The sequence below is a fragment of the Equus caballus genome, chromosome X (genome assembly GCF_041296265.1).
Source record: "Equus caballus isolate H_3958 breed thoroughbred chromosome X, TB-T2T, whole genome shotgun sequence".
NCBI classification, from domain to species: Eukaryota; Metazoa; Chordata; class Mammalia; order Perissodactyla; family Equidae; genus Equus; species Equus caballus.
In genome coordinates, this window is record NC_091715.1 from 68,531,282 (window position 1) to 69,107,997 (window position 576,716).

The 576,716-nt window shown below is 40.7% G+C and overlaps 6 protein-coding genes and 2 long non-coding RNA genes across 34 annotated transcripts in view; 3 read left to right on the forward strand and 5 right to left on the reverse strand.

Moving 5' to 3' along the window:
* The window catches only part of RPS4X (ribosomal protein S4 X-linked), a 5,679-nt gene extending 3,779 nt beyond the window's left edge, over positions 1-1,900 (reverse strand). Inside the window, exons 1-3 of the mRNA NM_001163950.1 lie at positions 1,808-1,900; positions 756-833; positions 30-210 (exon numbers count right to left, since the gene is read on the reverse strand). Of these exons, the coding sequence (NP_001157422.1) occupies positions 30-210; positions 756-833; positions 1,808-1,810 (262 nt within the window). The 5' untranslated portion in view covers positions 1,811-1,900. The remainder of the gene's footprint in view (positions 1-29; positions 211-755; positions 834-1,807) is intronic.
* Positions 1,901-20,717: 18,817 nt separating this feature from the next.
* CITED1 (Cbp/p300 interacting transactivator with Glu/Asp rich carboxy-terminal domain 1) lies at positions 20,718-36,546 on the reverse strand. Of its 13 annotated transcripts, XM_070257497.1 has the most exons (6): positions 25,801-25,908; positions 25,441-25,459; positions 25,077-25,151; positions 24,232-24,352; positions 21,882-22,006; positions 20,718-21,324 (listed from the first exon to the last, which is right to left on the reverse strand). In XM_070257497.1, exons 4-6 carry the CDS (start codon positions 24,242-24,244, stop codon positions 20,797-20,799), a joined length of 666 nt encoding a protein of 221 aa, XP_070113598.1. In that variant the 5' UTR covers positions 24,245-24,352; positions 25,077-25,151; positions 25,441-25,459; positions 25,801-25,908; the 3' UTR covers positions 20,718-20,796. The 13 variants fall into 13 exon arrangements, with proteins under 13 accessions (XP_070113598.1, XP_070113596.1, XP_023489265.2 ...); XM_070257495.1 differs by lacking the exons at positions 25,077-25,151; positions 25,801-25,908 and adding an exon at positions 25,967-26,067; XM_023633497.2 differs by lacking the exon at positions 25,077-25,151.
* Positions 26,294-30,435, forward strand: LOC138921865 (uncharacterized). Of its 2 annotated transcripts, XR_011434760.1 has the most exons (4): positions 26,294-26,432; positions 26,778-26,943; positions 27,389-27,544; positions 27,867-30,435. It is a non-coding gene; the product is annotated as an uncharacterized lncRNA (long non-coding RNA). The 2 variants fall into 2 exon arrangements; XR_011434762.1 differs by lacking the exon at positions 26,778-26,943 and having other exon boundaries at positions 26,295-26,432.
* A 10,703-nt stretch (positions 36,547-47,249) lies between the features above and the next one.
* On the reverse strand, positions 47,250-247,060 carry HDAC8 (histone deacetylase 8). Of its 10 annotated transcripts, XR_002805445.2 has the most exons (12): positions 246,474-247,060; positions 245,888-245,940; positions 243,507-243,637; positions 241,453-241,594; positions 189,314-189,426; positions 185,226-185,303; positions 184,517-184,625; positions 163,247-163,419; positions 160,714-160,808; positions 71,702-71,807; positions 69,720-69,863; positions 47,250-47,816 (listed from the first exon to the last, which is right to left on the reverse strand). XR_002805445.2 is itself a non-coding variant. In XM_023633823.2 (11 exons), the coding sequence occupies exons 1-11, from the start codon at positions 246,696-246,698 to the stop codon at positions 47,794-47,796; spliced, it is 1,248 nt and encodes a 415-aa protein (XP_023489591.1). In that variant the 5' UTR covers positions 246,699-247,060; the 3' UTR covers positions 47,250-47,793. The 10 variants fall into 10 exon arrangements, 6 of the variants coding, with proteins under 6 accessions (XP_023489591.1, XP_070113602.1, XP_070113603.1 ...); XR_002805446.2 differs by lacking the exon at positions 245,888-245,940 and having other exon boundaries at positions 246,474-246,661; XM_023633823.2 differs by lacking the exon at positions 69,720-69,863.
* Positions 47,749-58,268, forward strand: LOC138921866 (uncharacterized). The gene is made up of 2 exons (XR_011434765.1): positions 47,749-47,851; positions 57,042-58,268. It is a non-coding gene; the product is annotated as an uncharacterized lncRNA (long non-coding RNA).
* Positions 247,061-252,476: 5,416 nt separating the features above from the next.
* On the reverse strand, positions 252,477-363,370 carry PHKA1 (phosphorylase kinase regulatory subunit alpha 1). Of its 5 annotated transcripts, XM_070258211.1 has the most exons (33): positions 363,147-363,320; positions 362,824-363,030; positions 361,786-361,944; positions 354,990-355,037; positions 353,019-353,187; positions 349,670-349,752; positions 344,696-344,776; positions 337,168-337,266; positions 336,090-336,236; positions 335,028-335,081; positions 333,625-333,747; positions 331,121-331,216; positions 329,843-329,950; positions 328,048-328,126; positions 325,109-325,243; positions 300,308-300,417; positions 298,512-298,656; positions 290,140-290,218; positions 288,250-288,416; positions 285,529-285,705; positions 283,834-283,925; positions 283,124-283,263; positions 277,866-278,022; positions 277,323-277,402; positions 276,069-276,147; positions 275,799-275,928; positions 273,260-273,361; positions 272,238-272,353; positions 272,072-272,110; positions 260,637-260,807; positions 258,219-258,272; positions 255,829-256,029; positions 252,477-254,635 (listed from the first exon to the last, which is right to left on the reverse strand). In XM_070258211.1, exons 2-33 carry the CDS (start codon positions 362,899-362,901, stop codon positions 254,462-254,464), a joined length of 3,672 nt encoding a protein of 1,223 aa, XP_070114312.1. In that variant the 5' UTR covers positions 362,902-363,030; positions 363,147-363,320; the 3' UTR covers positions 252,477-254,461. The 5 variants fall into 5 exon arrangements, with proteins under 5 accessions (XP_070114312.1, XP_070114314.1, XP_001488259.4 ...); XM_070258213.1 differs by lacking the exon at positions 285,529-285,705 and having other exon boundaries at positions 363,147-363,313; XM_001488209.7 differs by lacking the exon at positions 272,072-272,110 and having other exon boundaries at positions 362,824-363,370.
* An 81,291-nt stretch (positions 363,371-444,661) lies between these two features.
* LOC111771601 (protein FAM236D) lies at positions 444,662-445,493 on the reverse strand. Its single transcript, XM_023634093.2, has 3 exons — positions 445,345-445,493; positions 444,973-445,136; positions 444,662-444,819 (listed from the first exon to the last, which is right to left on the reverse strand). Exons 1-3 carry the CDS (start codon positions 445,378-445,380, stop codon positions 444,756-444,758), a joined length of 264 nt encoding a protein of 87 aa, XP_023489861.1. The 5' UTR covers positions 445,381-445,493; the 3' UTR covers positions 444,662-444,755.
* Positions 445,494-488,018: 42,525 nt separating this feature from the next.
* Positions 488,019-493,545, forward strand: DMRTC1B (DMRT like family C1B). Its single transcript, XM_023635356.2, has 6 exons — positions 488,019-488,149; positions 489,394-489,612; positions 489,701-489,858; positions 490,520-490,656; positions 491,871-492,018; positions 492,997-493,545. The coding sequence occupies exons 2-6, from the start codon at positions 489,398-489,400 to the stop codon at positions 493,107-493,109; spliced, it is 771 nt and encodes a 256-aa protein (XP_023491124.1). The 5' UTR covers positions 488,019-488,149; positions 489,394-489,397; the 3' UTR covers positions 493,110-493,545.
* Positions 493,546-576,716: the final 83,171 nt, after the last annotated feature.

The following is a 576,716-nucleotide window of genomic DNA, read 5'->3' on the forward strand; positions in this document are numbered from 1 at the left end:
CCACCAAGTGCCCACCACTAACCACTTACCCATAAAACCAGCAGGGTAGGTTATATCAGTTCGGACCTTGCCGTCAATCTTAATGAACCGCTGCATGCAAATCTTCTTTACTTCATCTCCTGTTAGGGCATACTTAAGTCTGTTCCTTAGGAAAATGATAAGGGGGAGACATTCTCTCAGCTTATGGGGACCGGTAGATGGTCGAGGAGCCTGTAAAATGATTTAAAAAAAAAATTCTGTGAAACTATTGGTGGGATTCACTCAAACCCACCTCCCAAGTCTTGAGATCCATTAACTAGACACCAGAATGTCCATCACCTCCAAATTTGGGCAAACAAGGTGTTCAAAGCTTACAAAAACATTTCAGACCTTAAAGTTTTACAGTGTTTTCCCCCTTCAGAGGAACAGACCCATTAAGAACTAATGTGAGTCCCAAATCCACGTGAAGTGTACTATGTGGAATGAGGCACAGAAATTATTAAGATGAGGTGGGGTGCAGCTCAATAGCACAGGGCCTTCCAGAACAGGGAAAGCCAAGAACACTTTCCCCTTAGCCCTTCCTCAAAATGACTAATGGAAGGCACTGCAAGAAAAATTAGGGATACAGCAACCAGGGATGCCTGACATTACAGGCTCAGTATAAAATATATCCCTTAAATGTGTCAATTTTATCTCAGTAAAACTGGGGAAAAGAAAACGTGTATCTTTCGATACTTCCAATACATGAAACATGCTTACAATACAACAATACTTACAAACACTCCGGTCAATTTATCCAGCATCCAATGCTTTGGAGCTGCTACACGCTTCAGATGTTTCTTGGGACCACGAGCCTGAACGAGAGTTTTAGGTTTTTAGATTGTAATGCTATTAGATCGTTTTAGATTTTTTTAACAGCTTACAAATTCTATCAACTTCTTGAAAGCACAGGGCGGTGATCAAAGGCAGAGAAGCAAACGCATACAAAGTAGCTAGCAAACACTATAGGCTCCATAAACTGGAACCAGCTCTCTTATTGTACAGACAACACTTCTCGATTACTGTCTTTGAGAACTGTGCTAAGTATCTTCACGTTACTGCTTAAAAGCATGTCTGCTTCCAGAGACTGTTTTTCTAGGACACTACGCCGGTGAAACGGCCAGGGGTTAGACCTCATGGTACAGCCAGCCAGCCACAGAAATAGACCAGAACTCAATCTGTGCTTCTACTTTCTAATCAAATACAAAAGTTCTCGCAATACAACCGTTTGGTTTTGAACTGTCCGGCGCGAGATGAATGTGACTTCAGAACAACCACGTGCGAACAGCTGCTCCCTCGTACTATAAAGCCAAAAGCTGAGACCAGCTTTCACTTTAAAATGCGGAAGGAAACTTTTAACGCTGTGTACTGATGCTTACCGGCCACACTACGTAAAGTCAGTAAAGTCAAATCGTGCCAAAAAGACAACGACCACGAAAACGCCTCTCCACCGGCCGGACCCAACGTCCACCCATCCCAGGCCCGCCGTCTGCCCTCTGCGCTCACACGCAGCTTCGGCCTGGGCAGAAAGTCGCTCCTCCCAGGGTGGCAGGATGCGTGGCCGGGCGTGGCCGAGGCAGAGACCGAGGCCTTCCCGCCAGCAGCGCCGATTCCCCCCATCTCCGGGGCCGGCATTCGCCCTCGAGCCCGCCTGGGCCCACCCCGCAGACCGCACTCCCTTCGACTCCGCCCGGCCACCCCCTGCGAGAACCCCGAAGCCCCAGAAAGGCCCGGCCCTGGGAGGATGGAGGCTGATGCATCCCAAGAGCTCGCGAACAAGCGACCTTACCATGGCTGCGCTAGGCACGAAAAGAGGACCGCCTTCTTCCGGTGCGCCGAGAAAAGAGGCTCGGAGGCTGCGCGCGCCGGAGCCTCGGAGGCCCCGCCCAGCTCCGCCCTTTTCTGGCGCTCGGGGATTCTATCTTGCCACCTGCTGGTGGGAGGTCATAGGTCCGGAGCTTGGGAACCGCCGCTGAGAAAGGGGCGTCTGCAAAGGGCGGTCTCCTCCGCTCCTTTTCCCGCTCTCCTTCCAATATTTGCTGAGCGCCTCTGGTGCGCCTGATTCTGTTAGGTGCTGGAAATACAAAGATGAGCTAGACAAGTTCCCTGCCTTCGGGGACAGTGCAAAGTAAGGTTACTTTAAGTCCCACATACACGTGATTATATGATACATTTTAATAAATATTTAATATTATTTCTTAAACATATTTTGTCTGTCCCTTCTTCCTAGTTCCCTCGAGCCGGCCAACCTGCCTATACTGTAAGTTGGGAAGAAGCAACATTTTTTTTCTCTTGCTTCTCTGCAGATTCCCGAGGACGTAGGGGTGTAGGGGGTTGGGAGGGTATGGTCCTTGCTTGAACCTTGGCGCCCTGCCCCTTGCTTCCTGTGCAATGCATTTGGCACTTACTATAAAGTCTCAGGGAAGGAGGGAACATTAGAGACCATCGGTTATCTAACTAAAACTTAGATTTGATCATGCTATTTCTCTACTTTGAAACTGCTCTTGGCCCTCCTGCCTGGCCCCTCAGGTGCCTCTGCTTGTCACCTGAAGCCTCCTGCACCTGGACACCCACTGCTCCCTTCCCCCATCCCAAACCTCAAAACTTAAGCCACTTCAAGCTATTACTGCTTTGAGAAAGGTGCCTCTTTCAAGCCTCCTGCCTGTGGACCCGATGCTTCCCCACCTTGGAACTGCCATGGACAGCCCAACCCCTTTCCTGGGCACGTAATCGCACTCCTCAACCTTGGAGATACACACAGCTCAAGTCCCTCTGGTTCTGTGAGCCCCTATTCCCCTCAGCCAGGGTCAATCCCACATTCTTCTGCCCCAGAGCCCTCTGTTCAAACTTGATGACAGCACTTAGCACATTGAGTTGGTTTCCTTGACTGGTTTCCTTGTCTGTCCTCCCCTAAACCATGAGCATCTCCGTGACAGATCCTGCCCTAATTCATCTGGGCAGGCCCGTTACCACCTAATGGAGAGCTTGGCGCTATGTCCAGCACTTGGTAAATACTTATTGAACCAATAAACTGACTCAACATCCCACCAATTGTGCCAAGTCTTACTAGATTATCCCTGGGAGCATCCAGCTTGAACTCCTCCCACCACGGGGTCATGGCTCAGGAGGTTCCATTTTACAGGTCTATCTCTACCCTCCGCTTCACCCCTTAGCAGTCCGCAGAAGATCAAGAGAGAAAAAAAATCCTTGGTTCTTCTCAACCAGACAGTATTAACTAGGAGGGCAGGAGTTCCTCTTTGTCTAAAACGAGGTCCGTAGTAGAGCATACAATAAATGATTATTGGCAAGAAGGGGCAGTTGACTGGAGGTGTTAGGTCTGGAAATGCACGGATGAGCTGGACGAGTTCCCTGCCTCTGAGGAGAGTGCAAAGTGAGGCTACTTTAAGTCCCACATACACATTTTAATAAATATTTAATATTATTTCCTAAGCATATTTTGGTCAGAGAGAAAGGGAAGGTGATGAGACAATGGAAGGTGGATCTCGAGGTTTTCAGTCTGAGGGCACTGGGAAGATGGTGATGCAGCTAACAGAAATGATGGGAGTTGGTTTGGGAGTGAGGAATAACCACGGGACTTCCACCTAGGGAGGACGGGAGAAATGGCTGGTGAGAGCTGCGGGTCTTACTTAATCAAGATCACAGAGCCAGTTAGGGGTAGGGGTAGGGCCGGGGCGAGGTGAGGGGGCTGGTCTCTTGCTTCCCAGGTCAGTGCTTGCTTGGTTTGTTTTTGTGCCATAGCTTGTCGAAGGACTGGAGGGAATCAAGGCAGCTTTTTCAGGAGATTTTTTTCTCTATCAATTTGTATTTATGCACAAATGACATTTTAACAACAATAAAGGGAATTTGGAAAGAGCTAAGAAAATCACAAACAGTACCTCCCCAAACACCCTAAACACATCATCTGTATTCATTTGTTCCTGTTCCTGTTCTCATTAGGATCAGTTTGTGTGCATGCATACTTTTACATAATTTTAGTCCTAGGGTACATACCACTTTGTATTCTGCTTTTATTATATTACAAACACTTTCTGAGTTGCTACATAATCTTCGTAATTAGTATTTTAACAGCTGCATCATATTCCATTAAATGGATGTCCCATAATTAATAAAAGTTCTCTGTTGTTGAACATTCAGTTCTTTGCACTTTTTCTTCATTATGAATATTGCTACAGTGAACAGTTTCCTTCATATGGCTTTTTCCCTCAGTTGAATGATTTCCTTAGAATAAATCCATTCCTTCACCCAACATTTATTGAGTGCCTACTCTGTGTCAAGCTCTGTGTTAGTGCAGAGATGATTAAGATCCAGTTCCTGCTCTCAAGGAATTCACGTTACAATGGAGAGGCAGGCTGGGAGGGGGGGACGCAAAGCCAGGAGAAGCTCATCAGAGAAAAGATGGTGGCGAGGCAATTTGGAACAGAGAGGGCTGCTAAATCTTAAGAATCTTGGACTTTAGCCTATAGGTAGACAATGGGGAGCCGTTGAAAGATTTTACGGGGGACAGGATCAGCTTTGTGCCTTAGAAAGATAACTGACTGCTCTCTATAGGATGTTATGAAAGAAGTGTAAGTGGCTTGGAGGAGATGGGTCAGGTCTGTTTCAATAACACAAGCCAGAAACAGAAAGATGAGATCCAGGTCTGTGGCTGTGGGATGGAGGAGGAGGGGGCAGATTCGAAAGACATTGCAGATAGAGTATTGGTGGGATCTGACTGGGAAATGACGAATGCGCAGGGGTGAGGGACAGGGAGGTAATCAGGATGATTCCTAGGTTTCTGACTTGATGACTCAGTGGTGCATTCACTGGGAACAAGGAAGAGGCATTCTTGGTATGAGACGGGGGTGCTGAGCAGGGGGGACATCAAAATGGAGATGTCCTGTAGACACAGGTCTGAATTCAGGCACATGATCTGGGCTGGAGACTCACATTTGGGAGAACGGGTACATCTGTGTTTAGTCCCTGGGAGTGGTTGGCAGTAACTGTTGGGAAGGGAGCACATGTTAAGAGTCTGAATGCTTTGATAGTAGCATCTGTGTATTGCCGAAAACCTTTGTCAGAGGATCCTCACAATTTTACTATCCTAGTGCCAGCCTAGTAATTACCTATTTTTAACTTTTACTAATGTAATTGTTGCAATTTGCACTTAGAAAAATCACTAGTGACGTCGAACATTTTGCCATATGCTTGCTTACTCATTCCATTTCCTCTTGTGTAAAGTATCTCTGTCCATTTATCTTTGGGGGACATGTTTTTCTGACGGATTTGCACGAGTGCTTTATAGAACATAGAAATTCATCTTTTGTTATATTTGAGGCAGATATTTTTATCAATTGGTTATTTTCCTTTGGGTTATATTTTTTACATACCAGGTTTCAAAATTTTATATAGCCAAATCTTGTAAATTTTTCTTATCAATTCAAAGCTTAGAAGGCTACCATCATTTCAAAGATCTGCTAAATACTCAATTCTTTTGCATAACGTATTTCATTCTGTTTTTTTTTTTTTTTTTTTTTTAGCATTGGCACCTGGCCTAACAACTGTTGCCAATCTTTTTTTTTTCTGCTTTATTTCCCAACCCCCCCGGTACATAGTTGTATGTCTTAGTTGCAGGTTTCTAGTTGTGGGATGTGGCACGCCGCCTCAACGTGGCCTGACGAGCAGTGCAGTGTCCGTGCCCAGGATCCGAACCCTGGGCCGCTGCAGCGGAGCACGCGAACTTAACCACTCAGCCACGAATAGGAGCCAGCCCCTATTTCATTCTTTATCAACCTGAGGTTGATAAAGTTAAATAGAATAAATAAACAGGAAAAATTCTATTTTTTCCTCAAATGGCTAACCAATTTTCTCACTACATTATACCGGATGATCTATCTCTTCTCTGTTGTTTTATAAGAAGTGCTTTAGTGCGTAATAAATGAAATTATATAGTACTGTACATGCTTCTATTTCTGCAAGTGTGGGCATGGGAGATGGAGTCTCTGGTGAGTAGAGAATTGAGACATATATCCCCAGCATCTGTTCCCGATTACCAGAAGGAAGGGACACATATGAGTGGTTCATAGTTCTAAGTCATGCCATGAGTAGAGCAGTCCAAACCCACTCTCCATCTTAAAGAGTAGCCCATCATGCCTCACCTTCCCTGATCCACTTATTGTCAGTAATCAGTGAAGCAGCACAGCCTATTCCTCCATCTCTCACACTGCTGCGGGACAGTAGGGCAGAGTGGAAAGAGCACAATTTGAATTCGTCTTTGCGTGCCCTTGAACAAGTGGCTGCACCTCTCTGAACCACAGGTTCCTTATCTGGAAAATAGGGATAGCAATACTTACTCCCGAGTTTGTTGCAAGAATCAGAGATGATGTATCAAATGCGTAGAACATAGTAGTGACCCAATCAATTAATTGGTGTTCCAATTCCCTCCTGGCCACTTCTGATTACTCCTGTCTTAAATTTATTTATTTATTAGTGAGGAAGATTGACCTTGAGCAAACATCTGTTGCCAGTCTTCCTCTTTTTGCTTGAGGAAGATTGTCACTAAGCTAACATCTGTGCCAGTCTTCCTCTATTTTGTACGTGGGATGCTGCCACAGCATGGCTTAATGAGCAGTGTGTAGGTCTGTGCCTGGGATCCGAACCCACGAACACCAGGCTGCCAAAGTGGTGTGCATGCACTTAACCAGTACACCACTGGGCTGGCCCCTTAAATTTATTTTTAGATAGCTTTATTGAGGCATAACTGACATATGATAAATGGCACATATTTAAAAAGTATACAGTTTGGCAAATCTGATGTATGAATACACTTAACAGAATGATCACAACTAAGATAATGAATGTGTCCATCGCCTCCAAAAGTTTCTTCATGTCCCTTTGTATTCCCTCACTCTGGCTCTTCCCCCTGCATTGCCAGAAAACTACTCATCTGCTTTCTGTCACTGTTGATTAATTTGTATTTTCTAGAATTTTAAATAAATGGAAAATTTACAGTATGCACTCTTTTTTTTTTTAAATGGCTTTTTTTAAAAGATTTTATTTTTTTCCTTTTTCTCCCCAAAGCCCCCCACTACATAGTTGTATATTCTTCGTTGTGGGTCCTTCTAGTTGTGGCATGTGGGACTCCACCTCAGCATGGTTTGATGAGCAGTGCCGTGTCCGCGCCCAGGATTCAAACCAACGAAACACTGGGCCGTCTGCAGCGGAGTGTGCAAACTTAACCACTCAGCCACGGGGCCAGCCCCCAATGTACTCTTTTTTGTCTAGCATCTTTCACTCAGCATAATTATTTTGAGACTCATTGATGTTGCATGTATCAATAATTTATTCTTTTTGTTGCTGAGTAGTACTCCACTGTATGGATATACCACAGTTAATTTATCCATTCACCTCTAGATAGCCATTTGAATTGTTTCCAGTTTTGGGTGATTACAAATAAAGCTACCATGAGCATTTCTATACAAGTCTTTTTATGGACAAATGTTTTAATTTCTCTTGACAAATACCTATGAGTGGAATGGCTAGGTGATATGGTAGATGTATGTTTAACTTTTTTTTTTTTTTGAGGAAGATTACCCCTGAGCTAACATCTGCTGCCAATCTTCCTCTTTTTGCTGAGGAAGACCTGCCCTGAGCTCACATCTGTGCCCATCTTCCTCCACTTTATATGTGGGACGCCTGCCACAGCATGGTTTGTCAAGTGGTGCCATGTCTGGTGAACCCCGGGCCGCTGAAGCAGAGTGTGTGAACTTAACCGCTGTGCCACCGGGCAGGCCCCTGTTTAACTTTTTAAAAATTTGCCAAACTGTTTTCCAAAGTAGTTGTATTATTTTATATTCCCATTAGCAGTATATGAGAGTTCCAGTTGCTCCACATCTTTGCCAACACATGTTAAGGTCAGTCTTTTTTTTTTTTTAATTTTTTCATTGTGGTAACATAAAATTTATGATCTTGACCTTTTTTTAATTTAATTTTTTTTGAGGAAGATTAGCCCTGAGCTAACTACTGCCAGTCCTCCTCTTTTTGCTGAGGAAGACTGGCCCTGAGCTAACATCCATGCCCATCTTCCTCTGCTTTATATGTGGGATGCCTACCACAGCATGGCTTGCCAAGTAGTGCATAGGTCCACACCTGGGATCTGAACCAGTGAACCCCAGGCTGCCAAAGCGGAATGTGTGAACTTAACTGCTGTGCCACTGGGCCAGCCCCATATTATTATTATTTTTTTGCTGAGGAAGATTCGCCCTGAGCTAACATCTGCTGCCAGTCTTCCTCTTTTTGTATGTGAGCTGCCGTGACAGCGTGGCCACTGACAGACGAGTAGTTTAGGTCCACACCCAGGAAAAGAACCCGGGCCACCACAGCAGAGCACACTGAACTTAACTACTAGGCCACCAGGGCTGGCCCTCCATTATCATTTGGAGTTAATTTTTCTATATGATGTGAGGTTTAGGTTGAGGTTCCTTTTCTTCGTTTTTGTTTTTTGTTTTTTTTTTTTTGCCTATGGATGTCTAATTGCTCCAGCAGCATTCTTTGAGAAGGCTGTTCCTCCTGTTTTTTTTTTTTTTTAATTATTTATCCCTCCTCCTTTAGATTGCTTTTGTACCTTTGTCAAAAATCATTTGGCCGGATTTGTGTGAGTCTATCTCTGGGCTCTCTGTTCTGGCCCACTGATCTATGCGTCTCTTCTTCCACCAGTATCACGCTGCCTTACTTACTGTAGTCATGTGGTGAGACTTAACGTTGGTTAGAGTCATTCTTCCCACTTGATTCTTCATTAACAAAATTGTTTTAGACACTCTAGTTCCTTTGCCTTTTCACATAAATTTTGGAATAAGCATGACTATGTCTACCAAAAAACCTTGCTGAGGGTATAAAATCAACTTACAAAGGTCAGTTACATTTCTATACTCTAATAATAAACTAACAGCAAGAGAACTCAAGAACACAATCCCATTCATAATCGCAACAAAAAGAATAAAATATCTTGGAGTAAACTTAACCAAGGAAGTGAAAGACCTATAAAATGAAAACTATAAGACATTACTGAAAGAAATTGATGATGACCTAAAGAAATGGAAAGATACTCTGTGTACATGGATTGGAAGAATAAACATAGTTAAAATGTCCATGTTACCTGAAGAAATCTACAGATACAACGTAATCCCAATGACATTCTTCATGGAAATAGAACAAAGAATTCTAAAATTCATATGGGGCAACAAAAGATCCCGAATTGCTAAAGCAATTCTGAGAAAAAAGAAGAAAGCTGGAGGCATCACAATCTCTTACTTCAAAATATACTACAAGCTACAGTAATTGAAACAGCATGGTACTGGTACAAAAAGAGGTGCACAGATCAATGGAACAGAATTGAAAGCCCAGAAGTAAAACCACACATCTACGGACAGCTAATCTTCGACAAAGGAGCTAAGAACATACAATGGAGAATGGAAAGTCTTCAATAAATGGTGTTGGGAAAACTGGACAGCCACATGCAAAAGAATGAAAGTAGACCATTATCTTATGCCACACACAAAAATAAACTCAAAATGGATCAAAGACTTGAAGTTAAGACCTGAAACCATAAAACTTCTAGAAGAAAATATAGGCAGGACACTCTTTGACATTGGTCTTAAAAGGATCTTTTCAAATACCATGTCTACTCAGACGAGGGAAACAAAAGAAAAAATAAACAAGCGGGACTTCATCAGACTAAAGAGCTTCTACAAGGCAAGGGAAACCAGGATCAAAATGAAAAGACAGGGGCTGGCTCCGTGGCTGAGTGGTTAAGTTCGCGTGCTCCGCTGCAGGCGGCCCAGTGTTTCGTCGGTTCGAATCCTGGGCGCGGACATGGCACTACTCATCAGACCGCGCTGAGGCAGCGTCCCACATGCCACAACTAGAAAGACCCACAACGAAGAATATACAACTATGTACCTGGGGGCTTTGGGGAGAAAAAGGAAAAGATAAAATCTTTAAAAAAAAAAAATGAAAAGACAACCCACTGATTGGGAGAAAATATTTGCAAATCGTATATCCAACAAGGGGTTAATCTCTATAATATATGAAGAACTTACACAACACAACAACAAAAAATCAAACAACCCGATCAAAAAATAGGCAGAGGATATGAACAGACATTTTTCCAAAGAAGATATACAGATGTCCAATAGGCACATGAAAGGATGTTCAACATCACTAATCATCAGGGAAATGCAAATCAAAACTAAGATATCACCTTACACCCATTAGAACAGTTATAATAACGAAGACAAAAAATAACAAATGCTGGAGAGGTTGTGGAGAAAAGGGAACCCTCATATACTGCTGGTGGGAATACAAACTGATGCAGCCACTATGGAAAACAGTATGGAGATTTCTCAAAAAACTGAAAATAGAAATACCGTATGACCCAGCTATCCCGCTACTGGGTATTTATTCAAAGAACTTGAAATCAACAATTCAAAGAGACTTATGCACCCCTATGTTCATTGCAGCATTATTCACAATAGCCAAGACGTGGAAGCAACCCAAGTGCCCATGGACTGATGGCTGGATCAAGAAGATGTGGTATATATATACAATGGAATACTACTCAGCCATAGAAAAGACAAAATTGTGCCATTCACAACAACGTGGTTGGACCTTGAGTGTATCACATTAAGCAAAATAATCCAGACGGAGAAAGACAAACACTGTATGATTTCACTCATGTGTGGAAGATAAACATATGGACAAAGAGAAATATTTGGTCATTACCGGGGGAAGGGGGGTGGTGGTGGGCACAAAGGGTGAAGGGGTGCACCCATATGGTGACTGACAAATAATAACGTACAAGTGAAATTTCACAATCTTGTAAACTATCATAACCTCAATAAAAAATAAAAATAAAAAAACATGTTCCGCTTCGGTGGCCTGGTGTCCACTGGTGGGATCCCGGGTTTGGACACGGCACTGCTCATCAAGCCATGCTGTGGCAGGCGTCCCATATATAAAAAAAAAGTAGAGGAAGATGGACACGGATGTTAGCTCAGGGCCAGTCTTCCTCAGCAAAAAGAGGAGGATTGGCAGCAGATGTTAGCTCAGGGCTAATCTTCCTCAAAACAAACAAACAAAAAACCCTTGCTGAGACTTTGATAGAAATTGCAAAATTTATAGATCAATTTAGGTGTTCTTTAATGTCTTTCATCAGCATTTTGTAATTTTCAGTGTACAGATCCTGACCAGCTTTTACACCTGAGTAGATGTATATTTAGTGATTGTAAATGGTATCATGTTTTAAATTTCAGTTTCCATGTGTTCCTCTCTAGCACATAAAAATGTGATTGCTTTTTGTGTGTTGATCTTGCATCCTTTGAACTTGCTGAACTTACATATTAGTTCTAGGAGTGTTTATCTAGATGACTCAGGATTTTCTATGTAGACAATCATGCCATCTGCAAATAAGGAACGTTTGCTTTCTTTCTGATCTGTATGCTTTTTTAAAAGATATATACTTACTTATTATTTTGTGTGAGGAAGATTGGCCCTGAGCTAACATCTGTTGCCAATCTTCCTTTTTTTCCTTGAGGAAGATTGTCGCTGAGCTAACATCTGTGGCAATCTTCCTCTACTTTATGTGGGATGCTGCCACATCGTGGCTTTGACAAGCGGTGCTAGGTCTGTGCCGGGGATCTGAACCTGCAAATCCAGGGCCGCTGAAGCGGAGCACGCAAACTTAACCACTATGCCACCGGGCAGCCCCCTGGTCTGTGTGCTTTTTATTTCTTTTTCTTGCCTTGCTGTAGGGGCTAGGACTTCCAGTGCTATGAACAAGAATGATGAATGTATAGCCTTGTCTTGTTCCCTGTCTCACTTCCTGCGTTAAGCATAATGATAGCTGTAGGTGTTTTTGGAGATGCCCTTTATGACATTAAGAAAATTCCCTTCTATTCTGAGTGTACTCAGAGTTGGTTTCTTTTTTTATCATGATTTGGTGTTGGATTTTATCAAATGCTTTTTCTGCATTAACTCATATGATCATATGTTTTTTCATATGTTTTTTCTTCTTCAGTCTGTTGATATGGTAGATTGTGTCAATTGAGTTTTGAATGTTGAACCAACTCTGCATACCTGGAATAAATCCCACTTGGTCCTGGTGTATTATCCGTTTTATACATTATTGGATTGGATTTGCTTGATTTTTTTGAGGAAGATTAGCCCTGAGCTAACTGCTGCCAATCCTCCTCTTTTTGCTGAGGAAGACTGGCCCTGAGCTAACGTCCGTGTCCATCTTCCTCTACTTTATATGTGGGACACACATCACAGCATGGCTAGCCAAGCGGTGCCATGTCCGCACCTGGGATCTGAACCGGCAAACCTTGGGTCCCTGAAGCAGAACATGCGCACTTAACTATTGCGCAACCGGGCTGGCCCCTGCTTGATTTTTGTGTAGAATTTTTGCATCCAAGTTCAGGAGAGATATTGGTCTGTAGGTTTTTTTTTTTTGTCTCCCCAAAGACCCAGTACATAGTTGTATATCCTAGTTGTAAGTCATTCTAGTTCTTCTATGTGGGATGCCACCACAGCATGGCTTGAGGAGCGGAGTGTAGGTCTGTGCCCAGGATCCAAACCTGCGAACCCTGGGCTACCAAAGCAGAGTGCACGAACTTAACCACTCGGCCACAGGGCTGCCCTGGTCTGTAGTTTTCTTCTCTTGTGTGTTGTCTTTGTCTGGTTTTGGTATCAGGGTAATAGTTGGGAAGTGCTTCCTCCTCTTGTTTTCTGGAAGACATTGTATAAAATTGGTCTTAATTCTTCTCTGTATATTTCATAAAATTCTCCAGTGAAAAACATCTGAGCCTGGAGATTCTTTCCTGGGAGTCTTTAATGATACAAATGCAATTTCTTTATTGACTGCAGGACTATTCAGATTATCTATTTCATCTTGGTAGGGTTTTGGGAGTTTGTTGGTTTTGAGGAATTGGCTCGTTTCTACGTTGAGTTTATGAATGTAAAGTTGTTTGTAGTAATTCCTCATTATTCCTTTAATAGCTGCAGAATCAGCAGTGATATCTCCTGTTTCATTTCTGATACTGGTAATTTGTGTTTTCTGTCTTTCTATTTGTGTCAATCTTGCTAGAGGTTTGTCAATTTTATTGATTTTTTTTTTCTGAAAAACCAGCTTTCTGTTTCATTGATTTTCTCCATTGCTTTCTTGTTTTCAATTGCATTGATTTCTGCTCCTACCTTTATTATTTCCTTCTTTCTTCTTGGTTTGAGTTTATTTTGCTCTTCTTTTTCTTGGTCCTTGAGGTAGGAATTTAGATAAGTGCTTTGAGACTTTTCCTCTTTTTCTAATATAAGCATTTAGTGCCATCAATTTCCCTCTCTGCTTTAGCTGCATCTCACAAATTTTGATTGTGATATTCTCATTTTCATTCAGTTTGATATATTTTTAAAAAATTTCCTTTGGGACTTCTTTTTTTTTTAGAATTTTTAAAGTTTTTTAATTTTTTAATTTTAATTTTTTTTTGAGGAAGATTAACCCTGAGTTAACTACTGCTAACTTTTGCTGAGGAAGAGTGGCCCTGAGCTAACATCCATGCCCATCTTCCTCTACTTTATACGTGGGACACCTACCACAGCATGGCTTTTGCCAAGTGGTGCCATGTCCGCACCCGGGATCCGAACCGGCCAACCAACGGGCCACCGAGAAGCGGAACGTGCGCACTTAACTGCTGCGCCACCAGTCCGGCCCCTGAGACTTCCTTTTTGACCCATGGATTATTTATAAGTTTGTTGTTTACTTTCCAAGTGTTTGGACATTTTTCTGTTATCTTTACGCTATTGATTTTGGTTTTATTCCATTTATAGCCAGAGAACATACTGTCTGATTTCAGTTCTTTTACATTTATTAAGGTTTGTTTTATGAACCAAGATATGGTCTATCTTAGTCAATGTTCCAAGAGTACTTGAAAAAAATGTGTACTCTTCTGTTGTTGGGTGAAGCACTCTATGAATGTCAATTAGATCCTCTTGGTTGACGGTGTTGTTGAGGTCTTCTATATCCTTGCTGAATTTGTCTACTTGTTCTATCAATTGCTGGGAGAGGGTTTTGAACTCTCCAACTCTCATTGCAGATCTGTCTATTTCGCCTTTCAGCTTTCTCAGCTTTCATAGCATGTATTGTGATGCTCTGCTGTTGGTGTATCCACGTTTAGGATTGCTATGTCTTTCTGATGGATTGGTCCTTTTAATATTATGTAATGTCCCTCTTTGTCCCCAGTAATTTTCTTTCCTCTGAAGTCTGCTTTATCTGATATTAATACGGCCACTTCTGCTTTTTTAAAGTTAATGTTTGCATGATATATCTTGTTTCCATCCTTTTACTTTTAACCTACCTACGTTACTATGTTTGAAGTGAGTTTCTTGTAGACAGCATATAGCTGGGTTGTGTTTTTTAAATCCATTCTGCTTATTTCTTTTTTTAATTGGTATATTTATCTTAAGGTAAATATTGATATGTCAGGACTTAAGTCTGCCATTTTACTATTTGTTTTCAATTTCTCATTCTTTTGCGTTTTTTTTTTGCTTGCATTCCTATGAGTTACTTGAACATATTTTAGGGTTCCATTTGAATTTGTTTCTAATGATTCTGAGTATTGTTTGCTTTGTATACTCTTCCTGGTGCTTGCTCTAGGCGGTATCATATGCATATATAACTTATCACAGTTTCCTGGTGTTCAAGTGAGTTCAGACTGACTAAATTCTGTTGACCTGTCTTCAAGTTCACTGATTCTACTCTGTTTCTGTCCTCTGGACTCTATTATTGAGTCCCTCCAATGAGTTTTTTACTTCAGTTATTTATTTTCATTATATAATTTACATTTAGTTCTTTTTTATAACTTCTATTTCTTGGCTAAGGTTTTTGATTTTTTTAATTTATTTCAAGTGAATTTGTAATTGCTTGTTGAATTTTTATGATGGCTGCTTTAAAACCCTTGTCAAGTAATGCCAACATCTGATTCATCTTGGTTTTGGTGTCAATCGATTGTCTTTTCTCATTCAAATTGTGGTTTTCCTGGCTTTTGTTGTGATGAGTGATTTTTTATTGTATCCCGGACATTTTGATTACGTTGGGAGACTCATGATCCCCTTTCAATCTTCTATTTTAGCAGGCAGTGGCTCTGTTTAGGTTTAGAATGTACGTTCTGGTCTACTTCTGTGGGTTGTAGTTCCGATGATAGTTTAGTTTTCCGAGTCCTTGCAGTGCTAGTTTTGTGTCTTCATTCTTCTCTTCTCCCTGGGGCTCCCATTCACTCCTTGCCGGTGCCGTCTGCTGGGGCGGAAGGCACCTCCCTGAGCTGCTGGCTTTTGCTGGGAGATCTTCTGGAGGAGGAGGAAGTTGCTGAAGCCACTGTGCCTGAGTTTCCTTGTGACACTGTGTGGACAACAGGGAGCCCAGGGCTTTGCTACTGCTACCATTGCAAGCAAATCAGGTTGCCTGCTAGTGTCCCAGTTCTGGAGTGGCGTCAGAGACAGCCCAGGGCTTTGCTACTGCAAGCAGATCGGACCGTGTGTGTGTGTGTGTGTGTGTGTGTGTGTGTGTGTGTGTGTGTATGGCTGTTGCTGGTTTGGGGTTACAGGCCTCTTTGGCATCCAATCTAGGGGCGTATGGAAGATAAAAAGAAAACCGAGGAAACTCACCATGTTGTCATTCCTCAAGTCCTGAAGGTCCCAGCCAGTCCATCTTCTTTCCTGCTTTCAGAGTCCTTTCATCATTGTCAGTTGCATAATTTCTGGGTATATAGTTGTATTTGTAGGAAAGGGGTAGGGAAAAAGGAGTCTATATCACCTTGTTCTAGAACTGGAAGTCCCCTAGTATAGTTTTGATGTTTTAAAACCATTTTAATTTCTTTTTCTATAGTTCATTTTGATATTATTTGTTGATATTATTTGTCCATTTTTATACTGGGCTGGTGGTCTTTGATGTATTGATTTGGAAGAGCTGTTTTCATATTCACTATGAGTTGCAGATATTTTTCCCAGCTTATTGTTTATTTTTTGATTTTCACTGTGTTATGGCATTTTTTTTTTGCCATGCAGTTTCTTTTTATGGAGTTAAATATATCAATCTCTTCCATAGCTTCTGGGTTTTGTGTCGTTCTCAGAAAGGCCTCATCATTTCAAGATTTTATTTTGAAATCTCCTCATATTTTCTTCTAGTACTTTCATGATTTCTTTTTTTGTTTTTTGGGGTTTTTTTTTTTTTGCAGAGGAAGGTTTGCCCTGAGCTAACATCTGTTGCCAATCTTCCTCTTTTTTTTTTTTTTTTGTATGTGAGCCACCACCACAGCATGGCCGCTGACAGACAAGTTCTGTAGGTCTGCACCCAGGAACCGAACCTGGGTTGCTGAAGCAGAATGTGCCAAACTTAACGACTAGGTCACTGGAGTTGGCCTCGGTTTCATTTTTTTTTTTTTAAGATTTTATTTTTTCCTTTTCCTCCCCAAAGCCCCCCGGTACATAGTTGTATATTTCAGTTGTGGGTCCTTCTAGCTGTGGCATGTGGGACACTGCCTCAGCATGGCCTGATGAGCGGTGCCATGTCTGCACCCAGGATCCGAACCAGCGAGACCCAGGGCTGCCACAGTGGAGTGTGAGAACTTAACCATTCGGCCACGGGGCTGGCCCCCATGGTTTCATTTTTTATTTTTAAATCTTTAGTCCATCTGGAATTCATTTTGGTGTAAAGTGTGAGGTAGTATATCCAGTTGTCCCAAAGCATTTCTTGAATTCTCCATCATTTCTTCTCTGCTTTGAAATGCTAGTTTAAAAAAATTTGTGGTAAAAAGTACATAACATAAAATATACCATCTTAATCATTTTTAAGTGTACAGGTCAGTAGTGTGAAGTTGTTTACATTGTTGTGCAACAGGTTTCTAGAACTTTGTTACCTTGCAAAAGTGAAATGCTGTGCTCATTGAACAACAACTCTCCATTGAAATGCTACATTTTCATCATAGACTAATTTCTTAGTTGCTTCTTGCCTGGACCACTATAACAGCTTTCTAGCACCACCGTATTACTAATCTGTCATGCACACAGTAGCCTGACTCATTTTCCTCATGTAAACTCTGCCCACAACACTCCTTTATTCCAAACCTTCAGAAGCCCTCCCTGGTACTGCAACTGAAATGAAGCCCCCATTACAGTCTTTCCTAGCACCCGCCCCTTTTCCTCCTGTCACTCCTCATGATTTGTAATTTTAGTTATCTGCGTGATTGACTATTTTCTATCTCCTTGCTAAACTTCAAGTTTCATGAGAGCAATGGCAACGTGCTCACCACATATTCCCAGTGCTTACCCACGCGCCTGGCACATAGCAGATGCTCAGTGCATGTTTGTGGAATGATAGGTTCCCTCTTGCCTGTGGGACAAAGTAGAAACAACAGCAAGATCTGATTGGCACTTACCTTCTCTCAGCCCTCTTGTCCTTCAGGGAAGACAAGCTGCTTGACTTTCTGCCCTTCCTTGGAAAAGCCACAGGCTTTCTAACACTTGGTTCTGGTTTATACCATGCTCTGATTTTATCTTTTTATTTGTGCTCCAATTGCTCCCTGAAGGCCATGCCCTCCCCTCAGCTCCCCGCCAGCATTGCTGCCTTAGGGAAATCCAATTCATACTTCAAGATTGTGGCCGTCTCCACCACTGGACTGTGAGTTCCTGGAGAGCTGGGACAGGGTCCCCATAATTTGTCCCTAGGGAGCAGAACAGCTCCTGGTTCTCAGGAGGTGCTCTTGGTTACATAGCATCATCTGCTCCCAGGCTGTAAACTCCTTGCAGGTAGGCAGTGTTCCTTACCTGTGTACTTCTGGGAACCTTGCTTCCTAGCCCCTAGGACCTATCCCAGGCAAAGACTTGGAGTTGGCCCCAGGAATCTTCTGGCAACCTAATGAACGTGTCTGGTTGTACTATGAGAGGCCTGAACATGAAATTGTGGGGCAGGGGTGGAGGCTTCCCTGCCTGCCCCCCATCGTGCCCTGTGACCTTCCTTTGCTCCCGCCCTCTAACAATTAGAGCCCCACGCCCTGCCCCTCCTCACCCAAGCAGAGCCCTGGCTCTCTCTGGAGGATGCTCCCTGCTTCCCTCTCCTTCCAAGCCCTCTGCAGAGGAGGCTGCTTAGTTGGCCACACTTCTGGCCCCTGGCACCAGGAGGCAGGGTTGCCATGCCCAAACTCCTGCTCTCCCTCCTCACTCAGAAGCACCTTCTCTAGGGATGCTCAGGCCATTCCCCACCACCATCTGCTTCCCAGCAGCACCCCTGTCACCTGCATGATTCCAAGGCAGCCCCTCCCCCTCACAGAGGCACTAGCCCCTGGCTTGGGCTTCTCACTAGCCCAAGGGCTGCTGGCATCCTGGGGGCTCCAGAGCTCACAGAGGTCAGGAGCGGCAAGCTGGGGACCAGGTGCCAAATTCAGCCTGCTGACCTGTTTTGTTTGGCCGGAATTGTGTTTTGTAAAGGCCCCAGCAGGGGAGGGACCCGGAAACCCTCCAGCCTTTTAGGGGCTAGGCTCCTTCTACATCCTGCCACTCTGCTTTAGACCCCGTTCCTGAGCCCACCCTGGCCCTGTGTCACTAGAGCTGTCCAGATTCTGAAATCCACCAGCCGAGCACAGCTTCCCTCCTTCCCCTCCACTTCCTGCCTCCCCCAGTCCTGTTCTATTCTCTGCACACAGACCTCCAGGCCCTCGAGCCCTCCCTGTTCTCCCCACCTCTCCCAGGCTTCTGTTCTTCCCTCTTTGTTTTCCTACCCCTGCCTCACCAGCCCCCACAGAACCCCATGTCTCCCCATTTGCAGCATTAGATGAATCTAACCATCCATCTTGCGTGGGATCATCCTAAAAATCAAAGCCGGTTAATTCTTTGCTTACAAACTTCCAGAGGTTCTTCACAAGCCAAAGGTCTGGCGGTACTAAGGCTACAGGCGTGCTCCCCACCTGGCCTTGAAGGCCCTGTGTGCTCTGCCTCTTGCAAACTTCTTCCGTGTCGTCTCCTCCCATACCCCCTCCAGCCCTATGACCCTGCATGCCGAACTTCTTTAGCTGCCTCGGCCCCCTTCAGGAACTTGCCCCTGCGTAACAGCTTTTCCATCTCACTCATTCTTTCCTTGGCTGACTCTAGTCTTATTTTGAAACAACTGTTTCTATGGGTAGATACATCTTCGTGTAAAGGCACAGAGCAAGGCCAGCAAGGATACACCACAAATGGATAAACAGCTGCTACCTCTGTGGAGAGCAAGAGGTGATCAGGCTTGAGGGAGCAGGGCAAAGAGTACTTTAGTCTCATCTACAAAGTTTGTACTTTTCACAAGGAGATTGTGTCATGTGTTTATTACTTGTGAGAGACAAAAACAAACAAATGGACCAGTTTAATACCTGGAAGCCTTCCCAACTTCCCAGGCAGATGGAGCTGTTTCCTTTACTGGGATAGAATAACATCTTCCCCCTGCTATAGCAAATAGTGTTTCATTGTAACTTGTTGGTGCCTTTTTCCTTATAGATGAGGAACTCCCTCAAAGGTACAAACTTTATCTAACTCATGCCCCCAGTGCCTGGCCCAGAGCAGGTGTTCAGGGAGTGCTGAATCGACCGCATTGCCTCTGCCAGGGGGCTCCTTCCAAGGCGCTTGCTATGGGACAGGCCTGATGCTGGTCCTGAGAAGTTTAGTTTTCACAATGTCCAAGGAAGAAGGTCTCTAGAAGTCTGAAATGTGGGCAGAGGCGTCTCCAGGCCCTTGGGTTGTCAACATGAGGACAGGGCTGGGTTGGGGGCCCTCTCAAGGCCAAGATTCAATTCAGTGCTGCTGTCTTGTCACTTGGCATGCTCCTGAAGCCACTGCCTCTTCAGCAGTTAATCCAAGGGCAAAGGCTATAGCCCCAAAAGTTGAACTTGTCAAGCCCAGCCCTGATCTGTATCTCTACGTTGGAGAGGCCAGCCCAAAGAAACAGGCTATCCCCATAGAGAGTGGGCCAGGGAGGCCAGAGTTAGGGGACACAAGCCCACTCAGAGTGTACCAGGCTTGGAGGGAGGGGTTGAGCAACTATCTGAGGGACTTGAAGAAGGCACCTAGAATCTCAGTTTAATGGTGGGAGTCTATAGCTTTTGCAATTTTCCAGAGAAATCTGAGCTCCCATGTCCTAGGACCCTTCTTAGGTCCTTTCTATTGCCCATAGGCAAAAGGGCACAGATGTGGCCTTAATGAGTCAATTGGACTGGGGCTAGAGAGTGGGTGGGGGTGGCTTTCAGAACTGGTGAAGTGTGTGCCACATGGCCAGGGCAACCCCTTAGACTTGGATGTGCATGTGGCGAGGAGGCTGCAGAAGGGGCTGGATCAGTCTGTCTTCCGGGAATGCCCCCAGGCAGCCCGTGTGTTCAACCTGGCATAGGTTCCTGGGGTCTGAAGGCAATGCAGCTAGGTGCTTGGGCTCCTGAAGAGATAATAGCAGTGGCAGTGGTAGGAATTTGGTGCACAGTCCCCTCCAGTCCTTCCCATTCCTCCCATCACACCCAGCTCCCTCTCAGCTAGCCCCCCACACCCCCCCCCATGGGCCTCAGAATTGCTAAACGGATGTCAGATGACGGATGTCAGATCATGCTGTACACCTTTCGACCTCAATGAAAAACATCTCTAGTCGCCCATCTCTTTGTAAGTAACTTTTATTTTTATTTACAACAGAATTGGTGGCTTTATTCCTCCATCTTTAAGGGACTGTTGGCATCAGCAGCCAGATGGAAAGTCCGCAGTGAAGTCAAACTCATTCTGCCCCAGCCACAGCTCCGGAAGCTCATTGGCTCGGTCCAGTCCCAGCTCTACCACCAGCGACATCAGCACCTCCTCATCCACCGGGTCTGAATCGATGATAGCAGGGCTCTGGGCACCGGTAGAAGGAGAGAGTGACCCCGCCCCTCCCACCTGAGCCCCAAAGCCCCAGTTTTGCAGTGGCCCTGCCTCCCCGGGTTGGCCTGGAGTGGCGGCGGCCATCCCATGATACTGGCTGTTAAGCTTCTGCAGCTGCATACTGGCCAGCAGGTGAGGGGCGGGGTGCAGGTTGAAGGGTGGGGGTTTAGTGGGAGGGGTGGCAGTAGGAGAGCCTATTGGAGATGGAGATCCCGAGGAACTAGTGGGAGCCCCACTGGCCTTGGTTCCATTCGAGGCTACCCCGGGGTAGTGCAGGATGGCCACTGCTTTGCGATCTTTCACCCCCAGGTTAGAGTAGGCCAGAGAGCTCATCTCTTGGTTGGCATCCTAGAAGACAGAGAAAGACACAGCATAGTACCCCTGCTCCTGGCTTGTCCCTCTCCCTTCATCAGGCCCAGAAAGCTCCTACATGCGCCCTCATTTGGGGCTAATGGTGGGGAGGGCAGCAAGAACGCCCCTGGAAAGTTAGGCTCCCAGCTGGAGTATCCTTTTGCTGCCATGGCTCTGAGCCCTGAGCTCAGACCCGCCATCCTAAGTGGGTTCGCTGCCCTCATCTCCCTCCCACGACCCTCTCTTCACCTCACCATTCAAAAAAGGGCATTTCCTTGTCCCTTTTCTCAGCCTCACTTTAACCTTTTCCATGGAGTGGTCTTGTTCCAATTCTGCTTCTCTGCCCCCTTCCCTGCCATTTTTCAACACCCCTAGTGGTTCGATTTGAGCACATTTAGGCAGAAGCTCTTCTCATTCTCCTCAGAGAAAGACCTGCCGTCTCCTCTCTGCTAAAGGACACTAGATACCACCCCGAGGAAGGCCTGCCACATGGCCGCAGACCAGTTCGTCTTTCCACGCTTCAGTGTCTCCATCTGTAAAACAGCAAAAGTTACCTCCTTCACAGGTGAGGTGCCACCCTTGACATCGAGTGCAGGCCTTGACATAGTTGGCATTTCAGAGCCTTGGCAGAAGTTGGATAAACTGGTGGGAGGTGATGCTGCCAGCTGGAGCTGTCGCGCTGTATGTGAGGGAGAAGAGGTAATAAGGCAAATGCTTCATTGACCAAGAAAGCCCCATCGAGCCCGAAGCAGGGCAACTCCACACAGCTACAAGGCAAGGACCGTGACAGGGTTAGACTCAACACCAGACGCCACCTGAGCAGACGGGGAGCTCAAGCCAGAACTTTTGCCTGAGGCAGGAAAGGTGCTTGATTCGGCCAGGTGCTGCCCAGGCAGCCAGCTACCCACATCACCAAGAGGGGACACACGTGACTGCTTCCTCATGCAAGTGATTTCAGAGCCCAAGTGGAGGGGGGGTGGCACTGTTCCTGATTCTGAGAGCAGGTATGGCCCTGAATAAGCAGCGCACTTGTCTCAACGGACCACAGACATGCGGGCTGGAGAGCTGGGGCCTCCACTGGACTGGGAGAAAAGTGGGAAGCAGTCAGGGCAAGGAAGACCTAGAAAGCTAGATGCTGCAACCCAGCGAAGGAATCAGTCCCCAAAGCAAATGTCATGGGGCTCCAAAGCCCTGCCTTGGGCATGGGTGTGAGAGAAGCTGATCAGGGTGGTTTGGGCGCTCTGAGGCAGCCAGAGAGCAGCTAGGGATGTCTCAACTTCCTCCGTGCCTCAAGCCACCTCCAAGTGAGCGCCGGCAGCACTGGGCTTTCCCAGGACACCTGTTGAGCCCAGCCACATCCATTTGTAGAGACAGGTGGGAATAATTCTTCCTGGGGGGAAACTGAGGCACAGAAACTCAATGGCTTTCTCATCAGGTAGCAGTGGTTCTGGGAGCAGGATCTAGCACTCCTATGCCCACACACCTCACCTGCCCGCTGGCCAAATCATCATGCCTGGAATGATTCAGATGGCTCCTGAGGAAATGATTCCCTAGCTCAAGTGCCAAAGGATAAGGGGAAGAGGAGAGGAGAACCCCCCAAACCAGAAAATAAGAAATCTCTGAAAACTCTCAAGTTATTTTCCTAGAAGCTTTTTTTTTTTTTAAAGCCCTACACAGTCTAGCCTTCATGATGAATTCGAGATGTAGAATTTCATATTTAAAAATGCCTGTTGGCCCAAAGAATCTTCAGGACCTTAAAGAGTCTCTAGTCTTTCCAGCAAGGCTAGAATTCTCCCCGACACCTCCCTCCCCCCATGTGGTCGTTAAGAATCTGCTCAGACACTTCCAGAAAGTGGCCACTTAACTACCTCTCTTTATCATCTTTGCACCACTTCCTTGTAGGGGAGGGAGGCAAGAAAAACAGAGAAAGGAAGAACGGGGGTAAAAAAAGAAAACATGAGGAAAAAAATCAATTGCTGGGTTGCCACCACTGCTTGATTTGAGCCCTGTTTCTTCTCTGAGAATATTTCAAGCCAGTGATGACAAGATAAGGAGTCTAAGCCATGTCGTCTGTGTCCAAGAGCCCAGCACCTTCAGGATCAAGCAATTTTCATATCCTAAGAAAAATGCCGGGGCGGGGGGAGGGGGGGGCTGCCTATCTTTTCCTGTTTGTATCCAGCCTTCTTTATGCTCCATGGGTACCCGAATGTACAAAAGAAAAAACAGCAGCAGCAATCACAATAACAAAAAGGAACAGAAGGGGGGGCGGGGGGGGGATAGAGAAAACAAGAAAAAAGTATCTCTGTTCTGATATCAGTTCTTGGGGAAGACCATTTTATCATGTCTCCCCCTTCAGGCTGGGAGCTCCCCTAGGCGGGACCCTGTTTCCATTCAGATCTGTCGCCTCCCATCACTGCCGTCCCCCCAACTCCCGCCCGCCCCGACCCCTGGCCTGGGTCTGTGCTCCGTAGGCGCTCAGTAAGTGTTGTTAAATCTATCTGAAGAGGCAATCGAATTTTGAACGGAATCCCTGCCCCTGCATCCCCGATTTTCTGTCCCCACTCTGCCACCCAGCCCATTCAAAGGCAAAACTTGGCAGCGCAGAAATGTCCCAGCCCGCTCTCCAAGCCGCGAGCTGACCACTGCGAAACGGCTGCCAGAGGCGGCTGGGCAACCTGGAGCAACAAGTGCCTCCTCGCCCGCTGGTGCCTCTCGGCCCCGGGAACTGGGTCCCCGTCCCGCCGCCCGCCCTTCGCCCTTCGCTTCAGACCTCCCAGTGGGCCGGCAGCCCCCTCCCGCCTAGATGGGGGTGGGGAGGGGAGAGGAAGAAGAGAGAAGGGAGAGGCAGGTAGGGGGGCCGCGTCTTTGACCTGTTGGGGGACCAAAAGTTAAAATGGCACCAACCGGATGGCTCCATCTCGATTGCTATTTTCTCACTCAGAAGGAGAAATTTAAAAATCCAAACAGTACTGCGGCTTGGCTTGGACGCGCTCTAACCAGACCAGTCAGTTTCGCCACCTGAAAACTAAAGGCCCGTTGTTTGCGGACAGCTCGGCTGCCCTCCTTGCCGCATCCCAGGTGGAGCCGCCGGAGCTGGGTGCAGCAGGGAGCATCCCTGCACGGTGGGCGCGAGCACCCAGGCCAGCAGGGCCCCGAGCGTCCGTTCCCGCAAGTGCTGCATCAAGAGCCGATCGTAGAGACGGGATGGGCAGGCGGGGAGGGGCGCGGGGTCTCGGCCTCCGCGGCGAGTTTGGGGCCCCGCGGTGTTTCCGCGCGCGAGGGCGCACTCCGGCGCCGGCGGCGGCCACTCCCGCGCCTCACCAACACTTACTGAGCGCCCGCGGAGCAGCCGACGCGGCCGCAGGCTGAGCCTACCCCCTAGCCAAGCCGCCTGTGGTCAGTGCTATCACCCCGCTGCGAGAAGAGAGAGGCTCGGAGAGGTTCGGTAACTTGCCCAAGGTCACAGCGCTAGAAAGTGGCGGAGCCGGGATTCGCAGCCAGGTCTGTCTGACTCCAAGTCCGGCGCTCCGCGAGGCTGGGACTCCGTGCGCTGCCCGGCCCCGCTGCCCTCGTTTATAGGGAGAGGGGTGTGTGCGTGGGTGTGCGCGTGTGTGTGGGCGTGCGAGTGGGGGAGAGCAAAGGTCGATTGGGTAGCAGAGGCAAGTTGCCCAAATTCGCTAACTTCCATCCCGCAATTCCGCTGAACTCGGCCCGAAAAGCCCCTCTCGCCTCCAGCCCCCGAAGGAAACCTGAGCTTTGTGCAGCCCCGGAGCCGGAGCGTCCAGATGCGGTCCGGGCGATTAGCAAAGTCGGTGGAAGCCAAGCTGGAGAAAGCGCGGGCGCGGGGAGAAAAGGTGCTGCCTGCCGTCTCCCCGGGAGAAGCGGGCGCTTGGCCCGGCTGGCCGGCAGGCGGGCGCGCTGGCGAGCGAACCGGCTCGCTCGCAGACGGGCGGGCGGCGGCCCCTCTGCCCCCAGCAGAGCAGCCTCCAAACAGAAAACAAGTCCCCCAGAGCCCCTCGGCCCGCCTGGCCGCCGCCCGCGCCCCACGCCCGCTCCGCTGGAGTCCCCGGCCCCGCCGCCCAGCCCAGCGCCCTGCCCGGCGGCCCGGCTTACCTCCGCGAAGCCGCCTGCCCTGGAGAGAGGGAAGCGCGGAGCCCGGTGAGCCGCGGGCGAAGCGGCGGAGCCCCCAGCCCCTGGCACGCACGCCGCCGCCGCGAGCCGGTCGCGCTCAGTGCCACCCGACCCCGGGGCGCCTGGGAAAAGCCCGCACCGCCGCGCCGCGCCGCCGCCGCACCGCACCGTGCCGCGCCAAGCAGCCCCGGCCCGCGCCCGTGCCCGCCCGCCCGCCCGCCCGCAGCTTCGGCGCCTGACTCCGGGGCGGTGGCGGTGGCGGCCACCGCGCTCCCTTCCCGGCGCGGGGGCCCCGGCTCTCAAGCCCCCATTGCTGCCCGGAGAGCCTTGACGCACACGCACACGGCAGCAGGCTGGCCTCGGCTAGGAATCCCAGGAAGGACAGACCCTTTTCCCCCTTTTTCTCTCTCCCCCCAATTTCCACGTCTTTATAACCGGCTTAGGGCATTATTAGCACATGTCCTGGCTCGTGGGCGAGTTGGTGGCAAAATCTGAACTGGATACTCACCGAGGGCCAGAGCGGGTGCCGTGCCTTCCTCAGCCCTCTTCCTCCTCGCCAGGGACGACCCCTCGCCGGCGGGCTGCGGGCGGGCAGCCGGGCGGAGCGGGCCTCCTCTCGGCAGCTCAGCGGTGCCCCTTCTGCAGCTGTGCCGCCGGGAACATTTTATAGCGGCGGCTGGCGTGTGTGGCCCTTTAAAGGCGCTCGAGCTGGTGCAGTCACGGCGGATCGTGTGAAAGCGAAGGGCCGGCCGGGGAACGGAGTCCGAGCGGCCCCGCGGGTCCGGCGGCGCCGGGGACCGGCCGCGGCTCCCGGGGTGGGGCTGGCGGGTCCAGGCCGTGGACTCCGCGAGCCCCGGGCCCCGGCCGACTCGTGGCGCTTCTAAAGCTGGCGGGAGCCCGGGCCCGGGACACGGTCTCTCCCTACCGCCCCGCATGGACTTGCCCAATAAATTCCACTTAGTAATTTCGCTGAGGTGAGGGAGAGCCGTGAGTGTCTGCTTTCTGACCTAAATCTAGCGGGTGGCCGGAGCGGGCTTCAGGGAGTTGGGGGAGAGCTGTGACCCGGAGGAGGGGGACGCACACGGGACGGGGCCGGCGGGGCAGGATTTGGGGTTTCTGCAGGGCTTTCTCAGAGCCCGTCTGCCCCCTTTGGGCTGCACCATCTCCCTTATCGAAGGGCCGAGGCTGGGGGTTTCTTTCCCCTTAAAGTCGCTGGATTCCGGGCAGAGCCTCATGGAGGGCCTGTCCGTCAGCGGTGGCTTCCCTGGAAGGCCTGAGCGGGGGGTGGGTTCGAGGGATTCTCTCTGGTGGTCATCCAGGGCGGAAGGAGGCTGGCGAGATGCGACGCGGAGATGTGCCGCCCTCCCGGACCGTGAGGCCAGGGGCAGCTCACGAGGCTCGCGAAAAGCCAAGAACAGGAGGCAGGGTCCGAGGAGCTTGCCCAGGGGGCTCGCGGGGATTCCTCCTGCCTTCCCACGATGCCAGGTTATTTTGTTGTGGTTATATAATCATTCTCATCTAGCCAGAATAACATTTTGCATTTGGAGCACACCTTTCTCGGGTTGGGATATTATCTTACAAATCTTTATGGGAAAGAGGTCTGCTTCTTCTTCATCTCAGTTCCTGTTCCTTGTGGCCAACAAACTCCCATCTCACCCCTTACAGGAAGGCCACCAGGATTACTCCTCTACCAAACTCCCTTTTTTGGCCCCTTTCGGAAGAACTACTCAGTTTACACTGTTTATAAAACATGCTCTTTAAAAAAAGTCCTGATGTTAAGGAAAAGGGGTGGGGGATGTCATGAAGTCATTTTCACTATATATGTGTTCTGTCTTCCTAATTGGATTTGAAGACATAAAGGTCTTTTTTTTCTTTTTCTTCCTTTCGTTCTTTCATTCTTTCCTTTTTCCTTTTCCTTTTCTTTTTTTAGTATCTTCAAGTGCCCTGCATTTGCTCTTTGAACAAAGTTCTGTTTGTTGACGGGCTGACGGGCTTACTGACATAAACATGGAGAGCAAATGGAGGGACGGATCAAGGCCCTTCTTTGACACTTGGAGGAAGCTGGGGCGAATGCTCCGGACGCCAGGTAAATCCATTCCCCAGCGCCAAAAGCTGCCTTGAGCGTCGCCATTCCTTCCCCCCACCCTACTCCAACACAAACCCCGGTAACAACCACACGCCACACACCATGGCTGCACTTTCTCACTTTGCCCAAAGCCCGTGGGTCGTGCCCAGTTTCCCTCTGATAAAAGGCGGCATCAGTCGGGACCCTAAAACTGCACAGAGTTTGCACGTGAAATACACTCTCGAGCCATCTTGGTGTTTGCGGGAGATGAGCGACCCTAGGCTTTCATATTGTGTTGCTAATTTGGACCTCCGACCTTCCCTCCCTCTCCGCCCCCGCTCAGGAGCGGGTCTGGAAACGGCAGCATCTCCGCTGCAGGCTCCGGATCCGGGAGGTGGCGGATCCGCCCTCCATCTATTGGATGGCTCCCAGGCCAATTGTTAGAAAGAGGCATATGTTCATCTCGGCTTCTGGAGTGTCTCCGGAGCAGTTGCTCCACAGCCAGCCCCCTCCCCCATCCGGACCATTGAAGGGCAGAAAAAGGAGCGCCCTCCGCCACGTTTCTCTGTGCCCACATGCCAGAAAGGGTCTCCCCACTAGTGACTTCCTGTCGTCTCCACTGTACACCTCCTTGGGAGCAGGAAAGAGAGAGGCTTCAAGCACTCAGCTTTGGAGCACAAAAGCCACCCCTTTCCTTTTGGGGGAGATGAGAGAGGAGGTTAGTTGCAGAGGCAGAGAGAGCAAAGGAGACATTTGCATTTCTCTGCAAATATGCCCTGGATCACTGACTTCCCAGTTGGCTCCAGCCGAGCTCAGAGTTCTCCGCTGAACTCTTATCTCTAACTTCGTAACTAGACCGCGGGCTCACCAAGCAAGGAGGGAACAGGGGTGGTCACTCAGCAAGAACATTCTGTGCACCAGTATTGGGCCTGGCATGTTCCCATCCATCATCTCATTTAATTTCCACGACAGCCCTGTGAGGTAGGGTTTACCAAAGGTGAAATGGAGTCCCAGAGATTTGCCCAAGTTCACACAGCCAGGAGGCCTGGTGTTTGAATCCGGGTCAGGCTGACTGCAGTCCTTACTCTCACCCCTACACCTCGCTGCCTGGGAGGGTAAGGAGGCCCTCTAGACAGGTGGTCAAGCGTCGGGGTTCAGGGGTCAGGCCGCCTGCCTGTGTTTAAATCCCTACTTTGCCCTTTACTAGCTGTACGATCTTAGGCCAAGTGGCTCCATTCTTTGAGCCTCAGTTTTCTCATCTGTTAAACGGGGATAATAAGGGTAGCGGCTCTGGGGTTGTTGCAAGGATGGAAGGAGAAGCTTAGCCTGGTTGGTGCTGTTGTGTAGTAAGCGGTCAGCAAATGCTGTGATTGCGCCTTCTGGCTCTTTTCCTTTTGCCTCCCAGCCGTGCCTCAGCTCACATGCTTCAGGTTCAATAATACTTGCTGACTGATTAATTTAAAGACCGGGCTGAGAAGGGATGAAGGAGGTTTATAAACTCAGGAAGGGGAGGGAGAGGAAAATGCAGATTTGTTCTCAAAACCCCACCCTCCAGGACCAAGGGTTGCCTGAGCCATGTGACAGGAGTAAATTACAGACCAGTAAAAGATGATCACTTTTTACAGGACAGCCCACAAACATACAGAGTGGTCTCCAGAAACATATACTCAATATGTGTGTAGAAAAGTTAAAAAGCACAAAACTGTTCCAGAATGTTTGGAGCAGAACTGTTTATAATGGTGAAAACTGGAAAGCCATCGAAATGTCCATGGTAACAGAGTGTCCCTTGGTACCTCGACACTAAAAAAAATCCTGATCTCAAAAACTCTTTTATTCATGGGGAAATGTTCACAACAAAATATTAAATAAAAAAATGCTGGGTACAAAGTTGCATAAATATGATGCCAAGTTGCAAAGGGCACAAAGAGTAGAAAATTAAATACTCAGTATGTTTCCGAGCCCGTATGAATATGGGCAGTGAAGCGACCGTCAGGAAAACACCGAGCCAACAGCAGTGTCGGTAGGGTGGCAGGATTAGGAGTGATGTTTTTCTTCTTTTCTCCGTGTTATGCAATATGGTTATATTATTCTTATAACTAAATATGTTTGTAGTTAACTGCATAAACAGTATGCTCTCACTTTTGTTAAAGTTATATGTGCATAGGAAAAATATTGGAAGGAAATACACCAAAATTGTTAACAGTGGTTACAATTGAGGTAGTGGGATTATGGATGATATTTTTTTCCTTTATTTTTCTGCAATATGATTATATTATTTTCTTACAATTAAAACAGATTCATAATTTGAAAAATGCATAATCAGTACAATCCCACTTGCGTTAAAGGTATGTATGTAAATTGAAAAAAAGGGAAGAAAATATTTTAAAATATTAACAGTTTTTATATTAAGTGATAAAGGATTATGGGTAATTTCCCCTCATCTCTTGATTTTTCTGTAATATGATTTTTATTACTTTTATAATGAAAATAAAATGATACCTACGAATGGCATATATAGTAGGATCCCACTTTTGTTAAAAATGTATATATATGTGCATAGAATAAATCATAGACTACTCCAAAATGTGGTTGTCTCTGGGTGGTGGGGTTATAGGTGATTTTTGTTTTCTCCTTTGTACATGATCTCTTCATTTTCCAAATTTTTTACAGTCACCATGTATTAGTTTTTAATCATGAAAAACTGTAAAAAGCAGTTCGGTACCGAAGTATTTATGGAAAAAAAGGGCACGTCTAGGATTTGCTTTAAAATATTCCAGTGGGGATGGGACTAAAGCGGGTGAGGATAGAGTTGAAGTAAGATGGTAATTATTGAAGATGGGTACATGGGTCTTCATTATAATGTGTACTTGTGTATATGTTTGAAAAGTTCCATAAATATATTTTAAAAAGCATTTTCACATATATTATCCTTTTTAATCTTATGCTAACCCTGTAGGGCTGACTATCTCCATTTTATAGAAACCTGGGGTTCAAAGAGGTGAAGTCAGTTGCCCCAGATCACACAACCAGGAAGCAAGAGAGTGGGCTGACCTGGGGAGCCTCACTCCACACCCAGGGCTCATCACCACATCCCAATTGCTTCTCCTGTTTCATAATTAAAAATAATTAACATTTTGTCTGGTTATAAACGTCATAATTGTTCCCTGCACAGAATTTGGAAATAACAGAAAAGCACCAGGAGGGAAACATAATAACCCAACCGCATCATAGTTAACCCTTTGGTGTCTGGCCATGCAGACTTTATCCCGCTGCCTCTGACTCCAGAGGTAATGGATGGGGCAGACATCTTCTCAGGAAGACTAGTGAGTCCTTCCTAATGGGCTAGTAAGTGAAGCCGCAGCTGTTTGGGGGCCCCTTCATGTGTGGGGGGCTCAGGAGATGGTGGGTCCTAGCCAGGCTCCCCCATTTTCCCCTGCTGCCCCCTTCAGATACTGCAGTCTGGAGCACAGTTCTTGCCTATATCCTTCCTTCCCCCTGACGATCTCAAGGAATAGAAGTCCATTTAGAGAAGTCTGGGTGGCCCTTCTCTGCTTGCTCTATCTGCAGACCCTGCCCAGAAGCCACCTTGGGATCCTGCGAGTCTGCAACCACACTGAGTGTGGCTGTGCCTCCATTTCCCCATCTGGAAGATGCTAGTGAGAATAGCAGACCGGTCGGCCTCTGCCAGGGAGTGATGAGCTAATGTCTGTAGTGCTTTCCAGCCCCTCAGAGCAAGGTGCCGGAGCCTCCCCAGCTCTGCGCCTGCCCCTGCCAGCCCGAGTGAGCGCCTGGGCCTGGCCGCCCGCGGAGGGAGTGGCCACATTCCTCTGCCCCAGGCCAGCGGGCTTGGACAGGCACTCGCTTCTGCTCCTGTGTTAAGAAAAAGGAGAAGGATTGAAAAGAAGAGAAGACAAAGGAGAAGAAGAGAGGAAATAAGATTAGTACTGGGGAAAGGGCCTTGAGAAACAGAAAACTGAGACAAGAGAAGAGTGATAACAGGGCATCCTCGTAGATTGTAGCCTTGGTTTCCTGATGACACAAGGGAGTGGAGGAAGTTTTGGAAAGGGTCAAGAATTGGGTCCAGTTGAATTGATTCCGTACTTGATTTCCTGTTATTTATATGCAATGGGAAAACCACAACTATACAAACAACTCTGGCCACCCAGCCTCTTGTACCCTTGGGAACCGTCTTCATGGCTCTGCCCACTCCAGCCTTTGGGGACGTCATTCTAGTGTATGCCCCTTCTTTGTGCCCCCTTCTAGCATTCAACTTCACAAGAACGCTAGGAAGTCAACACTACCATCTCCGTTTTAGAGAGAGAGGCACTGAGGCACAGAGAGGTGCAATACCAAGCCCAAGATCACACAGCTCGTAAGCAGCAGAGCTGGGATTCACAGCCAGGTCTGACTCACTCCTAAGGCAAACTCTTCCCACTAGGCTACCTGTTCCTCTGTTATGTGTGTCTATGCTTTTCTTTCTTCGAGAATGGATGCTCCGCCACACCCACTGCAGTAAATGGTCAGTGTGTGTGGCCAGAATGTATGCGTGGCCCAGATTGAGGGAGAGACCTTGAGAGGGGAGCCCAGTTCTAGGGGTTGTGGCAGGAATCTCTAGGGATGACGTGCATGGGGGGAGAGGGCTGTAGCATGCGGGGTGGCAAAGATGCCTCTGAAAAATATTCCGCAGGGAAGAGCACAGTGTTGTACAAGGCAGGGAGGGAGAGAGATGCTGGGGTAGGAGAGAAAGAGAGGCAGCCAGGCTGGCCAGGCCTTGCGCTCTTCGCTGTTGGGGTGTCAGCGGGGAAGCTGGAGGCCTTGGGAAGGTGTGAGGCTTTGTGGGGGAAGAGAAACTCTGCTTTAAGCGTGTTTAGTTTAAGCTGTTGGCAGAACATCCAAGTGGAAATAGCTTGCACACAGCCAGGAATATAGGGCTGGAAAGAAAGTGTGAGGTTGTGTCAAAAAGAGCAATCGGCAGGATGACTTTTGGCCAAACTGTGGGGGACATTCCCCTGCCTCTCTCCACCGGTGCAGACACACAGAGAGGGGCTTTCTCCTCAGGGCCCTGAGGCTGGGTTTTCACCTCAGTTCTCCCTTCCTCTCCCCTCCCCGGCCCCTCCAGCCCAGCGCAATCATGGACACATGCTTCAAAGCCCTAAAGGGTAGGGTGAGGGGATCTCAGTCCATACGTTTCCCTGTGCCAGGGAGTGACCAGGGCCCCATCTCACTTTGCTAAATACATTTTGGCCAGGCCTCGAGCATACCAGGCCTTCCCTAGTTTCGCTTTAGCTTCTAGAATGTAAACCTTTGGGGTCTTGTTTGCTCTCCCTTTTCTGTCATCCCCCCACTCTGGCCAGTGCAGTGTCTTTCAGCTTACTTCTTCCTTAAGAAGATGAGGCCATTTTAGTCTAGCCTCGCTCCCTGCAGCGTAGGGCTCAAACTGTTCCCCTTACCTGAGCCCTGAGGTGATGTTGCAGCCCCTTAGCCCTCAACCTCATCTCCATGCTGGGAGCCTTTCCTGCGCTCACCTCTCTTGGGCTCTGGGGCCCTGCCCTCCCAGCCTCCCAATCCCATTGCATATGAGGCCTCAAGCTTCCACTGTTCATCCATCCAAGGACCCCAGTTTTCCTCCAATCAGAGCCCCTGCTGGCATGGACAAGAGAGGTCTCCCAGCTTGGACCAGAAGCCCCTATTGCCTCTCTTGGCCCTTAACTCTGGGTCTGGGGTCGGCTCAGACAAACACGGCTGGGTGAACGTGGTTAGGATTCATTTTGCATGTACAACTTGGGGGACTGGAAACATTTCCCCTGATCCCCACAGCCATGACTCTCGTCCCTCTGGGGATCAGCGATGAGAGCTAGAGATGGATCAAGGATCTAGGGTACCTCAGGGGTCAGAGTGCAGACTTTGCTGCCAGCCACGCAGAGAGGCCCACAGGCCCCGTTACCCAAGGCCTCTCTCCTGCCTTGACACAGGGGCGGTGTCCTTCAGCTAGCGTATCCCGTCTCCTTGGGCTAATCACAGAAAGGCTCTTCCTCTGGGAGGCCTGATTAGAAACAGGTGCTGCTCCCTCTGGGCTTTACTCAACCCTCACCCCAGGGTGCACGGCTTTGCAAGAGGAACCAAGCTGACTTGCAGGTGTCCCTGTGTGGGGTGCACACTTGGAGGCCCTGCAGAGACATGAGTCTGCCCTCCACATGACTCGGCTCCTGCAGTGGCCCATCGCCCTGAAGAACACCTCCTCAGAGGAGTTCCAGTCCTACGAGCTCCGATGAAAAATATCAATGGTAACGTTTTCTGAGCACTTATTCAGTGACAGACCCTCAGTGTTCTTAGAGCTCTGTACTTCTCTCATCTAATCCCCACAACAATCTGAGGTGTAAGGCTAATACTATGATTACCTCATCTCTATTTGGCTGATAGGGAAGTTGAGGCACAGAGACGTTAGTCAGCTTGCCAACATTCTACACCCTGTATGTTTTGGGCTGAGGATTCGAACCAAGAAAACTGGCCCCAGGGCCTCTGCTGGTGACCACTGGCCCTCACTACCTTCTAAGCAATGCCCCCTGGGACCCTTCTCTTATATGCATATATGTGTGTGTGTGTATATATATATGTATATATATATATATATATATGTACATATATATAAGGGCCTTTCCCATCCATGAGCGAGGTCGATTCTCACACCCCCTGCTCCCCCGATGTGAGGTTGTCACTATTATTATCAGTCCCATGTTACAGATGAAGGAAGGAGGCTCAGAGAGGTGAGGCAACCTTGCTGAGGTCACGTAGCTAGCAAGTGAGGATGCTGGGATTTGGATCCAGTTTTGCCTGGTTTTATCTCCCTTTCCTGCTCTTTAGCTCCCCCCTCCCCTGACAGGCTCTTGCCTTTTCCTCAAAACTGAATGTCAGAGCGGTGGGGACTGGAGAGACGACCTCATCCGAACCTCTCTCACTGTTACAGAGGAGGAAGCTAGCACTGTATTGATACCTGGTTAGTGTCAGGGGAAAAGAGACAGACTGAGCGGAAAGAAATGTATTCAATGGAGAGAGAAAGAAAGAATGAATGAGAGCGAGAGAAAGAGCGAAAGAGTGAGAGAGTGAGTGCCTGGGAAGAAAACAAGGCAAGGAAAAGAAATCAAATGAGAAAGAAACCGGCCCAAAGTGGGGGGAGGCCTAAGTGACTGGCTGTCTGGAAGCAGCGCTGCGCTCACTGGGGGCGTGTGTTTGTGAAGCAGGGGAGCTGGACCGACAGGTGCGAGGGCCCAACTGCTGCCAGCCAAGAACCGTCCAGGCCCAGCGCCCAACCGGAAGGAAAGCATGGCCCTCGAGAAGGACTTCTCCAGGGGACTTTCGGCTGGGGGATTGCGGGTGGAGCTGCCCTCTCCTGGGCAGGGCAGACCTTCAGCAGGCCTGGGGGGGGGTGCGGGGGGGGGCGGGGGGTGCAGAAGGTTCCCACAGCCTCTCTTTGCACTTCTCATACATTTTCTTCAAACCTCTTCCTTTGGGAAAAGTGTTACCTTTGGAGTCTCCAATATGGATGATTCCTTGCTATGTTTGAGTCCCAGGCTCTGTGGCCCCGGCCTTGCCCACTCTGAGGGGATGAGTAAACGCCAATTCATGCTACCATCCCAGCTGGAACACAGTCAGGATAGGTAGGGAGGGGATAATGGCTGCCGAGACCCGACCGGTCACCTTCCCAGCCAGCTCGAGGCAAGGCTTAGTGTGATATGGAGAGCATGGGGCTCTGCCATCAGATTGACCTTGGTTCAAGTCTCGAGGCTGCCACTTCCTAGCTGTGTGACCTTGGGTAAGTGACTTTAGCTCACTGGGCCTCAGTTTCCTTAGATGTAGAGTGGGGAAAATAAGAATACCTACCTTATGAGGCTGTGCCAGGGTTGAGTGAGATAACGTCTGTGGCTATAAACTGAAGTGCTATACACATGTGAGTAATTACTCTTCCCTGACTCCTGTTCCCTGCTGCTTAGGGGTTGGAGTCAGCCTTCCAATTCGAGTCCAGTTCCAAGCCTGACTTCACCTCCTTGGCCCTGTTTTCCTCATTGTCACATATGACTGTGTGGGAAGTCGGGCCTCCCGACCCACCGGGGTGGGCTCAGGGCTGGCTGTTACTCCTATGCAGTTGTTCCCTCAGGCCACAAACTCCAGCTGAGCCCCTGCTCCACTCTGCTTTGGTCACCAAGGCCTCAGAGAGGACCAACGTGCCACTTTGGCCTTCAAGGATTTCCCAGTACAGTGGGGGAGATCAAAAAGCAGACATTAATAAAATCAACTGGGAGATAGGAGGGGGTGACGTCTGAGCTGAAGGCCAGCATTCACCAGGTGTTGGGGACAGCTTGTGCAAAGGCATTGATGGGAACTAGGAGAACAGCACAGGATGGGTTTGGTGAGGTCACAGGAGCTTGGATGCCACTTTAAGAAATTCAGCCTTGATATTGTGCTCACTGAAGGTGACGCAGGCAGATATACATGGAGCTCAGTACAGCTTGTTACTCAGTAAAGCACGCTCGTTGCCTCGACCTTCTCCATCCACCCTCCACCCCCACCAGCAAGCAATCGAGCCAAGCCCTAAGCTTCCGGGAGAGATCCCAGTTCTCTCTCCTGAACTCGGCCAAATAAGGCACTTGATCCCCTGTCCCCTGTCCCCTCCTCCCCCACCCCAGCTTCTCAAGCTCAGTAAATGGCACCTCTGTTCGCCAGGTTTGTCAGACTAAAGACCTTGCCTTTCTCTTTCTCTCGAAACCCTATGTCCAGCTGATCAGCCAATTCTGTCAGCTCTCTCTTTAAAATACATCCAGGATCCAAACCACTTCTTACCACTTCCACAGCAACTACTCTCGTCCAAGCCACTGCCATCTCTTACCTAGATCACTGCCAGCAGCCTCCTCAGGGGTCTTGTTGCTCTCCTCGTGCCCTGTCCCTTACAGTCTGTTCTCAACACAGCAGCCAGAGGGATCCTGTTCTTCTCTGCTCGGGAGCCTCCAATGGCTCTCCATCCCACCCAGGGCAAAAGTCAAAGTCCTTACAGTGGCCGCTATGACCTGGTCCCTCCTACTTCACCACACTCTCTTCTTCCCCCCTCCCCCTCATTCCCTCAGCTTCTGGTACACTGGCCTCTCTGTTTTTCGGACATGACAAGGCAGTTCCTGTCTCACTTTCTTTGCATTTGCTGTTCCCTCTGCCTGGAACATTCTTGCCAGGATAGTCACATGGCTTGCCACCTCACTGCATTCAAGTCTTTGCTCATGTCACCTCCTCAAATGGGCCTTCCCTGGGCACTCTATCTAAAACAGCAACTCCATCACTCTCAACTCTTACCTTGTTTTATTTTTCTCCTTAGCACTGATCACCACTTGCCATATTACTTTTATTATCTGTCTCCCCAGCTAGAATGCACAACTCCATGAGGGTAGGAACTTTTGTGTTTTGTTCACTTCTGTACTCCCAATGTCTAGAACACTGCTTGGTCCATAGCAGGCCATGATAAATATCTGTTGAATGAAGGAATGGCTGAGCTGGAGAGTCTGGCTTCTGGATGTGGAAGAGAGAAATTGCATGAGAGTCAGAGGGGAGATGGGAGCAGAGATTAGCTAAATGGGCTCAGGAGTGGAATATGAAACAGATTCTGCAGAATATTCCTCAAAGGAGAAAAAGATATGAGTGAAAGCCAGATGGAGGGTGGTAGAGGAGAGCCCAGTAACTCATGGACAGAGAGGGTAGGGTGGGAAGGATGGCAGTTTTTCCCTCCCTCCAGCCTTCCAGGCTGGTAACCGCAGGATCATGCCAGGGAGCTGACAGGCACCTTTGGAGGAGGCAGCCCCATCTGGCAGGAAAACTGCAGGATAGTGAGTGGTGCCACCAGCCCGGCAGAGGAGCACGCCAGAGAGGACTGGAGTGGGCCTTGAGAAATGGTAGTCGTCCCTGCCCGCCCCCTCCCCCCAGTACACAGCTGTGATGTTGGTAGTTTCTCTTCTGCTTGTCTCCATTCACATGCACATATAAACATTATCCCCACTCCCCAGTTCAACCCACGTTCTCACCCTTATTCTGCCTTCCTCTCCGTTTCCAACTAGTGCAAACCCATGCCCTCCATGCCGCTCAGTGTGGTTCCCAGCAGCGTCTTTCAAAAGGCATTTAGGGAACTTTTGGGGGTTGGATACATTGGAACTGCGCTGGATGTCTAGAGCTAGCCTGGGCCCCACGGGAACCAGGAGGATCTTGTAGTCACCACTTTAGCAACTTACAACATCGACTGAGGTCCGACTATGTGCCAGTCAGGAATGCTGACACAGAGAGGTGGGAAAGGTCTCGAGTGAAATGTGAAAGACAGAGAGTTAAATAATAACTTACTGGGGCTGGCCCATGGCGTAGTGGTTAAATTCAGTGCTCTCTGCTTCGGTGGCCCGGGATCACAGCTTTGGGGGTTCAGTTCCTGGGTACGGACCTACACCACTTGTCAGCCATGCTGAGGTGGCAACCCACGTACAAAATAGAGGAAGATTGGCACAGATGTTAGTTCAGGGACAATCTTCCTCAAGCAAGAAAAAAAAGAGGAAGATTGGCAGAGGGTGTTAGCTTAGGGCGAATCTACCTCACCCAAAAAAGAAAATAATAATAATAACTTACTATTGAGCATATAAAACATGTCCAACTTCACTAATAAAATGTCAGAAAAAGATTCAAGCAGTGAGCGATTTTGACCCATTACACGAGTAAAGATGAAGTTCTTGGGAGCAGCCACATTTGTATAAATGTTGGTGGGACTGTGAATTGGGACAATACTTCTGGGGATCAATATCTATCATCTGTTTTCTTTGTTTTTAATGTACATGCCCTTTGACCCAGAAGTTCCACTTCAACAAATTTATCATAAGGTAATAATACAACAAATATGCAAGGGTGTAATCAAGAAGATCTTCATTGTAATGATTTTTTTGAGGCAAAATTCACATAACACAAAATTAACCATTTTAAAATCAATAATTCAGTGACATTTGGTACCTTCATAATGTTGTGCAACACCCACCTGTACCTAGTTTCAAAACATTTTCATTATCTCAAAAGAAAATCCATGCCCATCAAACAGTTATTCCCAACTTCCTCCTCTTCCCAGGCCTAGCAACAACCGGTCTGCTTTCTGTCTTTATCGTTTTGCTTATTCTGGATGTTTCATATAAATGGAATCATTTACTATGTGACTTTTGGTGTCTGGCTTCTTTCACTTAGCATGATGTTTTCAAGTACTGTAACCTATCAGTACTTCATTCCTTTTTATGGCTTAATAATATTCCAGTGTATGCATATAGTACAATTTGTTTATCCATTCATCGTTGATGGATGTTTGAGGTGTTTCTACCTTTTGGCTATTGTGAATAGTGCTGCTATGAACATTCATGTACAAGTATTTGAACATCTGTTTTTAATTCTCTTGGAATATATACCTAGGACTGGAATTGGTGGGTCATATGTTTAACTTGTTGAAAAACTGCCAAACTGTTTTCCACGGCAGCCGCACAGTTTTACATTCCCACAGTAATGTACGAGGGTTCCAATTTATCCATATGCTTGTAGACTCTTCTTATTTTCTGGGATTTTTTTGATTACAGCTATCCAAATAGAAATAAACTGGCGACTCATTGTGATTTTAATTTGAATTTTCCTAATGACTAACAATGTTGAGCATCTTTTCATGTGCTCCTTGTCCGCTTGTATGTCTTCTTTGGAGAAATGTTTAACCAAATTCTTTGCCCAGTTTTAAACTGGGTTGAATGCCTTTTTTTTTTTTGAAGATTGGCACCTGAGCTAACATCTGTTGCCAATCTTCATTTTTTTTTTCTTCTTTTTCTCCCCAAAGCTCCCCAGTACATAGTTGTATATTCCAGTTGTACATCCTTCTGGTTGTGGCATGTGGGATGCTGCCTCAGCATGGCCTGATGAGGGGTCCATGTCCATGCCCAGGATCTGAACTCACGAAACCCTGGGCCGCTGAAGCGGAGCATGCGAACTTAACCACTCGGCCACGGAGCCAGCCTCTGTATGTCTTTTTGCTGAGTTCTTTGTATATTCTGGATACTAAATCCTCATCAGATATATGATTTGCAAATATCGTCTGGCATTCTGTAGGCTATCTTTTAACTTTCTTGATAATGTCTTTCGCAGCACAAAAATTTTTAATTTTGATGAAGTCCAATTTATCTATTTTTCTTTTTGTTGCTTCTGCATTTGGTATCATATCTAAGAATCCATTGCCATACCCAAGGTCATGTAGATTTACCCCACTGTTTTCTTCTAAGAATGTCATGGTTTTAGCTCTTACATTTAGGTCTATGATCCACTTTGAATTGATTTTTGTATATGGTGTGAGGTAGGGGTCCAGCTTTATTCTTTTGTGTGTGGAAATCCAGTTGTCCCAGTTTCTTTGTTGAGAAGATTGTTCTTTTCCTATTGAATGGACCTGACCCCTTTGTGCAAAATTAGTTGGCCGTAGATGTATGGGTTTATTTCTCTGCTCTCGATTCTCTTCCATTGATCTATATGTCTGTGCTTATGCCAGTAACCCATTATTTTGATTACTATAGCTTTGTAGTAGGAAGTGTGAAACATCCAACTTTGTTCTTATTTTCAAGATTGCGTTGGTTGTTCAGGGTCTCTTGAGACTCCATATGAATTTTGAGATGGATTTGTCTATTTCTGCAAAAGTCATCAGAATTGCATTGAATCTGTGGATCAGTCTGGGTAGTATTGACACCGTAGCAAAATTGTCTTCCAATCCATGAACACAAATGTCTTTCCATTTATTTGTGTCTTCTTTAATTTCTGTCAGCAACATTTTATAGTTTTCAGTATACGAGTCTTTTACCTTCTTGGTTAAGTTTATTCCTAAGAATTTATTCTTTTGGATGCCATTGTAAATAGAATTGTTTTCTTAATTTCCTTTTCAGATTGTTCATTGATATGGAAACACAACTGATTTTTTTTTTTTTTGAGGAAGATTAGCCCTGAGCTAACTACTGCCAGTCCTCCTCTTTTTGCTGAGGAAGCCTGGCCCCGAGCTAACATCTGTGCCCATCTTCCTCTACTTTATATGTGGGACGCCTACCACTGCATGGCTTGCCAAGTGGTGCCATGTCCGCACCCGGGATCCGAACCGGTGAACCCTGGGCCGCCGAGAAGTGGAACGTGGAACTTAACTGCTGTGTCACTGGGCCAGCCCCCTGATTTTTGTTTTTTTAACCTTGTACCATGCAACTTTGCTGAATTTGTTTATTAGCTCTACTTGTTTTTTTGTTGTGCAGTGTTTTTATTTGTAAGGAAAAACGAGAAAATTCTGAATGTTCATCATTAGAGGACAGGTTAAACAAATTTTGGAGCATCCACATAATGTGACCACTTTAAGGGATTAGGTGAGCCATACTTTTCGTATGTCTGAAATAGGTCATAATAAAAGATGAATAAGGTAGTTCTTTGTGGATTGATATGCAAAACTGTCCATGGCATATAATGAAGTGAGAAAAATCAGCTTACCAAACAGTATGATTTCATTCATGTAAAGTCAAATGATCATAAACACATAATGCCAGCTCCTTGGGGAGAGGGATTGTCATCTGTTTTGTCCACAGATGTAACCCCAGTGCCTGGCACATTGCATGGTACATAGTAGGTCGTCAATATATATTTATGGAATAAATTTTTAAAAGTCTGGAAAGATAAACACCAAACTGCTAATAGTTTGCTATTAGCAAACTATCGCTGAGGTGTAGGGTTATGAGGGAACCATTATCTGCATTGTTTGAATGTTTTTACCTCAAGTAGATATTGCAAAATAAATAAAAATATTTCCATTAAACACACACACACACACACACACACACACACATTCTCTCTCTCACCAAGTGGTGAGAAGAAAGGCACTGTGGGCAGAGGGAGGAAGGTGCTAGGACTCCATCTGAGGTAAACAGAGGCTTCTCATAGGCAGCCACTTTGGTGCCAAGCCTCAGCAGCCTCATTTCTGTTGTCCCAGCAGCTAGAGCCATCTTTTTAAGATTTTATTTTTCCTTTTTCTCCCCAAAGCCCCCAGGTACATAGTTGTATATTTTGAGTTGTGGATCCTTCTAGTTGTGGCATGTGGGATGCCACCTCAGTGTGGCTCGATCAGCAGTGCCATGTCCCCGCCCAGGATCCGAACAGGAGAAACCCTGGGCCGCCCAAGCGGAGTGCGCAAACTTAACCACTAGGCCACGGGGCCAGGCCCGAGCCATCTTTTTAAAATGTAAATCTGATCAGGCTACTCTGGCTTAAAACTCTTAGATGGCCCCCTTACCTGTAGGATCAAGTCCAGCCTCCTCCACCTGGCACAGGAGGCCCTTTGTGATCTGGCCCCTGCTATTTTACTTCCTGTCACTCACTAATATATATCTCAACTTTTTGTTATGGAAATTTAAAAACACACGAAGGCAGAGAGAATAGTATATTCAACCTCCATGCGTCCATCAAACTGACTTCAACAATGATCAACATTTTTCTAATTTTGTTTCATTTATCTCTACTGACCACCCGCTGCCACACACACATACACTTTTCCCCTTCTGGAATATTTTAAAATAAACTCCAGACATATTATTTCACCTGTACATACTTCACTTTGTATCTCTAACAGATGAGGACTTAAATAAATACATAATTACCATACCATTACATAACATAATTGTTATTGTGCTTAACAAAATTATCTATCTATCTATATTTTTTTGCTGAGGAAGATTCTCCCTGAGCTAACATCTGTGTCAATCTTCCTCAATTTTTAAGTGGGTCGCTGCCACAGCATGGCTAATGAGTGGTGTAGGCCTGCGTCTGGGATCCGAACATGTGAACGCCGGGCTGCTGAAGTGGAACATGTCAACTTAACCACTAGGCCATGGGGCCAGCCCCTATCAATATTTTTGTGTCTGTGTGTGAGGAAGAGTGTCCCTGAGCTAGCATCTGTGCCAATCTTCCTCTATTTTTTGTATGTGGGATGCTGCCACAGTATGGTATGATGAGCAGTGTATAGGTCCGTGTCTAGCATCCAAACCTGTGGACCCTAGGCCACCAAAGGAGGTTGCACGAACTTAACCACTATGCCACTGGGCTTGCCCTCAATAATTTTTTAACATCACCCAGTCCATGTCCAAATTTCCCCTATTGTCTTAAAAATATCTTTTTACAGTTGGTTTGCTTGAATACTGTGTAATATTCTGTGTTCTGGCAACACTGAACTGCTTGTCACTTCCCTAAATTTCATGTGCCTTTGCCTGGAATGCCTGCCTCTGACACCTGGCCCAACCTTGAGTGCCGTCACCTGCTTGTAGCCTTCATGATCGCCCCAGTCTAGACTTCCTGCCCCTCCTCTGTGTCCCACAATACCCACAGTATGAGGCATTGCTCTGTCTTAGTACATGCTTCCACCATTCCATTGGTATGTACTGAGGATTACAGGAGCCAGGTACCATGCCAGGTACCATGCCAGGCACTGAGGATGCAGCAATGAAACTGCCTAAGTTCCCACTCTCCTAGGGTGTGTGTAGGAATAAATAAAAAATGAATAAGATAATGATACATAGTATTGAAATAAATGGTATTTTGAAATAGAGAGGGCAGGGTGGCTACTTTAGATGGGTGGCCAGGGTATTTTATTGAGGTAGCGACACTGTGGCTGCGAACTGAATGAGAAGGATTTGGTCTGTGGAGGATCTGGGCATTCCAGGCAGAAGGACTAGCACGTGCAGAGACCCTGAGGCGAGGGGCCCCTGTCTTAGAGGGTTCAGTTCATGTCTGTCTTTACCTCTACATCTGTAGATCTCATCCTTTTGGGGATCACAAAAACCCCTTTGAATGTTGAGAATCTGATAATAACTATGGCTCTTTGCCCCAGATGAATGTACAAATGCACAGTCACACGAGTTTGCATACTATTTCCCTAATTCCTGAAGCCAGGAAACCTCTGGAAGACTCCCTGCCCAGACTGGGTTCCCATTCAGCCTAGGAGAAGTATCTAATACTGCTTTCTAGTATGTACTCTACTATGTGTTTCCCTTCATTATCTCTTTGATCCTTCGAAACCTCCCCACGGAGTAGGTTCAGGTATTGTCCCCATTTGACAGATGAGGAGACTAAGGCTCAGAGAGAGAGAGTTACTTGGCCTATGTCACATAGCTAGTGAGTGACAGGGAGGGGACTTCAACAGAGGCAGTCTGAGGCCCAGGTGCATATGTTGCACGCATGCCAAAGCCCTGCTGGGCAGCGTGGGGCCCGGCACTGAGCAGGAGACCTGGGGTCTTGTCCTTGGCAGACACAACGGGGGAGGAGCTGCTGGAGCTTTCTGCGTAGGGGCTTAGAGATGTGGAGACCCGCTCCGCCTAGATGGCTGTTTGCTTTCCTTCTTTCTTGTCCTCCCCTTCTTCTTTTTTTGGTTGAATGACAATATTTGATTTTCTTATAAAGTCTTTCTGCTTTAGAAAGAGTCTTTTAAATATAGAATTGGAAATATACTGCTCTTTCTGCGACAGCTCACGGTGAAGGCAGCAGAGGCAGATCCACCCCCCAAAGGGAAACTGGCTTGGGATTTTTCCGTTGGTTTAAAAAAAAAATTATTTATTTACTTTTTTTTGGACCAGGTAAGACATTCACATGGTTCAAAAATCAAAAGGTACAGAAAGGAACATAGTGCAAGTCTCCCTCACTCCCCTGCCACCTGTCACCTGGTTCCCCTGCCTGGAGGCAACTGAGGTGCTCTAGTTTCTTGTGTATCGTTCCAAAGATGTTTTATGCAAATATGGGCATATCCTATATATATATATATATACATATATATATATTCTTTTTTAAATGGTTGTTTTCTTAACCCTTGAGTTGCAGACACAGACTAAACTCTCTGGCCTCTGTGCGTGCCTTGCAGACAGTGGAGGTCAGCGGGGCTCCCGGGATCCCGGGAGCACTGGGTTTCCCTCAGAGGTTGGCCTTTCCAGGCCCGTGTTCATGGCAGGCCCTCCTGCATACAATGCTTTAGACTCTTTTCAGAGTCCTTCCATCTGTGATAGTTCACGCAGCACTCACAAAAGCCCATGAGGTGCAAGAATTATTTGCCCCACTTTATGCTAAGGAAACAGACTCAGAACGTTCGAGTAACTTGCTGAAGTGCACACAACTAATTAATGTTGTCATTGTGTGGTGAGGGCCTGGAGCAGCGTGGCTTGGTCCAGCTTGGACTTTGGAAGCAATAAGAAAGTTGTTTACTCCAAAGTCACAGTTTAAAAATATTTTAGTGGCACTAGGTGTGGGGCAGTGGAAAAAGTAAGGGAACTTGCAGTTCCAACTGGGATTGCCTCCTGGCTCTGCCACTTACAACTAGGCAAGTTACTTCACAGTTTTTAGCCTCAGTTTGCTAATCTATAAAGTGGGGATGATAATACTCGCCCAGCAGGGTGGATAGTGACATACTATAAATGAAAGCAATTTGTAAAATGGGACATATTCCAATGATTGCTTTGCATCATTGTTATGGTTATTATGGCTGGTCCTTGCAGGTACAAAGGCAGCCATTTCCTGAAGGGAAGGCAGGCTCACACTGGGTACAAAGTTGCCTCAGCCTCAAGCCACCTTTAGCTAAAAAGACCCTCTCCAACCCAGTGAATTGTTAATCAGGGGCCCTGCAGCCTGACCGGTCTTCCTGGCCAGCTCAGAACCTCCTGGGTGGTTAGAACAGCCCCAGGGCCTGAGCACAAACTCTCAGTGGGTGTCTTGAATTTACTTTGATCTGTAACTTCCCTGCAGATCAATTCTTTTTTTTCTTAAAGTTTATTTATTTATTTTTCATATTATAAAACTGGAACCGTGCTTACTACAGAAAATTTGGAAAATATTGAAAAGTAGAAAGAACGAAAATTAAACTATCCTTATGCCTTCCTGCTTAATAGAAGCCCACCTCAGTTAATATTTGGGTGTATTTCTTTTCAGTCTTTTTTCCCCCAGGGGCTTATGCTAATTCTTAGCAGAGTACATTTTTTCTACCGCTTTCTTGAGGTATAATTGATATACCGAGAGCTGCACATATTTAATGTGTACAATTTGATGAGTTTAGACTGAGCAGAGCAACTCAATCTGTCTTACTTGTTTTGTGAATGCCATGCCTAAAAATTATTAAAATTATTCCTAGTTCTATCTGATGTTTTCAAGAAGAATCAAATGAAAAGAAATCCTGAAGGCCACTGAGGTGCTGCCCCCTCTCAGGAACAGGCCTGGCCTCTGGGAGGCCCAGCAGGGGTCAGTTCCACAGCCTGCTCTGGGGAGCACCATCTGAGCCCCAGTGGTGGCGAGGAGAAGGTGGCACTGGCGGCCCAGCGGGAAAAGGTGCCTTTTCACTCGGGTCCATTCCCCTTGAAAGGAAAATGGAGCGCTAGTATTCACCACTTTACCACTCGGTTGGTGCTCGGGGCTGAGGCCTTCACAGGAATTTGGGTGATGACTTTATGGGTGGGTCACCTAGAAAGGACTGGGATAGGGGAGCCGAAACCGGACTAAGCAGGCTTTGAGATGACAAACCTTGGCGGGTGGTCTCTTGCAGGCTGGGGATTCAGAGTTCCCATTTGCCTTCTTTGGCCTCCCCCCACCCCCAACTGCCTCATTCAGCACCTCCCCCCTCTTCTATTTTTTTCATCCCCCTTCTTTTTGGTATAAGTAAGACTGCCCTTAAGCCGAGAGTGTATAATTAGAATAGTGGGCATTTGAAGTGACTGGTATTCCTAGCCAACCAGGCGCCCTGATGCTGTTTAATAAAAGCTTGGCTATTCCCATCTCGGGACACTGGTTCAAGGCTTTTTCCACTCCCTTCTGCGGAATGCCCTCCCCACCCCCCTAGAGGCCTGGGGAAATACAACTCACCCTACAAGGCCTGGCTCAAATATCACCCCCTTTGAAATGCTCTACGATGCCGCCCTGGCGGGGCGACTTGCTCTCTCCTCAGTGCTCCCACAGCTCTGGATTCATGTGGGTGACAGAACACAAAATAAGTTGGGATCTGGTTCTTTCCCTCCTCCCTTGCCTTGTCTGGGAGTTCCTAGACAGCCAGGATGGGGCCGTGTCTGTCTCCTATCCCAGTGCCAGTAGTTGGAAGAACTTCATAAACATTTGGTGAATCAAATTACGAAATCATGACGTTTGGCTGCCCCTTCTGCTTTCTCATCTCTCATTACCCTCATCCGCATTTTGCCATCTTGCCTTCTCCCCCGAGGTTACAGTAACACCAACGCATCACAACGGAAATCCCATTTTCATCAAGTGCGCTGACTGTCTACACTTGACTGGGAAGTATCCTCTCCACTCATCAAAATGCCCCTCTTTGATCTGCCTTGCCAGCTGCCCTTCTCCTCCCTGAACTGCTCCTCAGGCAGGGATAGCCCCTCCCCGGGTGCCAGCAAGACCTACTCCATGGTTGCAGTGTCTGTATTCCCGTGAGCGCCCAGGACAGTCCCCAGCACAGGACAGAGCTTGGCCTTCTGTCCCCAGGACTTAGTGGGGACACAGTAGTTCCTCAGTGGGCTCCAGCACTCAGAGTCAGCCTCCCAGCCTGGGCCAGAGCGAACATAGAAGCAGCAGGGTTATTCTTGATGCTTCAGTGAGAGGAAATGTGTCAGAACTGTGTGTGGCACTTTAGAATGACAATGGGACAAAGAGGCAGGTTTTCAAAGATTTTATTAAAAAACAAAATAGGCCCATAATCCTAAAAACAACACAGGTGGACTTCTCCCCTCCTCCCAGTCTGCTACCCAGAACCCCTCCCCCAAGGCTGTCCCTGGATAGGAGTGAGGCCCAAACCCTGCCTCTTAGCTGCCCCCTGCCCCACAAACTGGTGACCAGAGCTCCGCGCTTTCCTCCAGTTTCTGATCTGCCTCCTCTAAGAAAGTAAAAATCCCCCCTCCCCAACTCACTTAAAAATAATTTTCAAAGATTAAAAATGGCATTTGTGTGTTTTTTAAAAATAAACACTTTAAATGTTGGAAATCTCCCTCTTCCCCTAGGCCTAGTTGAGGCCTCTGGGGTGCCTGCCTGCCTCACCCCAGGAGGCCAGCTGCCACTTGGTGCCCCTTGGAAATTTTCAGGAAGTAATTTCTTCCAAATTTCCCCTGCAGTCACAAATTCCACACACTGCTCGCATAAACACGCTGTCTTCATTACAGGCACTGCTCCTCGGCTCTGGAAACCTGATCTCTTTTTGTCAACTAGACCACATGCTTCAGATTCCCTGCAAACAGGAGAGAAAACAAAATTCAAATTCAGGTAACATATGTGACTTATTCTTCAAGAAAGCTGTTTAAAAAAAAAGCACTTGCATTTTGGGGCTTGTTCTCTTGCTGCTATTGGGAATCCTGAGACCCCAAATATGAACAGGCCCAGCCCAGCCTGCTGGATGCTGAGAGACCCAGCCACCCCAGCATCCGCCAGCCACCCACCCACCAGAAATGTGAGTGGGGCCGTTGACAGGCAGATGACCGCCGTGCTTGGTGAACCGAGCCGAGCCGAAACCAGCAGAAGAACTGCCCAGCTGAGCCCAGCCCAACTGCCGATCCACAGAGTCATGAGCTAAACAAACGGTTAAGTCACACACACACACACACACTCAGCTGACACTTTTCAGAGTTCACACTTCACCAACAGCATCAGATCTTCCCCCACCCTCAACCTTTCCCCCCTCATTAGCAGGGTACAACCCTCCTAGCCATTTTCTCTTGTGAGTACCTGTGAAATATGAGTTGGGGGCTTTCCCCTGCCCTCAGGCCTAAGAGTCTTTAAAGGGAAAGCGATCACTTGAACTCCTACAGGACTGGGCTCTAGGAATGAAAGTTTGCTCACTTGGTCCCCCCGCAGTCTTCGCCTTGCCCCATTTCCCCAAGCTGGAACACTGGGCTCCAAACCCTACTGACCATTTCCCCCTTGAAACAGGAAGAATGCTCCATGAGGGTAGGGGCCTGAGCTGTCTTACTTTTGGTTGATCTCCAAAGTCTAGCACAGCGCCTCACGCACAGTAGATGCTCAATAAATGGCTGAATGAATGGATGGAGAAAGGAAGGAAGGAAATAAAAAACAAAGCAGCACCCACTTGGTTATCTAGTTTTATTTTTAATTTTTAAATTAACATACAGTAAGCTTGACTTTTCTTTGTATGTGCAGTTCTATGATTTTGAACAGTCCCATTACCCTCTCAAATTCCCCGTCCTATCCTTTTGCAGTCACATCCTCCCCTCCCCCTCTTACCACCTGGCAATCACTGACCTATTCTCCATCACTGTAAGTGTTGTCTTTTCGAGAATGTCATATAAATGGAATCAAACAGTATGTAACCTTTTAAGACTGGCTTCTTTCACACAGCATAATGCCTTTGAGTTTCATGCAAATTTTTAGGTGTATCAGTAGTTCAATCCTTTTTGTTTTGGGGGTACTTAGCTTTTTAATTTTAAAATTATTATACATTTACAGGAAGTTGCAAAAAAATAAAAACAAAAACAAGAAGTACTGAGAGGTACCCTTAAGCAAGTTTCTCCAAGTGACACTATCTTACAAAATCATTATTTAATATCAATATCATGGGGCCGGCCCCCTGGCCGAGTGGTTAAGTTCGCGTGCTCTGCTTCAGTGGCCCAGGATTTCACTGGTTTGGATCCTGGGCGTGGACATGGCACCGCTCATCAGTCCACACTGAGGCGGCGACCTACACAGCACAACCACAGGCACTCACAACTAGAATATACAACTATGTACTGGGGGGCTTTGGGGAGAAGAAGAAAAAGAAAATGAAGAAGATTGGCAACAGTTGTTAGCTCAGGTGCCAATCTTAAAAAAAAAAAATCAGGGGCTGGCCCCGTGGCTGAGTGGTTAAGTTTGTGCGCTCCACTGCAGGCGGCCCAGTGTTTCATTGGTTCGAATCCTGGGCGCAGACATGGCACTGCTCATCAAGCCACGCTGAGGCAGCGTCCCACATGCCACAACTAGAAGGACCTACGACGAAGAATATACAACTATGCCCCAGGGGGCTTTGGGGAGAAAAAGGAAAAAAATTAAAAAAAAAAATCTTAAAAAATCAAAACTAGAAAATTGACATTGGTACAATTCACAGACCATCTTCAGATTTTACGTTTTACATGCATTTATTTGTGTGTGTGTTTAAGTGTATTGTTCTATGTAATTTTATCAGGTGTAGATTCGTGTAACCCCCACCACAAGAAGATACAGAACCATTCCATCACCACAAAGATCTCCCTCACGTTACCTTGTTACAGTAACTCCCCTCCCCATCCCTAAGCCCTGACAACTGTTAATCTGGTCTCTGGCTCTATAATTTTGTCATTTTGAGAATGTGATATAAATGGAATCATACAGTATATAACCTTTTGAGACCGGCTTTTTTCACTCAGCGTACTGCCCTGAGATCCATCCAAGTTGTTGTGTGCGTTGTTTGTTCCTTTTTATCGCAGAGTAGTGTTCCATGGTGTGGACACAGCACAGTTTGTTTAACCATGCACCCATCAAAGGACAGCTGAGTTGTTTCCAGGTTTTGACTGTTACACACAAAGCTGCTATGAACATTAATGTACAAGTTTTTGTGTGAACGTAGTTTTCATTTCTCTGGGAAAAATGCCAGAGAGTACAACTGCCGGGTCATATGGTAGTTGCATGTTTAGTTTTTGGAAGAAACTGCCAAACTGTTTTCCAGAGTGGCCATACCATTTTGCATTCCCACCAGCAATGTATGGGGGATCTAGTTTCTTAGCCTTCTTATCAGCATTCGGTAGTGTCACTAATTTTTATTTTGGCCATTCTGATGCGTGTAGGGATCCCTCATTGTGGTTTCAATTTGCATCTTCCTGATGGCTAATGATGTTGACCATCTTTTCATGTGCTTATTTGCTGTCTGCATATCCTCTTCATGTCTTTTGCTAATTGGATTTTTTTTTACTGTTGAGTTTGGAGAGTCCTTTATACATTCTAGATACAAATCTGTTGTTGGATATATGATTTGCAAATATTTTATCTCAGTTGTGTAACCTGTCTTTTCATTCTCTTAAATCTTGCAAAGCAAAAGTTAATTTTTTGGATCATGCTTTTGGTGTTTTAAACCCCTAAGCTCACAATCTCTGGATAATCTTTGATTCTTCATCTTTTAGTTCAAGCCCCTTCCACATCTTATGAATTGCCAAGCCTGATCTTAAGAGTTTCTCAAATCCACCCTCTCCTTTCTATTTCACTGTCTCTACCTTAGTCGCATCTCTCATCCCACAGGTCACTGCAACAGCCTCTAACTGGTGCTTCGGCTTCTGGAGCTTTCCTCCATACAATTGCTAGCTGTGAGCACATGCCTCCCCCTGCTCCAGAAACACTTTAGCAGCTCCTGACTACCTATGAATGTAGTCCCACACCTTAGCTTAAACGCACTCATGCATACTTTCCTATCTCCATGTGGGCCTTTGCTTGTGTTGTTGCCTTTGCTGAGGAAAACCAACAGGGGATCCTGGTGCAGAGCTAGGGTCTTTCCATCTGCAAGTACAGCCTGAGCTTGATGAATGAGTCAATGGATGGATGAACAAAATTCCATGTCCAAGTGTTCCCACAACATATGTTCACAGAAAGGAAAGGTGGGTGCTGTATTCTCTGCTGCTCTGTCTCACTCTCCAGTTACATTTGGAGCCAATTAAGAAAAACAACAGAAATTATTTCTACCAAAAGTTGATGATGAGCAATATTGAGTTTGGGTAACAATAAAAATGTAACCTTAAATAATGCCCATTGTTTTTCCCTCACATCTAGCTTCTCCAGCAGTGGGCGGCAGCCTGAGAAAATTCTAAAGTCCAGCATGGTCTGGGGCCTGGGGAGACACAGAGTACAGACAAGAGAGGGCAAAGTCAAACGCCTATAGAGGCCAAGAATGTACTGTATGTGAGTCAAGCAGACGGGGCTGGGGGGGTGTTGGCAAGACACATGGAGCCCTCTTGATTCTTTTTTCTTTTCCTACTTTGAATCATGACATGAGTATAAGAAATAGTTTCCTTTTTCCTTAACTCTATTACAAAAGAAAACAAAACCAAAACAGTGTGAGATGATAAATGGAAAGTCACACTTGGCCTAGAGCAGGAGGTACAACAAAGAATGGCGAAATCTACGGCAAACAGGAAGGTACATGCTCACAAAGGGGGCAGCTGCTACTCAGCTCCAGCCATTCACTACTGTGCAGGAATGTGGACCTGGTATGACTAGATCTCTCCATTTTTCAAGAGAAGTCAGAAATTCACATTTTTATGCAAAGTTTCCAGTGTTAAACATGGACAAGTGATTTAAATTTTTAAAGAATATTGTGTGGACATTGAAGCCAAATGAAACAATTTTGGAGGCACGACATGGCTCACGGGCCCCCAGTTTGTGACCTCTGGGTTATCTCTGAGACGGTTCTAACTTACACCTAAGGGCACCCCATTTCACTCTCAAATATCCTGGTTTGGACAATAAATTATATCGTCGCCTTACCTCTAATGTACAAGGAGTGCTGAATTAGGACTCTGGAGGCCTGGCTTCTATTGATTCACTGACTGACTCATTTGTTCATCCACTTATTCAATAAACATTTATGGAGCGTCTGGTCTTTGCCAGGTACTAGGTGCTAGTGAGCACTCTCTTTAGTCTTTCTTTTTTGAATCAACAGACTCTATTTTTAGAGTAGTTTTAGGTTTACGGAAAAACTGAGCAGAAAGTCTAGAGAGCTCGCGTATCCCCCCGACCCCACTTCCACTCTGGCAGGCAGTTGCCCCTATGATTAATATCTTGCATTGGTATGGTACATCTGTTACAGTTGATGCATGAATACTGATACATTATTGTTAAGTCAAGTCTGTAGTTTACACTAGGGTTCACTCGTTTTTTTTTTTTGGAAGATTAGCCTGAGCTGACATCTGCTGCCAATCCTCCTCTTTTTGCTGAGGAAGGCTGGCCCTGAGCTAACATCTGTGCCCATCTTCCTCTACTTTATATGTGGGACGCCTACCACAGCATGGCTTGACAAGCGGTGCCATGTCCGCACCCGGGATCCAAACTGCGAAGCCCAGGCCGCTGAAGTGGAATGTGCGAACTTAACCGCTGCGCCACCGGGCCGGCCCCTAGGGTTCGCTCTTGGTGTTGTACAATTCTATGAGTTTTGACGAGTGTATACTGTTATGTATCCACTGTTACAGTATCACATGGGATAGTTTTACTGCCCTAAAAATCCTTTGCTCCACCTATTCCTCCCTCCCTTCCTTCCCCAAAAGCCCTGGCAACTTTTATCTTTTTATCGTTTCAATAGTTTTGCCTTTTCCAGAATGTCATATGGTTGGAACCGTACAGTATGGAGCCTTCTCAGACTGGCTTCCTTACTTAGCAATACCAAGTTAAGGTTCCTCCATGTCTTTTTGGAGCTTGTTAGCTCATTTCTTTTTAGCACTGAAAAATATTCCATTGTCTGGATGTACCGTAGTTTGTTTCTCCATTCACCTACTGAAGGACATCTTGGTTGCTTCCAAGTTTTGGCACTTATGAACACAGCTGCTATAAACATTCACGTGCAGGTTTTTCTGTGGACACGAGTTTTCAACTTATTCGAGTAAATAGCAAGGAGCACAATTGCTGGATCGTATGTTAAAACTATGTTTAACTTTGGAAGAAACAGCCAAACTGTCTTCCAAAGTGGCTGTACCGTTTTGCATGCCCACCAGAATGAATGAGTCCCTGTTGCGTTACATTCTCACCAGCGTTTGGGGTTGTCAGTGTTTTGGTTTTAGCTATTTTAATAGATATGTAGTGGTATCTCATTGTTTTACTTCGCAATTCCTTAGTGACATGATAGTGAGTATATTTTCATACACTTACTTGCTGTCTGTAAATCTTCCTTAGTGAGGTGGATGTTAAGGTCTTTGGCCCATTTTTTAATTGGCTTCCTTGTTTTCCTAGTGTTGAATTTTAAGCGTTTTTTCTCTATTTTGGATATCAGTCCTTTACCGGATGTGTTTTGCTAATATTTCTCTCAATCCGTGGCCTGTCTTTTTATTCTTGTAATCTTTATTAATTTTTATAAAGATTTTATTTTTTCTTTTTCTCCCCAAAGCCCCCGGGTACACAGTTGTGTATTTTTAGTCATGGGTCCTTCTAGCTGTGGCATGTGGGACGCCGCCTCAGCATGGCTTGATGAGCGATGCTGTGTCTGTGCCCAGGATTTGAACTGGCGAAACCCTGGGCCGCCGAAGTGGAGAGTGAACTTAACCACTCGGCCATGGGTGGCCCCTCTTATAATCTTTAGTCTGTTGTCCAATAGAATTTTCTGGGATGAGGGAGATGTTCTATATCTATGCTACCCAATATGGTAGGCACTAGCTACATGTGGCTACTGAGTACTTGAAATGTGGCTAGTGCAAGGAAGGAACTGAATTTTAAATTTTATTTAATTTTAATTAACTTAAATTTAAATGGCCACATGTGGCTAGTGGTGACTGTACTGGACAGTGCAGATATAGAACACTTGCCTTGTGCTTTTTTTTCTTTCATGACATTGACTAGGGGTCATCTGTATTTTCTCCTTCATTTATAACCTCCCTTTCAATCCATTAGCAAGTCTCGTCAATTCCACTTCCACAATATATTCCAAATCCACTCACTGCCCTCCATCCATCATTGCTATAACTTTACCCCAAACCACCATCACCCTTTGCATGGATGATGCTAATAGCCTCAAAATTGCTCTCCTTGCTTCCATCCTTGTCCCCTACAACCTACTCTCTACATAAGAGCCACAGTATTCTGTTAAAACTTAGGTCAGAGCACATCACTCCTACGCTCAAAACCCTCTATGGCTTCCAATCACACCTAGAATAAAATGCAAACTACTGAGCTACCAAGCCCTGCAGGGTCTGGCCCTTGTCTCCTGTGTGCTGCCACCACCCTCCTTGCTCACTCTGTTTTAGCCACTTGGGGCTTCTTTGTTTTGCTGGAACACATGCCATTTTTCCCTCTTCAGGATCCCCCCTTCTTTGTACTCGCTATTACTTCCGCCCCGAATGCTCTGTCCCTGGATATTCCCATTTCAGACTCTGCTCATCATTCAGGTCTCAATTCAAAAGTCACCTCTGAGAGGCCTTATGACCACCCAATCTAAGTGGCCACCCCCCAGTCACTCATTTTCCATCACATCCTCCTGTTTTCTTTTCTTCTATGCACTGAGCACACTAAGAACATTGTGTGTGTTTATTGGCTTGTTGTCTGTCTCCCCTCACAAGCTCTGTGTGGTGGGGACCTGGTCATCACTCTGTTGTTAGTGCCCTCCACTAGGCCTGGCACACAATAGGTCCTCTATAAATATTCAGTGGAAGCATGAACATCTGTGGAGCTACAGGGCAGCTGATAAAGCATTTTTCCACTCAGTCCACAGAAGCTTAGAGTGCGGTCATTGCTCTCAAGACCCTTATAGATGTGTGAGCTGCCAACATACACTTACAAAAGGCACATGCCTGCCACCAGGCTAAGTGGCAAATGAGTTCTGAAGACAGTCAGCATCATAGCAATTTGGAGGAATGCTAGGGGTGATCCCAGAACACTTGGAGGCGAAGTGGCACCACAGAAGAAGAGAGAAGTAAACTTAGGACTGTCAAAAAGGGTTTCCGAAACTTCCATCACATGAGTACCCCTTTAAAGAATACTGTCATATCTATTTAACATCTGTATTAATAGTAACAATATTCTTCTTTATATCAACTCACTTTAAAAATTTTAATACCTATTTTGGCCTCATCTATCCTAAGCAATAATAATAATAGCAATAATAATAATAACAAAGAACAGACCTGATGTGCTTAGTACATTTTAAAATACACATTAAAATCTGACTGTTAAAATGAAAAATGTCTTTGTGTCACCTCCAATTGTCTCTCATAGAGAGGTACACGAGGCACATTTTGGGAAAGTCATTGTAGGGATTGCTCTTGGACAGCTGGTGCCCAGGCTGCTCTGCTGCCATCAGCCTCCAGCATCTGCGGATCTTGGATGGTGCACCCCCTCCCCTGCCCTATCCAGCTCCCTCAGCCCAGTCCGGTCCCCGTCTCTGTCCTCTTCACAAGCCTTTATTGCAGTTGACAATGGGCTAGGCTCTGTGCTAGGTGCTGGGACCACAGAGGAGAACAAGACCCATTTCTTGCCCTCAAGGAGCTCTCAGTCTGACGAGGAAGGCATGTATGGAGACAAACACCTCCCAGTCCATAGCAACAAGGCCAGTCTGTACAGAGTGCCGAGGGCATACAGAGAGGGCATGGAAGACCTCACAGAGGAGGTGGCATCTTGAAGGGCAAAGGGGGAGAGAATGTTCCAGGCAGCAGGAACAGAGCAGGAGGTATAATGGCAACTGCAAAGTTTTTGTGGCCAGAGCACAGGATGAGCATCGGGGAGGTGGGGCAGAGGCTGGAGAGATGGCCAGAGGCCAGATCGCCAAGTGTCTAAGAAGACCATGGTTTTATCCCAGAGGCCACAGGGAGCTCTGATTTTAAGATGGGGAGGAGGCCCATCTAGTGTGATCTAAGGCTAGAGAAAGTTTCCCGGGGGCTGCCCCATCACGACCAGGCTTGAGGGTCTCACTTTCTACCTGGGAACAAAGGCAGAACAAAGAATTTCTATGAAGCCTTGGGCATGTGCTGATATGGACGGCTGATTTAATTTTTAGCTCTTAATTGTCAACCGTATTGCTTGCCTTGGAATGTAGATCCCTCCTGTCATCAGAAAGCCTTTCAATGACAATTAAGTATAACCACCAATTACCACTTATCTGCCTCTGACCTGAATTAGAACTGAGGCTGCGGTTTAATCCCACCAGGCTTCTGCATTTACAGGATATCAGCACTTAAAGGATATTACCCTGATGGTTAGGGTGCTCTGGTCTTAGCTTGCAAGAGACTATTGCAGTCACAAACAGAATTGAAGCAATTTCTAAAATAGCCTATGATTCATTTTTTCTCCCCTCCTGTGCCTAAATCTGCTGGCTCCATGTGGAGGGATAGGCACAAGTAACTGTAGAGGTGACATCACAGGAGTGGGCTGCTTGCCTGCCAGCCAGCCAGCCTGCCTGTGGAGCTTGGCCTGGAGTGGTCTATCTGCTGGGCTCGGCCACGCCTCCCAGCCGTTTTGGAGTCACAGCTCCAGATTCTTTGGTCGATATGATTTCTCCACATTTCTTCTTCAGACAAAAATTCTGGGCCGGGAAATCCAGGATAATGGGAATAGCAGTGGTAGGAAGAATAATACAGCCTTACATCTGTATAATGCTTTAGAGTTGTGAAAGCTATTCGCTCCATTTTGCTCCACCCAAACACTGGTAGGAAATGGAAGCTGGGATTTTAGGCCTGAACTGAAGACAAACTCTTGCTCTCTTGCACAAAGGAGCTAAATGCTAATATTCTCTATTCACCTTAAGGTACATCATGATTAGGCCTTGGACGCCACCAGAAGGTCAGAGAGACTCCTTTCAGTTTCTAGGTGCCTCCTGGAAGATAAATTCTCTGGGACAAATTGCCTGGCAGGCACAATTTATTAACCATGCCATCCTGATTGAGCCAGCAAGTAGTGCCAGTCTCAGCACTGCCAAATCCTTCTGCACATCCTGGTTTACAGTCCCAGTGGTCCCAAAGACCTTTACTGGAGCCAAAGGCATGGCTGCTAACTGTGGAGCCCTGAAGGTAGGGTGTGTCATGAACATCTGGAAGCGCCAACAGCTGTCAGAGTAGCTCAAGGGCCTGTGAAAGGAAAAACGGCAATTGGAGTCCCATCAGCCATCACTGGGGCTGCTGAAGGGAAGGGCCACTGAGCCCAGCTGTGGACAGCTGAGGAGCGGGGTGGAGGGACTCTTTCCTTGGAGGAGCCATAAAAATAGTTTGCTCTGTGATCTTCTAGCACCTGGCCCCGGCATAGCTTGGTGTCCGCAGTGCACTATTACTACAGTCAGCAAGTGAAGCCTCGCAGCCTAGCACCCCTCCCATGATTCGCCTGAGCATCATGACCGCCAGGCTGGAAGCCAAAAGAGTGGCACACTCTTGCTTGGCCCTTTGGTTTTAGATTAGATTTCAATGTCACTTATATGTGTGTGTGTGTCTGTGGCGGGGGTGGGGGACAATGACGGAAGCAGTGAGCCACAGATGCTCGGCAGTATTGCGAGAGGCGCAGGTGCTCCTGCTGTTGCTGCTGCCATAGCTGCTGTGGCCACCACCACATGAATTCAGAATGACCCAGTGTAAGACCATAGGTGCTGGTCAGTGCCACAAAAACGTCATCTCTGTAAACCAAGATGCTGTACTCAGGCAATTCTGTCTGTGGGAAATCTTGGCGGGGTATAAAAGCGGCCCTTTTGAAAGTTGGACCTGTAAACCTATATGTGGAAAGTGACTGGCAGAAGAGAATATCATCACCTCCAAAGCAGAGAGGCCTCCCAGCACTTGTTTTCCAGCTCACGGGGGATATGTGTGCCTATGAAAATAGATTAAGGATCACCGCCTCAGCCTGTTTTAGAGATGTGAATAAAAATCTTGGCTTGGGACTGCCTCCTCTCTGGTTGAGTGATTTTTCAATTGATTTGTATTTATTAGCTAATGAAATTAAAGTTGTAAAAATGATAACAGAAACACAATAAATCTCTCCCACAACTGGCTGTTTCTATGTCACTATGGTGCATTCCTCACTTTGATTACTTCAAAGTCTATTATTTTGTTCTCAATTATTCTGTTTTTCTGGCACTGGAGAAAATCAATTTGTTTTATTTTCTCTTATTCATGCACTCAATTATGCTCTTCGGGCACATTTAATCACTTTGATGTTTTCATTTTATGGCCCGTCTCTAGGCACTTCAGCTGCATTGCTGCCAACGGGCAAGCAGGACTAATTTGCATGTCACAATAGACTTGAAATTCTAACTCAATTTAGAAATCTTTATGAAATCTCCCTCCAAAATATGCTTGGAGCTGCAAAGAGGCAGAAGGATGTAGGTAAACCAGGAGGCTATAAAGATGCTTTCCTTTCTCAAAACATTGAATGCCTTTTGGTGGCCTGACTATGGCTTAGGGATGTCCCTGTGCAGGTACAGCAGCGGAGTCCATGGGGCGGGATGTCTGCAAAGCTTCCTCTGGAATTTTGTGGTGAGAACCCTGCAAAGGCTGCCCCTCGGCGGCAAGGCCAGGGAGGCTGGGCCTGCTTACTCTGGCATAAAACGCCCCTCAGCACTGCTGGATTTGGCGGCTGTGCTAAAGACAGCACCTGAATCTCAGTTGGTTAAAGGGCCTCTGGGTAGACTGAGAGAATTGTCAACAGTTAGGCATTCCAGAACCCTGAGTGGTTTACCTTATTTTCTCTAATGAGTTCCAACCTCCCTTTTGCCCCTTGATTATTTTAGAGCTAAAGGCTGGAGGGGAATAAGCGATATAATTGCTTTAGGCATGTAGTACTTTGGGCAAACAGAAAAAAAATGCTTAATTAAACACATTAGAGGTCTCCAACTGTTCTTCAAAAGTTCTTGGTTTGTTGTATGCAACAACAAGCAGCTCCACCAAGCAGAAGGAAAATTCCGTACTTCCTCGTCTATACTTTGGGTATGATCTTTAGCGTCTTGTGTGGAATCCCAGCTCCCTCACTTACTTGCTGTGTGATCTTATACAAGCTAATCAACCTCCCTAAACCTCAGTTCTCTCATCTGTTAAATGGAACTGATAACATTATCTACCTCAGAGACAGATTTGCTCACCAAACTTCAATACTGTCAAGATTTTCGCCATATTCACATACCACTTGTGTGGAAACCTCTCTTATACAGACCTTTTTTTTTTTTTTTTTAACTTAACCTCATCCTAAGCAATGATATCTATGAAATCAGAGTTTATGGGATAGTTATATTTTTTCTAATACACATTAGAACATATACATTAAACACCCCAAATCCATTCTTGTCTCAGGGTCTTTGATTCTGCTCTTCATCTAGAATGTTCTTCACCCCAAGTTTTGCAAAGCTCCTTCCCTTACTTCATTAAGCTCTATTTCCAAATGTTACCTCCTCAGGGAGGCCTTTACTGATGATCCTATCTAAAATAGCACCCCCACCGAATTTATCAGCAACTAACATTAAATATTTATTTGCTTATTGTCTATCTCCCCCATTAGAATCTAAGCTCCATGATGGGCGAGGCCTTTACCTGTCCTATTTACATCTCTATCCCCAGTGCCTAGAATAGTGCTGGCACATATAAACACTAAATACATATTTGTTGAATGAATGAAACATTAAAATAAAAAGTTAGCCTAGTGGTAACCAGGCTCCCCTTCCACTGCACTAGGGTAGTGTCAGAGAAGACAGATTGGAAAGCTAGGACTTTCATCCCTGCTCACTGGTAAGGAGGCCCACCCACCACCGTGTTGGTAGAGGCCACATGGGGAGCAGTAACAAGGTGCCACTCCCATTCCTGGCCAGGGTGATATCAGTGGAGGTCTAGTGGGGAGCCTGAATTTCCACTCCTCCCTAGCAGTTATGAGGTTCCCCTCTTCCCCCCAGGGCTGTCAATGGCAGCTGAGTTAGGAACCTAGACTTCTACCCTCACCTGGAGGTAATGGGGTGGTGCCCCCCTCCCCTGCCAGCATAGTGTCAGAGGAAGCCTGCTAAAGCAGAAGACTTAAATAAGATGCCAGGTTTCATAAAAATATCTAAAGTGTTCAGGATATAACAGAAAATCACTCATACCAAGCACAGGAAACTCTCAACTTGAATAAGAAAAAGACAATCAACAGATGCCAACTAGAGATGACACAGATGTTGGAAATATCTGGCAAGGAGTTTAAAGCAGTCATCATAAAAATACTTTAATGAGCAATTATGAACATGCTTGAAACAAATGAAGAAATAAAGTCTCAGTAAAGAAATAGAAGAGATCAGGGAGGAAAAAAAAGAGGAAGATTGGCAATAGATGTTAGGGTGAATCTTTATTTGCAAAAAAACCCCAAACAAACCCAAAATAAATAGAAGAAATAAATAAAAACTAAATGGAAATTTTAGAACTGAAAAATACAATAAGTGAAATAAAAAAACTCAACACATGGGCTCAACAGCGGAATGGAGGGGGCAGAGGAAGAATCCGTAAACTGGAATACAGAGCAATAGAAATTACCCAATTTGAACAAAAGACAAAAATTAGTCTGAAAACATGAGCAGAACCTCAGGGACCATATCATACTATGACAAAAGATCTAACATTCATATCACCAAAGTCCCAGAGGGAGAGGAGAAAGAGGGTGGGACTGAAAAAGTATTTAAAGAAATAACGGCTAAAGATTTCCCAAATTTGGCAAAAGACATAAACCTACAGATTCAAGAAAGTGACTGAACTCCAAACTGGATAAACCCAAAGAAATCCACGCCAAGCCCCATCATAATCAAATTTCTGAAAACTAAAGAAAAAGAGAAAATCTGAAAGGCAGCAAAACAGAAACATAGCCTTCCCCATAAGGGAAAGATGATTCAAATGACAGTGGTTTTCTCATCAAAAACCATGGAGGCCAGAAGGAGGTGGCATAACATTTTTCAGGTGCTGAAAGAAAATAACTGCTAACTCAGAATTCTATATCCATTGAAAATATCCTTCAGGAATGAAGGGGAAATAATAAGGATATTCTCAGAGGAAGGAAAATAGAGAATTTGTTGCCACCAGACCCACCCTAAAAGAATAGCTAAAGCAAGGTTTTGAAATGGAAAGGAAATGATAGAAGAAGGAATCATGGAACATCAGGAGGGAAGAAAGAACAATGAAAAGAGTAAAAATATGGGTAAATATAATAGATTTTTTCTTCTCCTCTTGAGTTTTCTAAATTATGTTTGATTATTGAAGCAAAAATTATAACACTGTCTGATGTAGTTCTAAATATAAGTAGAGGAAATATTTAAGACAATTATAAATGGTGGAGGGGAAAGGGACTTAAAAGTAGGTAAAATTTCTACACTATACTCAAACTGATAAAATGTTGACACCAGTAGACTGTGATAAGTTACATCTGTACAATATAATATATACCCAGAGCAACCACTAAAAAGTCTATACAAAGAGATACAATCAAAACCACTGCAGATGAATCAAAATGGAATTTGAACAAAGGTGTAAGTCACCAACAGTAAAGGAAGAAGAAGAAAACAGAGAAACAAAGAGAAAACAAAAAATGAAATGACTGGGGCCTGCCCAGTGGTACAGCGGTTAAGTTCGCATGTTCCGCTTTGGCGGCCCAGGGTTCACCAGTTTGGATCCCGGCTGTGGACGTGGCACCACTTGGCAAGCCATGCTGCAGCAAGCGTCCCACATATAAAGTGGAGGAAGATGGGCATGGATGTTAGCTCAGGGCCAGTCTTCCTCAGCAAAAAAGGGGAGGATTGGCAGCAGATGTTAGCTCAGGGCTAATTTTCCTCAAAATAAAATAAAATAAAATAAAATAAAATGGCTGATTTAACCCCTAACATATCAAAATTACATTGAATGCAATGATATAAATACACCAATTAAAAGACAAAGATTGGCAGAGTGGCTAAAAAAATGACCCAACTATATGCTGTCCATAAGAAACTCACTTCAAATATGATATAAGTAGGTTAAAAGTAAAGGGATAGACTAATATACGCCATGCAAATATTAATCAAAAGAAAGTACGAATGGCTATATTGATATCAGATAAAGTAGATTTCAGAGCAAAGAAAATTACCATGGACAGAGAGAGACATTACGTAACTGTAAAAGGGACAATCTACCAAGAAGACATAGCAATCCTAAATGTGTATGCACCAAAAACCAAAGTTTTAGAATACATGAAGCAAAAATTGATAGAGCTACAAGGAGAAATAGATAGATCCTAGAGCTGGAGACTTGAATATCCCTCTCTCAGCAATTGATAACAGAACAACCAGACAGAAAATGAGCAAGGATATAGAACTGAACAGTGCTATCAACCAACAGGATCTAATTGACATCAATAGAACAATTCCACCAAACAACAGCAGAATATACATTCTTTGCAAGTACTCACAGAACATACACCAAGATCGACCATATACTGGGCCATAAAACAAACCTCAACAAATTGAAAATAACTGAAATTATACAGAGCATGTTTTCTGACTACAATGGTATCAAAGTAGAAATGAAAAAACCTCCTGAAAAAGAAATCTCCAGGCCCAGATGGTCTCACTGGAAAGTTCTACTAAAAAGGAGAATTAATACCAATTCTACACTATCTCTTGCAGAAAACAGAAGAGGAGGGAACACTTCTGAACTCATTTTATAAGGCCAGTCTTGCCCTGATACTGAAAGCAGATGATGACAGTATAAAAAAGGAAACTAAAGACTAACATCCCTCATGAATATAGATGTAAAATCCTTAACAAAATATTAGCAAATAGAATTCAGCAATATATATAAAAATTATACACCACGACCAAGTAGAGTTTATTCCAGGTATACAAAGCTGGTTCAATATTTGAAAATCCATGTAACCTAGCACATTCAAATCCTAAAGAAAAACTACATATATATCAGTATTAGTATCAACTGATACAGAGACAGCATTTAACAGCATTTAACAAAATTCAACACCCATTTATGAAAAAACTCTCAGAAAAGTAGGAATATAGAGGGGTACTCTCCCAACTTGATAAGAAAATCTACAGAAACTTATAGCTAATACCATACTTAATAGTGAAAGACTGGATGTTTTCCTTCTAAGTTTTAGAACAAGGCAAGGATGTCTGCTCTCACCACTCTTATTCAATATAATACTGGAAATCTAAGCCAGTGCAATGAGGTAAGAAAAGGAAACAAAAAAAATACAGATTGGACAGGAAGAAATAAAACCGTCTCTCTTTGCAGATGATGGTGATCTATGTAGAAAATCCTAAGGAATCTACAAGAAAACACCTAGAACTAATAAACAAGTTCAGCAAGGTCACAGGATATAAGCACAATATATAAAAATTGTATTTCTATATACTAGCAATGAACACATGGAAACTAAAATGAAAAATACAGTACCTCAAACAAAGAAAAGCTTAGGTGTAAAACCTGTTCAGGATCTGTATGCTGAAAATTTTAAAATGTTGATGAAGGAAATAAAAAAAGGTCTAAATAAATGGAAAGACATACCATATTCATGGATCAGAAGACTCAGCATAGTAAAGATGTCAATTCTCCTCAAATTGATATACAGGTTTAACACAATTCCTAACAAAATCACATCAAGATTCTTTGTAGATACAGACAAGATTAGGCTAAAGCTTATATGGAAAGGTAAAGGAACTAGCATAGCAAATCAATTTTGAAAAAGAAGAAAGTAAGAGGAATCACTCTGACTTTAAGATTTATTATATAGCTACAATAATTAAGACTGTGGGGAGGAACAGACACATAGATCAACAGAGCAGAAGAGAAAACCTAGAAAGACTAAGACTGAGACAGTTGCTTTGGTGGAGTGAATGAGAATTTCGGAAAGGGAGGTGGTCCTAGGGAGCTATCTGGATTTTCTGCCCTTCCGCTAGACAGAAGAGGCTCTATATGATTAGTCAAGGGAGGATCTGCTTTTCAAGACAAATGGAAGCACCCTAGAGTTACCTAAGAAAGGAAACAGTACCTGAGACATTTAAAATACTCACTCTTCAGTCTCTTATTTTTCCAGCTGTGTGCAGGTGCAGTGACCAGATTTTGTAAACCAAAAATTGGGACATAAGGTCCAATATAAGATTATCGTCTTTTTCTTAAAAAAAAAAAAAAAAAACCCAAACGTGTTACTGTTTCATGACTAAAAGCAATACACGTCCATGGTAGAAATTTTGAAAAATATAGAAAAAGAATAAAGAACAAATGAAAAATTACCGATAACTCCAATCCTACCACCAAAGGTAACTACTGTTAGCATTTTTGATATATTTCCTTCTAGAGTTTTTCTGTGCATATCCACATACACACATTATGTATATTTATAAAATTGAGACTATATGGTATTAAATAATTTTGTATCCTGTTTTTTTCACTTAACATTGTTATCATGAGCTCATTCTCATGTCATCAAATTATCTTTAAAAATTTCTTTTTACAGCCAGCCCTGGTGGCCTAGCGGTTGAGTTTGGTGCACTCCACTTCGGTGGTCTGGTTCAGTTCCCGGGCATGGACCTACACCACTCATCTGTTAGTCTGTTAGTGGCCATGCTGTGGTGGCAGCTCACATAAAAGGAAAAAAAAAAAAAAGGAAAATTGGCAATGGATGTTAGCTCAGGGCAAATCTTCCTCATTAAAAAAAAAAAAAAATCCCTTTAATTGGCTGCAACAAATTCTTCCATGTAGATGTACTGAGACATTGTATCATACCTCAAATTCAACATATCAAAACAGAACACATCAAGTATATGTCTCTGTAAAACTGTTCTCCCTCCCCCAATGGCTCCCCATCCCAGTTGGTATCCAGGTTGGAAACCTCAGAGTCATCTTACTTCTTCCTTTCTTCTTGATCCCCTATAAGTGACCTACCTCCGAGTGCTGTTGATACTCTCTTCCTAAGAGCTCTCAGTAATACAGGAGGAATAGGAAAGGGAGTATCCTACCACCACTGCTCTAGTCTAGGCCCTTGCAGGCTCACTCTTGGAATACCACCATAATCCCTCCAAATATCACTGCATCCTATCATGTCCTAATTCCAGAACCTAGAATGACTCCTGCTACATTGTATCCGATATGAACTACTCCGCCTGAAACTCAAGGGAACCTGCAATCTGTCCCTGGCCCCTCTCCCATCTGAGTTGTCCTTGCTTATGAATACTTCCCCATTCCTGTCTATTTAAATCCTCTCAGCCTTCTGAAAGCAGTCACCCTAAAGTCTTACTCCCCTGCTTCTTCTACATAGCATCAGCCCTTATTACATCCTGATGTGTCTAAGGGGATTAGTTTTGTCTCCTCATCTAGACTTCTCAGTTGTTTAGGGACCACATCTTAAACTTCTCTTCTATCTCCCACGGCACCAAACACATGGGAGGTTCCAAAAAATTGATTGACTTAGCTGGGCTTTCAAGTGGAGACATAATAACACTTCTTAAACTTAACCTGGTTCAGAACCTCATTTTGGGAGATATTGCAGGATGGGAAGGGTTTACTAGGGGCAAGTGGAAAAAGCAGACAGGGGTGATGAGTAGACTTGACTGAGCAATACTGCCAAGGAGAGGAGGGGCACCAGGCCTGGATTCAAATCCTGAGGGCACCACTTACTTGTTACACGACTATGGGTTGTTACACTAACTCTTCGGGCACAGTTTCCTACCCCATATGGCAATTGTGAAGATTAAATGAGACCATGTATGTAAAGAATCCAGCACATGCTGTTGCATAAGTACATTTTCAATAATGGTAGTTCCCACCTCTTGCATTTAGGTAGATAATTCAAGTCTTTATAAGTAATCTGCCTAGGGTTTTCATGGTTTGTTAAAACCACTGTCGAAGTTAGTATAACTTTGCAGAGCAGCCTCCATTTTTATTCTAGAATTTATAAAATTTTTAGCATGATATTTTTATAACTTATCTTTCTGTTTACGACAACAGCAACAACAGCAAACCTTCCCAATTCTTACACTCTTTAATGAAGCGAGAAAGAGAGGCTCCAAAATCCTCCCAAGAAGCCCTAAAACAAATGGGCAATCTGTCTTGGGACCAACCCTGCCTTTCAACTTATCCCTATGGCTTCTCAGGAAGCAAGAGAGGGTGTGGAAGGAAGCCGAGTTTCCACGGTGTAGAGTCCCACCAGGCGGGAGCACCGCTTCAAGCTTGGGGTTCCAGCAGGCCTTGGACATGCCCAGACCTGACATCCCAATTGCTAGTCCCTAGAAGAATGTCAATCCCAGACTTCAGGCTGCCAGAGGAGGTGATGCTTACACCCAGTACAAGGGTTCTCCTGAGGATATTACTGGTAGATGTGCAAAGGGTCTCAGCTTGGGGCTGTGGAGCTGTTAATAGCAGACGGGCTGGCGACCACAGCAACTTCAGGCAGCAGGAGCTGAGTGAGTTGGCTTCTTCCTCCTTCTGTCCTTTCTTACCTCTCTACCCAGCTCAAATGGAGCTAGAAGCTTCAATCACAGTATGGTGGGGTGCTGGGGGCATGGCAGGGGTGGGGAGTTAGGGAGAACTAAAAGGCCTAGATAGGGGCCAGAATTTCAAGTACTGCCCGTGGCTATCTTCCTCCCATTTCCAGGGAGATGGCGGATTTCAGGTGCTTCGGATCAGCCGTACAGAAGAGCCAGGTGTGCAGTGCAGGGGGAGAAGGGTTTACTAGGGGCAACTGGAAAAAGCAGATGGAGGATGATGAGTAGACTTGACAGGGCAATAGCGCAAAGAGAGGGAGGGCACCGGAAAGGCCAAACAGCCTGAATCCAAAGACCCAGTTCAGGCAGACCTGGGTTTAAATGTCTACTCCACCACCTATTAGCACCACGTGTGGCACACAGTAGGTGCTTAGTAATTACTTGCTGAATGAATGAATAAAGGCGACTTTGGCCAAGTCACTTATCTTCTCTGAGCCTTATCTGTAAGATAAATAGTAGCTATTATTCTTATTATTTCACCTGTGTGGTCTCTCCCCACATCCACATCAGTCTGCTCGTCTATCTCCCCAACTCCGCACTGCAGAGGCTGCCGTACTAAGCCCCCTGCCTTAAGGGTCAGAAAGGGCAGATGTACACAAGGCCTCCTCTTGCCTCTTGTGTCCTCCCCCTCCTCCTCCTCTTCCTCCTTACCTCCTGGCCCCATTTGTTTTCTTTTCTATCCCAGGCAAATTGGGTTATAGTCTGGGAACTCAGACCAGGTATAGAAACCTCCAGTTACAACTCCAACACATACTCACATATGCACAACTCACCCCACCCACAGGAGGTTGGGCCTGGGCTGCAGGTCCCCTAGGGACCTTTACTTGATCCAAATGTCATCAGTACCAGGGACTAGGAAACCTACCCCTGTTTCCCCATGCAGAGCTAGCCAGTCTTGGGGATCCACTCTGGGGATTGATCGCATTAGAACTGTTCCAGCTCTGGAAGGTTCACTGTGAGCCAGCTTCCCCGGAGTACGTCAACCAGAGGAAAGGGAAACAAATTGAGCACGTGAAGATGGTGAGAGGATGATTTTACAGTAGTGGTCATGAACTAGGCCAAGCGATCCACTCTCATACCCATACTTCCTTGTGAGCAATGACACATATCTTCAGGATTCATTGGCTCGAGAAGAGCAACTTGTGGGAGCAAAACATAGCTTTTCTCTGTATAAAGCTAATAGCTTGAATTGACTCTCCATGGTTTTATTGTTGTCTTTTTTTCTTCTTGGAAAGACTAATGGGCAGTAAAGATGGGATAAGGTGAGGTCTAAATTTGCCTGTCCCTCCAGTCATCCTGCGGCATGTGGAATGCATCTCTATAAGGTGAACCTCCTCAGGTTGGATCTCCGATAGGTTAAAAATCCCATCTTTCATGCTTCTAAGGGATGTGGTAGGAAAGAGAAAAGACCCCAAGCTCAAAGGCTGAACAAGTTCAACTAGACATGCTGCCTAAACTCCCTCCCATAGAGTGGATCTTAATCCATGTACTGTCTCAAGGCCACCCACCTCCCCAAATCAATCTGTGCCCCCTTCTCTGTTTTGAATAGGAGTGGGGTGGGGGGAGGGAGCCATGGTGAGAATTGGCCAGGCTCGCTGAGGTTTTATATGCAAGAACAAATGACAGTCTTGTAGGCAGGTTCAGGGAAATCTTTCAGAATGCAGAAAATTCAGCAGCCTTTCCACACTGACCATTGTCATGGCAACGCACTATCTGATGGCAGCATGCGTCACTAGGCTGGAGGGGCACGGTCTCAGTATAGAAGGTTAGCCTGGCCATTTTTAGCAACATTTGGACTTCTTTCTAGCCTCATTTCTTCTAGGTTTGGCTGAATTTCTTTTTGGTTCTGGACTTGTGTGCTTTACTCATTTGCATGGCTAGAACACAAGACTTTGTCAATGTGAAAGGAATGGAAAATCTGAACATTCCTAGTATTCTATAGCCACTCTGCTTGCTGTCGGCCCTCCCTGGCTCCTCCCCACTCACTCTTAGCCACTTAGTTTCTTTTCTTTTCCTCATCAATTCCTTCCTCTACACAGCATTACCCGCCCCCCCATCTGACAACTGTGACTCATCTACCAACCCCTGCACTGTCATCATATTCTTTTTATTGTTTTTCTATTTTCTCATTTTAATGTACAGCATCCTAGAATCTTAGAGTTGGAAGGAACCTTAACAGTAATCTAGTACAATCACCCTCTTCCAACGCAGGAGCCCTTCTACGGTATGACAGCCAAGTGACTGCCTAGCCTCTACTTGTATGTCTCCAGTGACAGAGACCTCATTCCTTCCTGGGCAGCCTATTCCACTTTGGACAGCCCGAATTGTTAGAAAATTCTTGCTTCTATTGAATGAAAATTTGCCTTTTTATAATATCTCCCCATGGGTCCTAGCTCTGTGCCCTGTGACCACATAGACTCTGTCTACAGCCTCTGCTCTGTGGCAGCCTCTCAGAGACATGAAGTAGAGGCCACATCCCCCTGGGTCTTCTTTCTTCCAATAGCCCCAGCTCCTCCAACCAGACCTCTCGGAGCCTGGGCTCCAGTCCTCTCGCCATCCCGACTGACCTCCCAGAGCACGCTCCTATTTGTCTAGAGCCCTTTTAAAGTGAAGTCAAGACTGCATCAGCCTCTCTGGAGGCTACCTTGCCCTGGTGACTCACGCTGAGCTCCGTGTTGAATAAAATCCCTAACTCCATTTCAGGCAAAATGCTGCTAAGCCATGTCTTCACATCTTGTACGTGTCCGATTGCTTTTGAGAACCCAATTCCTGGTCCATACATTTCCTCCCAGTTTAATTTCATTGTGTTACAACCAGAGTATGGCTTTAATCTGTTAGGATCTTTGAAAAATCTTGACTTCCATGTAACTTACATGTCCTCTAAGATTTTCTATTATTTTTTCACCAACCCTCAAACTAGTCTTTTATCTCAAGTCTTTTAAAAATTCATTCCTCTTTCAGGTTTCTTACCTTTCCTAGTCCTCTTCCCTTTGAATTACCTTCCTATGTCTTCTCTTGCTTGTCATTTCCATTTCCTCAATAGCAAGATGTCACCACTCTCTGGAGATATGTGTGTGGGGACGTGTGCAGGAAAGCACGAGGGCATATAGGTATCTGCACAGACATAGGTGTGAGTAAGTAGTTGCAGAGGCTTGTTTAGTTTCCGTTTCTATTGCTTTGTCTGTGCTCTACCAAGATTTAGAGCCTGGATGCGGGGAAAATGGCAAGGGTGAAGGGAGAGGGGTAAGAGAAGCTGGATCAGTCCCAAAGAAGACAGGAAATGTGTCTTGGGTCTGAGAGGGGCAGAAGGAGACTGGGGTGGGAGTGCTAATGCTAGTCAGAGCTGTAGCACAGTGAGAAGGACTGGAGAAGGGCCAGGAACCGAAGAATTTTAAAGGCCTTAAAGGTTGGACAAGGGAGGAAGATTTGGTTAGGAAGTGAGGACTTGTGGGCTTGGTAGACATCGAGAGGCCAGAGGGAGGTGGCTTGAAATAATAGGGTTGGGGATGGCTGAGGGCTATAGGACACCTTAGAGAGGCTTGCTGTGAGCATAACCTTATGTCTATGACTCATAAGCTTAGAAAATTTTCTCTGGCCAAAGGACCCTGGGATGTGGAGTCCCTGCCTATGGACTCCACTGTTGTCACAGACTAGGCTCTACTAGGGGATAGGGCCTTAATATAACCCTTAGCAAAGACCCCCAGGACAGAGTTAGTGCTTCCTCAGACTAACTCTGGCACAGAACAGACCTCCCTTTCATGCTGGATTCTATTCCAATGAGGCAGTGAAAGGTAGGAGAACTGGTGCAATCTTGGTCATTATATGAATAAACACAAGGATTTCACTCTCCGGAATGGCCAATGTGCAATATGATGATACCCTTGGCCTCTCTCTCTTTTTTCTTTTTGGTAAGGAAGATTGGCCCTGAGCTAACATCCGTGCCAATCTTCCCCTTTTTGCTTGGGGAAGATTGGCCCTGAGCTAATATCCGTGCCAGTCTTCCTCTATTTTGTGTGTGGGATGCTGCCACAGCATGGCTTGATGAGCAGTGTGTAGGTCTGCATTCAGGATCTGAACCCATGAACCCCAGGCTGCCAAAGTAGAGCGGGTGAACTTAACCACTACGCCACTGGGCCAGCTCCATCTCTTGGCCTCTTAACTCTACAAATAATTAGCCCCCCGCAAATATGCACACACACACACAAATTCAATTAAACAGGAAAATGGATGCCAAAACTACTTTAAAAAACGGTAGATGAAGTGAGTTGAGTCATGAAGCAGCAGCTGGGGTGGGGAGGAGGGCTCTACTGGAAAGCTGAGGGCAACATCTCCAAACAGCTAGAGGACAGTGTGGTCAAGAGGGCAATAACCTGATGACTGCCATTTTCCCTCTGTTCAGAGACCAAAAGAGTTGTTGGCCAGCCTTTGGGAAGGCAAGGATAGGGCCGCAGCCCCATCTTCAGTGCTCCGGGTGAGACTGAGGTACCTACTCCTAGATCATCAGAATCCCTGACTATAGGCCCTGTAGACCCACAGGCTCTCAAGGCTCTATTGGCCCAAGAAATCACAAAGAACAGAATGTCTGGGAGCCCCTCCCCCACGCTCCCAACTCTGAATTGACTTGAACTTCCCTCATCTTAAAGAGGGTTTTATTGTTGCCCTTAAAGAAAAGGGGTTCCAGGGCATACTTTAGAACTGGTTTTCCATTGGAGGTGCCTAAAGCTGAAACTTTTGTCCCCCGAAGGTGACATTAGCTGGCCAATGACAATCCCAACCAGAGTGGCCAGTGTGGAATTCCAGCTATAAGCTATCAGGCCAAAAAGATGTTTCCCTTCCAAGTCAGTGAAACGATTAACCACCGACAGACAAATGGTCTCTGGGGAAGGCCCCGGTGCTGGGCCACCACAAGCCGGGTGGAATGAGGAGGGCAGGGCTCGAGGGGTGGTGCTTACCTTTGATGTAGTTGAGGATTTGCTGGACTCGGTGGGGCTCATTGCGGTCTGGCCGGCAGCTTGGCGTGATTTCCAGCACATAATCAGGACCATATGCTGTGAAAAACTATAAGGAAAAGGGAAAGGCCAAAAAACAAACTAAACCACAGAAAACCTCCAAACCAAACCACATACAAACAGAATAATCAATAGGAACCCACCAGCACTGACAAGGCGAGGGAGGCCCAGGTGGGCAGGGCAGGATGATGCAGGAGGAAGCCTGGTCCGGGCTGCGCCATTGCCCTTGGCCAAAGCCTCCAGTGACAGTTCACTGCTAAATTCTTTAGTTTGTTCAAGGTCCTCTCTGCTCAGGGCGCAACCTTTCTCTCGGCCTTAGCTTCTACCTCGTCCTGTGTCTAGCCACGCTAGCCTGCTCTGGGCTCTCCCAAATCACACCACGCTTTGTTCTCCTCAGGATCTTTGCCATTGCTCTTTCCCGAGGCCTGCAAAGGCCCTCCCCCAATCCCTGCTGCCTGTGAAAAACCTCCTCCTCCCGCCAGGCGCAGCTCAAATGTCACCTCCTTCACAAAGCTGTCCCTCACTCTCCACCAACCCCCAGAGCATTCTGTTGGCACCTCTCTTATGGCCCTTGTTCAACAAATAGACAGTGTTTGCCTGCATATCACATGCAGGTCACTGTGTCGGCTGCTGTGGGGGCTATGAAGATGGAGGAGACCTCCTCTGGGCTCCTCTAGGTGTTCACGAGCACATTCTGCAGCGGGTAGAGATTTTTCAACAGTGACTTGATCTCCCCACACTGGATTATCGGCAACCTGAGGGCAGGCAGCATTTACGTCTTCTTCACCTCCTCGGTCCTGACACACTGTGACAGCTGCCTGTTAGTTTTGGTTGCCTTGAACTCCCCGACCCAGGAATGTCAAATAAACCCAGTTTCCCTAGTTTTTCTTTCTTTGTAGTAGAGTTTATTTGTTTTTAAATTCAGGGATTCAGAATAAAGGCTTTTGGATTCTATTTCTAGCTCACTAGATGACTCCTTGTGACCTTTGGTAAGTCACAATATCTGATTCAGCTTCTGTATAAGGGCCCGCTTGGGGAAAAATACTCCATGACAAAGGAAATCATTCAATTGGGATAAGTCTTTGAATGGGAAATATGCAAAGCTACTATTTCTGTTTAGTTTTTAACAGAAATAGTATTTGTGCACACTCTCTGGAGAGAGAGCATATGGTCCTTAACATTATGTGCTTTCAATAGTGATATTGTTAAGCGGTAAGTAAGCCAGGGAAATTCAAATTCCACAGAAAAAATGGTACAGAGGGCGTGAAAGAAGGGATCTTGATATGTCATGACTTTGACGTCATCCAAAGAGCCTCTAAAAAATAATCCAGGGTTATTGCCATTGCCACCAAATTATCCTCGTTGAGAGTCTGGCTGTACATCTGGCACCGTGGGAGAGGTTGCGGAACAATGTCTAGGGATTCTAATGGCGTCTTTGTGGAATCCACGGGAGCAATTTGATGGGGAGATGGCTTCTGCACATTCATGACAGAAAACTCTACACATTTAATTAAAAGAAAAATGCCCAAGACTGTGCCAACGCTTATAATGCCTTTTTTTTTAATGGACTGACCTAGAGAGAAGAGAGGTACCTAGTTCCTTCTTGCTGGAATTATTCCTCTGATGCCTGAAGCCTCAAGTTCTGGAGATGGAAGAGGCCTTGCGTAGAGATTGTCTCTACCAAACCCATATATGGAACAGACAAAAGGGGTTACCTGGGGGACATATCCAGACACTAACTCCTCATTATGATCAAAGAAACTTGAGAGGTTTGTATTTTTAGCCAAGGAAGGCCCCTCAGTCCAAGCCTGAGGACCTTGTGGGCGTGGCTCTAGAAGAGAAGGCTTCAAACAGGTGTGGCCCTCTCTCCTCAGGCGGCCTCTCCTCCTCCAGCGGGAGTCAAGTAGTACACTCATTTCACGGGTACGGAAAGATGGGTTTAGAGAGAGCAATACAAGAAAGGCAGCTGTGATGAAGCAGACACTCTGCGAGACTCAAACCCTTGGCATCAAAGTGCTATAAAAATCAGAGCAGGGTGCCTCGCTGAGGTATAGGAGGAGAGAATGTTCTGCTTCCATCCACGAAGATAACACTGCTGGTCCTGTCAGCAAGACATGTTATGAGCTATCTGTTCAGGGCTGAGTGTTTGGAACAGCACGTTCTCATTGTGAATGCTGACTGCATGGTCACCCCCACTCTCCTACTTTATTCTGCTCTTGGACCAAGAGCACATGGTTGCAAGATGGTCAGCTGGGGACAGTACTGACTGCCACGTAACAGAACTCAGCTCCACTGGGATTGAACCTCTTGTCCTGGCTGCATTAGCACCTGGCTGTAACTAACCCATAAATAACCCATTCTTTGCTGAAGCAGGCTGCCTGCAGGTAATAGCCAAGTCTAGGTTCCTAAACATCTCCTCACCTTTGCAATCAAATATTATTCCCAGGTCCTGCTTATTGGCACTATTCTTAGGCTAGGGGACACAGATGACTGAAGAAAGTCCCTGTTTTGTGATCCAGTTCCATAAGGCAGCTGGCTCATCCTGTCCTTGGGAGGCTCTGCCTGGGGCTGAGGGAAGCGACAGGCCCCAGGAAGGCAGAGGCTCTAAGGCAAAGGTGGTGCCCTCTTCCCCTCACTGGCTCTCTTGTGGCATTTCTGTTTCTGTATTACATTATGCTTTTATTTTTGTACTCATTAACCCTTTTCTGCTGGAACTGTGAACTCTGCAAAGGCAGAAACTTCTGTCACATTCTTTTTTTATAGCCTGTAGAGTTGAACTCAGTCATCAAAGTTTCTCTTTAAACCTTTATTTTAAAATTATGTTGAATGAAATTAATTCACAAAAGGTTTAGCTGGTTGTTCAGTTAATTCTGTGGAATAATGCAGAGAGCCAACTCACAGCATTACCGGCTTTTCTAGACTCTTGAGGCAGCATGATGAGGTGGAAAGAGCACTGGCTTTAGAGTCAGGCGGAGCTGGCTTTTCATACTGGATTTAGCTGCGTGCCTCAGGCGAGTTTCTTAATCTCTGTTTTGTCATTGCTACCAGAGGGATGATAAATGCTGATCTGGCTGGGTTGTTAGGAACCACTGAGATAATATATATACAAAAGGGCCTAGCACAGGGCCCAGCGTATAGTAGGACTGCAGGAAATGTGAATTCCGTTCTCCGGGGGGCAAGAGGCCCTTGCCTCACTGGTGTCTCCCCCATACCCTGGAGGATGTTGGGCCCAGCACTTGGGGCTGTGATGCAGAAAGAAGAGCCTGTTCCTCCTGCCAGACAAAGCCTAGCAGCCCCAGTGTCCTTCCCACTTGCTTAAGCCATTAGCTCTGCCGAGGGCCTGTGGAGACGCTGACTGCTCGCACAGTTTCCTGCCCTATGCTCCCACCACTTGTTACTTACTGGCAAGGTGGAGAGGAAATCTGATCACATAAGGCAAAGGAGATGTTGGAGTGGAGGGATTTGGCCAGCGCTAGAAATAGCTTGAGGCCCCACCCTGAGACTGCCCTCCAGCCCTGAAGAGGAAAGGAAATGGGCAAGCAGCGATCCCGTTCCCAGACAGGTGGAGCAGGGGATGAAAGAGGCCAGCCGGCCTTTAAGTGAAAACCCTGGCTTTGATCTCAGCAAAGGGAAAGAGGGAGGTGCTAACCCTTCTCCACCCCTTCCCCTTTTCCCTCAGCACTCCTTTTGCTTTCTGGGTTTCAGTTTATACATTTTTGAGGGGAACTTGGTGGAAAGGGGGCAAATGGACAGTATGAGGTGGGGCTGGGGGATAGCAGTTGAAGGTAATGGCAACTTTAGGGAAGTTGGTCCCTTCTCAACCCAGGAGTCAATGAAGAAAGGAATGAAAATAGCTCAGCTCTCATTCAGTTCAGCCCCGCTCGACACGCCTTTCTTGCTCACCCCTCTCCAGCTCCTGCTCATGCAGTGCAAACAGCGTACACTTAGAAATTTGGTTGAAAAGATATTCAGAAGAGGCCTTAAGGTTGCTGTTACTCCTTCGTAACCCTATTTTGTCACAGGAAACCAAGTCACGAGCCTGGGGCAGCCAATCTTTTTATCCCTCCTTCCACATTTATAAGTGCCTACTACATGCCTGACTAAGTTAGTCGTTGGGGTACAAAGACAGTAAGACATATTTAGTAGGAGGGATTATTAGAGAGCAGTGTGATGTGAGGTAGAATGATAACAATACTAAAGATAAAAGTAGTAACAGGTAACACGAATTAAAGGCTCATGACGTGTCAGGCACCTAAAGTATCTCAGCACTTTTTATCGATTGACTAACTTAATTCTTACAACCAACTCATTTGGAAGGACCATAATTATTTCCATTTTTAAATGAAGATCTGAAGCACAGAACAGTCAGATAACTTGACACAGCATGTGTGGAGCTGAGATTTGAACCCAGGTCTTTCTGGGGATCAGCACTACCTATAGGAGACTCTAAACTACCCCAGAGGAAGTGATTGTGCAGGAGGGATCTGCAAAGGAGATGGGTGGTGGGAGGGAGGCATTCCCAAGAGAGCCTGGGCGAAGGCAGGGAGTATGGAACAGAATAGCACATTTTAGGCACCAAAATTAATTTGATATGGCTTGAGGGTAGGGCATAAGGAGAATCAGGACACGAGACTGGGGAGGCAGGCATGAATCTCAAGGTAGGCGCTGCCTGCTCCCCACACTAAGGTATTTGGCCTTATCCCAGACTAGAAGGTCCATGAGGGCAGAACATTGTTGTGCTCCCTGCTGTACTGCAGTTCCCAAAACAGTGCTCGCACCTAGTAAGTGGTAAATAACTATCTGCGGTATAAGTGACTGGAAACTTGGGGGAGTTTGTAAATGAGGCAATCAACAGGTCAGGTGTGTGTGCACTTTAGCGGACTCGCTGGCTACAGTGTGGAGAATGGAATGGAATTGGAGGGGGAGAATGTAAGGAGGGAGACCAGTGAGAAGGCTGGTGCTAGAACCAGGATGATAGTAACAGGGCCTGAACCAGAACAGTTGAGGGACGAATGGAGAGACTGGAAAACTTAGAAGATGGCATCAATAGGACTAAACGATGAATTGGATGTGAGAAGTAAGGAAGGAGAGAGTCGAGGATTTCTGTGTGGGAGGCACATTAACAAGATGAGGAATACAGGCAGAGGACAAGGGTTCATGGTGGGGTGTACGTGTGTGTGAGGGGTTCAGTGGGGAGCATGTTGAGGGTCAGGATCCTGATGATCCAGTGGTCTGGAATTTAGGAGAGAGGTTGGGCCTAAGATACAGCATATGTGTTATAGATTTGGGAGTTAATGACATAAAGGAATAGGATGAGACTTGCCAAGGAATTGCCGTGGCTAGCAGGGCAGGCTTACTACAGAGTGAGAAGAGAAGAGGGTCAAGGAAAGAATCATGGCACTAGCCAACTTTCAGAGGTGGACCTAGGGAGTGGAAACAGTTCTGGTGACAGTCTGAGATATTGTAGAGAGGTTAAACAAAAGGAGGGCGGTCTTCTGATTGGCCATGGGAAGGAGACCTCTGCCGGAGCAAAGCCAGTGGAGGGTATGGACAAGGCCTGACTAGAGTGGGCTGAAGAGTTGGATGGGAGGAAGCGGAGATGAGAACGATGGTAAGAATACACTCTTTGGGGCCAGCCTGGTGGCACAGCGGTTAAGTTCGCATGTTCCGCTTCGGCAGCCTAGGGTTTGCCAGTTCGGATCCCAGGTGCGGACATGGCACTGCTTGGCAAGCCATGCTGTGGTAGGCGTCCCACATACAAAGTAGACGAAGATGGGCACAGATGTTAGCTCAGGGCCAGTCTTCCTCAGCAAAAAGAGGAGGATTGGCAGCAGATGTTAGCTCAAGGCTAATTTTCCTCCAAAAAAAAAAAAAAAGAATACACTCTTTTTGAAGGCGCTTGATACAGGGGTGGGGCTGCGGCAGGGTGGTTGTTTTAAGATGGAAGGGTCTTAAGTATATTTATAGGCTGAGGGGAAGAGCCCTCAGGATGGGAGTCAGAGGCAGCCTGATAGGGATTTAGAGTTAGTTATGTCTGTCTTTCTGGCTCCTCAGCTGGAGCTCCACAAGGGAAGAATACTGTTTTATTCATATTTATATTACTTACAGCTCCTAGCATAGGGCTTAGAAAATAATAGGTGCTCAATTCATGTTTGCCGAATGAATGAAAGAAAATGTGTTTGGGATTCTGAGGACATTCACATCCAGTAGGGAGAATTAGGGTCTTGAAGGATGGGTTGATTGCAAACAAGCAGGGATGGGTGGGGCGGGGAGCAGTCAGTGGAGGCAAGAGAATGCAGGACAAGTCTGGGGACCAGCAAGTACTGTAAGTTGGCTAAAGCAGGAAAAGGAAAGCATGGGAAGCCTTGAATCCCAGGTTAAGGGGACAGGACTTGATGCAACAGGCACTGGGGCAGCATCAGGACCAGAGTTGTGCCTTAGGAAACCCGGGAGCAGCATACAAAGGCTGGGTGACCAGTGTGGAGGCTACCACAATAGTTTAAGGGGGAGGTATTGGGGGCTTGAACAAGGGCGATTGCTGTAGGGGTGGGAAGGATGGGAGACATCGAAGGTAGGCTCACTAGGACTTTGGCAATTGGTTGGCTGTGGAGGAAAAGAGAGAAGGGAGAAGTCAAAGTTGACTCCTAGATTTTGAGGCTGGGTAAGTGGGAGAATTGCAGTGCCACTGACAGAGCTGGAGTAAATTAGCAGGAAGAGCTAGTCTGGCTAAGGGAAGGTGATGGGCTTGGGTTTAGTTGGGTTTGAGATGACAGTAGGCCATCTGGGTCACCATGTCTAGTGGGCAGCTGGAGATGTGACGATGGTGTATGGAAGTGAGGTCATGGCCAAGGATTAAGGCAGTAGGGGGATAAAAAGATCTAGTGAATAGGCAGAAAAAAGAGCAACCAGAGAGGAAGAAAGAGAACAGTAAAGTGAAATCTCATGGAGCCTTAGGGATGAGATTCAGCATGAGGAAAATGCTTAGCGGGATACATTTGCCACGCTGGCAACACGCTCCCGTGGCTAAACTAGCTTCCTTCTCTCCTAGTTAGTAGGGGGTACGATGACACTGCTGCTAGCCAGCCCTGTTTTTATAATACTCCAACTAGCTCTCAAAATTTTTATTGCTAATTCAAAGTTTACCTTTTCCTAAAAATTCGATTTGATTCTATCAGGGTGAGTCCAAGGTCAGTGCCAATTCCTCTTACAGCCCCCTGAGGCTTTGCTCTGTCCTCAGTTGGGGAAGCTGTGCTGGTGACTGGTGTGGACCCTGACCAGGAAGAACGTTTCTTGTCTTGAATCGCCCTGTGGACAGAACTCATCACAACCAGAGTAACATAGCACCAGCGCTTTGAACCATAACATGGTCTTGTACGATACTTCTCAACCTTTCCTTTATCACCAATCACTCCATCAAAAAACCTGGGTCCAATCATGATGGAAACAAAAACGCCTTCTTTTCCCCAGAAAAACATTTCTGTTTACAGGAAATTCGGTTATTATATATATCATTTATGCTACATTTTAAGGACATAAAATTGCGGTGGTATTATCGGGAGTCAATTTTATTGCCATGGCTTTACAACACAAACAGACAAAAATAATAACCCCATTAGTTGTTGGACTGAACTGGCAGGCAGCAGCACATCAGAGGCGATTGCTTGTAGGCAGGAGAATGGGGAATGAGGAGCGTCCAGAGCATGACCAAGAGGCCAGGGAGACATGGGCTATTGGAGATAAGACGTTCCATGTGGAGGTGGACGGGAGGATGGAGACCTGGCCTCCTGTCTGGACCACATCTATATCCCACCAGCAGGACTCAACTCACCCCTTGAACACAGAGTCAGTACTTAAGAACAGCTTCATGGTGAGGCTCATATACCAGTGCCAAGAACTATCTGGATGAGTGAATGAATGAAGAGAGCATGGACATACTTTCATTATTCAGATGTTCTAGTGGTATTTTAATTATTGGTGTAGAAAAAAGCTCATTAAACAAAATAATCAGGTAAATGTTAGCTTATTTGAGCACCAATTATATTTAAGCAAAGAATATGTCCAATACTAACCATTCTTATTTCATTAGCTAAAGTACTTAGAGGCTTCACGAACACACGTATATAGCCCTTCAGTGTACCGTGTATGCACTAAGATTCCTATGTTAGTCAATCCACAGTAATTCGTATATGTGTATTGTGTGTGTGCATGTGTGTGTGTGCGCACATGCACGCATATGTTCTATTAGGTGCTGAGTGTTATTCTAGGCCCTGGGGGGGAAGCTGAGTACAAAAAAAGAATAAAGTCTGGTGACTGCTCTCAAGGAGATGAAAATCCAAATAGAGAGAGAAAGATACCATTAAAGGAAGGGCAGAGGAATAAATCCAGGCTCAACTGTGTGGCACTGGCTGGAGTACAACAGATTGCCCTCACATGTGTGGGGCACTGGACAAGTGAGGTGACCTGTCCGAGATCATGGTGCTAAAGTAACAGATGTGAACTTTAACCCAAGGCTCTGGACTTTCAGCCCAACGGGCTTTCCACGACATCATGAAGTAAGAAGCACAGTGGTTAAAGACTAAGATTTCTGAGGTCAAATGGGATGAGCCCTAAATCTTTGCTCCACCATTTATTAGACATATGACCTTAGGCAAGTTACTTCCCTGTTCTGTGCCTTGGTTTTCTTGTTGGTAAAATAGGGATAATAACAGAACACACCTTATAGAGTTTTTGTGACAATGAGTGAGTAAATTCATGTAAAGCACTTAGAACAGTGCCTGGGGCAGAGTAAATGCTCAGTAAATATTATTATTAAATGCTAGATGTCATTGTTTATTGTGCTTTAACAACTGTACAAAGAAACAGTTCTGCATGCAATGGACAGTAGTAACACTGGATCTCTTTACAAATGCCCCTTCAGACTGAACAAGGGTGAATTCCGAAGAGCTTACCCTGTATCCAAAAACCTGAAGCCAGAAAGACGACAGAGGGAGCAAGAAGGGAAGGATCCAAATGAAAGGGACTAAGAAAAATGGAAGAGAGGAGGCAGGAATAAGAAATTGGAAGTGGTGGGAAAGAGAGGTAGGAGGTAAAGAGGTGATACAAAGGAGAGGAGATAAAAAGGGGGGGGATTGGTGAGGGAAGGAAGGGGGCACAGAGGAGGCAGCAGAGGAGACAAGGGCAGGGTGGCTGCTACTTCACTAAGGGTCTCCCGCAGGCCGAGGCTTTCCTTTAGGGCATGGTTTCAGGGGTCTGGGGAAAGGGTCTTGGCCAAGACGAATACCTCCCCCACATCACTGCTGATCCTCAAATTTCCACTATTAGAGAGAATTCCTCCTTCATAAATATGTGCAGGGCCAGCTCTGGTTATACCATATGTCTCTGTTAATCAAATGAATATTTTGGAAATAAGCCTACACATGAAGCTTTTTTACATCAACTTTTCCTTAAGCCAAGGGTGGAGATGGAAGAAGGGAGAGTATAGGGATATTGTTTTACCTGGCTTGCTGTTGGACAAGTACTAAGATGACCTTGAAAACGGATTCTACTAGAGGATTAGTAAGTGCTGCCTTGGCTTGCCAAGCAACTGCCCTCTCTCTCCATTCCTTCACTGCTAAACTTCTTAAGATCTCTCTTTTCTTCATCACCTCGACTTCTTCATTTCCCAGACACTTCAACCCACTGCTCTCTGCTTCTTCCCCACACCTCCATTGAACTGTTTTCTAGAAGGAGGATGGCAAAGAGATTTTAGCTTGTTGGCAACTCTGATTGATTGGTAGTAGCTGCTTGGGGTACTGTGTTGAGAAAGATTCTGAGGCTGTGTCTAGGTTCAGCAGGGAAATGTGCCGTGATCAGTTTGTCATGCAATCCATGGGAGTACATGGTAGGCAGCGTGGGGCCTCGGGAGATATAGTCATATGTGCCCTATATTTGCTATTCCTGCTTTAGGAGACCAAGAGTGATCTTCCTAAGAATGTCTTCTTTTCAGTTATCACTCGCCCTATTTGATCTCTCCTCAGCATGTGTCATCAGTTACCCCCTCATTTTTGGCACTATCTTCTCTCTCACCACCACTCCTCTCCCTGTTCCTTCTCAGTCTCCTTCCCTGGACCCTTTTCCTCCATCTGTCTCTTAAATGTGGGTGCTCCAGGTACTCTCAGCTCTTTGTTCTCTCTCTGCAAGAGTTCACACTCTCTGCTGTTGTTTTGATCACTCCTATGCAGAAATCCCACATCTCTGGATCCAGTGTTTATCCTCAGCCTCTGACTTGCATTTATAATTGTCTGCTGGAAATTCCTACGTAGAAAACTTGAATTCTTGGTACTTGATGCTTAATGTGTTCCAAGTAGAGCTAATTCAGTATAAGTTCCTCCAAAGAGAATGTCCATCTTCTCCTTTTGTTCACTCAGTACCATACATGAGTCTCATCACACAGTAAGCTCCTCAGCAAAGACTTGAACTTATGACCCTGAATGGGTCAGTGTGCTTCTGTTTTATTTAGAGGCACTGGATTTTGTGCTTTCAAAATACCTGAAACGGTATGGGATTAGGGGATAGAGATTAGGGGCTCTCTGTCTCTGTGAGATATTCCCACTGTTTGATGAGCGATGATTGTTTTTCCTCGCTATTTGTCAGATGAAGGAAAACATATCTAACCATGTGTAAGAAGATAGAGAGAGGCATCAGGTACTCCCAAGACTATCATTATCTTTCACGGGCCAGCCACACAGCAAGAAATATGCTTTGGGTATTATTTGAAAACACTCACTGGTTATCTGTTGGGCAGGATGCAGAGTGGGAGGGGCTGGGGAGACAATGATGGAGCAGACAATCCCTGGCCTTGAGGAGCTTACCGTCTAGTAGAGAAGGCAGACAGATACAGGAATAACTACGATGAGATGAATGTTAGAGGTGAATCATTTCTCTACAGCTATGGGAACTCATGTGGGAATTCTTAATTCTGAGTATGGGGGCTGGCAATGGATAAGGCTTCATGGAGGAGATGGGAAGCAAACGAGCTGGCCTTGAAGGATGAGTAAGACTTAAATAGGAAGGGAGAGAAGGTAAGAAAGGCAGAAGGAGCAGAATGAGGACAGTGAAGATATATTCTAAACAATGAATACTGTTTATGAGAAAGAAGAGAGTACTGGATCATAACCAGCACCAGCACAGCTCTGTACGCAGCTTTCTTGTCTTCTCTGAATAGTGCATCTCTCCTTCATGATGGACAATGATAGATTGATGCTCTCAGCAGAGGCAGGGGAAAAGTCATGGATGGACTTGCTACTCCAGCAGAGTAGGATTTATCTCTGATAACGCCATCAGAGTGGTTACTTGAGGGCAAATAAGAGTTGTACTTGCTTAGAACCTATTGATTCATTTGTTCCCTAATTCACTTGATACCAATGTCTTTTGAGCACTCCTGTGTGCCAGGCTCTGGGTGCGAAGAGATGAATGAGACTCAGCCCCTGCCCTCAAGGAGTGGATGGGAGACAGCTGTGCAAACGCTAATTCTAATGCTCTGTGGTAAGGGCCACAACAGACGTTCGGGCAGGGAGCACCTGGAGTCCAGAGGGAAGACAAAGCAAAGCCATGCTCTCTGAGTCAGCCTCTAACTGATTTCACTGTCTCCCGTCCCTCCCTGAGTTTTCTGTCAGAAATTCAGATCTGATCATGTCATGCCGCCTGCTTAAAAACCATGGTTGGCTCCCCACTGACTGCAGGACCAAGTCCAAACTCTAAGGCAGGACAGACAAAGGCCTTCACTCTGGCCCAACCAACTGCTTCAGTCTTATCTCACACCGCGGTCTGAGCTGTGGCCTTTAAACTGTAGCCACACTGAACTGTAGGGTCTCTCCCCGCTCCCCTTTATCTGGACAACTCTTCTGCTGCCTTTGAGCCCCTGCTAAATGTTGCTTCTCTGCTGCACCAGCCCCAACCCCCAGATGGAGTACATTCCTCCTCTGCGTTCCCACAGCTCGCTGTCCACCTCTCTCTTCTAGCACTTATCGCATTATAGAGTAATTGTTTGTTCATGTGCCCGTCTCCCCTGCTAGGGAGTGTTCTCCTCAAGGCTGGGAACTGGGCCTTATTCTTTTTTTTATCCTTGAGATCTGGTAGGGGCCTGGCACATAGTAGGTGCTTCATATGTCTCTGCTGAGTGAATGAATGACTCTGACATGTGGCCACTTGGGCCCGATGGTTGTCAGCAGCTGGCGTTACTTAACATGAGGGATGCCTAAAAATTGAAGGGCAGCCAGAGTAGCTGAAAAACAGGCGGCTCTAGTGACATCACGAAAAAACAAAATAAAACTGGAGAAGGCTGAGACAAGGCTCCCACTCAGGCTTTAACAAATGACTCGCCCTTCAGAGCAGCCCCTTTTTGTCTGCTCTCCCATTCACTTTCGAAAACCCAGTCATTGAAATGATTCTAATTATTCATGGTCAGTGGCATATCCAGGAAACACTTAGTTTACAAGCAATTAAAATACACTAAAATAGATTTATGCAGGTTGAACCTGATCCTGTTGGTAAGAAGGGAGTAAATGACTTACATCTTGGAGGGGGATTTGCTTCCCGAGGTTGCTCTTTATCACTCTTTATCTGCCGCACGCACCGGTTGATGCTAACATGGCAAACATCCGGAGGGCCTTCTTAAGGGGAGTGTGCTGCGAAAAGTGCGAGGAACCTGTAGATTGGGTGCCTAACCGCAGCCAGCTGTCCTGTAAACGTGTGAGTGCTGCCTCTGCCCACACCCACCTGCCATGGGGAAAAGGCTGGCTCAGCAGCAGGCAGCTCGGGGCAGTAGGAAAGCTCCCAGCACTGCGAGATCGTGGGGCTCGGTTTCCCATAACATGGGAACCACTTGGAATCACTTAACCCCTCAAGGCTCAGTCTCCGCATTGGTAAAATGGGGACACAAATTTCCACCCTGCCAGCTTTAAAGGGCTGTTAACGTGGATCAGTGGAAGAAATTTTGTAAAAAGTTCTAGAGGCTAGACAAATGGAGGAGGTTTCACTTTCATTACAGAAACTAACCTGTGGCCGCTGGGTCCCTTCAGTGCTCTAGATGTGGCTGACGCTCATCAGCAGATTAGTAAAGGTACACTTAGGCTCGTTCCCTAATAGTTTATTTAAGAGTTCACACGAGGACGATTCATTACCTTGCCACACTCAAACCAACAGTATTTTAATGTCCCTCTAACGAAGACAGCAGTCAGCAGCTAAACAAACAGGCCGCTTGCTTGAGAACAGACACGGGGCAGCACAGGCCTAGCACATGGAGTCCAGGTGTCCCCAGAGATTTTGCACCATCCCCCCCTATGGCAGGCCCTGCTTCCCTCGGTTTGACTCTAGGTAAAAAAGGCCTCCTTTTGCAGCTCCAAGAAACCTAAGCTAAGCCATTCAGTGGGCCAATGTGATTGGTGCAAAATTAAGAATGAACACATTGAAATGGCATATTTCAGCATCGCCTTTTGAGCTAAGTGCAGAGGAACTGCAGAAAGGCCAAAAGGCTGGCACAAAAAGTAGGGCAGGGAAGCAAAGGTCGTGGAGAATCAGTAAACAGGAGTGCTGGGCCACCTGGAAGTCTGACCCTAAATTATTAAGGCCTTGAGATATGTTAATGAAAGTTGTTTACCCTACATCTGCAAAAGCATCTTGGGTTCCTATCACACCTCCCTGCCTTTCTGCTCACCATCCCCTTTGCAGACAATGCCTGGCCTTCCCTTCTCAGCCTGGACTATTCCTACTCATCTTTTAAGACCCAGCTCAAATGTAGCCTCTCTGAAGTCCTCACTGACTCCCCAAAGGCGGAGCTCCCTGTGCCCTCCTCTGTGCCTCCGCCAGGCCTTTTGCAGCCCTCGGGCCCACTCTGGCGTATTTGTTTACACACCCTTTTCCCCCGTTAGGCCATGAGAGCAGCTCTCAGGAGCAAGAACCACATGGTACTTTACTTAGCGCAGAGCAGGGCACAAAGGTGGCCCTCCCTCAAGGCCGCCTGAACGAACGAGCATTTGAGCATCAACACGCCAAACTCATTTATTGGATCTGCACAGGGACCAAAGGGCAGGCTCATTAGGCGATGATTTGACATGGTATACATGCTTCCTCCACACTGGTTTACCTAATTAGTGACTGCCTTGGTGCTGGCAAGCAGCAAGAAACCTGCTGGAAGAGGTAGCCTGACAATGTACCAATGAGGCAAGGCCTGGGCGGCCTCCTGGTTCAGGCTACTGGCTCGGTTCCCACAACTTGCAAACGTGAGCTAGAAAAGTGCTGCTCTCCACTCCCACTGCTCAACTCCCCTGTGCTTGCTTCTCGGGAAGTTGCCCAGCAGCACAGACAACATCATTTAGTGTGTTTGAAAATTGCAAACGCATCCATTACCAGAGAGGAATGCCTAACGGATGGAGCCTGACCCGGCCTCGGCTCCCACAGAAGCCCCAGCTCAGCAGCCACAGCCTCCGGTTCTGCTAATGATGAACTAGATGACTTTGGACACATTGGCTCATCTCACGTTCCCCATCCTCAAAATGGGGAGAATAATGAAGATGTTGCAGGGATTGAGTCAATAAGAAGCTTGACTGAGATCCCTGTGGACGGGGGAAGCAGCAGCTGATGCTGGCAGAGGCTGCAGGGTTTTGTTGTTTTGGTTGTTTCTGTTTGTAAGTGTGAATCATCGGGCCCCAAGCCCAGATGTGCAGCCCGTGGAGAGGAAGAGAGGAAGGGCAGGCGGCTGGGCACCTCTGGCCCGGGCTGCAGCAGAGCCAGTGCACATGGAAGTGGACAGGACAGGACGGGATGGGATGGGACGGGACAGGATGGGATGCTCAGCTGCTGGCTTGCCAATAGCTGGTCTTCCGCTCCCTGGTAGGGACCAGGAGCAACAAGCTCTGAAGGCTGTGCGTACTGGAGCAGTTTTATATTGAAATCAAATAAAACTCATGACAAAGTCAATCTGACACATCTTTAATGATATGCATAATGATTATTGTGCTGTGCAGTAATTAGGCTTGATGGTAAGCAGCTCCCAGGAAGGACTGCAATCATGATTACTTTTACACAGTTACCCAATATTTCTGAGGCCAGCTGGGATGGGCGTGGGGGTTGGGGGTGTCCAGACAGGAGGCAGAGCAGAAAGCTAGCTGCAAGGCATTTCTCTGGTTCTCCTTCCTTTCTCCTCTCCATCCCACCCTGAGGTGACAATCCTTCCACTCCTTATTGGGGAACAGAGAAAAGTTCTGATGGGGGTTTGGATGGCTAGTCCTTTCTCCAGCCAGGGAGTGGCCTCCCTGCAGCTCCTAGGAGTGGGGACTCCGGGATGCTCAGAGAGGCTGTGGGCTGATTAGGCCCCACTTGTCCATGCGGCCCGGAATTCTGCCAAGTGGCCTTAAACCTAAAAAGTACACAACAAATGTGTGGACCATGTTTGGATCCTGATTTGAACAAATCCATGCAGACAAATATTTTTGAGACAATTGGATAAAACAATCGTGACTGACTGGTATTAGATGATATTAAGGAACTATTAATTTTGTTAAGTTTGATAATGGTATTGTGGTTATGCTAAAAGAAGGTCCTTATCTGTTGGCAAAATATACTGAAATATTTCTAGGCCAGCAACTGTGGAATGGTATGGTACCTGGGATGTGGTTTAAAATACTTCAAGAGGGGGGCTGGCCCCGTGGCAGAGTGGTTAAGTTCGCGTGCTTCGCTGCAGGCAGCCCAGTGTTTCGTTGGTTTGAATCCTGGGTGCGGACATGGCACTGCTCATCAAACCACGCTGAGGCAGCGTCCTACATGCCACAACTAGAAGGACCCACAACGAAGAATATACAACTATGCACCGGGGGGCTTTGGGGAGAAAAAGGAAAAAATAAAATCTTTAAAAAAAAAATACTTCAATAGAAAAATGGGGAATAGAAGAAATAAGAATGGCAGAAGGTTGAGCCTTGTTGAAGCTGGTGATGGGTACATGGGAGTTCACTGTCCTCTTCTCTTTGCTGTGTATATGCTTAAAAGTTTCCATAACAAAAAGTTGAAAAAAATCATACACCCTAGACTGCTCTGGCAGTGATTCATATATTAGTGAAAATTAGTTTGATCATGCTAACCACACCTAACAGATGCAGGCAGCTATCAGCGATGACATTTCAGATGGGCAGAGCCAGGAGGGGGGCCTGGAGCATGGGCCACTGGCCGGGAGTGCAAAGTCCTGGATGGGGTGGAGAGAGATGCATGAGGGAATTGGAAATTTAAATGGTGAGAGGACAGTCTGAAAGTTCTGGGAAAGAAGGCAGGAAGTGAAAGAGGAGAGAGACGGAGCGTAATAGGTGCTCAGGGCCACGTGCTAAGGCCCCCACTAGCCTGTAAGGCTCCCGGGGGTGGAGCCTGTATCTGAATGCTCTCTGTCTTCCCTAGAGCTCCCAGGACATTAGTTTACTCAATTTACTTCACTTATTTAAGAATATTTGTTGAGGCCTACCATCACCAGGCAATACAAACACGGGCATGTGGTGGACAAAGGAGACAGAGCAGTGAACAAACCAAAGTCCCTGCCCTCATGGCGCTCACACTCTGGTGGGAGGAGACAAATGGTAAATAAACAGCAAGGATATATGTCAGATAGTGATAAGTGCTGCAAAGAAAAATACCCGAGGGTAGGGTGGAGAGGCAATGCTGGGTGGTTGCTTGAGTTCAAACTTGCAGGGCACTTAGGCCCTTATGAGCTCTTCCAGGTCCCCTTGCAGCTGGTTTTCAGTCATGTTGGCCTCTGCGCTGGGTTTCACCAAGGGCTCCTGGACCTCTCGGCCTACACGTGTACTTTCACCTTATTCTTCACTTAACCGCCCCCTCCTATACCTGATTAATCCACGTCTCTCTAGGTACCACTTCCTCCAGGAAGCTTTCACAGGCCCTTCCTTCCTCCCACCTCCACACTACTCCCTGGGTCTTCTCTGCTTCCGCAGCATGCTTGCATGAATCTCTACTACACTTACCAGCTGGATTATAATTCTCTTCCCGACTAGACTTTGAACTCTTTGAGGATAGAGGGTAGGTCTTTTTATATCTATATAGCACAGGGCCTAGAACATAGTAGGGATACTGTACATGCTTAATGAATGCATGAATGAACGGACGGATGAAAAAATGAATATGCTTCATAGCGAACATCAGAGACGTGGGCAGCATCTTCAATGAATCAAATGCTGGGGACATAGAGGTGCTAGTGTGTGCTCAGACAACTAAGGGAGAAGTAGGATCCAGATGTTTATTAAACTCTATGATAATTATGATAAGAATAATCATATTTGCACTCAATATTTATTGCATGGACTCTGGAGCCAGACCACTTGGGTTTTCATTTTGGCTCTACCATTTGCTAGCTGTGTGATTTTGGGCGAGTAACTTATACTATCTGTGCCTCAGTTTTCTCATCTGGAAAATGGGGATGATAACAAAATGAGATAAAGTTCTACAAAGCACTTAGAATATTATCTGGCAAACAGTAAGTGGTATATAAGAGTTTGCTATTAGTATTTATTACTGTGAGCCTTTGACTGTGCTAAATGCTTTATTTATTTATTTATGTACATTGAACGCAAGCCAGTTCTAGGCCCTGGGGAAAGAGTGCTTTCATGGAGCTTCCATTTGACCTAACTTTATCCTCACACAATACAAGGCAGGTATTGTACATATCCCCATCCTATAAAGAAGAGTGAGGCTTAAAGCTGTGAAGTAACTTGTCCAAGGTCACAGAACTCATAAATTGAAAATTAGGATCCTATCTCTGGTCTGTGTGACTCCAAAGACCATTGCTCTAGAACAGGGATGAGCAAACTAGGGCCCACAGGCCAAATCCGTCCCTCTGTCTATTTTTTCCCCTTGAGGATATAATTCACCCTTTTAGAGTACACAATTCAGATATTCACAAGTAGTAGTATATTTACAAGGTTGTGCAACCATCACCACTATCTAATTCCAGAACATTTTCATCACTCCAGAAAAAACCTCTCTACCCAATAAACATTCTTTCCCCCTCCCCACAGCCCTTAGTAACCACTAATCTACTTTCTGTCTCTATGGATTCACCTATCCCGGACATTTAATATAAATGGAATCATATAATATGCACTCTTTTGTGTCTGGCTTCTTTCACCTAGCATAATGTTTTCAAGCTTCATCCATGTTGTAGCATGGGTCGGTACTTTATTCCTTTTCATTGCTGAACAATATTCCATTGTATAGATGTACCACATTTTGTTTACCCACTCATCAGTCGATGAACATTGGGGTCATTTCTACTTCTTGGCTATTATGAATAATGCTGCTCTGAAATTTTGTGTACAAGTTTTTGTGTGAACATATGTGGTTATATACCTAGGAGTGGAATTTCTGGGTCATTTTAACTCTATGTTTAACTTTTTGAAAAACTGCCAGATTGTTTTCCAAAGCGGCTGCACCATTTTAAGTTCCCACCAGCAATGTATGAGGGTTCTAATTTCTCCACATCCTTGTCAACACTTGCTATTGTCTATATTTTGATTATAGTCATTCTAGTAAGAGTGAAGTGATATCTCATAGTGGTTCTGATTTGCAATTCCCTAATGACTAGTGATATTGAACATTTCCTCATTTGTTTATTGGCCATTTGTATGTCTTCTTTGGAGAAATGTCAATTCACCAAATGTCCTTTCGCCTGTTTCTAAATTGGGTTACTTTGCTTTTTATTATTGAGTTGTAAGAGTTTCTAAAATGTATTCTAGATACAAGTCCCTTATCAGATATATGATTTGCAAATATTTTCTCCCATTCTGTGGGTTGTCTTTTCACTTTCTTGATAGTGTTCTTTGAAGCACAAAGGTATTTAATTTTGATGAAATCCAATTTCTTTTTTCTTTTTTTTTTATTGTGGCAAGAGCATGCTATCTGTTTTTCCTTTGGTACCTTGGGTATTTGGTGTCATACTGAAGAAACTAATCCAAGGTTATGAAGATTTACACCTACATTTCTTCTAAGAGTATTACAGTTTTAGCTCCTACATTTAGGTCTCTGATCCATTTTGAGTTCATTTTTGTATATGGTATGTGGCAAGTGCATTTCTATATATGGTGTGTGGCAAGTATCCAACTTCATTCTCTTGCATGTGGATAACCAGCTGTCCTATCAGCATTTGTTGAAAAGACTATTCTTTCCCCATTGAATGGTCTTGGCACTCATGTCAAAAATCAATTGGCCATAGATGTACGGGTTTATTTCTGGACTCTCATTTCTAGTCCATTGATCTATATGTCTCTCTGCATGCCAGTACCACTGTCTTGACTACTGTAGCTCTATAGTAAGTTTTCAAACCAGGAAGTGTGAGTCTTCCAAATTTGTTCTTCTTTTTCAAGATTGTTTTGGATATTGGGTCCCTTGCATTTCCATATGAATTTTAGGATCAGTTTGTAAATTTCTTAAAAAAAAACTAGCTGGGATTTTGATATCGACTATGTTGAACTGGTACATCAATTTTGGGAGCATTGCCATCTTAAGAATACTAAGTCTTCCAATCCATGAACACAAGATGTCTTTCCATACACATAGGTCTTCTTTAATTTGTTTCAACAACATCCTGTAGTTTTCAGTGTACGAGTCTTGTAATCCTTCTGTTAAATTTATTGGTAAGTATTTCATTCTTTTTGATGCTATTGTAATAGGAATTTTTTTCTTAATTACGTTTTGGATTGTTCATTGCTAATGTATGAAAATGGAATTGATTTTTATATATTGATCTTGTATCCAGCAAACTTGTGGAACTCATTTTTTAAAACAATTTTTTAAGAGCAGTTTTAGGTCCATAGCAAAATTGAGAGGAAGGTACAGAGATTTCCCATGTACTTCCTGCCTCCACACATGCATAGCTTCCCTTATTATCATCATCCCTTGCCAGAGTGGTACACTGGTTACAATTGAACCTACACTGACACATCATAATCACCCAATGTCCACAGTTTACCCTAGGGTTCACTCTTGGTGTACATTCTATAGGTTCGAACAAATGTATAATGACATATATTCATCAGTATAGTATTATACAGAGTATTTTCACTGCCTTACAAATCCTCCATGCTCTGCCTAATCATCTCTCCTCTCATCAACAACCCCTGATCTTATTTCTTCCCCCCCAGGGTAAGATTCACCCTATGCTAACATCTGTTGTCAATCTGCCTCCTTTTTCTCCCCCTCCACAAAGCCCCAGTACATAGTTGTGTATAGTTGTAAGTTCTTCTGGTACTTCTATGTAAGCCACCACCACAGCATGGCTACTGACAGACGAGTGGTGTGGTTCTGTGCCCAGGAACCAAACCCGGGCTGAAGTGGAGCACATCAAACTTTAACTGCTAGGCCATCAGGGCTGGCTCGTGCCCCTGATATTTTTACTGTTTCCATATTTTTTCCTTTTCCAGAATGTCATATAGTTGGAATCATACAGTACATAGCCTTTTCAGACTGCTTTTTTCACTCGGTAATATGCATTTACAGTTCTTCCAAGTCTTTTCATGGTTTAACAGCTCATTTATTTTTCAGTGCTGAATAATATTCCGTTGTCTGGATGTACCACAGTTTGTTTATCCACTCACCTACTGAAGGACATCTTGGTTGCTTCCAAGTTTTGGCAATTATGAAAAGGTGCTCTAAATATCTGTGTGCAGGTTTTTATGTGGACATAAGTTTTCAACTACTTTCAGTAAATACCAAGGAGTGTGACTGCTGGGTCATATGGTAAGAATATATTTAATTTTGTAATAAACTGCCAAACTGTCTTCCAAAGTGGCTGTATCATTTTGCATTACTGCCAGCTATGAGTGAGAATTCCTCTTTGTTCCACATCCTTGCCAGCCAGCATATGGTGTCATCAGTGTTCCAGATTTGGGCCATATGAACTGATTTTTTAGCTCTAATAATTTTTTTGTTTGTGGATACTTTAGGATTTTCTATATACAAAATTATGTCATCTGCAAATAGTGGCAGCTTTACTTTTTCCCTTCCCATCTGGATGCCTTTTATTTCTTTTTCTCCAATTGCCCTGGCTAGAATCTCCAGCACAAGATTGAACAGAAATGGCAAGAGTGGACATCCTTCTTCCTGATCTTAGGAGGAAAGATTTCAGTCTTTCACCATTAAGCATGATATTACATGTAGATTTTTTTTATAGACGCCCTTTATCAGGTTGAAGAAGTTCCTTTTTATTCCTAATTTGCTGAGTGTTTTTATGACGAAAAGGTATAGGATTTTGTCAAATGATTTTTCTGTGTCTAGTGAGACGATCATGTTTTTTTCTTTTTATTCTATCGACATGGTGTATTTTATTAATTGATTTTTAGATGTTACAACAACTTTGCATTCCTGGGATAAATCCTATTTGGTCATGGTGCATGGTCCTTTTATATGTTGCTGGATTTGGTTTGCTAGTATTTTGTTAAGTTTTGTCTCCACATTCTTAAGAGATACTGGTCTGTAGTTTTCTTTTCTTGTGATATTTTTGTCCAATTTTGGTATCAGGGTAATACTGGCCTTGTATAATACACTGGGAAGTGCTAATTCCTCTTCTATTTTTTTTTTAAATGAAGGATTGGTGTTAAGTCTTTAAATTTTGGTAGAATTAACCAGTAAAACCATAGGTGCCTGGGGTTTTCTTTGTGGGATTTAAAAAAATTATTAATTCAATCTCTTTTACTTGTTATAGGTCTATTCAGATTTTCTATTTTTTGAGTTAGTTTCTGTAGTGTTTTTCGAGAAATATGTCCATTACATCTAGGTTATATAATTTGTAGACATACAGCTGTTCATAGTATTCCCTTATACTCCTTTTTATTTCTGTAATGTTGGTAGTAATGTCCCTACTCTCATTTCTCATTTTAGTAATCTGAATCGTCCTTTTTTTCCCCCTCTTGGTCAGTCTATCTAAAAGTTTGTCAATTTTGTTGATCATTTCAGAGAATCAACTTTTGGTTCCATTGATTTTTCTCTCACTTTTCTATTCTCTTTTTTACTTATTTTTGCTCTAATTTTTAAAATTTCCTTTCTTCTGCTTACTTTGGGTTTAGTTTGCTATTCTTTTTCTAGTTTCCTAAGGTGGAAGGTTAGGTTATCAATTTGTGATCTTTCCTCTTTTTTAATATAGGCATTTACAGCTACAAATTTCCCTCTAAGCACTGCTTTCATTGCATTCAATAAGTTTTGGCACAATTTCTTTGGTTTTCATCCATCTCAAAGTCTTTTCTAACTTTTTTTGTGATATCTTCTTTAACCCATTGGTTATTTAGGACTGTGCTGTTTAATTTTCACATATTTGTGAATTCCCCAAATTTCCTTCTTTTATTGATTTCTAATTTCATTCCTTTTCATCTGATTTCAATCCTTTTAAATTTATTGAGACTCGTTTTGTGGTCGAATGTATGTTCTATCCTGGAAAATGTTCCATGTGCACATGAAAAGAATGTGTATTCTCCTGTTGCTGGGTGGTGTGTTCCATATATGTCTGCTAGGTCTAGTTGGTTTAAAGATGTTCATGTCTTCAATTTCCTTGTTGATTTTCTGTCTAGTTGTTTCATCCATTGTTGAACGTGAGGTACTGATGTCTCCAACTATTGTTGTTGAATTGTTTATTTCCCCCTTCAATTCTTCAGTTTTTACTTCATGTATTCTGGGGCTCTGTTTTTAGGTGCATATATACATTTATAATTGTTATATTTTCCTGATGCCTGACAATTTTATCATCATAAAAATGTCCTTCATTGTTTCTAGTAACAATTTTTGTTTGATAGTCTATTTTGTCTACTATTAGTATGGCTACTCAGCTCTCTTTTGGTTATTGTGTGCATGATATACCTTTTGCAATCTTTTTACTTTCAACCTATGTGTGACTTTGAATTTAAAGTATTTCTCTTATGGACAACACATGATTGGATCATGTTTTATTAATCCATTTTGCCAATCTTTGACTTAATTGGAGTGTTTAATTCATTTACATTTAATATAATTACTGATAAGGTATGGTTTACATCTGCCACATTGCTATTTGTTTCCTACATCTTATACTTTTTTGTTCCTCTCTTCTTCCATTACTGCCTTCTTTTGTTATTAAACAGATATTTTCTAATGTACCATTTTAATTCCCTTGTTATTTTAAATATATTTTAATGTATTATGTATAAATATATATGTATATATGTGTGCGTGTGTGTATTTTTTCCTTAGTGGTTGACCTGGGGATTATAATTAACATCTTTAGTTTTAACGATCTAGTTTGGATTAATACCAATTTAACTTCAATATTATACAAATACTTTGCTACTATACCACTCCATTCTCATGCTCCTCCTTTATGCTGTTAGTATCAAACAAACTACATCTGGATACACTGTGCTCTTATCAAAGCAGATTTACAATTATTGCTTTATGCAGTTGTCTTTTAAATCATATAGGAGGGGTCGGCCCTGTGGCTGAGTGGTTAGGTTCGCGTGTTCCACTTTGGCGGTCCAAGGTTTCACTGGTTTGGATCCTGGGTGCAGACATGCTACTGCTCATCAAGCCATGCTGAAGCAGCATCCCACATGCCACAACTAGAAGGACACACAACTAAAAACATACAGCTATGTACCAGGCACCTTTGGGGAGAGAAAGGAAAAAATAAAATCTTTAAATGATATAGGAGAAAAAAGTTACAAAGAAAAATACATTTGTACTTTTATATTTACCTATGTAGTTACTCTTATGGTAGTCTTTATTTCTTCATATAGATTCAAATTACTGTCTAATGTCCTTTCATTTCAGCATTAAGGATTCTCTTTAGGATTTCTTGTAGAGTAGGTTTAGTATTTCTTGTAGCATTAAATTCTCTCAGTGTTTATCTGTGAATATCTTAATTTCCCCTTAATTTTTGATGAATAGTTTTGCCAGGTACAGAATTCTTAGTGAAAAGGTTTTTTTTTCTTTCAGCACTTTGAATCTCTGGCCTCCATGGTTTCTGGTCAGAAGTCAGCAGTTTATGATGTGTCTCAGTATGGCTCTCTTTCAGTTTATCCTACTTGGGAGTTTGTTGAGCTTCTTGGATGTATAGATCAATGTCTTTCATCAAATTTGAGATGTTTTGGGCCATTATTTCTTCAAATATTCTTTTTGTTCCTTTCTCTCTCTCTCCTCTCCTTCTGGAACTCCCATTATGTGTATGTTGGTACAGTTGATAGTGTCACACAGGTCTCTAAAGCTCTGTTCATCTTTCTTCATTATTTTTACTTTCTGCTCCTCAGACTGGACAATATCAGTTGATCTGTTTTCACATTTGCTGATTCTTTCTTCTGCCTGCTCAAATCTGCTGTTGAGCTCTTCTAGTGAATTTTTTTTTTCAATTATTACACTTTTTCACTCCAGAATTTATATATATTTTATTTTATTTTATAATTTTTGTCTTTATTGATATTCTTTATTTGATGAGAAATTGTTCTCATATTTTCCTTTAATTCTTTGTACATATTAAAATAGCTGATTTAAAGTCCTTGTCTAGTAAGTCCAATGTCTAGACATCTTCAGGGACACTTTATGTTGATTAATGTTTCCAGTGTATTGACCATACTTTCTTGTTTCTTCATATGTCTTGTAATTTTTGTTGAAAAGTGGACATTTTAAATTACATAATGTGGTAACTCCAGAAATCAGATTCTCCCCCTGCCCAGGGTTTGTTGTGGCTGGTGGTGTTTATTTGTTTAGTGACTTTTCCAAATTCATTCTGTAAAGTCTGTATTCTTTGTCATGTGTGGCCACTGAGGTCTCTACTTGGTTAGCTTAGTGGTCAGCTATTGGTTGGACAGAGATTTCCTAAAATGCCTGGAACCAGTAAGTCTCTCAGTCTTTGGCAAGAGGTTCTCTGTGCATGTTGGGGGCACACACTCAATGTTCAGCCAGGCACTTGATAACTCTGACCTAGCACTTTACTTGTACAAAGTTTGAAGGTCAGCCAGAGGTAACAACTTAGGCCTTTCTCAGGTCTTTTCTGAGCGTGCACACAGAAAAGTCATGCACACTCTGTGCATGCACGTGCCCTTCTAGATTCCTAGGAATATGTTGGGGCTTTTCAAAGCCCCTATGGACATCTCATTCCCTAGCTTTTCCTTTTAAGCTTTATGGTTAGCCTAATGTTGGTCCCAACTGTTACCTACTGTCTCAGGCAGCTGTGAAGTTAATCATTTGCCTCTAACTGTTTTTGACAAATGCCCCAGGGAAAACGTTTTTCATACTGAATGAGCTCTTGAGACAGGTCTAATAAAGAAAGCCTTGCAAGTAGAGTCCTCCAGGGAACCACCAGACTGGTCAAATAATAATTCTCTAGGAATGAGGCTTTGAAGGAGCTCCTACACTGTTTGGCCCCCTCTGGTGGCTGCTAGGCCACTGGTTTTCACCACGATTGTGAGCTGTTGATTTTCAAGGCTACCACTTCTACCTGTTTTGGTAAATAAAGTTTTATTGGAACCCAACCATGCTCTTTCATTTATGTATTGTCTATGGCTGCTTTTGTGCTTACAACAATAGACATGAATAGTGGGACAGAGACTATATGGCCTGAAAAGCCTGAAACATTTACTGTCTGTATCTTTACTGAAAAAGTTTTCTGATCCTTGCTCTAGACTAGTGCTGGTTAGTAGAAATATAATGTGAGCCACACATGTAATTAAAAACTTTTTGAGTAGCCACATTAAAAAAAAGGTGAAATTAATTTTAAGAATATATTTTATTTAACCCAATATATTCAAAATAGTGTCATTTCAGCATATAATCAATATAAAATTATTAATGAGATATTTTACATTTTCTTCTTACTAAGTCTTTGAAATCTGATGTATATTTTACACTTATAGCACATCTCAATTTGGATTAGCCACTTTCCAAGTGCTAGTGGTTACCATATTGGACAACATAGCTCTAGACCCTTGATACTCAAGTGTGATCCTGGGACCAGCAGCATTGTATTACCTGGGAGCTTGCAAGAAAGGCACAATCTCAGGCTCTGCATTGTACTTACTAAATCAGAATTTGAAATTTAACAAGGCTTAGGTAATTCACATGCGTATGGAAGTTTGAGAAGTAAAGCTCTATGCCACTTCCACATACTACCTCTCTTTGGGACAAAGGCCCAGTGTACCCAAAGTATTATTCGAATATAAAATGTAACCCTCTTGTTAAGTTGTTATTCCATTCACTAGAATTGTCTGAAAATCGTCAAGTAAGGTGACTGTGTGCCAGATGCTGTACTAGGCACTGTGGGATTTGCTGAGCTGAAATAGACACGGTCCCTGCTTTCAGGGAACTTACAACTGCCAAAAGATGCCTGGAGAATAACACTCTGCACAAGAAGTCCCGTCTTTTCCCCTACTAAATCCTCTAAATAACTTCTCCATCTCAAACGTAAATGTGGCAATTAGGCACTGGATTGCTCAAGCAGGCATTCAACTCAAGAGGTTCATGGGACAGAAACAAAACAGTTTCACTCCATTTGAAACTGGCTCACGGCAATGGTCTGAAGCAGATACTCAGGCTTTAGGACATGAACTCACTGGGTTCTTCTGAAAGGGTAGCAACCCTGTGTTTGTATAACAGGAAAGTTATAACATTCATCATGCTCAGATTCAGGAACTGTGCACTCAAGTCAAGAGAAACCTGACAGTCTGAGTTCCAGGTTTTAGTGACTTAGAATAGGAATTCCTATTTAAAGCAAAGAAAATAAGAAATGAGGAAGTGCCAGTCCTTGTTTCTCTGTGTAGGTGTTGACAAGCTATTAAATCATTAGGCTGTCCCTTGCCAGAGGCAGCAGAATAAATCTTGGAAGTTGACAAATGGTCAGCAGCTCTGTGTGTGCCTGCACACTCAGAGGCACACACAAAGGGCACACTGTTTCCCTTGGTTTATCTCCTGGCTGTGTAAATATTTCATCTGACATTTGGATTGGATTCTGAGCTAGTTTCCCACCAAGCTGATGGTTTTTTAATCTGCTTTCATCAGCCTACAATAAACTGTCTAACCTGTCTGCACAGTGCAGAGTACTCTGCCTACTGGCAAACAGAACAAATGGAACCAGGAGATCCCTGACATACTTTTCTCAGATGTCTGAAGACGAGGAATTGCACCCAAGCTCTGCCCAAGCCAGAAACACAAGCTATCAGGCACCTGCCTCATCCCACTATACTAGCACCCATAAGCCCTTCCCAGACTAGACCAGCGCCAGCAGGAGGTCACAGCACATAACTTGGGCCTTCCATCCTATGAAGACAGATCTTTGGCTCAGCATAATTTTGTCACTGCCAAAGATGAGGATGGCTGTAATCTCATTTATTCTGGGTTGTAGTCATGCTGGCTTCTCTTCAGTTTCAGATGAATTCCTTTAGTTGTCCAAAATGTAGGAAATACTGTGATAACCTAAACCACAAATTACCAACTCAGAAAGCTCCTATATGGTAATAAAAAGAAGGGAAGTACTGATGTATGTTGTGATGTGATGACCTTTTAAAACATACTAAGTGAAAGAAGCCAGTGATAAAAGACCACAGATATTAGAGTTCCATTCATACGAAATGTCCAGAATAGGTACATCTATAGAGACAGACAGTAGATTAATTGTCACTGGGGTTGTGGGGAGAGGAATGGAGATTGACTGCTACTGGGTAAGGGATTTCTTTTAGAGGGAATGAAACTGTTCTGGAATTAGATAGTGGTAATGATTGCACAACTTTGTGAACATACTAAATACCACTGAGTTGCACACTTCGGGTGGATTTTATGGTATGAGAATTAATCTTGATAAAGCTGTTTCAAAAAAATTAAGGGACATTAAATGATTTCTTCTCTCTTCCCCTCAAAAAGCTCCTATAGATCACTAAAAATAGAAATACCGTATGACCCAGCTATCCCACTACTGGGTGTCTATCCAAAGAACTTGAAATCAACAAGTCGAAGAGACTTATGCACCCCTATGTTCATTGCAGCACTATTCACAATAGCCAAGACATGGAAGCAACCCAAGTGCCCATCAACTGATGATTGGATAAAGAAGATGTGGCATATATATATATATATATATATATATATATATATATATACAATGGAATACTACTCAGCCATAAAAAAGACAAAATCATCCCATCCGCAACAACATGGATGGACCTTGAGGGAATTATGTTAAGAAATAAGCCAGACAGACAAAGGCAAACACCGTATGATTTCACTCCTATGTGGAAGATAAACAAACACATGGATAAAGAAAACAGTTCAGTTCAGTTACCAGGGGAAGGGGGCTGGGGGTGGGCACAAGGGGTGAAGGGGTGCACTTACGTGGTGATGGACAAATAATAATGTACAACTGAAATTTCACACTGTTTTAAACTATTATAACCTCAATAATTTAAAAAAAAAGCTCCTATAGATCAATCTTCCCAGCCTTGCTATTCTGTATTCTACTTTTAGGAGAAAGAAGCAAAAGAAAGGAATGTGGGGGGCTGGCCCTGTGGCTGAGTTTTATTCACACTGTATCTATCCTCAGTACCTAGTACATAACAGACTTTCAATGAATGGATGGATGGATGGATGGATGGTAGAGGACTGTAGCAGTGGACTGGATAGTCTCTTCTCATCCTATAGCTTTCCTAGTAACCTGCTTGCATGCTTTTTTTTTTTGTTAAAGATTTCATTTTTTCTTTTTCTCCCAAAGCCTCCCAGTACATAGTTGTATATTTTAGTTGTTGGTCCTTCTAGTTGTGGTATGTGGGAGGCCGCCTCAGCGTGCCCTGATGAGCGGTGCCATGTCTGTGCCCAGGATTCGAACCGGTGAAACCCTGGGCCGCTGAAGTGGAGCACGTGAACTTAACCACTTGGCCACGGGGCCAGCCCACCAGTTAACATTTTGATGAATGTCCTTCTAGTATTTTTTTCTATTCACATTCTATTCACATTTTTTCTATTCACTATACTTTACAAAAGCTTTACTCTCAGATTTGAGGGGGAAATATGTGATAAAATATAGTAAAAAAAGAATAATAACTTACTATATTTTAGTCACTAAAGCATCTTAAATGTCTTACTCCATTTAATGTACACAACAACCCTATGAAGTATGTACTGTTCTCCTCATTTTACAGATAGGGAAACTGAGGCACAAAGAATTGCTCAGAGTCACACAGCTTAGGAAGCAATAGAGCTGGGGTTTGAGCCTAGATCTATTGAACCCCAGGTCATGCTCTTACTCACTGCACCCTACTGCCTCCTCCAGTCTGCAGCATCCAGAAACACTGAAAGTGGGTAGAGCCTATGACTCAGCAACTCCATTTGCAGCTCTGTGCTGCCCAGAAACTTGCACACGTGCCCAAGGAGACAAGCACAAGAATGCTCACTGCAACTGGCTGAATTCGGTGGCCAAAAACCAAGCCTGATCCAGACGTCCACACAGATATGAATGGATAAATAAAACATAGACTATCCACGCAATGAGATACTATAGAGAAGTTAAATGGACTAAACTACATCTGTATGAATAGATCTCAAAAACAACATTGAAGGAAAAAAGTAGGTTGCGTAATGATATGTACACTATGGTACCATTTCTATAAATAAAAAAACAAACCACTCACCCCTCCATACCAAATCTTGTTTCTGACTACTATGAAAATGGACTGGAAAGACACACATCAAATTTATGATGATGGATGCCTTTGGGGAATCGGGAGCAGAATAGGACCAGATGAGGGTCACAGAATATTCAACTTATCTATAATAATTTACTTTTAAGAAAAGACACAAAGCTAAGATAAAATCTTAACCAATTTCAATTCTGGACGGTGGGAATATGTGCATTTTTTACATTCTTCTCTGTTACTATACTGTACTTAAAAAATAATATCAGTTAATGTTTACTGAGCACTTATTATGTACCAGGTATAGTGCTAAGTGTTTCACATGGGTGACTCATTAAATCCTTATAAGCACCCTATGAAGGAGGTACTATATTAGCTCCATTCTACAGATGAAGAAATTGAGGCACAGAGAGGTTAAATAACTTCCCTGGGTTGCACAGTTGATAAGTGGTGGGTGTATCTGGTTCCAGGACCCATGCTTTTACCCTATATCACCTTTCTCAAAATGTAAACAAAACAGCACAAAACCAAGTCCCTAAATGCTGAGGGAATGCAAAGTGGGGGAATGAACACAGCTGTGCAGCTGTTACCCCCCTGCCACCTTCTCTTTGTATTTGCTGTATTGGTCTCGGGGTGGTGGTGAGGCTCCACTCTGGAGCTGGGCTAACGCTGGCTCAGAGTAGAAAACAGGGACCTCTCTCTCTTGAGGGAATGGAAACCAAAAACCCCACTCCCTCTCAAAAACAAAACTAAACTAAACAAAATATCAGGCAGACAAAATGAGATAGGCCCAACTGGGAGCATTACAGGGCACACACTCAATTTGAGCCTGAGTGTGAACTGGAGTTTGCAGGAGTTCGCTAAGCCTAGTTCCTAGACTACAAAAGGCTTGGTAGGGAGGAGCTGGCAGCCAAGTAGGGTAGGAAAATGAGACTGGGAAGAAAGAGGGAAAGCCTTTGGCTTCTTCCTAAGGCAGAAGGAAGCAGGGATCCGGTGCTTGAGGAGTGGGGTAGTAGGAGAGAAGGGAAGGACGGAGGGGGCAGGGGGCGTTTCTGTAGCTCTCCTCCTGCTGCAGCCTCTGGTTTTAGTAGAATAATCCCCCTGCTCCCTGGAGTCATCATCAAAGCAGCTTCTAGACTCTAAGTACATAACAGACAGAGAAACAGTGGGGGTGGGAAGAGATGAAGATTGCGCTGCTGGAAAGAGAGTCTGAAGAGCAACAGTCAATCATTTGAGCAACAAACAACCCTGGGAGGCTGTGCAGGGCACAGGTGGTGAAGAGCCAGCCTCCTGCGTCTGAATCCTGGCTCTGCCACTTATCCATTCTGCCAACTCAGGCAAGTCATCTGTGAAATGGGGATAATAATAGAATTGTTGAGGATACAGATGAGTAAATGCTTCTAAAGCACTTAGAACAGTGCCGGGCACATAGTGATCACTCTATGAGTGCTTGCTATTATTATTATCATCATTATATCTGAGTACCTACTTGTTTCCAGGCACTGTGGTAGGAATTGGGGCTGGAGAGAAGTATCAGACACAGTCTTTGCCCTTGCATTTACTTTATTCGGGGAAACAGATGAGCAAATGAATTACAATGGAATATGATAAGGTCTCAGATAACTATGTATTACGTACTATATAGGATCTCGGAAAAGAAATGGTTACCTATGGAGGGGAGGGTTGGCCAGGGAGGACTTCACAGACAGATGACACGGGAGTTGGAGCTTGAAGGAAGAGAAGGATTTCATCAGGCAGCCATGTGGGAGGAAGGACATTCCCGGTAGAAGGAATATCTTGGTCAAAGGCATGGCTAGAACCATGGTTCAGGGCAAGGGTAGGGTGAGTGTCGTGAGAAAAATAGATTAGGGTCCCATCTATAAGGATCCTGTGTACTCTGCTAAGAATTTGGAAGCTGTAAGTTCTGGGAGGTTGTGTGTGTATGTGTATATGTACGTGTGTGTGTGCGCGCGCGTGTGCGTGTGTGTTTGAAGCAGGGGGATAACAGGATTAAAGTTGCATTGCTCAAAAATAACTGATATGAAGGCCAGATTATGGATGGAAAAATTGGAGGGAGGGAGACCGGTTGAGCTGCACTGATGTCTCTGTCCCCAGGACACATCTCCTTCTCCTCCAGTGTTCCCTGTATCAATCAACCATTCACCCAGTTGCCCAAGAAAGAAGCTTGAGGTCCTCCATGACTCTTGCCTCTCTCTCACCCCTACACCCGATCCATCAACAAGCCTTGCTGGTTCTACCTCCAAAACGCTTTTGGAATCTAGGCTACAATCGCCTCCTAACTGGTCTCTCTGGTTCCACTAGTGCGCCTCTCTAATCTATTGTCTACACAAATGCCAGAGTGATTAAACACACACACACACACACACACACACACACTGCTATGGACTGAATCGTGTCCCCCCCCAAATTCATACGTTGGATCCCTAACCCTCAGGGTGACTGTATTTAGAATAAGGAAGTAATTAAGGTTAACTGAGGTCATAAGGGTGGGGCCCCGATCCAAAAGATTAGTGTCCTTATAAGAAGAGACATCAGAGCTTGCTCACCGGCATGTGCGCTCTCCCTCTCTCTCTTTCTCTCTCTCTCTCTTTCCCACTTTCTGCCCTGTGTGCATGTACTGAGGAAAGCCCACGTGAAGACACAGCAAGAAAGCGTCTGTCTTGAAGCCTGGAAGAGAGCTCTTACCAGGAACTGACCCTGCTGGACCTTGATCTGGGACAACTAGCCTCTAGAACTGTGAGAAAATCAATTTCTGTTGTTTAAGGTACCCAGCCTGTGGTATTTTGTTACGGCCGCCAGAGCAGACTAATACACACACACTCCCCTACCTGATCTCGTTTTTCCCTTGCTTAAAACCCTTCAATAGCTGCCCATTACTAGGTGCTCAGAATTCTAAGTCCTTGACAGAGCCTACCAGGTCCTGTAATAACCGGCCCCATGAACCTCTCCAACCTTAGCCCCCAGCCCCGGATTTCCTAGCTCCAGCCTTCCTGTCTCATCTTCAGTTCTTCAAAGGAGCACTGCTCTATTCTCACCTGGGGCCTTCACAAAGGGTGTTTCCTCCGCCAGGGAAGCTCTTCTTCCAGGCTCTCTGCCTAATTGCCTCCACGTGGCCTTCAGAGCTCAGTTTTAATCTCACTGCCGTCTGCCTGCTGCTTCCCCAGATTAGGGCACCCTTCCATGCCATATGAACTCAAATCCCTCTACTTCTACTTGGTAGCAGTCATCTCAGTTGCATTTAAATAATTAATTTGGTAATTGAGTTGCTTAATGTTGTCCCCCCGGCCAAAATGTAAGCACTTAAGGGTAGGATTCTTGCCAGCCTTCTTAACCACTGGACTCCTGAGTGTGTGTCACAGACTAAGCACATACTACTTGTTGAGTGAATGAGACCATTTCAATGGTCCAGGCAAGAGCTGATGTGGGTATAAACCATAGCGGTGGCACTATGGTGACTAGAATGCAATTTACAACTCGTTTCAAAAAGAAAAAAGCCTTAATGACTACACTATGTATTAGAATTTTAAAATGTTAGTGGTGATAGTAAAAATTGTAATTAGGCAAAGAGAAGCCATGCCCTCATGGTCATAACACTTACTCAGTGCTATGGACTGCACCGTGTACTCCTAAAATCCATATGTTGAAGCTCTAACTCCTAGTGTACCTGTATTTGGAGATGGGGGTCTTTGGCAGATAATTAGGTTTATTTGAGGTCATGAGGGTGGGGCCATCATAATGGGATTAGTGCCCCTACAAGAAGAGATACCAGAGAGGTTGCTCTCTCTCTCTCTCTCTCTCTCGCTCCCATGTGAGGACACAGAGAGAAGGCAGCCATCTATAAGCCAGGAAGAGAGCCTTTACCAGAAACCAACCATGCTGGCACCTTGATCGCAGACTTCCAGCCTCCAGAACTGTGAGAAAATAAATTTCTGTTGTTTAAACTACTCAGCCTATGGTATTTCGTTGTGGCAGCCCAAGCTGACCGGTACACTTAGGTTTGGCTATGGTATTGGTCTTTGTTTCTGCACTGTCTTGTGCAATTTTTCTCTACTTGTGAAAAAGTTGAGCACAGCTTCTGCCTCCCCCCAGGCTATAAGTTCTAGAAGTCATGAATCAGATCTGCTAAATCATCAGAAGCAACTACAACCAAGTTGGGCACACAGTGGCAGTCAATAAATGCTTATAGAAGGAATGGATGTAACTGCACAGGGAGACACGCTGATCGTTCATAGCTAGGAAAGGATACTGAGACTCTGAAGCTGGTGTCAGCTTTGTCACAGATGTCCTAAGTGTCTCTACACAAATTAACATATTTCTCCCTTTCTAGCCATTTGTTTCTTCAGCTGTGGTGTTTCTTCCCTCCCTTATGGAGTTTTGGTGAGACTTAAATATAATCCAGTATTTTCAGAGCCTTTGTGAGGGAGCAGAAAGACCTGGGTTCAAAACCCAGCTTTGTCACTTACTAATGCTGATTGGAGTGCTGACCTTGTGCGACACTGACTCATTCAATCTTCACAGTCACCCTGCAAAGCGCACATGAAGATAATTTTTTGAGGGATGAGGAAACTGAGCTTCAGAGAGACTGGGTAGATTACCCAAGGTCCCACCGTTAGTTAGATCAGAATCCCAGACTGTTTGGCTCAAAAGCCCATGTTCTTTCCACCAGGCTGCAGGTTCCAAAAGAGCATTAAGGTTAATGTCCAGGAAGAGTAACTTCCTCCACTGGGTTGCACAAGACTCCATTCAGCAGGGACAAAAGTTCTTGCCTTTATTTGGGGAAACAGGAAGCTGCCACCCTAATATTTAAGTAGTGCAAGGCCAGTCGGAATCAGATTTTCAAAAGAGACTGTGACCCAAAAGAGATTATGAGCCATTTCACTCGGCAGAAGGTCCCACGGGGGCAGGGAGTAGCTGTCTTATTTACTTCTGTATTCTTAGAACCTAGCACTGGGCCTGGCTCTAGGAGGCACTCAGCCACTATTTGTGGAAAGAATTTACCCGGTGCAGGGCAGGGGCTGAACGTGTACGTTCAGCAGCCTGGTACTGCGGCCTCCAGAAAGGTGCCAGTCACATAGCCGCTAAGGTCTGGAACCGAAGAAATAGATTTCCGACACATTTAGATTCACAATGAAACAAGATTCCCTGGTGGGAATTTTCCCAAAGACTGGATCCAGACATCCAATAAAAGGGTTACAAGTGTACTTGCATATAATTTGCAAATGGTTTATGTCTAACTACATTCTCTGTCATCTATTCCCTGATGATTTTCAAGGCAAAAATTTATTACTACCCTAAATGTTAGTACATAATTTATAAAAATAATAAAACTCTATCTTCTTTTTCTTAACAAAAAAAGAACAGGCAGTACCACGTTATGCTGTCAAGGATGTTCAGTGCAGACAACTCATATCTTTATTATTGCCATCTAAAGCGTTTGAATGATCATGTATAGGTTCTCCTATGAAATTTAAAATGAGAGGTGTGCCCATCCACATTAGCCAGGATCACTAAAGTTCCTGGGGTGCCAATCCCCGCATCAGACCGAGGACTGTCCCGTTCGAATGGCACTTTTTTGGATTTGAGTTCTACAGAGGAGCTCCAAGTAGAAATCCATGTTACTGAGGATTCAAAGCAAGGGCAGTTTTCTCTGCTTCCCATAAACACAGTTAAGGTCCAGTGACAGAGACACACTTCCCAGGAGTAGAGGAGGCTTGGGTGACTGACAGCAGAAATGTGAGCATCCGTTCCTAAGTCACGAGCAGAAGTTTCGCTTTGTAAGCTGATCCTTGATAGAGTAGTAATTTATAAATGGAAAGAGATATGGGACTCATCATTCAGCAAGCATTTATTGAGGGCCTGCGATGTGCAGACACTAGATACGCATCACAGCTTAATAAGGAGAACTTTCAAATCTATCAGGCCTTTTCTTGTCATTGCCTTAAAATATCATGTCCTATATTTAAAAATGGCAGTGTAATCACGAGAAAAAAATCCAAAGTCAACATTAGTACAACTTATATTTCCTTCTCAAGTGATGGTAAAAAGAACTCTCCAGCATGCTTTAATGAGCTTTTGCACATGCTGTTCCCTCTGCTTGGAATTCTCTTTCCCCCTCTCCTGTCTGCCTGGTGAAATCCTACCCATCCTTTAGGATACAGCTCAAATATCATCTCCTTTGTGAGCCCTTCTGATGCCCTCCTGAGAGAATTAATCATTCCTTTCTGTGCACTCACACGGATCTCTGTAAGGAGCCTTGACTCTCACACGCCATTGTAATTTTTTCTTTCTCACACTGTACTCTGAGCTCCATAAGTCAGGAAACATCTCTGACTCATCTTGGTATTTCCAGCACAATGCCTGTACATAGCAGTAGTCAGTAAATGATTGATGAAATTCCCTGGTCACTTTGAAAAATAAATCTATTAACACAATAGAGAGAACATTATAGAAACCAAACAAAGCTTTGCACATAGTATGTGCTTAAGGAAGGTTTGCTGACTTTGAATGTAGTAAAAATGGTACTTCTCTTAGGTCAAGGCTATAGATAGCAATTCTTGCTAGCCCCTCATGGCGCCACACAGCAGGCACCAGCCCTGCACAGACAGCCAGCCTTATGATGTTCCAGGCCCTGAATGGTACACGTGCCCCAAACCATCCCCCCCACTGGCTTGCCAGAGGGCATGAGAAGCCGCATTATTAGTCACTTCTTAGGGGTAAGGCATTTGCTACAGAACTTCCCTGTTGGATTGCTTTCAGACAAAGAAAAAAATACATCAGAAGTCACCGGAAAGACTTTGCACCTTTCAGAGGACCTGTAGATCATTCATGCCCCTCTCCTTCCAACTACAATCTGTAGTCTAGAGAGAATATAGAGCACAGGAAAAGGTCCTAAGAGTCAAGATCAAGCACAATTTCAGCTGCATCTTATAATCATAGTAGACAATCCCTGTCAGCTTAGAGTTACAAATTTTGCTGTTTGCAAAGTGCTGTGAGGCAAAAATCTAAAGAAAGTAAAAAACTGAGTAAACATTATTAACTTTTTTTGTATCAAAGCACCAAAAAAATCTAAACTTTGGCTTTTAATCCTAGCCATTTGCAAAATCTTACTATCTTTCTCCGGTTGTAGGGGAGTAAAACCCTTTTTTCTCTTCTCACTAGGGCTGTGTAGAAGGAAACTCCTTTTGTAGTTTGAAAGTTCTACTTTCGCGGGAAATACACCTATCATGAAGACCTTCAGTACATAATCACCAATTCCTTTTAGTTTTCTGGTCAACACAGGCACAAAATGGTCAATTACTCCTGTGTTAGCTAGAAACCAGTTAGGCAGATACCAGATTCTCTGAGCATTCTAGTTAAGAATAGCTGATGATCTTTCCCCGATTTTCAAAAATCAGGATGTTTGGTGGCTCACTGGTTACTTAGGGAATTCTTATTCAGTGTTGGTAGTGTAACAAATTAGGTAGAAGGACAAAGCTAAACCCTGTTGAATTTAGCTGGAACACAGACTAGTCTTGCCTTCAAATCATTGTTAGTGCTATTTGAACAGTAAAATCATCAAGAGCCCAGAGATAAGCAAAGTTTCTCCACATAATCCTCTTCTACCTGTGAGCTTGGGGAGGGACACGGGAGAGGACAACGCCAGCACAAATGGAAGTGTACAGTGAAGAAAGAAAAGGAGGGCCAGCACAGTGTGTGAAAAGCTAACTTACTTCACTTTGACCACTGTATTAAAACCAGATGTGTCGAAAATGTTGGATGAGAAAAACTGGTGTGTTACTGATAGCGTGAACAAACTCTTTGTGATTTCCTCCCAATACAGTACCATTACAGGGTGCCAGAGGTGTCGTTTTATTTCATTTCACATGTAGCACATTCTCAACAAGTTAAACCGTTTCTAATCTTGTGTAATTAGATAGGTCTCGCTACATCCCTCAGTTGAAGGATTTTATGAGCTGCCTTGTTCTGTCTCCCTTTCGAGACAGCTTCTTTGGGGCTGGAAACTAACATTTGCTAACATTTCTTCCCTTCTGGCACCTGTCAGCTGGATAGGCTCTGGGAAAAGGAGGATGGGGAGGGAAGGAATGCAACGTTCCTTCCCCCCATGCCCTGGTAGCAGAGCCATCTCTGTCTCTACGTAGGGATTACTCTGTTCTGGAAAGTGCTGTTAGTACACACTCAAAATAAACAATGGGCAGATGGGTGAATGGAATGATGAAGTTCTTGTTTTTTTAATTTAATTTGATCACAAATTTCAAGTTCCTTTGTTTACCAAATGTAGAGCCTAGGTGAGGTGCTAGCCAGAGATGGAAGTCCTTTGATGCAGCCCACGGATGCCCCAGCCTGCAAAGTGGATGCGGCTTGGCTCTTTGATCTTACTGTCTAGTCACTCTGGGTAGCGCCCACCACTGGATACATGGTCTATGGCACGACTGTCTTCTTCTCACTGCACAGCAGAGTTGTGAGGAGTCGTCAGATATTTGACATCGGAATCAAAGGCGATATAAACGCCAGGGCTTTTGCTTCAATGCAGAAGTAATAACAGCATGTTGAAATTGAGAGTTTTTCCTTCAAAAGGCTTTAAAGCTAACCCCTCCATCAAAGTTTTCTTAAGGTCATTTCTTGACTACTCTATGATGTCTTCGTAAGGTTGCTGACTGGCAAGTGCTCTCCATGTGTAGACTGGGAAATGCAGAATTAAGGCCTATTTATGCTTTTATGCCTTGGGACTCGTGCATGATTGATTATATGCAGGGCCTGACCTCTCTCCACAAAATTCTGTGGGTTTTTTTCTAATAATGAGAAAAGACAACTGAGGGAGTGCAGTATACAAATGAAATGGGTGAGTGACAGGGCCACCTGATGTCTCCCAGTACTTTACAGTTTATAAATCGCTTTCAGAGTGGTCCTTTCATGGATAGGCAGCGTACACTCCTATTTCACCAAAGCAACTGGACTGCAGAAATAAGAGCCAGAGTGCTGGCACAGTCATGGAAGCCCTGGATTTCTCACGCTGGGAGTGGGGCAGCGTGTGGGTAAGCACTTCGCCTTCCAGGAATAGTACTGCCCTGAGACTCTTCTGCAGACTGACTGGAACGGAGATTAAGCCCAGGGTTCTCTTTGCATTCCATTTAGCAGTTTGCTCATGCTTTCACTACAGATCAGGCTCAAGAATTCCTCTGCCAGCTGAGAATCTGAATGTTGCTTTGGCTGTAAGACAGTATCTTATTTATTCACATAAATCCCCTCCTCCTCTTGTCCCTGATTATTTTCACCCTAAAATGGAAAGGGGGCAAATTATGTGGGCATTGGGGTACTGGACCGCAGCCACCCTTGGCAATCTTTGTTAATCTTTGAGATTCTCACCAGCATTGCCTAAAGAACAGTGACTCACCCAGAGTAACACATAGTTTCTCTTTCCTTTAGAAAAGCAGTTCCTCAAAAGTGCTGCTGAGAAAAACAAAACAAAAAACTATAGTTCAAGGGAAAGAAAAAGTGCTAAGAGCAAAAGATTGCTTTAAACAAGCCTAGAAGATTTCAAAGGAGAGGGTGATTATCTGCAAGTGATGAAAGAGTGGCTTGTATATTTGAGGTTTCCTTTCCAGTTCTGGGTGTGAGACTTAAACATCTTTTGTTCAGGGGAAGTTATGACAGGAGGAAGTTAAGTTATCTTAGCCCCAGCTCACTACTTGAAACTTCCCAGGAGCTCGGAGAAGCTTGCAGCTCAGCACCCCTGGCCAGAGGGGTGGAAGGGAGACAAGCAGTGGGAAGGAATAAAAGTGAGCAGCAGCTGGCATAAATGCTTCCCCTCATTCTAGCCAGCTGTATAGACAGCTGTCTCTTTAATTTAACCCTTAGTCCATCCTCCAAATGACAAAGCTCGATTTGCTCATCTAAGTCTCTTCTGGTAGAGATAGTGGTTGTTAAAAAGCAGAGGGAAAATGTAGCAGTAAGGGAGGCTATGTGAGGAAAATCTGACAAAGACAGGTTTTTTTTTTCTCAGAATGTGCACATGAGGAAGAAAGCGTAAGGAAGGCTACGTACGGAGAGATAGCAGCCTCTGTAATGAAAGGCAGTCTGGAGGAGGGAAGACACGCTGCGCAGGCATGGGGACAGCTCTGCTTCTACTTCTGTTGATACTCTCAAGGCTAATTGTGTAAACAAGAGTTTCTTACTCAAGAATGGCCATTTGCAGATGCACGTGGGTTTGTTTTTCCACCTGCCAGAGCCAATTCAGCAATACTTGCAACAGCGCTGATCAATAGAGGAGCTTAATTATTCACCAACCTGGAGACTAGGAGTGTAAATATGCGAACTGTTTTCTCCTCAACTGGACTTAGATTCCTTGGGTGTTCAGGCTGGAAGTAACTTTAACGTGCATTCCAGTTAAACCCTGAAGAGGACCGGGGAGGAATTTGAGCCTGGAGAAGGGAAGTGAACTGCCCAGGGTCACATGAGCTAGTGCAGATGCCCTTAGAAAGCAACCCAGTCTCTCTTCTACTAGCCCAGTATTTTCTGTCTACCCTTCCACCCCCCCACCTTCAGAGACCCCCAAATGTACCCACCGTGGCAAAGTCTGTACGTTTTTCTCCTGGCTATTTCAACTGCTATCCCATGACAATATCGGCAGGCCCAGTGAGCACACCCTTGATCATAAGAGAGGGCGTGCTTATTCCTAAACTCCTGACTGAGCTGGGGAAGAGCCCTAGTGCCATTTGCAGCCTGCCTTTGGGTCCATGGCCCACGGGATGAGGGGACCAGGGAGAACTGCCTCCAAAGGCATCTTTGCTGCTGTGAACAGATGCAGCTGCTTAAAATAATCTTTTCTTCTTTTGCAGGTCCTAGCCTGAAAGTTTCAGGAGACAATTCTCCATTCTTCATTTAAAGAAGCAATCCAATTGATATATACAACTTGCTTAATATATGTAAATCATATTTGTATGTAATTGCTGCATAAAAATACTTAATATATAAGTTATGAAGCATAATAATGGAAGAAACACCTGTGAGCCCAGCATCTGCCCTAACAGAGTATTATCAGTGCCATCGCAGCTCCCGGCATGCTCCTCTCCAGGCCACCACCCGGCCTTTCTCCCAGAGGCACCCACAATCATCAACTTTTAAAAGTTACTCCTTCGCATTTCTTTCTAGTCTTCCTACATATATGTCTCTCTAAATAATATATTCTTTAGTTTTGCTTGGTTTTGAACTGTAAATATTGGTATCGTGCGAAATTTTTCTGCAATTTGTTTTTACTCAAAATTGTATCTGAGAACCTTTCACATTGTTATCTGCAGTGGTGTTTCATTTATTTTCACTGCTGCCTGGTCTTTTGTCGTGTAAGTTGGCAAGAGAGACACGCTACTGTGGATGAACATCTGTTGTTTCTAGTTTGTTTGCTATTCTGAACAATGTTGCTATAAACTTTCTTTACAGTATACTTGCCCATTTGACTAAGGTCTGTTTCTAGGAGTGGAATCAATGAGTTGTAAAGTATGCACATGTTCAAGTTTGCTAGATAATGCCAGATTGGTCGTCCAATATACACTCCTGCCATTAGTGTAAGTGTCCACATCCTCACTAACACTTAGTATCGTTTACATTATTTTTTTCAATCTGGACCAAAATGGAATTTTCTGTTGGCTTTTTTTTTTTTTGGTCCTTCACCGTCATTTTAATTTGCGTTTCCTTGATTACTAATGAGGTTGAGCATCTTTTCATGTCTCTTGGCATTCAGATTTCCTCTTCTGTGAAAAGCTTATTCATTATCTTTTGCCCCCTTTTCTTCTGGATTTCCTTTTTTACATATTGGTATATGAGGCTTGTGTATTTCAAATACTAGCATATTGTCAGTTACATAAGTGCTAAATATGTTCTGCTTTGTGGCTTGTCTTTTCACTTTATGGTGTTTTTTGGTCAACAGAGGCACTTCATTTTAATGTAATTGAATTTCTTACTCTTTTCCTTTATGGTTAGTGCTTTTTGTATTTCTTTAAAGAAATTCTCCCCTATCCCAAGATCACGGAGAAAGTCTCCTATATCAGTGTTTCTTTGTGAGCAGGGAGGTTACTGGCCTTTAGGTCAGGACAATTATCCTTTATGTGGGGCTGGCTCTCACATTGCAGGACACTAAGCATTCCTGGACCCTGGGTACTGAATGCCTTTAGCACCATTCCTGTCATTATAACAACCTCAAACACTCCTGTACATTTTCAAATGTTCCCAGGTTGGCAATACTGCCAGGTGAGAACCTCTTAACTCTATTTTCTTCTAAAAGTTTAAAGTATTTAATAAAACCAGAATTGATTTGTATTTGATATGAGATGAATCTAATTTTATTATTTATCAATAACCAATTTCCCCAGTCAGATATTAAAGAGTTAATCCTTTCCCCCACTTATTTGCAATGCTACCTGTCATACATCAAATTTCCAAATAAGTACAGGTCTATTTTTGAGTTTTCTATTCTGTTCCTCTGGCCTATTTGTTAAACCTCTGTGCCAATATTACACTCTTTCAAGTACCATAGTTGTATGATAAATCTTAACATCTGATAGTTTTTCTGCCTTGTTGCTCTTCAAGAATGGTTTGCCTTTTCTCTGTACCCCCATATACATTTTAGAACGGGCTTGTCAAACTTCATGAAAAATCCTGCTAGGATTTTGATTGGAATTACATTGACTATGATTGATTCAGGGAGAAAGGATATCTTTATAATATCAAGTAGCCCTACTTTTGAACAGGACACAGCTCTCCATTTCAATAAGGTTTTATTATTTCCTCCATAAAGGATCTCTGGCACATCTTTTGTTAGAATTTTTTCATAGATACCTTATGTTTTTATTGCTACAGTATCTTTTAAAAATTGCATTTTGGGGGCTGACCTGGTGGTGTAGTGGTTAAGTTCGTGCACCCTGCTTTGGCAGCCCAGGGTTCGCTGGTTTGGATCCCGGGCCTGGACCTACACACTGCTCATCAAGCCATGCTGTGGCAGGGTCCCACATACAAAATAGAGGAAGACTGGAATACACATTAGCTCAGCGACAATCTTCCTCAAGCAAACACTGGCAACAGATGTTAGCTCAGGGCCAATCTTCCTCACCAAAATAAATAAATAAAAATTGCAGTTTTGATTTTTGTTGCTGGTGTATAGAAATGAGATTTACATTTCTTACATTGCAAGATTTACATATAGAAATGAGATCCTTACATTCTCCCTTAAATGTACTCCAATCAGACTTTTCCACTTAGCTCCATCAAAACTGCTCTTGGCAAGTCCACCCACGACTGCATGGTTGCTAAGTCCAATAGTCAAATCTCAGTCCTCATCTCACATGATTTCTCAGCAGCATATGACACAGTTGGTCACTTTCTCCTCCTCAATACACATTCTTCACTTGGGTTTCAGGACAGCACACACTTTTCATTTTCCTCTTACCTCACTGGCTATTCTGTCTGTCTTCTTTGCTGGTTCTTCCTTGTTTCCCTGACATTTTAATGTTGGACTGTCCCAGGGGCCAGTCCTTAGACTTCTTCTCTTCTCTAGCTAGCCACACTCCCTTGATGATCTCATCCATTCTCAAGGTTTTAAATTCTATCCGTATGTTGACACCCAATTTTGCAATGCTCGTTCATCTCACTGTCTGGAATTATGTTATATATCATTCGTGTGTTTATGTGTACATATGTACATGTGTATACACATACACACAAATGATATATATATGTATTCCTTCAACCTATTTGACATCTCCAACTTAACATGTCCAAACTGAATTCTTTAACTTATCGCCTGAAACTACACAACCCACAGTCTTCTCTATCTCAGGTGCTCACTCCACCATTCCAATTGCTCAGAGCAAAATCTGAGAGCCCTTGCTTTCTCTCACACCACTCACAATATGTCAGAAAATCCTCCTCACTCTGCCTTCAAAATATATACAGATTCATATCACTTCTTACAATCTACACTGATACCACACTAGTTCAAGCCACCATTATCTTTTTAAAAAACAGCTTTATTGAGATATTATCTACATACTATACAATTCATTCATTCATAGTGTAAAATTCAATGTCTTTTAGTATATTCACAGGGTTGGATGACCATCACCACAATCTAATTTTATAGTACTTTTGTTCCTCCTAAGAGAAAATAGTATTCATTAGTATTCATTAGCAGTCACTTTCCATTCCCTCCCCTCATGTTGCCCTAGGCAACCACTAATCTACTTTTTGTCTCTATAGCTTTGCCTATTGTGGACATTTCATATGAATGGAATCATACAATATGTGGTCTTTACTTCAGATACTTCATTCCTTTTTACTGCCAAATAATATTCCACTGTCTGGATATACCACATTTTATTTATACATTGATCAGTTGATGGACATTTGGGTTGTCTCTACTTTTTGGCTAATATGAATAATTATAATTATGGATGGACATTTGTGTTCAAGTTTTTGTGTGGACATATGTTTTGATTGGGTATATACCTAGGAGTGGAATTGCTGAGTCATAAGGGAACTTCTAGCCTGTTTTCCAAAGCAGCCGCACCATTTTACATTCCCAATGGTACTGTTATGAGGGTTCCATTTCTTCACATCTTTGACACTACCTGTTATTATCTGTCATTTTGACTATAGCCATCTTAGAGGACATGAAGCGGTATCTCATTGAGGTTTTGATTTGCATTTCTGTAAGGATTAACATTGTTGAACATCTTTCCATGTCCTTGTTGGTCATTTGTATATCTTCTTTGGAGAAATGTTTATTCAGATCCTCTGCCTATTTTTAAATTGAGCTATTTATCTTTTATTATTGAGTTGTAAGAGTTCTTCATATATTCCAGATACGAGTCCCATATCAGATATATGATTTACAAATATTTTCTCCCATTCTGTGAGTTGTCTTTCCACTTACTCAAAGATATTGCTTGTAGCAGAAAAAAAATTAATTTTGATTAAGTGCACTTCATCTACTTTTTTTTTTGTTGCTTTTGTTTTTGGTGTTGTACCTAAGAAACCATTCCCTAATACAAGGTCATGAAGATTTACGCTAATGTTTCTTATAAGAGTTTTATAGTTTCAGCACTTACACTTATATCTTTGATGCATTTTAAGTTAATTTTTATAGATGATGAGGTAGAGGTCCAACTTCATTCTTTGTATGTGGATAACCAGTTGTCTTAGCACCATTTCTGAAAAGACTATTCCTTCCCTCACTGAATTGTCTTGGCACCCTTGTCAAAAAGCAATTGACTATAAATATGAGGATTTATTTCTGGACTCTTAATTCTATTTCATTGATCTATATGTCAATCCTTATGCCAGTACCATACTATTTTGATTACTTTAGCTTAGTAGTAAGTTTTGAAATCTGAAGTAATAATAACCTCATAGAATTGTTAGAACGTGTTCCCTTCTTTTCTATTTTTTGGAAGAATTTGGAAAGATTGCTTTTGATTCTTCTTTAAACATTTGGTAGAATTCACCAATGAAGCTGTCTGGTCCTGGACCTTTCTTTGGTGGGAGGTTTTTGGTTACTAACCCAATCTGTTGAATTGTTATAGGTCTATGAAGATTTTCTATTTCTTCTGGAGTCTTGAGTTTTGGTAGTTTGTGCCTTTCTAGGAATTTTCCCATTTCATCTAGATTACGTAATTTGTTGGCATACAATTATTCATAACGTTTCTCTTATAACCCTTTTGTAAACAGTTATAAAATTCTTTTTTTATGATGAGGAATTTTTTTTTTTTTTAAAGATTTTATTTTTTCCTTTTTCTCCCCAAAGCCCCCGGGTACATAGTTGTGTATTCTTCGTTGTGGGTTCCTCTAGTTGTGGCATGTGGGACGCTGCCTCAGCGTGGTCTGACGAGCAGCGCCATGTCCGCGCCCAGGATTCGAACCGACGAAACACTGGGCCGCCTGCAGCGGAGCGCGCGAACTTAACCACTCGGCCACGGGGCCAGCCCCTATGATGAAGACTTTTAAGATCTACTCTTTCAGCAACTTTCAAGTATGCAATACAGTATTATTAACTACACTCATCATGCTGTACATTACATCCCCATGACTTACTTATAAGTGGGAATTTGTACTTTATGATGCCCTCTACCCATTTTACCTACCCTGCATCCCTCTCCTCTGGCAACCACCAGTCTGTTCTCTGTATCTTTGAGCTTGCTTTTTTTGCTTGTCTTTTTAGATTCCACATATAACAGATCATACGGTATTTGTTTTGCTCTGTTTGACTTATTTTACTTAGCATAATGCCCTCAAGGTCCATCTATGTTGTTGCAAATAGCAAAATGTCCTTCTTTTTTATGTCTGAATAGTATTCCATTGTATATACATACCACATCTTCTTTATCCAATCATCCATCAATGGACACTTAGGTTGTTTCCATATCGTGGTTATTGTAAATAACGCTGTAATGAACATGGGGGTGCAGATATCTTTTCAAATTAGTGTTTTTGTTTTCTTTGAATAAATACCCTGAAGTGGAATTGCTGGATCATATGGTAGTCCTATTTTTAATTTCTTGAGGAACCTCCACACTGTTTTCCAAGTGGCTACACCAATTTACATTCCCATCAACAGTACACAAGGGTTTCCTTTTTTTCCACATCCTCTCCGACACTTGTTATTTCTTGTCTTTTTTTTTTTTTTTTTAAGATTGGCACCTGAGCTAACATCTGTTGTCAATCTTTCTTCTTCTTCTTCTTCTTCTCCCCACAGCCCCCCAGTACACAGTTGTATATTCTAGTTGCAGGCCCTTCTAGTTGTGCTATGTGGGATGCTGCCTCAGCACAGCTTGATGAGCGGTGCCATGTCTGTGCCCAGGATGTGAACTGGCGAAACCCTGGGCTGCCAAAGCGGAGTGTGCAAACTTAACCACTCGGCCATGGGGCTGGCCCTTATTTTTTGTCTTTTTGATAATAGCCATTCTAACAGGTGTGAAGTGACATATCATTGTGGGTTTGATTTTCATTTCCCTGATGATTAGTGATGCTGAGCACCTTTTCATGTACCTGTTGGTTATCTGCATGTCTTTGGAAAAATGTCTTCAGATCTTCTGCCCATTTTTTAATTGGAGTGTTTTTTTGCTTTTGAGTTGTAATATAATCCTTTTGACTTCTGTAAAACTGGTAGTAATGTCTCCACTTTCATTTCTGATTTTAGTAACTTGAGTCGTCTCTTTTTTTCTTAGTCAAGCTAGCTAAAGGTTTGCCAATTTTGTTGATATTTTCAAAGAACAACTTTTGGTTTCATTGGTTTTCTCTACTTTTTTTTCTACTCTATTTCATTTATTCCTTCTCTAATCTTTGTTATTTCCTTCCTTCTGCTTGCTTTGGGTTCAGTTTGCTTTCCTTTTTCAGGTTTTGTAAGGTGGAAGGTTAGGTTATTGATCTGAGATCTTTCTTTTTAACACAGGCATTTATAGCTATAAATTTCCCTCTGAGCACTGCTTTAGCTTCATCCTATAAGTTTTGGTATGGTGTTTCTGCATTTTCATTCATCTCAAAGTATTTTCTAATTTCCCCTGTGATTTTTTTCTTTGACCCATGGGTTATTTAGGAGTGTGTTGTTTAATTTCCACATATTTGTGAATTTCCCAAATTTCATTTTGTTACTGATTTCTACTTTCATTTCATTGTGGTCAGAAAACACACTTTGCATGATTTTATTCCTTCAATGCTTTATGGCCTAGTCTATGGCTAATCTGGAGACTGTTCCATGTGCTTTTGAGAAGAATGTGTATTCCATAGATGTATGTCAGGTCTAGTCTAGTGTTGTTCCAAGTCTTCTATTCCCTTGATCTTCTGCTGAGTTGTTCTATCCATTATTCAAAGTGAGTATTGAATTCTCAAATTACTATTATTTAATTGTCTATTTCTCCCTGCCACTCTATCCATTCTGTAAGTTATTGCTTCATGTATTTTGGGCTCCTTTGTTAGGTGCATATGTGTTTATAATTGTATCTTCTTGACAGACTGACCCTTTTATCATTATGAAATGTCTCTCTCTCTATCTCTAGTAATGTTTTTTGTCATAAAGTCTATTTTTTGATATCAGTTTAACCACTCCAGCTTTTTTATGGTTGTTGTTTGCATGGCATATCATTTTCCATCCTTTTACCTTCAATCTATTTATGTCTTTGAATGAAAAGTGTACCTCCTGTAGACAGCATATGGTTAGATCTTGTCTTTTAAAAAAATCTAGTCTGACAATAGATTGTTTAGTTTATTCACATTTAATGTTATTATTGACATGTTTGGATTTTGCCTTTTGTTTTATATATACCACATGTCTTTTTTGTTACTTTCCTTTGTATTAGGTGGATATTTTCTTATGTACCATTTAAACTCCTTTCATGATTTTTTAATTATTTATTTTTAAGTTATTTTCTTAGTGGTTTCCCTTGGGCTTATAATATATATCTTATTAGAATCTACTTCAGATTTATACAGACTTAGTTCCAGTGAAATACAAACATTTTATATAACTTCATTGCCTCCCCCTCTGTTTCATATTATTGTTATACATACATATACATCTATATATGTTACAAATCAAACAATACATTGTTATAATTATTACCTTATATATAATTTTATGTCTTTTAAAAAGGCTGAGAGAAGGAGAGCAAATATATACTTACAGGGTTTATTAATATTCTTATTTACTCTTCTGGTTCTTTTCATTTCTTCCTGTGGATTTGAGTTACCATCTAGTGTCATCTCCTTATTCCAATACAGCTTTGTTCCCATCCTCCTCCTTTCTGCTGTTATTGCCAAATATACTGTATTTCTATATATTATAGTCCCAACAATACAATCATATTCATATTGTTTTATGCAATTGCTTTTTAAATCAGTTGAGAGGAAAGAAATCTCTAATTGTAGTGTCTTTTCTAATTACCCACACAATTACCTTCACCAGCATTCTTTGTTTTTCATGTGGATTCAAATTACTGTCTGACATTACTTGCTTCTAACCTGAAGAATTTCACATAGTATTTCTTTTAAGAAAGGTAACCCAGCTATGAATTCTCTCAGGTTTCTTTTTTCAGTCTGGGAATGTGTTTATTTCACCTTCATTTTTGCTAGATATGTGATTCTTGGTGCTTTTTTTTTTTTTTAACTTTCAGTAGTTTGACTATATCACCCTACTGCCTTCTTGCCTCCATAGTTTCTGATGGGAAATCAGCTGTTAATCTTATTGGGGTTCCCTTGTATGTGATGAGTCTGTTTTTCTCTTCCTGCTTTCAAGATTTTCTCTTTGTCTTTCAACATTTTACTATGATGGCTCTGGGTATGATCTCTTTGTTTACTTTACTTAGAATCAATTGAGTTTCTCGGGTGTGTAGATTAATGTTCTTCATCACCCTTGAGAGGTTTTCAGCAATTATTTCTTTGGATATCTTTCTGTCCTTTTCATGCTCTCCTCTCTTTCTAGTATTCCCATTATGCATATGTTGATGCACTTAGGTATGTCCCACATTTCTCTGAGGCTCTGTTCATCTTTCTTTATTTTTTCTCTGTTCTTCAGATTGCATAACCTCTATTGATATATCTTCAAGTTGACTAATTCTTCTGCTAACTCAAATCTACTGTAGAGCCCCCCTCTTGCAAATTTTTTGTTATTGTGCTTTTCAACTCCAGAATATCCATTTGGTTCTTTTTATAATCTCCGTCTCTTTATTGATAATCTATATTTGCTTAGACATTGCCATCATACCTTCCTTTATTTCTTTAAGCATGGTTACCTTTAGTTCTTTGAGCATACTTACAACAACTGCTTTGCAATCTTTGTCTGCTAAGTCCACCATCTGAGCCTCTTCAAAGACAGTTTTTCTTGCCTGTCTTTGTTTTGTTTTATTTCTGTGTATGGGTCACACTTCCTGCTTTTTGGCATGTCTCAATTTTTTGTTGAAACCTGGACATTTTTTATCATATATAGTAGGAATTTTGGGAAACTCGTTCCCCACCCCACTCCAGGTTGTTAATTGCTTTGCTATTTGTTCAATAACTTGAATAAACTTTGTGAAGTTTATCCTCTCTGCAATGTGAAGCTTCCGATGTCCCTGCTCAGATTTTTCCCCTTGTTTTTATCTATTAGCCAGACTACCTAGGCATTACCCCTGGGTTGGCACAAGCCACTTATTGTCAAGGTTGTGCTTAAGCCTCCTAAGCCAGTTAGATTTTTAACCTTTATCATCAGATATGTTTGTAGTTTGAAGGCTGCTATCACAATTCAGAGAGTTCATATTTTTTGCTCCCTGTTCAACCAGGGACTAAATGTTTGGAAGTTTCCTCTCTGATGGCTCCTAAGAGGTCACAGCTTTGGGCATGAGCATACTCTTCCAGACTACCAGTGATGAGTGTGATGTTATTTTTAAGCCTGGCTTTCTAGGAGTCACCCCTGGGTCAGAGTAGCTTATTGTGCAGTGGATGTTTAGTCAGAAGTTGTATTTCTAAGTTGCTTGTGCCAGTGAAGTTTTGCCCTGTGTTGACGGGTCTGTGTGCAGCTGAGGGAATGCTTTCAAGTCTGCTCCATGACCTACTTTGATTGTTCCTGACTAGGAACAGCCTAGCACATGTGCACAACTTCTCAACTTTCAGAGCTGACTGTGATACCAGGAGGCCTCTTCTTTGCTGTCTCTTTCCCTGGTTGTCTGTATTAAACTTCTGACTGCTCTGTTGTTTTACCTGTATTATGGAGCAATCTGATTTCTTTTAATTGTTCTCCACCCAAATTTCCATTCTTTTTGTTTTGTTTACAATACCCTTAGGCATAGAATTCTCCACTCTCTGTTCCAAATAAAGTTAGTCCCTTTAGGCAGAGCTGAGAGTTCTTCAACCTTATGGCTGACCTTTGTCCCCTGGGCCGAACCCCTGTGTCATTGTTCTGGAGCTGGGGACAACAACATACTTTTCCATGAGTGACACCCTGCCTTCACCAGCACTGGAGGGTGGTAGAAACCCCTAGTCTCCTCAAATTGCCCTTTCTAGTGTGGAACCTCCGCCCTGTGAGTGAGGTGGGTTGGGCACAATCGGGGCCTCAGTATTCTCAGCCTGATGTACCAAGGTAGAGCTTCTGCTATATGAATGGGAGCTGGGTGGAGGAAAAGAGGGCTGGTCCTCTGGCCATCCTGCTTGGAATTGAGCTTCTGTAACACAGCTGGGAGAGATGAGAAATTTGAGCAGCCTGCTCCTCTTTGGGTGAAATCATAACCTCAGACTGGGAAGCATGGGGAGAAAGATCCACCATCTTCTTGGCTGCATTTGCTCAGAGTAGTGAGTTTGGGGCAGAGACTCTGTAAAGCAGAGTTGGGGGGTGGGGAGTTGTGGTAAGAGAGTGAGTCATGGCTCTTGGGCCATGGGTTCTTTCTGAGATTTAGCAGATTTTCTTGAATGAATGTTTCTCTGTTTGCTGTGTGCCCTAAGAAAACATCCAGAGACTTTAAGTAATTGTTTTTTAAAAATAATTATCACCAGTTATATTGTTATTTTGCTGTGGAGTAGCTCTGCAGAGCTTCTTACTCCACCATTCTGGAAGTCTTTAACCCACTTTCATCTTTTACAAGGATTTTTGAAACAGCTCCCACTGGTTTCCCAGCTTCCACTTTTGCCCTTCTAAAGACTATTTCAACATGGCAGTCAGGGAGAATCACATTAAATATAAGTCAGATGATGTCTCCATTCTGCTCAAAACTCTAAAGGCTTCTATTTTTTCTCAGAGTGAAAACTAAAGTTCTTAAAGTAGTCTACATGGCCCTACACATATAGTTGCCTGTTAAATCTCTCACCTCATCATCTACTACTCTTCTTATTCTCTCAGCCCCAGACACACTGTTCTCCTTGCTGCCCATCCATCAAGTAAGGCTCACTCCCAATACTGCCCCTGTGTGGTTTTAGCATTAAGGTTGTACCAGTCCCATAGAATGAGCTTGGAAATGCTCCCTTTTTTCTACTCTTTAGAAGAATTTTCTTAATATTGAAATTAATTCTTCATTGACTATTTCATAAAACTATCTAGATTCAGTGTTCTCCTTGTGGGAATATTTTAATTAGTGACTGAATTTCTTTATGGTTATATAACTACTCATGTTTTCTATTTTTTCTTGAATCAATTTTGGTAGTTACCTTCTTCTTGTAATTTGTTCTTTGGGTTGACACTTTTTAATTTACTGACATGAAGTGATTCAAAGTATCTTTTTACTAAAATTTACTACATTTATAGGAATGTCCTCCTTTTCTAATAATGTTTATTTGGACTTACTTCTCTTTTTTTTTGATCAATATTTCCTGACATTTGTCAATTTATTTATCTTTTGAAATAACTAATTCCTGGCTTTGATAATCTTCTCTACTTATCTTTGTTTTCTATTTTAATAATTTTTGCTTTCATGTCTATGATTTCCTCCCTTATGCTTTCTTTGGATTTATTCTATCGTTCATCATCTAATTTATAAAGTTGAGTGCTTAGCTCATTAACTTTCAGCCTTTCTTCCTTTTTAATATATGCATTTAAGGCTATAAACATTTCTCAAACCACCACTTTAGGTGCAATGTACAAGCTTATTTTTAAATATTTTCTAATTTCGGTTAAGATTTCTTCTTTGACCCAAAGGGTTATTTAAAAATGTGTTTTTAAATTTCAAAAAATGCATTTTAGGGGAAAAAGCTATATATTTGGATTTATTTATATTGTCTTACTTTGTGCTATGAGTTCCATTTTTTGTTTTTTCCCCTTTTGAATTAATTAAGGTTTATTTTTCCTCATTCCATTTTTCTACTTCTATTAGTTTGGAGTATACTCATTCTTTTCCTATTCTTTTAGTGGCTACCCTTGAAATCCTAACCTGCTAACTTAATTCAATAAAATCCAGAGTTAATTAATACATTTACCCTCTTCTCAAAGGGACCCTTAGAATGCTTTGACTCTAATCCTCAACAACATGAGTTACTATTGTGAAGCCTTTAAATTCTGTGTTGTTTGTCCTCTTTTATTCCCACAAATGATAAATTACTAATATTACCCACGTTTAACTTTTTTTCCTACTTAAAGTTCTTTCTTATATCTCAGAACTTTCCTTTTGGATAATTTTCCTTATTTAGTGACAGATGTTGGTGGTGAACTCTTTCAAAATTTTTTTAGATTAAAATGCTTTTATGTTGCCTTTATCCTACAAAGATAGTTTCACAGAATATGTAATTCTAAGATGAAAATTATTTTCTCTAAGTACTTTCAACATTATATTCTAATCTGGGTTCCATTGCTGCTGTTGAGAAGTCAGCTGGGAGTCTAATTGTTGTTGTTTTGTACATGATTGGTCTTTTCTTTCTAACTTGTTTTAAGATTTTATCTTTGTCTCTGGTGTTCTGTAGCTCGCCTATGATGTATGTAGATATTAATTTCTTTTTATTTATCCTGCCTTGAATTTCTTAGGCTTCCTGAACTTGCAGATTGTTTTTTTGGAAATTCTGGAAATTTTTCAGCTATGACTTATCTGAATGTTTCCCCCCTTTTCTATCATTTCTTTCTAGAATTCTAAAGAGATTAATGTTGGACCTTCTTGCTCTATGCTCTATATGTCTTAACCACTCATATTTTCCATCTTTTTGTACCTCTGTGCTGTATTCTACGTGATTTTTTCAGATCTATTTTCCAGTTTCTTAATTTCTTTTCAGTTGGTGCATAAACCTTTTTTGAGGTTTTTAATATCAATTATTATATTTTTTATTTCTATATATTCTATTTAGTTCTTTTTCAAACTTAGAAGGTCATTTTTGATAGTCTCTCGATCTTTGCTCTGTACCCTTTTATTTCCTTAAACTTATTTAACATATCGATTTTATACTCTGTATGATAATTTCAATATCTAAAATCTTTGTGGGTCTGGTTATGTTTTATATACATATTTTCCTGTTGACTTCTCTCTCCTGGCAGTCAGTTTTCTCGTGTAAATCGTGACTTTTCATTGTGGAGTAATGTTTGTCAGAACTCTCGGTGGGATTTCCATGAGGCCTGGGACTGAGGGTGCAGTCTCCCATGAAAGAGTTCCCTTTGATTCTCCTTGGTGCTGGAGGCATCACAAAGCCAGTCCACTTTAAATTAAAATTCTTGATTTGTGGCTTTTTGGACCGTTTCACATAATATACATTCAGGCTCCAAATCCAGGTGCCACAAAATCTCAGGGTGGTATTTCTTTTGTTGTTTTTAATTCCACCCAAAGCTAAGACAAAACATTTTCCTTATTGTCTGTCTGTTTCCCTCAGCTCTAGGAGTGTGCTATCCAATACAGTAATCACTAGCCACATGTGGCTATTAAATTTAATTAAAATAAAATAAAAAATTCAGTTCCTCTGTCTCACTAGCCACATTTCAAGTGCTCAATAAGCACACATGGCTGGTGGCTGGTGCCTTGGGCAGCACAGATATAGAACATTTCCATCATCACAGGAAGCTTTATTGGATAGTGCTGCTCTCGAATATTTGAATCTACATATGTCCCCAGAGTGTGTGGTGGCTTCAGAGCTAGGTTACATCCTTGAATAAACTCTTGTCAATCTGTGTCTTTAGTCTGTATGCTCCCTGAGGATGCCCAAGTCCTATTCCCCAGAACCTGTGAATATGCTCCCTTACATGGTAAAAGGGACTTTGCAGGCATGATCAAGTTAAAGATTTTGAGATGGGAAGATTATTCTGGATTAAATGGATGGGCTCAATGTAATCACAAGGGTCCTCAGAAGGAAAATAGGAAAGCAGGAAAGACATAGTCAGAGAGGTGATGTGGTGACAGAAACAGAGGTTGGAGTGATACACTTTGAAGATGGAGGAAGGAGCTATGAGCCAAGGAATGCAGGAGGCCTCTAGAAGCTGGAAAAGGGAAGGAAACAGAGTCTTCTCTAGAATCTCCAGAAGGAATGTAGTCCTGCGACCCATTTTAGACTTCTGACCTCCAGAACTGTAGGAGAATAAATTTGTGTTGCTTTAAGCCACTAAGTTTGTGGTAATTTGTTACAGTAGCAATAAGAATCTAATAGACACTATGAAAGGGGCCAGCTAAGAAAGGCTTTGTTTTAATATATCAGGAACGTGTGGCTGCCCAATGGCACTAAGTTATCATTCTTATATCTCTTCATTTTCTCTTCTTATATTTCTACTTGGCTCTGAGGTACAAGGCCCATGGCAGACAGAAATTTTAGGAGGGAAAATGATGCAGGAACTTTTACTTTCACTCATTTATTTGATAAATATAAACATACACGGAGCATTTATCATGCTCTAAGCACTGTTTTAGGTGCTTGACATGTATTAGTGAATAAGAGAAAAATTCCTGCCTTCAAGAAGCTTACATTCTAGAGGAGGGACAGAGTTGATAAACAATAAACATAATAAATAAGTAAATCACACAGTATGTTAGCAGATGATTAATGCCATGGGAGAAAAAATTAGAAAAACGGTGATTGTGAGTGGCCAGGGAGGAGGGATGGGCAGCTGTAGTATTAAATATAGTGGTCAGGGTAAGTCTCATTGAAAAAGTGGCAACTGAGTAAAGACTTGAAGGAGGTGAAGGAGTTAGTCATGTGATCACTGATGGGGAAAAGCATTCTAAGCAGAGGGAACATCCAGTGCAAAATATTGAAGTGGGAATGTGCCTGGCACCTCCGAGAACAGCAAGTAGGCCAGTGTGGTGAAGGACAGAGTAGTAGGAAATGAGGGGAGAGAAGTGATAGAGTTCAGATCATGTAGGGCTTTGTAGGCCACTGCAAGGACTTAAGCTTGATATTGAGGAGGACTCCAGATTTTTAACGTAGACAGTGTACAACTAGTATAACACTCAGAACACATAGGAAGAGATATAGCAATCAGAGAATGGACGAATTTCTAGATGTTGAGTGGCGAGCTGACTTTCTTCTGAGCACCACACTTTTACATCCATTTGCTTCCTGGACTTTCCTACTTGTATGCTGGGGACTTGAACTCAAATTGCCCTAGAATAAACATGATTTTCTGTCCTAAACCCTTGCCTCCTCTTCTGTTCCCTGTCCCAGGAAACGGTATTCCATTAGAAATCTTGGCGTCATCTCCAGATTCTGCTTTCTCCCACTCTGCTATGTCTAACTAGACTCCCAACCCTGTCGGTTTTACTTTAAATATGTCCTCTTCTCTGTTCCCTCTGCCTTCACCTTGGTTCATGCTCTCATCTCTCACGGGACCACTGTAATCACCTCCATGGTTCTACAACCTATCTACCAACTTCACTGTAGCTGTCACAGTGCCCAAACCGATCATTTCACTCCCTCTTTTGAAGATCTCTACTGGCTCCTACTGCTTGTAGAATCTCGTCCCAACCACTCCCTCTAGCCTCATTTCTCCAATATGCTTCTCTACACGCTCCATTCTCCAGCCACACTGTACCTCTCGCCGTAATCCAAGCATATTCTACCCTATCACAAGTGCACATGTACCTGGAAAACCAATACAAGCCAGCTATTATTATCATCACATAACAACAGGTTCCTTCTTCCAGGAATGTCCTTACTCCCTTTCTTCAACAGGAGAAATACTTACATACCCTTCTAGTCAATTCAAATGCTACTTCCTCTGTGAAGCCTTTCTTGTTTCCCTCTATAGAGTTTGTTGCTGCTTTCTGTGTAAACCTCCAGCGTTCTCTATCTACAGCCCCCATACTACTTAATACAATGCACTGTGATTATTTGATTAGAGATCTGTCTCTCTCATCAAACTGGAAGTTCCTAGAGGGGAGGGATCATTTCTACTGATTTTTTCATCCCAGTAGCTAATAGTGTCCAGCCCAAAGGAAGTACTTAATTATTATTTGGTGAAATAAAGAATAAATGACTGAAATGATTCAGGAAAAACATCTGACTGTGCCAGTCAAGAAGAAAGAACAGAAGAAGGACAGAATTTCATACACAAAGCAGCTGGCCTAAAAAGCTCAGAGGTGGTGGTGGTGGGGGTAGCCACAAAAAGGCTAAAATTGAAGGTGTGGGCTGGGTTACAGTAGGAGACAAGAGCAAACAGGAAGGGCTGGGTGGAGCTAGCTGGAGAAATGCTGTGAAGCCACTGCCCAAAGTCTGGATTTTCATTTGAATGAGCAGGGAGTTGCTGGAGAGTTATTAGAGACACAGTTGAAGTGAAGCCATGAAAAATGACCTGCACAGCAAGCCTGGAAGGAGGCAGTGAGGCCAGCCAGAAGGCAGTCACAATAACCCAGAGCAGCCCGGGCATGGCAGATGGAGGTGGGAGATTTAGGGAGGTACAGAAAAGGAGGGGGCTGGATTTGGTGAATGATTCCATATGGAAGAAGACACAAAGGTAGTGCGAATTGCTGAACATTACGAAAGGCAGAGTAGGTACAAAGAACATGAGACCAGGGGTTAGGAAATCCGGGTTCGGTTAGAGCACAAAAATTATTCCCTATCAACTTGACCTCTCTGTGCCTTAACTTCCTAAACAGTAAAACAAAGAGGTTCCACATTCAAATTGTCAGCAAATCCTGTCAATTCTACCTCAAAAATATCTCTTGAATCACTTTCTCCATCTTCATTGGCACCACCCTAGTCCAGGCCCCAGCAGTTCTCAGCTGGACCACTGTATTAACCTTGACAGTGGTCTCCCTGCCCCTTCTCTTGTCGCCACACTATCTGGTCTCCACACAACAGTCAGCATCACCTTTTAAAAATGTCAGTTAGATTAAGTTACTCCTCTGCTTAAAAACTCTTTGGCTCTCACTGCAATTAGAGTCAGGTCATGTTCCTCACCCGGGCCTACAAGGCTCCTACAGGGCCTGGCTCCCACCTGCCTCTCTGACCTCATTGCACTCCACTCTCCTCTCACTCAATACACCCCAGTCACATGACCTTTTTGCTTTTCCTTGAGCACATCGAGCTCTTTCCCACCTTTTCACATGCTGTTCCCTGGAATGCCCCTCTTTGGCAGGGTTCTTCCCGTCTTTGGTACTTCCGACCTAGATTTGATCCCTTTAGAGAGGTCAGTCCTGATCTCGTATCATCAGTTTATTTTCTTCTTACCACTTATCACAATCTGTAATTATTATATTATTTGTTTACTGCTGATCTCCCAGAAGATTACAAGTTCCAAAAGATAGGGCCCCTTTGTCTACTTCACTGTTATATCTCCAGTGTCCAGCACATAGCGAGAGATCAATGAACATCTGCGAGTGAACCAACGAATGAATGAAAGGGGCGATGGAAGCAGAGTTCACCAAAAATGGTAGTGAAGAAAAAGGGACGAAAAGAGTTCTATTGAATTTTGAGAAAAGCATATCTAGTTTCACCCGGCATGTAGTGTAAACTATTAAAAGGAATTGGAGACAGGAGAGGACTCAGGCACCAAATCATGGGGGATCACAGAAGCTGGGCCAATGGAATTCAGTTCAAGTCACCTGAAATTTGTTGAGCACTTACTATGTGCCAGGCTCTATGCTGGGCACTCACTGTGGGGGACGTAAAGATGAGTAAGTGGACACTTCAAGAGTTTATATTAAAGAAACCAGAAAAAGGAGAGAAGGAAGTGCAAATGATGATAAAAGGCAGAATTTAATCAAAGGGCTCTGGGGGCTCAGAAGGGGCTCAGTGAAGGCTCCAAGGAAAGTTAGTCTGACACTGAAGTCAACAGGTTCTGGTCCACAGTGAAATAAGAGCAAAGACACTCCCTTCTGCTCCTCGCCACAGAATCCTTCTTAAAAGTAGCACGGAAAGCAAAATATTTTTAAAGATGACTTTTGAGGCACTGTGTTAGACGGGAAAGAACTAGGTGCGGGAGGTTTGGCCCTGCCACTCAGTATTTGGGAGACTTCAGACACTTCTCATTTCTTTTTACAAACTGTTCTTGAGAACCTACTGTGTGTCAGGCCTTGTGTTAGGAACTTTCATATACACTATTTTATTGAATCATTTACTTTTGCTAAGCTTCAGTTTCTCACCTCCCTTTGAGCTTTAACAGCCTAGATTTCTGGTTACCAAACAATTGGTGCTGGGTACAGACCTGTGGGGCCTCCTTTTTGCCTTCAGGCAGCACCCACACTTTGGCACTAAAGCAACAGGCTGGCTTTTGGTAATATCCTAAAGGCACTAGAGTGCACTTTGGCTATATACAAGGTGGGGAAAAGGATGAATAAGCTTAAGAAATGAAGCTTGTTTCTTTGCGGCACTGCTAGTGAGCAAATTTGGAAGTGGTGAACAATAGGACCTGCCTGCCATGGTAACCCATCACATATTGGGAAATGGAGATATTAAAGTGTCAAGAAATGACCACCTTACAATATTACTAATGTTAAGATAAACTGCAATGTGGGAAATTGTAACATGACTGTCTCGAGGTAAGGTAACGCTTAAGATGACTGGCAAAGTGAGATGGGTGGAGAAGAGAAAATCTGTCAGTGTGTCTCCAGAAATCAAATGACGTGGAGAGGACTCTATTTCTGGACAATGGCCTCTTTGGTTCTATAGACAGAACTATTCCCAGTATAGAGGAAGGCAATTTCTCAGGTACCTAGGTTTGAATAATAAAAAAAAACTTTGGAGAATATCCTTTTCCTTTTTGTTGTTCTAATCATGCGTTCACCAAGCAGCTTTCTGGTCTATAACTAGTCTCTTCACTGGGACTACCCACCAGCCAGAAGGGCCTTATGCAGATGCCGAAAGCCTCGTCTTGCCTAATACATTGCTTATCATAAATGACCACCTTGGGGTCTGCCATATAAATCAGTCTTGTGGCTTTGGCTGCATGGATTCTCTCCCCAGAGACTCATCGTCCCATGGTAGGACTGCAAATGGGAGAGAAATGGGAGTGGCAAAACTACAGAGCAGACTGGCCAGAGTATCTTCAAGTGCTGCTCTCCCAGGAGGCCTGGCCCGAAGCAGCCGCTGGCTTTTACCTATTAAATTACAGCAGTAATAAGCTCTTACATTTGTTCAGCGCTTTTAACTTTCAAAGCACTTTCATATATATTATCTAATTTTATCATTTTATCTATTATGCCTTCTTTAGCTCATCCTGCTTGTAAAAACACATTTGTAGAGCAGTGGCAAAGACACCCAAAGAAGCAGTAATACTGTCAATACCTTGAAAAAAACCTGTCTATGACGGGGCCTTGGCAAAATAAATTAAACTAAAGAAATAAATGTAGTCAGAGTCTAGGCTGCGGTAAGGCGACCCGGGAATTTGGAGATAGGCTGAGAAGGACTCCGAGAATGAAATAGCACAAAGACATAGTTGTAGATGTGCTGCTGATGGAGACTTGGGAAATATCCAAGTGTAATCAAGGTGATCAGGGCATATCTGCAGGACCGGAATGTACTCGAAGAAAGTTGCAATCTAATCAGCTTTCCGTAAACTGTCTGAAGAATAATGTGCTACAGAAAGATGGTGTACGAGTTATTCGAAAAAGAAGAATTAGATAGTAAAGATATGTGACTGTTTGTCACTGTTTGTGACCATTTATCTCCTCACTGTGCAGAGGGGCGAGGAGGGAGGGAGGAGTGAAGTGTGAGCATTTGTGTGGCGGCTGGAGAGCAGAGGGAGCTGGGCAGACCCCACCTCTGACGGACAAACATATTGCTGTCTCTAAGGATGTATACTCAGTTATGAAGGTCTTCTCTATGCACGGCCTTTACCATTCCACTTCTTTCCCTCTGATTCCATGTTCGCCAAGTGACCTTCTGACTTACTAATTCAGTTTCCCAGGTCCTTGATCATGGGAAAAAGTCCTTAGAGTAGATAAAACTATTGTAGTTACCTGACGTGTATCTTCCACTGTAAATTAATATAATTGCAATATATTTTATATGTCTCTTCCTATTTCTTTTTTCATCTTGGAAACTTTCAAATCTACAGAGAAGTTGTAAAAACAGTACAATTTCTGCTTCTTCTTAAACTAAATTTCCCAGTTTGTTGATGGATGTCCAACTGCTCTAGCACCATTTATCGGAAAGGCTGTCTTTCCTCCACTGAATTGCTTTTGGACCTTAGCCAAAAATCAGTTGGCCATATTTGTGTGGGTCTATTTCTGGCATCTCTATTCTGTTCTTTTGATGTGTCTATTCCTTTGCCAATATGACACAGTCTTGATTACTGTGGCTATACGTTAAATCTCAAAATTGGTAGAGTGATTCCTCCCACTTTATCTTTCTTTTACAAAATTGTTTTAGTTATTCTAGGTCCTTTGTTTTTCCATACAAATTTTATACTAATCTTATCTATAACTTCAAGAAACATGCTGAAATTTCGATGGGAATTGTATTAAACCTGTACATAAATTTGGAGAGAACCGACATCTTTACTATGTTGAGTCTTCTAATCTGTGCATACAATCAGTCTCTGTACATGTTTAGATTTCTGATGTCCCCCGTCAGTGTTTGCAGTTCCAGACACAAGTCTGGTACATATTTTGTTAGAATTACATGTAAGTATTTCATTTTTTTTTACTGATTATAAATAGCATTGTATTTTTAATTTTGGTTTCCATGTGCTTATGGCTAGTGTAGAGAAATACAGTTGATTTTTGGATCTTGTATCCTGGGACCTTGTTGAACTCATTTATTCGTTCTAGGAGGTTTCTGCAGATTCCTTGGGATTTTCTTTGTAGACAATCATGTCATTTGCAAATAGGGACAGTTTCTGTTTTGTATGCTCCTGAGATGCTGCCTGCTATGTCTTTCAGCTGTGGAAAGCGCAGAGCAGAGATATTGGTCTGTAGTTCTCTTTTTTTGTACTGTCTTTGTCTGGTTTTGGTATCAGGATAATCCTGCTTTAACAAAATGAGTTGGGAAATGTTTCCTCCTCTTCTATTTTCTGGAAAGATTGTATAGATTTGGTGTGAATTTTTCGGTGAGGAAGATTGGCCCTGAGCTAACACCTATTGCCAATTTTCCTCTTTTTGCTTGCGGAAGATTGTCACTGAGCTAACATCTGTGCCAGTCTTCCTCTATTTTATGTGGATGCTGCCACAGCATGGCTTGACGAGCAGTGTATAGGTTCACACCTGGGATCCGAACCTGCGAACCCCAGGAGGTCAAAGTGGAGTGCGTGAACTTAACTACTACACCACCAGGAGGGCCCCTGAATTCTTCTTTAAACGTTTGGTAGAATTCTTCTGTGAAACCATCTGGGCCAGGAGGGTTCTTTTTTGGGAGCTTTTAAATTACAAATTCGATTTCCTTAATAATTATAGGCTATTCAAATAATTTCATATCTGGTGAGTTGCAGTTTGTGGTTTTTTAGGAAGTAGTTCACTTGATTTATGTTGTCAAGTTTATGTGTGTAGAGTTGTTAGATGTACTTTGTTATCCTTTTGATATCTGCAGGGTCTGTGCTGAGAGCCCGTTTCATTCCTGATATTGGTAATTCATGTCTTCTCTGTTTTTTTCTTTGTCAGTCCTGCTAGAGATTTGTCAATTTTATTGTTTTCAGAGAACCGCCTTTTTGTTTGAGTTTCTACATTATTATTCTGTTGTCAATTTCATTTATTTCTGCTCTTTATTATTTCCTCCTTTCTACTTGCTTTGGGTTTATTTTGCTCTTCTTTTTCTAGTTTGTTAAGGTGGCAACTTAAATGATTGATTTGAGACTGTCTCTTTTTTAAATTAAAGATTTAGTGCTATAAATTTCCCTCTCAGAACTGATTTAGCTGCGTCCCACAAATTTTGATATATTTTCATTTTAATTCAGTTCAGTGTAATTTTTGATTTTCCTTGAGACTTCCTCTTTGACCCATGGATTATTCAGAAGTGTGTTCTTTAGTTTCCAAGTATTTGGAGATTATCCTGTTATCTTTGATTTATTGATTTCTGTTTGATTCTGTTTTGGTCAGAGAATATACCATGTATGATTTCCTTCTTTTAAATTTGTTGAAGATTCTTTTATGGTCTGTGATACAGTCTATCTTTATTTTTAAGTCTTGTATATCATTGTGATAAAATATGTCATTGCAATAATTTTAAATGTAAAATTCAGTGGCATTAAGTACATTCACAATGTTGTGCAACCATCATCACTATCTATTTCCAGTTAAACAATAACTTCCCATTCCTCCCACCCCCTAGCTCCTGGTAACCTCTAATCTACTTTCTCTCTCTATGAATTAGCCTATTGTAGATATTTTGTGTAACTAGAATCATACAATGCTTGCCATTTTGTGTTTGGCTTATTTCACTTAGCATAATGTTTTTAAGGTTCATCCACATTGTAGTATGCATTAAAATTTCATTTTTAAGGCTGAATAATATTTCATTATGCATATGCCATATTATGTTTATCTGTTCTTTTTTTTTTTTTTCTGAGGAAGATTAGCCCTGAGCTAACATCTGCTGCCAATCCTCCTCTTTTTGCTGAGGAAGACTGGCCCTGAGCTAACATCCGTGCCCATCTTCCTCTTCTTTATATGTGGGATGCCTACCACAGCATGGCTTGACAAGTGGTGCCATGTCCGCACCCAGGATCCAAACCGGTGGACCTCGGGCCGCCAAAGCAGAATGTGCGCACTTAACCACTGCACCACCCGGCTGGCCCCAATTTAGTTTCTCTTTTTGTTTGTTTGTTTTTGTTTTTGTTGAGGAAGATTAGCCCTGAGCTAACTTCTGCCGCCAATCCTCCTCTTTTTCCTGAGGAAGACTGGCCCTGAGCTAACATCTGTGTCCATCTTCCTCTTATTTGTCCATCTTTTGATGGATATTTTGGTTGTTTCCATCTTTTGGCTTTTTTGAATAATGCTGCAATAGCATTGATATACAAGTATCTGCTTTCAATTCTTTTGGGTACTTACCTAGAAGTGGAATTGCTGGATCATATGGTAATTCTATGTTTTAACTTTCGGGGGGAACTGTCAAGCTGTTTTCCAGAGCAGCTGCACAATTTTACATTCCCACTAGCAATGCGCAAGAGTTCCAATTTCTCCACATTCTCAGCAACACTTGTTATTTTACGTTTTTTAATGATAGCCATCTTAATGGGTATGAAGTGGTAAGTCACTGTGGTTTCTTACATTTTTAAGTTGACTTTTCCTTGATTTGGCATTTGCTTGGTTGCTGTAAACCTTTGACTGTCTTCCAGAGTTTTGACAAAGTTGTTTCTGACAGTGTTTGTTTTTCTATTTCTGTGGGGTGGTGGGAGCTTGGCACTGCTTGCCCTATCGTTTTCAATATGATCTATCTTGATATATGTTCCACGGACTCTTGAAAAGAATGAGTATTCTGCTGTTACTGGGTGGAGTGTTCTATATGTGTCAATTAGATCCTCTTGGTTGATGTGGTATTGAGTTCTTCTTTATCTTCCCTGATGTTCTGTTTAGTTGTTTTATCACACTCCTAATTGGAACAGATAAAACTAACTTCTTTCTCACAATGAGGGCCGGAGAGCCTAAGGTAGCTTAGGGAAGGATGTAAGCAGGGGTTTCCATGACTTTCCAAGAGTCTGATATCTTTCAATTGTCGGTCTGCCTCCGCTGCTTCACGTCGCACCATTCCCTCAGATGCCCCACAGACACAGTAAACTATTTATAGTTCCCCAAGACCCTGTGTTCTTTTACTCCCCTGCGGCTTTGTACATACAATTGCTTTTCCTGAAATGTCCTTCCCCTTGAGTGTCTTTAAAGATTCAGCTCAAGTATTACCTCCCTTGTGAAGCTTTTGCTGACCACCTAAAGCACCTTGAATATATCTTTCTTTGGAGGCTAATTTACCATGAAGCTAATCATAAATCGTCAAAGCCCCTCACTTGGACAGACCCTTTCTAAGGTCTTGGGAGGGGCTGTAACATTACTTTTACGAAGTTATATGTTTTCTTCTAATTTGCAAAGTAAGATATTTGACCACATTTGGTTAAGCCTGTTTTATCCAGTCTGAATTTTCCTCCATCAGACTTCCCCCTTGTGGTGGGCAGCACTGGAATGGCTAAGAGGAAGTTGAGTTGTGAAGAGATTTTGTTTGGGTTTATGCAGTTTGCAGTAACATATGTGTATAGTTAATTTATTGCTATGGTGTAGTAATGGCTTCAGGAAGGCTCCCATAAATGTCCTGACTCACCCAGCATCTTTACACAAAGAAAGACAGAGCCAGTAGTATTGTGATATGAATGCATCCCATAGTGCCTGGTCTCAGACATACTGGGTAGTGGAGGAGAATCAAAGTTTGAAATGAACAAAGTCCAAAGTCAGCCTGTGGAAAATCCTTCTAATCATCACATTTAGATTTTAAGTGGAGGATTTGTTTTTTAACAATACCTAGTCAAAATGAAAGTTTTCTCCTTTCAGAAATACAGCCAATACAGCATATATAACTATAAACGAACAATATTTTTTGTTTTTTCATGGGAATTGTGCAAAATAGAATTTATCATGAGGACCCAAACCTCCTAGCAGTATTATAAACAACAAGTACGGCTGTGTGCACAGTCACATGTTTTACGCACCCCATCTGCTAGGGAATGAATTGTGCCCTCCTCCCTCCCAGTTCATATGCTGAAGCCCTAACCCCCAATATCACTGTATTTGGAGACAGGGCCTTTAGGAGGTGATCCAGGTTAAATGAGGTCGTAAGGGTGGGGCTCTAATCCGATTGTATTGGTGGCCTTATAGGAAGCAGAAGAGAAAGAGATCTCTCTCTCTTTGCCCATGTGCACTCAGAGGAAAGGCCATAAAAGGCTCTCACCAGAAACCGAACCCTGCTGGGCCTTGGCCTGGGACTTCCAGCTTCCAGAACCATGGGAAATAAATTTCTGTTGTTTAAGCCACCCATTCCGCAGCATTCTGTTACAGCAGCCTGAGCACGCTAATACACCCTCCATCAATCATAAACCAGAAATTTTGATCAAACATGCTAGAGGAAATGAGTGGATTATGTTTCTATTTTTTTTCTATTTAAAATGATGTTACAAAAGCATATGCAGCCCAATAAAGTAGGAAAAAAGTACTATAGATGCATCACGCATTTAATTAACAAAACATATGTTAGAATGGTTTTGGATTTTATGATGTTTGTAGTATCTTTCAGCTTTTCAAAATCCATAAATTGTTGCAGTTTCTTTTATCATTCCAAATATTCACTTGCACTTAATTTTATATTCATAATTTTATCTTCTTTTTCTTAAATAGCGTCCCTGCCCCTCCAAAAAAACCGAGTAAGCTTCAGGTCTACAAAACGTGGACACACCACTGACCTCTATAATGGAACTTCAACCAATGTTTCCTTATCTGTGGTCCCCTTTCGATTGCGAATGTGTCCAGAGCAGGAAGTGGGTCTTTACCTTGGCTTTTCTAGGCCTTGGAAGAATGGTGATGCCATAGTATTCATGTAATAGATGATTGTTGGCTAAACTAAAGAACTAACAAATGAGTAGAAAGAATAGAGGATGTACGTTAGTAAGCTGAGGAAGTGAGCGGTAGGGAAGATTAACTTGGAGGATTTGAGAGAATGAACATGGAGGCAAGAGGGAAGTAATCAAAGTGACCAAAGAATGCTGGTTCCTTTTTAAAAATAATGATTAACCTTCCAGTCTAAGGTCACTCCAGGAATAGAAAAGTGCTGCCTATTGATACGATGAGTCTGAAAAGAAACCAATCCTCTAGTTTCAAAATGGGGGTAAGAGGGATCTACTTACTCGCCCAAGTATCTCTGTGGGTCCTCCCTTGCTCCCCTCTGCTACGCACTCCCGAGCTGTGTGACCTCGGGCCAATCAGCTAACCTCTTTGAAACAGTTTTCTCTCTTATAAATGTAGATAAATACCTCACAAGGTTGTTGTGAGGGTTAAATGAGATTAGGCCTGTGAAAGCAGGTAGCACAGTCCTGGCACATGGTAGGTGCTCAATAAGTACTAGTTTCCTTTCTTTTTTGCTTCTTTTCAGGGAGGTCTGCCAATTCCCTTTAGAGAAGCAGACTCTCTTCACCTTCCCGCACCCTTGGCCTGCTGGTGTGCTCCTCTAAGGAGAAACTGTTTTCTTTGTCACCTTGGAAGAAACTCTATCTCCTTGCATGGATACTCTTCCTCCCCTGGAATTTTCTCCTGGTTATAAAAACAGTTCTAAAGTTTACAAGGCCAATGTGTGATCTAGCAGGAAATGTAGACATTTTTCATGTTAACAGTAAAAGGACAAGGAGTTGGTTCCAACTTGTACAGACATTTTGTTACCTTGGCATGTGCTTAGAGCAGAAGCAGGAAAGCAGCAATATGCTGGAGGTCTCTACAATGCAGTTTTAATTAATTCCTCTGATTTTATTAAACGATGCAAGGTGAAGAGTTATTGGGTATAAAGTGGCTGGTAAATTCCCAGTGCCCGGGGCCGCTGCCTACTGGATCCTAGTGGGGCTAGGCAGAGATACTAGCTCCATATCACGGCCAGCAAGCCTCATTTCAGAAGGTCTTCCCAGCGGTGCACACTAGTGAGAAGTCACTGTGGGATGTTATCCCAGAAAGGGGAGTCACTGGCTGCAAAGGTCAGGAGAGAGCACGATGCAGCCAAATGCTTTTGGGTCCCTTAAGCCAGCACAGCTGCCATGGGGGCCGCCAATTCTATTCAGAAGTGGGCAAAATTCGAGTTGGACAATCACTTTGTGTGGTGTGCCTGTGTGTGGATTGGAGCAAAGGAAGATTAGACTGGGCATGAGGAGCTCACGTAGTAACCAATTAGGACCCGAAGGTGAGGGCGAGGGAGAGGAGGTGCAGCGCCCGTCCCAGGCCCCTCCTGCTGCTGCCGCAAACCCCTTCTCCAGGGGCAGAGGGGAGGTTCCGTTTCCTCCATTTCACCAACAGTTGGCGGCTGCATCAGTTGTAGGAATCAGCTCCTCAAATTCATTGTGAATGTGTTAAGGAAATATTCTTGGTTTATAAAAACCAAGAAAAATTGCGTACAAATAGAATGAAATTTCCAGAAATTGACTTCTTTCCTCTTTTTAGATGTAAATTATGTGCGCCTATTTTTATCTTTTGTTCTTTCCCCTCATTTTAGAGAAAGGGTTATTTTGTATCCTGTCTAGGAGTAAACCCCTAACTTGGCCTCCAGATTTTACCTCCTCTGGAACCTTGAACTCTTGATTATTTCCTTTCCTCTCAATCACCTTACATGTCTCTCACTTCATTACATACTTCTACTCAGTTAACAGATCTGCACAGGTCATTTTCCTTAAACAAACACCTTCTCTTGAACCTGCTGCTGCCCCTTGGAATGCTGTCTAGGAAAATAAAAGCAAAAGCTTCTTTGCTGTTCCCCCTTAAAGCGTCATCTCCTCATTTCCTGCTACTTTCTTTCCAGCAGCGTTAGAACTAAAAATTGGGTTGTGAATAGCTTTGCAGGGAAGCCTTCCCTCACTCTGTCAGGCACTATTAGTCACACCTTCACTGAGTTCCCACAGCGCTGTGTTCCTACCGCTATCATTGTACCTAGCAACTAAACTGTAATTTATCTGTTTACACTGTCTTGTTATTTACCTCTTTGTATTTGTGTCACTTCTGCTAAACCATGAGTCCCTAAAAGGAAGTGAAGTGACCCTTATCTTGGTGTCTCCAGAAAAAAATGTTTCATAATTGGTGCCCGATAAATGTTGAGTGGGAGAGAAGAGGGCTAACAGCTATCGAACCATGACCATGTGCCTGTTTTTCTATGAAATGGTTATCATTCTACTTACTTTACACATAAGGAAATTGAAGTTTACAGAGTTCAAGGAGCTGGCCTAAAGTCATATAACTACTTAATATCAGAGCCGTAATTCAAATTCCAATCTGACGGATCACAAAATCTATGCTCTTTCTACCATGCAGTCTCCAATATCTTACATTCTGAGTCCAAGTTCTGGTCCTACCAATTCTCTTGTGCCTTTACCCCACTCCTTGCTTTCTCACCTCACAGAGACACCCCAGTGCCCTGCTCCCTATTTTCTCCCGGCTTGTCTGCCCTCTTTTGGCTTCACATCCATCCTGGACCACATTATACACGTGAACCCTCTTTCACCATCACCTTCAACCTCTGTCCTTTTGCCCCATCTGCCTGGAATCGCCGCTACTCCAGATAACCCCCCCAGTTTGCCTTCTCTGTTCTGACACCAGTGAAGAAAATTGCACCACTGGACAGACTGTTATCACCAAGCCATTGTTTCCAACTTCAGATGCACTTTCCAGGCTTCTTCATTATCCTTTCACTTGTCTCTGGTCAGCTCCTTCTCCCATTCTCCTCAATTACTGTTCCAATATTTACCACTTTCCCCAACCCCGCTATTGACATCTCATTCCCTCACTCTTGGACATTTAGAACAGTTCCAGGTTTCTGCCATCGTAAAAAAAAACCTAAGGCAAGCATCCTTATACATATCCCTTTTCTCACTTGAGATTTTTCCTTAAACAGCAAGCTTCTTGAAAGAATTAGTCTTACCTGTTGCTGTCATTTTCTTAACCTTCTATTCACCACTCAACCTACTATTGTCTGGCCTCTGCCCCTTCCACTGTATTGACATTCCTCCCATCACCGTCACCAATAGCCTCTATTTTGCCAAATCGAATTCCTACTTCCAAGTCCTTAGTTTATTGGACCTCTCAGCTGCATCAGACACATCTCAGAATTCTCTCCATCTTTTTTTTTTATTTTAAAGATTTTATTTTTTTCCTCTTTCTCCCCAAAGCCCCCCAGTACATAGTTGTATATTCTTCGTTGTGGGTCCTTCTAGTTGTGGCATGTGGGACGCTGCCTCAGCATGGTTTGATGAGCAGTGCCATGTCCGCGCCCAGGATTCAAACCAACGAAACACTGGGCCGCCTGCAGCGGAGCGCGCGAACTTAACCACTCGGCCACGGGGCCAGCCCCTCTCTCCATCTTTTTTAAACTTCAACTTCTAGTTTCTGTAATCCTACTCTGGGTTTCTTCCTGTAAGTATTAGCTACTACTTACTGTGTGTTTATCAGGTACTATTCCAAGGGCTTTATATGTATTACATGTACATTTAATCCTCAGTCAATCAAGGCTTAAAGAGAAGAAGTAGCTTGCCCAAAGTAACACAGCTGGTAAGTGGCAGAGCCTGGAGGATATAAAATCACACAGACTGGGTCTAGAGCCCATGACTTTAATCACTGTGCTGTACTGCCTATCCTTAACATATTTTTTCAGTCGTCTTTGTGAGCTCATTTTTGCTGGTCCCTTAAACACTGAAATTCTCCAAGATTCCCTCTTTGGCCCTATGGTCTCCTTCTCACACACTCTCCATGGATAATCCCATTTAGTCTCATGGTTTTAACTACATGCTCTTAATACTCAGGTCTACATTCCGTCATGACTTAACCCCTGAACTCAGAATCTAATATCCAGCTGCATCTTGATCGTATCCGCTTGGGTGTTCCATTGGCACCTAGTACTCAATGTAAAAAATGGTTCTCTTATAGTGCTCCTCTTGCTGCTGTATTCATCATAGAGAAACATCATCTAGTCATCCAAACCAGAAAACATGGTGACATCCCGAATTTCTCCTTCTCCTTTACCTTCAGAATCCAATTAATTACCAAGTTGTGCTAATTCTGTCTCCCCCAAATTTCTTAAATCTCTCCTTTGTCTCCATCCCTACTTCAAACTCTCTTAATCACTTGCTTGATGTATTGCAACAGTCTCCAGCCTGGCCTCTCTTAAATCTATTCTGAGTCATCTCATCAAAACACAGATCTGACCATGCCACTGCCCTTCCATGACTCAGTACTGCCAACAGGTACATTCTCAGTTCTTTAGCATGACACTTACAACTTTCTGTGGTTAAAAGCTTGGGCTCTGGAGTTAAACTGCCTGGTTTGAATCTCAGCTCCAACAATGTGCAACTTTGGGCAAGGTACCTAATTTCCTACTGTCTCAGTTTCCATATTTGTGTTATAATTGTGAGGAATACATGAGATATCCATGTAAGGCACTCAGAACACTGCCTGAAATATAAGTGCCCCATGATCATTAGCTAATGTCAACATTATGTATCTAGTCTCATGTCCTCCCATTCCCTGCCTTCAAGTTTATGTTCTAGCAATACTGCATTGTTTATAATTCCCTAAAGGTGTCATGCTGTTTCAGTGTTGTGTGCCTTTCTATTGCTGTTTCCTTAACCTCCTATGCTTTCATACACTTGTATGCCTAGCTAATACTCAGCTCAGTCCTTAGCTCAGACATCATCTTCAGAATACCTTCCCTAACCCCCACGCTCTGCCCCAGTCAGACTAATCGACTCACTTCTGTGACTTTATAGACTCTATGTATACTTTCAACTTAGCACTTACCACAGCCAATTGAAGTTGTCTGTCTATATCTGTCCCCCTGCCAGGCTGTAAGCTCTTTGGGCAAAGGGACGTGTCTTTTACGCTCTTTGTACCCTTAGTTAGCATTGTGCCCAGCATAGAGGGGATGCTTAATAAATCTTTCTTGAACTGAATTCTTCCCTTTTCACTGGATAACCAGTTAGGTATCCACATTTGTGGCTCACTTGATCAGGAAAAGAATGTCTCTCTTTCTCTTTTACCAAGCTGGTCTTTCCCATTTCAATAAATCCCACCAGCGTCCACTTAAATGTTCGAGTCAGAAACCTTGATTCCTCAATTCCTTTGCCCTCTACATCGAATTCATTAGCATATTATGTCAATTCTATTTCCAAAATATATCATTCTTTCCATCTCCACTGCCACCACCATCATCTCTCAACTGGCATCAGCCTTCTAACTGGTCTCTATACTTCCATTCTTGCCTCCCCCCCAACCTCGCTCTCCCCAACTCCACACAACAGCCAGAGTAGTTTTAAAATGTACATTAAATCATGGTACCTCTCCTGGTTAAAAGCCTTGGTGACTTCCCACTTTATTAAGACTGAGATTGAAGTCCTCACCATGGCCTACAGGGCCCTGCAGCTTATGGTCCCTGCCTATTCCATCTCATTCCCCCGTCCCTTACTCACTAGCACTAGTCACAGTTGCCTTCCTTTAGTGCCCAGAACACATCACGGTCTTTCTCGCCTCAGGGTCTTTGCACATGGTTGCCTACTCTGCCTGGAACACTTACCCTCTAGTTGGTTTTCTTTTTCTAACCTAGCTGGCTTTTTCTCACCCTTCAAGTTCTAGCCTTAAATCTCCTGATTTAAATGACCCTATCTAAATCCCTTTGTTAGTCTCTATCACTACCATCTGTGTGCTTCCATCATGGCACTTAGCACAATTATTTTCACTTATTTTTCATTTATTCTGTCTTCCTTGCTGGATTGCACATTCCGTGATACATGGACCAAAACTACACTGTTCACCAGCACCTGGCACAGTGTCTGGCACATTGTTAGCATTCAATAGATATTTCTTGAATGACTGAATGAGTTGATAAGGCAATCATTCAATCAATAAAGCAGGGGGGCATATGAACTTTCTTTTTGGTCTCTTAGGTAAGAAAAACTTTACAACTTCAGCTAGCAATTTAATTGTTGAGATAAATCATCTTGCTCAACCCAGTTGAGAAGTATTGTAGGAGACCCTAATCAAGCAAGAAAAGGATATACTTTTAAAAAGTCTGGCTCTTAGGCTCTTTATGCTTGTGAGTGACTCAGGAGTGATGACTGGAGTTACTACAAACCAGTGGTTCTCAACAGGAGGAAATTTTGCCTCCTCCCAGTGGACACTTGGCAATGCCTGGGTACATTTTTGGTTGTCAAAACTGGAGGCGGTGCAGGGAGTGTGCTACTGGTATCTAGCGGGTAGAGGGCAGGGATGCTGCTCAGCATCCTGTAACACATAGGACAGCCCTCCCAGAACAAAGAATTATACGACCAGAAAAGTCAACAGTGCCAAGGCTGAGAAACCAAAAGAGAAACAGGACTACCATCTACTTTGTGAAACATAACAGAACGGCCAAATATAGGTGTTAGCCTTTTAGAGGATTTGTAAAACTCAATAATTGAAGCATTAATAAGCTCTTGTGTTTCCTAAGATTTATTTCTGTTCTTTAGAGCAGGTTTCTGTTTGTTTGTTTTAAACAAAGAGTCCATTGATGGGCTTTAGGAAATTGCTGAATGCTCTGAAATTGTATCCAAAATTGTGTAATTGTAAGCATTTATCTGGGAGGAGGGGCCATCAGATTCTCAAAGGGGTACATGACCACCCAAAAGATTAAAAAGCCACTGGTATGAAGAGACCTTTGTGTTGTCTGCTGTACTTTAAAAAGGAGTGTTTTGTGGAAAGCATATTCTGCAAAATACTTAGAAATATGTATTCTGGAGGGGTGTCCTTTAGAGCTGCCTCGGGAGGCAGGCGAGTATGGTGGAAGCTCAGCTTGGTTTCTTCCTAGTTGTGGGGATGATACAGGTTTCACTGGGCTGTCAGGAGACCACGCAAGTAATTTGTTTAAGCCCTACTGAAGTGTTAGGCACACAGCAGGTGCTCAAGAAATGTTAGTTTTCTTCTTTCTCATAGGGTTGTGAGGATTGAATAAAATGCTTTGAGCACTACATGAAATAATGCATGTGGCACGTTGTCTGGCCAGTAGTAGATGTTTAATAAATGTCTATTTTTCTCTCATGTATTCTTTATACTAAAACCCTGGGTCTTATCACTGAAAGTAGGGAAAAGAGGTTAAGCCCAGAAATCTGAAAAATTTGAGTTTCAATCTTGGCTCTGCTATTTTACTAGCTGATCCTGGCCAAGTTACTTTCTGAGTGTTACTTTTCTCATAGGTAAATGGGAGATAATACCTACCTCCCAGGGTTGCTAAGAGATATAAATGAGATAATATACATATAAAGGATCTAGCATATGGATATACTTACATGGGATATAATTGGTGCTTAATAAATCTTAAGTTCTTTTCTCATTTAAACAGTTCCTAAATCCTACCTCTATGAAGCCTTTCTGCAATAGGAGGATAGTTTGCTGAATGCCTGGCAATGACCTTATCTAAATATAAAACTCAAATATAAAATGTCTAGTCTTTGTTTTCACTCATATTCACATATGTTCATATAAAATGATAATATTTCATTTAGAGATGTTTCCAGTATTTTGTTCCATGAGCTCTCAGTGTCAGCGAGGGCTGTTAGGCTAAATCCACATAGCATCCAATACAGCAGCACCGTGTTCAGTCTTTTTATTTATTAGGCACTTACTGGGTACCAAATTCTCAGCAATGAGGGACTAAGGAGCAACAGGTCCTTGGCTGTGAGAAGTTTTACCAGTATTTCTGACATTAACAATAATATCTAAAATTCAGTTTATACATATATATTAGTAATATATTTATATGTATTATTTATATATGCCAGCCACTGTTCTAAGCATTTTACCTGGACCAATATATTTAACTCTCACAATAATCCCCATTTGATAGCTGAGGAAACTGAGGCACACACTGGTTAAATAATTTGCTGAATTTGTCTAGCATATACTGTTACTATGATCACCTCTTGGAGCTGGTCAATGAACGTGGGTCTGTCCAATAAATGTATTTATTTGATTTTTACCTTTTAATTTCAATAATTTATTCAGATTTTTAGGGAAGTCATTCATACATGGTAAGACTTTGTACCAAAAGGTATGCAATGAAAAATAAGTCCTGACTTCTGGATTCTGGTCATAATAGAATAGCTTCTATCAGACTAATAATCATGATAAATTGAAGGTACTAAAGAGCATCCCCAAACAGGCAGAAACTAGAGGAAATTCAACCCTTGAAAGAAGGAAACTACACTGAGTAACAGTCATAGTTATATATATTTTGTGTGGTGTGTGCTAGAGCTCAGGCAGAAAGCTGCAGGCTTATTAACCTGAGAATTCAGAGCACAGAGTTCAGAGTTGCCAGAGCCTCATAATATATAATCCAAAATCTCCAGGTTCAAATAAAAATTCACTCGTCATACCAAGAATCAGGAAAATCTCAACTTGAATGAGAAAAGGCAATCAACAGATGTTAACAAGATGACACATAGGTTAGAATTATCTCACAAGGATTTTAAGGCAGCCATCATAAAAAATATTTCAAAAAGCAATTACAAGCATGCTAGAAACAAAATGAAAAAATAGAAAGTATCAACAAAAACCCAGAAAACACAAAGAATGCAAATTTTGGAACTGAAAAATACAATAACCAAAATAAAAAACTTACTGGATGGGCTTAATAGAAGAATAGAGATGACAGAGAAAAGAATCAGTGAATTTGAAAATAGAGTAATAGAAATTACCCAATCTGAACAACAGAGAGAAAATAGACTGAAAAATAATGAACAGAGATTTAGGGTCCTGTGGAACAAGAACAAAAGATCAAATATTTGTCTTACGAAAGTCACAGAAGGAGAAGATAAAGAAGGTGGCATTTAAAGAATATTCAAGGAAATAATGTCCGAAACTTCCCCAAATTTGGTGAAAGACACACTCCTACAGATTCAAGAAGGTTAATGAATCCTAAACAGGACAAACCCAAAGAAATCCACTCCAAGTCACATCATAATCAAATATCTGAAAAATAAAGACAAACAACAAAAACAGAACCCTTGAAAGTAGGTAGAGAGAAATGATGTCATCATTTTACATTCCCACCAATATGAGAACAATGATTTGAATGACAGTGGATTTCTCATCAGAAACCACGGAGGCTAGAAGGAAAAGGCACATTTTTTAAGTGCTGAAAGACAAGAACTGCCAATCCAGAATCCTATGGCTAGTGAAAATATCCCTCAGGAGTAAAAGAGAAATCAAGACATTCTCAGATGAAGGAAAACAAAGAAAATTTGTCTTCATCAGACGTACTCTAAAAGAATGGCCAAAGGAAGTTCTCCAAACAGAAAGGAAATGATAAAAGAAAAAATCTTAGAGCATCAGGAAGGAAGAAAGGATAACAGAAAGAGTAAAAATATGGGTAAATACAGCAGACTTTCCTTCTCCTCTTGAATTTTAAAAATTACGTTTGATGGTTGAAACAAAAACTATAACACTGTCTGATGTAGTTCTCAATGTAGAGGAAAATTTTAAGATATTATATTAGAGAGGAAAGTAAAGGGACATAAAGGCAGGTAAGGTTTCTACAGTTCACTCAAAGTGGCAAAATGTTGATAGCAATAGACTGTGATAAGTTACGTATATAATCTAACACCTAAAGCAACTACCAAAATATCTATACAAAGTGATACACTCAAAAACACTATAGTTAAATAAAAATGGAAATCTTCAAAAAGATGTCCAAGAAAATCTGCAGGAAGGCAGGAGGAAAAAACATGGAACAAACACAAAACAAACAATAAAATGGCAGACTTAGGCCCTAACATATTAATAACTACATTAAAGGAAAATGGTTTAAACATACCAATTAAAAGACAGAGGCTGGCAGAATGCACGAAAAACCACAACCCAACTATATTTTGTCTACTCCAAATATAATGATATAGAGAAATTAAAATAAAAATGATGGAAAAAGCTATACTATATAAACAGTAATAAAAAGAAAGCATAAGTGGCAGTTTCTTAAAAAAGTAAACCTATACTTACACCATATAATCCAGCAATTGCATTTCTGGGCATCAATCCCAAAAATATGAAAACTTACATCCACACAAAAACTGTTCATGAATGTTTAATTTTAATAGCCAAAAATTGGAAACAACCCAGTTGTTCTTCAATGGGTAAATGGTTAAACAAACTATGGTACATTAATACCATGGAATACTATTCAGCAATAATAAGGAATAAATATTGATGCATGGAACAACTTGGATAGATCTCAAGGGAATTATGCTGAGTGAGAAAAGCCAATCTCAAAAGGTCACATACTGCATGATTCCATTTAAATCACATTCTCTAAATAAAAAAAACTATAGACATGAAGAACAGATTAGTGGCTTTCAGGGATTAGAGATGGGGTGGGAAAGAGAAGAAGGCTGCTGTGGTTATAAAAGAGTAGCACAAGGGAGATCTTTGTGGTGATGGAACAATTCTGTATCCTGAATCTATACATGTGATAAAATTGCATAGGACTAAATACACACACACACACACACACACACACACACACAAGTGCATGTAAAATTGGTGAAATTCGAGTAATGCCTATGGAGTGTACCAGTGTTGGTTTCCTGGTTTTTATATGGTACAACAGTTACATAAGATGTTACCATTGGGGAAAACTGAGTGAAGGATACATGAAACCTCTTTGTACTACTTTTGCAATTGTCTGTGGATCTAAAACCGTTTCAAAATGAAGAAGTTTTGAAAAATCATTGGATGGGAAAGGATAAAAAATTCATTGGAGGAGATTAATAGTAGATTGAGTACTAAAAAAGAAAGAATTAGTAAACTTGAAGATAGATCAATGGAAATCAAACAAACTGAAGCACAAAGAAAAACTATTGGAAAAAAAATGAGAAGAGTGTCAGTGACTTGTAGGACAGTATCAATCAATCTAACACATGTGTACCCAGAGTCCCAGAAAGACAGGAGAGAAAATAGGGCAAAAAAAAAAGAATAAATACTGGCTGATAATTTTCCAAATTATATCCAAAAGTGCAACCCACAGATCCCAGAAGTCAGGGAATCCGAAGCAGGACAAATATGAACAAAAGTATATTGAGGCACATCATGGTCAAAGCTCTGAAAAACAAAGATAAATTTATAAAGGCAGCCAGAGGAAAAGACAAATTATATACAGGGAAATAATGATAAGAACAAGACTAACTTTCCAACAGAAACAACGGAGGCCAGAAGAAACTAAAACACTGTCAATTTAAAATTTTATACCAGAAAAAAATACCTTTAAAGATGAAGGCAGAAAAAAAATTGAAAGCAGGTAGGTAAAGGGCTTCTGCTTCTGGCTATGAGGCAAAAGAGGATGTGGAATTTTCTTTTTAGAAACAACTGGAAAATTGACAAGATATAGGAAACATTTATTTTCAGATACTGGACAATGTGCAACAAAAGATAGCCATCTGAGAGAAAAGGGATACAAATGAGGTGAGCCTTACCATCACCCTAGCTTTCTTCCTGGAGGTAATCCTTGGACTGTGGTGTGAGGGTGGGGAGGATCTAAACAGAGTCTGGCAATCTCTGAATAGAGGACACAGAGACTGGAGTTCAGAAAGGTCAACGTGGTTAGAAATTGCGGGGATGGAGCTATGCCAAAAAAAGAGTGCTAGAAATATGCGTAGAGGTTCCCTTGAATCTTTTGATGAATACCAACCTGAACATGGATAGGGTAAAACTTCACAAAGACAGTCTAGAAAAACTTTCAGGAAAACAATTACTGAGGAGTTGTAAGATGAACACTTCCTAGAGTTCACAGAGGGCCAAAGTGGAGAGACCTCACTGAATACATGGGGCATTAGCAGAGACTTCAGAGGGGCAGTACCTTCAAAATGGCTAAATTAGCCCTAGAGTCCTACTCAAGACTTACTCTAAATGAGCTTAAAAACAAACCTCAAAACAAATCAAACTGATCCACAATAAATTGTCTATTGAAAAAAAGTACAATCCTCTCTAAATCAATAAAAAAAATCCAGGACTCAACAATGCAAAATTCATGATGTCAGATAGCTAATTAAAAAAATTAGTAAACATACAAGAAAGCAGGAAAATGTGATTTATAACCTGGAGAACAATTAAGTCAACAGAAACAGACTCAGAAATGATGGAGATAATGGAATTAGAAGACAAGGACCTTAAAACAGCTATTATAAATATGCTCCATATGTTCAAGAATATAAAGAAAAGATGAACACAATGAAGAGAGAAATGGAAGATATTTTTCCCTGGTTATCTTTTTTTTTTTAAAAAAAGATTTTAGTTTTTTGGAAGACACTTTTCTTTTTGAGGAAGATTAGCCCTGAACTACCTACTGCCAATCCTCCTCTTTTTGCTGAGGAAGACTGGCCCTGGGCTAACATCCATGCCCATCTTCCTCTACTTTATACATGGGACACCTACCACAGCATGGCTTTTGCCAAGTGGTGCCATGTCCACACCTGGGGTCAAAACCAGTGAACCCGGGGCTGCCAAAGCGGAACATGCGAACTTAACTGCTGCGCCACCGGGCTGGCCCCGGAAGACGCTTTTAAAAATAGAAATCCTAGAGATGAAAAATACAATATTTGAAAGGAAAATTTCACTGGATGAGATTAACAGCAGTTATATACTGCAGAAGAAAAGATCAATGAACTTGAAGGCAAAGCAATAGAAACTCTCCAAAATGAATCACAGAGAAAAATAAAAGACTGAAAAAAATTAAAAGGTTCACAGTGACCTATGAGACAATAACACTGGTCTAACAGATTTAACTGGAGTCCCAGACGTAGAGGACAGAGAGAGATGACAGAAAAGAAATAATGGCTGAAGTATTTCCAAATTTGATGAAAACTATAAACCCTCAGATCCTAGAAGTTCAATGAATTCCAAACAGGATAAACACAAAGTAAACCACACCAGGGCAAACTGTAATCAAGCTGCTGAAAACTAGTCACAAAGTTAAAAAGCAGCCAGAGAAAAAACAGCACGTATTACACAAAGGAACAAAGAATGATTACAGACTTCTCAGGAGGGAATACGCAAACAAGAAGACAATGGAATGATGTCTTTAAAGTTCTGCAAGAAAAAACTATCAACCTAGAACTCTATATGCAATGAAAATACCTTTCAAAAATTAAGACACAATAATGACTTTTCAAACAAAAGCTGAGAAAATTTGTTGCTAGCAGACCTATACTATAAGAAAAACTAACTGAAGTTCTTTAGGCAGAATGTAACTTTTACCAGATGGAAATCTGGATCTACACAAAGGATTGAAAAATGCTAGAAAGGGTAAATATACAGGTAAATATAAAGTATCTTCTTACTCATCTTTTAATTTATTTAAATAGTTTAGGGCCATGTTGGGAGCAGCAGGTCCAGTGGTGGCTGCATATGTACTGACTGCAAAGGAATGCCACTGAAGGCCATGGAGCAGTGAGGCAGGCTGTCAGCCTGGTGGCAGAGTGAACGGAGCAACACAGTCCAGCCAAAAGGTGGCACAGCCCAGCTGGGGGTTGTGGTCCAGAGCTGCTCATAGCTGGTGCATTCTAGATTGAGCATTGCATCCCTTGGCTGGTATGAGTAGCTGTCTAGCCTCCCTGCACGCCCTGCTGGGGCCCACACAGCAGGTGCTCGCTCCTTCTGAGACCTCTTGTCTGGCTGAGCTCTGGGTCTTCTCTTCCATCCCTTCCTTTAAGCTTCTCAGTTCTCTCCTCTGAAGTACTGGCACCATGACTGGTGCCTGAACTCCCTAACCACAAGAGGCACATGGAAAAGGTATCCTTAGTTATACTTGCTATAATCTCTGTAACTTTATTATTGTTTAGTAAATCATTATTTTGAAATCCCAGAATTTTACTTCCACCTGGACAGTAACATAATGAGAACATGGATTGTTTGGCTTAATAAAGGAAGATTAGAAGACTAGCTTTCTCAAGCCAGAGCTACAACATCTATGTTTAAAGAAGCTGAAAAAGATGAAACTGAAATATCAGTGAGGGTTCCAACTCATGGAAGAAAGACATTTACCTCAAAGACATGGGTGAAATTGTAAGTAAGAAATAAAATATGATTAAAATTATCTTTATATATGTCATTAATTTACCTTATAGTGTCTTATGCATAGAACATTTTCAAAAAGTTTCAAAATAATTCACTATTTAAGTTGTGGCATTATTTTCAGACCATTCATTAATAGTTAAAGGGGAAGAGATTGAGTGTTTTAAGTGTAGATATGATGAGCTTATTAAAAACCAAAAGTTGTTTGTTAGAGCTTTTCAAACTAGAAATGAAAAAGTCACTGAAGCCTCTTATGTGTAAGTTATTGCACTGTGTGGGCTGAAGAAATGCATACGATAGCTTAGAGACCAATAAAGCCTTGGACCGTTGACATTGCTCAATGCCTACCAGAGGAAAAGTTGGTAAAACCACTCACAATACTGCCTCTTTTCAGTGGCACAGTAGCTTGTTTATTTAAGTGTTTAGCTCTAAACATGAAGACTTAGTTACTATCTCATTTGTAGAATTGTACTTTGACCTTACAACCAGACAAGTCTACAAATGTGGCTGGACTTGCTGTTTTGCTTGTAGTCATGTGGTATCAGCACTAACTAATCTTTGAAGAAGACCTTTTTTACATGAACAGTTGACAACACACACAAGTGGTTCTAAAATATTGAAAGTGCTGAATAACTTATTTGAATCTCATGGTCTATCCTGGAGCAACTTTGCCTATATTTGCACAGAGGTGCAAAAGCAATGGCGGGTAAAACTGCTGGCATCATGGTATAAATTAAGGCAGTAGCACCAAAGTATACCAGCAGTCATTGTATTCTTTACTGCTATGTACTCACCACAAAAAAAATCCAACTTCACTTAAGAATGTTCTTGGTGAAGCACTAAAAATTATTAAATCTTGATCCTGGATTTAATACTCTGTGTGACCAAATGGTGCTTCTGATGTAAGCTACACTATGCTGGCGGTCTTGAGGAAAGCACATCCGTGATTGTGCTGTGGCTTAACCAGCCACTTTCCATGGAATATCATTTTTTTCTTGAAACATGGAAAAACCACGATTAAATACTTGCGTATTTGGTAGATATTGTCTCAAAAATGAAGTGAGCCTATCACTTCAGGGTAAATAACTGACATTATTTGTCGCCAATGATAATATTCACATTTTTGAGTGAAAATCAGAATTTTAAAAAAACTTCATTCTGCCACTGTAAGCTTGATAGCTTACCAAAACTTAACCTTTGTTCCAATGAGATCAGTAGTGATATCAATTAATGCGATTTTTTTGATATTGCATAAAATTTTTCAACATTTGTCATATTTGCATAACTTGGTAAACCAATATTTTCCAAATAATCAATATGTATAATATGGGTCAAATATCCACTCAAAGTACAAGATGACCAATGAATTTTGATGTAACACTATATAAAAAGTTCATTGACATGGTTTCAGATTCCACACAGCATTAACCTTTTAAGAAACTATCATTTGTAGGGTTTTTGTGTAGTATCAAAGAAGAATATCCATAATTATCCATAAAGGTTATTAAAATATTCCTTTTTCCAACTACATATCTACGTGAACCTGGATTTTCTTCATATAGTTTAATAAAAACAACATCAAAACACACTGAATGTAGAAGCAGGTAGAAGTCAGCCATCATCTACTAAGCCAGATGTTACAGAGATGTGCAAAAATGTACAGCAATGCCCTTCTTCTCATGAAATTTCTTTTTGTCTTGGAAAATATAGTTTCTTAATCACAATGTGTTATTTGTGCTAACATGTTCTGGATTTATTATTCTTATTTTAAGTGAATTAATATTTTAAAAATTAAAGAAAATAATTGACTGTTTAGAGCAAGACATAACAATGTATCATGGGGTTTATAATATATGCAAAAGTAAAATATATGACTACAATAGCACAAAAGAAGAAAAAGGGAAAAACGGAAGAACACTATCATAAGGGTGCTATATTATACATGAAGTAGTGTAATACTATTTGAAGGTAGACTATTACAAGTTAAAAATGTATACTGTAAACCACAGAGCAACCACAAAAAATCAAAACAGAGTTATAGCTAATAAACAAATAAAGGAGATAAGTGGAATCCTAAAATAAAATTCATTTAATTCAAAAGAAGGCAGCAAAATAGAAAGAAGGGAACAAAGACCAGATAGGACAAATAGAAAACAAATAGGAAGATGGACTTAAACTTAAACATATAAATAATTTATTTAAACATAAGTGGTCTAGGCACCCCAGCTAAAAGGCAGAGATTGTCAGACTGGATTAAAAAATCATGATCCAACTATATGCTGTTTACAAGAGATACAACTTAAATGTGAAGACACAAATAGGTTAAAAGAAAAGGACAGAAAAAGATATACCACACAAATAATAATTGTGATGAAGCAGGTGTGATAATATAAAAATCAGACAAAGTAGACTTCAGAACAAGGAATATTACCAGAGACAAAGAAGAATATTCCTTAATAATAAAGGGGTCAATTCATCAAGAAGATCTAACAATTCTAAATGTGTATACATCTAATAACAAAGCTTCAAAAATACACGAAGCCAAAACCAACACATCTGAAAGGAAAAACAGCCAAATCCAAAACCATGGTTGGAGATTTCAACTCTCTCAGTAGTCGACAGAACACGTAGAGAGAAAATCAGTAGAGATACAGAAGACATAACACTCAGCCAACCTATCTAACTGATAATGATAGAAAATGCAAGTCAATAACAGCAAAATACATATTCTTTGCAAATTGTACATGAACCATTCGCCAAGACAGATCATATGCTGGGCCATATAACAAATTTCAATAAAAAAAAAAAGGACTGAAATCACGCAAAGTATGTTCTCTGAGCACGACAAAATTAAATTAAAATGAATATAAATAGAAAAATGTCTGGAAAGTCCTCAAATATTTGGAAATTAATTTTTAAAAATCCACAGTTCTGAATAGCCCATCAATGAAATAAGAAAATTAGAAAATATTTTGAACCAAATGAAAACATATCAAAATTTGTGGGATGCAGCTAAAGCAGTGCTTAGATAAAAATTTATAGCATAAAATGCTTAGAAAAAAGGTTTAAAAATTACTGAACTAAGTTTCTATCATGAGAAACTAGAAAAAGAACTAAAAATCAATACAAAGTAAGTAGAAGGAAGGAAATAACAAAGATATGAGCAGAAATAATGAAAGAGAAAAATAAAATCAATGAAACTAAAAGGTGGCTCTTTGAAAAAAAAAAAACCCAGTTCAATAAAATTGATAAACTACAAGCTAAAATCATCAAGAAAAAAGGAAAATTAGCAATATTAGGAACGAAAAAGGGGATATCACCACAACTCCTACAGACATTAAAACAATAATAAGGGAATATTATGAGTGAATGGGCACATTATTTGAAGACAAATTATCAACATGGAAGCAAAAAGAAATAGAAAATTCAAATAGCTATATAACTATTAAAGAAATAGAATTCATAACTATAAACCTTCCTACAAAGAAAACTCTAGGCTCAAACGTTTTCACTGGTGAATTCTATCAAATATTTAAGTAAGACAGTATCAATTTTACATAAATGCTTTCAGAAAACAGAAAAGGTGAGGATACTTCTCAAGTCATTTTATAAGATCAGCATTGCCCTGATAGCAAAACCAGACAAAGACATTACAAGAAAAGAAAACAACAGGTCAACATCCCTCATGAACATAGACTGAAAAACCCTTGACGAAATTTCAGCAAACTGAATCCAGCAATATATAGAAAGGATAATATACCATGAGCAAGTAGGGTTTACCCCAGGAATGCGACATTAGTTTAACATTTTAAAAAAGCAACAGTTAATGCAATTTACTGTATTAACAGAATAAGAGAACACTATACAATCATTTCAATGGATGAAGAAAAAGTATCTGACATAATTCAACACTCATTTGTGAGAAAAATTCTCAGTAAATTAGGAATAGAAGGGAACTTCCTCAACCTAATAAAGGACATTTATGAGAAAACCCATAGCTAACATCACACTTCATAGTGAAAGATTAAGAGTTTTCCCCCTACGCTCGAGAACAAGACAAAGATGTTCACTCCCACCACTTCTATTCAACATTGTATTGGAGGTCCCAATCAGTGTAAGGCAAGAAAAAGAAATAAAAGGCATGAAGATTGTAAAGGAATACGTAAAACTCTCTTTATTCACAGATGACGTTTGTATACATGAAACATGCTAAGGAATCTACAAAAAAGCTACTAGAGCTAATGAGTTTAGCAATGTTACATTATTCAAGATCAATATAAAAAATCAATTGTATTTCTATATTCTAGCAACAAACAATTGGAAATTGAAATTAAAAAATACCATTTATAATAACATCAAAATCATGAAATACTTAGGGATAAATTTAACAAAATTTGTGCAAGACCTGCTCACTGAAAAGTACAAATTAAAATGTGAAATTCAAGACTTAAGTAAGTGGAAAGACATAGCAAATTCACGGATTGAAAGATTAAATATTGTTAAGATGTTATTTCTCCCCAAATCAATGTACAGATTCAGTGCAATCTACAGATTGCACTGCAAGATTGTTTCACGTTAGTAACATACACTCCTATATAATCAACTTAATTCTTTTCAATGGCTACATATATTCCCTCACATGAATGAGGCGTAGTTTGTCCAACCAGTCTATTAAAAGTGGTTTGGTTAAATACATATTTTTTGTTCACTAAATTGTGTTAATAAACTTACCTGATGATTCAGGTATATACATTTACCTGATATATCTGTATATATGTATACATATACCTATATATGAATACATGATATAATATAACTGCCGTACTCTATCCTAGATCATAGGATCCAAATAGCATTACTGGATTACAGAACATTCTTATATATAATAGTCCATAAGCCTTATTACATAGAGTGGGCGATTTGCTAAATTAGCCACGTACTGGTCTTTTTATGGGACCCCATGTCACCTTTGAAATTTCCCTATGGTATAGATACCTAGGCTAATCATAGGGGCAGGCTCTGTTTCTCTCAGCTTTCCCAGCTGGGTCCAACTCTGCTTCCAGCTGGGATCGCCTCCTTATTCCATGCCTTGCCAGCCAACCTGGCTCTCCAACTCCTGGGCTGGGACTAACTCCCTGATCACTGGCTTTATGGCATTACTGATTTTGTATCTCTTGAGGGCTATGACTGAAATCTTACCACTAATCACTTCTAATGTTTATGCTGGGCTTGCCTTCCCAACTCCCTGCCCTTCACAGGCAACCTAGTGTTTTCCCATGGATATGTCTATTTCCTACATCTGGGATACCTAGTACTTCTTACAAAGGATAGGTAGTTGCTACTGGGGTTAAACAATTTCTAGAAAAAGGCTAGATTATGCTTCCAATTCTTTCATCAAAAATAGAAGTTATTTATGTATGGTGATGGATAAAAAATAGACTATTGGTGGTGAACACGATGCAGTCTGTACAGAAGCTGAAATATAATAATGTACACCCGAAATTTACACAATGTTATAAACCACTATGACCTCAATAAAATAATAAAAAAATAGAAGTTTCCCAATGTGAATGTTGAGATACATTATTTAAACACTCATTTATTCAGTTGTTCATTCAATCAATGAACACCAACTAGGTGGGTAGTTAACACTCTGCTAACCATTGAGGGGGAATGCAGACAACCAAAACACAGGTGATAGAATGAATGGTACAGACTGTAAGTGTTACAGGAGCGTACTCGAACCTCTTAACAGGTTTGCCTTTCTCAAGTCTCTCCCTTTTGCAACCTATTTTCCATGGGCTACCAAATGGGCTTTCTAAAATCCAAAACTTATCTGTTTTCACAGAAAAAAAGTATAAACTCTTTAGTATAGCATTCAAGGCTCTTCATAACCTGGCTCCAACTTCCATTCAAGCCTTAATCCTTCCTACTCTCTCTCATAAACTCTAGCTTCTACTACTATATCAAACTCCTCACTGGTTCCATGAGGCACCATGTCCTTTCCAATCTCTGTCCCCTCTGCCTAGAATGTCTTTCCCTCTTCTTCACCCGGCAAACTCCCGACCAACCTCCAAGATTCCATTCAAAGCCTTGGTGAAACATTTCCGCTATGCTCCTCATCTGTCCTGGATTTGAGCACATTGTTCCGTCACCTTTATTAGATGATGATATTTCTGAGGGCACTGGGTTTATCTTGTTAGTCTTTGTGTCTCTGATTCCAGGTCTGATGAGGGCCTGGCAAGTAGTAGGGGCCCAGTGAATACTTGTTAAATAAATGAAGGAACAAATGAATGTGAAGGAAGAGCTCAAAGGGCCTTGGTCTATTTAGGTAAGGGATTTGTAAAGGCGTAGGGCTTGAAGCTGGACCTAGGAAGACAGTAGAGAGGTGGGGAAAGGGCATTTGGAGGAGGAGGACTATTATCCTAGGAGACAGAGGAACAAAAGCCCAAGTCCGAGAGTGAAGACTGTGAGGGGGTCAGCCAGACGTCGGCTGACTGATGCACTGCCTTGACCTTTTGACCAACTAGATTTCTCAATTATATTTTCAGCTTCTGGGAGGCAGAGTATTTTGTCTACTCATTTGTATCCCCTTTATATTTGATGCACATCCCCATAGCCACTGTTCCTACAGTCTTGTGGTTCTTATTCTGCTCCGTAATAGAATTATTCATATATCTACATATCTCCCCAGCACTTATACCACCCTCTCTCCCAAGTTGCTTGAGGCAGGGGCTGAGGTCTTAGTGTCTTTGCATCTTCCAAGACACCTAGCACAGTGCCTGGGCCACAATGGGTGCTGAGTAAATATTTCTTGATTTACCATCTGTTGATCTGATTACAGAGGGCCACAGGATACTTGTGTGCAACTACATACCGTGGCACAAAGCTTCTATATGCCTTCACACCGCGTAGTCTGTTTTTGGCAATTTTCATAAAAACGTTATCTTATTGTACCTGGAAGACTGTTATTTCAATTTTCCTCTTTGTTCCTTCTTGGTTGACTCACATCTCTTATACCAGAAGGATATGACAGAAGGGATTCAAAAAGGGTTTGGACAAATTTATGAACGACAAAGTCATAAATGTCTGGGTATAAGAAATTGTTGGGAGCATGCAAAGGGGAAGGAGAAAACTTCATTCCAAAAGTTCCTATTATGTGCCAAGAACTGTGTGTTAGGCACTTGACATACATTACATCTCATTTAATCTCACAGAATATATCCGTATAAAGACAGGACATGTCTATCTATAAGGCCAAGTCCACATCCATTCAGGCACACAGCTTCTCCAGGTACCAGAGGCGGTATTCATCTTTACTAAAATTCTATCAACCTTTTAAGACAGATGAATCTATGGATTTGCCTTGTTTCATAGGAACAGAACACTCATTCTCAATTCAGGCTTCTACAGCTTGAAACTACTTTTTGACATAACTTGATCAGTTTTTAAAGTCTCAGTGCTTTAAATTACAATGCAATCTGAGATATTCCCACAGCAATAACAGCAATTACATTTGTTCACAAAAGTAATTTGTTCGCTTACCTTTATGTTTCATAAAGCTTCCAAATACTGAATAAAGGTAAGTCAAGTCAAGAAAAGAGACTTCTATTAACCCTGACACCAGCAAATTGTCTCAAATTATAGCATGCCTTCTTTTTGTATTCTAGATGCATTGAGTGGTTTTTCTGAGATACATATTACATCTCATCTGTGGTTAGAAGAAAATTGGAAGGAAATTAGTTTAAGTTGTTTCTAATTTTTAAAAAAAATAATAGTAACTTTAAAAAGCATAAAGCTCCCAAGTGTACAGCTTCTGCATCTGGCAGGAATCAAAATGTTATAACCAAAGTATCGTTTCTACTCCTCGGGAAATGGCTTGAGAAGGTGGGGCTGCAGGTCCTGCTTCATTATTATAAGTTATACAGTCTAAGACCTGCAGCTACACATCCTGATCTGTGATAACATGTTTCCTGCCGGGCCGGGGGGGCGGGGAAGAGAAGGGGTACACCTTCGGATAAGGGATTATCAGCACACTCACAGGTCCCAGACAGCTTACTATTAACCTGTTCTGGGAAAACTAGAACAGACATCTTTGCCTTGGAAAACGTAAAGCCCATCTCACGTGACTAAAGACAATGGCAAGGGTTCAAACGACATGTTTCACACTTTGGATGGTCCCGCCCCAGCCTCTGTGTGCCTCTAATTGCTGGAAAAACACCAGACCTGTCTTTGTGGGGATTATATGTTTCTTAAATTTTATACTAGTCGAAGAAAACTGAGAGACCAGGACTACCACCAAAGGACATAGGTGTGACATACTGCCTATGGGACTTTTTAAAGATAGATGAGAACGCAGCTTGTACATTTTAAAAATTGCCCTTCCTTTCTTGAGGCTAGGGGATGAAAATATGTATATATTCCAAAGACTTCTTTGTGTGAACAGGTGACCCCTTCCCACAGTCTCTGTAATTAATTGAGAAATTAAAGTTGGTTGGCCTTTGAGATCTCTTGTAAAAAAAGGCAGAAGGTCTTGAATATTTTGGAACAAGAGTCCACTATTCTGCCAAGACAGTGTGTTATTGTTATTGGAGTGTCTCTCAACAAAACGGTATTGAGTGGCGAGGACGTGATTTTGATTAGGTGGAATGACTCAGCTCTTCCCCTTAAAGAAGAGAGGACTTGTCAGAGCCTTACTTACCTCATGATCTGGGATCTCAGAGGATAGTGTTTTCCCTAGGATGACCCCGGTCAAGTATGTCCAGCATCGAGCTGTGTTGGCAAGGTTATAGCCGCCTGTCTCCATCAAGAATTGTGAAGTTAGGAAAGAACAGTCACAAAACAGCAGAAGAGGGAAGAGGGGTAAGGAAGGAGAGAAAAATGTTTTAATAAAAGGGCTAAAAAGACAACTGCAACTCGTAGAATTTCACCTAAACATCCCTTTACGATATTTGTGAACCACCGAGCGGGTAGACTTTAATGGACCAGTCAGACCATGAACAGTGTGGAACTGGGAAGTCCAAGGCCCACAGAGATTCAAGAGGCCCTTATCTCCGAACACACATGCACCCCATGACTCCAAGCTCCTCAATCCCATTAAGAGTCATCGGCAAGACTGAGATCCCTGGAACCTGGGTCTCTTGAGGTGACCGACCCAGCGTGAGGGTTTCTGTGATGAATTTTGCAACAATTCTATAAAATGACTGCTGGATGTGATTTGAATGTTGAAACTATTGGCAGATACAGCCCTAGAAAAATCCAGGAAAGAGAAAAGGAAAATGCTGACAGGAACCTACTTCCTTCTTTTAATATCAGCATTCCTTTTCTTCACAAAACACAGGCCTAGTGGCAGAGATCAAAGAGAATGAGATGAGGAAGGGACTGCTGATTGACGCTCTGACCTATCTCGTCAGGTCCTGTCACAGTCACCCAGCAGCCATACTACACTGGCTAATAATCAGCATATTTTTGTGCTGAATAGATGTGTTCTGCCATGCAAGCATTAGAACATTGGCCTTTAGCTAAATTCCAAGAGTGTAAGGATAAAATGGAATGATTTCCTAACCTCAGTGCAGCCTGAGGGAAATAGAATCTGATCTATTTTAGGTAGAGTGATCACATAATTTATCATCCAAAATGGTACATTTTTGAGAGTAAAAGGGGACACTACTAATAATTACACTGGGATAACACATATAAATTTGGACATATGGCCACCCTTTTCTTTCTACTCCTTGAAAGATGAGGGATGCTGGGGCTTCTGGAATGTGGCTTTTAGGCCTCAATGGGGTCCACTGAAGCTTGAGCCATGGCCATTCCCACTAATTGTCTATGTGTTATTGGCGGTTGAGAATTTAAGTGAAATATTACAGGTATTACTTTAAACACTCCTGAGGTGGAGAATCTGAATTTATAAGATGGACTTATTGGGCATGATTATTTGATTCCAAAAAGAGTCACTACAGGTTTTAAATAGTAAGCTCTCTCTGGTGCAAATACAATACGATTTGATTTGCAAAAACTCCATTTATGCACAGGCCTTTCCAGGAGTACACGTATTGCATAAGAAGAGTTATATATTCAAAAGCCAAAACTTTGGGCTGAGAAAGCAAAGAGGCTTTGAAAATGCTAAGTAAAGGCTGTAGCCTCAAACAAAAGTTGAATGAGCACAGACGTACGTTGTGGAAAGGGCGTTCGTTCCTTCTCCCTACCTGTACCTGGATAGCCATCACCATCTTTAGTGCCATCAAGGAAAGCAATATGTCATGCAGTACCTATCAATTTTGCCTTTTCCCTGAGTTGAAGTTAATACATTTCTTGCCAGCTTTTCATAAGAGCTTGTCTCTTGTAAGCACTTTTAATTTTGATCCCTCTAGGGTTGGAGGCTGCCAAAGGACCAGGCTTGTGGATTTGTGTTGAATGCTCACTCAGTTTTATAAGGATTTCCCATGATCTCCTCTAATTTGGTGTTTACAACAGGTTGACAAAAGCAACAAACTATTAGCTGTTTCATAATGCACATATTTCAAGCTCAATCTGCTTGATCATGTTGTTTTAACACACCAATTCATTCATCCCATGAAATAAAGATTGTGCCAGATAGACAGAGGATTCTAAGCAAGGCATCTTCAAGGTAGCTGAGATTGTGAAAGGTCCCTTTCACAAATGTGTAAATGCTTCTATTAAACAGACCCAGCTTTCTGTTGGTTAAATAATATAAAACATCACTATACGCTGAAGGCAAGAATGCCCAAGAGACTCCTTAGATCTCTCATTTTTGCTTTATTGTAACAAATCCATGCTTTTTAAGGGGAGGAGAAGTCATTTCTGAATTCAGCTTAGATATTTAATTAATTCATATGTTAGAATTTTAGTGGTATGTTTCCAAAAGATGATTCTTAGAACTGAGCATCAAAGACTATACTGAGAGAAGATGGATCAAAGTCCACTGAGCTTAACATCTTCTATTCTTAATAAGATCTGATGTCACCTTTAACCTAAGGACCTTTGCTTCAGGAATTAAAACTCAGACTTCAGAGTGCCAAGGAGTCACCGCACATGCCAAGCTGAGGAGAAGTGTGTCAGAGCACTTCCTTATTATGCTGAACTCTGAAGGTGGCAGAGTTCATTGACCACAGGCAGGTAGCCTAAGAAAGCCAAGTTTTCCTCAGTTCCATGGACAAAATGTGGAGGAAGGTCAACAAATTCTCCTGGTGACCTTCCTGTGTACTCACCTCCTCCCAAGATGAGCGTTGCCAATTGCCACTGAAGGATGTACTTAAGACACTTGCCAATTCCCACTGGAGTCATGTTAAAGGAGCACATGGGATCCCCAGCTATTGTATCAGCTCCCAGCTGTAAGACGACTGCTTTGGGATTAAAGGCTATGTATACCTCCTTTAGTACACTGTAGAAAAGAGAAAGGATACAAAATGTCAGAAAAAGATAGGTCAGTTTGGTCTAGGAGTGGTGGTGATGGGGCCAGTTGGAGGTATAGATGAATCAGCAAATAGTGCAGGAAAAAACCCCAACTTGTCAAACTCATCAAACTTTCCATCTAAAAAGGCTGAGTCAGATTGCATGTAAATTATACCTCAATAAACCTGACTTACAAAAACAACTGCCCCCTACTTCTACCCTCCCCAAGGACTGAATTTGCCCTTCTGTTTTAGAACTCAGACTTCCTTTAAATTCATATTAATTTAACTTCAACAGCCATAGGACAGAGTGTACACTTTTACTCCATTTTACAATCTGGGAAAATAAGACATATGCATCGAATCGTTATTAAGGATTATTTGTGGTAATTTAAGACTGTCAGCATACTTGGAGTTTATCACCTAGTTATTGAAGGGGGCTGGTGAAGAGAATTATATGCTTTGAAAGCATAGATGTTATCAGCTTACTTTTTATTACACTAAAGGACTTTTGGGTTATAAAATGCAGCCCTCTGCAATTTGTATGTAACCAGAGTGTTATTGGGCAGGGAACCGTAACAACCGATCCAAAGTTATAAATCTGAAAGCACCCTAAAAACCAAATTGTACTGGGTAATAATGAGCATGATTTTGGGTAGAATCATTCAATGCTATCAAATCAATCTAACAGCATTTTTGACAGTTAGAAGCCTTATAGATGAAAAGGAAGTAGTCAATGTGACAGATGACCTCAGTCAGGCTTCCAGTATTATCATTAATTGAACACTGACAATGTCCAGAATGCATTCCTAGGAGTTATAAGATCCTTGCTCTCAAGGGGCTTACAATCTACTTCCCAGACAAAACATACACCAGTCCTCAGGGGCCTCAGTGACTCTTACAGAGACATGTAAACAAGTGCAAATTAACATACTTCAGAGTTGAGAAAATGCAGAGTCAAAAAGTGATCAAAAATGTTAGGGTTAATGACTCCTTCACAATCAACATGTCAAATTATACCAGTGCAGCAAAAACAGAAAAATTCCAGATCCTTCTGAAACTGCAAAAAGAATTCAGGGATGTAAAATGCTGTCCTCCCAAGTTCATATGTAACCAGGGTATTGAAACTATGGCAAAGTGCTCAGCTGCAGAGGCATTCTTTGACTCAAAAGATGGTTTTGTTTTGATTTCTCATCTACACAGACAAATATTGAGTGATTGTGGAGATTATGAGACTATTATAAAACTTATGACATATGATCCTTAATACAGGAATACTCGGGCCTATTCTCTCTTTCATGTGCTTATCTCCTGGGTGCAGAAGGAAGATAAGCCACCTGAATAGTTAGCCAACATTTATTGAGCATCTACACGTACAGAGCTCCATATTAACTGCTGCCAGGAGACACAGAGAAAGGCATGATTTCTGTTCTAAAAAGCTCAATGGGGAGGAGGAGGAGGCAAGCAAGACTAATGTTTTTCCATTCATTCTTTCCCTCACTTTGCACACACTTACTGAGTGCCCTCTGTGTGTCCAGCATGTAACTGTACAGATGCTGCAGGAACAAAGATGAATATGGCACCGCTCTTATCTTCATGCAGCTCAGAACAGAGGGGAAGACTCAGACTATGTCAATAAATAATCAAAATACAATGATAAATGAAGCATCAGGGATGGCATAGAGGAAGGAGTAGTCAACTTTTCCAGAGGGTGTTAGAAAAGGCTCCACAGAGGTAACTCTTGACTTAGGTCTTAAAAGATGAGAACTACCATGAGCTACCTATCAAAATGGCTAAAATGAAAAATAATGATAATATTAATTGCCGGTAAGGATGTGGAAAGACTAGATCATACATACCTTGTGGGTGGGAATGTAAAATGGTATAGTCACTCTGGAAAACAGTTTGGCAGTTCCTGTCAAAACTAAAAATAGACTTACCATGCGATCTAGCAATTGCATTCTTGGGCATTTATTCCGGCAAAATTAAGACTTATTTTCATATAGAAACTTGTACATGAATGTTCATAGCAGCTTTATTTCTAACAACCCAAACTGGAACTCAGATGTACTTCAACAAGTGAATGGGTAAACGAACTGTGGTACCTCCATACCACTGGAATATTGCTCATCAATAAAAATAAACAAACTATTGATACATGCAAAAAACTTGCATGGATCTCAAGGGAATCATGCTGGGTGAATAAGGCCAATCCCCAAATCTCTACTACATGATTCCACTTATACACCATTTGTGAAATAACAATTAGAGGGCTGAGGAACAGATTAGTGGTTGTCAAGGGTTAGGGAAGGGGGTGGCCATAAAAGGGTAGCATGAGAGAGCCCTGTGGTGATGGTACAGTTCTGTATGTTGATTGTGGCGGTGGTTGTGGTTATGCAAAGCTACACATGTGATAAAATCCCATAGAGCTACACACACATGAGCGCATGTAGAACTGGTGAAAACTGAAGCAGCTCTGCGGATTGTACCAGTCAGCTTGATTTTGATGGACTATAATTGTGTAAGATCTCAACGTTGGCGGGGGCTGGATGAAGGGTGCCCAGGACTTCTCTGTACATTTATTTGCAACCTCCTGTGAATCTATGATTATCTTGAAATAAAAAGTGAAAAAAAGATTAGGAAAAGTTTACAAACATGTGGGGTGAAGGTAGGAGAGCTGGGAGCAGGGATGGTTGTGGGGGTTATTGGTAGGGGACTAGGTTCAGAGAAGGAACTGCACACACAAGAGCGTGAAGGCTTGAAACGGAGTGGTGGGAGTGAGGCTAGTGCAGTAAACAGGGGTTAGGGCACTAACGGCCAGAAATGCCAGGCAGGCTAGTGAGCTTGGACTTTGACTGAGAGGGTATGAAATGTCTCAAACATTGTGGGCATGTATATGTGTGTGTGTGTCGGGAGCACGCTTAGATTTACATTTCGAAAAGATCTGACTATAGCATAGGATACACTGAAGGTTATCAGGAGGCTTTTGCAATTGTCCAGGCCAGTGGCGGCAAAGTTACGGAGGAAGAGATGGATTTGGGAGCTATTTCTGTGGTAGAATTGATAGGGCGACACGTACTGACACGCAAGGAAAGCATATACATATAACATTCATGAGTGTTTGGTACTAAGAGAGCGGAAAGCATAAAGGAAGGTAGGTATTTCTGGAATAGTTGTTTGAAGGATAGTCAGGAAGGGAAGACATCCTCAGGGAGTTCTGATGAAGAGGGCTCTGGAGGGGTAATTGGAAGCTTTGTGACAGGTAGGGTATTTTTTTTTTTAATTAATGTTATACAGGTAGGGTATTTTGTACCCAGTGAAAACATTAAAGCAACTGGAAGTGAGGACAGCTTGCAGAGGGCTACACTGTGGACACTCAAATTCAAGACTGGAAGTTTTCGTTTGGCTTGATGGTCAAATGGGAGCCACTGGAGAAGTATGAAATAAGTACTGATGTTGTTGAAAAATAATGCTTAGGAACTTTGATTTTTGCTGTGGCATATGAGGCCAAAGAAAGAAAGCCTGAAGGCAGAGCAGTTGGCAAAAAGGGTATTTAAGTACTCTAGGCATAAGAGCAACAGGAAGCAAGATAAACTAAATTTGGAAAAATTGAGAGGGCTAGGTGACAGATTGGGTTGGGGGGGGGGGCGGTCAAGGGAGAAAACACTGTGCTCCATTCCTCCAGAATTCAGGGGAAAGGGAAAGAGAAATTGGAATATTCCTTTTCCTGTTACTACTTCCAAATCCAGTATTCTTCCCTCTCATCAATCTCTCCTCTTTTGAGGTCAATGTAATTTGCTCATAGTATTCAAATACTGTCAAAGTTCTTACCTATAGACCCACAATGTACTCTTTCACCTCCCTTGAGGATTTTCACACCTGATTCACAATTTTTCTGTCTCTCCCTTTCCTTGTCATCATTCCCTGCAGTTCAATATTCATTCACTCACTCAAGTCTTGATTCAAGCACCCACTCTTCCCTGTGCCAGGCACCGGAAATACAGAAATGAGTTAAGCCTCAAGAGCTTATAATCCAGTAGGGGAAGAAGATGGAAACAAATAAATATGATGTGCTATATTATTTATTCGTTCATCCAGCAAACATTAGCTGAATGCCTGCTACATACCAGGCACTAGGTCGGGCAATGGGCTCGACTGAACAAGAGACCTGCCCCTTCCCTGTGACCTTTCTAATTCTCCGACATCACAGTTTCTTCCCCTTTCGAACCATAGTGATGTCCACCTGCACTACACTTTAGTCATCCTTAGGTACAGCCGTGCTCTGGGGTGTGATAAGGAAGCGCTCGGAATCGCTCCACTTCTAAGACCCTGAAATCTGAACTACTTTTTCTGTGTATAATTTTCTGTCCTTCCATGTTTCCTCCATTGAACTTTCTCTTTATTCGCATTATAATTCCTGTTTCCTAGTCTTTCTCCTATTTTCAAAGTCCATCAGCTTATCTTTTGACCTCATTTGCTTCACTACTCGTTTTGGAGAATATGGTTAGTCATTTCAAAAACTCTTGGGGCTGGCCCCGTGGCCGAGTGGTTAAGTTCGCGCGCTCTGCTACAGGCGGCCCAGTGTTTCGTTGGTTCGAATCTTGGGCGCGGACATGGCACTGCTCATCAAACCACGCTGAGGCAGCGTCCCACATGCCACAACTAGAAGGACCCACAACGAAGAATATACAACTATGTACCGGGGCTTAGGGGAGAAAGAGGAAAAAATAAAATCTTGAAAAAAAAAAAACAAAAAAAAACTCTTACTAGTATACTTAATTCCCTCACACCTTTGTCATTTTTGCCTTGTTAATCATTAAGGCCCTTGGATAAACCACACTGTCAGAACTTTCCGTTGTATTCTGCTGGAGAAAGCTGAGAAATGAAACCAATTGCTTCCTCTACAGTTTATCCTTACAACTCCAATTCAACAACTCCATAAACATTTATTGAGTGATGAGCATGTGCCATTCCCTCTGTGAAGCTTGGCAATCCTTCGCTTCACCTCCAATTGGTAAACAATTACATTTCTTGCAGCATCTAGTCCAATTTTTTAAAAAATACAAATATAATGAAAGTATATTCTTGATGCTAAAAAAGTTAAATATAAAAGTCTATAAAACAAAAGTGAAAAATCCCTCTCTCTCCATCTCTGCTCCCTCTCCAGAGGTAACTGCTGATTCCTTATACATGGCTTCAACCAGCTCAGTCAAGTACGAGGAAGAAAAGGTTGGATGTGTCTCTTTCTAGATCAAACTTTTTCCGCCTCATACTTGACTGAGCTGGTTGAAGCTGTGTGTAATAAATGCCTTCCTCCACCTCTTTTCTTTACCTGAAAATGTCTTCCCTCATATTCCTCCTCTTCCTTGAGGCTAATTTCGTCACCCAGGCACTAGATCCTCTTTCCTGTTGCTCTAAGGGCCTTGTATTACCAATGAGCTCTGTCTTACATCTTTAATCTCTGCTTTCCTACTGATTTCATGCCTTTAGATTACAAGTTGACCATCTCCTCCTCCCCTTCTCGGCACTGCCAGATTTATTCACTTACTGGCCACCTATACTTACTTTTTGCAATCCAGTTTCTGATCTTACTACTCTCCTGAAACCGTGCTCTTGAAAGGAGAGAGACCTCTGGGTCATGATATCCAAAAGCCTTTTCTCTGATAGCTTTTTCAGCTTCTCAGAAGCAACTGACAGTTGATACTGCTCAAAAATCTGCAGCTGGCCATTAATGGCTACAGCTCCATTAAAAAATATTTTTAAATCTTTTTAAAAAATAACTTTATTGATATTCACATACCATACAGTTCCGCCATTTAAAGTGTCTAACTCAACGGCTTTTAGTGTATTCACAGAGTTGTGCAACCATCATGACAATGAATTTTAGAATATTTTCATCATACCAAAAAGAAACCCTGTACCCATTAGCAGTTACTAGCCATTCCCAACAGTCTTCAATCCGCAGCCCCTGCCAATCACTAATTTACTTTCCATCTCTATGGATTTGTTTAATTTGACCTTTCTTATAAATGGAACTATATAATATGTGGTCTTTTGTGACTGGCTTCTTTCATTTAACATAGTATTTTCAAAATTCATCCATGTTGTAGCATGTATCATACTTCCTTTCCATGGCGAAATAATATCCCTTTGCTTGTATATACCACATTTTCTTTATCCATTCATCAGTTGATGGACAGTTGGGTTATTTCTACTTTTTGGCTAATATGAAAAATGCTGCTATGAACATTTACATACAAGTTTTTATGTGGACATGTTTTAATTTCTCTTGGGTATATACCCACAAGGAGAATTGTTGGGTCGGGGCCGGCCCATGGCCGAGTGGTTAAGTTTGCCTGCTCCCCTTTGGTGGCCCAGGGTTTCGCCAGTTTGAGTCCTGGACGCGGACATGGCACTGCTCACCAGGCCGTGCTGAGGTGGCGTCCCACATGCCACAACTAAAAATGCACAACTATGTACCGGGGGGCTTTGGGGAGAAAAAGGAAAAATAAAATCTTAAAAAAAAAAAAAGAATTGTTGGGCCGTATGGTAACTCTATGTTTAACCTTTTGAGGAACTGCCAGATCGTTTTCCACAGTTGGTTGTACCATTTTACATTCCCACCAGCAATGTATAACGTATGAGGGTTCTAATTCTTCCACATCTTCACCAACACTTGTTATTTTCTGTTGTTTTTCTTTAATTACAGCCATCCTAGTGGGTGTAAAGTGGCATCTCATTGTGGTTTTGGTTTGCATTTCACTGATGACTAATGATATTGAGTATCTTTTAGGCCATTTGTATATTTTCTTTAGAGCAATGTCTGTGCAAGTCCTTTGCCCATTTTTAAATTAGGTCATTTGTCTGTTTAATACTGAGTTGTAAGTGTTTACATATTCTAGATATAAGTTCCTTATCAGATACATGATTTACAAAATTCTTCTCCCATTCTATGGATTGTCTTTCACTTTCTTGAAAGTATTCTTTCAAGCACAAAAGTTTTTAATTTTGATGAAATACAATGTATCTATTTTTTTCTTTTGTTGCTTGTGCTTTTGGTGTCATACCTAACAGAGCATTACCTAATTCAAGGCCATGAACATTTATATCTATATTTTCTTCTAAGAGTTTTATAGTTTTAGCTCTTACATTTAGGCTACTTAGACTTAATCTTTGCATATGGTGTGAGGTAAGGGTCCAAGTTCATTCTTTTGCATGTTGATATCCAGTCGTACCCATGCTATTTGCTGAAGAGACTATTCTTTCTCCGTTTGTCTTGGCACCCTTTGTGTAAAATCAATTGACTATACATATTTCTGGACTCTGAACTCTATTCCATTGCTCTATATGTCTATCCTCATGCCAGCACCACACTGTCTTGATTACAGCAGCTTTGTAGTAAGTTTTGAAGTTGGGAAGTGTGAGTCTTCCAAACTTGTTCTTCCTTTTCAATATTGTTTTGGCTATTCTGGGTTGAATTTCCATATAAATTTTAGGGTCGGCTTGTCAATTTCTACAAAGTTAGCTGTGATTTACAGCTCCATTTTGACTATGCCGAATCTGTCATCCTACCTCCTCCTCTATTCCCTGTCTCTGCTGATGATACCCCATCCTTTCAGTCACCCATGTTCAAAACTGAGGTTCTTCGTGATCCTTCCCTTTCCTTGCTCCTCTTCAGTTACCAGTCTTGCACCAATCCCTTTGCCATTCCCTCCTCTCAACTCCCACTCTAATCTAGTAGTCGAATCTAGCCCTTATGCAGTAGTCTAATCTGGCCCTTATAACCTTCTTCGTGGATTATACAAATAACTTCCTAATTAATTTCCCTGCCTCAAGTCTCTTACCTCTCCAATCCATCACACACACACTACCATCAGATTACTTTTCCTTAGGGATGGTTTTGATTAAGTCACTTCCTTACTCAAAACCTTTCAACATCCTTCCATTATCTCTACATAATGCTTAAAACTCTTAGCCTATGATTCAAAGTCCTTCAAGATCTGACTCTAGCCCACCTTTTTATCTTATTTTCCAATAACTCCTTAACGCATATTATTCTGTAGGCAAACTGAACTGTCCATGGTTCACCTCATTCACGTTGCACTTTATTACAAGTATGCTTTTTGTCATGCGCTTCCTTGTGCCTGAAAGTCACCTTTCTGCATGTCTACATCCTATCTATTCTTTAAAGGCTAGCTCAAGTTCCATCTCCTTCATAAAAAATGATTATACCTGCGTCCACGACTTACTGAGCTACTATGCATCAGGCGCTTGTGCCAGCCACTCTGCACACGTTATTTTGTATAACAGCAATAGCAGCCACAACATTATTATTTTTTTGAGTGTTAATCTTCCCAGCAAGCTCTGATCATATTATTCCCTCATTCTAAAACCTTCAGCAGCTCCCCAAATGCCTACAGAATATGGTACACATTTTCATAGCTAAGAATTCCAGCTCCTGCACGATGTGATTCCCACCCACTTTTCCAATCTTCTTCGCAACTTGTCCCTCTTATGTACTTTACAGTCTAGCCAAATTAAACCATTGCTGTTCTTTGTACACAGCTCAGCTTCTTCTGACTTTGATCTTGCTATACCCTCTGCGTAGAACATCCTTCCCTACAATCTCTGTGTATTTAAACTTGACCTAGATTTCATAAAAACACATTCACACACTCTGTAAAGATATAGTAATTAGCTACCCTTTAGAACCCACAGCAAATGTTACCTCCTCAATTAAGCCTTTTTCTGAAGTGTGTTCTCTGAGTGCCCACAGCATTTTATCTTTTACGGTTCTTATAACTTTCCACATTTTATTTTATTCAAATGTGTGTGAATATGAATATATATGTATATCTCTTTACGCATCTATTATTTTTAAATTTCCACTAACTTCTTGAGGGTAGAATCAATACTTTATACATAGTAGGCATTAAATAAATAGTCATTAAATGAATAAATGAATGAAATATCACTCCAGATTGCTTTTGGGAAAGTTTCCCTAACCACTGTAACAGTACTGTGTGCTACACTGCAAATCATTAATTTTAGGTTTTGGAAAAATATAAAATCTCTTACCCAGAAAGGAGGGGGAGGACAGGCATCTCATTACACTACATTAGTAACTTCCCTATAAACAAACAAGACAGTCACTTGAAATGCAGTTTTCTTGATGAGAAACTTGACCCCTCAGTATCCAGCAGTCTGGTTCTCAGACAAGGCTATGCAAATGAGGAAGAGAGGCTGTGGCAGCTGTTTCTATAGGCATGGATTTGGGGAAGGCGGTTGGTGCCTGAGGAGGACAAAAGCCAGGGGTGATGACATTAATGATGCTTTTAGATAAAAAAGAAAAGCCCAAGAACCAAATTGTATGGTTACCCTTTTTTCTTTAACTCCATCAAGGTAGACGACAGCTTCTCTTCTCCAGTGTGCCCTTCAGATCACTGACGGGTACCACCTTACCTCTAATACCAGGGGTAGAACCTGGTTTTCTTTTGTTTGTTTTTAAATACTTAAAATCCTAAAAGATTCATCTCAGGGCAATGGGATGCCAGAGAGATGGTGTTACAGTTACCTCCAATCAATGCTGGTGGTAGGATGTGGTAACCCAAACTTGTCCCTCTAGTCAGACCTCTGATAGGCACCCGCTCCCAGCAGGTTCAGTCTCCTGACTTTCCAGCTTGCAGACCAGCCTAGACCAGCCTTATCATCTTTATGTTTTCCAACAAGCACTCTCAGCCCCCTCTAGAGACTTCCTCAACGGAGATTAAAGAAACGAGGAATTCAAAGTTGAAAAACCAAGGAGAGTAGGACGCAGAGGGAGAGGAGAGAGAAATACTTGTTACTGATGCTATGAGCTCCCGAAGTCAGCCTGAGAAAGGTTACTGGCAGCAGCAAAGCCCTTTCTACGATATAAATTTGAAACCTATTGCATTGGAGGGATTCAGAGGGGGATTGTGTTAAGGACCCAAAGTATCACTAACCAGTCCCAAATGGAAGCTCTTAAACTTTTCACAGGTACGTTTTTTCTAAATTCCCTCAATCCTATCTCAACTCAGGTACTGCTGACTCATTCTGCAAAGACTCAACCTGCCAGGGGCTGCAGCATATGGTAAATACCTCAGTGATCCCTGAATATCTGTTACAAACGGTTCAGGGACGTGGGGAATTGGGGAGGGGAGCCTCCCTCGGCAAGGATGATGTGTCATTTCGTTTGGGGCCATGGGCGCCTCTTGGACATATCCAGAAGACATTTAATTTCCTAAAAGTTTCTCTTTTCTGCTTTTAGCATCAGACAAGCTGTACTGTTTCCATTAACATCTTTAGTACAAAACACCCAAAGCCACAAAATTAAAAAAAAAAACCTCAAACCCCTAAACCCTAACCACCCCCCCTCCAAACAAACAATCCTCACATCACTTTTGCTGTTTGAATTTTCAGGAGATAGTTCCTTAAACTTTTACAGGTGCATCTTTTCTCTCATTGCTGAGTCCATTATATGGAAACATAGATTCTAATTGGCATCTCTTTCTAAACATGCCGTGTAGTAAGTAATTCTACTCATCAATTATATGTCACCCTGGCAACAAAAAGGACCGTGCTCTATTTTTAGTTTATTATTACTTATCTCTTTACCTCTTTGAAGTAAACCATTCTCATTCACACAGGGGAAAGTGAGTCATCCAGAATTAAAGGGCCTTACCAGTGGCCTAGAGTGAATCCTCAGAGCTAGAATTAGAACACCAATTCTAATTCTAATTTGAATCCAGCGCTCTTTTCACCAAACCCCAGGGGTCTTTGCCCCTCCTCTTTCTGAAAGGCCAGAGGCCCCAGCAAGCAGAGTATATATTATCTGGGCAGGAGGTGGGGTGGGCGGAGAGGCAGGCTGGTCTGGAGAGCTAAGCCGAGGAAAAGAAAAAAAAAAGCAAGACTTAAAGAATAGGAATCCTAAGGCTAGCCGTATTAATGACTTTATTTGATCTGGGGTAGGTCATTTCACTGCTTGGTAACCACCAGGGCCACTCACATAGCACAAACTGCATTCTGCTCTGTGTCACATTATTTGGGCATACGTCTCATCCATTCACTTTGCAGCCTCAACAACACGGACTTCAGCGGGAACACTGTACTTGGAGTTAGACAAAGTTTGGACAGCAGATAGGATAAATCACTTCACTTCTCTGAACCTCGATATCTTTCTCTGTAAAACAAGACGAATATTCTCTCCCTGACAGGGTTATTGTGAGGATTAAATGATACAACATTTGCAAAAGTCTTCTCCCAGCACCAGGCACATAGTAAGCATTCCCTAATGTTGAATGAATAAATGAATGGCCTTAAGTCAGGCCCTCCGAGTGCGATGTTAATTCTTCTAGCCCACTAGGATACGGTTGAGTTCAGCACAGCACACCAGAGCAGTGACTTCCTGAATAGTACTCAAATGCTCCCTAAAGGCAGAGAGAAATTTCAGAGTGTCACTGCCTGTTATACCTGTTCTGGGAATACAGTAATTCCTTTTCCAGCGCTGCCAATCTATTACCTTTCACCAAACACAAAATTCACTTTAAGAAGGGGCAGAAACACAAGTGCCTTTCTGTTAGATAGAGGCTGGGAGAATATATTATTAAAATTGAAACCGACTTCTCTGATTTCTTAGGCAAAAAATCAGATTGGAAGCCAAACAGCTATTTGGCCTTTGCAGACCTTGGATAGCGATGCCCTTGGGGGAAAGGGGAGAGCTGGAGCCATTCCAGACTGTAGTTACAACATTTGTGTGTATATTGACTGCTTGTGCTTACGCTCTCTGCGCTGAAGTTTTACTCTCTAAGCCTTGAAGAATTCACTGTTTACCTAGAGCACAGTTTAATACAGACGGGTAGAAACACAGGCCTCTATCTCTGTTTCTCATTTCCTAATCATATTTTCTACACTCCCCATATACTTGATACCTCTTCTTTTTCAATTCAATCGCTCTTATTTTGGAACAGAGGTAGACAATAATGATTTGTTAACAATCAACATGCCCCTGGCCCTTCCCTCCCCCTCCTTTACCCAGGAGGGCCTCCCTAAGATTCAAAGCCGGAATTCTACCATATAGTTAGCACCTGGGGCAGCTCATCAAAATATAATCTCCTTTCCCTGATGATTGGAAGTCTCGGCAATGCCGTCACCCAATGAGGTGCGCAAAAAAGAGTTTGGGGATTGATTTTCATCATTAACTTGATATTGCATGGTTTTTGTGCGACTTAAAAAGAAATGCATTTTTATTACTTTTAAGTACTGCACATAGAGTAACTCCAACTCATCATATTTTAACAGTTCTTTTTCTGGGGCAGGATGTGTTTTAAACATGCCTATGTTAGAGTGTCTGGTGGATCATTTAGGATCAGTGTCCTGTTGCTTGATGAAATCCAGATCACTTCAATGAAATCCAGATGGGGAAACTGGGTCTCTGGTAACGGCTGCCAGATCTTCTCCATATGAAATCTCTCTAGTCTGTATGCAAATTCCAAACTCCATATCCTGGAAATCCCAATCCAATCAAGTGGCGCTCCGCTTCTTAGTTACTGGACTAAACACAGGGAAGCGATTCATTCTTCCCTGAGGAAATAAGCATTTCTTACATACATCTATCTTGGCACAAAAAGGGCTGGCTAAGCAAATTAATAGTGTAAACAGGATTGCACTGGGGAACGTTTGTCCTACTTAAGAGAATAAACTTTTTATGCACTTTGTACAATCCACTTACATACAAATAATTGATATGCTAATTACAAATGATTCTTAAAGCTCCATCCCTGAGGTGTTGTATGATGCTGTTAGTCTAGTTTGAATTACGAGCTTGTCCAGTGCTTGAAAGTAATAAAAATGCATTTAGAAATATTCCATGATTCCGTCTGGCTTTCCTCTAATCAGGCTGGGTTGGTGAGGCTTGCCTATATTTAAATAGGATAGATACTTTTCTGTTTCCATCCTGCCCACCAGCCCTCACCTTCCTCTTCAGGATTCTCTCCCCTGGAGGGGGCACACACAAACCCCTTCACGTCCAGCTTGCTCCTCCGCCGCACTTGCATGGTCTCTAGGCAAAGGCACTGCCTTCAGTGCCTGGCATACATACATACCCTTTCACTTGTTAACTTGTTAGCTGGTTATTTGATATGGCTCCTTTTGGGGAGTCTTTCCTTTGGTTTTCCTTTAAGTACCAGTGGATGCGGCTCTCTCCTGATAGCGCAGTGGGTAACAGCGCACAGAGAGCAGAGCCCAGCCAAACTTAGCATCAGGCCTTCTCCTCAGGTGGGGGATCCTGGATTTAACTTAATCTCCATACAGTCCATGTCAACAGAACACAACGAGGCAGCTCATCAGTGCTGGCAGCTGCCGGGCGAATGGCAGCGTCAGGCACAGTCATTCAAAGCTGTAACACGTGAGAGCAGAGCTTAAAGGGTAGGTCTTCTAGGCTGGACCAAAGGGACAGAGCAGTGGTGAAAGAACATGGGAGGGGGCAGAATTAGGGTGGTGGTGGGGGGTGTTACGTGGTGGGAAGCAGCTGAGAGGAGTAGTTTGAATTTCGATGTTAGAATGTTCTATCAAGCACAGATGTAGTCAAGTTTAGGATTGTTTTCAGAGTAGCCCTATGTTAAAGGGTGTAATTCTCAAGATTTCCACTTATGAGCAAGGTCTGCCTGTCTCTGGGTAGTTTCAGAGCATGTTCTAGCCTCAGGTTGTAAGCTGCTATGGAAGAATCAGGTGGCTTTCTCCAAGGGTCAGGGGTCATTTAGCACTAAGAAGTGGAGAAGGCGCACATCAGAGTGCTGGAATGCCAGGAGATAGTCCTCCTTGACTTAAATGAAAAAATATCACCTATGCAGACTGTTTGCTGTGGGCAGGGACCTTTCATGCTGTCAGGGCTACTTGGTGCTGGAGTTTAGGAAATGGTCATAAGAGACATTGGCTGAGAGGGGATGGAGAAGGAACATAAGAACTGCCCCTCTAACCACCTGGATTCAAAGTCCAAAAGATCAGGTGAGGGAAAAAACCAGCTTTCCACTGCAACCCTAACCAAGTACTGGGGACAGGCAGGGTGAGCTCACTGAGAGAGGGCTCAGGGCAACTCAGATCATTAGCACAGTATCCCCCCTCCAAATTATCCTATAATCTTAGGCACTTACTGTCTTTTGAATTTAATAATTTAAAAGACACATCAAACTAGGAAGAATAAATGAACAGCCCACTTTGGCTTCATTTCCACCTGTGGCTAACATTAAGCGTGAATTTAATCAGTGTCTGAGTCATCCATTTTCCAGAAACAGTAGGCAATTTTACATCTGCCATACCACGTAGAGGCAGGATAGAAGTTTATCAAATAGCACAAAAGCATTTAATACAAATATCTTACTTACAGAGGGCTGAGTTCAAAATGCAAGGCTTATAAAATGATTTAGCAGCTCCCATTACCTTTATCACTGGGCGCAAAGTGAGCTAGTGATGACGAAGGTGGTGCTGCTGTGACCCAACAGAAGAGAGGCAGAATAATTTTGTAAAGAATTTTCACCAGCTCTCAGATTGTGATGAAAATGGGGATGAAGATGGAAGTAAGGCTAGATAATTATTTGTTCTCAGGAGTAAATTTCTAGAGTTCTTCCCTTCTCATCAAATGAAAGAGAAGTTAAAAAATTTGTATTGTTTAACATATTTATGTGTGATATATGTTTATGTGTTGCTTTTGCCACATCACCAAACCCAAAGGAGTAAGCTATCATTGTTGCATCCTCTTTCACTGAGGATCTATCTACTTGCTTCTAAAATTGGATAAGGAATCTGGAGTCCCAAGTGGAAGATATATTCTGGATGACTTATGTTATAATGAAAGAAAAACCTATCATCATTAAAACATCTCTTCTCTAAATATTAACATTAAAAGTCAATAGTGAAAGAAAACATTTCATTTAAATGTCCTTTAGTGATGTCCCTTGGTTCTCATTTTATTCCATTGGTATTGGATAAGCATTTTATAGCATGGATGGAGAAACTCTACCCTATACGTAGATATGGCCTTCTGCCAGGGCCAAGAGATGATATAAGTTATGCCTATAGTTGCAAAAATGCATCATGTTAAAAATTTTTAGCAATACTAGTCTAAAAAAACCACATGAAAAGGATGTAATTCTACGAGAAGACGTCTATAAAATGACATGTGACACTATTCACTTTCTAAAGCAGGAAGTCAGGATTTTCTCCATTGAAAATGAAGGAGGGGCCGGCCCCATGGGTGAGTGGTTAAATTCACGTGCTCCACTTCGGTGGCCCAGGGTTTCACTGGTTTGGATCCTGGGCGTGGACATGACACCGCTCGTCAGGCCATGCTGAGGCAGCGTCCCACATGGCACAACCAAAAGGACCTACAACTAGAATATACAACTATGTACTGGGGGGCTTTGGGGAGAAGAAGAAGAAAGAAAAAAGAAGATTGGCAACAGATGTTAGCTCAGGTACCAATCTTAAAAGAAAAAAAAAGAAAATGAAGGAAAAGGCAGATTTACAGAATCTCCATGTTTCCAAACTTTAAATAGGAATTTAAAACCTAAGAAGTAAAATCTGGCAATATTTATTCTTGTTTTCTACCCATAAAATTATAAATTAAATCCTTATGAGATTCTCTCTTTTTTTTGGCAAAAATCTAAGTTGCACTTTCATAAACATAAACACAGTGGACTGTGTATACTACAGGTCATGTGATTCATTTGCATAAAGTTACATGGCTTCTTCTTTAGGGGTTTTCTGCAATCCCCTGATATAAAATTTTCTAAGAAGTCTTGGGGATGGTATTTTTCCCTTGTGAAAAAATTTCATACTTCCATGTGACACTTGGGGGACAATATAGTCGATGGGTGAGAGGTAGACAGATGTGGGTTCAAATTCTGGCTTCACCACTTACTAGCTGTGTGGTCCTAAGCAAATCAATCTTTCTAAGCTCCAGCTTTCTCATTTGTAAGATGGGAATAAGAATACTCACCTTTGTAGGTACTGTAGATTGTACATGGCTATAAGGACCAAATAAATGTTTAGTGTACTTCCTGGCACAGGCAAGTGTTCCCTAGAAGCTAAGCTCCAGGGTGCAGGAGCCTCCTCCGTCTTGTTTACCACCACCAGTGCCTAGTACAGTGCCTAGCAGAGAGAGACAATAAATGCTTGCCAAATGAATGAATAAAATAGTGTCATTAAAGATCCTCAAGTCCCCTATGTTGAATGGTAGCTTCCCCCCTTTATTCTTGTTAATTGACATTTTTAAAATCCTGTGAGGTGCTTGATTCTTTTGTAGGAAGGTCAGAGTGGATTCTGAGAGGTGAATTTGGCCCCAGACCCACAGGAATGGATCCTGTGCTTAAAACACCACTGATTTGTATTTCAGAGGCCATGTCAGGGTCTACGGAAAATCCTCGCACAATAAACATATACTACAGAAACACCAGATTAAGCAGTAGTGATATTTTTTTCTCTTCCTTGTTGGATAGCAGTGGAGCTCAGCATAGATGGACAGAAGAATTCCCCACAGGACCAAACACTTAGGCTTAAATGAGCCATTCCTTTAATGAGTTTGCTCTTATCCTAGAGAACACGTTCTTCCTGGGTAGGCTCCTCTGGTTAGCCCATGCACAGTAGAATTAACGTTTGAAAAAAGCAGTTGAAGAGCTATAAAAAATTATTTAAGATAGAAAAGTATAATATTTCTTTCATAAAAGAGGCAAAAATATTGTTTTCTTTTTACTTCTGTGATCTCTGAATTTTTCTTTAGGCTAGTGGTCTTTTCTTTTTTTCTCTCCCCAAATCCCCCAGTACATAGTTGTACATATTTTAATTGTGGGTCCTTCTAGTTGTGACATGTGGGATGCCGCCTCAACATGACCTAATGAGCGGTGCCATGTCCGCGCCCGGGATCCAAACCCTGGGCCGCCAAAGCGGAGCGTGCGAATTCAACCACTCGGCCACAGGGCAAAAAAGGATTCTTTCAATTTTGAGTTAAAGAATATAAGCCATAGGACTCAAGGTAAAAAAGCCCAGGACCAAATACAGGTAGATTCTTATTTTAATAACTACCATTATGAGCCCTAGTTCACTAGAATAAGATTATTTCTTTGGTTGGGTTGATAGCTCTTACTAGCAAAGTTTTGCATATGTGGATATAAAGACTGCTATTGAATGTGAAGTCCTGTTTAATAGAGTCTTTCATAAGTCCTATTCATTGAGAAGTCTGTTTAACAGTATGTTTTCCTTTTGGTGAAATATTTATGCAGTGTCTGTACTTAACTATCTTACAAAGTTTAATAGTTGAATATTCTTAACAAATTCAACTTTTTTCAAAGTGTTGAACTGTCAATTTCAGTATATTTTGTATCCACACACATTATAAGCACCATATATATACACAGCTTTCCTATGAGATATATATTAATAATGGGACATTTAGTAACGAATGTTTTCTGGCTGTTATGGTTATAAAATGATAGGTAGGAAACAAACTAAGAAGTTTAAGCACAACTCTGAATTTCTTCTTCAAGAATGCATATGTCATGGCAGTTCACCGTAGGCAAGTAGTTTGGTCATCCTGCAAGGTTCGAGGTTCCAGAGTGGTACCCTACTATTTATCAAAACCTCTCTTGAACCAACAGCAAGGAAGTACTTGTTATCGTCCTTCTCTCCCACAGTCCTTAACTGTAAATACTCCAAAAGTCATCAACACAGAGTTTTAGGTAATAGCTTAAACATTATTAAGACTATCTCCCATTGCATTCAAATACAATTAGAGAAGCAAACAGGTTAAACATAGGCAGAGCAGTATTTCCTCTTTCAGATGACATAGCTTGGGAACGAGCCAACCCTCCCTTTGGCAAAACATCCTCCCTCTCCCATCAAACTTTGCTTGTATGTGTGCATGTGGCCCAGGATGGGGGTGGGCCTTCCTGTAAATCAAGAAGATAATATACCTCTGCCATCTCTATACGAGGTCTATAGCTTCTATCTGAAGGAGGAGGTGTGCTTACAAGAACAATGTTGATACTCCTTTATGCTAGTTAAAACAGGGCATTACTTGTAATACCAACTCTAGTAGCTCCCATGGAAATTATAGAAAGCTTTTGGGATTCAGTGACCCTTGCCCTTCTAAATTAGTGTTGAACGACCTAGGGAGCTCTGACTGGGAACTTGTCTTTTACATAAATGGAACCCAAGGTCTTTTCGAGTTGAAAACATTCATGTAAAGATCCCATATGTGGTCTATTAAAAAAAGCAACCCTAAGCCTTTTTTTTTTTTTTTAGTAAAGAGGGTATATTCAACCTTAAGATGAAACCTTTAAGTTCCTGTCTGACTAGCTGGCAAAGTCAAAAAGGCTATATCAGAGGAAAAAGCCATAAAACAAAGAAGGAAGGAAGGAAGGAAAAGAAAAAGGGCTTATGAATCCCACAGGGAGAGGCAGTTCAGGAGCAAACTAGAAATTGAGTGGCAAACGAAAATTAGAGCATCTTGTAAGTGAACCAGCAATAAGAGGTCCTTTATTTACCATAGGTAAGGAGTGAGCCAGAAAACCAGTGGGCTCGTGGGACCAAAAAGATAAAAAGGACACAGCAGATATACTGAAGGACTTCTACATGAGTAAGCTATTCCTATGCCTACTGTAGCTTTTGGGTAGGCAGATGGGTCAGAGGCCATAATGGCAAATGTGCGAGAGACTGGTTCTAAGCAACAAGCTAGAAGTAGTCAAAAGTGTAATGATTGGGACTAAGTGATACAGTTGCCAGGGCTGACCCTTTTCAAAACTATTCAGTTGGCAAAGACTGTTTTGTTTTTCGTATCCCTCTCCCTCTACTGCTCCACTACCCAATTCCTGCTCCTCTAAATGCTCATGCTCACATTCTAACCCTTTCAAAGTCTGCTATCAAGAAAAGCTCTGTGAAACCATACATCTATGGCAGAGTGAGGGTGAGGAGGACAGGTTGTGCCAAAATTCCATTTTAAGGCCTATTTTTAATTGTAGAATTAAAGTATGTTTCCTGTGAAAGGAATTTCAGATATTAGCCCAACAGATGGGAGAGATGTTTGAGTCAGGAAGCCCTCCTGGCACCCTTGGAATCAGAGGTGTCTTCACGCAACACCCTGACCAGACTTGACTTCTGAAAGAAATCAAAGGGAAAAATTATTGTACCTCTAATGAAAACCTGGGACCTGTTACTCTGGATGATCGCTGTACAGATGGCCAGTGTGGCTCCATGAGCAAAAGGGGCCCTGGGAACTATAAACTGATAAGTGTCTGGTACTTTAGTAGGCAAGCTGGAAGAAGCTTTAATAAATGCTGGCCTCATGTACACTGGGGTGGGGGTGGCAATATGGTTTCTGTAAAGGGAAATCACGTGTGATCTTCCATGGATCTGTTCCTTGGGACTAAACTCATTTTTAAAATGCTTCTAATTACATTTGATACCAAGCCTATTTTAAAACATGAATTACCATGGGATTTAATTTTTTTTAATCATTTACTAGGAACTGGTTTATAGAGAGAGAAGAAAAGAAAATATAGGGGAGAAACAAACATTTATCCGACTGCAGAAGGGTAAGTAGTAGACGTCCTTGGGGGCGGGCCCTGGAAAATCCTCAAGTCTGCAGATGATACTCAGCTTTTCCAGGCTGGGAAATGCCAAGTTGATGAGGGAAAAAGGAAGATCTCAGGAGGTTTTATGACTGGCAGATGAGCTCCACTAGGGGCACGTGTAAGGTAAGCCATTTTGGGAGGGCCAGATACACAAACTACACTTAAACGATGATGGGTGCTGACCTTTCCATTAAGACCCAGGAAGGAGCTCTAGGGAACCCTGTGGACAGAGCACTGGAGAGAACAACCTAGCTTCCCGCTATGGCAAAAAAAGGGCAGCAAAATGTTGGGCACTGTCAAGAAGGGGATTAAGGGAAAACAAAATAATTCTCCTTTTTACACAGAACCACAGGACATCTTCATCGGGTCAAGTTACATAGCAGCTCTGATCTGCATGTCTCAAGGACAGAACAGAGCCTAGGGGGAACAAAGAAGGGCAATTAAAACCATCAATGGCAGGCTCTAGGGAAAAAAGGCCTCTTCAGCCTGACAATACAGAGGTAGCCAGGGGACATGATCAACATCATGAAGAGGCTAGCACTGCTGCAAGGTGACTTGGCTTGCCAAATCTCTTGAGCTAAGAGGTATCTTTGAAGCAGAAAGTTTTTATGTTTTAATACTTCTACTGTGTTTATACAACTGCCAGTGGTGATGGCCAATGCAGGCTCCTTTGGGAAGTCCCTCTTTCCACCAGAGCTTGGGAGGAACCTGAGCTGAGTAGGGGAGGGATCAAAAGCACCTCCATCCCCATTACTTACCTTAAGTAATGTTGACTTGCTGACTTCTAGTCAGACTCACTTTCTCTACTGCCAATGTCAGCAGTGAATTTGTACCTGACCAATCTCAGTTTTTATGAATATGAGTTTAGTCCCTGCCTTCTGTAGGGCTTTTCAGCCCAAATGGTCTACACATTGGCACCAAACTGTCTGCCTACAAGCGGCTTTCATTTAACCCTTAACTATAGCGTAAAAAGAACAGATTTCTGACCGAAACTTTAACACAACAGATAGAACTCAAAAACTCATGATAAAGAACTCTCTAATATTCACATCAGTGGATGGAAGCAGATCTCAATAATGGAAAACCAAAACGGACCCTCCCAGCCTAATGAAATCACACACATTCAGGTTTTAGGCAAGGAACTAGCAGACAAGGGATTCCCAAGGACAGCCGAGAAGCTCTGCTCTTAGGATGGCCTTCGCCATGTGGGGTAGCAGGTAAGATCAAACCAAGAGTGTGGCTCTAGTCAAAACACGGCTCTCCCAAACAGGGGCTGGTTACCTGATCAAATAAAGTATAATGAGCAGTGTATGAAACCTATGTGGGGATACAGTGGCTTTTTTTCCTTCAAATTGTTCCTTGAAAACAAGAATTCTGTGAGATTGGGGGCCATTTCATCCTATAGAAATGTAATGCACTTGTTACTGGCTCAGCATGACTGCCATACCTTTCACAGATGTGGTAATACTTCTCATCCTGTATGCCATCCTGAATGGGCACATTTACACTGTAGTACCGTCCCTTCCCTAGGCCAACATCAGACACATCACCTGTTCCTGTAGAAGAGAGGAACACTGTAAACAGCTTTAAGAACATGAGAATGAGAAAACTTGAAGGATTCTCTGATAGGACTTCAGAAGACCAAAAGGTCAATTAGGAGAACAATCCTGAATTAGTGATGGTTTCCAAGGGAATTAAATTAAGAAGAATAATATGGAGGAGTAACAGCTGTAAACAATGTTGGGAAAGCAGGAAAACCATAAGAAAATGGAAAAATCTTAGCTTCCATCTTATTGGATCAAATGAAAAAAAGGGATTAACTCCATTGCTTGACTTTTCATATGTCTTTACATTGACATAATGGCAATATAACAGTCCAATTATCAGGCTGTTAGGAGTTACATGCGGTATCTGATAGTACAGTAAGTATAAGTGAGCTGTCTGTTGACAGTCCATAAAAATCATCTGGAAAAAGAAACAGTATTACATTCCTCTTATCGTTGTCCCCTGAAATGACCTGTGTTAAAATTTTGCATAGAGTAGCACCAACGAGGTATTAACAGCATGGAACTATCCAAATATAAGATATAAAAAATGTCTAGAAGAACTGCAATATTTATTTCTCAAATGTAATACTGAGCATACAGATCACTTGCCTGGGAAAAATCCTGGGGAGAATTTGTGCAGAGACACTGTCATGACTTTGGAGGTGAAACTGAAGGCATCTTCTACACCTACCAGAGAAAGATATAGATAAGAATCAGTTCACATATACAGCTCCCGTTTTCAACAACTGAAACTCTAGAAAGCAGCTGTGGGAAGGAAGAGAAATGAAAAGGTAGCAATAATAAAGCTAACAAGCTGAGGAATAAAAGTAAGAGAACCCTCTGGTCTTTGATCTCTGTCATTATAGGATGAAATAGAACTTTGGCCCCAAGTGAGTTTTGGGGATCCTTTTCAAATTCATGGCAAATTATAGCTTGATTTCCCCTTTGCAAGCAACGGGATGTCCAGGCTCCCTTTGACAATCTGTTCTAAAAGGTGCGGAAGGGCTCACGCTCAGAATTAAGGCATTATCAACAGAGCTGAAGAGAGGAAACTGGCACCATCTTGGAAGTTGCATGCTCTGCTTTGTTTCCGTGGTTCTAGTTAAACTCTGGGGATTTTTTTCAAAGACGTATAATGTGGCAACCCCTTGAAAAACATGACCAATACCAACAGTAGGCATTATATAGTGAAAATCTAATTATCAAGTGCCTCTCTATGATACAGATCTGGTTATAAATGCAGTTCACCCAAAGTCCCACGTGCAGTAAGTAACTTACAGAACATCTTTCTGGCTAAAACATGGAAGGTCGAAAGTAGCCCTGGAGTTTTAAAGCCTGGAGACAGACAGGGGAAAACCTTTTCTGGAAAGGAGTCTCCTCTCCATTTAAACAGAGTCAGAAAGTGAATCGAGGCCTGGGAGATAGTAGATGTAATACTTAGGAGCCACTACTTATTTAGAAAAACACACTGCCCACCTCCACAGCTTTCCTTCCAGAATCACATATTGTCATACTATATCCAGATGCCGTATCTCTAAAATGGAAGGACTATTAGCAAATTCATGTACTATCCTCTTTTATACTTCAAATAAAAAAGTTATTTCTGTTTACTTAATGCTTTCAGTCTTCATCAGAGGCCAACAGAGACCTTAAAAAAATCTTAACTCCATTTGTATATCACAGGTATGTTGGAATTTCCCAAGCTTTATGTTTTGCCCTAGGGAGGCGGTTAAAGGCTCCAGGCACAAAGCAATAAGTAAACAAATTAAAATAAAACAAAATAAATAAAAAGAGCATTTTAACTTAGAAACTGAAGTATAAACAAGGATACCTCATGAAAACCCTGATTATCTATCCATCCAGAAAGGCGGTACCAATTTACACTTCTATCAACGGTGTAGGAGAGTTCCCAGTTTCTCACACCCTGACTAGCATGGGTTATTATTATTCTTTTTAATCTTAGGCAGAAAGAATGGTCTTGTTCTAATTCGCATTTCTCTGAGTACTAGGGTGTTGAGTACCTTTTCATATGTTTAGTAGGCATTTGTATCTCTTCTCATGGGAAATGCCATTAGGCATTGTTAGAAAATCATACTTTAAAAAAGGACATAGACAGATAGGCGGAGGGTATGGGGCTTGGTGTGAAAGAGAAGAGTGGTCAGGTAGACGTGAGAAGGCGAGGACAGGGTAGGAATGCTGGTGAAGCCACCACAGGATGCTAGTTATGGGAGCACGGGAGATTTAAAATAAACCAAATGTGTAAGAGTTTGGAGGTGGGGCAGGGGTCACTGGAAGGGAGGTGCTGAAGAGGGGAAATAAACTGAAATGAAACACACCATAAAAGTTGGCTAAAACAGGAAACTCTAAATGGTGTAGAAATAACATTGCAAATGGAAAGAACGGTTTCAGGTGACAGTCTTATTTCATTCTTATGTGGTTCAATAGGGTTGATTCTATTCTTGAACTCTGATACTAATAGTTTGAATTTAATAATCATTCATTCATTCAACAAATGTTTTACTGAACCACTACTATATGCATAGTTCTGTTTGTTCAAGCCATTGTGCAGGACAGAAAGAAGTAAACAACTTGATCTCTGCTCCGGAGGAACTGAAAGTTTCTATGGGAGAGGAAGACATGGACACATTAAAGAATTTACTAACAATACAAGACAATATATACTTAAATATCAAGTCAGTGATATAAATAATACAGGACTCGAGCAGGGAGAGAGAACACTTGGGCTGGAGTGGTCAGGGCAAATCTGCTACTACTGGAACGTAAACTCCTGGGTAGAACTTGGGAGAAGCAAAAGGTGAGGAGAAAGCAAAACGCAGTTAGGAAAAAGTGATGCAAAGTCAGGGAGGTGGGAACAGTGAGATGTGTCTGGGGATCACTGAGTAGAACAGCCTGGACAGCAAGTAGTGAGAGAAGGCTGGGGAGAGGAGGTGAGGCCTCTGAGGCAAACCTCAAAAGACAGGGCAGAGTGTGGACTTTACCGTGAAGACCACTGTTTTTCAAAGTACGGCCTATGCAACAACCGGGGTGTTGTTAACATGTAGATTCCCATAGTCTAGTAAATCTGAGCATCTGGTGAATGTGGCCCAGGAATCTGCATTTTAAAATAAGCTTCCCCAGGTCATCAGGATACACATACAAGTTTGAGAACCATTACTATAGGCCAAGGCTTAGCAAACCAAGTGGCTACATAGCAAATATTTTATGTTTTACAAACTACATGGTCTCTATCGCATTTTTGTTCTTTACAACCTTGTAAAGACATAAAAAACCATTCTTAGTTCCCTGGCCATAGAAAAACAAGCCGTGGGCCAAATGTTGCCCTTGTTATAGGCAATAAGGAGCCTCTGAAGGTTTTGGAGCAAGGTGGTGTTTTGCATTGGCTGAGTATTCCAATATCCAGGGGATGTGGCTCTCAAAATAGTATGTTGGTTGTTTTAACCCTTTTCTCTTCTCTCTGTTACCTTTAATTTTCTGTCACCATTCCATGGTAGCATCCATCTAGGTGAACTCCCTGGGGAAGTTCCCCCCATAACTTCTGCTTTCTTTCTCTGTTTTGGCAGCAGAGCTGACCCTAGCCTCTATCATATACTATTCTTTTTTTTTTTTTTTCGAGGAAGATTAGCTCTGAGCTAACTGCTGCCAATCCTCCTCTATTTGCTGAGGAAGACTGGCCCTGAGCTAACATCTATGCCCATCTTCCTCTACTTTATATGTGGGACGCCTACCACAGCATGGTGCGCCAAGCGGTGCTATGTCCGCACCCGGGATCCGAACCGGTGAACCCCAGGTCACCGAAGGGGAATGTGTGCACTTAACCACTGCGCCACCAGGCCGGCCCCAATTCTTTTCCTCTCTTATGCCTTGATTATGTTAGTCTGTCTCCAAAAATCCCTGGAAACAGAGAAGCAACAATCACTGATGTCGGGGAGGGAAGGGAACATCCTCAACTAATTTTACTCAATAAGTGTTTCTAGATCAATGGAAATATGTGTCACATACAGGATTTATTAAAGAAACAGAATGTGAGTACCGTCACTGAAGCTCTACATTCCAGATGGAAAGTACATAGGAGGGCTGGACACATCCTTTCAGTGAAGTCTTCTAAAGAGGGGATTAACGGGGTTAAGGCAAATTGTTAAAGATTCTGCTGCTATTAAAAGTTAGAGAAGATGCCCTGGGTTTGTGCAGGATTAAGTATTTTAGCAATATAAAGAAAGCAGCACATGTTCTGATTGCTACATGAGTTGGTATCCCTACTGGTGAAAAATTCAGAGTGTTAGTCCATCATGCACCCATTCTATCTTGAGAGAAGCATCCAAACCGTCAGCGCTAATTGTGGATTTCACTTGAACCTATGGAAGTGGCCCAAGGGAGGTTACTGAGCACTGGAGTAAACACTGGGTAGAATTTCCACTTTTTAAGGTTCTCTAACTGGAGAGCTCTGCTACTAGAGGAGGGGAAAGGAGAAATTACAGGAACGTGGTATTTTAAAGTGTCTTGGTCAGCAAAGGAGGAATTGCATCAATTAGAAGAATCTCTACCTACTTTAGGATTTTCAATCAGGAAAATTTCAATTGCATCAGGCATTTCTCCTCTTACCAGTTGCCTAGAAGCAGCTTTACTGATAAAAATCTGCTGTCCTAGCAGCGAAGCACCTTTGGAAGTGAAGGGCTTACCATCTCCATGGTGCAGATCCAAATCCACATAGAGAATACGGTCAAATTTCCGTCGCAATCGTAATATTCCCAGGACAGCATCATTGAGATAACAAAAACCAGATGCTTCATCTCTGCAAGAAAACAAGTTGCTACAGCCAACAGCCAAAAGCAATCCAAGGGAGTCTTTACAGCCAAGGCTCCAACCCTTGAGATCTCTTCTCTTACAATTCCCTCTTCTTTTAAGAAAAACAAAAATCTACCTACAAAGATTATATAGTAAATGGTCCAGAATGATCAGGGAATGAAGTGTTTCAGTGAAGTAAATATTCAAGTTGATTGGTAACATTTTCCATTGAGGATCCTAGATTTTCAAAGAATTAGAATATTATAACTATATTGACCAAAACAGAACCTTTCTCTAATGATTCATGAATCAGTTAAGAAATTTGTACTTCCCTGGGATCATCATGATGAACTCTGATTGTCACTTACAGGACTTTAAGAAAGCTAGAATCTAGAAGGGGCCTTAAAGACAACCTTGCTTAGCCAGATGTAGAAGATGTTAGAGATTGGATTCTCTGTACTGACCCTTTGACATAACCTAGAGGTTTTTTTTTTTCTTTGAGTAAGTCTTGGCACTTGTTGCTCATAAAAACTGTGTGTAGAAAGTACAAATGTATAACCTCCCGGGCAGCATAAAGTTGTTGCCTTTCCATAAACGTAATTATTACAAAGGAGATTGAAGCAGTCTCTTCTGAAGTTATTTTGTTTCCTTCACTAAAATTATCTTCAGTGACTTCACTGATGTCCTTTAACTTTTTTGCTATTGATGATACTGTGTCACTTTACCCTCTTGCAAACATTAACCTACTCTTTTATTACATTTCCATTAAGCTGTGTTGAGCAGATCTAAAAGAACATTCTTTATCATCAAAAGTGTATTATAATTTATTTTTAAGGCCTCATCCTAAATGCTTCAGTTTCTTTTGCTTCCACAGACACTTCAAATATCCAGCCCATTTTTTCCCCTAACTTTTCCCTGATATTTTACTTGAAACAGAGTTCTGGCAGTGCATGAGCATCATTTAAAATGGCATCTTTGCTACTATTATACTGTAAGATCTTTCTGGTACCTACACAAGGCATAAACTTCTTCATGAAATCTCTTCCATAATCATGTTTTATATTCTGAACAATGCCCTGGTTCACAGGCTGAATCAATGAGACAGGTACACTGGCGAGCAGGAAGTTGGTAAAAATATCACTAGACATTGAATCTGCTCATGAAGGTGAACTCAGTGATCAGCTAGCAAAAGAATAGCTTAGCCTTGGGAATGCAACCAGGAAAGAAACAACTAGAGAAAAACATTTGTCCATCCATGAATTCTCTGTAAATAAGAGTTAAATATGTGACTTTGAAAGTTCTTAGATGCTATTTTCCAATTATGAAAAGCTTACATTTTATAAGTCTACTGTCTTAGCACAAGAAGAAAGAGATAATCTCTGTTCCTAATGAACATCAATAACTTGTGGGGAGGTGGGATGGAACATTGTGTTAGGCAAAAAGAGGAGGGAGATGGGGAGGAGGAGAAATACAAAGCACTACAAGATATACTTCCTTCCCTCGGAGAGCCTACAATTAAGTTAGGGAGACAAGTCATATGCACAGAAAAACAAAACCAAAAAAACAAACAAAAAAGGCAAGTAGAAGTAATATGACCTGTAAAGGAGAATACAGAGAAATTCCATAGACAAAATTGACAAAGCAGAGTCATCTCATTGACAGTACTAAATTTTATCTGAGCCCCATGCTTCTAGAAATCAGCAATGGTTAAGAAATCCCCCGTCCTTTTGTGTTCCAAGAAATAGTTAACCGCAAAGGACCGCAAAGAACCATCTTCATGATTCCTCATGACTCCCATAAGACTCACAGATGACTTCCTTGTTTACCTGCCTCCATAAAACGCCTGACCCCTTTCCTTTTCTTTGAGATATTCCTCATTAATGAACATGCTCTCTGTGGCAATAGCCTGAATAATAGTACCAATGATAAATAATAATAATAATAATGTCTGTAAATCAGAAAGGCCTTTGTGAATGTGTAATATTTTCCTAATATTTTCTTAAATTAAAGGTGCTCTATTCTCATTGGTTTATAGAAATAAATAAGTGCTTAGATAAACAGAATATTCCTAAAATTCCCAGAAAATAAGGGAATTGAACTTTTAAGACTTTTAATGTGCTAAAAAAGTATTCCTATAAAACCAAACTCAAAAGTTTTAAGAATTCAAGTTTACATAACTTAGGTAAATCTTCGGCAAGCAAGACTAATTTAATAATTTTGGTTTATTAGAAACAACTATGTCTTTTCTATTTTATCCGTGTTAATTATAGTATACATCTAGATTTTCATTCTACTTAGGTATGTTCTTTGCAAATTGACACAGGCTTACTGATTGAATGAACTAACACTGCTTCTACTAAATGTTTGAGGTTATAACAAATGTAAATTTCTTTAACCAAACTGAGCCATCATTTTGAAAACTTTATTTCAACAGTAATTGTTTCGCATATCAGTTTGAAGATAATTTACAAGCTCTTTAGGTAACTGATAACTTTAGGCTGATACTAAATTGAGCTAATTAATGGGTATTCACTGGATACCTAGATCATTTCCAAGTAAGAGAATGCATTAGTCACTAAGCATAATTTTGGATTTATATGTTTTGCTTCTTATTTTTACATGCCACAGAGGCTATATGTGTTTGGGTCTGTTAATGAACATGTTCTTTTTTGCCACTTAGAGAAGTTGTACTATAAGGGATGTGTATGGACATAGAAAGTCGTAGAAGGTTCACAGAAGAAGAATTTCATTTGTTGAAATCAAAGTTGGCTAAGGTTTGATGGGCTTATTTGTAAGATTTCCAAAAAGAACTCTAGTATCAAATATTATACTGATGCAAAACTAGAATTTGACTCTCTTAAAATGACAAGTTTTTTGGATTATTGGTCTTCTCTTAATAACAGGCTGTAAAGGTTTTGCTTTACTGTCTAAATAATCTTTCTCGATAACAAAGATTCTGTATTTTACCAGAATAACCTTCTATAGTTTATGTTGACTTTATTATGTCTTTGATTTTTTAAGAAAGCAGTTTTCTCACTTAGGAAAGAGATGAGATTCTTTACAATCATATTATTGCCTATGTTTACTCTTTAAAATCGTCTATTGTCATTTTGATGAAATAGAGAACCAATTATTGCTTTTCAGTAATCCATCATCCTATTTTAATCGGGTCCCAGAGTGCCCCTGGAAAATCACAAAGAATTTGTTCTTTCACCTCATAGAAAGAGAGGTACATGGGTCGGCCCTGTGGCCAAGTAGTTAAGTTCGTGCTCTCTGCTTCGGCGGCCCAGGGTTTTGCCGGTTCGGATCCTGGGCACGGACATGGCACCACTCATCAGGCCATGCTGAGGCGGCAGCCCACAGGCCACAACCAGAATATACAACTATGTACTGGAGGAGCTTTGGGGAGAAGAAGTAAAAAAAAAAAAAATTGGCAACAGATGTTAGCTCAGGTGTCAATCTTTAAAAAAAAAAGAGCGGTACTAGAAATAATTAGGTTTAATTGATATGTTACTACTGATAAGATGCATGGGAAGAGTTGCCAAATCAGAAGAGATGCTCAGCCTTCTCTAGGTTAAACTGGTATAGGCAAAACGTTATTGATATAAATATTTCAGAAATTGTATGCTGTATAGGAAGTTCCTAGAGATTCATCAACTCCCTTGTTGCCCATGATATGTTTCTCTTTGTGAGTCCTGGTGCTGCTTTGCCAGATGTTAGACAACTATAGTATAGTGTTTTTAGTCATAATTTTTAAATTTTTAAAATGTTAACTTGGTCTCAACTTTGCTTCTTGATTTTGAATCTAGCATCCGCTAAGTCATTAGTTTTCAATTGGAGAGTCACATCACTTATGCATGGAATTTTATTAATATATGGATGTTGAAGACCTACTCCAGTTTACTGAAGCTCTTTACTTGATGTTCGTGGTATATTCTGGGTGTACTCTAACCATATGCTTGGTATAGTCACAGCGTATTATATCAAGATTATTATATGTTATATTTGAAGATTTTGGTCTCTATAAAGATTACATTCATCCATCGTTACAAATTAGATATGATACTCTCTCTTCTTTGAAAATAAAGTTAATCATTATATTTATGGATATTTTGTATAAAGACTTTCTTTGGATTGATTTTTGTCTTGTTTTGCATGCCACAGAAATAACCACATGTCCTTGTCACCTGCATTATTATTCTCATAATAAACTCTCATCAGATCTTCCACTTTTGAAAATGATCAGTAGCAAGTTACCCACAGCTTGTAAGTCTTTTGCCATGTACAGATAGTTTTTTTACTGTTTTAATGTGATGTGTCCCTGAAAGCACTGATAATCAAGAACAAGCTAGAGCGCTTCATCTTTAACAAAGAAAGACTGTTTCAGAGCCCCATGGAAAAGGATTATGCCAAGTACTGTGGGGTACAAGCTTCTGATAATATAGTTTAAACAACTTTGAGACCACACCGCTGAACTGAGTCAGGATTAAGAACTCTAGTCGAGAAGCAGATGGGTTAATGAGACTGCTAACGCAAGGCTGAGTGGAACAAGAACTAATTACATAGACCTGAATGAACTGATGAGGGATGATGGTGGGTTTTGTTTAGAATATTGCTCATGTTTTAATGTTCTATTTTCTGGACACATATGGAACTCATTTCTCCTTTTCTCTTACACTATCTATAACTCATAATAATTTAGTCAACCATGCCTTTGTAAACAGAAATAAAACATTCATAAATGATATCTTATTCCGCCTGCCTGAGCCCTATAAGATTCAGAAACTCTTATCGAGTATTCTTATTTTCATAGCAATATAATTATCTGTATACGTTCAATAAGAATCTGTCCATCCTACTTGTTATCAGGACATATTGGAAACATTGGTTATGTAACCAAGGCCTTGCCTGGAATGTCATATTTGTGAATGATGCTCATTGCATCAGATATGATCAGACACTTTTAAGGAAATAAGGTTAACTTTATCGAGCTAATGCACGCAAAGCCCTCTTGGGAAAACTGGCCTGGTACCTGGCTTACATGGTTCCCAGACTTACAAGTGAGGAAGGAAGGTTACTTCCCGGCAGGCCCTGTAACTATAGGATATTCTGGGGACCCCAAGAAGAAAGGAATTCTCCCAAATTTATAGGTACTGCAGATAAAATCTTATCTTGGCTTCCTAGCCTTAATAGGCTTTTAAAATTTCAAAGTGAGATTTCCTATGAAAACTTCCAGTAAAGCAATCTTAAGAAGGTCTATGTGGTAAATTACAACTCTTGCTGCACCTATGTAAATAATCAGGCTAAATCTCATGAGACCTAACTTTTATTTTTAATTTTTTTAATTGAGGTAAAATTCATATAATATAAAAATAACCATTTTAAGGTATATACTTCAGTGGCATTTAGTACATTCATAATATTGTGCAACCTCAAGTCAATCTAATTCTAAAACATCTTCATAGCTCAAAAGAAAACACTGCGCTAATTAAGCAGTCATTCCCTATTCCTCCCTCTTCCTAGCCACTGACAACCACCAATCTGCATTCTGTCTCTATGAATTTACCTATTCTGAATATTTCATGTAAGTGGCATCATATAGATGCAATCTTTTGCATCTGGCTTCTTTCACTTAGCATAACGTTTTCAAGGTTCATCCATGTTGTAGCATGTATCAGTACTTCATTTCTTTTTACGACTGAATAATATTCCATTGTATGTATATACCACATTTTGTTTATATAATCATCCGTTGATGGACATTTGGGTTGTTTCACCTTTTGGCTATTGTGAACAGGGCTGCTATGAGCACTTGTGTACAAGTACAGCCATGTGTTGCTTACGACGGGGATACATTCTGAGAAATGGGTTGTTAGGCAATTTTGTCATTGTGCAAGCATCATAGAGTGTATTTACACAAACCCAGATGGTACAGCCTACTACACACGTAGGCTATATGGTACTAATCTTATGGGACCACCATTGTATATGCGGTCTGTTGTTGACTGAAATGTCCTTATGTGGCGCATGACTGTATTTGTTTGAGTACCTGTTTTCAATTATTTTGGATATATACTTAGGATGGAATTGCTAGGACATATGGTAATTCTATGTTTAACTTCTGAGGAACCACCAAGCTGTTTTTTTACAGTGGCTGCACCATTTTAAATTCCTACCAGCAGTGGACAAGCGTTCCAATTTCTCTACTTCCTCACCAACATTTGCTATTTTCTTTTTTCTTTTTCATTCTAGCCATTCTAGTGGGTGTGAACTTGTGTCTCATTGTAGATTTAATTTGCATTTCCCTGATGACTGATGATGTCAAACATCATTTTGTGTGCTTGTTAGCCATTTGTATATCTTCTTTGGAGAAATATCTATTCAAGTCCTTTACCCATTTTTAAATTGGGTTGTTTGTCTTCTTGTTGTTGAGTTGTATGAGTTCTTTATATATTCTGGATACCACACCCTCATCAGATATATGATTTGCAAATATTTTCTCCCATTCTGTAGGTTGTCTTTTCACTTTCTTGATAATTTCCTTTGATACATGAAAGTTTTTAATTTTTATGATCTCCAATTTATCTATTCTTTTCTTTTGTTGCTTGTGAGACCAACCTTATTTTGAGGTCAAGAATAACCTTTCTTTGAGATTATCATTGATCAAAAGAGGGGTGACTGTATAGAGAAATTTTGTGTTTCAAAGGAAAACTCCGCCTCATCTATAGCACACTATTCCAGGTTATCACAATCTAGTTATTGTCTTTGAGCTATTTTGCATCTCTTTATAAATTGCAGGTTACTGATGAGTATGCAAACTTTGTCTTCCGTGGTAGAGATATAATTGACTTCCTTCCTCATGTGGAAAAACCAGTTTGGGTACCTATTTGAGAAGTGGACTGGATCTTGTTACCTTGCCCAAATTGTTGATCCTTACCAAATTTTCATTTCTTCCAGTTTTCTTCATTATCTGGCTAACATACTCTAAACTAACTTTTCCAATTTTTCTTCCTCCTCACCTGACTGGGAGTCACCAAGAACTAAAACCTGACTGCCCAAATCCCTATTGGGACCCTAGGTTGCCTTACAGCTTGCTCTCTTCTCTGGGATCTGAAGCAGCCCTGCAAGCCAAAGTCCGATATAAACCTGGAAGAACCCATCACCACAGCAGACCACGCATAACTGGAATTCTCCTTGAACAAGCTGCTGCCTAGACCACTAAGGAAGTCTGGAGAAATGCTCAGGTCATGCACGTCTTTACGTGAGAGATAACCTAGACTATGGACAACGTCACCAACAGCAGTGACATTCTGGCTCCATGAGTGGTGCTGCAAGATGGAAAGATTTTCCTCCACTAATGTCTTAGAATCCACTTGACTGGTTACCTTCAGGGTTCGGTTCTTGGCTCTTTTCTATAATATAACCTTTTATGTCCGTATTTCTGTTTTTTTTTTCATTTTGGTCTTCCTTCTTTTAAGATGCTGATTCCAAGACCCTAAAAACAACTGACTTTTGCCACCACCTCTCAACAGATGGTTCAACTGGTTTTACAGGAATAACATGAAGTGTCTTCAAGAGACTATTTCTTAGACCCTGCTTCACCCCACTCAGGAGGTTGATGATCGCCTTTGAGTTGCTTGGTGATGAATGATATTTATCTTGAACAAAAGGGGAAAATAACATTGAAGTTTATCTGAGCATTGTGCTCCCCCAAAAGCAGTGATGGTTAAGAAACCCTTCCCTTTTGTTTTCCAGGAAAAGGATAACTGCAAGGGACCATCCTAATCTGGCATATTATTCTGAGATAAGACCCATCTCTGTCTTTCCTAAGGACTCCCAAAAGACTCATGGATGACTTCCTTGTTTACCTGCCTCTATAAAACCCCAGAGCCCCTTCCTTTTCTTTGAGATATTCCTCATTAATAAGTGTTCTCCCTATTGCAATAGCTGAAAAAAATCATTGCCCTCAACTGCCCAGTGCATTTTGTCTTTCACATCATCAACACAAATGTATTCAGAGGATAGACCAGGTTCAACAAACACATTTCTGACAACTTTGAGAAATGCGTCTGCAGCTTTGTGGTTAGGCAATTTTTTTTCTTTACCAGAAACATCTAGTTTCTTAAACGCCCTAGTGAACTATAAACCACAAAGTCAATCTTTAAGAAAAAGCACAGGGCTCAGTTGGCTGCATTTGCTCATATACATTTACTTTTTTATGTCCGTCAGGCCAGAGATCAGGGATTCTTGGCTCGAGACATTTATATAAAACATCAGGTGGCTACCTCATGCAGGCAGAGCCAGATACCTGCACTGCTCAACAGCTTAATTGTTGCTGGCAAAGATTTTGCAAAAATCATCTTATTTTTTTTCAGTCCCGGTATCAAAAGTCAGCATTATAGATTTCCAGTGTTTTCTTATTTGGACCTTCCTGAGACTTGATCAGATACCTATCTTCTTTTAGTGTTAGCATAACTCTTATAATTCTTTACTTTCATTTTAGCTGTTTTGGAACCAGCTGGTAGTATGGTTTGGCTTTTCTCTGTTGTTGGCATATAATAAAAATAATAGCCAATATTTATTGAGTGATAACCCTGTGCCAGGAACTGTACTAGGTGCTTTCAATATGATAACTCAATCAATTTTCACAACAAACCTGTGAGATGGGCCATTTTACAAATGAGAAAACTAAAACATAGGAAGATTAAGTAACTTGTCTAAGGTCACACTGTTAGTAAGTGGCTGATCTTGAGTTTGAATTTAGGCCGTCTGGCTCCTCAGCCCACAAGATAAATAAATCACTTTGCTAAACCATTCTGATGTCATTCTATCAACATCTATTGCTTTTTCTCTTCCTTGTAATTTCCTCCACTTCTCCTTCATGCCTATGCCCATTTCACCATTTCAATTTTGTAATGTTGGTGAAATTAGTCTATTTTGTCAGTTTTCTCTCACCTCTTCACTTGTCTTTCCTCGTTTACCACTTTACTACTTTTTCTTCACTCCTTTTTGCCTCCATCCCCTTTGCCATTTTCTGATTTGGATTTAAGAACTTTAAGGTTAAAAAATGAACCACCACAGATCCTTCTAGTAGCAACTTTCTCTCTAGATTTCTCCTACAATAACCCACCAAACTTTAATCATTTCAACTTTCAGGTTATTTGGACTTGAGATAAATAGGTTTTTAAAATTCCCCCAAAAGGCAAGTAAGTGACCTAGGGGCAAATTTACACAAATTGACTTTGCGGTGGTCCTCTCTTCTATAAACCCAATTTAGCTACTGACCCAGCACCTTTGGATTTAGAATTTATACAGGAATATGTGTGAAAAAGGATTAGGTCAAGAAGGCCCTACTTGTTAACAGAAACAAATCCATTAACTGCGTGACAAAACCGAAAATGTTATTCAGGAAATAAAAAATGTGACAGCAACATAATTCTACACATTTCTCACTCTCTCCACACCATTTGGCATGATAAGCAGTCACTATTGCAGACAAACGAAGACTTGGGATAGTAGAAATAAGGTAATATTTGCCTGAAAAGGAATCAAGAAAACTGACTATGAATTCACTCTGGTGAAAAGTGCTGGAAGGCCACTTTTAGAATCCACGGACCGTATTTCCCTTTGGATAATTATATCGTCCAAAGTAAACTAATGGAAAAAGTGGAAAGCATTCTATTTACCACCGAGAATCTTAGTTTATAAACAGAACCTAACATTTGCACTACAGAAGAGTCAAAGTGGTGAGTGAGTCCCTGAAAACTGCTGTAAGGTTAATTGGGCTAGGGAATAAACTGAATCGACAGATCACAATGAACTAAATTCACTCGTTTCCTTTCGACGTGCAAGGGCTCATTTTTCTGGATCTAAGCTTTTTTAGCAGATTTTTCTCTGATGACATAAGTAGAATTTTCCTTCTCTAAAATATGTTTTTACTCAGTAAAGTATAGATTAGCAAGTCAGAGTCTTTACTTGGACAGTAAATTTTTCTGATATACTCTGCTTCTAGGGAAGGAAGTAAATGAGAAGAAACGAAACAAGTTTCCAAAAACAATTTCCCAGCGTGTACCCCAGGTTCAGCCCAGATTTAGTCAATATCTGCTACCTTCAATGATCTCATCCAGTTAGAATCTAGGGTGCCTGAACACTGTGTAACTAAGTGATGGCAGCAAGTTTCAGTCGGGTTCAGTCTACTGTGCTTACTAAGGCAGAAATGTACGGATACGCTTTTTAAAAGAGGTTAAGTAATATGTATAAAACACACACAAAAAGTCTGGTGTAACTGTCCCCTGAACCAGAAAATTCAATTAACCAGAATATTCCATCCCTGAGCATTCTGGTTAATCAAAATATCACTTTGTACTTTAAACTCTCATTCCACGAACTTAAAAGCCTCAACGGTTTAGACATCAATACTAGGTTGAGGAATTAAATGTACTCTCTTCCTCCATAAGAAAAATAACATTTTAGGTATAATTAATGGAAATTGTGCCTGTTCAACCTTTCTAGTTAAATAGGAAAAAACAGAAAAGCACCGGCAAAGCAGCTGTCCCGGGCTTAATATATATGTATTTGTATTTCTGCACCTGGTCCTGGCACACAAGATGAGTGTCTCAAGAGCCAAAGACTTTATGCGTTCGCACCCCCAACCTACGGAATAGACCCCATTCACTGGCTGGTGTTCATATTAGGTGTGGATAGGAGGAATGCCATTGTGTTCAGTGAACTGATCACAACCTCTGCCAAGTCAGGAGAGAGAAGAGGGCTTGCTTTAAAAATGCACAGAATGCTTTCAGACCTTCTGGCTTCTGCTGAGGCAAATCTAGGGTAATTTTTGACGTACAAGAAAAACATATGGATGCTCCCCAAATATCCTTTTGGCCATAGGATTAAGCCCTTCTATAAAGTTTGACCAGATATTACTGAAATTATTCAAAACTTGGATTAAGAACACTTAGAGTGTTGTCATGTTATCTCTACGTTAATTAAAATACTAGAAAGACAGAATATAAAATTTTGAGCATTCTTTTTACACCTGTTCTGCAAATGACTAGCTAAATTCTGAAATATTATTCACAATTATAATATGTACACATTCTAACTCAACATCTTTCATCTGTAGATTGTGACTTCCTAGCAAAATTGTAATTATTTCTATTTTATACAAGGGGAACTTCCATGATTTACCTCTTAAATTCATAAGAGGGTGTCATGCCCAAGGCAGGAAGCAAAGGGGCATTGCTGGCACTCATGGGCCTGGCTGAACAAGGCCTGGAATCTTTGGCTACCCTTAGAGAATGAGCCCTGACATATAACACTACTAAGTAGTCCGCAGTAGTACTGTGGCATTCCTGACGCCTCAGTCTCAGGTAGTTTGCCTAAGAGGGGACACTGTATGCGATCAGCCTGTAGGTAGGTGCTGAGGACTCATTCTGTGCTCCGTCTCTGTACTAGAGGTTGTGGACAAGGCAAGACGTCCTGGACCCCGCCCCTGAGGAATTTACAATTGAGTTGAATCGAGCTGTAAGAAAAGACTAATACACATTTTAAAAAAATACTTAAGATACGCATGAGTAAGAGTTCAATCACATGGGGTAGACTATGCTTGTCTCAACTTCCAACCACCTAGCCTTAACCTGGAAGCTTTCTTCTAAGAGGCTCAGAGGACATATGATCTCATTTATTCTCATTAGCTCCACGTGAAGGAGGGGAAAAAATGGCTATTCCTCTTGTACAGTTCAGAAACCAAAATGATTTACATCCCACGGTACTTAAAGAATTGGCTGCACAGCGCAGAGCCTCCAGCAGTCCTGTCTTCCTCCCACTGTAACCTCCTCTATCGCACGCTTTACACTGCTCATTATAACTTTCTAAAGCACAATTCTGACAATATCACTACTCTGCTTAAAAACCCCTCAGTGAGTCCCATGCCGACCAGAAAAAAGATCCTTTCTTTAGCATAGTACACAAGGCCCTTCATAATTTTGCCCCTGCCTATTCCTCAGGCCTCTTATCTCACCATTCCCCTCAAGTACCCACAACCTAACCACATCAAACTTTTCTCCCTATCCCAAACATAATATATTCTTCAAGTCTCTGGGGCTTTGCCCATATGTAGTCTTGGTTGTAGAATGACTTCCATCTCCTCTGACAACCTCCCACCCAACCTTTAAGATCTAGCTGTGAAGATGTCCCTGAAGTTCCACCTTCCCTTCCCAGGCAGAGAAAGTTGATTCCTTTTTTGTGCTCCAGCAGTTTATTCAGACCTCTACCATAGTACTCATCAAACTGGCTTGCAATGATTACTTTCTGTACCTGTCTCCTCTGCTAGACTATTAATTCTTTGAGAGCAAGGACTGTATCTTACTCATCTTTATACCACAGTGCTTGGCACATGGTAGGCTCTGAGAAAAAACTTTTTATTTTAAAGAATTTATAGGAATGATGAAATGTCTAGAGAATGGAGAAAAGGGTCCATATTATTTACCTTGAATAAAAGAGAAACATAACCTTCAGATTATACATTTACAAATTCAAATGTGATAAACTAGAAAAACAGTGGAACAGATCACTAAAAAACAGACCGGTCAGTACCCAAACGAGAAAACTTTAAGGGTCCATGACTCATTGCCCAATTTCCCCCACCCCCCCAAACAAACAAACAAGAAACAAAGCATGGATTTATGTAGAGGCTGGTCCTGGATCTAGAGACATGCCATTAGCTTTTTTTTTTAATGTGTGATAGAATAGGGATCTTTGCATTAAATATGTCCCAAAATAAAGTTAGATGTGGCGGTACTGTTTGGCAGACACACTTAAAATTGAAGTGACTTGAATCAATTGGCAAAGTGGGTGGATATCACTAGGGTGAACTTTAATATTGAAACAGAAGGTAATTCACTGATGTGAAACAAATAAGGAGAGTGGAAGATATGTGGTAAGGTCAGATTTGAAGCGGTTCTGAGTACTGCAGCATAGCTATAGGCTGCTGGGAGACTGCACAGACCATCTTGATGTATAGCATCAAGATCAAACACGAAATAAACAGCTTCAACCCATGGCTACTGCCTCAAACCAATGGACAGGCTTTAAATGTAGAAAGAACCGTTTGGCGGTACGTTTGTCTTTGCAGTGACAAGCTCATGCATAAATGGTGACTGCTGTCATCCTTATTGAAGACCAGGAGGTAAAGACAGCATGAAGGAATACAAAGACAGCAAACTCCTAGTCACCGAGCACGTCAGGCACAGGTCAGATCAGTAGTTTGTAAACTTTTCTTAAGAAGCAGAACATTCTTTTCCAAATGAAATTTTATGCGGAATCTCAATATACAAAACAAACAAAATCAACTCTGCTTTGGTTAAAGGGTGAGTAGGGGGTGGACAGACAGGGTCCAGAACCTCGTGATTTAGCCACCCCTTTATTTCCTGTAGTTGCCATTGAGGCACCTCTAAGGAATTCCTGGGATAGATGCTGTGCAAAAGGTTTCTATATGGAAAGACAGGTTAGAGTAAATGACTTCTAGTTCTTTCTGAGTCTGAAAGTCTATAATACGATAATCGTCTCTTGACTATTCAAGATCAGTCAGGAAATCAGGATTTTATTCCACCTGTAGAAGAGTCCAGTAGAGAACATTACAAATGACTAAGGGTTTGAGAAACAACCTGAATGAGGCGCAGGTGACAAAAGAGCTTCTCCCTTCCTTCCTCTCCCAACATGCAAGTTTGTTGTGAGCACTCACTCTGTTCTACATTCCGGGCACAGCGATTAACAGATAAGACAGATCCCAAGGATCTCACACGGGAGGGGGCGAGGATGCGTGGAAGCAGATAAAAATACAAAAACAAACAAGAAAACAGCTTATTTTGACAAGCGATATTACAAAAATAACACACAGTAATGTGAAAGAGAGTAATGGGGTGAGGCGGGCTACTTCAGATAGGCTGGTCAGGAAAGCTGCTCTGAGTAGGTGGTGTTTAAATAGAGACCTGAAAAGCGAAGGAAACTCACCATACTGAGATGGAGAAGTCTTCCAGGCAGAGAGAACAGCATTGCAAAAGCTCTGAGGCAGCAAAGAACTTCCTTGGCCTATCTGACAAGCTGACAGGCCAGGGTGGCTGGAACACAGGTAATGAAGGAGAGGGGCACAAGATGAGTGCGGATGGCACCAAATCACAGGGGCCATCACGAGGAATTTGGACTTTATCTTCCGCGAGTTGGGAGGCCATGGGAAGGTTCTGAGCAGAGGAGGGATGGGATCTCATTTAAACTATCTTTTACTCTACGAAGGAATATCGCATCAAGCGATCATTAGCACAAGGTAGAATGGACAAAACTGTGGCAGGAGAAATTTGGTGAGACAGAGGAAATTCGGGAGAATTGTTGCCAGGAAAGGCTGAAGAGTTTTATTTAATGGTATAAAGCTAATTTCTTGGTGTGGTTTAACAAGTAGCCAGAAAGATGATTTCTTTAGCCTTCTTATGGCTGTCAGCTTTGACAATTTACCTTGGTGTCACAGTCACTGGGAAAGCTGAGGCTCATATTAAGTCTCTGACTCTCAATGTTCTTTTCACTAAATTAATTGCTTCTAATTGCTTACAGCAAAGCAGTGAAAGATGGCAAAAGGCAGAAATACAGCACTTCCTTTCTTAACGGCTCTTGAAAATTCAATTTTTTTTCTGTAAGAACCTACCTTACTTCGGAGTTAGTTTACCATGGTAAACTACCTCAGCCAGTTTCCTCCCAGCATCTGAACTTCAAACCCCAACCTTAAATCAGCCTGACCACCCATTTTTCCGGCTCCCAAAGCTAGGATGGCCATGTGCTGTTGGAACAAACTGTGAAACTGCCAACGTACGCCATTACGCACTTAGGCTTCCCAAGTGCAGGTGGGGCTCCGAGGCTGTTCAGTAATCGCTGACTTCTCTTTAATTGCCTCTCACCCCTTACGACGGATACTACAAACTCACTGAGACCCAAGAGCCCTTGCTCAAAATGCCATCATATTCACAATAAAATCCCAAGTCCCACCATGGTCCACAAGGCCTTGCACGATGTGGCCCCTGTCAACTTCTCTGTCTTTTCTTGCCACTGTCCCCATTACTCACATTGGCCTTCTTCCTGTTCCTAAGAAACATCAAATGGATAATGATGCGAGGCTGCAGTCATATGGTTTGGTTTTGAGGAACTGACAAACTGTTTTCTAAAGTGGCTGCACCATTTTACATTCCCACCAGCAACGTATGGGAGTTCTAATTTCTCCCTGTCCTCACCCGCATTGGTGGTTATCTGTCTTTTTGATTCTAGCCATCCCAGTGGGTGTGAAGTGGTATCTCATTGTGGTTTTGGTTTGCATTTCCCTAATGACCAATGATGTTGAACATCTTTTCATGTGCTTCTTGGCCATACGTATATCTTCTTTGAATAAACATCTATTCAAATCCTTTGCCCATATTTTAATTGACTTATTTTCTTTATTCCTGAGTTGTAATAGTTCTTTATATACTCCGGATGCAAACCTCTGATCAGATATATGATTTGCAAATGTTTTCTCCTATTATGTTCTTTTCATTTTCTTGATGGTGTTCTTTGAAGTCCAAAAGAATTTAATTTTGATGAAGTCAAATTTAGCTATATTTTCGTTCATTGCTTGTGCTTCTGGTGATATATCTAAGGCTTTGCCTAACCCAAGGTTATGAAGATTTACTCCTATGCTTTCTTCTGAGTTTTATAGCTTACCTCTTATATTTAGGCATATGATCCATTTTGAGTTAATTTTTATGTGTGGTATGAAGTAGAGGTCCAAATTCATTGTTTTGTATGTGGATTCAGTTGTCCCAGCACCATTTGTTGAAAAGACTATTCTTTTCCTATTGAATTGTCTTAGCACCTTTGTCAAAAATCAATCAACCATAAATGTGAAGGTTTATTTCTGCACTCTCAATTCTATTCCATTGATCTATATGTCTCTGCTTATGCCAGTACCACACTCTCTTGATTACAGTGTGTCTTCAATTTTGTTTTTTTTTTCAAGATTGTTTTGGCTGTTATAGGTCCCTTGCATTTCATTTCCAAGTGAATATGAGGATGGGCTTGTCAATTTCTACAAAAAGCCAGTTGAGATTTTGGTAAGGATTGTGTTGGATCTGTAGATCAACTCGGGAGTATTGCCATCTTAACAATATTGTTTTCTGATTAATGAACAGGGGATCTCACCACACATTATATAAATGATTCACTTACAAGGATAATTTTTAAACATGAGATCAAATAAATTTTTTAATAACTTTGAGGTATAATTTAGATACTATAAAATTCACCATATTAACTGTACAATTCAATGATTTTTAATAAATTTACTGAGTTGGGCAACCATCGCCATAATCCAGTTTTAGAACATTTTCATCCCTCCAATAAGATTCCTCATGCCTGTTTACAGTTAATCCCTGTTCCTACCCCCAGACCCAGGCAACCACTAATCTACTCTGTTTCTATAGATTTGTCTTTCTGGACATTTCATTGTAAATGGAATTATACAATATGAGGTCTTTTCTATCTGGCTTCTTTTACCTAGCAAAATGTTTTTTTAAATTAATAGTTTTTTTCGAAGAGTTTTAGATTTATAGAAAAGTTGAACAGATAGAACAGAGAGTTCCCATATACCCTCTCCCTCACATAGTTTCCCCTATTAACATCTTGCATTGGCATGGTACACTTGTCACACTATTGATATATTATTATTAACTAAAGTCCTTAGCGTACATTAAGGTTCACTCTTAGTGTTGTACAGTTATATGATGCCATGTATCCACCGTAACAGAATCATACAGAATAGTTTCACTGCCCGAAAAATTTCCTGTGCTCCACCTAATTATTCCTCTCCCTCCCTCCAAGCCCCTGGGAATCACTAATCTTTTTACTGCCTTTATAGTTTTGAATTTTCCAGAATAGCATATGGTTGGAATCATACAGCGTGTAGGTTTTTCAGACTGGCTTCCTTCACTTAGCAGTATGCATTTAAAATTTCTCCATGTCTTTTTGTGGCTTGATAGCTCATTTTTTTAAATTTCAGCTTTATTTGGTATAACTGACATACAAAATTGTAAGATATTTAAGGCGTACATCGTGGCGAATGGATAAATGTGCACATCGTGACAGAATGGCCCCCATCTAACTAATCAACACACCCATCACCTCACATATTTATCTTTTTTTTTCCTTTGGTGAAAATATTTAAGTTCTACTCTCTTGGCTAATTTCAATTATACAATACAGGATAGGTCATTTATTTATTGCTGAATATTATTCCATTGTGTGGATGTAACACAGTAGGCTTATCCATGTACCTATTGATGGACATCTTGGTTGCTTCTAGATTTTGGCAATTATCAATAAAGCTGCTATAAACATGTGTGCAAGTTTTCGTGTGGACATAAGTTTTCAACTCAACTGGGTAGATACCTATGAGCATCACTGCTGAGCATAATGTTTTTGAGGTTCATTCAAGTTGCAGCACGTTTCAGTATTTCATTCCTTTTTTAATCCCTGAATAGTACCCCATTATATGGATATACCACATTTTGTTAATCCATGTGCTAGTTGATGGACATTTGGGCTGTTCTCAGTTTTTGGTTACTTTGAATAACCAAATAGAACAGAACAGAATAGAGCTGCTATGAACATTCACATGCAAGTCTTTGTGTAGACATGTTTTTATTCCTCTTGGGAATAGAATTGCAGGGATGTATGATAAATTTATGTTTAGCTTCCTGAGAAACTGTTAAACTGTTCTCCAAAGTGTCCATACCACTCCACATTCCCACTAGCAATGTATGACGGTTCCTATTTCTCAACACCCTTGCCAACATTTACTGTGTCTTTTTTATTACAGCCATTCTAGTGGATGTGCAGTGGTATCTCATTGTGGTTCTAATTTGCATTTCCCCAATGATTAATGATATTGAGCATCTTCTAATGTGTTTACTAACTATTCATATATTTTCTTTGGTGAAATATCTATTCAAATCTTTTGCCCATTTTTAAATTGATTGTCTCGTTATTCTTGAACTGTAAGAGTTCTTTGTACGTTCTGGATGCAAGACTTTCATCAGATATGTAAATTGCAAATATTTTATCTCAGTTTATGAGTTGTCTTTTCCTTTTCATAATGGTCTCTCTCTCTTTCTTTTTTTTTTTTGGTCAGGAAGATTGGCCCTAAGCAAACATCTGTTGCCAATCTTCCTCTCTTTGCTTGAGGATGATTGTCTCTGAGCTAACATCTGTGCCAATCTTCCTCTATTTTGTATGTACGATGCTGCCATAGCATGGCTTGATGAGCAGTGTGTAGGTCCGTGCCCAGGATCCAAATCTGTGAACCCCAGGCTGCCGAAGCAGAGTGTGCAAACTTAACCACTACATCAGTGGGCTGGCCCACATAATGGTCTTTTGAAGTACAAGTTTTTAATTTTGGTGAAGTCCAGCTTATCAATTTTTTGTTTTATGGATCATGCTTTTATTGTTGCATACAAGAAATTGTTGCCTTACCAAGGTCTCAAAGATTTTCTCCTACATTTTCTTCTATAAGTTTTATAGTTTTAGCTCTTACATTTAGGTCTTGCATACATTTTGACATAATTTTTGTGTATGGTATGAGATAAGGGTCTCGTTTCATCTTTTTGCGTGTGTATATCCAATTGTCCCAGTACCACTTGTTGAATCTCACCATACATTTTCAAAGACTTTAAAAAGATGTTTTTCTAAGTCTTTATTTTGAAAACTTTCAAACCTACAGAAGAGTTGAAAGAATATACAACAAGCAGTCACATATCTTTTACCTAGATTCACAAATTTTTACTAATTTCCCACATTTTTCTTTCTTGCTCCAAACACACACACACACACATATGCACACACACTTACTTTTTGCTGAGCCATTTGAAAGTAAGCTACAAATATGAGGACACTTCACTCCTAACTACTTCAGCATGCATCTCCTAAGAAAAAGAAGGCTTCCATATTATCACACCTAAGAAAATCAACATTAATTCAATAATATCAGCTAATATATAGTCCATATTCAAATTTACCAAATTATTCCAAAAATGTCTCTCACAGCTGTTTATGATTTCCTCCCAATTCAGAATTCAAGGTTGACACATGGCATCTGACTTTAGAGCTCATTGTTCTCTTTCAATCTAGAACAATTCCTCTACCTTCTTTTGTTTTTCATGATAATGGCTTTTTGAAGAGTCCAGGCCAGTTAACTTGTTGGCTGTCCCACACTCTAGGTTTGTCTAATTCTTTCTTTATATTTAGATTCAGGCTAAACATTTTTAGCAAGAATATTTCATACATGATGCTCTGTACTTCTTATTACATCACATTAGGAGGCAGTGTCAGGTTGTCCTGCTGTTGACGATGCTGAGTTTAATGATTTGTTTAACCTAGTGACTGCCAGATTTTCCCATTGTAATTGTACACTTCCCCCTTTGTAATTAACAAAGAATCTGTGGGGTGATAATTTGAGACTGTGTGAATATCCTGTTCCACAAGACCCTTTTACTCAATGGCTTTAGCATCCATTTGATGATCTTTGCCAAAATCAATTATATGGGGGCTGCAAAATAGTTACTTTCTATTCTATCTTCCTTCTACATTTATTAGCCAATATTCTGCTAGAAAGATCTTTCTCTCCCTTTCCCCTCTCTCTACAGAATATCACTATGGACTAATGTATTATTATTATTTACTGTTATACTCCATTTCTATTAATATTTTCACAGTTTCTAAAAAAAATATCTATTTCCTAGCTCAGTCTACAGAAAAGACCTAAAAGCAATTCACGTTAGTAGCAATGAGCATACCTAGTGCCTAGATTGTGATACTGAAATACCATTTCCTACCAACAAGGATCAGGGCTTCTGAGAGAAATGGCAGATCCCAGGGCTGCAGCAGGGAAAGTTCAGTGTGAACTGGGGAAACCTTGTTCACCAGAAAGCAAGGATGTACTAAAGAGCTGACAGGGTCATGTGAGAAACACATAGGAGCTGGCATGAAGGGGCTCTCACTCGCCAAATCTGGGATAATTTGAGCATTAAAAAGAAGTGCTTTTAAAATTATCCACATTTTACTAGGCCTCATTTGTAACTCCCCTTCTCTCTCCCAGTCTCTGTCTCTCTCAATCTTTTAGTCTCTACTGCCTCCTTTATTTTCTCATCGTTCATTTGCTCCTTAGGCTTCTCTTTTTACAGCACTGAAAATATACCAGTAATCATCTGATTGCCAAATCCAACAGACCCTTCTCAGTCCTCAACATACTCAACCTCACTGTCACTAATAACCACTTGCCCTCCCATGCTAGGCTTTCTTCTCTTCTCATCCCAAGCAGGGACAAACAACCCACATCCAGGTTCACAGCTTACCATGGCCTGCCCAGGACAAGCAGAAAAAGAACCTAAAACCAAGGGAGAGTAAGACCCAGATTGGAGAAGGGTTGCAGTGTATGTGTTAGTGGCCACGTTTTATCCATCTTGATATTTCCAGGGCTTAACCAGTGGGTGGAGCTCAACAGGCACACACAAATGTGGCTCACTCTGTGACACCGGGGGCAAGCCACTTCATCTTTCTGAGCCTCAGCTTCCCCACATATACAATGGGAATCAGAACAATACCAATTCTAAGGGTTATTTCAAGAACATTCATGTGCCTGCACACTGTGAACTCTAAAGATTATTCAAAAGTAAAAAGTGAAAAAGTTTATAGTGTTGTCTCTGGTATGTCTTCCCAGCCCCCCTAAATTAAACTTGCCTTGACTCTATATTTCCCTCAAGAGACTATTACTTTTCTTCCATTTTCTACAAAAATTGCTTGCTTTCTCCACTTCCTTCTTTCCTATTTATTCTGCAACTGTTTGTTCCACTGAAGCTCCTTTTACTAGGTTCACCAGTGAGAAATAATTTTTAATATTCATCTTACTTTACCAGCATTTGACACTGGTCAACATACCCCGATTCTTTCTTTTGTTTTAAATAGAGTTATTGCCAGTGGTATGTCAAAGCCAGCTAGTGAGAGCTAATTATTAAATATTCAGGAATTTTGCAACCCCTTAGGAGTATTTATATCATTGAAATTAGCAAATGCTACAAATTTGGGGCTTTATTTTTTCAGAGATTTGGCTTACCAGTACACTACTTGTTACTGTTTCTATAAAACGCATGTGCTCAGTAAAATATATTGAACTATTCAAACTTTAACAAAAAATGCAATGACCTGAAATCTCACTACCTAAAAAAAAAATAAAAACACTACTTCCTGGGAAGCAGTTTTATTTAATGGTGAAATTGTTACACTGTTGCTTTATAACCTTCCACAATATGTCATGGACATCTTTCCACGTCAATAAGTATAGAGCTATGTCATAATCTTTTAATGGCCTTATAGTATTCCACTGTGCGTATCTGCCATGATAATTCTCCTATTGTTGAATATTTTAGGTTGTTTTTGCTATTGTGATGCTGAGATCAACATCATTACGTGTAGTTTTAAAATGTGTTTGTACAATTTTCTATCTCCTTTGGGGTAAATTCCCAGAAGTAAGATTGCTGTTTCATAGAATACGCTTCTTCTTCATTTTGATACATATTGCTAAACTGTCCTCTGGAAAGTCCAAAAAAAATTTACATTCCCACCAGTAAGTACACAAGAGTGCCTGTTTCCCCACAGCCTTGGTAACACTGTGTCAATCTTTTAAATCTTTCCCAATCTCACAAATAACAAAAACACAATTTTCTTTTTGTGTTCTTTGATTATGGGTGAAAATGAACATCTTTTTATATGTTTATTGTCCATTCGTATGCCTTTTGATCACTGCCTTTTCATGTCCTTTGCTTATTTTTCTAATGTGGAAGACCTTCGCCTCTCAACCTTTTCTTAAAACAGTTTTCTTCCTTAGATTCGTACACACTACTTCTTTCTGGGTCCCCTCCTACGATGTTGCCAGTTCCTTCTCTGGTTTCTCCCCTTCTGTTTGCCTCTTCTCTTCTGCTCGACTCACTTTTCCCCAATGATCTCATCCACTCTTATGATCTTAATTAAAACCTCTAACAACATGAACAATCCCAATAGTAATAGTGATATTAATAATTGCAAACATTTACTGAGTGTTTACTGTGTGCCAGGTACCATAATTAGTGCGCATATGGAACAGCTCAGTTATTCCTCACAGAAAGCATGTAAGGCAGGCACTAGCACGAATCTCCTTTTTACAGAGAAGGAAACAGAGTTAGGAAAGTTTACCTGACTTGTCCAAAGTCACAAAGTTAGTATGTACAGAGTTGGGACTGAAATTCAAGTTCGTCCGGCGCCAGCTGTCCTATATCACATCCCATGACTGTATGCTGTATACCACCTACGTCAGGGGCTGCCAAACTATGGCCCATAGGCCAAACCCAGCCTGATGTGTTTTTGTTAATAAAGTTTTATTGGAACATAGCCATAATCATTTATTTAAATATTGTCTATGGCAGCTCTGAAGCTACAACAGCGAAGTTGAATGGGTCTGAGAGAGATCTTATGGCCAGCAAAGCCTAAAATATTTACTATCTGGACTATTACAGAAAAAAGTTTATCTACTTCTGATCAAAACACAGATAAACTCCAAAAATCTACATCTTCATCACTGACCTATCTTCTCAGCGCTCTATCTACTTATCAACTGGACACCTCCAGCCCATAAGTACTTCAATCTTAACATTCTCAAAACTGGACCCTAAGGCACCAGTTCCTGCCATTCCTGACGTCACATCCTGTGCTCTAGCCCAGGGATGTGACATGCATACTGCCATTCCTCACTTTTACATCCATGGCAGACATTGCTAATTGATCACATTACTCTTTCCCATTAAGCCAAGATGGGGCCTCAGAATCTTTCTTAACACTGCCCTTTATGAAGACCTAACCTGAGATTGGCAATGGGAGATGTAAAGAAGGGGTTGGAGTCAAGAACTATTTAGGAGGTAGAATCAGCGGGATGTGGAGATAATGGATGCCTGTGTTTCTAACTTTTGTTTGGATAGATGGTGATACCTTTGATTGGGAGTTAGCACATGAGATGAAACCTATTTGCCATCCCTGTAGCGGAGCCGCTCCCAGCTTCTCACTGGTCCTGGAACCTGAGCAAGCCCTCTCACAACTCCATATACCCGCACATGATTCTTCACCCCAGAATGCCATACTCTTCCTGCTCTACCTGGCAACCTTTTTCTCCATATGTGACAATCAGCTCGAATGTTACCACCATAAAGCCTTGCCCCACGTGGATTAGCTATTTCTGCATTGTGCCCCCACCGGTTCAGAACTCTGTCATAGAACTAATACATACGTTATACCACACCTATCTTTTCACAGGTTGGTCTGTCTACCCCACTACACTGAGAGCTTCCTAAGAGCAGGGCACATATCGTAGTCATCTTTGCATCCCTGGCATCTAGCAGCATCCAGGACACAGCAGACTGTCAGTATGTTATATTGAAAGGAAGATAAAATCATTGCAGTTATCATCATCTACTCAGACCAAAGCTTGGTGCAGAGTTCTTGATTCCAGCTCCTTTGCACTTCCCACTGCCAATCTCAGGCCAGGCTTTCATCATTCACACTCTGGACTAGCATCACAATCTCCCTGCCTTTAGTCTTGGCTGCTCACATTGAGGGCCTATGTTAATTCCATCATTCAACAAATATCTATTGTCTACCAGATGCTCTCTCTTCAAGACACTGAGACAAAAATCCTTGTCCTCATGGAGCCTATATTCTAGGAGAGGAAAATACAACCATCATAGTGATCCACATGTATGCAGCTCTGACCATGTCCTTCTCCTCATAACCTTCACTGGCTCCCCAATGTTCACAGTCCAAACTACATGAACGTGGCATATAGGGCCTTCCGTGACCCAGCCCTTATTTACTCTAGTTTCATCCCTGTATTTTGTACTCTAGCAATACTGCAATGCGTTCGCCATGTTTTTTCCTGCCTCCCTGACTTTGCTTTTGTTGTCCCCTTGCCTAGAATGCCCTTCCCTCTCTTTTTTACATGGTTAACTCCTATGTCTTCTTCCAGATTCAGCTGAGACAGCGCTTAATCCAGGAGGCCTTCCCCCTTTCCCTCAGGTTAGGTGTTTCTTGTCAATGCCCCTATAAGAACATCCTGTGCAGACCTCTACTGCTGCGTTTCCACAACGCCTTATCATTGCTTGTTTCAACATCTGTTCTCCCTGCGAGGCGGGGCTCTTGGAGGGCAGAGACTGTCTTAGTCATCTTTGTAACGCCAGGAACATCAGGAAACTCCTCCAGTGTATAACACACATAGACACTCAATAAATATTTGTTGAATTGAGGACTGTTACTTCCACATGCCATTCTCGTTCTTGCCCAGACCACTCTGCTGTACTCCAGACACTTATAATCAGCTGTTTACCAGACATCTTTCTGCCTCTCAGGTACTCAAAGACACCATAAGCACAACAAACTCATCGTCACCCCCAAAACCTACTCTTCCTCCTATATTCCTACCATCATTTTTCAAACTGGCAACCTTAGTGTCAGTTTTGATTATTTTGTCTTCCTCTCCCTGATGATTCTACTTTGTAAATTCTCCCTCTGGCCGCTCCTTCCTGTTTCCTCTGCCACTGCCCTCATTATCACCCTCCTGGCTGACTGCACCTAGGTCTTCTAACCGGTCTTCCTGCCTCTAGTCTCACCCCCTGGATTTAATCCTCCACACTGTGGCCAGAGTTATTTTTGTCAAAGAAAAATCTGATTGTGTCACTTCCCTGCTTAATGATCTTTTCTGGCTCCCCACTGCCTTCAGGATAAAGTCCAAACACTTTAGTACAGTACACAAGGTCCTTAAGGATCTGGCCTCATCTAAATTTCCATCCTCCTCTCCTGCCACTGGCCCATACAAACTTTCTGCCTCGGCTGTACTGAACTTTTGACAACTCTCGTCACAAATCTTATTCTCTTATGCCTTCCTACCTTTGCGTATTCAGTTCCCCTTTCTTTATCCTTCTCCCCTACATCTTCATGGCTTATACATTTTTGCCCCTGAAGATTTAGCTTAAGCATCACAACTTAATTAAGCCTTAATGCTTCAAAAAAGCCTGCTCCGGACACATTTCTTCGCCACATCCCCGCTGAGCTTAGCAGCTTTATTTATGTGCTCCCCAGTACCTTGTGCCTGTTACAACCATGAATCACATTATACCAGAGTGCTAGTTTAGTTTCAGTATCTCCAAATTGACCACAAGCTTCTTAAAGTCAGGAACAGTGTCAGTGTGTTATCTCTATATCTCCAGTTCCTAGCATCTTTGCCTGGAACACAGTAAAAACTCAACAACCAAAACAAATGTTTAAGTAAATGAATGCCTTCTTGACTTTACAAATGCTAATCCCTTTGCCTGGCATACTCTTCCTGGTAAATTCCTAGGTCACTCTTGTGTCCCTGGGACCTAGCAGAGTGCCTGACATATAGTAGGTACTCAATAAATACTGAACAAATGAATGAGACCAAGCTCAAATATCACCTTCCTGACCTATTAACAGCCCTAGGTGTAGCTGGTTGGTCTCCTCCCCCAGTTCCCACAGCGTGTTGTGTCTCCTTCTCCTAGAACACTTGCCATGTTGCACTTTTCACAAGACCGCCTCCCCACTAGACTGGGAACTCCTTGAAGAGAGAATTTTATCCTACTCATCTCTGGATCTCCCATCCTTAGCACAATGACAGGCATACGAGAGATGTTCAGAAAGTGTTTGTTGAATGAATAAATGGATGAATAAGAAGATAAGGTTCAGGGGAGCCTCTATAAATATCTGAATGGCTGTGCTGGACTGAGAAAGTAGACTGTTCTTTGTGGCTGCAGGAGGCAGAAGAGCTCAGACGACCAGTAGCATTATTTTAGCTCAATGGAAGAAAGAATTTTGTTAACTTTTAGAGTGGCTTGAGGATCAAATGGTCTGCTGCTGGGCAAAGTAGGCTCCCCACAAAGTGTGATAAGAGGCGAGCGGTCAGAAGCTGGAGAACGCTAGGCAGTGATGCTGGAGAGGGAATTCAACTGCACATAGGGAGGTGAAGGTGGGGTAATGGCTGGGATGATGGTGGTGGTGGTGCCAGATGACCCTCGGGGTTCCTTCTGGATGGGGCATCCATTAACCTGGACCCCTCAGAGGTGCCCGTTGATTGGGAAACGGCTTCTCCACCAACTGGACCTTTCTTAGCCAGCGCAGGCACACTTAGCTGCTCACTATTTCTCCTCAGGGGTGGGACCACCTTACTCCTGTCCTTATCTTTAATAACTAGCAAGGTGTCGAGCACATAGTAGGAGCTCAACAACTGTTTGCTGGATTGTATTTGACTATCCAGATATCAAAGACCCTTCCCCTCTCTGACTCAATAAATGCTTTTTGAATGAAGTTAATTTAAATTCTACTACGTGACAGGGTATGGCTCATATCATTCATTAATTTACTGAGCATCTATTACATACTACAAGCAAGACTGCATGCTGCTAAGCATTATGAGAGAAAGCAACGTGGACTCTTTCTTCCAGGAGTTTACAGTGCAGGAGGAGAGAGAAGCTTTGAATACAGTAGGTGCAGCAGGGGTATCAAGTGCCTATCACAGAGCCTGCCATGTAGTAGGCACTCGTGGAAGGCTGAATAGTGGCCCCCAAAGATGTCTGTGTCTTAATCCTCAGACTGTAATTGTTACATTGTATGGTAAAAGAGACTTGGCAGATGTGATTAAGTTAAGGATCTTGAGATGGGGAGATTATCTTGGATCATCTGAGTGTGTCCTTAATGTAATCATGAGTGGCCTTTTAAGAGGGAAGCAGAGGGAGATTTGACACAGAAGAGAAGGCCTCGTAACGGAAGCTGAGTCAGAGGGAAAGAGAAGCTACGTTGCTGGCTCTGGAGATGGAAGAAGGGGCCATGAGCAAGGAATATAGCTCTAGATACTGGAAAAGGCAAGAAAAGAGATTTTCCCTTAGAGCCTCTGGAGCGAGTGTGGCCCTGCTGGCACCTTGATTTCAGCCTTGTAAGACTCATTTTGGACTTCTGTCTTCAGAACTGTAAGGGAATAAATTCCTGTTGTTTTACACCACTAAATTTGTGGCAATGTTACAGCAGCAGTAGGAAACTAACACAGCACTCAATAAATATTTGGGAATAAGTGGATTTTTTAAAAAGTTCCATAAAAGAGGTAAAGGTACAGGGATTCCCTACTGAGTGTAAGAGAGCCCCAAAACTTTAAATGCTCCAAGAAGCCATGACTCATTTTCCCTTGACGAGGCTGGCTTGGGGATTATTTGGGCAGCTTGCTGCTTGCTCTCCGTGGCACTGGTAGCTGTCAGCCTCCTGTTGCCATTTTGGAAATTTACATTGGAGAGGGGCACTTAAAGGGGCCTCAGTTGCCTGAGATGCTGTGCTGTGTAGCCCCAACATCTGAGAGGAGGAACAAGTTTTAGTCTCCTTATTACTGAACTCTGATAGCAATTATAATCTTCTTTAAATTGTTGAACACTCTTTCATATGCTATTTTATGTTGTTTTCTAGTTACATTATACATCTGAGTCTTGTCTCTTCGATTACATAAGATCCTTAAGGGCAGGGACCATAATTTTTATATATATATATGTATATACATATTTGGATCTTCCATGATACTAGACATTTCAGAGGGATTTAGGAAATAGTACTTACTTATTGCTGATGATCAAGAAGCTGGGTAGGGGGAGGAGTGTTATCTTATGCTTCCTTTCCAGACTACAACCAGCAAGCTGACTCAGTTTATCCATCTGTCTGTCTGTCCATCTGTCCATCCATCCATCCATTCATCAAACTTTGATTGTTATCTTATCATGGGCCAGGCATATACTTCGTACATTTAGTGGATACAGAAGTAAACACTTGGTTTCTGTTATCAAAGGCTTGGCTGACAAAGACTGCTGCTAAACTAACACATTATAATATAACACGATATGCTAGAGGCAAAAACAAATACTATTAAAACAGAGGCAAGAGCAATTAATTCTGTCTATGGGAGTCAGGAAGAACTCCAGGAAGGTGACAATTAAGCTGTGCCTTGAAGGAGAAGTAGTTTTCCAGGATGACAATAGGTGTGTAGGGCATTCTAGACAGGGAGCACATGGGAAGGCACAGAGCAGGTGTGAAAAGAAAAATTAGCTAGAGCAGGGAATGGTAGGTGAGAAGGCTAGAAACGTAGGCTAAGGGCAGAGTTTTGAAACTATCCTGGGGAGTGCCTGGCCTTTATTTTATATGTGAAGGATAACCAATGGATCTGATTTCTACTTCATGTGAAAAGCACCCCCTATAGAAAATTTGCACTGCAAAGAGAATTGTGGTATTACTATATAAAATCTATATTATTTAAAGAAGAAAAACAATGATCAGAATCAGTTTTCTGAAAAGGGTAACTTTGGAGGGATCCCTGAGTTAATTCCTCAGTTTCTCTATCCTTTTCTCCCACTGGACAGTAAAACAGAATGTTGATTATTCAGAAAAAAATTTCTTTTCTGGTCACTAAAATGCATAATAAGTCTACTATAAGACCCAGAAGCTCTGATTCTGCCTCTTCTTTAAAAAAAAAAAAAAAACTTTAGTGAAGTATAAATCACATGCCATGCAATTCACCAATTTAAAGAGTACAGTTCAATGGCTTCTAGTATGTTCACAGAGCTGTGTATCCATCACCATGATCAATTTTAGAACATTTAAAAAGAATTATTTTATTTTTCCTTTTTCTCTCCAAGGTCCCGCAGTACGTAGTTGTATATTTTTAGTTGTGGTTCCTTCTAGTTGTGGCATGCGGGACACCGCCTCCGCGTGGCTTGATGAGCGGTGCCATGTCCACGCCCAGGATTCGAACCGGCGAAACCCTGGGCCACTGAAGCAGAGCGCGAGAACTTAACCACTCGGCCAGGGGGCCGGTCCAATTTTAGAACATTTTTATCGCCCTAAAACGAAATCCCTACTTATGAGCAGTCACTACTTCTCATTTTTCCTGAAAGCTCCCAGGCCCTGGCAACCACTAATCTATGTTCTGTCTCTATAGATGTACCTACCCTGGATATTTCATGTAAGTGGAATATACAATATGCGGGCTTTTGTGACTAGCTTCTTTGACTTAGCAGGTTTCTGAGGTTCAGCCCATGTTGTAGCCTACATCAGTACTTCCTTTTTATTGTCAAGCAATATCCCATTGTATTATATACCACATTTTGCACTCATCAATTAAAGGACATTTGTTTTTTTCCCTACCTTTTGGCTATAGTGAATAATGCTGTAACGAACATCAGTACACAAATTTTTGTGTGGACATAAATTTTCAATTATCTCGGGTATATACTTAGGAGTAGAAGTTCTGGGTCATGTGGTTTAACTCTATGTTTAACTACGAGGAACTGCCAAACTGTTTTCCAAAGTGGCTACACCATTTTAGATTCCTACCAGCCACGTATAAGGGTTCCAATTTCTCCATATCCTCCTGAATACTTGCTACCATCCATCTTTTTGATGACAGCCATCCTAGCGGGTGTGAAGTGGTATCTCATTGCAGATTTGATTTGCATTTCCCTAGTGACTAATGATGTTGAACATCTTTTAATGTCTTTATTGGTCATTTGTATATCTTCTTTCAAGACGTGTCTATTCAAATCCTTTGCACGTTTTTCAATTGGGTTCTTGCTCTTTTTATTTTTAAGTTGTAAGAGTCTTATATATATTCTGGATACAAGATCCATATCAGATATATGATTTGCAAATATTTTCTCACATTCTATGGATTGTCTTTCTACTTACTTGAAGATATCATTTGCAGCACAAATGTTTTTACTTTTGATGAAATTCAATTCATTTTTTCTTTTGTCACTTGTGCTTTTGGTGTTGTATCTAAGATATCACTGCCTAACCGAGGTCACAAAGATTTATTCCTAAATTTTCTTCAATGAGTTTTATATCTTACATTTAGGTCTTTGATCTATTTTGGCTAATTTTATATATGGTGTGAGTAAAGGTCCAACTTCATTCTTTTGCATGTGGTTATCCAGTTATCCCAAAACCATTTGTTGAAGACCCTATTCTTTGCTGGTTGAATGGTTTTGGTATCCTTGTTGAAAATCAACTGACGATGGATGTATGGGTTTATTTCTCAACTCTCATTTCTATCTCATTGATCTATATGTCGCTTTTTTAGACTGGCACCTGAGCTAACATCTGTTGCCAATCTTCTTTTTTTATTTTCTTCTTCTTCTCCTCCCCAAAGCCCCCCAGTACATAGTTGTATGTTCTAGTTGTAGGTCCTTATGGTTGTGCTCTGTGGAATGCCACCTCAGCATGGCTTGATGAGCGACGCCATGTCTGCGCCCAGAATCCGAACTGGCGGAACCCTGTGCCCCTGAAGCAGAGCGTGCAAACTTACCCACTCGGCCACGGGACCGGCCCCTATATGTCTTTTCTTATGCCAGTAATAAACTGTCTTGGCTAATGTTGCTTTGTAGTAAATTTGGAAATTGGGAAGTGTGAGTCCTCCAACTTTGTCTTTTTTCAGGATTATTTTGGCTATTCTGCATCCCTTGCATTTCTGTATGAATTTTAGGGTCATCATGTCAATTTCTGCAAAAAAGCCCACCCAGATGGTTTCACTGGTGAATTCTAGCAAACATTTAAGGAATAAATAATACCAATTTTCTATAATGTCTTCCAGAAAATAGAAGCAGAGGGAACACTTCCCAACTCATTTTATGAAGCTAGAATGACATTATCTTGTATAAATCCTAAGAATTCTACTGAAAAACTATTAGAAGTAATAAACAAGTTTAGCAAGATTGCAGGATACAAGACTGAAATATAAAAATCAATTATATTTTTATATCATAGCAATGAAAAATCCAAAAATAAAATAAAGAAAATCTACTTATATATTATAGCATGAAAAAGAATAAATACCTGGGAATAAATTTAACAAAAGAAGTGCAAGACTTGTATACTGAAAACTACAAAACATTTGTTGAGAGAAATTAAAGAAGATCTAAAGAAATGGAAAGAAGTTATGACTCTATTTTCAAGAGGCCTGTTCTAGTAGAGCTAGGGATGGTAGTTCCAGAACTTGATATATGTTGATTATAACATGAAATGATGACACAAACAGCTGATGCTTTTTCTGATATGAGAAGACGCCCTTCAGAAATTTACTTATTCATATATTTTGGGTGTTCTACTCCAATTAGCTAGAAGTTCTGAAATGTGTTTTGGTAATTCTGTCCGCCTTTTTTCTAGCCATAACTTCAGCATTTAAGAGCATCCCCATCCATGCCTACAGCCTTTATGATCCAGGGTTGTGCTTCACAAGTTGCATTCTTACTTTCATAATAAGGTGCTTTTGCCCTTATTTTTAGTACTAGCTAATCAAACCTCTTAACCATTCCAGGAATGTGTTACTGGTGCTTCTATTGTTGTCGCTTTATTAAATGATGCTATTTGTACCCTTATGGATAATTTCTACTTTTAAGAGCTGGAATGGTTATAGGAGATCAGCAGGAGAGAAAAATTCAACTAATGGGTCAGAGGTGAGAAGCACACCAGAGACAGAAAGCAAGATGGCTTTCCCAGAAATTGGAAATGGCTAAAATTTTCAGTGTTTTCTTTTTTATATCACTTGCCCATCTAATTCCAATCTTCTCTTAGTACCATTGTGTCTTTCCTTCTCCCTAGACAGCACTCACAATTGTGTTTTTATGCTTTGGTCTACATGTAAATCCACACAGGTCATATGGTGCTACAAAAAAATCAGGAAAATAAAATTCCTTGAAATCTGCCTTTTACTTTATGTTGGTACATAGACTATGTATTGTAAAATAGCTGTATTTTACAAATAGTAATACTAAGGTAAACCTTGTAGCAGATACATTCCTAAAAAGTTATGTGATAATTGACTCTTTGCAAATCAAATCTTGAATTCATCAGAGAAATTAATTTAAGGAACTCAATAGGTGAATCCTGTCATAGTGAAGGCTCCTTCTATAAAGTGAATTCTCCATGTAACCCCTGCATCTATCCATTTGGCAATGTGATTTTTATTTTTCCTTTTTGCTGAGGAAGATTTGCCCTGAGCTAACATCCGTGCCAATCTTTCTCTATTTTTTAGTACATGGGCCGCCAGCACAGCATGGCCACTAACAGAGTGGTGTAGGTCTGCACCTGGGAACTGAACCTGGGCCACCGAAGCAGAGTGTGCTGAACTTATCCACTAGGCCACCAGGGCTGGCCCACAAGGTGTATTTTTTTATTTCCTGAGTTTCCTTAAATTGGAGCACACCTGTACTTAATCTTTAAGACAGTGCTGAAATCACTATTAGAACACATTAGGCTTTTTTTCCCTCTCTGCTGGGTATAATGATCTAGGGAAGGAAAAACGAGCTAACAGGTCCTAGCTTGTGTCATTACACCTTATGACTGGTTAACATATTATATAATCAGATATTTCCATGCCTAATGTCCAAACCTCGTCTTGGTAGTCTTCTGTGGGCTCCCTTTCATAACACCCTGTTCACTATTCCTGAGGCTAGTTCACGTTGCTGCCTCTTGTTAGAAGTGACTTAATGACTCTTACAGATCCAGAGTTTCTGTGTTTATTTATAACGCCATTGTTTCCTCTATCAAAGAGGAAAAGTGAAAAACCAGGAATCTTTCTGTAATTTGATTTCATACTTATGTCCAGCAAGTCCTCTTAGAGGCTTACATGTTCCAATGATAGAAACCGGAGTAGGAACCAGGAGACCTAGGTCTCTCTGCTTTAGTTTTCGACTCATCAATAAGTTGCTACCTCACCTACCTCCTTCACAGGAATGTTATCACGATAAGTTTAAATGCAGGCATTTATAAAAAATTCAAAGTACTAACTATCCTAATTATCCAACTCACAATTTTCCTCTTATTTAGACCTCAATTCTAATTTCATATAGCTAAATAAATCAGCTTTTTGCATGCCTTCTTCTCTCTACATAAAACATGCACACAAAATACATGTACCTGGTTGTGGCGAACCAGAAATTAGTCCCACATGAAGGATTTTCTTTTAACCACCCACTCTCCATTTATAGTCCACTTTAAGGGCTCTGTGCCTAGAGTTGGCAGCTCCAAGAACAGTGAGATCAGTTTGCCTACAGTCGTTCCCAACCTTTTTTGGCTCTGGTACACCTACACTTGCTTCCAAAAATATACCCTACAGTCTGGTGCTCAATGGAATGAAAATCTTTCCTGAGCTAATAGAATATAAAATAGAGAAAGCAATGGACATAGTCCTGCATTTTAGGGTACTCATAACAACACGGGAAGGCAAACTAGTGGAAATGACGCAACTGAGCCCGCACTGAGAGAAAGGGGACTTTGGGCTGTTTTTTCAAAGGTGGGGAAGATTTACACTTATCAATCTGCATCCCCCAGCTTGGCCTCCTTTGCGACTGAGAATATGCTTTTGAAGAGAGGCTGGCCAAGGGAAATGGTGCAGCCAATAACCTTAGAATCAGCGAAAACTAACTGGTTTGTACAAGGACAAAAATCATGGTCTTGGCCTTATTAGCACTATATTCTAACAGCCTGAGCTAACTGGCCATGATATTGTCTGCGAGAAAACCCAGCTTCACCAGAAACAACAATGTCCTTGATATCAACACAGATAAATCATTCAGTGTCCAGGACCGCATTCAACATCGAGCCTTTTCCAAAGTTGCCATCTAATAAGGTGGAAAGACCCTTATTTATCTGAACAGTTTTAAAAGTTCCATAATTTGTACCATTACTCCCAATAATTAATTTTATTTCACGTGAATGACCTGAATTCCAACTATTTACACTACATTTACTGAAATCAGCACGCATTTCTGAGAAATTTTTAGTAAACATTGACATTGTTTATATGAAATAAGCCTTGAAGGGAAAACAGAAGTCTCTAAAGTTCACTGGGGTGCCTTCTTTATGGATGCATATCTCTCCCACAGGAAATGTACAGATAGGGATTTCTGGTCAAGGCATTAATAAGAGCTTAACAACCTTCAAGATATCTCCTAAGAAAAGCTGTAATAATCTCAGAGAGGTTTTGTTAGTTGTCCGGAATAAAGTCCATAGTTACCACTTGACTCAATCCACCCTGCACAATTTATTATTACTGTTATATTAAAGTATATCAGGCAAGACTAGGGATTTTAATTCCTTTCACTTTACACCTTACCTCGATTTGCCCCCAGTCTCCAGAAGAGTTTAAAGAGCCATTTTTACTGAATTCCAAAGACAGTACATAAAAGGCATGGAAAATAAAGATTCTCAGAAGAAAAACCCATTGAATTCTAGCAAAGACCAGCTAGGAAGTGAATGTAACTAGCATTCCAACTAAATCTAGTGGCATCAATTGTACAAGAATCTGTGTGGGTAGTTGGATTAAATACTTGAAACTATGCTGGAAAAAAAGGAAAGCTGAGTTTTATCTTGGTGACGACACAGTTTATATTAAAGACAGGTTGGGGTAGAAAATTAAATTAAGGTAAAGCTGTGGAACTACATGTGGCTCTATCCAACTCGCCTTTCTTCTGCTTTTCCTCCACGGAGCTCTTGGTTCTCACATTTAAACAGTAAAACTGAAAATGAAGACTCTCGGTAGAGTCAGACACTAGAAAAACTAGAAAGAAAGACCAATTAATTCGAGACACATCCTTTGAATTTGCACCTTCAATTTCCATTTAAGTTTTCTGAGAAAAAACGATACCAGCGTGGGTTTGGTGACTATGAACAATAAATAGAAAGGATTACTCTGAACGCACACTGTGCCAGAAAAATTCACCACTGCTGTAGACATTTGCCCTCCTGGAGCAAGGACCAGCTTCAGAAACGCTTCGGATTTATTATGAAAATAGGTGCTGGGAAGAGCAATAAGGATGGGTTGTATTTCTCAGGGTATTTGAAAGGATTCCATTAAATAGACTGAAAAACACATTAAAATAAATAAAATAGAACTGAAAAGTACATAATACTGAGTATTATGACTAGTACTTCTCAAAGCTGTCAAGGTCATCAAAAACAATGAAAGTCTGAGAAATTGTCACAGCCCAGAGGAGCCTAAGGAGACATGGCAACTAATGTAATGTGGTGTCCTGGACGGGACAGAAAGAGGACATGCGGTAAAAACCAAGGAAATTCGAGTAAACTAGAAACTGTAGTTAATAATAATGTATCAATATTGGTTCATTAATTGTAACAAATGTGTCATATTCATGTAAGATGTTAACAATAGAGGAAACTGGGTGTGGGGTACGTGGGAACTCTCTGTACTATCTGCTCAATTTTTCTGTAAATTTAGAACTATTCTAAAAACTAAAGCTTATTAAAAATGGGTTATATTTGCCAGGCTATTTGAAATGATTCCATTAGTAAAAAATACCTAATACTGAGGGTCCAGCTCATGGGCCTGGATCAAGGGCACTCAGAGACTTCAGCCATCAGATGACGAGAGGACAAAGACCCCACACCCCCGTAGTAATCCAGCTCAGAAAGCTGCAAATCCAGGCACCCAAAATCCCTTCAGAGAATTTCAGTGGGCACCGTTGATAATTAGGACTAAAAGCAAAGCCTGTTTAACTTTCTTCATTCCCCACGATCCTATAGCTCTAAAACACACTGTGGACAGGTTTCAAAAGCAGTGAGATCTCCATTTGCAGAAGTCAAGCTAACAGTTCTTGGTAGGGCTTGGGGGAATAAGCCAGCCCGGTGACCTGCAACCTTCACCAGCTGCCAGCCCCTCCTGAGGGACAGAGGAGCTGATGTAGGAGCAGAAGCTGCCCAGGCCTTTAGCGACGCCTAGCTCAGGCACTACAACGTGCGCTGTTGTCTAACGCTATCACTCACACAAATAAAGCACACAAACTCCAAGTCAGACCGTTGCCCTCCTCTTGCCTAAGGATTCTGTAGGCACTGAGGACCATGGGTGCTATATTTACCAGCCAGGTTACGAACTCTGAAGGATAGTTTCTTAGTGCAAATACTGACCACAGTCAGTTAGTAAAACACAAAGTTTCAAGGTGAAAATCGCTGATTCTAAATATTCATTCTTTCATTCAAACTATAAATATTTATTGAAGACCTATTATGAGCCAGATACTGGGCTGATGAAAGAAATTAGCTCAGGAGAACACTCTGAACTGATGAAACAGTTTAGATGAACATCAGATCAATAAATAGAAATGTGGATGACGTTAATAGAATCGCACCAAGCAGAGAACATTCTTGATTTAACCTTGCGCGCCCTCTAGTGATCTCTTGGTTAAAACGCCAAGCTTATATAATAGCCTCCAGCTTGGTCGCGTCCAATATGCTGGAACATCCTGTCTGACTTTGTGAGCGCCCAAACCTCGGAACTTGACTGCTGGGTGAAATCTCCTCTCTCCCTCCGTCCCTCTCTCTCCTCCTGGTTCTGATAAATTTCATAAGACTGTTAAGATATTACCATTGACTTATTCAATAAATATTTATTGAGGGCCTACCTTGAGAAGGCATTAACTCATCTTTCCAATTTAATAACTTTATTATTTATTTTCCAAACATTGACATTAAATAAGGCAACCAATAGCACCGTGAGGGACCTTCCCCCAAAGGGTTAGGAATCAGTGTTTCCCACTCCTCTCCATACATTCCAACTTTCACACTCGATCATTTACCTGACAAAATTTTATTGAGGGTTTACTATGAGCCAGGTAGAGTTTGAGGCAGTGGAGCTATAGTAATGAACAAAACAGATAAAAATTCCTAGGCCCATGAAGTTTATATTCTAGTGTGGTGGGGGAGACATAAAATAAATAATAAGTAAATCAAATAATTTTTTAGATGGTCAAAGGTATAGAGGACAATAAAACAGGGAAAGGGCAATGGGAGCTTTTTTTAAAAAATTTTTTTTGAGGCAGATTAGCCCTGAGCTAACATCGACTGCCAATCCTCCTCTTTTTGCTGAGGAAGACTGGCCCTGAGCGAACATCCGTGCCCATCTTCCTCTACTTTATATATGGGACGCCTGCCACAGCATGGCTTGCCAAGTGGTGCCATGTCCACACCTGGGATCCGAACCGGCGAACCCCGGGCCCCTGAAGAGGAAAATGCGAACTTAACCGTTGTGCCACAGGGCCGGCCCCCAGTGGGAGCTTTTTTGCAGTGCAAATTTAAAAACGTGGTGAGGGAAGGCCTTACTGAGAAAGCGATATTTGAAGAAAAACTTAGAGGAGGTGAAGGGGCATTATCTGGAGGAAGAGTATTTCAGGCAGTGGGGACAGCAAACGCAAAGGCCTAGAGGTGGGAACATGCCTGGTATGTTCAAGGGACACAAGGAGTCCAGTGGCCAGAGAATAGCGAGGAAAGGAAGAAGAGACAGTAGTTCTACAGGGGGAAGGGCGAAGAGGGAGGATTGTGCAGGGCTTTGAAGGCCATGGTAGGGACTTCGGCTTTTACTCCAAGTGAAACAGGGAGTCAGTGCCGCGTTCTAGGCAGAGGAGTGATGGACCTGACTTGCGTTTTAACGGGATCACTCTGTCCACTGTGTGGAGAACGCACCAAAGAGGAGCAAGGCCAGAAGCAGAACACCATTTGAGGGGCAGTTACAAAGTCCAAGGGAGAGATGATGGCAGCTCGGACTAGGGCTGTAATGCTAGAGGTTGTGAGAAGTGGTCAGATTCTGGATATATTTTGAAGACGGAATTGACGGGGATTTTTACACATTGAATGTGGGGTGTGAAAGAAAGGAGTCAAAGATGATGTTTAGATTGAACAGGTTTAGCCTGAACAACTGGAAGAATAGGGCTGCCACATGGTGGGGAAGATTAGGAGTTACGTTTTGACATATTAAGTTTGGGATGTCAACCAGACACCCACCAACCAATCTACACTCTGCTATCTTCTCCTACTTACCAACATTTACCCACTCAGATTTCTGTATGTCACAAACCCCTCGATATCTCTGTAAGTTTTTTGGTGAGCTAGAGCTATTTCCAATCTCAGTAACAATGCTGCTACCTACCTGGGCAAGGAACTGAGTATTCTTGACATTTCCCTTCTCCTTACCCCAAACAGCTAATTGATCACCCAGTTCAGTCAATTCTGCCTCTAAAATCACTCTCAAGTGCTCTCCTTCCTTTTCACATCCACTGTCACGATCTTTGTTCAGACTTTCAAAATATCTTCCCTGGTCTCTGGGCATAACAGTCTGATCATTTCCTTTGTTAGTGAGACTGGTAGAGGGGTCCGGCTGATCTGCGGTCAGGAGGTGGAGGTGGAGGCAAGGGGCGGGGCATAACTAAGAGTGTAATTTACTCCCCGTTCTGGTACCTGGACCTGAAAGCGAACACCAAAATTACATTTAAGAGAGAATGCTGAGGTTAAGTGGGGGAAGCATATCTATAATAGAATTATGAGATCAAGGTCCCCTTGGGTGGTCCCCCAAACTATTTCCTGATCAACAACCTTCCAGTGGATCAGGCAGTGGGCCAACCATGATGTTGTTAGAAAGCCAGCACCTCTTTCACAACGAAACTCAGCCTTAGGCTGAGGCTTAGGTCTCTCAGCCTTAGGTGGCTGGGGCTAATTGCAGGGTACAAGGTAGACAAATGCACCAGGAAGTAGCAAAAGACTGGATGAGTGATCATGGAGTAGGAAGGGCATGAAGTTCCAGGGGCTGCTGAAGTAGGAGGTCTATGGGCGGATGACTGAATTTCACTTCAAAGGTTTCTAGGTTAAGAGTCCTTCAATTTTTGGCATGGGCAGATGGGGCTGTGCCAAAAGGAAATCTAACTGGTATCTCACACCTGAATGATCCAGTTAGTGTAATTCATATACCACTCAACAGCAAACACTTTGGTGCTTAGTATGTGCCGTACATTAGTCTATGTACTTTACATACAGTTCATGTAATACAATCACTTTGTGCGGTAGGTACTATTATTATCTCCATTTTGTAGGTAAGGAAATTGAGGAACAGAGAGTTTAAGTAAGTTGTTGAAGGTCACAGAGAAAGTGGCAGTGCTGGGATTCAAATTCAAGCAGTGTAACTTCAGAGTCCCTGCTCTTAACCCCTATGCCATGTTGTATGGTGTAGGTTAATTGAATGCATCCTTGGGTAGTCTATACTTGGGTGGCCAGAGTATTGACCAGGCTCAGGGATGTCAATGGTTCCAGCAACTAGCCAGGGCAATAGTGGGCTGCAAAAAATTAATGCCATGAAGGGAAGAGGTCTGGACGGAGGGGTGTAGTGAGTTAGAATTCATGTATTAGGTGTTGGAGGTGTAGCAGAAGTGCTGCTTCCCCAGGACCTGGTTAATCCATATCACTTGGCAGGTTGTCTGCTGGCAGTGGTATGATGGAGAGGGAAGTGTGGAGGAAGAGCATTTTGAACAGCATCCTCCAAGACTGGTGTATGAACTGGGGGCTGTGGTTGGAGAGCACATGGCCATGGGACCTGCGAAAGTGGAAGACCTTTAAGATGCATGGGCAGCAATGGCTGGTATGAACTGGGGTAACAGGGAAAAAGGGATCCGCCACCAGTAAGGAGGTGTTACAGATGTGGGAGGAGGGAAAATTTTCATTGAAGTTCATTGGGACAATGTTCCAAGGGCCTGAAGGTTACCTTGGTCTGTCTTTGCCTCAACTGTAGGAATCGTAAAGGCATACTAGAGGTTAGGTCAGATTTAGGGTAACTAGAAGAACCCTTAGACCAGGAATTCTCAAAGTGTGCTGTGCATCAGAATCACCTGGGGAGGCACTGGGAAAAAATGAATATTCTTGGGCTCCCCTCCTAGAGGGTCTGATTCAGGAATCTTCATTTTAGGATTAAGATGCAGGTGGTCTGCAGATCACAGTATGAAACACACTCCATGAGACTATCTGCAAAGTTAAATAGGCTGTGTTGGCCTTGTGGAGTGGTGCCCATGGACACAGACAATCCCAATCCTAATAGAATGGGGCATCTTGGAACGACATAAACCTCTGGGCTGCCCCAGGATGAACCTGGATCTTTATTTTCTACAGATGTATCCGCCTGCTCCTTACGCTGTGGCTGGGGTAAATGGCTGTGACATTCTCAGGCTGGAACCTGTTTCTACTGACCCTTGATATTCTGAATTCTGAAACAGAATGGGTTCTTTGCGAAGAGCCTACTTCACCTGGTATGGGTTGAGTTTACAAATCTGCCCTGACTCTTCTGGGCTATAATGGTTCGAGCTAATGATCACAAATGCCTGTCTCTCCTAAAGGAAGTGTCTCCCTGTCTTGAAAGTGGCCTTGATCACTAAGAGCTCTCATTCTCACTTGGGGTAACTGAGCTTGGTTAGCGCCAACTTCCTGGAGATGTGGGTGCGGGGCAGAGATCAAAGTACCCAGGTCCTCCTGCAACGGAGTAATACCCCTCCCCCTGCTCCCCTCCCATACCTGGATGTTGAAGGCATCAGTTAACAGTATATAACAGTATAGGCCAGGGCTGGGGCAGAAGGCCTTCAGCTACTGGAAGGTCATTTTGTGTCTAGGGACAAAATTCCCTTCTCCCAAGGAGAAAGGTTACTGGGGTAGTGAAGATGCACAGGTGAACTGCTGGTGGTATCAAGGGATTGCTGACGTTGCCTATTATCCTAGGGGACTCCATTTCAGAAAGGCTTCTCTCTTATCCAGCACTATGTAAATTCTTTCCAGAAACACCACTTTCACACTTTTTGGGGCTTGGCCTGGAGAGAGTGCTACTGTAATCCTTCCATTACCCCCGCAAAACTCTGCCACGGCAAAGGACGTGAGTCTTGAGGGCAATAGTGAACAGTCTGCACTCAGCCAGGAGCAGCTTATGGTCAAAGAGGAAGTGTAAGTATAGTGGGTGACAAAAGTACCAGGGCTGATTTCAGTTAGATAGGCAGTGGGACCTGCTGGATGAGGGACTTGTCTGAGAGGCTATGAAAGACCCCCTGAGTGTAACCCAGTATGGACATAACAAATGACTTTTATCAAACACTTACTATGTGCCAGTCTCTTTGCTAAGCTCTTTAACGCAATTATCAGATTTAACCCTTATAAACCCTATGAAGTAGGTAATTTTATTATCCCCAAACTGCAGATGAGGACACTGAGGCACAGAAAGCTTTCACAGCTAGCAGATGATGGAGCCAGGATTCCCTGTGTGACACTGAAAACACCATGATATATTGTCTTCTCCAGTTGCATAGGAACTATAGGAACATATCTTATCCCTTAGAGGTTGGAGGTGGGGATGCCATAGGGACAAAGCATACCTTAGCTGGTTCCTATTTTGCTGTCCAGCTGGGCACTTTTTGATGAAAGGGCTGGTGCCCTAGGGGTTGGACATGTATTGACAGAAGGATCTAGGCTACCATGGTAAAGGCCTGTTTCGTCTGGTGCCTGTTCTGCAGGTGCCAGCATGGAACAGGTATGAGTAGGAAGTGATGTGGACATGCCCTCTGTAGTTGAAGGAGGTGCCTTGGTGGTGAGGCAGTGTGGCTGACACTGAATCTAGGCCTCCATTTTCATGCAGTTACCTATTTGTTTGTAAAGGCTAGAGGTGCGGTGATGCAGGTAGAGGAAGGGGTCTGGCTGCTTGGTTAACAAGTTATACTGTGCATAGAGCCCTTTGGGGAACTGGAACTGTAATGCACTTCACTGTCATTCACTCTATCTCTGCATGAGGGACTGGAGCTCTTGAGGATACAGCTCTAGTAGCTTTGAGGTGAGTAGTAACTAAGAGCTAGAGGTCTAGTTCTCCATTCTTGTATAGCTTGCCAAGGCACAAGGCAGGGTTTTATGGTTCTACCATTCACTGCCCCCAGGTGGAAGTATTAGAAACCAACAGCATTCTAGGACAATAATCTCTCCCTCTCCTAGGAGGGAAGCAGGACAGAGAGGGCCCAGCTGGCATAGACCCCACGTTGTCAGGTAGAAGGCTGAAATGACATGGGACAAGAGGGCAAACAACAGAATTGTGGAAGGAAGAAGGGCATGGTCGAGCTAGAGATGAAGGTCTTAAATGGATTATCAGAATGAGATAAAGGAAAATATTGGGAGCTGAGATCAGTCAAACAGGTTAAGAGACACCAGAAGAGGCAAGGATGAGGGACAGCCAAAGTGGGCAAACAAGATGTGATCTCGACAAAGTCTGGAGGTTAGGAGTCACTGTCTTGTGTTGGGTTTTAATATCTCCTCCCATGTTTACATGGATAGAGTGAGTCCCATTTAAGGGAATCTGGAAGGGACGAGATGACCTCCTAAGAGACTGATTACAAAAAGCAGAATCAAAGGATTCAAAGAGGCATGTGAGCAAGCGATAAAAGAGGGCAAGAGTCGTTTCACAGAGAAAGCAGAGGCCACCGGGCAGGCACTCAGTTCACTAGCAGGCCACCGCACACTTCTGTTAGATCCTCCTTGACTTCTTTTGCTCTAGCTTCAGAAGTGCTTCTTCTTCCAAAGTCACTCACCCTATCCTCTCCTGCCTCCTCTGAGGCTTTGCTCCTTTTCTTATCCTTCTCATATTTCCAATATTTCCCTTTCAGCCTACAAATGTTCTTAAATCTCTTAGAACAAACCCAACAAGCTACCCCTCAACCCCTACTTTCCCTTGGCCACTGCCCTTCTCTTTCCTTTCTTTCTCATTCAAACTTTTGGACAGATTAATGTTCCTTTCCTGTCCATTTCCTTAGTTCCTATTCCCATCACTCTCCAGAAAGTTCTCTCACCAAGGTCATTAATGACTATGTTAATTGCCAAATATGATGGACAGTTTAGTACTTCTCTGGATCGACCCTCACAGCACGCGACAGTGTTGAGAGCTCTTTTCTTCTTTAAACTCTTCTGCTCCCTTGGGATTCAATGGTCCCTTTCTATTTTGATTATCTGGCTAGTCCTGATGGTTGCTTTTCAGCTGAATTCAGTGCTGCCTCTTCCTATACCTGCCCATTACAAGTTGGTGTTGCCTGGGGTTCCAGGCTCTACTTTCTTGTTCTCCTCACACTCTGCCCTTTCCCTAAGTAATCCCGTCCATTTTCATGGTTTGCACCACCACTTTATATACTGGCAACACATCTCTGTTTCTAGCTTCAGCTTCCACCTCCATCTCCAGATCTGGGTAACCAGTTTCCCTGGGTATTACCTCTGCCGCACACCTCTCCCCACTCCTGTTTATTGAGGTAGTATAGTACAGTACAGGGGTTAAGCACACAGGTTGAAGAATCAGACTGCCGGGTTTGAATCTCAATGTGGCCACTTACCAAGCTTGAGCAAGTTGTTTAACCTCTCTGTACTCTCATGTGTAAAAGACATAACAACAGTATCCACTTCTTAATGTAAGAAAGTATAAGACTATATGAAAAAATGCATATAAGGTAGCATCTAGCACATAGCTCAACATATGTTAGCTCTTGTTATTAATTCTTATCTTGTTTGGCACTCCGCTCAAGTAAGCCAGAAATTTAAGTCATCCTCATCTTTCATCTCCTCCCATATCCACTTAATCAGTAATATTGATTTTATCTCTTAAAGCTATCTCAAATCAGCCTTCACCATTCTCCATCCTCCAATCTCACTGCTCTGCTTAGTTCAGTCCTCGTCACTCAGTGGGACTGATGATACCCTATTCATCTCCTATCTCCAGTCTATGCCTCCTGCAACTCGTCCTCTATAACCTCAGTCAGAGCTATTTTCCTAAAACACAAATCTAACCATGTTACTTCCTAACACAATTTGTCAGCGGCCCACCATTTCTTACTGCAGAGTTTTGCAAAATGTGTAGCTCCAAATCACTCCTAGAGTTAACACAAAGCACAGGTTCTGATGCACCGCTCCAAACCTCCCTGAGCCAGATCGCTGAGACCCAGAAATCTGCATTTTTCAGTTGGGTCATTCCAAAATGCACGAAGCCCCTGCTGACCCATTTCCTACTTTTCCACCTCATCTTCCGCCATTATCCAGTTTGTACCTTAACCCTCCAGCAATAGTGGACCGCCTGTAGTTCCCCAAATCCGCCAAGCTATTTTACATTGCTCTGCTTTTGCACAGGTGGTTGTGGCCGTCTGAAATGTCCTTCTCCTTGTCTCCCTGGCACACTCCTTTTTATCCCTTGAAGTCTCCTTCACCATAACCTCCTTATTCATAAGTCTTACTTTACTTCTCTACAGCTCCGTTTCTCAACTAGTTTTTCCTTATTGCTCTCCCACCCAAGAAGCCTTTTTAGACACCTTTTCCTAATTGACTTCTCCATAAAATTCTAATATCACAGATAATGTACATCTATGTTACAGTGACCCTTTGGAGGACCATAAACCATGTAAATTTAAGTTTTGGCACTCCCCCCCGAATCAACGTATTTGCTCCCTTAGGGGCAATATTGCCCCTGTTGAGAATGTCCGCTCTGCCGCCGCAGACACTGCCATCCAAACCAGTCTTCTTGAGGGTCCTGTTTGGTTTCGTGATGAATCTTTTCTGATTCTCTTTCTCTCTGTCTGACCATTCCTTCTCAAGACTCCTTTGTAGGCCTTTCTTCTGCCACCTGCCCTGTAAACACTGGCATTCTACATGGCTCAGGATTTGTTCTGTTTTGTTTTCATACTATTCTGTACATGCTTTCCAGATGATTTTTATCTATTTCCGTGGTTTTAATTAACATCTATCATTCTGTTGACTCCCAAATCTGTATCTTCAGGGAAGATGATTCTCCTGAGCTCCGGCCTCTTGCTAGTCCGAGTATGGTCCACAGACTGGCAGCATTTAGTATCACCTGGGGTTTGTTAGAAATGTAGATTCTCAGGTTCCACACTAGACTTCTGAACCGGAACCTGCATTTGAACAAGATCCCCAGGTATTTCATATGCACAGTTAAAGGTTGGGAAGCCCTGGGCTAGACTCTATCACTGGCTCTCTAACAGGTATCTTTAATTAACTGTTCCATAAGCACATCAGTTTTTATCCCCTACTCTTCTTGGTTAATGGTGACATAATTTATTCAGTCATCTACACAAGAAATCTAGATCACTCCTTCCTCATCATTTATATCAAACTGGTTACTATTCCTATCTATTCTAGCTACTAAATGGCTCTTGAATTTATTCCCTCTTCTATGCTCATCACCACTGCTTTCACCTCCTTTTGGGCAGATTATTGCAGTAAGGTCCTAACAGATTTCTCTATCAACAACCCCGCCTCCACCCAATTCATCTGCCGACTCTTGCTAGAATCATATTCCTAAAATGCAAATCTGGGGGGTCGGCCCTGTGGCCGAGTGGTTAAGTTCACGTGCTCTGCTTCGGAGGCCCAGGGTTTCACTGGTTCGGATCCTGGGTGTGGACATGGCGCCGCTCAGCAGGCCATGCTGAGGCGGCATCCCACATGCCACAACTAGAAGGACCCACAACTAAAAATGTACAACTGTGTATCGAGGGGCTTTCGGAAGAAGATTGGTAACAGTTGTTAGCTCAGGTGCCAATCTTTAAAAAAAAATGCAAATCTGGTCATGTTACCTCCTCCTGGCTAAAGATTCCTTCAGTGATTCCTCACTGTCTAAAGCCAACGTTCTTTTTTTTTTGAGGAAGATTAGCCCTGAGCTAACTACTGCCAATCCTCCTCTTTTCGCTGAGGAAGACTGGCCCTGAGCTAACATCTGTGCCCATCTTCCTTTACTTTATACGTGGGACGCCTGCCATAGCATGGCTTGCCAAGCGGTGCCATGTCCGCACCCGGGATCTGAACTGTCGAACCCTGGGCAGCTGAGAAGCGGAACATGCGAACTTAACCACTGAGCCACCGGGCTGGCCTCTAAAGCCAACGTTCTTAACCAGGGACCAGGTTACGTGGGCTTTAGGAGATTCTTATACCTTCTGAAACTATAGGGAACAACTGGTGGATGTATATTTTTCTAGGGACAGTGTATACAGATTTCATCAGATTTTCAGAGGGGTCCATGACCAAAATATTTCAATAACCACTGACCTGAAGGATCAAGTCCAAGCTATTTAGCTTGGCATACAAGGACCCTTCATAGCTCCCCTACTTTACCTCCAGACACTTGCCTATAGGAGCCCTTGCTTTCAGCTTTAATTACAGACATGGAAGCTCCCTCAGTTTCACGCCTCTGCCTCTGCATATGCTGTTTCTGGAATTACCCCAAGGTTACATATACGACCAGTAAGTGGTGGAGCCTGGATTTGCACCTAGGTCTTACTTCAAAGTTCACAGTCATTCCACTCTACGGTGGCTTGACATTTTACCTTGTGACCTAGTACACACAAATATATACACTAGAACAGGTTTCATGAAATCCACCTTGATATCAAAAGATGCTGCTTGCAGCCCACCAAATCGACATAATGTTCCATTAATGGGCTGCAAACTTCAGTTTGAAAAACACTGCACTAGACCCTTGCTGATACAGGGGGTTCTCTTTACCAAGAATTTATTATCTTAGCCCCAGCAGTACCAAGGTTTTGAAGTTTCCTTAGGAAAACAAAAGCTGTCATAACATGAAAGCATTAGCTAATGAATTGACCACTCATATCAGTACCCATTTAAACAACCTACTCCTTTAAACACTAGCACCTATCACTATCCATCTGTTCAATCATTTTATCTCTCATGGATTGTCAGCTATGTCAGCGAGCAGCAATTCAATGCAAATCTATCACAAAGTGAAATTACAAATCCAGTTACAAGATGCAGGATATCATGAAGTCAACACACAAAACTGACAAGGATCTGGCAGACCATTTTACAACTGAAGACGAGAAAATAAATAAGGATAATGATTTTAAAAGTGGTTTAAAAGAGAGTGATTTGAATACCAAATGATTAAGGAGAAGCCCTTGGGAAAACTGACGAAGCCGTTGAATATCTTGGCAAAATCAACCCTCTTAATGATCATGCTGCAGAAGTCTCGCAGGAGGTGAAATGTACCATCTTGAAAGATGATACAATTTTGTTGGAAAAATTAGGCCCAAAACGACAACAATCAATCAATCTTTGATACACTCTTTGTTTGTTGTAAGAATGGCTTAGCATTCAATTTTATTGAAAGAGACAAAATAAACATATTTTAATAGTTTTTAGTTATTCAGACTAGCATATAAGCCTTGCCTCTTCTACTATGACTCTAAAATTTTAGTCCCCCTTTTAAATGGATTCACTAAGTAGCCTTTCACCTGGTACCAAATGCCCTCAAATAGTAAGAAACTCCTGTATACATCTTCATCGCCTCATCACGTGGCATACAGCAGGAGCTTAATAAATGTTTGTTAAATGATTAATTGCAATAGCCTTCTCCTCTGCCTCTAGTCTCATTTCCCTCTGATCCAATCAGCACATTGCCACTCTCTCTCAAATTCTTCAGTAAATACCCAATGGCCCCAGAAAAAAGTCCAACTCCTCAGCATGGCTCACAAAACTTTCATAATCTGGTCTTGCTCTGTTCGTTCTCACATTCCAGCCACATTTAAGCACTTGTAGTTCTCCAAATGCTCCATACTTTCCCACTGCCGTGCTCTTATTATTCCCTCTGCTTGGAAGTCTCCATCCCCACCAACAGGAAGGCAAACTCCTCCTTCTTCTACCTCGTACGTAACTCTAGCATACTGACCACACTGCGCCTGTATTGTAATTTTCCCACCTTGTTCCAAGCAGTTTTTATTATAAAAAGCTTTATTGATAAAAGCAATATAATCACATTAGAGAAAATACAGGAAAAATATAGAAAACAGAAAAAAAGTGCACGTATATGTATGTGTGTGTACTATACATATATATATCTCTCATAATATCATCCTCACAAAGCCACTGGTATCCTTTTGTTGTAGTTCCTTCTAAGATTTTTTCATATGCATATTTTTTACATGACTCTAATCAGAGCGAATGTACGATGTTGTAGCTACCCACCCTTTAGAAACAAAGCCGACACTATACAATATACTTTCGCTTTTGTTACGTAGTCATCATAACCACTATTTACAATGGTTATGTAGTAGCCCATCGAGTGGATACATTGCAATACACTACCTGACCAGTCCACTGTTGTTGAATATTTAGGTCTCCTTCCCTCCCTTTTTTTAACTACTAGAAAAGAGAAATTACCATCTTCATATACGCAGCTTTTCCATATTTTGGATTGGTTTATTTCCTTAAAAGAGATGATCAAAAGTAACAGATGTTATGAGTCAAAGGTCTTTCTTCCTTCAGCTCTAATTTGGGAGGTAGAAAATATATACACATATATACAATGTTTTGATTTCTCTTTGTCTATTATTAGTGATGCTAAACATTTTTCATGTTTGTTTACTACTGGTTTCCTCTTTTGTGAATTGTCTGTCCATCTCTTTTGCCTACTTATCTGAATATTAGTGTTATAAAAAACCATTTAGAATAGTTAAAAATTTTAACTTTGTTGTATTTGCTGTAACTGTTTTTTTGCCTCTTTTTATTTTAGTAAAATTTTAGCTGCAAAAGTAATAAAATCTCATCACAGAAATTTGACTAGAGAAACACATTTTTAAAAATCATCAGTAATTCTGCTACCCTAACATAACCACTATTATCATCCTCACTAATTTTTTTATATGTGTGTGTTTTACAAAGTTGTAATTGCAGTGTGCATACAATTTTAAAATCTGCTTTTCTGTTAACACTAAGTATTTTGCTGAAATGCACTAGTCTTCACAATCATCATTTAAAATAATAGCATAGTATTCCTAGAGTAGATTCACCATTTGCTTATTGCTAGACATTCATGTTATTTCTAATTTTTTAAATAAATAACACTGATAAACACTTTCATGCAAATAGTTTTTTCCATATTTTGAATTATTTTCTTAGGGAACATCCTCAGGAGTAGGATTATTAGATAAAAGGGCATTAATACATGTTGGCTACCAAACTGCTTTCTTAAGGGGTTGAACCAAACCACGCTATTACTAGCAAACTGAGTACCATCTTTTTCAATTCTGTTAAAAACAGGCTTAAGAAGAGCTACGTAGTTGTTTTAAGTTTCATTGCTCTGATTAGTAGTGACGAACACTGTCCCATGTTTTCCAGCTGTACTTAAGCTCCTTTGTAAGTCGTCTATTCATGTTCTTTGCCCGTATTTCTTCTTACACAACATACTGTATGAGTGCCTCAGAAAATATAAACCTATCACACTTTGTCATATTTATGTCAAATATGCCTTTTCAGTCTGTGTTGAGATTTTATTTTTAAAATGGCCATAAAACTTTTAAAAGTTATTTTGGTTTCAAAATTTTGTACAGTCAAATTTGTTGATCTTTCCCTTTGTGAGTCTTTCCTATTGCTTCCTAAGCTTAGAAAATTATTCCCCTTTAGAATTCTAGTTTTTTTAATTTGCTTTTTTATATTTAACTCTTCAATCCAGCTGCCACTTATTTTAGTTTATTATAGGAGCTGAGGGTATAAATGCTACAAGCTGTCACAACACAATTTACTGAATAATCCTTTCCACTCCCATTCGCTTGCTTTATAATAGGCTGAATTCTCATATATTTCAGTCTCTTTGGAGAATGTAGTAAAACATCACCTGTCTAATCTTATACCAGTGGCACCGGTGCTTTCATTATTCAACTTTTGTATATTTATAGCATTAATCCCTCATTATTCTTCTTTTCCAGAATTTTCTTTGAAAATCACTCTCCTTTAGCTTTCAAATACAACTATTTGCTGTTTTACCTCTAAGACACAAATTTCTTGAGGGCAGAATTGGTTTATTTCCTTAGAATAGACTGCAAAGGATGATAGTACTGGGTCGACAGGTACGAATGTTTTCCCTACTCTTTTAACACTTATTTCCAAAGTTTTCAAAAAGAATGTGCCAATTTCACTGTAATCCTACCAGCACCTGGATATTCTGAAGTGAAGATTTATTTTTCAAAATTGGTAGGGGAAAAAATATACCATGCTTCAATTTCTATATGTCTGTTTATTAGTGAGGATAAACATTTGCTTGGCATGGAGTAGGTGCTTAATCAATGCATGCTGAATGAATAAATGGCATGTATGGGTCTGTACATGTATTTGGAGATGGAGAGGTTTAAACAAATATTGTGTTTATAACAGATAAATGCTGGCTAGATGCAAGTTTGCAGGCTCAATGCTTGTGGTCCATCTACAGGGAGGTTCCAGAGGTGCCAAGAACCCCCTGGAATTTGGACCTGAATTGGAGCAATCTCTAGAGAGTCTCTGTAATTTATATGCACCACAGGTGTGTCTGTTTCCAGGCAGGATCAGCTGAAAGCTGTCTGAAACAGTCAAGATAATGGCGTGTGGGTATGCCCACACCTACACATAGTCCAGGAGCAGCCAGGATTTGGCTCAAGATAGGATGTGCTTCCTTTGGCGGCAAAACAGTGATAAGAAGTGTCAGGTAACTGGGTATTCTTCTGGAAACTGGCCCAGGCCCTAGCAGATCTTAAGCAGTGAACTTAAATAAATAAGATCCTCCAGTACCACAGGCAGAAACTAGATCTGACCTGTAGAACCAGGCATTTTCCATGAAACCACACTACTTTTCTTCTCCACCTGCTAAGTACAAGAGGGCATACAAGTCCTTGGTTCAGAGAAGCTTGTTTTTCCCCTTTCATCTGCAGCTTGAAGGAGAAAGGGTCATTTTGTTCTCCCAGGGATCACTGTCTTTACTTTGAGTTCTTTTAATAGAATAAAAGCCAACAAAAGGCAGGTTGCTTCTCTTTGTTTTTAAGACCATGTAAAACTCACTACTAACCACTGGTTTCTTTTGTTCCTTTGCCTCAGTAGGAAATTCTAGTAGTAAACTTTCTCCAGGACTTTCTTGGTCATGAAATCTGTCGATTTGATGAAAAAAATTCCATGTTATTACCTTAACCTGCATACGCTGAAATTGTGCTCAAAGTTTTACTCTGAAAAGATAAAGTGCTGTTTTGTCTAGACTCAACGGAAGAGTACCAAGGTCATGGCCGATAGCATGAGCAGTTGGTGTGTGAATGACACATCAGCAGTTACTACCACTGCCGGTTCATTTCATTCACACAGCACATTGATAAATTCAGAGTTTTAAAAATCCTTTTCCTTCAACATGTATTAAGCACCAGAGACATATCAAGCAAGATGCCAAATGCTGAATGAGGCCCAGCAGTCCTTTTCAGACACAGAGTACAGCTGTTTGAAATGTTAACACAAAACTTCAAGAAGACTTTTCCTCTAACGCCAAGTAGCACCTAAGAACAGCTATTTCATAAGCCCGTTCTCCTTAGAGTGACACCTAACTCTTGGTTGTCACTTTCCTTAGAGATGGCAACATAAGCCTCCTCGATTCTTCAGCCTCTTGTTTTAAATCTATTCTCATCAATTCTCCACCTATTTGAAAATCTGTTTGCCACTTCTTTTAAGAACTTGCTCTAAAATTCACTTCTTCCAAGACTTCCATGATTAATTTCTCTCTACTGCTAAATCTCTTCAGCTCATACATGTATTCAATTGGTACCAAAATTGATGTTGCTCTCTAATTATTCTAATTTTTTAATGTTTCTAGAGTATAAGTCCCTTGAAGACAGAGCAATTTCCAGAACGCTGAAAAGAGATTTAGAGATTGCCTAATTATATCCTTTGCCCTGCCCATTTTCCTGAAGAAGAAACTGAGGCCTAGAGAGGTTAATCTGCACAAGTCAGTTAGCCAAGTTTGCAGGAAAGCTAGGCGTAGAGCCCAGGTGTCCCGACTTTCAATTATGCGCTTCCACCATATTACGTTACCTTCTCCTATTTCACTTCTATCTCTTCAGAATACACACACACACACACACACACACACACACGCACGCACGCATACACAAATCTCTCAATAAATGCCAATACAATAAGCATAAGAGTTTACATAACTGAGAAACTGACTCAAGGAAAGAGGCAGAAAGCAGAAAGGTCATTTTCTTACTTCTTTGCATGATGCCACCCTCCGGACCAGTTAATCGCTACTTTGCACATTCCATCAATCAGGCATTGGGCAGCTGTGATTGTAGCCCCTCCTACAGCTGCTGCATAGTCAAATATCCCTTCAGTGGCTGGGCAGTCATAACCTTCAGGGAAACAGTGGAAGAGCTTGTTAAAAGATGAATTGGAGAAAGAAGAGGTGTAATATTGTGATTTATAATAAAAAATACATATTTGGTCTTCATCCCATTTTTGGGAGAGCTCCTAAAACTCTTGGAATTTCCTCAGTGATGAGAATGATAAAAGTGTCTTTGTTTTGTTAATCAGGTGACTTGTGGACCCCACGTAAGGTGGTGGGGGGCTCGGGGTAGGGGAGTGGTTGCCAGTAGAGTCCATCATGTGATTAGAGGATTGGAACTTTCAGTCCCACCCCCTGACCTCCTGTGAGGGGAGAGGAGCTGGAGATTGAGCTCAATCACCAATGGCTAATGATTTAATCAATCATGCCAATGTAATGAAGCCTCCATAAAAACTCAGAAGGGGCGCCAGCCCGGTGGTGCAGCGGTTAAGTGCCCATGTTCCACTTTGGCGGCCCGGGCTTTGCTGGTTTGGATCCTAGGTACAGACATGGCACCGCTTGGCAAGCCATGCTGTGGCAGGCGTCCCACATATAAAGTAGAGGAAGATGGGCACGGATGTTAGCTCAGGGCCAGTCTTCCTCAGCGAAAAGAGGAGGATTGGCAGCAGTTAGCTCAGGGCTAATCTTCCTCAAAATAAAAACAAACAAAAAAACTCAGAAAGACAGGGTTCTGAGAGCTTCGGAGAAGGTGAACACATGGAGATTTGGAGAGAGTGGCAGGCCTAGTGAGGGCATCGAAGCTCCACGTCCCTTCCCATATGCATCTCTTTCATCTGGCTGTTCCTGAATTAGATCCTTTTATAATTAACCAGTAATCTAGGGAGTAAATGGGTTTCCTGAGTTCTGTGAGCCACTCTAGCAAATTAATTGAACCCAAGAAGGGGGTCATGGGAACTTTTGATTTACAGCCTGTTGGTCAGGAGTACAGATAACAATCGGGATTTGAAATTGTCATCCTAAGTTGGAGGGGATTGTTGGAACATCCAATTTGTAGCCAGTCAGTCAGAAGCACAGGTAACAACCTGGGCTTGCAACTGGCATCTGAAGTGGAGAGCGCTCTTGTGGGGCTGAGGCCCCTACCTGTGGAATTTGGTGCTCTCTCCAGGTAGATAGTGTCAGAATTGAGTTGAATTGTAGGACACTCAGCTGGTGTCCTGAACACTACTTCATGGTATGAGGGGAAACCCCCCTCCACACATTGGAATTGGGTCCAGAACTCTTAGGAGGAATAGGTTGAGGTGTGACAACATTTCCTACCAAAAAGCAACTGTGCTAACAACAGCTCCAAATGAAAGATAAACATCTCCAATGTTGGGGAAAGGATCTTTTAACGTGTTAGAGCTAGAAAGGCTAAACTTTCAAGATTAACTAGTCATATCTTACAGATGGAGAAATCGAGCCCTGAGAGGCTATAGGTCTTATCTGTGGTCACACAGAGCCAGGCCTGGGACCCAGGTCTCTTGACACCCCCCGGCCCCCGCCCAGTCCCATGTTCTACTAAACCGTGCTCTTTCTCTAGACTATCCTATTAACTGCTTAGTTTTTAAAAATGCAGCTATTTAGTGAGAAATAAGGTAGAAAACTTAGCCAGAACATAAATCTGTACTCAAGTTAAAATATAAGGTCACAAGACAGTTAAATGAGTACACATACAGTCAGACCTGACCTGGGCACTGCTATTAGGGCCTAAGCAACTGAAAGGTTTTCCTTCATCTGATCCATCACTCAGTTTTGCTCAACTCATGTGGTTTGCTTGTTAAGTGAGATACACGTGGCTAAACTAAGAGATTAAGATTGTGGTTAACACTTAGTTCTTAATTAAAAAGTATTAGAGACCATCTTGGGAGTTATAAAAGATGAAGCAGTTCCGACCTATAGATGGAGTTTTATCTCCCATCGTCGCCCGGTAGTGACTTTACCTAGCCCATATTCTATGGAGTCTGGATGATCGTCATCTCCTTCTTGGCTGACTTTCTGGAGATGCTGCAGATAGGCATCGGTGTGGAAGGTGGCCATTTCCTCCATGGAGGCCACTTTGGGCTTAACTATCCTAATAATAACAGAGAACAAAGAGAGGTGAGTGAGTCAGACCCAGAGCATGCCAGAAGCTGGAAGCAGGAGCCAGTAGTCTGAGCAGAAAATACAACTCCAGCTTCTGGTTCCAGAGGGCTGAAGGAACATGTTCTGTCCCTCCACGGCACTATAGTCTTCACTTCCTCACGTTAATAAGGGGTGAGAGGATAGATTTTTCCCTTGCATTTATAGGAGGTAAAAAAAAAAAGTGACTAATCATATTTAAGTTAAATAATCAGGTATTGGACAAACTTTACCCTGTGAGTTACAACTTTCATGACAAACCAGTAGGCAGAGACATTTTCATTTGAATCAGTTCCTAAGTGGGCCATATAATCCTCTCAGCTATATTTTTACTTTAATGGGTAGTTGTATTGTCATGAATTTTGAATTTGGAGTCAGAGAACTGGGTTCCTGTCCTAACTCTGCACTTCCCAGTTCTACAACCTCAGGTAAGTTGCCTGTTCTGTAGTTCAGTTTCCTCATGTGTACAGTAGGAAGATCTCATGGAACTTACATGAAGACTAAATGATAACATACGTGAAAATGCTTTATGGATAACTATCATTATTATTAAGATTAAAGGATAAAAACATAGGCAACCCAAAACATGAAAGTTTCTATACTTGGCCCCGAGCATCTGCCTTGGAGAGGAAGTAGAGAAGGGGCGAACAGGTTGGAACTGGGCTTCACTCAGGGGTGCTCAAGCACCTCCTCACAAGAAATGACAACCAGGAGTGACTGAGAGACTACAGGACACTAAGCTGCCAACTGGACTCAGCACCTCTAACCTCTAGCTGCCTAGTCCCCATTTCCTCTTCCTGACTCTGCCACTGCCACTACTGCTCTTGAGCCCTCGCCACTCAAAGGGCAGTCTACGGACCAGCAGCAGCATCACCTGGGAGCTCGTTAGGCAGAACTTCAGCCTCACCTCAGACCTACTGAATCCGAATTTGTATCTTCAGAGGGTGATTCATATGTACGCACATTCAAGTTGGGAGAGCAATGACCTAGGCCACAGGGAGGCAGTACTGTTTTTTTTTATGTTTGCTGAATGGGAACACGGAAATGAGCTTCTTGTGAATTAATTTGACGATAGAGGCTACTACAATCACCAAGCAGGCCAGCAGAATCCTATGGTCCAGCCTCAAAAATTAAATATACATAGCCAAAATCCAAGGACTCTTGCTTCTTCTTCAGGAAAACACATCTACACCCTCAGAAGTAACAAATCTGCCCATTCAAATAAAGATTTCACAGTTTCCTGGACCATGTTTCCCAGCCCCAAGAGCTCCCCTCTCTAGCAGCCTTCCTCTGATTTAACAAATACTTACGGGGAGCCTCCCTACTTAACTGGAAGGACACTGCACAGTTTTGCTTTGCCTTGATTTCTTGTTTGTCTTAAAGTAATTTTTGAAAGGTTAAATAACTTTAATGGAAGCCATGTAGTTTTTATGTGTACCAAATATATAGGTTAAAAAATGGCTGAAAAACATTCGTAAAGAAGGTACTCACTAAATGATTTTGTTAATAACAAGTATAAAATGTGAACACCTATTCCATTACCTTCTGGGAGATAAACAAAGCATACATACCACACTAGCTGGCATGGACAGACACTCACTTATTTGGCCAGAAAACGTCATCAATATTACTACAAGTGGTAGGTCATAATATTTACCCTTATAATGACAAATGGCAAGTTCATTTTTCTAAAGAAGCACGTAGTTCCGTGCTGAGTTCTGGCCTCCTCCTAGGAGTTGGCTTTGGTCTTGACTTGTCTCCAGGCTCACTCATTAAAGGTTGCTGGTGGGGATGGGGTGTCTGAAAGTCTTAAGTTGAACCCACACTCTCAGATCTGGCTTAGAAAAAAAAAACCCAAACCAGAACACCTCCCAGCTGAACACCTTTTTTTCTATCAGACAGGTTTTAGTACCCAAACGTACTCACCTCAAAATCTCCACAAAGCACCTCCCTAGGATACTTTCTCTCCCAGAGATAAAGTCCTGTTTCTAATGGATCTGAACTGCCTCACGTATTTTTTTCAAGTTTTCTTAATTCTTCAAGAGCTTTTTCTAGGTTACAGGCAGATTACAAACACGGTGAATTACAAAAAGCTTTAAAAAGAGGACCATTCTCTCCGTTATTAACCCCACTGTGAAGCAGGATATTAAGGCTATGAACACCTAGGTTCAGGGCTCTGTTCACAAAAGACAGGACAGCTTACCTCATTTGCTTATGCAGTGCATATGCTTCAATCAAAGAATGTACCATACTGGCCTAAAAACGTCAGCAAAAAAGAAAAAAGAGGCAGAAAATATTCTCTCAAATGTTTTATTCAGAGAAATCCCGTCGACTTCATCATCCTGAACAAAGGAACTAACTTTTAGCTCCCCTCCCTTCTTTTTACTTAACAGTTACAATGCACTTTAGACAATATAGATACAAAGTATCTAAATCGCTAAAGCGAACGCTACCGGGCCTTACGGAGGTCATGGAACACTTTTCTCCTTCAGCTTCTTCTCCACGACTTCAGAGATCCCTTGCCATAGAGACACCAGCCCCTCAGTGCCATTCCCTCCCCCGCACCCTTCCCCCTCCCCCCGTCCGTTGGACACCCCGCTGATAAATGCTGCGCTCTCAGAAACTATAAGGGAACACTTCCTCCATCACCTGGGAGAGCTGACCCAGTTTCTGCTGAAGATTTCCCCCAGCCCAGTATCCTCTCCGCTTCCTAATGCCCTCCGGTCCACCGGCCCCCACCCCCACCCCCACCCCAAAAGCCCACGGTCTTTCATCCCAACCTCTCTTACCCGTTTGGGGACTTTGGCCAGGGAGTCGCATATGCTGACATACTCGGGACTGTAGATGTAAACCGGGGGCAGCGACTGCCCACTGTCCGCCGGTTCCTCCGGCTCCTCCATCTTCCACTTCCAGCCGTGCCGGAGCCACCGTCCGGATCCGGCTTTTTTCGGACTCAGCCCGAGCTCCGGTTCCTGCTCCTCTGATCGGCCGCAGCGGTGCTCCCTGGTCAACATTCCCTCCTATTCTTGAGATCGCCGGAGACACTGTCCCCACTCTCCATCCAACTGGAGGAATGCATGGGCCTTCCCAGGTCAGAATCCCTTCATTTAGTGACCACAGTTCAAAAACGCGAGGTCGGCAGATATAAATGCCCAAAGAGCTGCCAATTACGATCGATATTTTACAGCACAAATAAGCACGGTCAAAACTAACCATCCTTGTTGCCCTACGGGACCATTTGAGATCAGGTCAGACCAGCTTCAGAGCATGCTGGGAGATGTAGTTTCAAGGGGTTTGAGTAGCGGAAGAACTGGGGCTAATTAGCCGCGAATTTGAGTTTTAGCGCTAAAAAAAAAAAAAAAAAAAAAAAAAAAAAGAGGCAGCCTTAACTCCTTATGAATTGTTTCAATCTGCAAATACGCCCACATAACTATTTAAAGACGGATACAATGTAGCCAACAAGAGCCCGGCACCACTTAGCTACGTCAGATGGGCTTTTGGGTGGGGGACTAATTGATGGTACAAACGTTTTGAAAAGTTTACACAGTAAATTCTGCACCGCAAGTTTAGCTAACTGCTTTTCATCGTTAATTATCCAAGTCCATATAAGAATTACCAATCTCAATAATTTACTCTGGCAAAGCTGATAGCACTTTCCCAAGAGCCTGGCTGGTACGCTGGAAATTGCTTGTCAGATTCCAATGAAGCAATGATGTCAGATTACTCCTTGAAAATTCATGTGGTGTAAGGGTGTAAGCAGATACTTTCAGCGATATTTGGACATTGCAGCTCCTCTTCTCTCCCTCCTTTTACTTCTGCAGCTATACAAGGGTCAGGGAAATATTTTACGTTTAGTGTGCCTGAAACAGTTTTAGAATTACCATCAGTATTTCCAAGGCTCCTGCAGCCTCTATGATCTGATGCAAGCTGGCCAATGCACAAGCCCCCACCTCTCACATCAACTTGGACAGACCTACTAACACCCCTCAGACAATCCAATATCCTTAACCTTCTTTAAAATCTCGCTTGCTTTTTACTCTTTAAACATTTATTGAGCATTGTGATATGCACTTGGATATATTATCTCATTTCATTCTTACAAGTCCTATGAAGGAGGTTGTAATATACCCATTTTACAGATGCAGTTTAGAGAGAGAAAATAACTGTTCAAAATCACACACTTAACAAGCAGAAAAGTAGGAACTCAAAACCAGTTCTGCCTGACACTAAAGCCTTTGAATATTCCCTCGATTCCTCCAGGATGACTTTGTGTTAAATCTAACCTTGTTCAATCTTCCATTTAGTATTCCCTCAACAGTATTCTGGAAATTTTTTTTCCCCTATGATGTGTTCTTTAACTAGAATGTAAGCTCTTATGCTTCTTTTATATCTTCCCATAGCAACTAGTTCAAAGCTCTGCAATTATTCAGTCATTTATCAAACATTTATCCGACATTAACTAGTGTACAGCACAGCTGAGGAGTCAATCCTCAAGAAGAATTACAATCTGATCTCTGCTCTCAGGGAATTTGCATTCTTGTAGAGATGAAACTAATACACAAGAAACTATATGCAATGCAGAGTCAGATAATGAATGTAGGACGCTTAGATTACTGGATAAATAAGCATTAAGTACTTAATAACCAGTACTTAATAAATGGCAACTAGGATTCTTACTTGGTGGCATTTGAGAGGGTCCTACTGGATGGACAGGAGTTTACTTGGTGAAGATGGGAGCCAGAGGAGGGCACGCTGACTAGAATCAACAGGATAAGCAAAAACAAAAAGGAGGGGCCGGCCCGTGTGGGTTCGCACGCTCCACTTTGGCGGCCCGGGGTTTTGCAGGTTCGGACCCTGGGCGCGCCACGCACATGGCACCGCTCATCAAGCCATGCTAGGGCAGCGTCCCATATGCCACAGCTACAAGGATCCACAACTAAAAAAAACATACAGCTGGGGCTGGCCCCGTGGCCGAGTGGTTAAGTTCGCGCGCTCCGCTGCAGGCGGCCCAGTGTTTCGTTGGTTTGAATCCTGGGAGCCGACATGGCACTGCTCATCAAACCACGCTGAGGCAGCGTCCCACATGCCACAACTAGAAGGACCCACAACGAAGAATGTACAACTATGTACCGGGGGGCTTTGGGGAGAAAAAGGAAAAAATAAAATATTTTAAAAAACAAAAAATCCCCCCCAAAAACCATACAGCTAGGTACCGGGCTTTGGGCGCTTTGGGTAGAAAAAGAAAAAATAAAATCTTTAGGAAAAAAAAAAACAAAAAGGAGAACATTTCTAGTCTGGTTTAGCTGAAGGGGCCAGATCATGAAGGGTTTTGAATGCCAGGCTAAAGAGAACAGACTTCATCCTGTGGGAAATGGGGAGATAATCAAACAGAAATCTTTTTAAAAAAGATCTACAGCAGTGATGTGTAGGAAAGATTACCTATTGACAGGTTAGAGGCAGTGAGGGTGCTGCAATGGGCCAGATAAGAAGCAATGGTGATAAACTAGGGCAGGGTCAGTGGGAACAGAGAGGGAGAAACACTGCACAGGGTCAGTCCCATAGGACTCCCTTAGTACTTGAATATTGGTGAGAGAGAGGGAGATGGAAGAGAGTCACTGAAAATTCTTAAATTTAAAGTCTGGGTGAAGAGAAGGCTAGCAGTATCACTATAAGGAAGAGGGAAATGAGCAGGAGGAACTCATAGGGTAAAGCAGAATGGACATGAGTCTGATTTTAAAAGTGTTAAAAGTGTTGAGTTTCATAAATCAATGGGTTAAGCAAGTGCTTAACCCATTCCCCCTCCCCCCCCCCCCATAAAGAAGAGATAGCTAAAGTCATAAGAGTGGCTGAGATAGACAAGGGAACACGGCTTTCTCCACTGGGATGTCTAATAGTCATGTCTAACTTAACATTTTCAAACCAAACTCCTGATTTCCCCATCCAAGTCTTTTCTGCCCCTTCCCCATCTTTCATAGCTCAGTAAAAATACCTACATCTATCCAGTTGCTTAAGCCAGAAAGAATTATTTATATTCCTTCACGCCCAAATCCAGTCCATCAGCAATTTCCATGGGTTCCACCTCTAAGGCATAAATACATCTACTTCTCTCCCTCCACACCACCGCCACTCCAGTCTTGGTCCTGTCATCTCTCAGCAGGACTTTCTTTAATATCTGACTGGTCTCTACTTCCACTCTTGCTGACCTGCAATTCATTCTTTTTGCAGCCGCCAGAGTGAGCTTCTAAAAAAAATGTAAATCAGATCACATCACTTTTTTTGTTGGGGTTGAGGAAGATTGGCTCTGAGCTAACATCCATTGCCAATCTTCCTCTTTTGGCTTGAGGAAGATTGTCCTTGAGCTAACATCTGTGCCGGTCTTCCTCTATTTTGTATGTGGGATGCCGCCACAGCGTGGCTTGATGAGCAGTGTGTAGGTCCGTGCCTGGAATCTGAACCTGTGAACCCCAGGCCACCCAAGTGGAGTGTGCAAACTTAACCACTATACCACCGATCTGGCCCCTCATGTCACTTTTTAAAACCTGCCCCATACCACGGTGAGAATTTCTGAGCTAGGAAAAAGAGTGTAATTTTTTTAGAATGTCTGTTTGTGGGGGTTAGGAGGAGAAAAAATGCCAGAAAGAAGACAAAAAAAGGAATAGTTGAGTGAGAACAAGTATAGTACAGTTTCACAGAAATGGAGGGATAAGAAGGTTACAAGAAGGGAGAGGTAGTAACAATGTCATGTTTTGCAAAAGGGTCAAAGACCCCTTTTTGCCATTAGGAGCTTCCTGGTGTTCTATGAAAAAATAAAAGGTAGAGGAGGAAGCCAGATTGCACGGGGTTAAAGAGTGAAGCCATCACTGTCAGGTGTAGCTTCCTTTTTGAAGTAATTTGATTGTGAAAGGAAGGAGCTAGTATATCAGCCTGGGGGGATGTGAGAGCCCAGGAATGTTTTTTAGGATAAGAGAGAAATGCACAAGTTTATAGACAGAGGAGAAAGAGTCTATGGGCCTGTAGGAATTGACCGGAAGGTAAGATTGTGACGGGTTGGCAACATAAGGAGGTAAAGGGACTTGTCCTGGGCTTTCATGGATAGGCAGTGGAAGGAAGAGAGCAGGATAAAACTGGCCACTGACACCCTAAAATCTGGACTCCAAATTAGATGATGTGAAAATGGATTGTTCTATGTGTTCTCTTAGATCTAGCAACAGGTAGCTGAACACTTCAACACATGAGCATTGCTTCTAAACTGGAAACAGTAGCCTAATTTGGCACGCAATGTGGCAAGATGATTCAACTGTGGAGAAAGATAAATTGTTGCAAGAGGCTCTGAAATTGCCAGCATATTCCTGAAGCAAATCCCCCAGGGAGGCTGGATCCTTGTTCATGATTAACAGGACATGTTACATGTGACAAACTATGCTACAGATCCCTAACCTCAATTTTCCACATGCTTAATCCCCACTGAAGTTGGGAAGAAAGCCCTTCCCAAAGCACTAGATTTGCAGTCAGAGGACTTGAAGTCAGAGCCTCACCTGTACTGAACAGACTGGTCCTTATCTTCACACCACTGCCTAATGTCTTTTCCTTGGAGAATGTCATTGTCGAGAATGGGAACTCCAGATAGACTGCTTGGGCTCAAATTCCAACTCTACCACTTACTAGCTGTGGTCTTGAACAATTTGCTTAAACACTCAGTGCCTCAGTTCCCTCATCTGTAAGATGGGGATGACAACAGTATCTATATCACTTGATGATTGTGAAGATAGAATAAGATGGTCTATGCCAAGTGCCTGTACAACAATGTCTGGCATTTAGTAAGCACTCAAATAGTGATTATTTGTTTTAAGAGCTATTATGCCAAATATTCCTTAATTTGGGGGAAAATCTCCCCCCACTGTTATCCTCACTCCCACATCACTATTGCAAGAGTGCAGCTAGTGGATTGAGAACAGGTCCTTGGCTTTCAGGCCTAGCCTTAAAAGAAATCAGATTTCTGCTAAATATAGGGCAACTATATCACCCAAACTGGGACACTTTGGAGAATGATAGAGAGTGGTATTAATAATTATGCCAGGACAACAGGCAAAAATGGGGACTGTCCTGGGCAAACCAAGACCAAAGGCCACTCAAGTTCACTAGGAAATGAAGACTAAATGTGAAAAACACTGTGTCTATCTCCACTGCATTAGTACAGGTACTAGGTATTTGGTAAGTGCAAAAAGGGATGGTAGAGGTTTTTTGAGCTGTGGCTGAGAAAAACATCTTTTGCCTCACCAGCTGCATAAAATTCCCAGAATGCAGTAAAACCTAATTAACCAGGATGGGGCTGTAGAGACTGTTCATCCTTGCTGGATAAACTCTTGTTACACAAAAGGCTAATGAGTAGTATAAGCAGGATCCTGCCAAATATTTATAATACTTTGGAGAACAAACTGTTGTTAAGTATCCTCCAGTAGTGCAGAAGCACCATTTGCACACAACTGTAATGCTGAGTAAAACTCAGTCTTACTCATTCATTAGAACAGCTTCCCTAAAGATGTCAACAAGCCTGTTTGAATTTAGTGAACCTAGTTTGAGCAGGTATGTATTTGAATGAGAAAACTGCATTTCTTTACATATATTATATAACATTATATAATGTATAATATATGATTTATATATTAATATTGTTCTACTTTGACCCAATTAATGAGCTTCGACTGTACTGTATAACTGGAGTATGTAAAACAGCCATGAAATAAACTCCAATCACAAAAACACAAAGTTTTACTCAGTGGCACCAGACATGATTTAATTGGAAATTCTAATTTTTTATTCTATTTTCAAAACATAAGTGCTTTTAAAAAAAGTCCAACATGTCTTTTAGTATCACATGCTTAAAATGAACAAAATATGAATTAAGTTTTCTAAAAAGTTGCTTTAAAAGTGAAATAGCATTGTATGGGAAGCATAGTGATTGACAACTTAGTAAACCCAGAGAAATGCAGCCATCAGTGTCATTTTATGCAAATTTGCATGGAAGGGAGTGGTGGCTTTCCCCTGTGGCACTCCCTGTGGTTGGGGTAAACTTGCAGCCAGTGAAAAGACAAACAGTTTCAGGACAGGTTGTAAATTATCTTTATAAGTGACCAGAAAATCAGAAAGCTACTTACTGTGTGTTTTCATTTGCTCTAAGAGAGATATTGAAAAGGCTGACCATCCTCTCTTCATTTCCAGTGTCTGTTTCCTATCACTCTACTATGCTCACTTACTCACATGACCTCATAAGACTGTCACTGGCCCTGTAAGAGTTGTCTAGGGAGTCCACCAGCCCGATCCCCATTCTTGGAGAAAAATTTGAGGGAAAGGAGGTGATTGAAGTAGGAAGTTATCTAAGTGCAAACAGGGAAATTAATAGAGTCTTTACACACAAATCAGGAGAAGAAAAGTGCTATGGACTGAATGTTTGTGCCACACTCACCTCCCTGCCACCCCCCACCCCACAACACTCATATTTACCTACTCAGTCTGTCAAATATAGATACAGCTAGATATACAAACATATCAAAGTACTTACATTCAGAAAAATCCCATGTATGCTTAGATACACACACAAATGCAGGTGTTTACAAGAAACAGATATATGCCCACAGATACCAAGATATACATAGATATGAACACTAGAATCGGGAAGTGAAAATGTAAGTGAGAGAGTTTAAGAATAGATGGGAGGGCAGGGAGCTGGCGGGGGGTGGTTGGATGCTGTAGAAAGTGAATAGGTGAGTGAGACAGAGACCAGGTGAGCACAAGGAAGGAGTGCTCAGTAAAGTAGCTATAGAGCAGACTGCTGGGTTCCTGTCTGACAAAGACGGAGGCTTCAATTATTCCCTGTATTGTGTGTTGGCCTGCTCTTCAGAGGCAAGGAGTGGGTGCGCAAAGTGCTCTTCAGGGCGCTAACCCACCTGACTCCCCCTCTGCTTCCTCGCTGTAAGACACTACCTAGGCATCTTCTCTTCTTCCCCCTTCTCTGGAATTGGGCTCCTGGCTCCATTTCTCTGGATTATTCTGCATTTTCTGCTACAAACACATCTCTGAGCAGTAGCCATCTTCATAAAATGTGATTTCAAGTGTTAAATACTTAAATATACACACTGCACTTGCATTTTTCGATATTTCACCAAAGGGAGAGTAGGAATTACGTGTGCAGATACAGAGAAGGCAAAAGCAGAGACAATAATTTTACACAGAAAGGAGTTCATCACTCAGTGTGAGGCAACATGTGAGTAAAGAAGGGAACCAGGATCCAGTACTCTCTTCTAAGAAAAGGCACTTAGAATAAAATATTTCCAATTTATAGCAGCATAAAATCCAACAATTTAGGGTTTACTCACTTAAAATAATGTCCCAAAGCACCCACCACTCAGTCACACAATGAAACCACACATCAGAAAAACCAAACTTTAGGAATAAGTTATTATTAATACCTGCTCCCCAAACAGGAGTTAGAAAACTAAGTTGGTAACAGATCTAGAGAATAAAAACACATGCAAACTTTTATGAGCCATGAGAGAATTAAGGCCCACGATGAAGTGCCTGGGTGAGCATATGCCTCCAGGCAAGGGTTCATTTCTTCCAAAGCAGTTAGTTTATCAGAAAAGTTCGCTCTTCTTGAGAGAGATGGGATGGAAAGGGGCAGGGTGGGAGTGATCAGGTCATTGCATTTCAGTTACATGCACAATCAACCAAGGCAGGAACAGGCTGTCAAAAAGCTCCCAGCAGCCAGGGCCCAAAGGCCTCATTGCATGGCACAGATGCTGTGGGGCAGGAACTCCTGAACGTAGGTGGCGGCTGCCTTGGAGAGGTAGGTCATGGTGCCAAATCTGCCACTGGGTGCACTGTCATACAGGAGAGTACAGATGCCAGACGCAGGATCCTTTGCCAACATGATATCATCTGCACCGAGGGTTTTCTGTTTGGTATTCAAGGGTGGGGGAACACAGGGGAAAGGAAAAATTACTAATCCTACTAATTGAAGTCCTGATTAGGATAACTCAGAGCCTTCTCCCCATCACCAACTAGTTGGATCTTAGGCTATTTAGCTAGGAAGGGATCGGAGCTATACACAAAACAGTGAATATGAGTTTCTATACATGCATTTTTCACTAGATCCCCAAATCATATTAAATTATTTTTAAAGTTTAATCATTTAGAGTATTTGAAAGTCAAATATAATAATTAAATGAGTCGTGCCTGTTAAGAGTCAAATGTTAATACTTACAAATCAACCTAGAGCGACTTTGGTCTGAATCTTTCTAGTGCTACTGATTTCAGCGTGTATTATTTTATTTTGTATTTGATCGTTATTTCTTTCTAAGTTGACTTAATTCAAGTGGACCATTAGCTTTCCAAGTTAGAGTCTATGCCTGAAAGGGATCACATTTTCTGATACAAGGACTAACAGCAATCCTGAAAATTTAAAATTAGGAATTAGGACTGTCTTAGAAAATCCAGGATGCTTTTAATTTCTTTTGCAGTCCCCCTCAGTGCCTAATGGAATGAAACACCTATTACATGTTTTAGAGACTTTCTGCTTGACAACGGTGCATGTCCTTCATCTTATGTGTCCCTACCCTTAATCTAGTAAACATTTGGAAAGCTTTCAATAAATAGTTTGTATTTTTTAAATGTGGTTAATTTCCTGGAAGATGATTTATTAAGAAAATTTAAAAATGTGGAATTAAAAGTTTCACTTTAATATTTTCCTATAGCTAAGTAACAAAAGCAAAAGCAAAACAAAACAAACCAAAACTTCTCTTTCCCCTAATAGTCCAGAAAGGATATGTTACCCAATAGTCTTTCATTAAGTCTTTATTGCTACAAAAAGTAGTGTGATAAGAAGTTTGAAATATGATGAAAAGCATAAAAGCCCCCTGAGTTCTAGGCAACTTTTTCATCTAACACAACGACAATATACATACTGAAGGACAGAGTTCATCCGCAGCCTACTTCTTTTGCAAACACAGCTCACAGCTACTACAAAGGGAGCCCAGAAAAGAGCTATGAGGAAGAAGGCAGAAGAAAGTGATCTCGGCTTCATGAAGAGCTCTGAATGCAGTCAGGTTAGTGTCAGATCCCCTGTGAGAAAACAACAGGTTTGCCTACCTGTTCTTGAACGAACAAGTCATTGGCAATGTGCACTATTTTTTCCACAGCAATGATGCTTCCGATACTATGAATTTCAATATCTGCCATCATGGTGAGTACAAGGATGGCTTCAACCAGAAGCTGGCGGTACTCTGGCTGAGGTACACGATTCAGAACCGACTCCACATGAACAGAGAATTTAATCTCGCCTGGAGTCATCTGTGATAGAGAAAAAGAAAATCACATCCTAAGAGCCCATCATCCAAGAGACATCAATCACCTATTCTGAAAGGCAGAAAAATGCGGTAGCCAAGAGTGTTTCTATGGTCTCCTTTAAAGTAATTCAGTGAGCAAATTGGTTCAGTCTTTTTCAAAGGCAATCTGGCAATGTATAACAAGAGTCATAAAAGTGTCAATGCCTTCTAACCTTAATCCTATTTCTGGAAGTTCATCCTAAAGAAATAATTCAAGACAGGAAAAAAGCCTTATGTGCAAGAATGTTTATAGTAGTATTAGTCGCAAGTGTAAAACTAGAAATAACTTAGACATGGGAATGGTTGTGTAAATTAATGGCATATCATGGTACAGCAACTTCATGAGTTTTTATAGAGTCACTTAAAAGAATAAATATGATGACTGTGGATAAAGGAAAGATGTAAGTAGAACTTAAAATTGTATATACATGGGGGGCTGGCCCCGTGGCCGAGTGGTTAAGTTCACGCGCTCTGCAGCAGGCGGCCCAGTGTTTTGTTAGTTTGAATCCTGGGCGCGGACATGGCACTGCTCATCAGACCACGATGAGGCAGCGTCCCACATGCCACAACTAGAAGAACCCACAACGAAGAATACACAACTATGCACCGGGGGGCTTTGGGGAGAAAAAGGAAAAAATAAAATCTTTAAAAAAAAAAATTGTATATACATGATGATTAGAATTATTTAAAACATTTATATACTGTTTAGATTAAAATGGGCATGAAAAAATATAAAATTATTTTAGGGTAAAGGGGATTGAGGAATAATTTTTGGTAAAATTGTATTGAGTATATACTTTAGGGCAGCAATGTAGATTTGGAGTCTGAAGAGCTGGGTTCAAGTACTGTCTTTGTCAGTTACTAGTTCTATGACCTTGGACAATTCACCTCTCTAAATATGTTTCCTTATCTGTTAAATCAGGAACTACAATCCATTCCTTAGCTATTTCACATAGTTGTGTTGAAGACCAAATTAAAGAATGTGTGAAGGTGCCTTGAGGACTCTTAAATGTAGCATTCAGATATATATTACTATTAATTCTACTAGAATTTCAATCTTGCTTAAAGGCAGAGAAAAGACAAATAGAGGACACAATGTTCTTTGTTAGAGAAAAGGCCTGTAGGCAAGAGTGAAGGCCTGAAGCATGGGATTAGCTTTCCGAATCTGCCCCTCCAGCCACCATTATCTGCGACAACTCCAGCATTTTTGAGAATTTTCTGTCCAAGCTTACTATTCCTAGCTTGCTAATTCTAGCTCCTTTGCTGATTTTGTAAAAAAGATATTTCTTTATAATTTCTGTGTGATTGGGTAAAAGGCGAAATACAAAAGTGCTTGATAATCTATATCTGTCATTCATGACAATGTTTTTCAATCATGGTTATAAATCAGAATCATTCTAAGGATTTTTTGTTTAAAGTACAGATGCTCAGGCCCCATCTCTGGAGGTTCTAATCCACTAAATTGCACATGGGAGCTCAGGTTACTCTGACATATAGTTAGAGCTAAGGACAACTGGTTTATGATCTAATAGTCTACAAGCGTCCTACTAAAGAAAGGTGGGGGGGCGGCCCGGTGGCGCAGCGGTTAAGTTCGCACGTTCCCCTTCTCGGCGGCCCGGGGTTCGCTGGTCCGGATCCCGGGTGCGGACATGGCACCGCTTGGCACACCATGCTGTGGTAGGCATCCCACATATAAAGTAGAGGAAGATGGGCACGGATGTTAGCTCAGGGCCAGGCTTCCTCAACAAAAAGAGGAGGACTGGCAGTAGTTAGCTGAGGACTAATCTTCCTCAAAAAAACCCAAAAAAACCAAAAAAACGAAAGGTGGGGATGAGAAGGATAGGGACAGGAGAAGTCATTCATTCTTAGATTTCTATCTTGTCTGCCCTGTCCAACTCTGACAACACTCACATAAACCAGCCTAACTTAATCAACCATTAAAAGAAGCTGTCCCTATATAATTAAGGTGATACATAATTACTGTCTAATATTTCCATTCTATTTTTTAAAAAAACAGTCTCTCCTTTCTTCAAGTGCATTTCATGTTCAGTTGATTTGTGAAAGTACAGATTTGTTATTTTGAAAAGTGATCACTGAAATACTTTAGCCAGACAAGCTATCAATCGCATAACTATGAAAAACACAGAATCTTACCTCTCTAGTAGTGGAAGAAGGAAGCACAAAACCTTCCACAGAAAGTCCATGACACTGCAAAACAGAAAAAACATGTCACTAAGGATATGCTGACAACTCGGAAGGTGTAAGGAGACATTTAGTTTTTCTAAGTGTGCTTCACAGGGTAGATGCTGAGTAATCACAGGCCAGTGAAAGGCCCTGCAGCCCAGGTGTCCTTGCCAAGGGGTTGTGATTACTATGTGGCAAGAAGGAGGGTGGGACTACAGGAGGCCCAAGGTTCATTCTCTACTTAGGGCAGTGGAAGGGATAGAGAAGGTCTACCTTCTGGGATAGCCCCAAAGATTCAGAGACTACCTAGGATCATACCACGCTAAGTCATAGCACCACCACAAATACAAGTCATACACCGCATAATGATGTTTTGGTCAACAACGGACCGCATATACGACAGTGGTCCCATAAGATTAGAACCATAGAGCCTAGGTGTGTAGTAGGTTATACTATCTAGGTTCGTGTAAGTACACTCTATGATGTTCACACAGTGATGAAATTGCTTAGTGACACAGTTCTCAGAACCTATCCCCGTCATTAAGTGATGCATGACTACAGGCTTTCGGAAAGGTTTTTAGGCTGAAGAAAAAACTCAAGATATGCATTTATCAAACATGCATGGTTACTACATTTTCTAGTTAAGCATCCCCTATCAGCACTCCTGATCCCCTCACCCCACTCTACTTTTTCTATAGTACTTGTCATCTTTTAACATTATATACAATTTACTTACTTATTATGTTTATTATTTATTGTTTGTCTCTCTCTAGTAGAATGTTTAAGTTCCATAAGGACAGAGATTGTTGTCTGTTTTGTTCTTTGCTGTATCACTGTGAACACTTAGGACATTGCCTAGCGCACAGCAGATGCTCAAGAAATACCAAATGAATGAATGATATTGTATCTTCCTTCTCACCATCCACTCAGTTATTAAAATACAATGCAAATTAATGACTTACCATTTTAGATTGTAAATAAATCAAAACATTATATATTAAACCACAGATAAAGATTCCAATCCAACAGGTTTATTGACTCTACCAGACACTTCTAGCCCACGTTCCATATACCAAATAACAGTCTTTGTACAGAGAATCACTAGCCTTCAAACATATGTGTAAAGTGGTTATGTTACATTCATACTCTGAAAGGAATGGAATAAAAAACAGACGGCATTTGCTTTTCCTCCTACATTAGGATTCCAAGTCCAGGTTTTGATTTTGCCACAAAATACCCAATCTTCCCAGTCAGATTTAAATGTTCCTTCTCTTATATTCTCAGAGCCTTGTGGTTTTTCACCTTTATCACAATATGTTTTGGCCTTGCATTATAGCTGCTATTTAAGGAGATAACTATAGATTAAACTCCCTGATGACAGGAAAAGATATTTTCCATGGTATCTGGGGTAGAACATCACCTACTACATGTCTGTGAAATTGAAGTGCCACAATCCAGGTGTAACTGGAGAGACAAAATACATAACCGTCACCATTATGCATTTGAAGTTAGATAGAAGGAAAGCAAGTTTTTAGTATTCTTTGGAAGAAAGATCACCAGAGCTTACAGTCTGAGGAATCAACTTTCACTTTTCCAAAAGACCACCTGATTCTGTCCCTGGAAGAATATCAGTGTGCTAAAGGGAGAAACATAACTAGAGGTTTTGAGGTCCTGGATGAAGCATTCTTCAGGTCCTTGCCAAGGGCAATAAAGCAAAAGCGGCACTTAAGAGATTCTGAATGAGACCTATGAATGAGTACAATGGTCTTCTTGGCCCTCTAAATCTGTTACAATCATAATGGTGTGATGTCCCCTTAACTGTCTTTGGCAAACTAGGCCTTTGAAGAAAAAACGAAAATTAGTCACACTAATGGAGTGTTTGGACTATGAGCATCATTATGCCTGTATTTATTTAGTAGTTTTTAGCCAAGAAGAACATAGGTAACAGCTTCTTACACCAACTCCCCAGATGCCACAGTTGTTTTACCACAGTGATATTTTGTTATTAAGATCACATCGTTACAAATAACATTTCTACTCTACAATAGCTACAAAGAAAGCAAGCCTTTTATCACCAAATTCATTTGATTAGCAGAAAATGTATCACAATGTCCCACAATGTCCAACTATGGCCAAAAGCAGAGAAGTGATGATTTTTGAAATCTAATTTATAAACAAAACCATAGCAACAATAATGGAAAGAGACAAAATTATCAATAATGTCAAAATAAATCAACTGTTACATTTTTATGTTTCCTTCTAGGTTTTGTCCATATGGGCATATGACTTTGATATAATTGCAGTGATGTCACAGACATGTCATGTCTCAGCCAAGAAGACTGAAGATTTCAGGGGGGAAAACAGAAATCTACAATGTGTTATACTCACCTTCTGCAAAACTTTCCATACTTTTTGATAAAACCCAACTGGGACTCTGTTCAGTGCTCCATCCAGCCTTCTTCGGCGTTGCCATTGACCCTGACGACTATCTTTAGATGGATGTTGACCATATGTACTAGTAAAGGACCCATTCTTTGGAGTCAAAGAAGTTCCAGGTGACTTGGGAGAAAAGCAGAAGAAAAGACATACATCAAAAGTCATCTTGAGTCATCATTATGGTGGCATGAGAAGATCCCTTTGTCTCTCCCCTTCAATATACAGTGCATAAAACACCCATAACCTAACAAAGGCTACATTGCCCAAAATACCAGGACATCAGAGAGATCCACATATCAGCACATACGAAGGTGGGTAGAATGGAGCACAGAGAGGAGGTGAAATAGGAGAACGGCAGAGGTGGGGCCTAAGACTCTGGACCCCTGGCTGTGACAGTTGAGCCAGCCACCCCCAGACCCAGAGAACCAAGTGAGCAGCAGCAGAGGCACACATTGACTCTGGCCAGTCGGCTGTGGTGGCACCCGCAGTCATGAGGAGCACAGCAGCAACAGAGGCAGAGCCCCATGATCCCAGGCCCCTGGCCACAGCTTAGAGCCTAGTAGCAGCAGCAGAGGCATGCACATGACTCTGATACCCCAACTGCAGCAGTGCCTGGGCCACAAGGTGACAGGCAACAGCAGAGATGGTGCCCCACAAACCCGGCTCCCTCCTTACTCTCCTATTCCTCCCACCACAGCAGCAGAGCTTCCAACCTAGGTGATTTCAGATGCAGCAGAGGTGTCAGCCATCCCTGTGCCCCTGGCAATGAAGCCGGTGACTGCAATGAACCAGCAACAGCAAGGCATCAGTGACCTCCAGAGGCACAGGTGGCAAAGATGAGAGTACTGTGATACTCCAAATAGAGGAGGTGGAGGGTGGACTTTGCAGATCCTCAAATATAGCCAGAGGCAGCTCAGGTAAGAGAAACCAAAAACTAGTGAGTGCTATAGCACCACCTACTGAAAAACAACAGAAAGGCCTCTAATCTTCAATTGGTTGAAAAGTTTGAATCAAAACAAAGCAAGCTATACTTAAGAAGAAAAGTGTTTGCTACAACAAATGAGTCAGCAGAAGAATAACTCAGCAAAAACCATAAAAAGCCCTGGTAACACAGTATCACAAAAAGAAAATAACAGCTCTTCAGAAACCAACCATGAACTCATGGAAGATTGTGATCTAACTGACAAAGAATTCAAAATAGCGGTCATGAAGAAACTCAATGAGCTACAAGAAAACTCAGAAAGGCAGTTCAATGAGCTCAGGAATAAAATCAATGAACAGAAGGAATACTTTATCCAAGAGATTGAAACTCTAAAAAAGAACCAAACAGAAATTCTGGAGCTGAAGAACTCAATAAATGAGATGAAGAATACATTAGAAAGCACTGGAAACAGAGCAGATCATATAGAAGAGAAAATTAGCAAGCTTGAAGCTAGAAACCTAAAAATCATGAAGGTAGAAGAGGAGAGAGAACTAAGATTTTTAAAAAATGTAGGAATTCTACAAGAATTATCCAACTCCATTAGAAAGGGCAAGATAAGGATAATGGGTATCCCAGAAGGAGAAGAAACAGAGAAGGGAACGGAGAGTTTATTTAAAGAAACAATAGCTGAGAACCTCCCAAACTGGGGGAAGGAACTGGATATGCAAGTCCATGAAACTAACAGAATACCCAATTATCTCAACATAAAAAGATCCTCAAAACACATCATAATAAAACTATCAAAAGTCAATGACAAGGAAAAAATATCAAAGGCAGCTAGGAAAAAAAAAATAACTTAGAAGGGAACCCCATTAATCTATCATCAGATTTCTCAGCAGAAACTCTACAGGCCAGGAGAGAGTGAAAAGACATATTCAAAATATTGAAAGAAAAAAACTGTCAGCCAAGAATACTCTATAACACAAAGTTATCTTTCAGATATGAAGGAGAAATAAAGGCTTTCCCAGACAAACAAAAGCTGAAGGAGTTCATCACCACTAGACCTGCCCTATAAGAAATGTTGAAAGGAGCCCTCCTACCTGAAACAAAAAGGAAAAGGTATACAAAGCTTTGAGCAAGGAGATAAATAGACATAATCCGAAAACTGCAACTCTATATATCAGAATAGGTTAGTAAACACATAATTATAACATTAAAGTTAAAGAGAAAGAAAGCATTAAAAATAACTATAACCACTTTGATTTGGTAACAAACTCACAATACAAAAAGGGATAATTTGTGACAGCAAAAATATAGAAAAGGAAGAGGAAAGGACAGAACCTGCATAGGCAAACAAAGATTAGATGCTATCAGCAGAAAAAGGACTATCTTATCTACAAGACCTTTTATACAGACCTCATGGTAACCACAAAATAAAAATTCAGAGCAGAGTCACAAAACATAAAAAAGAGGAAACTCAGAAAAACATCACAGAAAACCAGCAAATGGAATTCACAGAAACACAAGAAAAAAGAAACAATGGAAGTATAGAGCAACCAGAAAACAAAAGATAAAATGGCAGTATTAAGCCCTCCTATCAGAAATTAAATGTTAATGGGTTGAATTCAACAATCAAAAGACACAGAGTGGATGGATGGATTAAAAAACAGACCCAACAATATTCTGCCTCCAGGAGACCCATCTCAGCTCTGAAGACAAAACATAGGATCAAAGTGAAGGGATGGAACATGATACTCCAAGCAAACGGCAACCAGAAGAAAGTGGGTGTAGCTACAGTTATAACAGACAAAAAAGACTTCAAGCCAAAAAAGTTAACAAGAAACAAAGATATAATGATAAAGGGGACAATCAATCAAGAAGACATAACATTTATTAATATATATGCACCTAACATAGGAGCACCAAAATATATAAAGCAACTGTTAACAGACCTAAAGGGAGAAATTTACCAGCAATACAATAAAACTCCTAGAAAACATAGGCAGTATGCTCTTTGACATCAGTCTTAGCAGTACCTTTTTGGATATGTCTACTCAGGCAAGGAAACAAAAGCAAAAATAAACAAATGGGACTAAATCAAACTAAAAAGCTTCTGCACAGCAAAGAAAACCATCAACAAAGTGAAAAGACAACCTACCAACTGGGAGAAGATATTTGCAAATCATATATCCAATAAGGGGTTAATATCCAAAATATATAAAGAACTCATACAACTCAACAGTAAAACAAACAACCCAATTAAAAAATGGGTGAAGGATCTGAACAGACATTTTTCCAAAGAAGATATACAGATGCTCAACAGGCACATGAAAAGTTGTTTAACATTACTAATTAGGGAAATGCAAATCAAAACTACAACAAGATATCACCCCACACCCATCAGAATGGCTATAATTAATAAGAAAAGAAATAACAAGTGTTGGAAAGGATGTGGAAAAAAGGGAACCCTTGTACACTACTGGTGGGAATGGAAATTGGTGCAGCCACTATGGAAAACAGTATGAAGATGCCTCCAAAAATTAAAAATAGAACTACCATATGATCCAGCTATTTATCCAGAGAACATAAAAACACTAATTGGAAAAGATATATGTACTTCCATGTCCACTGCAGCATTATTTACAATAGTCAAGACTTGAAAATAATCTAACTGCCCATGGATAGATGAATGGATAAAGGAGATGTGGTATATATAATACACAACAGAATACTACTGAGCCATAAAAAAGATGAAATCTTGCCATATGCAACAACATGGATGGACTTTGAGGGTATTAGGCTAAGCAAAATAAGTCAGACGGAGAAAGACAAATATCATATGATTCCACTCAGATGTAGAAGATAAAAACAAATGAACAAACAACAACAAACACAGACACAGAGAACAGACTGGTGACTACCAGTGGGGAGGGTGAACGTGATGTAGTGTATACAGAAGTTGAAATATAATGATGTACACCTGAAATTTATATAATGTTATAAAGCAATGTTACCCCAATAAAAAAAGAGGAAGAGAGACCAGAGTTTGCTTGCTCATACATGTACACACTCTTTCTCTTTCTCCACTGTGTGAGGTTACAGAGAGAAGGCAGCTGTCTGCAATTCAAGAAAAGCAACTTCACCAGAAACCAAAACTTCAGACCTTGATCTTTGAGTTCCCAGCCTCCAGAACAACAAGAAATAAATTTCTGTTGTTTAACCCCTCCCCAAATTTATTTCTGTTCCTCTGTAAAGTATTTTATAGCACAATGAATAATAAACATACTCTGCAGAATTATAAACCACATATTAAATGTAACACCCAAGATAAAGTGGTTACAATGAAGTTAGTAGACTCATGAGTAGCTAGCAGCAATGTAAACTGGTAAAATCCTTTTAGAAAGCAATAGTGATACATAAGAAGAGCCATAAAAATACTGATGACCTGGGAGGTTCTTTGCTATCTCTTTCCCTGGTTATCTCTGTTAAATGTCTAGCTCTCTACAGCTTAGTTTGTCGCTCTCTTAATCAATTGAAAAGAATTGAAATCAGACAAAGTATGTTCTCTGACTACAATGAAATTAAATTAGAAATCAGTAACAGAAGGAAATTTGTGAAATTTACAAACGTGGAAATTAGACAACATACCCCTAAATAACCAGTGGGTTAAGAAAGAAATCACAAGGAAAATTAGAAAACACTCAGATAAATGAAAATGAAAACACAACATACCAAAACTTATGGGATGCAGCTGAAACAGAGCTTAAAGACAAATTTAACGCTTGTATTACAAAAGATCTCAAATCAGTAACTAAACCTTCCACCTTAAGACAATGAAAAAAGGAGCAAACTAAACTGAAAGGAAGGAGAAGGAAAAAAATAATAAAGATTAGAGGAGACAGAAATAAAATAGAGAATAGAAAAACAATAGAGAAAACGAATCAAACTAAAATTTGTGTCTCTGAAAATAAAGATCAACAAAACTGAGAAATCTTTAGCTAGACGGACCAAGGGAAAAAAAACAAAAAAAGGAGGAAAGATTTAGTATATTAAAATCAGGATAGAGAGAGGAGACATCACTTCTGACCTTAAAGAAATAAAAAGAATTCTAAGGTCATACCATCAGTGGCCATATGTCAACAAATGACATAACTTAGATGAAATGGACAAATTCCTAGAAAGACACAAATTATTCAAACTGACTCAAGAAGCAACACAAAATCTGAATAAACCTATAACAAAGAGCTCAAATTAGCAATTACAAAACTTCCCAATAAGAAAAGGCCAGGCACAGTTGGCTTTACTGGTTAATTCTACCAAACATTTAAAGAATTAGAATCAGTTCTTCACAAATTCCTCCAAAAAAGAAAAGAGGAAGGAACTTACCAACTCAGTCTATGAGGCCAGTGTTACTCTTATACCAAAATCAGACAAAGACGTCACAAGAAAACTACAGACCAATATCCCTTATGAACACAGGTGCAAAAATCCTCAACAAAATACTAGCAAACCAAATTTAGCACCATATAAAAAGGATTGTGCACCATGATGAAGTAGGATTCATTCCAGGAATTCAAGGTTGTTTTAGTATTTGGACATCAATTAATGTAATAAACCATTATCAATAGAATAAAGGATAAAAACCTCATCATCCTAATAGATGCAGAAAAAACATTTAATAAAATCTAACATCCTTTCACAATAAAAACACTTAACAAACTAAGAACAGAGGGGAGCTTCCTCGATCTTATACAGGGCATTTACAAAAAACCTACAGCTGACATCACAATGAATGGTTAAAGACTGAAAGTTTTGCCTCCTAAGAGCAGAAAAAGACAAAGATGTTCACTCTTGCTACTTCTATTCAGCATTGTACTGGAGGTTCTACCCAGGGCTATTAAGCAAGAAACAAAGTCATCCAGAGTGGAAAGGAAGAAATAAAACTATCTCTATTTGCAGATGACATAATCTTGCATATAAGGAATTCACCAAAAAACAATTAGAAGAAATGAGTTCAGTAAAGCTGCATGATATAAGATCAATATACAAAAATCAATTGTATTTTTGGAGCCAGCCCCATGGCCTAGGGGTTAAGTTCAGTGCACATTGCTTTGGCGGCCTGAGTTCAGTTCCTGGGTGCTGACCTACATCACTCGGTGGTGGCCATGCTGTGGTGGCAACCCACATACAAAGTAGAGGAAGACTGGCACAGATGTTAGCTCAGGGTGAATCTTCCTCAGGGAAAAAAAATCAACTGTATTTCTAAATGGTAGCAATCAATGATCTGAAAATGAAATTAAGAAAACAATTCCATTTAAAGCATCAAACAAACAAACACATAGATACAGAGAACAGAATGGTGGTTACCAGAGGGCAAGGGGGGTGGGGGGAGGGCCAAAAGGGTAAAGGAGCACATTTGTTTGGTAATGGATGGCAACCAGACTTTTGGTGGTGAACATGATGCAGTCTATACAGAAGTCAAAATATAACGATGTACACCTGATATTTATATAATGTTATAAACCAATGTTATCTCAATACAAAAATAGCATCAAAAAGAGTAAAATACTTAATAAATTTAACAAAAGAAGTGTAAAACATATACTTTGAAAACTACAGAACATGTTGAAAGAAATTAAAGACCTAAATAAATTGAAAGAAATGCTATGTTCATGGATCAGAAGGCTTAACATTGTTAAGATGGGAATACTCTCAAAACTGATCTACAGATTGAACACAATCTTTATCAAAATTCCACCTGGATTCTCTGCAGAAATTGACAAGCTTATCCTAACATTCATTTGGAAATTCAAGGGACCCATGATAGCTAATGCAATCTTAAAAAAGAAGACCAAAGTTGGAGGATTCACGATTCCCAATTTCAAAACTTATTGCAAAGCTATAACAATTGACTGTGTCATACAGGCATAGGCTGGGCATTTAGATAAATAAAATAGAATTGAGAGTTCAGAAATAAACCATTACATTTTGTCAATTTTCAACAGTGGTGCCAAGAAAACCAAAGGGAGGAAAGATGGTCTTTTCAAGAAATGGTGCTGAGACAACTGGATATTCACATGCAAAAGAATGAAGTTGGAGCCCCCTCACCCCCCACCTCACACCATACAAAAAATTAAGTCCACGTGGGTTATTGTGCAGAAAAGAGTTAACACAGTAGGCCAGGAGTAATATTCTTGGAAAGGCCTGCTTACAAGATTGGCCCTTGGCTGGCATTTGGAAACCTGGATTTTGGGAGGGTTCCCACCATTCCCAGAACTGATAACAGTGGCTTACTGTGCCTACACTGTTTGTGAAAACACTATGGTTTATGTTGAACACTTGCTTTCCCTCTAGGAGTCTGGAGTTTTGGTGCACGCCAGACAGAGGCTGTTTACGTGACCAGCCCACAATAAAAACCCTGGGTGTGGAGTTTTTAATGAGCTTCCCTGGTTGGCAATATTTCATACATGTTGTCACAACTCATTGCAGGGGGAATTAAGTGCATCCTGTGTGACTCCACTGGAAGAGTACTCTGGAAGCTGGTGCCAGTTTTCCCTGGACTTTGTCCACTTCACCTTTTCCCTTTGCTCATTTTGCTTTGTATTATTTTGCTCTAATAAATTATAGCTGTGAGTCCTCCTAGTGAGTCATCAAACTTGGGGGTGGTATTGGGGACATCCAAACATAATCATAGACCTAATTATAAGAGCTAAAACCATGGAACGTGAAAATCAAAAAACAGGGATAAATCTTTGTGATCTTGAGTTAGGCAAAGCCTTCTTAGGTGTGACACTAAAAGAAAAAATAGATAAATTGGACTTCATCAAAATTAAACACTTTTGTTCTTCAAATGACACTATTAAGAAAGTAAATTTTGTGGTTGATGTTCTCTGGAGGGAAAAAGAAAGAAAGTGAAAAGACAACCCATTGTATGGGAGCAAATATTTGCCAATCACATACCTGATGAGAGACTTGTATCCAGAATATATAAAGAGCCTTTACAACTCAACAAAAAGACAAATAACCCAATTAACAAATGGGCAAAGGATCTGAATGGACATTTCTCCAAAGAAGATAAACAAATAGCCAATAGACACATGAAAAGATGCTCAATATAAGCCATTAGGGAAATGCAAATCAAAATCACAGTGAGATACCATTTCACACCCATTAAAATGGCTAGAATCAAAAGGAGGGACAATAGCAAGGGTTGATGATGATATGAAGAAATTGAGACCCTCATACATTGCTAGTAGGAATGTAAAATGGTGCAGCCCCTTTGGAAAACAGTTTGGCAGTTCCTCAGAATGCTACACCTAGTTACCAAATGACCCAGCACTTCCACTCCTAGATATATATCCAAGAGAAATGAAAACATACGTCCACATAAAAACTTGTACCTGAAGGTTCATAGTAGCATTATTCATAATAGCCAAAAACCAGAAACAATCTAGATGTCCATCAACTGATGAATGGATAAATAAAATGTGGTGTGTATCAATACAATATTATTCAGCAATACAAAGGAATGAAGTACTGATCCATGCTACAATATAATGAACTTGGAAAACTTATACTGAGTGAAGGATGAAATACGTTGGGGAAAGTGGTTCTTTGACAGTTTAGATTAAGAAATAAATATAAAATAGAAAGAAGATAATAGAAGTATCTGAGAAAAGAACTTCTCACATTTTAATTTGGGCCAAATGCTGGTATCACCAAGCATTGCTATGTAAAAGAGAAAAGTATCCCGAGACATTTTTATTGACCAGTGACTGTCACACTGATGTGCCAAGTAGATGAACTGCCATTTCATTTATCTTCATTGTCTCTGTCTCTACCATCAAGATCCTAGCCTGCTGATACTGGGGTCAAACCACAAAGGGCATTCAGACTATTTTGCAAAACCAAATATCAGTAGTTTTGAGTTTTCTCTATGCCTCTGTCTTCCTTTATTAATGTGGATATGACAGAGTTGGCCAAGTTTTGCTACACAAATTCCTTACAGGATATTTGGCTAAGGTCAACAGAAATATTAATATTGTTTCCAATAGTTTTCCACTTTTTGGTTGTCATCTTGCCTTACTCTCTTCAGCCTAAGAGATCTGAAATCATAGGCTGTTATGAATCATTGATTTAAACCAAGGAAATTTAATCAGAGATCAGTCTTCCTAAACTGTAAGCTTCATGAGGCCAAGGACCACATCTATTTTATTCACTACTGTATTTCCAGTGCCTGGCATAAAATTGGCACTCAATTAATATTTACTAAATGAATTAATAATCAGAAGAATAGCTAATCCAGTGGTTTTCAAACTTAAAAGTGCATCAGAATCACCTAGAAAGCTTATTAAAAACACAGATTGCTGGGTCTCATCCCAGCCTTTCTGATTCAGTAGGCCTAGGGTAGGGACCACGATTTTACATTTCTAAGAAGTTCCCAGGGATGCTGATGCTGTCCAGTAGAGTCCCTGGCACATAGTAGGCATGCAATTAATTATATTAGTTGAAAGAATAAATGAATAAGCAGATACTTAACAAATACTTATTAAATAGAATTTTGTTTTCTGAAATGGAAAAAGAGGTTGGAGTTGAATCCCCCTTCCCTGCCTTTTTGGGAAAGAAATGGAAGATTTCACTCTCACACATGAAACTGATTTATACTTATTTTAGTTCCTGATTCATTGCGTCTTTCTTTTCAATCAGTCTATGTCATGATTTAAATAACAGCCTATTCAAAGCACTTGTGAATGGTATGTAATACAAGATAACAGCAGTTACCAGAAAAGACAGTGACATCAAATCTACAGCCAGGGGATGACCACCATTTGGACTATGAAAAAATTTTGAGAAAATAAAATCTTAAAAGGGATGAGACAAGGCAACCATTATTTGTGTTTTTAAAAGTTATCAGTACAGTAAAATTACAGACTATTCAAGTAACTAGCCAGCATGTTGTCATTTAAAAAGCTGATGAAATAGCCTTACTCTAGAAGTCATGGTAAAGGGTAAAATAAATAAACCTATCTTCAAAAATATTTTTCCCATAATCAGAAAAGAGGGCATTGGTGAGTGGTAGAGAAAAGGGCTTAGAAGAAAAAAAAATACCCGACAGGCAGGTGAGAATGGAAATCAATATTTAGAAATAAGAAAGTAATGAAAATGTAGGGCTCTCAATCTTCTAAATTACAGTCCTAATGATTTTGGCTTTCTTGAAGTCCTATAGGTAAGTAGATATGTAAAAAAAGAACTAAGTGATATAGCTGGGTAGATCAAGTCTTTAATCTCATATTAATCTAGCTGGGAACATGGACTTCAAGTTCTAAATATATAATGAGCTTGTAAGTAATACTGCGTGACTATAAACAACTATAAAATGTTTAGTCAATCACTCTCAAACAAAACAAGGACTGTTTACCAACAACATCAGTTTAACTCTTCAGTATTAAATGTAGTTCTTTCACTTTTCAGATAGGAAAATGTTCAGATTACCCAAATTATCTGGGAAAAAATCTGTAAAGTGAACATTTGTCTATCACAAGGCTCTTTCTTATTCCATTCTGTTCTTGTCCTTTCAAGGGTATCTGATAAGTATACTTAAATTAAGTGTACTTCAAATTAATCTTCAAGCATTGGCTCATTTTTTCCTAAATGGTTTCTAACTCTTAAAAAACAAAACAAAACAAAACAAAAACAAAATTTCCATTTCACTTCCCCTTTTCTGGATGTGCTTTAATACTCTATAAGCTAGCATAAATCTATTTTGAAAGTAGGAGTAGTAGTTTTAATAAATTTTTCATAAAAAGTGCTATTAGGAGAGACCGAATCAATACCTTCTCAACTTGGAGACTGTGAAATCACATGATTTCCCAGAGTTTTGAAAGAAGCTATGGAAGTTTGTGTTAACTATTTCTTTGTATAACATAATAATTCATCTATTCTCATCTGCCGGGGAAAATGAGTAAGAGGCTACAATATGATGTTTGGTGACTCTCACGAACTCTCAGACTGATTTGGATGTTTTTCTTCTATGAGTCCACAATATCTTCCATATACCTCTATCACGACAATGATAAAAACCTAATTTCGAGACAACACCTGAAAATAGATTTTTAAAAAAAGGCCCTCATCTAATCTGGTGTTCTCTCTAGTAGCTGTTCTTAAAAGTAAGAAACCTAAGTCTAGTTTCATAATGAAAATTAATTCCAAAATTACATGTTAATCCTAACAAGAGGAACCCAGGGTTTCAATTTCTTACTATCAGAAACAAATTACTTTCCTCCTAAAATCAGCAAAATAGGTCGGTCCAGAAAAAGGAAAGATATCTACAAAATGATTTCTATAAAGGAGAATCAAACAAGCTGCTCTGTGGCTTATCTTATTTGTAAAAAGGCCATGAGCTCATGCATGTTATACAGAACTAAAGGCAGGTTAAACTATGTTAAAGGATCCCTAGTTGTTTCACCTGACTCTCAGTTGAGATAGACAGTCTACGAAATTCCACCTGAAAAATAAATGGCTCAAATTAAACTCAGGACATGAAAAAAAATACACGATCCCAGTAAAGTCTGATTCCAAAAGAATGCTCTTACATGACACTATCCCAGCTAATCTCCCAAGTAGTATCTCACCTGCTTTATCTCACTTTTCAACTGCATGATCCCAGTTCGTTCCGTTTTGGTTGCTCCAACAGCACCAATCTCATGGATAGAAATAGCAGGGCTGACATTTGAATCAGTGGGACGAACTATATAGCATGACAGATTAAAGAGAAAGAGAGAAGATAATCAGGTTCAAATTCTTTTCTCCACCACATTTAGAAGACTTAGATTATGTCCTTCTTTTATGTTAAAAAACAAAAAACAAAAAACAAAAACCAACTATAGCCTTGCTATTCAAAGTGTGGTCCATGGACCAGCAACGTTAGCATCACCTAGGAGCTTGTTAGCAGAACCTTAGGCCCTACTCCAGACCTACTGAATCAGAGCCTGCATTTTAGCAAGATCCCCAGGTGATTATTATGCACAGCAAGGCTTGAGGAGCACTGCTTTATAGCTTGCTTTTACCACTCTAAGGTCTGCTATCCATCTATCTGACACTATATATTTATCCTAGCTTAAAAGTTGAGCATGAGAGATAATCCTTTTCAGTTGCTCTGATGTTTTAGGAACTCGATACCAAATGCCACTGCTAAGCCATCAAGTGCAGGTGGAAGATTAATTTGTGACAGACTCCTAAACGTATTTGAATTTAAAGGTGAAAGGATACATCAGATGTACTATAGCAGCTACACACGTACACACCACTGTAAGGGCTATTGAATTATTGCCAATTGGATGGAATACAAGAAAGTTTCAGATGATATGGGTTGTTGTACTAGAGACTTACAATAATGTAAAGGAATAGATAAAACAGTTCAAAATAAAACATGATAGTAATCCATTTAGTTGATATATCATTTAAGGGAAAAAATGAGACATACAGTGATTTCTAAATCTTATTCCAGAAGACAGTTTTACTTTTAACTGTTTCACATATTGGGGTTTTATTTATTTGGGGGAAAAGATTCCTCTGATAAAAGAAAGACATTTTAAAATCAATGAGACACTTAAAACAAACACTCTGAAATGGAAATGCAGTTACTCAACCTTACCACTTCGTTCCACTCCAAACTCCTTGCCACTGAGAATGTGATGCAGGAGGTTCTTCATGGCTGAAGGACTGAGATTCATCAGGCCATCCGTGGCTTCCTCAGCTAGTCAGCAGAAATGTTACGACAGAGGGATTTCTAAATGGCCTGCCATACTTGCCCTATTTTTTCTCTATTTCCTTTCTTGCTTAGAATTTCTGAGTCATTTGATTGGAAGAATAAAATTACAAAATAAATTTCTAGCACCATACTGCCTAGGTATTCATACTGCAATAGATTCTTAATAATATAAGGACTGACTATCCAGTTTATTGATTAACCAGGTCCTTGATTTCTTCTTTATCCCACTTCCACACCATTAGGGTACTCAGAATCTTTATTTGAAGGTGGGAAAATGAAAGGAGAACAATGGAACTGGAAGACAGTCAGAGAAAGGCAATGAATGTATATATGCAGATGAACTAAAATGATCAAAACTTCTCAGCTGGGAAACACAGAGACTTAAAAGAGAATAGATATGAATTCAAAAATTTATGAAGAATATGAAGAAGATAACTTGAACTTCTTCATCAGCATCAGACACTTAAGAGTCTACTACATGTAGGTCATGATTTTAAGCAATGTTAGTACAAACAGGTATGACATGGCACTTGATTTTGAGAGGCTGACCAACTATTTGGGAGAGATTGGACATGTAAACAAGATAACGATAAAACATGGCTATACTAAGTGCTAAATGAGAGGTACAGACAATAAATGCTTTAGAAATCAGAGGAGACATTAAACTTCAAGGATGGGTATTGATAAAATTAGTGGAAAGTACTGTTGAAATAGGAAGTAGAGGCCAGACTGTTGAGGGTCTTGAATATCAGACCCAGGGATCTTGACTTTATCCTATAAGAAATAAAGAGCCATGGTTTTGATGAATCCATATGAAGAAAATCCATAATAGGCAATTAAGGAAAAGTGAAGAATGTTTGGGGGTTTATTCCTCTTTGAGGTTTATTGTTGAATAATCAGACCCTCATAAAACATCCCTTGATATCATAGCTAGAGAAAATATATGTATATATATATTCTATAATCTATAACATTGTGCTGAACTGGAAATCATTTGGAATCAGGCAGACTTGGACTCAAATTCTACTATTTATTAGCTATGTAACTTTGGACAAGTTATAAAACCCCTCTAAGTTTCAGTTTCCTTATCGGTAAAAGTGGGACAAAAATACCTTCTCCGGAGAGTTGTTGTAAGGATTAAATGAGATAATGTATGTAAATATAAAGCAAAAAGCACAGTGTCTGGCATATGGTAGGTATAAAATAATCATTAGCTCTCTCCCTTTAAGGGTTATTTAGATATAAATTACTTCATGTAATTTAGGTTAGACTTAAACCAATAAATTTAGCTACTTGTTAACAGCTCAATTTAAAGTCTTTTGGGGAAATTTAACTGAAACAATGGCTAAAATTGAGTTTTGCAACTGTGATTTTATTTATTTAATGTTTTTGCTGAGGAATATTTGCCCTGAGCTAACATCCATGCCAATCCTCCTCTATTTTTTAGTATGTGGGCCACCAGCACAACATGGTCACTAAGAGAGTGGTACGGTCTGCTCCCGGGAACTGAACCCAGGCCGCTGAAGTGGAACGTGCCAAACTTAACCACTAGGCCACCAGGGTTGGCCCTGATTTTATTTTTGTATGCAATTCCTATCTCTATTATTCCGCCATTCTTGTTGAAATCAAACAACACCAACGGAAAAAATAGTCATGGCATGGGGGTTCCTTCCCCTGCAACACAATTCTATGCTACAGCTTCCACAGGCTCCAGCTATTCTTCTAACTAAAACTGTTATCTTGCCAAATATACCTATAGTTAATTTCAAAGAGTCCTGTCAGATAAATATTAATAGAAATATAATTTTCCTTTATTTGATCCTGATGTTGACTAGACAGAATACTGACACTATGATCAAACTGATAATGATGACTCAATCTGGTATCCAGAAGCTTCACTGCCTGAATCAGAATTGAACCCAGTCTGTCACACTCAAGTTCACTGCCTGCTCTGGATCACTCTAGGAGTCAGAGGGAATGTAATTTGGAGTACAGAGCCCCCAAGAGGTGGAATTTTGAATCTGCAGAACTAATATATAAATTTGTCATAATATCAGTCCCTGACTTGTATAAATAGAGATTGACTAACACAGGAACAAGATTGCTATATGCAGCTTCTAAGCTACTTACAAAAATGTTTTAGCTTTCTTTCCCTCCTAATCCAAAACTCAAAAGACCTACATTAAAAGTGAATTCTGCTTGGCGGCCCAGTGTTTCGTTAGTTCGAATCCTGGGTGCGGACATGGCACTGCTCATCAGACCACGCTGAGGCAGCGTCCCACATGCCACAACTAGAAGAACCCACAACGAAGAATACACAACTACGTACCGGGGGGCTTTGGGGAGAAAAAGGAAAAAAAAAATAAAATCTTTAAAAAACAAAAAAGTGAATTCTGCTTAAAATAGTTACTAAGTCGAATACCTGAACATCGAAGGGAGTGGGCCAGTTCTGTTGCCATAACTTGTATGATCAGTCCAATTCGAAGTCGAAACATTTCAGCAAAGAGGCCAGGTTGAGTTCGCATATACATGGCTAGATATACCATTATTTCCTGTGCATGGAATGGATACAGAAAAAAATTATGGCCTAGGTCTCACAAGGCCTATCTTGTGGTCTTTGGAAATTGCCAGATCAACTGAAAACAAACTTTAACATATCAATCACCAGATTAGGCTCTATAATTCTGCTCACCTGTGTAAGGATTGAAATGTTCATGTCCCCCTCACTGGCTTCATCTATCAGCCGAGTAAGTACTTCATAGGGCAGAGGTCTGAGGAAGAAGACAGTGAAGAAAGACAAAATTCTGCAACTACTTAAACCTAAATATCTTGAGAAAATAAAAAAGGTCCTCCCGAGCCCAAGTTACTGCCTCAGCATCTCATCATTACTGGCAGCATTCTGGTTCTTTCAGTTTTCAAAGTTTCAGCCTCCCCAAATCACTCTGGTTCATATCAACTCAGGAGAGCTCTGCTCTCTCCTCTCTAAACCTGGATTGCCCTTCTCCTTTAAAACTTTATTTTAAACTCACTCCATGATGTTCTTCCAGACTAGTCTTTCATGGTTAATTCTTAACATTTGACAAGCAACTATTATGGCCAGAAAGTAATAAACTGAATTTAAGCTATGCCTTTTGGAAGCCATTTTATTACTTTACAATCACACCTTACAGAGTTATATTGCTTTTCCATAGTTTCATCAGTTTACACACACACACACACACACTTCTGACTCTCCTGTTGATACTAAGCACTGTGGAGGCATGGGGCATGGACCATGCCATTGCTTTCTTTTGGACTGCCCACAGTAGTCACAAAACGGATCTAATTTGTGATAAAAGGTTCTTTTTGGCAGGAGCAAGGTGTTATGGGTTGAACCGTGTCCCCTCAAAGTTCACATGTTGAAATCTTAACCCCTAGTACTTTTGAAGATGGGGTTTTTACAGAGGTAATTAATTTAAAGTGAGGTCATCGGGTGGGCCCTAATCCAATATGACTGGTGCCCTTACATAAATGGGAAATTTGGACACGGAGACATACATAGAGGGAAGAAATGTGAAGAGACATAGGGAGAAAACAGCTATCTACAAGATGAGGAGAAAGGCCTGGAATAAAGTCCAGAATACAGCTGATTTTTTGTGGGTACTATTTCCAGTTGCCCTGTTTGTTTTGTTTTGTTTGAATGGGAGGTTTGGGAAAGCCAATAATTTAAAAAAATAACCAAAAAAAGCAAAATGCATTTGAGTACTACTGCCCATGAGTTTTCTCTTTCATTTACTCATGCCTTGTCATTATCAACATTCTCACACTGAGTAACTCTCACAGAAGCTCACACATAGAGGTCGTTATCATTCATTGACAGATTAGGGCAAGAAAATTGTGGTCAGTCCATACAGCTCCTTAAAGGCTAAGAGAAACTTGATCAAATCCAACCAAAAACCATACTCACGCAGAGATGGTCTTCTCTCGAGGTTCTGGAGGGAGCCCTACTGTCAAATGTTTCTGGTGGGAGAGAAGGTCTGTGCAGGCCTAAGAAGAGATAGCATAACAGCATAATCCTTCCCATAACACGTGAGACTTCCACAAAAATTACTCTTCTCAGCCTAGAAACCTTTCCTCTTCCTTAACTTAATGATAAACTTTCTTTCTCAGGAAATATCATGAAGATCAGAAAAGAGGGATTTATAGGAAGAAACGATGAGGTATTTTTATTTCCTAAGAGGCAGGACTTTTTAGCCTAGTGTAAATTCATTCTTAAGATCTAGAATTCTTATAGTTCATAACACCTCTATAAGTCTACAGTTTATATGCTTCAGTACTGTATATCTGACATTCACAAACAAAAAGCTAACTGAATATAAGCTTTATGTGGGAAAGATAACATCTCAAATAATTAGATGCTGTGGTTGCCTCAAAAAATAATTACAGAAACCAATTTTTAAAAAGCATCTCCATTTAGATTTGGTATAAATTCAAGAAGAATTTACAGTACCTCATCGAGTGCTTCCACCTTCTTCCTTAAGATTCCAGAGATGTATCGAATCAGGCCCCAGTGACGAATTTCTCCAACTTTGCCATATAGTTCAGTGAGCAGCTCTCTGACTGTTGCACTCCCTTCATCATACAATCCAGTGTCCCAGTCAGGTCCTCTGGAATGTTAAAGACAGGTCTACATTAATTATCAGTAAAGCTGCTGACAACAATCTTTTGTTTCAGTGTTATAATGGATATGCCTGTTTTTGACAGGTCTCTCTCATTAGGAAACGAATGTTATTTACTAAGAATCCTTGTAAAATTATGATTAATAGTCAGCCCAGAAAGCCAAACACCTAGATAAGTCTTAGTTTCATCTATGTTTTGACAAAATGCATTCTTTTACCCTCTTCACAGGCTTCAATATTGCTGAAAACAAAGTCCAAGATTTAATGTAACTATTGAAAGTTCTGAACGTATGCTACACTTAGGGAACTAACGAAGAAATAAGAAGGATATGTGCTTATTTTTAAAGGGACACATATACACTATTGCTGTAAAAATTACTACGTCAACTGTGAAGTACCATAAAAGATATATAAAGTACTATGAAATTGGAAATTTAATATATGATAAAGGTAGATTATTTATTAAATGATGTTAGGACAATCAAGTAGCCATCTGAAAAAATACTTGGATCCATGCCTCACTCTGTACACCAGAATTCCCATTGTATCAAAGATTTAAATGTAAAAGTACTAGGAAAAATAAGGGAGAACTATTTTATAACTTTGGAGGCAAGAGGACTTTTTAACTATGAGAAAGAAAGTGATCAAAGTTATCAGCAATAGGACTCCTCAACACTATGTGCCTCCTGATATGACACTGAGAAGAACTTAGCATCACTTCAAGCAGTATTCCTGCCCCAAATGCATAACCTGAATTTAATTATGAGAAAACATCAGATAAACCAAAATTTAGGGACATTCTGCAAAATAACTGGTCTATATTCTTTGAAAACATCAATAACATGAAAAATAAAGACTCAGGGACTGTTCTAGATTAAAGGAGACTAGTGACACACGAGAACTGAATAAAATGCATAATTTAGATTTTCTTTTGCTATAAAGACGTTATTGGGACAACTGACAAATCTCAATAAGGTCTGTAGATTAGATAATAGTATTGCCTTAACATTAATTTTATGATTTTGGCAATTGTACTGTGCTTATCTAAAAGAATTTCTAGACTTTGGGAAATACACACTGAAGTATTTAGGGATAGAAGGGGATCATGTTTGTTACTTACTCTCAAATAGTTCGGAAAAATATATGTGTGTGATGGTGATGATGATGATGAGGTGAGAGAGGGGGAGAGAGAGAAAGAGAGAGATTAAAGCTCAGTGTAAACATCTAAGGGACTTGGATGAAGGATATCCAGAAATTTTTTTTGTACTATCCTTACAACTTTTCTGTAAGTTTGAAATAGTCAAAATAAAAATAAATACATAATGTGAAAAGAAGTGGTATGAGATCTCACACCCAGGGAAAAGGCTTTTTATTCCTAGAGATCACAGACAACTTCATGGAGGTGACACATGAACTAGGCCTTGATGACCAACTAGAATTCCAATGAGGAGAGACGCAGTGTGGTAAAGGAGAGTAGTAGACCAGGCAGAGGAAAAAACATGAGCCAAGGTATGAAAGTAGTCACGTATAGGCTGTGCTTTGGATGTGATAAATGGCAGGCTGTTTTGGTGTGAGTATTCACATTGTGAGGGGGAAGCAAAGGTAGATAAAGGTTAAAAGTCAGATCATAGAGGATATAGACTTGGCCACTGATTCCCAATGGTAGTGGAGATGTTATAGGGAAAGGCAGGGGCTGAGGAGATGAAGATGATGACACAACTTCAAGTCTGAGTGACTGAAAAAAATGATACCATGAGCAGGGTCAGGAAGTAGTAGGTTTTTGGTAAAGACAGTGAATTTGATTTTAGACATGTTGAGTAAGAAGACATGTATAAAAATAAATTCCAAATAGATTAAAGACCTACATTTTTCAAAAAAAAATTACTAAAGGTATTTAAAATATTTTTAAATTCTGGGAGGGAGAAGGTTCTTCCATGCATGACAAGAAAAACAGAAGCCAAAAGGGAAAATGTTGATAGATTTGACTATATAAAACCTAAACTTTTGCATAGAGAAAGCCATATAAACAAAGTTAAAAAGTAAGTTCTTTGGACAAAACATCTGCAACAAATATAACAAACAAAACAGCAATATCTAATATCAATAAGAAAAATATAAATAACTCAATAGAGAACAAAGGTTATAAACAGACAATTTACAGAAGGAATACTTTGTCAACAGACAAAGGAAACCCCACCTCCCAACTTCTACTCTTAAATCCGTGAAGGATATTGGGCATAATTCTGAGTATATAAAAACCCATGCAGCACATCACACATAATCTACTCAAGTGGTTTGATACTACCTGGAGTACTGGTTGTAGGGAGATTGCAGGGTTCAATCAGATGTTATGGTGAAGTTAGTACATATAGGATTAGATGAAGAAAACACATGTCTTAGGAGCAGAAGAGCTGCCGGTCAACCATGGGTCATCTGAATTGGTGGGAAAGTATGAGCTTTTCATGTATAACTTCCTTTGTTTGCCCATCTCAACTACCCTGCTGAATCTTCAGTTTCATTCAAACTACAGTCATTCTGTCCTTATCCCTTATCTCTTTTCACCTGTTCTCTTTTCATTACTGTGTATTTAGCATTGCACCTGGCACATAAGTACTCAACAATACTTGTTGAGTAAAGCGCCCTATCCCAAAGGAAAAAAGAAACAAAAATATCAAAATAATAAGACTCATGTCTTTTTTTTGACAGTAGCACATAACAAGCTTTATTGGATGGCACTTGGACAGGGTTGTACAAGAGGGGAAGTCTCTCACAGCATGAGACCTTATATAAACCGGTTTATATAAGGCACAGGTTCTACCACCTAGAAGGGGAGGAGGGCAAAGGGACTCCCAGGGGAGTGGGGAGGAGAGGGTTACACGTCTAGGTGATGTCCCTCAGTAGCACTGTGGGGAGTCTCTAGGTTAGAGAGCTCTGAATGGCAGCAGTGGTTTGGGGTACTAATGGCCCAGGGCTTATCTCCTGTTAGTAGATGCAGAGTGGGTTTTGAGGAAGATGCAAAGCAGGCAAGCCCTAAATGGCTAAAAATATGTTTGGACTATTTTTAATATAATTGGACATGTAAAAATTTGACTTTGGTGCTGGCAGGCTTTTCAGCTGTCTTTTTCACTTATTCATTAAAAACCACAATCTGATATAAATGGCACGGGCTTTGGAGTCAGACAGACCAAGGGGACTTCATTACCACCTAGAGGGGATGAAAGTCCCAGACCCCTACTTGGCCTTCTTTGACACTACCCTGGCAGTGGGGAAACTGGAACAGTGCCTGCCTAGTTACAAGTGGGTAAGAGTGGAAATCTGGGCTTCCTGCTCAGCCTTTGTTGATAGGGGTGGGGCCGCAGATTTTTCTATGGTGGAGTGTTACTGTCTAAAAGTTGTCTGTCTTGCTAGGCTGCCCTTTTCCTAGTCCTTTGTCTAGAGAGAACAGGTTTTCCTTAGGGCTTTTGTTGTCTGTGCCCATTGGCAATTTCAGGTTGCTGGCTTCTCCAGATCCCAATGCAGTCAACAGAGAAAACCTGGGGATCTCATCACCTTGTCCATTCCTTGGATCCTGAGGTCCTTAGCCAGTCTGTTGTCTTCTCTCTATCTTTCAACATCTTGTTATGCTTGTTTTATAAATAACGTCCTCCTGTTCTTAGCAAGAGGAACAGAGAGAAATGCATCTACTCTATCTTGTCTGGAACCAGAAGTCCCACTGTGACTATGTTTAGAGAGTCCTTGTCTTTTAGAAATAATACTGAAATATTTAGGAATAAAATGATAAAACTCCTGGTATCTTCTTCAAAATAATCCAGGGGGAAGAGAGAGTGAGAATGTAGATGTGACAAGATTAACCATGTGTTTATAATTGTTCAGGCTGGGTGACGGGTCCAAAAGTGTTCATTATACTATTCTCTCTACTTTTGTATAAGTTTGAACATTTCTATCATAAAAAGTAAAAAAAGAAGTTACCCTTCCTCCTCTGTGGAGGATGGACTTGAGAACAAGATGGAAATAGGAAGATTTGTTAGGAAGCTGTAGCAACAGTCCTGGTGAGAGACAAAGGCCTGAACGAAGGTAGCAATACTAGAGATGCAGAAGATAAAATACTGAGAGGTAAAACTGCACACATTTGGTGATTAACGGGATATGGGGAGAACTAGGTGTTGGTTCCAGAAATGGAGATGGAGAATTTCATGGAGTCTGACTTCATTTTTGACGTTTGGCTGCTGACCACTTTCAAGTCCTATCACTGCTCTTTCCCTTCCAGCCTACATCTGGGCAAGGTGATAAGAAAGTCTGTGTTCCTTTCTTTGGTGCCAGTGAGAATCCTGACTTCAGCCTCACCTCTTAATCATAATAAAATACCAAATCTAGCCTCCTTCCCCTGCTCACTCAGCCTTTTTTGGACCAACTTAGGAGCCTGTTCCTCTCTCTCCATAAAGTCTTATTATGTGAGTAATAAACATCTCACACCTTTTCATATGTGTGGCATCATCAGTCTCAACGCCCAAATTAAATTTAGGGAAGAGGGGGTCCATCTTGCCTCTTCAGTGTGATGACAACATGAATAAATGAGGAAGAATGGGTTCTTTTTGTAGGGGTATATGGGGGACAGGAGAGAGGAGTTCAATTCAGGCATACTGAGTTTGAGGTACTTGGAAATACTGTACCTAGCAGGGTGCCTGACATACAGCAAACACTAAAAAATGCTAGTTTCTTTTTCTTGTAAGCCTCTATATTCCTACTTCTTTTGAGTTAATAATTTATTTAACTGTAGATTTTACCAAATAATGGAGGCTTAAAATGACCATAATAATGATAATAATAGTTATCAGTTATTGGGCACCTACTATGTACCAAGCATTGTATTAGAGACTTTGCAGATAATATATCTTGTTTAATCTTTACAAGAATTCTATGAGGTAGGCATAATCCAAATTTTATAAATGAGAACAATTGAGGCTTTGAACTTACACAGTCGGTAGGCTGCAAAACGGTATTCAAATCCAGATTAGTGAGACTCCAAAGCTGCGCTATATTTACTATGTTATACTTCCGTTCTATGTGAACATTAAAGTCGATTGCTTACTTCATAGTATACAGCATGTAGAGGATATCAGCTTGCTCCTGTAAGCTGGAGGTCTCCCTCAACTGTGAAACCAATGCTTTGAAATCCACCTCCCCGGACCGGTCTCTAGGAAGATGTATTTCTACACGAACAGAGGGAACCTTTAGTTTGAGAAAGGATGAAAAAAATTAAGTCCACAAGTGCTCAACTTAAATAATGCCTTAGAGTGTTGATCTTTTCACCTCTAAACTTTTCCATAAGAATTCTCTAAGTTTTGACGAAAAGTAAAGCAAAAACAAAGAAACCTTCAAGATGTTATGATACATCAATCTAGTTTTCTTAAAGCCTGGCTAGAAAAACTTGCCCATTTTAGGGGCTGGCCTTGTTGCCTAATGGTTAAATTTGTCATGCTCTGCTTCAGTGGCCTGGGTTCAGTTCCCGGGCATGGACCTACACCACTCGTTGGTGGCCATGCTGTGGCGGTGACCCACATACAAAATAGAGGAAGACTGGCATGGATGTTAGCTCAGGATAAATCCTCCTCAGCAAAAAACCCCCCCAAAAAACAAAAAAACTTTCCCATTTTAAAAGTGAATTAAAAGGGACATATATCTTCACCATTTTGCCTACCACCAGTTACTAGCAGAAACCATAATGGCTAGTTATATTATTTTCCATAAGGTTGGTAGTTTTGAAAAAAGCTAACAGAAATATCTCATGTCCAAGTTTACCTGGTCCTCTCGTGGATGATGAAGTGAGTCAAGTAAGTTGAATGAAGGCCGGGAAGCCTGAAATATCTTTGTAGGAAGATACATGTGAACATCTGCAAGAGGTTGACATTTATGGGAAAGCTTAGATGATTAGGAGACTAATAAAAATGCACAGTTGACCTCAACAATGAAGTTATGTATGGGTCAGTTCTTTATAGAACAAGAATGAGAAACTTATCTTTTCTTGGTAATATCAAAGAAAAGAAATATCAATAATTTAAAGACTGATCAATCAATAAACATATTTTTTTTTCCTTTTTCTCCCTAAAGCCCCCCGGTATATAATTGTATATTCTTCGTTGTGGGTCCTTCTAGTTGTGGAATAAACATATTTTGAATGGAATGTCTAGAACTGTAGCATCAGCTGGACATATAAGTTACAAAATTCTACAAATGTAATGAATACCACAATGGTGCTATCAATGATACTTTGATACAATACCACATACAACAGAAAGAACCCAGTTATATTTTATATTTTCTGGACTTTCCCAGGAGAATATCTGGCTGCTAGCAGTTGAATTTCGTTAAGAATAGATAAATGGATGATCCTATCTAGGGAATCAAAAAAATGTAGTGGCTAACCAACTTTGGCATATTCCTAAGATTTTTACTTACAGTTTATTGTTGAAATACTTACCAAAACCTCTGAGATTCTCTTGTCATTTTCACCATTTTACAGATACAGTAAGAGAACTACAGAACTCAAATAACTGTTCAAGCAAGTAAGTAGCAGAGCTGATAATTAAGCTCAAGTTTCCTGATTCACAATCTAGAAGTTTAACTTAATAAAGTTGATCTCCTCACACAGGCCCTTCATCAAGGAGGCATACTCAAAGGGTATACCAAGCTTTTCCCTATTCTAAATGTTAAATGATTCCCCAATGTTCATGTTTAATATATTTGGTTAGTAATGGTCAATAGAGTTTTAGACAGTAAGAACATGCATACCAATCATTCTCATCATCTGTAAAATGTTAACATTTAGGTCCTTTAGGTGTGGCCAAGGAGCCCTTCTGTTCTTTCATATGCAGTACCATAGAGGCATTGAAGACTCTTAGGAACCATGACTACTCCTGGCAATGTGTAGTAGAAAACATCCTCCACTGCAAATACAGCTGAAGGAGGGTGGTGATCATGGGGAGGAGAGTGACAAAGTTGTTGAAGAATGAGTACTGTAGTTGACAACACAGGTCTACATTGCTGGGACAACTGACTGTGAGTTATAGCTGGCATAAGGGAACCAGGTGTAGTTTACTTAAGGGAGAATATCTCCCTCTTCATTGCAAGGTTATCTTATAATAGTTTTCAATGCTTTCTCTTTAAATAAAATTACTTCTAAAGGAAAAAACCCTTTCCACCGTTTTAATACTTTGATGTTAAAATTGAATATGTTCCATGTCTTCTGTTCTCCCTTCTATCACTATGTAACTGGTCAAACCCGCCTACATGGCACTATCTATAGCAAAACTATATAAAATTCATTAATTTTATAAATATTTGAGTGTCTAATATGTTCTAGGTGCTGTCCAAGATGCTGGGGATAAAGCAGTGGACACAACAAAGTTCCTGCTTACATTGTGATAAATGCCCCGCCCCCATCCTGGGTTTCACCTCCTCCTGTGCCTGACTCTAGTGAGTCATGGCATTACTCACTCTGTACATGCAGCTCCTTGGCCTTGGTCACCAAGGACATTAAGTCGCGGGTTGTTTGCACAGCAGCTTGGAACCGATTTAGCCCTCCCTTCTGTGAGGTAGGGGCTAGTTTAGGATGGGGAGGAGTGTGCGCCAAAAGGTGATCTAAATAACGAGCAACTTCATCACCACAGCGAGCTGCAAGGTTAGTGGGGGGAGGAGGAAGAGAAAAAAATCAACATTTTAGTTACTTCACAATCTACCCCATCAAACAGAATGACTGGCTCCTGTGTCCACAACATAGCACCAGAAGTAGGTTGTTTTAATTCATGGGAAAAAAAAAAGTTTGTGATCATTATACAATTTCATTGCTTTACCATTCAGAAACTATGACCATTTACCAGGACCCACTTGTTCTTCAACTTGGCTGAGACAATATTAGGAGCCCTGAAAGCCGTATGAGCTTACTATAGGACAGGTGGAGCAAGCATTTCATAATCTGTGTATCTGCGTGTGATGGTAGTGGTGGTGGCGGCAGCGGTGGAGGAGGAGCAGAACAGGGCCCTTCAAGTCTCACTGGTAAGAGGAGACTTTTGTGGGGAAGGGCAAAAATCTACTAACCATTGAGCCTAACTGAAAACAGATTCCACAAATTGCAGCTACAATTGCTAATGAAAAAACAATTTCCATGTGGCATTGGTGTCAAAAGGACTACTGGCCACACACTGGTCTTTTTAGTCACCTCATTCATTTGTTCACCAAATAGTTATTGCCTACTATGTACCAGGTGGTGTTCTAGGTGCTGAGGTTTCAGTGGTGAAGAAGACAGATATGGTCCCTATCCTCTTGGGCTCCCCCTCCCCTATAAACCTTCTATAACATTATCTCTGTCTATGGATAATAGAAATTAAAAATATACATATACCCTGTGTATGCTTAACATTTCAGACTTTACATTAACATTTAACATTTCAGAACATTCACAGCATTTATAGTTGGAAAAGCACAGTGTGTGGATCAATACCAAAGTCTGCTATGTCAGTCATGCATCATCTGGTTTTTAATCATCTTTGGTGATCTCTCCAGATAGATGTCTTTCTGTGCTCTCATATTACTAATGGGAACTAGCAAAGCTGTAAGAATGGAACTCATACTCAGTGACATCCTAATGACAAATATTATAACCTTGAATACAATCTAGATACTTGAGTGGAGGATTATGAAGAATATAGAGAGAAGTGCTCTCCCCATGAAAATGATAGCAAGCAATAAACAGGTCCATTGTGAGACCACTCATGAGTAAACCCAGAGGAGAAAGTGACTCAGAATGCATAATATCAAGTTTAGTAATACATATCATTAAAAAGATACATTTAACCAAGTAATCCAAGAGAATGAGTGCTACAGATGAAAATCATAACTACCCATGGAATAGCAAACAACCTCAATATATGATCATTCTTGTCTGGTTTTCAAAATATTTCAGTTTATGCCAAGATAAATATCATGACTTTGCTATTATTGATAACAGGACATAACCTTGTATTTAATGTACTTTTCCAACAAAGAAATGAGCACTATTTTAGATCTTACAAAAACAAATACACAATGAATTAAATGGTACTTAGGTGAGTAAATGCTGAGCCCAAACAAGAAAATAATCCTTCTGATTGCTAATGTGTTGCTCTATTGTATATGAGATTATGCTTGCTACCTCACTGTGAGGAAAGCTAATTTATTTTTTTATTTTCTGCAACACACCACTCTTAAGACAAAGAAATTAGGGGCAGGCCCAGTGGCATAGTGGTTAAGTTTGAGTACTCTGCTTTGGCGGCCCAGGGTTTGTGGGTTTGGATCCCAGGCGCAGACCTACACACCACTCATCAAGCCATCCTGTGGGGGTGTCCCACATATAAAATGGAAGAAGATTGGTACAGATGTTAGCTCAGGGCTCATCTTCCTCACACACACACAAAAAAAATTGACTGCCTTAAGATATAGGCTAACAGTCAAATACCAGACAATGAAAGCAGGCAAACCATGTTTTATACAGCTAGAAGAATAACTTGCTCCTATTGGCCCTTTTCTCTTTGGTATTCAATGTAATGCTTGCCTTGCCTATGTCAGTATTGTAACTCTTTAGGGTGTTTCTCAGCCATGTTTAATATATGCCCCCATGATTCTTTCTCACTATATCATCTTCATATTCCTAGCCAATTAGATTTTCTTGTGCTTTATTTGTCTAGTTTGTAATATGAAAGCAATAGGCACACCAAATAGGCTTTGTCAAACTATACAGACCTCCTCAGAGATTCTGATGTGCCCCTGTAATATCATATATAAAAAGCACTCTAATTGAATTTCACATTTTTATGCTTTTTAATGTCAAAAAGCAGTATTGTATATGTATAGCTTTCCTACTACATAGTTGATTAAATATCTCTCACTCACCACTGCTTCCTCCCATTTTGAAATCACCAGCTATTTTATACGACCAGGGGAGAAATCTTCCCTAACCTTTAGTAAGGGATAGTTCAACTCCATACTCCACAATCACCACAGGGATATTAGACCAGAAGCCAAAGGTAAGTACAAAGATGAAAAGTGAAGCCAAACAAAGTAGAAATACAGGTGTATTAAATAGAAGTGAGAGTGCTGGCAGTGAGAAATATTAAAAAGGATGCTCAACAATACTTTGTATTCTTGTCCAGCAAGGCCAATGCCTTTATGAAGCCTCCTTACCATTACTGCTTGAACCATAGTCATCCATCCAGTCGCCAGATTCCAGCTCATTATAGTTGTCATCGTAATCTTCACTGTACAGCTTACCCTCAGGTCCGGGGTCCATGAAGCTCAAATGTGTGCGGCAAGATGTTGTCAAAAACTGTGACAATTTACCTGTTTGAACCCTGACAATTAGAGGGTTAATAGAAAACAGAAAATCAGAGGAAATCCTTTTTATTTTTTAAAGATTGGCACCTGAGCTAACAGCTGTTGCCAATCTTCTTCTTTTTTTTTTTTTCTGCTTTATCTTCCCAAACCCCCCCCGTACATAGTTGTATATCTTAGTTGCAGGTCTTTCTAGTTGTGGGATGTGGGATGCTGCCTCAACGTGGCCTGACAAGCGGTGCCATGTCTGCCCCCAGGATCCCAACCCTGGGCCGCCGCAGCGGAGCGCACGAACTTAACCACTCAGCCATGGAGCCAGCCCCAGAAATCCTTTTTAAAACATTTAGTAAAAAAAGGATAACTAGAATGTTTCATTGGGGGATTACTAATATTTATACACTAGTATAAATTTTTAAAAGTGAAATTTTACAGTACTCCTAGGCATAGTGTAGGGTAGGTTAGAGTACTGTGTTAATAAAGACTACAATTATAGGTTCACAATCTACCAGCAGATCAGTTTTGCTCCTTTTCAGTGCCATGTACTATGTTGCCAACTATGTCAAACATCTAGCAAAAATTTCAATTGGCTATAAGAGAAGCTAGAACAGAACGAAGATAAATCATCACAAATCCATCACATCATTTTAAAAAATACTCAGAAAGACCATTTTGAAAATAAAAGATATATTCGAAAATTTTATGAATCATAATAGATTGTAAGCCATACCCTCTCCTACTTATAAAGCCGACTGCAAAACCCAAAGGGAAAGTGAGTAGTACTGATTTTCTAAAGAAGCCAGCTTGAAGGGACTCCCAATGGCCAGATCTTGGATAATGTGAACATTGAAATAATGACAGGAATGGAGCATGACATACTGAATAAAATAAGAATCCATGAATCTATGCTGACACTAAAACTACAAAATAAAAGGAGGTAAGGGAAAGCTCTTTTTTTTTTTTTTACAGAAGGATTCTAACTAATAGATATACACAGAATGATAGAAACAGAGGATCATCATTTTACAATCCCATTTGTAATAACTGACTCATCAATGGAAGCTAAGACCATTTGGTCAAAGACTGTTGGAGAAACGATATAGAGAACCTGACAGATACCACTTTAAACAAACTGAGAGGCATTCTGCAAAATAACTGACCTTCCTTCTTCAAAACTGTACTCAAAACTGTCATGAAAGATTAACAAAAGGCTGGGAAATTGTTCTGGATTAAAATACATCAAAGAGACATAATAACTAAAATGCCAATGTGTGATCTTTGATTGGAACCTGGAGTGGGGGGAAAAAGCTATGGGAAAACATTATTGGAAAAATTGGTTAATTTTGAATATGGATTCTATATTAGATAATAGTATTATGTCAATATTAAATTTCCTGAGTGTGATGATTATATTGTAGTTACATGTGAGAATGCTCTTGTTCTTAGAAGGCAGAAACTGAAGTACTCAGGGTTGGAGTCATGTCTCTGGCTAACTCACACATAGTTCAGCAAAAAAAAGTGTGTGTGTGTGTGCGCACGTGCACGTGCTCACATATGCATGTGTGAGAGAGGGAGGAAGGTAGGGAAGAAGAGAGGAAGAGAAGGAGGAGAGGGAGAGCTCCTCTGAATAGAATGGGATTATATTGTTAAACATATAGAGAAAGCTATCACAATTGTACCATTTACTCCATACCCAGTTTCCAAATTTCATTTTATTTCACTAAACAGTGTGTAGAGGTCACTTACCTTGCCCCACCAAAATAACCATCCTGCATTTTTCGGAGTGCTGCCAGGATACTTGAATTCAAGCTGGTTCCATCTTCATCTTGAAATGAAGAGAATTTTAAAACAATCTTTGTGGTTTTAACGTTGAAATAAAGGGAATCTTTCAATTATTTCAAACCAACATTCTGGTGGTGATGGTACAAATGAGACACTCCCCATTGAACATCCTGTATTTCAACAATTCATCTGAGAGCCAACAATACCGCAGAATGGGCAAATGGTAAGCTATCATGACCAACAGAGTTCCTCAAAGACAGTATTGTATTTATCATAAGTACTTAGCACAGTGCCTGACAGCAGAAGACTTAGTGATTATTAAATGCTGACAACAATAACAACAGCAACCATTTGTTGAATGTTATGTGCCAAGCACTGTGCTAATCATTTTACATATTATCTCATCTAACGAGCCTTGGTTTATGTGTGTAGGCATAAAAATATTTAGAAAGCTAAGTTATCCGACTTTATGTGAAGGAGATCATATTACATATACTCTTTCATGACCCACACTTTCTAACTTATCCTTTGTAAAAGCTAAAAGTAATTCCATAGCATTTAGACTGTTTTTTATAAGCAACACTGTGATGAAGATCATTGTAGCTACATCTTTATGCACTTATTCTATTATTTCCTTAAGATAGATTCTGACAAGTAGAACTGCTAGGACAAAGGGAACACATTAAAATTTTATAGAAACTCCCAAATTGCCCATTAAAAAAGTTATGTCAATTATATTTCCACTATCAGTACAGAAAGTGACTGCTTCTCCACACCTTTAACAACAATGGGCATTAATAAGCTTCTTAATCTTTGTTTATCCGATACATTAAAAAAAAGACATTGTTTTAATTTTATTACTAGTAAGATTGAGCATGTTTTCATGTACATACTGACCATTTGTATTTCTTATATAATTGCCTTTTAATGTCCTTTTCCCATGTTTCCATCAAGTAGTTTATCTTTTTTCCAATTGACTCTCAAGGGCTCTTTATGTTTTGTGAATATTACCCTTTTCTCTACCATATGAATGACAAACACTTTACCTATTTTATTATTTGTCTTACAACCTCAAGCACAGTTCATTTTTGTATAAAAGATTTATTTAAATTTTCATGTTTTTAAATTTCTCAAATTTTCCTTTTTGTGTCTTGCAAAGGACAGCTTTCTTTAGGCCAAGATCACAAAAACATTCCCTCGTATTTTCTTCTAATACTTTTATAGGTTTATTATTTTTTTGCTTAGCTTTTTAATCTACTTAGAATTTAATTTTGCATAAAATATAAAGTAGCAGGCTTAAATTAATGATTTTCCCAAATCTATTTATTTATATTCTTTTGCCTCTATTTGGATTGCTATGTTTATCATTGTTTTAATTACAATGGATCTGTCTTCTCTCACTGTTTCTAGTTTTTAAAAAATCTGGGGGCTGGCCCCATAGCTGAGTGGTTAAGTTCATGTGCTCCACTGCAGCGGCCCGGGGTTTCACTGGTTTGGATCCTGGGTACGGACCTAGCACCGCTCATCAGGTAATGCTGAGGCAGCATCCCACATGGCAGAGCTAGAAGGACCTACAACTAGAATATACAACTATGTACTGGGGGGGCTTTGGGGAGAAGAAGAAGAAACAAAAGAAATTTGGCAACAGATGTTAGCTCAGGGGCAATCTTTAAAAAAAAATCTGGTTATTCTTGTACCTTTTCTCTTTCATATGAAATTTAGATTCAACTTGTTTATTAAAATTTGTGTTTTCATTTTGATTTGGAATTACACTGAATTGACAGATTAATAAGAATGGACAGCCTCTCAATACTATTTTCATCTAGCAACATGATATATCTCTCTAGTAATTAAAAATTTTCTTTACGTTCATTAGTTTTATAATTTTTCTCATATGGTTATATGCATCTTTCTTATTAAGCTTATTCTTATTTACTTTTCTAGAAAATTTGTCAATTTTATCTAAATTGTACTTGGTATTCTTTTATAATTTTTAAAGCCTCCTCCATTTCTGTTGCTATGTCCCCTTTCTCATTCCTAATGTTGCTTTTATTATCTGTTTTTTTCTCTTTACTCTGAAGTCTACTTTACCAGATATTAATGTAGCCACTTCTAATTTTTTAAAATTAATTTTACATGGTATATCTTTTCCCATTCTTTTCATTTCAGTCTACCTATACTGTAATATATGAAGTGAATTTCATGGAGACAGCATATATGTGGGTCATTCTTTTATCTACTCTGCCAATCTCAGTCTTTTAATTGGTGTATTTAGGCTATTTACAGTTATTATAATTATTGATATGTTAGAGTTAAGCCTGCCATTTTACTTATTGTTTTCTGTTTCTTCCTCTGTTCTTCATCTTTCTATTTTCTTCTTCCTGCCTTCTAAAACACATACAAGAATTCCATTTTGATTTATCTATAGTCTTTTTGACTATATCTCCTTGTATAGATTTCTTAGTGGTTACTCTAGGTATTACATTATACATACAAACACACATTATATATACATCACTGTCTACTACTGTCAACATTTTGTCAGTTAAAGTAATGTGTAGAAATCTTACCCTCCTTTCAGTCCCTTACCTTCCTCCATTTATAATATAATTGCCTTAAAGATTTTCTCTACATATTTTGAGAACCACATCAGACAGTGTTATGATTTTTGCTTCAACCATCAAACATAATTTAGAAAACTGAAGTGGAGAAAGTCTATTGTATTTATCCATATTCTTAGTCTTTCCACTGTTCTTTTTCTTTCTTGATGTTCCAACATCCAATAATTCCATCTTGGATTATTTCTTTTCCATTTAAAGGAACTTTCTTTAAGCCATTCTTTTAGGGCAGATCTCCTGCAGACAAATTCACTTAGTTTTATTTTAGCTGAGAATGTCTTTCTTTCCCCTTCATTCTTTTTTTTTTTTTTTTAACGATTGGCACCTGAGCTAACATCTGTTGCCAATCCTTTTATTTTCTTCTTCTTCTTCTCCCCAAAGCCCAGCAGTACATAGTTGTATATTCTAGTTGTTGGTTCTTCTGGTTGTGCTATGTGGGATGCCACCTCAGCATGGCTCGGTGAGTGGTGCTAGGTCTGCGCCCAGGATCCAAAGCCATGAAACCCTGGGCCACTGAAGCGGAGTGCATGAACTAACCACTTGGCCACAGGGCCAGCCCCTCCCCTTTATTCTTGAAGTACATTTTTGCTGGATACAGAATTCTTAGTTTATAATTCTTTTCTTTCTGCACTTGAAAAATATTGTGCCACTTCCCTCTGTTCTCCAGGGCTTTTGATGAGAAATCTGCTGTCATTCTAATTGCTTTTCCCATATAGGCAAGGCATCATTTCTATCTTACTGCTTTTGAGATTTTTTTCTTTTTCCTTAATTTTCAAGAGTTTATTATGTGATTTGGCATGGGTTTCTTTGGGTTTATCCTGTCTTGGGCTTTCTCAGCTTCCTGAAACTGCAGGTTTATGCCTTTGGCCAATTTTTCAGCCATTATTTGTTGGAATACATTTTCAGTCCCATACTCTTTTTCCTCTCCTTCTGGGATTCTTAGAACATGAATGTTAGATCTTTTGTTATTAGTCCCACAGGTCCCTGAGACTCTGTTAATATTTCTTTGGGCTATTTTTACTCTTGTTCAGAATGGGTCATTTCTATAGTACTATCTTCAAGTTTAATCTATCATCTCCATTCTGCTATTGAGCTTATCTAGTAAGTTTTTCATTTCAGTTATTGTAGTCTTCAGTTCTAAAACTTTCATTTAGTTCTTTATATCTTCAACTTCTTTGCTGAGAATTTCTATTTCTTTGCTGCAACTTCCTACTTTCAAGTTTCATGTGTGGTCATAATTGCTTGTTTAAGTATTTTTATGAAGACTTCCTTAAAAATCTTTGTCATAATTCCAACATTCTGTCATCTTGGTACTAGTGTCTATTGATCATCTTTTCTCTTGAAGTTGAGATTTTCCTGGACGTTGGTATGAGTAATTTTCTATTGTATTCTGGAAATCTGGGGTATTATCTTGTGAGACTCTGGATCTTACTGAATCTTCTGATACTGCAGATCTCCTCTGATACTGTGTGGCAGGAAAGGGAACACTACTTTGTTACTGCTAGGTGGGTGTGGAAGGGGCTCCTCTACTGATGGGCAAGGATGAAAGTCTAAGCTCCCCACTAATGCTTTTCAGACACTACCCCTAAGGAGAGAGAGAAGTGCCTCTTCACTGTCATGTGAAGGTGGAAATCTAGGGTCCCCACTCAGCCTCTGCTGGTAGGATTGGGAATGGTACTGCAGTTTTTCTCTGTGGTGTTTGGCTAGAGTAGAACAATTATCGTCTAAAAGTTTTCTATGTGGCTAGGCTGCCCCTTTCCTGTTCCTTTGGCTAGAGGGAGAAGGTTTTTCTTGGGCCTTTTTTTATCTGTGCCTGTTTGTGTTTCTGCGCTATAACAGCTTCTCCAGCACCCAGTCCAGGATCTATGAGGCAGAAGGAAAACCCAGGAATTCACTGCTGTGTCATTTCTCAGGTGCAAAGTCCCTAGCCAGTCTCCCTTCTTTTTTTCAACTTTCAGTCTTCTTATGCTTGCTTTATAGATCATGTCCAAAGCTTTTAGCTGTACTTAGCAAGATAAATAGGGAGAAGTGAGTCTATTCCATTTTATCTGGAAACCAGAACTCTTTTCTTTTTTTCAAAGTAAAAGTATTTAAGAATATGAAAATTTCTAAATATGACTTTGGCCAAATCTCTTAAGTTTTCATAAGTAGTAGTATCATTTTTCATTTTAAAACCCTATATAATTTCAAATTTGATTTCCTCTTTAATCTAAGAATTATTTGGAAAAAAATTTTAATTCCTTCACGGTCAGATTTGTTTCTTACTATTCTTGTATTAATTAGTTTTATGTCATATGTCTGGCAATACTACCTGTATGATTTCTACTTTTTAAAAATAAACATTCTTTGTGCATTCTGTCTTTTTGGGTATAGTTTTATATACACACATAAATACAAAAATCGGGTTTGTTAATCCTCTATATCTTTTTAAAGATTTTATTTTTTTCCTTTTTCTCCCCAAAGCCCCCCAGTACATAGTTGTATATTCTTCGTTGTGGGTCCTTCTAGTTGTGGCATATGGGATGCTGCCTCAGCGTGGTTTGATGAGAAGTGCCATGTCCGCACCCAGGATTCGAACCAATGAAACACTGGGCCGCCTGCAGTGGAGCACGGGAACTTAACCACTCAGCCACAGGGCCAGCCCCAATTCTCTATATCTTAAATTATTTTGTATAAATGATCTGTGACATTCCGATAGAAGTATGTTATAATTTCTGACTATGACTGTACAATGGTTTTATCACGTTGTCAAGTTTTCCTAAATATCTGCTTTATATATTTCATTGATATTATTCAGTAGATAAAAGTTTATAAACGTTACACCATTTTGGTATACTGTAACTCTCATCAATATAAAACATCCTTCTTGTCCCATTTACTGACTTGTGCCTCGAAATCTATTTACTATTTTTGTTATTAATATTGCTACCATGTTTCTTTTTGTTAGTATTTACATATCTTTTTTTTTTTAGGAAGATTAGCCCTGAGCTAACATCTGCTGCCAATCCTTCTCTTTTTGCTGAGGAAGACTGGCCCTGAGCTAACATCTGTGCCCATCTTCCTCTGCTTTATATGTGGGACGCCTGCCACAGCATGGCTTGCCAAGCAGTGCCATGTCCGCACCTGGGATCCGAACTGGCAAATCCTGGGCCACCAAAGCAGAAAGTGCGAACTTAACTGCTGTGCCACTGGGCCAGCCCCAACATGATATATCTTTACATGTTCCTTTATTTTTCACTTTTCCATATAATCTTATTTTAGGGATATCTTTTGTAAGCAGCATCTAGCTGGAGTTTGCTCTTTTACATATTCTGGGAATCTTTGTCTTTAATGTGAGAATTTAACAAATTCACATTTTATTTATTTTTTTAAAGATTTTATTTTTTTCCTTTTTCTCCCCAAAGCCCCCTGATACATAGTTGTATATTCTTAGTTGTGGCATGTGAGACGCTGCCTCAGTATGGCTTGATAAGTGGTGCCACGTCCACGCCTAGGCTTCGAACTGGTGAAACTGTGGGTCGCCACAGAGGAGTGCATGAACTTAACCACTCGGTCACAGGGCCAGCCCCAGAAATTCACATTTTAATGCGATTACTAATATGTTCATTTTCATTTCACCAGCACAAAATTTTCTCTCACAAAACACACAGCTCTTGGTAATGTAGGCTTTGGAGACTGACAGGCTTCGTTTGAGGCCTAACACTGTCACTTACTAGCTTTGTGACTCTGGACAATGAGTTACCTTCCTCATCTATAAAATGGGGCTATTAATAGTACCCACCTGCATAGGGTTGTTGTAGAGATTTCAAGATAATGCATTGAAAGCACTTAGCTCAGTGCCTGGCTCAGAGAAAGTGTTCAATAAACACTGCAGTTATTATTGCTATTGTTCCTGCTTTCCTGCTGTTTTTGTTGTGTGACCAAGTAATAAATATCAAAACTTTGTAATTTAAATCTAGATCTTTAGTTTTATTCTTCTTTCCAAGATATAGCTGTGTATCTCATCCCAAATATGAGGTATTTCAATTCTGAAATCTCTTTGTCACCACAAACTCAACATGTCTCTTTCCAACTGGCATCTTCCTATGGAATTTCACTGCTTCTATCAATGGCAGCATTATTTACCTAGTCTCTAAATTTTGGCATTATCTTGATTCATATCTCATATCTAGTTAGCCAACACCTGTCTTGCAAGCATTGTTTAAAATGACTCTTGTATCCTTTCCCATTCTATTTTTACTACTACTAATCCAGCATATATTCTCATCACCTCATGCCTGAATTAGTTTCCTTGATCTCACATTCTCCTCACTATAATGTATACTGTCATCAAATCAATATTCCCTAAATATCACTTTCATCATGTCCCTCCTTGCTCAAAAACTTCTGATAGTTTCAGACTTGCGAGAAAATGTTTTAAATATCACTACTTATTTTCAAGGTCTTCATAATCTGACTCCACCTTACTTATCCAATTTTGTTAACAATTATACTCCAACATGCAAGGCTCACTCTATTCAGGTTGGCCTCTTCACTGTCCACTCACAAGTCAAGCTCATCCTTGCCTCCAGGCCTCACTCATGGTAATTTTTTCCTCACCTAAAGTACTTTTCCTTCTTCCCTCCTCCCATATGAATACCACCCATCCCAAAAAGCCTGAATAAGTCCTACCTCAGTCAAGAAAATTTTCTTTGATGACTTGATCACCTTCACTGTAAAATACCAATCTAATGGTTTAGTATTTCTTTATATACTGCCTTGAATTCTTTTCTATTATTTTTGTGTATTAGCTTGGCCTCTCCAATTAGACTTCAGACTCTCTGAAGACAATTCCAGGAACACAGCAGTTATTAAATGGGTACTTGTTAATTGTCTTAAATGAAGAAGAAAGACAAAAAGAAGAAAAACTACCCTACTTCCTCAACTCCTGTGCTTTTGAAGCACTTTAGAGATGTGACAAAAATCCCTAACCATCTGTCTGGACTTTGAATAATTTATGACAAAGGGTTCTTCTCTAATGGAAAGGAATTCTATGTACTTTGGCAGTACAAACAGGCTTTTGGAAGCAACAGCTGAGACACAGAAAGGAAGCAGTGCTTCAGTATTGGCTCTAGTCCTCCAGGAACTGACAGAACAATAAAGCCTTTCACTCAGTTTCAAGTAAGCTACGTCAGGAAGTCCAGCCAATAAAGGAAAGATAAACTGAAAGCCTTTTCACTTTTCCCTGTTGAATTTTCCTGCTTCAGTTAGACAAGCCTTGAAAGGAGAAGTCTGGGAACTAATCTATAAAATCTTGATGCTCCACTGGAGTAAGACAGATGCACAATGTAGTATTACTGTCTTTAAATGAATTGTGTTAATAAAGTTTCTGCAAATTGACCTAGAAACCAATTATCTGAAGTAGGACCCCACCAAGTTATTCCATTATATTTTTTGAATTATAGCTCTCAAGCCACCTGAAATATTCCTGTGTATTGGTTTATTTGCTACATATTTATTCTAAAACATAAGCTCCATAAGAGTAGAAATCTCATCTGCCTTACTCATTCTATGTATCCCCAGTGCTTATTAAAGTGCCTGGCACAAAATAGAAGCTAATAATAACTGCTGAAAGAATAAATTGTCAGAAGCAGCTCTCCAGTGACTCTAAGATTTTGAAGGGCTAACCACATGACTTATTCCAAAAATACATTTATTTCTTGCTTCATACAACCTTACCAAGCATGGTGTGTGAGATGGGGAAGGTGATAGTGGGCTGGCCTGTCATCCTCCAGCGGCTACAGAGGTAGGAGAGGTCTGTTCTAAGCATTTCCACTATCATCTTGTTGTCCAGAGCCAAGTAGAACTGTTGCTGGTCTATAAACTGAGAAAAAGAAAAATAACAGCTCAGAATAATTTACTCTCACAACTATCAAATAATATTTTAAAGCACTCACATATTCACAAAGGTACATAAGATGTCATAGAGGAAATAATACCCCCAAATTTAATGCCTAATTCTTCCCAAAGTATCTGGTGGTCGATTGGTACATATAAGTTTTGACATTTTTACAGTGTGTTATAGTTTACAAAGTATTTTCAAGTACATAATTTTATTTAATTCTATAACAACCTAGTGATGCTTTTCTTTTTTTAACAGATGAAAAATAAGGCCAAGAGACATTAAATAGATTAGCAAAGTCATATGGCTAGCAAATGGCAAAGAAAGAAATAGAATCTACGGTCCAATACTCTTTCGTCTATACCTTAGCTGCATGATTTCAGATGTAAGATGACAAATGGGAAGCTTAAGCTTTCTTTCCATAAAATAGTTTCTCCTCCCATACATACATATAATTGGGCTTGCTATTGCACTGTAGCTAACAAACAGGCTAACAATGTATATAATAATGGCTAAAACAGTACTGACATTTTTGTTTAGAAGAGGGTATCAAAGATCTCCAGGCATGTAAAAAGGGCCCCTCCCCAAAACAAAGAGAACACATAATTCAGTAGATGAATAAAAAAGACTATATTTTGTTTATAAAGGACAAATATAGTCTTTATTTTTAACTTTTAAAAGTAAAGAGTACTACTAAGATATCACCTTACACCCATTAGAATGACAAAAATATCTAAAACTAATAGTAATAAATGTTGGAGAGGTTGTGGAGAAAAAGGAACCCTCATACACTGTTGGTGGGAATGCAAACTGGTGCAGACACTATGGAAAACAGTATGGAGATTCCTCAAAAAATTAAAAATAGAACTACCATACGATCCAGCCATCCCACTACTGGGTATTTATCCAAAGAGCTTGAAGTCAGCAATCCCAAAAGTCCTATGCACCCCAATGTTCATTGCAGCATTATTTACAATAGCCAAGACATGGAAGCAACCTAAGTGCCCAGCAACAGACGAATGGATAAAGAAGATGTGGTACATATATACAATGGAATACTACTCAGCTGTAAAATAGAACAAAATCATTCCATTTGCAATAACATGGATGGACCTTGAGGGAATTATGTTAAGTGAAATAAGCCAGCGAGAGAAGGATAATCTGTGTATGACTCCACTCATATGAGGAATTTAAAATTATGGACTAAGAACAGTTTAGTGGATACCAGGGGAAAGGTGGGGTGGGGGGTGGGCACAAAGGGTGAAGTGGTGCACCTACAACACGAATGACAAACATTAATGTACAACTGAAATCTCACAAGATTGTAACCTATCATTAACTCAATAAAAAAAAAAGTAAAGAGTACTTTTTTAAGTGCTTCAACATTTGTAAAATCCCTATTACTGTTTCTGCAACACCCAGGACCACTCTTGGTAGCCACAATCACTTGGCACAGCCCTGTGCTACAAGTTCAATTCAGTTCAACTTAACAAATATTTACTGAGCAACTTAATATGTGCAAGGCCTCCTGGAACTCTGATGCTTGTCCTAACTCCAGTAAAGGCTTTATTTCTATAGTGTTTCTCTTTTATTTCCATTTATCTCAATGCATGTTAAAGCTCATTCCACCCACCTGTGGAGTGAAGGTAAAGATAGTTTTCCGAATGTCATAGAGTTTTGAAGTTCCAAGGACTCCCATGTGTCTGTAGGGTCGTCCACTGAGTTTCATTCTACTGTTGCATCCTGAGATAGAATTAAGAGATGGTCAAGATATTTTTAGTGCACAGGTCCAATCAGCAACATTTTTTGTATTAGTTTACACTTCCTGAATAAACAAACTAAGTTTTGTGTCTCAAAGTTAGTGTCCACATCATGTACAGGGCCATGCTAAGCATTATGGGGCTCTCCAAGAGAAATACTAGGCAATTATCTGTTCTTAAAGAAACTTTATGCTCTTATAAAGAAGCCACATTATCTACATATGAGAGACAAGAATGTACATAAAAATTAGTAGTTCTATGAATGATAGAATTTTATTACCAATATTCATACACTGAATTTCCTTAAAGTTTAATAGAAGTGCAAAAGCTATATTGATTATCAAGCCTAATGTAAACTATGCCTCAACGAAGCTGAACAAAAACCTCGTCAGCTTAAAGACGGCATACTAAACTGAAAAACTGAAATAAAAGTGTACCTTGATCTCCTTCAATAGCATAACACTGACACATTTTATTCAACGGGACACCACATTTTATCCAAATAAGTAAAAATACTTTAATATTCTTGTGTCTGATAGAAAATTTTGTGGAACTTTATACACAGAGTAAAATTCACTTGGCAAAGGAACATTTCTGAAAACTTGAGAAAGAGGGAAGATGAACTATCACACAGCTACAAAAGTAAGGCATAATTTTAATGAAAATGTAAATAGAATATATAAATCATGTGTCTAAATATCACGTGTGTCTATATGTATGTATGTATACACACATGTGTGCACATTCACACACACATCCACCTTATTTCCTTAAGTATAGGATGTCTTCTTTTTATAGTTTAGCATTCTGAAATTAGAATCGATCTGATAATTGATGTCTATGTTAAATGTAATTGAATTTTTTTTTGTCTTTCAAAAGGTAATTATTACATCAATACCTCTTACAATAAGGAAACAGTTCATTTATTCACACACTTTTTTTCCTTGTATAACATAGGATAACACTATACACATTGTTCTTAAACTCTTTCTTCCCCAAAATATATATTTTGAATATCCTCTCATGCCAGTAGTGACAGAACTAGTACTAATGTTTTTATTTTGGCTGGAACACAATCTTCTTGGGGATTTTATTTTTGCCCCTGCTTTATCTAAGTGTGTCACTTATCAAGTATGGCACACTTTTTTTTTTTGAGGAAGATTAGCCCTGAGCTAACATTTGCCACCAATCCTCCTCTTTTTTGCTGAGGAAGACTGGCCCTGAGCTAACACCCATGCCCATCTTCCTCCACTTTATGTGTGGGATGCCTGCCACAGCATGGCTTGACAAGCAGTGCGTAGGTCCGCACCTGGGATCTGAACTGGCAAACTCTGGGCCGCCGAAGCAGAACATGAAAACTTAACCACTGAACCACTGGGCTGGCCCCAAGTATGGCACACTTTTATTGTTGCTTCACTCTTATGGACAGAACCAGAGAACTGTCAATGCCTTGATCATATTCCAGGGTCCACTCTGTAAAGCACACATTTTACCTGAGATCAATATCACAATATCACAGGTTTATCCACTGCTCCTTCCATTTTGTTTCTTTTTCTTATTATGGTAAAATATACATAACACAAAACTTACCATTTTAACCATTTTTAATTGTTCAGTCGCATCAAGCACACTCACAATGTTATTCCTTTACCACGACCACCCATCTCCAGAACTTTTTCATCTTCCCAAACTGAAACTGTACCCATTAAACGTAACTCCCCATGCTCCCCTCCCCCTAGTCCCTGGAAATCACCATTCTTTCTGTCTCTATGAATCTGCTTACTCTAGGTACCTCATATATGTGGAACCATACAGCATTTGTCCATATGTGACTACCTGATTCCACTTAGCATAATGTCATCAAGGCTCATCCCTTTTGTAGTGTGTGTCAAAATTTTATTCCTTTTTTAAGGCTGAATAAATACTCCATTGTATGTATACACCACATTTTGTTTATCTTTTTCATCCATCAATGGTCAGTAGGGTCTTTTTGTAGTAATTTCTTATAGTATAACATACATGAAGTCATGTACATGAATTTTAAATGTAAAAACTGATGAATTTTTACATAGTAAACACACAACCCAAATCAAGATATGGAACATTACCAGCACTACAGAAGCCTCCCTCATGCCCCTTCCCAGTTATTAATGTCCCCCAGCTCCCAAAGTTAACCACCATTCAAACTTCAATCACCATAAATAAGTAGTTGTCCATTTTTGAGCTTTATATTAGGAGTCATATAATATGTACTTTTTTATATCTGGTTTCTTTCACTCAACATTATTATGTTTATGAGGTTCATCCATATTGTACATCGAATTAGTTCATTCATCTTCACTGCTGTATAATATTTGAGCATATGAATGTATCATTATTTATTCATTCACGTGTTGATGAACATTTGAGTTTTTTCCCTCAGTTTTTGGTTTTTCTAAATAAAGCTCCTATAAACATTCTTGTTGCATTGGAGGTCCCAAAGATCACCTTCAGGTTTGGTGATTCAGCAGGATTCACAGGACTCGGCATATAGCCGTACTAATGGCTAAGGTTTATTACAGCAAAAGGATACAAAGCAAAATCAGCCAAAAAAAAAAAATGGTGCATGGTGGCAAGTCCAGAGGAAACCAAGCACAAGTTTCCAAGAGGCCTCTCCCAGTAGAGTAACACAGCATATGCTTAATTCTTCCAATATCAAATTGTGACAACACATGTGAAATGTTGTCTACCAAGGAAGCTCATTAGAGACTCAGTGACAAACGTTTTGATTATGGACTGGTCACATAGGCAACCTCTGCCTAGCATGTACCTAAACTCCAAACTCTCAGAAGGAAAGCAGGTGTTCAGCATAAGCCATACTGTTTGCACAGTTTAGACACAGGAAACCACCCTTATCATCAAGAAGATGGTGGAACCCTCCCAAAATCCAAGTCCCCAGATGTCAGCCAAGGGCCAACCTTGCAAGTAGGTCTTTCTAAGAACAGCATTCTCAGGTCTGCCATGTGAACTCTTTTCTGCACAGTCCATCCCCCTGGCTCTTGGCCAAGATATCTTTGTCAGTAGGACCACATGCAGCAGAGTGAAACCAACCTGTAGTATTGTCCTCAGTTATACCCTCAGGGGTCATATATGTAGCCAGATAAAAAAAATCCATTACCATAAACATGTATCTTCAAAAGCCAGGTGGCTTCCTCCTTAAGTTTCTGTATTAACCTTTTTTTTACCTGGCTGGAGGCATCAATCCAGGTGCAGCACAAGCCTGGCCAGTAAATTGAAGCTGACCTGAATGCCTTTCAGGGCTGAGGTAGTGCCAGGATAGTCAGGGCTCATAGACAAGTACAATTCCAGAAGTCACACATAGTACCCTTGGACAAAAAGAGTTTACCATTGTTAGAGCATCTCAAGCAGGACATACATTAATCAGGCAGTTCAGGTTAACAGGGCCCCTAATGTGGCCTCTGCCGTGGGGATTCCTGTCCTAGGGTTTCCAGTCCAGTCCAAAAAAATTCGGTTCAGTCCTTGGTTCAATGGGATTGTCTCCTGAAGGCAGCTGGATCCAAACAGGTTTGTCTGTTCACGACACCAGTTCATGTGCTTTGCAAATGTGGGTGACATCTGGAGGTGCTCTGAGTGGAAGGTGCAGGAGCCAGGGCCACCCCCTGCTGTCTCACAATCAGCTCTTTGGAATCTGACCTTAGGCTCAGTAGTCAGTTTGAATTCAAAGCACCCTCAGCACCAGGGATGACAATATGTGCTTTTATTAGGGAGGAAGGGAAAGCTTCCAGGAGCAGTTCTAAAAATCAAAGATCATTAATGCCCTCTCCCTTCACCCATGCCTCCCCAGGTGTCAGCATTTTGTTTTTTCTCCACTGTTACAAAATCTGTGTCCCACTTAGCAATCGTAGTACAATCATCCCCTCCTTTCATCCGGACCTTTTGTCTAGAAGACTCATATGCAAGAAGTTTAAAATCATTTTCATAGGCAAACCTTTTTATATAACTTAACCAGAAAGACATATCACGGCCAGTTATTGGTCAAGATAAAATCCTAAATTTTCAAATATTTTAAAAATGGGTTTTCATACCTCCCACCCCTTTCATCCTGATCATTTATCCAGTGAGTAACCTAGAAAAGATCGCTCTCTTTCTAGGGACAGCTGCATTTAATAAGCAAATTATTTTACTAAGTTTCGTGCATCAGGACAAAGGTAAGGGAAGGAGAGTCAGGCTATCAGTCCATTGTTGTAAATTGCAACTAATCTGGAAAGTCAAACACAACCATCAACAGCAGTGACACAGCCCCAAGAAGGGGTCAAGAATTTGATCTGTCAGGAGTGGGAAAGGGATCACAGCCCCTGCAGTGTGCTGTCCCCCAATTCGCAGCTTTTGCAGAAATCACAAGTTAGGAACACGATCAGTTTCTATATCAGAAATATCGAGACAATCAGCAGATCAGTTTCAGATAGTCCCATGAGAGAACAAGCCTTTTCTTGTGGGCATCTGCAACTGACCCAAATGGTCGAGTCAGCACCCAGGATGGTTTCATAGTTTAGAGCCCCACAAGAGGGGTGACCCAAATCTACAAAGATCTGAGTCTGAGTTCATTTAAAGTTCATGTAGTTCACTTAGAGTTCATTTAGCCTGTGCTTGCTTTCAGTTCGGCACATCTGGTACTGAGGTGGGAACAGCCTACAGCAGACCATATCAGGTTTCAGCTGAGAGTCAGACCCAAGAAATTAGAATCTGTGAATTTAGGATGCCAAAAAAGCCAAGATGCTGCAGGGCCAGTCAGCCGTGGTCTAAGTCCAAGTCCAAGTGACAAGCAAGACTTTCCTGAGCTCTTTTTATTGTCTACGGTTCAAATCAACCCACTCAAAAATATGCACAACAGGATGAAAAATCATCAGCCTCTAAGAGTTGGACATTTGGTTTCACAAAGGCTTTTTTACAAAACTGCTTTTTAAACTCAAAAAGTTTAAAAAAGTTTAAAAGCATTTTCATCTAGAGATTGCCCCTCTTTTTATGCTGTCTTCCTTTCCCAGAGGCTCCAACAGATAAAAAAATAATAGCATAAATCATTAGTTACGGAGATTAGTTCTATTTCCAATACTTAAAGAGTTTGAATTCCAATCTGCCCACTGGCTGAAAAGGTAGTTGTGTCCCACCAACACCCTTTTTTTTTCCAACTTTCCCTCATCAGGATGATCCCTCTAGCTTTATGAGATTACAAGAATACAACACTTTGCATCAATTTTTATCACACATCCCAGTGCAATAGTCACAAAATATAAAGCCATCATAAAAAATTCTCCCTTTTGGCCCTCACTGAAAGTTTACTCAAACCTCTAGCAGAAAATTCAGCATTTACAGGCTTAATGTTATAGTAGGGAGACCCCAGCTGTAATGTGCAGGCAGGAGTAGGGGGTTGCTGCAGCAGTGGCTAGAGTGTTTTGCCCTTTGATTTATAAAACTTTGCTCCAGCCCTGGGAAGTGATTTAACCTTTTTTTCCTCCCACTTGGATGAAAGAAACACAAACTCTTTAAACATTCTGGCCCATCCAAAGCTCACCTTTGGGCCCTTTCTCCTCCAGCTTGGAGGAGAAAAGAAAAACCAGAGGATCCATCAAGCCAACTCTCCTGGAGTTAGATCTACCTTTTTGAAATTCCACAGGTAACTGTTACCTCTCACAACAGACAGCTGCTCACCTGCTGTTTCATACCAGGGGTAACTCCATAGCCAGGTACCACAAAGGTTGTCATCCTCTACCTTCCTTTTCTCAAACAATGCTTTTGCCATATTTAAATGAGTTAGGGTCACTCCAGAAAATCCCACCACTGTTTCCACTATGTTGGGAGTCCTGAAGACCACCCCAGGCTTGGTGATGTGCTAAGGAGGACTCATAGGACTCAGCACATAGTCATACTTCTGGCTAAGATTTATTACAGCAAAACAATGTAAAGCAAAATCAGCAAAGGAAAAAGGTGCATGGGGCGAAATCTAGAGGACCTAGGCACAAGCTTCCAAGAGTCCTCTCCCAGTGGAGTCACACAGCACATGTTTAATTCCTCCAACATCAAATTGTGACAACACGTGTGAAGTGCTACCTACCAGCTCAGTAGAGACTCAGTACCTAATGTTTTCATTAGGGGCCAGTCACATAGGCACCCTCTGCCTGGCATGTACCAAAACTCCAGACTCTTAGAAGGAAAGCAGGTGCTCAGCACAAGCCATATTGTTTGCACAGTTTAGACACAGGAAACTATCCTTGGCAGTTAGAAGATAGTGGAAACCCTCCCCAAATCCAAGTCTTCAGTTCCAAGCCAAGGGCCAACCTTGCAAGCAGGCCTTTCTAAAGATAGCATTCTTAGGCCTATCCTATGAACTTTTTTCTGCACATGGTCCATGTCTTTTAGAGTGTGTATGTATGCATTTCTGTTGAGTATACACCCAGTAGTGGGAATGATAGGTCACAGGGTTTGTGTACATCCAGTTTTAGCAGATACTGCCAAATTGTTTTCCAAAGTAGTTGTGCCAATTTATATTCCCACCAGCAGTGTATACAATTTCCATTTGTTCCACATCTTTGCTAATACTTAGTATGATCAGTCTTTAATTTTAGCCACTCTAGGAGGTCTGTAGTGGTATTTCATTGTGCCTTTTACTTGTACTTTCCTGATGAAATAATGAGGTTGAGCACCTCTTCATAAGGTTTAGTGGCCATCTTCTTTTGTGAAATAGCTTTTCATTTTCCTATTGTGTTATCTTCCCTTTTGTTACTGATTTGTAGGAATTCTTTATAAACTCTAGATTTGAGTCTTCTGTCTGATATATGGATTGCAAATACGTTCTCCTATTCTGTGGCTTGCCTTTTTACTCTTGGTAGTTTCTTTTGATAAACAGAAGTTCTTAATTTTGTCAATATTTTGCTTTTAGTGCCTCCCATATGCTGATTAAGAAACCCTTGCTTATCCCAAAGGTCACCAAAATGTTTTCCTACTCTATCGTCTATAAGCTTTGCTGTTTTACCTTTGACATTTGGGCCTATAATCCATATGGTATGAGGGAGCGTCACAGTCCCCTTATTTTCTCCATGGGTGGATATACAATGGATCCAGTGTCACTTATCGAAAAGGTGTTCTGTTCCCCACTGCACTGATATGGCAGCATGCCATAAATCAGGTGAGTCTAGTTTTGGACTCTATTCTGTTCCACTGATCTAATTGTCTACATTTGTGCCACATTAATTGTAGCACTATAATAAATCATGAAAACATGTCGTGTAAGTCCTGCAACTTGGTTCTTGTTCTTTAAAATTTTATCAGTTCTTTTCAGGCCTTTGAATTTCCCTATACCTTTGAAAATGACCTGTTACCTTACAAGCGCACACACACAGCTTGCTGGGAATTTAAATGGGATTATTGCAATATAAAAGCTGACATCTTTAAAAGATTGATTTTTCCAATCCAGGAGTTGGAAAACTTTTTCTGTAAAGGGACAGATAGTAAATATTTTAGGCTTTGTGGCCCGCATGCTATCATTATTGCATATTTTATTTTGTTTTTAGAATGCTTTAAAAGTGTAAAAATCATTCTTAGCTCATAAGCTATATAAAAATACACCATAAGCCAGAATTGGCCCATGGGCCCTAGTTTGCCAACTCTTGTTCTAATCCATGAAAAAGGTATATCTCTCCATTTATTTAGGTTTACTTTCCTCGGAACGTTTTAGTTTTCAATGTAGAGGTATCACACATTTTCTATAGAGATTTATTCCTAGATATTTGATGTTTGTAGCTGTTATTGTAAATGATATCATTAAAAATCATTTTCTCATTGAATGCTGCTAATATATAGAAATATAATTAACTTTTTGTGAATGATCTCACATCTAGCAAACTTATTAATCATTTATAAATTCTAATAGCTTATCTGTATCTTACTTTGGGTTTTCTACTTATATAATTATGTCATCTGTAATGACAGTTTTGCTCCTTCCTTTCCAATCCTAATATCTTTTATTTCTTTGTCAAGCCTTGCTGCACTGGCTACAAGCACCAGTACAATGCTAAAAGGAGGTGGTAGTAGGCATCTCAGACATCTCATCCCTGATCTGAGAGGAGTGAGGTGGGGAGACTTTTAATATTTTACCACTAAGTATGATGTTAGGTTTTTAAGAAGATATCCTTTATCATATTTGAGGAAGTTTCCTGTAACTCCTACTAAAGTTTTTATATGAATGGGTATTAAAATTTACCAAATTTTTTTGTAACTGTTGAAATGCTCATATGGTTTTTCTCTGTTATTCTCCTTGTGGTGGGATATATTGATTGATTTCCAAATGTTAAACCACCCATCCACTTAGTTGAAAATGTTCTCTAAATTCCATTCTTCTGATTTCTTCTTTGACCCATGGGTTATTTAGAAGTACACAGTTTTATTTCCAAACCACTGGGGATTTTCTAGTTATCTTTTTTTTTTAATTTTTATTTTTTTCGGATGTACATCATATTTCAAATTCTGTATACATTACATCATACTCTAGTTATCTTTTTGCTATTTATTTCTAGCTTAATTCCAATGTGGTCAGAGACATACACTATATGATTTAAATCCTTTGAAATTTGTAGAAACTTGCATTGTGGCACAGCATATGGTCTATTTTGGAAAATATTCAATTTGCCCTTGAAAAAAATGTGTATTGTGCATTGTTGGGTATAGTGTTCAAAATCTATCAATCAGGTGAGGTCTGTTAATTTTATTGATGTTTTTGTCTACTTCTATCAGTTACTGACAGGGATGTGTTAAAATCTCTCACTATGATTTAGATTTGTCTGTTTTCCTTTTAGTTTTGCTCTTTTTTTGGCTATGTATATTTTGATGCTATGTTATTAGGTAAATAAAAACTAAAGATTGTTATAGCTGTCTGTTAAATTGACACCTTACCACCATAAAATGTTGTTTATTATTTCTATGAATATTTCTTGCCTTTAGTGTACTTTGATATTAGCATAGTTTCATCAGCTTCAATTTATTTACCATTTGCATGGCATATTGTTTTCCATCCTTTTATTTTCAAGCTGTGCCCTTATATTTAGGTGAATCTCCTGGGTTGAGTTTTGCTTTATTATCCAATCTGACCACCTCTCTTTTAATTGAAGTATTTAGTCAATATACATTTAATATAATTACTGAACGTTTGGGTTTAGATCTCACATATTACTACTTGATTTCCATTTGTCCTGTTTATTCCTTTTTTTCTCCTTTCTTGCCTTCTTTTAGATTAATCAAGAATTTTATTATATCATTTCCCCTCCATCAGCATATTTTTTTATTATTCTTTTCATGGTTACTCCAGAACAGCTCTTCTCAACTGGATTTCACCAGAGAATTATGCCCTAATTTTCTAGATATCCATTGTATATATTAACTTATCTTCTTTGTATTTAAAATGAAACTAGTGTGTGCCACTCTTGGGAGAACTGAAAAACCCCATTTTCTGTTGGGCTTAATTGTATCATGAAACCCTGCTCGAGAGAAGTTGCCCCAAAGATTAAAACATGCATCCTTGACTGATTAGAGTCTATCTTAAATTGGTACTTTTATCACTTTCTGAATAATGCAAGAACTTTGCAACACTTTAACTTCATTCACATCTTGCCTGCCTTTTTTGTTTTGTTTTTGTTTTTCTTTTTTTGAGGAAGATTAGCCCTGAGCTAACTGCTGCCAATCCTCTTCTTTTTGCTGAGGAAGGCTGGCCCTGAGCTAACCTCCATGCCCATCTTCCTCTACTTTATATGTGGGATGCTTACTACAGCATGGCTTGCCAAGTGGTGCCATGTCCGCACCCAGGATCTGAACCGGCGAACTCTGGGCCGCTGAAGCAGAACATGTGAACTTAACTGCTGCACCACTGGGCCGGCCCCTTGCCTGCCTTTTTTATAGTTACATTAATTCTTTAATGCAAAACTAAAGAATGAAATGGATTTAAATAACAAAACTGTAAAAATATGCTACAAAACTGAATAATTTTTAATTGAGGTAACATTGATTTACAACATTATATAAATTTCAGGTATACATCATTATATTTAGACTTCTTTATAGACTACCTTGTGTTCGCCACCAAAAGCCTAGTTACCATCTGTCATCAAACACATGTGCCCCTTTATCCCTTTTGGTCTTCCCCCACCCCCTTTTCCCTTTGGTAACCACCAATCTGTTCTCTGTATCCGTGTGTTTGTTTATTTTCCACATATGAGTGAAATCACATGGTAATTGTCTTTCTCTGTCTCACTTATTTTGCTTAGCATAATATGCTCAGGGTCCATCAAGGCTGTTGCACATGGTACGATTTCATCTTTTTTATGGCTGAGTACTATTCCATTGTATTTATATACTGCATCTTCTTTATCCATTCATCCACTGATGAGCACTTGGGTTGCTTCCAAGTTTTGGTTATTTTGAATAATGCCGCAATGAACATAGGGGTGCATACATCTTTTTGAATTACTGTTTTCATGTTCTTTGGATAAGTACTCAGAAGTGGAATAGCTAGATCATATAGTAGGTCTATTCTTAACTTTTTGACAAATCTCCATACTGTTTTCCATAGTGGCTTCACTGATTTACATGTCCACCAGAAAATATACAGATGGCCAACAGGCACATGAAAAGATGTTCAACATCACTAATTATTAGGGAAATGCTAATCAAAACATTTACAATGAGATATCACCTTACTCTCGTCAGAATGGCTATTATTAAAAAGACAAGAAACAACAAGTGTTGGGGAGGATGTGGAGAAAAGGGAACCCTCATACATTTCTGCCTGCCTTTATTGCAATTTTTGTCATTAATTTCACTTCCACTTTTGTTCTTTTGTCCACAAGGCATTGTTATTGGTGCTGCTTTAAACAGTCAATGGTCTTTTATATTTACACTTTCCATTTCTCTTTATTCCTTCCTACATTCCTACATTTCCGTCTTGGATCATTTTTCCTCTGCCTAAACAACTCCCTTTGATATTTCTTTTAGTGTGAGTCTGCTAGTGATACACTCTCAGTTTTTAATAATCTGAGCATCCCTTTCTATCATCTTTATTTTTGAATGATATTTTAACTGGATATAGAATTCTAGTCTGGCAGTTATTTTCTCCCAGTAATTATAGGTGTCATTCAGTTGTCCCATGGAGTTCAGTGGTTTTGTTGAAAAGTGAGCTGTAAGTGTGATTGTTGTTTCTTTGAAAGCAATGCACCTTTTCTTAACTCTATTTTTAAGATTTTTCTTTGTCTTGATTTGAAGTTTGATTATTAAATGCTTAGGTTTGGTTTTCTGTGTATTTTGCTCATAGATTTTTAGCCTTTTTGAATGTGTGACTTGATATCTTTAGTCAGTTCTGAAAAAATTTTGGTCATTATCTCTTCAAATACAGTTTCTGTTACATTCTTTCCCCTTGTTCTTGGACTCTAGACCTTTTCAATATATCTGTCTCCTAATGCTCTTTCAATTTTCCGTCCTTTTATTTCTGTACTTTAATCACGATATTTTCTACTAACTTACTTTTCAGTTCTTTAATCCTCTCTTCTGCTGTGTCTCATATGGTGTAATTCACATCTATTGCATTCCTAATTTCAGTTATTGTATTTTTTAGTTTTGAAATTCTATTTGATTCCTTTTTATACATTACAGTTTTCCAGTGTAATTCATCTTCTAAATCTAGTTTTGAACATATTAATATAGTTCATAAAAGTCCTGTCTGATTACTCCAAAAATATGAACCATCTGTTTTTTAAAAGACATATTAAAATTTTTAAATAGATTTTTTATTGGGCTAAAGTATGTATAACATAAAATTTACCATTTTAAACACACAGTTCAGTGGCATTAAGTACATTTACATTGTTCTGCAACCATCACCACCATCCATCTCCAGAACATTTTCATCATCCCAAACAGAAACATCATACCTATTAAATAACTCCTCATTACCCTCTCTCTCTGGAAACCACTCTTTAATCCTTTAATGGCAACTAGCATTTTATATTCTGTCTCGGTAAGTTTGACTACTCTAAGTATCTCATATAGGTGGAACCATCCCATATTTATCCTTTTGTATCTGGTTTGTTTCACTTAGCATATGTCTTTAAGGTTCATTCATGTTGTAGTATGTGTCAGAACTTCCATCCTTTTTAAAGCTGAATAACATTCCATTATATATATATATATATATATATATATATATATATATATATATATATATATGAAATTTTGCTTATCCATTCATCTGTCAATGGACATTTGGGTTATTTCCACCTCTTGGCTATTGTGACTAATGCTACTTTGAAAACTGGTGAACAAATATCTGTTTGAGTTACTTCTTTCCCTTCCTTTGGGTATATACACAGAAGTGGAATTGCTGGATCAATTCTATATTTAATTTTTATGAGGAACCACCATACTGTTTTCCACAGTGACTACACCATTTCATATTCCCACCAACAGAGCATAAGAGTTCCAGTTTCTCCACATCCTCACCAACACTTGTTATTTTCTCGTTTATTTATTTTATAATAGCCATATTAATCCATGTGAAGTGATATATCATGGGTTTTGATTTGCATTTCCCTAATGATTAGTGTTGTTGAGGCTTTTTCCATGTGCTTATTAACCATTTGTATATCTTCTTTGGGGAAATGTCTACTCAAGTCCTTTGCCCTTTATAATTGGGTTTGGGGTTTTTTTAATTAAAATTTTTTCCCCTAGTTTTATTGAGATATAATTGACATATAACATTGTGTACGTTTAATGTGTACAACGTAGTGATTTGATACACATATATACTTTGAAATGTTTACCACAATAAGTTTAGTTAACACATTCTTCACCTCACACAACTGCCACTTTGTTGTTGTTATGGTAAGAACATTAAGCTCTACTCTCATAGCAACTTTCAAGTATACAATATGGTATTGTTAACTACAGTCACTATGCTGTACATTAGATTCCTGGAACTTATTCACCTTATAATTGAAAGTTAGTACCCTTTGACCAACATTTTCCCATTTCCTTCACCCCTCAGCCCCAGGCAACCACCATTCTACTCTGTTTCTATGAGTTTGATGTTCCACATATAAGTGAGATCACATAGTATTTGTCTTTCTCTGTCTGACTTATTTCACTTAGCAAAATGTCCTCAGGGGTATGCATACTAGTGAAAACTGGCAGGATTTCTTTCTTTCTCATGGCTGAATAATATCCCATTGTCATGTACATATTCTTTATCCATTCATCTGTTAATGGACACTTAAGTTGCTTCCATATCTTGGCTATCGTGAATAATGCTGCAATAAACATCAGAGTGCAAATATCTCTTTGAGATAGTGATTGCATTTCCTTCTGATATATACCCAGATGTGGGATTGCTGAATCATAACAGTAGCTCTATTTTGAATTTTTTGAGGGACATCCATACTGTTTTCCATAGTGGCTATACTAATTTACATTCCCACCAACAGTGTACAAGAGTTCCCTTTTCTGCATATCCTTGCATTTGTTATCTCGTTTTTTTTTTTATAATAGCCACTCTAACAGGTGTGAGGTGATATCACACTGTGGTTTTGATTTGCATTTCCCTGATGATTAGTGATGCTGAGCACCTTTTCATGTACTTCTTGGCCATTTGGATATCTTCCTTAGAGAAATGTCTATTCAAGTCCTTTGCCCATTTTTTTAACCAGACTGTTTGCTTTTCTACTATTGACTTGTATGAGTTCCTTATATATTTTGGATATTAACTCTTTATCAGATAAATGGTTTGAAAATATTTTTTCCCATTCCATAGATCGCCTTTTCCGTTTTTTGATTGTTTCTTTTTCTGTGCAGAGGTTTTTAGTTTGATTTGGTCCCACTTATTTTTGCTTTTGTTTCTTGTATTTTTGGTGTCATATCCAAAAAATCATTACCAAGACTGATGTCAAGGAGCTTTTACCTTATGTTTTCTTCTAGGAGTTTTATAGTTTCAGGTCTTTCATTTAAGTCCTTATCCATTTTGAGTTAATTTTTGTGAATTGTGTAAGATAGGGGTCCAATTTCATTCTTTTGCATCTGGATATCTAGTTTTCCCAGCACCATTTGTCAGAGACTATCCTTTTCTCATTGAGTATTCTTGGCTCCCTTGTCACATATTAGTTGACCATATACGTGTGGGTTTATTTCTGGGCTCTTGATTCTGTTCCATTTGTCTATTTCTATGTCAGTACCACACTGTTTTGTTTACTATAGCTTTGTAATATAGTTTGGAACCAGGAAGTGGGATGCCTCCAGCTTTGTTCATCTTTCTCAGGATTGCTTTGGCTATCTGGGGTCTTTCATGGTTCCATTATGAATTTTAGTTTTTTTCTATTTCTGTGAAAAATGCGATTGGAATTTTGATAGAGAGTGCATTGAATCTATAGATGGCTTTGGGGGGGTTGTTCTTTTTGTTGTTGTTGAGTTGTAGGAGTTATCTATATATTCTGGATATTAATCCTTTATCAAATACACGATTTGCAAATATTTTCTCTCATTCTGTGGGATGCCTTTTCATTCTGTTGGAGGGTGTCCTTTGATGCACAGAAGCTTTTAATTTTGATGAAGTTCAATCTATCTAAATTTTCTTTTGTTGCCTGTGTTTTTGGTGTTACATCCAAGAAATCATTGACAAATCCAATGCTATGAAGCTTTCCCCCTCTATTCTCTTCTAAGATTTTTATAATTTTAGCTTTTAGGCTTAGGTCTGTGATTTATTTTGAGTTAATTTTTTTATATGGTGTGAAGTAAGGGTCTAACTTCATTCCTCTGCATGTGGATAACCAGTTTTCCCAGCACCATGTCTTGAGAAGACTGTCCTTTCCCCATTGAATGGACTTGGCACCTTTGTCAAAAATCATTTGACCATATCTGCAAGGGTTTATTTCTAGGACTTTTATTCCATTTTTCTACATATTTGTCTTTATGCCAATATCACACTCTTTTGATTACTGTAGCTTTGTAGTAAGTTATGAAATCAGGACATGTGAGTTTTCCAGCCTTATTTTTCTTTCTCAAGATTATTTTGGGGTCCCTTGAGATTCCATATGAATTTAAGGATGAATTTTTCTATTTTTGCTAAAAATGTCATTGGGTTTTTAATAGGGATTATATTGAATCTATCAATCATTTTGGATAGCATTGACATCTTAAGAATATTAAATCTTTCAATCCATGAACATGGATGTCTTTCCATTTATTTGAGTCTTCTTTAATTTCTTACATCAACATTTTGTCATTTTCAGTGTACATATATTTCACTTCCTTTGTTAAGTTTATTCCAAAGTAGTTTATTCATTTTGATGCAACTGTAAATGGAATTGTTTTCTTAATTTCTTTTAGTTTATTGTTAGTGTATAGAAATACAACTGATTTTTGCATGTTGATTTTCTATCCCACAACTTTGCTGAATTTGTTTATTAGTTCTGTTTTTTTAGTTGAATCTCTAAATCCTAAGGTTTTCTACATGTAAAATCATGTCATCTGCAAACAATTTTACTTCTTCCTTTATGATTTGGATGTCTTTTATTTCTTTTTCTTGACCAAATGCTCTGGCTAGCATTTTTGCTAAATGTGGAATAGAAATCTGTGTGTCTGTTTTGATTGTATTTTTTCTTTTGGCTTCTGTTTATTCGATTTCCGAGCATGTCTTATTATATATTTTTAGTGCTGAACACATTGTATAAAGAATTGCAGGGGTTCTGCATGATATTATTTTCTTCCAGAGGGGATTTAGTTTATTTTGGCAGGCAGATACACTATAAGCAGATCACCTTAGTCCAATCAGGAATTAAGAAGATTGTTTCAGGCTTTGTGTTTCAGGCTTTCCAAGAACTGGTCTATTTCTGATTTGCCTTTACTTTTAGGGTATAGCCCATCCTTCAGGGATTCAACTGAAAGCCTCAGGTGTTTATCACAGCCCCTTCCACATATAAAGGTGCTGAAATTGAATTTTTGTCTTCCTAGTAGTGAGACTTTATATTTGATTTGTTGACCCCCTCACCCCATGCAACTACAGCTTAAGAATTAGCAAATTCCTCAAAGGGAAACTGCACAGAGAATGGTGAACTTACTTCCCTGAGGTCTACTCTCTTCAGGATTTTGGCTTCTCAAGTCCTAGCCCTCAAAATTACTTTTTGATGCCTTCATTCACCTTTATTCATTTGTTTGGTGAAGAAGATTGGCCCTGAGCTAACATCCATTGCCAATCTTCCTCTTTTTGCTTGAGGAAGATTGTCGCTGAGCTAACATTTTGTGCCAATCTTCCTTTATTTTGTATGAGGGATGCCACTACAGCATGGCTTGATGAGTGGTGTGTAGGTCTGTGCCCGGGATCTGAAGCTGTGAACCCCAGACCGCCAAAGCAGAGTGTGTGAACTTAACCACTATGCCATTGGCCCGGCCCCTCACCTTTATTTTTAAAATCTAGCCATTGTAGTTGTTCTTAGTATGAAGTTTAGTCTGATACAATCTATTTCATCATAGCTGGAAGCTGAAAGTCTACCTTATTATTCTTTTTTTTTGCTTGAGGAAGATTGGCCCTGAGCTAACATCTGTGCCATCTTCCTCTATTTTGGATGTGTGATGTTGCCACAGCATGGCTTGATGAGTGGTGTGTAGGTCTATATCTGGGATCTAAACCTGTGAACCCAGGGCCGCTGAAGTGGAGTATGTGAACCCAACCCCTACACCAACAGGCCAGCCCCTTCTTATTCTTTTTAACCTTGGCACAATATATCATAGTTCAACCATTCATGTTCATACACATTAGGTTGCTTCTAATTGTTGCTTTGCCACTAAAAATTATGTTGTGGGGCTGGACCAGTGGTGTAGTGGTTAAGTTCACATGCTCTGCTTCAGTGGCCTGGGGTTCATGAATTTGGATCCCAGGCATGGACCTACACATTGCTCATCAAGCCATGCTGTGGCAGTGTCTCACATATAAAGTAGAGGAAGATTGGCACAGATGTTAGCTCAGGGACACTCTTCCTCAAGCAAAAAGAGAAGATTGGCAACAGATGTTAGCTCAGGGCCAATCTTCCACACCAAAAAAACCATTATGTTGTAATGAACCTGTTTGTACACATATCCTTGTGTACTTGTACAAGTGTTATATAGGTTAGATTCCTAGAAGTAAGGTTGCGGGTCAAAGGTATGTACATTAAAATTTTTAATAGATAATGCCTAATTGCCTGATTTACACTACTACCAGGAGTGCAGAGAGCATCCATTTCTCCTCATATTCACTAGCACTGGATATTATCAATCTTAGCTTTTGTAAAATCAATAGGCAAAAATTTCTATTTCATTGTGTTTTATCTTACATTTCCCCAGTCACTGGTGAGGCTGAAGTTATAACTTAAAAAGTGTAGTACTAGGAAAGGAGAAACTGTGATCAACAGCACCAAAAAGTGAGACCAGAAATATATACACACATACATATGTAAGTCTACGTACGTAGAGTAAGTGACAAAGACAGCATTTCAAAACAGTGTTTATATGAATTAGTCAATCAGTAGTGCTAGAAAGGCTGGCTAATTATTTGGCAAACAAGTTACAATTCTTAGCTCATAAGATAAACTAAAATTAAAATTCTAGACTAAGAGTTAAACGTAAAAATTGTAACCATAAAGAACTAAGAGGAAATGCAGTTTAAATGTGTCTGACCTAGGGCTGGGTCTCTCTTTCTAAGCATAACAGCAAAGAAAGAAACCAAAAAGGAGAAAATTTTACTATGTAAAAATGTAAAATTTCTATATATCAAAATCAAATGCCAAATATTGCAATAACATATGGAAGACAAAGCGTTAACATCCCTAATAGAGAAAAAATCTTGTATAAACCAAAAAGAAACTGCCAATTTTCCAGTAGAAAAATGGTAAAAGAATATAATTAGATAATTTGCAAAATAAATAGAAAAAAAGGCTATTCAATTTATGAAAACAAGTTTATCATCCATATGTCCAAAAAAATTGAAGAAATTATGCTAACACATATTAAAGTAGTGTTGTAGGAGGTTATTTAAGAAAATATAATAAGGTTCTCCATATACTATTATGTTGCAAAAAAACAGATTGCAAAGACTGTTATTTCTGACACTATTTTTCTAAAAACAAGTGTGTATGTATTTTATAAAAAATAATTGGAAGCAAATACTCCAAAACAAAAACAGTGGCTTCCTGTGAGTGGTAGAATTATACGAGATTTTTATCTTTTTCTTTTGTGCTTGTCTTTATTTTCCAGTTCCCCGCAGTCAACATGTACATATCAATTTGTAATCAGATAACACACACTTATGAAAATTAGAGAGAATGAGAATAGCATATCTATTCAAATGAAACTAGGAGATAAATTCATAATTCCTGAAGAGATGAAAGCTATATCTGATAAAATGGATGTATTTGATGTTTAAAAATTTGCACAAACGCAAGAAAATAATTATCTAAAAGAAAATTACAGAATAGGAAATATATACATTACAAACCTCACTGATAAAAGATTACCATAAAATATACTTAAAGAATTGATAAATACATATGAAAATGTACAGATCCTGCTAGCTATGCAAACAATAGGAAACACAATTTCAAAAAAATGTAAAGCAACAATGAAAAAATGCATACCCTCACTGGGAATTAAAGAAAGGAAATTAAAATAACTTATGTATATTAAAACTATTAATCTAACAAAACAAATGATAAAAACCGAATGCTGCTGGGGTAGCAAAAATCAAAAAGATATATTTTCAATTTATTGATGTCACTAAAAATTGGTTGGTCTTTCTAAAGAATAATCTGGCAACATGTAACAATAGCTCCAAAGTTGTTTATGCTCTTTTATCCAGAATCCCTTTTCTGAGAATATATTCCAACAGGAATATATGTATGAATGCCTATATAAAGGCATTCATAGAAGGATAAAAATTTTGAAAACAATTCAAGTACTCAACAGTAAGGGAACCATTACTTTAATTTGATGGAACAATATGCAGCTCTTCCAATATGTGGAAATACTTACGTGAAAGAATAAGTGAAAAAACCAGAACACAAGTTAATATGTACAAACTAAGTATAACTATGAAAATGTATCTATGTGCACTAACAGATTATAAAGGAATTATCATTATATAAAGATTTGTTTTTTTTTAAAGATTGGCACCTGAGCTAACAACTGTTGCCAATCTTCTTTTTTTTCTGCTTGTTCTCCCCAAATCCCCCCAGTATACAGTTGTGTATTTTTTTAGTTGTGGGTCCTTCTAGTTGTGGCATGTGGGACACCTTCTCAGTATGGCCTGATGAGCGGTGCCATGTCCGCGCCCAGGATCCAAAACAGCAAAACCCTGGGATGCTGGGGGGCTGGCCCTGTGGTCGAGTGGTTAAGTTCGCGCGCTCCGCTGCAGGCGGCCCAGTGTTTCGTTGGTTCGAATCCTGGGCGCGGACATGGCACTGCTCATCAGACCGCGCTGAGGCGGCGTCCCACATGCCACAGCTGGAAGAGCCCACAACGAAGAATATACAGCTATGTACCGGGGGGCTTTGGGGAGAAAAAGGAAATAATAAAATCTTAAAAAAAAAAACCCTGGGATGCTGAAGCGGAGCATGTGAACTTAACCACTCGCCCATGGTGCCAGCCCCTATATAAAGATTTGAGTTTAATATTTATAAAGTTCTTATGTTCTCAAAGTTTATTAACCTCATAATTTAAAAAAATTTTAAAAGATACTATGGAACTGAAATACATGAAATACTGAGTGTTTGAGGTGAGGCAGAGAATCCCACTTAGTTAACATATATAAACAAATACACCTGGTGAAGAAACATCCCCCTTTCCTTGGTGGAATCACAGCTATCATTTGAAGAATGATTAAAAGCAATTTTGTATTGTGAAATTGTTGCAATAATAGAATTTTGAAGAGTCACTCATTTGGTAAGTCATCAAATAGTGTCTTTCTTGACTTTTTCCCGGGCAAATCTATCCTCTTTCTCCTATAGTTCATACAGAACACCACTGTTATAGCATTTATAAGATTATACTATAATTATTTGGCTATATGTCTATGTCTCCCACAGCATCTAGTCCAGGGCCTAGTATATAAGTGAGCAATAGATCCTTATGAAAGAATGAATGAAAGAAGCGAATGTAGGAGCATATTTGAAAATAAATGTAGCTTGCTACTTGAGTCCCCAAAACGTTTGATCACTCACTAAACCAAAGACCCATCAGTCCTTATTTCCTTTGGATAGGAAATAATAACTTAGCAGGAAGCCCAAAACAGAGTATAGGCTTTGAAAAAGTAATCAGTAAGGAATTTGCCCCTGTTTGTTGAAGAGACCTGATGTGATGCAGGTGGATTCCAGGAACGATGGCCCAGAGCTTGGAAGTTACCTAAATCTTAGTATGATTATGCTAAGTTTAGAACAACGGATGTGAAGAAGTAAAGTGTAAAATTAACCTATCAACTTCTGAGTGAGAGCCAGAAAGAATCAGGTCAAAGGCACCAATAGGACGTGCATGAAGCCCAAACCATAGAGACTTCTAAGAGGGGCAAAGAAGGTAACTACAAGATCAACTAATACTCAGGGAGTAAGATTTGGGCTAGATAGAGAAATACCTTCCTTTGGGCAAGGGATTTAATGCTAGTGGACTGGTATCTGGAAACTAGGAGCACATTACAATCTGAGGCTAGAGGGAATGGCCAAGGAGATAAAAAACAGGAAGCAGGTTCTGGGAAGGATTGAGGTACCCATCCCACCTAGTAAAGCATCAACCCAAATCAATCTCAGAAGTTTGAGAGTCTGGACTTGGCATTTACCTCAGATAGGGCTGAGTAAGGGGAGGGAGCCAGGGGCTCAGTATTTTGTAATAGTCAAGCTAATTTGTGGCTATATTTTAGAAATTAATTAGGATCTGAGACCTATATTCAATAAACTTGCTAATTTCTATGTATTTATATTTTACTTTTCCATTTTTTCAGTAAAGTTTCTTTAGAAAATTCCAATCTTACACTTGAATTAAGAAGAAAAGAGATCTTCTACATTATAGCTAGGATGGAAGGAGGGGGAGATCTGTATATTCCTAAAGCCAGATGCAATGTTAATCGCTCTGGGAGTTCAGGCCTTGCTGGCATAAAATATGGGTGCCTAGGAGAAATAGAGAAAAGTCAGCTCTGACTGTTGGTCCTTTCCTCTTTGGTTGATTCCCTCTCGATTTAGGTCTACATAACTGCCATAGAAATTGAGTGTCTGGACTTGGTGTTAGTAAAAAGGAAGGAAGGTTGCTTTTGAGCTGGACAAGATTTGGCTTGGCTGTAGTTACTCACAGACCATTCCTGGTAAAGGAAAAAAGTACACACACACACAAACTAGGCTTTGGGTTTGTACGTGGCAATCCGCTATCTAAGATACATTCTTTATTTATAAATTTACCCCTTTGTGGCTTGATTTAAGACTATTAATTTCCCATTGGTGCTATAACAAATTACCACAAACTTAGTGCTTAAAACAACACGTATTCATACTCTTACTGTTCCAGAGGTCAGAAGTCCAAAATGAGCCTTATGGCTATTAAGAGGTAAAATCAAAATCAAGCTGTCAGCAGGGCTGGTCTGCTCTGGAGGTTCCAGGGGGAGAATCCATTCCTTACTTCCTCCAACTTCAAGAGGATAAGGCTAGTAGCCTTATTACTTCAATCTCTTGCTTTCATCATCACATCTACTTTTATAGGTGGATCTCCCTCTGGCTCCCTCTAATAATGACACCTGTGGTTATATTTAGAGCCCATCTGGATAATCCAGAAAAATTCTCCCCATCTCAATCTCCTTAATTAATCATATCTGCAAAGTCCCTTTTGCTCTATGTTCACAGGTCCCAGGGATTAGGGCCTGGATATCTTTGGGGCTATTATTCAGCCTTCCACAGTCCACCCTCTGGCCCCTAAGGATTCACATTCCTCCCATATGCAAAGTGCATTTACCCCATCCCAACATCCTTTAAACTCCCAACACATTACAGCATTAACTCAAGTCCAAAATCTCTTCTAAATATCATTAGCCCAAAAGTCCCATCACCTAAATCAGATACGGGTGAGAATCTGATCCGTCCTAAGGCAAAATTCCTTTCCATCTGTGGACCTTTGAAACTAGAAAACAAGTTAACTGCTCTCAAAATACAGACATAGAATACAAGTTATAGACATTCTCATTCTAAAAGGGAGACAATGAAGGAAGAAAGGAGTCAGTGACCCCAAGCAATTTTGAAATCCAACTGGGCAAACTCCATTAGGTTTCAAGGCATGGCTTGAGGCTATGCCCTCTGAGCCCAAGGCGCCTCCCTTGAAGTCTCCTTCTTTTTCCTGGAAGGGTAGCACTTGTTTGCAGCTGAGTAGTTTAATGGTCTTGAGTGTAGAATTTTGGAAGTCCAACACCCTTCTTTCATCTTGTCCTCTTTCTGCTCCTTTCAGTCCAAGTTGGCAGTGTTTCTGCTGATATAACATTCTCAAAAGCTTTGTGGGTCTTGCATGTATGTCATGGGGGTTCACATGATTAGAGAAGAGGGTCCTCCCCAAGATCTTTCCTGGCTAATCCCAACTCTATTCCTAAATTATGCCGAGATGGTTGAGTGGATCCATGAGTCACATGCCTGATCTCTTCAAAGACCCCTGTGTGAATGAGTACTCTGATCTTTTGATCTTTCCGAAGCACTAGCAAAAGGCTGTCTAGCCACATCCTTGACCTTTTTTTTGCCAGAACATGCTTTCCTGACAGCAAATCTCCTAACTTTATCATCTTTTCCAATCTGGATAGGCTGAGAATTTCATCAAGTCCTGGTTCCTTTTTGCTTAACCGTTCTTCCCTCCATTTATCTCTTTCCTCTCGCATTTTACTATAAGCCTGGTTTACTTACTGAAACCAGGCCATGATTTCAATACTCTGCTTGAAAAGCTCCTCAGCTAAATATCCAAGTTCATCATTTATAGTTCTGTTTTTCACATAACTATAGGAAACAATTCAGCTAAGCTTTCTGTCACTATATAAGAAGGATCCTTCTGCTCAAGTTTCCAATAACATGTTCCTCATTTCCTTCTGAGCCCTCACCAGCAATGCCTTTAGCATCCATATTTCTACCAACAGTTCGTATAAGGCAATCTAGACTTTTTCTATTATGTGACTCAAAATTCTTCCACCCTCTATTATCCAATTCCAAAGCCACTTCCACATTTTTAGATATTTGTGATAGCATCACCCTACTTCCAAGTATCAAAATCTGTATTACTTTCCTATTTGTTCTGTAACAAATTACCACAAACTTAGTGGCTTAAAACAACACATGTTTATTCTCTTACAGCTCTGGAGGTCAGAAGTCCAGAATGAGTCTTATAGGAATAAAAACAAAATCAAGGTGTCAGCAAGGCTGGTTGCTTCTGGAAGCTCCAGGGGAAAACCTGTTCCTTGCCAATTCCAATCTCTAGAGGCTATGGGCACTCCTTGGAAATCTTTGGCTCATAGCTGCATCACTCCAATCTCTCGTTGTGTGTCATGACATCTCCCAGTTCTACAGTCTGATCTCCCTCTGCCTTCCTTTTATTAGGACACTTGTGATTACAATTTAGGGTCCACCTGGATAATCCAGGATAATCATCCTCATGTCAAACTCCTTAATTTAATCATACATGCAATGTCTCTTTTGCCATATAAGGTAATGCTCACAGGTTCCAAGAATTAGGACCTGGATATCTTTAGGGGTCGTTATTCAGCCTTACACAGGGCATTTTAGAAACTGTGTTTATCCTTTTTTTTTTTTTAGTTAACAGTGTAGTAATTTGTTTAATGTGAAATTTGTAATAACTTGTGTAAATTTGTAAATTCTAGTAATTTTTTAATGTGTCTATCACTAAGCTTAATATATAAATTGAATAAAAATAAGTCCTAATTAAAAGTAAGTATTAGACTAAGAAGCGGATTTTTTTTTTTTTGAGGAAGATTAGCCCTGAGCTAACTACTGCCGATCCTCCTCTTTTTGCTGAGGAAGACTGGCCCTGAGCTAACACCCATGCCCATCTTCCTCTACTTTATACGTGGGACACCTACCACGGCATGGCTTTTGCCAAGCGGTGCCATGTCCGCACCCAGGATCTGAACTGGCAAACCCCAGGCTGCCGAGCAGCGGAATGTGCACACTTAACCGCTGCGCCACCGGGCCGGCCCAGAAGTGGAATTTTTAAACATTGTCAACCAATTCATTACATGGCAAAGCATAAAAGACCTAAAAACAAGTTCCTTGGCTATTATTCTACATAAAATTAGCATGTACTCAAAATGGAAATATAGGTCCCAAGGGGAGAACATTTTAGTTAAGTATACGCTTGGAATGAAGATACATTATTACCTGTTAACAGCCATGCCCTATGTACCAAAGAGTTCATAAAACACACCTAAAATTATCAAGCCCGTTCAGGATATATAGGGTTATAGATTTAGATTCCAGAGACTCTAAATTCCTTCTCAGATCCAGTTTAATGAAGCAATACAAGACTAACAAAAAATAAAAAGGAAAGAAACCAGCCTGTATCGAATAATGCTTTCATTCTAGCAGGCTGGCTGATCTCCTTACCTAGGCTGGAATAAATATGGCTGAGAATACGAGCTGGTTGTACTCTGATGGGATACACCTCAGCAATGGTCTCCACGTCAATTCCCTTGTTCTTCAAAATGGCCTTGATTTCTTCTGTCTCAGCTAGAATGGAAACTATAGGAAAGAAAGAAGATGAGGCCAACAGAAAATTTTACTTTAATAGGAACCTGGAAATCTCTCAAGCCACATAACTTCTTTCGAAGGAAAGAGAAAGGAAAGGGGAGGAAATTAACAGTTATTGAGGAACACTGATGAAACAAGTATCATGCTAGGTACATAATGATATCTAAATGGAAAAGAAAAAAGATCTCATGACTAGAGTATTAGATTCTGCTTTCTGGCTAAGTACCTATGTGTTCCTAGAGATCTATGTCAAACTCTCTTTATATCTGGGGTTCCATGTTTAAACAGGGGAAAAAAAATCCAACATGAGGTGTGTTACAGCTTTTGTAAAAGTTGATTCCCCAAGGCTCTTTTATTTCTCTACCCATAAGACCAGGGCCAGGATTATGAGGGCAACGAAGAACACCCTAATGATAAGAATTGCTCTATAGCTAAAGAATGGTAGAAGGCAAGGTAAATTGGGGATAAAGAATTGAGGTTCCATAGCCGAAATCATGTGTGGTTGTTTTGGGGGGTGGGAGGATGGGGATAATAGTTCTCTAGATTCAGAGCCCGCCAAGCCTGGACAGCTCTCTTTTCTTCCTCTTACACTCATGTCTCTGAAGCGGTAATCAAACTCACAAGGGAGGAGGCCAAGCCAGTTCCCCAACTCTTGCATTTACTCGACCTCTGTGGGACAGATACCTGGCTGGGGGCCAATAATCTGAGTGTGGCCTCAGCTGGCTTGACACTAAGCATCAGGGGAAAACATGCCCTATTCTTGTTCCTCTGGTGCTGGTAGATGTGTTGAATTGGGTTTATGGGAAAATGAAGGTACCACTTGGTTCATTCCAGCTTACCAGCAGTCTCTATGTTGAGTTTTTGGGGCAAAAGTATAGTTAACAAAGTGCTACTTCGCTTTCCTCTGCCATTATCTTTTGTGTACTCTTCTATCTTGGGAACCTCATAGTGTTGTGTTGCTGTGGTCTGGGAAGGATATGCAGGATATGGTGATTAGAGAGTCCCCTGGGCATAACACTATCTTGATTACTTCAAACTGAAAACATGAAAATGACAAAGATTCTTCAGGGAAAACATACAGAGGAAGAATGATAGCAGGCTGAGAAAAGTCCAGGGAAACACATGTGGTCATCCATTCATTCATTAATAAACATTTACTAAGCATCTAAATAGATAAGGTACTATGTTAGGGACTAAGGATATAGAGATGAATAAGTTAGTCTCTCTCTCAAGGATTTCACAGTGTAATGGAAGTGACACACACAAACTAATTATAAAATAACCTGCTAGGTAAATAGAGATATACACAAAGCATTATGAGATCATCAAAGAGTGACGTCTATCTAGTTTGGGGTTGGTAGAGAGTGGTTTTAGAAAAGGCCTCCTGAATCAGGGGACTAACATCCATATCTGCATCTTAAAAAGAATATATTCATGTTGATGATTAAAGAGTAAACAGACTATAGTGGGCCTAGACTGAAGACAGGGGGACCACTTAAAAAGTTATTGAAGAAAAAAAAAGTTATTGCAGTAATGCAAGGAAGAGATGCTGACTACCCAGATTAGGATCATGACATTGGTACTAGAGAGAACAAGATGGACTTCAGAATTATTTATATAATGTTTGCTATATACATTGATAAGCAAAGACTGCCTGTATAACCACACAGGATGCCAACTATAAGTAGGTTTAGAAAACACATAGGATTATTTTCCATATAGAACCAATCCCCAAGCCAAGTGACTGGAGACAATTCAGAGGAGCGTCACAGCAGGACTTAGTACCATATTGAACAGTGTTGTTGGAGAGTCAAAAATCACCTCGAGCTTTCTACCCTAGAAGACTAGGATAATAGTGATGTCACTGAGAGAGACAAAGAAGGTGGAAAGATCTGTTTTTCTTGGGAGAGGTAAAAGGATGGGATGGAGACAAAAGAGGTCAGTTTTGCATTTGAAGTATAAGTGTTTTATAGGTATTGGGACTAGAATTCTTAATGTTTGTAGAGCTTAGCCCGTGTTTTGCACAGAGTAGACACCTCAAAATTTAAGTTGATCATTAGGAACAAAGAATAAAGGTTTGTAGTACTCTCCAAAGAGGTAATAGTTGGAGCCATGGAAGCAAATTTATTTTGAAGGAGGCAACCCTGGCAAACTAATACAGGGTGTAAATTCAGAAAGACAAGAGTATAAAAAGATCAAGTACTCAACCATTAGGAGGATATGAGAAAACAGGAGTACTAGCGGAAACAGCACAGAAAAAATGCTCAGAAAGAAAGCAGAGATAATCAGGAGGCTACAATACCACGATGATGAAAAGAAAACAGTTTCCAGAAGTAAGGAGTGGTTAAGGGTACCAAATAACATTTATTAAGCATTTGTTCATGATTAAGATTAATAGCAATTTTGAAACCAAACAGAACCAAGTTCATTCTATACTTTTTTTTTTTTAAAGATTGGCACCTGAGCTAACAACTGTTGCGTCTTTTTTTTTTTCTGCTTTATCTCCCCGAATCCCCCCAGTGCATAGTTGTATATTTTAGTTGTGGGTCCTTCTAGTTGTGGCATGTGGGACGCCGCCTCAACGTGGCCTGATGAGCGGTGCCATGTCCGCGCCCAGGATCTGAACCAGCGAAACCCTGGGCTGCCGAAGCAGAGCACGAGAACTTAACCACTCAGGCACGGGCTGGCGCCTACTTTTTGAAGCCTAACAAAATGCATGATAAAGAATAAAGTGATCATTTACTGGCCCAAACCAGATCTTTAAAGTTTCTGCTGCTGGGAATAAGAATACATACCTTGAACCACAACATCTGGCTTTGGTACAGTAGAAAACCTACGATTCAGGGGATCAATTTCTCCAGGAGCTAAAAATCCCTAAAGAAAAACCATAAAAAGACAGATTATATCTCAAAAAAAAATCTAATGTTGGAGGAAAAACAACACGCCAGTACCATAACCCTGCACCATAACATGTGAGAGGCAGGTATGGAAAGGAAACAAATACCCTCACTGTATGAAAACGTTTGAACTCCTGAATTCACATCCAAATTAATTTTATCTGGAGTTAATTTCTAGTGGCTGTCACAAATCCTTTTTGGAAATAGATGGGATATAAATGATAACTAGAAAGTTTTCTAGTTACACCCCCACCTTCTCTGGATGTACATGATTAGCCAATCAGACCACAATGCTTATTATCAATAATTTAAGTTATTAGTTCTGTTGCTTTCTCATTTATTCACATGTCTGCTATGCTTTCTGCTCAGCAGATATCTTTTGACCTGACTTGAGTTTCTGTCCTTGATGAAATGGAAATGGATGAAACTCATCCATTTTCCCCTTAAGAATAACATTCATCTCCTTCTTTTTTCATAGCACTTAATTTGTTCTAATTGAATGAGAAAGTCACTGGCATGGATTATTTTAAACAAAGCATCCTGTCCATTACTGCTACATTCATAATAATGTCAATTAAAGATAATCAAACCTTTATGCTATATGCCTGAAACTCATAGTGATAGATGTCAATTATATCTCAATAAAACTTGGGGGGAAAAATCCCAAAACAGAACAAACAAAAACAGCTGCAGAAAGTAAATAGTCATACATAAACAGGTCAGAGTCTAGCTCAGAAAGGATAACTAAGTCCCATCCTAGATCCTCAAGGACCCTGTGTTATAGCTTACCATAATAATCTACAATGGGGAAATAGATTTGTTGGTAAATCTGAAAAACTTTGAAAAAGGGAACCCTTTTCACAGGGTCAAAATGTCACAAATAAGCTGCACATAAAGTAAGAAATTCGCAAATGCCTCGTTAAGAACTGTCTCAACAGAATTTAATATAAGGAACATTTAAAGAGCTCCTTATGAAAAAACAAACAAAAAACTATGATGTTCCCAACCACTTGTCATGGTGCCTAAAATTATCTTATCAGTTTATTCAATTAAAGAATAAAATGTTGGGGCCAGCCCGGTGGCGCAGCGGTTAAGTGTGCATGTTTCGCTTCAGCGGCCCAGGGTTCGCCGGTTTGGATCCCGGGTGCGGACATGGCACCGCTTGGCATGCCATGCCGTGGTAGGCGTCCCATATATAAAAAACTAGAGGAAGATGGACACGGATGTTAGCTCAGGGCCAGTCTTCCTCAGGAAAAAGAGGAGGATTGGCAGCAGTTAGCTCAGGGCTAATCTTCCTCAAAAAAAAAAAGAATAAGATGTTGCTTGGAAAAGTTAGCACTTAAATCCATTAACAGTCATTACTATCTAAGCACAGTTGCATTCATGAGTCACCAGGCAAGGCACTAGGGGGCGTTCTGAAAGGGAAAGATCTAGTGCCTGATCCCAGAGCAGCTCCAAGTATAGTGCCAAGGTAGGAAGCCCTGGGCAGCATAGGGGACATGGTTGCTGGGGGAAAGATTTTTGTCAAGGATTGGCCATACTCCCACTCTAAGCACCTGGAAGAAAATCTATAATTAAGGCAGAACACGAAAGGCAGAAGACATATCCTTCAGATTTAATAAGCTACTCACAAATCTGATTATGGTGGCTAAAGCAGAAAAAAAAGCGAAAGAACATTGAAATTTCCCCTTACCTCTGCCATCAAGCTTCCTAAGATGTATAGAGACTGACCCCACATATGAGGCAACTTGCCCATGGGGATTCGGTCCACAGTGTGAGGATTCTGATATTCTTCATCAACCTAAAAGAAAAGATAAAGAGGTCACACAAAGGGTAATGGAAGATTTAAGATACTAGCCAACAAAAAGGCGGAGTCTGGACTGTGATTCACACCCTATAAAACAGTCATATATGCAATACACTGAAAAGTCAAGCACTATGACTACAGTCTAGGGCAGCGCTCCTCTAATTGTATGTGGACACAAATCACCTGAGGATCTTGTCCAAAAGCAGATTCTGACTGAGTAGGTATGGGGGAAGGCCTGAAATATGCATTTCTAACAAGCTCTCAGGTAATGCTGTTGACATTGCTAGGAACTTATTCCACCCTTCCCCACCAGAATGGAAGACTCTCTCTCCTATGGCTAATGCTCTTTTGCAGTGGAGAAGAGGAACAATGGTACTCTGGACTGGCATTTTGGGAAAATGGAGACATAATTCATTTTCCAAGCCTGATCTGCTCAAAGAATCCCAGATTACTGGCCTCAAAGCAGAGAATACCAAATCCTGAGAGTTCACACAGAACATCACTCTAGTTCTGACTACTGATCTCCATATAATTCTCAACCTTAAGGTTGGATTTTTTTTTTCTTTGAGGAAGATTAGCCCTGAGCTAACATCTGCTGCCAATCTTCCTCTTTTTGCTGAGGAAGACTGGCCCTGAGTTAACATCTGTGCCCATCTTCCTCTGTTTTATGTGGGACACCTGCCACAGCATGGCTTGACAAGTGGTGCATAGGTCTGCACCTCGGATCCAACCTGGTGAACCCCGGGCCGCTGAAGCAGAACATGCGAATTTAACTGCTGTGCCACCGGGCCAGCTCCGGACTTTTTTTTTAATCAATCTCTGAACAATTTATTTTTTTAAATCGAAGTTTGGTTACATACAAAAAGGTCAAATATATTTAATGCGTGCATCTTGATGAGTTTGAGGATAAGTATACACCCACGAAATTACCACCATAAGGTTTGGTCTTGGCCTTGTCTCACTATACAACAGTACCGTAACTGGGACTGCTTTAAAAATTTATTTTCAAAAGAATAAAATCATATTTTTATCATCCTATACCTAAGATGAACTTTTAGGACATTAAAATCAGAAGATCAAAAATTATTTGACTCAAACAAGGCAGTCCTATCAAGGTACTGCTCCTCTTCTCCCAGCTCCATGTTATCACACTGTCCAGTTCACCTTGTCAGGAGGAACACTATACAGCTCTGGCAGAAGTGGGACTCCATTTTTGCCCTTGATGAGGACTGCTTCAAGAGCCTCTCTGTATTCTTGAACCTGTAGATAAAAGAAAGGGAGAAAAAAAATTTAGAGAGAGTTCCCTTTTGGAATCTAGGTGAGGGTTGTAGCCAAAGAAGGTCCTATTGCAAAGGAGCGTATTCACCTAGTAAAATGGAGAGGAAAGGGAAGTAGTATTTACTAAATGCTTACTGAAGGCCAGACATATGCTAGGAGTTTTGCATACTTTAATGCATTTAATTTTAATAACCATCCTAGAAGGTATGTGTAAAGCCTTTTTACAGGGAAATTAAGATTCAAAGAGGTTATGAACTTGTGAAGGATCACAGAGCAAGTACAAGGCTGAGCCCAGATTTGAGCCCAAGTCGGCCTGCCTCCACCGGCCTGTTTTTATCCACTGTGTACTACCTTAGGTATAGCTTCTTGACTTTACGTGTATTGGCTTTTAAAATTGCATTTTACCTGCCAAATTAAGTTTTGTTTAACAATTTGCTGTAGATTAGTAATAGATAAAAACTTAAAAAACACTATAATTTACGGTGGAAAAAATATGGTCAGTTCAGCTATAACAGTTGTTTTGAAAATTTGTTCCAATGCATTTGCTGTATTAGGAAACAATTTGAGCATAGCATGAATTTCACATTTGCTTATGTACAATTTCACCCTGAGAATGCACTCATCTGACTGAGCCGTGCAAGAATACAAAAAATACACACATGCATATACCTTAGGAGGACAATGAACCACATCCATCCATATGTGGTGTTACAACTTTCTGTCCAATTTCAGGTAATCCTCCTTCCACCTCTTCATTATAACTCCCGAGCTGCTCCCTTCTCATGGCCACCCTGACTGCATGGCTCTATGCCTTCCCTTCTCTTTAATTTCCCCCCCTTTCTTCACAGTTGTATCTTTTATTCTTCCTTTCTGTTTTATATTCTTTCTCTCTTTTCTCTCACCTTTTGCTATCCCTCCTTTGTTCTCTTTCTCTGGCACACAGGGTGGCGAGCACAGGTGCCCAGTGGGTGAGCTGGCAGGAATATGGGTGCACACATCCATAAGCAAACTTCTGGTCTTTTTCAAGGTACAAGTGTCACAGCTATTGTGGTATCCATGTGTTCCTTAACCATTTAATATGCATAAAGCTGTGATACTGTTTTTATTAGGTTCTTATCATTTAGTGCATAATTCTGACAAACTTTTTAAGTGTTGTGCCCCCAACCCCATTTTCCTATAAGCCCTATAGTTTTTACTTCTCGAATATGCAAAACATGGTGATGTTTTAGGAACATATATGTCTCATTAGAGCCAAAGTGACTGTACGCTGCACTTATGACATGTCTGTATCTGTGAAATTCAAAGAACTTTAGGGATATCTTCCTCAATAAAGAGACAAAAACTATTCTCATTGTATGTACAGAGAAACCAAAGAAGTCAATGACAATACTTGGGCTACTCAATGGTCCGTAGTGAAACCAGAAAAAAAAAGAATAAAAAGAATCTAGGTCTTCCAACTCTTCCTCCCCGGCCCAGAGTTCAAAAAACCTGAATGTGCTCTGTACCTAGTAGGTACATTTGATAAATAAATCTTTCTTTGAGCAAGCAAAGTTTTTGAAAAACAATGTTATGAAATTCGACTGAGAAAAATGGTAGAATCAAAATAGGGTGGTCAAAATAAGGCAGGTTATTTCTACTATTGTTTATCTTATTTGCTTGCTCAAAGGATACTCCATAATTTATTAAAATTTAGATTAAAATAGCACTTTGTGGCCCTTGAAACTCTGTGTGTAACCCAATTCTCTAAATTCATATTGGCAGTTACAGATTAATATTGGCCAAAGCATTCAAATTACACAAAATTGTATTTTATGAAGCCAAGTATAAGAGACTTCCAAATGCATTGGATTTATGTCTAAGTTAGACCATAGCCAATTTGTAAAATGCCTGACAATAAACTTACTTGATTAAATTTCCCAGTCTCACTGTTTTCCAAAATTTCTAAACTACATTACTCATATGGCTCAAAAACAATGATAACCGTGTTTTTGGGGTGAGTAGAGGGTATGAACGGGTTGTTGTTGTCGTTTTGGGTGGTTTTGTTTTTTGCTAAATTCAGAACATCATTTCCAAGATTTATTTTAAAAAAAAAGACATGCAAAGTCAGGAGGTAAATTCAAGTATCTCTGATGACTGAGGCAAGTAAACAGGGCTTGCTATTTTGCTTTCTGTATCTGTTAAAAGCCAAGTCTGAGTGATGGTAATACCTAGGTCTTCCAACTCTTAACCTAGTGCCCTCTCTCTAGAAGATAGCTCTGTCTCCTCCCTATTAGGGAAGACTTCCATTTGGATACAGGTTGGCACAGCCATTAACTGAGAGAGAAAGACATAGTAAGAACATTCTGCTGAAAAGCTCTTTTCCCTGTTCTGCATTGCCTGTTCTGCATTACCTGTTCTACATTGCCACTGAAGACTCCATCAAGGATAAAGTACGTCCAGAACAATGGCCACTCACACTCAATGTTTTCAAATAACTTCAGCTCAGCTGGTTCATAGTACAGACGATTGGGATCCTGGTAAAAACACAATGAACAAAGTCTCTTATCATTCCAAGGTCAGACGTACATCTTTAGTTCAGAGGTATTACAACATAGCCTTTCACTACTGATAGTTTGTTTCAGAGAAGGCGGAGCATGTATATACTCTCTTCCCCTAGCAAGTACTTTGTGATATGACTTCTAACTAGTGGAACTGGGATAATAATGACACTATGGATAAGTGTATGAAGAAATGAGATTAATTTGTAACAAACTTGAGTTTGGTTTTATACTTGTTAAGTTTGAGGTAGCAGCAGAACATACAAATAGGAATGTTTACAAGGAAAGCAAGAGATGAGGGTTTGGGTCGTATTCTCATAGAGGTGACACATGAAGCACAAGGTATAAATGTAGTACCTATATATAATGAACAAATGGCCCAAGAACAGAATCTCGGTAAATCTGCATAGTTTGGTGAGGGAAAGACAGAAAGAGAAGAATTAGGATGGTGTAGTGTTGTGGAAATTAAAATAGGAAAAGAACTTCAAGAAAACGTAGGAGTAGGTAACAGTGACATACTACAGAAAAGTCAAGGAGACTAAGGATTGAGAAAAGGCTATTGGATCAGTCACTTAGATGATTATGATGTTTCAGAGCATAATTTTAATAGATTGGTAGGGGAAGAAGTCAGCAGGGCTAAGGAATAAAGTGGAAGAGAGGAAGTAGATCAGAAGAGTTTGAGCTCAATGATTAAAAAGAAATTATAACTGCTCTTGACCAGCAAACCTAAGCCTTAAACGATGTTTGCATTGCCAATGAAAGTGCTTCTTATTGACCGTTCATTCCCTTTAATAATACTTAATTTTCTGCATTGATATTTCCAAGGAAAATTTTTGACAAGTGGAACAAAAGGAACTTTTCAAAGTCAAGTACTGTTTAGAACTAACCAAATGCAAAAGGTGGAAGAGGGCCAGAAAGATCTACTGATGGAAAGATTTTTTTCCTCTTTGATGTTATATTCTATTTCCACTTAAAATTTCATTCAATGATTTAAGAATCCATCAGTAGCTCTTTCCTGAAACTAACCAACTACAAGAAGTGGGAGGACTACACTTTCCTGTATTTCATTTAATCCAGAAAGGCTCACAAACAGAATTTGGCAACCAAGCCCAACAAAGGTAGCAAACGTCAGTTATGATTATCCTATTTAGTGACTATTTTAAGTACCATCAGTGAGGTAAGTATTTTCTCTGAATGAGGCTGCAGGTAGTAGTGACCATTCTACCTTGGATTCATTTTGGAGAAAAGAAACCTACCTCTTTAGGAGTTTTATATCCATCTCGTAGAAAGCGACAGCAACCATAACGACCCTGGAAATTCGGAGAAAAAAGGTCAGAAGCATGTACATTGGTACAGCCATATTATTAATCAGAAATGCATCATTTGCAACAGCTACATGTGCCAACTTATCACCAATACTGACATGATACTTAAAAAATAATAATTAAAAAAACCCTGATAACAGCCCAACAGCAGAAACTGATTTCAGCAATGTGATTTCAACTGAGGGCTAAGTTACAGGCTCTTCCCTAAAGCAGAGCTCCTAACACTATCCTCTCCACGGCCTTCCACCACAGGGTAAGCCTGTGACAGCCCAATTACTAATCTATACGGTCCTGCTCACATAGCTCATAAGAGACCATAGGCTTTTTGTTTTAAAAAGAAGAAAACATTTTTAAAATTTAGATAATTTGAGACTTACAGAAGAGTTGCAAAAACAGTACAGCAAGGCCCCACATACATACCCTTCAATCACTGACCCCTTACATTAACATCTTACATAACCACAGAACATTCATCAAAACTAAATTAACCTAGGTACAACACTATTAACCAAAGTACAGAGCTTATTTGGATTTCACTAGCTTTTCCACTAATGGTTTTTTTTCTGTTCCAGTATCCAATTCAGGATCCCACTGCATTTAGTTGTCGTGTCTCCTTAGTGTCTTCCAATCTGTGACAGTTTCTTAGTCTTTCCATGTTTTTCAGCACTTTGACACCTTTTTTTTTTACCTTGACACCTTTAAAGAGTGTTCGTCAGTTATTTTGTAGAATGTCCCTCAATTTGGCTTTGTCCGATATTTTCTCATGATTAGACTTATGTTATGCATTATTAAGAAGGATACCACAGAGGTGCTGTGCACTTCGCAGTGCACTGTATCAGGAGGTACAAGATGTCAATATGTCTTATTAATGGTGATGTTAACCTTGACCACTTGGTTAAATCACTGACACAGGTCATACTCAAGGCCCTAAAATATACTACTTTCCCCTTAAAGTCAGAGCCCTAAAGAAAAGAAAGGCACATATGGACATACCTGAAGCTTGGTGATGATTTCCTGTTTTGTGAGCTCCACCAACTGGTTATCCTCTACTGCAAAGGCTGGGAAGGAAACAACTGAAAGTAGACTAGCATCAACCTCTTTGGATGTTGAAGCCCGGGGGAGTATTGAATTAAGGATAGACTGAGAGAAAGGAAGTCAAATGTGGGACATTAGTAAATCACTCAAGATTATAAAACTAACAGCTTTAGTTTTAAAAGATTTATGTGGAAGAGGATCATTCAGAAGAAAATCTAAACATTATTCAATAGCGACAGCTTAGAAAAATAGGCATTTCTGTAAGTCATCACTTGTCTTAATCCTGCTCTCAATACTTCCCAATCCTGATTCTTAAGCAGTTACTCATGGATAAAGAATACTAACATCATTGTCCCACCCGCAATCCTGTTGCTCCATTAGCACCTATTTAAGCATAAAGAGAAGAGAAAATGAAGCTGCTGAGAAGCAGGATGTCATAGGCTCAGCTCCTATACCCCTGACATTTATCTTTCCCATGGAAAGGTGAGTTTATATTCAATAGAACACTATAGGTGTTTAATCGTGGTTTGAAGAAGAGGAGAAAAGTCATCCGGACAATGAGAAGAATCTTAATCTTTCAGTACAGAAAGTAATCCTAAACAAAACAGAAGATACACATTTAACACTTAGTCATCTCCAAACATCTAACCTTAGAGCCAACTGGGGACAAGAGAATGTTTCAGAACCACTATCAAGAAGAACACTCAAAATTGATCACCTCTTGTTCTCTTGTTATATTTAGAAAAGGAGATACTCAGGAGCAGAGCCCACAGACCTTGATATGAAGACAGTGGAGAATTCCATATACTATGGTGGGATCCCTTTATAACCCTGGGTGAGAGAACAGGACTACAATCTATGTTATAGCTCATGCTCTATCAGGCTTATCTCAGTATAGGATGCTTGATAAGACATTTTTGACACATGGTAACAAATCAGATTATGTACTTTCATTTAGGTCTTATTTTAAAGCCCACAGTAAGTCTGAGTCCGAGTAAGAATAAATTTTCTATAACATGGTCCATTATTCTCTTACCTGGCAGTGTTGTACTTCATCAGCTAGGACATGGATAACTGATTGGGGCCCACCTTTCACACCAAACAGGTCCAGTTCATCTAATGCTTCCAGGGCTGCCTGTGAGGAGCAAAGAAGGAAAGGACAACTTCAGCATTAGAAAGATGTATGCTTCTTTTCCCTGTACTCCAGTGTCATATCAATGCACATGATGTCATTTTGAATATGTTAAGCAGAACAGAAAATACAAAAACATTCTTTTTTTTTTTGGAAGATTAGCCCTGAGCTAACTGCTACCAATCCTCCTCTTTTTTGCTGAGGAAGACTGGCCCTGAGCTAACATCGTGCCCATCTTCCTCTACTTTATATGTGGGACACCTACCACAGCATGGCGTGCCAAGCGGTGCCATGTCCACACCCGGGATCCAAACTGGCGAACCCCGGGCCGCTGAAGCGGAACGTGCGCACTTAACTGCTGCGCCACCAGGCCGGCCTCAAAAAACATTCTTTATTCCCAGGGACCTCTGAGTTTTTTTCTCTGCCCCTCATATTGGCCCAGAGACAGTTAAGAGGAGGTTGTAGCCATCCTTTCGTGATAAAAACTCTCAACAAATTCAGTATAGAAGGAATATACCTTAACATGATAAAGACTATATACGACAAACCCACAGCTAATATTATATTCAATGGTGAAAAATTGAAAGCTTTTCCTCCAGGATCAGGAGCAAAACAAGGGTGCCCACTCTCATCCCTCTTACTCAACATAGTACTGAAAGTCCTAGACAGATCACTTAGGCCAAAAAAAAAAAGAAAAAAGAGGCATTCAAATTGTAAAGGAAGTAGTAAAATTGTCATTATTTGCAGATGATGTGATCTTATATACGGAAAACACTAAAGACTCAATCAAAAACCTGTTGGGGGGCCGGCCCGGTGGCGCAGCGGTTAAGTTCGCACGTTCTGCTTCTCCGCAGCCCGGGGTTCCCCGGTTCGGATCCCCGGTGCAGACATGGCACCGCTTGGCAAGCCATGCTGTGGTAGGCGTCCCACGTATAAAGTAGAGGAAGATGGGCATGGATGTTAGCTCAGGAACAGTCTTCCTCAGCAAAAAGAGGAGGATTGGCCGTAGTTAGCTCAGGGCTAATCTTTCTCAAAAAAAAAAAAAAAACTGTTGGAACTAATCAACAAATTCAGTAAAGTAGCAGGACATAAAATCAACTACGGAAATCAGTGGCATTCTTGTGCACTAGCAACAAAATATCTGATTAAGAAATAAAACTATCCCATTCACAATAACATTAAAAGTAATATAACACCTAAGAATAAATTTAAACAATGAGGTGAAAGATCTGCACACTGAAAAGTACAAGACTCTGATGAAACAAACTGAAGAAGACACAAATGGAAAGATATCCATATTCATGGATCAGAAGAATTAACATTGTTAAAGTGTCCATACTGCCTGAAGCCATCTATAGATCCAGCACAATCCCTACCAAAATTCCAATGGCATTTTTAACAGAAATAGAAAAAATAATCCTAAAATTTGTATGGAAGCACAAAAGACCCCAAATAGCCAGAGCAATCATAAGAAAGAACAAAGCTGGAGGAATCATATTTCCTGATTTCAAACTATACTACGAAGCTTCAGTAATTAAAATAGTATGGTACAGGCATAAAAATAGACACACAGACCAAAGGAACAGAATAGAGAGCCCAGAAATAAACCCCTGTATTTACGGTCAATTAATATTTAACAAGGGAGCCAGGAACACTCAATGGGGAAAAGATAGTCTCTCCAACAAATGGTGCCGGGAAAACTGGAAAACCACATGCAGAAGGATGAAATTGGACCCCTATCTTACACCACTCATGAAAATTAACTTGAAATGGATTAAACATAAGACCTGATATTGTAAAACTCCTAAAAGAAAACATAGGGAAGAAGCTTCTTTGTTCTTGGCACCAAAAGCACAAGCAACAAAAGCAAAAATCAACAAGTGGGACTACATCAAACTAAAAAGCCTCCACATAGCAAAACAAACAAACAAAAAAAGTCAAAAAAATGAAAAGGCCTGGGGCTGGCCCCGTGGCCGAGTGGTTAAGTTCGTGCGCTCTGCTTCGGTGGCCCAGGGTTTCACTGGTTCGGATTCTGGGCACGGACATGGCACCACTCATCAGGCCATGCTGGGGTGGCATCCCACATGCCACAACTAGAGGACCCACAACTAAAATATACAACTATGTACTGGGGGTATTTGGGGAGAAAAAGCAGGAAAAATAAAAAGAAGATTGGCAACAGTTGTTACCTCAGGTGCCAATCTTAAAAAAAAAACATATATATGAGAAGTTTAAAAAAAATGAAAAGGCAACCTATGGAATGGGAGAAAATATTTGCAAACCACATATCTGATAGGAGGTTAATATTCAGAACATATGAAGAACTCATATGACTCAGCAACAAAAAACAAATAATTTGATTAAAAAATGGGCAGAGAACTTCAATAGACTTTGACAAGAAGATATACAAATGGCCAACAGGTACATGAAAAGATGCTCAATGTCACTAATCAACAGGGAAATGCAAATCAAAATCACAAGGAGATATCACCTCACACCTGTCAGAATGGCTATCATCCAAAAGACAAGTAATTAACAAGTGCTGGCAAGGATGTGGAGAAAGGGGAGCCCCTGCACACTTGGTGGTAATGCAAAGTGGTGCAGCCACTACAGAAAACAGTACAGAGGTTCCTTAAAAAATTAAAAATAGAACTACCATATGAGCCAGCAATTTCAGTCTTGGGTATATATCCAAAGGAAAGGAAAACAGGATATCAGAGATATATGGACTCCCATGTTTATTGTAGCATTATTCACAACAGCCAAGATATGGAAACAATCTAAGTTTCTAACAACAGATGAATGGATAAAGAAGACATGGTAATATATACAACGGAATATTATTCAGCCATGAGAAAGAAGGAAATCTTGTCATTTGCAACAACATGGATAGACTTTGTGGGCATTATGCTAAGTAACATAAGTCAGACAGAGAAAGACAAATATTGTATTATATCACTCATATGTGAAACTTAAAAAAGCTGAACTTGTGAAAACAGAGTAGAATGGCAGTTACCAGGGGCTGGGGACTGGAGGGTGGGGGAATTGGGGAGATGTTGTTTACGGGTACAAACTTGCAACCAGTAGGTAATTAAATCCTGGAGATCTAATGCACAACACAGCGATTACAGACAACAATACTATATTATAAACTTCTAAGTTGCTAATAGACTAAATATTAATTGCTCCCACCACAAAAAAGAAATGATAATTATATGATGTGATAGAGGTGTTAGCCAATGCTTCAGTGGTAATCATATTGCAATGAATAAATGTACCAAATCAACACGTTACACACCTCAAACTTACACAATGTTATATGTCAATTACATCTCAATAAGAATAAATTTTAAAAAAACAGGGAAGTTATAGCATTATCAAGTCAAGCATCACACTTTAAAACTAATTTGAAGGGCTGGCCTCATGACCAAGTGGTTAAGTTCACACACTCCACTTCGCTGGCCCAGGGTTTCACCAGCTCAGGGTTTCGCCAGTTTGAATCCTGGGCGTGGACCTAGAACCGCTCATCAAGCCATGCTGAGGTGGCATCCCACATAGCACAATCAGAAGGGCTCACAACTAGAATATATAACTATGTACTGGGGGGATTTGGGGAGAAGAAGAAAAAAAAATTGGTAACAGATGTTAGCTCAGGTGCCTATGTTTGGAAAAAAAATAATTTGAACATGCCAGAGATGAATTTATAGTACACCATTCTTTTGGCAGGGGGCTGCAAGTATGACACCACCACATAAGAGACGCTGGAAGTTGTGCAGATCTAAGAAATTAAAATGCAGCAACCATTAGGTATTACCACATAGCTGAGTTTCCATAGAGAAGTGAATGCCCTGGAAAGATACTGTGACTTAAAGATGAAAATTATTAGTCACCAAGGCAAAAGATGAGTTTCCATGTTTTTTAAAAAATAGAATTTACTTACTAATTTCTTGCTTTTCTGATTATAAAAGTATAACATACTCCATACAGAATATTCTGAAAACATAGAAAAGTATAAAGAGGGCAAAAATATCACCTAAATAATCACTGTTAACATTTTTGATATGTTTCCTATTAGTTTTTTTCTATGCATATTTGTCTATAGTTGATATCACATTTGATATGAAATTTGGTTAGGATAACTATAGCATAAGCATTTTTCCATGTTACGAAAACTCTTTATTTCAACATAATATTCTCTCATATTGCTGTAATAAAGTTTATTTAACCATGTACTAAGTGTTGGAAATTTAGGTTGCCTTTAACTGTGTGCTATTAGAAATAGAGCTTTGATAACATCTCTTGCTAAAATTATAAATTCCTCGAGGTCAGGGACTGTGTTTTCACCAATGCCTAGTACACAGCATGGCACATAGTAGGCTCTTAAATGTTGTTGACTAACAGAATAATTCTTTCTTTCCATTTTGAGTTATTTTCTAAGCATTAATTCCCTGAAGGAGAATCACTGGATCAAAGGGTATGAACAATTTTTAAAACATAATCCGAAATTGCTTTTCATGTAAATTGTACCAATACAACTATCTCTAGCAGTATATGACAGTACTTTCTTTAATGCAAAGTACTCTTTTAAAATTTGCTTCCTAATTTGATAGAAGAAAATAGTGTCTGTTGTATTAATTTGCTAACAAGGTTGAATATTCTTTCAGGTATTTATTAGTTATTTGTAGTTCCTCAATTATGAGGCAGAACTGACTTAGTCTTTGGGATAGTGGGCAGTTCCTGAAAGTTTCCCTGCAGAAATGAGGTCTAAACTGAGACCTAAAGAATAAACAGAAATCAGCCAGGCACAAAATGCTTATTAATTACAAGGGGAAAACCAGCAAATTTACAGCAGAGAAATGCGGCAGATAGTACCTTAATGAAGTCACTAAACTTAACATCAACAGTAATGGGACAAAGCCACATCTTGTACTTCCTGATGATGTACTAAGGGCACAGCATCATCTCTGTGGAATTCTTGCCATAAATGCACAACTTGAATCAAATCATGAGGCAATATCACACAAAATAAGTTTGAGGGACATTCTATAAAATAACTGGCCTGTAGTCTTAAAAAACACCAAGGTCATAAAAGCCAAGTAACATCTCAAGTGTTATTCTAGATTAAAGGAGCCTAAAGAGACATTACAATTAAAGGTAACATGTTATCTTGGATTGGATCCTGGATCACAGGGTTTTTTTCTCCCATAAATCACATTACTGGGACAATTAAAGAAATTTGAATGGGGTCTGTGGATTAGGTGATAGTATAATGCCAGTGCTCATTTCCTGATTTTGATGACTGTACTGTGGTTATGGAAGAGTCTTAAGGAAATTGACACTGAAGTATTTAGGAGAAATGGGGCATGATGTCTGAAATTTACTCTCAACTGGCTTAGAAAAAGTAACATGTGCTTATGTATGTGTGTAAATAGAAAGATAAAGCAAATGTTAACAAGTGGGGGACTTGGATGAAGTGTATACAGGAATTCTTTGCACAATTCTTGCAATTTTCCTCTAAGTCTAAAATGATTTCAAAATAAAAAATAAAAAGAAGTTTCAGTAGTTAAAATTTTTTTTGTCAAATTATTCAAAAGTATTGATAATTTGCAGAGATAGCGAGGGTTTGAGGAAAATGGCACATAATGGCATATATCCATCATGTACGGATAGGGAAAGTGTAAACTGGTGGAAATTATTTTGGAAGGCAATTTTCAAGTGTATATCCTTTAACCCAATGGTTACACTTTTACAAATCTATCCTACAAAAATATTTGTGCAAGTTAACTAGGAGATACATACAAGGATCCTCACTAAAGTATTATCTGAAATACTAAAAAATGGAGGCAATTCCATCAATAGAAGAATTATTAAATACTGTACAGCAACTGAAAAGAATGAACTAGATTATCTGTACAAAATGATAGGGAAGGATGTTTGGTTATGTTGTTCAGCGAAATATGAGATTGTTAAATTAAAAACATCAGGTTATACAGAAGTAAGAATAGTAGGATTTGTTTTCTGAAATACACTCAATATCTGTGCCACTTTGGTAATTGAAAAATGCATTAAAAAGAAAAAGTTTACCTAGGCGATAGTTTGTAGGTACAAAGTTCCATGTATATTTACTAATTCAACCACATTAATTATATAGTTTAAATTTTCTGTGATCTTATTTTTGGCTTATTTCTTCTGTCTTAGCCTGGTAATGATTTTTGTTAAATTATTCCCTTATAACTGTTTCTATTTTGCCTTGTATTTCTATATATTTTGCTGTGTATTAATTGAAACTATATTCCAGGACAGAATTTCTCGTTACAGGTTGTGCATTTCAAAATTCTATCTTGACCCTCTTTGTCCTCTTTGTTCCAGGTAATACTTTTTCTTTTGAATTCTACTTCATTTGACATTCACATAGTCATCGCGCTCTTTTTTGTTTACATTGGCCAGACTTTGCACATCCTTCTGGGTTTTTTTGTTGTTGTTTTTCTTTTTGTAGGGGAAGATTTGCCCTAAGCTAACATCTGTTGCCAATCCTCCTTTTTCCTTCCTCCCCCCACCCCCTGAGCCCCAGTACATAGTCGTATACAGTTGTAAGTTCTTCTAGTTCTTCCATCTGAGCTGCTGCCACAGCATGGCTACTGACAGACAAGCAGTGTGGTTCTGTGCCCAGGAACTGAATCTGGGAGCTGAAGCAGAGCACACCACCGAACTTTAACTGCTAGGCCATCAGGGCTGGCTCCATCCTTCCATTTTTAATCTTTCCGTATCAATTTATTATATTAGAACTCTTATAGGTGGTATAAACTGGATTTTCTTTTTAAAAATCAATCTGTGTCTTTGCCTTGTGTTAGGGGAAACTTAAATTGTCATGCATATTTATTATTATAATGGATACATTTGATCCTATTCCTGCTGTCCTATTTTATGACTTCTTGCTGTTTCCGAAGATAAGAGCTGGAATTAAAGCAGTAGCAGTAGAAAGAAAAAGATGGAGAAAAGTAGAAAGGTAATAATGATGGTGATGATAACGATATGGGGGATGCAGGAGAGTGAGGGAGGTGGAAGACTGAGAGATGGTTCCATGATACCAAGCTTTGTCAACCAGTGTATGGAAGGAGCAAAAGCCTCCTTTTGTTTATTTTTGTAATGGCAGAGATGATGAGTTTAGTTTAAGATAGGTTCTCTGAGGTCCTTGTGGGATATGTAAGAAGAGATATGCTACAAAAGCAGTTGGATATACAAATCTGGAGCTTATGAAGGAAGTCTTCACCTACACGTCCATAGTTCTATGGGAGAATCTGAATTTTGCCTGTGGTTTAGAAGAACAATTAATTTGATGATGGTCCACATGCAAGTTAAGCCTTTATCTATGGCAAAGGTGTACCAGACTTCCTTACCCCACACTTGGTAAAAACAAAGAAAAGAAAATTACCTTTGCCATTCCAACTGAACTGGCATTCAATTCTGAGATCCCTTGGTTGGTCTTGTCTCCACGTTCCCATATCCCAAAGTCCTGGCATAAAATAATCAACATACCATTAGTAAGTCATCACTGCTTAATGCTTACTAGATGTACAACCCTTGAATAAGAGGCACACATAGTAGCTAATCTACCATACATATGTATACCCACAATGCTGATTAAGAAGACGCAAATGAGTTGGGTTGCCCCTGTAGCTATTTTCCAGTAGCTTTAAATTCTACTGGGGTCTCCAAGAAGTTGGAAGACTCCTTGACAGCTGACATCAGGACTAAGAATTATAACTCAGTGCATCTAAAGAGGTGCTTCTCAAAACTTTTCATCCAAGCAGATACCCAGGGGGTCTAGGAGATGGAGCTTAAACAGCACCCCAGTATTTTATCTTAAACATCCATTCTGATTACACTCTCTTTTGGTATTGACAATGTACCATGCACTAACCTATGCACTTTATACTATTATCTTCCTTAGTCCTTACATTTTAGATGATGAAACCGAGGTACAAAGAGAGGTTAAGTGGCTCTCCCAAGGTCACATAGCTATCAAGTGTCAGAGCTAGGATTAGAGTCCAAGTATTATCACTCCAAAGCCTACATTCTCAATCATAGCTCTATACAGTCCCTTGATATTATAAAGATAATATTTAAAATTACTTTTTAAAAACTTTATATTTTGAAATAACCTCAGACTTACAGAGAAGTTGCAAAAACAGTACAGTGAGTTCCCATATACCTTTCACTGTTTCCCCTAATGTTAACACCTAACATAACCACGGCATAATTGTCAAAGCTAAGAAATTAACATCAGTAAAATACTAGTAACCAAATTATGGGCTTTATTAGGATTTCACTAGTTTTTCCACTAATAGCCTTTTTATATTCCAGGATCTAATCCAGAATACCATATTTTATTTGTCATGCCTCCTTAATCTCTTCCAATCAGTTATAGTTTCTCAAATCTTGTCTTGTGTGACCTTGATACTTTCTGAAGATTAGTGGTCAGATATTTTATAGATTTCCCTCAGTTTAGGTTTGTCTGATGTCTTCTCTTGCTTAGATTGAGGCTATGCACTTTTGGCAAGAATACTACAAACATTATGCTGTGTCCTCAGTGCATTCTAACGGGGTACACGATGCTGATATGTCCTATTACTGGTGATGTTAACCTTCTCCACTTGGGTAAAGGAGATACTATAGGGTATCTCCATTTTATTGTTACTATTTTCCCCTTCATAATTAACAAATAGCTTGAGAAAGATACAACTGTGCAAATATCCTGTTTCTCCTCAAACATCTACTTACTAATTTAGCATCCATCGGTGAATCTTGTCTGCAAGAATTATTACAGTGGTTCAACAGTGATTTTCTAGTTCCTTCATTACCTCTACAGTCATTAATTGCAATTCTTCTCTAAGGAAGAGCTGTCCTTTCTCCTCATTTATTTATTCAACTATTTACTTATATCAGTGTGAACTTATGGATATTCAGGTTATTCTCTGTGTTATAATAAAACGTTATCATTATTTATTTTGTTGCTCAAATTGTTCCAGCTTTGGCCATTGGGAATTCTTCCAGATTGGTTCCTGTCCCCTTTTGACATACTCTATTCTTTTTTAAACACTTCCTCAGTCTGTCACTACAAGATGTTCCAGTCTCATCTTGTATGTTCCTTTTTCCAGCCTTGGAATCCACCAGTTTTACAAGGAATCCTGGTTTCTTTTATTAGAGAACGATAGTTATAATCCAATACCTGTGGACTGGTGCTCATTGTCACTGTGGTGTCATTGCTTTTAGGCCCTCTCATAGAAAAAAACTTGGAAATACCCCTGTGCATACGTGTGTGTGTACACACATACACACGTGCGCACACACACACACACACACAAACCACCTATATTTATTTCTGTATCTACCTTAAATTACTTTTCGTATAAAATTTTTGAGCTAAAGTGACACTTCAGGAAGGCAATCCACATTTATATCCCATGGCTAGCCTTGCCTGGCCCCTAACCCAGCTCTATCCTAGTTTGTTCAGCAAAGATCAGAGTATGAGAAGGCATAAATATCATTAATTCTACTGCTACAACCCTTGACTGCAATGGAGAGGCCAGAGAACCCTGATTTGCACCCTAGACTACAGCAGGCCTACGGTATCAGAAGGCGAAGCAATCACTCAACAAACAATGTCTGTTTGCATCAAATATGTCTATGTTTGACTTATCCTCCTGGCAAATGCAGAGTGACAGGTTCCAGATTTACCCTCCTACCTAAAACAACTAAAAACTAAACAAACAACTAAAGAAATTGGACTACTTATGATACAGCCATTTCCAATACAATGAACATCATGCAATGAAGAACAGCAGTCCCTGAGAAGATGTTAAATACATTAGGAGTTAACATAAACCTACCTCATATGGTAGTTGTAAGAACAAGTAACTATATTTGTATAGTAAGCACTGAATTGATGTCTGCAGATAAAATTTAACCATGTGTTTAATATACTTTCTAAGTAGCTAACTGACCCATAATACTCCCTAGCCATCTTACTCCTGTTTAACACCATAAACCATTAAAATAAGACCACAATTTATCCCTAGACTGCCAAATACATACCATGAGATACTATAGAGTTTGAAAAGAATGAAGGCATAGAATCTTGACCTTCTGGCCTCTGTAACTCCCTTGGGGAGAAGGCAAACAGAGGATGACAGGACTTAGTAAAGAAAGAGGCTGAAGGCAATTTTTGCCAGAAGCCTTATAGATTGGTTCATTATGAGGTGCAGCATTAAGAGAAGGAATGGGTTGTCCAGTATTTTAAAAACACCATATTGTAGATGACATGATGCTATGCATAGAAAACCCTAAAGACTCCACTACAAAAACAATTAAAACTAATAAATGAATTTAGTAAAGTTGCAGGGTACAAAATTAATATACAGAAATTGGTTGCATTTCTATACACTAATAACAAGCTATCAAAAAGAGAAATTAAGAAAACAACACATTTACAATTGCATCAAAAAGAATAAAATATGTAGGAATAAATGTAACCAAAGAGGTGAAAGACCTGTACTCTGAAAACTATAAGAGACTGATGGAAGAAACTGAAGATGACACAAATAGAAGGAAAGATATACCATGCTCATGGATTGGAATAATTAATATTATTAAAATATCCATACTACTCAAAGCAATCTACAGATTCAATGAAAATCCCCATCAAAATGCTAATGGGATTTTATACAGAACTAGAAAAAAGAATCTTAAAACTTACATGGGACTACAAAAGACCCCAAATAGCCAAAGCAATCTTGAGAAAGAACAAAGTTGGAGATATCATGCTCCCTGATTTCAAACTATACTACAAAGACATAGTAATCAAAACAGTATGGTACCAGCATGAAAACAGACACATAGATCAATGGAATAGAATAGAGCGCCCAGAAGTAAACTCATGTATATATGATCAATTAATCTATGACAAAGGAGGTAAGAACGTACAACTGGTGCTGGGAAAACTGGAGAGCTAAATGCAAAAGAATAAAACTGAACCACTATTTTATACCATACACAAAAATAAATTCAAAATGAATTAAAGACTTGAATGTGAGACCTGAAACCATAAGACACTTAGAAGAAAACATAGGCAATCGGGTCTTTGACATCAGTCTTAGCAATACTTTTGTGGAACAGTCGCCTCAGGCAAGGCCAACAAAAGCAAAAATTTAAAAAATGGGGTTATATCAAACTAAAAAGCTTTTGCACAGCAAAGAAAACCATCAACAAAACAAAAAGACAACCTACTGAATGGGAGAAGATATTTGCAAATCATACATCCAATAAAGGGTTAATATTAAAAATATATCAAGAAGTTACACAACTTAATATCAAAAAAAACAAACCTGATTAAAAAATGGGCAGAAGACTTGAATAGACATTTTTCCAAAGAAGATATACAGGTGGCCAAAAGGCACATGAAAACATGCTCAACATCACAAACCATCAGGGAAATGCAAATCAAACCACAACGAGATACTACTCCATACCTGTCAGAATGGCTATTATTAAAAAGAGAAAAAATAACAAGTGTTGGTGAGGATGTGGAGAGAAGGGAACCCTTGTATACTGTTGGTGGGAATGTAAATTGGTGCAGCCACTATGGAAAATAGTATGGAGGTTCCTCAAAAAATTAATAATACAACTACCATATGATCTAGCAATTCAACTTCTGGGTATTTATCCAAAGAAAACGAAAACACTAATTTGAAGAGATATATGCACCCATAGGTTCGCTACAGCATTATTTACAATAGCCAAGATATGGAAGCAACCTAAGTGTCCAGTGATAGATGAATGGATAAAGAAGATGTGGCACATATATACAATGGAGTATTACTCGGCCATAAAAAAGAATGCAACCTTGCCATTTGCAACAACATGGATGGATACAGAGGTTATTATGCTAAGTGAAAAAGTCAGAAAGGGAAAGCTAAATACCATATAATTTTGCTTATATGTGGAATCTAAAAAGCAGAAGAAATAAACAAACAAAACAAAACAGAAACAGACTCAGAGATACAGGAAACAACTTGGTGGTTACCACGGGAGGGAGGGATTTGGGGGGAGGAGCAAGTGAAATAGGTGAAGGGGATTAAGAGTTACAAAATTCCAGCTACAAAGTGAATGATTCATAGAGATGTAATGTACAGCATAATACTGTCAATATTATGCTGTACAATAATATTGTAATAACTTTGCATGGTGACAGATTGTAACTGGACTTACCATGGTGATCATTTTGTAATGTATATAGGCATCAAATCACTATGATGTACAGCTGAAACTAACAGGATATGTCAATTACACTTCAATAAAAAATTTTTTTAAAAGCATGTTTAAAATCTGGTCCAAAATGAGTACTTACAGCAGTTTTATATGCAGATTCAATGTAAAATACAAGGTTCTGTATGAAATTGACTTCATCTAGGCTGTGGATGATATGAAGTCCTGAGGAAAAAGAATAAAGATATAGAGTTGTTCAATTATCACTATAGGCTTTATAGGTAGCCACAGTGACTAAGTGACCCCACTACTCCAAAGTAATCCTATTCCTGCTTAGGAATAATGGGAGGAACTTTGATTCTCAAACCATAAAAACAAGACCACAGATGAGTCCCGGGCTAATTTTCAACTGAGATATCAGCATATTTTAATATGGAAGAATTTTAACTGTTATTTGTAGGTTTTAATAGAAAGCCTCAGACTCCTAATTCTATAAGCAACTAATTTACAATGTGCTTAAGTGTACAGACAAATATTTCAAAAAAGAGTTGGAGGAAGTCTAAATACTAAGGAATAAGTAGATACAATTAGGATTTTAAGGAGAACTTACAATCATATTTTTACAGTAAAAATGATAATTATTCTAAATGTAAGTTATACAAAGATAGTTATAGCTTACAAATGGAGTGTTTCACATGAATTATACATTTAATTTTTACAACAACCCTAAGAGGTGAGTACCTCTATCTTTCCCATGAGGCTTAGGTTAAATATTTGCCTTAGGTTATGTAACTAATAAATAGTGGAACTAGGACTCAATTGACCATCAACTTCTGTTTTACTTCGGAGACTGAGTTCCTAACCAAGATACTATACTGCTTCCCAATATACACAATATGATCCATTTTTGTTTAAAAACTAACTCCTTTCCCCTCTCCCCTCCCTGCACCTTTCTGTGGAGAGAAATACCAACAGGTATACACTGAAAGTCTTCCTCCCACTGGGAATCACATCATTCCCACCCTGCCTAATCTCCTCTCTGGAAGAAACCAGAAACTATGGGTTAACTTGTTGCTCTTATTGAGCTATCAGCCTCCTCTTCATTTCTTGGTACCTAATTTCTTGGAACTTAATTTCTTAGAACCAAAATCTCCATTGTTTTTGAGAGTGCCCTTAGCCTTGACTCTGTTTCAAATAAAGTCAGTTCTCTTGGGAAGAGCTATGGAGCTTTCTGTTTTTATGGCCTGCCTCTCGCTCCATGCTGCTAGCAAGGTGGGTCAGGCCTAGTATTCTCTGTCTGCTCTGTCTGGGATTAAGCTTCCACTCCATGAGTGGGATGGGGAGGGGCAGGTAGGAAGGGAGTTACGGACTTCTTAGTTATTGGCTAGACTAGAGTTTCTGCAATGCAGAGCTGGGGAGGATGAGAAATGCTGGTAATCTACCTCTCTCAGGGAGAGACTGTGAGCTGGGAGAAGAGGGAGCCTTGTATTCTTGACTTCTGTCATGGTGAGCTTGGGGCAGAGGAGGAAGTAGGTTGTGGCCCAAATGCCACACTCTCTTATTTCTCTACTTGCTGTATGCCCTTAGGACAATTTCCAGTGACTTTAAATGGTTGGTTTTTAAAATTAATTTTCACTATTTATGGTTATTTTGCTGGGAAGAAGTCTGTGGAGCTCCTCATGCCACCATCCTGTAAGTTGCAGTCAGCTTCTCTCTAAGTCTCTCTTTAACCAAGGTTGAGATTTTTAAGAATTCAAAAATATGTAGAAAACTGCTAAATTTTCCATGAAGATCTTTCATACTCTACCTACTATGTCTCACATCTATCTTTTTCATCCTCAAGGCAACTGCCTTACATAAGTTCTGCATCATTTCTTGCCTAAAGTATTTCACTAACCTCCTAACTAGTCTTCCATCTTAATTCTCTCCCCTATGCAATCTATCCTCCTGAATCTGAATCACCTGAAATTTTCTTGATTATTTACCTTGAGTGGCTCTCTATTGACTACAGACTCAACTCCAAACTTACCTAGCAAGGTATACAGGCCCTTAAACAGCTAGCTCCAACTTTCTAGCTTCATCTTTTGCCAGTTTTTCAGATCCATCTTACACTCTAACCATAGAAGATACCTAGATTTACCTTAGTGGCCAGTACTTTTCAAATTTATGTGCTGTAGTCATGCTATTCCCTTCCCTTCTCTGATTTGTGAATTTCTACTTATTCCTACTTATTCCTCAAAGGCCTGATCAAATAATGTCCACCTTATTCCAAGCACCTATCAAAGTTAGCTCATTGAACTGAATGTTAAGTCAGAAATCAACAAACATTTGGTGAATGAATGACTATGTCTCTTATAAGCCTCTTTAGTATATTTCTGCTTCCTTTCTTGGCTCAATATGAAAAACCACAAGGGATATTTAGATACTGTTTACTTTGTAGAAAAACATTCCAGAATTGGTATTAAAAGAATATTAGAAATGGAGTTATAGCTGCCATTCTGTTTAAATAAATAAAATCTAAAAATATATTTATTCAGGGAGGAACCTCCCCTCCAAAAGAAGGGAGTATGTGGGTAGTCATATTATAATTTTAAGAATAGGTTATTCAGCTTCTGGGCTTGTGTTCTAAAGGTAAAAAAAAGGAAGGCTTTATCACCAAATATTTATTTATGCAAGAAAAGGAGAAGAGTATTATGGGGTAATTCTCAACCTGAATGCCCTTAGTGCCAAGTAGCCCTGTAACCAAAGAGGAAGATAAATTGAAATGGCAAAAATACGGTATTTTGAGAAGTACATTTACTTACTCAGGAAGATCTAACAAAGGTTCCTGTTTAATTTACAAACTGAAGGTAATCAAATTCCTTGTCCTCTCTAATTAGGAGAAATAAAAGGGAATTATGTTGGTCCTTACACTTTTCTTTTTCAGTTAAAGCATATAAAGCTAATAACAAACCTATATGAAAAGGGTGTATTATTCAATAATAAGAAATACACATTCGAATTGTGATTCCTAAGTCAATTCCCTTAATATAATTTAGATGCCTATAGACAGATGACTTGTTTATAATACATTCATAAAGAGCAGTATAAAGTAGGTGATTCAATTTATGTTAATACTAACTATAGGCTTGTCGGTGCATAGTATGAGAACAAACAATGAACCCTAGCCCTTCTTTCTCATCTCATGGTATATGAGGATTAATAAAAGATAAAAATACCATCTAAAGAAAATCTATCCCAGATTTCCTGGTTCTCAATTAAAAAAAACTAATTAGTACCCCAGATTTGTTTCTCAATGTAAAAGAATACTAACTAAACCTCAAAGAGTTGTTACTCTATATAAAATTTGCAAAATACTGTTTCCAATGTGCATCTTTGAGCAATGTAAACAGCTATGTTGTTTTCTAGCCAACACCTTTGGTGAAGTCACACGTGCCAGAGCAAAAGCTCCACACTGCAGTGGCCCCCAGTTCTTCTGTCCTTGTACTGACCTGAGGCAGTCATTTGTGCTAGGAAGAGCAGGTACACAGAGGTAGCATCCAACTGCAGGTGTCCCCACTGATCATCACCCACTACAGTGGCACAGGTTCTGGTGTTATACTTGGCATGGAGGCTATCCTTGGTACTCTGACTATACTTGAAAGATTCTACCTTATCCACCTGAAGAAAACAAAAACAGTAAAAGAAGGCTATGCAGAAAAATCAACCCAAACGCCATACTTCCATAGTACTCTTAACATACATCGCTGCATTCGGTCTTCAGGCAATTGTGATTATTTAAAATGCATTGTTATCTTTTTCCCCTACACCAATACAACTAGGAAAGTCTACTGTTGCTGTGTTTTAATTTAAGAAATTTAATTAGAAAATAATATCAGTCAAAACTAGCGATTTCCTATTCATTACCTCTCTTTCACTCTTGAGATGGGTGTTTTGCCACATTGTAGATATAAACTGAGATGCAGAGAGGTTGAGTGAAAATAGCTTAGCAAGAGATAACTGAGTTATAGAAAAGATACATTTGTTCCTGAAACAGAGATGGGAATTTTGAGGGAAATTAGAATGAGGATATATTTTGAAGGAGTAATGAAACGACCTGGGGAGAGAGACATGCAGTGACAGAGAAGATAGAAAGAAAGCTGAAACCAGAGGTCAGAAAGGAAACATTGTGCAAAGGACAACTGAAAGACTTAGTTCCTGAAATTTAGATCTGAGTATGTGTGCATCTGATATAAGACAGTAACTCTTATACCTTTAAATATGATTCATGAAATTAGTGACTGTAAACCTATTTGGGAGGGTAGAAAATGAAAATATCTAAAATACACCAAAAAAAGTAGCAAAGAAGGAAAAAAAAGAAATAATGGCCGTGAGATAGCCCAGAAGAGAGAGCACTGATAAAGAAGTTCAGAAGTCTAGGGCTGATTTCTTTTTACTTTAGACTTGTGTGCCTGTTGATGGTCACTTTATTAATCTGGGCCTCAATTGCTTCTTCTAATAAAATGTAATCTTGGTCTCAAGAAAATCAGTTAAGATTCAATGTGTGAAACGTGTAAAGATCTCTTAGGATAAAAGTAAAACACTTTTTTTCTTAGTAAAACACTTTTGAATGGAAAAAATATCATAAAGAAACTCAAAAGATAAACCACAGACTGCCAAAAATATTTGCAGTATATGTGACAAGGGATTAAAATCCATAATGTACAGGAATTCCTCAAATAGGCAAGAAAGAGACAGCCCCAAAAAAAATAGGCAAAGGATCCAAAAGGCAATTAACAGAAGAGGAAATGCAAATTTTTAATCTACACATGAAAGGATGCTCAACTTCACTGAAGATCACAAAAATACAAATTAATGCAAGGAGATAAGTCTGTGGCCCCTTATCTCCAATCATAAAGTCTAAAACACTTCCAAAATGTTTTTTCCCCTGAGTGTAACACCAAAATTCATTTGGTGGCAACATTTGATTCAAATTGACATGGGGCTATTTGTAGTTTTTATTTATTCCACTTAGTGTGAAAATGCATGTTTCCCTGCAGAGAGACTGTTTCTGGTAGAGTGCTATTCTGGACCTACTGAGAGCATAACATAATATATGGTACACACACTGTACTACCTTTTAAAATCTGAAAAATTCCGAATTCTAAAATTTATCTGGTCCCAAAGGTTTCAGATGAGGGCTTCCAGACCTGTATCATCTTCTACTCAATATACATAATTCCATGTACTGTAGTGAAGTATATTAAAAAATCATTTGTAGAGGAGGGGGATAAAAGACTAGAAGTTCCAGTGGTAATTGGGTGGTGAGATCATGGGTGACATTTTCCCCCTCTGTTCTACAAATTTTCTAAAATTAGTGTGCACTATTTGTGAAATTGAAAAAAATACAAACATTCCCTAAGGGGTAGAGATTCTATTACAATGTGCTTTTATTAGAGAGGGAGCTGTTACCAACACCATACCTGTCTTATCATGCAGTGCAGCAGTCCCCTCATCAGCTTCACTACACTCTGCAAAAATAAATGGAAACAAGACTGTTATAAACATCCCTAGATGCAGGAACACTTACTCAGCAACTGCAGTTGGTACATGACCTTTTGAGAACAAGTAACCCTATCCTGGGTTCCTATTTACATGGCATTTACTTTATAGGCACACAGAAGAGCAGACTGCAGCTAAAAGTGGAATCAAAAGCTGCAGTTGGTGACTGCTTCAAGTTAAAAAAAAATCCAAGCTACATCAGGTTTATGTAAAACAAAGCCAATCATCCTATTAGAAAACATTCCACCTGGAGAAAAGGGGCAAGTCAGCTCAAAAATCATAAAGCTATGAAGATATTCAAAAATACATCTTATGGCCTAGAAAAGCCAACGTCATCACTTTTATTTTTTCTAAACTAGCCAAGACTTATTTTCAAGAGTCCACAGAAATATTTATCTGGACATTTTCCTTAAAGAATAAATCAACTTGGGGGCCGGCCACATGCTGAGTGGTTAAGTTTGTGTGCTCTGCTTTGGTGGCCCAGGGTTTCACCAGATCAGATCCTGGGCACAGACCTGGCACTGCTCATCGAGCCATGCTGAGGCAACATCCCACATAACAGAGCCAGAAGGACCTACAACTAGAATATACAGTTACATACTAGGGGGCTGTGGGGAGAAGAAGAAGAAGAAGAAAAAAAAAGAAGATTGGCAACAGATGTTAGCTCAGGTGCTAATCTTTAAAAAAATAATAAATGAACTTCAATTCAGAATAAGTGTAAAGGGGAACTGTTAATGCAACTTAATCCCTTTTTTGTGAGGAAAAAAAGCTACAAACTTCTTAAGTCTCAAGTCATCACTGTTTCTCTTACTAGGGCTTGGCAATTTCTAAAGTAGTTTTCCAATCATAATACTCCAAAATTCTGATTACTCACTATATACTATACTAGTTGGTATAATGTTATATAGCAATAATAATTATATTTAATTATAATATAGTATAGTAATACTGTACTATACTAGTTATACTACATGACACTAGAAGGGCTCATCAATATTGGCATGGGTGGGCAATATGTTTTGGAAGAATATAGCACCAAACAGCTTCTCCATTTCTCTAGGCTTTCTGTTTCACACTCCAGAAGAAATACAACCAGGTTACTCCAAGGAATGCTGGCTCAGAGGTGGCTTCAGGACACCTCTGAAAACTAATCTACTTGGGTGCCACATCATTCTGTTATTCCTTCAAAACACTCAAGTGGGATTGCAAGAAATAGGCATGATAAGGATAGGCATCTATTAAATTATGCCCCAACTCGTTATAACACCTTTTACTGAAGGAAAAATAAAAAGTGTTTCCTTGAGAGAGCTCCCTTTCTTAAGTAATTTCTGTCTATAAATGGTCCCCTCTCCTTACAGATCAAGGAAAGTAATTAAAAAAGAGAGAGAGAGAGAGAACAGGCAGCACATGATCTTATCACCTTTTAAAGCATGAAGCATTTATTGTAAAGTAATGAAACCGACCACAACCTCTACAAGCAAATCTCTATCATTACTCTGACCATAATGAAAGAGATCATCCTTAATATACCCTATTACAGAAAGCACTTAACACAGCCTCCTCACTCTGTGGGGAGACAATTAAATTCTGAATTATCTTCTATGTGTCACCACATACAGGTTTCTATCACAACCTTTCAACTCTCTTTACCATCCAGCTCTGCTACTCTCATCTACATTTTCTGTAACTTAAACAGCAAACCTGGGGGATCATGGACCCAATGGAGGATTCCTGATTGCCATTCACTTTTGTCCTCCTGGAATGGCCTCTGTCAGCCATTTTCGTACTCAAGTTCCAACTTCCAAGTCAGGACAAATTTAATAGGAAGCATGGGGAGGTAGGAATGAGGGGAGGTAGCTGTACTTTGTGTTCCCCCAAACTGGCTGTTTTCTGATTCAGATGCACTAGTTGGCATTAACTATACATATTTATTCATACACCAGGCTTCTAGCCACAGCAAGTAACACCCTCCTCTCACCTACTCTTTCTGAGGATATGCATCTATGTATTTGTGTATTGACTATATAAAAATATATAACTATATACAATCATATCTATGTAAGTATTAATCTCTCTCTCTCCAGGTATATGTACAAATGGATATTTATTGAGCATCTAAAATATACAAAGCACTCTACCAGGCTTTGTGGAACATACAGGGGAGACAGGACAGATATGTCAAAAAAAAAAAAAAAAACCAAACTAAACTACAAACATGTCTACCTAAAAATTTCTAGTTACCCTTTAAAACCCAACTCCTCTGTGAATCCTTCCTTGCTTTGTTCAAGGAAAATTAGAAATTCTTGCCTCTGTGTGTTCTCACAGAACTTTGTACTTATTTCCTATATATATATATATAGTTTCTACAGTATCTGTCCTAGTGTATTGTAATTATTTATTTATATATCTGTCTCCCCCATCAGACTATGAACCTTTAAGTCAATGGACTAAGCAGATTATATTTAAAAAATATGTATTCCATGCCTGCAAATAACTCTCAAATGGCTTATCAAAAAAATCACGTGTGTGCATGTGCATTTAGAGAGAGGGAGTATGCAAATATGACAAAATGTTAACAACTAGTGAATGTAGATAAAGAGTACATGCAAATATGTTCATTTTACTACTCTTTTCTTTTTAAAATTAGTGCAGCCACTTTGGAAATAGTTTGGTAGTTTTTATTATTATTTTAATTTTTTTGGTGAGGAAAATTGGCCCTGAGCTAACATGTTGCCAATCTTTCTCTTTTTGCTTGAGGAAGATTGTCCTTGAGCTAACATCTGTGCCAACCTTCCTCTATTTTGCATGTGGGATGCCACCACAGCATGGCTTAATGAGTGGTGTGTAGGTCCACTCCCGGGATCCAAACCCACAAACCCTGGGCCGCCAAAGCGAAGCCCATGAACTCAACCACTATGCTACCCAGCTGGCCGCCCATTTTACTATTCTTATAACTTGTCCGTAAATTCAAAATTTTCAAAAATAAAAAGTAGAGAGTTAAATATAAACATTTTGTCCATTTTCTTTTTTATATCTTTTACAGGGCCTGGCACACGATAATTATGCAAAATCTGATAAATGAAAAACTGAAGAAAAGTGATCAATGTACAATTGAGCAGTCAATGAGGACAGGAATCATAGGAAAAGTGGGACTGGTGAAGGGCTTCGAAAGGAGGGTATTAGATCAGCTTGGAAAGGAACAGGTATCATAGGCGGAAGAAACAGCTCATAAAAAGATTTGGAGGTGGTAATGTCCATGGCTTCCACGGAGGAAAAATTCAAAAAGACTGAATCTGAAGTCATAAGACCCAAGTTGTATTCATGGCACTACCAACTCCCAGCTTCATCTTCCTGCTTCAATCCCTTCACTTGTAAATTGGGGAAAATAATATTTAATTCACAAGATGTTATGAGAATAAAATACTAGTAATTATGGCAAAGTATGCAGTACAATGAAAAGTATTTACATGAATGTCAGGTATTTTTATTAAGGGATTGTTAGAGGAGTAATGAAGACAGCAACCTGGTTGGAACTGGGGGTATAATGCAAGGCATCAGCATGATATAATATTGAAAAATCAGGCTAGGACCAAACCCTAGAGACCCCTGCCTCTCAATCCAAAACATTTAGATTTTATTCATAGGGAAATGAGAGCCATGGAAAGATTGTTGAGAATGGAAATTATATAATTTAATGTGGCTTTTCACAACAGTGTTAACTGATCAGGGTTTAGACTAGGGTTGAGTCAGAGGGAATAGAAAGGAGGGGCTGGATTCAAGAAAAATTATAAGAATCAACAGACTTTGGTCTGTATGTATCAAAAGGCAAAAGGACAAGTCCAAAATCACCCTAAGGGCAGCACTTTTCAAACAGTTTCATAGAATGCTAGCCCAGGAAATTCTGGAAAAGCTGTAAAATTCACTCCCATCTTAGATTCAAAATGCACATTACACAAAGGCTCTGAGAAATTATGGAGTAAAGAAACTCACTGTTTAACACAGCCTGAAACTTAGTTGACCTAGTGTTCCATGGAACACACTATGGGAAATGCCGGAAGTAATGTTGCTCAAGTGACTGGTCGAATGAGGGCACCAATAAGAGAAAAAGGGATGTTTAGTGAGTTGCTACTGTTTGGTCATCTATTTTGCTTGTTTTTAGTAGAGAAGGTGGAGTTTCAGACATATTGAGTTTGAGAAGCAAAAGGATATGCAGGTGCATATTAGAAGACAAATAAAAATCAGGGTTTGAAATTGAAGTGAGGTCAGAGTCAAAGATGAAGCTTTGGAAGTCACTCTCATAAAGGTAATTGTTAAACTCATGAGAAAAGATGAGAGACTACACAAAGAGAACAAAACTGAAGAAGACACAGAACTGAAGGCAGCCAAAGAGCTATCTCTATTTGTGTGCCTATTTCTTTTCATGGGTGTGAGCCTATATCTATGTGAGTAAGAGAAAAGAACATTTGTGCATAATTCTATTCTCAATCAAGGATAGAATAGTCACCTCAACTCTTGTCCCCTTTCCATCCAGAATTCTCTTTAGCCCTCTGACATTATTTCTCAGAGAGAAACCAAGGTGAGATTTGGAAGGAAGAGTGGAAATGATTAACAATCCAAGGTTGGGAAAATCCACACAGTTTATAGAAAGTTGACAGTAGGTGGGAATTTAATCTATGGACTTATTGGATTTAATCTATGTTCTTTTATTGGCTTTAGATCAGTGGTTAGTATCCCTGGCTGCACTTGAGAATCATCTAGGTAGTTTTTAAAAATATTGATGCCCCCAGGGCTCCACTTCCAGAGATTTATCTAAATTGTTCTAGGGTGGGGTCCAGTGAGGGTATTTCTTAAGCTTCCCTAGTGATTCCAGTGTATAGCCAGAGTTTAGAACCACTCCTGTAGATCAGGGACAAATCCAACTCACCACCTGTCTTTGTAAATAAAGCTTACTGAAATATAACCATGCTCATTCGCTTATGTATCGTCTCTGTCTGCTTTTGTGCAACAATGGAAGAGCTGAGTAGTTGGGCAGAGACCACACATGACCCACAATGCCGAAAATATTTACTATCTGGACCTTTGCAGACAGTTTTCTGATCCCTGGTCTGAATTAACTGAGTAAGGTTTGAGAAAGAAATTAATGAGACCTAATAATAAAATTTGTTTTAATTCATAATGAAAGTTCATAGAAATTTTAGAATTCCTAGAGAAATGTTCCTTTTTTGAAGATGTTTCCTCCTGCCATAATGTTGTTGAGACATTCCAAAGTTGTTATTGAGGTGATATGAAAAAATATTTTGGGGCTATGTGAAAAATTACTTAACGGAACATTAAAATTTTCCGGTGAACAATTCAATGTTTCCCTATTTTTTCCCCCTTCTTCTGTTAAATGCTTTCTGTCTGGGCCACATAAGAAAAAATGTCAACTTTGCAGAATGATTGCTCAACAAGGAGACAACAGATTTCTTCTAATAGTATTGAAAAAAAATTGGTCAAATTGTATCAGGGATAGAATCTTGGGTACTGTTCCACTGATATTAATTTCTAGCAAAACAAACAAAAAACTGAGACCAAAATAACAAAACATTAGAGTAGGATAGAGGATTTGGGGGGGGGGGGGGTTAGGATTACAGGTGATTTTTTAACACTCCTCTATATTTTCCAAATTCTTTAAATGGTTATCTATTATTTCTTAGTCATAAAAATATTGATCTGTACTTCCTGGGTCAGAACAAAAACTCCAACAATTTTTTCTGGTGGATCTAAGTACCTCTCAATAATGGCTTGAAGGAATAACAAATGTCTGCTGTTACAGAAGACAACACAGTGAAACTTCCCTATTGCCAAAGACTGCAACCCTGCAATAAGTTGGTGCCCTTAAAAACAACCAAATTTCAATATTCTGATTTACATACGACGACTGGAGCTCAGATCGATTAAGTTTGAGAGAGACCATTTGAGAAAATGTCTGTTGTAGAATCTTTTTCACTAATGGAAAAGAATTCACATACACCTTACAACTGACAGCAGAGTATCTCAACATTAATAGTCCCCCGTGGCCCAGGATACTGTATTCTTGGTCATTCAAGAGGATGCAGCACCCTGTGTCTACACAGTTCTATAAAGGATGCTTCTTTACTGAGGGGAAGGGTCTCAATAGTTGGCGAAAAGGCATCTGCTGACTCTGACCTTATTTCGCTCACGGAGAGGAAAAAAAACCAGACTCTGAAACAGCAGCCATAGGTATAAAAATCAATAAACAGTCTTTACTTGTGTCTAGTTGGGAAAGTCTGCTAATTTGTGTCAGTTACCCTCATACAAACACCACCTACCATTTTCAAAAACAAAATAATATGGTAGACACCTGCCCCCAAACATTCTCCTCAATGAGAATAAATATGCTGGAGACTGCAAAACACGTTTACTTTGAAAGAGGATTAAACGTTTTAGCAAAGATCCCAGGATAGGATTTTCCACTGTAACAGAACAGACTGTGCCCTCTCCCTGTGAATCAACAAGTTTCAAGTTTCCACCGCAAAACAAGTTTACTACAACACAGGAAAGGTTTTTGGAATATAATTTCGGGAAGGTGAAGAAAGAGAGAGCAAGGCAAAATACAGTTCTCTTAGCTCCTGTGGGCTACATTTCCTTCAATCCCTCCTCTCCTGCCCCCACTCCCCACAGCCCCAGATCTCGTTGTATTTTTATTCTGAGTACCTGCTCCAGTTCATAGGCCTTTGCCTTATCCTCATCTCGGTCTGCGTTCTTCCGATAGGCCAGGCCCAAACCCCACACAGCCAAGATGCTGTACACATTGTCCCGGACCCAGGCATCTTTCTGATCATAGCTGGCTGGAAGCAAGCCAGTCACAGGATTCTGCAGGGTCAAGAAAAAGAGGACAGGCAGGTAACCCTAAGGTGTTAATATGGGGAGACAGAATCTATCAAATGCATTACTTAGCAACTTTGGTCTTCTAATTCCCCACTCCTGAGTTTTATAACCTCTTCTTCTTCTGACCAAGTGCAAGTAAATGCTATCTTGAATAAGGGGAGCCTTACAAGTCTGAAATGTGGGTACTGTTAAAAGAAAGGCGGGGGGGGGGGGGGCGGCGAACGGTTAAGTTGCGCGCTCCACGGGTTCGGATCCTGGGCTGGGACACGGCACCGCACATCAGGCCACGCGGAGGCGGCGTCCCACATGCCACAACTAAGATATACAACTCTGTACTGGGGGGATTTGGGGAGAAGAAGAAGAAAAAAGTAGTGTTTTAACTTTCCTGTTAGAATGATAACCAACGAAAAACCTGCATTAAAAGAGTAAAGAAATAGAATTAACAGTACATACAAAGCACCTCAGGTCTTCACAACCATCTAGTCTTAAGATGGCTAAATGTTCCCCTGGCTCTTTACCATGACAGGAGGGGAAGCAGGTGACTCCCTAACCTCGGGCGGGGTGTGCGTGTCTGTGTGTGTGTGCGAATAAACAAGCTTCAACACATCTGTCAGCTCTGCCTCCCTGGAAGCCAGCTGTCGCCTGCGGGGCGGGGGACTCAGAAGCCATGACTCAGGGCTCAGCGGCGCCTGCCTCCGCTTCTGTTCCCGGCCCAACACCTCTTGGCGTCAGGGTCCTGTAGGGCCTCCTCAGCCGGGGCGCGGCAGACCCCGCTACACACACACGCACGGGGGTTCACCCAGGGTCTCCGTCCAGGAGACACTGCACCTCCTCGGGGATTACAGGCGACACCCCTTCACGTACCTGATGGCACAGGATGGTCTGCTGCACCAGCCTAGCGTAGCCGTCCAGCCGGACGCCGGAGTTACTCCGGCTCCTCATCGCGGCGCGCTTCCAACGCCCTCAGAGAAACGGCCCGGCGCCGCAGGGGCCTCGCTCCTCCAGGGAAGGAGGCTCCAACACAGCTCCACGCACGCTGCGGCAACCCGAGCGCCAGGCCCCGGCAGAGCCCTCTACCGGCTCGGGCTGGGGCCGGCGGTCCCGGCAACGGCGGCCTCTGGAGCCCGCCACAGGCCGGCGCGCCCGAGCGTCCCGCGGTCTGGGCCCCGCCGGAGCGCCCCCGGCGCCGCTCTCTGCCACCCTTACGCCCGTCCGGCCTCCGCGGGACGCTCTTGCATCCTCCGCTCAAATCTCGAAGACCGCCGCGGCCCACAGCCTCCTGGGCGGCAGCCGGCAGCAGGTCACCGGCCGCCTCCACCTCGACAGAGACGAGAGCTGGAGGCGGGGCGGGCACGGGTCCTGGCAGCAGCGTGCGGAGCTCTGGGGATCCCGGCGCGCGCCCCGCCCCCCCGCGCGCCCCGCCCCCCCCTCCCTGAGCCCCCCGCGCCCCGCCCACCAGCGCGCCCCGCCCCGCCCCCCGCAGCCGAGAATGTGTCACCGTAGGCAATGTGCTTTCAGGCGTTTATTTTGGAAACACCTCAAATGACTATTTCAGTTTTCCACACTTGCTGTGCACACAGGATGTTGAGGAGGTTGTTTCTTTTGCTGGACTAGTTTTAGGAACTTACCGTAACTTCAATCCTAAAAGGAAAGACGCACGTTTACGTTCAAGGTCTAAAGCATTGGAATTTCCGGGTCTTTACTGTATTTTATACGTTTGACTAAAAGCTCTGATTAAACTCCTCACTCCGAACGAAACCAAACAAGAAAGAACTTCCTAAGGTACTTTATTGCTTAGAAACTGGCGAATCGGCGGGCTTAGGAAGGAGGGGCCTGTGGTGCGCTTTGAGGAAGCGAGTGGCCCAGGAAGGGAAGGGCTGGCAGGGAGCAGTGCCTCAGGACGGCCTTGGCCTCGGAGGCGCTGGAGGAGATTGTATAACTGCCCTGGAAAGCTCCCTCGTACGCACTTGGGTTACAAGGCTGAGGCAACAAAGACTCAGCTGAAAATAAAAGGGAGAAAGGGAGGCTAGAAAAGAAGCCTATAGATAACGCTGACCACTGGCCGCCGGGAAATCGATCCGCACTCCGGCGGGTGTCCTGGCCCCAGGGCCTTTGCTCCCTCCCTTTACTGCTCCCAACCCCCACCTCTTGATCTCTGCTTATCCAAACCCGACCCGTCTTTCAAGACTTGACTTAAGTACCACCTACTCTCTGAATCGCGGGGTAAGAGAATTAGACCGATTGACCTTTCAAGTCCAACTCCGAGAATCTGCATTCTAAGTCTTCCCTAGCTACCCCACCCAGGCCACAGTGATTTTGCATTTTGGTTTATCTTTTTATTTTTCTAAATTTAGTCTCTCCTCGTAAGCTCCCTCCGTTCCAACCCCCACCCTCACCCCCGCGCAAATTAGCATAAAGCCAGGCACGTAGGAGGTGACTAGCAAATATTTGGTAATATTGACGATTAAGAAGGAGGGAGTGCTCAGAAACTCAGATCTGAGACATTCAGGTTCAACAACCAGTCAGTGATACGGTTAGATACAGTGATACACTTAGAATTCTCCAGCTAATAGTTTCCATTGCAGTCACTAGCTACGCAAATGCCATGACAAGCAAATAAGACACTGTAAGGCCCACGCGGTGGTGGGGGGGAGGGGGTCGGCGAAAAAGTCTTTCCAGGGAAAGCGACTTCATTTTGGAGGAAGGAGCGCCTGACCGTCCCTGCTTTGCCTCTAACTCCCTAACAACTTTCCCTCAGCCTACCGCCTCAAAAGTCCTTTCTCTACCCTTCAAGCTACTCCCCTTCAAGCTACTGCCTTCTCTTTTTCTTCGCCTCACCATCATTTAAAGATGTTTAAAACAATTAAAGTAATATGTGCTTGCTAAAGAAAACTTGGAAAGTATAGAAAAGTAAAGCAAATTACCCATAATTCCTTCACATACACAACCACCCGTTAATATTTTAGTTTAGTTTTTCCCGTCTTTTTATTCCTTCTGCACAGGCCCCCCCAACTTATTTAGAAGTATGAATACATTAGGAATGCTAAAGGTAGAGTGTCACCAAGAAAGGTAACTGGCTGGCTACCAAAGAGGCCTTGCTGCATGGCATTACCTTGGTGCTTTCAACCTCAGTCCAGGCTGGGCCTTGGGTCCTGCAGTCTCAGAAACTTGATCTCCTCAGTGTCCCAGAACTGGTCAGACTCAGGAAGCTGACTCATGCTTATTACCTCCTGAGAGACTGATGTATGAAAACCAGAATGCTTGTTGATAATGAGAAATAGAACTGTGACAGTTTATATCAGCCTGACCACCACATTCCCTCCCTTTAAAAATGTGTAAGCCTCATTCCTTACAAAGTGCTATTTTGTTTTATACAATAACCCTATGAAGTAAATACTATTAACCCCATTTTAGAGATGGAGAAACTAAGGCATACAAAGATTAAATAACTACAAGTCTGCTTTGTCCTTGTTGGCCTCACTGACTCTCCTTATCTATGCTTCCATGGCTCGCTGACACATTCTTTCTTTAAATATGTCAAAATTATCAATCAAGTTATAGTCAAGTCTTGCCAATCTGGAAGCTATTATGTTTTTTGAAGGCTAGTTTTTCATTTCATTCTTTGTATATTAATTTTACAGTTTAACTCTGGAATAAAATTTCATTTCCAAGTTCCTGGGCATATTTTATTGTTGCTCCCTTATATTACCTGGAAGTTTTAATCATACTAATTTTCAAAAATCCAAAAGTTTTAAAGCTTCACATTTTATAAATATTTTTCATGGTTTTACATTTTATGTTAATGTCTGCATTAATCTTCCCTCTAGTAGATGTCCTAAAGTTTGCTTAGCTATTCTCATTATTAATTAATAATAAATCTCTTATTAAATTTCTTGAAAAAATAGTCCATACACTATCTCCTTTGCATTATTTCCCATTCACTTGCTTTAAAAATTGTTTTAAATTGTATAAGTAATATATGGACACATTTTTCATGAAAAAAATTAAAATATTACAGACAAGGTTAAAGTTCTCTATGTCTATCACCCACTATCACAGTCCCCTTTGTCTCCCTTCCCAAAGGCAACCACTGTTATAGGATTGGTTTGTATACTTCCAGATTTTTTCCTGTGGATTTACATATATATCTAGAAATACATATAAAATACTATTGTTTTCTGTGTATTCTTTTAATATAAACAGTATTATACTCTACCTATTGTTGTGCGGATTGCCTTATTCATCCAAACTTATGTCATAGAGATCTAGTCATGTTATTCCATAGAGATCTACCTCATACACTACGGTTTGTGTAGACATTCCTCTATTGATGAGCATTTAGTTTGTTTTCAGTTTAGAACTCTTGAAACAGTACTTCAGCAAACATACGTATATGTCTTCTTATGAATGTGTACAGGTGTTTTGGAAATAGGCATTTAAAAGTTTCGTGTAACCAAAAAGCCATCTAAATTATCTGCACCAACAAGTCGTGTATGAAAGTCTCCATTTCCCCCATCCTTACCAATACTTGATAATAGTAAACTTTAATTTTTGAGTGATCTGATGGGTGCAAGATGGTATCTTACTTTGTTTCATTTACCTGAATACTAATGTCATTGAGCATCTTTTTATGTTTATTTTAATTTATATTTCTTTATATTATGTTTATTTATTTAATTTTATTTCTTCTGGTTAATAACTCTTTATTTCACTTAACATAATTCCCTCAAGGTCCATCCATGTTGTTGTGAATGGGATGATTTTATCCTTTTTTATGGCTGAGTAGTATTCCATTATATATATATAGCGCATCTTCTTTATCCACTCATCAGTTGATGGGTGCTTAGGTTGCTTCCGCATCTTGGCTATTGTAAATAATGCTGCAATGAACATAGCGGTGCATGGGACTTTTGGAATTGCTGATTTCAAGTTCTTTGGATAGATACCCAGTAGTGGGATGGCTGGGTCATATGGTATTTCTATTTTTAATTTTTTGATAAATCTCCATACTGTTTTCCATAGTGGCTGCACCAGTTTGCAGTCCCACTAGCAGTGTATGAGGGTTCCTTTTTCCCTACAACATCTCCAACATTTGTTACTTTTTGTTTTAGTTATTTTTGCCATTCTAACAGGTGTAAGGTGATATCTTAGTGTAGTTTTGATTTGCATTTTCCTGATGATCAGTGATGATGAGCGTCTTTTCATGTGCCTACTGGCCATCTGTATATCTTCTTTGGAGAAATGTCTGTTCATGTCCCCTTCCCATTTTTTGATCAGGTTCTTCAATTTTTTGTTGTTGAGTTGTGCGTGTTCTTTATATAGTATGGAGATTAACCCTTCGTTGGATATATGACTTGCAAATATTTTTTTCCCATTTGGTGGGTTGTTTTTTTGTTTCAATCCTGTTTTCCCTTGCCTTGAAGAAGCTCTTTAGTCTGATGAGGTCCCATTTGTTTATTCTTTCTATTGTTTCCCTTGTCTGAGAAGACATGGTGTCCGAAAAGATCCTTTTGATACTGATGTCAAAGAGTGTACTGCCTATATTTTCTTCTAGAAGCCTTATGGTTTCATGTCTTTCCTTCAGGTCTTTGATCCATTTTGAGTTTATTTTTGTGAATGGTGAAAAAGAATGCTCAATTTTCATTTTTTTACATGTGGCTATCCAGTTTTCCCAGCACCATTTGTTGAAAAGACTTTCTTTTCTCCATTGTATGCCCTCAGCTCCTTTGTCGAAGATTAGCTGTCCATAGATGTGTGGTTTTATTTCTGGGCTTTCAATTCTGTTCCATTGATCTGTGCACCTGTTTTTGTACCAGTACCATGCTGTTTTGATTACTGTAGCTTTGTAGTATGTTTTGAACTCAGGGATTGTGATGCCTCCAGCTTTGTTCTTTTTTCTCAGGATTGCTTTAGAAATTCGGGGTCTTTTGTTGCCCCATATGAATTTTAGGATTCTTTGTTGAATTTCTGTAAAGAATGTCATTGGGATTCTGATTGGGATAGCGTTGAATCTGTAGATTGCTTTAGGTAGTATGGACATTTTAACTATGTTTATTCTTCCAATCCATGTGAATGGAATGTCTTTCCATCTCTTTATGTCGTCATCAATTTCTTTCAGGAAAGTCTTGTAATTTTCGTTGTATAGGTCTTTCACTTCCTTGGTTAAATTCACCCTGAGGTATTTTATTCTTTTTGTTGCGATTGTGAATGGGATTGTGTTCTTGAGTTCTTTTTCTGTTAGTTCATTGCTAGACCATAGAAATGCTACGGATTTATGTATGTTGATTTTATACCCTGCAGCTTTGCTGTAGTTGTTGATTATTTCTAATAGTTTTCCTATGGATTCTTTGGGGTTTTCTATGTATAAGATCATATTGTCTGCAAACAGCAAGAGTTTCACTTCTTCTTTGCCTATTTGGATCCCTTTTATTTCTTTTTCCTGCCTAATTGCTCTGGCCAAAACATCCAGTACTATGTTGAATAAGAGTGGTGAGAGTGGGCACCCTTGTCTTGTTACTGTTCTCAGAGGGATGGCTTTCAGTTTTTGCCCATTGAGTATGGTGTTGGCTGTGGGTTTGTCATGTATGGCCTTTATTATGTTGAGGTACTTTCCTTATATACCCATTTTATTGAGAGTTTTTATCATAAATGGATGTTGGATCTTGTTGAATGCATTCTCTGCATCTATTGCGATGATCATGTGGTTTTTGTTTCTCATTTTGTTAATGTAGTGTGTCACGTTGATTGACTTGTGGATGTTGAACCATCCCTGTGTCCCTGGTATAAATCCCACTTGATCATGGTATATGATCTTTTTAATGTATTGGTATATTCGGTTTGCCAGAATTTTGTTGAGGATTTTTACATCTATGTTCATCAATGGTATTGGCCTGTAGTTTTCATTCTTTGTGTTGTTCTTGTCTGGTTTTGGGATCAGGGTGATGTTGGCTTCATAGAATGTGTTAGGAAGTAATAACTCTTTATATACTTAATCATTTCTCTATTGGGCTGTTTTTCTTATTGATTTATAGGGATTTTTAAAAATTACATAATCTGGATTTTAACTTTTTTCAAAAAGAAATCTAAAAGAGATATTGCACATGTTTTCTTATAAGTGCTTTATCTATTAACATTATTTATGGTGTGTTTTTTCCATATAGCTTTTATTTTTAATGGAGACAAATTTATGAGTCTTTTCCTTTTTATCTTATTTTAGAAAGTCTTTATAGTAGGTTGAATGGTGGCCCCCCAAAAACATATGTCCACCTGGAACTTGTGAATGTGACCTTATTTGGAAAAAGGACCTTTGCAGATGTAATTAAGTAAAGGATCTGGAGATGAGATCATGCTGGATTTTCCTACCTGGCCCTAAATCCAATGACAAGTGTCCTTATAAGAAAAGGAGAAGACACATAGGGAGGAGAAGGTGATGTAAAGACTGAGGCAGAGATGGAAGTGATGCATTTAACAAGCCAAAGAATGCCAAGGTTTGCCAGCAGCCACAGGAAGCTAGGGAAGAAGCATGAGACAGATTGTCCCTCAGAGCCTCTGGAAGGAACCAACCCTACTGAAACCTTGATGTCAGACTTCTGGCTTCCAGACTGTGAGAGAATAAATGTCTATTGTTTTAAACCACCCAGTTTGTGGTAATTTGTTATGGCAGCCCTAAGAAACTAATAAAGCCTCCCTACCCGCAAGATCATCAACATATTATTTTTCATAATACTTTTATTGTTTTGCTTTTTATCCATAGCTCTTTTAATTCCTCTATAATTTATTTTCATAAATGGGTTTAAATAGAAATTTAACTTAATATTTTCTTAAGTGGTTAGCCAATTGCACTAACACCACTTAATGAGTTATTCTTTTCCCATTGATTTGAAATGCTACTTTGATTGTACCCATGGGTCTGTTTCTGGATCACTAGTCTGTTCCATTAATCTACTTTTCTATTCCTGCATCAATATCGCACTGCCGTGGTTATCCTTTTTTTGTGTGAGGAAGATTGTTGCTGAGCTAACATCTGTGCCAATCTTCCTCTATTTTATGTGGGATGCTGCCACAGTGTGGCTTGACAAGAGATGCTAGGTCTGCGCTGGGGATCTGAACACGGGAACCCTGGGCCACCGAAGCGGAGTGCATGAACTTAACCACTCTGCCAGCCCCTGCCTTGGCTATTCTTGAACTTTAATCTTCCATACAAACTGTAGAATTATCTGGTCAGGTTCTAAGGAGAATCTTGATTTTTATTGTGATTGCACTAAATTTATAGATTTATTTGGGGATGTCAGCTGAAATAAAGTCTAGGTGATATTAGTGAAGGAGTTTATTCAATAATCAGTGTGAGGAGTTCCAACCCAGGGAAAACAGTTCAATGGACTGCTCTGATGGAACTGCTCCGAGGTGTGTGAGTTTAAGTGCAGTGTATATCTCTTTCACGAAACAGTGTATGTGCAGGGAAGAGGAAAAGAAAAAGAACTTACAACTAGATTTCATATATGTCAAAAAAAGGGGGATAGAGTACATCTGGGCTTTTCTCTAGATTATAGATGGAAGGTAATGTAAACAAGAATTCCTTCATTATACATCAAACAAGTTCAGAGATGCTAAAATTATCCATGTGTGAGGAGGGCAAGGACCAGGGTCATTAATTATTCCCTCAATCTCTAAGAAATGCAGCTGGGGAATGTGAGAGCAAGGTTTCCCTTTATCTTTTCCTGTTGTGGATCTGTCCAGCTGGCATCTTCAGTCATGAGGTGTGGGGTTGCAAGGTCATTTTGACATAAGCTGAAGATGGCCTGCACGGCTGCATCACAGTACAGCATGGATTTTTACTGCACTGACTTAAAGCCCATGCAGATTGGTAGCTAGATTTGACTGTTACACCAGGGAGAGGGGTCCCAAAAATCTATCCACAAGGAGAATGGACATATTGACAATATTTAACTTTGTTGTATACAATGTATATGTATTTATTCAGGCCTTCTTTTATTTCTTTCAGTAAACTTTGTAGTTTTCTCCATGAAAGACTTGCATTTTTTTTGTTAGGTTTATTTCTTGGTACCTTATAGTTTTTGTTGCTATTAAAAATATCATTTTTTTCTCTTATGTTTTAATTGGTTATTGTTGTGCAGAGGAAAAAAAATTTGTATATTTATCTTATATCCACTCTCTATGTTAGCTCACTAGATGTAATGGTTTAGAGGTGATGTTTTTGGATTTTCTAGATAGACAGTCATATCATTTGCAAATAGTAACAGCTGAGTGCTTACCTTTCAGATCTTTATAACTCTTACAGTGGGGATAGTGGTTAGCCTTTCTTGTTTCTGACTTTAATGGATTGATTCTAATGTTTCACCATTAAATATGTCTGCAGTAGGTTTCCAGAAGATACCATTTATCACTTTAAAATAATTTCTTTCTCTCCTTGGTTTCCTAAAACTTTACCATTAATATTATTATGAATGAATGTTGAGTTTTATGGATACTTTTCCTACATGTAGTGAAAAAATCATATAGTTTATTCCTTTACTTGGTTAATTTGTGAATTACATTGATAGGTTTCCTTATGGTGAACCATATATTTATTCCTAAGATAAACCACACTTGGTCATGATGAGCTATTCTTTTAATATGCACTAGATTCAATTTACTAATATTTAGGATTTTTGCATGTTTGTTTTTAAATTATATTGGCCTATAATTTTCTATTTTTATGGTGTCCTTGTTTGGTTTCAATATCAAGGTTATGCTTGCTTGTGAAATGAGTTTGGTAGTTTCCCATCTTTTTCTATTCTATAAAACTGTTTATATGAAATGAAAATGATGTTTTCCTTGAAGTCTTGGTAGAACTCGCCTGGTAGAACTCACTCACCTGGTGTCTTTTGGAAATAGGTAGATTTGTGAAAACTATTTCAATTTCTTTTCTGGTTATTGCATGATACAGATTTTCAATTTCTTCTAGGGTCAATGTTGATAATTAATATTTTCCTGGAAGCTTGCTAATTTAATCCAGGTCAGAGTTTCTCAATCTTGGCACTATTGACATTTTGTGCTGGATGATTCTTGGTTGCAGGGGCTGTCCTGTGCATTGTAGGATGTTTAGCAGCATTCCTGGTCTCGACCAACTAGATGTCAGTGGCACCCCCACCCCCTAGGTTGTGACAACCAATCTCTAGATCTTCCAAATATCCTTTGGGGAGAAAAATTTATTAGTATAAAGTTATGCAAAACTTTGCTTATAACTTTTAAGTCTCCTCTGAATCTGAATCATGTCCCCCTTTGTATTCCTGACCTACTTTATTTGTACCTTCTCTTGTTTTTATATGATGAACATGCCTAGAAGTTTGTCTGCTTTATTAATCTTTTCCCAGAGCCAGCTCTTAGCTTTATTGATTGATTATATCTTTATTTTTGTATTCCTTTGTGTCCTAATACATTTTAAAAATATTTTGTTACAAAAATAGAATGTATAATACAATGAACCCTATCACCTACCTTCAACAATTATCAACTAGTAGCTAATCTTGTTTCTGTCATTTATACTCTCATCTTCTCTTCCCTATATATTATTTTGAAGCAAATCTCAGACTTCATATCCTTTCATCAATAAATATTGTATACCTATAAAAGATAAGAAAGTTTTATTAAATATAATCACCTTACCATTATTACACCTAAAAATACAATTCCTTAATATCATCAAATAGCCTGTCTTTGTTCAAATTTCCCAACTGTTTCATAAATGCTTGTGTGTGTGTGTGCATGTGTGTGTTTGTGTGTGAGACAGAGAGAGAGAGAGAGAGAGGGAGAATCAGGATGCAAATATAGTCCATGCATTGCGTTTGATTGATATGTCTCGTAAGTATTTTAAGTCTCTTTTAAGCCATAGATTTCCCCTCTTATCGTCCCTTTTTTCCTTGCAATTTTTTCAATAAAAACAGTTGTTTGTCCTGTGGGCTTTCCCCAGTTGGACTTTGCTGATTCTGTTCCCTGGTATTGTTTAACATATTCTCTGTCTTCTGTATTTCCTACAAATTGGTGCTTCACTTGAAAGGTTTTGTTAGATTCAGTTCAATTTTCTTGGCTAGATTGCTCAAATGGAGTTCTCCCATCAGGAGGCACATATGTAATGTCTGGTTGTCCTTCAATGGCTAGATTCGTTAATTCATTAAGAGTTGCAAAATAGTGATATTCTATGATTCCATATTCATTTATTAGCTGAAATTCTTTTATAAAGAAAAGCTTCCCCTCATCTACTATTTGGTATCTAGTGGTGCAGTTTGCATAGGAATGGCAGGATAAATGCTTGATTCTTTCCCTGTATTTACTGGTTTTCAAAATAATAAGTTGGTTCCCTATCATCTTTCAAATGTGACCCTTTTTTTAGTATTATCATAAACATATGGATTTAAACATTTGATATATTTCGGTACATTACAGTTATTCTCCTTACTGATGCTCAAATTGTCCCATCTTTGGCCTCTACACACTGGCCCCTGTGTCCTTTTGACACAACCCTAGTAGTCTGTGATGGCCTCCTTGCTTTCTGAGAATGCAAGATATTGGAGGCTCTACTTGTACATTTCCTGCCCCAGGCTAGAAATCAGCCACTTCTCCCAGGAGTCCTGGTTCCTTTTAGCGTGAAATGGTATTTGGAAATCAAAATCTGGATCCTGGGCGTCATGATCCTTCCAATTAAAATTCAGGACCTATAGTCTGAGTTTTACTTAACCTCGACAATCTATATCTCCTTTCTCCCATGACAAAAATCCTGATTCTCAAAACAAGAACGTAATCACTCATTTGCTTTATCCCACAATATACAGACAACAATTTCAGAATAACAATGCCAGTACCATACCACCAAAAACATGATTACTACAAAGAGTCTAAGATTCTTTTGCAGATATTTTTGTCCTTACCTTAAAATGTATCCTGTTAAGGATATACATTAATGTTGCTGGTTTTTTTGTTTGTTTATTTTTTGTTTTTTTGAAGAAGATCAGCCCTGAGCTAACATCTGCTACCAATCCTCCTCTTTTTGCTGAGGAAGACTGGCCCTGAGCTAACATCTGTGCCCATCTTCCTCTACTTTATATGTGGGACGCCTACCACAGCATGGCTTGCCAATTGGTGCCATGTCTGCACCCAGGATCCAAACTGGTGAACCCCGGGCCACTGAAGCAGAAGGTGCACACTTATCTGCTGCACCACCAGGCCAGCCCTTAATGTTGCTTTGTTTTAAAGTCACTTTCTATGTTATTATGTCGCCATCTGGATACACAGATTCATTAGTTTCACTTTGCTTTTGCTTTTTTTTTTTTAGTGAGGAAGATTGGCCCTGAGCTAACATCTGTTGCCAATCTTCCTCTTTTTGCTTGAGGAGGATTGTCGCTGAGCTAACGTCTGTGCCAGTCTTCCTCTATTTTGTATGTGGAATGCCACCACAGCGTGGCTTGATGAGTGATGTGTAGGTCCACCCCGGGATCTGAAGCCGCCGAAGCAGAGCACATGAATTTAACGACTATGCCATGGGGCCAGCCCTTGCTTTAGATTTTTAAGGATTGCTTTAAAAAAAAAAAAAAGATTTCACAATTGTGTATTATATTTACGTGGTTTCATACTCAAATCTACAGAACAAAGTATACTCAAAGAAGTCTACTTTCTATCCCTTCCTCTTTATGCTATTCCTTCCTACTCCCTATAGGTAACAATTTTTTCTTTATTTTATGGTTTACCTTTCCCTTTTATGTAAACAAATATGTATATATGCATGTCTATAGCTTCCCTTCTTATGTACGTGTATCATATTATGCACACTTTTCTCCACCTTGCTTTTTTTTTAATGAGCAGTTTATCCTGGAGATCACTCCATCAGAGCATATATAGATATTCTTCATTCCTTTTAAAAGCTGCAGAGCACCTCATTTTGTAGATGTACTAGACCTCTGCTGATGGGACATTTGGGTTGTTTTTCTAGTCTTCTGCTATTATAAATAATGCTGCAACAAATAGCCTGTGCATGTCTCCTATTCATTCTGAAAATCTGCCTTTTAATTGATGAATTCCATCTGTTTAAATGTATTATGATTGTCATATTTGGAGAGTTGATTCCACCACTTTGTGTTGTATTTTCTTTTTCCCACGTTTTTTGACCTTTTTTTCCTTCTCTTGGACTGATAAAGCTTTCTATATTCCCTTTTGTTTCCCATGCTGGCTTAAAACTATAGTTTGCCTTTCTATTCTTTTACTAGTTGCCCTTAATTTTTAATATATACACAAGTATAAAATGTTTCAACATATCTAACATAATTTAGTATTTCTATTCTTTCAAACACAGCAAGGTTTGTAGCGTGTTTTACTGACTCTTGGAACAGCCCCTCTTTCCTCATCTTGTTATTATTGCCTGGACTCTTAGATTTATCTTCAATTTTAGTTTACCTTTCCTTAAATAGGTAATATGGTTCAAAACCTAAACAACTATAAAAGATATATAGTGAAAATTCTTGCTCCTATTCCTCTCCCATCTTTCCCATTCATCTTATCCGCCCAATCAGTTAATCCCAATAAATGCACGTTTTCCAGGGTTTCTCTATGTAACAATGAACATGTACTTTGATTTTATCTCCTTCTTATGTGTATAGCATACTATGCACTCTGTTTGGCATCTTGATTTTTTTTCACTTAGCAATACATCTTGGAGATCTTTCCATATTAGTACAAACAGAGCTTCCTCATTCTATGTCATAGTATTCCATTTTATGACTGATCCTTAATTTATCTAATCAGTACCTTGTTGATAGATACTTGGATTGTTTCCAATCTTCTGCTATTATAAAAAAGTTGAAATTAATAACCTTGTACATATTTTATTTCATACGTGTTCAGGTATATCGGTAGAGTAAATGTCCAGAAGCTGGATTGCTGGTTCAATGGAAAATGTATTTTTTATTTCAATAGATATTGCCAAATTGCCCTTTTTCTGAGTAGTATTAGTTTTCATTCCCACTGGGAATGTATGAGAGTGTCTAATTTCCCACAGCCTTGCCAATAAAGTTTGTTATCAATTTTGGGGGTGGTTGCAAGTCTTAGTAGTTATGTTTTGCATTTTTCTTGTTATGAGGGAGGACAAGAATCTTTGAGGGCAATTTGTATTTTCTTTTCTGTTAGTTGTCTGTTCGTGAGTTTTGCCCATTTTAAAAATTGGGTTGTTGGCCTTTTATCAAATCCTAGGGCATCTTCTATAGCATCTGGATCTTGAATCATAGTTAGAAAGGCTTTCCCTGAAACTCCAAGGTTATGAAGGAATTCTCCCATGTTTTCTTCTAGTGCTCTTTCATTACTTCGTTTTTCACATTCTAATCACTGATTCATTTGCAGTTTATCCTGGTGTACAGTGTGAGGTATGGATGTATTTTATTTTTTCAGATGGCTACTTGGTTGTCCCAACTATTTATTGAATAGTCCATCTTTCCTCCACCAATTTAAGATTACATCTTTATCATTTTGTAAATTTCAATATTTATTTGTTTCTACTTATGAACTTCCTATTCCGTTTAATTGGTCTGTATGTCTATTTATGTGCTAGTAACCTTGGTTTTTAATTATTGAAGCTTTAAAATATTTTAATATTTGAGAGGGCTACCCACCACTATTCTTCTTTTCTAGGATTTCCTGGTTATATTTGCTTATTTATTTTTCTATATGAACTCATAATCAGCTTGTCTAATTTTAAAAAATATACTCTGTTGATATTTTTATTAGGATAATATTAAATTTACAAATTACTACTTTATACAGGGTAGCAATAAAATTCAGAAAGATAGGCAACTACACATAATAATTACATTATAATGCATCATATGTTTAATGTTTATTCCTCATTGGCAATGCATAGTTCAATTAACTGTGCAAAATTGCTATGAACACAGTGCATTAATGCAGCATATCCAGCAATCCTTACACAATGCATCTTTGATGGATTGCCTGAGATGTTTCGTGTCTCTGATTTTCGCTGAATAAATTTGTGCCTTTAGCATATCCTGGCGAAGGTAATCAAGAGGGTTCAATCTGTAACGTATACATATATGTAACATGCTGTATATTTTATATGTAATATTTTAAAAATTCTATGTTTCCAGAAAAAACTAAGAAAGACTGAGAAACTGCTACAAATCAGAGGAGGCTAAGGGGCCGTGACAACTAAATGTAATGGGGAAGACTGGGTTGGATCCCAGAACACAAAAGGACATTAATGGAAAAACTGGTGATATCCAAATAAAGTCTGGGATTTAGTTAATAATAATGTAACAATGTTGGTTTCTTAGTTTTGATAAATGTACTACCATGATGTAAAATGATAACATAAGGAGAAACTGAAACTGGGTGAGGGGAATATGATAGTTCTCTGCACTACCTTTGCAACTCTTCTGTGAGTCTGAAATTATTACAAAATAATTTTTAAAAAATCTATGCTCCTAGAATTTATGGTTACCCTGTATTATAATTATATGTTTATCTCCCTCACTAGACGATGAGAACTGCCAGAACATGGACCATTCAGCACTATTCCTGTGCTCATCAATAGATATTGGGGACAACCATAGGATGATTAAGCCAGGAAGACAGAGTGAGAGGTTCTGGAAAAAGTACCAAGTTGTTGTTTTCCCTACTTTACATAGCGCACCATTCAATTTAATAAACCAAATGTGTTGCTAGTAAACATTTTTATTCTCTCTGTCTTCCATCCAGGCAAATTTAAAGACAAAGATATTTGGGAAACCTGCCCTAAAAAGCTGAGAGCCCCCTTTTTTCTCCACCTTCTCATCTTCACTCATTTTTTTTTTTAAAGATTTTATTTTTTCCTTTTTCTCCCCAAAGCCCCCCGGTACATAGTTGTGTATTTTTCGTTGTGGGTTCTTCTAGTTGTGGCATGTGGGACGCTGCCTCAGCGTGGTCTGGTGAGCAGTGCCATGTCTGCGCCCAGGATTCAAACTAACGAAACACTGGGCCGCCTGCAGCGGAGCGCGCGAACTTAACCACTCGGCCACGGGGCCAGCCCCCATCTTCGCTCATTTTTTAAGTGCTCTTCCTCCTTGCCTCAAAGTTTTTGGCACAGTAGTATTGAAGAAGTGGAACAGACAGTGGCCTTGGGTTCTAGTCTGGATTCTCACTTCCTGGCTGTGCAACCTTGGGTAAATTACTTAATCTCTATGGGCTTATTTTTCATCTCCCTAACAGGATTAAATGAGAAAGTATATGTGATACATTGTATAAGTCTGAGATACTGGGCTGCTTTGTGCACTTCTTTGTAAGTGTACGATTTTTTTCCTGCCAAACTTACTCTTTCTCCAGTGTTCTCTCTGTGAATAGCACCGCTCCCTACCCACTTGCCCAAAATAGAGCCCGAGTCATCCTTGACTCCTTCCTCTCTAATACCTCCTTCCTGCATTTCGAAATTGTCACCAAGTCCTATAGATTCTACTTCCTAAATGTCTGATCCATCCTCTCATCTTGACCCCCCACTGTCACTACCTTAGTTTCTCCCTGGACTATAGTAACAGCCTTTTAATTGGTCTCCTTGCCTTCAGATTTGTTGCCCATTTTTCATACTGCTTTCGAATCGATCTTTTAAATGCAAATTTGTCTTCATTACTCCCCAACTGAAAATTCTCCCATGGATTCTCATAGCCTTTAGTATAAACCCAAAATATTTAGCATGACATTGTGATCTAGGATGTGTCTCCATCCAGCTGCATTTCTCTTCAGTCTGCTATATCCCTAGGCTGTAACTATCTTGAATTATTTGCAGTTGCCTGAAATCACTGTGCATTCTCTTACAATTATGCTACTCTCTCTGTCTGGAAGACTTCCTTTCACCCACTTTTTAAAATTTGCTAAATCTTGTGGTCAGTTCTTAGTCCTCCTCTTACTTGACCTATCAGCAGCATTTGACACACTTAATCACTCCCTCTTTGATTTATTTTCTTCACCCAGTTTTCAGAATAGCATACACTCCCGACTTTTCTCCTATTACACAGCAGTTGTTCTTTCTTATTTTCCTTTGCTGCTTTCTTCTCTTCTCCCCAACCTCTTAATATGGAAATGCCCCAGGGCTCACAACTTGAATCATTCTTTTCTTCTCTAACTAAAACAATCATTTGCTTGGTGCTCTCATCCAGTTTCAGGCTTTAGAGACCGTCTATATGCCAATGATTTCCACATTTATAACTCCAGCCTAGAAGTGTCTCTTGAACTCCAGATTCATATATCCAACTGCCTATTTGTGTTCTCCACTTGAATGTTAAATAGAAATCTCAAATTTAATATGTTCAAACTTGAATTCCTGATCCCAAACCTGCTCTATCCACAGTTTTCCCATCTCAGTTAATGACAACTTCATTCTTCCAGTTACTCAAGCTAAAATCCTTGGAGTCATTCTTAGTACCTCTCTTTCCCTCCCACCTATGCCCAAAGTTTTAGGAAATCCAATTGGTTCTACCTTCAAGATATATACAGAAGCCTACCACTTTTCACCACCTCAACTGATATCACCTTGGTTTGAACCAACATCATCTCTCACTTGGATTACTGCGAAAACCTCTTAACTGGTGTTCCTGCTTCCACCTTTGCCTCTTTCCCCAAGCCTCTTTCCCCACAGCAGTCAGAGTGATAAAACATTAAATCATATCATATTAATACAAAAAAACCACATCATTTCTCTTCTCAAAATCCTGCCATGACCCCCCATTCCATGTCATGAGTAAAACCCAAAGTTATCATAACTTTTTACAAGATACCACCTAATTGACTTCCCTCTCCTGTCACCTCTCTAGCCTCCCTCCTCCTCTTCTACCCCTCATTCATGGGCTCCAGCAGTCGTGACCTTGCTGTTTCTCCAATGTGCCAACCACATTTCCACTTTAGAGACTTTCTCTAATTCTTCCCTCTGCTTGGAACACTATTTCCCTGGATACTCACTTGGCTAATTTCCTTGGCTTCTTCTTCTAGTTTTTACTCACCTTGCACCTCCTCAGTGAGGTCAACCATGATCACACTATTTAATACAGCAACCCAACTGCCTTTCCCCATGCATTCCCCATCTCTACCAGACTTTTTCTTTTTTCTTCCATAGCACTTATTGCCTTATAACATACAATATACATTTTACCTGTTTATTTTTTATTGTTTGTCTCCCCTTGACAAAATCTAAGCCCCTACTAACACAGGGATCTTGGTCTGTCACGTTCAGTGATTTATCTCAAGTGCCTCGAACAGCATCTGGCACATGGTAAGCATTCAGTAAATAATTGTTGAAGAAAAATTTTTAGTTTGGTGTGATCTTTCCAGAAGTTTTCCTATGAATTTATGTATATATATATACAGACCCAGAGAAATACTACTACTAATAATAGCAATAGTGAATGTTTTTATATTTCATACATGAACTTCAGGACAACTTAGGTGTCACCTCCTATCAGCCTAGGTTAAGTACCTGTTGTTACAATTCCCTCAATCATAGCACTTAGTACACTGTATTGTAATTGTCTAATTACTTGTCTGTCTCCCTCATGACACGGTGAGCTCCTTGAGGATAGGAACCACGGTTTATTCATTTCTCTATCCCCAGAGGATGACTCATGGCAGGCACGTAATATACGTAGAATGGATACATGTATGTATGCCTGGAAGAAGGGTAATTCCACTTTCTCGATACTGTAGTCCTCTATTATAGAGCTGTGTCTTACTCTTAGCAAGCTCAATATATAAAATATGTGAAAATTCAGCTTTATTCAAAAGATGCAACAGTTTGCTTTAAAAGTAGTTAATTTACAAAATTATGCTCAAGAGAATTTTTCTAAACAGCAAGTGCCTTGCATGTAGAAGAACAGAAGTTTTGCCATAATAAGGCAAACATTCTCTCCTCAGCTCAGGATTGGTACTTGGCAGAGGCATGAATATTAGTGTGTCTGAAGGTAAGGTTATACCCCTGATGTCATTCTTACAACATTAGAAGTACAGGCCACCCACCCAAGCATCCAAGTTTCTCAATAGCATGTTATGGAGAAGGGGAAGGTAACTAAAGTTTACTTAGATTCTACTATGTTCTAGATACATTCCACATGTTAATCTTTTTTTTTTTTTTTTGAGGAAGATTAGCCCTGAGCTAACTACTGCCAGTCCTCCTCTTTTTGCTGAGGGAGCCTGGCCCTGAGCTAACCTCCATGCCCATCTTTCTCTACTTTATATGTGGGACGCCTACCACAGCATGACTTGCCAAGTGGTGCCATGTCCGCACCCAGGATGCGAACTGGCGAACCCCGGGCCTCGAGAAGCGAAACGTGCGCACTTAACCGCTGTGCCACCGGGCCGGCCCCTGACATGTTAATCTTATTTAATCCTAAAAAAAAGCTCTAGGAGGAAGATGCTGCTATCTTGTCTTACAGATGAGAATGTTTAGCTCAGAGTAGTATCTTGCTTATGATCACACGTGAAGCAGGATAAAGGCAAAATATAGGCTCAATATTAAGTATCTTTGCCTGAGTCAATTACCATATTCCAGACTGACTATTCAAACAGTCTTGTCAGGCGGGAGGTATGACCTAAAGTAGGACAATATTAAGAGTCCTATTCTAGACCGTAGATTGATCAGTAAGATAGGAGCGTAGATATAGGCAGAGGATTTTCACAGGGGCATGTGGACTGGAAGGAAGTTATTGGTTAGAAACATCCAGTTATGCTGGCAGAGTGTGAAAGAGTTGCTAGGGTGAAGTTGTAACCAAAAAAGTAGAGGAGGGAGAGAGGAAAGGTAGCAGTTGCCTCAGAGGCAGCTGTTATGATGGTACTGAAAGAAGTTTGCTGCCAAGTGTTGTTTATGAATTGTGGATTAGGGTTTCCCAGTACTCTCCTGTGTTTAGTTGGAATGTTCTTAAAGATGGGGGTAAAGGGGGTGTGGTGCACATGCTGTGCCTCCTGTAGTCCTGGATTTCTTTCTTTTTATTTTTGAGAATTTTTTTTTTATTTTTAGATTTTATTTTCTCCTTTTTCTCCCCAAAGCCCCCCGTTACATAGTTGTATATTCTTCATTGTGGGTCCTTCTAGTTGTGGCATGCAGGATGCTGCCTCAGCGTGGTTTGATGAGCAGTGCCATGTCCGTGCCCAGGATTCAAACCAATGAAACACTGGGCTGCCTGCAGCGGAGCGTGCAAACTTAACCACTCGGCCACGGGGCCAGCCACTGAGAATTTTTTTATAGTGGCAAAATATATGTAACAGAATTTGCCATTTTAGCCATTTTTAAGTGTATAATTCAGTGGCATTAATTATGTTCACATTGTTTTATAACAATTACCACTATCTATTTCCAAAACTTTTTCACCACCCCAGACAGAAACTCTCTACTCATTAGGCAGTAACTCCCCATTTCCCCTCTCCCACAGCCCCTGGTAAACTCTAACCTACTTTATGTCTCTATGAATTTGCCTATCCAGGATATTTCAGTAAGTGGAATCATACAATATTTGTCCTTTTGTGTCTGGCTGATTTCACTTAGCATAATGTTTTCAAGGTTCATCCATACTGTAGCATGTGTCAGAACTTCTTTCTTTTCTACAGCTGAATAAAATTCCATTGCATATGTATACACATCACTTTTTGTTTATTCATTCATCTATTGACAGACATGGGTTGTTTTTACCTTTTTTCTATTGTGAATACTGCTGTAATGAACCTTGGCATAAAAACACCTGTTTCAGATTCTATTTTCAATTGTTTCAGCTATATACGTAGGAGATAAATTGCTAGGTCATGTGGTAATTCTATGTTTAACTTTTTGAGGAACTCCAAACTGTTTTTCACAGTGGCTGCACCATTTTACATTCTTACCAGCAAGGTATAAGGGTTCCAATTTCTCCACATCCTTGCCGACGCTTGTTTTTCTTTTTTAAAAAATTGTAGATGTGAAGTGGTATGACTGGTATCTAATTGTGGCTTTCATTTTCATTTCCCTAATGACTAATGACGTTGAGCTTATTGGCATTTGTATATCTTCTTTGGAGAAATGTTTCTTCAAGTCCTTTGCCCATTTTTATAATTAGTTGGGTTGTTCTTCTTCTTGTTGAGTTGCAGAAGTTCTTTATGTATTCTAGATATTAAACTTTATCAGATATGTGATTTGCAAATATTTTCTACCATTCTGTAGGTTGTCCTTTCACTTTTTGATACTGTCCTTTATGCAGAAAAGTGTTTTAATTTTGACGAAGTCCCATTTATCTAGTTTTTCTTTTGTTGCTCATGCTTTTTGTGTCATATTTAAGAATCCACTGCCAAATCCAAGGTTATTAAAATTTATCCCTATGTTTTCTTCAGAAAGTTTTCAGATATTGGCTCTTATGTTTAGGTCATTGATCCATTTCGAGGTAATTTTTGTACATGTGTGAAGTGGGCTCAAATTCATTTTTTTGCATGTGGAAATCAGTTGTCCCAATAAATTTTGTTGAAGAGACTATCCTTTCCCTATTGAATGGACTTGGCACACTTGTCAAAAATCAACTTGTCATAGATGCATGGGTTTATTTTTGGACACTCAGTTTTATTTCATTGGTTTACATTTCTGTCTTTTGCTAGTACCATACTATTTTGAGTACTGTAGCTTAGTAGTAAGTTTTAAAGTTGGGAAGTGTGGATCCTCTGACTTTGTTCTTTTTCAAGACCATTTTGGCTATTTGAAGCCCCTTGAAATTCCAGTGAATTTGAGGATTGGTTTTTCCGTTTCTGCAAGAAAGGCTGTTGGAATTTTGATAGCGATCATGTTGAATCTGTAGATTGCTTGGCATAGTAGCAACATCTTAACAATATTAAGTTTCCTAATCCATGAACAAAGACTATCTTTCCATTTACTTAGGCTTTCTTTAATTTCTTTCAGCAATGTTTTGTAGTTTTCAGTGTGCAAGTCTTTCACCTCCTTGATTAAATTTATTCCTAGGTATTTTATTCTTTTAGATGCTATTGTAAATGGAATTACTCTTTCTTAATATCTTTTTTATTGAGATATAATTGACATATAACATTATAGCACATTATAACATTATAACACCCCCTGCCTCTGGCAATCACCAATCTATTTTCTATGTCTACAAGCTTGGTTTTTGGTTTTTTTAGGTTCCACATATAAGAGATCATACAGTATTTGTCTTTCTCTGTCTGACTTATTTCACTTAGCATAATGGCCTCAAGGTCCATCCATGTTGTTGCAGATGGTAGGATTTCTTTCTTTTTAATGGCTGAATAATATTCGATTGTATACATATACCACATTTTCTTTATACATTCATCCATCGATAGACTGATAATAGCCATATCCTGGCTATTATAAATAATACTGCAATGAACTTGGGGTTGCATATGTTTTTTCAAATTAGTGTGTTCGTTTTCTTTGGATAAATGCCCAGAAGAGGAATTGCTGGTTCTTATGGCAGTTATATTTTTAATTTTTTTGAAGAACTTTCATACTGTTTTCCCTAATGGCTGTACCAATGTACATTCCCACCAACAGTGCACAAGGGTTCCCTTTTCTCCACATCCTGGCCAACACTTGTTATCTCTTGTCTTTTTGATTATAGGCATTCTAACAGGTGTGAGGTGATATCTCATTGTGGTTTTGATTTGCATTTCCCTGATGATTAATGATGTTGAGCACCTTTTCATGTACCTGTTGGCCATCTATATATCTTCTGTGTAAAAATGTCTATTCAGATCCTCTGCCCATTTTTTAGTTGGATTGTTTGTCTTTTGCTACTGAGTTGTATGAGTTTTTTATATATTATTAATATTAACCCCTTATTAGATATATGAGTTACAAATATTTCCTACTGTTTTTTTTTTTTTTTTAAATATTATCATTTTTATTACGATTCGTAGCAGTAGCTAACTTTTTTTTTTTTTTTCTTTTAAAGATTTTATTATTTCCTTTTTCTCCCCAAAGCCCCCCGGTACATAGTTGTGTATTCTTCGTTGTGGGTTCTTCTAGTTGTGGCATGTGGGACGCTGCCTCAGCGTGGTCTGATGAGCAGTGCCATGTCCGCGCCCAGGATTCGAACCGACGAAACACTGGGCCGCCTGCAGCGGAGCGCGCGAACTTAACCACTCGGCCACGGGGCCAGCCCCTATTTCCTACTGTTTTGTAGGTTATCTTTTTATTTTGTTGATGATTTTCTTTGCTGTGCAGAGGCTTTTTAGTTTAATGAAGTCCCACTTGTCTGTTTTTGCTTTTGTTGCCTTTGCTTTTGTTGTTAAATCCAAAAAATCATTGCCAAGACCGATGTCAAGGAGCTTACTGACTATGTTTTCTTCTAAGAGTTTTACGGTTTCAGGTCTTAAATTCAAAGCTTTGATCCATTTTGAGTTAATTTTTGTATATGGTGTAAGATAGTGGTCCAGTTTCATTCTTTTGCATGTAGCTGTTCAGTTTTCCCAACACCACTTATTGAAGAGACTGTCCTTTCCCTATTGTATATTCTTGGCTCCTGACAAGAGATTTTCACATATTGAGGTATATGGGGTAACTATTCAGGTTCAAAACTGATTCAGCTTGAATTAAAAAGCCTGACTTATAGACTATCAAACATACATTGTACATCTGCTTAACCATTAAAGTAAAGAATGCACTCTCTTAAGATAAGAATGCATGCTTCCCCTCCTGTACCCTACTGATAACACCCAGATTAGTCCCTTTCCTGACATCATGGTCATTTTGACCTGCTAATTTGCGACTGAATACCTCTTTGAAATTTTGATGAAAATGTATCCTGGGTGTATTTAATGTATGTTCTTTGTTCTAAAAAGATACAAGACTGTACTGAAAACTATGCTTCTCTGGAACACTTTCTAGGGCCTTCCTGGGTTTTAATCCTCACTCTGGCTCGGGTAAAACTCACCTTATTTCTTTTATCTATAGAATGATTATCGATTATTTTGCATCGACACTCCTGTGTCATAAATTAAATGACATAAATGCATAGGTTTACTTCTGGGCTGTCTGTTCTGTTTTATTGATTTATGTCTGTTTGTATGCCAACACCATACTGTTTTGACTATAGCTTTGGATATAGTTGAAATCAGGAAGCATGATGCCTCCAGCTTTGTTCTTTCTTGACATTGCTTTGGCTATTGCTTTGGTCTTTTGCAGTTCCATACAAATTTTAAGATTGTTCATTCTATTTCCATGAAAAATACCATTGGAATTTTGATACGGACTGCATCAAATCTGTAGATTGTTTTGGATAGTATGGACATTTTAACAATATTAATTCTTTCAATCCATGAGCATAGAATGAATATCTTTTCATTATTTGTGTCTTCAGTTTCTTTCATCAATGCCTTATTGTTTTTGGTGTACAGATCTTTCACCTCCTTGGTTAAATTTATTCCTAGACATTTTATTCTTTTTGATGCAATTGTAAACAGGATTGTTTTCTTAATTTCTCTTTCTGATAGTTTGTTATTAGTGTATAGAAATGCAACATTTTTTTATAGATTGATTTTGAATCCTGCGACTTTACTGAATTCATTTATTAATTCTAACTTTTTCTTTTGGTGTAGTCTTTAGAGTTTTTGGTATATAATATCTTGTTATCTGCAAATAGTGACAGTTTTACCTCTCTCTTTCCAATTTGGATGCCATTTATTTCTTTTTTTGCCTAATTGCTCTGGCTAGGACTCCCTATAATACGTAGCAGCTTTTAAAGTATGCAAATATACCTCTTTCAGGGAAAGTCAGGGAGATGGGCATTTCTGTCTGCTCCCACTGTACTGAGCCCTGGAGTGATAGCCAGTTAAGAACTGTTTTCTTTGTTTGCTCCCCGATCCACTGAAACCATGAACATAAGACTCACTCATCACCAGAGCCAGGCTATCAACGGATGTGGCTTCTGGGTGACAGGCATAAACACTGGGGAACCAGACATGTACATAAGCTCTTTTCTTGGAGACGCCAGCGACCTGGGACAGGGCAGAGGGAGAGTATGAAGATGGTGCCCCCCCAGCCTCCTGGATCTCTGGAGAGAACTGTAGTTTGCTCCTAGATGTGTGTTTAATTAGAAACCTGCCTCTCAGGCCACAGCTATGAAGATAAGCTAATAGGCATCTTTCACAGAAAGACTGAGAGTGTGTTGCAGTCTGCTGTCTCTGCACTGTGCTGTGGATGGGGGTAGTGGTTAAGAACTGTTTCTCAGTTCGTTACAATCCTGTGGAACCCATGAATGTAAGCACCACTGGCCACCAGAGCCAGGTGATCAAAGGGTGTTCTTTGGGTGGCAGCTGCAAAAACCAGGGCACCAGAGTGTTCACAATCTCCTTTCTGGGAGATACCGGTGACCTGGAGAGAGACAGAGGAAGAGCGCAAAGATGGCACCCTCCATCTTCTGTCTTTGGAGGGTATTTTGGTAGGCCCCTAGATGTGTGTTAAATTAGATGCTTGCCGCTCAGGCCAAAGCTTTAAGTTAAGCAAATGGGCCTCTTTTACTGAAAGCCTCCGTGTTGTTCAGTTGGCTTCCTCTGCACTAGGCCCTGGGATGGTTGAGTCTGCACAGCCCTTTAAGAATTATTTCTCAGATCGCTATAGCCTTGTGTGTCTTATAGAGGCAAGCTCTGTTGTCTTTCAAAGCTAGAAGTTTTGGGGGTTTGTCTCTTAGGTGCAGGTCTTAAAAGTTGGGGTGCCAGATGTGGGTTTCAAACCCTTCTCTCCTCAGGGAGAAGCTCAGGGTTGTGAGCTCCCTCTCAATTGTCGGTTGCCTTGCTGGGCGTGGTTTATAGCGAGATTGTCTCAGCCTCTCCTACCCATTTCAGTGTGGGATTTTTTTTATTCGCCTGACATGTAGGAGTCACTCAGCTAGTTTTGGGGGTTCTTTCAGAGGGAATTACTCCATATGTGTAGTTGTAAATTCAATGCATTCATGCGGAGGAGGTGAGTTCAGGATCCTCCTGTGTTGCCATCTTGAACTGGAACCCTGAAGTCTTTTTTGAAGCTTCTCTTCCTGCTTTGTCACATGATGGTGTTTATGATAAATTTTGTGTTCTTAAGTCACTTCCTGATAAGAATTTGCCAGCTGAATAGGTTAAGGAGAAACTTTCTAGAAGTCAAAGATACTATAATGTATATAAAGATTATGATAATTCAAACACCAGTAATAAATGCACAAAAAATGCACAACTGCATGATCTAATTCTGAGCAAAGATGCAGAGATCATTTTTGCTGATAATCTTTGAGCATTAGAAAAATCACTGATGGTCAATAAGACTGCAATATTCCAAATTAATTATTCTGAGATATGCCAACAGATGTCAAGAATTTCTTGGTGATTTTCTGAACTATTCATTTGTAATTATCCTAATTCATGTTGCCATTTTCTTCTTGGGTGAGCCCTGGTAGTTCGTGACTTTAAAGCAATTAGTCCATTTAACTTGTTGAATTTATTGGTATAAAGTTGTTCAAATTTTTCTCTTTTATTATTTATTCATTTATTTTTGCCGAGGAAGATTGTCCCTGAGCTAACATCTGTGCCAATCTCCCTCTATTTTGTACACAGGTTGCTGCCACAGCATGACTGCTGATGAGTGGTGTAGGTCCACACCTGGGAACTGAACCTGGGCTGCTGAAGTGGAGCGCACTAAACTTAACCACTAAGCCACAGGGCCAGCCCAATTTTTCCCTTTTAATAGCCACAGAATCTGTAGGAATATCATCTTTCTTTTTCCTTGCATTAGTAATTTGTGTCTTCTCTTTTCTTGATCAGTCTGGATAGAGGTTTATTAATTTATTTTTGCTCTTCAGAAAGAGCCAGATTTTGGCTTCATTGATTTTCTTTACTCTTTTTTGGCTCTCCATTATTCTGATTTCTGTTCTGATATTTACCATTCCCTTTTTCTGTTTACTTTGTGTGTAATTTGCTTTTCTTTTTATCATTTCTCATTTGATTGCTGAGGTCAGTGATTTGAGAACTTTCTTTTTTTTCACAGAGGTGCTTAATACTATAAAATTTCCCGTAAGTACTTCTTTATTGGCGTCTCACAAGTTTTAATATGTTGTGTTTTTATTTTCAGACAGCTTAAAATACTTTCTAATTTCCTTTGTGGTTTCTTCTTTAAGTCATGAGTTAATTGGAAGTGTATTATTTAGTTTCCAAATATTTGGAGATTTTCTGAATGTCTGTTTGTTATTAATTCCTAATTTAATTTTATTGTAGCCAGAGAACAAACTTTGTATCATTAAGATCCTTTAAAATTTGTTGAAACTTGTTTTATGGCACAGAGTATGGTCTATCTTGGTAAATGTTTCATGTGCACTTAAAAAAACAAATATTCTTCTGTTATAGTGTGCATCAAATAGTGTTACTCAAGTCTTCTATATTGTAATTAATTTTCTGTCTATTCATTCTGTTGATTATATAGAGAAGGGTATTGAAATATTTGCCGATAATTGTTGATGTGTCTATTTCTCCTTTAGTTTTATTAGTATTTACTTCATGTATTTTGAAGCTCTGTTCTTAGGTGCAGAAACATTTAGGATTGTTATATCCTGTTAGTAAATTGACTCCATTGTCATTATGAAATCAATGATATAACCTTATCAATGGTAATATTCTTTGCTCTGAAATCTACTTTGTCTGATATCAATAACAACTCCATCTTTATTTTGATTAGTATTAACCTATATCCTATTCTCCATTTCTACACATTTAACCTACTTGTGTCTCTATATTTAAAGTGGGTTTCTCACAGGCAACATGTAGTTGGGTATTGCTTTTTTATCCAGTCTGATAGTTTTTGCCTCTTCATTGGTGTACTTATACTATTTATATGTAATGTGATTATTGACATAGTTAGGTTTCAGTTTATCATTGTGCTTTTTGTTTTTTATTTTATTTACAAATGAATAATTCAAAAAGGCACAAGAAATTTTTGACATCTATTGACATATCTCAGAATAATTAATCTGGAATATTGCAGTCTTATTGACCATCACTGACTTTTCTAATATTTAAAGATTATCAGCAAAAATGATTTCTGCACCTTTGCTCAGAATTAGACCATGCAGTTGTGCATTTTTTGTGCATTTATTACTGGTGTTTGAATTATCATAATCTTTACATACATTCTGGTATCTTTGACTTCTAGAAGGTTTCTTTCTTCTTTCTTCCCTTTTCCCTTGTTTTGACCTTCATTTTTAAAAGATATTTTCACTGAGTATAGCATTCTAGGTTGGAAATATTTTTCTTTTAGTATTTTTTTTGTAACAGGTTTAGGGGTTTACTGTCTCCATTGGCAAATGCTCTTTCTTTTTTTTCCTCCCCAAAGCCCCAGTACATAGTTGTATATCCTAGTTGTAAGTCATTCTAGTTCTTCTATGTGAGCCACCACCACAGCATGGCAACTGAAAGGCAGATGGTGTAGTTCTGTGACCGGGAAGCAAACCTGGGCTGCCGAAGCAGTGAGTGCGGAACTTTAACCACTAGGTCATCAGGGCTGGCTCTCTTTTAGTATTTTAAAATTGTTGTTACACTCTCTTATCACTTTTGTTTTTTTTCTGATGAGAAATCTGCTGTCATCTTTACCTTAGTTCCTCTGGATGTAACATGAGATCCCTCCCTCTCCCCTGATTTCTTTTAAGATTTTCTCTTTTTGATGGACTTTGTGAAATTTGATTATAGTGTGCCTTCATGTAGCTTTCTTCATGTTTCTCATGGTTGGTGTTTTTTGAGCTTCTTGGATCTGTGGACTTAAAAATTTTATTAACTACGGAAAGTTTTTAGCTACTATTTCTTTTCTTCAAATATTTTCTTCTGTCCACTCCCCCCCCCCCCCATTTATTTTCTCTCCTTCATGGGCACAAATTACACATGTATTTGGCTGTGTGACTTTGTCCTATTTTTCCCTGTTGTTCATTTTTCTTAATTTCTTTTTTCTCTCTGTGTTTCACATTGGATAGCTTATATTGCTATATCTTCAAGTTTACTAATATTTTCTTCTGCAATATGTAATCTACTGTTAATCCTATCCAGTGTATTTTCCATCTTAGACATAGTAGTGCTCATCTCCAGAAGTTTGATTTGTATCTTTTATGTATCTTTCATGTGTTGACTTAACTTTTGAACATTTGGAATATAGTTATAATAACTTTTAATGTTCTCTTCTAATTCAAACATCTGTGTCAGTTCCAGGTCTCTTTCAATTGATTTATTTTTCTTTTCATTATGTGTTGTTTTCCTGCTTCTTTTTATGTCTGCTAAGTTTTGATTGGATGCCAGACATTTGAAGTTTAGTTTGTTGGATGTTGGATATTTTTATAGTCTCATAATTTTTCTTGAGCTTTGTTCTGGGATGCAGTTAAGTTATTTGCAAACAGTTTGATCCTTTTGGGTCTTGCTTTTAAGATTTATTGGGAGAGAACAAAGCTGTGTTTAGTCTAGGGCTTATTATTTTTCACTAGTTAGGCAAGACTCTTTTCAGTACTTTATACTCAGTCCAGAGAATTATGAGATTTTCCAGTCCGGCTGGTGAGAATAGGTACTATTCTTGGCCATGTGTGAGCACCAGGTACTGTTCCCTCTAATCCTTTTGAGCAGTTCTTTCCCATCTGGGGTAGTTTCCTTATATGCACGTGCTAATCAGTACTATGGTGGGCTTTGAATAGCAATGTGTCAGGTGTTTATTTCTCTAGACCATCATTATCATCGTCATCCTCACTGTATTAGCTAACTTTTATTGAGGACTTTCTGTATGCCAGGGCTATGTAAGCTTGCTAATTTATTTAATATAATAACCCCATGAAGAGAGCGCTATTACTATTTTTCTCATTTTTCAGATGAAGAAACTGAGGTAAGTAGAGGTTAAGTAACTTGCTCAAGGACACACACAGATAGTAAATAGTAGAACTGAAATTTGAACCCAGGCAGCTTGACTCCAGAGATTAAATTCAAAATGTAAATCATCATGTGCTCGAATACTTGGAAATACGATCAAGATGCAAGCTGATGATAAGCCTTCAGTTGTGTATTTCAGCTTCATTAGCCAATTAGCCTCTAACACACGCTCCTTCCAGTCTAAGGGCAAGGAAGTAGGAATGGCAGATGGAAGGAAGGAAGAAGAAGCTGTGGAGAATTCTTGTGTTCTCACCAATTGCCATTATCCTTTCTGCCCCTTGCAGTCTCATGGTCTCCCATGTTTTTCAGGTGGTATCCAATTGTTCTGAATAAATATGAGAACCTAGTGCCAAAGCCATTGCCCTGCCAGTACTAGCACCACCAAGGCCTTTTCTCCCCAGAAATTTCTTGTGCAAGAATCAAAGACCTCTAAGGGACATAAACAGCTTTGTCTGGGGGCGCTATTTTTTTTGTTTCCAAGTGCCTCATTGAATGAGAGAGTGCTTTCTTTTCCATCTCTGCTTCCAATTACTGCAATGGAAGGAAGCTCCTCTTCTCAGAAATTATATGTCCCAGAAAATATGCTCACATTCTGCTCTCCCTTCTCACATCCAGCCAACCATGTCCCCTCAGAAGTCAGTCATCTGGTTTGATTTGTTCTCTCATAAGTATTCTATACCCTCTCCCCAACCATGTAAAATAATCTTTATAATCCCTGTGAGGTTATATCCTCCCTCTTCCCTTGCTAGAATAACAGATTGGCTCTTGCAAACATTTTAAATGGAGTGTTCTGATAAATTCTCTGTTTTTTTTTCCCCAGGGCTATCCCAAATAGGAATGCTCTAGGTATATGGTAACTTCCTAAGTCATATCAGGAACAGTACATCAAGAAAAATGGGAATACAAGCTAGACTTCGTGCTCTTACTTCTGTGAAATATTACCCTATGACCCGGCTGCCCCTTTGACAGACGGCACTATCACAACTTTTCACTGAAGCTTACTTTTGAACCCGGAGCAATGGCCTCTGCTGTTGCCATCCACCTTCATTTATCAGGCTGCCAACATCTTCCAGAACATTGCTGCACCAGCACAGACCAATTTTAACCAGAGTTTCCTCTACTTGGTAACTTGAAGCCAGCAGATGCCATCAAGCCTCATTGCCTCTGTCATTTTCAGACACTGCTCCAAGTGCAGGAATTTCTGGTCATTTTTTTCTCTTTTCTTCTCCGTATCTGACTCTGCCTAATTCTTCTTTGAATGCGCCCAGGCTTTTTTGCTTTATGGTTAAAAAAGACTCCCTTATCCTCTACTTTTTTTTCAATGTTAACTCCAGCTCCTTGTCTTAATTGTAACAACAGAATGCTATGGCAAAGATGACTAGGTATCATTTCCTATTTTTGCCTAGTTCAACTAAAGACACCATTGCCCTGCAGTATTTTCCATTAGAGAATTCTGTTGTTGTCATACCTCACATACTATATAAATCTGGGGGCAGAGACATCATTCCCTTAGTTTCCCCCAAATGGTATAGCACAGTAGTTAAGAACTCCAGCTCTATGGTAATAGATTTGCATTTAAATCCTTGTGTTTCCACTTACTAGCAGTGTGACCTTGGGCAAGTGAATTCACCTCTTTAAGCCTATTTCCTTATTTATAAATAAGGATCATAAAACTGTTCTCCTAAGATTGTTAATTCTAAAATTGAGAATCAAGCTTATGTGAGATATATAAAATGCCTAACACTGATCCTTCCAGACAGGCACCTTCCACAAGTATTATGATTATTATTGTTACTTTCAAATTGTGACTCCTCCACCCTCTTACAAAAGCCTCTCCTTCTCTGAGGTCCATGACTCATGACAGCTACCAAGAGCCTGAATGGGCCATAACCAAGGACCTGTAGTAAGATGCAGAAGACAAAAGTGAGAATGTGACTAGACCAACCAGAACTTTAATAGAAAAAGAGTGCCCAAGGTTCCCTCTTCTTGAGTGTATCAAGTGGTACAACTATAAATGCAGGATTGCAGTTTGGGGATGAGGCTGAATTGGAGGAAGGGAATTGGAAGACTTCTGCTGAAAAGCAATTAGAGAAGCCATGAGTGTGAATAAGACAAACAAGGAGGGAAGAGTAGAAAGAAAAACGAGTGAGGGTAATAAATTGGAGTAATAGAAGTCAAGATTACCTTCAAAATAAAACATCACCTTAGCAAACATCTAGTGACTATGGATCCTGTAGGAAATGAGACAGTGTGTAAAGATAAGCGAGTATATGCTTGGGCCAAGGAATAGAGCAGGAAAATCTGATTTGCTTCTCCTTCTCTCTCTCTCTTTCTCCCTCTTTCTTTTCCCCTTCCTTTCCTTTTCTCCTTCTTTTCTCTCTCTTTTACACTTATCCATCCATTCATCCTTCCAACCATTTAGCCATTCATCATACATACATCCAGCACTGGCACTGGGGGAAAAAAGATAAGGAACCTACAGGCACTGTCCTAAAGAAGCTCATAGTCTGGAGGATGGTGGAATATAGGAGGTAAGGAGGTACTTTTCTTTTTTTTGAGGAAGATTAGCCCTGAGCTAACTACTGCCAGTCCTCTTTTTGCTGAGGCAGACTGTTCCTGAGCTAACATCTGTGCCCATCTTCCTCCACTTTATACGTGGGATGCCTACCACAGCATGGCGTGCCAAGTGGTGCCATGTCTGCACCTGGGATCTGAACCGGTGAACCCCGGGCCTCCGAGAAGCGGAATGTGCGAACTTAACCACTGCACCACCGGGCCAGCCCCTAAACAGATGTTTATAATATGTTGATACATACCAGCCAATAGTCACCAGGAGCACATCTCTAGCTGAACAAATTTGGATTTGTTGCTTAATTTTGCTTTATTTTATGGAGGTCACATTGGTTTATAACATTATGTAAATTTCAGGTGTACATCATTATATTTTGGCTTCTGTACAGACTGCATGTACACCACCAAAATTCTAGTTTCCATCAGTCACCATACATATGTGCCCCTTTACCACTGTTGCCTCACTCCACTCCCCTTCCATTCCAATAACCAACAACCTATTTTCTGTATCTATGTGTTTGTTTATCTTCTACATAAAGTGAAATCATACCGTATGTGTCTTTCTCTGTCTGACTTATTTCACTTGGCATAACACCCTCAAGGTCCATTTACATTGTCACAAATGGCACGATTTCATATTTTTTATGGTTGAGTAGTATTCCATTATATATAAACCACATCTTCTTTATTAATTCATCTGTTGATGGGCATGTTGGGTTGCTTCCAAGTTGTGGATAATGCTGCAATGAACATAGGGGTGCATATATCTTTTTGAATTAGTGTTTTTGTGCTCTTTGGATAAATACCCAAAAGTGAAATAGTTGGATCATATGTTATTTCTAATTTAATGTTTTGAGAAATCTCCATACTGTTTTCCATAGTGTCTTCAGCAACTTGCATTCCCACGAACAGTGTAAAATGGTTCCCCTTTCTCCACATCCTCTCCAACACTTATTTCTTGTCTTTTTAGTAATAACCATTCTGACAGGTGTGAGGTGATATCTCATTATAGTTGGATTTACAATTCTCTAATACTTAGTGATGTTCAACATCTTTTTATGTGCCTATTTGCCATCTGTATATATTCTTTGGAAAAATGTTGGTTCAGATCCTCTGCCCACTCTTTGATTGGGTTGTTGTTTGTTCTTGAGTTCTATGAGTACTTTATATATTTGGAAATGAACCCCTTATCTGATATATGATTTGCAAATATTTTCTCCCAATTGGTGGGTTGTCTTTTCATTTTGCTGATGGCTTCCTTTGCTGTCTAGAATCATTTTAATTTGATGTAGTCCCATTTGTTTATTTTTGCTTTTGTTTCCCTTGCCTGAGGAGACATGTATTCAAAAAGATACTGCTAAGACTAATGTCAAAGAGCATACTTCCTATGTTTTCTTCTAGGAGTTTTATCATTTGAGGTCTTACCTTCAAGTCCTTAATCCATTTTCAGTTAATTTTTGTGTATGGTGTAAGATAATGGTCTACATTCATTCTTTTGCATGTGGCTGTCCAGTTTTCCCAACACCATTTATTGAAGAGACCTTCCTTTCTCCATTGTATTTTTTTGGCTCTGTTGTCAAAAATTAGCTGTCCATAGATGTGTGGGTTTATTTTTGGGCTCTCGATTCTGTTCCAATGATCTGTGTGTCTGTTTTTCTTCCAGTACCATGCTGTTTTGATTACTATAACTTTGTAGTGTATTTTGAAATCAGGGAGTGTGATACCTCTAGCTTGTTCTTTTTTATCAGGAACACTTTGGCTATTCAGGGTCTTTTGTTGTTCCATATAAATTTTAGGATTCTTTGTTCTATTTCCATGAAATGTGTCTTTGAGATTCTGATTGAGATTGCATTGGATCTGTAGATTGCTTTAGGTAGTATGGACATTTTAACTATGTTTATTCTAATCCATGAGCACAGACTATCTTTCTATTTGTTTATGTCTTCAACTTCTTTTAATAATGTCTTATAGTTTTCAGTGTATAGAACTTTCAACTGCTTGGTTAAATTTATTCCTAGGTATTTTATTCTTTTTGTTGCAATGGTAAATGGGATTGTATTCCTAATTTCTCTTTCTGCTATTTTGTTATTAGTGTATAGAAATTCAACTGATTTCCGTATGTTGATATTGATACCCTGCCCCTTTACTATATTCTTTAATTATTCATAATAGTTTTTTGGTGGATTCTTTAGAGTTTTGTATATACAGAATCATGTCGTCTGCAAATAGTGACAGTTTCACTTATTCCTTTCCAATTTGGAGGCCTTTCAAAATTTTTCTTGTCTTATTCCTCTGGCTAAAACTTACAATACTATGGTGAATAAAAGTGGTGAGAGTGGGCATCCTTGTCTTGTTCCTGTTCTTAGAGGAATAGCTTTCAGTTTTTCACTGTTGAGTGTGATATTAGCTGTGGGTTTGTCATAAATGGCCTTTATTATGATAAGGTACCTTCCTTCTATATCCATTTTATTGAGAGTTTTTATCATAAATGGATGTCAAGTCTTGTCAAATGCTTTTTCTGCATCTATTCAGATGATCTTGTGGTTTTTATTCTTCATTTTGTTAATGTGGTGTATCACATTTGTTCAGTTGTGGATATTAAACCATCCCTGCATCCCTGGAATAAATCCCACTTCTTCATGGTGTATGATCCTTTAAATGTATTGTTGTATTTAATTTGCTAATATTTTGTTGAGGACTTTGCGTCTATTTTCATCAGTGATGTTGGCCTGTAATTTTCCTTTTTTGTGTTGTCTTTGTCTGGTTTTGGTATCAGAGTAATGTTGGCCTCATTAAATGAGTTTGGAAGAATCCTAATCTCTTCAATTTTTGGAAGAGTTTGAGAAGGATGGGTATTAAATCTTCTTTGAATGTTTGGTAGAATTCACCAGAGAAACTATCTAGTCCTGGACTTTTGGTTTTTTGGGGGAGGTTTTTGATTACTATTTCAATCTCTTTACTTGTGATTGGTCTCTTCAGATTCTCTATTTCTTCTTTTTTTATTTTGTGTTTTTTTTTGTGTGTGAGGGAGATTGGCCCTCAGCTAACATCTGTTGCCATTCTTCCTCTTTTTGCTTGAGGAAGATTGTTGCTGAGCTAACATCTGTGCCAATCTTCCTCTATTTTATGTGGGATGCCACCACATTGTGGCTTGATGAGCGTTGTTAGGTCTGCACCTGGGATCTGAACCTGCGAACTCCTGGCCACTGAAGTGGAGCGTGCAAACTTAACCACTATGCCGTCGGGCCAGTCCCTCTCTATTCAGTTTTGGGAGGTTGTACAATTCTAAGAATTTATCCATTTCTTCTAGGTTATCCAATTCATTGGTGTATAGCTTTTCATAGTATTCTCTTATATTCCTTTTTATTTCTGTGGTATTCATTGTAATTTCTCCTCTTTAATTTCCGATTTTGTTTATTTAAGCCTTCTCTCTTTTTTTCTTAGTGAGTCTGGCTAAGGGTTTGTCAATTTTTTTTTTTATCTTTTCAAAGAACCAGGTCTTAGTTTCACTGATATTTTTTTGTTGTCTTTTTTCTCTATTTCATTTGTTTCTGCTCTGATTTTTATTACTTCCTTCCTTCTACTTACTTTAGGTTTTGTTCTTTTTCTTGTTCTTTTAGGTGTAATTTTACATTGTTTATTTGATATTTTTTTCTTGTTTCTTGAGTTGGACCTGTATTGATATATATGTCCCTGTTAGTACTGTTTTTGCTGCTTCCCATGGGTTTTGGCATGTTGTGTTTTCATTTTCATTTGTCTCTGGGTATATTTTGATTTCTCCTTTGATTTCCTCCTTGATCCAATATTTGTTCAGTAACATGTTATTTAGTCTCCAGATATTTGTGACTTTTTCAGCTTTTTTTCTTGTAATTTATTTCTAGTTTCATACAGTTGTGGTCAGAAAAGGTGCTTGATATGATATTAATCTTCTTAAATTTATTGAGGCTTGCTTTGTTTCCCAACATATTATCTATCTTTGAGAATGTTCCATGCACACTTGAGAAGAATGTGTATTTTTCTGCTTTTGGATGGAATGTTCTATATATATCTATTAAGTCCATCTGGTCTAGTGTTTCATTTAAAGCCAATGTTTCCTTATTGACTTTCTGTATGGATGGTCTACCCATTGATGTCAGAGGTGTTAAAGTACCCTACTATTATTGTGTTGCTGTCAATTTCTCCCTTTAGGTCTGTTCATAGTTGCTTTATATACTTTAGTGCTCCTATTTAGGTGCATATATATTAATAAATGTATCTTCTTGGTGGAATGTCCTTTTTATCATTACATAATGCCCCTCTTTGTCTCTTGTTATCTTTTTTGGCTTGAAACCTATTTCTTTTTTTATATAGGTATGGCAACACTCGCTTTCTTTTGGTTACCATTTTCTTGGAGTATCATCTTCCATCCCTTCACTCTGAGCCTATGTTTATCTTTAGATCTGAGATGGGTCTCCTGGAGGCAGCATAGTATTGGGTCTTGTTTTTTAATCCATCCAGCCACTCTATTTCTTTTGATTAGTGAATTCAATCCATTTAAATTTGGAGTGATTATTGATATATGAGGGCTTAATACTGTCATTTTATCTTTTGCTTTCTTGTTAGTCTATATTTCCGGTTTTTCTTTTTCTTGTATTTCTGTTTGGCTTTCCCTGTTTGGTTGTTTTCTGTGACATGTTTCTCAGTAACCTCTTTATTTATGATTTGTAACTCTGCTCTGATTTTTTTTGTGTGTGGTTACCTTGAAGTTTGTACAAAAGATCCCATAGATGATAGTCCTTTTTCCTCAGATAGCATCTTGTCTCCACTAGCCTAAGCAGTTCCATCCTTTTCCTCTTTCCCCTTCTGTGTTTTTGTTGTCACAAAATATCCTTTTTTGTGTTGTGAGTTTGTTCCCAAATTGAAGTGGTTATAGTTATTTTTGATGCTTTCATTTCCTTTAGCCTTTATGTTTTAATTGTTTGTTAACTTGTTCTGATATAGAGCTGTAATTTTCTGATTCTGTCAGTCTATTTATCACCTTGCTCTAAGCTTTGTAAACCTTTGCCTTTTGTTTTAGGTAGGAGGGGCTCCTTTCAACATTTCTTGTAAGGAGGCCTAGTGGTGATGACCTCCCTCAGCTTTTGTTTGTCTGAGAAAGATTTTATTTCTTCTTCATATCTGAAGGATAACTTTGCTGGATTGACTATTCTTGGCTGATGGTTTTTGTCTTTCAATATTTTGAATATATATTTCCACTCTCTCCTAGACTGTAGGGTTTCTGCTGACAAATCCACTGAAAGCCTGATGGAGGTTCCTTTGTAAATTATTTTCTTCTCTCTGGCTGTCCTTAATATTCTTTCTTTGTCATTGGCTTTAGAGAGTTTTTATATTGTATGTCTTGGAGAAAGTCTTTTTGCATTGAGGTAATTAGGAGTTCTATTAGCTTCATGTACATGTATCTTCAGTTCCTTTCCCAGGTTTGGGAAGGTCTCAGCTATTATTTCCTTGAATAAGCTCTCTGTTCCTTTTCCCCTCTCTTCTCCTACTGGGCTACCTGTTATCCTTATGTTGCTTTTACTAATTGAGTGAGACAGTTGTCATAGAATTTCTTCATTTAAAAAAAAATCTTAGTTCTCCTCTTCCATCTGAATCATTTCTAGATTTCTACCTTTGAGCTCGCTAATTCTCTCTTCCATATGGCTTTCTCTATTTCCAATGCTTTCTACTATACTTATTATCACATTAATTGTGTTCTTCATCTTCAGAATTTCTGTTTGGTTTTTCAGAGTTTAAATCTCTTTAGTGAAGTCCTCCTGTTGATTAATTGTATTCCTGAGCTCATTGAACTGTCTTTCTGAGTTTTCTTGTAACTCATTGAGTTTCTTCATGACAGCTATTTTGAATTCTCTGTCATATTGTAATTTTCTGTGACTTAAAGTTTCATTTCTGGAGTTTTGCCATTTTCTTTCTGTTCTGCCATGTCACTGTAGTTCTTCATGGTATTTGATGAGTTGATTCTCCTCCAGCACATTTGTGGTAGGTACCACCTTTCTTATTTGGGTAAGGCTTTTGTTACTTTGGTTCTGAGTTGCTTCTGTTTGTAGTCAAGTGCCTACACTTTCCACCTTCCACTTCCTCTGGCAGAGGTGTTGTCAGCGTCCTCCTTGTGCTTCTTATGCCTCCGAGGTTGCCAGCGCCTTGCTGCTTATGATATCTCTACAGTGTCAAGTGTTGCCACTAGGGTGACCAGACTGCCAGCACTTCTGCTGTTTCCAGGGTCACCTGGGTCTCATGTTCCCCCACTGTCTCTCCATGAGCTCCCTATGGGCTCAGATGCAGCTGTCCCATGCACCACCTGTGCTGCTGCTCCCAGGTTATCTGGGGGTGCTGGCAGCACTGCTCCCCAGGGCACTGTGTTCATGGGTGGTGCTGTCACTGCCAGGAGACCAGGGTCTTGTATGCAGTCCTCACTGCTGGTAGAGCTTTTGTTGAGGTTGCTTCCACTGGTGGCTGGGTCATGGTTTCTGCTGTGGCTCCTGAAGCCTCAGGTTGCAGGTGCCACCTGCCACTGCACTGCAGGTGAGCACCATTGCTGCTCCTGCAGGCTCTGGTTGCTGGCATGCACTAGTGTGCTTTTTGAAACTTCAGGTCAGGGTACCACTGCCCTTGCTGGTAGTATCCGCAGTTTGGATGCTTTCCACTCTGCTGCAAGTACTGGAACCAGTGCTGGGGCTGGGAGAGGGGTTGGTCACCAGCACTGCTGTGTGTCCTGAAGCCTCAGGTCGTGTATGCTATGCGTCACTGCTGGGGGGTCAGGGGCTAAGCCACAAGTGCTGTGTCTGCTCTTGCAGCCTCCGACTGCCAGTGTGCACTGGTGTGCTCCTTGAAACCTCAGGTCAGGGCAAGGCTGCCACTGCTGGTGCATCCATGTTTTGGATCACTGCCCCTGGGGTAGAGGTAGGGGGCTGCCCATCTTGTTACACTGCCTCCCACAGGTGCAGTCCACCCACTTTCAGATGTATAGATGCATGGATCTCTTAGGTGTTCTGTTGTGTGCAGAGAATCTTTTGTTGGTTTATGGATGTCCTACTGGTTGTAATTTAGAGGGGAGAGACAAAGGAAACAACTCACTCTGCCATGATGCTGACGTTACCTTTGATTTATTGCTATTGTAACAAGAGAGAACACGTGAAGGCATAACATGGGGAACGATGGAGTAGCTCAGTAAGAGAGCATTAAAAGGATTTATAGGATTTGGGCAATATAGGATTTTGCTTTGGATTGGATGCTGTTAGGGTGCAGGGGCAATCGTTTGACTGGGCACCTTAATAAATCTTATCTAGAAGAAGGGAAGAATTACCCTAGTCTAGAGCTGTGAGTGGTAAAGAAGCAGCAGTCACTAATATTGGCTGGGAGTGGGGGGTGTTTCGTACTTTGGTGCTTTTGTGCAGTGACCTTAACAAGTAGTCTTTTGCACAGTGACCTTAAGAATTGGTCTTGTTTCTTATGTCTCACTTCACCACAGTCACAGATGTTAGTGTTGCCTGATATTAGCATTCTGTGAGATTGCTTAGCTTCAATAGGAAAACATCATGGCCTAGCTACAAATGTGAGGCTGGCTCCTAACAACACCAAGGCCTGGCTGTAAGTGTCAGGTCCGTTCCAGGATGTTAGGGACTGCTTTTCTCTTTCTCAGTCCCCCTCCTATTTGGCAAGCAAAGATAAAATTAGGCCTCAGGACATTAATCCATGATATCCATGGATTAATATCACCATTGCTGGAATTTTGCTAATCAAAATCAGGAGGGTGTTCAGAGAATGTAGTCCATAGTTAGACAAGGGTTAGTCCTTCCTGTTCCTTCTGTTAAGATAAGCTTTTGAATCATTTGATGTGACAATGGCTGCACAATAGCATTTTATATTTTGTGTAGGATACGTTGGACAGCTGTAACATAGACAATTGACAGAAACAAAATGATTATTAGTCCTTCTAACAGGTCTGAAAGCCAGGGGGCCTAGATTGTAAAACTTGGGCGATAAAAACATGTCCCAGAATCCAGCTGGATGTATTTTAGAGATCCAGGGTTTTTTTTTAAAGCCTAGTCACAGGCTGTTAAATTTGACTGTATTATTTACGGAGGTGCAGCAAGAAGTATTTACTACAATACGAACTCTCCTTTGGTTGGCAAGAGGAAATCAAGGGATGCAATTGTCCATGATGACTCATTAAGGAATTTAGAGTAGCTTTTGGGATTCCAGAGCAGAAGTTGTGACTTCTGTTAGGGTCAGAGAAAAGTTTTGGACTACCTTTTCCAGTTGTATTTATGCTGTGGGAATTATAGCTTGCACAGTATGCAAAAAGAGACAGTCAGTTACTGGGATTTCTCCTAAGTAGCTTGTGCTCACCTCATTTGGAGGTCGCTGGATTTTTTCCCCTAGGGAAACATAGAGAGGTAGTATTTTCAAACATCTCAAAGTCTCTGTCAATTACCCTGAATATACAGGCTATGTTAGTGACAGATAAGGGTAAGCCTGATATCCACATAAGTGGTATCCATGTTGGGTACAGGCTGTATTGGGAGTATAAGTACCACTTGGCATAACAGGAGTGAGTCAATTTTGTGTCCTTTGAGGTGGGCAAATTCCTTGAGTGGAGTTAAATAGTTCCTGCAAAGCAGCTGAAGTGTCTTTGAATAGAACATATATTTATTCACATTCCTGAGGATCTAGGCTTTGCTAATAAGGTTGTAATGACCTCAGCAGAAGCATTTTGTTGATAGAAAATCAACGTGCATTTTTTTTACAAGACTGAAGGTTAGGGAGGAAAACTTAAATACCAGAAGGGGTCTGTAAAAGAAAATCTACCTTCTGAATTGTTTAAAGGGAGAGCTATTAAAGTTTGGCCATTAGGGCAATCAGTTAACTTCAGTGAAATGGCTATAGTCTGGGAAAAATGTACAAAAGAGTTTTGTCTGTATATATGTTTTTGGTGGGGCAGATTGGCCCTGAGCTAACATCTGTGCCAATCTTTCTCTATTTTGTATGTGGGATGCCACCACAGCATGGCTTGATGAGTGGTGTGTAGGTCCGTGCCTGGAGTCTGAACCCACAAACCCTGGGCCTGCAAAGTGGAGTGTGCGAACTTAACCACTATGCCACTGGACTGGCCCTGAGTTTCGTATTTTTTTAAGTGGCAGAAGGAGACTATAGGGCACAAAAAAAAGATAAAAGAGATCACATTAGTGTTCTAGAGGCTGACAAAATCTAATAAGCAAGAGTTACTAGCAGAGCAAAGGGACAGAAAAGGGTTTTGAAGAGTCAAAAAATTAATCTTACTTCATAGTTTTGGGCAGAACCTATCCACTTCTGAAGCAGATGGCTTGTTCTGTAGTCCCGGGGAGAATCTGTGTATTTCTGGAGTCAGCTGCTTCTGGAGAATTCCTAAGAATCCTCAGTTTGAGGTCTCCCAATGGCATGGACATCCAGTAGTCAGGACAAAAAGATGATTATCTGCTATGGTCAGAATGTTTGTGTCTCACAAAATTCAGATGTTGAAATCCTACTTCCCCCCGCCCCCCGCAGAAGGATGGTATTAGGAGGCGGGGCCTTTGAGAGGAGCTTAGGTTGTGAGGATGGAGCTTTCATGAATGGGATTAGTGTTCTTATAAAACAGACCTCACAGAGATTCCTCACCCCTTCTGCCATGTGAGGACACAGAGAGAAGGTGCTGATCATGAACCAGGAAAAGGGCCCTTGCTCGGCCTTGCTGGTGCCTTGATATTGGACTTCTCAGTCTCTAGAACTTTGAGAAATAAATTTCTGTTATTTATAAGCCACCCAGTCTGTGGTATTTTGTTATAGTGGCCTGAATGGACTACGACAATGTCTTTCTTATTGGAAAGTATGATTCCAAGGATTAACACCTCATTATTTTATTATTGCGCCAGTAATTAGCAGTACTTGATAAGACCTTTTTCATTGAGGCTCAAGGGTTGTTTTTCTCTTACGTTATTTCCGTAAGACTAAATTTCCAGGTTGCACATCATACAGAAGCTGTTTAGGTGGGATTTTGGAAATGAAACTTGTACTTGATGATATATCTGGAAGAATCATATTACCTCTCATATTCAGACACATTAGGCTTTAGTATGGAAGAATCTAGGATTAGAATTAATTTCCAAATGCATGAAGCAACCAATTATTAACTCAGGAGGAGACAGCTATGGGTCCTAAAGGAGACTGATCTTATTGTCATCAAGGCCAATGGCAATAGTTTGGTTATTAGAAATTTGAAGGTTTCTGAGAGCTTTGGTAATTAGAGTTTGAGAACTTCATTAGCTCTCTTTATTTTTCCTGAAATTGTGGATGATAAGGACAGTGGAGTTCTGAGTGAAAGACTTTAAATTGTTGTTTAATAATAGTACCGGTGAAATATGTGTCCTTGTTACTGTAAAGATAAGTTAGGATTCTCCAATTTTGAAATAGAAAATTAAATTTAAAAAATTATTATAGCCATAGCTCTCCATCTAAGAGGGTACACCTACTCTAAGAATTACAAACAATAACCAGAACATATTTAGAGGTCATGGCTGGGAATATTTGTGTAAAATACATATGGAAGTATTCAAAGGGGCTTGAGGCTTCAGTTCCTGTCCATGTCTTACCTTTATACTCTTGCCAGGATTGTGTCATTGGCAGATAGGATACATATGGGAAACATCCTTGGCAATATCCTTAAAATTACCCAAACAATGTTGGTTGAATATCAAGGCCAATTTATCTCTGCCATTGTGAGTAATATCATGAGGCATTTTTGTTAAACTCCACTATTATTATGGCTGTCTCCTTAGGTAAAAGAATATCAAGGTTTTTAAATTTTAGATCCATTTTATAGGGGTTCCTGTTAGGAGAGAAAAAAATGTTTGGATGTAGAGAAACAGATTTTGATAAACATACATACAAAAAAGAGTGACAGTATAGCTGGTTTATATAACTTGAGCCATTGACAATGTTGTCAAGCCACATGAATAAAAAAACAGTAGTAACAGATACCTCACCAAAGAGGTTATATAAATGGCAAATAAACATATTAAAGGATGCTCCATACCATATATCATCAGGGAAATGAAACTTAAAACAACAACAAGATACCACCACACATCTTGTAGAATAGCCAAAATAAAAAACATCGACAATACCAAATGCTGGTGAAGATGTGGAGCAAGAGGAACTCTCATTTGCTGCTGATGAGAATGAAAATGGTACAGCCACTTTGGGTGACAGATTGGTAGTTCCCTACAAAACTAAATATACTCTTACCATATGAGCCAGAAATCACATTCCTTAATATTTACCTAAAGAAGTTGAAAACTTGTGCCCACACAAAAACCTTCACACAGATGTTTATAGCAGCTTTATTCATAATTGCCAAAATTTGGAAGCAACCAAGATGTCCCTCAGTTGGTAAATGAATAAATATACTGTGATACTTCCAGATAATGGAATGGTATTCAACACTAAAAAGAAGTGAGCTATCAAGCCATGAAAAGACATGTAGGAAACTTAAATGTATATTACAAAGTGAAAGAAGCCAATCTGAAAAGACTACATACTATACAATTCCAACTATGTGACATTCTGGAAAGGACAGAACTATGGAGACAGTAAAAAGATCAGTGGTTGCTAGGGGATGAAGATGGGGAAGGATGAAGGGATGAATAGGTGGAATACAGAAGATTTTTAGGGCAGTGAAAATACTCTGTATGACAGTATAATAATGGATACATGTCATTATACGTTTGTCCAAGCCCATAGAATGTACAACGCCAAAAGTGAACCTAATGTAAACTATGGACTTTGGGTGATAATGATGTGTCAGTGTAGGTTCATCAATTGTAACAAATGTACCACATTGGTGGCGGCTGTTGATAATGGAGGAGGCTATGCATTGTGGGAGCAGAGGGCACATGGCAAATCTTTATACCTTCCTCTCAATTTGTTTTTTAAAGATTTTATTTTTTTCCTTTTTCTCCCCAAAGCCCCCCGTTACATAGTTGTATACCCTTCGTTGTGGGTCCTTCTAGTTGTGGCATGTGGGACACTGCCTCAGCGTGGTTTGATGAGCAGTGCCATGTCCGCGCCCAGGATTCGAACCAACGAAACACTGGGCCACCTGCAGCGGAGCCCGCGAACTTAACCACTCGGCCACGGGGTCAGCCCCACCTTCCTCTCAATTTTACTGTGAACCTAAAACTGCTCTAAAAGATAAAGTCTTTAAAAAAACCAGCACTTATTAACCCCCCAAGTGATGGAGGTGAAGAAGGAAGTGCATCCTATATTAAACAAAATGATCACTTTTAGACAACCAGGAAAAACTATCTCCTTATAGGGATTTCTTCACTTCTTGTTTTAAGGTGCCTCTCAAATGAAAAATCTGTTTTCATTTGACGCAGAAATTTAAAATTATCCCTAGTGAAATTGTGCCAGTTGAGACAAGTATACAAATTAGCATTATAATGCGAAAACATAAAGGAAACAGGTATTTGGCTAGGAAGAAATGCAGTTTTAGATTAAGATGATTGCGTGAGAACAACAGCAGTCTATATGGATGGCACTTGTTTAGCTTCGTTCAGCATGAACTTTCTACCGGCCATGGGTAAGATGGCACCTTGAACAGGTAGAAACATAAGGAGTCTCAGATGAGCACACTATTATTGAATGGAGAATCCCCTGGTCCAATGCGGTGAGGACTTCAACTGAATCATAGTGGAAACTCCATTTGTGTAAATATCTTCCAGGCAAAGATCAGCAAGAAGATATCTATAGTTTTGAACAAAGTTGGTTTATTGCTGGTTGCAACAAAGGAGAATGTCCACCATGGGAAACGGTGGGGCATCTCATTAAGAGGTTATTTCCAGTTTTTTGCTATTACGAATAAAGCAGCTATGAACATTCATGTATAAATCATTGTATGGATATATGCTTTCATTTCTTTAGGAGTAGAATGGCTGGATCATGTGGTAGATGTTTACATTTTTAAGAAACTGTTAAATTGTTTTCTAAAGTGGTTGTACTATTTTGTATTCACATCAACACTATATGAGAGTTCCAGTGCCTCCTCATTGTGGTATCTCATTGTTCCTTCAATTAGCATTTACTTAACAAGCACTTTTTCATGTGCTTACCTGACATCCGTATATCTTCTTTCGTGAAGTGTCTGTTCAAATAGTTTGCACATTTTTATATTTGGTTGTTTGTTGTCTTACTATTGGTGTTTGAGAGTTCTTTATATATTCTGGATACAAATCTTTTATCAAATATATGCTTTACAGATATTTTCTCCCTGTCTGTAGCTTGTCTTTTCATGCTCTTAACAGGGTCTTTCAAAGAGCAAAAGTTTTTAATTTGGATAAAGTTCAATTTACCAATTTTTTCTTTTATGGATTATGCTTTTGGTGTCATATGTAAGAATTTTTGCCTGACCCAATGTCACAAAGATTGTCATATATTTTCTTCTATGAGATTTATGGTTTTAGATTTTACATTTAGTTCTATGATCCACTTTGAATTAATTTTTGTATAACGTGTGTGGTTTAGGGTGAAGTTCACTTTTTTTTTGCAGATGGATATCCAATTGTTGAAACACCATTGTTGAAAAGACTATTCTTTCTTCATTGAATTGCTTTAGCATCTTTGTCAAAAATTGATTGTCCGTATTTGTGTCGGTCTATTTCTGGACTCTTTACTCTTTTCCATTGATTATATGTCTATCCCTTTGTTAATACAACATTGTCTTGCTTACTGTAGCTTTATAGTAATTCTTAAAATCAAGTAGTGTGATTACTCTGTTTATTCTTCTTCAAAATTGTTTTAATTATTTTATTTATTTTGAATTTTCTTATAACTTTTAGAATCAGCTTGTCTATATCTACAAAAACTATGACATTACATCTGTAGATAAATTTAGGGAAAACTGACTTCTTAACCATATTTAATCTTCCAATACACAAACATAGTATGTCTTTCCACTTATTTAGGTTTTTCAGCATACAAATCCTGTACATGTTTTGTTAGATGTGTAACTAAGTATTTCATTTTTTGGAGCTATTATAAATGGTATTGTTTATAATCCTTCTGTTTCTGATTATTCATTGTTAGTACATAGAAATACAATTATTTTTTGCATGTTGACCTTGTACCCTGTGACCTTACTAAACTCATTTATTAGTTCTAACAGTTTTATGTGGATTTCTTGGGATTCTCCATATAGACAATTACGCAGTCTACAAATAGCAACAGTTTTGTTTCTTGTTTTCCAATCTGTAAGCCTTTTATTTCTTTTTCTTGCCTTATTACACTATTTAGGACATCCAGTATGATGTTGAATAAGATTGATGAGAGTGGACTTCTTTTCCTTTTTCCCCACTTTAGGGGAAAAGCATTCAATCTTTCATCATGAAGTATCATGTTTGCTGTTGGATTTTTGTAGATGACCTTTATCATGTGGAGAAAGTTCCCTTATATTCCTATGTTGCTGAGTTTTTATTCACAATAGATGTTAAATTGTGTTAAATGCTTTTACTGCATTTTCTGCAACTGATACGATCATTTGGTTTTTCTTCTTCAGTCTGTTAATTTGATGAATTACATTGTTTGATTTACACCATAATCACCCACAAAACCACACACAAGGGCAGGAAATGGAAATTCAAAATGAAACCCAAGATCTTGCCCAATTAGAAATTCAAATTTTAGTTAAGGATTACATGCAGTTGGAGGATGAAAAAGGGACTGTTTGGCTATTATGCCTCTTCAGCACTAACTCTGAGCTAAACTTGTCCCATGCCCAAATCTACCAAATTGTATTTTGTGCCTCCCCTGCTTAACAAGATATTGAGAGTCCCAACTGACCTCTTAAAAGGGCTCTTCCAGAATACAATATTCCCCAAATGAAGACCCTATATTTCCCCCTCCTACATTGAGTTTTTATGGCCTTGAAGATAGTCCACCCTATCATTGTGGTACTTAATGTTAGAGTGCTTAGCTTAGTTGGCCTAATTAGAAGAAGGCAGACAACTGTTGTGCAAAATTATTATAGGCTAATGGGTCTAAGACTTCAGTGAAAATCTGGAGGGAATAATGCCCTTCCTATCTTCAGACATTACCCTTGGATGCAGATACTAAACCGCTGTTTCTTAGGGCCATTCCCCCAAATTATAGGCCATCCCTAGTGTCCCTATTTGGAGAAACAGCCACTGTAAAAGAGTCCCTGGATGGATTAGAATTACTGGCCAGCCATTAGGCCATCCTGGAAGCCACTGGGCCATTCAAAGAGCCCATTCTGAGGCAAACCCTGGGTCTTTATTTCCCAGTGGCTTTCCCTCTAAATGGCCTCTCCAGCTTCCCCAGCCTTTGTCAATTGCAACCTCCAGCTCCATATAATACATAGGACTTGGCAGTCCTTTGGTGACCCAGCCACCTCTGAGGTCACGTGGCCATATACAACTCTGGTGGTCCGTAGGTTCCCTCATAATACTCAACACTTTCTGGCCTTAATTGATAAAAATTCTCAGGTCATTTTGATTTGTGAGTATCCTTCCAAATTTAAACAGTAGATCTTCTCTCACTAAGAGGGATTATAGGTCATAAGACCAAGGGAATACGAATCCCTTTAGCCTTCACCATTGGAACCATCATTCTGATTTCACATGGCCATAGCTCCCGTTAAATTGGCCACCCTGTCCCCCAGATATTAAAGGAACTTGAGTGATTAGAAGCCCTGGAGGTAAACTGGTTCACATGTGCCATTCTCCTAGATGACTCTCACCTGATGTCCTACCTCAGGACAGCACTCACTCTCAGCAACTTACTGTTAAACTCCCTCTTAGCAACCTCACCTACACACTGCTAACCCTGCTCTTCCTCCTCTACCACCCCTCCCTCCATGGGATGCCAGAAATTCGTCTGCCTCTGGCACTATTCAAAAATCCCAGTGGAGGCTCCTGTCCCAGGTTCTCTTTCCTCCCTCCATACCTCCCTCTACCCTCCCTCCTTCCCTCAGGGACTCACCTCACTTTGTATATACTTATGTGCATAATAAACATTTGAATTACTTGAGATCATTGCTGGCTCAGGTGTGATGTGTTTTGACATTAATACCTTTAAAGGGAAGGGAGCAGCAGATCTGGCAGCTGGCCAGGTCAGACTAACACTTTTAATAGGAGAGTAGACAAACTGTTATATGTTATACAATAGAATACCATTCAGCAACAAAAAGAGCTACTGATACATACACACAACAACTTGGATGGATCTCAAAAACATTATGTTGAGCAAAAGAAACCAGAAAAAAAGAGCACATGCTGTGATTCAATTTATATAAAGTTCCAGAATAGACAAAAGTAATCTATGGTGATAGGAATCAGAAAGCGATTGCCCAGAGTGGGGAGGGTGACTTTATCATATGGAGAACAGAGAATGATTATGAACAAATTCTACAATTCTTGAGGGGTGATGTTTCGGGGAAAAATGTTCTCCTCCAACTCACAGTATAAAACCTCCACATGGGGGCCAGCCCAGTGAAATAGTGGTTAAGTTTGCTGCTCCACTTCTGTGGCTGGGGGTTTGCTGGTTTGGATCCTGGGCACAGACTTACACAGTGCTCATCAAGCCATGCTGTGGCAGCATCTCACATAAAAGAAGTAGAAGGACTTACAACTGGGTTATACAACTATGTACTGGGCCTCTGGGGAGGAAACAAAGAAAGAACCTCCACATGGTCTGGGTTTAGTGGGTAATGGAGAGAGGATTATATGGTACTTGGAGTATCTTTTTTTTTAAGTTAATTTTTATTGAGTTACTGATAGTTAACAATCTTGTGAAATTTCAGTTGTACATTATCGTTTGTCAGTCATGTTGTAGGTGCACCACTTCACCCTTTGTTCCAATCCCCCCAGCCCCCCTTTCCCCTGGTAGCCACTAATCTGTTCTCTTTGTCCACATGTTTAAATTCCTCATATGAGTGGAGTCATACAGAGGTTGTCCTTCTCAATTTGGCTTATTTCACTTAACATAATTCCCTCAAGGTCCATCCATGTTGTTGTGAATGAGATGATTTTATTCTTTTTATGGCTGAGTAGTATTCCATTGTGTATATATACCATATCTTTTTTATCCACTCATCAGTTGATGGGCACTTAGGTTACTTCCATGTCTTGGCTATTGTAAATAATGCTGCAATGAACATTGGTGTGCATGGGACTTTTGGAATTGCTGACTTCAAGCTCTTTGGATAGATACTCAGTAATGGGATGGCTGGGTCATATGGTATTTCTATTTTTAATTTTTTGAGAAACCAACTTGGAGTATCTTTTTTTTTCACATTTTTTTTTATTGAGTTATTGATAGGTTACAATCTCGTGAAATTTCAATTGTACATTAATGTTTGTCAGTCATGTTGTAGGTGCACCACTTTACCCTTTGTGCCCACCCCCCACCCCACCTTTCCCCTGGTATCCACTAAACTGTTCTTGGTCCATAGTTTTAAATTCCTCATATGAGTGGAGTCATACACAGATTATCTTTCTCTTGCTGGCTTATTTCACTTAACATAATTCTCTCAAGGTCCATCCATGTTATTGCAAATGGAATGATTTTGTTCTGTTTTGCAGCTGAGTAGTATTCCATTGTATATATGTACCACACCTTCTTTATCCATTCGTCTGTTGATGGGCACTTAGGTTGCTTCCACGTCTTGGCTATTGTAAACAGTGCTGCAATAAACATTGGGGTGCACAGGACTTTTGGGATTGCTGACTTCAGGCTCTTTGGATAAATACCCAGTAGTGGGATGGCTGGATCGTATGGCAGTTCTATTTTTAGTTTTTTGAGGACTCTCCATACTGTTTTCCATAGTGTCTGCACCAGTTTGCATTCCCACCAGCAGTGTATGAGGGTTCCTTTTTCTTGGAGTATCTTAACGAGAGTCTGCAGCCAAAGATTTATCAATGACAGTTTTAAAGAAATTTGTATTATTCCCCAAACTTGCAATGATTTCTAATACATATCTTTTTGTTCACGTTTTCTGCATTTTTCCTAGGCTTCTTTACAATTAGCCATTGTGGGAGAAAAACTATGTGAATAACTTGATAGATGATGAAAAGCCATTTGATGAAATTTAAAATGCAATTCCAAATTCAAAAAATACACTAGAAAGTTTGGTTTAGAGAGAAACATCTCTAGGTTGATAATTGGTATATCAGTCAGGGTCCAATTAGGAGGTAGAAACCAGGGAGAGAGAACCATTTGGAGAGACAAATTTTAATACAAATAATTGCTAAATAGTAGAAGGTGGTTAACTACAAAAAGGAAAAAAAGAAAACTTTAGGGGATTCTGAAGTAGCAGGTACGAAAGAGCAGCCACTACCTCTAGGATGAGGAAGAGCAGACAATAAATCAGTAGGAGAGACCACCTTCCTTCTCAAGCTGAGAATTGGACCTCTTCAAAGACGGTATGTCTATCAAAAAAACATACTGCCTACTAGTGGTAAAGAAACTTGCCAGAGAGTACCTTGGCTGGCCTATAGAGAGACAATTGCAGGATGGTGGTGGTGCATGTGGAGGCTGGAGCTGCTCAGAGGCAGCCAATGGTAGGGAGAGCATGGCCTGAGGGTGTAGCTAAACTTGTCTGAGCTGACTTCTGGACTCCTGCAGTGAATAACATAAAATGGAAGACTGCAACTAGAAGGGAAGTATTTTCCTCCTGGCATTTGTAGGATCACTCCAGTGCTCTCTATTGGAAAAACCTAACATTCTGTTAGTTGGCATAGGAGGAATGTTAACAGGGACCTGCTGTAGTATCACAAAACAGGGCAAAGAAGCATTGATTTAGACCTGAGAGACAATAAGTTGATAACTGGCACAACTGGTATCCAAAACCAACATATTTAATCAAAAATCAATAGAGTTATTCCCATTAAAAGCAGGAACAAAAAAGGAAGTTTCATATCACTGCTATTAATTGACATGGTACCATGATCTTAGCCAATATGATTACGAAAAATGAGTGCTATACTTATAATATGCAGACAATGTAATTGTCTGCTTAGAAAGTGCAAGGGAATCCACTAAATGTACTGTAATTAAATAAAAAAGTACTATAATTAAGGAAAGTTGTTAATAAAATGGCCATATACCAGATAAAATATACAAAACCACTAGGTTTCCTATACATCAAAAATATGTAATTAGAAGATGTATTGGGAAAACATTTAATTTGTAGCAGCAATAAAACTAAAAAAACTGCCATGGACAAACTTAAGAAACATATAGGAGCTATATAAGTCAAACTATAAAAGCAATTGAATTACTTCGCTTAAAAACTAGAATCTATGGACAGATATACTATATATTTTTTTGGACGAGAAGCTTCCATATTTTAAAGTTGTTAATTCTTCTCATAGTAAACTATACATACTAAGCAATTCTAGATAGACCGCAAGCCAAGGATTTTTTTTTTGAACTTGAAAAACTTTATCCTGCAGTTCCTATAGTGGACTACAGTTTTTAAAGTATTTCAAGAATTTTTGAAAAAGAATACTGAGGGGGAACGTGTTCTATCCAGATAATAAGAACAATTTCTGAATCTATGTAGAATGAGCAGCAATGGAATTTAAATCAATGGAAGAAATTTGAAAGCCCTGAAGCAGAGGCATGGAAATCATATGGAAATTTAGTAAATGGTATAGTGGAGATATTTAAAAACTGTTATAGAAAAATAGACAATTTTGTTAGGTTCAAGAAGGCTCCACTGGTTACTGTCTAAAAGGGTTAGGTTGAAAAAAAGGAGTGCTAGATCGTACCACGTGATACAATAAAAGGATTCGCTCACTGGGGCGGAGAAATCTTGTTATTTATGGGCTTCCTTAGTGGCTGAGCTGAGAGGAGGAATTTATATAAGGCTTCTGAGTCTCAGATGAGAAAGGAAATGGGCATAAGAGAGAAAGCACTTTGTAGAGTAAGAATAAGCCCCAGTAATGTGGGAGTAAGAGAAGTAACAAGAAAATTTCATTTAGAATGGTGATTTAGAAAGTTAGATTACCATGAACAGTAACTGTGGACTGTCTAGTAGAGAAATAATACACAAGATAACTGATGTTTTGCTCTCCAGATCCACTGATCGTAAAGAAAAGGAAAATACATCTCTAGTTCTCCATGGAGATTACTAATTCCTCCATATCTAGATGGCCACAGGGTACAAGCAATGTAGATAGGATACATAACATAACAATAAAACTAACACAAAGTAACATTCCTTAAGTGCTTACTCTGTGCCTGGCACTGAGCAAAGCAACTTTGGTAAATTATCTGAAGAGGAAGTGGCAGGGGCTGCTGCTGGATTAATGCCTACAGTCAGGAACAGAAGCATCTCCTAGGATGCCTTCTCCACAAAGGAAAGGGGGAGAGAAAGAATCCAGAATGATCTTATTCTTAACAATAATAGTCAACAGTTATTAAGTGTTTACTCTGGGCCAGTCACTGTGCTAAGTCCTTTACACTTAGCAGAAGAGGCACTGCAGGGCGGCACCCGCCCATCTGAAAGCTCTAGAGATACCTGGGTGGCAGAGCTTAGTCCCATCCGCTCCTCACTTCCTCCTCTTCTGGGTCTGAGCATGGCAGCCTCCGATTCAAGAACCTGGGGCTCTGGGTCTTCTCAGCAGTGGCTGCAGCACCTGGAGCAATGTGGGTGTCCTCTGTAGGCCCACACACAATGCTCCCTTAACTGACCGCCTGTGGATGAGTGTCTCTTCCCAGAGTTCCTGCTTCCTGGGCCAGCCACTCATGCCCAGGCCAAAGCAGCAGGTGAGATGAAACTCCAGGCCTGTGAGTCTCGGAGTCTCCATGACCATTTCTTCTCTCCTCCAAGCCCAAGAAACCCAAAGAGAGTGCCTGCTGTGGGGACACTAAGAGCTCCCCAGAGCCCTAGGAGCACTTCTTCTAAGGCATGGAGCCATTGCTCAGGTGCTTCTTCTTGACCTTAAACAAATAGATAGCCAATTATTTTTTTTCAGCAAAAATGGATTTATTCAGGAACAACAAAGAATTCCAATTTGGAGTCCGCAACCATGACAAGCAAATGCAAGTCCAAGCAACAGGGGAGGAGAAAATTTATAGAGGGGAAGAGGATGTTGGGAGGGCTATTGTAAACGAGTCCTTTGGAGGAATGAGAGTTCGGAAGTGTAGTGGATTTTCATTGGCTGAGTTGTGACAGTCTCTCATTAGCTGAGCTGTTGCTGGGCAAGAAGAGGAAGCCTTTCTTCTTCCTGTTGGGTTCTGCATTCCTCATAGAAGGTGAGCGCTCCCCTTTCTGGCCTCCTAACTCCATTTTAATGAGGTTTCAGTTTATTAACTTTCATATTTCCCCCTTTGATGGAGATCTTTTTCTGAAAGCATCACTGATCAAGAGTCAAGTTTTTCTGTTTTCACTGGCCTTTTGCCAGGAAAGACCTTTCCTGGGTGTCGTGTCTCATTTTGGGGTGGAAAGTACACAGATTGGAAACTTATTGAGATCACTTCACGTAACAAGGAGGGGTAAGAGGGAAAACTCTCAGGCACTTTTTCCCCCTAAAGTTCGTGTGTTATCAGGATCATAGGCATTAGAGATCATCTGAAGCCTTACGTCATCGTCAAAGGTTTGGTAGACAAACTTCCAAGAGGCCGGGTCTGGACATCTTGGGAAAGCTGTCTCATCGGATGTCATCTGTTTCAATTCCAGGAAATCTTTACTTTTAAGTCACCAGATGATGTGCAGGTCCAGTTAGGGTTTGGTGCTTTCTTTAGTTGTGTCATGTGAACCCAAGAATCTATGCTCTGGAGTTTTTTGGCACAAAGTTTAGTTAATAGTACCTGATAGATGCCTTTCTGGTGAAGTTAAAGAGAGTCCTTCTGGAGACGTCTTTTCCAATAGATGAAATCTCCAGGTTGCAAGATGTGATGCCTAACGTTTTAATCTCCCTGGAGCACACTGTGAAAAAATTGCTCTAGCAAAACATGGTTATCTTTAATAGAAACTATTAGGCCTTTACAATATTGGAGTATATCTCCTTTTATCAGCTGTGGGTCAAAAGAGGCAGGAGCCAAGTGCATTGGTGTCCTGTGACTATCTCAAAGGGTGAGAGTTTATGAGTTCTCAAGGGGGTAGATCTGAGACTTAGATGATCCAATGGCAATGCTTTTTGCCAAGGTATTTAGAGGATCTCTGCAAATCTTACCAATTGAGTCTTAATAATGCCATTAGTGTGTTTGACTAAACAGAAGTCTGAGGGTGGTAAGCCTGGTGAAAGTGTTCTAAAACTGGCCAAACAGTACAGACTTATTGAAGTACCTTACCAGTAAAATGGGTTCCTCAATCGCTATGAAGTTTGAGAGCAGTTCCCCAGGCAGGGGTAATCTTTTCCAGAAGGAGTTTAGCCACAGAAGAGGCAGTAGCCTCTCTGCAAGGGAAAGCTTCAGTTCAGTGAGAAAACATACAGACCATGGCTAAAACATATTTATATCCATGAGATGGGGGGAGTTGTGTGAAATCCTTTTGCCAAATCTCTAATGGTCTCTTAGATAGTTTAAAATATCAGGGAGCAGAAGAAACAGGCTTCCCCGAATTGTATTTTGGACAAGCGGTACAAATGAGATAGGCACCTTTTGTGGTCTTGTTAAAATTTCCCCACCAATGTTGATTCATGAATGCTATCATTTTTTTCACTACACCAATGGTTAAATGTGGACAGGGTTAGGAGGGGAAATTTTAGTCTCTGGTAAGACTGAGTTGTTATTTGGTCTGAACAGGAGCTTTCTCTTTTTATCAAACCAACAATCGTTGAATTTCCACTCCCATTTTTCCTTTTCTGAGGTCGATTTTTGAGCTTCTGTAGTCAGTTTTTCTAAGTTATCATTTGGGGAAATATTCCTTTGGATTGTGACAGAGGCTTGGTTGCTGTTGGTTCATTTAAGGGCTGCACTCCTTGCAGAAATATCAGCTAGATGAATTCCTTCAGCTTCCAGAGAGTCAAGTTTAGAGTGTCCCAGGATCTTAATAATAGCTAAAGCTGCAGGTGAAAGTATAGCATCTAATAATTCCTGAATGTAGGGGTCATTTAAATTTTATTTCCACTGGAAGTAAAAAAGCCATGTTGCTTCTACAACATTCCAAAATCATGAGCTACTCTGAAAGTGTATCTACTATCAGTACAAATATTAGCAGTTTTGCCCTCGGCCAAAGTACAAGCCAGTGTAAAAGCATACAATTTAGCCGGTTGGGCTGAATAGCCATAGGTAAAGGTGCTGCCTCAACAATATCAAAAGGAGTTGCAGGGGCCGGCCCGGTGGCACAGCCATTAAGTTTGCACGTTCAGCTTCAGCAGCCCGGGGTTCACCGGTTTGGGTCCCGGGTGTGGACATGGCACCACTTGACACGCCATGCTGTGGTAGGCGTCCCACATATAAAGTAGAGCAAGATGGGCACTGATGTTAGCTCAGGGCCAGTCTTCCTCAGAAAAAGAGGAGGATTGGCAGATGTTAGCTCAGGGCTAATCTTTCTCAAAAAAAAAAAAAAAAAAAAAAAGAAAAAGATGTTGCAGTAGCACACCTAGGAGAATATCTGTCTGCCATTGTCATCTTTTAAATAAGAAGCATCAGTGGACCATGAGAAGTCTGTGTTACCCAAAGGAGTTTCCTGTAGATCATCACGAGAAGTCAGGAGGTGATCCTTCAGTGTTAAGCAGTCATGAGGGACTTCATTGGTAATGGAGGGAAGAGGAGTAGCAGAGTTAAGGTTATTATAGCATAAAAGAGTTATGTGAGGAGCAGTTAAAAGGATTTTGTAGGAGGTAAGGCAGCTGGCTGAAATATGTTGAGTGTGATAAGAATTCAAGAGGGCTTCTACTGCATGATGTACAAAATGGTTAAAAGGGATCCCGCAATGATTTTCTCCATGGCCTTAACCAGAAGGGCAGAGACAGCAATGGCTCTAAGGCAAAGGGGGTATCCCTGTGCCACATGGTCCGGTCGCTGGCTATAATACCTTACAGGTGGATGACTGTCCCTGTGTTTTGGGGTGACTACCTCAAGGGCATTCCCTTCCTTTTCATTTACAAAAAGGAAAAAGGGAATCTGATAGTTGAGATGTCCAAGGGCAGGTGAGTTCATCAAACTCTCCTTTAGGACCTTGAAGGCTATGTTGTCCGGTTCTTCCCATAAAATTGGGTCAGGGTTGTTGTTCTTTAGTAAAATATACAAAGGTTTGGCCATAAGAGAGAAATTTGGAATCCAGTTTTGGCAATATGTAACTAGCTTGAAAAGCCTTGTAGTTGGTGCTTAGTTTTGGGTTTGGAGAAGGTTAGGATACCATGAAAACTGTCTGGATCTAGGCATAGCCCTTGTTCTAATATAAGATGCCCTAAATATCAAACCTGGGTTTGGGCAAACTGCAATTTCTCTTTGGTGACCTTATGTTCCTTTAATGCTAAAAGCTTTAGCAAGCGGATGCTGTCTTCCTGTGAGGAGACTTGGGAGGGAGGGCAAGGAAGCAAATTGTTGCAACAAAGTAGAACCCCTAGGGAACTTTATATCACCTAGATCAGCCTTCAGGATTTGTGAGAGGTAAGGGCTCTCAGTAAAACCACAAGGTATTACTATCCAGGTGAATTTTTTTCCTTCCCAAGTGAAGGCAAAAAGTATTGGCTAGCTTCATCAAATGGAATGCTAAAGAATGCACTGCATAAATCAATTACCATAAGGAATTTACTCCCAGGGGGAAGGGCTGTTAGTAGCAAATGAGGGTTAGGAGCACAGAGTGTGAAGGAATAGCAATGTTGTTTATTGCTTGGAGGTCCTGGACAAACCCCCATTCTCAGCCCTTGGGTTTTATCACAGGTAAAATAGAAGTACTACAGAGACTAGTACAAGGGATAATGAGGCCTTGAGTCTTATAACCTTCTATTATGGGCTTTATACCTTGAAAGTCTTCTTTACATATAGGATATTGATTAATTCTGGGGAGAGGTTTCAAGGGATCTATTTGAATCTTGATGGGAGGTGCTCTGTGGAGTTTACCAATATCACTTGGACATTTTTCCCATAAGGAGGGTGGTAGCTGATTCAATAGGGACAAATGATCAGTGTTTCCAGAATCAGCTCCAGTAGCGCCATAGATGGAGCAAATAAAAGATGCCAAAGGGTCATTTAATTCAATTGGTTGGCTGTTTTGATGACTACTGTGAAATCTAGAACTATTTCCCCCTTTTGGGAGAAAGAAATTTCAGTATGATACTTTTCCAAGAAGTCTTGGCCTATTAAATGAATAGGGGCAGAGAAACTGAGGAGAAAAAGGCGTGTGTCTCTCAAAGGGCCTAAACAAAAGGGAATAGGTTCAGAGACAGGAACCTGTTGAAGTTTATTAGAAATCTCCACTATTGGAACTGTTTTAGTACTCTGAGGTAGGGACTGTTTTATAGCAGTGGGGTTGAGCCACCCCTGCGGGCCCAGTCTCCAGGCCTGCCCTCATGGACCTAGGATCCAGGCCCACTCCAGTGGACCACAGCACCAGGCCAGCCCCCATAGACCCAGGCTCCAGGACCACCTCCCATGAACCCAGGCTCCAGAACCACTCTTGCAGACCCTGCACTTGCTCAGCTCCCTCAGGAGGATCTAAGCTCACCCCAGTAGACCCCAGTACCAGGTTGGTACCTGTTGATTCAGGCTCCAGGCTGGCCCCAGAGACAGGCTGGCCCCCATGGCCACAGGCTCCAGGCCTGCCCTGTAGATCCAGGCTTTAGGCCTGTCTCTATGACCCCTGGTACCAGCCTGGCTTCCACAGACCAAGACTCCAGGCCCACCACTACAGACCCTAGCATCAGCCCAGCCCCTGCAGACCTAGGTTCCAGGCCCACCTCAGTAGACACTGGCACTGGGTCAGCCCTCATGGACCCAGGCCCCAGGCCCACACTTATAGACCCAGGCTTCAGGTTTGCCCCAGTGAACCTTGGCACCAGACTGGCCTCTCCAGACCCAGTTTCCAGGCCTGCCCTCATGGACCCAGTCTTCAGGTATACCCCTGTGAACCCTGGTGACAGGCCCACCATAGCAGACCCCAGTGCCAGACCAACCCCTGAAGACTCAGGATCCAGGCCTGCTCCTATGGACCCAGGCTCCAGGCCTGTCCTAGCAAGAGGCCAGGCCATGCAAACCCAGGGTCCAGGCCCACCCCTATGAACCCAAGTACCAGGATATCCCCCTACTCAGGCACCAGGCCAACCCGTCTACTGATGTGGGCATCAGGACAGCCTGCCCATGGACCCCATAATCTGACTTGCCTAGAATGTCTGGCAGGGCTGACTGGTAAGAAAATCTTTCTCTGGTAAAGCCACTCTGTAAAGAGTGGAAGAAGTTGCCTACTTCTTCAAACCTGCGGACACCAATGCAAGGCTAAAAGGATCACAGAGAATCAGGGAAACATGACAACATCAAAGGAGTAAAATAAAATACCAGTAACTGACCCTAAAGAAATGGAGATTTATGAACTGCCTGACAAAGAATTCAAAAAAATTGCCTTAAAGAAGCTCACTGAGCTACAGGAGAACACAGATGGACAACTAAATGAAGTCAGGAAAACAATACATGAACAAAATGATAAATTCCACAAAGAGAGAGAAAAGATAAAAAGGAACCAAACAGAAATTCTGGAGCTGAAGAAGACAATGAGTGAACTAAAAAATTCAATAGAGAACTTCAATATCAGACTTGATAAAGCAGAAGAGAGAATCAGTGAGCTGAAAGACAGCTCATTTGATATTATCCAGTCAGAAGAACAAAAAGGAAAAAGAATGAAAAAAGTAAAGAAAGCCCGTGGGACTTATGGAAGACCACCAAAACCCCCACAACTATATGCATTATGGGATTTTAAGTAGGAGCAGTGAAAGAGAAAGGAGCAGAAAGCTTATTTAAAGAAATAATACTAGAAAATTTCTCAAATCTGTGAAGGGAAATGACCATTCAGATCCATTATGTGCAGAACCCCAAATAGAGTGAACATAAGGAGGTCTTCAACAAGGCACATTATAACCAAATTGTCAAAAGTCAAAGACAGAGAGAACTTTGAAAGCAGCATAAGAAGAGTGACTCATCACATACACAAGAACCTCCATAAGACTATCAGTGGATGTATTTCTCAGCAGAAATCTTGCAGGGCAGGAGAGAATGGGATGATATATTCAATGTGCTGGAAGAAAACACTGCCAATCAAGAAAACTACACCCAGCAAAGCTATCCTTCAGAAATGAAGGAGAGATAAAGTCATTCCCAGAAAAACAAAAGCTAAGGAAGTTTGTCATCACTAGATCCACATTACAAGAAATGCTAAAGGGGATTTTTCCAGTTGAAATGAAAGGATGCTAAGTGACAATATGAAAACCTATGAAAGTATAAAATTCACTGGTAAAAGTAAGCATACAGTGCAATTCAGAATGCTTTAATATTGTAACGGTGGTATGTACACCACTTTTAACTTTAGTATAAAAGTTAAAAGAGGGCCGGCCCTGTGGCCGAGTGGTTGGGTTCACGTGCTGCACTTCGGTGGGCCAGGGTTTCACTGGTTTGGATCCTGGGTGTGGCGCCACTCATCAGGCCATGCTGAGGTGCCGTCCCACATGCCACAACTAGAAGGACCCACAACTAAAATATACAACTATTTACTGGGGGGATTTGGGGAGAAAAAGCAGAAAGAAAAAAAGATTGACAACAGTTGTTAGCTCAGGTGCCAATCTTTAAAAGCTAAAAGAAAAAAGCATTAAAATAACTATAGCTACAGTAATTTATTGATGGATGTACTATATACAAAATGTAGTGTGACATCAATAGCATAAAATGTGTGTGTGTGAAGTAAAAGTGTAGAGTTTTTGTATGCAACTGAAGTTGATATCACTTTAAAATAGACTGTTATAATAACAAGATGTTATATGTAAGCCTCATGGTACCCATACAACAACAACAACAAAACCTCTAGTAGATACACATAAAAAAGAAAAAACACCTAGTAGATACATAAAAGATAAAGAGAAAGTAAACCAAGCTTATTACTCAAATCAACAAAACACGAAGGAAGATAGCAGAAGAGGAAGAAAGGAACAAAGGAACTACAAAACAGAGAACAATTAACAAAATGGCAATAGTAAGTCCTTACATAAGAATAATTATTTTAAATGGAAATGGATTAAATTCTCCAATCAAAAGACACAGAGTGAGTGAATGGACAAAAAATAAGATCCAACTATATGCTGCCTACAGGAGACTCACTTTAGGTTTAAGGACACACACAGGCTAAAAGTGAAGGGATGAAAAAGATATTCCATGCGAATTGTAAGCAAAAGAGGGCAGGGGTGGCTATGCTTATATCAAACAATAAAGAATTTAAGTAAAAAACTGTCACAAGAGACAAAGAAAGTCATTATATAAGGATAAATAGTCCATTGCTCGAGGATATAACAATTTCAAATACATATGCCCCCAACATTGGAGCACCTAAACATATGAAGCAAGGAGGAACACACCACGGAAGACTTCTAACAGTCAAATCTTGACCAAGCAGAACAAAGCTGGAGCATCACAATTCCTGATTAAAAAATAATTTTTTTTGTAACTGTATGAGGTGAGAGGTGTTAACTAAACTTGTAGCAATCATTTCATGATATATGTATGTCAAGTCATTATACTGTACACCTTACATTTATACAGTGCTGTATGTAAATTATATATCAATAAATCTGGAAGAAAAAAGAAACATTAAAAAACCCCACTATACCACAAAGCTACAGTAATCTAAACAGTATGCTACTGGCATAAAAACATACATATAGACCAGTGAAACAGAATAGAGAGCCCAGAAATAAACCCATGCATATATGTCCAAGTAGTCTTCAATAAGGGTGCCAAAAATACAAAATTGGGGGAGGATAGCCTCTTCAGTAAATGCTATTGGGAAAACCAGATATTCATATGCAAAAGAATGACATTGGACCCTTACCTTAAACCATATACTAAAATTAACTTGAAATGGATTAAAGACTTAAAAGTAGGACCTGAAACCATAAAATTATTAGATGAAAATGTATGGAAAAAGCTCCTTGACACTGGTCTTGGCAATGAATTTTTGGATATGACACCAAAACACAGGTAACAAGAGCAAAATTAAACAAGTGGAATTACATCAAACTAAAAAATTCTTCACAGTGAAGGAAACAATCAACAAAATGAAAAGATAAACTACGGAATGGGACAAATATTTTCAAACCATATATCTAATGAGGGGCTAATATCTGAAATACATGAGGAACTCATACAACTCAATAGCAAAATAACAAATAATCTGATAAAAAATTGGACAAAGGATCTAAACAGATATTTCTCCAAGGAAAACATATAAATGGCCAACAGGTATACAAAAAGGCAGTCAACACCACTAATCATCAGGGAAATGCAAATCGAAACCACAATGTGATATCACTTTATGCTTGTTAGGATGGCCATTATTGAAAAAACAAAAGAGAACAGGCATTGGCAAAGATGTGGAAGAAAGGGTACTCTGGTACACTGTTGGTGGGAATGTAAATTGGTGCAGCCATTGTGGAAAACTGCGTGAAGTTTCCTCAAAAATTATAAAAAGAGCTACCAGATGATCTAGCAATTGCGTTTCTGGGTATTTATCCAACAGAACTTAAATATGGATCTCAAAAAGATACCTGTACTCCTATGTGCACTGCAGTATTATTCACAATAGCCAAGATGGAAACAACTTATATATCTGTCAATGGATAAATGGATAAAGAAGGTATGGTGTGTACACACACACACAGTGGAATATTATTCAGCCTTAGAAAGAAGGAAATCCTGCCATATGTGGCACCATAGACAGACCTGGAGGATATTTTGCTAAATGAAATAAACCAGACAGAGAAAGACAAATACAAGATAGTCTCACTTATGTGGGATCTAAAATAGTCAAATTCATAGAGGCAGAGAGTACAGTTCTGGTTGCCTGAGACTGGGAAGTTGGGGAGGTGATGGACAAAGGGTACAAAGTTTCAGTTTTATAAGAAAAATAAATTCTGGAGATCTTCTATACAGCATAGTGTGTATAGCTAACTATACTGTAGTGTATACTTAAAATTTTCTGAGAGAGTAGATCTTATGTTAAGTGTTCTTACTATATAAAATGATAATCTTAATAAAGGGGCAGGAAGAAACTTTGGGAGGTGATGGGTATGTTTATGGTCTTGATGGTGGTGATGGTTTTACGGTATATACTCCTCGAGTGCACATGGAATATACTCAAAGATAGACCATATGTTTGGAAACAAAAGCAGTCTCAATAAATTTAATAAGACTGAAATCATATCAAGCATCTTTTCTGACCACAATGGCAAGAAACTTGAAATGAGTTATGAGAAGAAAGCTGGAAAAGTCAGAAATATGTGGAGACTAAACAGCCATTACTGAACAAATATTGGATCAATGAAGAAGGAGAAATCAAAGGAGAAATAAAAATACATGTGGATAACCTAGAGGAAATGGATAAGTTCTTAGACTCACACAATCTCTCAAAACTGAATCAAGAAAATATAGAGAATATGAATAGACCTATCACAAGTAAAGAGATTGAAACAATAATCAAAAATCTCCCTCAAAGCAGAAGTCCAGGATCAGATGGCTTCTCTGGTGAATTCCACTAAACACGCAAAGAAGATTTAATACCTATCCTTCTCAAACTCTTCCAAAAAATCGAAGAGAAAGGGATGCTTCACAACTCATTTTATGAGGCCAACACTACCCTGATGCCCAAACCAAAGACAACACAAAAAAGGAAAATTACAGGCCAATATTCCTGATGAACATAGATGTAGAAATCCTCAACGAAATATTAGCAAATCAAATACAACAATACATTGAAAGGATCATACACCATAATCAAGTGTGATCTTTCCCAGGGACACAGGGATGGATCAACGACCACAAATCAATCAACGAGATAAACCACAGTAACAAAATGAAGAATAAAAACCACAAGATCTTCTCAATAGATGCAAAGAAAGCATTTGACGAGATCCAACATCCATTTACGATGAAAACTCCCAAATAACATGAGTATAGAACGAAAATACCTCAACAGAATCAAGGCCAGTTATGACAAACCCACAGTCAACATCATATTCAGTGGTGAAAAACTGGAAGGTATTCCTCTAAGAACAGGAATAAGACAAGGATGCCCATTCTCACCCCTGTTATTCAACACAGTATTGGAAGTTTTAGCCAGAGCAATTAGGCAAGAAAAAGAAATAAAAGGCATCCAAATCAGAAAGGAACAAGTAAAACTGTCACTATTTGTGAATGACGTGACTCCATATATGGAAAACCCTAAAGGATCCACCAGAAAACTATTAGAAATAATTAACTAACGTAGTAAAGTTGCAGGGTACAAAATCAACATACAGGAGCCAGTTGCATTTCTATACACTAACAGTGAACTAGCAGAAAGAGAAATTAAGAATACAATTCCATGTACAATCACAACAAAAAGGATAAAATACCTAGGAATAAATTTAACCAGGGAGGTGAAACTCCTATAAACTGGAAACTATAAGACATTACTGAAAGAAACTTAAAGACATAAAGAAATGGAAAGATACTCTGTGCTTATGGATTGGAAGAATAAGCATAGTGAAAATGTCCCCATTACCTAAAGAAATCTACAGATTCAATGCAATCCCAAGCAGAATCCCAACGACATTTTTCATTGAAATAGAACAAAAAATCCTAAAATTTACATAGAACAACAAAAGGCCCCAAATAATCAAAGCGATCTTGAGAAAAAAGAAAAAGCTGGAGGTATCACACTCTCTGAATTCAAAACACACTACAAAGCTATAGCAATCAAAACAGCATCATATTGTCAGAAAAACAGACACACAGATCAAGGGGACAGAAGTGAAAGCCCAGATATAAAACTACACATCTATGGACAGCTAATCTTCGACAAAGGAGCCAAGAACATACAATGGAGAAAGGAAAGCCTCTTCAATAAATGGCATTGAGAAAGCTGGACAGGCACATGCAAAAGAATGAAAGTAGACCATCATCTTATACCACACAGAGAATTAACTCAAAATGGATTACAGACCTGAAGCCATAAAACTCATAGAAGAATACACAGGTGGTAAGCTCTTGACATTGATCTTAGCAGAACCTTTTTGAATATCATGACTCCTCATGCAATGGAAACAATAAAAATTAAAAAATTAGACTACGTCCAACTGAAAAGCTTCTTCACCGCAAAGGAAACCATTAAGAAAACAAAAAGACAACCCACCAACTGGGAGAAAATATTTGCAAATCATGTATCTAACAATGGATTAATTTCCAATTATATAAAGAACTCAGACAACTCAACAACAACAAAAACAAATTGATCAAAAAATGTGCAGAGGATATAAACAGACATTTTTCCAAAGAAGATATACAGATGGCCAAGAAGCACATGAAAAGATATTCAACATCACTAATTATTAGAGAAATACAAATCGGAACTATGAGATATCACCTCATGACCATCAGAATGGTTACCATTAAAACCACAATAAATAACAAGTGTTAGAGAGGATGTGGAGAAAATGGAAGCCTCATACACTGCTGGGGAGAATACAAACTGGTGCAACAGTATGGAAAAGAATATTGAAATTTCTCAAAAGATTAAAAATAGAAATACCATATGATTCAGCTATTCCACTTCTGGGTATTTATCCAAAAAGCATGAAAACACTAATTCAAAAAGATATATGCTCCTGTACATTCATTGCAGCGTTATTCCCAATAGTCAAGCCTTGGAAGCACACACACACACACACAAGCACAGACTCACACACACACAACAGAATGCTACTCAGCCATAAAAAAGGCAAAATCATGCAATTTGTGGCAATATGGATGGACCTTGAGGGTATTATGGTAAGCGAAATAAGTCAGACAGAGAAAGACAAATACCATATGATTTCACTCGTATGTGGAAGATAAAGAAAGAAACATATAGATAAGGAGGATAAATTGGTGGTTACCACGGGGGCAAGGGGCAGGGGGAGGGCGAGAATGGTAAAGGCGCACATATCTATGGTAGCGGATGGAAACTAGACTTTTGGTGGTGAACACAATGCAGTCTATACAGAAGTAAAAATATAATGATGTACACCTCAAATTTATATAATGTTATAAACCAGTGACCTCAACAAAATAATTTTTAAAAAGGAAGAAGTAAAATTGTCTTTGTTTGTAGATAATATGATCTTACATATAAAAAAATCCTAGATTCCACCAAAAAACTATTAGAGCCAATTAACTAACTTAATAAACTTGCAGAACACAAAATCAACATACAGAAATCAATTGTGCTTCTATACACTACCAATGAATTATCCAAACAAGAAATAAAGAAAACAACCCCATTTACAAAAGTGCCAAGAACAATAAAATACTTGGAAATAAATTTAACCAAGGAGATGAAAGATCTGTACATTGAAAACTACAAGACTCTGATGAAAGAAATTGAAGAAGACACAAATGGAAAGATATCCATATTCACGGATCGGAAAAATAAATATTGCTAAAACGTCCATACTACCCAAAGCCATCTATAGATTCAGTGCGATCCTTATCAAAATTCCTATGGCATTTTTCACAGAAATAGAAGAAAACAATCGTAAAATTTGTCTGGAGCCACAAAAGTCCCTGAAGAACCAAAACATTCCTGAGGAAGAAGAACAAAGGTGGATACATCATACTTCCTGATTTCAAACTATGCTACCAAGCTATAGTAATCAAAACAGTGATGGTGGCATTAAGATAGACACATAGGCCGATGGAACAGAATGGAGAGCCCAGAAATAAGCTCTTTCATAAATGGTCAACTAATATTTGACAAGGTAACCAAAGTACCTAATGGGGAAAGGAACTGGATAACCACATGCAGAAGAATGAAACTGAACCCCTGTCTTACACCACTCACAAAAACTTACTTGAAACGGATTAAAGACTTAAACATAAGATCTGAAACCAAAAACCTGGAAGAAAACAGAGGAAAAGCTTCTTGACGTTGGTCTTGACCATGATTTTTTATATATGACAGCAAAAGCACAAGCAACAGAAGCAAAAACTTCTAAGTGGGACTACATCAAAATGAAAATCTTCTGCACAGCAAAAGAAACAGTCAACAAATGAAAAGGCAACCTACAGAATGGGAGAAAATATTGCAAATCATATACAATCATGCACCACATCATGACATTTTGGTCAATGATGGACTGCATATACGATGGTGGTCCAATAAGATTATAATGGAGCTGAAAAAATCCTATTGCCTAGTGACATCATAGACTTCATAATGTCATAGCACAATGCATTATTCACGTATTTGTGGCGATGCTGGTGTAAAGAAACCTACTGTGTTGCCAGTCATATAAAAGTAGAGCACATACAATTATGTACAGTTCATAATACTTGATAACAATAAATGACTATGTTATTGGTTTATATATTTACTATAATAAACTTTTTATCGTTATTTTAGAGTGTACTCTTTCTACTTATAAAAAAAAGGTTACTGTAAAACCGTGTGCTGTTCTACTCTGGCAGCAGCCTCATGCATGTCATGTTTACTGTGTCTCTTGATTGCATCATGTTCTCTTGTGCTTGATTTAATCTCGTGTCATTTTTGTTCATCATGACCCCTAAGCATACAAAATCCACTGCTAATGTTGCCAGTAGGAGGCCACATTGAGTGATTAACCTGGAAACAAAATTAAAAGTGATTAAGGACTACAAAGGTGGAAAGTCAGTGATGGTTATTGCTGGTCAGTCAGGCATGTCCCATTCTACCATGGCTACAATCTTAAAGAACAAGAACAAAGTGATGCAAGCTGTTAAAGGATCTGTTTCAGTGAAGTCGACGAGACTAACAAACATTTGAGAAGGGCCTTTATCAGACGTAGAGAAACTTCTGATGACCTGGATTGAAGACCAGACACAGAAGTGTATCCCTCTCAGCACCATGACTATCACAGCCAAAGCAAAAAGTTTGTTTGTGATGTTGAAAGAAAAGGCTGGACCCAACTATGATGCTGAATTTACTGCTAGCTCTGGGTGGTTTAAGCAATTCAAGAATCGTTACTCATTACATAATGTGAAAGTGAGTTATAAGTCTGCGAGTGCTGATGTAAAGGCAGCTGAAGAATTTTTGGAAACTCTAGATAGAAAGCTGAATGTGGAGGAAAGTTGTTTGCCAGAGCAAATATTCAATATGGATGAAACCTTCCTATTCTAGAAACAGATGCCTGAAAGGACTTTCACTCATAAGGAGGCCAAGTCGATGCCAGGTTTCAAGGCTTTTAAGGACTGGATAGCAGTCATGCTTGGGGGCAATGTTGCAGGCTACAAATTAAAGCCCTTTGTGATCTGGCACAGTGAGAGCCACAGGGCCATCAAGCATATGAATAAGCACACACCACCAGTGTACTATGGGAGCAATTAGAAGTCTTGGATGACCCAGCTCCTCTTCCAAGATACCCTCCTAAATGGCTATGCCAGCAAAATGGAGAAGTGCTGTTTGGAAAAATATACCTTTCAAGATTTTTCTTATTGTTGGTAGTGCTCCCAGACATCCTCGTTTTATTTGTGATCTTCATCCCAATATCAAAGCGGTGTTTCTTCCTCCAAACACCATTTTTTTGAGCCAACCAATGGATCAAAGACTTAAAGCAGCTTTTAAGGCCTACCACCTGAGGAGGACCTTTGCCCAGGCTATTGCTACAACTGAGGAAGATACTGAGAAGACATTGTCTCAATTATGAAAGGATTACAACATCTGACTGCATCAAGAACCTTGTTTGAGCTTGGAGTGATTTCACCAAGAAGCATATGCATGGCATCGGGAAGGAGACCCTCAAGAGGTTCACTCATGACTTCAAAGGGTTTGCCGAGGATGAGGAGGTTACAAAAATCAACAAGGCTGTGGTTGAGGTGGCAAACAACTTTAACCTGGGTGTGGATGAGGATGACATTGAGGAGCTCCTAGCGGAATTGACTAATGAAGAGTTGTTGGAACTGGAACAGGAATGCACTGATGAAGAAGAGGCAAGAGAAAAGGAAACTGCAGGAGAAGAAGAAGAAAAAAACCCCAAGAAAATTCTCAGTGAAGAGTTTAGCAGAAACTTTTGCAGACCTTGTCAAGTTCCTTAAAACTTTTGAAAACATACACCCCAGCACCAAATAGTTTTCATTAATAGGAGGAACGTACATGATGCATTATCTGCTCACAGGCAAATTTATGATTAAAACAAACCAAACCAAGAAAACCACCATGGACATATTTCTGAATAGAGTGACAACTCCTTATGAAGATCCTCAGAGAGGTCCTTCAAGAGGTATTCCAGAAGAAGGTATTGTTATCAGAGAAAATGAGACCTCCATGCATGTTACCGACGCTGAAGAACTTCCAGTGGGACAATATGTGGAAGTGGAAGACAGTAATATTGATAATCTTGATCCTGTGTGGGCCTAGGTTAATGTGTGTGTTTGTGCTTTAGTTTTCAACAAAAAAGTTTAAAAAGCAAAAACAAGAAAAAAATTAAATAGAAAAAAGCTTATAGGGCAGAGATGTGGAGAAAGAAAATATTTTTGTACAGCTGTACAAGTTGTTTGTGTTTGAAGCCAGGTGTTATTACAAAAGAGTCAAAAAGTTAAAAATAATTTAAAAGTTTATAAAGTAAAAATGTTACAGTAACTTGAAGTAAATTTATTATTAAAGAAAAAATTCTTTCTAAACTTAGTACAGCCTAAGTGCTGTACAGTATTGTGCTAGGCCTTCACATTCACTCACCACTAACTCACTGACTCACCCAAGGCAACTTACGGTTGCTCCATTCATGGTACATGCCCTATACAGGTGTACCATTTTTTATCATTTATACCATATTTTTACGGTACATTTTCTATGTTTAGATACCCCGATATTTACCATTATGCTGCAGTTGCCTACAGTATTCAGTACAGTGACATGCTATACAGGTTTGTAACCTAGGAGCCATAGGCTATACCATGTAGCCTAGGTGGGCAGTAGGCTACACCATCTAGGTTTGTGTAAGTACACTCTTTGATGTTTGTACAACAACGAAATCGTATAACAATGTATTTCTCAAAACGTATCCACAATGTTAAGCAGCACATGGCTGTATCTGATAAGGAGTTAATACCCAAAACATACAAAGAACTCATACAACCCAACAACAAAAAGACAAACAACCTGATTAAAAAATGGGCAGAAGACTTGAATAGACATTTTGCCAAAGAAGACATACATTTGACCAACAGGTACATGAAAAGATGCTCAACATCATTAATCATCAAGGTAATGCAAATCAAAACCACAATGTGATACCACATTCTAACACCTGTTAGAATGGCTATCATCAAAAGGACAAAGGGTAAGTGTTGGTGAGGCTGTGGAGAAAAGGGAACCCTTGTAGACTGTTGGTGGGAATGTAAACTGGTGCAGCCACTATGGAAAACAGTGTGGAAGTTCCTCCAAAAATTGAAAATAGAAGTACCATATGATCCAGCTATCCCTCTTGTGGGTTTATATCCAAAGGAATGAAATCACGATCTCAAAGAGATATCTGCACTCTCACATTCATTGCAGCATTATTCATAATAGGCAAGATACGAAAACAACCTAAGTTTCTGTCAATGGATGAATGGATACAGAAGATGTGTTATATATACACAATGGCATATTATTCTGCCATGAGGAAGAAGGAAATCCTGCTGTTTGCAACAACCTGGATGGACCTTGAGGACATTATGTTAAATGAAGTAAGTCAAACAGAGAAAGGTAAAAACTGTACAATATCATTTACATCTGGAATCTAAAAACTCGTAGAAACAGTGAGTAAAATGGTGTTTACCAGGGGCTAGGGGGTGGAGGAAATGGGGAAATATTGGTCAAAGGGTGCAAACTTTCAGTTTTAAGTTGAGTAAGTTTTGGAGATCTGATGTACAGCATGGTGATTATAGTTAACAATACTGTATTTATAAACTTGAAATTTGCTAAGAGAGTAGATCTTAAGTGTTCTTACCACAAAAAAAGAAATGGTAATAATGTGAGGTGATGGAAGTGTAAGCTAACACAATAGTGTTAATCATTTCTCAATATATCAGTGTATCAGGTCAACACATTGTACACCTTAAACTTAGACAATGTTAATTATATCTCAATTATAAAATTAAAATTAGAAACAAATAAAGAGATTGGCTAACCCAGCATCCAAGAATTGAATGTGTGTCTATGAACACACAAATTTTGGCATGGAGGCATAACATAAGTAATCTGTAATGGATGTTTTCTTTCTCTTTTTTCTTTTTGATTTGTAATTCAGCGTACATTATGTGTGATATGGAAACAAATAAAGCTAGAAAAAAAATGCTAAAAGAAAATATATGGACAAAGACCTGAATAGATATTTCTCCAAAGACAATATTCCAATGGCCAATAAGTACATGAAAAGATGCTTAGTCACTAGGGAAATAAAAATCAAAACTACAATGGGATGCCATTTTACACCCAACAAGATGGCTATAATAAAAAGATGGACAATAACAAGAGCTGGACAGAAAGTAGAGAAATTGGCATTCTCCTACAAAAAGAGGTAGTGAGAAGGCCTCAGAACCTTGTCCCTTGGGCCTGGGACCTGTCAGAGTGGTGGCAGCTATGGCCACCCCTGTGTCCCACATGGTCTCACATTCCTTGCCCTCCCTACGTTTGGCCAGACCAGATTCATTTCAGGAATGCAGAAAAGTCTTTGGCACCTCCGGGAAGACTGCTCTCAGCCCAGACTTTGGAAACATCCAGCTCTTGCTGGACAGGAGGCTCTGGACTCCATGCTGGAGGAAATGAAAAGGATACTGCTCACCATTGTCCCAGATCAGAGAGTGTAGGCACAATAAAGGCTTAATGAAAACATGCTCATTAAGTCAGTTTTTCAATAAGCATTCATTGGGTCCCCACTGCATGTGAGAGCCCGGTGTCGGGTACTGGTTGTTCCAGGACCAACAAGGCACAGCTCCTGCCCCAGAGATGCGAGTCTGAGTGGGACAGTGATGCAAATGAACCCACCAGAGGTGAGAGTTCAGTGTGCAAAGTGCTGTGATGGGGAAAAGTACCCAGTATGTTTGTGTGCACAGCAGAGAGTGGACAGGTGGCCAAGGGCTGGGGTGCTCTGGGAACGAGGAAAGGTTCCTTATGCGGGTAGGAACATCAGAGACCAGAAGGACAAGTGGAAGGCCAAACAGGGAAATAGTGGTTTCAGAGTGCAAAAGCCCTGAAGCAGGGCAGATTGAAAGTTGTTTTTTGAGACTGAAGGCAAACTTTCAATGTGCTGTAGAGAGAGATGAGGCTGTAGGAGAAGACCAGAGTCCAGATGTTCAGGTGGGAGGTCTGAGAGATGAGAGACAAAATCCTGGGTGGAAAGGGGCTCTTACAGAATCATCTCAGTTTGGATCTGGGTGATCCAGAAAGAAGTAGTCTCCATTGGTCTGGAATGTGCCCTGGGCTCCTGTCTCTGTGCAGATTTCTATACTGCACAAACTGGGCCTTCTAAATGCACCACCTCTAGGGAGTAATGGAGAGGTGAGGGTGATGCCCACCTGAGCTGCTCCCCAGAAGCCAGTGGCCAGGGACTATCCTCCATGGCCTGGGGGAACCAGAGAGCAGTGCATAATGAGAACTTGATACGAGTTTATTTAGAATAAAACAAGGAAAACATAAGGAGGTGCTAGGTACTTAGTAGGCGTGAAATGGGTGGAAAGAGACAGAATTGTGGGGAGAGGATCTTGGAAACAGGCAACTGAGAGAGAGGAAGGGAAAGAAGGAGGGCGGAAGGGAGAGGGACAGAGAGGGAAGCAGCAATGGAGGGAGGGAGGAAGGAGGGCGGGAGAAATGGGAGTATTTGTTCCTTCGTGTAAGGGATATGGCCTCTGAGCTGCATCGAGCTGGGACTGCCTCCCTCACACCAGAATGTTTTAGAAAAGTATCCACTCTGAAATGCCTCCCTTCCTGGAGAACAAATGCTTTTGTGCTGCTCGATAGGGAGATATTTTTGCTTGGGTTGGCTTTTTGAGTCCTGGAGCCCTCCTGGATCACTGAAGAGCTTCTGCAAGGCGAATGCAGGGTCCCAGATCAACTATATTAATAGTCATGGCTGCCATTTACTGAGGGCCTAGTATGTATCAGACATTCTGTCACATGAGTTACAAATGAATTGACAGTTATCCTTCCAAAAGTCCTGCAAGTTGAGTATCAGTCAAACATCACAGAAGAGCAAACTGAGCCAGAGACTTTAAGCAATTTGCCCAAGGTGACACAGATGATTAGGGACAAAGTTGGGACTAGACCCCAGGTCAGTCAATTATTATTGACTGCTGCGTAACAAATTACCCCAAAACATGGTGGTTTAAAATGAGACACAGTTATTATCTCAGGGGTTTGTGGAACAGGGACCCAGGCATGACTTCACTGGATCCTCTGCTTCCCATCCCTCAGAAGGCTGCAATCAAGGTATCAGCCCAGGGACTGTGGTCTCATCTGAAGGCTTGACTGGGGGAGGATCCACTTCCAAGCTCACCCACATGGCCATTGGCAGGATCCAGATCCTCATGGGTTACTGGACTGAGGGTCTCAGTTCCTCTCTGGCTGTTGGCTAGAAACTGCCATCTGCTCCTTGCCGTGTGGCCCTCTCCATCAGAGCGAAAACACAAGAAGAGCCAGAGAGAGAGAATGAATGCCAGCAAGGTGGAAGTCACAGTCTTGGTATAGCCTAACCTCAGTGACGACATGCCATCACTTTTGCCAAGTTCTATTGGTTAGAAGCAAGTTACTAGGTCTAGCCCACACTCAAGGAGAAGAGATTTATATGGGGGCATGGGTGCCAGGATGCAGGGATCTGTAGAAGCCGTTTTAGAAGTCTGCCTAACCCGTCTGCTCTCTGTACTCACCTCAGTATAGTGAGCCCCTGCAAGTATCAGCCACTTTGGTGGAGCTAATGACTATTAATGGGTCACCTTGCTCAGGGCTGCGTTGTCTGGTGATCCCAGCAGGCTTCCAGTAGGCCCATGGAATGGGTCTCACCAGGACTCAGGTCTGCCTGGTCCAGGCTTCTTCCCCATCCCCACCAGTCACACCTGGTCGTTGAGGCCACGGGGTGTGACAGCAGCTGGCAAGGGTCTAGACCCCCGTGTGAATGGAACACTCCTCTCATTTGAGCAGGGCTAGGACCTAGGACGGTGTTCCTGGCCTCTCTTGGGGAATCAAATGGAGAGCTCAGCTCCCCTACTGAGACAGGGCCCACCTCAAGAGGACAAGTTTATAGATGGGAGAGGGCTGGGTCCTGGGTTATCTGTAAAAAATCTGCTGAGCTCTTCTTGCTTTTGCCCACAGGATTGGGATTCAGGGTTGTAGAATCCCCCATGTTGGCCAGGAGACCTCAGGGCACCATTTCTAAGGCAATGTGGGGTCACCTATGCGGGGGGGGGGGGGGGGAAACTACTCTGAAGCGGCATGGAGACCTGGGATTACTCAGACACCAAGGAGGGGACCTACTTTAGGAAGGAGACGAGTGAGTACGGGTTGAGGATGCTTTCTACATGTCCGTGATATTTAATTCAAAAGTAGAGAGAGATCTGAGACACTTATGGCAAAGCGTTATTAAATGGGGGTGGTGGCTGCGGTGTTATTCCCTCTGTTTTTCTGCAGGTTTGAAATATTACAGTAGAAAATAGTCTAAAAATGGAAAGCAGAAGAGAAGGAGGGACTCTCAGAGCCCCTGCAACCCATATTTCTTTGGTGCAGCTCAGAGCCAAATGCAGCAAGTTGAGAGGCCTGGTAGGCTCGGGAGTTTCCGAGGAACCAGACAGTTCCATTAGCTATGGGGGTATGGACCAGAGCGGGCCGGCCTCCCCTAGCAGAGCCTTAGCTAGAAGCAGAACAGTCCCAGAAAAGCCCAGGCTTTCCCCAGCTCCAGGAAGCACTCACCAGACTCGGCTCTTCCCCTACTGCTATTTTACTGCAATACATACCAAGAGCAGCTTACAAAGGGGCATGGTGTCATAACATGAGATAAACGACCCGAGGTAAGGACGAGGCCGTGTGCTGGAGGGACTCTCTCCAAGGGTCGGGTGGAGGTCATTGTCGTCAGATGATAACTTAGTGGCTCTAATGCCTCTAAAAGCCTTGGGTTCTGCGACATCTTCTCTCCTTCTGACCCAACCTCCCTGTCCCTCCACTCACTACCGTTGTCTCCTGCCCTCCTGGCTATCACTCAGTCACTGCCCAGCAGGCACCCTTTTCGAGATGCTTGAAGCTAGTAGAACAATTGCTCCCCATCAGAAACAGTCCCTATCTCAACGGCGACTGAGAAACAAGCAGTACTGCTCCAAGGAACAGGAATACTGACTCACATGGCTACATAACGTGGTAACTCCCTGTCCCTAACACCCTCTTCCCTCAAGGCCCTCACCAAAGGAGGCAAACCATAAACCACAGGAGGTGGATGTTGGTGTGGAAAGGGACAATAAATATCATGAAGCCAAAAGAATCAAGCATGCCACATTTATTTTTAAGCCCAGTGGCAGAGAAAATGGGAGCATAGGGGCATGTGGCAGCAGAGGGGGCCTGATCACCATTCGTGGGTCGATGTCTGTGGGTCCTGTGGTCTCAGTTCTCGAGTGTCTGGTGCCCTCCCCTGCAAAAGCAAAGCAGAGTGAGAGCTGGACCTTGGAAACCCGGGGGAAGTCAGACCTGACCTGGGGGCTCTCTGGGTCAAGCAGGAAGGGGAGGCACATTGGCATGCCTGCGAACAGAGAGGCAGAGGCTGGCTCTGAACTCTCACCTAAGAACTTGGTGAAACACATCAGGGGCTCTCTGGAACCGGCTCCTCCAAGGCCCTTGGGGATGAGCAGGCTCCCTGGGCAAGCCTGAGCCATTGGAATGGTTCTCCATGGTGTTGACAAAATATACGAAGGGCACAGTGTCTTCAGCTGAGCCAGTCCTGTTCTGGAAAATAGAGAAAAATCATCCTGACCAGCACTGACATTCATTCCTTCTTTCATCAATTGTTTGTTGAGGGCCTACTGTGTGCATCCCAGGCTCAGTTCTAGGCCCTGGGGAAACAACAGTGAACCTGATGATCTCCTGGACCTGATGATCTGTGACGCTGGAGGGAAATCAAACTCACTAGGTCAGCACTCAGCACCAGCAGGATGCCAGAGAAGTTCATGTTTTCTGTGAGATGTGACATGCATGTCGTGTCTGAAAGGACTTATTGTCAGAGGTCAGCAGAGCTCTTCATTCTGCTGGGTGTAACCAGGCTAAGGGCCAGTCCCCTCCTTGAAACTCCATCTCTGCCTCCCTGGCCTGGATTTCCACCGTCCCATCCTGTAGATGAGTACACTGTGTTCAAGCAGTTGATACATTCTCTTACACTCCTTCAAGTACAGAGATGCCTCATTGACTAACATCATTGTTTCCCTTCCGTCTCTCCCACTCTCCCTTAAACTCACTCTAATCAGGTTTCCAGCCCCACCACTCCACTTTAACTCAGATGGTTAAATGACAAATTGAAAGTGATGGCTGCCAATTTTTATGTTACTCTATTTATGAATACATAAGCCTAAAGACTTAAGGAAAGGCCAGTGTGTGCACTGTTTACTTTAAGCTCTAATGAAATTCAAACCCAGGTCATTGTCGAGTGTACTTTCTCCTCACCAGCCCCATCCTCATATCCAGAAGCTCAGTTCGTAGCCAGGAAGGCTCTGCCAAATCCTTGAAACCACCCCTGAATTTGCAACGAGCAGAGTCCCAGCTTTGCTGGGGATTCATAATCAAACCCCAGGTTTCTCTTCTGTGTGTTAGTAGAAGTCAAGGTAGGGCAATCGAGGGAACACAGATCTAGAAACTTGCATCTCACAGAGACCCCGAGAACTTTGGCTGTAATTCTTGAGAGTCAGGCTGCTCAGTCAAGGCTCAGGCTCAGCCCTGGGGACGCCTCCCAAGGTCCCGACCTTGAGGATGCCTGCGGCTGTGTCCGGGGCTTGAAACGGGTTTTCTAGAACACTGCGATGGGCCTTAAGGCCATGACATCTGAGCCCCCAGGGCCCTGGTCTAGGAAGCATCAGTTGTCCCAGCCTGCTTCTAGTTCTGGTCTGTGGCAAGAGTCAGGAGGAGAATTTGGAGATGCACAGTAGAGTAAATAGATTAAAGGTGATCAGTCCCTGCAAAATGGCTCTCCAAAGAATCTGCGCCAATTTGCATTCACATCAGTGAATGATACCCATTTGGCAACGTTAATTTTTTAAATGTTTGTCAATGTGCAGTTTGAAAAGTGTAAGCTCACTGTTACTTTATTTCCGTTATTGCTTGTGGTGTTGGGCTCCTATTCCTTTTGTATTGGCCATTTGTATTTCTGTAAATGGTCTGTTCAAAATCTTTGCTAACTTTTCCATTGTTGTTTGTTTGTGGGTGTGTGTGTCCTGAGTTGTTTCATCAGAGTTCTCCGTACGTTGTAGGTATGATTCTTTAATCTGTTGTGATTGAAGAACATGTTTGCGCCCAGCCTCTAACTTCTCTTTTAATTTTATTTTATTTCCTGTGTCTTCTTGTATGGCTGCTTCTCATTTGGGGTGTGCATACTGGCTGCTTTATTTAGTCCTCACCACAACCTTGTGAGGTTGGTGATACTTACCCCGATGTTCGAGAACAGAAAACAAGATTTTGAGAAGGTGCAGCAATTTACCCCCAGATGCGGATCTGAGATGCTACACTATGTATGTGCAAGAGTCAAAAACTATGTAATGAGTCGGGCCCACGGTAGAGTGTCAGCCAACACTATAGCCCCTTCACACCTGCCTCCTCCCGGGCGTAGAGGAGATAAATTACCTAGCGCAACTAGCCCCCTTTTACCCGTAGAGGAGCTTGCCTGCTTTAAATGCTCAAGACAAGGTATTGCAGAAGAACGGGACATGATAATGGACCTGCTGAACGGAAGAACACTGTCATGAGGGTCAAGAGATCTGGGGGCCAGGACCAGACCCATCACTGACTGTGACTTTGGCTAAGTAACTGTCTCTCCCCTGGCTGCTTCTCTAAAACCAAAATAACAGTTCTAACCCTCACTTCACGAGTTGCAGTGAGAGGAATTCTTTGACTCCAGCTGGGTCAGAGGGGAAAGAGATGTGATATACCTCCAGCAATCGTTTTGGCAGCCCACAGTTGTCCTCCTCTTTGCGAGCTCTCGGCCACTGCTAGTGTCTTCATGACTTTTGTGCAAATGACTGCTGGCACAGGTCCGGAGGACAGACGAGATCCCAAGCCTACCCCAAAGGGCCTGACCTCAAGGAAACCGCTGAGTGTCGGCTCTGGACCCTGTTCAACCCCTGCTGCTCTGTGGAAGGGGCATCCCACCTAATCCTCACAGCCCTTCTGTGAGGCAGAAGCTATCATTCCTCTAAGTCCCTGGACTCATCCACCCAAGAAGGTAACAACATCAGTCTTTCTCAACCCCTCAGGAATGCTGTGGAGAGTAATGAGGTAAATCCAACAGCACTTGGAGATATTAGAAAGCACAGAGCGTGATACAAGTCCAACCGATTACTCACTCAGTCAACTGCAGAAAAAACCGAGCTGCTTCTAGTCCATATGAGATAAATGGTAACTGTTATTACTATTCATTATTAAATGCCCACTGTTGATAATATGCCTGGTAGAGTTACAAATGCCACCCAAAAATCATGACTCCTGCCCTCTAGGGAAATATGGCAGGGCAATGTTACTGGGGGCCAGGTTTTGCCTGGCACTCCTCTACGTGTTTTATCCCATTTACTTCTCACAGCAAGTAGAGAACATAAGAATTATGATTTCTAAGTCTAGCTCCTGCCTCTGGGAGAAGACAGCTCACATTCTCCTCGCCTCACCACTCCCAGAGGACATCGATGAGTAAGTAATCCAAGGCCTAAGCTCCCCAAGCCGTGCTCCATGGTGTGTGCCACGAATGGTTTATGGGTGTCCCTGAAATATAGGTCTTGTCAGCTCCCCAGTGGCCAGTCAGGGCCTGAGGCAGCCTCCTCTGTTCACATGTTTCATACAAATATTACCCGAAATGGTTGAGAACCACCAATTTCGAGCCCCACCTTCACACCATACACCAAAACATAACACGCTTATCGTGTGCGTTATTACGTATGTAAAAAAATAAAGTAAAACAGAATTTGTATCCACTCCTCGAGTGGGGTAGAATTTGGTTGATTTCCTTTGTCACTGTGAGCACATTCAAGGTAGCTTCTCACCAACCCATCGGCTCTATGAATTTTAGCAGGGTCCAAGTCCAGGCCTGACGTCTTCCGCTTCCCACTGAATGCTGCTTCTCCACCTGTGATCCCCTCTTGGTGAATGGTGACCCCAGGTCACAGGTCACTCAAGCCGGAAACCTGGGTGTCATCATTGGCCCCTCTTTGCCCCTCCCCCCCAGGCCCACCTCCAACCTAAGACAGCACCATCCTATCTGTCCTATGCAAAACATCTCTCAAATCATGTCACTCCCCCCATCCCCTCTTCCACTACTTTTCAGCACACATTTTAAAACCCACAGGTGAATGGGTGTTCTGTGGGTGCAGTTTCTCCATCTGCCTGTCTTTTGTCTGTGATTGAAACCAGGAGTGTCTGAAGATGACCAGTGATGAACAAAATTGACTAGCAGGGTCATGGATACAAGCAAAGCCCACATTGGCCCTCACTGGCGAGATCTCAATACGTTTCCTCACACTGGAGTCACAGAAAAACCGAGCCCCTCTTTATAATTGGTGTAGGGAGGATGGGTCAGCCTTTTGCTGGGAAGGCTGAAAGATTGAGCTGCCTTCCCTGGGAAGCTGAGGTCCCCACACTGGGGGTCCCAGTGAGATGCAGCTTTCCCTATACAGTCAGAAAACAGAAGACTAATGTGATTCGATGGGGACTCCATTGAGGTCCCTGGAAGGCCTACCATGAGACTCCATCTTTTGGATGAGAGCAGTGGGTTCCAGACCGTGCTCAGGAGCACCCTGGAGGTCTGTAGAATTGCCTCAGGGGACCATAGGGAGCAATGGGTGAAGATGTACTTCTTTTTCCCATTGGTTACAACCATTATTTTGTTAGTAGAAATAATTCCCCAGTGGGATGTGGTGTGGGATGAGATTGGACAGTGAGCGGTGGCCACTGTTTCCAGGCGACCCTGTCACCTAGGAACTCTGACTCCCTTAATGTTTTAGCTTTGCTGGTTTTGGGACTGCAAGTATAGAATCCCCATCCCTAAGAGGATGAGCTGTGTCACACAGTGGATCAGGACCCCATGGCTCCTAGTTGGGGACAGTGGTGCTTACGCTGTACGGCTATAATGGAAGGGCCCTTGCCTCATATCAAGGAGGGACCAGATCCTGGCTCTGTCTCTTGCTGGTGATGTGGCCTCAGAATGGAGCTCACACCACTCGTCTTGTTTTGGATGATTAGAGAATAAAACAGACACGTGTGAAGCCCCTGTAACACAGGCGGCTGTGTAATGTTAGGCAGAGCTGAGGACAAACGTCACCACCTTCCGAAGGTTGCCAAGGATTCACTGGGATGTAGCACTGGAGAGAATGAGAGTGTACAGGGCCAACAAAACTTGCTTAAGCTCTTGCTCACTCACACACTGCGATGGTCATCTGCTCACCACAAGATCCGGGAGCTCCTGCTGACCCCACACACTCTCCTGAAGACCCGTCCACTTTCCTTACGTCCTGAGCCACCCCCTTGGGTGCAGGGATTGTGACATGACACAGTTGGCAGTGGGGGTAAGGATGTAAGCAAAGGAGGAGAGCTCAGAACTTGGGCTCAGTCATATTTCAGAAACAAAGACGGAAAACTGATGAGCCACGCCTTTCCCTACTGTTGACGGGTCTGTCCTCTCCCTCCACATAATTGTCCTGTGTGCTCACTGTTCATCTGATGTTCAAGGGGTAATGGGGTCCCTCTTGAGATGCAAAGTTAACTCGTCCCTAGTCATGGCTGACAGTAAAGGGAGGCACATTTGACGCTTTCCGGCTGATTCTGAGTCCTTCACCACCAGACAAGGATCTGAAGGCTTAAAGACACACACAGCGAGTAGAACATGACTTACTGAAAACCCTGGCAATCACTTCTGGAAGTACTGAGCCCAAAGAGGAGGGAGGACTTGCCCAAGGTCAGCCAGAGAGATCATAGTTGCCCCAGGCAGGGAGAACAGGGATGTTAATGGGGAGGCATATGGGGAATCCTCTGTGAGTCTGGAGCTGGTAGAGGAAAATATCTTCTGCTTTGAGGCTGCAGAATCCAAAGGCCTGTACAAAGTGGGAGGCGGGTAAGGCCACATGGTGCATCAAAGCCAAGAGGGGCTGAGGTGGGTGATGGCAGCCTGCAGTCAAATCAACAGCAGAGGTGTTGCTTTCAGGAGATGGTGTGTAGTGTTGTGTCTGGGTGTCAGTCAGCATCTGGCGGGCAGCGGGCAGATGGCTCTGGGCTTAGGGGGCTTGGAAAAGGTCAGGGTTAGATTTGAGAACCCTGGATAGGGTGGGGTTGTGTCGAGGGTGAGGCTCAGAGATGAGGGCTCCTCGTTGTCAAGTCGTGCTACATTAAATCCCATCTCTGCTGCTTGGGTTTCAAGTGCGGCTGCTGAGTTGTGCCCCATGTTTATCCACCAGACTTTACCATATCATTTCTTCTCTCAACAAATATTCACATCATAAACACACGCACACACACATATACATGCAGGGACAGACTCTCTCTGACACCCCTAGTCATGTCCAGTGACCTATGCGACAGCAGCTGTGAAGGAGTGAATGCCCAACAGGCTCCCCTGCCCCTGGGAATTGGAGCTCCTCTCTTCTCTTGGACAGGGTTGAAACCCAGAATGTGAGATCCCAGCCCCTCTTGGAGAAGCAGCGACATGGAACTGAGCATCCCCACTGAGTTAGGGCCCAGCTTAGGAGAACAGAGGCATTGTGGGGAGAGGGGTGGTTCCTAGGCCATTCGGAACAACTGCTGAGACATCACATCGAAAGCAAACCAGTCACGCTAAGATTAACAGCTTCCTCTGTTCTGTACCTATGGGTCCCACCTTGGCTGCCCTCCAAAGATGTAGGAAAAGGGCTATGAAAGGGCTATGGGGCTCCCAAATGTTTCCTACCTGAACCCTACCCCACCTGGGCTTCATTGGTGCTCAAAGATACGGGCCCTCTGAACAACTAAAGGGAAATTAATTCACACAGCAGGCCCTGTCCAAGTACGTTTCCCTCTCCTGGCCTTGTATAGGGGACTACTTGAGTTAGGGGGGAAGAATATTCTGGTGTTCCTGCGTGCTAGTTAGCCTCCTTCACGCTAAAGGGCACATCCTATGTCTTTGTCCATTGGCCTGGTGATTTTTGGCGCTGCAATATCTAGCAGGGCCTCCACGTGTTGTTGGGTTAAAGGGACAAATATGCTCCAACCTCCCTGGATAGACTTCCCCTGTTGATATTATGTTGCAGTACATATCAAGGTCACCTTAGGAAGTGGAGGAAAAACCCTCATCATATGAAAATGAACCATTGCCTGTTGGAGGAGCTCTGTCTTGATGTGGAGTGGGGGTGCTTGGGAGCTGACTATACGTATATGGGCCTAAGAGTTTTTCTTAGGATCTGGAGATTCTTTTTCCACATGTCTCTCCTCCCTCCCCCTCCATATAAACATTACTCAGTTGTCCTCAGAAATGGCGACTGTGTGTGCTGTTGGGGAAAGAGAGATGTTATTCCTTTCTCACTCCCACAGTCATTTCCCCCATTGTGGTCAGAGCTGTCCACTGTGGAAAATTCGCTCTTCGTTGGCTGAAGTCTATTGCAACCGTGACTGAGGAACCAGTGGCACTGCCCCAAGAAGGCGAATGTACAGCCTCGTAGGGCTAAGTAAGATGCCAGCTCCCTTCCTCCACCACCCCACCACCAGCACAACTGACAACCCCCAATTCACCTGAGGCCGGTGTAAGTGTTGAAAGTTACACTGCTGAAAAGGAGAAACAAAAACAGTCAAGAGTGCCAGCATTTATTTCAGGCCCAGCGACCGAGAAACTTGCTTCCGGGGAAAGCAAGGGCATCTGGCAGCAGAAGGGGCTTGATCACCATTCATGGATCTTTGTCTGTGGGTCCCGTGGTCTGTTTCCAAGTGTCTGGTATCCTCCCCTACAAAGGCAAAGCAGAGTGACAACCGGACCCTTGCGGACCCTGGGGGAAGTCAGGTCTGGCCTGGGAGCCCTCTGGGTGGAAGGGGAAGGGGAGGCGCTTTGGCTTGGCTGTGAGCAGTGAGAAAGGCAGAGGCTGGTTCCAAGCTCTCACCTGAAAGACTTGGTGAAACATGCCAGGGCTCTCTGGAACCAGCTCCTCCAAGACCTTTGGGGACCAGCAGGCTCCCTGGGCAAGCCTGTGACATTGGATGGGCTCTCCGTGGTGTCAGACAAAACAACAAATTCCTCAGTGTCTTCAAGCTGGCCTTCCACATACTGCAAAAAAAAAAAAAAGAGGGGGGGAGGGTAAATAGCCTCATCCTAATGGTCCCTGCCTTCTCTTACATTCAATACCTCATTCAACAAGTGTTATGTGCATCCTCGGCCCTGTTCCAGGTGCTGGGGATACAGCAGTCACCTCTACAGACCAAACCCCAGCCCACTGGGGCTGACATTCCACCACAACGAGGGAAATCAGACTCACCAGGTCAGGAGGTGGAAGGAAGGGAGTGAAGATCATGCTTCCAGGAGAGTGTGATGTGCCGGTAGTGACCAACGCACTTCCTTGAAGAGATCAGCTAAGCTCCTCACTCTCCTGGGTGCAAAGAGGCTGAAGGCCTCGCCCCTCCACCCCCCTCCACAACCAGCCCCTCTGGGCCCGCCCTCTCTTTCCTCCCTCCTACAGCCCAGTGCACTGTGCTCAAGCAGTGGATACATTTCTGGTATGTGACATCCCCTTCACTCCTGTGTCTCTTAATCTCACCCCTACAGTCTCTTTCTCTCTCTTCCTCTCTCTCTGTCTCTCTCTCTTTCTTTCTCTCTTTCTCTTCTTCCTTGCTTTTCTTTTTTTCCCTTCTGTCCTCTGAACCTCCCAGCAGGCTCACACCAGGTTTCTGCTTGCTGAACAAAAAAAGCAGAGGTGTTCAGGCAGATGGTGAGTTGTCATTTAGTGGGGATGCCATAGACAGGAGTGTTCATGTGGGCCCTCTCCACGTTCAGATTCATAGGATTATGTGCATCAAAGCCCTGGGGAGGTATATGGGTCTAAATGGATTATTAAAGCAAGGAGAGTGAACTGGGTGATGGCACATCCCCAGTAGAGATTTTCCTCTCGGAGGGTTATGTGAGATGACATGTCTGTGACACAGTCAGCATCCAATGGCTACTGGACAGGTGACTCAGGGCCTGGAGGGTTTGGAAAATGTGAAGGACAGAGGGGAAGGGCCTGGGCTGGGCTAAGTTGAAAGCAGAATGACTGAGGTGAGAGCTTCTCGTTGCTTAGTCCTGCTATATGAAATTCCATCTTTGACACTTGGTTTCAAGCAAAGCTGCCTAGGTATGTCTCCTGCTTACCATCTGGAACTATGAGGGTCTGCGCCACAGACTTCAAGGCAGTGCCCTGCAAACAGTGTCCAGAAGGGAAAGAGGATGTAGGCAGCCTCAGAGTCTTTTATTTGGTTTTTGAGATAATAGCATTGTTTAACAAATCATCTCTTATGTAACCATGAGGATATGCGGCTGATCTTTTCTGAGAGGCAATCATGGGCCACGGCCTGGGATTATAGAAATGAATGAGACTCAGCGGCTGCTTGAAGCCATTCTGTGGGAGAAAAGCCAAGAAAAGAGTAATTACAGTAGAGAGAGGTGGAAGGAAATTTACCTGGTCACGGGCAGATTGAGGAGGGGCAGCCGCCCAACCTCCAGAATTGGAATAGAGTCTTGGAGATTTCCCAGAGGAGGCATGCCTGAAATGAGTGAGGAAAGAAGTTGATCAGGAAATAGAGAAAGGGGAAGTGAGTTTTTGCAAGCGAAAATAGGTAGATCCAGGTTTCTGTTCTAGGGGTTAAGTAGAAGTCAAGGTCAGTCATGAGGTTCCAGTACATGAGTAGAAAACGCTGCCACACAGAGATACTGAGCCCTGGTTTTTGAGAAGCAAAAGTTTTTGTTTGTTGGTTCTTTTTTTTAACTCTGATAACAGTCCATCAATTGATTTTTCTTTGTGACTCATATTTTTTGAATGAATGTCCTAAGATATCTTTGCCTAACCTCACGATGCAAAAGTTTTCTCCTGTGTTGTCTCATAGGTTTTCAATTTTACAGTCTGCACTTAGATCTATGATTTATTCTAAGTTAACTTTTGCATATAGTGTGAGGTATTGGAGTTTGTTTGTGGTTTCTTTTCCCACACGGAGACCCACTTTTTCCAGTGCCACTAGTTAATTACGAGTTAATTTAATTATCTTAGCACCTTTGTCACAAATCTACTTACCATATATGTGTAGGTCTATTTCTGGGCTTTCTATCTTATCCATTGATCCATATGTCTATTTTCTTTCTTTTTTTTTTGTTTTTAGCTTCACTAAGCCTTTTATTCTTTTGTGTATTTTTTAAGTTGTGACAAATACACATAAAAATTTACCTTAGTGACATTTAGTACATCCACAATGTGTAACCATCACCATCATCTAGTTCCGGAACATTGTCGTCATTCCAAAAGGAAACCTGTACCCATTAGCAGTCACTCCCCATTCTCCCCTGCCCCAACCCCTGGCAACCACTTTCTGCCTCAAGGGATTGCCTTTTCTGGACATTTCATATAAGTGGAATTACTCATGTGGTCTTTTGCATCTGGCTTCTTTTGCTTAGCATAATGTTTTTGAGATTCATCTCGGTTGTAGCATGTGTCAGTGCTTCATTCTTTTTTATGACTGAATAATACTGCATCATACGGATGGACTGAGGACCCTTGGCCTGGCAGGAGCCGGGATGTGTGAGGCACAGGTCATACCACCGGAGGTCAGGCTGGGGTAATGAAAGGGCTGCTTTCTGCAGGGGGCTTGCTCACCACTGCAGAGTTGTTGCTGTTGTTTTGTTTTTTTTCAATTTTTATTGAGTTAATGATAGGTTACAATCTTGTGAAATTTCAGTTGTAGATTATTGTTTGTCAGTCGTGTTGTAGGTGCACCCCTTCACCCTTTGTGCCCACCCCCCACCCCATCTTTCCCCTGGTAGCCACTAATCTGTTCTCTTTGTCTACATTTTTAAATTCCTCATATGAGTGGAGTCATACAGAGATTGTGCTTCTCCATCTGGCTTATTTCACTTAACATAATTCCCCCAAGGTCCATCCCTGTTGTGGCAAATGGGACGATTTTGTTCTGTTTTACGACTGAGTAGTATTCCATTGTATATATATACCACATCTTCTTTATCCAATCATCTGTTGATGGGCACTTAGGTTGCTTCCATGTCTTGGCTATTGTAAATAATGCTGCAATGAACATTGGGGTGCATAGGACTTTTGGAATTGCTGACTTCAAGCTCTTTGGATAGATACCCAGTAGTGGGATAGCTGGGTTGTTTGGTAGCTCTATTTTTAATTTTTTTGAGGAATCTCCATACTTTGTTCCATAGTGGCTGCACCAGTTTGCATTCCCACCAGCAGTGTATGAGGGTTCCTTTTTCTCCACAACCTCTCCAACATTTGTTACTATTAGTTTTAGATATTTTTGTCATTCTAATGGGTGTAAGGTGATATCTTAGTGTAGTTTTGATTTGCATTTCCCTGATGATCAGCGATGATGAACATCTTTTCATGTGCCTATTGGCCATCTGTATATCTTCTTTGGAGAAATGTCTGTTCATGTCTTCAGCCCATTTTTTGATTGGGTTGTTTGATTTTTTGTTGTTGAGTTGTGTGAGTTCTTTATATATTATGGATATTAAACCTTTGTCAGATGTATAACTTGCAAATATTTTTTCCCAGTTAGTGGGTTGTTTTTTTGTTTCTATCCTGTTTGCATTTGCCTTGAAGAAGCTCTTTAGTCTGATGAGGTCCCATTTGTTTATTCTGTCCATTGTTTCCCTTCTCTGAAAAGATATGGTGTCCGCAAAGATCCTTTTAATACTGATGTCAAAGAGTGTACTGCCTACGTTTTCTTCTAGAAGCCTTATGGTTTCAGGTCTCACCTTTAGGTCTTTGATCTATTTTGAGTTTATTTTGGGGAATGGTGAGAAAGAACGGTCAATTTTCATTCTTTTACATTTGGCTTTCCAGTTTTCCCAGCACCATTTGTTGAAAAGACTTTCTTTTCTCCATTGTATGCCCTCAGCTCCTTTGTCGAAGATTAGCTGTCCATAGATGTTTGGTTTTATTTCTGGGCTTTCAATTCTGTTCCATTGATCTGTGCACCTGTTTGTGTACCAGTAGCATGCTGTTTTGATTACTGTAGCTTTGTAGTATGTTTTGAACTCAGGGATTGTGATGCCTCCCGTTTTGTTCTTTTTTCTCAGGATTGCTTTAGAAATTCGGGGTCTTTTGTTGCCCCATATGAATTTTAGGATTCTTTGCTCTAATTCTGTAAAGAATGTCATTGGCATTCTGGTTGGGATGGCATTGAATCTGTAGATTACTTTAGATAGAACGGACATTTTAACTATGTTTCTTTTTCCAATCCATGTGAATGGAATGTCTTTCCATCTCTTTATGTCGTCATCCATTTCTTTCAGAAAGGCCTTGTAATTTTCATTGTATAGGTCTTTCACTTCCTTAGTTAAATTCACTCCAAGGTATTTTATTCTTTTTGTAGCGATTGTGAATGGGATTGTGTTCTTGAGTTCTTTTTCTGTTAGTTCATTATTAGAATATAGAAACGCTACTGATTTATGCAAATTGATTTTATACCCTGCAACTTTGCTGTAGTTGTTGATTACTTCTAAAAGTTTTCCAATGGATTCTTTGGGGTTTTCTACATATAAGATCATGTCATCTGCAAACAGCGTGAGTTTCACTTCTTCCCTCCCTATTTGGATTCCTTTTACTCCTTTTTCTTGCCTGATTGCTCTGGCCAGGACCTCCAGTACTATGTTAAATAAGAGTGGTGATAGAGGGCATCCTTGTCTCGTTCCTGTTTTCAGGGAGATGGTGCTCAGTTTTAGTCCATTGAGTATGATGTTGGCTGTGAGTTTGTCATATATGGCCTTTATTATGTTGAGGTAGTTCCCTTCTATGACCATTTTGTTCAGAGTTTTTACCATAAATGGCTGTTGGATCTTGTCACATGCTTTCTCTGCATCTATTGAGATTATCATGCGGTTTTTATTCCTCAGTTTGTTGATGTGGTGTATCACGTTGATTGATTTGCAGATGTTGAGCCATCCCTGTGTCCCTGGTATGAATCCCACTTGATCATGATGTATGATCCTTTTGATGAATTGCTGAATTCTGGTTGCCAAAATTTTCTTCAGAATTTTTGCATCTATGATCATCAGCGATATTGTCCTGTAGTTCTCCTTTTTCGTGCTGTCCTTGCCAGGCTTTGGTATCAGTGTGATATTGGCCTTGTAGAATGTGTTAGGAAGTGTTCCATCTTCCCTAATTTTTTGGAACAGCTTGAAAAGGATAGGTATTGAATACTCTCTGAAAGTTTGGTAGAATTCCCCAGGAAAGCCATCTGGTCCTGGGGTTTTATTCTTTGGGATGTTTTTGATTGCTGTTTCAATCTCTTTCCTTGTGTTTTGTCTGTTCGAATTGTCTGCTTCTTCTTGAGTGAGCTTTGGGAGATTGTAGGAGTCCAAGAATTTATCCATTTCCTCTAGGTTATCCATTTTGTTGCCATATAGTTTTTCGTAGTGTTCTCTTATAATCCGTTATATTTCTGCAGAGTCTGTTGTTATTTCTCCTCTTTCATTTCTGATTTTGTTTATTTGAACTTTCTCTCTTTTTTTCTTTATAAGTCTGGCTAGGGGTTTGTCAATTTTATTTATCTTCTCAAAGAACCAGCTCTTTGTTTCATTGATCCTTTCTACTGCCTTTTTCATTTCAATAGCATTTATTTCTGCTCTGATTTTTATTATTTCTCTCCTTCTGCTGACTTTGGGCTTTGTTTGTTCTTCTTTCTCTAATTCAGTTAGGTGTAGTTTAAGATTGCTTATTTGGGATTTTTCTTCTTTGTTAACATGTGTCTGTATTGCGGTGAATTTTCCTCTTAATACGGCTTTTGCTGTATCCCATATGAGTTGGAATGGCATGTTATCATTTTCATTTGTCTCCAGGTATTTTTTGATTTCTCTTTAATTTCTTCAATGATCCATTGCTTGTTCAATAGCATATTGTTTAGTCTCCACATCCTTGTGCCTTTCTCAGTTTTTTTCTTGTGATTAATTTCTAGCCTTATAGCATTATGATTAGAGAGGATGCTTGTTATTATTTCAATTTTTTTAAATTTGTAGAGGCTTGCCTTGTTTCCCAACATGTGGTCTATCCTTGAGAATGTTCCATACGCACTTGAGAAGAATGTGTATTCTGCTGTTTGTGGGTGAGGTGTTCTATACATGTCTGTTAAGTCCAATTGTTTTAGCTTTTTGTTTAGCTCCACTATTTCCTTGTTGATTTTCTGTCTGGATGATCTGTCCATTGATGTGAGTGGGATGTGGAGGTCCCCTACTATTATTGTGTTATTTTTAACATGTTCCTTTAGGTCTGTTAATAGTTGCTTTATGAACTTTGGTGCTCCTGTGTTGGGTGCATTGATATTTATAAGCATTATTTCTTCTTGATGGAGTGTTGCTTTGATCATTATATATTGTCCCTCTGTGTCTCTCTTTACCTGTCTTATTTTGAAATCCGTTTTGTCTGATATAAGTATTGCAACACCTGCTTTCTTTTGTTTGCTACTGTCTTGGAGTATTGTCTTCCACCTCTTCACTCTGAGCCTGTGTTTGTCCTTGGGGCCGAGGTGTGATTCCTGGAGGCAACAAATTGTTGGATCTTGTTCTTTAATCCATTTTGCCATTGTGTTTCTTTTTATTGGAGAGTTCAGTCCGTTTACATTGAGGGTGAGTATTGATGCATGAGGGCTTAATGCTGTCATTCTGTCACTCGTTATCTGGTTTTCCTGCATTACTTTTGTTTCTTGTCCTGGTGTTTTAGCCTACCCATTGACTTCTGCAATTTCTTATGCTGGGTTTCTTAGATTTTTCCTTATTTATGTTTTGTGTCTCTGTTCTGTTTTTTATTTTAGTGGCTACCCTGAAGTTTGTATTTAGAATCTCATGTATAATATAGTCCATTTTCTGGTGGTCTCTTACTTACTTGGCCTAGACTGATTTAGTCCCTTTCCTCCTCCCCTCCTAAATTATTATTTTCATCTCTTATTCCAACTCGTGTTATGAGTTTGTAGTTAGAGTGATAAGATCATCTTTGCTTTGGTGGTTTCCTTCCCTTTATCCTAATGCTATAGTTGAATATTTGCTATCCTATTCTGATTCTATCTGTCTCCCTACTCTCTGGTTTGTGACCCCTTTCTCCCTTTTTTTCTTTTTTCAGGTATGAGAGCCTTCTTGAGGATTTGTTGTAGTGGAGGACTTTTGGTTGCAAATTCCCTTAACTTTTGTTTGTCTGGGAAAGATGTAATTTCTCCCTCATATCTGAAGGATATTTTTGCTGGATAGAGTATTCTTGGCTGAAGATTTTTATCTTTTAAAGTTTTGAATATGTCATTCCATTCTCTCCTAGCTTGTAAGGTTTCTGTAGAGAAATCCGCAGAAAGTCTGATAGGAGTTCCTTTGTAGGTTATTTTCTTCTGTCTTGCTGCCCTGAGTATTTTTTCTTTGTCATTCATTTTTGCCATTTTTACTACTATATGCCTTGCAGTAGGTCTTTTTACATTGACAAATCTAGGAGATCTGAAAGCTTCCTCCGCACACATTTCTCCCTGAATCCCTAGATTTGGGAAGTTCTCTTCTATAATTTCGTAAAGCACACTTTCTGCTCCATTTTCCTTTTCCATGCCCTTCGGTATTCCAATAGTTCTTAAATTGGTTTTCCTCACTGAATCTGCTATTTCTCGGAGATTATTCTCATTTTTTTAAAGTCTTAGTTCTCTTTCTTCCTCTTTCTGGAGCCATTCAGCCTGTCTATCTTCGATTATGCTAATTTGCTCCTCTACGGTGTCTACACGGGCATTCAGGGAATCCGTATTCTGTTTTATCTGGTCCGTTGTATTTTTCATCTCTAGTATTTCTGATTGATTCTTCTTTATAGTTTCAATCTCTTTTGTGAAGTAACTCCAGAACTCGTTGACTTGTTTCTCTATATTTCCCTTTACCTCATTGAGTTTTTTGATGATAGCTACTCTGAACTCATTTTTGCTTAGTTTACCTATTTCCAAGTCCTCAGGGCTTAATTCTGTGTTTTTATTGCTTTCCTTCTGGTCTGGAGCTTTTATAAATTGCTGAATGACAGAGGAGCGGTTTTTGTGCATGATGGTGGTATTCAGTTGCAGTTACAGCCTGCTGCCACGAGATGGGGGTCAAGAGCCATGCATTCTGAGCCCTCCGCCTTCAGGCGTGATGGCAGGCATGCAGTGCGGGTTGGGGGAGGAGGGGCACTTTCTCTCATGCACCAACCTGGATTCCGATCAGCTCTTGCTCTCTGGTCTCCCGGGGCCCTGGCTTGATGGGGTCGCCATACACAGAAGCTTTCCCCCATTAGCGGGTTTCCACTGCACGTGCAGTGGGAGTCCTGGAGGATCCCCAGATTCATGGCCCCGCCCCGACTCCTTCCCTCATCTACGGCAGTGATCCCAGTCTCTAGGGGCGGGAGCGAAGTTCTCTCTTACACCATTCCAGCTCCTCCGAGGGCAGCTCCAGTCTCTCTGAGCTCTGTCGTTATGCTGCTGTGGGTCTCTGACAATCTCTGTATTAGAGTTATTGGTTGAAATTCAGTTGTTCTGGGTTATAGTTGTAGTTTGGAGGGGTGAGAGTCCCGGGTCAGCTCACCCTGCCATTTCACTAATGTCACCGATCCCTCACCACTCCATATGTCTATTTTCATGATAATACCACACAGTCATGATTACCATACCTTTATATTAAGCCAGGAAACTTGGTAGTGTAAGTCCCCCCTCGTTGTTCTTTCCTAAACAGCTTTGGCTATTCTATGTCCTCTGCATTTCCCTATAAGTTTTAGAAATAGCTTTTTATTTTAATTATGATTTGGTGAATCCGTAAGTGAATTACTAGAGAATTGATATCTTAAAACATTTGAGTCTGCTGACCCATGAACATAGTATACCTTCATTTATTTAGGTCTTCTTTCATTTCCCTCAGAAATATTTTATAGTTATCTGCATACAAATCTTGCACATATTATGTTAAAATTCTCAATAGGTATTTCATTTATTTTACTTCTATTGTAAGTGACATTTAAAAATAATTCCACCTCCAATTATTTGTTCCTAGTATATTGAAACAAAAAGGAATTTTCTATACTGACTTTCCATCCCATGACCTTGTTAAATTGCTTACTAGATCTGGGAGATGATTTTTGCTTTTTTCTGGATTATTAAGTATTTTCTGGATAGGCTACTATGCCTTTTGAAACTAAAGACAGTCTTTTCTTCCTTTTCTATCTCTATGCCTTTTATTTCATTTTCTTGTCTTATCTCATTCGGTAGGACCACAAATATAATGTTTGGTGAGACATGATGAGAGTAGACATTCTGCAATATCCCTAATCTTATGGGAGAAGCATTCAGTTTTCCACCATTAAGTGTGATGCCAGCAGTAGGTTTTTGGTAGAAGCACTTTATCAGGTTGAAGATATTTTCCTTGTGTTCTTAAGTTATCAGATGTTTTTTAATCATGAATGGATGTTTTATATTATCAAATGACTTCTCTGTGATATATTGTGATCATCATTGCTTTTCCTTCATTTCCTTAATGTGGCAACATACCTTGATGCATTTTTTTTTTATTAATGTTATGATAGATTACAACCTTGTGAGATTTCAGTTGTACATTTTTGTTAGTCATGTTGTGGGTACACCACTTCCCCCTCTGTGCCCTCCCCCCACCCCCCCTTTTCCCTGGTAACCACCGATCAGATCTCCTTATCAGTATACTAATTTCCACCTATGAGTGGAGTCACATTGATGCATTTTTTAAATGTTAAAATGACCTTTCATTCCTAGGATAAACTCTGCTAGGCCATGGGGTATACTTTTCGTGTATCATTGAGTTCAAATTTCTAAAATTTCATTAGGGAGTTTTACATCTATGTTCATCAGGGATATTGGTCTGTGGTGGGTTTTTCCCCCCTTGTATTATGTTTTTATAGAACAGTAATGCTGCCCTCATAAAATGAATTGGCAAGGGTTCCTCCTGTACTTTCTGGAATTGTTTCTGTAGGACTGTTGCTATTTTTTCTTTTAAATGTGTGGTACTCCTGTAGGGGAGGAAAACTTTTCCTTTCCTCCCTTCTAGGTTCTTTGACTGACCTAATAATTAAATTGCCACAAGACAGGTTAATGGGAGAAAAAAATTTAATTTTGTGCATATGGGAACCCCAAAGATATGAGACTCCCTGATGTCAGGCAATTGAGGTTTATATGCCATCCTGAGCTAAGGAGAAGGGGATAGGAGTCTGTGACTTCAAAGGAGAGGAAGAAAATTCAAAGGAAGATGCAAAGAACAAATAGTTTGGTAAATAGTCTAGTCTTATTAAATTTGGCCTGAGTGTTTACATAAATGCAGCAAGAATAGTGATTGACCATGTAGACTCTTTTAAGTCTGCCTTGCTGGGACTTTTCATACAGAATCTCAGATTAAACTTTTAAAAGCCTCTTGAGGCTAAGAAGTCAAGCCAAGGACTTGACATCACACTTTACCTGCAGTACCTACAGACTTGGGTTGAATTCATCTTTTTTCGAGGTCCTCAAAATATCCTGAGGTCCCTGGGCCTGCCAGAATATGACCTTCTTTACTTACCCAGTAAGGCTTCTGGAAAACCTGTAAGCAAGGTTCCAGGCTGATTTTCCAAGGAGCTTTATTGACTCCATAAAGTCAACCTTAGTTTGTTAAAGTGGTCTGGTCATATCTGAGTCTATGTTTGTCTCTCTCAAAGAAAACATTCCAGTCAAAGCCTTGGTAGCATAACCAATGTTTCCAATTGTGTCCTGTTTCAAGGAGAACAGACTCTTATTGAGCTTATGCAAATAACTATATTGTAATGAAAATAAGAATACTCACTAAGAGCTTCTGAGTTCTGGAGAGATCAAGTAGGGAGAAAAAGTCATCATTTCATATTTGTTCACAAAGATGTACTTTACCGAATTGCTGTAAGTCATAGTAGCTTAAGAAAAGAGGTTTCCTTAAATCTGAAAAAAAAATTAAAGAACCAACAATGTTCCCAAAAAAGTCCTAAAAACTATAATCATCAATAGTTCATTCGGTCCCATGTGATTAGTTCTTATTGATCTCGATCTTTTGTTGGCAGCCTTGTGAATCCAGTTTTTCCATTAGAGTTCTGTAAATACTCATCCAGTTCAATGGTATGATATTAAAGTTATCAGAAACCTGTAATCAGAGTTCTTTCTGTTAAGTCTTACTGACGATGAAGCCCTTTTGCAAAAGCATCAGAGTAAAACAATAACGGTAAATGAGAAAAGACTGAAAAATGGCCAAGGTTAAGGATCTGATGAGAGTTCATTAAAACACAGTTGACAGGTTAATTGAGTTATTTCTGGGGCATACAACATTTTGAGATAACAACTAGAATTATGACTGATAACACTATACCAAGACACATCATATTTCTAGGAATTTCATACAATTTCTGGAACACTTACCTTAATAACATATATCCACACAAATATAATCTAAGCAGGTTTAGAGTCACTTATTTAATAATGCTTCCCATGTAATTTAATGTACCAAATAAGCATAATTAGTGTAACATGCCTCTTTTCATAAGGAGAGAGAACAAGTCTTTTGAGATGTTTCAGGGGCCCTCTGGAAAATTTCCAAGTTAGTCTGAGGTCAAAAAGACTCCATTTAGAATGGGATTGGGGGAAGTTTGTCAAAAATATCAAAAAGTTTGGACATGTGACTAAATGGGATCACAGAGTATTATGAAACAATACTGAATTATGTATTTAACCATAGTGACAATAAAATATTTCAAGGACAAATACAGGAGGTTGCATAGTTGTGAGCACAACTTAGTTCTTTTCATATTAATAAGACACAGTTTTCCTAAGCAGTCAAAGACCTGATGATAAAGATAACACAAAGCAAAGGAAATTATTTTGGTAAAACACAGACTATTCATTTCTAGGCAGATTACTTAAAAGGTAAAGAAAAGCCTTTCACAGTCTCTTATGAGCAGCAGACCAACAGTCCAAGAAAACTTTGTCCTTTTAGCAGATGAAAGAAAATTAAGTTTTAGTTTTACATAAATACACTCCTCAATTTCAAGTTTAATTTTGTAGCCCTTTTAATGAAGTCATTCAATTTTAGCCAACATTGCCACACAAGGTAAGGTTCTCTCTCTCTCACTCTTTCCAACTTTCTATTTAACTTGGCCTTTCTTTTCCTCTTTCCCATCTTGAAATAACCAGTTTTTAATTTGGGACACATTTACTTTCTTTTCCCTTAAAACAAATGCATCCTCATATCGCATACCTTTTCTTACCACAAAACACATCCTACCTTCCTTGCATATAGAGTTGTTTCCCTTATAATTTTTGGTAGCTTTAATTACATATATTAACTAAAATTCTTAACCCTTAGAAACCTTAATTTCTGGTGAAAACTGAGAAGTAAGCCATTGTGAACTGTCTGTTACACTAGTATTCCTTAGGTTGGCAAATTTACGAATACATTTCATAATCAAAAAGTGGATAAACCTATGTTCAGTAATTAATGTTTCACTATTTTATTTTATTTGGAAATGACCTAGACATCCAATAAATTTCCATCATTTAACTTACCTTACAAAACTCTAAAGTTTCAAAGTTGCCAAAAAGATTTTGGAAGCTATTTTTAAGTACACATACCATAAAACATAATTATTGCACCTAAAATCTTGTCCCACTTACATCTATCTAACTCACTTGTTTTTAACAATTATGTTTAGACCACCCATGGAAACTGTATGAGACATTAGACAAAGTCAACCGTCATCCAAATTTATTTTTCTTACTGGTGAACTTTGCAACAGAGATAACCTGAACTGATTTGGCTAATAAACCCAGGTAGAATAAAAGTTGCATGTCTGCATTAATTTTAATGCTGATAACTCTAAAGACAAGTCTATTTTAAATAAACCAACAAACATAACTAGCTTTAATGCCAAACGTTTTTCCAGATCATGGGAACCTGAAAAAACATTTGCGTTAATTTCCGAGAACTTTAGGAATATAATCTATAAGCATCTAATTTTAAGCCAGTTAAATGGAGCTCGTTTACAGATTAAGTTTGGCAATACCATCCAGAAGTAGGAAACACCACACATCTACAACACATATACATAGACACACATAAACATATAGACAGATGCAAACAGAGACCTTATAGCTCTCATTTTAAGATTTTAGTCACGAGGCAGGTATGATAATGCAAAACTTGATGTGGATTAAGGCTGCCCCAGGTAGAGAAGCCCAGGGTGACCTGGCTTACATGCCGATCTATGTGACCTGGTGGATTTTTATGGTATGAATTAGGGCTGCCCCAGGGAGAGAAGCCCAGGGCATCCTCACCTACATGCCGATCTAGATGACCAGATTCATATCTAAAGTTATAGGACCACACAATAACCAGACCCCATCCGCACTGAAATCATTTAATGACTTTTTACATCATCTTTTCTTTTTCCAGTAAAAACAAGTCACGCACCCATGCCTTATAAATTTAGCCCTAACCCTCAACTCAGGGCAGCAGCAGGAGCTCTGACTGCCCATGGGTCCTGTCCCCATGCAGCAGCGGCAGCAGCTCTTCACTGCCCATGGGTCCTGTCCCCATGCAGCAGCTCTTTACTGCCCATGGGTCCTGTCCCCACGCTATTCCACACTATTCTCTAAATAAAAGAGCACCACTGCCAGACCTTAAGAGTCCAAGAAATCTTTCTTTCGACTCTTCGGCTCGCCGTCCCCGCATCAAAACTCACTAGTTTATAAAAGAACAGTTGGAATAGGTTGAGTTTAATCTGCTCTGGTGGCTAAAGCTTTTTCTATTAATATTTGTGGAGAGGACGTTTAAGGTTTTTATTTGACCATATTCCAAATACCTCCTTTTCTCGGTAAGAAACATCTCTCTAAAGTTTGCACGTCAAAGAATGGCTCTTAGGTTCTAGAGAAGATAGGGATAGATAAACCCACATCACAAAAGCACTGAGAAAGGGAGAAAGCATTCAAGTTTTCTCCAAGATGATGTTTTCTGGCATATTTGCGTATTATCAGAATTCTAGAGTAATTACTATTACAAATTTTCCTCCTTTTCTTTAGTGAGGGACAGTTCTGTCTCCCACATCCTGATCTTTTACACTATCTGCAAGCATCCTGAGGGGAATAGGTGAGGTTTGGGATTTAATAAGCTAGGTGGGATGTGAATTGATTCTGGAGTCACATTTCTGGTCTTGTAGCGATTTACAAGACAAAGGCAGTTGTTTCCAATTCCTCAAAGAACTGAGTTGTAGCTTGAATATCAAGAGACTAACCTGCCCACCCAACCGAGCTTTCTTCTTTTTATCAGGGAGATTTCTAATCAAGACGTAAATCAAAATATTTCTACATTTTAGAACTTCAGGATTTGATACAGTATACCTTTTTTAAAATCTGTATAAGGCTTTCTTTCTGAGTGCACAATTCAATCTTAGAGCAATTCACCTGAAAGGGGAAAAGCTCTACTATTGCTCTTAAGAGTCCCCTGAATATCAGCTTCCAGCTGAGGCATCTCCTGGTCATTTGTAAGAGGGCCTGGGGGAAATTCTGTTTCGTCTGTGAGTGAGGTTTTCCCCAGGGGGCCACCTGGCTTGTCTGATAATCAAAGTATCATCATGGGCGGGAAGAGCATCCTTTAACAGCCAATCTAAGTCCCTGCGAGTGGGGTTGTGAATGACCGCTAGTCTTTCTAACTCTTCTCCAAATTTGGTCAGATCTTCTGAAAGTGGAGGTAAAAGGGCTTTATAATTTAGAAGAACAGCTGCTGTCCAGGGAATGTGAATTCTTTGGGTGGGGGTCTAGAATATATCTGCAAAGGACGTTTCATAAGAGGGCCTGAAGATGGCAGAGCTTGATTATAGAGCCCAGCAAAGCGAGTCTGACTGTCTGTCTAAACTTACTTCCTGGCTTTCAGCAGTTACATGAGTAACGTGTACACTCTGGGCCTAGAGATTAGGCTGGAGAGCTCTCCATAAATCTTGTAGGGAGAGGGAAGCAAAGGCAGGCAGCTCGATGTTTAAGGGATTTTCTGGGGAAGTTGGAGGTGTTTTGGGGTCTAAGTGCATTTCCTGAGGTAATGGGGTTGGATTTTGAGAGGGGGCTTTAGACTAGGGGCCCAGAGATCCCAAAAATCCTCTGGAGGGTCAGGGTCAGAGAGTTAGGGATAAAGGCTCATGTTAAGAAACCGGAGAAGGGAAATTTACATTAGATGTAAATTTTCATTTTTGTTCTAAGTCTGATTTCTGTTCTTCCGTCTTATTAAGGGAGTCCCTAAGGCTAGCTGTTATACTCCTTTGTATTTACTTTTCAACTTGCTCTCTCCAAAGGTACCAACAGGACAGTTGTTTAGCATGAGAGCTCTATAAAATAATTTTCTTTCAAATGTAGCCAGTTCGAAGGATGCATCGTCTGGCCATTGATGAGTAGGATCTTATGTTAATCTCAATAGCAACAAACCAATAAGCCTTTTTGTGGCCTAACCATGGATGCAAGAGGTGTCCTGAAAGAGGCTACAAATGAAGTAGTCCTTACAACATCCAGAAAGTCCACTCCCAGAGTTAGCCTAAGAAAGCAAAGACCTTCGTTGCTACAGGCAGTAAGAATTGTATAGTGAAAATGGTATCTCCAGTTTCTCACCTCCAGACGCAGACCTGTTAATTTGTGACACTGAGAAGGTACTACTGGAATGGGACTTTTCCAGCACTAACAAAGCAACAAAGGCTGAGATGACAAAGGCCCGTTATGGACTGGGACCCCTTATGACACACTCCCCTGAGAGCTGGCATGGCCAGACAAAAAGAATGCTGATTGTGACTTCAGGTCTCAGAATCCCAGTCTATTTGACTGGCCACCAGATGCATACTGGTATACGCACCCACTGGAAGGTGAAGCCCAGAGAGAATATTCTCACTGATCACAAAGCCAGGCTCTCAGGGCATAGAACTAGATGAAAGGAAAACCTCATCAGATCTATGGTTCTCCTCCTTATGACAAATGACACAAAAGACAGAGACAAAAGAAAACAATGACCATCCCTGGGAGGAAGAGGATCAATAGAAAACAAGAAGAGTCATAACAAATCTTTTACCAAAGTCGCTATACCCAAGACACTTGTTCACACGAATGTTTTCTACCATTAATTGATGTTTAGAAAAAGAAAAGGACCCTTGCCACACTCACTTCCATCAGATCCCGCAGGCAGAGATCTGGTAGACTGACATGGTAATAAACTTTAACTTCTGCTGGCTTTTTTCAGAGGTCCCGGGATCTCTCAGCTGCAGCAGCCACAGAGCAAGCCGTGTTAGCTAGTGAAGAGCTCTACATTGGGTGCCAAAATTGTCGGGGAGGAAATTTTTTTCTCCTTCTCTTCTAGGTTCTTTGACTAGTCTAATGATTAAATTGACATAAACAAATTAACAAGAGTAAAACAAATGTGTCTTCGTATGTACAGGAACCCCAAAGATATGAGGCTCCCCAAGAGTCAGGCAATTGAGGTTGGTATGCCATCCTAAGCTAGGGAGAAAGAGGTAGGAGTCTGGGACTTCAAAGGAGAGGAAGACAATTCACACGGAAGATGGGAAAAGCAAATATTTGGTAAATAAATGTTTGCCATGCCATGTGGTTCAGTCTTTCTGATGCAAAAAAAAAAGTAATCTTGGAATAGTTCTCTTCCTGGTACAGGCTCTCTGTCTAAATTCTTTTAGGCAGTTAAGGAAGAGGTAGAAAGCTCTTTTTGAGTCTGTTACGCCTCGATTGTCTTCACCTCAAAATAATCCACATGCCAAAGTGGCACATTCTGGGGTGGCCTGCCCTGAAACTCATCACTACTCACCAGTGAAGCCATCTACAACAGAAGTTTTCTTTATGGGGAGATTTTGAATTACAAATTCAACTTAAAAATATAATAAATCATCACCGTGGTGTGAGATGTTCCCTTTGCCTCTCCCCTTCAATCTACCCCACAAGTAAAACACCCATAACTCAACAAAGGCTACATTGCCCAGAACACCAGGATGCCAGAGAGATCCACACTGGCTCATACGAAGGTGGGTAGATTGGAGCATATAGAGGAGGCAAACCAGGAGAATAGCAAAAGAGACGGCCAGGATCCTGAAGCCCTGACACTGTGGCAACCAAGCCAGCTACCTGCAGCCCCAAAGGACCCAGCACCAGTAGAGGCATCCACATGACTCTGGCCTCATAACATAGTAACAGTGGAGGTGAAGCCCTATAACCCCAAAACCCTGGCTGTAGCTCACAGCCTAGTAGCAGCAGCATAGGCATGCACACAACTCTGGGTTCCCAACCACAGCACAGCCTGTGGCCACAGGGAACCAAACAATAGCAGAGGTGGGGTCCTACCATTGGGACCCCCCAGCCACAGCCCCAAAACCCTGTAGCATCAGCAGAGACATGCATGCATCTCTGGCCTCCCGACAAAAATGCAGCCTGCATCTCCAAGGAATCAGGCAACAGCAAAGGCAGTGCCCCATGCACCCAGCTTTCCCCCTACCCTCTTCCCCTACCATGGAGGCAGTTCTTATGACTCAGGTGATCCTGGACGTGACAGAGGCATCCTCCCTTTACTGTGCCCCTGGTGGCGAGGCCAGTGACTGCAGTGACACTGGCAAGAGCAAGGCATCAGTGACCCCCAGAGGTGGAGACAGCAATGATGAGGGTACTAGGGACACCCCTAGTAGAGTCAGTGGAGGGTGGAAAGTGACAATACTCAAATATAGCCAGACACAGCACAGGAAAAAGAAGCCAAAAACTGGTGCTATAATACCATGTACTGAAAAACAATAGAAAGGCTTCTAATCATTAACTTGTTGAATAGTTAGAGTCAAAGCAAACAGAGGTATGCGTAAAGAAGAAAAGTGTTTGCTATGACAAATGTGCCAGCAGAGGAATAACTCATCAAGCACCATGAAAAGCCACGGGAACACGGCATCACAAAAGGGAAATAACAATTCTCCAGAAACCAAACATAAAGTGGTGGAAGATTGTGATGTAACTGATAAAGAATTCAAAATAGCTGTCATGAAGAAACTCAATGAACTACAGTAAAACTCAGAAAGACAGTCCAATGAGCTTGGGAATAAAATTAGTGAACAGAAGAAATACTTTACCAAGGAGATTAAAACTCTAAAAAAGAACCAGACAGAAATTCTGGAGCTGAATAAATCAATAAATGAGATGAAGAATGCATTAGAATGCATTGAAAACAGATCAGATCATATGGAAGAGAGAATTAGCAAGCTTGAAGCTAGAAACCTAAAAAATCGTGCAGCTAGAAGGAGAGAGAGAACTAAGATTTTTAAAAAATGAAGAAATTCTATGAAAATTATCCAACTCCATTAGAAAAGGCAACCTAAGGATATCGGGTATCCCAGAAGGAGAAGAGACAGAGAAGGGAGCAGAGAGCTTATTTAAAGAAACAATAGCTGAGAACTTCCCAAACATGGGGAAGGAACTGGATCTACAAGTCCATGAAACCTGAAACAAAAGCACAAAGTTGCACAAAACTTTGAGCAAGATGATGAATAGAATCAGAAAATTGCAACTCTGTGTCAGAATAGGTTGGTAAACATTTCTAACATACAAGTTTGAACGGAAAGGAAGCATTAATAATAACTATAACCACTTCAGTTAGGTAAAAATTCTCAACATAAAAAGGGATAATTTGTGACAACCAAAACAGGGCGGGGGAAAGAGGAAAAAGATGGAACTTGTACATGCAAATGAAGATAAGATGCTATCAGCAGAAAAAGTACTATGTCATCTATGAGACCTTTTATACAAACCTCATGGTAACCACAAGACAAAAATTTAAAGCAGAGACACGAAACATGAAAAAGGAGGAAACTGAGAAACATGTCACAGAAAACCACCAAACTGAAATGGCAGACAGAAGCACAAGAGAAAAGAAACAATGGAAATACAGAACAACCAGAAAACAAATGATAAAATGTCAGTGCTAACTTCTCATATATCAATCATCACCCTAAACGCAGACGGATTGAATTCACCAATCAAAAGACACAGTTTGGCTAGATGGATTAAAAAATAAGAACCAACGACATGCTGCCTCCAGGAGACCCATCTCAGCTCTCAAGACAAACATAGGCTCAGAATGAAGGAACAGAAGATGATACTCCAAGCAAATGGGAACCAAAAGAAAGTGGGTATGGCTATACCGATATCAGACAAAATAGACTTCATGCCAAAAAAGATGACAAAGATGGCCATTGTATAATGGTAAAAGGTACATTCCACCAAGAAGAACTAAAATTTGTTAACATACATGAACCCAACATAGGAGCACCAAAGTATAAAAAAGCAACTATTAATAGACCTAAAGGAAGAAATTGACAGCAACACAATAATACCAGGGGATTTTAACACCCCACTTACATCAATGGATAGAATCCAGACAAGAAGTCAACAAGGAAACCTCGGCCTTAAATGAAACATTAGAACAGATAGACTTAATAGATATACAGAGAACATTCCACCCAAGAGCAGCAGAATATACATTCTCCTCTAGTGAACACAGAACATCGTCAAGGATAGACCATATGCTGGGCAGCAAAACAAGTCTCAATAAATTTCAGAAGATTGAAATCATATCAAGCATCTTTTCTGACCATGATGGTGTGAAACTAGAAGTCAACTACAAGAAGACAGCTGGAAAAGTCGCAAATATCTGAAGACTAAACAACATGCTGCTGAACAACTGTTGGATCAATGGAGAAATCAAAGCAGAAACCAAAAAATACCTGGAGACAAATGAAAATGGAAATACGACATACCAAAATCTATGGGATGCAGCAAAAGTGGCACTAAGAGGGAAGCTTGTAGCAATATAGGCCTACCTCAAGAAACAAAAAAATCTCAAATAAGAAACCTAACACTACACCTAAAGGAACCAGAAAAATAAGAAGAAATGAATCCCAAAGTCAGTAGGTGGAAGAAAATAGTAAAAGTTAGAATGGAAATAAATAAAACAGAGACTAAAAGGTCAACACAATGGAGTGATACAAGTGAGAGCTAGTTCTTTGAAAAGATTTTTTAAAAAATAGACAGGGGCTCGCCCAGTGACAGAGTGGTTAAGTGTGCACATTCTGCTTTGGCGGCCCGGGGTTCGCCGGTTTGGATCCTGGGTGCGGACATGGCACCGCTTGGCATGCCATGCTGTGGTAGGCATCCCACATATAAAGTGGAGGAGGATGGGCACGATGTTAGCTCAGGGCCAGCCCTCCTCAGCAAAAAGAGGAGGATTGGCAGCAGTTAGCTCAGGGCTAATCTTCCTCAAAAAAAAAATTGACAAACTTTTAGCTAGACTCACTAAGTGAAAAAAAGTGAAGGCTCAAGTAAATAAAATTTGAAAGAAAAGAAGAGAAAATACAACAGAAACCACGGAAATACAGAGGTTTTTAAGATACTACTATGAAAAGCTAACACCAACAAACTGAGTAACATAGAAGAAATGGATAAATCCTTAGAATCATACAACTTTCCAAAACTGAATCAAGAAGAAGTAGAGAATCAGAGTAGACTGATCACTAGTAAGGAGATGAAACAGTAGCCAAAAGTCTGCCCCCTCCCAAAAAATGTTTAGGAACAGATGGCTTCGCTGGTGAATTCTCCCAAATATTCAGAGAAGATTTAATACATAAATCATTCTAAAACCCTTCCAAAAGGTTGAAGAGAAGGGGACACTTCCCAACTCATTTTGCGAGGCCTGCATCACCCTGATAGCAAAACCAGACAAGGATGACACAAAAAAGGAAAATGACAGGCCAATATCGCTGATGAACATAGATGCAAAAGTCCTCAACAAAATATTAGCAAACTGAATGCGACAATACATAAAAGGATCACACACCACAATCAAGCGGGATATTCCAGGAATGCAAGGACAGTTCAGCATCCGTAAATCACTCAGTATGATGCACCACATTAACAAAATGAAGAATAAAAATCATATGATACCTCAATAGATGCAGAGAAAGCATTTGAGAAGATTCAATAGTCATTTCTGATACAAAAAAACTTTCAATAAAATGGGTATTGAAAGAAAGTACCTCATCGTAATAAAGGCCGTGTATGACAAACCCATAGATAACGTACTCAATGGTGAAAAACTGAAAGCTATGACCCTAAGAACAGGAACAAGACAAGGATGCCCACTCTCACCACTCTTATTTCAACACAGTATCGGAAGTCCTAGCCAGAGCAATAAGGCAAAAATAAATGAATGAATGAGTAAATAAATGAATGGCATCCAGATTGGAAAGGAAAAAGTAAAGCTGTCCCTATTTGCACATGACATGATGTTATATGTAGAAAACCCTAGAGAACTCACCAAAAAATTTATTACAAATAATAAATGAATACAGTACAATTTCAAGGTACAAAATCAACATAGAAAAATCAGTTGCACATGTGTTCACTAACAACGAACCAGCAGAAAGAGAAATCAAGAAAACAAACTTATTTACAATCATAAAAAAAAGAATAAAATGTCTAGGAATAAGTTTAACCAAGGAGGCAAAAGACCTGTACACTGAAAACTCTAAGACATTGTTGAAAGAAATCGAAGACAGAAAGAAATGGAAAGACATTCTGTGCTCATGGGTTGGAAGAATAAGCATAGTTAAAATGTCCATATTACTTAAAGAAATCTACAGATTCAATGCAACCCCTATCAAAATTCCAATGACATTTTCAAGAAAGTAGAACAAAGAATCCTCAAATCTACATGGAACAACTGAAGACCCCAAATAGCCAGAGGAATCCTGAGGAAAAAGAATACAACTGAAGATATCCCACTCCCTGACTTCAAACTACACTGCAAAGCAGTAGTAATCTAAACAGTATGGTCCTGGCATCAGAACGGAAACACGCCTCAATTGAAAAGAATTGAGAACCCAGACATAAACCTACACATCTCTGGACAGCTAACTTTTCAGCAAAGGAGCCAAGGACATACAATGGAGAAAGGAAAGTCGCTTCAATAAATGGTGTTGGGAAAACTGGACAGCCATGTGCCAAAGAATGAAACTAGACCACTGTCTTACACTATACACAAAAATTAACTCAAAATGGATTAAAGACTTGAATGTAAGACCTGAAATTATAAAACTCCTAGAAGAAAACATTAACAGTATGCTCTTTCATGTCGATCTTGGCACTATGTTTTTGAATATCATGTCTCCTCAGGCAAGGGAAACAAGAAAAAAAATAAACAAATGGGACGACATCAAACTAAAGAGCTTCTGCACAACAAAGGAAACCATCAACCACCCTAAAAGGCAACCTACTGATTGGGAGAAGATATTTGCAAATCAGACACCTGATAGGAGGCGGATATCCAAAATCTAAAAAGAACTCATACAACTGAACAACAAAAAAACAATCAACCCAGTTGAAAAAGGGGCAGAGGATCTGAGCAGACATTTTTCCAAAGAAGATATACAGATGGCCAACAGACACGAGAAAAGATGTTCAACATCACTAAGTATTAGGGAAATGCAAATCAAAACCACAAGGAGACATCACCTCATGCCCGTCAGAATGGCTATTACTAAAAAGACAAGAAATAACAAGTGTTGGAGAGGATGTGGAGAAAAGACAGCCCTCGTACATTGTGGTGGGAGTGTAAATTGGTACAGCCACTATGGAGATTCCTCAAAAAATTAAGACTAGAACTACCATATGATCCAGCTGTGATATTTGGGGGTATTTCTCCAAAGAATACAAAAACACTAATTCAAAAAGACATATGCACCCCTACGTTTATTGCAGCATTATTTACAATAGCCAAGACATGGAAACATCCCAAGTGTCCATCAACAGATGAAAGGATAAAAAGATGTGGTATGTATGCACAGACGAGTACTACTCAGCCATAAAAAATGATGAAATCTTGACATTTGTGACAACATGGATGGACCTTGAGAGTATTATGCTAAATGAAATAAGTCAGATGGAGAAGGACAGATACTGTATGATATCGCTCATATATATGTAGAAGATTAAGAAAAACAAATAAGCAAACATATAGATACAGAGACAGATTGGTGGTTATCAGAGGGGCAGGCCAGGTGGGAGGAGGGCAATTTGGGTAAAGGATGTCGCTTGTATGATGACGGATGGAAACTAGACTTTTGGTGATGAAAACCATGTAGTGTATAGGGAAGTCGAATTATAATGATGTACACCTGAAATCCATTTAATGCTATAAACCAATGTCATCTCAATAAAAAAAATCTCATAATAAGCTCTTTATTTTAACAAGATCTTTAGAGATGACCAACAATTAAGTATATGTAGTTATTACAAGACAATACAATTCTAAGCATACACTATCATTGGTAAATCTCTCCCTATACTCCTGATGAAAATTTTGCCTTTGATACTTAGGAAGTTTCTTGGCAGGGTAAGGTAATTTTTTGCGACACGGAATCTTCCTTCCTTCCTTCCTTCTTGCTGTGTAAAATATACATAACATAAAATTTACCATTTTAACCGTGCTAAGTATAAAATGCAATGACATTACGTGCATTCTCGTTGTTGTGCAATCATCCCCAACATCCATGTCCAGAACTTTTTCATCATCCCAACCTGAAACCCCATATCCATTAAACAATAACTCTCCATGACTCTCCTCCCAGACCCTGCCAATCACCATTCTACTCTCTGTCTCTATGAATTTGACTACTCTAAGTAAGTGGAGTCGTGCAATAATTGCCGTTTTGTATCTGGCTTATTTCATTTAGCGTAATGTCTTATTTCATCCGTGTTGTGGCATATGTCACCACTTCTTTCCTTTTTAAGCCTGAAAATATCACGTTGTATGTATATACCGCTTTTTATTTGTCCTTTCATCCACCGATGAACACCTGGGCTGTTTCTACCTTATCTGTCTGAGGCCCTATCTTCAAACTTCTTTTGGTTATATGCCTGGAAGTGGAATTGCTGGATCCTGCAGTACTTCTATACTGCATTTTGGAGAGAATCACCATACCGTTTTCCACAGTGGCTGCATCCTTTTACATTCCTACCAATAAGGCACAATGGTCCCCATTTTCTACATCTTTGCCAACGCTAGTTATTTTCTGGTTTCCTTTTCTTTCTTAAATAATAGCCATCTAGATGGGTGTGAAGTGGACTCTCGTTGTCGTTTTGATTGGCGTTTGCCTAACAACCAGTGATGTTGAGCATCTTTCCACGTGCTTAGTGGGCACTTGTGTACCTTCTTTGGAGAAACGGCTATCGAAACCCCTTGCTGATTTTTTGAATTAGGTTGTTTCCTGTTTTGTTTTTGAGGTGTAGGAGTTCTTTATGTATTCTGGACATTAACCATTTAAAGCATACATGATTTGCAAATGTTTTCTCCCACTCTGTGGGTTGCCTTTCTACTCTCTTGATAGTTTCATTTAATACACAAAAAGTTTTAATTTTGATGAAGTCCAATCTCTGTATTTTTTTCTCTGGTTGCCTGCACTTTTGGTGTCATATCCAAGAAATCATTGCCAAATCCAATATCATGAAGCTTTTGCCCTCTGTTCTCTTCTGAGTTTTATAATTTTAGCACTCGGGACTAGGTCCTCGACCCATTTCGAGTTAATTTTTGTATACGGTGTAAGGAAAGTCTTCAACTTCATTCTTTTGCATGAGGGTATCGAGTTTTCTCAGCACCATTTGTTGAAAGGACAGTCCTTTCTACATTGAATGACCTTGGTAGCCTTGTCAAAAGTCAACTGACCACATATGCAAGGGTTTATTCTCTGGGCTCTCTATTCTGTTCCTTTCATCTATATGCTTGTCCTATGTCAACACTACATCTTTTGATGATTGGGGTACATTTTGAAATCCGAAAGTGTGAGTCCTACAACCCTGTCCTTCCCTGTTAAGATTCTTTGGGCTATTTGGGGTACCTTGAGATTCCATATGAATGTTAGGATTCTTTTTCTTCTTTCTGCAAAAATAAATGTCATGGGGATTTTGATAGGGATTGTGTTGAATCTTTAGATCGCTCTGGGCAGTGTTGGCACGTTAATAATATGCAGTCTTCTAATCCATGAACATCCATGAAGGGATGCCTTTCCATTTATTTGTGTCTCTAATTTCTTTCAGCAACGTCTTGAAGTTTTCATTGTACAAGTCTTTCCTGTCCTTGGTTAAGTTTATTCCTAAATACTTTATTCTTTTTGATGTAAATGAAATTATCTAAAAATTTCTGTAATGGATCGTTTGTTGTTAGTATATAGAAGTGCAGGTGATTTTTGTCTATTGATTTGTTAGTTCTAACAGTTTTATTTTATTTTATTTATTTATTTTTTGGTGAAGAAGATTGTCGCTGAGATAACATCTGTGCCGATCTTCCTCTAGTTTGTATGTGGGACACCACCACAGCATGGCTTGATGAGCGGTGTGTATGTCCGTGCCCAGGATCCGAACCCACGAGCCCCGGGTTGCCAAAGTGGAGTGCGTGGACTTAACCACTATGCCACTGGGCCGGCCCCAGTAACGATTTTATTTCTTGACTCTTATATAAAGAAAACCCTCTCTATAAGATCATGTCACCTGAGAACAGACATGTGTTTTACTTCTTCCTTTGCACTTTGAATGCCTTTTATTCCTTTTTCTTTCCTAATTGCTCTGGTTAAGGCTACCAGCACTATGTTGAAGAGATGGTAAAAGTAGCCATCCTTATCTTGCTCCTGATCCATGAGGAAAAGTTTTCAGCATTCCACCATCAAGTGTGATATTAGACGTGCATTGTTTTGCAAATGGCTATTATTATTTTGAGGAAGTTTCTTTACAGTGCTACTTTGCTGATGGTTTTTATCATGAGTGGGTGTGAATTTTGTCAAATGCTTTTTCAGCATCAATTCAGATGATGTGCTGTTTTCCCCTCCATCTGTTAATGTAGTATGTTACATTGATTGGTTTCATTTGTTGAACTATTCTTGCATTCGAAAAGTAAATCCCCCTTGGTTATAGTGTGCAAACTTTTGCAAATGGTGCTGAATTTGGTTTGATAGTAACTTATTTTTATTTTAATTTTTAAAATTTATTTTATTGGGGTCACATTGGTTTGCAACATTATATAAATTTCAGGTGCATATCCTTTTAACTACTGTATGGATTGCATTGTGTTCACCACCAAAAGTCAGTTGCCATCCATCACCATACACATGTGTCCTTTTACCACTTTCACTCTCCCACCACCACCTCCCCCTCTGCTAACCACTAATCTGTTCTCCGTATCCGTTTGTTTGTTTGATAATCTTCCCCATATATGTGAAGTCATATAGTAATTGTCTTTGTCGGACTGATTTCACACAGCATAGTACCCTCAAGGTCCATCCATGTTGTCACAAATGGCACGATTTTGTCTTTTTTCATGACTGAGTAGTATTCCATTATATATACACTGTATCTTCTTTATCCATTTATCCATTGATGGGCATTTGGGTTGCTGGTGGCTTGCTGCTTACAATGTCACTACAGTCACAGATGTTGCCGCTGGAGTCACCAGGCTGCAAGCACCTCTGCTGCTTCCAAGGTTGTCCGGATCTTGTGTTCCCTCACTGGCTCTCCACAGGCTCCCCATGGGCTCAGGTACTGCTTCCACATGTGCCACCTGTGCTGCTGCTCCCGGGTTACCTGCGGGGGCTGACAGTGCCACTGCCAGGGGTGCTGGGTTCATGAGTGTCACTGCAACTGCCAGTGGTCTGGGGTCTTGTATGCAGCCTGTGCTGCTGGTCGGGCCAGTGTCGAGGGTGCCACCACTAAGGGCTGGGTCACAGGTACTACTGTGACTCCTGAAGCCTCAGATTGTCAGTGCCATCTGCCACTCTGGAGGAAAGGGAGGGGCTGACCTGTGAGTGCCGTTGCTGCTTTTGCAGCCTCTGGTCTCTGGCGCTGGTGTGCTTTTTGATACCTCAGGTCAGGGCACCACCGCCACTGCCAGGGTATTCGTGGTTTGAATTCAGCCCTGACTGTTGGAAGGACCAGCCTCAGAGTCGTGCCACCAGGGAAGGGGGAGGAGGCTGGATCCTCAGCATGGCCTTTTCCTAAAGCTCTGAAGTTGCCACTGCTGGGAGGAGGAGCAGGTGTCTGCTCCCCTCGTTCCACTGCCTCCCCAAGGTCCAGTCCACCTACCTTCCATAGCTGTATGGATCTCTCAGGCATTCTGGTGTGCTGTGCAGGGAGTCCTTTGTTGGTCAATGGATGTCCTACTGGTTGTAATTTAGAGGGGGAGACAACGGGAACAACTCACTCCACCATGATGCTGATGCCCTATTCCCTGATAGTAACATATTGAGGATTTTTGGATGAATATTTGTAAAGGATATTGGCTGTAGTTTTCTTCTTTTGTAGTGTCTTTGAATGGCTTTGATATCAGGGTATTAATGACCTCATAGTTGAGTTGGCAAGTCCTATTTTTGGAGGAGTTTGAAAACAATTGCCATGGATTCTTTATTTTTTGTTAGAATTCACCAGTAAAGCCATGTGGCCCTGGACGTTTCTTTTGGGGAGGTTTTTGATTACTTAATCTGCTTACTAGTTACAGTTCTATTTATATTGTATAGGTACAGTTTTATTCAGATACTCTCGTTCTTCAGGATTCATTCTTTATAGGTCATGTACTTCTAGGAATTTGTCTGTTTCATGTTTGCTGTCCAATCAGTTGGTCAAAAATTGTTTATAGTGCTATTTTTAATCTTTCCTATTCTTGCAAAATTGATAGTAATATCCCCACTATCGTTTCTGATTTCAGTCTTCCCCCGCTTTTAACAAAGTGAATCCAGCTAAAAGTTTTGTCAATTCTGTGACTCTTTTCAAAGAACCAACACTTGATTTCACTGATTTTCTCTTCTCTACTTTATTTGCATCTGCATGATCATTATTTTTCCTTCTTTATGGTAGCTTTGGGTTTGGTTCATTCTTCTCTTTCTAGTTCCTTGTGGCATAAAGTTAGACTGTTGATTTCAGACCTTTATTCATTTTTAATGTAAACCTTTACAGCTATAAATCTCCCTCTTCAGACTGCTTTTGCTGCATCCCTTATGTTTTAGTATGTTGTGTTTTCATTTCTATCTTATCGAGGTATTTTCTAATTTCCCATGTGATGTCTTCTTTGACCCATTGCTTGTTTAAGAGTATGTTGTTTAATTTCCACGTATTTGTGTATTTTCCAGTTTTCCTTCTGCCATTGATTTCTAGTTTCACTCCACTGTGATTGGAAAAGGTACTTTGCGTGATTTCCTTCTCTTCAAATTTACTAAGACTTGTTTTGTGGACTAACATATGATTTATCCTGGAAAATGTTCCAGGTGCACTAGAGAAAAGGTGTACTCTTTTTGGGGAGGTGGAGTGTCCTGTATATGTTTGTTAGGTTCAATTGTTCTATAGGGTTGCTCAAGTCCTGTATTTCCTTACGGATCTTCTGTCTGGTTAGTCTATCCATTCCTGAAAGTGGAGTATTGAAGTCTCCTATTATTGTAGAGCCGACTCTGTCTCCCTTCAATTCTGTCGATATTTTCTTCATATATTTTCGAGCTCTGACATTTGGTGCAAATATGTTTATAATTGCCACATCTTCCTGGTTCATTGACCCTTTTACCATTATATATCGTCCTTCTTTGTCTCTTTTAACAGTTTTTATGTAAAGTCTATTTTGTGTGCTATTAGTATAGCCACTCTCTTTTAGTTAGTATTTGCCTGGAAAATCTTTTCCCATCCTTTCACTTTCACCCTCTGTACATTCTGAGATCTTAAGTGAGTCTCTAGAAGATAGCATACAGTTGGATCATTTAAAAAAAATTCATTCTGCCAATCTGTGTCTTTTAATTGGAGAGCTTAATGCATTTACATTTAAAGTAGTTACTGGTAGGGAAACACTTACTTTTTCCACTTTATTATTCGTTTTTTGTATTTCTTATAGTTTCTTTGTCCCTCATTTCCTCCATTACTGCCTTCCTTGTGTTTAGTTGTTTTTCGTGGTTACACATTTAGATTCCCTTCTTGTTTTTCTGTGTGTATACTCGGTAGATATTTTCTTTGTGGTTATCATGGAGATTGCATATAACATCCCAAAGTATGACCATCTATCTTAAATTGATACCAACTTAAATTCAATTGCATACAAAAACTCTCTAGTCCTTCACAATTTTGCCTCCCTTTTTATGTTGTTGATGTCACAAACTATGTATTTATATGTTGTGTATGCATTAACGTAGATTTAAGATCATATTTTATGCATGTGTCCTTTATATCCTGCAGAAAATAAAAACAGAGTTATGAACGAAAATTACAATAATATAGGTTGCTATTTGTCTGTATATTTAACTTTACCAGAGAACTTTATGTGATCACATGGCTTTGAATTACTGTCTACAGTCCTTTAGTTTCCACTTGAAGGACTCCCTTTGACATGTCTTGGATGGCAGGCCTAGCGTTAATGATCTCCATCAGCTTTTGATTGTCTCAGAATGTCTTTCTTTCTCTGTCATTTTGAAGGACAGTGTTGCTGGATATAGTGTTCTCAGTTGACAGTATTTTTCTTTCAGCACTTAAATATATCATCTCACTACCTTCTGGGCTGCAAGGTTTCTGCTGAAAAATTTGCTAATAGTCTTCTTAGGAATCCCTTATACATGATGATCACTTTTCTCTTGCTGTTTTCAAGATTCTCTTTTTCTCCTTGGCTTTTGGCAGGTTGATTACAATGTGTCTTGTGGTGGGTCTCTTTGTGTCTATCGTACTTGGACGTCCTCAGCTTCTTGCATTTGTATATTTATGTCTTTCTTCAAATTTGAGAAGTTTTCAGCCATTATCTCTTCAAATAGTCTCTCTGCACGCCCCTTTACCCTTCTAGGACTCCCGTAGTGTGTATATTGTGTCACTTGATGACATCCAATAAGTCCCATAGTCTCTCTTCACTTTTCTTTATTCTTTCTCCCTTTTGCTCCTCAGATTCAATAATTTCAAATGATCTCTGTTCAGGTTCATTGATTGTTTCTTCTGCCTGTTCAAGTCTGCTGTTGAACCCCTCTAGTGAATCCCTCGTTTCAGCTATTGTGTTTTTCAGCTCTGGAACTTTTGTTTGGTACCTTAAAAAGTAATTTACCTTTGCTGATATTCTCCTTTTGCTCATATATCATTTTCACACTTTCCTTCAGTTCTTTGTCTGTGCTTTCCTTTAGCTCTTTAAACATATCTTGATCTAGTAATTCTGATGCGTGTGTTTCTTCAGGGACAGTTTGTGGAGATATATTTTCTTCCTTTGAACGGGCTTTGTTTCCCTTGTACTCATCTTGCTCTTCTGCTTTATTACATTTTTTAGCTTTTTAAAACGGACCCTTACATGATTAATTTGAGGTCTTTATTCTTTTGTAACATAAGCATTTAAAGCAATACATTTCCCTCTAAGCACTACTTTAGCTGCATCCTTCAAATTTTGTTATGTTGTGCTTTCATTTTCATTCAATTAAAAATATTTCCTAATTTCTTTTGTGTTTTCTTCTTTGACCTATCAGTTATTAAAACTCTTCCCATTTAATTTCCAAGTAATTTCGGATTTTTCTGATATGTTATGTTATTGGTTTATCATTTAATGCTATCACAGCCAGAAAACCCACTCTGTGTGATTTTGATCCTTTTAAATTTCTTGAGACCCAACGCAGGGTCTGTCTTTGTGAAACATCCAACTTGGTCTCTGGTTATATTCTTTGCTAGGAGGCGTCTGATAGTCATATACCCACTCAGCTACCTGTTGATTAGTATTTGCATGGTACATCTTTTCGCATCTTTTTATTTTTAACCTATTTGTATCTTTGTATATCAGTAAGTTTGTGTAGAGAACATATAATGTGGTCTGCTATCACTTCTAAAATGGCAATCTTTGCTTTTCTTTTTGAGTGTTTAGGTCCTTTAACTTTAATGTAATTATCAATACATTTCGTTTAACACCACAAACTTGATAGTAGTTTTCTATTTGTCCCATTTGTTCTTTGTTCCTCTCATCCTGTCTTATTTTGGTTGGGTGTTTTTAGGCCTCCATTTCATCTCCACTACTGTAATATTAGCTATATCTGTGTCATTTTATTTTAGTGGTTACTCTTGGGCTCACAATATGCATCTCTAACTTACCTTCAAGGAATATGACACCATTTCACATATAATGAATATACCTTCCTAGAGTATACCTTAATTTCCTCCAGTGGCATTTTGGAATATTCTTGGCATATTTTTTACTTCTACATATGTTATAAACACCATTACCCTTTCATATTAATTTTCTATAAACAGTCATTTATATTTTATAATTTTTCAAAAAATGAGTAAAAGATATCTTTCATATAAATGTACATGTGTTTCATTCATTCATTCCTCTAGGAAAACCCAAGTTTCTGTGTGGTATCATTTTACTTCTGATTGCAGAATTTCCTTTAAGTGAATGCATTTCTTTTAGTGAAGATCTGCTGGTGACGATTCACTCAATATTCTTTGGTCTTAAATAGCTTCAATTCACCTTTTTTAGAACAGTTTATCAAGGTATAATTCACATTGCATTCAATTAACTCATTTAAATTTTACAATGAAATGTATTTTAACATATCCAAAGAGTCGTGCAGCCATCCCTATAACAAACTTTAGAATATTTTCATGTTTTAAATATCACCTGTCACTTTCCATTTCCCCACAACCACCTCACCTGCACCCTAAATGACTACTAATCCGCTGTCTGAACTACAGATTTGCCTCTTCTGGATGTTTCACACAAGTAAAATCACACCGTATGTGGTCTTTTGTGAGTAGCTTCTTTTACCTAGAATAACGTTTTCAATGTTCATCCATGCTGTATCACGTATCAGTACTTCGTTCCTTTTTATAGCCAAATAACATTCCACTGTGTGGATATATTATATTTTATGTATCCATTCATCAGTTGATGGACATTTGGGTTGTTTCCACTTTGGGTGCATTATGAATAATACCGCCGATGAACATGCGTGCGCAAGTTTTTGTGGGAACAGATATTTTCATTTCTCTTGGGTGTACAACAAGGAGTGGAACTGTTTGGTTATATGGTAACTCTGTGTTTAATATTTGATTGAATGGCAGACTGTTTTCCAAAGAGTCTGCACCATTTTACATTCCAAACAGCAATGTGTAAGCGTTCAAATTTCTCCACATCCTCAACCACACTTATCATTTTCTGGGTTTTGTTTTTTATTTTAGCTATTCTAGTGGGTATGAAGTAGTGTGTCATTGTGGTTTTGACTTGCATTTCCCTAAGAACTAATGACACCGAACCACTTTTCATGTGCTTATTGGCCATTCGTACATCGTTTGGGGGAGAAATGCCTATTCCCATCTTTTGCCCATTTCGCAATGAGGTTATATATTTTATTATTGGTTTGTAAAGCTAATTTTTATCACCTGGATACAGATCCCTTATGAGCTATATGATTTTCAGATACTTTCTCCCATTCTGCAGGTTCTCTTTTCACTTTCTTGATGATGTTGTTTGCAGCAAATAGAGTTTTTAAATTTGATGAAGTCTAACATATCTGTTTTTCTTTAGTTCCTTTGGCTTTCCGTGCTGTATCAAAGAGACCATTGCCTAAGCCAATGTCAAGAAGATTTACTGCTGTGCTTTCTTCTAAGAATTCTATTAGTTTAGCTCTTGTATTTGGGTCTGTGATTCATTTTGAATTAATTTTTGTATATAGAGTGAAATGAGGATCGGGTCCAATTTCACTCTTTTGCATGTGGGTATCCAGTTGTCGCAGCATCGTTTGTTGAAAGCACTCTTCTTTACCCCATATAATTATCTTGCCACCCTGTTGGGAAACCAATTGACTGTAAATGTGAAAGTTTATTGATGGACTCTCAGTTCTATTCCATTAATCTATACAACTGTCCTTATGCCAAACCCACACTGTCTTGTTTGCTGGAGCTTTGCGGAAAGATTTGAAATAGGGAAGTGTGAGCCCTCCAACTTTAATCTTCCTTTTCAAGATTGCTTTGGCTATTCTGGGACCCTTGAATTTCCATGTGAATTTTGGAATCAGCTCATTTACTTCAGCAGAGAAGTCAGCTGGGATTTTGTTAGAGATTGCATTGAATCTGTAGATCAGTTTGGGGTGTATTGCCAGATTAACAATATTAAGTTTCCCAATCAATGAGCAGGGGATGTCTTTCCTTTTCTTTTCCTCTTTAAAAATTGTGATAAAATACGCATGGCATAAAATTTAACATTTAAACATGTTTAGGCATACTGTTCTGTGTCGTTAAGTACATTTACATCATGGTTCCACCATCGCGATATTCATCTCCAGAACTTTTCCATTTTCCCCAGATGAAACTCTGTACCCATGAAACACTACTCTGTCCCCCTCTCTCTCTCCCCGGCCCTTGGCAACCACCATTCTGCTTTCTATCTGTATGACATTCTGCCCAAATCTGCTTTACCCATTAGCGTTCATTCCGTTTACATTTAATGAAATTACTGATATGGTAGGATTTATGTCTGCCATTTTTGTTTTTTTTCTCATGGTTTTATGTTCCTCTCTCTCACCATTGGGGTGCCGTTTTGTGTTGAATAGATATTTTCTCGCATACCATTTTCATTCACTTATTGTTTACTATATTTTTGAATTATTTTCTGAGTGGTGGCCCCACAGATTACAATTTAAGATCTTGACTTAAAAGAATCTAATTAAGATTAATATCAACCTAATTTCAGTATGCTACAAAAACTTTGATCGCATATAGCTCTGGACCCTCCAGCTCCTTCGTCGTATTATTGTTATAAAAATTGCATGTTTATGTCTTTTAAGCCCATCCAGATAGTTTTATAATTATTGCTCTATGCACTTGTCTTTTAAATCAGATAAAGGCAGAAAAGAGTTGCCAACAGCAATGCATTTATGCTGTCTTTTATAAATGCCAGCCTAGTTACCTTTAGTGATGTTCTTTATTTCTTCATGTGGATTCGAGTCACTCTCTAGTGTCTCTTTTGGATTTCCCCTTATTATTTCTTGTAGGGCAGTTCTGCTAGTGATAAATTTGCTCAGTCTTTCTTTATCTGAGGGTGGCTTTATTTCACCTTCATTTTTGAAGGATAGTTATGCTAGATAGAGAATTATTGGCTGACAGTCTTTTGCTTTCAGCACTTTGAATATGACTTCCCACGATCTTCTGTTCCCCACAGTTTCTGATGAGAAGTCAGCTGTTAACCTCACTGGGGATCCCTTGTATGTGATGAGCTGCTTTTGTCTCCATGCTTTCAACGTTCTCTCCTTGTTGTTGATTTTCAACAGTTCGACTAAGCTGTTTCAAGGTGCAGATCTCCTTGAGTTTATCCTCCATGGAGTTTCAGAGCTACTTGTTTGAGTAAATTAATCATTTTAATCAAATTTGGGGAGTTCGGGGGCCATCATTTTTCCCCCCAGTATTCTTTCTTCCCCTTTCTCTCCTCTCCTCTCCTTCAGGGACTCTCATTATGCATAAGTTGGTGCGCTTACTCGTGTCCTACAAGGTCTCCGAGACTCTGTTCAGTTTTCTTCATTCTTTTTACTTTCTTTTCCTCAGACTGTACAATACCAATTGGATTTAACTTCCAAGTTTGGCTATTCTTTCTCACGCCAGTTCCAATTTCTGTTGAGCATCTCCAGTACATTTTTCATTGCAGTTGTTATACTTTTCAACTCCAGAATTTCTACTTGGTATCTTTTAAATGATTTCTATCTCTTTGATGATATTCTGTATTTCATGAGTCATTGTTCTCATACTTCCCTTTAATTCATAAGACGCGGCTTCCATTATGTTTGAACATGTTTGCAATAGCTGATTTAAGGTCTCCGTCTAGAAAGTCCAATGTCCAATGTCTGGGCATCCCTTTGCATGTCCCATGCTTTCCTGTTTCTTTATATGTCTGATAAGTTTTGGTTGAAAGCCAAGCATTTCAAATAATAGAGTGTGGCAACTGCGGAATTCAGATTCTGCCCCTTTTCTGGGTTTTGTTGTTGCTGGTTTTTTGTGGGTATCCTCGCTGTCATTTGTTTGTTTAGTGACTTTTCTGAACTACTTCTGTAAAGTCTGTATCCTCTGTTGTGTGTGCCCACTGAATTCACTGCTTGGTTAGCTTAGCGGTTGCCTAGTGATTGGGCAGAGACATCTTTAAATGGCCATAACTGTTAAATCTCCCGGTCTTTGCCACGGGGCTCTGTGTCTACGTTGAGCATGCCTTCAACAGTCAGCCAGGTAGCTGTCAACTCTGTCTTAGCCTTCATTTCTGCTTGCACAGAGCCTCAAAATAAGCCAGAGTTGAGACCTTAGGGCCCTTTGGGTCTTTCCGGAGCATGCCATAGTCCCGGAAGTGTGCCTGGCCTTCTAGATTCCTAGGGATATGTCGTAGCTTTTCAAAGTCCCTATGGATATCTCCTCACCCGGTTTTTCCTTTTAAGGTTTTGGTTTGCCTATTGTCTGCCCCCAGTGTTATCCACTGCCTGAGGTGGCTGAAATGCTAAACAGTTGCCTCTAAATGTTTTTGACAAGCGTCCCCAGGGAAAAGGCATTTCAAACTGGGCAAACTCTGAGTCAATCCAAATACAGACAGCCATGCAAGCGGGGTCTTCCAGGGAACTACCAGACAGATCAAATAATGACAATTCTCTGGGAGTGAGGCTATGCAGGAGGCCCATCCCCTTTCTGCTTCCTCTGGTGGCTGCCAGGCTGCCGCTTTTCACTGTGATTGCAGGCTGTTAGTATTCAAGGCTACCACAGAGTTGAATAGAGGAGCATGGGAATAGGGCTAGGTGAAATGCCACATAGCTCACTCTCCCTACCGAGAGTCAGCAGTTTCTCTAGAATAAACATACCTGAGGTTGTCGCACACTTTTGGTGAATTTCCAGAGTTCTGAAAACATTGATTCTGAAGATTTCTGCCAGTTTTCTCGTTGCTTTCAGGGAGGAGAGAATTGTCAGAGGCCCTTCGTCTGCCATTTTGGCTGACTTCCTGTACAATCTTCTACTGTGCTTGCTTATCAGGGCGTTTGTTGCTACGCGGTTCGCTGTGCTTGGTACTTACATGTCTCTCAAGGGAAAACTTTGCTGGTCACTGACCATGTGAAAGGGACCACAGCAAGAGGTCTGGAAGTGAAGACGTATGAGATACCATCTTTGATCTCAAAGTTGTCACTCTCAAAGAGATTCAATTTAACTGGAACATTTGAAACATAATGATTGCCAGGTCTGCATCTGGTCACCAAATTATATCTTAATTAAGTTCAATGGGGGTTATTTTTGGCCACCATGTCTTAAATATAACCAGGTATTCACCTGGATATTTGGCAGCAAGACTGACTGATATCTCTGGTCACAACTAATGTTACCCCTGGTTATGGATAGGCTTTTGGGTAAAAAGTAGAAGGGACCCAAGAGACTATTCTTCACACCACAGGACAAAAATGTAGCGCCATCCTTCTCCCTTTGAATCAATCTCTGCATATTCAACAAATATCACTTGGTCATTGATCAAAGATTCCCAACGGTAGCCTAAAACCTGAGTCTACACACAATATCTATATCTGTGAAACCCTTTGAACTGCAGGAGACACCTGCTAACTTACTCACAACCAGTTTGTTCGGGGCTTGGTTTCTCAAGGTATTCTGGTGACTCGGATAAATATGTCTGTAAAGTTGTCAAGAGCTCCCAAATGACAATACAATATTTAAGAGAGACAGTTTTTAATTTGAAATTGGGTTCTACCACTTCTTAGCTGTGTGACTTTGGGCAAATTGTTAGTCTCTCTCAGCCTCAGATTCCCAATTTGCAAAACTGGAGATAATAATGGGGGGAGGGGGTTGTAGGGATTAAATAGGACAATGTTGGTAAAGCAATTCACGCACTCTCTGGCAAATAGCCAATGCCCCCGAAATATTAGCTTTAGTTACTATTGATTAACCTCTGAAATGCCATAAGCATGCAAAATCTATTATAGTGACCCAAATTAAGAGATTCAGGATCCATTTGCCTCATTTGGCCGACGATGAGCTCCTCCCTCCGTGTGCTTGCACAGAGATGGTCAGTGACCAGGAGAGAGAGAGAACCCCTTTGTTCAGTTATGCTTCGCGATGCTGAGTGACAGCAAAATTAACTCTCCTAAAATTAATGAATTTACCAAATGACCAATTTGCCACACTTACTGAATTCCCTGATTGTCATTTTAACAGCTTTTCCAGGAGCACTCACTTTTGGTTATTGAAGGTGAAGTATATATTTCTGAATATTAACACAATATACCTTAGAAATTGAGAAAAACATCCAAAGCTAGGGACTGAAAATTTCCCCATGAAACTATTATTTCAACCTAAAATTTGGATTTTACCTATGATGGAATTGTTTTAACTATTCCTGACTTACCTGGAAATCTTCTGAATGTTATTTTCTCTCTTTTCAAACCACATGCTTTTTCTTTTGCAAGTTTTTCCAAAGGCTTATCAGATAGAAGTGCTTATTTCTTGCAATTATAATTTCTAATCAAAGACAAATATATTACATTCAAAAGCTATATTTAATTTTAATTTTCATTTAAAATCCAATTATTTTAATTTGGATTAAAATCGAATTTAAATTTAATTTTAAATTCGGACACACGCCAAAAATCAGAACCTATAATTAAATTCATATAGAGACTTCTGCTTCTGAGAAGACAGAGTAGATGTACACTTCCCTATTCTTCCCACTAAGTACAACTTAAAACCCTGGGCACCATATATAAAATAAGCATAGGACTCTGCAAAGTGGAGAGGGGAAGGCACAACACCTAAGGATCTCAGAACTGGAGGAAGGACACGGTGGTGAGTTCCCTGGGTTTTCCTTCTGTGCCATATATCCCGGACTTGGAGCTGAAGAAGCCACCTATGGGGAAATTCCAAAAAGCACAGGCAAAACAACCACCACAACGACAACAACAACAAACAGCTTCAACCAAAGCCTGCTCTCTCTAGCATAAGGATCAGAAAAGGGCTAGCCTAGCAAGACAGAAAACGTTTTGACAATAACTTCTCTACTCCAGCCAGACACCAAAGAAGACACTATGGCCCTGTCCCCACTCAAACCAGCAAAGGTTTAGTGGGGAGCCTAGGATTCCACATTCAATTGGCAGAAATGGGGGCCACCCTGCCCCGCCCATGTCAGTGGACATCAATCCCGTGGAGATTCTGGAATTATACCTCCACCAGGCAGTAAGGAGGCAACCTTCCCTGTCGCTGGGATGATCTCAGGACTTTCACCACCACCCAGTGGTAAGGAGGCTACTCAATCCGTGGGCTAAAGAGAAAGTTTTCCAGTACATCAAGAAATGAATTGAACTGAATGGAAATGATTATAAAACCTATCAAAATCAGTGGGGTGAAGCTAAAGCATTGCTGAAAGGGAAATTTACACCATCAAGGACTTACATTAAGTAAAGGGAAAAGTATCACATCAATAATGTAAGTTCTCATCCCAGGAAACTAGAAGAAGGAGAGCAAAATAAACCCAAAGCAAGCAGAAGGAAGGGGATACTAAAGGTAAGCCCCCTAATCAGTGAAATCGAAAACAGGAAAGCAACAGAGAAAATCAATAAAACAAAAATCTGGTTCTTTGAAAAGATCCGTAAAACTTAGAAACCTCCAACAAGACTGGCAAAATAAACCTACAATGATTCACCGCCTTTGCACGTATTTACTGAGTGACTTTAATAGCTATATTTGTGATACTTTTCATATAGTCTACTTTAGAAACCTAAGTACCTATGTTCTCAATATGCATCGTACAGTGGAAAGAAGAAGAAGAGAAACATCGGACCCTTGATGTAAAATGACAATGAAATTTCACTTCCGACATAACAGCTAGATTGCTGTCCTTCATGACAGAAGCTATTTTTTATCATATTTTTTGTAATTAGCTCAAATTCTTTCCTAAGTGATAGAAATGATTCCACAATATTGGTGCCACCAGTTCGATTCTGTAGGCCACAATCATGTCTTTGCAAATTGGAAAGTCCTCGGAGACAAAATGTACCTAAAGTATTAATTGGCCAGGGTCTCATGTCTCATGGCTCGTGTAATGGGAAAAATAATATATTTGAAATTTTTCAGATTTCGAATCAATTACTCCTTCATATTGTTGGAAAGGTCTTGTGTAATATGGACTTAGTTGAAGATCTCCTGCTTTTTGTAAAACATTATATACAGTTTCACAATTCTCTAACGTACGTTCTGTAACTGAAATAACGGTGTCTTATTATTACGTTTTTTACCACGTGTCCATCTATAATCTTTGTGTGTGTGTGTGTGTGTGAGAGAGAGAGAGAGAGAGAGTGTGTGCACACAAGATCCAAGGCATTTTATAGCTGGCCAAAATTATAACCTCAGGTCCTCTTAACAATTGCCAAAACTGTTTTTTGTTGTTGTTGAACAGTTAAGCCTAATGTCGGGCAACAGATTTTGTCATTCTGTTTGCTCTGTTAGAGGAGATTCCTATCAAATTCATCCTATGGTTGCTTACATTTCTCTTAATACTGTCCACTTTGTTCTGTTTGTGTTTCTTTGAACACAACAAATAAACAGCTTTTCATCTTTCTCTGCTGCTGCAAACAGCAGCAGCAGCAAGAAGGTGAGGGGCAGAGGGCTGGAATGCTCGTCTTTATGGCAAAATGCCTGCCCATAAAAGTAGGAAAGAAGGATAAAAGTAGAAAACCACCGTTTCTCAACCACCAAAGTAATAATCAAATCAGACAAGAACCCTGAACGAAAACTAAGGCCAAGGAGTGAAATTTTTTTGGAGGACAGAATACCCACATGATATCAAAATATCACCCGACAGACTGCTTATAAGTCACAGGGGGACAAAGGCAGCTTTACAGTGGAGTGATCTGTCCAACAGATCACTTTAAATAAGTGGCCGACTGAGTAATGCCAATAGCAGCGCCGACAGCTAGACAAACTGACCTTAGGATCCTCCAGATGTGGTGTAACGTGAACTACTCATCACCTATTTGACATTCTTGCCAAAACTGTTAAACGTAAATCGGAACAAGAGGACAATATCAGGCAAACCCATATTGTGGACGCTTTACAAGCAAACAGGCCTAGGCTCTTGGAAAAGCTCATCGTCATGGAAGATTTAGGATGAGGGACTGTTTGGGACTAGAGGATAATAAAGAGACATGACAACAAAATGCAATGTATGATACTTGATTGCATTGTTCATCCCCAAAAGGATATTATTGGGACAATTAGGGAAATATGAATACGGACTGTCTATGGACTTAGGTGATAACATGCCGCTGTTAAATTTCTCCAACGTGATAACAGTATTGTGGTTAGATCGCAGAATATCCTAGTTCTTAGGAGATACATTCTGAAGTAATCGGATGAAGTATTTGGAACTGTTAAGTGGGAAGCGAAAAGGAAAAGGAGAGATAAAGCAATGGGATACCGCGAATCTAGGTAACAGAATGTGCACTCTTCGGTTTTGTGCGTTTTCAAAATAAAAAGTTGAGGGAAACAGGTTGCTCATATTTTAGAGTTGTGCACTGAAATATTTACCAATAAAATAAGATGATTTCTGGTATTTTCTTGAAAATAATCTGGAAGAGGGAAAAGGGAGAAGACATATATGAAATGAGCTTGGCCACGAGTTGTTAATGGTTGCGGTTGGGGGATGGATAATTGGCGGTTCCTTCACTATTCTCCATTGTACAGTGGTTCTCAAAGTGTGGTCCCCCACCAGCAGCATCTGCATCACCGGGGGAATTGTCATAAAAGCGAACTCTAGGTCCCACTCTGGATTTTTAAATCCGAGACTATAGATGTGGAGCTCAGCAATCTGTGTTTCAACAAGCCCTTCGGGTGATTCTGATGCAAGCTAACGTTCCAGGACCACTGCCCTACTGTAACGAACCTGGAGATTGTAAGTTTGTATACAAAATCTAATTTGTATATGTTTTTAAATTATCCACAGTGCAATCTGTTGTTGAAAATAAAGAAAGCAGGCATCCCAGCTGTTTAGCGGCCAAGTTTTAATAGAGTCTCAAGACAGATAATCCTAATCTTATACAAACACTTCCAGAGGATAGAAAAGAGGGACTACCCCCCAACTCTGTCTATAAGCCCAGAAAACCTTGACCCTGGAACCAGCAAAGATAGTATGATAAAGAGAAACGCCAAGTCAATCTCGCTCATGAAGAGAAGACACAAAAATCCTAGGCAAAACTTTGGCAACCTGAACCCACCGGGATACACAAAAGATGATACACCATAACTAAGTTACATTTATCCTAGGAGAGCAAAGCTGGGTTCACATTAGAAAAACCATAGATGGAAGGGGGCATGAGAGAGGTCTGTGTGTTGCTGATACGTTCTGTTGCTTGCTCTAGGTGCTAACTGAATGTGTATGCTTAGTTTTTGAAAACTCATTAAGATACACACATGGTGTTTGTCTTTTTTTTGGTTATAAGATAAACTTCACCGAAGATTTTTTAAAAAATCTTTAAGTAACACTCACTGTATTTTAACGGGTTAAATGAATAGAGCCTTGATCATTTCAATAGAGGCAAAAAAGTAGAATTCAATATCTATGCATGATTTTTAAGACAAATTAAACTAGGAATATAAGGGAAGTTCCTTGATCTGACGAAGGCAAAGAAAGGAAAAAAGAGGGAGAAAGGAAGAAAGAAGAGACAAAGAAAGAGAAAGAAAGAAGGAAGGAAAGAAAACAATGAAACACAGCAAACCCATTTTAATATGGAAGTGTTGGCAGCATTCTCTTTGATGTTGGGAACAACCCAAAGGTGCCTAATTTTGCCATCGCCATTCGACTTGGTAGTGGACGTCCTAGCCAGCACAGCAAGAAACCTGTAAGTTGATTTTTGCACTCCTGTTACTCACAGATTCACAGAAAGCTGCAGAATGCCGATAGACAAATTATTAGACAGCACAGAGTTTAGCATGGTGGCTGACTCTAAGATCAATATACTTTTTAAAAAGTCGAGTGGATTTCCATAAATTAGATACAAATAGAAAATGTCTCTTTTGAACAGATACGAAGTATAAGAGCAACAACACTCTAGAGTATCTTCAGATAGATACAATAAAAGATGTACAAGATCTGAGTGTACAAAAGGTAGAACTAAATACTAAACTTAAAGATGAAAACGTTAAAGGAGACCCACATAAATGGAGGGGCATCCCATGTTGGTGACCAGGAAGGCTGGATAGCCTAAAGATAGTAAACTCGCCCCTAACTGATCCATAGATTCCACGAAAAGGCAATCCAAATCTATTGCAAATGAGTTTTCAGGGAGCATGACATGCTGATCCTAACCTTTATAGGGAAGGGCAAAAGGCAAAGAACAGCCAAGATATGCCTGGAGATGATGAATAAGATGTAGGGACTTTCCCTGCCAGAGATCAAGGTGTCTCATCAAGAGATAAAAATTAAGCCAGTGTAGTATTGGCGCAGGAATAGACAAATTTATCTGTGGTACAGAACAGGGAGCTCAGAGACAAATACGGACCAAAATGACTCCAAACACTGCCAAATGTTCCCAGCGGGTGCAAAATCGCCCCCGATTGAGAATCCCTGACACAGGAATATGGATCAACACACGCTGAATTTTGCAAAAGTAAATCACAGATTACCGAGGACATGAGTGAAAAATGCATGCACATACAATATTTCACAGCCAAAGAGCGAACAGTCTGGGAAACAAGGCTTGCGGAGCACAGCGCTGCACTCCGCTTCACGACTTCCTGGCTGGCCTAGTAAAGCGAGCATGCGGAGAAGCGGGAGGGAAGCGAGGGGGCGGGACTTTGTCGGGTGAGCCTCGGTGGAACTCGAAGCTCATTGGTCGCCCGCCACAGCGGTGAGAAGCCGCAGGCCGGAAGCTCATTGGCCTTTGTGGAAAGGGCGGGAAAGGGAGCGAGCACTGGGTCTTCCCTCAGGCCTCTGGTGCGGAGCCCACTGATTCCGACCTGCCGAAGGCTGAGGTAACCACAGGCTGGCATCAGAAATATGACCCTCGTTCTCCACGCCCCTTCTTTTCTCCTTTCCTCCTCTCTGGATCCCCAGCCCTTTTTCCTGTCCTCCACCTCAGTGGGGAACCTCCGCCCCCTCCCGCTCCCGCTATCCCGCTCCGCCCCTTCCCCGTCCTGGGTGGAACCGCCATGGTGGAACCGCCGTAGGAGGACGCCTTGCCCCAGCCCCCTGACCCCTGGCTTCTGGCTCCTGGGGCAGGGCTCATGCCCCTGCGTTTGATTCTGAGGTGGGGGCAGCAGCGAATGACTGGGCTGCCTGAGAAGAGGTGGTGCAGTCCAGGTGTGGGAGTGGGAGAAGGTGTGCTCAAGTATAATTGTTGAAGCCTGGAGAGGAGTGTGGATGATTGTTGGGAGGCTGTGGAGAGAATGCGTGGGTTCGCATAAAAGCAGCAAGGGTGTGTTGGTCCAGGAAAACAATTAGCGCAACGCAGAGTCGGCTGTTGACTAGATCAGAGTCTGGCATTCGATAGGGGGCTCAACAAACATCTATTCAGTGAATAATCGAGGAGATGAATGAAAATAATTATCGAAAGAGGGGCTTGGAACCCAGCAGAATAATATGATTTCATGGGGGTGTAAAGGGATGTCAGGTTAAAGAGGGCGCAAAGGAATAATTAACGTTATGGTAGGGTGCAAGAAAAGAATCAGAATGGAGTGTGAGAGGAAAACTGAATGGAGGGCATACATGAGACTAATAACAGAACTGAGTGCAGCGGGCATAGAATCATGAGTAGGGAGTGAATGAATGTAGGATGTTAGGAAGACAGTTGTGGAAGTGGGTGCCGGGAATGATAGTCGGGAATAGCAGAGTATGGGATGATACATGAGAAGGGGGAGTGGTAATTGTTGAAGGGGGCACGAGAGTGCAAGTGTATGCCTGAAAAGGGGGTCTATGTGGAGTGAAGGTAAGCAAGGAGACTAATAATTGGGTTGAAAACAGACAGGACCCATGCCAAGAGTTTCTCGGAATGAGGCTATGTGTGAGTGGGGCTTCCTAGGAATGACACTACCCCTACATAAGCTTATGTAGCTCGTGAGGCTACATAAGCAAGAAGGGAGGTGCAATCTGATTTCAGTGGCGAGCTGGATGGAGAAGAATCCAGCCGCCTCAGGTGAGGTTTTCCAAGGGCAGAGGAAGTACCTACGTTGGGGGTAGGGGATCATGTGGCCGTCCTGACCTCTGCTCCTGGCCCTAGAACCATGGATCCCAATGAAATGCCTGCTGTGCACTGCTGCCCCTCTGACTCCACCAAAGGGCTTGGGACTGGATTCCCATGGGGGATTAAAATTGTTCCCAGAAGAGCTATAATTCTCTGTGCCCGCTGCCACAACCATGGCATCACTGACCAAATCAAGGACCATGAGCACTGCTGCCTCTTCCAGACCTGCAAGTGTCACAAGTGTGTCCGCTTCTCGTGAGTATGGTGTCTGATAAGGGAGGGGAGAGAGGGCCGGGCCTTCTCTAAATGTGACCGACTTTAGACCTGCAATCCCCCACTTTAGGCAACACTGCACGGTCTCGCCTGCTGAGAGTGCCTTGAAGAGGGAGCAGAGGGTACACCTAAAGAGGCACCTGGCTCAAGGACTGATAAGGAGTGGGGCCGCCCCTCCCAAAGCTCACCGCCGTGTCGAGAAGTTGGCCATCCAAGGAGGAGTCCCCAGTGAGTGTCTCGGGCCAGAGAGAGAGCCTGGGTTTGGGTGTAGGGAGCATGAGTAGTTCTGTCACCAGTTCTATCACCCAATCTCGATGTGGCCTTGGGCAAGTTACTCTTTGGGCCTTTGCGTCCCCAACTATACAATGCCATCAAGATTACCCACCAAGTATTGGTGGGGAGGAGAGATCTGGGGGCTCAGAGAGGTCCACGGTGAGATGAGGCTGCACATTGGGGGTGAGGCTGAGTGGAGTGGGGTCAGGAGGAAAGGCTCACCTAAGCTGTCCCCAGTCTCTCACAGCTGGGAAAGAGAACATCATGCCTCAGCTTGAGGCCCACCCCTGTGCAACCTTCGAGGAGGTAAGGAGAGTCTGGGGCCAGTGGGAGAGGCTCCCACCTCAGCCGCTGCCCAGACCCCTTCCTCTGTGTCCTGAAGACCTGGGTTCCATCTCTAACCCTGGTGCAACTTGCCATGTGACCCTGGGGAACAAATGCTTCACCTCTCTGTGCCTCCATTTCCCCAGTTGCAAAATGAAGTGTAGGACTGGCTGGTCTTCAAGGTCTTCCCCGCTCTGACATTCTGGGCTCCTATCTTCATTCCAAAACATGCCCACATCTCTTCACGGCCGGCCTGGTACCTGACTCCAACCCGTGCTCTCTGCTTCCGCAGGCAAGCTCCCAAGGGACTCTGCTGATTGGTCAGGCCCCAGAATTTTTGTCTCTATCCTGGACTCCAGCACCCTTGAAGAAGCAACTAACAATTTCACTTTCCAGGGAGCCCCACAGGCTCCCTACTCTGCCCAGCACGTGAGTAGAGTGAGAAGGACCATGGAGCTAGTTATGTATTGTGTGACTGGGTGCCCAACCTTGTGTTTGATGCCACGGGAGATAGAAGGAGGAAGTAGAGGTGACGGTAGTGGTGGCACGGCGTGGGTGGTGGCAGTGGCGGTGGCGGCAGTGGAGGAGGAGGAGGAGGTGGAGGAGGACGAAGGAGAGGAGGAGGAGAGGAGCAGGAGGAAAAGCAGGAGGAGGAGACGGAACTGGAGGAGCCAGGGAGGAGAAGGCAGCATCTCAGAATAACGGGCAAGGACAGGACTCTCCCAGCTTTGCCATTTCCTATTTGTGAGACTTTGGACAGGTGACTTGGTGCTTCCGAGCCTCCATTTCCCTATCAGTGTACTGACAGGGGACAATATTCTACTCCTATAGCATTGACAAGAGGACTAGCACAAGGCCTGCCACATAGCAGGCCTTTCAACAAATTAGAGGCTGTTATTCCACATGAAACAGATTGATGGGATAGAAGGTCCTGCTGAAAAGGGGAGCCATGATGGCGAGGGCCACAGAGGCCCAGGCGAGGGTCCAGAGGCCATTAGCGAAAGCTGCCTGGAGATAAACCAAGCTGGCCCTTCAAGTCCCGTGGGGATTGGGGAATATGGAGGTGAGAACCAGTCCCTGGACAGGGACGGTAATCACGCCTCTCCAGGTGCTTTGCAGGTTAAAACACAGACACCTGTGATTTCCCATAGACTTCACTGTTGCCCTGGGAGTTTTGAAAAAGCTGGCAGGAATTAGCGTCTCAGGAAAGATATGGAAAGAAGATATGAAAAGATATAGAAAAGAAAACAGGCCGAGCAGGGAAGGGACTTGCTCAAGCCACAATGACTAATGGCCAGCAGGCTTTCAGACTCCCACATCCAGATACTGCAAAATCCTGCCTCTCTCTGTCTACTGGCAGTATGTGTCTGCCAGAGGGCTTAATCCCCTGGCCTCTCCTTTCCTTGTTTCTAGACACTCAACTCTGATCCTCCAGGTCTGTGCCACCCTTGACTCCATTCTACCGCAACCACAGATCCTGGGAAAATGGTGGGGTCCAGAACCCTGGCAGGGGCTGAGCTTAGTGAATGGGAAGAGCAGAAGGCCTCGGGGTGGGTGGGGCCTTCACTGGAACTGGAGACTGGAGGGGCACTTGTTGCCTGTGGGTTCCCAACTCCCATTCTCTCACACCCTTTCCTTTTCAGGCACCCAAAGCTTCTGACCGGGACCTGGGTCCTGCCTCCTCAGAGTGGCAGCGGAAGCTGGAGGCGGCCGAGGCTCTGCTGACTCTCAGATACTCTTCCCAGGCCCCTTCTGGCTCCACCTCCCTGCTGCAGCCCTGTGCTGCACCAGGTAGCCTGGTCCTTGAAAGGAGAACACGGAGTGGGAATAGTTGGGAAATAGGAGGGCACTGTGATAAGCAGGACCTAACTGGGAAGTCAGGGTTAGTGGGTTGAACCTCCTTGGGCCCAGGCACCCAAGCTCCTCAGCCTGATGCCTGAGATGGCAGTTGACGGTTGTTCAGTGAATCATCAGTTCATCGAGCTTTGTGCTCGACAGCAAATGTTCAGCGCTGTGACGTCAGGAAACAAGGAACCTGAGGCCCTGAGAGCAGCAGGGACTTGCCCTAGAGCATGCAGCATATCAAGTGGAAGAACCAGGTCTCCTGACTCCCAGCCCAGAGCTTTCTATCCAGATCCCTGCAGTCTGCTGTGGTCTGGGGAGGACACACATAGGTGATAAGAACCTGGTCTGGAAGGAGATCTGGTCCCTACCTTCAGGGAGCTTCCAGTCTAGATGTGGAGCCTGGTTGCCTTCACAGGTCGTATCTTGCAGCTAAATCTCAACGATGAGCCTGGAGACGAAGGACGGCAAGAGGCCTGAGAAGAGATACATACCTGGGGAGGCTGAGAGGGAAGGCTGGGTGCTCCCAGGCCAAAACGGTGGGTGGGATACGGTGTGTGAGTGAAGCAGCAACCCTGGAGGAACTGCCGGAACGGAAAGGGATGAGGCTGGAGAGGCTACCAATCATGGAGATCTGGCATGCCAGGCTTAGGAGGCTAGGCCAGCAACTGTGGGTGGTGAGGGGCCAAAAAGCGTCTGAGCTAGGGAGGAGCACATTCGTAGACCCTGGGCTTGACAGAAAGAAATGTGGTGGCTGTGATGGAGGGATTGGAGGAGGCGAGGCTTGAGATGGGCAGATCAGTGAGGAAGAGTTCTGTGCAAGAGTCCAGGTGGCAAAATGTTAATTGGGGTGGAAGGAAAAGGAGGGGTGAGCCTGGAGGGGAAATGGGTGTGACCCGGCCCTGACCTCTTCCTTTCTGTCTACAGCTCCCGCTGGAGATCGAGGACTCCAGCCTCCTAGCCCCTCTCCCAGACCCAGGCTGGTCAGCTCCATTTCTCTGCCTATTGGACATCTGGGGTGCATCTCCCTCTTGAAGTAGAAGCCCAGAGGAGGAGGCCTCGCTAGAGTACTGCTTATTTATGCATTTGCAAAATGTTTAATGTCCAAAATGCTTAACATCTTTTCGTTAAACCTTCAGGTGCTTTTATAAGCTTTCAGACCCTTTTTATTACATGGGGCAATTCCTTGGCTGAGGGTGGGTATTCTTGTACCTCCATCCCTTACTCCCTTGGATCCTGGGGCCTTTTTGCGTCTCTTATAAAAACAGCGTTGTGCAATCTAAGCCGATCAGTCTCGAAATAGGGTTCTGCGTGAGTTCATACGTTCATATGCCAGGGTTTTTGTTTGACTCGTGATTGCGAACATACCAGCGCGCTCATGTACGTACCCACGCATGTGAAAATATGAGGGTGTTTTCATCTTGTGTCTAGCTTTGTGTGTGTGGGCAAATAATAAACCCTTGTTGTTGTAAGGCACTGAGATATAGGAGTTGTTTGTGACCACAGTATAACCTGGACTGTCCTGACTCTAACAGACTTGTTCAATTCACTTTTCAAAGTGAGACTCACGTTACTCAACAACTGGGATTTCTCAACATGTCTAGATAAGAAAATGGCAGAGAAAAAAGGGTAGGAGATTTATTCGCTCAGCAAGTAAGTGCCTACCCTCTGCCTGGCACAGACTGTTTCCAGTTGCCCAGAGGGCCACACACTGAAGTGTCTGCAGGATGAAGCAGATCGTATAAATGAGCAGAGCAGGCCAGACGGGCTCCAGCCAACTGACAGTGCATGCTCTACCTAAGGGGGCAGCTGCCACTTGGCTCTAGCCAATTGTGGTCATGCAGGAATGTGGACTCATTGTTGCCACATCTCCTGATTTTTCAAGAGAGGGTGGAATTCTAGATTTCTATGTAAAACATCTCAGTTTTAAAATGTTGACTCTGGTTTCCTCTTTAAGCTCTATACGTGGGCCAAGCAAAACATCCATGCAGGCCAACTTTGGCCAACAGAATGCCAGTTTGATTCTGGTCCAATGTGTATTTTACAGTGGGGGAAACTGAAGCCAATCAGCACAAGAAGAATCAAAGAGGGAAGATGAATTAGACCCAGAGCTTACCTTTGAAGGACCCACAAAACATGAGGAAGAATCATTACCATTTACTTATTCCGTGCCCACCGTATGCTAAGCGTGTGTAGCCTCACAGCAGCTCTGTAAGCCAAGCATTATTACCACCCTTTTGCCTATGAGGAAACGGTGCTCAAAGAGTAAAAGTAACTTGCACAAGTCTTTGAGGGGAAATTTTTAGCCGAAGATGGGGAGAGGCTCCCTTCTCTTTGCCAGGCCTAAATTAGCTAGTAATTTGCTTTTTTTGTAAAGCATTGAAAGAAAGCTTCAAAACTTGAAGCGGCAGACATCCAGTCAGAGGGGTCTCTCAGAAATGGTCCCTTCGTTTCATACTCAGGGTAACAACGTCTGGTAATCTATCAGATCTTACCTGCACTTGTCTCTCAGTCCTCTGCTGATGTTCCAAACAAACGAAGACCTGGAGACCCCGCCAGGAGGACAGAAAACTCAACTGGACATGCCCAGTCACTGACTCTTTCCCATCATGTTTCCTCCCTCCTTCCTTCCCTCCCTCTGTTTTCACCCAAGATGATTGATGGTGATGACATCCGATTACGACTTATTCTTTCTTGCTTGAGGCCTTGAGACGGCAGGCTTCTTATATCCTTTATCTGATGCCAGACACACAAACATGCAAAATCACTCAGCACATAGAGGAAGACTGACATCCATCTCATGCCTGCCTTCCTTCCCTGACTTGTTACTTAAATCAGTGATCCCTAAACCCCTCCTCTCCCGGTATCAGATGAACAAGTCCACATATTCACGGAGGAAGGAAGCAGTGTTATCTGGAAAAGGACTAAAGCCCTGCTGCGCAATTGTGTCCTAGGCATGCCACGGCTCCAGAGCTGAGGCGGTAAAAGAGAAAGTGTATTTTGGGTTAAAGGACGCGGCTTGAGAAGAGGGAGGAGAAGAGAAATAAAGTGATGGAGATTGGAAGAAGGAGTGAGCCTCTTTTCCCTGTGTCCTTTCATTTTTTCGAGTCTCACCTGCCGTTCCATGCAGGGCTTTTTAGACTGACGTGTGTGTGTGTGTGTGTGCGCGTTGCACCATACCTTTTCAAAAAGTCTCTTCATGGCGTATTATGGGCATCTTAGGACATCGTCGTAAGTGTTAAATATCAAATCTTTTTTGGGAACTATCCTTTTTCACGTACTACTCCAGTTCACAGATTTAAAACATCACTTTATAAAACAGTGTGAGTTAGGTCTTGGCTCTCCTGTGTTATACAACAACATTGGTTGGACCTGAGGATATCCACCACATCAGAGCGCCTGGAGAGTGGATCAGTTCCAACCAGTCGTATGTAGGTAAATGTTCAGCAACAGGCTCTCTGGGAGAGGGAGGGAAGTTAGGGGAAATGCCCAGTGTTGTAGCATTTTCTGGTTTCAAGCTGCCAGTACGATGTCAATTAATGCAGAGTTGGGAAGAGATGCATTTCTACCATTCAGATACAATAAATGTACATAACCTCAAGAGCACGGGTAATAGTAAAATGTAGGAAAATAACCAGAGATTGGTGAGGTTAGAGTATGTATTATGTTTGTTTTTGATATCATGTATGTAATGTAATTGTTGCTTTGCACAATTTAATTTTTAACAACAGCTGCGTTTAAGAGCCGGCTCGCAAAAATTTCTGAAAATTTAACAGTCAGCTCTTGTGTTCCAGTAAGAGTCCCCTCCAGCACTCCACTGCTTTGGACTCTTGCCCAGAAAGGCGCCTCTTCCAAAGCAGGTCACATTAACGCTGCAGAGCCGTAAAGGGCTGCTACCACTGGTTTCTGACCAAGAACAGCCTGAAGTGTGGGGAAAGTATTTATTAATAAAGAAATGGAATGATCTGGAACAAGTATTGAGCAGAATAAACTGTCAAAAGCCTTTATGGGCGAACGCGCATTCTCGGAGGTGACCAGCGTTGGGTAAAGGTGAGAAGTAGGGACGACAGACAATAAACAAAACTCATGCAGGGCTGTGTTCAACAGATTTCTCAAAGGCCAAATGAATGGGGCAACTGGCGTTGCTGGATCTGTATCTCTCCTCAGAGAGACAGACATTCATTACACTCCCTCATCCTTCTTAGATAAATGCTGCATGATCTACATAAACTTCTCCACCTTGCCTTTTTTCACTTAAAAATATATCCTTCGTTGTTAAGTATAGGCACTATGTTATACAGCAGATGTCTAGAACATAGTCATTTTGTATAATTGTAGCTTTATGCCCATCAAACAACAACTCTCCGTATACCCCTCCCCCCACCCTTTGGCAACCACCGTTCTATTGTCTGTTTCTGCAAGTTTGACTATTTTAGATGCTTCATATAAGAGGTATTGCGCACTTAAAAATTTGTTAAGAGGGTGAATCTCATGTTAAGTTTTCTCATCACAAGAAAGCGAAAACAAAACAAAATAAAAAAGGGACACAAGGAGACTTTCGAGGGTGATGGATATGTTTATTACCGTGATTGTGGGGGTGGTGACACAGGTGTACGCATGTGTCCAAACTCACCAAATTGTACACATTAATACGTGCAGTTCTTTGTATACAAATTATACCTCAATAAAGCTGAAAGAACAGTATCTTTGAGATCACTCCACGTTGCGGTGTAGAGACCTCTCTCACTCCTTCCAACAGCTACAGAGTACGCCATCGTGTGGACGTTCCATAATTTAGTCAACTCATCTGCTATTTAAAAAAATTTTTTTTCAATTATTTCATTGAGATCATAATGGTTTATAACATCGTGTAATTTCAAGTGTACATTATTATTTATCGGTTTCTGTATAGACTGCATCGTGCTCACCACCAGTAGTCTAATTTTTATCCGTCACCATACACATGTGTCCCTTTACCTCTTTCGCCCACCCCCCAGCTCCCTTCCCCTCCGGTAACTACTAATCTGTTCTCTTTATCCATGTGTTTGTTTATCTTCCACATGTGAGGGAAATCAGGCAGTATTTGTCTTTCTCTGTCTGGCTTATTTCACTTAACATCACACCCTCAAGCTCCATCCATGTTGTTGCAGAAGGGACGATTTTGTCTTTTTTATTGCTGAGTAGTATTCCATTGTGTGTGAGTATAGATGTATATATTATATATACACAATATATGTACATAAATGTGTCTGTCTGTCTATCTATCTATCTATCTCCTTTCAACCGTCTTCTTTATCCATTCAACCACAGAAGGGCACTTGGGTTGCTTCCACGTCTTGGCTATTGTGAATAATGCTGCGATGAACATAGGGGTGCATAAATCTCTCTGGATTGGTGATTCCAAGTTCTTTGGGTAAATACCCAGTAGTGAGATAGCTGGATCGTATGATATTTCTGTTTTTGGTTTGTTGGGAAATCTCCATAGTGTTTTCTATAGTGGCTGGGCCAGTTTGCATTCCCACCAGCAGTGTATGAAGGTTCCCTTTTCTCCACAGCCTCTCCAACATTTCTTATTTTTTGTCCTGGTAATTATAGCCATTCTGACAGGTGTAAGGTGATATCTCATTGTAGTTTTGATTTGCATTTCCCTAATAATTAGTGATGTTGAACATCTTTTCATGTGTCTGTTGGCCATCTGCACGTCTTCTTCGGAGAAATGTCTGTTCACATCCTCTGCTCATTTTTGGATCGGGTTGTTTGTTTTTCTGTTGCTGAGTTGTATGAGTCCTTTATATACTTTGGAATTTAACCCCTTGTCGGATAGATGATTCACAAATATTTTCTCCCAGTTGGTGGGTTGTCTTTTCATTTTGCTCATGGTATCCTTTGCCTCGTAGAAGCTCTTTAGTCTGATGTAGTCCCACTTATTTTTTCTTTTGTTTCCCTCGCCTGAGTAGACATGGTATTCGAAAAGATGCTGCTAAGCCTGATGTCAAAGAGTGTACTGCCTGTATTTTCTTCTAGGAGTTTTATGGTTTCAGGTCTTACATTCAGGTCTTTAATCCATTTTGAGTTAATTTTTGTGTATGGTGCAAGATGATGGTCTACTTTCATTCTTTTGCAAGCGGCAGTCCAGTTTTCCCGATACCCTTTATTGAAGACACTCTCCTTTCTCCATTGTATGTTCTTGGCTCCTTCCTCGCAGGTTAACTGCCCCTAGATGCATGGTTTTACTTCTGGGCTTTCAACTCTGTTCCGTTGATCTATGTGTCTGTTTTTGTGCCAGAACCACGCTGTTTTGATTACTATAGCTTTGTAGTATATTTTGAAGTCAGGGACTGTGACGCCTCCAGCTTTGTTCTTTTTTCTCAGGATTCCTTTGGCTATTCGAGGTCTTTTGTTGCTCCATACAAATTTTAGGATTCTCTGTTCTGTTTCCGTGGAGAATGTCATTGGGATTCTGACTGGGATTGCATTGAATCTGTAGATTGCTTTAGGTAATGTGAACATCTTAACTATGTTTAGTCTTCCAATCCATGAGTATGGAATATCTCTCCATTTCTTTATGTATCTTTTTCAGTTTCTTTCAACAATGTCTTATAGTTTTCAGTGTATGGGTCTTTCACCTCTTTGGTTAAATTTATTCCTAGATGTTTTATTCCTTTTGTTGTGACTGTAAACGGGACTGTATTCTTGACTTCTCTTTCCACTAGTTTGTTATTAGTGTATGGAAATGCAACTGATTTTTGTAAGTTGACTTTCTACCCTGTGACTTTGCTGTAGCTTCTGATTATTTCTAATAGTTTTCTGATGGATTCTTTAGGGTTTTCTGTGTATAGAATCATGTCATCTGCAAACAGCAAGAGTTTCATTTCTTCCTTTCCAACTTGGATTCCTCTTCTTTCTTTTTCTTGCCTAATTGCTCTGGCCAAAACCTCCAGTTCGACGATGAATAGGAGTGGTGAGAGTGGACACCTTTGCCTTGTTCCTGTTCTCAGAGGGATGGCTTTTAGTTTTTCACCGTTAACTATGTATGATGTTGGCTGTGGGTTTGTCATACATGGCCTTTATTATGTTGAGGTACTTTCCTTCTCAACCCATTTTATTGAGAATTTTTATCGTAAATGGATGTTGGAGCTTGTCAAAGGCTTTCTCTGCATCTATTGAGATGATCATGTGATTTTTATTGCTCATTTTGTTAATGTGGTGTATCACATTGATTGATTTGTGGATGTTGGACCATCCCTACGTTCCTGCTATAAATCCCACTTGATCATGGTGTATGATCCTTTCAATGTATTGCTGTATTCAGTTTGCCAGTATTTCGTTGAGGATTTTTGCATCTATGTTCATCAGAGATAATTGGCCTGTAATTTTCCTTCTTTGTGCTGTCCTTACCTGGTTTTGGTATCAGGGTAATGTTGGCCCCATACAATGAGTTAGGAAGCGTTCCATCTTCTTCAATCTTTTGGAATAGTTTGAGAAGGAGAGGTATTAAATCTTCTTTGAACATTTGGTAAAATTCTCTGGAGAAGCCATCTGTCCCTGGGATTTTTTTTTTTTTCCTTACAGGGGAAGATTCACCCTAAGCTAACATCTGTTGCCAATTTTCCTCCTTTCTCCTTCCTTTTTCCCCAAAGCCCCAGTACATAATTGTGTACAGTTGTAAATTCTTCTGTTTCTTCTACGTGAGCATCCACCACAGCATGGCTGCTGACAGACGAGTGGTGTGGTGCCACGTCCGGGAACTGAACCCAGGCCTCCAAAGCAGAGTGTGCAGAACTTTAACTGCTAGGACATCGGGGCTGGCTCTGGGCGTTTGTTTTGGGGGAGGTTTTCTATTACTGTTTTGATCTCTTTAATTGTGATTGGTCTGTTCAGATTCTCTATTTCTTCTTGATTGAGTTTTGGGAGGTTGTATGAGTCTAGGAATTTATCCATTTCTTCTGGGTTATCCAATTTGTGGGCATATAGTTTTTCATAGTATTCTCTTATAATCCTTCGTATTTCTGTGGTATCCGTTGTAATTTCTCCTGTTTCATTTCTAATTTTATGTATTTGAGCCTTCTCTCTTTTTTCCGTAGTTATTCTGGCTAAGGATTTGTCAATTTTGTTTATCTTCTCAAAGAATCAGCTCTTAGTTTCACTGATCCTTTCTACTCTTTTTTTCAGTCTCTGTTTCATTTATTTCTGCTCTAATTTTTATTCTTTCCCTCTTTCTGCTGACTTTGGGCTTTCTTTGTTCCTCTTTTCTAGTTCTGTTAGGTGTAGTTTAAGAGGACTTATTTGAGATTTCTTCTTGTTTGTTGAGGTGGGCCTGTATTGCTATGAATTTCCCTCTTATAACCGCTTTTGCTGCATCCCGTAAGAGTTGTTATGTTGTGTTTTCATTTTCATTTGTCTCCAGGTGTTTTTCAATTTCTCCTTTGATTTCTTCATTGATCCAATGGTTGTTCAGCAGCATGTCGTTCAGTCTTCACATGGTTGTGACTTTCCCGGCTCTTTTCTTGTGGTTGATTTCTAGTTGCATAGCATTGTGGTTAGAGAAGATGCTTGATATGATTTCAATCTTCTTAAATTTATTGAGGCTTACCTTGTTTCCTGACATATGTCTATCTTTGAGACTGTTCCATGTGCACTTGAAAAAAATGTGCATTCTGCTGTTTTGTGATGGCGTGCTCTCTGTATATCTATTAAGTCCATATGATCAAGTGTTTCAATTAAATCCACTATTTCCTTGTTGACTTTCTGTCTGGATGATCTGTGTATCGATGTAAGTGGGGTGTCGAGGTCCCCTACTGTTATCGTGCTGCTGTTAATTTCTCCCTTTAGGTCTGTTAGTAGTTGCTTCATATAGTTTAGTGCTCCTGTGTTAGGTGCATCTGTATTCATAAATATTACGTCCTCTTGGTGGAGGGTCTCTTTTATCATTATATACTGGCCCCCTTTGTCTCTCATTGTTTTTTTTTACGGTGAAGTCTGCTTTGTCTGATAGAAGTATGGCAACACCTGCTTTCTTTAGTTTGCCGTTTGCTTGAAGTATCGTCTTCCATCCCTTCGCTCTGAGCCTACGTTTGTCTTTAGAGTTGAGATGTGTTTCCTGGAGGCAGCATATTGTTGGGTCTTGTTTTTCAATCCATCCAGCTACTCTGTGTCTTTTGATTGTCAAATTCAATCCATTTACATTTAGAGTGATTACTGATATATGAGGGCTTAATACTGCCATTTTATCGCTTGTTTTCCGGTTGTTCTGTATTTCCGTTGTTTCTCTTCCTTTGTGTTTCTGACTGCCATTTCATTTTGGTGGTTTTCTCTTTTTTTTTTTTATGAATTGTGGCTCTGCTCTGATTTTTTACTTAGTGGTTACTGTGAGGTTTCTATGAAAGATCTCACAGAGGAGATAATCCATTTTCTGATAGTATCTTCTCTTCGTTAGCCTAAGCAGGTTCCATTCCTTTCCTCTTCCTCTTCTGAATTATCGTTGTCACAAATTGTTCTGTTCTGTGTTGTGAGTTTGTGACTAAGTTGAAGTGTTTACAGTTACTTTTGATTCGTTCCTTCCCTTTATCTTTTAAGTTATAATTAAGTATTTGCTACCCTGTTCTGAAAGAGAGCTGCTGTTTTCTGATTTTTGCCTGTCTATTTATCTCCTTGCTCAAAGCTCTGTAGACCTTTGCCTTTTTGTTTCAGGTAGGAGGGCATCCTTGATCATTTCTTGTAGGAGAGGTCTAGTGGCCATGAACTCCCTCAACTTCTGTTTATCTGGGAAAGCTTTTATTTCTCCATCATATCTGAAGGACATTTTTGCTGGATACAGTATTCTTGGCTGAAAGTTTCTGTCTTTCAGTATTTTTAATATGTCATTCCGTTCTCTCCTGGCCTGTGTGAGGTTTCTGCCGAGGAATCTGCTGAATGCCTGATAGGGGCTCCTTTGTAGGTTATTTTCTTGTGCCTTATTGTCCTGAATATTTTTTCTTTGTCATTGACTTTTGCCGGCTTTACTCTTATATGCCTTGGAGAAGGTCTTTTAGCATTGATGTAATTAGGAGGTCTATCGGCTTCATGTATTTGTAAGTCTGGTTCCTTCTCCAGGTTTGGGAAGTTCTCAGCTATTATTTCTTTGAACAAGCTCTCTGCTCCTTTCTCCCTCCCTTCTCCCTCTGGAATACCTATAATCCTTATGCTGCCTTTCCTAACTGAGTCGGATATTTCTCGAAGAATTCCTTCATTTTTCAAAGATCTTAGTTCTCTCTCCTCCTCCTCCTGAACCATTTGCTATATTTTTACCCTCCAAATCACGAGTTCTTTCCTCCATAACATCAGCTCTATCTTTTAAGGTTCCCAGATTATTTTTAATCTCATCAATTGTGTTCTTCATATCCAGAATTTCTGCTTTTTTTTGGTAGTTTAAATCTCTTTGGTGAATATTAATTCTTCTCATTAATTTTATTCCTGAGCTCATTGAACCGTCTGCCTGAGTTTTCTTATAAGTCGTTGTGTTTCTTTATGACAGCCATTTTGAATTCTCTGTCATTTAGATTGTAGACTTATGTGACTTCAAATTTGGATTCTGGAGACTTGTCATTTTCCCTCTGTTCTGAATTGTTGCTGTAGTTTCTCATGGTGTTTGATGAACTAACCCTTAGCGCATTTGTGGTAGGATCAGGTCACAGATTCTACCTGCTACCTCTGGGGAGAAGCGGGAGCTGTGTTTCTGATCCCACCCCATCTGCTGGAAGTTGTAGGGGTACAGTGGGTCCTCCCACCAGCTGGGAAAGCATTTGCACACATGTGTTGATCTGCCACTGCCTCTTCTTACAGTCACATCAGCTGCTGTGCTTGGAGAGCAGGGCTTTTTCGTGGGGTCCGAGCCTGGGCCGCTCGTTGGGACCACAGTGGCATGATGGGTTCTCCTGCCGGCCAGGAAAGCTTTGGCATGCAGCCTCAGGGCTGCTGCCACTTCTTACAGTTGCACCAAGGTGTATTCCCACTTGTGGAACTGCAGCGGCACTGTGGGCGCTCTCGGCTGGGAAAGCATTCACAAATGCACACGCATGCACGGGGCTGCTGGGGTGGGGCCAGAGAGTGCTCACCTATCTCCACTACTTCCCAGAGGCCCAGTCCATTCACCTTCAGATGTATAGCTGCATGGGTCTCTCAGGCGTCCTGTTGTACTGTGTGGGGTATCCTCCATTGGTCAATGAATGTGCATTTAGTTGTAATTCAAAGGGGGAGAGATAAAGGGAACAACTCACTCTGCCATGCTGCTGACGTCACTCCAACTAATCTGTTGATGGGCCCTTTGGTTGGTTCTATTCCTGCTATTACAAATATAGCCGCAATGAATGGACTTGTGACATAACCTTTAGCAATTTTCATCAATATCTTTGGGATTGACCCCTAGATATACTATGGCTGAATAAGTGGTAAAAATGCATGTAATCTTGCTCATTACTCTCAAACTCCCCATCATAAAGGTTGTACTTACTGCCTTTTCTCCATCAATGTCTGAGAGTGCAAGTTTTCCCAGAGTTTCACCAGAAGTGCTGTCAGACTTTTGAATTTTGCCAGTCTGAATGGTGGCAAATGGTATATCAGTGTCTTGCCCATGAATAGCTGTTAGCTGTTCTTTTAGCGCAGGGGAGAAAAATCAGGAGCAACTTATGTGGCCATCTTGATGATGTCACTCTTTGCCATCTTTGTTCTTAATGGGTCCCAGAAACTAAGGGTGTGTCAAGACCTGTCAGGGTCCCAAAAGGGAGTATCCAAGTCAGTACCTAGATGCAGGCTGATTAGAAGCTGGGCCCTCCGGCAACAGCTTCTAAAGTAGGCAGTCAAACCCCTCCCAAGGATAAACTGGGAGATGGGCATTTTTGCCTGCGCCCTCTGTGCTGAGCCCTGGGTGGGTAGCTGTGTCCTCATACGCCTGTTAACAATTGCTTCTTTGTTTGCTGTAGACCTGTGGGACTTTCAAGTGCTAGCCCCATCGGCTTTCAGAGGTAGCTGATTTGGGGGCCTGTCCTTCAGCCAGCAGCCTTAAATCTTGGGTTGCTAGATGTATGGTCCAAACCCTTCTCTCCTGACAGAGAAGCTGAAAGTTGGGTAGTGCCTCCTGATTGTAAGGAGCTGTGCTGGGGGTGGAGGCTATGGCAAGAGCATATCTCAGTCTTTCCGACCTGTCTCAATGTGGGTATTTTCTCAGTCACTCGATGTGTAGGAATCACTCAACAAGTTTCTGGATTTCTTTCAGAGGGAAATTTTCCATGTGTAGCTTTATATTTGGTGTGTCCATGGGTGGGGGGAAATTCAGGAACTTCCTATGTAGCCATCTTGGTCTGGAGTCCTGTTATGTGTTATTTAATCATGATTTTAAAAAAGAAGACCAAAAAAAGTGCACCATTTCCTCACTGATTTGAGATGTCACCGTTTGTCATGTATTACATTTGCTTATGCACTGGGGTGTGTATCTGGATTTTCCAATTTGCCAATAGCACCAATACCAGACTATTTAAAACTAGAGACTTCCAATTTTGGTGTGGCAGTTACCTTGTGACCTCAGTCGTCTGACAGTTTCAAGAAAAGTTATTGATTTTCAGTTTGTCTGGCTTTTTCTTGTTCCAAGGATGGGACTAACAACACTCATACCCTTTACACATCAGAGCTCTACTTTAAGTTTTTAAATCACTTTTCAAGAAGAAATTAATTTATTTTACCACCAACTATGATTTTTTAAATAAATGGTTTTTTATTTTAAAAGTTATAGATTTACAGAATAGTTGAAGGACAGTTCAGTCACTCCCCGTTTACCCCACACCTTATTGTTAACATCTTGCATTATTATGGCACAGATGTAGCAGATGCTGAAACAATATTGATATATATTCAGTTACGATTTTTAATCACTCTGCTAGATACCCTGGATTTCTCCCAAACTGAGAAAAACGCCTACAAATTGTTTCCAAATGTAAGGACTTTTAAAAATGATTATTTTAATAGTTAATGAAAGCAAGGAGTAAGAAACAGAATGCAATGTGTAGCACAACACTTTGTTGAATAAAAATACACACATTCCAAACAATAAGGCACATTTTACAAGAACACATACAAAGAACACAGTAGACAAGAGACTCCCGGGACTGTTACACATCTTTCAGAGGAGAATAATAATGTGAACAAACGGGAGTTGATGAATGAACAAAACAAAAGAGAGGTCTTGTGAAGATCAAAGGCTACTCATGTGCTGCTAACCAAGGAGTTTGTTTAATTCAATCCTCAGCTTTTGGAGGTGGCGAATCAAATGAACGAAACAAAATAAAAATACTGAATTGAACTTTCTCCTTCAGTAATGGTGCATTAAGTAATTCAGGTCGTCCTTTCCACTGAGACAATCTAGAAAGTTGGTACACACTATGACACCAAAATGGCTCAGATGGCTAGCTAGCTAGTGAAAAGTTATCAGGCGAAGATGCTGGAGAATATCTAAACAGACAGCTATGAGCGTGATATTAGTTAGATGTTTCACAAATTGGGAATAGAAAGCTGAGTGCCGAACAGCCTCACGAGGCTAGGATGACAAAATAAGAGTCCAGAGCTTGCCAAGGATAATGGTTTTGGTGAGGGACACTAACAAAGGCTGTACTCTAGGTGTAACAGTAAACAGGAAATAATATAGTGAATTCAAAGACTGTGGACCAGCATTGGGCAATCTCAGTAGTCCATAACATCTTAATCTCTGATATCAGATTTAGGTCAATTACAGAATGCTAACGCCCAAAGTTCCAGGAAGTAGCAACAGAAAATCTTCTCTGGAAGGATAAAAAAAATCATCATAATTTGAAATAATATTTATGAGTGATTTTTCAAATAAAATATCCAACGTACACTCAAAGAGATATATGAAGAGATGAAAAATGATTGAGAATGAGAAAAAAATGACACATCATAAGTCCACAGTTCTGTGCGTGTGTGTGTGGGGGGGGGGCACGCACATGCACGTGCACACGCATGAGGAAGATTGGGCCTGAGCTAACATCAGCTGCCAATCTTTCTCTTTTTGCTCGAGGAAGGTTGCCTCTGAGCTAACATCTGTGCCAATCTTACTCTATTTTTTGTATGAGGGATGCCACCACAGCATGGCTTGATGAGCAATGTGTAGATCCATGCCTGGGATCTGAACCCGTAAACCCCGGGCCGCCAAAGTGGAGTGCATGAACTTAACCACTACGCCACCAGGCTGGCCCCTGATGTTGGAATTCTTGGACGCACACCTAAAGCACACACACACACATGCATACACACATAGACACACACACACATGCGTGCACATGCACACACACACACACACACACGCAGAGTTCTGTTTACTATGCCCAAGAATATAAAAGGAAAGAATGACAATATTGACAGAAAATGAACCTATAAAAATGACACAGAAAATCTGGAAAAGAACTCACTATACATTTTGGAACCAGAAAAATGGAATAACTGATGTTAATTCTGAGGTGTTTTACAACACCAACAACCACTTCTCTGATTCTCCACGCACCAACTGGGTGTTCAAGAATTCAACTCAATTCTGATGCTAACTACCTAGAGTTAGCACAGACTTCGCAGGTTAAGAGCTCAGTCCCACAAGACTGCGCCCTACTTCAGATGCTGGTTACAAGGCCTCCTGTACTTCTCACCAACTGCTTACAAATTGGAGGTTCCCACGACTTGTTCCTCAGATTTCTTAATTTTCTAGAATGGCTCCCAAACTCACAAATATACTTTACTTACATTTACTTATTTATTATAAAGCATATCATAAAAGATGCAAATGAACAGCCAGATGAAGAGCTACATAAGGCAAGGTCTGGAAGGGTCCCGAATACAGGAGTTTCTTTCCCCATGGAGTTGGGGTGTGCCACCCTCCTGGCACGTGGATGTGTTCACCAACTCAGTAGCTTTTTGCACTCCGTCTCAATCTCCACTCAATCTCCAGCCCTTTTCCCCTCCCCAGAGGTTGTGGGGGTGGGGATGAAAGTTCCAGGCTTCCTATCAAAGTTTTGTCTTTCTGGCAGCCAACTTCTATCCTGATGCTATCTAGGGGCCTGCCAAAAGTTGTCATATTAAAGCAAAAGATTCTCCCATCACCCAGGAAATTCCAAGGGATTTAGGAGCTCTGTGTCAGGAACTAGGGGCAAAGACCAAATATATATTTCTTATTATGTCACATAATGAATCAAAAGGTAAGTTGAATAGCAGATCAAAATGCACAAAAGAGAGAATTACATGTACTGTACACTAGAAATACAAACAGTGAAATTAACAATAGGCAGAATACAGTATCTGGAAGGAAGCTTGGAGACACAAAGCATGCAATATAGAGAAGAGAGGGTAGAGGATTCAAGTTCAAGGTCCAACTTACATTTGTTTGTGTCTCATAAGGAGGGGAGAGAGAGAAGCAGTATTTGAAATAATGGAGGAGGATTTTTCAATACTGACCAAAGACATCAAGCCATAAATTTAAGAAGTTCTGCTAATGTCAGTAGGATAAGAAAGCCTTGCTTAGGCATATCATAATTGGACTGCGTAAAATCAGAGACAAAGAGAAACCTTAAAAGTAGTCAAAGAAAAAGGGCACATCCCTTTCAAAGAAGCAGCAAATTAGACCTATAGCTAACCTCTCAATAGGAAATATGGAAACCAAAGAAAATAGAAGAATATCGCCCAGAGGCTGAAAGGAACTGCTAGCCTAGAGCTCTATACCTACGAAAAGATCCTAAAAAGTTAAACTGAAATAAAAATATGTTCACTTTTGTGCATCAAAGGACACTATCCATAGAATGAAAAGGCGACCCACAGAGTGGGATAAAATATTTGCAAATCATATATCTGATAAGTAATTGACATCCAGAGTACAGAAAGAACACCTACATCTCAACAACCAAAAAATAAACAACCTAATTCAAAAACGGGCAAAGGACTTGGATGTCCGTTTTTCTAAGGAAGATATACAGATGCCCAATAAGCACATGAAAAGATGCGCAGCATCACTAATCATTAGGGAAATGCAAATGAAAACCACAGTGAGATACCACTTCACACCCCCTAGAATGACTATTACATAAAAAAGAAGAAAATAGCAAGTGTTGGAGAGGATGTAGAGAAACTGGAACCTTTGTGCACTGTCGGTGGGAATGTAAAATGGTGCAACCACCGTGGAAAACAGCATGGCAGTCCCTGAGAAAGTTAAACATAACATTATCATATGATCCAGCAGTTCTACTCCTGGGTATATACCTAACAGAATTGAAAGCAGAGACTCAAGCAGATATTTGTATAGCCATGTTCAAAGAAGCATTTGTTCGTAATAGCGAAAAGGTGAAAACAAGTCAAATGTCCAATGACAAGTGAACGGGTAAACAAGATGTGGTGTATACATACAATTGAATGTTGTTCAGCCTTAGAAAAGAAATGAAATTCTGATACATACTGCAATATGGATGAATCTTGAAGATACCACGTTAAGTAAAATAAGCCAGTCACAAAAGGACAAATACTCTATGAATCCGCTTATATGAGTTACCTAGAGTCAACTTCGTTGAGACAGAAAGTAGAATGGTGAATGCCAGGTGCTCGAGCAAGGGGGGAATGGGAAATCATTGTTGGAATTATTGTTTAATGAGTATAGAACTGTACACTTAAAATTGTTTAAGTGGTAAATTTTTATGTTATCTATATGATACCACAATAAAAATATTTTTTCAGGCATAAAAAAAAATGGAGAGAACTCGTAGCCAGCAGGTCCCCAGGATTAAATATATAAAGGGAGATCTTTCAGAATGACGGTAATTCCAGATGGAGGCGTGGAAATTCGGGAAGGATTGGAGAGCATCTATCACAACTTCTACAGTTATAAATTATTTTCTCCTTGGGAAATTATAAGGAGAACATTGGTCTTTTTAAACCTTTTAAAGTTGTGCTCACAGTGACAAAAATAATTCTACCACATAAGTCCAAGCCTCTCTTTCCTCACAAATCCCACACATAGGAACTACTGGACCATAAACTGCACTGACGGCAATGATGGGAGATGGCATTGAAAATGTGGGTTTGGGACACGTTCTGAAGGTACCTGCAGCTGGGATAATGATATAGACCTCTATCTTGTGGGCAATAGGGTTCAATTAGGATGAAAGACATGATCTGTTCTTCAGTAGAAAAATACTTGGTCTTCTTTTTCAGGTTAAAAAAGTTACACCTTCTTGTTGAAAATATTTGAAATATTTATACAAATGTATAGCTTTGTGAAAACACCCTGTAATGTACTCTTTCTTTCCACTTACAAGCAGGGTGCGTATTCTTTCTAAGATATTTTCTGTGCATACCCTAGCGCTTGTGATGGTGGTTCATTTTATGTGTCAACTTGATTGGGCCATGGGATGCCCAGATATTTGGTCAAACATTATTCTGGGTGTTTCTGTGGGAGTGATTTTGGATGAGATTCACATTTAAATTGGTAGACCAAGTAAAGCAGATTGCCCTTCCTAATGTGGATGGGCCTCATCCAATCGGTTGAAGGCCTGCATAGAACAAAATGACTGACCCTCCTCTGTGTGACATCGGCTTTTTCCTGCTTCTGGACTCAAAAGAAGGCATCGGCACTTCCTACATCTTGAGCCTGCTGGCCCTTGCACTGTAACTACACCATCAACTCTCCTGGTCTCCAGTTTGCGGACTCACCAGGCAGGTTTAGGATTTGTCAGCCTCCATAACTTTGTGAACCAATTACTTATAATAAATTAATCTCTATGTCTGTCTCTGTCTCTCATTTTCTCTCTCTCATGTATGTATGTACATAAATTTTGAACCGTTTGAGAGTAAATTGCAGACTGAATGCCCGTTGCCCCCTAAATAGCTCAGAGTGTGTATTTTCTAAGAAGCGCGTTCTCTTACATAATCCAAAAATCAGGAATTGACACTGATGCGGCGTTATAATCTAATTTATAAACCTTATTCGATTTTTAAATGTTATCCCAATAACGTCCTTTATTCCAAAAAGATTTTTTCTCCTGATGCGTGATCAAATTCAGGGTCACGTGGTGCATCCGATTGTCGCATTTCTTTAATCTGACGCAGTCTTTCTTTGCATTTCATGACTGTGATATTAACTTCTATTACTTGGTTAAGTTGGAGTCTGTCAAGTTTCTCCACGGTAAAGTTTCTATTTTCCCTTCCCGATTAATGACTATTTTATGGGGATATACTTTGAGATTTAAACATAACTTTTTCTTTCTTTTCAAATTGATGCATATCTCACATATGGTGAAATCTACCCTTTTTAGTGTTCAGTGCTGGAAGTTTGACAAAGGCATTATGTCATATAGCTACCGCCAACATCAAGATACAGAACAGTTCAATTATTCTCCCAAATTTCCTTGGGCTGCTTTGTAGACAACTCTCTCCCCCTCCCACCCCCAACAACCACTGATCTATGCTATGTCCCCAAGTTTTTGCCTTTTCCAGAATGTCATTCATATTATTATTATTTATTTTTAGAGACTGGCCCCTGAGCTAACATCTGTTGCCAATCCTTTTTTTCTTCTTCTTCTTCTTCTCCCCAAAGACCCCCCAGTACATAGTAGTATATTCTAGTTGTAGGTCCTTCTGGTTGTGCTAAGTGGGACGCCACCTCAGCATGGCTTGATGATCAGTGCTAGGTCCAGGCCCAGGATCCGAACCAGCGAAACCCTGAGCCGCGGAAGCAGAGTGCCGAACTCAACTACACGGCCACAGGGCCGGCCCTCATATTATTTTGAATGGCTGAATAGTATTTCACTATACAATTGGTCGAAACATTACTTCGGTTCTCCATGGGTTATGATTGACATGTGGCTAGTTTCCAATTTTTCCTTACTGCGATAAGTGCCTCAGGGAAATTCTTGTGCAGCCATCCTTGCACACACAGGAGTATTTCTCCTTTGGGAAGTGTACACACACTTTAAAATAGTGAAAGATATGGAGAATTATCCTTCAGAAAAGGTTGTGTCCATCCTATTACAATCGAAGATCTGCAGTTTTGGGGTTTTTTCCCCAAAAACTTCAATTTTGGCCAAAGTGGTTCATTTTTAAAAATCTGGCTTTTGTTTTAATTTGCATTTCTGAAAGAATTAGTGAAATTGGGCTTGTGTATAATACACTCATCTTACTGTAGAGTGAATGAAATCTGTTGTCAGATAATGAAAGGAAAGTGAATTGAACCCAAGAAGGTTTCCAAAGGAAGCAGGATTAGTCTCCTGCCTTAGAGAATTTCCTGAATTCAGAGAGAACGTTTTTCTGCAAAGAGATTAAAAAACTTCCTTACCCCGACTCCTTAGTCTCAGTCGGGCTGGGATCCACCTTCCACAAGAGTCCAAATGGACAAATATTCATTGATCCTACAAAGTGTCCAGTGCTGAGATAGGGACTGGGGTGCAAAGTATGACAGGAAATGGTCCATGTACTAAAGGAACTTCACGATTTCAGGCGATGTAGTTGAAGAATAAAGGTACAGTATTCTGTGAGTCAGAGATGGAAAAACTTTGGGTTTTCATGGAGAGGTAGATGCTGAGGGCTAAAGTACATGCTTTAAGTTTTAACAGTACCTCCCAGAACACACACACACGCATTCCTCCCCCTCAACTCTCCCTCTACCCCCCTAAATCCAGATGGATTAGAGAGTTAAATGTGAAAGACAAACTATAAAAATATTTAAAAGGAAATATAGGAGTTCATCTTTCTAACTTGGGCTAGGAGAGGTTTTCTGAAACGAGACTGTACAAATCATAAAGGGAAAGATGAATGGATTAGAGTACATTAAAACGAAGAATGTCCTTTCATTAGAAGAGATTAAAAAGTGAAAAGACAAGCCACAAACCCGGAGGGAATATTTCCCATACATATATCCATAGCTGCCATTTAGTGAGGCCCTAATATGTATGGGTCAGATACTGTGCCTGATGCTTTACATAAACTGTCTCTTCTCTTTCCAGCAGGGGGAGCGAGAGGAGGCAGCAGTTATCAGTCCCAATTTACCTAAGGGGATACTCAGGCTCACAGAGCTTAAGTGGTTTGTCCATGGTCACAGAGCCACTCATTGACACGCTGGGACTGGGTGTCATGCCTGACTGAGGCAGGGGCACACAGTGTACTATGCTGTTCCCGGGACTCCTCCTAGTCCGAGTCACGCCTCTCTCCCCACAGGGCTCTCCCCACAGCACCTCTGTGTCTCTCCAAAGAGAAAAAGAAATGATTCTGTGCCCAAGAGAAGCACGCCCAATAAAAGGGAAAATGAAGATGAAACGTATGTTGGGGATTGCTGGTGGAATTCACTTTTCTATAGGGTTCCTGGGGACACCTGAAAGAGGGGATGGCCTATGGGCCAGGGCATTAGGAGAGCATTTCAAAGGGGAATTTGGAGAAAAACAGGGCAGAACAGGGAACTCCTCTGAAGCTATATGGTCTGCTCTTCAGAATATCAGCCAGTCAGGGAGAGGGAACTTGATAATCTGAACACCCTAGGAAAGAGCCACCAGGAATTACAAGTTGGGGGGACTTGTATGGTGCCTGAGAGATGGGTCCTAGTGTAATGCCTTTCCTGACCTGTCTGTGTTCCAGAACTTGTGAAGATGTGCACCACATTTTCCTTCAGTATTGTGGCAGGACACTACTGGGAACTCACCAAACCACGTTGAATTTTTCCCCTGGGCACACAGCTAAATGGCATTTTTCAGGTTCCCCTGCTGCTACGTGGGGCCTTGTGACTGTGGTCGGGCTGTGGAACATGGGGAAGTGAGGAGCCAATTCAAGGTCTGCTCTGAAGCCTCTGGTGCAATTGTCTACGCTAGCTCTCTTTAACCGCCTGCCTTCAGGAAGCAAAGGATTCACTGGAAGACCTAGGGGTCCAGAAGACAATGGAGCCACTAGACGGATGCAGCCTGCCTGGTTATCTGAACAAGTGGGTGGAGCAGTGACCTCTCTCAGTCACTGTCTCACATCAGACTATGACTAAGTAAGTAACAAACTTTCATTATGCTAAGCTATTCAAGTTTGGGGTGGTTATTTTTATTACAGCTGTTAGCCTGCCCTTGGTATCAAGAATTTGTATGAGTCAATGTGGTTCCGGTTAGTAATCCTACTCCCAGTTAGTGATCCTATTTCAAATTATGGACTATTTATTACACATAACACAGCTATGAACATTTTTGTACATTTTAAAAATTGTACACGTGCATGCATTTCTGTTGGGTATACACCCAGGAGTAGAATAGCTGTTTCACATGGTATAAACTTCTTCAAGTTTAGCTGGAAATGCCAAGTAGTTTTCTAAGCTTGTTGCATCATTGTACACTACCACTGATGTGTAGCAGAGCTCGTTTTGCTCCAGATCTTTGGCAACACTTGGTCTTGTCAGTCTGCGTCACTGTGATTTTAATTGGCCTTTCTTTCCTTGGTTACTAACGAAAAGTTGTACCTTGGCTTGTGTTCATTGTTCCAATATGATCCCTTGCCCTATAATATATGTTGCAAATGTTTTCACCCATTCTCTCAATTTTCCTGTTTTTAATAAATGGTGGGTTATTTAATTCGGATGTAGGTTCTTGCTGTTTTACTTAATTCATTCTCACAAGAGTTTTGTGAGATTGGCAATGTTAACACAGCTATACAGTTTAGGTAACTGAGGCTCAGAGAGGTGATTTGCCCCAGAATGCTAACGTGGGGTCCTAACCCAGATGTGTAAGACTCTAAAGGCTTTCCCCTCTGTCTGCAGGCAGGACGACGCTGCTCCCTGGGGAGTGCAGGATGAGGAGAGTATTGGGAAGTGAGAACACATAGGGGTATCTCTAGAACTGCCTTGGGGAGACTGTGGACTGTGACCTCTCTGAGGGCAGGGTCAGATTCTGTTCTTGGCCATCATAGTATACCCCCAGTACCTAGAACAGAGCCTGGCAGAGTAAGTATGTGCTCAGTGAAGCCTTGTTGAAGAGTCTGCGAAGTTCTCCTCCTGATGACCAAAGCCCTAGGAGGAGTCCTTGCTCCCAAGCATTCTCAGGTAAAGGGAAGGGGAGCCCTGGAGACTGATCCTTACACTGGAGTCACAGGGAAGCTCAGTCCCCAGTGTAACCGGTGTAGGGAGGATGGGTCAACCTCCTGTGGGAGTGAGTCCTCAAGAGTCTGCTCTCCCCTGGACACATTGAGACATTAGAGCCACCCACTCTGCAAAGCCAAGGGCCCAACTTGGGACTCAGGGAGGTGCAACGCCCCTCCCCCCAACACTATAAAAAATACAGTTGTACTGTGATTTCTTGGCCGTCCCCATAAAGACCCCTCAGCCATTATTCTGGGCCTGAAAACCCACCATTAGATCCACTCCTTTGGGTCAGACCAAGGATCTATCCTTCCCCTTCACAACCCCACTATCGTTTAGTAGACATGAAGGACCTGCCAAACTCTCAAAGTGCCTCTTTACTATCAGCGAGAAAAGCCCGTTTGCGCATATCTCTGATCAAACGCCCTGTTTCTCTTCTGTGCATTAGTCCAAGCAAAGAACAGCCACACCGCGTACCTCCCCGAATTGGAACAGTTTTGCCTTACAGAAACCTCGAGTCCTTTTGCTTCAGGTCAGCGTACCCAGGGACCATCCCTGGGGTCCCGCCCTGTTGGCGGCCCAAGTGTGTGTCCTGGCCTGATTTAGGTTCCTCTACTCCATATTTGGCATATTTGTCCTGAGCACTGCTCCCCCAGCCCCTGCCAGGTCCCTGGGCCAGGAGAATCCAACTATTTGGAGGACACACTTTCATTTTACGTAAGACATAAGAAGAAACTGAGTCCCAGAGAAGGGAGGGTACTCAGCCAAGCCTCTTTCTCAGAGTGGGAGAACACAGACATTAATGAGGAAATAGTCATGCCTTCCCTCTCAGGGTCCTGCACTCTAGGATGCTCCAGGGTGTATCCAGGCTTGGTACAGGGTTTCTGACATCTGCGATAGAACATAAATTTGCCCCCTCTCCTCCCTCTGGGGCTCTGTGAAAGAAAACTCTGACAATTTGGAGCCAAGCCATTTCATTCTACCTAAGGGGCAACTGAGGCCTGGAAAAGGGCCGCAAAGATATAATATCTACCCTAGGCTGAGGGAGGAGGAATGTTTGTGGTGAGACAATCAGTGAAGACTGGGACTGGCAACAAGAACCGTGTCGTGCCCCTAGTTGGGAGGGCCCTGAAACCAAGGGCTTGCGTGCTAGGAGGCAGACAGGAACAAACTGATGCTCAAAGCAAGAAGGCCCTGAGATGGGTGATGGTTGCCAGTGTCCAAATCAACAGCAGAGGTACTCCTCTCAGGGCAGTGTGTGTGCGTGTGTATGAGAGAGTCAGTGTCTGGTGGGTGGTAAACAGCTGGTTCTAGGCCCGGAGGGCTTGGACGGTGTGAAAGGCAGAGGTAAAAGTCCTAGTCGGGGGATAATGTCAGAGGCAGAGTCAGGAGCCCTAGTCAGGCCTGGGCTGTGGCCAAGGGTGAGGAACAGGGATGAGGGTTCCTTGTTGGCAAGCGCCGCTATACTAATGCAGCGCAGCTACTGAGTATTTACTGTGTGCCAGGCCCTGCACTCAGGCATGAGATGCTCTGATGAAACCCCTAATCGCCCCAAGTTTGCACTCCTGGAGCACTCCCTCCAGCACTGGGACACTTGTGTCTGAGGCCAGTCAGAGTTCCTGGAGCATCACAGAGAAAGTACTGAATACTCACCAGGTGGCTCAGAGCACGTCCTTTACAACACCTGTCAACGACTCCCCTTGCCCACAGTAACCTCAAAAGGGAGCCCCACAGCTCCAGGGGTGGCTCAGCACTTCCAAGGCCTCACTTTGCCTGGGGTGCACCCCACTGGATTCTTTGAACAAGAAAGCAGCTGAGCTGATACCTCTCCTCTTGGTTACGGATGAAATGAGGGCGCCGATGAAAAAGGCATACAGGCCTAGGTATGTACTCAAACTCTGAAAGACTTGCTCCCTGAGATCCTCAGACGTGCCTATGAGAACCTGGGGAATGTCCTGGAATGCCATGTGAGGGACATGACCCTGTGCAGTGCTCCTCCATCTAACTAGATGCCTTGCTCAATGGGGAAATGAGACCAAGGTAAGACATAGACAGTGCTGCTGGTGACTATCCTGAGAGTGACCTTCATGAAGACTACACATAGTCCTGAGGAGAATGTCTGGGAGGTGCTGCAGATGTTGCAGGTCCATCCTGGGAAGCAGCACTTCACCTTTGCAGAGCTGGAGGTCCTCACCAATAAAGGTTTTGTGAAGCAGAAGTACCTGGAGTACTAGAGTTTTTATCCAGAGTAAAGCTAGTTAAACTGTAAGCAAGGGCTGAAATATAGGCGCCCATGAAATGAATGAAAACAGGATGCTTGGGGAGCCTCTGGAGCCAATGCTGGTGCTGGAGACATGCCCAGTGTAAGAAAAAGTGTCAGCAAAAGCATCAGTATCAGTGCCATGGCCAGTACCAGGACCTCTACTAAAAATGTATGAAGAAGATACGTCAGTCTATGTTTGTAATGGGCTGTTAAAAGAGACCACAACAAATGGGCACTGGGACGCTGATTTATAAGAAGTAGAGGGGGTGGTGTGAGGGGGAACATGCTGCCTGCTGTATTTTTGTGTAGTTCTGTAATTATTACTTGGTGATTTAACTTTCCACCCAACGGCCTTAGATGTCATTACCTTAGATGCTATAACAATGCCTTGTAACGTTTTAATAGGCTGCTGGGTTAAGTTTGCAATGTAGGTTAATGAAGGGAATCAATTCAACAAATTTTAATTGCTGCCTCTGTAATATTAAGCATTAGGAGATTTGCTGGATTTTAAAAGATACTGGGAAACTACATACTTATTGATGATTGATAACTTCTTGCATAGGATTGGAACTCACTGTTCCTTGAAAGCTTTCTGAAAGAAAAGGAGAAGATAAGAAAAGAAAAACTTGTGGGCTTAGCTTTGTGTTTAAGTCTATCCGTCATTTACCTGGACTCGCGTGTACACCTAAGTATGTAGGGGGAGAGAAAAGCCTGTGGCATACTGCGGGACGCTTGTTAACTTGCTTACTCCACATACATTAAATTACGTTAATTGTCCTGGTGCTGGAGATTAAGAGGATGAACAAGACACACAGACTCTGTCCGAGAGATGAGAGTGGGCAGGGAGGATTGGAGAAAGCCATGGATGTTAACCGATCAGCAGTAACAGTTCAGTGTGTGGTGAGAGACACCTGACAAACATGGGGTGAAGGCGGTTGGGGAAAAGAGAGAGGGATTCTTTGTGGCGAGATGTCGTTGGAGACCTGGAGGGCAAGTGTAAAGGAGAGTGGGGATGTAGTCTGCCCAAAGGATAGAAATAAGTAATAAGTGCAAAGACCCTGAGGCAGGACAGCTTGGGTGTGTCTGGAACTGCACTTTCTTCCGTGAGACTGAAAGTTAAAGTTGAGGGGAGAGTGCGGTGAAATATGAAGGTGTGGGAGGGGAGAGCAGGGACCAGGTCTTCAAACTACAGGTCTTGGAGCTGAGAGAATAAAATCTGGAATAGAAGAAAGCTCTAAGGGATTAAGCTTATCCCCAGAAGTTATTTCTAGAAACAAGGTCAGGGGAGGGGGCTGTGAGTGAGGTTAACCAGACCCCCACAGTCAGGAGAGGGTAAATACAAAGGAACCCTTCACATCTCTCTGGCCAGTACACAGCTTCATGAGGTACTGAGTTAGCCACGCCAGAGGTGTGTATGCAAGCAGACGGATGCTGCAGTGAAATGGGTACAACTGGTCCCTCCTATCCATGAGAGTCACAGGGCTTTTGTGCAAATTGGTTGTGATTGTGTACGTGAAGGCCCTCAGGACAGAGTAGGTGCTCAATAAACCTCTGGTGAATGCCAGAATGGACAGGTTTTGCCAAATTCTCAGAAAATCCTCCAAGAAGGAAAGGGTGTGTCGGGGGAGGGGTCGGGGGCTTGCCGTTTTGGAGGCCCCAATAAGGTAACCAACTCCCGTTTTTGTTTTCTCATCTTCTTTCAGAGTTGTCTTACTTATGCAAATATTCCCTGTTTGCCTTCTGAGATAGATTAACCAAGAGAAACAGAAGAGTCTCAAATTATTAAAATCAGAAATAAAAAGAGACATTACAAATGATGAAACAGAAATAAAAAGAATTATAAGAGAATGCTATGAATAATCATATGCCAACAAATTGGATAATCTAGCATAAATGGTACATTCCTAAAACATACAACCTACCAAGATTGAATCATCCAGAAGTAGAAAATCTGAACAGATCAATAACAAGTGAGGAAATTGAATGACTATTCAAAAACTTCCCAACAAAGAAAAGCGCAGGACCCGGAGGCTTCAGTGGTGAATTCTACCAATCATTTTAAGAAGAATTAATGCCAATGTTTCTCAATCTCTTCCTAAAAAGTGAAGAGAAGGGAACACTTCCAAATTTGTTTTTGAAGCCCAGCATTACCCTGATACCACAGCCAGACACTACAAAAAAAGAAAACTATAGTTCAATATTCCTCATGAGTATACATAGAAAAATCCTCAACAAAATACTAGGAAATCAAATTCAAGAGCCCAAGAAAAGGATCATACACCATGATCAAGTGGGATCTATTCCTGGAACGCAAGGACAGTTCAACATATGAGAATCAATCAATGTAATACCCTGCATTAACAGAATGAAGAACGAAAACCACATGATCATCTCAATTGATGCAGAAAATACATTTGACGAAATTCAACGTCCATTCACGATAAAAAGATCTCAAGAGTTTGGAAATAAAATTTGAATTTTATAGAAAGAACATACCTCAACATAATAACGGCCATATATGACAAGCCCACAGCTGGCACCATACTCAGTGTTGAAAGGTTTAAAGCTTTTCCTCTAAGATCAGGAATTAGACATGAGCGCCCACTCTCACCACTCTTATTCAACGTAGTATTGGAAAGCCTAGCCAGAGCCATCAAGCAGGAAAGAGAAATAAAAACCATCAGAATCAGAAAGGAAGAAGTAAAATTGTCTCTGTTTGCAAATTGCATAATCTTATATACAGAAAACCCTAAACGCTCCACCAAAAATACTGTTAGAACTAGTCATTGAATTCAGTTAAGTTGTAGGATACAAAATCAACATACGGAAATTAGTTGGTTTTCTAAACACTAATAATGAACTATCCGAAAAAAAATAAAGAGAGCAATCTCATTTACAATGGCATTAAAAATGATAATATTCTGGGGCTGGGCCGGTGGCATAGTGGTTAAGTTCACATGCTCTGCTTCAGCGGCCTGGGGTTCACAGTTTCGCATCCCGGGTGTGGTACTTAGTGCCACTTGTCAAGCCATGCAGTGGCAGTGTCCCACGTAAAACAGAGGAAGGTTGGCACAGATGTTAGCTCAGTGACAATTTTCTTCAAGCAAAAAGAGGAAGATTGGCAACAGATGTTAGCTGAGGGCCAATCTTCCTCACAAAAAAACAAACAAAAAGTTATAATATTCTTTCGATTAAATTCAATCAAGGATGTGAGCAATCTCTGTACTAAAAACTATAGGACATTGATGAAAGAAATTGAATAAGACAAATAAATGAAAGGATATTCAGTGTTCATTGTTCAGAAGAATTACTATTTTTGAGGTATAATTAACATACAGCATTATATTAGTTTCAGGTTTGCAACATGATTCAATATTTGTATATATTGCAAAATGGCCACCACAGTAAGTCTAGTTAACATCTGTTACTCAAATAGTTACAAAATTTTTTTTTCTTGTGATGAGAACTTTTAAGATTTACTCTCAGCAATTTTCAAATTTGCAATACAGTATTTATCAACTATAGTTGCCATGCTGTAATTGCATCCCCATGACTTATTTATTTTATGACTGGAAGTTTGTACCTTTTGACTCTCTTCACCCATTTTACCTACCCCCCACCCTTGCCTCTGGCAATTACCAATCTATTCTCTGTGCCTATGAGCTTGGTTTTTGGTTTTTTTAGATTTCACATATAAGTGAGATCATGCAGTATTTGTCTTTGTCTGTCTGAATTACTTCACATAGCATGCTTTCAAGGTCCATCCACGTTGTTGCAAAGGGCAAGATTTTATTCTTTTTTATGGCTGAATAATACCCCATTGTGTATATATACCACGTTTTCTTTATCCATTCATCTGTCGATGGACACTTAGGTTGTCTCCATATCTTAGCTATTGTAAATAATGCTGCAACGAACATGGGGGTGCATATATCTTTTCGAGTTAGTGTTTCTGTTTTCTTTGTGCCAATACCCAAAAGTGGGATTGCTGGATCATATGGTATTTCTATGTTTAATTTTTTGAGAAACCTCCATACTGTTTTCCATAGTGGCTGAAACAACTTACGTTCCCACCGAAGTGTACAAGGGTTCTCTTTTCTCCACATCCTCACCAACACGTTATTTCTTGTCTTTTGATAATAGCCATTCTAACAGGTGTGAGGTGATAGTCCATTGTGGTTTTGCTTTTCATTTCCCTCATGATTAGTGAGGTTGAGCATCTTTTCATGTATCTGTTGGCCTTCTGTATGTCTTCCTCGAAAAAGTGTCTGTTCAGTTCCTCTGCCCATTTTTTAATTGAATTGTTTGGGTTTTTGCCATTGAGTTGTATGAATTGTCTATATATTTTCGATATTAACCCCTTATCAGATATATGATTTGCAAATATTTCTCCCCTTCAGTACATTGCCTTTTCATTTTGGTGATGGTTTCTTTTGCTGCGCAGAAGCTTTTTAGTTTAATGTAGTTCCACTTGTCTATTTTTGCTTTTGTTGCCTTTGCTTTTGGTATCAAATCCAAAACATCATCACCAAGACTAATGTAAAAGAGCTTGCCACCTACGTTTTCGGGGAGTTTTATGGTTTCCTGTCTTACATTCAAGTCTTTAACCCATTTTGAGTTAATTTTTGTGTATGGTATAAGATAGTGGCCCAGTTTCATTCTTTGGCATGTAGTTGTCCAGTTTTCCCGACAACACTTATTGGAGAAACTGCCCTTTCCTCATTGTATATTCTTGGCCCCTTTATTGTAAATTAATTGACCATATGTGTGAGTTTATTTCTGAGCTCTGTATTCTGTTCCATTGATCTGTATGTCCGTTTTTATGCCAAGACCATACTGTTTTGATTCCTATGGCTTTGTAATGTAGTTTGAAATCAGGGAGCGTGATGCCTCCAGCTTTGCTCTTTCTCAAGATTGCTTTGACATTTTGCGGTCTTTTGTGGTTCCATAAAAATTTTAGGATTGTTTGTTCTATTTCCATGAGAAATGCCACTGAAATTTTCTTAGGGACTGCTTTGGATAGCATGGGCATTTTAACAACACTAATTCTTCTGATTAATATTGTTAAAATGTCCATACTATTCAAAGCAATCTACAGATTCAGTGCAATTCCTATCCAAATTTCAATGGCATTTTTCACAGATAAAACAATTCTAAAATTTGTATGAAACCATAAAAGACTACAAATAGTCGTAGCAGTACTGAATAAGAAGAACAAAACAGGAGATGTCACACTTCCTCATTTCAAAATATATTATAGAGCTATAGTAATCAAAACAATATGGTCCTGGAATAAAAACAGACACATAGACCAATGGAACAGAATCGAGAGCCCAGATGTAAACCCATGCATATATGATCAACTAATATTTGACAAAGAAGTCAAGAATGCTTAGTGGAGAAAACATAAGTCTCTTTAATGAATGGTGCTGAGAAAACTGGATATTCACATGCAAAAGAGCAAAATTGGGCCCTTATCTTACTCCACCTGAAAAAATTAACTCAAAATAGAATAAAAACTTAAATGTAAGACCTGAAACCATAAAACTCCTAGAAGAAAACAGAGAAAAATCTCCTTGACATTGGTCTTGTCCATGATTTTATGGATATGACACTCAAAGCATAAGCAACAAAAGCAAAAATAAACAAGTGGGACTATATCAAACTAAAAAGCTTTTGCTCACAAACATAATTTGAGTGAAAGAAACCAAAGCAAAAATGATATATACTCTACAATTCCATTCATAAATTTTAAAAATTATCAAAGTCAATATATAGTGACAGAAGCTGGAGTAATGGCTCCTCAGGCAAGGGGGTATACAAAGTTCTGCTTCTAAATCTAGCTGTGGATACGTGGATGTGTCACTTTGTGAATTCAGGTACACACTTCTAGTTGTGTAGTTTGTGTACGTTACACTTTAATCAAATGTACTTAAAATTTAGGAAAGAAACAAATTGAAAGGGCTAAGTTGAAAAAATAAGAGCAAATGAATAAGGACAGTTTAAGGTATATGATATAAATCATTTGCTATTTTAATATACAGATTATCATTGTTTTCTAATTGCTTCATACTCCATAAATATACTAAAAACTCCATGAGGACAAAAACTGTGCTTCATTCATTTTTACATCCCTTGCATGCCCATAACAGTGTAAGTCAGAGGGTAGTTATCCAGAAAATATACATTTAATAGAAATTTTTGAATGTTCTATTTATAGCAAAATTCTCTACAATAGAATAATGAATGAACGAATAAATTTCTGCAATGAAAAAATAAAATGAAAAGCTTCTGCACAGCAAAATTAAAGATCAACAAAATCAAAAGGCAACCTGTGGAATGTGAGAAAATATTTGCACAACCACATGTCTGATAAGGGGTTAATATCAAAAATATAAGGAACTCATACAACTCAACAGTACAAATCAAATAAACCGATTAAAAAACGGACACAGGATCTGAACAGACATTTTTCATTATTTACTCAACTATAATTCTTTTGTGGTCAGAGAACACCCTATGTATGTTTCAACTCCTGTGAAATTTGTGGGGATTTGCTCTGTGGCCCAATATGTGATCAATTTTTCTATATGTTAAGTGTGTGTGAAATGCATGTGCATTCTGCAGTTGGTGACTGTGGTTTTTTATAAAGGTCCGTTATTTCATGTTTGTTAATCCTGTTGCTCAAATCATCTAGACCCTCACTGACTTTTTTGGTCTGTTTCTTTTATCAGCTACTGAGACAGGTGTCTAAAAATCAACCACAATGATTGTGGATTTCTCATTGAAGTTCTGTCAATTTGTACATTATGCACTTTTTACTATGTTATTCACTGTATACCAATTTCAATTTTATAACTTCCTGGTAAATTATGTCATTTTGAACTTTCTTTTCTTCTATAATAATGCATTTTGCATTAAGTCCTTTCTACTTGATATCGATAGAGCTAAACCAACATGGTATGTCTGTTGTTTTACAGCCTTTTAATTTAAAACTTTCTGTGTATACTTATGTTGTAAAGTGTGTCTCCTGTGAAAAGCATATAATTTGATTTCCCTTTCCTTGTCCAGTCTGATTGTATTTTTTAAAATTACTTTTTTACCTTTAATGTATTTACTGTCTCATTTTTCTACTTTCCATTTGTTCCACCTCTTCTTGTTTTTCCCATCCTATCCTTGATTTCTTTTGGATTGATTATTGTTGTGTTTTATTTTGACATTTCATGTTTCCTGTCTATTTGTCTGTTATTATAAACACTATTTTTAGTGGTTACTCTAAAAATTGCAACATGCATCCTCAATTTATGAAAGTCTGAACTTAATTAATACTTCTACCATCCTCTGGGACAAGATCTTAGAACATTTTATCTTTATTTATTTCTCTCCCTAATTTCATGGCATCTTATAGTGTACTTTAAATTAATATTTAAAACTCCCAAAGATTTTATTGTTATAGTTTTATACAGTCATAAATATTTAGAATTATCATAATTTTTTCTTTGCTCTTCTTTCCTTCTTGCATCTCAGAAATTCCATTTGGCTTCATTTTCCTTCTACCCTTTCAAGTTTTCTGTAGTGTGAAGGTGTTTTTGTTTTGTTCAGCGTTTCCCTGATTACCAGTTGGGTTGAATGTATTTTCATACTTTTTGAATGTCTGTGTTGCCTCATCTGTGAATTTCCTTCTATGAATTGCTCCTGTAAATTAGTGGATACCGAAACTGAAGAACGTTGGAGTGTGAAAGATTAAATTTAAGAGTCAGCAGGGAATATCTGGAGAGCTGTGGAACCAGATTGTGTTCATTTTTCTCCAGAATTGGTTGAGCTAGCACAAGTATAGGGTCTGTGGGTCTGGGATAACAAAGTGAACAGGTAGTCATTGGACCCTGGGTTTTGCATGGTTGTGATGCAGCCACATGATCAAGGTGAGGAGGTTTAGATGGAACTATTACATGGAAGGCATGGTGATGAGGGAGCCTGGTGAGGGCCACGTGGTGGAACCAGACAGCAGTTGGGGCAAGTGAAGAAGGCAGCCAATTGCCTTGTGGGTTCTCCACCTCTGTGCTCCTGGCCTATCAAGGCCCTCGACATAAGAGGGAAGCAATTTGAAGATGAAGCAGAGCCTGCTAACTCAGTTTCCTGGATAAGCAAATCCGTCACTAGGCTCACTGAACTTGTGTGCCTCCTTCCAATTGCTATAATTGGATGGTGCTGATTTCTCCCACCAGAGACCCGTAATGTGTTGTTGTTAACCTTTTCATGATAGTTAGCAGTTGTTGGTGATCATTGACTAGATCTGTGAAATTCGTTAGAAGTTTTATATTTCTCATATTCTACTATGATTTTGTCTTTTGATCACCCTGAAAGACAGTTTGATAGGACAAATGCCCACTTTTGTATGTTATTTATCAGCTATCAAAATTATGGTTTTATTCCCTAGCAGTCCCTATTGGTGTCCAATTATTTTTGTAATAATATATCTATTAGATATATTTCAGGTCATTTTACAGTTATTATCTTTATTGATACTCACATTCTCCCATCTTTGGTTATTTGAATGTGTTCTTTTGACATAGTCCTGGTAGTTTTGATGGCTTTATTACTAACAGTATGACAACGTGTTCCAGGGTCATCTTGTGCTTTTCTTCTCCCAGACATGGAATCAGTCATTTTCCCAAGTTTCCTCGGCTACTTTTCGTGGGAAATGATATTGGGATATCACCATCTGGGCAGTAGCTGTGCTCATTGCTACCAGACTGGTCATTGTTCCTAGGCCTTTTGCATTGGATTCTGGCTACCTTCACCCCCCTCAGGCCCTCCCTGCTGTGATGAACAGTTTGGACCCATCCTCCTCTCCGCTTTTCACAGGTTTTTGGTTTCTGAGATGTGCTCCCTCTTGCTAGCCCTGGTCCCAGTGCCCTCATTGGTTGTCTTACCATAATTACTCTTGTTCCTCCACACTAGGAGAAATGTTTTCTCTCTTTGTTAACTTGGGCAGGGCCTTCCCTTCCAGGCCTCAGTTTCTCTACCTGGAAACAAAGAATTTGGAATTCCAGCTCTCTGAGACCCTATCCTTCCATCTAGTTGCTACTAAGGTAATCCCGGTTTCCTGAATGATAAAGCTATCACAGACTTGTTTGGAGCATGGAAAACCCTGTGAACTAAGGGGCTTAATAGCGACAATAGTGGTCCTTGTGGACAACTTCCCCTCAGACCCGCAGGGCAGAGGGCACTCAGGACAAAGAGTCCCTCCACTGGGAGGCCCTTGGCATCACCAGAGGGCTCTTGAAGAAAGCCTTCTCAGGCTTCAGCTTCCCAACTCCTCCTAACCCTGCCTCTTCCTTAGGGAGACCTCCAAACAACCCTTAGCCCTTATTTGGAGAGAGGCTGCTCTGTTGACATTTCACAACAGGAAAATGGAGCCTTTGGCTTCAAAATACTGACCCCACCTCAGACTCAGCAAAAAAAAAAAAAAAAAAAGTTCTGATCCCAGCAGAGATGTCCTATACTGGTAAACTCAAAGGTTATTGGAAAAGAGGTCAACTGATCAGGTTTTAAATCATCACTATCCTTGTGACCTTGGGCTGGGAACCTAGCTCTCCTGATCCTTTTCTAATCATTTTGGGAAGTAGACATGGCATCACTTATGAACAAACTTATAGTCAGAGGGCCACTACTGACCCTTGGTTATTTTATCCTTTTGTAACTGGGGATCCACTACTTCACACGTTGAAAGCAATTCCTGACGCCAAGAAATTTTATTCCTTTTAAAAATTGTGACCCTTTAGGGGCCGGCCCGGTGGCGCAGCGGTTAAGTTCGTATGTTCCGCTTCGGTGACCTGGAGTTTGCAGGTTAGGATCCTGGGTGCAGACATGGCACTGCTTGGCAAGCCATGCTGTGATAGGTGTCCCACATATAAAGTGGAGGAACATGGGCATGGATGTCAGCTCAGGGCCAGTATTCCTCAGCAAAAAGAGGAAGATTGGCAGCAGTTAGCTCAGGGCTAATCTTCCTCAAAAAAAAAAAAAAAATGTGACCCTTTAAATGAATGGTGAAAAGTAATTCATTTTTCACCTCTGTGAAAGTAAAGCGTGAATTCACAGATTAATGAATTTATTTTGTTCCCATCCACAGACTAAAATACATGGCTATCCTTAAACACAAGGGAATGAAAGCTACATAATAATACAGAGAAGCAATAATGACAAAATGTGAACTAGCAAAAGCTAAGAGTAATCTTTACTAATAATGAGAAAAAGTATGGGAAAAATAATAGGGAAATACCTTGGAAAAAGTGAAGAATATACATCAAAACACAATGAGAGTTAATGGTAGTAAGATTTTGTTCTATTTTTCTTGTTTCCTCTATTTCCCAGAGTTCCTGTCACGTATTATTTTTTATCTCGTGTTCTTCACATCCAGAATTTCTGTTTGGTTTCTTTTTAGAGCTCCAATCTCTTTAGTGAAGTATTCCTTCCGTTCACTAATTTTATTCCTGAGCTCATTGAAATATCTTCCTGAGTTTTCTTGTAACTCACTGAGTTTTTTTATGACAGTTATTTTGAATTCTCTGTCATTTAGATTGTAATCTTCTGTGACTTCAGGTTTGATTTTTGGAGAGCTGTCATTTCCTTTCTGTTCTGCAGTGTTACTGTAGTTCTTCATGGTGTTTGATGAATTGATCCTCTGCTGGTGCCTTTGTGGTAGTAATCACGTTTTCTTACTTGGGTACAGCTTTGGTTACTTTGGTTCTAGTCTCCTGAGTCTCCTGTTTCTCCACTAGCTCTCTGTGGGCTCAGATGCTGCTGTCCTGTGCAACACCTGCACTGCTGTTCCTGGGTTGTCTTGGGGTGCTGATTGCACCACTGCCAGGGGTGCTGGGTTCATGGGTGTTACTGTCACTGGCAGGGGGCTAGGGACCCAGGCATTTGTAAACAGCCCTCTCTGCTGGTGGAGCTAGTGTCTGGCTTGCTGCCACTTGGGGCTGGGTCACCAGTTCTCCTGTGGTTCCTGTTGCTTCTGGTCCCAGATTCCACCTGCCACTGCTGGGTGAGGAGGGACAGGGGCTGTTTTTTCTCTTCCCGCCCCATCTGCTCCTAGTTGTGCCTGTCAGGCCACTTTGCCATCAAGCAGGCAGCAGCTGCTTGGCAGGGTACCTTTGCCGGAGCTGAGCCACTGCCACATGGCAGGGAGCGTTTGCATGGGCGGGCCACCCCAGCGTGATGGGCGCTCTCGCAGGCCCGGTTACCTCTGCTCAGCAAACATTAGTGGGAGGGCTGGGCTGCCTGTCTCCATGCACAGTCACACTGGCTGCTGTGTGAGGATCTGTGACCTGGATTGCTGCCAGAGAGGGAGAGGGAGCCACTCCCCTATTTCCACTGCTTCCCCAGGATCCAGCCCACCCACCTTCAGATATATAGCTGTGTGGATCTCTCAGGCGTCCTGTTGTGTTGTGTAGGGAATCTTCTGTTGGTCATTGGTTGTCCGTTTAGTTGTAACTTAGAGGGGAAAGACAAAGGGAACAACTCAATCCACCATGATGCTGACGTTAGTCCCCCTCAGAGTTTCTGTCATGTACATTTATAATTAGTGTAATAAGAAATAGATACATAAATAGAAAGAAAAATGTTTTTCAGACTCTGGGTCACAGATTTTCCTTTAATTATGGTCAGTGTTAAAACAGGATAGTTCCTTCCACTCCCCTATCCCATAGGATCTGAAAGCCACACTCCATGTCCACACTCTTGTATTGGAACTGCTGGCTTTGCTCAGAGCACCCTCCTTGCATGCTCCACCTCAGCCAGCACACCAGCAGGACAGAAGGGAAGGCATGGATAAGGACACTGGAATGATGGCTCCAGGATGATTATTTGTCTCCTCAGAGCTCTTTCAGGACTCTGGAATCCTAGATTCCAAGCACAGGGAAAAGACACTGCATCTTCAACCCTGATATTCTGTTTCTTGTTCTAAATTTGCCTTGGCCTGGTGTAGGTGACTGGCTTCTAAAGACATATTTGTCCTTGAGTGCCCGCCCGGTGGCACAGCGGTTAAGTGCGCGCGTTCCCCTTCCTGGCGGCCCAGGGTTCGCCGGTTCGGATCCCAGGTGCAGACATGGCACTGCTTGGCATGCCATGCTGTGGTAGGCGTCCCACATATAAAGTAGAGGAAGATGGGCATGGATGTTAGCTCAGGGCCAGGCTTCCTCAGCAAAAAAGAGGAGGACTGGCAGTAGTCAGCTCTGGGCTAATCTTCCTCAAAAAAAAAAAAAAAAAAAGAAAAGAAAAGAAATATTTTTCCTTGAGTCTGTTGCTTCCACTTCTTTGCCCAAACCTGCGGTTTCTTAATCACTCACTCTGGCTCACATAATACTGTGGTATCATTCGTTCTCTCCTCTTTCCCCCATTACACTGCAAACTCCTCAAATAAAGTGATCATTTATTGTGAGATTTTGCATCCCAACCACTATCCCAGTGTAACAGATAGGTGGTTATGGAGGGATGCAGGGTGAGCTGAAGGACTCACCTTCTGCCTGTCATAGGTCTCTCCTGTCACCTCTTTACGTGCCCCCTTTTTGAGTGGCTAAGCATAACCTCCAAGGCTGGAAGAGAGGCCCTGACATTCTGAGTGTCTTTTCTGACTTCAAGAGCATCACTTCCATGACCCTGAGTATTATGCTCATCACCGCTGCCACCCTGGGAGAATCCTGGAGGAGGTCCCCAACAATGCCCAGAAGGCTAGCAGTGCCTCTCCTGAGACCTTCAGTGTCTCCTCCACTACTTCCCATGCCAAGAGCAGTCCCAGAAGTGCTCCAATAGCCCCAGAGAAAAGTCAGGTACCTTGGTGGGCTTGGTCACTCGGGGCAGGAAGCTCATGATCCTTATGTATATAAAGATGGCCTAGCTGGTGCTATTCATGCTGATTCAGGATCAGTAGAAGCTGCTTGTCATCAAAGCTGAGATGCTCCAGTATACTATCAATGAGCAAGATCACCACTCCTTTCCTGAGATTTTCCTTCAAACCAGCGAGCACCTGCTGTACAGATTTGGGTACCAAGTCATGGCACATGAGCCCAAGGAGTGCTCATACATCCTTTTCAACTCCCTGAAGCCTGATGAAGTGATGCAGAGTTCACAAGAGACCAGGATCCAGACAAGGCCACTGTGGCACTTTGTACGATCATCCTAGGCTTAATCCCCACGCAAGGCAATTGCATCAAGGAGCGAGAGGTCTGGGGCTTTCTGTGCAAGTTGGAACTTTCTGCAAAGCCCAACATGGAGCGCTTTCTCTTCAGGAAACCCTGGAAAATCATCTCTAGAGATTTTGTGGAGAAGCAGTACCCAGAATATAGGCGAGTGCCCCAAGGCAACTCCAAAGAGCATGACTTCCTGTGGTGTCTCCAAGCCTTCCTAGAAACTGTCAAAATGAAAGTCCTGAAGTTTGTGAGCAAAATTCACAGGAAAGATCCCACAGCTTTCCCTCTCCAGTTTGATGAGACCAGACAGTTTGAGGAGGTGAGAGCCAGAGCCAATGCCTGTGCCGGTGCTAGTTGTTCCTTTTCTGGCCCCTAAAGGAAGTCTGAGGTGAGCCCTTCTCCTTGCCTTTGGGGGTAGACATCAAAGAGACCACTTGAATTATGAGCTGTGGAAGGAGATGAGAAGAAGAATTTCATATTGCCCAGAAGAATTTCCCCATGCGTTGTCTGATGGCTTACCTCAAGTTTTCTGACTCGCAAGTGTTTTGTTCCTTTTCGACACATGTTTGAGTGAGCTTCAAAATGTAATTTTATGAATGACACTGGTTAATCATATTTTGTGTGCTGCTTCCAGTGCTTTATGGAATAAGTGTTTTGCTGACTTTGTAAAACAAACTTAAACATTACCCAAGTTCTAATGTCTAAAACAAACTCCATAACATCCTATTCGGCTGATCCTTGTGAAAGAAAATAAAGCTGATAGTTGTCTGATTCCCACTGTGCATGTGCATATCTTTGTGTTTACCATCTCACTCTTCTGGGCACTCGTGAACTCAGTGAAACATACACATTCATGCATGCACAGTTAGACACACACAAACACCACATAAAAGCGCAGATATACAGGAAAGGATAATTGATTGCCTACAAGAAAGTGAGTCACAATTGATATTTAAACAGAGGCTGGACAAGGATTTTTCAATATGAGAATTCTCAGCACAACAAGAGGCCTGAACCACAGAACCTAAATTATCTATCCAGGACATATATGACTCTTATAAACTCTGTCACCCACACCAGGTCTAGGCAAATTTGCATAACGAGCCCAAACTGTCTAAACCGACAGTGTCTTCTTCTCTCTCTCTAGCTCATACAATATTGTGATGTTCTCTACTCTCTTCTCTCTTTGCATTAAACCTTGAGTACAGGGATGATTTCCTATCAGGCTTTGCATTCCAGGCTTTATAACAAATGTTCAAGAGCTGTCTATTGAAGGAATGTTTATTGACAGAGTCCTTCTAGAATGTGGATCCTGGCACAAGTGAGACTAAGGATTGGGAGTCAAGATGTGCTTTCATATCCTTACAGGAAAAGTCATCCATGAATTCAGCAAATCCTCTAAGGCACAGATCTATCTTAGTGGTAAGAGGAACTTCTCACTTTAAAACATAGAAACCTAGGTAAGTCAATGCACGGGAGATGAACAATACATTTTTAAAAACTGACAAAAAACATAAGCAAGTACTCCACAAAAAGGATATCCAAAGGATCCAAGAACGTATGAAAAATTGCTCGACCTCATTAGTAATCAAGGAGAAGGAGGCAACTTAAAATCACTGCAAGATACTACAGCACAAATATCAGAATAGCTAAAATTAAACAGACTGAGAATTGCTGTTGGGAATATAGATCAAGGGGAACCCCCATACACTGCTAGTGAGAATGTTTGGAAAACAGTTTGCAATGAGCTACTGCAAGTGAAGATACACACACCATATTACATGGCAATTCCACTCCTAGGCATATAATCAACAGAAATATGTGTACAAGAGCACAAAGAGACACACACAAGTATATTCATAGTAGCGTTATTTGTAACACCCCCTAAGCAGAAACAACTCAAATGTATATCAGGGGTAGAATGGATAAAAACGTGGCACGTTGACACAAAACAATGTTATCCAGTAATGCACACATACTAGTCATAGCTACATTTAACAGCATGCATGAATCTCACAAACCAACTGTTTATGTAAAGAAGGCAGAGAGACAAGAGTACATATTGAATGAATTGATTTCTGTAAAGTCCAAAAAGTGCAAGGGAAGGACTTACACGTAAACTATAGAGTGTCAAGATGGAGGCATAGGCAGACTCTGAACTCACCTCTTCCTACAAAAACAACCAAGTTACTATTTTTGGAAACATTACCCCTGAGGGAGAACTGAAAACTGAATAAAAAGAACCCCCGAAACAAGAGGCAGTCCTGACTGAAGCGGAAGAGGAAGAAATTCCTCTGTGGAGAGAAAAAAGCCACCTTTACAAGCCACGGAGTTTCATGGGTGGCCAGCTGGGAGCAATGCTAAAGTACGAAGCCTTCCCTGGAGGAGTGGGAGACCTGAGCAGGGGAGTGTTACCACTATAAGCATCCTTCAGACTCAACAGAACTGAGATGAGTCTCATAATATCTGGCTTTGCTGGCTATTAACTACAATGCGGAATATCCCTAGAAAAGCTATCGAACATAAGCGGGAAAAAGGCAGCCCTTAAAGGACCCATGCACAAATTCACCCATTTTGGGAAGCAATCTAAAATCACCTTAGAGAAAGGTACACTGTCCCTTGGTGAAAAGAGACTCACCTGATAGGCTCTGGGTGCATCTCAGTGAGAGGTGAGATCTTTTCAGGGACTGAGACATAGGCAGCAATCATTATTGTGACCTAGTACAAGTATGTTGACACAGACGCTAGCAGATGCCATTGGAGTTCTTCCTCTGGCCTGTTAGCCCAGGATCTGCCCCACCCACTAGGGCATCAATTTAACCCAGGTCAGCCAGGGCAAGCAGCCTATTCTAGGGACTGGTCCCACCCAATAGCAAGCTCTCAGACAACTTTTCAGCCTGCATAGACTGGGTACCTGGATCCTCTGCAGGCAGGCAAGTGGGTCTGCCTCTGTGGGGCAGGGCCTGTATGAGGAGTGGGTGGAGAGTGCGGGGTGTTGGTGAGTGTGTGGGGGCCTCTGCAGTGGGGCAACTGGGTCTGGTCCCAGGGTCAGAAAGTGTGTACAGACCAGGACTGTGTTGACAGTGGGTGTGGACCTGTGGGCCGTGGAGCTTATCAGTGACAGAAGACCTGTGCTTATCAAACTGCCACACAGGGGTTTGGTCCCACCTTCCAAAGCCTGAAACAATTGGGTACTCTCGTGCCTTGGGTCAGCCACACTCAGCTGCAGTCCTGAAGAGCTGAAAACAGCCTTGCAAGCCAGAGGCCTACAGCAATTGTAAGCCCCAGAGCCTAGCAACTAGCCTTGGTGGGGGCCTATTCACTTAATAGAAAAGCTGCAACAAGAATGTGCTACTAGACCTTGCAACCAACCATGCTGGGGCTCCCCAAACCCAATAAACTGACTGAAGAGTCCATAGCAGACACACACAGCTGAGCACTACAACCAGTCGGTCAGGGGGACAGCATAGGCTCCCTGGGAACCTACAGCAAGAACAACCCTGCCAGAACAGAAAGACACACATAGCCCACAGAAGGGTCACTACTGGAACACTTGGAACTGGTGACAAGAGGGAACCACACTGCTAGGCCTCAAAATGTGTCTCTTACATAAGGCCACTTCTCCAAGATCAGGAGACATAGCTGACCTACCTAATACACAGATATAGGCACAGAGAAAGAGGCAAAATGAGGAGGCAAAGGAATACATGCCAAGCAAGGGAACAGGACAAAACCCCAGAAAAAGAACTAAATGAAAGAGAAGTTTAAAAAATCTGCCTGACAAAGAGTTCAAGCAAAAAGTCATAAGGATGCTCACTGACCTTGGGAGAAAAATGGATGAACACAGTGAGAACATCAACAAAGAAATGGAAAATATAAAAAAGAACCAATCAGAAATGAATAATACAATACTGGAAATGAAAAATTCACTAGAGGGACTCAATACCAGAGTAGATGATACAGAAGAACAGATCAGCGAGCTGGACAAAAGACTGGAGGAAATCACCCATGTTGGACAGATAAAAGAAAAAAGAATTTAAAAGAACAAGAACAGTCTAAGAGAACTCTGGGACAACGTCAGGTGCACTAATATTTGTATTATATGTGTCCCAGAAGGAGAAGACAGAGAGAAAGGGGCAAAATTTGAAGAAATAATAGCTGAAAACTTTCCTAACCTAAGGAAGGAAACAGACATCCAAGTACGGGAAGCACAGAGAGCATCAAACAAGATAAAGCCAAAGAGGCCCAAACCAAGACACATTATAATTAAAATGTCAAAAATTAAACATAAAGAGAGAATCCTAAAAGCCACAAGAGAAAGACAACAAGTGACATACAAAGGAAACCCCATGAGGCTATCAGCTGACTTCTCAGCAGTAACCTTACAGGCTAGAAGGGAGTAGCATGATATATTTAAAATGCTGAAAGGAAAAATCCTACAGCCAAGAATATTCTACTTGGCAAGGTTATCATTCAGAATGGAAGGAGAGATAAAGAGTTGCCCAGGTAAGCAAAAATTAAAGGAGCTTATTACAAAGAAACCAGTTTTACAAGAAATGCTAAAGGGACTTATTTAAGTGGGAAAGAGAAGGCCACAAATAGTAATAAGAAAACTATCAGAAAAAAGGGCAATAAAATCATTGCTAAAGGCAAAAATACAGTAAAGGTAACAGATCAACCACCTATGAAAAGAACATGAAGGTCAAAAGAAAAAAATACTAAAATTACCTATTTCAATGATAAGAGGATAATGCACACACACACAAAATAAGAGGTTATATATGATATCTAAAACATAAAATGTGGGAGGAGAAGAGTAAAAGAGTAGAGATTTTAGAAAGTGGTCAAACAAAAGAGACCATAAACTCAATAGAGATTGCTATATACGTAGATTTTTATATGTGAACCTCATGGTAATCACAAACCTGAAACCTATAATAAATGCACAAATAATTAAGAGAAAGGAACCCAAACATAATACTAAAGAAAACCATCAAACTACAGGGGAAGAGAGCAAAAGAAGAAGAAATGAACAGAGAAGAACTACTAAAATACCCAGAAAAAAAGTAACAAACTGGCAATAAGTACATATTTATCAATAGCTAATTTAATGTCAATGGACTAAATACTCCAATCAAAAGGCATAGAGTGGTCGATTGAATAAAAAAACAAGACCCATATATATGCTGCATACAAGAGACACACTTACGACCAAAAGACACTCACAAACAGAAAGTGAAGGCATGGAAAAAGATAGTTCATGCAAATGGTAAAGAAAAAAACCCTGGAGTAGCAATACTTATATCAGACAAAATAGACTTTAAACAAAAACTGTAACAAAAGACAAATAAGGGCATTATACATGATAAAGGGAACAATCCAACAAGAGGATATAACACTTGTAAATATCTATGCGCCCAACATAGGAGCACCTAAATGTATAAAGCAATTATTAACAGACATAAAAGGAGAAATAGACACTAACACAATAATAGTAGGGGACTTTAACTCTCTGCTTACACCAATAGATAGATCATCCAAACAGAAGATCATAAGGAGACATTGGCCTTAAACAATACATTAGACCAGATGGACTCAGTAGACATATATAGAACATTCCATCCAAAAGCCACAGAGTACACATTCTTTTCAAATGCACATGGCAAATTCTCCAGAACTGATCACATATTAGTCCACAAAACAAGTCTTAATAAACTTAAGAAGACTGAAATAATACCAAGCATCTTTTCTGACCACAAAGGTATGAAACTAGAAATTAACTACAGGAAGAAAACCAGAAAAGTCACAAATACGTAGAAGCTAAACAAAATGCTACTGAACAACAATTGGGTCAATGAAGAAATCAAAAAATACCTGGAGACAAATGAAAATGAAAATACGACATGCCAAAACCTATGATATATAGCAAAATCAGTTCTAAGAGGGAAGCTTATAGCAATACAGGCCTACCTCAATAAACAAGAAAAACCTCAAATAAACAATCTAACACTGCACCTAAAGGAACTGGAAAAAGGAAAACAAACAAAGCCCAAAATCAGTGGAAGGAAGGAAGTAGTAAAAATCAGAGCAGAAATACATGAAATAGAGCCTAAAAAAAACAATGAAACTAAGAGCTGGTTCTTTGAAAACATAAACAAATTAGACAAGCCTTTAGTTAGACTCGACAAGAAGAAAGAGAGAAGCCTCAAATCAATAAAATCAGAAATGAAAGCGCAGAAATTACAATGGACAACTCAGAAATACAAAAGAATGTAGGAGAATACTATGAAAGGCTATATGCCAACAAATTGGATAATCTAGAAGAAATGGATAAGTTCTCAGAATCATACAACCTTCCAAGGCTGAATCAAGAAGAAATAGAGAATTTGAATAGACCAATCACCAGTAAGGAGATTGAAACAGTAATCAAAAACCTCCCAAAAAATAAAAGTCCAGGCTGAGACGGCTTCCCTGGTGAAGTCCACCAAACATTCAAAGAAGACTTAATACCTTTCCTTCTCAAACTTTCCAAAAAATTGAAGAGGAGGGGAAGCTTCCTAACTCGTTCTGCAAAGCCAACATTATCCTGATACCAAAACCAGACAACGACATCAACAAAAAAAAGAAAATTACAAGCCAATATCACTGCTGAACATCAATGCAAAAATCCTCAACAAAATACTAAAATCAAACACAACAATACATTAAAAAGATCGTACACCATGATCAAGTGGGATTTATTCCAGAGGTTCAGGGATGGCTCAACATCTCAAATCAATCAACGTGATACACCATCTTAACAAAATGAAGGATAAAAATCACATGACCATCTAAATAGATGCAGAGAAGTCATCTGACAAGATATAGCACCCATTTATGATAAAAACATAAATGGGCATAGAAGGAAAGTACTTCAACATAGTAAAGGCCATATATGACAAACCCACAGCTAATATCATTCTCAAGGGAGAAAATCTGAAAGCTAAGAACAGGAACCAGACAAGGATGCCCACTTTCACCACTCTTATTTAACATGTTAGTGGAAGTCTTAGCCAGAGCAATCTGGCAAGAAAAAGAAATAAAAGGGATCCAAATTGGAAAGGAAGACGTGAAACTGTCCTTATTTGCAGATGACTTGATTTTATATATAGAATCCCTAAAGAACCCATGAAAAAACTTTTAGAAATAATAAATGAATACAGTCAAGTTGCAGGATACAAAATCAACATAGAAAAATCAGTTGCATTTCTATACACTAACAATGAAATAGCAGGAAGAGGAATTAGGAATACAATCCCATTTACAATTGCAACAAAAAGAATAAAATACCTAGGAATAAACTTAACCAAAGAGGTGAAAGGTCTGTACACTGAAAACTATACAACATTTACAAAAGAAATTGAAGAAGATGCAAAGAAATGGAAAGATGTTCCGTGCTCTTGGATTGGAAGAATTAGCATAGTTAAAATATGCATACTTCCTAAAGCAATCTACAGATTCAATGCAATCCCTATCAAAATTCCAACAACATTTTTCACAGAAATAGAACAAAGAATCCTAAAACTTATATGGAACAACAAAAGACCTGGAGTAGCCAAAGGAATTCTGGGACAAAAGAACAAAGCTGGAGGTATCACACTCCTGATTTCAAACTATACTACAAAGCTATAGTAACCCAAACAGCATGTTACTGGCACCGAAGCAGACACACAGATCAGTGGAACGGTATCGAGAGCCCAGAAATGAACCCACACATCTATGAACAGCCAATTTTCGACAAGGGAGCCAAGAACATACAATGGAGAAAGGAAAGTCTCTTCAATAAATGGTGTTAGGAAAACTGGACAGCCACATGCAAAGGAATGAAACTAGATCACTATCTTACAACATACACAAAAATTGCCTCAAAATGGATTAAAGACTTGAATGTAAGACCTGGAACCATGAAACTTCTAGAAGAAAACATAGGCAGTATGCTCTTCGACATCAGTCTTAGCAGCATATTTTCAAATACTATGTCTGACTGGGCAAGGGAAACAATAGGAAAAATAAACAAATGGGACTACATCAAACTAAAAAGCTTCTGCATAGCAAAGGAAGCCACTAACAAAACGAAAAGACAACCTAACAACTGGGATATTTGCAAACCATATATCTGATAAGGCATTAATAAAGAAAATATATAAAGAACTCACACATCTCAACAGTAAAAATACTAACATTCCAATTTAAAAATGGGCAAAAGATCTGAACATTTTTCCAAAGTAGATATACAGATGGCCAACAGGCACATGAAAAGATGCTCAACATCACTAACTATCAGGGAAATATAAATCAAAACTACAGTAAGATATTACCTCACTCCCGTTAGAATGGCTATAATTAAGAAGAGAGGAAACAAGTGTTGGAGAGGATGTGAGGATGTGGAGAGAAGGAAACCCTCGTTCACTGTTGGTGGGAGTGCAAATTGGTGCAGCCACTATGGAAAACAGTATGGAGATTCCTCAGAAAATTAAGAATAGATCTACCCCATGATCCAGCTATCCCACTGCTAGGTATTTATCCAAAGATCATGAAAACACAAATGCATATAGATGCATGCACTCCTATGTTCATTGCAGTATTATTCATAATAGTCAAGACTTGGAAGCAACCTAGGTGGCCTTCTCTGGTCGAATGGATAAAGAAGATGTGGTGTATATACACAATGGAATAATACTCAGCCATAATAAATGATGAAATCTGGCCATTTGTGACAATATAGATGGACCCTGAGAGCATTATGCTAAGTGAAATAAGTCATAGCGGGAAAGTCAAATACCACTTGATCTCACTCATAAGTAGAAGATAAAAACAACAACAAACAAATGCATAGAAACAGAGAAATAGTGGTTACCAGAGGGGAAGTGAGGAGGGAGGAGGGCAAAAGGGGTGATTAGGCACATGTGTATGGTGATGGATTGTAATTAGTCTTTGGGTGGTGAACACGTTGTAATCTACACAGAAGTCAAAATATATAACGATGTTCACCTAAAATTAATATAATGTCATAAACCACCGTTACCACAATAAAAAAGGAATAAAAAATTTAAAAAATAAAAAAATAAATTATAATAATAATAAAAAAGTAAATTATAGTGATTAGGGATTCACACTTAGAGGGTAAAATTCGAAAAAAGAGAAAGGAAGTGATTACCAAAAATGTCAGAAAAGTAGTAAACATTGATAGTAAGATAGATGTAGGGATGCAGATAAGGCTTGAGGCAGAGCTTCTGGCGTGCTTAGAGTGGCAGGCTTAAGCACAGATGGTGGTTAAGCTAGTATGTAATTTGTGGAAAATACTTTGAGCTAAATATTCTTGTTTGCGAATCTATTCTGTATGTGTGCTCTAATTTATAATACCAAATTTTAAAAAGGATAAATCAGCAAAGGTCATGAATGGGGGATTTATAAAAATATAACTGGGGGGCTGGCCCAGTGGTGCAGCGGTTTAGTTCACATGTTCTGCTTCTCAGTGGCCCAGGGTTCACCAGTTCGGATCCCGAGTTTGGACATGGCACTGCTTGGCAAAAGCCATTCTGTGGTATACATCCCACGTATAAAGTAGAGGAAGATGAGCATGGATGTTAGCTCAGGGTCGGTCTTCCTCAACAAAAAGAGGAGAATTGGCAGTAGTTAGCTCAGGACTAATCTTCCTCAAAAAGAAAAAAATACATACATACATACATATATATATATATATATACATATATATATGTAACTAGCCAGTGAAGAAATGAAAACATGCTCAACCTCAGCAAGGAAGCTTGACAAAATCAAAATAAAAGAAGTAATATTAATCACACATCAAATCAGCCAAAGTATAAAGAGTAATAACAACAAATGTTGTTGAGGGTAGAGTAAATGGAAAATTTCACAACCTGTGTGTGGGAGTGTGAATTGGTGCAACCACTACTGACAGCTGTGTGGCAGCATCATTGGAAGTTACATGTACATACACTGCTACTCCAGTTTCCTTATCCAACTGTCTGTTCTACAGCAATGCATGCACTATGAAGAAAATGACAGGTCCATGGATGATGATTACATGGCTATTGGCAAAATTAAAAATAATTACAACCAACCTTAGTATCCATCAGTAGGGCAAGAGATTAACGAATTATGGCTTATAGAAACTATGGAATACCATGCAGTTGTTAAAAATGTGAGATACATGAAAAAGAAGGAAAGACTAAGAAACCATCCCAGACTAAGGAAACATGAAAATTAAACGTAACTTGATGTCTTGGACCGAATCTTAGAATAAAAATGGGACTAGCAGAAAAACTGAAGAAATCCAAATAAGGTCTGTAGCTTAGTTAATAGTAATACACCAATGTTAATTTCTTAGTTTTGGTAAACATGTCATGGTTATATAAGAGTGAAAATCACGGAAAGCTAAGTGAAAGGTATATGCGAACTCTCTGGACTTTGAATCTTGAATCTTTGAATCTTTTCTAGAAATACAACTTTATTTCAAAATAGAAAGTTAAAAATTGAGATAGCTATCTCTGTATTGGCATAGCAAAGTCCCTGACGCTTATGGTCAAATTAAAGAAACAAACTGCCACATGGTGTATGAAGCATGGTCCCTCTAGCGTATATAACAAGACACATAAACCAAAAAAATTTTGTTTTTATAGGTGTGAATATGTGTATTACAATACAATGACAAAACTCTTGAAGGAAAGAAACCAAACTGGTAATGATGCTTCCCCCAGCTAGAGAGCTGGTGATGCAGTGGGTGATCAATGGAGAGGTAAGGAGAAGGGCTCACCTCAGACTTCCTTTAGGGGCCAGAAAAGGAACAACTAGCACCGGCACAGGCATTGGCTCTGGCTCTCACCTCCTCAAACTGTCTGGTCTCATCAAACTGGAGAGGGAAAGCTGTGGGATCTTTCCTGTGAATTTTGCTCACAAACTTCAGGACTTTCATTTTGACAGTTTCTAGGAAGGCTTGGAGACACCACAGGAAGTCATGCTCTTTGGAGTTGCCTTGGGGCACTCGCCTATATTCTGGGTACTGCTTCTCCACAAAATCTCTAGAGATGATTTTCCAGGGTTTCCTGAAGAGAAAGCGCTCCATGTTGGGCTTTGCAGAAAGTTCCAACTTGCACAGAAAGCCCCAGACCTCTCGCTCCTTGATGCAATTGCCTTGCGTGGGGATTAAGCCTAGGATGATCGTACAAAGTGCCACAGTGGCCTTGTCTGGATCCTGGTCTCTTGTGAACTCTGCATCACTTCATCAGGCTTCAGGGAGTTGAAAAGGATGTATGAGCACTCCTTGGGCTCATGTGCCATGACTTGGTACCCAAATCTGTACAGCAGGTGCTCGCTGGTTTGAAGGAAAATCTCAGGAAAGGAGTGGTGATCTTGCTCATTGATAGTATACTGGAGCATCTCAGCTTTGATGACAAGCAGCTTCTACTGATCCTGAATCAGCATGAATAGCACCAGCTAGGCCATCTTTATATACATAAGGATCATGAGCTTCCTGCCCCGAGTGACCAAGCCCACCAAGGTACCTGACTTTTCTCTGGGGCTATTGGAGCACTTCTGGGACTGCTCTTGGCATGGGAAGTAGTGGAGGAGACACTGAAGGTCTCAGGAGAGGCACTGCTAGCCTTCTGGGCATTGTTGGGGACCTCCTCCAGGATTCTCCCAGGGTGGCAGCGGTGATGAGCATAATACTCAGGGTCATGGAAGTGATGCTCTTGAAGTCAGAAAAGACACTCAGAATGTCAGGGCCTCTCTTCCAGCCTTGGAGGTTATGCTTAGCCACTCAAAAAGGGGGCACGTAAAGAGGTGACAGGAGAGACCTATGACAGGCAGAAGGTGAGTCCTTCAGCTCACCCTGCATCCCTCCATAACCACCTATCTGTTACACTGGGATAGTGGTTGGGATGCAAAATCTCACAATAAATGATCACTTTATTTGAGGAGTTTGCAGTGTAATGGGGGAAAGAGGAGAGAACGAATGATACCACAGTATTATGTGAGCCAGAGTGAGTGATTAAGAAACCGCAGGTTTGGGCAAAGAAGTGGAAGCAACAGACTCAAGGAAAAATATTTCTTTTCTTTTCTTTTTTTTTTTTTTTTTTTGAGGAAGATTAGCCCAGAGCTGACTACTGCCAGTCCTCCTCTTTTTTGCTGAGGAAGCCTGGCCCTGAGCTAACATCCATGCCCATCTTCCTCTACTTTATATGTGGGACGCCTACCACAGCATGGCATGCCAAGCAGTGCCATGTCTGCACCTGGGATCCGAACCGGCGAACCCTGGGCCGCCAGGAAGGGGAACGCGCGCACTTAACCGCTGTGCCACCGGGCGGGCACTCAAGGACAAATATGTCTTTAGAAGCCAGTCACCTACACCAGGCCAAGGCAAATTTAGAACAAGAAACAGAATATCAGGGTTGAAGATGCAGTGTCTTTTCCCTGTGCTTGGAATCTAGGATTCCAGAGTCCTGAAAGAGCTCTGAGGAGACAAATAATCATCCTGGAGCCATCATTCCAGTGTCCTTATCCATGCCTTCCCTTCTGTCCTGCTGGTGTGCTGGCTGAGGTGGAGCATGCAAGGAGGGTGCTCTGAGCAAAGCCAGCAGTTCCAATACAAGAGTGTGGACATGGAGTGTGGCTTTCAGATCCTATGGGATAGGGGAGTGGAAGGAACTATCCTGTTTTAACACTGACCATAATTAAAGGAAAATCTGTGACCCAGAGTCTGAAAAACATTTTTCTTTCTATTTATGTATCTATTTCTTATTACACTAATTATAAATGTACATGACAGAAACTCTGAGGGGGACTAACGTCAGCATCATGGTGGATTGAGTTGTTCCCTTTGTCTTTCCCCTCTAAGTTACAACTAAACGGACAACCAATGACCAACAGAAGATTCCCTACACAACACAACAGGACGCCTGAGAGATCCACACAGCTATATATCTGAAGGTGGGTGGGCTGGATCCTGGGGAAGCAGTGGAAATAGGGGAGTGGCTCCCTCTCCCTCTCTGGCAGCAATCCAGGTCACAGATCCTCACACAGCAGCCAGTGTGACTGTGCATGGAGACAGGCAGCCCAGCCCTCCCACTAATGTTTGCTGAGCAGAGGTAACCGGGCCTGCGAGAGCGCCCATCACGCTGGGGTGGCCCGCCCATGCAAACGCTCCCTGCCATGTGGCAGTGGCTCAGCTCCGGCAAAGGTACCCTGCCAAGCAGCTGCTGCCTGCTTGATGGCAAAGTGGCCTGACAGGCACAACTAGGAGCAGATGGGGCGGGAAGAGAAAAAACAGCCCCTGTCCCTCCTCACCCAGCAGTGGCAGGTGGAATCTGGGACCAGAAGCAACAGGAACCACAGGAGAACTGGTGACCCAGCCCCAAGTGGCAGCAAGCCAGACACTAGCTCCACCAGCAGAGAGGGCTGTTTACAAATGCCTGGGTCCCTAGCCCCCTGCCAGTGACAGTAACACCCATGAACCCAGCACCCCTGGCAGTGGTGCAATCAGCACCCCAAGACAACCCAGGAACAGCAGTGCAGGTGTTGCACAGGACAGCAGCATCTGAGCCCACAGAGAGCTAGTGGAGAAACAGGAGACTCAGGAGACTAGAACCAAAGTAACCAAAGCTGTACCCAAGTAAGAAAACGTGATTACTACCACAAAGGCACCAGCAGAGGATCAATTCATCAAACACCATGAAGAACTACAGTAACACTGCAGAACAGAAAGGAAATGACAGCTCTCCAAAAATCAAACCTGAAGTCACAGAAGATTACAATCTAAATGACAGAGAATTCAAAATAACTGTCATAAAAAAACTCAGTGAGTTACAAGAAAACTCAGGAAGATATTTCAATGAGCTCAGGAATAAAATTAGTGAACGGAAGGAATACTTCACTAAAGAGATTGGAGCTCTAAAAAGAAACCAAACAGAAATTCTGGATGTGAAGAACACGAGATAAAAAATAATACGTGACAGGAACTCTGGGAAATAGAGGAAACAAGAAAAATAGAACAAAATCTTACTACCATTAACTCTCATTGTGTTTTGATGTATATTCTTCACTTTTTCCAAGGTATTTCCCTATTATTTTTCCCATACTTTTTCTCATTATTAGTAAAGATTACTCTTAGCTTTTGCTAGTTCACATTTTGTCATTATTGCTTCTCTGTATTATTATGTAGCTTTCATTCCCTTGTGTTTAAGGATAGCCATGTATTTTAGTCTGTGGATGGGAACAAAATAAATTCATTAATCTGTGAATTCACGCTTTACTTTCACAGAGGTGAAAAATGAATTACTTTTCACCATTCATTTAAAGGGTCACATTTTTTTTTTTTTTTGAGGAAGATTAGCCCTGAGCTAACTGCTGCCAATCTTCCTCTTTTTGCTGAGGAATACTGGCCCTGAGCTGACATCCATGCCCATGTTCCTCCACTTTATATGTGGGACACCTATCACAGCATGGCTTGCCAAGCAGTGCCATGTCTGCACCCAGGATCCTAACCTGCAAACTCCAGGTCACCGAAGCGGAACATACGAACTTAACCGCTGCGCCACCGGGCCGGCCCCTAAAGGGTCACAATTTTTAAAAGGAATAAAATTTCTTGGCGTCAGGAATTGCTTTCAACGTGTGAAGTAGTGGATCCCCAGTTACAAAAGGATAAAATAACCAAGGGTCAGTAGTGGCCCTCTGACTATAAGTTTGTTCATAAGTGATGCCATGTCTACTTCCCAAAATGATTAGAAAAGGATCAGGAGAGCTAGGTTCCCAGCCCAAGGTCACAAGGATAGTGATGATTTAAAACCTGATCAGTTGACCTCTTTTCCAATAACCTTTGAGTTTACCAGTATAGGACATCTCTGCTGGGATCAGAACTTTTTTTTTTTTTTTTTTTGCTGAGTCTGAGGTGGGGTCAGTATTTTGAAGCCAAAGGCTCCATTTTCCTGTTGTGAAATGTCAACAGAGCAGCCTCTCTCCAAATAAGGGCTAAGGGTTGTTTGGAGGTCTCCCTAAGGAAGAGGCAGGGTTAGGAGGAGTTGGGAAGCTGAAGCCTGAGAAGGCTTTCTTCAAGAGCCCTCTGGTGATGCCAAGGGCCTCCCAGTGGAGGGACTCTTTGTCCTGAGTGCCCTCTGCCCTGCGGGTCTGAGGGGAAGTTGTCCACAAGGACCACTATTGTCGCTATTAAGCCCCTTAGTTCACAGGGTTTTCCATGCTCCAAACAAGTCTGTGATAGCTTTATCATTCAGGAAACCGGGATTACCTTAGTAGCAACTAGATGGAAGGATAGGGTCTCAGAGAGCTGGAATTCCAAATTCTTTGTTTCCAGGTAGAGAAACTGAGGCCTGGAAGGGAAGGCCCTGCCCAAGTTAACAAAGAGAGAAAACATTTCTCCTAGTGTGGAGGAACAAGAGTAATTATGGTAAGACAACCAATGAGGGCACTGGGACCAGGGCTAGCAAGAGGGAGCACATCTCAGAAACCAAAAACCTGTGAAAAGCGGAGAGGAGGATGGGTCCAAACTGTTCATCACAGCAGGGAGGGCCTGAGGGGGGTGAAGGTAGCCAGAATCCAATGCAAAAGGCCTAGGAACAATGACCAGTCTGGTAGCAATGAGCACAGCTACTGCCCAGATGGTGATATCCCAATATCATTTCCCACGAAAAGTAGCCGAGGAAACTTGGGAAAATGACTGATTCCATGTCTGGGAGAAGAAAAGCACAAGATGACCCTGGAACACGTTGTCATACTGTTAGTAATAAAGCCATCAAAACTACCAGGACTATGTCAAAAGAACACATTCAAATAACCAAAGATGGGAGAATGTGAGTATCAATAAAGATAATAACTGTAAAATGACCTGAAATATATCTAATAGATATATTATTACAAAAATAATTGGACACCAATAGGGACTGCTAGGGAATAAAACCATAATTTTGATAGCTGATAAATAACATACAAAAGTGGGCATTTGTCCTATCAAACTGTCTTTCAGGGTGATCAAAAGACAAAATCATAGTAGAATATGAGAAATATAAAACTTCTAACGAATTTCACAGATCTAGTCAATGATCACCAACAACTGCTAACTATCATGAAAAGGTTAACAACAACACATTACGGGTCTCTGGTGGGAGAAATCAGCACCATCCAATTATAGCAATTGGAAGGAGGCACACAAGTTCAGTGAGCCTAGTGACGGATTTGCTTATCCAGGAAACTGAGTTAGCAGGCTCTGCTTCATCTTCAAATTGCTTCCCTCTTATGTCGAGGGCCTTGATAGGCCAGGAGCACAGAGGTGGAGAACCCACAAGGCAATTGGCTGCCTTCTTCACTTGCCCCAACTGCTGTCTGGTTCCACCACGTGGCCCTCACCAGGCTCCCTCATCACCATGCCTTCCATGTAATAGTTCCATCTAAACCTCCTCACCTTGATCATGTGGCTGCATCACAACCATGCAAAACCCAGGGTCCAATGACTACCTGTTCACTTTGTTATCCCAGACCCACAGACCCTATACTTGTGCTAGCTCAACCAATTCTGGAGAAAAATGAACACAATCTGGTTCCACAGCTCTCCAGATATTCCCTGCTGACTCTTAAATTTAATCTTTCACACTCCAACGTTCTTCAGTTTCGGTATCCACTAATTTACAGGAGCAATTCATAGAAGGAAATTCACAGATGAGGCAACACAGACATTCAAAAAGTATGAAAATACATTCAACCCAACTGGTAATCAGGGAAACGCTGAACAAAACAAAAACACCTTCACACTACAGAAAACTTGAAAGGGTAGAAGGAAAATGAAGCCAAATGGAATTTCTGAGATGCAAGAAGGAAAGAAGAGCAAAGAAAAAATTATGATAATTCTAAATATTTATGACTGTATAAAACTATAACAATAAAATCTTTGGGAGTTTTAAATATTAATTTAAAGTACACTATAAGATGCCATGAAATTAGGGAGAGAAATAAATAAAGATAAAATGTTCTAAGATCTTGTCCCAGAGGATGGTAGAAGTATTAATTAAGTTCAGACTTTCATAAATTGAGGATGCATGTTGCAATTTTTAGAGTAACCACTAAAAATAGTGTTTATAATAACAGACAAATAGACAGGAAACATGAAATGTCAAAATAAAACACAACAATAATCAATCCAAAAGAAATCAAGGATAGGATGGGAAAAACAAGAAGAGGTGGAACAAATGGAAAGTAGAAAAATGAGACAGTAAATACATTAAAGGTAAAAAAGTAATTTTAAAAAATACAATCAGACTGGACAAGGAAAGGGAAATCAAATTATATGCTTTTCACAGGAGACACACTTTACAACATAAGTATACACAGAAAGTTTTAAATTAAAAGGCTGTAAAACAACAGACATACCATGTTGGTTTAGCTCTATCGATATCAAGTAGAAAGGACTTAATGCAAAATGCATTATTATAGAAGAAAAGAAAGTTCAAAATGACATAATTTACCAGGAAGTTATAAAATTGAAATTGGTATACAGTGAATAACATAGTAAAAAGTGCATAATGTACAAATTGACAGAACTTCAATGAGAAATCCACAATCATTGTGGTTGATTTTTAGACACCTGTCTCAGTAGCTGATAAAAGAAACAGACCAAAAAAGTCAGTGAGGGTCTAGATGATTTGAGCAACAGGATTAACAAACATGAAATAACGGACCTTTATAAAAAACCACAGTCACCAACTGCAGAATGCACATGCATTTCACACACACTTAACATATAGAAAAATTGATCACATATTGGGCCACAGAGCAAATCCCCACAAATTTCACAGGAGTTGAAACATACATAGGGTGTTCTCTGACCACAAAAGAATTATAGTTGAGTAAATAATGAAAAATGTCTGTTCAGATCCTGTGTCCGTTTTTTAATCGGTTTATTTGATTTGTACTGTTGAGTTGTATGAGTTCCTTATATTTTTGATATTAACCCCTTATCAGACATGTGGTTGTGCAAATATTTTCTCACATTCCACAGGTTGCCTTTTGATTTTGTTGATCTTTAATTTTGCTGTGCAGAAGCTTTTCATTTTATTTTTTCATTGCAGAAATTTATTCGTTCATTCATTATTCTATTGTAGAGAATTTTGCTATAAATAGAACATTCAAAAATTTCTATTAAATGTATATTTTCTGGATAACTACCCTCTGACTTACACTGTTATGGGCATGCAAGGGATGTAAAAATGAATGAAGCACAGTTTTTGTCCTCATGGAGTTTTTAGTATATTTATGGAGTATGAAGCAATTAGAAAACAATGATAATCTGTATATTAAAATAGCAAATGATTTATATCATATACCTTAAACTGTCCTTATTCATTTGCTCTTATTTTTTCAACTTAGCCCTTTCAATTTGTTTCTTTCCTAAATTTTAAGTACATTTGATTAAAGTGTAACGTACACAAACTACACAACTAGAAGTGTGTACCTGAATTCACAAAGTGACACATCCACGTATCCACAGCTAGATTTAGAAGCAGAACTTTGTATACCCCCTTGCCTGAGGAGCCATTACTCCAGCTTCTGTCACTATATATTGACTTTGATAATTTTTAAAATTTATGAATGGAATTGTAGAGTATATATCATTTTTGCTTTGGTTTCTTTCACTCAAATTATGTTTGTGAGCAAAAGCTTTTTAGTTTGATATAGTCCCACTTGTTTATTTTTGCTTTTGTTGCTTATGCTTTGAGTGTCATATCCATAAAATCATGGACAAGACCAATGTCAAGGAGATTTTTCTCTGTTTTCTTCTAGGAGTTTTATGGTTTCAGGTCTTACATTTAAGTTTTTATTCTATTTTGAGTTAATTTTTTCAGGTGGAGTAAGATAAGGGCCCAATTTTGCTCTTTTGCATGTGAATATCCAGTTTTCTCAGCACCATTCATTAAAGAGACTTATGTTTTCTCCACTAAGCATTCTTGACTTCTTTGTCAAATATTAGTTGATCATATATGCATGGGTTTACATCTGGGCTCTCGATTCTGTTCCATTGGTCTATGTGTCTGTTTTTATTCCAGGACCATATTGTTTTGATTACTATAGCTCTATAATATATTTTGAAATGAGGAAGTGTGACATCTCCTGTTTTGTTCTTCTTATTCAGTACTGCTACGACTATTTGTAGTCTTTTATGGTTTCATACAAATTTTAGAATTGTTTTATCTGTGAAAAATGCCATTGAAATTTGGATAGGAATTGCACTGAATCTGTAGATTGCTTTGAATAGTATGGACATTTTAACAATATTAATCAGAAGAATTAGTGTTGTTAAAATGCCCATGCTATCCAAAGCAGTCCCTAAGAAAATTTCAGTGGCATTTCTCATGGAAATAGAACAAACAATCCTAAAATTTTTATGGAACCACAAAAGACCGCAAAATGTCAAAGCAATCTTGAGAAAGAGCAAAGCTGGAGGCATCACGCTCCCTGATTTCAAACTACATTACAAAGCCATAGGAATCAAAACAGTATGGTCTTGGCATAAAAACGGACATACAGATCAATGGAACAGAATACAGAGCTCAGAAATAAACTCACACATATGGTCAATTAATTTACAATAAAGGGGCCAAGAATATACAATGAGGAAAGGGCAGTTTCTCCAATAAGTGTTGTCGGGAAAACTGGACAACTACATGCCAAAGAATGAAACTGGGCCACTATCTTATACCATACACAAAAATTAACTCAAAATGGGTTAAAGACTTGAATGTAAGACAGGAAACCATAAAACTCCCCGAAAACGTAGGTGGCAAGCTCTTTTACATTAGTCTTGGTGATGATGTTTTGGATTTGATACCAAAAGCAAAGGCAACAAAAGCAAAAATAGACAAGTGGAACTACATTAAACTAAAAAGCTTCTGCGCAGCAAAAGAAACCATCACCAAAATGAAAAGGCAATGTACTGAAGGGGAGAAATATTTGCAAATCATATATCTGATAAGGGGTTAATATCGAAAATATATAGACAATTCATACAACTCAATGGCAAAAACCCAAACAATTCAATTAAAAAATGGGCAGAGGAACTGAACAGACACTTTTTCGAGGAAGACATACAGAAGGCCAACAGATACATGAAAAGATGCTCAACCTCACTAATCATGAGGGAAATGAAAAGCAAAACCACAATGGACTATCACCTCACACCTGTTAGAATGGCTATTATCAAAAGACAAGAAATAACGTGTTGGTGAGGATGTGGAGAAAAGAGAACCCTTGTACACTTCGGTGGGAACGTAAGTTGTTTCAGCCACTATGGAAAACAGTATGGAGGTTTCTCAAAAAATTAAACATAGAAATACCATATGATCCAGCAATCCCACTTTTGGGTATTGGCACAAAGAAAACAGAAACACTAACTCGAAAAGATATATGCACCCCCATGTTCGTTGCAGCATTATTTACAATAGCTAAGATATGGAGACAACCTAAGTGTCCATCGACAGATGAATGGATAAAGAAAACGTGGTATATATACACAATGGGGTATTATTCAGCCATAAAAAAGAATAAAATCTTGCCCTTTGCAACAACGTGGATGGACCTTGAAAGCATGCTATGTGAAGTAATTCAGACAGACAAAGACAAATACTGCATGATCTCACTTATATGTGAAATCTAAAAAAACCAAAAACCAAGCTCATAGGCACAGAGAATAGATTGGTAATTGCCAGAGGCAAGGGTGGGGGGTAGGTAAAATGGGTGAAGAGAGTCAAAAGGTACAAACTTCCAGTCATAAAATAAATAAGTCATGGGGATGCAATTACAGCATGGCAACTATAGTTGATAAATACTGTATTGCAAATTTGAAAATTGCTGAGAGTAAATCTTAAAAGTTCTCATCACAAGAAAAAAAAATTTTGTAACTATTTGAGTAACAGATGTTAACTAGACTTACTGTGGTGGCCATTTTGCAATATATACAAATATTGAATCATGTTGCAAACCTGAAACTAATATAATGCTGTATGTTAATTATACCTCAAAAATAGTAATTCTTCTGAACAATGAACACTGAATATCCTTTCATTTATTTGTCTTATTCAATTTCTTTCATCAATGTCCTATAGTTTTTAGTACAGAGATTGCTCACATCCTTGATTGAATTTAATCGAAAGAATATTATAACTTTTTGTTTGTTTTTTTGTGAGGAAGATTGGCCCTCAGCTAACATCTGTTGCCAATCTTCCTCTTTTTGCTTGAAGAAAATTGTCACTGAGCTAACATCTGTGCCAACCTTCCTCTGTTTTACGTGGGACACTGCCACTGCATGGCTTGACAAGTGGCACTAAGTACCACACCCGGGATGCGAAACTGTGAACCCCAGGCCGCTGAAGCAGAGCATGTGAACTTAACCACTATGCCACCGGCCCAGCCCCAGAATATTATCATTTTTAATGCCATTGTAAATGAGATTGCTCTCTTTATTTTTTTTCGGATAGTTCATTATTAGTGTTTAGAAAACCAACTAATTTCCGTATGTTGATTTTGTATCCTACAACTTAACTGAATTCAATGACTAGTTCTAACAGTATTTTTGGTGGAGCGTTTAGGGTTTTCTGTATATAAGATTATGCAATTTGCAAACAGAGACAATTTTACTTCTTCCTTTCTGATTCTGATGGTTTTTATTTCTCTTTCCTGCTTGATGGCTCTGGCTAGGCTTTCCAATACTACGTTGAATAAGAGTGGTGAGAGTGGGCGCTCATGTCTAATTCCTGATCTTAGAGGAAAAGCTTTAAACCTTTCAACACTGAGTATGGTGCCAGCTGTGGGCTTGTCATATATGGCCGTTATTATGTTGAGGTATGTTCTTTCTATAAAATTCAAATTTTATTTCCAAACTCTTGAGATCTTTTTATCGTGAATGGACGTTGAATTTCGTCAAATGTATTTTCTGCATCAATTGAGATGATCATGTGGTTTTCGTTCTTCATTCTGTTAATGCAGGGTATTACATTGATTGATTCTCATATGTTGAACTGTCCTTGCGTTCCAGGAATAGATCCCACTTGATCATGGTGTATGATCCTTTTCTTGGGCTCTTGAATTTGATTTCCTAGTATTTTGTTGAGGATTTTTCTATGTATACTCATGAGGAATATTGAACTATAGTTTTCTTTTTTTGTAGTGTCTGGCTGTGGTATCAGGGTAATGCTGGGCTTCAAAAACAAATTTGGAAGTGTTCCCTTCTCTTCACTTTTTAGGAAGAGATTGAGAAACATTGGCATTAATTCTTCTTAAAATGATTGGTAGAATTCACCACTGAAGCCTCCGGGTCCTGCGCTTTTCTTTGTTGGGAAGTTTTTGAATAGTCATTCAATTTCCTCACTTGTTATTGATCTGTTCAGATTTTCTACTTCTGGATGATTCAATCTTGGTAGGTTGTATGTTTTAGGAATGTACCATTTATGCTAGATTATCCAATTTGTTGGCATATGATTATTCATAGCATTCTCTTATAATTCTTTTTATTTCTGTTTCATCATTTGTAATGTCTCTTTTTATTTCTGATTTTAATAATTTGAGACTCTTCTGTTTCTCTTGGTTAATCTATCTCAGAAGGCAAACAGGGAATATTTGCATAAGTAAGACAACTCTGAAAGAAGATGAGAAAACAAAAACGGGAGTTGGTTACCTTATTGGGGCCTCCAAAACGGCAAGCCCCCGACCCCTCCCCCGACACACCCTTTCCTTCTTGGAGGATTTTCTGAGAATTTGGCAAAACCTGTCCATTCTGGCATTCACCAGAGGTTTATTGAGCACCTACTCTGTCCTGAGGGCCTTCACGTACACAATCACAACCAATTTGCACAAAAGCCCTGTGACTCTCATGGATAGGAGGGACCAGTTGTACCCATTTCACTGCAGCATCCGTCTGCTTGCATACACACCTCTGGCGTGGCTAACTCAGTACCTCATGAAGCTGTGTACTGGCCAGAGAGATGTGAAGGGTTCCTTTGTATTTACCCTCTCCTGACTGTGGGGGTCTGGTTAACCTCACTCACAGCCCCCTCCCCTGACCTTGTTTCTAGAAATAACTTCTGGGGATAAGCTTAATCCCTTAGAGCTTTCTTCTATTCCAGATTTTATTCTCTCAGCTCCAAGACCTGTAGTTTGAAGACCTGGTCCCTGCTCTCCCCTCCCACACCTTCATATTTCACCGCACTCTCCCCTCAACTTTAACTTTCAGTCTCACGGAAGAAAGTGCAGTTCCAGACACACCCAAGCTGTCCTGCCTCAGGGTCTTTGCACTTATTACTTATTTCTATCCTTTGGGCAGACTACATCCCCACTCTCCTTTACACTTGCCCTCCAGGTCTCCAACGACATCTCGCCACAAAGAATCCCTCTCTCTTTTCCCCAACCGCCTTCACCCCATGTTTGTCAGGTGTCTCTCACCACACACTGAACTGTTACTGCTGATCGGTTAACATCCATGGCTTTCTCCAATCCTCCCTGCCCACTCTCATCTCTCGGACAGAGTCTGTGTGTCTTGTTCATCCTCTTAATCTCCAGCACCAGGACAATTAACGTAATTTAATGTATGTGGAGTAAGCAAGTTAACAAGCGTCCCGCAGTATGCCACAGGCTTTTCTCTCCCCCTACATACTTAGGTGTACACGCGAGTCCAGGTAAATGACGGATAGACTTAAACACAAAGCTAAGCCCACAAGTTTTTCTTTTCTTATCTTCTCCTTTTCTTTCAGAAAGCTTTCAAGGAACAGTGAGTTCCAATCCTATGCAAGAAGTTATCAATCATCAATAAGTATGTAGTTTCCCAGTATCTTTTAAAATCCAGCAAATCTCCTAATGCTTAATATTACAGAGGCAGCAATTAAAATTTGTTGAATTGATTCCCTTCATTAACCTACATTGCAAACTTAACCCAGCAGCCTATTAAAACGTTACAAGGCATTGTTATAGCATCTAAGGTAATGACATCTAAGGCCGTTGGGTGGAAAGTTAAATCACCAAGTAATAATTACAGAACTACACAAAAATACAGCAGGCAGCATGTTCCCCCTCACACCACCCCCTCTACTTCTTATAAATCAGCGTCCCAGTGCCCATTTGTTGTGGTCTCTTTTAACAGCCCATTACAAACATAGACTGACGTATCTTCTTCATACATTTTTAGTAGAGGTCCTGGTACTGGCCATGGCACTGATACTGATGCTTTTGCTGACACTTTTTCTTACACTGGGCATGTCTCCAGCACCAGCATTGGCTCCAGAGGCTCCCCAAGCATCCTGTTTTCATTCATTTCATGGGCGCCTATATTTCAGCCCTTGCTTACAGTTTAACTAGCTTTACTCTGGATAAAAACTCTAGTACTCCAGGTACTTCTGCTTCACAAAACCTTTATTGGTGAGGACCTCCAGCTCTGCAAAGGTGAAGTGCTGCTTCCCAGGATGGACCTGCAACATCTGCAGCACCTCCCAGACATTCTCCTCAGGACTATGTGTAGTCTTCATGAAGGTCACTCTCAGGATAGTCACCAGCAGCACTGTCTATGTCTTACCTTGGTCTCATTTCCCCATTGAGCAAGGCATCTAGTTAGATGGAGGAGCACTGCACAGGGTCATGTCCCTCACATGGCATTCCAGGACATTCCCCAGGTTCTCATAGGCACGTCTGAGGATCTCAGGGAGCAAGTCTTTCAGAGTTTGAGTACATACCTAGGCCTGTATGCCTTTTTCATCGGCGCCCTCATTTCATCCGTAACCAAGAGGAGAGGTATCAGCTCAGCTGCTTTCTTGTTCAAAGAATCCAGTGGGGTGCACCCCAGGCAAAGTGAGGCCTTGGAAGTGCTGAGCCACCCCTGGAGCTGTGGGGCTCCCTTTTGAGGTTACTGTGGGCAAGGGGAGTCGTTGACAGGTGTTGTAAAGGACGTGCTCTGAGCCACCTGGTGAGTATTCAGTACTTTCTCTGTGATGCTCCAGGAACTCTGACTGGCCTCAGACACAAGTGTCCCAGTGCTGGAGGGAGTGCTCCAGGAGTGCAAACTTGGGGCGATTAGGGGTTTCATCAGAGCATCTCATGCCTGAGTGCAGGGCCTGGCACACAGTAAATACTCAGTAGCTGCGCTGCATTAGTATAGCGGCGCTTGCCAACAAGGAACCCTCATCCCTGTTCCTCACCCTTGGCCACAGCCCAGGCCTGACTAGGGCTCCTGACTCTGCCTCTGACATTATCCCCCGACTAGGACTTTTACCTCTGCCTTTCACACCGTCCAAGCCCTCCGGGCCTAGAACCAGCTGTTTACCACCCACCAGACACTGACTCTCTCATACACACGCACACACACTGCCCTGAGAGGAGTACCTCTGCTGTTGATTTGGACACTGGCAACCATCACCCATCTCAGGGCCTTCTTGCTTTGAGCATCAGTTTGTTCCTGTCTGCCTCCTAGCACGCAAGCCCTTGGTTTCAGGGCCCTCCCAACTAGGGGCACGACACGGTTCTTGTTGCCAGTCCCAGTCTTCACTGATTGTCTCACCACAAACATTCCTCCTCCCTCAGCCTAGGGTAGATATTATATCTTTGCGGCCCTTTTCCAGGCCTCAGTTGCCCCTTAGGTAGAATGAAATGGCTTGGCTCCAAATTGTCAGAGTTTTCTTTCACAGAGCCCCAGAGGGAGGAGAGGGGGCAAATTTATGTTCTATCGCAGATGTCAGAAACCCTGTACCAAGCCTGGATACACCCTGGAGCATCCTAGAGTGCAGGACCCTGAGAGGGAAGGCATGACTATTTCCTCATTAATGTCTGTGTTCTCCCACTCTGAGAAAGAGGCTTGGCTGAGTACCCTCCCTTCTCTGGGACTCAGTTTCTTCTTATGTCTTACGTAAAATGAAAGTGTGTCCTCCAAATAGTTGGATTCTCCTGGCCCAGGGACCTGGCAGGGGCTGGGGGAGCAGTGCTCAGGACAAATATGCCAAATATGGAGTAGAGGAACCTAAATCAGGCCAGGACACACACTTGGGCCGCCAACAGGGCGGGACCCCAGGGATGGTCCCTGGGTACGCTGACCTGAAGCAAAAGGACTCGAGGTTTCTGTAAGGCAAAACTGTTCCAATTCGGGGAGGTACGCGGTGTGGCTGTTCTTTGCTTGGACTAATGCACAGAAGAGAAACAGGGCGTTTGATCAGAGATATGCGCAAACGGGCTTTTCTCGCTGATAGTAAAGAGGCACTTTGAGAGTTTGGCAGGTCCTTCATGTCTACTAAACGATAGTGGGGTTGTGAAGGGGAAGGATAGATCCTTGGTCTGACCCAAAGGAGTGGATCTAATGGTGGGTTTTCAGGCCCAGAATAATGGCTGAGGGGTCTTTATGGGGACGGCCAAGAAATCACAGTACAACTGTATTTTTTATAGTGTTGGGGGGAGGGGCGTTGCACCTCCCTGAGTCCCAAGTTGGGCCCTTGGCTTTGCAGAGTGGGTGGCTCTAATGTCTCAATGTGTCCAGGGGAGAGCAGACTCTTGAGGACTCACTCCCACAGGAGGTTGACCCATCCTCCCTACACCGGTTACACTGGGGACTGAGCTTCCCTGTGACTCCAGTGTAAGGATCAGTCTCCAGGGCTCCCCTTCCCTTTACCTGAGAATGCTTGGGAGCAAGGACTCCTCCTAGGGCTTTGGTCATCAGGAGGAGAACTTCGCAGACTCTTCAACAAGGCTTCACTGAGCACATACTTACTCTGCCAGGCTCTGTTCTAGGTACTGGGGGTATACTATGATGGCCAAGAACAGAATCTGACCCTGCCCTCAGAGAGGTCACAGTCCACAGTCTCCCCAAGGCAGTTCTAGAGATACCCCTATGTGTTCTCACTTCCCAATACTCTCCTCATCCTGCACTCCCCAGGGAGCAGCGTCGTCCTGCCTGCAGACAGAGGGGAAAGCCTTTAGAGTCTTACACATCTGGGTTAGGACCCCACGTTAGCATTCTGGGGCAAATCACCTCTCTGAGCCTCAGTTACCTAAACTGTATAGCTGTGTTAACATTGCCAATCTCACAAAACTCTTGTGAGAATGAATTAAGTAAAACAGCAAGAACCTACATCCGAATTAAATAACCCACCATTTATTAAAAACAGGAAAATTGAGAGAATGGGTGAAAACATTTGCAACATATATTATAGGGCAAGGGATCATATTGGAACAATGAACACAAGCCAAGGTACAACTTTTCGTTAGTAACCAAGGAAAGAAAGGCCAATTAAAATCACAGTGACGCAGACTGACAAGACCAAGTGTTGCCAAAGATCTGGAGCAAAACGAGCTCTGCTACACATCAGTGGTAGTGTACAATGATGCAACAAGCTTAGAAAACTACTTGGCATTTCCAGCTAAACTTGAAGAAGTTTATACCATGTGAAACAGCTATTCTACTCCTGGGTGTATACCCAACAGAAATGCATGCACGTGTACAATTTTTAAAATGTACAAAAATGTTCATAGCTGTGTTATGTGTAATAAATAGTCCATAATTTGAAATAGGATCACTAACTGGGAGTAGGATTACTAACCGGAACCACATTGACTCATACAAATTCTTGATACCAAGGGCAGGCTAACAGCTGTAATAAAAATAACCACCCCAAACTTGAATAGCTTAGCATAATGAAAGTTTGTTACTTACTTAGTCATAGTCTGATGTGAGACAGTGACTGAGAGAGGTCACTGCTCCACCCACTTGTTCAGATAACCAGGCAGGCTGCATCCGTCTAGTGGCTCCATTGTCTTCTGGACCCCTAGGTCTTCCAGTGAATCCTTTGCTTCCTGAAGGCAGGCGGTTAAAGAGAGCTAGCGTAGACAATTGCACCAGAGGCTTCAGAGCAGACCTTGAATTGGCTCCTCACTTCCCCATGTTCCACAGCCCGACCACAGTCACAAGGCCCCACGTAGCAGCAGGGGAACCTGAAAAATGCCATTTAGCTGTGTGCCCAGGGGAAAAATTCAACGTGGTTTGGTGAGTTCCCAGTAGTGTCCTGCCACAATACTGAAGGAAAATGTGGTGCACATCTTCACAAGTTCTGGAACACAGACAGGTCAGGAAAGGCATTACACTAGGACCCATCTCTCAGGCACCATACAAGTCCCCCCAACTTGTAATTCCTGGTGGCTCTTTCCTAGGGTGTTCAGATTATCAAGTTCCCTCTCCCTGACTGGCTGATATTCTGAAGAGCAGACCATATAGCTTCAGAGGAGTTCCCTGTTCTGCCCTGTTTTTCTCCAAATTCCCCTTTGAAATGCTCTCCTAATGCCCTGGCCCATAGGCCATCCCCTCTTTCAGGTGTCCCCAGGAACCCTATAGAAAAGTGAATTCCACCAGCAATCCCCAACATACGTTTCATCTTCATTTTCCCTTTTATTGGGCGTGCTTCTCTTGGGCACAGAATCATTTCTTTTTCTCTTTGGAGAGACACAGAGGTGCTGTGGGGAGAGCCCTGTGGGGAGAGAGGCGTGACTCGGACTAGGAGGAGTCCCGGGAACAGCATAGTACACTGTGTGCCCCTGCCTCAGTCAGGCATGACACCCAGTCCCAGCGTGTCAATGAGTGGCTCTGTGACCATGGACAAACCACTTAAGCTCTGTGAGCCTGAGTATCCCCTTAGGTAAATTGGGACTGATAACTGCTGCCTCCTCTCGCTCCCCCTGCTGGAAAGAGAAGAGACAGTTTATGTAAAGCATCAGGCACAGTATCTGACCCATACATATTAGGGCCTCACTAAATGGCAGCTATGGATATATGTATGGGAAATATTCCCTCCGGGTTTGTGGCTTGTCTTTTCACTTTTTAATCTCTTCTAATGAAAGGACATTCTTCGTTTTAATGTACTCTAATCCATTCATCTTTCCCTTTATGATTTGTACAGTCTCGTTTCAGAAAACCTCTCCTAGCCCAAGTTAGAAAGATGAACTCCTATATTTCCTTTTAAATATTTTTATAGTTTGTCTTTCACATTTAACTCTCTAATCCATCTGGATTTAGGGGGGTAGAGGGAGAGTTGAGGGGGAGGAATGCGTGTGTGTGTGTTCTGGGAGGTACTGTTAAAACTTAAAGCATGTACTTTAGCCCTCAGCATCTACCTCTCCATGAAAACCCAAAGTTTTTCCATCTCTGACTCACAGAATACTGTACCTTTATTCTTCAACTACATCGCCTGAAATCGTGAAGTTCCTTTAGTACATGGACCATTTCCTGTCATACTTTGCACCCCAGTCCCTATCTCAGCACTGGACACTTTGTAGGATCAATGAATATTTGTCCATTTGGACTCTTGTGGAAGGTGGATCCCAGCCCGACTGAGACTAAGGAGTCGGGGTAAGGAAGTTTTTTAATCTCTTTGCAGAAAAACGTTCTCTCTGAATTCAGGAAATTCTCTAAGGCAGGAGACTAATCCTGCTTCCTTTGGAAACCTTCTTGGGTTCAATTCACTTTCCTTTCATTATCTGACAACAGATTTCATTCACTCTACAGTAAGATGAGTGTATTATACACAAGCCCAATTTCACTAATTCTTTCAGAAATGCAAATTAAAACAAAAGCCAGATTTTTAAAAATGAACCACTTTGGCCAAAATTGAAGTTTTTGGGGAAAAAACCCCAAAACTGCAGATCTTCGATTGTAATAGGATGGACACAACCTTTTCTGAAGGATAATTCTCCATATCTTTCACTATTTTAAAGTGTGTGTACACTTCCCAAAGGAGAAATACTCCTGTGTGTGCAAGGATGGCTGCACAAGAATTTCCCTGAGGCACTTATCGCAGTAAGGAAAAATTGGAAACTAGCCACATGTCAATCATAACCCATGGAGAACCGAAGTAATGTTTCGACCAATTGTATAGTGAAATACTATTCAGCCATTCAAAATAATATGAGGGCCGGCCCTGTGGCCGTGTAGTTGAGTTCGGCACTCTGCTTCCGCGGCTCAGGGTTTCGCTGGTTCGGATCCTGGGCCTGGACCTAGCACTGATCATCAAGCCATGCTGAGGTGGCGTCCCACTTAGCACAACCAGAAGGACCTACAACTAGAATATACTACTATGTACTGGGGGGTCTTTGGGGAGAAGAAGAAGAAGAAGAAAAAAAGGATTGGCAACAGATGTTAGCTCAGGGGCCAGTCTCTAAAAATAAATAATAATAATATGAATGACATTCTGGAAAAGGCAAAAACTTGGGGACATAGCATAGATCAGTGGTTGTTGGGGGTGGGAGGGGGAGAGAGTTGTCTACAAAGCAGCCCAAGGAAATTTGGGAGAATAATTGAACTGTTCTGTATCTTGATGTTGGCGGTAGCTATATGACATAATGCCTTTGTCAAACTTCCAGCACTGAACACTAAAAAGGGTAGATTTCACCATATGTGAGATATGCATCAATTTGAAAAGAAAGAAAAAGTTATGTTTAAATCTCAAAGTATATCCCCATAAAATAGTCATTAATCGGGAAGGGAAAATAGAAACTTTACCGTGGAGAAACTTGACAGACTCCAACTTAACCAAGTAATAGAAGTTAATATCACAGTCATGAAATGCAAAGAAAGACTGCGTCAGATTAAAGAAATGCGACAATCGGATGCACCACGTGACCCTGAATTTGATCACGCATCAGGAGAAAAAATCTTTTTGGAATAAAGGACGTTATTGGGATAACATTTAAAAATCGAATAAGGTTTATAAATTAGATTATAACGCCGCATCAGTGTCAATTCCTGATTTTTGGATTATGTAAGAGAACGCGCTTCTTAGAAAATACACACTCTGAGCTATTTAGGGGGCAACGGGCATTCAGTCTGCAATTTACTCTCAAACGGTTCAAAATTTATGTACATACATACATGAGAGAGAGAAAATGAGAGACAGAGACAGACATAGAGATTAATTTATTATAAGTAATTGGTTCACAAAGTTATGGAGGCTGACAAATCCTAAACCTGCCTGGTGAGTCCGCAAACTGGAGACCAGGAGAGTTGATGGTGTAGTTACAGTGCAAGGGCCAGCAGGCTCAAGATGTAGGAAGTGCCGATGCCTTCTTTTGAGTCCAGAAGCAGGAAAAAGCCGATGTCACACAGAGGAGGGTCAGTCATTTTGTTCTATGCAGGCCTTCAACCGATTGGATGAGGCCCATCCACATTAGGAAGGGCAATCTGCTTTACTTGGTCTACCAATTTAAATGTGAATCTCATCCAAAATCACTCCCACAGAAACACCCAGAATAATGTTTGACCAAATATCTGGGCATCCCATGGCCCAATCAAGTTGACACATAAAATGAACCACCATCACAAGCGCTAGGGTATGCACAGAAAATATCTTAGAAAGAATACGCACCCTGCTTGTAAGTGGAAAGAAAGAGTACATTACAGGGTGTTTTCACAAAGCTATACATTTGTATAAATATTTCAAATATTTTCAACAAGAAGGTGTAACTTTTTTAACCTGAAAAAGAAGACCAAGTATTTTTCTACTGAAGAACAGATCATGTCTTTCATCCTAATTGAACCCTATTGCCCACAAGATAAAGGTCTATATCATTATCCCAGCTGCAGGTACCTTCAGAACGTGTCCCAAACCCACATTTTCAATGCCATCTCCCATCATTGCCGTCAGTGCAGTTTATGGTCCAGTAGTTCCTATGTGTGGGATTTGTGAGGAAAGAGAGGCTTGGACTTATGTGGTAGAATTATTTTTGTCACTGTGAGCACAACTTTAAAAGGTTTAAAAAGACCAATGTTCTCCTTATAATTTCCCAAGGAGAAAATAATTTATAACTGTAGAAGTTGTGATAGATGCTCTCCAATCCTTCCCGAATTTCCACGCCTCCATCTGGAATTACCGTCATTCTGAAAGATCTCCCTTTATATATTTAATCCTGGGGACCTGCTGGCTACGAGTTCTCTCCATTTTTTTTTATGCCTGAAAAAATATTTTTATTGTGGTATCATATAGATAACATAAAAATTTACCACTTAAACAATTTTAAGTGTACAGTTCTATACTCATTAAACAATAATTCCAACAATGATTTCCCATTCCCCCCTTGCTCGAGCACCTGGCATTCACCATTCTACTTTCTGTCTCAACGAAGTTGACTCTAGGTAACTCATATAAGCGGATTCATAGAGTATTTGTCCTTTTGTGACTGGCTTATTTTACTTAACGTGGTATCTTCAAGATTCATCCATATTGCAGTATGTATCAGAATTTCATTTCTTTTCTAAGGCTGAACAACATTCAATTGTATGTATACACCACATCTTGTTTACCCGTTCACTTGTCATTGGACATTTGACTTGTTTTCACCTTTTCGCTATTACGAACAAATGCTTCTTTGAACATGGCTATACAAATATCTGCTTGAGTCTCTGCTTTCAATTCTGTTAGGTATATACCCAGGAGTAGAACTGCTGGATCATATGATAATGTTATGTTTAACTTTCTCAGGGACTGCCATGCTGTTTTCCACGGTGGTTGCACCATTTTACATTCCCACCGACAGTGCACAAAGGTTCCAGTTTCTCTACATCCTCTCCAACACTTGCTATTTTCTTCTTTTTTATGTAATAGTCATTCTAGGGGGTGTGAAGTGGTATCTCACTGTGGTTTTCATTTGCATTTCCCTAATGATTAGTGATGCTGTGCATCTTTTCATGTGCTTATTGGGCATCTGTATATCTTCCTTAGAAAAACGGACATCCAAGTCCTTTGCCCGTTTTTGAATTAGGTTGTTTATTTTTTGGTTGTTGAGATGTAGGTGTTCTTTCTGTACTCTGGATGTCAATTACTTATCAGATATATGATTTGCAAATATTTTATCCCACTCTGTGGGTCGCCTTTTCATTCTATGGATAGTGTCCTTTGATGCACAAAAGTGAACATATTTTTATTTCAGTTTAACTTTTTAGGATCTTTTCGTAGGTATAGAGCTCTAGGCTAGCAGTTCCTTTCAGCCTCTGGGCGATATTCTTCTATTTTCTTTGGTTTCCATATTTCCTATTGAGAGGTTAGCTATAGGTCTAATTTGCTGCTTCTTTGAAAGGGATGTGCCCTTTTTCTTTGACTACTTTTAAGGTTTCTCTTTGTCTCTGATTTTACGCAGTCCAATTATGATATGCCTAAGCAAGGCTTTCTTATCCTACTGACATTAGCAGAACTTCTTAAATTTATGGCTTGATGTCTTTGGTCAGTATTGAAAAATCCTCCTCCATTATTTCAAATACTGCTTCTCTCTCTCCCCTCCTTATGAGACACAAACAAATGTAAGTTGGACCTTGAACTTGAATCCTCTACCCTCTCTTCTCTATATTGCATGCTTTGTGTCTCCAAGCTTCCTTCCAGATACTGTATTCTGCCTATTGTTAATTTCACTGTTTGTATTTCTAGTGTACAGTACATGTAATTCTCTCTTTTGTGCATTTTGATCTGCTATTCAACTTACCTTTTGATTCATTATGTGACATAATAAGAAATATATATTTGGTCTTTGCCCCTAGTTCCTGACACAGAGCTCCTAAATCCCTTGGAATTTCCTGGGTGATGGGAGAATCTTTTGCTTTAATATGACAACTTTTGGCAGGCCCCTAGATAGCATCAGGATAGAAGTTGGCTGCCAGAAAGACAAAACTTTGATAGGAAGCCTGGAACTTTCATCCCCACCCCCACAACCTCTGGGGAGGGGAAAAGGGCTGGAGATTGAGTGGAGATTGAGACGGAGTGCAAAAAGCTACTGAGTTGGTGAACACATCCACGTGCCAGGAGGGTGGCACACCCCAACTCCATGGGGAAAGAAACTCCTGTATTCGGGACCCTTCCAGACCTTGCCTTATGTAGCTCTTCATCTGGCTGTTCATTTGCATCTTTTATGATATGCTTTATAATAAATAAGTAAATGTAAGTAAAGTATATTTGTGAGTTTGGGAGCCATTCTAGAAAATTAAGAAATCTGAGGAACAAGTCGTGGGAACCTCCAATTTGTAAGCAGTTGGTGAGAAGTACAGGAGGCCTTGTAACCAGCATCTGAAGTAGGGCGCAGTCTTGTGGGACTGAGCTCTTAACCTGCGAAGTCTGTGCTAACTCTAGGTAGTTAGCATCAGAATTGAGTTGAATTCTTGAACACCCAGTTGGTGCGTGGAGAATCAGAGAAGTGGTTGTTGGTGTTGTAAAACACCTCAGAATTAACATCAGTTATTCCATTTTTCTGGTTCCAAAATGTATAGTGAGTTCTTTTCCAGATTTTCTGTGTCATTTTTATAGGTTCATTTTCTGTCAATATTGTCATTCTTTCCTTTTATATTCTTGGGCATAGTAAACAGAACTCTGCGTGTGTGTGTGTGTGTGTGTGTGCATGTGCACGCATGTGTGTGTGTGTCTATGTGTGTATGCATGTGTGTGTGTGTGCTTTAGGTGTGCGTCCAAGAATTCCAACATCAGGGGCCAGCCTGGTGGCGTAGTGGTTAAGTTCATGCACTCCACTTTGGCGGCCCGGGGTTTACGGGTTCAGATCCCAGGCATGGATCTACACATTGCTCATCAAGCCATGCTGTGGTGGCATCCCTCATACAAAAAATAGAGTAAGATTGGCACAGATGTTAGCTCAGAGGCAACCTTCCTCGAGCAAAAAGAGAAAGATTGGCAGCTGATGTTAGCTCAGGCCCAATCTTCCTCATGCGTGTGCACGTGCATGTGCGTGCCCCCCCCCCCACACACACACGCACAGAACTGTGGACTTATGATGTGTCATTTTTTTCTCATTCTCAATCATTTTTCATCTCTTCATATATCTCTTTGAGTGTACGTTGGATATTTTATTTGAAAAATCACTCATAAATATTATTTCAAATTATGATGATTTTTTTTATCCTTCCAGAGAAGATTTTCTGTTGCTACTTCCTGGAACTTTGGGCGTTAGCATTCTGTAATTGACCTAAATCTGATATCAGAGATTAAGATGTTATGGACTACTGAGATTGCCCAATGCTGGTCCACAGTCTTTGAATTCACTATATTATTTCCTGTTTACTGTTACACCTAGAGTACAGCCTTTGTTAGTGTCCCTCACCAAAACCATTATCCTTGGCAAGCTCTGGACTCTTATTTTGTCATCCTAGCCTCGTGAGGCTGTTCGGCACTCAGCTTTCTATTCCCAATTTGTGAAACATCTAACTAATATCACGCTCATAGCTGTCTGTTTAGATATTCTCCAGCATCTTCGCCTGATAACTTTTCACTAGCTAGCTAGCCATCTGAGCCATTTTGGTGTCATAGTGTGTACCAACTTTCTAGATTGTCTCAGTGGAAAGGACGACCTGAATTACTTAATGCACCATTACTGAAGGAGAAAGTTCAATTCAGTATTTTTATTTTGTTTCGTTCATTTGATTCGCCACCTCCAAAAGCTGAGGATTGAATTAAACAAACTCCTTGGTTAGCAGCACATGAGTAGCCTTTGATCTTCACAAGACCTCTCTTTTGTTTTGTTCATTCATCAACTCCCGTTTGTTCACATTATTATTCTCCTCTGAAAGATGTGTAACAGTCCCGGGAGTCTCTTGTCTACTGTGTTCTTTGTATGTGTTCTTGTAAAATGTGCCTTATTGTTTGGAATGTGTGTATTTTTATTCAACAAAGTGTTGTGCTACACATTGCATTCTGTTTCTTACTCCTTGCTTTCATTAACTATTAAAATAATCATTTTTAAAAGTCCTTACATTTGGAAACAATTTGTAGGCGTTTTTCTCAGTTTGGGAGAAATCCAGGGTATCTAGCAGAGTGATTAAAAATCGTAACTGAATATATATCAATATTGTTTCAGCATCTGCTACATCTGTGCCATAATAATGCAAGATGTTAACAATAAGGTGTGGGGTAAACGGGGAGTGACTGAACTGTCCTTCAACTATTCTGTAAATCTATAACTTTTAAAATAAAAAACCATTTATTTAAAAAATCATAGTTGGTGGTAAAATAAATTAATTTCTTCTTGAAAAGTGATTTAAAAACTTAAAGTAGAGCTCTGATGTGTAAAGGGTATGAGTGTTGTTAGTCCCATCCTTGGAACAAGAAAAAGCCAGACAAACTGAAAATCAATAACTTTTCTTGAAACTGTCAGACGACTGAGGTCACAAGGTAACTGCCACACCAAAATTGGAAGTCTCTAGTTTTAAATAGTCTGGTATTGGTGCTATTGGCAAATTGGAAAATCCAGATACACACCCCAGTGCATAAGCAAATGTAATACATGACAAACGGTGACATCTCAAATCAGTGAGGAAATGGTGCACTTTTTTTGGTCTTCTTTTTTAAAATCATGATTAAATAACACATAACAGGACTCCAGACCAAGATGGCTACATAGGAAGTTCCTGAATTTCCCCCCACCCATGGACACACCAAATATAAAGCTACACATGGAAAATTTCCCTCTGAAAGAAATCCAGAAACTTGTTGAGTGATTCCTACACATCGAGTGACTGAGAAAATACCCACATTGAGACAGGTCGGAAAGACTGAGATATGCTCTTGCCATAGCCTCCACCCCCAGCACAGCTCCTTACAATCAGGAGGCACTACCCAACTTTCAGCTTCTCTGTCAGGAGAGAAGGGTTTGGACCATACATCTAGCAACCCAAGATTTAAGGCTGCTGGCTGAAGGACAGGCCCCCAAATCAGCTACCTCTGAAAGCCGATGGGGCTAGCACTTGAAAGTCCCACAGGTCTACAGCAAACAAAGAAGCAATTGTTAACAGGCGTATGAGGACACAGCTACCCACCCAGGGCTCAGCACAGAGGGCGCAGGCAAAAATGCCCATCTCCCAGTTTATCCTTGGGAGGGGTTTGACTGCCTACTTTAGAAGCTGTTGCCGGAGGGCCCAGCTTCTAATCAGCCTGCATCTAGGTACTGACTTGGATACTCCCTTTTGGGACCCTGACAGGTCTTGACACACCCTTAGTTTCTGGGACCCATTAAGAACAAAGATGGCAAAGAGTGACATCATCAAGATGGCCACATAAGTTGCTCCTGATTTTTCTCCCCTGCGCTAAAAGAACAGCTAACAGCTATTCATGGGCAAGACACTGATATACCATTTGCCACCATTCAGACTGGCAAAATTCAAAAGTCTGACAGCACTTCTGGTGAAACTCTGGGAAAACTTGCACTCTCAGACATTGATGGAGAAAAGGCAGTAAGTACAACCTTTATGATGGGGAGTTTGAGAGTAATGAGCAAGATTACATGCATTTTTACCACTTATTCAGCCATAGTATATCTAGGGGTCAATCCCAAAGATATTGATGAAAATTGCTAAAGGTTATGTCACAAGTCCATTCATTGCGGCTATATTTGTAATAGCAGGAATAGAACCAACCAAAGGGCCCATCAACAGATTAGTTGGAGTGACGTCAGCAGCATGGCAGAGTGAGTTGTTCCCTTTATCTCTCCCCCTTTGAATTACAACTAAATGCACATTCATTGACCAATGGAGGATACCCCACACAGTACAACAGGACGCCTGAGAGACCCATGCAGCTATACATCTGAAGGTGAATGGACTGGGCCTCTGGGAAGTAGTGGAGATAGGTGAGCACTCTCTGGCCCCACCCCAGCAGCCCCGTGCATGCGTGTGCATTTGTGAATGCTTTCCCAGCCGAGAGCGCCCACAGTGCCGCTGCAGTTCCACAAGTGGGAATACACCTTGGTGCAACTGTAAGAAGTGGCAGCAGCCCTGAGGCTGCATGCCAAAGCTTTCCTGGCCGGCAGGAGAACCCATCATGCCACTGTGGTCCCAACGAGCGGCCCAGGCTCGGACCCCACGAAAAAGCCCTGCTCTCCAAGCACAGCAGCTGATGTGACTGTAAGAAGAGGCAGTGGCAGATCAACACATGTGTGCAAATGCTTTCCCAGCTGGTGGGAGGACCCACTGTACCCCTACAACTTCCAGCAGATGGGGTGGGATCAGAAACACAGCTCCCGCTTCTCCCCAGAGGTAGCAGGTAGAATCTGTGACCTGATCCTACCACAAATGCGCTAAGGGTTAGTTCATCAAACACCATGAGAAACTACAGCAACAATTCAGAACAGAGGGAAAATGACAAGTCTCCAGAATCCAAATTTGAAGTCACATAAGTCTACAATCTAAATGACAGAGAATTCAAAATGGCTGTCATAAAGAAACACAACGACTTATAAGAAAACTCAGGCAGACGGTTCAATGAGCTCAGGAATAAAATTAATGAGAAGAATTAATATTCACCAAAGAGATTTAAACTACCAAAAAAAAGCAGAAATTCTGGATATGAAGAACACAATTGATGAGATTAAAAATAATCTGGGAACCTTAAAAGATAGAGCTGATGTTATGGAGGAAAGAACTCGTGATTTGGAGGGTAAAAATATAGCAAATGGTTCAGGAGGAGGAGGAGAGAGAACTAAGATCTTTGAAAAATGAAGGAATTCTTCGAGAAATATCCGACTCAGTTAGGAAAGGCAGCATAAGGATTATAGGTATTCCAGAGGGAGAAGGGAGGGAGAAAGGAGCAGAGAGCTTGTTCAAAGAAATAATAGCTGAGAACTTCCCAAACCTGGAGAAGGAACCAGACTTACAAATACATGAAGCCGATAGACCTCCTAATTACATCAATGCTAAAAGACCTTCTCCAAGGCATATAAGAGTAAAGCCGGCAAAAGTCAATGACAAAGAAAAAATATTCAGGACAATAAGGCACAAGAAAATAACCTACAAAGGAGCCCCTATCAGGCATTCAGCAGATTCCTCGGCAGAAACCTCACACAGGCCAGGAGAGAACGGAATGACATATTAAAAATACTGAAAGACAGAAACTTTCAGCCAAGAATACTGTATCCAGCAAAAATGTCCTTCAGATATGATGGAGAAATAAAAGCTTTCCCAGATAAACAGAAGTTGAGGGAGTTCATGGCCACTAGACCTCTCCTACAAGAAATGATCAAGGATGCCCTCCTACCTGAAACAAAAAGGCAAAGGTCTACAGAGCTTTGAGCAAGGAGATAAATAGACAGGCAAAAATCAGAAAACAGCAGCTCTCTTTCAGAACAGGGTAGCAAATACTTAATTATAACTTAAAAGATAAAGGGAAGGAACGAATCAAAAGTAACTGTAAACACTTCAACTTAGTCACAAACTCACAACACAGAACAGAACAATTTGTGACAACGATAATTCAGAAGAGGAAGAGGAAAGGAATGGAACCTGCTTAGGCTAACGAAGAGAAGATACTATCAGAAAATGGATTATCTCCTCTGTGAGATCTTTCATAGAAACCTCACAGTAACCACTAAGTAAAAAATCAGAGCAGAGCCACAATTCATAAAAAAAAAAAAGAGAAAACCACCAAAATGAAATGGCAGTCAGAAACACAAAGGAAGAGAAACAACGGAAATACAGAACAACCGGAAAACAAGCGATAAAATGGCAGTATTAAGCCCTCATATATCAGTAATCACTCTAAATGTAAATGGATTGAATTTGACAATCAAAAGACACAGAGTAGCTGGATGGATTGAAAAACAAGACCCAACAATATGCTGCCTCCAGGAAACACATCTCAACTCTAAAGACAAACGTAGGCTCAGAGCGAAGGGATGGAAGACGATACTTCAAGCAAACGGCAAACTAAAGAAAGCAGGTGTTGCCATACTTCTATCAGACAAAGCAGACTTCACCGTAAAAAAAAACAATGAGAGACAAAGGGGGCCAGTATATAATGATAAAAGAGACCCTCCACCAAGAGGACGTAATATTTATGAATACAGATGCACCTAACACAGGAGCACTAAACTATATGAAGCAACTACTAACAGACCTAAAGGGAGAAATTAACAGCAGCACGATAACAGTAGGGGACCTCGACACCCCACTTACATCGATACACAGATCATCCAGACAGAAAGTCAACAAGGAAATAGTGGATTTAATTGAAACACTTGATCATATGGACTTAATAGATATACAGAGAGCACGCCATCACAAAACAGCAGAATGCACATTTTTTTCAAGTGCACATGGAACAGTCTCAAAGATAGACATATGTCAGGAAACAAGGTAAGCCTCAATAAATTTAAGAAGATTGAAATCATATCAAGCATCTTCTCTAACCACAATGCTATGCAACTAGAAATCAACCACAAGAAAAGAGCCGGGAAAGTCACAACCATGTGAAGACTGAACGACATGCTGCTGAACAACCATTGGATCAATGAAGAAATCAAAGGAGAAATTGAAAAACACCTGGAGACAAATGAAAATGAAAACACAACATAACAACTCTTACGGGATGCAGCAAAAGCGGTTATAAGAGGGAAATTCATAGCAATACAGGCCCACCTCAACAAACAAGAAGAAATCTCAAATAAGTCCTCTTAAACTACACCTAACAGAACTAGAAAAGAGGAACAAAGAAAGCCCAAAGTCAGCAGAAAGAGGGAAAGAATAAAAATTAGAGCAGAAATAAATGAAACAGAGACTGAAAAAAAGAGTAGAAAGGATCAGTGAAACTAAGAGCTGATTCTTTGAGAAGATAAACAAAATTGACAAATCCTTAGCCAGAATAACTACGGAAAAAAGAGAGAAGGCTCAAATACATAAAATTAGAAATGAAACAGGAGAAATTACAACGGATACCACAGAAATACGAAGGATTATAAGAGAATACTATGAAAAACTATATGCCCACAAATTGGATAACCCAGAAGAAATGGATAAATTCCTAGACTCATACAACCTCCCAAAACTCAATCAAGAAGAAATAGAGAATCTGAACAGACCAATCACAATTAAAGAGATCAAAACAGTAATAGAAAACCTCCCCCAAAACAAACGCCCAGAGCCAGCCCCGATGTCCTAGCAGTTAAAGTTCTGCACACTCTGCTTTGGAGGCCTGGGTTCAGTTCCCGGACGTGGCACCACACCACTCGTCTGTCAGCAGCCATGCTGTGGTGGATGCTCACGTAGAAGAAACAGAAGAATTTACAACTGTACACAATTATGTACTGGGGCTTTGGGGAAAAAGGAAGGAGAAAGGAGGAAAATTGGCAACAGATGTTAGCTTAGGGTGAATCTTCCCCTGTAAGGAAAAAAAAAAAAATCCCAGGGACAGATGGCTTCTCCAGAGAATTTTACCAAATGTTCAAAGAAGATTTAATACCTCTCCTTCTCAAACTATTCCAAAAGATTGAAGAAGATGGAACGCTTCCTAACTCATTGTATGGGGCCAACATTACCCTGATACCAAAACCAGGTAAGGACAGCACAAAGAAGGAAAATTACAGGCCAATTATCTCTGATGAACATAGATGCAAAAATCCTCAACGAAATACTGGCAAACTGAATACAGCAATACATTGAAAGGATCATACACCATGATCAAGTGGGATTTATAGCAGGAACGTAGGGATGGTCCAACATCCACAAATCAATCAATGTGATACACCACATTAACAAAATGAGCAATAAAAATCACATGATCATCTCAATAGATGCAGAGAAAGCCTTTGACAAGCTCCAACATCCATTTACGATAAAAATTCTCAATAAAATGGGTTGAGAAGGAAAGTACCTCAACATAATAAAGGCCATGTATGACAAACCCACAGCCAACATCATACATAGTTAACGGTGAAAAACTAAAAGCCATCCCTCTGAGAACAGGAACAAGGCAAAGGTGTCCACTCTCACCACTCCTATTCATCGTCGAACTGGAGGTTTTGGCCAGAGCAATTAGGCAAGAAAAAGAAAGAAGAGGAATCCAAGTTGGAAAGGAAGAAATGAAACTCTTGCTGTTTGCAGATGACATGATTCTATACACAGAAAACCCTAAAGAATCCATCAGAAAACTATTAGAAATAATCAGAAGCTACAGCAAAGTCACAGGGTAGAAAGTCAACTTACAAAAATCAGTTGCATTTCCATACACTAATAACAAACTAGTGGAAAGAGAAGTCAAGAATACAGTCCCGTTTACAGTCACAACAAAAGGAATAAAACATCTAGGAATAAATTTAACCAAAGAGGTGAAAGACCCATACACTGAAAACTATAAGACATTGTTGAAAGAAACTGAAAAAGATACATAAAGAAATGGAGAGATATTCCATACTCATGGATTGGAAGACTAAACATAGTTAAGATGTTCACATTACCTAAAGCAATCTACAGATTCAATGCAATCCCAGTCAGAATCCCAATGACATTCTCCACGGAAACAGAACAGAGAATCCTAAAATTTGTATGGAGCAACAAAAGACCTCGAATAGCCAAAGGAATCCTGAGAAAAAAGAACAAAGCTGGAGGCGTCACAGTCCCTGACTTCAAAATATACTACAAAGCTATAGTAATCAAAACAGCGTGGTTCTGGCACAAAAACAGACACATAGATCAACGGAACAGAGTTGAAAGCCCAGAAGTAAAACCATGCATCTAGGGGCAGTTAACCTGCGAGGAAGGAGCCAAGAACATACAATGGAGAAAGGAGAGTGTCTTCAATAAAGGGTATCGGGAAAACTGGACTGCCGCTTGCAAAAGAATGAAAGTAGACCATCATCTTGCACCATACACAAAAATTAACTCAAAATGGATTAAAGACCTGAATGTAAGACCTGAAACCATAAAACTCCTAGAAGAAAATACAGGCAGTACACTCTTTGACATCAGGCTTAGCAGCATCTTTTCGAATACCATGTCTACTCAGGCGAGGGAAACAAAAGAAAAAATAAGTGGGACTACATCAGACTAAAGAGCTTCTACGAGGCAAAGGATACCATGAGCAAAATGAAAAGACAACCCACCAACTGGGAGAAAATATTTGTGAATCATCTATCCGACAAGGGGTTAAATTCCAAAGTATATAAAGGACTCATACAACTCAGCAACAGAAAAACAAACAACCCGATCCAAAAATGAGCAGAGGATGTGAACAGACATTTCTCCGAAGAAGACGTGCAGATGGCCAACAGACACATGAAAAGATGTTCAACATCACTAATTATTAGGGAAATGCAAATCAAAACTACAATGAGATATCACCTTACACCTGTCAGAATGGCTATAATTACCAGGACAAAAAATAAGAAATGTTGGAGAGGCTGTGGAGAAAAGGGAACCTTCATACACTGCTGGTGGGAATGCAAACTGGCCCAGCCACTATAGAAAACACTATGGAGATTTCCCAACAAACCAAAAACAGAAATATCATACGATCCAGCTATCTCACTACTGGGTATTTACCCAAAGAACTTGGAATCACCAATCCAGAGAGATTTATGCACCCCTATGTTCATCGCAGCATTATTCACAATAGCCAAGACGTGGAAGCAACCCAAGTGCCCTTCTGTGGTTGAATGGATAAAGAAGACGGTTGAAAGGAGATAGATAGATAGATAGACAGACAGACACATTTATGTACATATATTGTGTATATATAATATATACATCTATACTCACACACAATGGAATACTACTCAGCAATAAAAAAGACAAAATCGTCCCTTCTGCAACAACATGGATGGAGCTTGAGGGTGTGATGTTAAGTGAAATAAGCCAGACAGAGAAAGACAAATACTGCCTGATTTCCCTCACATGTGGAAGATAAACAAACACATGGATAAAGAGAACAGATTAGTAGTTACCGGAGGGGAAGGGAGCTGGGGGGTGGGCGAAAGAGGTAAAGGGACACATGTGTATGGTGACGGATAAAAATTAGACTACTGGTGGTGAGCACGATGCAGTCTATACAGAAACCGATAAATAATAATGTACACTTGAAATTACACGATGTTATAAACCATTATGATCTCAATGAAATAATTGAAAAAAAATTTTTTTAAATAGCAGATGAGTTGACTAAATTATGGAACGTCCACACGATGGCGTACTCTGTAGCTGTTGGAAGGAGTGAGAGAGGTCTCTACACCGCAACGTGGAGTGATCTCAAAGATACTGTTCTTTCAGCTTTATTGAGGTATAATTTGTATACAAAGAACTGCACGTATTAATGTGTACAATTTGGTGAGTTTGGACACATGCGTACACCTGTGTCACCACCCCCACAATCACGGTAATAAACATATCCATCACCCTCGAAAGTCTCCTTGTGTCCCTTTTTTATTTTGTTTTGTTTTCGCTTTCTTGTGATGAGAAAACTTAACATGAGATTCACCCTCTTAACAAATTTTTAAGTGCGCAATACCTCTTATATGAAGCATCTAAAATAGTCAAACTTGCAGAAACAGACAATAGAACGGTGGTTGCCAAAGGGTGGGGGGAGGGGTATACGGAGAGTTGTTGTTTGATGGGCATAAAGCTACAATTATACAAAATGACTATGTTCTAGACATCTGCTGTATAACATAGTGCCTATACTTAACAACGAAGGATATATTTTTAAGTGAAAAAAGGCAAGGTGGAGAAGTTTATGTAGATCATGCAGCATTTATCTAAGAAGGATGAGGGAGTGTAATGAATGTCTGTCTCTCTGAGGAGAGATACAGATCCAGCAACGCCAGTTGCCCCATTCATTTGGCCTTTGAGAAATCTGTTGAACACAGCCCTGCATGAGTTTTGTTTATTGTCTGTCGTCCCTACTTCTCACCTTTACCCAACGCTGGTCACCTCCGAGAATGCGCGTTCGCCCATAAAGGCTTTTGACAGTTTATTCTGCTCAATACTTGTTCCAGATCATTCCATTTCTTTATTAATAAATACTTTCCCCACACTTCAGGCTGTTCTTGGTCAGAAACCAGTGGTAGCAGCCCTTTACGGCTCTGCAGCGTTAATGTGACCTGCTTTGGAAGAGGCGCCTTTCTGGGCAAGAGTCCAAAGCAGTGGAGTGCTGGAGGGGACTCTTACTGGAACACAAGAGCTGACTGTTAAATTTTCAGAAATTTTTGCGAGCCGGCTCTTAAACGCAGCTGTTGTTAAAAATTAAATTGTGCAAAGCAACAATTACATTACATACATGATATCAAAAACAAACATAATACATACTCTAACCTCACCAATCTCTGGTTATTTTCCTACATTTTACTATTACCCGTGCTCTTGAGGTTATGTACATTTATTGTATCTGAATGGTAGAAATGCATCTCTTCCCAACTCTGCATTAATTGACATCGTACTGGCAGCTTGAAACCAGAAAATGCTACAACACTGGGCATTTCCCCTAACTTCCCTCCCTCTCCCAGAGAGCCTGTTGCTGAACATTTACCTACATACGACTGGTTGGAACTGATCCACTCTCCAGGCGCTCTGATGTGGTGGATATCCTCAGGTCCAACCAATGTTGTTGTATAACACAGGAGAGCCAAGACCTAACTCACACTGTTTTATAAAGTGATGTTTTAAATCTGTGAACTGGAGTAGTACGTGAAAAAGGATAGTTCCCAAAAAAGATTTGATATTTAACACTTACGACGATGTCCTAAGATGCCCATAATACGCCATGAAGAGACTTTTTGAAAAGGTATGGTGCAACGCGCACACACACACACACACACGTCAGTCTAAAAAGCCCTGCATGGAACGGCAGGTGAGACTCGAAAAAATGAAAGGACACAGGGAAAAGAGGCTCACTCCTTCTTCCAATCTCCATCACTTTATTTCTCTTCTCCTCCCTCTTCTCAAGCCGCGTCCTTTAACCCAAAATACACTTTCTCTTTTACCGCCTCAGCTCTGGAGCCGTGGCATGCCTAGGACACAATTGCGCAGCAGGGCTTTAGTCCTTTTCCAGATAACACTGCTTCCTTCCTCCGTGAATATGTGGACTTGTTCATCTGATACCGGGAGAGGAGGGGTTTAGGGATCACTGATTTAAGTAACAAGTCAGGGAAGGAAGGCAGGCATGAGATGGATGTCAGTCTTCCTCTATGTGCTGAGTGATTTTGCATGTTTGTGTGTCTGGCATCAGATAAAGGATATAAGAAGCCTGCCGTCTCAAGGCCTCAAGCAAGAAAGAATAAGTCGTAATCGGATGTCATCACCATCAATCATCTTGGGTGAAAACAGAGGGAGGGAAGGAAGGAGGGAGGAAACATGATGGGAAAGAGTCAGTGACTGGGCATGTCCAGTTGAGTTTTCTGTCCTCCTGGCGGGGTCTCCAGGTCTTCGTTTGTTTGGAACATCAGCAGAGGACTGAGAGACAAGTGCAGGTAAGATCTGATAGATTACCAGACGTTGTTACCCTGAGTATGAAACGAAGGGACCATTTCTGAGAGACCCCTCTGACTGGATGTCTGCCGCTTCAAGTTTTGAAGCTTTCTTTCAATGCTTTACAAAAAAAGCAAATTACTAGCTAATTTAGGCCTGGCAAAGAGAAGGGAGCCTCTCCCCATCTTCGGCTAAAAATTTCCCCTCAAAGACTTGTGCAAGTTACTTTTACTCTTTGAGCACCGTTTCCTCATAGGCAAAAGGGTGGTAATAATGCTTGGCTTACAGAGCTGCTGTGAGGCTACACACGCTTAGCATACGGTGGGCACGGAATAAGTAAATGGTAATGATTCTTCCTCATGTTTTGTGGGTCCTTCAAAGGTAAGCTCTGGGTCTAATTCATCTTCCCTCTTTGATTCTTCTTGTGCTGATTGGCTTCAGTTTCCCCCACTGTAAAATACACATTGGACCAGAATCAAACTGGCATTCTGTTGGCCAAAGTTGGCCTGCATGGATGTTTTGCTTGGCCCACGTATAGAGCTTAAAGAGGAAACCAGAGTCAACATTTTAAAACTGAGATGTTTTACATAGAAATCTAGAATTCCACCCTCTCTTGAAAAATCAGGAGATGTGGCAACAATGAGTCCACATTCCTGCATGACCACAATTGGCTAGAGCCAAGTGGCAGCTGCCCCCTTAGGTAGAGCATGCACTGTCAGTTGGCTGGAGCCCGTCTGGCCTGCTCTGCTCATTTATACGATCTGCTTCATCCTGCAGACACTTCAGTGTGTGGCCCTCTGGGCAACTGGA

Bases quoted from the DNA above. Each gene is read 5' to 3' on its own strand.
- CITED1 (XM_001488044.7), bottom strand. From the start codon at position 26,393: ATGCGGGGCGGTAGGGAGAGACCGTGTCCCGGGCCCGGGCTCCCGCCA. The intron at 22,007-25,966 runs GTGAGTATCCAG...CCTCACATACAG, and splicing joins GGCACCCGCTCTGGCCCTCG to CGCGACAGCTCCAGCTGGCA. The intron at 21,325-21,881 runs GTAACTTTTGCT...TCTGTCTTCTAG, and splicing joins GCACCTCACCTGTGAAGGAG to GATGCCAACCAAGAGATGAG.
- HDAC8 (XM_023633823.2), bottom strand. From the start codon at position 246,698: ATGTTGACCAGGGAGCACCGCTGCGGCCGATCAGAGGAGCAGGAACCG. The intron at 241,595-243,506 runs GTAAAGTCACTA...GTTTCCCTGAAG, and splicing joins CTCCATAGAATATGGGCTAG to GTTATGACTGCCCAGCCACT. The intron at 189,427-241,452 runs GTAAGAAAATGA...GTTTTCTTGCAG, and splicing joins GGGTGGCATCATGCAAAGAA to AGATGAAGCATCTGGTTTTT.
- PHKA1 (XM_070258211.1), bottom strand. From the start codon at position 362,901: ATGAGGAGCCGGAGTAACTCCGGCGTCCGGCTGGACGGCTACGCTAGG. The intron at 361,945-362,823 runs GTACGTGAAGGG...TTGACCCTGCAG, and splicing joins AGACCATCCTGTGCCATCAG to AATCCTGTGACTGGCTTGCT. The intron at 336,237-337,167 runs GTAAGAGAATAA...CCTTTCTCTCAG, and splicing joins ATGAAGTACAACACTGCCAG to TCTATCCTTAATTCAATACT.
- LOC111771601 (XM_023634093.2), bottom strand. From the start codon at position 445,380: ATGATCTTCACTCCCTTCCTTCCACCTCCTGACCTG. The intron at 445,137-445,344 runs GTGAGTCTGATT...TTTTTTTTGCAG, and splicing joins TCCTTCCACCTCCTGACCTG to TATGTGGAAGGCCAGCTTGA. The intron at 444,820-444,972 runs GTGAGAGCTTGG...TTGCCTTTGTAG, and splicing joins TGTTTCACCAAGTCTTTCAG to GGGAGGATACCAGACACTTG.
- DMRTC1B (XM_023635356.2), top strand. From the start codon at position 489,398: ATGGATCCCAATGAAATGCCTGCTGTGCACTGCTGCCCCTCTGACTCC. The intron at 489,859-490,519 runs GTGAGTGTCTCG...CTGCTTCCGCAG, and splicing joins CATCCAAGGAGGAGTCCCCA to GCAAGCTCCCAAGGGACTCT. The intron at 490,657-491,870 runs GTGAGTAGAGTG...TTTCCTTTTCAG, and splicing joins CTCCCTACTCTGCCCAGCAC to GCACCCAAAGCTTCTGACCG.